A 421,305-nucleotide genomic window follows, 5' to 3' on the forward strand; every position below is an offset into this window, starting at 1 on the left:
TTTGCCCCAATTTGGACTATTGCTGATGTATATATGATGAATTATCAAGCCGGCTGTAGCTGACAGTGGATTCCTGCAATTATCCATCTCGGCTCCTATCAACGCCTATAACATTCCAGCCATTTCTGAATTATGTCTTCTTTTCTCTTTAGAAATATGTTTATTGAAAATTTTCATTATAAACAAAATAACATAAAACAATTAATCCAAGTTACAAAATCAAAGCACGACAAACAAGCAAAAGCACATATTAACCCCACATAACTAAACTAAATCCCTTAGCAACTGGTGGTGACTAGCTCTTTAAAAAAGGAAATTAATGACTGCCATCTTAGGTAGAATCCTTCTACCAACCCTCTGATGGTATTCTTAACTTTCTCCAAATGTAAGAAAGACATACGGTCACCTAACCTGAGGTACTGGGTGGAGTAGGAGACCACCACCCAAGCAGAACTTGGCTCCGGGCTATTAATGAGGCAAAGGGGAGGACATCCGCCTTCACCCCCGTCTGGAGCACCGTGTACGAGACTGATACCCCAAAAATTGTCACCAACTCAACATTGGCTCCAACTCAACGTTGAGTACCTCTGACGTGTTTAAGAAAGAAACCCAAAAGCTTATTAACCTGAGACATGACCAGAACATGTGAGTGTGGTTAGACGGCCTCCGAGAACAACGCTCACACTGTCCTCCACCCCAGAGAAGAATCCACTCATCCAGCTTTAGCCAGATGCGCCCTGTGCACCACCTTAAATTGGATCATACTATGCCAAGCACATGAAGACGTGGCGTTGACCCTGTGCAGGGCTTTGCTCCGTATGTCATTCAGAATGGGATCCAACTCACCCTCCCATTTCACCTTCACCTCATTCAACGGAGCTAACTCCGCTGATAGGAACTGGCCGTATATGCACAAAATAGTTCCCCACCAGACCCGGCCAAAGACAAAATCCACTTCAACACATGGTGCCCAGGAGAAAGAGGGAAAAGCCTTGCATGAAAAATTGCGACCATGAAAGTATCTGAAAAGACTGGAACCACGAGTTGAAATTTGTCTGCAAGCTCCTAAATGCTGACAAACCTGTCCTCCACAAACAGGTCCCCAAATCTCTCCAAGCCCTTTCCCTCCCTAAAGGTCAAGTCTAAACCCACTGGCAAAAAGAGGTGATTATTGCAGATGGGGGCCAGCAAAGACATTGAACATAAGAACTAGGAGCAGGAGTAGGCCATCTGGCCCCTCGAGCCTGCTCCGCCATTCAATGAGATCATGGCTGATCTTTTATGGACTGAGCTCCACTTTCCAGCCCGAACACCATAACCCCTAATCCCTTTATTCTTCAAAAAACTATATCTTAAAAACATTTAATGAAGGAGCCTTAACTGCTTCACTGGGCAAGGAATTCTATAGATTCACAACCCTTTGGGTGAAGAAGTTCCTCCTAAGCTCAGTAGTAAATCTACTTCCCCTTATTTTGAGGCGATACCCCCTCGTTCTGCTTTCACCCGCCAGTGGAAACAACCTGCCCGCATCTGTCCTATCCCCTTCATAATTTTATATGTTTCTATAAGATCCCCCCGCATCCTTCTAAATTCCAATGAGTACAGTCCCAGTCTACTCAACCTCTCCTTGTAATCCAACCCCTTCAGCTCTGGGATTAACCTAGTGAATCTCTTCTGCACACCCTCCAGCGCCAGTACATCCTTTCTCAGGTAAGGAGACCAAAACTGAACACAATATTCCAGGTGTGGCCTCACTAACACCTTATATAATTGCAGCATAACCTCCCTAGTCTTAAACTCCATCCCTCTAGCAATGAAGGACACATCTCCATTTGCCTTCTTAATCACCTGTTGCACCTGTAAACCAACTTTTTGCGACTCATGCACTAGCACACCCAGGTCTCTCTGCACAGCAGCATGTTTTAATATTTTATCATTTAAATAATAATCCTTTTTGCTGTTATTCCTACCAAAATGGATAACCTCACATTTGTCGATGTTGTATTCCATCTGCCAGACCCTAGCCCATTCACTTAACCTATCCAAATCCCTCTGCAGACTTCCGGTATCCGCTGCACTTTTTGCTTTACCACTCATCTTAGTGCCGTCTGCACACTTGGACACATTGCACTTGGTCCCCAACTCCAAATCATCTATGTAAATTGTGAACAATTGTGGGCCCAACACTGATCCCTGAGGGACACCACTAGCTACTGATTGCCAACCAGAGAAACACCCATTAATCCCCACTCTTTGCTTTCTATTAATTAACCAATCCTCTATCCATGCTACTACTTTTACCCTTAATGCCATGCATCTTTATCTTATGCAGCAACCTTTTGTGTGGCACCTTGTCAAAAGCTTTCTGGAAATCCAGATATACTACATGCATTGACTCCCCGTTATCTACCGCACTGGTAATGTCCTCAAAAAATTCCACTGAATTAGTTAGGCACGACTTGCCCTTTATGAACCCATGCTGCGTCTGCCCAATGGGACAATTTCCATCCAGATGCCTCGCTATTTCTTCCTTGATGATAGATTCCAGCATCTTCCCTACTACCGAAGTTAAGCTAACTGGCTTATAATTACCCGCTTTCTGCCTATCGCCTTTTTTAAACAGTGGTGCCACGTTCGCTAATTTCCAATCCGCCGGGGCCATCCCAGAGTCTAGTGAATTTTGGTAAATTATCACTAGTGCATTTGCAATTTCCCGAGCCATCTCTTTTAGCACTTTAGGATGCATTCCATCAGGGCCAGGAGACTTGTCTACCTTTAGCCCCATTAGCTTGCCCTTCACTACCTCCTTAGTGATAACAATCATCTCAAGGTCCTCACCTGTCATAGCCTCATTTTCATCAGTCACTGGCATGTTATTTGTGTCTTCCATTACGAAGATTGACCCAAAAAACCTGTTCAGTTCCTCAGCCATTTCCTCATCTCCCGTTATTAAATCTCCTTTCTCATCCTCTAAATGACCAATATTTACCTTAGCCACTCTTTTTGTTTTTTACTGTCTGTTTTTAGATTCTGAGCAAGTTTACTCTCATAATCTACCTTACTCTTCTTTATAGCTTTTTTAGTAGCTTTCTGTTGCCCCCTAAAGATTTCCCAGTCCTCTAGTCTCCCACTAATCTTTGTCACTTTGTACGCTTTTTCCTTCAATTTGATACTCTCCCTTATTTCCTTAGATATCCATGGTCGATTTTCCCTCTTTCTACCATCCTTTTTGTTGGTATAAACCTTTGCTGAGCACTGTAAAAAATTGCTTGGAAGGTTCTTCACTGTTCCTCAACTGTTTCACCATAAAGTCTTTGCTCCCAGTCTACCTTAGCTAGCTCTTCTCTCATCCCATTGTAATCTCCTTTGTTTAAGCACAAAACACTAGTGTTTGATTTTACCTTCTCAGCCTCCATCTGTATTTTAAATTCTTATTTAAATAAGACACATATTGTGATCGCTCCTTCCGAGAGGATCCCTAACTATGAGATCATTAATCAATCCTGTTTCAGTACGCAGGACCAGATCTAGGACCGCTTGTTCCCTCGTAGGTTCCATTACATACTGTTCGAGGAAACTATCGTGGATACATTCTATAAACTCCTCCTCAAGGCTGCCTTGACTGACCTGGTTAAACCAATCGACATGTAGATTAAAATTCCCCATGATAACTGCTGAGTTTAAAATGCTGTTTGAACTGCTTCCTGATGCCCAGGGTGGACACCATTACTGGATTCAGGGAAATTCTTCCTGGAGAGAAAGGCAGCAATGCAGCTACTATTGCACCAAGGTTAGAACTTTTGCAGGAACTCGCCTCCATTTGCCCCCTTATGGAACCCAGATCATTGAACCACAACAGTACCTTCTGAATATTTGCTGCCCAATAGTAAAATAATAAACTGGGTGAAGTCAAGCCATCTGATTGCTTAATTGTCTGGAGGAATGCCCCATGGATCCTTGTGATCTTAACCACCCAAATAAATGAGAACATTAATTTATTAACTTTGACAAAGAAGGACTTGGGGAGAAAAGTAGAGAGACATTGAAAAAGAAATAAAAATCTCAGGAGCACATTCATTTTAACAGTTTGAACCTTGCCCGCCAAGGACAGGGGGAGGTAGTCCCACTTCTGCGTATCAAATTTGACACTATTGACCAGATTGATATAATTTAATTTATGAAGCGAGGCCCAATCGTGGGCCACTCGGATTCCCAGATATCAAAAGCTAGTTCTGACAAGTAGAAAAGATAGTGTCCCCAGATGGACTCCCCTCACCGGGGAGTTAACTGGGAAACATTCGCTCTTATCCAAATTCAACTTATACCCAGAGAAGGAGCCAAAACTCCCAAGCAGCTTCATTATCTTGTCCATAGTGGAAACTGTGTCGGTAATATAAAGAAGCAGGTCCTCCGTGTACAAAGACACCTTATGCTCCACCCCTCCCCGACTTATCGAACGCCGCTTAATAGAAGATCTCAGCAGTATGGTGAGAGGTTCTATTGCCAAAACAAACAGGAGCAGAGACAATGGACATCCCTGCCCCATGCCCCTACTCAGTGGGAAATAGCCAGAATTCAAACCTTTCCTGCAAACACTAGCAGTGGGGGCCCTATAAAGTAAACAAATCCAGGATATAAACTTTTGTCTAAACCCAGACCTCCCAAGAATCTCAAAGAGATATTCCCACTCCACTCTATCAAACGCCCTTCCAGTGTCCAAGGAAACGATCATCTCCGGTTCGGGCACCGAGGAAGGGGAAAGGACAACATTTAACAGACAGCGTATGTTGCCCGAGAATTGCTGGCCCTTAACGATGTCTGTCTGGTTTTCTGAGATTACCCCTGGGAGACAGGGCTCCAACTGCAGTGCCCAGCACTTTAGCAAGTAACTTGATATCCGCATTTAAAAGTGAAATAGGATGACTTCCGGGTGCGGCGATGACCAGCTGAGTCGCACGTTTCGGCAGCTCCCGGTGGAACGGACTTTTGGGCTCTTAATAAGAGCCCCAACGGCAATTTTAACGGCTAAAAGTACTGTGCGGTGAACCAGAAGGGAATCCCCCCTGGATACGGATGAAAAAAGGAGAGGAAGGTGGCCGGATTGCGGTGGATCCTTTAGAGCAGCGGCAAGGAAGGCAAGCAAAAACCAAGATGGCGTCGGAAGGTGGCAGTTTAATATGGGGCCCTGAACAACACGAGTTTTTGAAACGCTGCGTGGAAGAACTCAAAAAGGAAATGAAGAAGAGGCTGTTGGCCCCGATATTACAGGCGATCGAAGGGCTAAAGGAGGAGCAAAAGACCCAGGAGCGGGAGCTTCGGGTCGTGAAGGCAAAGGCTGCCGAGAATGAGGACGACATACAGGGCCTGGTGGTGAAGACGGAGATGCACGAGACACACCATAAACGATGTGTGGAAAGGCTGGAGGCGCTGGAGAACAACGCGAGGAGGAACAACCGAAGGATTCTTGGTCTTCCTGAAGGTGCGGAGGGAGCGGACGTCGGGGCATATGTGAGCACGATGCTGCACTCGTTAATGGGAGCGGAGGCCCCGGCGGGTCTGCTGGAGGTGGAGGGAGCACACCGAGTGATGGCGCGAGGACTGAGAGCAGGAGAAATTCCTAGAGCCATAGTGGTGAGATTCCTCCGTTTTAAGGATAGAGAGATGGTCCTTAGATGGGCAAAGAAAACTCGAAGCAGTAAGTGGGAGAACGCGGTGATCCGCATATACCAAGACTGGAGTGCGGAGGTGGCAAGAAGGAGGGCGAGCTTGAATCGGGCCAAGGCGGTGCTTCACAAAAAGAAGATAAAATTCGGAATGCAGCAACCGGCAAGACTGTGGGTCACATATCAAGGGAAGCACCACTACTTCGAGACGGCGGATGAGGCGTGGACTTTTATCGTGGAAGAAAAATTGGAATGAGCGGGTTATTAAAAAAAAGAACGTTTGAAACAAAGTGGTGGGGCGAGTATGGGGGGGCGAAGAGGGGGGTAAAAAGGGGGGAAAGAGGAGTTTTATGTTATTAATCCTGCGATGTGGTAACTTTTCTCTCTTCCACAGGAGGTGGTGGGGGGAGGAAAGGAGGTGGAGGAGATGGGGCGTTGGCCATTGGGGGCGGGGCCAAGGGGGGAAGCGCGGGCTCGGTTCCCGCGCTACGATAATCATGGCGGGAATAGGGAAGCAGGAAGGAGGGGGCGTCGCACGGTGCGAGCCGAGGTCACGGGGGGAAGCCGAGGTCGGCCAGAGTTTGCTGACTTCTGGGAGCAACATGGGGGGTGTAACTACGCTAGTGGGGGATCTAGCAGGGGGGGTGGGAGGGGGGAATTATTGGGCTGCTGCTGCTGGGGAGAGGGGGGAGCTGGCATGGGGTGGGATGGGCGGGGGGGCACCGCCTGGGGGGGGACACAGCTGTGTGGGAGCCGGGTGAGGAGCTGGAAAAAGGGGATGGCTAATCGACAAGGGGGGGGGTAAAAAGCCCCCCAACCCGGCTGATCACGTGGAACGTGAGAGGGCTGAACGGGCTGATAAAGAGGGCACGGGTACTCGCACACCTTAAGAAACTTAAGGCAGACGTGGTTATGTTACAGGAAACGCACTTGAAACTGATAGACCAGGTGAGACTACGCAAAGGTTGGGTGGGGCAGGTGTTCCATTCGGGGCTAGATGCGAAAAAACAGGGGGGGGTGGCTATATTAGTGGGGAAGCGGGTAATGTTTGAGGCAAAGACTATAGTGGCGGATAGCGGGGGCAGATACGTGATGGTGAGTGGCAAACTACAGGGGGAGACGGTGGTTTTGGTAAACGTATATGCCCCCGAACTGGGATGATGCCAATTTTATGAGGCATATGCTAGGACGCATCCCGGACCTAGAGGTGGGAAAGTTGGTAATGGGGGGAGATTTCATTACGGTGTTGGAACCAGGGCTGGACAGGTCGAGGTCCAGGACTGGAAGGAGGCCGGCAGCAGCCAAGGTGCTTAAAGATTTTATGGAGCAGATGGGAGGAGTAGACCCGTGGAGATTTAGCAGACCTAGGAGTAAGGAGTTTTCGTTTTTTCTCCTATGTCCACAAAGTCTATTCGCGAATAGACTTTTTTGTTTTGGGAAGGGCGTTGATCCCGAAGGTGAGGGGAACGGAGTATACGGCTATAGCCATTTCGGATCACGCTCCACATTGGGTGGACTTGGAGATAGGGGAGGAAACAGAAGGGCACCCACCCTGGAGAATGGACATGGGACTAATGGCAGATGAGGGGGGGTGTCTAAGGGTGAGGGGGTGCATTGAAAAGTACTTGGAACTCAATGATAATGGGGAGGTCCAGGTGGGAGTGGTCTGGGAGGCGCTGAAGGCAGTGGTTAGAGGGGAGCTGATATCAATAAGGGCACATAAAGGAAAGCAGGAGAGTAGGGAACGGGAGCGGTTGCTGCAAGAACTTCTGAGGGTGGACAGGCAATATGCGGAGGCACCGGAGGAGGGACTGTACAGGGAAAGGCAAAGGCTACACGTAGAATTTGACTTGCTGACAACGGGTATTGCAGAGGCACAGTGGAGGAAGGCACAGGGTGTACAGTACGAATATGGGGAGAAGGCGAGCAGGTTGCTGGCCCACCAATTGAGGAAAAGGGGAGCAGCAAGGGAAATAGGGGGAGTGAGGGATGAGGAAGGAGCGATGGAGCGGGGAGCGGAGAGAGTGAATGGAGTGTTCAAGGCATTTTATAAAAAATTATACGAAGCTCAACCTTGGGAGGGAGAGAATGATGGGCTTTCTGGACCGGCTGGAATTTCCCAAGGTGGAGGAGCAGGAAAGGGTGGGACTGGGAGTACAGATTGAAATAGAGGAAGTAGTGAAAGGAATTAGGAGCATGCAGGCGGGGAAGGCTCCGGGACCGGATGGATTCCCAGTTGAATTTTACAGGAAATATGTGGACTTGCTCGCCCCCGCTACTGATGAGGACCTTTAATGAGGCAAAGGAAAGGGGACAGCTGCCCCCGACTATGTCTGAGGCAACGATATCGCTTCTCCTAAAGAAGGAAAAGGACCCGCTGCAATGCGGGTCCTATAGACCTATTTCCCTCCTAAATGTAGACGCTAAGATTCTGGCCAAGGTAATGGCAATGAGGATAGAGGATTGTGTCCCGAGGGTGGTCCATGAGGACCAAACTGGGTTTGTGAAGGGGAGACAGCTGAATACGAATATACGGAGGCTGCGAGGGGTAATGATGATGCCCCCACCAGAGGGGGGAAGCGGAGATAGTGGTGGCGATGGATGCCGAGAAAGCATTTGATAGAGTGGAGTGGGATTATCTGTGGGAGGTGCTGAGCAGATTTGGTTTTGGAGATGAGTATGTTGGATGGGTGCAGTTGTTGTATAGGGCCCCAGTGGCGAGTGTGGTCACGAATGGACGGGGATCTGCATACTTTCGGCTCCATAGAGGGACAAGGCAGGGATGCCCTCTGTCCCCATTATTGTTTGCACTGGCGATTGAGCCCCTGGCAATAGCATTGAGGGGTTCCAAGAAGTGGAGGGGAGTACTTAGAGGAGGAGAAGAACACCGGGTATCTCTGTATGCGGATGATTTGTTGTTATATGTAGCGGACCCGGCGGAGGGGATGCCAGAGATAATGCGGACACTTCGGGAGTTTGGAGAATTCTCAGGATATAAACTGAACATGGGGAAAAGTGAGTTGTTCGTGGTGCATCCAGGGGAGCAGAGCAGAGAAATAGAGGACTTTCCGCTGAGGAAGGGTAACAAGGGACTTTCGTTACTTGGGGATCCAGATAGCCAAGAATTGGGGTACATTGCATAGGTTAAATTTAACGCGATTGGTGGAACAAATGGAGGAGGACTTCAAGAGATGGGACATGGTATCCCTGTCACTGGCAGGGAGGGTGCAGGCGGTTAAAATGGTAGTCCTCCCGAGATTCCTCTTTGTGTTTCAGTGCCTCCCGGTGGTGATCACGAAGGCTTTTTTCAAAAGGATCGAAAAGAGTATCATGAGTTTTGTGTGGGCCGGGAAGACCCCGAGAGTGAGGAAGGGATTCTTACAGCGTAGTAGGGATAGGGGGGGGCTGGCACTACCGAGCCTAAGTGAGTATTACTGGGCCGCCAATATCTCAATGGTGAGTAAGTGGATGGGAGAAGAGGAGGGAGCGGCGTGGAAGAGATTGGAGAGGGCGTCCTGTAGGGGGACTAGCCTACAAGCTGTGGTGACGGCCCCATTGCCGTTCTCACCGAAGAAATACACCACAAGCCCGGTGGTGGTGGCGACTTTGAAAATTTGGGGACAGTGGAGACGGCATAGGGGAAAGACGGGAGCCTTGGTGGGGTCCCCGATAAGAAATAACCATTGGTTTGCCCCGGGGAGAATGGATGGGGGGATTTGGAATATGGCAAAGAGCAGGAGTAACGCAACTGAAAGATCTGTTTGTGGATGGGAAGTTCGCAAGTCTGGGAGCGCTGACCGAGAAATATGGGTTGCCCCAAGGGAATCCATTCCGGTATATGCAACTGAGGGCTTTTGCGAGGCAACAGGTGAGGGAATTCCCGCAGCTCCCGACGTGCAGGACAGAGTGATCTCAAAGACATGGGTGGGGGACGGTAAGGTGTCAGATATATATAGGGAAATGAGGGACGAGGGGGAGATTTTGGTAGATGAGCTGAAAGGGAAATGGGAAGAAGAGCTGGGGGAGGAGATTGAGGAGGGGGCTGTGGGCGGATGCCCTAAGTAGGGTAAACTCATCGTCCTCGTGTGCCAGGCTAAGCCTGATTCAATTTAAGGTGTTACACAGGGCGCATATGACTGGAGCACGGCTCAGTAAATTTTTGGGGGTAGAGGATAGGTGTGCGAGATGCTCGAGAAGCCCAGCGAATCACACCCACATGTTCTGGTCATGTCCGGCACTACAGGGGTTCTGGGTGGGGGTGACAAAGGTGCTTTCGAAAGTAGTGGGGGTCCAGGTCGAACCAAGCTGGGGGTTGGCTATATTTGGGGGTTGCACAAGAGCCGGGAGTGCAGGAGGCGAGAGAGGCCGATGTTTTGGCCTTTGCGTCCCTAGTAGCCTGGCGCAGGATACTGTTGATGTGGAAGGAAGCCAAGCCCCCGGGGGTGGAGACCTGGATAAATGACATGGCAGGGTTTATAAAGCTGGAACGGATTAAGTTCATCCTCAGGGGATCGGCTCAAGGGTTCACCAGGCGGTGGCAACCGTTCGTCGAATACCTCACAGAGAGATAGAGGGAATGGAAAAGAAGAAGACAGCAGCAGCAGCCCGGGGGCGGGGGGGGGGGGGGGGGGGGGGGGGGGGGGGGAGAGAGGGGGAGGAACCAGAAGGAATCTCAGGGTTGTTAATATATATGTATAATATGTATAGGTCGTTGCTATAAATAATTGTATATTGGACTGTTAAATCATATTTTTGGAGAGTGTTTATCTGAGACAAGGCAGTTGCCATTTAGTTTTAGTTTTCGTTTTTGTTATATATTATTTATTCTCTGTTTATAAAACAGGTCATTGTTATTTATACTATTATATTATTGTGTAAAGGATACACAATGTACTGCGATGGTTGACCAAAAATTTTCAATAAAATATTTTTTTTTTTTTAAAGTGAAATAGGACGGTACGGCCCACACTCAGTCGGGTCCATGTCCTTCTTGAGGATCAAGAAAATAAAGATCCGCACAAATGTAATGGGATGTGGAGTCATTAAACATAGCTGAAATTAGAGGTACCAATTGCTCTGGAAACCTCTCATAAAACTCAAAGGGGAAGCCTTCATGGGCAGGAGTTTTACCTGTCTGCATCAACCCAATGCATTTCATAGTTTCATCTGGGCTCGACGGAGATTCCAATTCTTCACGCCTCTCCCTCTCCACAGTTAGGATGGTTAATCCATCCAAAATGTCAGTCATGACGGATCAGAGCTGGAGGCTCTGATAACGCATTTCAAAAGCCGCATTGACCTGAGGTGAGGTGGAAACCAAGCTGCTACTCAAGTCACGTACCAGTACGATCTCCCGGGAAGCTGCCTGTTACCTCAACTGGTGAGCTAAGAGGCAACTGGCCTCCTCCCCGTGTTCATAAAACACACCCCTCAAACATTGCAGCTGGCCCACCGCCCTATCTGTTGATAATACTTCAAATAATGTCTGCAGCTTTTTCCTACTTGTCAACAACTCTGGAGTCGGGCAAGTGAGTACTGGTGATCCACCTCAAGAATGGAGCCCACCAGCCTCTGTTGCTCCAGCCTCGCTGTCTTCACCATGTACACTTTGTAGGAAATTATCTCCCCCCCGATGACCACCTTGAGGGCTTCCTACAGCCTAGAAGGGGAGATAAACTCACTTTTGTTAAATTTAATATATTCCCCAGTGGCAGTGGACATGTGTTCACAAAATCTCCTGTCAGCTAATAATGCCATATCCAATCTTCATGACGGAAGCTGGGAGGGATCTGGGGCGGGATTCTCCCCTACCCGGCGGGGGTGAGGGTCCCGGCGGGATGGAGTGGCGTGAACCACTCCGGCATTGGGTTACCCCAAAGTGCGGATTTCTTTGCACCTTTAGGGGTCAAACCCTCACCTTTAGGGGCTAGGCCTGCGCCGGAGTGGTTGCCGTTTCAGCTGGCTGGTGTGGAAGGCCTTTGGCGCCACACCAACCAGAGCCGAAGGGACTCCGCCGGCCGGCGGACGTCTGCGCATGCGCGGGAGCATCAGCGGCTGCTGACGTCAGCTCCACGCATGCGCGGGGGGGGGTCACCTCCGCGTCGACCATCGCAGAGACTTACACGGCCGACACGAAGTAAAAGAGTGCCCCCACGGCACAGGCCCACCCGCGGATCGGTAGGCCCCGATCGCGGGCCAGGCCACCGTGGGGGCACCCACCGGGGCCAGATCGCCCTGCGCCCCCCCCCCCCCCCCCAGGACCCCAGAGCCTGCTCGCGCCACCTGGTCCCACCGGTAAGGGAGGTGGTTTAATTCACGCCGGCGGGGACCGGCATTACAGCAGCGGGACTTCGGCCCATCGCGGGCCGGAGAATCACTGGGGCGGGGGCCCGCCGACCGGAACGCCGTGCTTCCCACCCCCGCCGAATCTCCGGTGCTGGAGAATTCGGCGGCTGGCGGGATTCATGCCGCCCCCCCGACAATTCTCCGACTTGTCCCACCCCAGATTAGAACATAGAACAGTACAGCACAGTACAGGCCCTTCGGCACATGATGTTGTGCCGACCACTTATCCTAATCTAAGATCAACCTAACCTACACCCCTTCAATTTACTGCTCTCCATGTGCCTGTCCAAGAGTCGCTTAAATGTCCCTAATGACTCTGACTCCTCCATCTTTGCTGGCAGTGCATTCCACGCACCCATTACTCTCTGTGTAAAGAACCTACCTCTGACATCTCCCCTATACCTTCCTCCAATCACCTTAAAATTATGTCCCCTCGTGACAGCCATTCCCACCCTGGGGAAAAGTCTCTGGCTATCCACTCTATCCATGCCTCTCATCACCTTGTACACCTCTATCAAGTCACCTCTCTGCCTTCTTCGCTCCAGTGAGAAAAGCCCTCGCTCCCTCAACCTTTCTTCATAAGACATGCCTCCAGTCCAGGCAGCATCCTGGTAAATCTCCTCTGCACCCATTTCAAAGCATCCACATCCTTCCTATAATGATGCGACCAGAACTGGACACAATATTCCAAGTTCTAGTGACAAATCAACAAAGTGTGGGGGTCTGGTCAGAAATCACAATCGCCCGGTAATCCAACAACAAAAGGGAGGAGAGACCTATCCACCACAAATAAAGTTGATATATGAGTATACCTGATATCATGGGAGAAAAAAGAAGAATTTATATCACTTGGGTGCAAAAAGTGCCACGGATATGCCCCCCCCCCCCCCCCCCCCCCCCCCCCAGCTGTTTGATAAGGGAGGGAGTCAGATTTGGGCCTGGAACGATTCAGCCTGGGTTCCAGAACAGTTTAAGTCACCGCCCAAAATAAACTGATGCGAATCCAAAACGGGAATGGAGGCCAGCAGCTTATTAATAAATTCTGCATGTCCCAGTTTGGAGCGTAGATATTAACCAGAACCCCCGGGGTGCCGGCCAAAGGGCCGGACAATAACATGTCTACCATTAGGGTCAGCCACGATCTTAGCGGCAGAAAAGGGAATCCATTTATTGATTAATATTGCCGCACCCTGGACAAATATCCCTTCCATGGAGTAAAAGTTCCCTCAATCCCATCATAGAATTGCATATTCAGTTTACGGTTGTTTTTGGCGTTGATAATCAACTGCGCTTTATCCAATGTAGCTTCGTGATTTCAGTCCAAGTAGGAAAATCTCAATTGGCTCAATTGTCAGTATCGTTCAGCTTTGTGAATGAGTGTACAGTTCATTGGCCAGGTAAACATCAAAAGAACATTGGGATTCATTCATTAAATGTAATTCTTAGTTATTTGAGATGTTATGAACTTACTGTACAGATAGAAAATATAAAGACATTCTAACATGCTAGCGTTATTATTATTTTCACCGAATGTGTAGCCAAGTTTAATGCTACGGATAAAAATAATATATAACTTTGGAACAGTACAGTACATTGATAATACATTAAAATGTCTTAAGGGAAACAAATAACAGAAAGTATTGTGCTGTGCTGTTAACCTACTGCCCCCAAAGGGGCAGCGATGCTATAGTGATCGATTTAGTTCATTTTGTCCTGGCACACATTTCAGTTTTCTTACTCTGCCGAGCAGAAACCTGACAGGACGTATCGATTTTTCTGCGAGTAAAGAGGAGCTGATTACATTTCCACTTCAAAGAACATTGCTTTTTTTTTAGATGTTTCAGTCGAAAATCCTGGTTTGGTTTTGTTACAGCGTGCTCGCCACAGCACAACTACTGAATTCTGGGAATGACAGAGTTTGTGGCCTTTGTTCGTTTCCCGTTCGCAAATTAATTGTTCAAGTACGACGATGCTATACTGTTAGTTAAATAGCACATTTCACGTTCTAATTTAATGTTATGTAAGTGAGGTTAGTAAGTGGAGAGCACATTGAGTGAAATGCAGGTGTCCAGCAGGGTTGTCCTGCAAAATTATAACAGCAGTAGTACAGATTTTATAGTGTCTGATAACATCACAGATGCTTTGTACATAACATATTAACTGGTTGTTGAGTAGTTATTTTTATTCATTCCAATGTTACAGCCAATATATCTACATGTTTAAATATACTTTTTTTTAAAGTACTTAGTTTTGCAGAGCAAAGCCTGATTCAGTGGCACACCTTCTCTTGAATTTTTTGTTATTATGAAACCTTTGTACAATTATAAACAACATCTACCGTTTACAAATAAAACTTTCGTTGCCAAGCTGTATTGGCTGGCCAGGTGGCAGTTCTTGGGAATCTGAAAGCATTAATTAATGCAGTAGGAGAGGGCTGGCCAGAGGGAAGCATGAATGGGAGCGACTGAGCGGAAACCAAGAGGTGCATAATCTCACTCCCATCTGCAGTTTACACTTCGATTATGGGAAGAGGAAAAATGGGACTTAAGAAAGTCTCCAAGGCAGGGAGATCCAATTACCTTGGATGGTTTCTGTGTTACTGGTTGCAAATGTCTCAGTGACTGATGCGTCAATAATTCAAACAAGCATATCCTCCAAGGAGCAGTGGAGAAATGCAGCTGTATCTGTCTCCCCCTGGCTCTCTGCTACTCACTCCTGTTATGTTCCACATTGTCCTGTGAGAGAGGGGGAGAACAGCCAGTGGATGTGTTGCACTGTGTTAAGGTGATGCTCCTGTTAGCTGAATAACTGGAAGGACGTGGAAGCCATGATGTGGGTACGAGTCTTACATCAGAACAAAGGAGAACAAAGAAAATTACAGCACAGGAGCAGGCCCTTTGTCCCTCCGAGCCTGCACCAACCATGCTACCCTCTGAACTAAAACTCCCGACCCTTCCAGGGCCCAAATCCCTCTATTCCCATCCTATTCATGTGTTTGTCAAGACACCGCTTAAAAGTCACTATCATATCTGCTTCCACTACCTCCCCCGGCAGCGAGCTCCAGGTTCCCACCACCCTCTATTTAAAAAGCTTGCCTTGTACATCTCCTTTAACCATTGCCCTTCGCACCTTAAATCTATGTCCCCTAGTAATTGACTCTTTCGCCCTGGTGTTGCTAATTTGCTGTTGTCTCTTAATTTGGCTCTGTTTAATTACGTTTGCTCAAGAGTCACCAGGTATCTTTCGATACCGCCACAAGGTTCAAAACCGAATACTGATCAAAGACTCCATACACCAGTTAGTAAGTTCAAAAGCAATGCTCATTTATATACACACAGTCAAATATACTCATGCATAAAACTCTACAACCTAAACTATCACTATTACTAAAAGCCTTTACTTAGCTTCGGGCGCCCACTCAGTCAGAGGAACAATGGCCGTTGCTCAGTTCTGAGGCTGCTGGGTTGAGCTGTGTACAGGATGGCCACTAGGAGCATCTATCTCGTAGCGTGTGCTGACTTGGAACTTACTTGGTCTGGCGTAGCTTTGGCAGGTCTCTCCTCGCTGAGAGCCAAGGCCAAGAGAGCGATTCTCTCTTGGGGAATCCTTTTTATACCCAAAAGGGCTTTGCGTGCTTTTGGGTGGGCCTTGAACTTGGCCCCAATTAATTGGGCCATTTCCCAATCGTCCTTATCGATTTTCCTCCAATAGAGGGGTGGGTTCCCTGGTTGCTAGGCGTGTTCTAGGTGGCCGTTGGTTTGCTTTTTAGTCTCCTGTGGCGCCGGGGTGTCTGTCTTAGCATTGTTTACTTAAATGTTGCCTTTTCTGTTCCCAGGGATGGCTCATTGGTATGTAGATGGTTTTGCAGTACCGGTCTTGTCTGAGAGCTAAAGCTCTAATCAACAAACAGACCTTGCACCTGCTTGATTTTTCGGTATTGTCCAATTTTCCCTGCATTCTTTGCAGGTGTCCATTTTGTAATCGGGACGTGGCCATCCCAGATGGCTACACTGGGAAACAGCTTCTTACTATCCACTCTGTCCATGCCCCTCAACCTCCGTTGTTCCAGTGAGAACAAACCAAGTTTCTCCAACCTCTCCTCATAGCTAATGACCTCCATACCAGGCAACATCCTGGTAAATATTTTCCATACCCTCTCCAAAGCCTCCACATTCTCTGGCAGTGTGGTGACCAGAATTGAATACTATATTCCAGTGGTAACTGTGAGGCTGAAGTGAAGAATCTGAATGCTAGGCACATATCCTAATCGCTAGACATGGTTGATTGGTGAGTGTGATGGGGTGTGGTTCATTGAGCAGAGTGTGAGGTTGATGGCACAAAGTTTGTATGTTGCCCGCATCACCTTAATCGGGTAATTGCGCATCAAGATCTCTGCACCCAGAAATGGACCATATCCAATTTTTAGCCAAACATGCGTCCATGATCTCCATATTTATTCATCTGTCCATTTTATTATTTATTACTTTCTGAAATGCCTTGGACAACTCTTGCCAGAATCTTGCATCCTTTGCTGTTTCTTAACCCGACCCACAGTGTCTCCACTGCCTGACTACTTTCTCCTTTCTATCATGGTAATTATGTAATTTATCAACATTGCTATGCCCCACTTTTCCCAATTTCCATGTCACAGTAATGGTGGTTTCCATTGAATTCTGCAAAACGTTTTTTGGTGCACATTTGCTTATCATGATGATGGATGGTGAAACTGAGAACAGATATCTACTTCTGCTTTATATCTAAGAAATTGCACTGATCATTCTTGTCCTGGACGATACAAGCAAAGTAAAGCAATTCAAACTGGATTAATGCAGAACTAGGTCACGGGCAGCACAGTAGCACAAGTGGCCAGCACTGTGGCTTCACAGCGCCAGGGTCCCAGGTTTGATTCCCCACTGGGTCACTGTCTGTGCAGAGTCTGCACGTTCTCCCCATGTCTGCACGGGTTTCCTGCGGGTGCTCCGGTTTCCTCCCACAGTCCAAAGACGTGCAAGTTAGGTGGATTGGCCAAGCTACATTGCCCTTAGTGTCCAAAAAGGTTATTGGGTTATGGGGATAGGGTGGAAGTGAGGCTTTAAGTGGGTACGTGCAGACTCGATGGGCCGAATGGCCTCCTGCACTGTATGTTCACATTATTATAAAATACCCGACAATTTAACTCTTGATTTATTTTTCGACTCAGTTTTTAATGATTTCTCTAAGTGGCATCATCATTAATTCTAGCTGCAACTGATTATATCCATGATTGTGTAATGAACTTGCATCTCCAGAAGGTTGAGTTGCAATTACAGTTATTTGTGTTCTGATTATTGTTAATAAACAACCTTTTTTGGGGAGCTTGGATGGACTCAGAAATCAGAATTAAAAGTCATATTATACCCACTCAATATCCTGGGGCTAAATTCAATTGCCTGTGAAAATGGGCATGGAGTTTGCAATGAACAATTGTTGATTGCAATGTAGGTTCAACATCAGCTTTATGCTGTTCTGCTCATTTCAATGATTTACGCAACTGGCCAGTACTAATCTCACTTGATTGGCTGGATGCATCAGCAAAGGCTAAAATCACAAATAGCTAACACTATTTAAAAAAGCTAGCCTGCACCTCTTAAAGGGGAGGTGCATTATGGCTGAAGCAGGTACTGACAGTCCTGGAGGAAGGGAAACTGACCCGAGTAACACTGACGAATGACACAACATGGAAGAGCGTGGACTTCAAGAGCTTCGGACATTGCGTTGGAGTGCTTGGTGGAGGAGGCAGAATGGAGGAGAGATGTTCTGCATCCATTTAGGGCCAGGAGGTTCTCCAGACACACTGAGAAGGAATGGGGAATCGTTAGCATTGCTGGTCAATGACCAGCCCCGAGGACCTGGATACAGTGCTGCAAGAAGTTTCACATGAGTGGTATGGTCAGTAAATGCATCTTCAAATGCTATATCCTACCAAAGGCATGACAAATCTAAGGTCTTGCTCAATTCATCAACACTCACTCACTTACCAACAATCTCTTATCAATCAGGACTCTTGCCTGACATTCATACATTCCACCACGCTATCATACACTGAACACTGCAGCAAATCTCACACCCATGTATCAGTTTGCAGACATTGCCTGCTTTTCATCCATGACAGCCAGGTCATCAAAACAGAGTGTGTGACAGTTGATCTCACGCCAGTTTCTCTTGAAGAGTTATGTAATGCACAAACAGGAGTTACTAATTGGATGGGGACAGGACCTGGCTGCATGTCTTGATCCTGTAAGGAGGAGACATTGCCAGCCATTATTAGGGCAGCCATTGCTGAAGCCAACCAGCAACAAGGCTGAAACTTATGAAAGTGATGGTATCCTCAGACCCAATTATCCTTCTTGCATCCCAACCCCAGCTCATCATGCTGCAAATAATGTAAGCACCTTTTATTTTCCTTCCCTCCTGCGCCAAAACCTTACCCTGAGCCGTTGTCTTTTCAGATATCCAAATTATGAAACCTGGCCGTGTAATGGAGGAGCAGTGAAAAGACCGAGGTGATGGAGATGTACCAACACTCAATTGCACACTCTTGGCCACCAGCTCAAATACTGACACTGCAAAATTGATATGCAAGATATAATAATTAATTTATATATTTGTTTTGGAATATTTGTGGTGGCTTTTATGTTTGCGTGTGGTCAAATGGATGCTGTGATCGTCAGTGACAGTGGTAAGGTGTGGGACTGTTGGTGAATGGGGAATTGGGGCTGCGGTTATTGGTATCACAAACAAATAATTCTTCATGGTTAGCCCAACCAGAAAGTAGTTGATTAGGTTGTCTCTTCACATTTTTTCTTTCTCTCAAGCTCTTGTTCTTCAACTCCTCGTCATATAGTCGGCTGCCCATGATGATGGCCAGGTTGTAAAGAATGTAGCAGATTGTCACAAATTTTGACACCCACATTGCCGAGTGCTGCTGTGAAGAATTTCATGTGAAGAAATGTCACAATGAAGAGTTACAAGGGAAAACATTGTATTTTCCTGTATTAACTTAATGTGGGGAACAGAGGGGGTGAGTAGCAATCTTTACTCACAGCTAAAAGAGTCGGGGGCGCTGGGCTTGCTGCCCTAGTGCTCGGTAAGGAGTGGAGGGCACCCTCTGGAGGGATGGGCTGCCATGGGAAGGTGGGAGTGGGGCTTTGGGGGAGTGTGTGGCACCAGCGCATGGCACCAGCATACCAATCCCTGGATTGTGTGTACCCATTCCGGCAGTAACCCCAGCCTCTGCCCATCAGACCCACCGACCACCCATAACTCCCGCCGACTGCTGAGGCTACTGGCTGCGCGATTGAAAGCTATTGCTAATAGGGAATTGGCAATCATGGTTAAGTAAGCACTTCACACAGCCCAAGTGTATTTCCGTGGTGGGTGGGCCATGTAGCATGTGAGAGTCATTGCCTAGCACCCCAATCACACCTCGATGTCTGGACACTGTGCTGGAACACTCCAGGAGGCAACACCACACATGCAGCATCCAACATCCGAATACCGAGGGGATGGGACACAGCTCCGGGGACATGTCCATAGTCGGGGGGTGGATGGGTGCTAATGGGTGGGGAGAGATGCCAGGAGAGATGAGCCAAAGGTTTGAAGGTCAGCCCACATGGCGGAAGAAAGGAACAGAGGTGACCTATTGGTTGTGCTCACGATTTTTAATGTGCCACAGGTGTCCAACAATTTCCCACTCCCGATGTTGTCATCCCAGTCTCCCCACCACCCCCTGATCCCACCCTCTCCCCTCGCCCGGTGCCCTCAGTGAGCCTCAACGTGCTTAACCTTCCTAGATCTACGCTATGTCAAGGTGTCTCCCCAGGTTGCACATCTGAGGTGGAGGCAGCCAACTGCTTACCAGGTCCTGTGGCCTTCGATGTCCCTGGCAGGCGTCCTTTGGGGGCTTTGGGGCTGGAGGGTCCCGGCTCACTTGTCATCGGCACATGCACAGCCATGCCGCCCTGTCCCATGTGCTGACTCCGGGACGTGGCCTCATCAGATGGGTGGAACACGGGGGAGCTCGTCGCCACCGTCGCCGCCCCATGGGATGGGTCCGGGTTGGCACCCAGTGCCCCCTCCTCCTATAGGGCCCCGGGGTTCACCTTGGGATGGAGGAGCAGCTGGTTCGAGTCCCGGCTGACCCTACGTCACCTGGCTCTGCCAGCCCTGGCGGCTCCCCGATGTCTGGATTGATGCCCTCGTTGATGCTCCTCAGTGACGGGGCCATGCTCTGCAGCACCTCAGCAATGCTCACCTGCGACTGGGACAAACTCTGCAGCGTCTCGGCCATTCACATCTGAGAGCGGGACATGTACGGCAGCACCTCATTTAGATCGGCCTGGTACTGGGTAACACCCCCCAGTGAGTCGGACATTCTTCCAAGGCACTCAGCCATGGCTGTCACCGACTGCACAACACCTTCACGAATGGTGTAGAGGTCATGCACCAGTCTCTCCATTGCAGTTGCCACCCGAGCAGTGTTGGCCTCAGTGCCACGCATTTCTGGCGACATCTCCTGCGCCTGTATCCTCTGGGACTCTTCCAATCGGCTATGGAACTGCTGGAGTGTCGCTGCCATCTCCCTCTGAATCTCACGGCCGCTTCCTATCGTCTCCATCAGCTCTGGGTAACTCTGTACCAGAGGCTCAGCAGCAGGTTGGGACACAGCTGGGTACTGGGATCCGGCAGGCCTCCGACTGCTGTCTCGCCCTGGGGGTTACTGCCTCCACCTGATGTGTATCATGTGTGGTGCTCACCAAATTGTGCCCCAGAAGCCTGACTACTAACATTTCCCACCAAAGTGTGTGTCTCTGCACTGGCGGAGGGCGGGGATGACAGCTGTGATGCATCAATCGTGTCTCCATCGGAGCTCTCCTCCAAGATGGTTTCATGGGAGGCAGGGGAGGAGGCCACTTGGGATGGGCCAGCGCCATCGGCTGAGAAGCTGCGGGAGAATGGAAATGTGGTCAGTGGGAGGGATGGGTCTGTCAGTAAAGCATCCACTACTCACATTTGACAACAGATCCTCTGGGTGGGGCCTGGTGGATCCTCACCTCTGTGGATTCCACTAACCTCGGCATTGGTGACCGCTCTATCCTCAGTCGCCCCGATCACCTCCAGGGCCCATTCCTCGAAGGTGATAAGGATTCCTGTGTCCGTCACGCATCCGCCAGTCTAGGCCCTCTCCCTGCGATTGTGGGAGAGCTTGCAGGAAAGGTTCTCCTGCGGAACACAGAGGACATCTTTAGCCACATATATGGTTCATACTGGTGTTGGGGGAGGGGGATTCTCATGTGGGGCTGAAAGATCTCGGGGAGGGGGGCGACACTGGAGGCCAGTCCTCCTGGTCAGACTCGCCGAGTTCCAGGCCACCGCCGCCTCGTCCTAGGCGGCTCTGGCTGCCCTGTGGCTCACCCTCCGGGGAACGGGACATCCCTCCTGGCCTTGACCGCATCTAGGAGCTACGCCAGGTCCATCTTGCCGAATATTGAGGCCGGTTTTCTTAGTGCCATGGCTGTGAGCTGACTGGGATTGGCTGAGCAAGTGCAGCTTAAGTACTGCTGAATCTTGTTAGTGGGGGCCTGGCAAACGCGGTGCCAGCGGATAAGTTGGCGAGCCTTTATTTGCAGCGAGAAGCCCATAAGGCCTCGTTAAGTGGACCAATTAACGTTGAATATCGTTACTGGCTTCACTGGGCAGGGCGATGGGAAGCTCACGGCAGTTCCCGCTTGCTACAACACTTAGAAATCTTCCCGGAGTATCGCACCCTAAGGAAACAGCAGCAGTGTGAAACAATGATCAAGTAAGAATTAAATGCTCAGTTAGACACATTTTAAAAACACATGTTATCAAGTAAAATTTAACATAAGTGTCAAGTACAATCAAGATTTTTATTTTTGCTGTTCATGATTTCTGTCAAAAAAACGGGGGTGTTATTTTTGCTATTTAAAGTTCTAAAAAGTACTCTCTTCATATCTGAGAAGTTTTTCTATTTGTACTAATATAGCCAGAGAGGTCCACAGCACAGAAAAGGCCCGTCAGCCATTGCGTCGGCACTGGTCAAACATTATCACCTCAGTATTCTAATCTCATTTTCCAGCATTGGCCTAAAGCCTTCTATGCCTTGGCATCACAATACAAATCTCGATACTTCTTAAATGTTATGAGGGTGTCTGTCTCCACCACCCTTTTCAGGGAGTGAGTTCCAAATTCCTATCACCCTCTGTGTGAAAATGTTTTTCCTCATCTCCTCTAATCCTCTTGCCTTAAATCTATGCCCTCTGGTCATTGATCCTCCCATCAAGGGGAAAGGTTTCTCACTATCTATGCCCTTATAATTTTATGCATCTCAATCATGTGCCCCCCCCCCCCCCCCTCTCAGTCTCCTCTGCTCCAAGGAAAACATCCCTCCCACCTACTGTGGATTCCAGAACTGCACGCAATGCTCTAGCTGTGGCCTAATCAACATTTTATGCAGGTCCAGCATAATCTCCCTGCTCTTAAACTATATGCCTGGGCTAATTAAGGCAAGTATACCATATGCCTTCTTAAGTATACCATATTTCCTTGGATCCCATGGGCTCTTACCTTCATTGTCAATCTCCCATGTGAGACTTTATCAAAAACCTTGCTGAAGTCCAAGTAGACTACATGAAATGCATTGTTCTCATCTACACGCATGGTCACCTATTTGAAAAATTCAATTAAGTTGGTCAGACATGACCTCCTGTTAACAAAACCATGCTGTCTATTCTTGATTAATCCCTACCTCTCCAAATGCAGATTAATTCTGTCTCTCAGAATTGCTTCTAATAGTTTCCTGATTTATCCCTTTGTCCCTTCTTGAATAATGGTACCCCATTGTCCATCTCCTCTGGTACCTTTCCTGTGGCCAGAGAGAAATTGAAAATTATTACCAATGCTCCTGTTATTTCCTCCCTTGCCTCACTCAACAGCCTGTGATCCATTTAATCTGACCCTGGATATTTATCTACTTTTAAGCATGACAGGCCACTCAGAACCGCCTTTCTCTATGTTAATTTCTTTAATTTTAATCTTCTCCCTGATTCCCATACCCACACCATCCCTCTCACGAGTGAACACCGATATAACGTATTGATTTAAAAACATTCCTCCGACTCCATACACAAATTCCCACTGTGGTCCTTGATGGACCTTAATCTTTCTATAGTTATCCGTTCACCCTTAATGTACTTGTAAAACAACTTTGATTTTCCATTATTTTACCTGCCAGCATCCTTTCATGTCCCCTTTTTGCTCTCCTAATTTCCTTTTGAAATTCCCTTTTGCACATTCAAATCTCCCTGTAAGGACACTGGTCCCATTTCGGTTCAGGTGCAATCTGTCTGCTAGTTGCAACCTGTCTGCCTTGTACAGGTCTCACTGTCCCCCAAAACAGTCCCAATGTCCCAGAAATCTAAAGCCCTCCCTCCTGCACCACCACTCCAGCCACGCACTCTTCTGGACTAACCTCCTGGGCGAAATTCTCCGTTATCGGCGCAAAGTCCGCCGATCGGCGCCAAAAGCGGCGTAAATCCGACTTTCATCACGCCGCCCAAAACGTCGCAAAGTCTCCGGCCCGGAATGGGCTAGCAGCGACGTGACGGGATCCGCGCTTGCTCACATGCTTCACGCCATGTGGCATCATACACGCCGCACGGCGTGACGGCTCATCAGGACGCGCTGCTCGCCCCCCCCCACCCTACCGGAACACCCGACCGGATGGCCGCCCGCCGCTCAGCCCCGAGGTTCCAGTCACGGGATGTGGAGGTGCTCCTGGACGCAGTGGAGCAAATGAGGGAGGCCCTGTATCCCGGACACGGCCGCAGAGTTGCCCCACGCCACAGCCGGCGTCTGTGGAGGGAGGTGGCAGAGGCCGTCACCGCGGTGGTCCTGACACCACGGACAGGCACCCAGTGCCACAAGAAGGTGAACGACCGCGTCAGAGCAGCCAGGGTGAGCCTCCCCCTGCCCGATATCCATATCCCCCATATCCCCCCTCCCCCATATGCCCCCTCCCCCATATCCCCCCTCCCCATATCCGCCCTCCCCATATACCCCCTCCCCCATATCCCCATATCCCCCCTCCCCACATCCCCCATATCCCCCTCCCCATATCCCCCTCCCCATATCCCCCATATCCCCCTCCCCATATCCCCCTCCCCCATATCCCCCTCCCCCATATCCCCCCTCCCCACATCCCCCATATCCCCCCTCCCCATATCCCCCTCCCCATATCCCCCTCCCCATATCCCCCATATCCCCCTCCCCCATATCCCCCTCCCCCATATCCCCCCTCCCCATATACCTCCTCCCCCATATCCCCCTCCCCCATATCCCCCCTCCCCATATCCCCCCTCCCCCATATCCGCCTTCCCACATTTCCCCAAGTGAATCCAGCCCTAACCTTAACCTTTGCAATGCACGCGCAACCGATGGCGTGCATTCATATACCTGTCTAACACTGTTGCCTTTTACCCCTGCCACCCACCCCCCCCCCCAAAGGAGAAACGTGCACACAACACCAGGGAGCATGTGAGGACTGGAGGAGGCCCCGCTGATGAGAGGCCACTGACCGAACACGAGGAAAGGGCCCTGGAACTGGCTGGCGGACCTGAGGACCGGGAGGTTGCTGATGCAGAGGTCGGGGGCGTATTAGCAAGTGAGCCACCGACAGCCCGTCCCCATATCCCCCCTCCCCTATATCCCCCTCCCCATATCACCTGATCACTGCCTGCGTGTCTAACCATGCATGCTTCATTGTGTATCGCAGGAGCAAACGTCGAGGCACCCATCCCCGCAGATGCAGACCGCCTGCAGGATGCACCTCGGAGACCACGGGAGACGGAGAGACCCGGACCCTCCGGCATGCGACGCCCGCATGATGCCCCTCGGAGGCCACGGGAGACGGAGAGACCTGGACCCTCCGGCATGCGACGCCCGCAGGATGCCCCTCGCACACCACGGGAGACGGAGAGACCCGGACCCTCCGGCATGCGACGTCCGCAGGATGTCCCTTGGAGACCACTGGAGACGGAGAGACCTGGAGCACCAGGGAGATGACGCCCCCGTCTCGTGCGGGTGCGATGATGCAGGCGTGTGCCACCCAGCGACGAGTGGGGCAGCCACAGGCCCCCGTCACAGCCGAGCCAGGACACCACTCCCCAGGACACCACTACCCAGGACACCACTACCCACGACACCACTACCCAGGACAGCACTACCCAGGAAAACGAAATACCGGACAGTGACACAGAGTGGATGGGTGGAGACGAACCCCCACCCCAAAGTGCCATGGACTCAGAGTGGGACGAAGAGCACGACACAACGCCACTGCTGTCACCAACACCCTCCACCATCGCAGAAACACTCACCTCGGTTGGGCACTTTAGTGATGAGGCATCTGGTACACTCACTGGTGCGCACAACACAGCCGTCCCGGTACAGCAGGTGGAGGTAGGAGTAGCAGAGGGGCCGGGCGGTCGGAGGGCAGCCCAGCCCAAGCGATCATCTGCCGCCCAGATGGATCCCGGGTTCCTGGAGTTACCACACCCACACATAGATCTGATGCAACCACCGAACCGGAGACGAGCGAAGAGGGTGACGGCTGGCTTGCGGCGGCTGTAGTCGCAGGTGGAGGAGTCCACCCGCGTCCAGGAGCTGGGAGTGGTGCCGGTCATGCGTGCCACCCAGGCCGACACCGCACGGGTGGCGTCCACGGTGGAGGCAATGGGTGCGACGGTGTTTGACATGGGGAACGGTTTGCGAGGCCTGGGGCTTTCCGTGCAGGCGGCGTCTGTGGCCCAGGACATGGCTGCCCTCTCACAGGAGGCCATAAGCCAGTGCCAGCGCCAGATGGCAGAGGCGCTCAACGCCATGGCCCAGTCTCAGCAGTCCATAGCCCAGTCTCTGCAGGCCATGGCCCAGTCTCAGCAGGCCATGGCCCAGTCTCAGCAGGCCATCGCTGAGGGCATCGGCGCCATTGGCCATGTGCGAGCCGGTGTCGCACAGTCGCAGACAGGGTTTGCCAATCCCCTGAGCTCCATGGCTGCAAACCTGCAGACCCCTGTCGATACCAGCACGGGCCTCCAGGACTGGCAGCGCCAGATGTCAGGGGGGCGTCGGATGGCCAGTCCGTTCGCATCCCCCACCCATGTAGAGGCCTGGGGGCCATCGGGCACCCCGAGGGAAGAGGAAGTGCTGTGGTCCGTCTCGGGTCCCCCTGTAGGGGAGGTGCCGGAACACCGCGACACCTCGGACTTCCCCCCTTCCGTCCCAGGTGCATCGGGTGGGCAACGGTCAGGACAGGCTGGCAGCTCGACATCCCAGTCGCCCGGGCCGCAGTCTGGCCCATCTAGGCCAGGACGCCCCAGGAAACAGCCGCCAAAGGGATCCCGTGTCAGAGGGCAGGAATCACAGGAGTCCACCTCCAGTTCTGCTGTGCCGTCTGGGGAACCACGTAGACGTAGTCAAAGGGCCCGTAAGGCCAAACAATTAGACACTGAGTAAGTTGGCACGGGTGCAGGGCACAGATGAGTTTTAGGGGCTAGGGCACGTGCATGAACTCCTTTGGTTATTAAAGTCAATGTTACACCTACAGAAGCTGCCTTTGTGCTCTGTCCAACGCGTGCGGGGATGTCATGTACGTTGAGCGCAAGTGTTTGTGTGTGAGGGGTGGTCTTACCTCAGCCCCAGGTGAGTCTGCCCCCTTCCCCCTGGGCCGCCATCAACATCCCCCCGGGCAGAGGACAGGACCGTGCGCTGCGGTGTCACAGCCGCATGCAGGGATGGTCCGGGTGGATGGTGGTACTGTGGCCATGGGTCAGACATAGTCCAACGATGTGGAGCCAGGAGCTCATCGCAGGGCGGGTTGTCATCATCCTCCATGGCTTGTGATAGACACGCGTCCACCGGCAACTGTGTGAACCCGGCCGTTGTGCCGCAGGTGGATCGGCAATGGGGGGATGGTGTGCATGCGGGTGGGGTGGGTGGGGTTGGGGAGAGGGGTGAGGGTGCTGGGTGGGTGGATGGGTGGGGGGTGTGGGTGGTCGGCCGTTGCCATGGTGTGCGGTCTGTGGCCATACTACCCGATTCCCACGCCCATCTAGTCAGTGAAGCGGGCGTCTATCAGTCTGTCCCGTGCCCGCTGGGCCAGCCGGTAACGGTGGACAGCCACCCGCCTGTGTCTAGCCCGTCTGCCCTGACCATTGCCCCCATCCCCCTCATCTGGGGAGGACTGCGCCTCTTCCTGCTGCTCCTCCACTCCGCCCTCCTCTGCCTGCGGCACATCGCCCCTCTGCTGGGCTATATTGTGCAGGACGCAGCATACCACAATGATGCGGCCGACCCTATCTGACCGATACTGGAGGGCGCCCCCAGAGCGGTACAGGCACCTGAAACGCATCTTCAGCACGCCAAAGCACCTCTCGATCACTCCCCTTGTCGCTACGTGGGCATCATTGTTGCGGTTCTCCACCTCATTGCGTGGCCTCCGTACAGGCGTCATCAGCCACAATCGCAATGAGCAGCCTCTGTCGCCCAGCAACCAGCCCCTCAACCGGGGATGGCGTCCCTCGTACATGCCGGGGATGGATGACCGCGACAACACGTATGAGTCGTGTACACTGCCCGGGTAACGGGCGCAGACGTGCAGGATCATCATGCGGTGGTCGCAGACCACCTGTATGTTCATCGAATAGGTCCCCTTCCTATTGGTGAACACGGCCCTGTTATCTGCAGGTGGCCGCACGGCGACGTGCATCCCATCAATCGCGCCCTGGACCATGGGGAACCCGGCCACGGCAGAGAAGCCCACGGCCCGGGCACCTTGGCTGGCCCGGTCCACAGGGAAGCGGATGTAGCAGTGAGCCATGGCATATAGAGCGTCTGTCACTGCCCGGATGCACCGGTGCACCGATGTCTGCGATATGCCGGACAGGTCCCCACTCGGTGCCTGGAATGACCCCGTTGCATAAAAGTTCAGGGCCACCGTAACGTTGACGGACACGGGGAGAGGGTGTCCCCCGCCAGTGCCACGCGGTGACAGGTGTGCCAGCAGGTGGCAGATGTGTGCCACGGTTTCCCGCCTCATCCGGAGTCTCTGGTTCGTGAGGTCCTGGTATGACAGCCGGGGCCGGTACACACGGGGCGCCCTCGGGTGCCTCCATTGCCGTGGGGCCGCGACGTCCTCCTCCCCCTCCTCGTCCTGTCGGTCAGGTGTCCCTCCAGCCTGAGCGGCTGCCGCCTGCCCCTCTGCGGCAGCCTGCGCTGCCTCTCTGGCACGCTCCTCCTCCTCCTCATCCAGGGCAACATAGACATTAGCGGCTGCCGCCACGGCGGCCAACATCGCTGGATGATCGGAAAACACGACGGCTTGGTGGGGGGGGATTCCCATAATGGGCTACGAGATGAAGGCATGTAAAATCACCGGCTCCAATGCACCCCTCCCTGATGAGCTCAACGCATTCTATGCACGCTTTGAACAAGAGGTCAGCGAGAGCGAGCCCTCCACCCCACAAGCCTCGGATGAACTTGTATCTGAGATCACCATTGCAGACGTCAGAGCTGCCTTCTCGAAGGCCAACCCTCGGAAAGCCACTGGCCCGGATGGGGTACCCGGACGGGCACTCAGGTCTTGCATGGTCTTGTGTCCTCGGCCCTCTACTATATTCCTTGTACACCTATGCCTGTGTGGCCAAATTCCCCTCCAACTCGATTTTTAAATTTGCTGATGACACCACAGTAGTGGGTCGGATTTCAAACAATGACGAGACAGAGTACAGGAATGAGATAGAGAATCTGGTGAACTGGTGCGACGACAATAATCTCTCCCTCAATGTCAGCAAAACAAAGGAGATTGCCATCGACTTCAGGAAGTGTAGTGGAGAACATGCCCCTGTCTACATCAATGGGAACGAAGTGAAAGGGTCGAGAGCTTCAAGTTCTTAGGTGTCCAGATCACCAACAACCCGTCTTGGTCCCCCCTTGCCGACACTATAGTTAAGAAAGTCCACCAACGACTCTACTTTCTCAGAAGACTAAGGAAATTTGGTATGTCACCTACGACTCTCACCAACTTCTACAGATGCACCATAGAAAGCATTCTTTCTGGTTGTATCACAGCTTGGTATGGATCCTGCTCTGCCCAAGACTGCAGGAAATTACAAAAGGTCGTGAACGCAATCCATCATGCAAACCAGCCTCCCACCCATCGACTCTGTCTACAATTCCCGTTGCCTCGGAAAGGCCAGCATAATTAAGGACCCCACGCACCCCGGACATACTCTCTTCCACCTTCTTCCGTCAGGAAAACAATACCAAAGTTTGAGGCCACGTACCAACTGACTCCTGAACAGCTTCTTCCCTACTGCCATCAGACTTTTGAATGGAGCTACCTCGTATTAAGTTGATCTTTTCTCTACACCTTGCTATAACTGTAACATTATATTCTGCAGTCTCTCCTTCCTTCCCTATGTACGGTATGCATTGTTTGTACAGCATGTAAGAAACAATACTTTTTACTGTATACTAATACATGTGACAATAATAAATCAAATCAAAGCAAAAAAATGAACAGGAGCCGGTTTTGCACAGTGGGCTAAACAGCTGACTTGTAATGTAGAACAAGGCCAGTAGCGCAGGATCAATTCCCATACCGGCCTCCCCAAACAGGCGCCAGAATGTGGCGACTAGGGGCTTTTCACAGTAACTTCAATGAAGCCTACTTGTGACAATAAGTGATTATTATTATTATTATTATTAGGGGAACAACATTCACTTCCCTCCAATCATCCGGTGCTACTCCAGTGGAGAGTGAGGATGCAAAGATCATCGCCAACGGCGCAGCAATCTCCTCCCTCACTTCCCTTAGTAACCTTGGGTATATCCCGTCAGGCCCAGGGGACTTATCTATCCTGATGCTTTTCAAAATTTCCAGCGCATCCTCCTTCTTAATATCAACCTGTTTGAGTCTATTAACCTGGTTCACACTGTTCTCATGAGCAACAAGGTCTCTCTCTCTAGTGAACACTGAAGCAAAATATTCATTTTGGGCCTCCCCTATGTCCTCAGACTCTAGGCACAAGCTCCTTCCACTATCCCTGATCGGCCCTACTCTCACTCTGATCATCCTCTTATTTCTCACACAATGTAGAACGCCTTGGAGTTTTCCCTAATCCTTCCCGCCAGGGCTTTTTCATGCTCCCTTCCAGCTTTCCTAAGTCCATTTTGAGTTCCTACCTGGCTACCTTGTAACCCTCTAGAGCCGTGCCAGATCCTTGCTTCCTCAACCTTACGTAAGCTTCCTTCTTCCTCTTGACTAGAAACTCAACTTCTCTTGTCATCCAAGGCTCCTTCACCTTACCATTCCTTCCTCATCTCGTTAATTACCTTAAACTGCAAAAGCCTTCAGCACAACGAGGATGCATTCACCCTCAGAGCCTCCTCCCACAACCCAGCCTCCATTTCCCCCCCCCACCCTCAGTTACTCCTCCCATTTCCTCTTGACTTCCCCTATCAGGCTCCTTCCCAGTCCATTAACTCCTTGTGAATCTCGGGTACCTTGCCCTCCCCCACTCCTTCCTTCAACACCACCTTATCCTGTAATCCCGGGGGCAGCAGATCGGGAAAGGACGGCACCTGCTTCCTCACATAATCCCGTACCTGAAAGTATCCGAACCCGTTCCCACTGGGCAGCTCATTTTCCTCCTCCAATTCCTCTAAGCTCAAAGCTGCCCCCACAAACAGGTTCCCAAACCTCGCATCCACAAATGATTCCCACAAATTGGCGCCCACACTGAGGCACCTTCCAACATCAGATGCTGCTGCCACTATCCCCTCAACCACAGGCCCGTCACCACCACAGGGCTCATGGAATACTTGGCCAGTGAGAACGGTAGAGGCGCCGTCAACAATGCCCCTACCCCTGCAAGAGGCCACCTCCATCTGCCCCCACACCCACCCCTCTCCCACTATCCACTTCCTCACCATAGCAATATTTGCCGCCCAATAATAATTCTTTATATTTGACAAGGCTGGCAACCCCGCATCCCTCCCCCTCGCCCCTGCTCCAACAGCACCTTTTTTACCCGTGTGGTTTTCCCCGCCCACACAAACCCCGAGATCAAAGCATTAACCTTCCTAAAAAGCAGTGATTTTGGGACGAAGATCGGGAGGTTCTGAAAAACAAATAAAAGCTTCGGCAGCACCATCATTTTCATTGTCTGTACCTGCCCTGCCAGCGATAGCGGCAGCATAAGCCACCTCTTGAAATCCTCCCCCCGCTCAAATGATCCACCAGGCCCGCCAGATTAAATTTGTGCAGCTGTTCCCATCCCCATGCCACCTGGATGCCTACATACCTGAAGCTCACCCCTGCCACCTTGAACGACAGCTCACTCAACCTCCTCTCCTGCCCCTGGCCTCGATCGGGAAGACCTCACTCTTCCCCATGTTTAGCTTTTATCCAGAAAACTGGCCAAACACTTCTAAAATACTAATAACCGCCCCGATGCTTCCCAGTGTGTCCAAGATATAAAGCAACTAGTCATCCGCATATAGCGAGACCCTGTGTTCGACCGCCCCCCCACACACACACAATCCCTATCCAACTCGACACTCAAAACGCCATTGTCAATGACTCTATTGCCAAGGCAAAAAGTAACAGAGAGAGTGGGTACCCCTGCCTTGTCCCACGGTGTAGTCCGAAGTATCCCAAGCTCACCCGATTTGTCCATACGCTCGCTACCGGCGACTATACAACAATTGGACCCAGTCCACAAATCCCTGCCATACCCAAACCGCCCCAGCACTTCCCACAAGTACACACATTCCACCCAATCGAATGCCTTCTCTGCATCCATTGCAACCGTCACCTCCACATCCTGTCCACCGGGGGCATCATTATCACGTTCAGTAATCTCCTGGATTTTGCCGACAGTTGCCTCCCTTTTACGAACCCCGTGTGATCTTCCCCTATCACCCCCGTACAGAGTCCTCAATTAGCGAGGCCAAGATCTTTGCCAACAATTCGGTGTTCTCATTTAGCAACAATATCGGGCTGTAGGACCGGATCTTTATCCTTCGTTAATATTCGGGATATGGGTGCCCCCCTTGTCCCGTGCCTCATTGTATGTCCTGACCAGCAGAGGCCCCAGACCCCCTGCACATCTTTGGATTGTGGGGGCGAAAACCACACAAACACGGGGAGAATGTTCAAACTCCACACAGACAGTGACCCAGAGTTGGGATCGAACCTGGGACCTTGGCACCGTGAGGCAGCAGTGCTAACCCACTGCGGCACCGTGCTGCCCCGGGATGTGGTATCTTACAAACAAACACGGCATTAAACTACCTTAACATCACAGAAATATAGCTTACAGTTCAACAATGCTAAACAATAAAAAGAAACACTAACTTCTAACTGATACCTTCTTCATCTGCAATCAAGCAAAACCCTTCACAGGTCAAAAACACTTTAAAATAGTTAGCAAACACAGGATTGCCAATCTTTGGATAGAGGGATCTTGAGAGACTGCATGGAGAGAGAGAAATTCTTTCAGTAAACAACTTGCAGAACCCTGTCTGTCAGATCAATGCTGAATCTCTGACTGCCTTCTGCAGAAGCTGCTGTTCAACTCACAGTCAAAAGTAAATTCGGTCTGTTACAGACCCGACTGCTCTGATTAGTTACATCATCCCATGGCCTATTTGTTTAAACATACTGTCTTAATTATCTATTCCCCAGAAACCATAATATAAATCCATTCAGCATCTCTTTGTAAACATATACAGGTTGGAAAGAAGGGTGATCTCACTTTTACAACATCTTAATTGCACTTTCAGGAACCACAAAGTCTGGCTATCTTTTAAAGCAGGATTAAAAAAAAATATTGGCGGGACTCTCCGACCCCGTGCCAGGACGGAGAATTGCTGGGCAGGGGGGGGCGCGATTCACACGATGCTGCTTCGACGCCACTCCAGTCTTCCGCTCAACGCGCCCCCACCCCTGGTGATTCTCCCCGCGCGATGGGCCGAGTTAGGCCGAGTCCCGCCGGCGCAGTTCTCGTATGGTCCTACCCGGCAGGACCTCGCTGTTCAGGTTGCGGGTGGCGGCCTGGTGGGGGGAAAAGGGGATCTGACCCGAGGGGGGGGGGGGGGAGTGCCTCCACGGTGGCCTGGCCCGCGACGGGGGCCTACCGATTGGCTGGTGGGCTTATCCTGGTGGGGACCTATGTTCCTTCACGACGGGCCCCTGTAGCTCTCCGCGATGTTGCATCGGGGTCAGTGCAGAGAAGGCAACCCGTGCATATGCGGGAACTCGTGCTGGCCTTAGCGCGCATGCGCAGACCCGTGGCGCCCGTTTTGACGCCCGTATCGGCAGCTGGAGCAGCGTGAGGCTCTCCAGTGCCATGCTGGCCCCCTGTGCGGTGCAGGATCGCTGATCCTAGAGGCCTGTTGACGCTGTCGTAAAATGCTCTGGCGTTTTTGACGGCGTCAACACTTAGCCCCAGGATCAGAGAATCCCGCCCATTATTGCAGCAGATACATACACATCCTAACCCTGGCTTTTAAAACATTTCTGCAACAAATACATATAATGTACATACCATTTCTTATATTCATCACATGTTAGACCTAAAGTAGTTAGTTCATCACATATACCTTTTTAATTTTAGCAAATGCATTTTGTTGCATGCATAATCTGTAAGTATTAATTTTCTATTGAATCTCGACATAATTTTTCCTAATTTACACTACTCCTCTCCTGAAAATGCTGATACATACTAGAAGAGGTCGCTCGCAGTTTTCCAGTATCTCAAAATGTACTCCTTCTAGTTGAGACGGCTGCGGCCAATATTGGCACTCAAATCATCTCCAGACTAACTGTCGGTACTCCAGCTAGACTCGGGATTGGAACGGAGATTGTTTTAACTTCAGTTCCACATTGAGTTCTGCATTGATTTACATTAGGGCTAATATAAGACATTAGACAAACATATAAATAAGGACCTACTTTAGGCTAAGCTGTGGATCTAAATATAGTACTGTAAATTCAAATATTTTCTATATGTACAAGGTAGACTGACCTATATTTCTACATTGAAAATAGCTGAGCTTATTTTCTTTTAGCAAATACAGGCAAGAGAGAGGGAAAATAATGATTAAGTGTTGGAAGCAGTTGCATCAGCTCTGGTTATTGTATTCTAGGCTGAACAAGCAAAAACTGCTGAAATGTTTGTTTGTCTAAAATTGAATTTGACGTCTGTCAAGGCTTGCGGTTTGAAATGCATGTTCTGAAGTGAGGTAAACCATGGCAGTAGTACTGAATGTAACAGCTGCTTCTCACCTTCTGTGCTATTCGTGTCTTTCAGGTCTCAGCAGGCCACTTCTTACATTTCTCATTGTGTGCCATATTTGACTGTGCAGCTGATTTTCTTCTTAATAACAGAAAACATAGGATTTCCATGCTATTTCTCAGAATGACTGACTCCATTCATGTTTAAGTACAAGTAACTATCCAGAAAGCAACCCCACGCCGGACTCAGATTGCCTTATCAGGTGAATGTACAGGCAGTATATGTGACAGATAAGTGGGCAGTATATGTGACAGAGAAGTGTATTACTAACCGGTTTGTTAATTTCCAGGATCTTCTCGTGAACCTAGTTATTCTATCCCAATCCCAACTCATCGTACTATAAGGAGAACATAGGGACTGAGGAACCACTCTCTTATTTTCTCCCCTTTTTCCTGGTTTCCTAAACCAGGTAATGACTGTGGCAAACAGAGCTGACAAGTAAATTGCTCCCAGGCCTCGGTCAATGCTATTGTGATCTCGACACTGGAAGGTTTGTGTGTATGTCAATCATAGTAAATACATTTGCTTTTGTGAAGCATTCTTTTATTTTGTCCCTTCTCATCTTGCCTTTTCCTGCTGTTTTTGTCTTGAAAAATAAGTTTTCTGTCACGTATATTTAGATTTAAAACTCACTTCCATCAATTTATCATTATTATTGTAACACTTTAGCCTAGATGTTAGTGTTTGAACCCTTAACATGACATTGCTTTCTATTTTGATGGAATTATTATCCAATTTAACACATTCATCAAATGGATCCCATATGCCTTAAGCATTTACACAGTCATAATGCACAGTAATTTCTAGGTTTAAGGGATTGATATTCATTAAATGGTAAGTATCATATTGTTTGCTAAATTACAAATATGCACTAGTACACATGACCACCTATTGAACATTCAGAGATTTGTATTGTCTTCAGATATATATATAAAGTAGACATATGCATTCATTAAGAGTAACTGTATCTCAAAATAGATCATTTGGATTGAATTGGCATTAAAAGTAATCATTGCATGGGTGGTGCAGTGTTTCGCACTGTTGCCTTGCGGCGCCGATGACTCTGATTCGATCCCGGCCCTGGGTCACTTTCCCTGTGGAGTTTGCACATTCTCCCCGGGTCTCGCCCCCACAACCCAAAAGATGTGCACGGTAAGTGGATTGCCCCTTAATTGGAAAAAAAAAGAATTGACCACTTTAAATTTTATTTTGAAAAAAAGTAATCTTTACAATTCTGTTTGCTAACATACACTAACCATCATTGGCTCTGATCTAGATATTTATTTATCAACAAACCCATTACAAAATGGCTGTTTGGTGACCGCATAGAAAAGTTCATGCATAGGCATCTTACAAAATTTCAGTGAGTACAAGTTCTATTAGCTTCAACTTCTATAAATGTTTGCTATTAGTAAGTTGCGATATTAGTTTAACATTATATTAATTACAGGACATATGAGGTGATTACAATTTAATACAGTATATTCATGTTTATTTACTGTTCGTCATTTTTCACTAAGTTTCTCAGGTTTATAACAAAGAACAAAGAACAAAGAAATGTACAGCACAGGAACAGGCCCTTCGGCCCTCCAAGCCCGTGCCGACCATGCTGCCCGACTAAACTACAATCTTCTACACTTCCTGGGTCCGTATCCCTCTATTCCCATCCTATTCATGTATTTGTCAAGATGCCCCTTAAATGTCACTATCGTCCCTGCTTCCACCACCTCCTCCGGTAGCGAGTTCCAGGCACCCACTACCCTCTGCGTAAAAAACTTGCCTCGTACATCTACTCTAAACCTTGCCCCTCTCACCTTAAACCTATGCCCCCTAGTAATTGACCCCTCTACCCTGGGGAAAAGCCTCTGACTATCCACTCTGTCTATGCCCCTCATAATTTTGTATACCTCTATCAGGTCTCCCCTCAACCTCCTTCGTTCCAGTGAGAACATACCGAGTTTATTCAATCGCTCCTCATAGCTAATGCCCTCCATACCAGGCAACATTCTGGTAAATCTCTTCTGCACCCTCTCTAAAGTATAGTTACTCATTTTTGCAAATCCTACTTAAATGCATTGCAAAACAATTAATGATTGATGCAAATATTCATTTTTACAGTTTAACACATTGGTCCCAGTAATAGCAAATCATAGCAAAAATATGCTGCAGCTAAAGCAAAGGTAAAAGTTAAATTGCTCAGAAATGAGCCAAGATATCTACCATAATAATTGTGGGTTTGCCAGTGAACACAATGCAAAGATGAAGCCTGTGTTTTGTCCGCCAGGCTTCCTCGATTCCAGCTTTTCCTCTAACAGTTTCATGAGTATTAGATACAATCAGGTCTCTCTCCGTGCCATAGTATGTTCACTTTCCCTGAGAATCTGTGGCAGCAGCTGCTCATTAGACAGAAGATAATCATAACAATTTGACAAGAACAACAAATAGAGCCGCGTGAAGGACAAGAAAGAGTGCAAGTAGAGAGCTAACTGAAAGAAAAAGAACAGAAAATAGGAAAAACTCCAAATCAAGGTAACAGAAATTTAAAAGCTGTAATGGAGAGACTAAGGCAGAAAAAAATACAAAACTAAAAGAGAACAAAAGACAAAATCTGGATGAAATACAAGGTAAGAAACCAATGATGAGAAAAGAACAATTTATAAAAATTGTTATGGTTTTGGTGCAACAAAAAAAAGTAAATGGGTGTTAATCCTCTGCATATTAAATGTGGTTGATTGTAAGTTTGTTCATTGGGGATTGTGATTTGCTCGAGAAATTGAGGCTTTCGGGGGAGTAACATGCAATCAGGGCAGAAAGCAAGCATTGGGCCCGCTAACGCATATCTTTGTGGTGCTACTTGACAATCAAGCTACCAGAAATGATAATCTGATGTCCAATCAGAAGTATGCAACCCACGATTTTTAATGAAACCTGTCTTAAGTTCACACACCGGCAGAATTTACAGCAATCTTAAATTCACGAAAATGAGGGTCATGTAATAAGTGAGATCCTGGGGTTACAAAGCAGACACGTCCCCTTCAAAAATAAGAATAGTGTTGCCCCATGGTTGTTTAGAAAAATACAAGGGAAGATAAAAGAGGAAAAAAAATCTTATGATAGTCACAAAAAATTCAACGCTGCAGATAGCCTACTGGAGATTAGAACGTACAGGGATCAAGTAAAAAAGAAATACAGATATCAAAGAGATGACATGAAAAATATTAGCAAGCAAGATTTTGAAGAGCAAAGGATACTTAAGGAAAAATGTGACCTATCTGAGATGAAGAAGGAAACTTGTGTGAAAATGCAGAGGATATGGGAGGAGTTTTAAACAAGTTTTGTTGTCTTTGTGCTCACAGATTCTCAGGGAAAGTGAAAGGATGATGTGGATATAGTAATCCAAGAGGAGCAGTGAAATATTGGATAAAATCATTTTAAAAATATGTTTATTGAAATTTTTGTTATAAACAAAATAATATAAAACAATTAATTCAAGTTACAATGACAAATAACATGACAAACAATTAAAAACACAAATTAACTTAACCCTCAACATTCAATTAAACCCCTTTACAACGGAAGGTGACTAACTCTTTAAAAAAGGAAATGAATGGCTGTCAGCTTAGGTAGAACCCTTCTACCAACCCCCTAATGGTGTACTTAACCTTCTCCGAATGTAAGAACGACATAAGGTCACCCAACAAAGTTGAGGCAGAGTAGAGTAGGAGATCTTCACCCAAGCGGAACCCGTCTCTGGGCTAATAATGAGACAAAGACAAGGACATCCGCCTTTACTTCTGTTTGTAGCACCGACGAGTCTGATACCCTGAAAATGGTCACCAGTGTGCATGGCTCCAGATCGACATTATGTTCTCTGACATAGTGTTGAAGAAAGAGACCCAGAAGTTCACTAACTTGTGACAAGACCAGAACATGAGTGTGGTTAGTCGGCCCCCGAGAACTTATCCTCCACCCCAGAGAAAAATCTGTTCATCTTCGCCCTGGTCACATGAGTCCTGTGCACCACCTTGAATTGGATCAGACTAAGTTGAGCACATGAGGGCATGGAGTTGACCTTGTGAAGAGCCTAGCTCCACACCTCATCATCCAGAATAAGTCCCAATTCACCCTATCCATTTCACCTTTAAAGGTCGTACTCCAGGCACATTTAACAAGGACTAGGATGAGTGCTGTTTGAGGGGGTGGAGGATAAATGTGAACGCTGAGGGAGGGGCACGGCAAATCATGTGTGTATTTGTTCTGTGCATGTCCTGAGCTGGTGAGATTATGGGTCTCCTTCTTCAGCACCATGTCGCCGATTCTGCAAATGGAATTGGAGCCAAGTCCCTTAAGGGTCATATTTGGGGTGTCAGGTCTGCTGGAGCTGCAGACGGGTGCGGGGGAAGATGTCTTAGCCTTCACCTCGCTGATCGCTCGCAGGCGAGTTCTGTTGGAGTGGAGGTCAGCTTCTCCATCCAAGGCCTCAGTACGGCTGGGGATAATATGGAGTTTTTGCACCTTGAGAAAACGAAGTACACCATAAGGGGTGCAGTTGAGGGCTTCTACAAAATATGGCAGCCATTTATTCTGTACTTTAAAGAGCTTGTCACTGTAAGCCATTGGGGTGGGGTACTATTGTTTCTTTGGTTTGTTTTTATTATTGTTTTGAACTTTATCAATATGTTTAATAAAAAGATTATTTAAAAAAAAGATCAGGTCATCTATGCACAAAATAAATCTCCCCCCCCCCAACCACACCTGGCCAAAGACAAAATCCTCTTTAACAGGGAGGAGGGTGGTGCCAAGGGGAAAGAGGGTAAAGCCTTGCATAAAGAAAATTGTGAATCTGGAAGTATCTAAACAAATTGGAACCAGGGAGTTGAAATTTCACCGACAGCTCCTAAAGCTAACAAACCCACCCCCTCACGAACAAGTCCCCAAACCTCTTCAAACTCCTCCCCTCCCATGACCTAAATGTCGAGCTTAGACCCACTGGCAAAAAGCGGTGATTATTGCAGATAGACGCCAGCAAAAACATGGAACTAAGTTTGAAATGCTGTCTGAACCACTTCCAGATTCTCAGGATGGACACTGAAGTGATGCCCAATCATGGACCACCCAGATTCCCAGTTAATGAAAGCTGGATCTGGCACAGCGAAAAGGTAACATCCCCAGATAGGCTTCCCTCCCTGAGGGATTAACCGGGAAGTATTCACTCCAGATGTGGAAGGCCGATGCTTGTGGGTGATTCCCTATATCCATGGGGGTAATTTATTTCAGATGCCAATCAGAAGATGGCACCCCCATGTCTGTGGAGCCAGCAAGGCCGGCTCTATCAGGCCTGGCCCGGCCCAACTGACAGCACAAACCACCCCACCCCAGAACAGAGTGCCAGAGAATCTGGAGAGAAAACTCGACTGTGCTGGAGAGATACACATCGGTTTTCTCACTGAAATTGACACTCTGAAAAATTATTGGAAGATTCTGCCCAAAGGGTTTAAAACACATTATGATTTCTAAGTTTGTTTTTGGATATTATCCAATTTCATGGCCATTTAGGATAATGCACTTCGCTGATTGAAGTAGAGTCAGGATGCTGGCAGAGGGTCTGGTGTAACTACTGCAACTAATGAGGTTATGAGGGTATGCAGTGTTGATGAGAAAACATTTGATCAATACCCTTAACTTGACCACTCTAGTCAAATCATTAAGCTTTTTCCTAGGTTCCATCCATGAACTGGGTAGTAATGCTCCTGGTATTGACCCTGTTGGCAATGTCCTCTAACTACCTCCTCTCCAGCAGCATGAAGGCTTCCTACTCCTGGCATCTGCTCTGCATAGAATAGAATGCCTACAGTTCATAAGGAGGCTATTCTGCTCATCGAGTCTGCACCGACCCTCCGAAAGAGCACACTAACTAGGCCACTCCCCTGCTTTAATCCCAGCTAACCTTTGGACACTTAGGGGCAATTTAGCGTGGTTTAGCCACCTAACCTGCATATCTTTAGGCTATGGGAGGAAACCCACACAGACACGGGGAGAATGTGCAAACTCCACACAGTCACCCAAAGTCCGAATTGAACCCGGGATCCTTGCACTGTGAGGCAGCCATGCTAACCACTGTGCCGCCATACCACCCCGACACGTATCCTGCACTAAACCCTCCAGTGCAGTATCAGACAGCTTTGGTCCCTTGTCTCTCCCAGCTTCAGCCATTTCACTGATCCAAAAGCAATGTACCACAGATGCTGGAAATCTGAAATAAAGACAATAAATCGTGGAAAACCTCAGCAGTTCTGACGTCTCGGCCTGAAAATTCAACTTTTTTTCTCCACAGATGCTGCCTGATGGGTTTTCCCAGTAGCATGAACTCCTCCCAATATAAACCGCATCCCCATCCTCGGCTCCCCTTTATTGGCATGTGGTCAATAAATTTGCTGAAGTCCATATGATGAAGGTGCTCTTATTTTGTTGGCCTAGCCAGCTCCTCCCACATCCCAAAATTATAACTTAAAATGCAGTCCTCTTCAAGGAAGACCCAAAGCAAAGAGGGGCCAAACACAAATTATTTGCACTGGATGGAATGTATGCCATTGTCTTGAGGTCAGAATGTTTTCGCTTTGATTGGTGAAGCAGCGCTGCAAAATGTCAAAAGCACCTTTTACTGGAAATAGTTATGGGTGCCCTGCCCCACTGCTCCCTATATTTAACCAGCCATTTCCTCCTGGAAAGCTTTAGCTGCCTCTTCACCATTCACTGCCTATAAAAGGTACCTGTATGGACAGCATAATTTTTCTCACCTTTGAATGAATGGGAAAACCTTCTTGACAGGTGGAATCATGAACTGAATCTTACCTCTCAAAAATGCATTGTGGGCATTAAAATAGAGGTCAAAGTTTTGAAGCAGGAACCACCTACCTTGAATCCATTCACTTCAGGGTTTTAACGGAGGACTGACGGTGGGGGCAGTGGGGTGTGCGCATGCTTGATCATTTCAATTTTATCATGAAGCTGCTTCATTCTAATAGTCATTCTATTTTTAACTCATATTGGGCCTCATGAAACCTGGCCAACAGCAGAAGGCCAGGAAGAGGAGTTTTTTTTTTCTCTGGGCCAGACGAGCTGACCAGTAAACCACCGCCTACATCACTGTGATCTGTCTTCTCCAAAAGGCCATCGACTCCCTCACACCTTACTCCCACCCCTATTCTCTCCCAAAACCCAGCACCATACTTGTATGCTGTCAGACTGGCTCAACTTGTGTTATATTGGGAGGAGTTAACAGGCTGGCTGTGCACTGAAACCTGCAGAACAAAATTTAGCAATGTCCTGCAGTTAAAAATTAATGCATCTTTAAAACTGAAATCCAGGCCATTGTTTAAGCATGTCAGTGGCATACTTAATATTAACTCTGGTGCTACTATGGGCTTCACTGTATTGGTCTCCAGTGCTGTTGTGGGATAGGGTGGTTCCAACCAATGTCAGAGTCTGGGCTGCAAAGGATACATGTGATTTCCTGAAGCTAACTCTTTAATCAGCGGAGGCCCATGAAGAGCTAAGAGGTGCCAACCCTTCAGGATTGTCCTTGACGCTCCAGGAATTCAAGATTAATAACTGGTGCAAGGCAGGAGAAATGTCATGACTACTTTTTTTGCCAGTTTCTTTAAACACTTTAATTTATTGGAAAAATATTCGACACAGATAAAAAGGTTGGTTACAGTTTTACTGTCGATCAAACGATCAGGTGATTGTGAGCCTGGTTGCTTTCCAATTGGCTATGGAATGTGCTGTGAGGATAGACAAGCCAGGGAGCATGAGAGTGGGGTGTATGGAGTTCACGTGATAAGACCTCCAGGAGTTGGCAATATAGTTAGGGCTGAATTTTAATTCCCAAAAACTGGTGGGTTGGAATAGTGTAAAATATCTGGGAAAGAAACCAAACCTACCAACTTGAGGTTTTAACAGAGGCTCGTGGGAAACAGGTTGGTCATTTAAGTGTTATAATGAGGCTGTATGCCTTGATTTTAAAAGTCATTCGGCTTTTAACTACAGGTGGCTGGGTTTCCCAGAAGCCTAAAGGAGTAGAGATGGGCTGAATCAATGAATAGGTGCTTTTTCAGGAGGAGTGCTTCCTCCAAGCCTAACAAGCTAGAGAGTGGGCATACCCTATCAACCACCACAAACCCCTCTCCCCTGACTACATCACTGGCCCCATCATCACCAGTGGACTTCCCTTTTGACCTTGTACACCATCTATTATCCCCCCCCCCCCCCCCCCCCCCTCACTACCGCCACCATTTCAGTACAGCATCAACATTTGGTCCTTTGGATCACCATTGGACTTCTATTAGTACCATCAGACCTGACAACTATTGGACTCACACTGTCACCATTATTGGAACCTCACTGTTGGAACCAATGACCACCATGGGACCTCCCACCCTCAGAATCCAGAACCTCCTATCCACCCCATGATCTGATCTCCCATTCCAGTGATTCAAATCCCTCTATGATATTTCATACTCTCCCAATACACATCCCTCTTCTGGAGGCTTTGGCCCTTCAAAGCTGACTTTGCAGCAGAAAGATATTGAGCTTGTCAATAGGTTCTCTGTGGGTGGGAGCCCAATTTAAAGGAGATTGCACTTAAATTCTGCAGGATATTTGGGGAGCCATTCTCTTTGGTTTGCCACCTTGCAACAGCCCCTTTGCATAAAAGGGGCATGTAGGGCAGCACAAGTGGATAGCACTGTGGCTACACAGCGCCAAGGTCCCAGGTTCAATTCCCCGCTGGGTCACTGTCTGTGCGAAGTCTGCACGTTCTCCCCGTGTGTGCGTGGGTTTCCTTCGGGTGCTCTGGTTTCCTCCCACAGTCCAAAGACGTGCAGGTTAGGTGGATTGGCCATGATAAATTGCCCTTACTGTCCAAAAAAGTTGGGAGGGGTTATTGGGTTGCGGGGATAGGGTGGAAGTGAAGGCTTAAGTGGGTCGGTGCAGATTCGATGGGCTGAATGGCCTCCTTCTGTACTGTATGTTCTATGTTCCATGTAAAACATGCCTCCAGACTAAAGTTCAGGCCAATGCGACAGGGTGTTCCCTGGGAAGTGTGCATAAAGGTGCAAAATGTCATTGCTGTAGTTAGTAACAACATGTACAATGGAAAACATTTCTATCCATGTAAACATTGGGTTATTCATGTAAAGTCTTGATGGTCACATAGAATTCATCCGAGACCAGGCAGCTGTGGAAATTCAGTCAGTGGGAGCAAGTTCTGAATCCTCTCCAGCTGCTGAATTATTTCCTTTTGGAAACCAATGAAGTGCTACTCTGGGTAGGGCTGCCCCCTACAACGTGGCTGTGCATCTGTGAAGGCTGATTTGACTGTTGTGGTTAGAGGGATCAAGGGGAATTAAAAACAACTAAAGGCTATTGTCATCTTCACAGTCAACGGTAGAACTATTGCCTTTTTGGAGCTGATGGTGGAACTGTTGCAGAAGGTGGCATAACTCTGCCATTCTTTCTTTGGTGACTCAAAGACAATGAAAACAAGTCTCCTCAGGTCCCCCAGGTACAATTGTTGGAGTTCATTTAAAATGGAACTTTCTTTAATGAGCAAAAGGCCAATGCATGTAAAGCAAAATGGTCTGATAGGTTACAGTGAAAACACTGCAATGCAAACTGCAGCAAGACTGCCTGCAATGATTTTTTTTAAGCACATCATAACAATGGAATGAATCTGCCTGGTTTATAGACTGAGCATTTTTGGTGGGGTTAAGAGCCTTTCCCAAAATTTGAAAATTTGGTTTGGGTCTCAATTCACGTATTTTTAAATATTTGTAAAGAATAACTGAGCTGCAGCATATGCTAGCAAGTTCCATTTTTAGCTCAGCAAAAATAGTCATTGGAAAATTGGGTGTAGAAAGATCAGATTATGTGAGGTCAAAAATTGATTTTCTGTCCAGTGCATGCTGTGATGGAGAATCTGTTATATAGCCAAGGGTTAATAATCTAAGGCTGCTGAAAGAAATGGGCCAGTTGAGGTCAGTTACACAGGAAATGTAATTAGACGGGAAAAAAAAATCAAGATTCCACAAAAGCAGGAAGGTTTTACATTTCGTTGACTGCTTTCTTCCATTTGATTTTTTGACTCAGATTGAATTTGTACCTCACTGTCCTTGCAAACAACCACCTCTGTTTCAACTTCCTTTTCCTCTCCAGAGTCCTTGAATGTATTGTTGCTTCCCAAATGTGCTACTTTTACCCAGAAACCCTCTGTTTGAACATCCAATAGGATATTTGCCATAGTACTGAAACAACACTTAGCAGAGTCACAAATGACAGCCTATGTGACTGTGACAAAGGAAAACTTTCCCTCCTCATCCTTCTTGGCTGGTCTGCAGCCTTTCACGTGGCGGCCGCATTATCCTCTTCCGACGTTTCTCCAATGTCGTTCAGCTATGTGGTGCTTTCAGTACGTTCCATTCTAACCTATTGAATCATAGCAACAGAGTATCATTCACAATGCCCTCTCTTCCCCAGTGTGTCTGATGCACGATCAATGACCACTAAAGCGAGGTTGTAGTCCAACTGAAGGCTTTAATAAGCTAGATGTTTCCCCCAGCAGCTCAGGTACAGAAAGAAGGCTGCTGGGGCGGCACGGGCTCTTATACCCCGCCTTGCAGGGCGGAACTACCGTACAGCTTGACCAATAGGAAACATACAATATCTACCAATGGTGTTCCAGCATTACAAGGTACCGTAATACCTCTACACAGACTACCACATTCACCCCGTTAAAAAAGAATCAGGCGGGGGTGGTGGCTTGATATTACAAAATGCTAACGTGGTAGAAATTATAGTTATGGAGGTACCGTAATACCTCCGTACAGCGTTTTGTCTTATTGTCGTAACTATTTACAGATTCACAATTAACTATATACACTTTAAAATGAATCAATCAGTCGATCGGGGGCCCTGGTCGTCCTCTGTGATGGTCGGAGCTCTGGTGGTGCCGCCGGTGGAGGCTCGGGCATCTGTGACTCCGGAAGTGTGGCCTCGATCTCTGTGGCAGCTTCGACACCCCTAGACGCCGCTGGTGGGGAAAACGATTGACCTGGGAAGGGAGCGTCTGCGGGGTGCATCGGTGGGTGGGAGGGCCTAGATGGGGCCGGCGGAAGGATCGATCCTCCTGGGAAGGGGGTGGCTGTAAGGTGCACCAGTGGGAGGGAGGGTGGGACTGGTGGCTGGGGTGTGCGTGGGGATCCGGCGGGCGCCAGGTCTCGTAGGGAGACCGTACCTTGCCGGCCGTCGGGGTACACCATGTAGGCGTACTGGGGGTTAGCGTGGAGAATATGGACCCTCTCGACCAACGGGTCCGACTTGTGCGCCCGCACGTGTTTTCGGAGCAGGATGGGTCCGGGAGCTGCCAGCCAGGTCTGGAGCGAGGTCCCAGAGGAGGATTTCATGGGGAAGACAAGGAGACGTTCGTGAAGTGCTTGGTTGGTCATGGTACAAAGTAGTGACCGGATGGAGTGGAGGGCATCTGGGAGGACTTCCTGCCAGCGGGAGATTGGGAGATTCCTGGACAGTAGGACGGTCTTCCAGACCGTTCCGTTCTCCCTCTCTACCTGTCCGTTACCCCGGGGGTTGTAACTGGTCGTCCTGCACGAGGCGATGCCCTTGCTGAACAGGAATTGACGCAGTTCATCGCTCATAAAGGAGGACCCTCTATCACTATGTATGTAAGCGGGGAACCCGAACAGTGTAAAGATGCTATGGAGGGCCTTGATGACGGTTGTTGCGGTCATGTCGGGGCAGGGGATGGCGAATGGGAACAGGGAGTACTCGTCAATCACGTTCAGGAAGTACGTGTTGCGGTCGGTGGAGGGGAAGGGGCCTTTGAAGTCCATGCTGAGGCGTTCAAAGGGACGGGAAGCCTTTATCAGGTGCGCTTTTTCTGGCCTGTAGAAGTTCGGTTTGCACTCCACGCAGATTTGGCAATTCCTGGTGGCTGTCCTGACCTCCTCGATGGAGTAGGGCAGGTTGCGGGTCTTGATAAAGTGGAAGAAGCGAGTGACCCCTGGGTGGCAGAGGTCCTCGTGGAGGGCTCGGAGGCGGTCCACTTGTGCGTTGGCACATGTGCCGCGGGACAGGGCATCAGGAGGCTCGTTTAGCTTCCCGGGACGATACTAGATCTCGTAGTTATAGGTGGAGAGTTCAATCCTCCACCGCAAGATCCTATTGTTTTTTATCTTGACCCGCTGTGCATTATCGAACATGAAAACAACTGACCGTTGGTCAGTGAGGAGAGTGAATCTCCTGCCGGCCAGGTAATGCCTCCAATGTCGCACAGCTTCTACTTTGGCCTGGGCCTCCTTTTCGACTGAGGAGTGGCGGATTTCGGAAGCATGGAGGGTACGTGAGAAGAAGGCCACGGGCCTGCCCGCTTGGTTGAGGTTGGCCGCCAGAGCTATGTCAGGCGCGTCGCTCTCGACCTGGGAGGGGAGGGACCCGTCGATGGCGTGCATTGTGGCCTTTGCAATGTCTGCTTTGATGCGGCTGAAGGCCTGACGGGCCTCTATCGACAGGGGAAAAATTGTGGATTGGATCAGGGGACGGGCCTTGTCCGCATAGTTGGGGACCCACTGGGCATAGTAAGTACCGTAATACCTCTACACAGACTACCACAGTGTACAATTGTTCCAGATTTTCTCTGTCCGTCCGGTAATTTGGTGTTTCAACTTGTGTCCCAGGCCAGGCCTTCATGGGACACAGGGTTTGATTCTCTGCAGGGAATCCAGCATCAGTACAAAAACATTTCCGATGTCCTCTGCTGGCGCTGGCATAGAGGTTCATGCACCGTGCCAATGGCAAGTTGCAAATAGGTCAAATTGACCCATTGGCATCCTATTAACGGGCTGGGCACCAGATTCTACATGCCTCCATGATTCTCCAGCCCTCTGGGCCAGGATTCACGTGAGTGTGGATTGGTGCAGGTATTTCCTGGTGTGGTCCTGGCATGGTGGACCTCGTGGTGGGCCAAGGGGGTAAGTCTTCAAGGTGGGTGTCCCCGAAGTCCATCGGAGGGCCCCCCCTGCACAATGCAGAGACCCCCACAAGAGACCCCTCCCCCCCCCATAAGAGCACCCTGCCTGGAAGCCAGAGAGCAGTCCAGACTGAGACGGTGAAAAATTCACTGCTTTAATACTTACCTGCGCCCGACACCCTGCTGCCACAATCCGAGAAAGCAGCAGCTGTAAATTCGTAGAAAGCTAAAACCGCAGGCTGGATTCTCCAAAAGTGGGGCTATGTCCCCACGCCGACATAAAAATGCTGACGTTTCACTCCCCAGTTTCCTGCACAAAATAAGGAGCTATTCACGTACATGCAGGAGGCTAGCAGGGATCCGGGGAGCATCACGCAACTTTGGCTGCGGATACGGGCCCCCAGACTTCCGATTCCGAGTCTGCGCATGCGCACGGCGGCGGCCTCCAGCAGCCGCACCGAACGCCATGGTGGACTCGGACCGCAGACCATCATCAAGAAACAAGGCCCCAGGGCAGCATGGTGGCGCAGTGGGTTAGCACTGCGGCCTCACAGCGCCGAGGTCCCAGGTTCGATCCCGGCTCTGGGTCACTGTCCGTGTGGAGTTTGCACATTCTCCCCGTGTTTGTGTGAGTTTCACCCCCACAACCCAAAAATGAGCAAGTTAGGTGGATTGGCCACACTAAATTGCCCCTTAATTAGAAAACCTGAATTGGGTACTCTAAATTTAAAAAAAAAGAAACAAGGTTCCCCCGATCGGGCCCGTGCCCCTGCATCGGACCTGCCTGATTGCTGCCCGGGCCACCCATAAGGCCCCCCCCCCCCCCCCCCCGGTGCTGGATCCTCCGCCCCCCCCCCCACCAGGGCGGCCGCGGACTAAGTCCGCAGCCGCCGCGCAAGAATCCTAACCGGGAAGACATGGTTTGAACCACGCCATCGGGAAATCGGCCAGTCAGGATTGGAGTATCGTTGGTAGGTCCTCTGGCAATCGCCCCTCCAGCCGCATGGCATGATTGATGGATGAGCGATTCTCCGGGACCCAGAGAATCGCCGGAGCAGCGCCAGTCGCGATCCAGTTGTGAATATCGATTCTCCGCCCCTGCATCAAACGTGATTTTGGCGCGGAGCTGTGGAGAATCCAGCCCCACATCTCTAGGGTTTAAATCCCCTCAGATCATGATCTGCAGGGCTTTCATTCACATCAATGGGAAATTGCTTGTACAAGGCTGTGGCAGATAGCCTCCACACAGCCAGCTGCCTGGATTGCTTAATTTCATTTCCCTTCATGCTTAAATGGATCTCAAGTATCCAGCTGTGTAACTAACCACAATGTTTATAAAGATCTAGCTATGATTAACAGCTCTTGAACACATCAAAAGCAGTAAAGTGCTCTCACTTCCTCTCTTTCTCTGCAGAAAGCACTTTATTGCTTCCAGGCAAGGGACTCTGTTAAGGCCGGAGACGGGAGGGAGGTCTCTCTGGTGGGGGATCATTGGGTGTAGGGGGTCGGGTCACCTTCGTACTGTGGGGAGGGGGGGGGGGGGGGCGGTGACCCCAGCAATTCCCGTGGTGGGGGAGGGGAAATTGAGTTTTGGGGGTGGGAGGGAAGAGGGAACCAGCTGCCGGACCTCGCGGTCGGGCCACCCACTCAAAATGCCGGCCTAACAGCAGAATGAATGACGGAATCCCTCACAATCCCTGCCATGCATAGACTTGCATGGCAAGGGATAATGTATTGCCTCTGGGTGCATGAGCGCAGATCAGAGGTGACTCATCTCCAACAGGAGATCATATTTCCAAACGGGGAAGCAAGCCAGCAGATTGCCCCAGACTAGTTCTGTTGCAAGAAACAATATTTCTATGCATGTCAGGCCCAGCACATTCTGCTTTCATTTCTCCCACCACCATCCTCACCCCCCTCCGACCGCCAGCTCTAACAGGTCTGGCAGAACCAACCACTATTACAGATTGGCGCTCAAACCAGAGGGTCCCTTAGTTTTTGCTGGGAGTTGGTCTCCCTGCTCTTCTCACTCCCACACACTGGGGTGGATATTTTAGGGGCTGGAGGTATTCCTTATGCCCCCGACTGAAATGTCTGCTCAGCCTGGCCACCTGGACCCCTGCGGTTCTGCAGCATTATTACTCTGGGAGCAACCTTAACTGCACCGCCATCTGGGAGGAAGTTCCATGATACTGTGCTGAAGAGCTGTTGGTCAATCTGATAGTCAACAGCTCTGCCGTCCCAGCAGTACTGGGATCGGGGAGTGAACACAGCTGGAACTACAGGCAGTCTTCAAAGAAGAAGTGTCACAGATTTGGGACTTCAGCTTGGTCTGGGGATTTTGGATGGACCTGTCGATGCACCCCAGCGAGGGGAAGGTGCACCCCAGCGAGGGGAGGGTGCACCCCAGTGAGGGGAGGGTGCACTCCAGCAAGGGGTTGGTGAAGTTTGCCCAGTTTTAGAGGCAGGCAGCAGGAAGCTCATACAGGGTCACACTCTTGGGGGGTGGGGGGGAAATAGGGGGGCAGTGTGCCTCTGATGGGCACAGGCTACCCCCACCGATAGGAGGTATCCCTCCCACTCCTGCTAACAACAGTGCATGTGGTGAAAGCTGCCAGGCTGCCCACCTTGCCACCATCTTCCCCTACCACACATACTATAGTGGCAGAGACAGGATGTGGTCCTTTGGTGGCCAATAATAGGTTAATTAAGGGCCTCCATAGGCAGCTGCCTGAACCCCCCCCCCCCAATTTGGTTTTAGTTTTGGCTCCAGCCCCTTCCACCCTTCCAGAATGCTGGTGGGGGTGGGGTGGGGGGTACTGTAAAGGCTAGTCCAGTGTACGCGAGCGTCGCCAAGCTCAACCACCTCTCAATCTCTCCACTGTTGCTAAATTAACAGACTGCTTATGAAATCCAGAAATTTCCTCTAATTAAATATCGGGAAGGCCCCACTCCAATATACATTCTTTCGCTACAGACTCCATCCTGGCAACAGTCTGAAACTGAACAAGTCTATTCACAACCTTGGTGCCATATTTGACTCCGAGATGCATTTCTGACCAAATACTCGTGGCCAGGGCCTAGTGGGTAGATTGCAGATGATGCCAAATACTGGGACCTGGGAGCGAGGGGAGCTTGAGCCCAATGTTTTAAATGAAGTTCTCGTTGTCCTTCAGGTGAGCGCAGACCTAAAAGACCAGCTTTCAAAAGAAATTGGAACTATAAACCTGGGAACTGTTTTTGAAAGCCCGTCTATCAGGTTCGTTTCATAGACTTGCTGTGCTGCTACTTCGGAATGTTAGGCAGCTCCGTGTCTCCCATTTGTTTTCAAAAATCACGAAAGGGCAACTGCAGGGATGCACAACTGGACATTCTTGGTTGAAAAATGGTCAGTGAAGTTAGTATTTTAGAGTCATTTGGATGCTTTGTGGGGGGGTGGGGTAGGGTCACTTTTCAGGTTCAGTATCATAACATCTAACACAAAATTATCTTTTGAATTTTAACCAGCATATAAATAGCAGTCTAGCATGCTGTGTTGGTGGACCAGAGGTTTGAGAATCTTGGGCCTTATCAAAATAAATATAAGAAACGAAAAACTGGGAGTGATGCAACACCATGTGCTGACTCACATCACCCATTTCATTATTCTTGCTAGGTCTGGGATTGAAATCTTTATTTGCCACTAAGAGATTGCTTTAAGAAAATGTTTACAAATCTCTCCATCCTCGGTTCACCCCACTCTGCACCATCCTATTTAAAATCTAGCAGAAGGTGGCCACAGCATGGGACTAACATTTCTCTGGCGGTGAGGATTCCTGTTCATCCATTGTAACTTCGGCAAAAGCAATACATTGAAATCCCAGAGAAACAGCATAAAAGGGTCTTTTTTGCCATAAAAGGGCCTTTATAGAAACCCAATCCTATGATTTACGTGCTTCTAGAAACAATTTCTCTCGGGATATTGCGGTCACTTTTTTTTTTGCTGTTGGAGCCTCATATTTATTATTATTTTTCTCATTTTAGGCTCTAAATTTACAGTGTACAATACAATTCGTATGACAGCTTCTGGGGGGCGGGGGAGGGGAAGGAGAAATCCAGTTCTTGAGTTAAGGCTGCACTGATGTTCGATTGACAAATCCTGGGGATGGTGTCATTAGCGTAAAGGAAGCAGGTTACATTTTGAATATATTGTGGGTTAAGTGTCAGAGAAGTCAGAATGGTATAACTGTATTGGTGGCAGAGTTGAATTGTTTTGTAAATGTAACTAATTTCCTAACATCACTGATTGCTCCGTGATTAATTAGGCTCAGTGAATCAGCATTGGTCCTCCAATTTCACCATTGCTACAGTCACACTGAATTCAGGAGTAATTGAAGGCAAAACCTACATTTATGTGGCACCTTTCACAATGTCTCAAATCACTTTAAAACCGCTTAAAAACTTTTTGAGTTAGAGTCACTGGTATAATATAGGCAATATGATCAAATGGTGGAGCAGGTTTGAGGAGGTGAATGGCTTACTCCTTAGTATATATGTTTGTATGTCATTCTGGATGGATCAGATGAGCTGGGCTAGATGATCTTTGTCATCCATAGTTATCTTGCAAAAAGAGGGTGTAATCGTGGCTGGAGTTTATTTTGTTGCAATGAAAGCTTTGTGGGGTGAAATTGCCAGCACATGGGCTCATAGTGAATCAGTAACCTGTTTTATCTTGATTTTCAAAAAATCTTTTCCATTGATTTCAATCTTCTCTTTTTGTCAACTTACCTATTTTTTCGCTCTATCTTGGTGCTTTGAGTTTTCTGAGGAATGAAATATCATGATATAGTTGTGTTGCATTGTAAAAATTGAAAATATATCGTAGTGAGAAGCAGCAATCAGTAGAGTCTTCATCCTTGCCGATCAAGAATCAATCATGAACCATTCATTCTTTATCCTCTGGCTTCTTAAAAGTTATGTCACTCAGAGACCCCTGAAGGCTCCATTGCATCTCACTGACAGTGAAGATCTATGTTCTTCTATTATTCCATTTTGCTGCTCAGGAGTCAGTTGATTGTTCCACCCAGTGAGATTACTAATAAAAAAAATAATCCAATTACACCCTTTCCGTGAAATAATTACGTTGAATAATATTAAGCACCCAACAATCTTCTATTTTGATTTCCAGAAGGCATTTGATAAGGTGCCACATCAAAGGTTATTGTGGAAAATAAAAGCTCATGTGTACAGGATAACATGTTGGCATGGATAGAAGACTGGTTAGCCAATAGGGAACAAAGAGTCGGCATAAATGGGTCATTTTAAGATTGGGAAAATGTAATGAGTGGTGTGTAACAGGTATCAGTACTGGGGCATCAACATTTTATATTACTGTGCTGGATGAAAGGACTGAATGTATGGTTGCTAAATTGCTGATGATGCAAAGATAGGTAGGAAATAAGTTGTGAAGAGGACATAGAAAGCTACAAAGGGATATAGATGGGTGAGTGGGCAAAGATCTGGCAAATGGAGTATAATGTGGGAAAATGTGAGGTTGTCCATTTTAGCAGGAAGAATAAAAAAGCATATTATCTCAATAGTGAGAGTTTACAGAGCTAGGAGATGTAGAGGGTTCTGAGTGTCCTAGTGCCTGAATCATGCTACAACTAAAAGGTTAGTGTACAGCCATTAGGAAAGTGAATAGAACATTATTGTGTGGAGAATTGAATACAGAAGTACAGAGGTTATGCTTCAGTTATACAAGACATTGGTGAGACCACATCTGGAGAACTGTGTTCAGTATTGGTCTCCTTATTTAAGGAAGGATGTAAATGCATTGGAAGCAGTTCAGATACCTGGAATTGGTGGGTTGTCTTATGAGGAATGCTTGGACAGGCTAGGCCTGTATCTGCTGGAGCTTCGAGTCAGAAGCAACTTGATTGAAACATCCTGAGGGGTTTTGACAGGGTGGATGTGGAAAGGATGTTTCCTCTTCTCTGAGAATCTAGAACTCGGGATCATTGTTTAAAAAATAAAATGTCGACCATTTGAGGCAGAAATAAGGAAAAATATTTTCTCTCAGAGGGTGGTGAGTCTTTGGAACTCTCTTCCTCAGAAGGCAGTGGAAGCAGAGTCTTTGAATATTTTGAAGACAGAGTTAGATAGATTCTTGATAAAGCAAGGGGGTGAAAGGTTATTGGGAAGGTGGGAATGTGGAGTCGAGTCTAAAATTAGACCTGCATGATCTTATTAAATGGCAAGCAGGCTCGAAGGGCTGAGTAGCCTACACCTGTTCCTAATTTGTATGTTCATATATAACTTGAGGTTATCCAGAATTCTGCTGCTGGTCTCAACCCGCACCATGTCCTGTTCCCCTGTCAGCTCTGTGCTCACTAGCTTACACCAACTCCTGATTAAGCAACGTGTGATTTTAAAATTCTCATCCTTGTTTTCAAATGCCTCATTGGTTGCACCCTTCCCTATCTCTCTAATCGCCTTCAGCCCCACAACTGAGATATCTGAATTCAGCTAATTCTGACCTCGCTTATTGATAGCTGTGCCCTTGATTGCCCAGGTCCAATGCTCTGGACCATAAGACCATAAGACATAGGAGCGGAAGTAAGGCCATTCAGCCCATCGAGTCCACTCCACCATTCAATCATGGCTGATTTCAACTCCATTTACCCGCTCTCTCTCCATAGCCCTTAATTCCTCGAGAAATCAAGAATTTATCAACTTCTGTCTTAAAGAAACTCCTCCACCGCCCTCTGTGGCAATGAATTCCACAGACCCACCACTCTCTGGCTGAAGAAATTTCTCCTCATCTCTGTTCTAAAGTGACTCCCTTTTATTCTAAGGCTGTGCCCCCGGGTCCTAGTCTCCCCTGCTAATGGAAACAACTTCCCTACGTCCACCCTATCTAAGCCATTCATTATCTTGTAAGTTTCTATTAGATCTCCCCTCAACCTCCTAAACTCCAATGAATATAATCCCAGGATCCTCAGACGTTCATCGTATGTTAGGCCTACCATTCCTGGGATCATCCGTGTGAACCTCCGCTGGACCCGCTCCAGTGCCAGTATGTCCTTCCTGAGGTATGGGGCCCAAAATTGCTCACAGTATTCTAAATGGGGCCTAACTAATACTTTATAAAGCTTCAGAAGTACATCCCTGCTTTTATATTCCAAGCCTCTTGAGATAAATGACAACATTGCATTTGCTTTCTTAATTACGGACTCAACCTGCAAGTTTACCTTTAGAGAATCCTGGACTAGGACTCCCAAGTCCCTTTGCACTTCAGCATTATGAATTTTGTCACCGTTTAGAAAATAGTCCATGCCTCTATTCTTTTTTCCAAAGTGCAAGACCTCGCACTTGCCCACGTTGAATTTCATCAGCCATTTCTTGGACCACTCTCCTAAACTGTCTAAATCTTTCTGCAGCCTCCCCACCTCCTCCATACTACCTGCCCCTCCACCTATCTTTGTATCATCGGCAAACTTAGCCAGAATGCCCCCAGTCCCGTCATCTAGATCGTTAATAAATAAAGAGAACAGCTGTGGCCCCAACACTGAACCATGCAGGACACCACTCGTCACCGGTTGCCATTCCGAAAAAGAACCTTTTATCCCAACTCTCTGCCTTCTGCCTGACAGCCAATCGTCAATCCATGTTAGTACCTTGCCTTGAATACCATGGGCCCTTATTTTACTCAGCAGTCTCCCGTGAGGCACCTTATCAAAGGCCTTTTGGAAGTCAAGATAGATAACATCCATTGGCTCTCCTTGGTCTAACCTATTTGTTATCTCTTCAAAGAACTCTAACAGGTTTGTCAGGCACGACCTATTACTAAATCCATGCTGACTTGTCCTAATCCGACCCTGCACTTCCAAGAATTTAGAACTCTCATCCTTAACAATGGATTCTAGAATCTTGCCAACAACCGAGGTTAGGCTAATTGGCCTATAATTTTCCATCTTTTTCCTTGTTCCCTTCTTGAACAGGGGGGTTACAACAGCGATTTTCCAATCCTCTGGGACTTTCCCTTACTCCAGTGACTTTTGAAAGATCATAACTAACGCCTCCACTATTTCTTCAGCTATCTCCTTTAGAACTCTAGGAGTTCTCTCCCTACACCTTTCTGCCTTTGTATCATGCTTTCCTCCTTTAAGACACAAACTAAAATGTACTTCTTTGACCAATCATTTGGTCATCTGACCCAATAGCTCCCCATTTGGCGTGGTCTGATATTTTGTATTGTAATGTTCCTTGTGAAGCACAATCGGACCAGGACTTATGGCCTCAGAAAAGATTAGGGTGACCAGATTTACAAACCCAGGACACATTGGGAAGGCAGGGCTCTGTGATGATGCACATGTTAGAGGACCAGTGGCACTGGTCTGGGAACAAGCTGTTGAAGGTAGTTTATGATGACATCTCTTGTATGTCCAGCCAGAGTTGGCAATAATATAAAGAAAACCAATTATTGAAGACAGCATTTACGAACCACAGACTTTTGCTTAAAGGACATTTTCTTCAACAACGATTGAACTAATCCTTTGTTTGTCACAGGATCTCAGAATCATCTACTATGCGATGCAGTAAGTCCAATCTCCATTTAAAAACCTTACTTAGTTTCATTTGCACTTGTGGTTCTAAAATAGACATTTTCATCCAGACGCTGAAATTTAAACTGGTGAACGTCCCTCAAGTATGGGAGATTTTGTTTGCATGCAGAGTTGCAAGCAGGAAAGCACGCAGTCTTTCAGTGAGCAATTTGATTGAATGTGCCAGGACACAGCCAAACACCTGTCACCTTCCTCAGTGCTGATTGGGGATTTACCGATGGGCACTTGCTGACTACCTCATCAAGTGCAGCTGTTGATTGGCAGGGAGTTCCTTACTTATCTTTATGGCCTTAGAGGAGCACTATTTCCCCCCTGGTCCTCAAATATTGTTTTCCCCTTATCTTGTAGGGTCTCAATAATCTATATACCAGCCATACACCTACCTCAGCCTCGTCAGAAAGCCGTAACAGATTCATGCTCATGTCGTAGTTAAAATGCAATTGGGGTCCTGTAAAGATGCACTTTCACAGACTTTATTAATGAACATAAAAATTATTAGTAAGAATTGTGCAGCAGCCTAACTTCCAAAATGTCTATTTGCCTAACAGCCTCTCTCACCATGGAGTGATTCCACAAGTGCCGATTGGTCACAAAGACCATTTGACTCTGACTCTGCTGTGTTGCCTTTCAAGGGAAAAATCGCCATAGGGCCTTTTGATGTAACAGGAAACCAATTTGCATACCCCTTGCTTGCTTTAGGCAGACCCCAAATTTATTTGCAGGTTTAAATCAACACCATTGGGAAAGGATTGACTTGTTATGGGCAAGGTGTGGTAGTACCAGGTATTGCGGTACCTAAGAGGTGGATGACCATTGGTTAGACCCAGGAGTCTACCATTGGCTGTTGTACATAGCTCCGCCTCCAGCTCCGCCCTGAGAGGCGGAGTATAAGAACCGGTGCCATCGCAGCAGCCTTCACTTTCTGTATCGAAGCTGCTGGGGAAGAGTTCTAGCAGATTAAAGCCTTCAGTTATGAATCACTTTGTCTTGAGAGTAATTGATTGCGCATCAATTTAATCTGCTAGAACATCAGTTGGAAGGATGGATCTCCGTATCAAACCGGAGTGCCTTCAGCTCAGCCCCCACGCAGACAACTCTGCTACTATTTTTAAACATTGGCTGGCGTGCTTTAAGGGCTACCTCGACACGGCCGCCGACACCCCCACGGAAGGACAAAAGATGCATCTCCTACGCTCACGGGTCAGCCCTGGGATCTACCCTCTTATCGAGGAGGCGGAGAATTATGCTGCCGCGATCGAGCTGCTAGAAGGACATTATATCCGCCCTGTGAACCAGGTCTACGCTCGTCACCTGCTGGCGACTAGGCGGCAAAGCCTCGAGGAAATGTTGGAAGACTTCTACCGGGCGCTGCTGGTGCTGGGCCGAAACTGTGACTGCCCGCCAGTTTCGGGGAGCGAGCACACGGAACTTTTGATCAGGGATGCTTCCGTGACAGGTATGACCTCCCCCGATATCCGCCGAAGACTCCTAGAAAGGGACACTCTAGGACTTAGAGGCACGGGCCCTGGCAGGGTCCATGGACGTTGCCTATAAAATCGCGCTGTCCTTTGCACCCGATCGCGCAGCGGCCCAAAATCGCGCTGTCCTTTGCACCCGATCGCGCAGCGGCCCCCTGGGCTGCGTGGCACCCCGGAGCGGCATCCCCTCAGACCTTCCCCCTGACCCCGCAAGCCTGCGCGGCGAGACGGTCCGCTAACGCCGCCGGACCCCGCTGTTTCTTCTGCGGGCAGGCGAATCATCCCCTCCCGCGCTGCCCGGCCCGCACCACCACCTGCAAAGGGTGCGGCAAGAAGGGCCACTATGTGGGGGTCTGCCAGGCCCATGCCATGGCCGCGGTCTCCAGCGACAATCGGCAACCCCCCCTTCAGGCCCCGACCGCCCAGCGCTCACCGCCACCCCCCTATCCTAAGGCCACGTGCGACCCGCGGGCGTGGCCATTTTGCCCCCCGTCACCACGCATGGTGTCCCTCGCTGCCGCCATCTTCTTCATCCCCGGACACCATGTGCGACCCATGGATGACGCCACCTTGGATGGGTCCCCAGGCCCCCAGCACAGCTGACGACACGCTGCCCGACCAGAACCCTCAATTACTTCAGCTGGCCTCGGTGACTCTGGACCAGAGTTGGCCCCGGACGCTTGCAACAGCTACAACGACGATCTCCATCAACGGCCACGAGACGTCTTGCTTGATTGATTCTGGGAGCACGGAAAGCTTTGTTCACCCCGACACGGTAAGGCGCTGTTCTCTTGTCACCCATCCCGTAAATCAAAGGATCTCCCTGGCCTCCGGGTCACACTCGGTGGAGATAAAGGGGTTCTGCCTAGCGAACCTCACTGTCCAAGGCAGGGAATTCAACAATTTCCGCCTGTACGTCCTGCCGCACCTCTGCGCAGCCACCCTCCTTGGGCTGGAATTCCAGTGCCATCTGCAAAGCCTGACCTTTAAATTCGACGGCCCTATACCCCCCCTTACTGTCTGCAGCCTTGCGACCCTTAAGGTCAACCCGCCTTCCCTGTTTGTGAACCTCACCCCGGATTGCAAACCCGTCGCCACCAGGAGCAGACGGTATAGTGCCCAGGGCCGGACCTTTATCAGGTCAGAGGTCTAAAGGCTGCTGAGGGAAGGGGTCATCGAAGCGAGCAACAGGCCTTGGAGAGCTCAGGTAGTGGTGGTAAAGACCGGGGAGAAACATAGGATGGTCATTGACTACAGTCAGACCACCAACAGGTTTACGCAGCTGGATGCGTATCCTCTCCCCCGTATAGCCGACCTGGTGAACAGGATTGCGCAATACAAGGTTTTCTCCAGGGTGCATCTCACGTCTGCCTACCACCAGCTACCCCTCCGTAATGGTGACCGCAAGTACACTGCCTTCGAAGCAGATGGGCAGCTCTATCACTTTTTAAGAGTTCCCTTCGGTGTCACGAACGGGGTCTCGGTCTTCCAACGAGAGATGGACCGAATGGTTGACCGGTACGGCTTACGCGCAATGTTCCCGTATCTGGATAACATCACCATCTGCGGCCATGACCAGCTGGACCACGACACCAACCTCCGCAAATTTCTCCAGACCGCGAAAATCCTTAATTTGACATACAATAAGGATAAATGCGTGTTTAGCACCAACCGTCTAGCCATTCTAGGCTACGTAGTGCGAAGTGGAGTCATAGGCCCCGACCCTGAGTGCATGCGCCCCCTCATGGAGTTCCCCCTCCCTTACTGCCCCAAGGCCCTAAAGAGCTGCCTCGGGTTCTTCAGCTATTATGCACAGTAGGTCCCCAATTACGCAAAGCCTGACCCCTGATCCAGTCCACAACCTTCCCCCTGTCGACGGAGGCCCGCCAGGCCTTCAGCCGCTTCAAAGCAGACATTGCAAAAGCCACGATGCGCGCCATCGACGAGTCCCTCCCCTTCCAGGTCGAGATCGATGCGTCCGACGTAGCTCTGGCGGCCACCCTCAACCAAGCAGGCAGGCCTGTGGCTTTCTTCTCCCGTACTCTCCATGCTTCCGAAATTCGCCACTCCTCGGTCGAAAAGGAGGCCCAGGCCATAGTAGAAGCTGTGCGACACTGGAGGCATTACCTGGCCGGCAGGAGATTCACTCTCCTCACAGACCAACGGTCGGTTGCCTTCATGTTCGATAATGCACAGCGGGGCAAGATTAAGAATGACAAGATCTTGCGGTGGAGGATAGAACTCTCCACCTACAATTACGAGATCTTGTACCATCCGGGGAAGCTGAACGAGCCTCCTGATGCCCTGTCCCGCGGCACTTGTGCCACCGCACAAGTGGACCGCCTCCGATCCCTCCACGAGGACCACTGCCACCCGGGGGTCACTCGTTTTTTTCATCTTATCAAGACCCGCAACCTGCCCTACTCCATCGAGGAGGTCAGGACAGTCACCAGGGACTGCCAAATCTGCGCGGAGTGCAAACCACACTTCTACAGGCCAGAGAGGGCGCACCTGATAAAGGCTTCCCATCCCTTTGAACGCCTCAGTATGGATTTCAAAGGCCCCCTCCCTCCACCGACCGCAACACGTACTTCCTTAACGTGGTTGACGAGTACTCCCAGTTCCCATTCGCCATCCCCTGCCCAGGCATGACCACAACCACCGTCATCAAGGCCCTCCAGGGTATCTTTACACTGTTCGGTTTCCCCGCATACATTCGCAGTGATAGGGGGTCCTCCTTTATGAGCGACGAACTGCGTCAATTCCTGCTCAGCAAGGGCATCGCCTCGAGCAGGACGACAAGTTACAACCCCCGGGGAAACGGGCAGGTAGAGAGGGAGAACGGAACGGTCTGGAAGACCGTCCTGCTGGCCCTACGGTCCAGGAATCTCCCAGTCTCCCGCTGGCAGGAAGTCCTCCCGGTGGTCCTCCACTCCATCCGGTCACTGCTCTGTACAACCACAAATCAGACACCTCATGAACGTCTCCTTGTTTTCCCCAGGAAGTCCTCCTCCGGGACCTCGCTCACAACCTGGCTAGCGACACCCGGACCCATCCTGCTTCAGAAACATGTGAGGGCGCAAAAGTCGGACCAGTTGGTCGAGAGGGTCCACCTGCTGCACGCCAACCCCCAGTACGCCTACGTAGCGTTCCCTGACGGCCGGCAGGACACAGTCTCCCTTCGGGACCTGGCGCCCGCTGGAGCCCCCGCGCACCCGAACCATTGCCCCCACCCCCACCCTCCCCGCAGCACCTGACTGGAGGGTCAGTACTCCCGCCGCTCCTGCCTAGGCCCGACCACACACCGACGCCCCCTACAGGCGCTTCCCCCCCCCTGTCCACCTTTTGCCCCAACAGCGCCGCCTAGGGGTGACGGAGCTGCCAGGGAGGACGACATCACGCTCCCGGAGTCGCAACCGCCGGGACCCTCATCAGAATCACCGCCGAGGCCCAGACACTCCAGAAGGATGACCAGGCCACCCGATTGACTGATTGCTGCAGTATGAACACTTTGTAAATTCCCTCGCCATCACGGTACCTCCATACCTGGTCATACCATGCGAAGGGCGATCATTAACGCTGGCCACCACCCCGCCGGGCTCTTTTTTAACATGGAGTGAATGTGGTAGTACCAGGTATTGCGGTACCTAAGAGGTGGGTGACCATTGGTTAGACCCAGGAGTCTACCATTGGCTGTTGTACATAGCTCCGCCCTGAGAAGCGGAGTATAAGAATCGATGCCATCCCAGCAGCCTTCACTTTCTGTATCGAAGCTGCTGGGGAAGAGTTCTAGCAGATTAAAGCCTTCAGTTATGAATCACTTCGTCTTGAGAATAATTGATTGCGCATCACGAGGCGTTTTCAGAACCCCAAAATGTATCATGGAGTTCAACCAACCTCTCCCTTTAATGGATTTGTTGCTTTTCCGAGCACGCAGCTTTTTCCCTAGGTGTGGTATTACAATTATGGGCACGTGGGTTTTTAAACACAAAACTCTGTTTATTCCATGAACTCAACTTAACATCTTAAATAAACATTGGATCTCTTAACACCCCTTACTTCAAAGATAACTCAGAAAATATTGCAGCAGCAAACAATTCCTTAAAATGTTCCTTCAAACTTCCAAGAGACTTAACACCTTTAAACAAAATCACATCAGGTTAAAGGCTTTACTTTAAAATCACCCAAATGATCCAGAGGTAGTCTTTCATGGCCCAGCTCACTGCAAAACAGCCAGGCACTTTTAAACTGCTCTCAGCAAAACCAGCCAGGCACTTTTCAAAACTGAAACTTCAAAATGGCTGAACTGAGCTGAGCTCCACCCACTCTCTGACATCACTGTTTTCTTAAAGGTACATTGCTTACATACCCATTTCTTGAAGGCACTCTTGCATGACAGACTTATTAGTAATAATTAACCTCTTTATTTTTAACAACCCATTCACCGGATTTTAGCCCGTTCGTTTTATTTGTGCACTCACAGCATCTGAATCTTAACAGCAGACTGAATTACAGTTTTCCCAAACCAACATTCTTGTTAGTTTGTATTTGGTTAGCTGGGAGGCTTAGTTTTTATTGAAATGCAGAGTTGAGTCTCACAGCTGGTTGTAATGCTAGTGGACTGGGAGATTACAAACAGTGCAGTCAGCTGTGACTTCTGTTAAGCAGGGTGATCCGTTAATCGGGACAATTCATTTTCTACCAAGATGTCCCACTGAGAAGGGTCACGATAATGCATTTTGGCAGTTCCAATCAGCAGATCCACACAATGTATGAAATTCACACTAGAGGGTGCTCTCCTGCAATTGTATTAAGGCTCAAGTAGTGAGAACATTCAATGCAGCTGGCTATGCATTACTTAATACTGACATTGGTTTCCCAAAGTGGAAATATGTTTTCTTTTCCAGCACTGAATCACTCACCTTGAAAAACAGGAGAAAGAATTTAATGCATCTTTTACAATTGATTACAGGGAGGTGGGTATAGTACATTTTACCAATCTATACCTGATTAGAAAAAATAGTCTACTTCACAGCAGTGATAAGCACAGACTGCCAAAAGTGTGTCTCAACAGAAAAAACAGTTTAATTCGACAATAGGAAAATAATTATTTCCATACTGATGCCACAAAATCCGTTTGGTTGCAATACCACCTCACTGAAATTCCAAACGTTACATTCAAACGTTTTTCCTAGTGAGGAAGGCAAGATGTGGCATAATTTTCACTTTTTTGGATAAGCCCAACATTTCTTTATCATTTAATGTGTTTAAGTTCTGAGACTGAGGCCGCGATCATACGGTCTTGTCGCGCCCAACTCAGTGACACGACCGGCCTCTCGTGAGATTTACGAAGCTCGGAACGCCTAGAGATCTGGCGAGGCGTTGCGATCTGAATCTTCACCTCAATGGATGGGCGGGGTCCAGATTTGCATATTTAAATGTGCCGTTAAACTCACTTAAATATATTTGTGCCAGAGTCTCCCTAGGCCTGTGATTGAATGCCCACGTCTTAAGAGACCTTGCCATTTAGCACTTGTCTACACAAACGTGGACCAGGTGTAACGGCACTCAGCATGACCTTCCAGGAGATCAGAGGTCCCTGGGTAGTTGGGCTCTGGGCAGGGTGGTACCCTGGCACTCCTGATGCAACCCGGGCACCTTGGCACAGCCAGGGTGCCCAGGTAGCACTGCCAGCATAGCAGGGGCACTGCCAGGGTGCCAGGCTGGCAGTGTCCCAGGTGCCCTGATGGCAGGTTGCCCATGCCGGGGATCAAGTCCGGAGGTGCTCTGCCTTTATGAGGTTGGATGAAGGACCCTAGAGGACCCCCTAATCGGTAAGTTGGGTGCATTGGAGGGGGTCCCAAGGCTGTGGTGGGGGCATCGAGAGATTTGGGCGGCATTTAAAAATTGCTCCTCGATCTCTTCCTGTACTTCAGGAAATGAATGTAAGTGGGCCCCCAAAAAAGAGTCCCATTTAATAACGCTGGGAAACACCCTGCTAATCGTGCCCAAATTTGGACTTTTTTGTCGTCCACTAAATCGCGTACCAAATATACTTCATCTACTTGTATTGAAGATTTTTTTTAGCAGAATGAATAAACGCTCTTAAATTGTCATCTACATTGTTATTTCAAATTCAAGTCTAGCTATACACTAGATTGCACATATTTCTGCACTCTTCAAAGTAAAGGATGTCTTTTAGCAGTCATTGTCAATGCACAAAGTATTCAGAGGTTATAGAGGTGTTTCCAGCAGCCTATCTTTGAAGTCTTTAATGGTGACAATATTTTGACAATAGAAGAAAATAGAAAATGAAGAAGTAGGTGACCATCATCAGGGAATGAAGCTGGATTGGCTTCGTGTGAACAGGCTGGGACCAGTACTGGCCACGGTAGGGGTACAGGCAAGGAGGGAAAAAACACAGGCAATTAATATTGAATGGCGCAGGTAGTGAAATAGCTGAAGAAAAATGAGTAAAAATAGAGGAATATATTTGAATATACAAGAAACTATTTTGAAAAACAGGTATTTCTAACTATGGGGGGCTTATGATATAGTAGAAATAGGAAGGGGCCATTTAGCGACTCAAGCCTGTTCCACCATTCAATGGTTGGTCTGCAACCTAATTCTATGTATCCCCCCCCCGCCCCCCCCATGCCTTAATACATTTCGGTAACAAACAATCAATCTCAATTTTAAAAGTAACAAATGATCTAGCATCCATTGCCACTAGTGGAAGAGTGTTCCAAATCTCTACCACACTTTCTGCATGTGTAAGTGTTTTCTAATTTCACTCCTGAAAGGTCTGGCTCTAGATTTTAGACTAGCCCTCTTGTCCCATGCTCCTCAACCAGTGAAAATAGTTTCTCTCTATCTACCCTATCCTCTTAACATCTTGAAAACTTTGATCAAATCTCCCTTCAACTGTCTAATTTTCTGGGAATAATACTAGCTTGTTTAGTCTCTCCTCATAGCTTAACCCTTGGAGTCCAGGTGTTATGCCGATAAATCTATGCTGCTCTACCTCCGAGGCCACTATCTCATTCCTAAAGTGCATTTTCCAGGACAGCTTGCAGTAGTCCAGGTGTAATTTAACCAGGGTTTTGTATAGTTGTAACATAACTTCTAACCCCTCGTGTTCTATTCCTTAAGGAATAAAGGGAAGTCTTCCATTAACTTTTGGATTATTTTATACACCTATTTAGGACATGGTAATGGCCTGTGAACTGGAGCTTATCAATAGTTTTAGACAATTGTGAGCTTACTACTCCTGGTCATAACAGAGCCTGGTATTAAGGGCCGAGCTTTAAGGATTTTCTGCATCATCTTGTATGGAAAACCCCAATATCGTGAACTGTTCTGAGTGGGCAGAAAATAGTGAGCAGTTGCAAGATTTAAGGCTATATATACAGTTTAAAGAGGCAGGCATTCCACTTTGAAAGGCAGAAACCTTATTCCTGTAAACGTATCTGCAAGCAGCTAGGCATGATACTGAATTGTAACCTGCTGTGACGGTGTTCTTGAAATTCTGATGGCGATGGAGGAAGCAGAGGAGTTGGACATCCTGGCAAGCTGTCCACCAAGAAAGTGAATACCATGTACATGATAATATGTACCTAGAGGTAGTGGAATTATTTACAATAACAGCTCACATTTATGTATCACCAAGTAGAAAAATTACTCTTGCTGCTTCACAAAATTGTAATCAGACAGAAATTGAAACCAACCCGTAGGAAGAAATACCCTAGGGGGAGTGAACAAAACCTTGACAAGGAGTTAAGTTTTAAAAAGGGTCATCAAGCAGGTTAGGAAGGTGGTCAGGCAGAAAGATTTAAAAAGGAAATTCCAGAGCGAGGAAACTCAATGGCTGAAGTCATAGCCACCAATAGTGGGCTAAAAGGGGTGGCAGCATACACAATCGGCCAGCCATAGAACAACACAGAGTTCATTGAGGATTGTAGGGCTGGAGAATGTGACCGATAGGAAGTGGTGAGACCCCATAAAAGAATTTAAACATGAGGATGGGATTTGAGGCTCTACTAGAATAGGATGTTAAAGTAGGCTAGTGAGCACAGGGTTGATTGGATGTGTGGCAATCTTCAGCCAGAAGTGCCGAGTTGATGATCCATCTTGGCCTCCTCCAGGGGTCCCCGACATCACAGATGTCAGTCTTCAGCGAAGTTGATTCCCTCCATGTGACATCAAGAAACAGCTGGAGGCACTGGATATTGCAAAGGCTATGCGCCCTGACAATTTTCCTGCAATAATACTGAAGACATGTGCTCCAGAACTTTCCACACCTCTACCCAAGCTGTTCCAATACAGCTACTACACTGACAATGTGGAATATTGTCCAGATGTGTGGCCTGTACACATAAAGCAGGACTAATGCAACCCAGCCAATTACCGCCACATAAGTCTACTCTCAATTATCAGTAAAGCGATGGAAGGAGTCATCAACAGTGCAATTAAGTGGCACTTGCTTACCATGAACCTGCTCACTGACGCTCAATCTGGGTTCCACCATGGCCACTTGGCTTCTGTCCTCATTACAGTCTTGGTTCAACATGGACAAAAAAGCTGAACTCCAGAGGTGAGGTGAGTGTGACTGGCTTTGATACCAAGGGGTGCACATCTCCAAACATCTGTCCTGGTCCACCCACGTCGACTCTACCACAAGAAAGCACAACAGCGCCTATACTTCCTCAGGAAACTAAGGAAATTCGGCATGTCCACATTAACCCTGACCAACTTTTACAGATGCACCATAGAAAGCATCCTATCGGGCTGCATCACAGCCTGGTATGGCAACTGCTCGGCCCAGGACCGCAAGAAACTTCAGAGAGTCGTGAACACCGGCCAGTCCATCACACGAACCTGCCTCCCATCCATTGACTCCATCTACACCTCCCACTGCCTGGGGAAAGCTGGCAGCATAATCAAAGATTCCTCCCACCCGGCTTACTCACTCTTCCAACTTCTTCCATCGGGCAGGAGATACAGAAGTCTGAGAACATGCACGAACAGACTCAAAAACAGCTTCTTCCCCGCTGTTACCAGACTCCTAAATGGCCCTCTTATGGACTGACCTCATTAACACTACACCCTGTATGCTTCATCCAATGCCAGTGCTTATGTAGTTACATTGTATATGTTGTGTTGCCCTATTATGTATTTTCTTTTATTCCCTTTTCTTCCCATGTACTTACTGATCTGTTGAGCTGCTCGCAGAAAAATACTTTTCACTGTACCTCGGCACACGTGACAATAAACAAATCCAATCCAACTGCCATTTGACCGGAGTGTGGCATCCTAGTACAACTGGAGTCAATGGGAATCGGGGGGGAACTCTCAGCTGGTTGGAGTCATACCTGGCACAAAGGAAGATGGGTGTGGTGGTTGGAACTCAGTTATCTCAGCTCCAGCACATCATTGCAGGATTCCTCAGGGTGGTATCCTAGGCCCAACCATCTTCAGATGCTTCATCCATGTCCTTCCTTCCCTCATAAGGTCAAAAGTGGAGATGTTCGCTGATGACTGCACAATGTTCAACACCATTTGCGACTCCTCAGATACTGAAGCAGTCTGTGTCCAAATACAGCAAGACCTGGGCAGTATCTGAACTTGGGGTGGCAGGTAGCAAGTAACATTTGTGCCAGGCAATTGCCATCTCCAAAAAAAGAGAATCTAACCATCGCCTACTAACATTCAATGGCATTACCATCACTAAGTTCCCCATTATCAACATCCTGGGACTTACCATTGACCAGAAATGCAACTGGACTAGCCATATAAATACTGTAGCTACAAGAGCAAGTTGGAGGCTAGGAATCTTGTGGCAAGTAATTCACTTCCTGACTCCCCAAAGCCCGTTAAAAATCTACAAGGCACAAGTCAGGAGTGTGATGGAATACTGTCCACTTGCCTGGATGAGTGCAGCTTCAAAAACATGCACAAAGCTTGACACCATCAAGGACAAAGCAACCCATTTGATCGGCACCTCTTTCACAAATATTCACTCCCTCCACCACTGATGCATAATAGCAGAAGTGTGTACCATCTACAAAATGCACTGCAGAAACTCAACAAGGCTCTTTAGACAGACCTTCCAAACCTATGACTACTACCATCTAGAAGGACAAGGACAGCAGATACATGGGAACACCACAACCTTGAGGTGCTCCTCCAAGCCCCCCACCATCCTGACTTGGAAATATATTATCATTCTTTCACTGTCACTGTGTCAAAATACTGGAGCTCCCTCCCTAACAACAGTGTAGGTGTATCTGCACACATGGACTGCAGCGGTTTAAGAATGCAGATCACCACCACCTCTCAAGGGCAATTATGGATGGGCAATGAATGCTGGCCTAGTCAGTGAAGCTCACATCCCTTGAATGAATTTTTAAAATGAGTGGAACTTAAGTATGATAGGTTGTAGGCAGCAGGTTTTTGGCTGAGCTGAAGTTTAGTGATTGAAGAGAATGGGAGTACAGCCATGAGAGCAAATAAATAGTTGCATTTGGAGACAGCAATGTTATCATATATTTGCTCTGGGGGTTATGGTGGGTCACCACTGGAGGCAGGCTCAAGGCAGCAATGGAGTTGGATAGATGCTGATGCTGGCAGATTAGAATGTCCGCCTCTGTTTATCAGTTTTAAGGATGAAGGTCAGCGACTCCCTCCACAAACCATCCACCCCACTCTCTCCATTGCTCTCCAGTACCACTCCATGACTCCCCTTGTATTCCCTATGCCCCTTCATGGTCCCCATAACCACTCACCCAGTATCCATTATGTGAAGACCCCAGGAACCATGGGCGGGATTCTCCAATAATGGGGCTATGTCCCCACTCGAGCATCAAAATGTGGGCGTTTCACTGTGGACTTTCAGTCCAGAGTGATTCTCCTACCTGAAGGGGGCTAGCAGGGCCCCGGAGAACTCCACGCAGCTCTGCCTGGCAATACGAGGCCCGGCACTTCCGATCGGGAGTCTGCGCACGTCGGCGGCCTTCGGCGGCCGCCCCGCGCGACATGGCTGATTCACAACGCAGAGCAGCCCTGACAATATAGCCCCCCCAAGATCGTGTGCGTCTGCGGATTGGTGGCCCCTGATCGCTAGCCTGGCTATCCCTGGTGCCCCACCCCCGGTGAAGAATCCCCCCACCCCCTACCAGGGCAGCCGCGGACTGAGTCCGCAGCCGCTGGCGACCGTTCCCGACAGGCAAAACGTGGTTAGAACCCGCTGTCCGGAACTCGGCCAGTTTACTTCAGTGAATCGCGGGGGGGGGGGGCTCTGTCAATTGCCCCCTACCTGCACCACGTAGACTGCGCGCGCGCGATTCGCGGCGATTCTCCGGAGACCGGAGTCAACACCCATTCTCCACCCCCACACCGATCGCAATTTCCGCATGGAGGCTCGGAGAATCCCGTTCCATGTCTTTGACTTCAAGATGAAAAGAAAATTAAACTTCGCACCATCTAATACAGCACCCAGTCAAACACACTTCATTCTGAAAAAAATTCTCATTCATAAAATGCATTGAAAATCTTTTTAATTTCCCCAAGTCGTCAATCTGTTGTAAAAACAAACATCTATTTCACTTACCACAAAGGCAGATAATCCTTTAATACATTCTTAAAATTGTCAATCAAAATGAGATCACTCCCTGCTGATGGACCTTTTGAAACTCAGCTAAGCCTTCAGCTGTAGAACAACCTTGGGGAAATCTTAAATAATGGTGTCTATTGAAATTGCAAAAACAGATGGCTAGTGTTTTTTTTCTAAGCTACAGATATCAACTAATGCACTCCAAAAGGCAGGTGTTTTTTTCACTCTTTATGAAATCTAGTGATTTTTTTCAACCTTAAATGGACTAGGAATTTTAATCGCCAGATACGTACACTTAAACAGACCTTAAATTTGCCATTCACAGGTGTTTAGGTCTATGTAGGTTTAGGCTTTTGGAGCAATGAAAATTGAGCCTGTTTGTACTCAGCAGTCAAGTCAAATGGCCCTCCTGAGCTCTGATTTCCCACCAGTGCAATTTAAAATCTGGTTCCTTCCCCTGCCCGCAAAAATAGAATCTGCTACAACTGGAGTAGGAACTTCTGAATGCATGTCCCACATGCCATTTTTTAAAGGACTCTCCAGTTTGACTCAGTGAAGTCAGGTCCATGTCTTCAGAAGATGGCACCAAAACCATCACATAGATTATGAAGAAGAGCAGACCGGGAATGGCGGTCAATGTTACAGGTAATGTGGGAAGAGAATCCATTACAGGAGATGCTCTGACTACAATCAGATGCCATGATGTGGAGATGCCGGCGTTGGACTGGGGTGGGTACGGTAAGAAGTCTTACAACACCAGGTTAAAGACCAACAGGTTTGTTTCGAATCACTAGCTTTCAGAGCGCAGTTCCTTCATCAGGTGAGTGAAGCTCCGAAAGCTAGTGATTCGAAACAAACCTGTTGGAATTTAACCTGGTGTTGTAAGATGCTTATTGTACAATCAGATGGATAAGACTGGAACCAAGCAGGGCAGTCTTATCCAGTTGTACAACACGGCAGAGGCATTTGTGGGTGGCATGGTAGCACAGTGGTTAGCACAATTGCTTCACAGCGCCAGGGACATTGGTTCGGTTCCTGGCTTGAGTCACTGTCTGCGCGGAGTCTGCGCGTTCTCCCCGTATCTGCATGGGTTTCCTCCGGGCATTCCGGTTTCCTCCCACAAGTCCCAAAAGACCCGCTGTTAGGCGAATTGGACATTCTGAATTCTCCCTCAGCGTACCCGAACAGGCGCCGGAGTGTGGCAACAAGGATATTTTACATAGAACATACAGTGCAGAAGGAGGCCATTCGGCCTATTGGGTCTGCACCAACCCACTTAAGCCCTCACTTCCACCCTATCCCCGTAACCCCTCCTAACCTTTTTTGGTCACTAAGGGCAATTTATCATGGCCAATCCACCTAACCCGCCCATCTTTGGACTGTGGGAGGAAACCGGAGCACCCGGAGGAAACCCACGCAGGAGAACGTGCAGACTCCGCACAGACAGTGACCCAGCAGGGAATCGAACCTGGGACCCTGGCGCTGTGAAACCACAGTGCTAATCACTTGTGCTACTGTGCTGCCCACTTTCACAGTATCACAGATCATTTCACAGATCATTTTCACAGTAACTTCATTGCAGTGTTAATGTAAGCCTACTTGTAACAATAATAAAGTGTCATGTGAGAGTCCCTTTAAGAAAAGTGTGTGTTATCAAATGGCTGCAGTGATGTCATTGTGTGGGTGGAGCTGGAATGTGATTCTGCTTTTTTACTTTCGTTTTGAGCTGGAAGCTCTTTTTGGCTCTGTGTTTTAGTTTTGCTTTCAGTTGGCGAGCTGCATTCCAATCAAGCAGATGTATACTGGTCTCTCACTGTATGTTAAACAAGGTGTTTAGATCATTTGATAATTTAAAAGTGATAATTGTTCTCTGTAGAGAATTCAAGCCTACTGTCTTTGTTAAAAATTGTTTTGGCATATGGATGTTGTTAGAAAAGTTACTAAGGGTTACCTATAGAGTACTATCTTTTTAGGGGGGTTATCAGTGTTGGTAGTTGGTAAGATGTTTGCTGTGGGTTTATAAAATGTTAACTGGATTCATAGAATAAACATTGTTTTCTTGTAAAAATAATTTAGATCTCTGTTGCATCACACCTGTAAAGTGGGCCCTTGTGCTCCCCATAACCAAAATCTATTAAAAGTTGTGGGTCAGGTGACCTCCAAAATATACTTTGATGTTCTCTAAACCCTGGCCCATAACAAAAGATTATTATTATTTTAGCAAGATAGTGTAGTTGACTGTGTTAAAGGCGGCAGAAGAAGAAAAATCATGTTCCAAAGTTCTTTTCAGCAAATGATTTACTTTTGAAATGTAGGGTGCAAACGAACGGCTATGCTGTACCCATAAAATAGCACGCCATGGCGCAAAGTGGCAGATAGAAGCCGGGAGACCTCACTCCTGGGATCTATCTCTTCGCTTCGGAGATCTCAGGTGAGCGCCGTTCAGTACTGGTTCCCACAAACAGGGACCAGACGGATCAGCACTCGTGTGGGTCTCCCAGGGGTCGGAGGCCCCCAGGTGCATAAACCTTGGGCAGGGTGGTACCCTGGCAGTGCTGATACCACTTGGGCACCTTGAAAGTATCACCTGGTGCCAGACTGGTACTGCTAAGGCACCCAGGTGGCACTGCCAAGGGGCCAGGTTGGCATTTTCACGTGATGGCGATCAGGCTGGAGGTGCCCAGCATGGGTGTTGAGCGGGGAGCCGCTCATAGTGAGTTGGGTCTGGGGACGTGTGTTCAGGGGTTGCATAGATCGGGACGCTACTCTGAGGAGTTCCGGTGAGTGGACCTCCTCAATGCAGAAAACGGGGCTGTGTGTGGTCTCAGCTGCGCGCTTTTCGCTATCTAACCAGCGGCTGTCCGATAGCGTTGTGTTTCTCGGCACCGTGAGCGCCAGGAAACAGGTGGCTAAATGCACTTGCATTGGGACTTTGTTCCCATTTAGTCAAATCACGTCCATAGTCACTGTTTTAAGAACATAACAAACAGGACCTGGAGTAGGCCATATGGCCGCTCGAGGCTACTCTGCCATTTACTAAGATCATGGCTGACCCTCAACTCTATTTTCTCCCCAATTTCCGTTTCCCTTGATTTCCTTGAGAGTCCAAAAGTCTATCGATCTTAGTCTTGAATATGCTCAACATCTGATCATACACTGTCCTCTGGGAGAGAGAATTACAAACATTCTCTGAGTGAAGTAGTTTCTCCTAATCTCAAATGGCCATCCCGGGCAGCACAATTGCTTCACAGCTCCAGGGTCCCAGGTTCGATTCCCGGCTTGGGTCACTGTCTGTGTGGAGTCAGCACGTTCTCCCCGTGTCTGCGTGGGTTTCCTCCGGGTGCTCCGGTTTCCTCTCACAGTCCAAAGACGTGCAGGTTAGGTCGATTGGCGATGATAAATTGCCCTTAGTGTCCAAAAAAGTTAGGTGGGGTTGCTGGGTTACGGGAATAGGGTGGATGTGTGGGCTTAGGTGGGGTGCTCTTTCCTAAGGGCCGGTGAAGACTCGATGGGCCTCCTTCTGCACTGTAAATTCTGAGACTACACTGCCTGGCTCTAAATTTTCCAGTCTGGAGAAACACCTTGTAACTTCTATTTTGTCAAGGCCTCTCAGAATTTTACATGTTTCAATTTTTCATTTCACCTTACATCCTTCTAACCCCCAAAGAGTGAAGGGTCATTCTATTCAATCTCTCTCATCATAGGAGACGTCTCTTAACTCTGGAATGATCCTTGTGTACCTTCACTGCACACCCTCTCAGCTAAGAATATCATTCCTTAGTTACAGAGATCAAAACCATATGCAGTACTCCAGATGGATTCTAACCAAAGCCTATACAATTGCAGAAACACTTCCTTCCTTTTGTACTCCAGTCCCCTTACACTAAAGGTCTATCATCTGCCTTCCTAATTGCTTGCTATACCTGCATGTTAACTTTCTGTATTTCTTGTACAAGGACTCTCAAAACCCTTTAAACGCCAGCATTTAATAGTTTTTCGCCATTGAAAGAATATCAGTTTTTCTATTGTTTTATTATTTCCTGCGATGCGAGTACTACTGGCAAGGCCAGCATTTGTTTCCCATCCCTGCTCTTCCAACCAAAGTAACTTAACATTTCCCCAAATTATGCTTAATCTTTCACGTTTTCCCCCCTTGGTTAACCAATTGATATTACTTTGCATCCTCTTTGCTGGTGACTTTCCCACAACTTCGTATTGTCAGCAAGCTTGGATATGTTACATTCAGTCCCTGTATCCAATTCATTGCTATAGATTGTAAATAGCTGAGGTCCCAGCCTGACCCTTAAGTCACTCCATGAGTAACAGCCTGTCGAACTGAAAATGTCCTGTTTATTCTTTCTTTCTGTCCTTTAAACAAACCTCTATCTGTGCTAATAAATTATCTCTAATCTCATGAACCTTTCTCCTGAGCAACAAGCTGTGTGACACTTTATGGAATGTTTTGAAAATTCAAATATACTACATCCACTGGTTCCCACTTAGCAATGTAGGGAAATGCAGCAGCTAATTTTTGCATAACAGCATTGAGACAGTGACTAGATTATTTATTTTAATGATAAATGGTTGAGATATAAATATTGACCAAGACATCAGGAGAATTCCCCTGTTCCTCCTATAATAGTATCATGGATTTTTTACATACACCTGAGAAGACAGACAGTGGTTTGGCTCAACGAAGGTATTCTTGAGGCTCTTTAGTAGAACTCTTGCCTCTTAGGCAGAAGGTTGTGGTTACAAATCCAACGCCAGGTGCTGAACACAAAATCAAAAGAACTGACACTCCAGTGTGGCACTTAGGATGTCCTGTACTATTGAAGATGCTGTCTTTGTGATGAGAGATTAAACTAAGGGACCCTGGCTGCCCCAGGTGCATGTAAAAGATCCCACAGTACAGGGAATTAGCCCCAATGTCCTGGTTAATATTTATCCATCATCAACATCAGAAAAACAGATTTGGTCATTGTCACAATGCTATTTGTGGGAGCTTACTGTGAATAAATGGACTGACAACACAACATTAAAAGCACTTCAAAAAAATTACTTAACTGCTTGTAAAATGCTTTGGGATATCTGGTGATCATGAAAGGCTTTATATAAATGCAAGTATTTATTTCATAGAATCATATAATTTACAGTGCAGAAGGAAGCCATTCAGCCCATCGAGCCTGCACCAATCCTTGGAAAGAACACCTTACTTAACCCCACACTTCCACCCCATCCCCGTAACCCATTAACCACCTAACTTTTTTTGAACACCAAGGGCAATTTAGCATGGCCAATCCACCTAACCTGCCCATCCTGTGGGAGGAAACTGGAGCACCCTTACTGGATGGTAAGGGAGGTGGTGTAGCTCTGTTATTTAAGGATGACATCCGGGCAACAGTAAGGGATGACATCGGTGCTATGGAGGATAAGGTTGAATCCATTTGGGTGGAAATCAGGAATAGTAAGGCGAAAAAGTCACTGATAGGAGTAATCTATAGGCCACCAAATAGTAACATTATGGTGGGGCAGGCAATAAACAAAGAAATAACTGATGCATGTAGAAATGGTACAGCAGTTATCATGGGGGATTTTAATCTACATGTCGATTGGTTTAACCAGGTCGGTCAAGGCAGCCTTGAGGAGGAGTTTATAAAATGTATCCGCGATAGTTTCCTAGAACAGTATGTAATGGAACCTACGAGGGAACAAGCGGTCCTAGATCTGGTCCTGTGTAATGAGACAGGATTAATTCAGGATCTCATAGTTAGGGGTCCTCTCGGAAGGACCGAACACAATATGGTGGAATTTAAAATACAGATGGAGGGTGAGAAGGTAAAATCATAAACAAGTGTTTTGTGCTTAAACAAAGGAGATTACAATTGGATGAGAGAAGAACTAGCTAAGGTAGACTGGGAGCAAGGACTTTACATTGAAACAGTTGAGGAACAGTGGAGAACCTTCCAAGTGATTTTTCACAGTGCTCAGCAAAGGTTTATACCAACAAAAAGGAAGGACGGTAAAAAGAGGGAAAATCGACCATGGATATCTAAGGAAATAAGGGAGTATCAAATTGAAGGAAAAAACATACAAAGTAGCAAAGATCAGTGGGAGACGAGAGGACTGGGAAATCTTTAGGGGGCAACAGAAAGCTACTAAAAAAGCTATAAAGAAGAGTAAGATAGATTATGAGAGTAAACTTGCTCAGAATATAAAAACAGATTGTAAAAGTTTCTCCAAAAACATAAAACAAAAAAGAGTGGCTAAGGTAAATATTGGTCCTTTAGAGGATGAGAAAGGAGATTTAGTAATGGGAGATGAGGAAATGGCTGAGGAACTGAACAGGTTTTTTGGGTCGGTCTTCACAGTGGAAGACACAAATAACATGCCAGTGACTGATGGAAATGAGGCGATGACAGGTGAGGACCTTGAGAGGATTGTTATCACCAAGGAGGTAGTGATGGGCAAGCTAATGGGGCTAAAGGTAGACATGTCTCCTGGACCTGACGGAATGCATCCCAGAGTGCTAAAAGCGATGGCTAGGGAAATTGCAAATGCACTAGTGATAATTTACCAAAATTCACTAGACTCTGGGGTGGTCCCGGCGGATTGGAAATTAGCAAACGTGACACCACTGTTTAAAAATGGAGGTAGGCAGAAAGCGGGCAATTATAGGCCAGTGAGCTTAACTTCGGTAGTAGGGAAGATGCTGGAATCTATCATCAAGAAATAGTGAGGCATCTGGATGGAAATTGTCCCATCGGGCAGACGCAGCATGGGTTCATAAAGGGCAGGTTGTGCCTAACTAATTTAGTGGAATTTTTTGAGGACATTAACAGTGCGGTAGATAACGGGGATCCAATGGATGTGGTATATCTGGATTTCCAGAAAGCCTTTGACAAGGTGCCACACAAAAGGTTGCTGCATAAGATAAAGATGCATGGCATTAAGGGGAAAGTAGCAGCATGGATAGAGGATTGGTTAATTAATAAAAAGCAAAGAGTGGGGATTAATGGGTGTTTCTCTGGTTGGCAATCAGTAGCTAGTGGTGTCCCTCAGGGATCAGTGTTGGGCCCACAACTGTTCACAATTTACATAGATGATTTGGAGTTGGGGACCAAGGGCAATGTGTCCAAGTTTGCAGACGACACTAAGATAAGTGGGAAAGCAAAAAGTGCAGAGGATACTGGAAGTCTGCAGAGGGATCTGGATAGGCTAAGTGAATGGGCTAGGGTCTGGCAGATGGAATACAATGTTGACAAATGAGGTTATCCATTTTGGTAGGAATAACAGCAAAAGGGATTATTATTTAAATGATAAAATATTAAAACATGCTGCTGTGCAGAGAGACCTGGGTGTGCTCGTGCATGAGTCGCAAAAAGTTGGTTTACAGGTGCAACAGGTGATTAAGAAGGCAAATGGAATTTTGTCCTTCATTGCTAGAGGGATGGAGTTTAAGACTAGGGAGGTTATGCTGCAATTGTATAAGGTGTTAGTGAGGCCACACCTGGAGTATTGTGTTCAGTTTTGGTCTCCTTACTTGAGAAAGGACGTACTGGCACTGGAGGGTGTGCAGAGGACATTCACTAGGTTAATCCCAGAGCTGAAGGGGTTGGATTACGAGGAGAGGTTGAGTAGACTGGGACTGTACTCGTTGGAATTTAGAAGGATGAGGGGGGATCATATAGAAACATATAAGATTATGAAGGGAATAGATAGGATAGATGCGGGCAGGTTCTTTCCACTGGCGGGTGAAAGCAGAACAAGGGGCCTAGCCTCAAAATAAGGGGAAGTAGATTTAGGACTGAGTTTAGGAGGAACTTCTTCACCCAAAGGGTTGTGAATCTATGGAATTCCTTGCCCAGTGAAGCAGTAGAGGCTCCTTCATTAAATGTTTTTAAGATAAAGATAGATAGTTTTTTGAAGAATAAAGGTATTAAGGGTTATGGTGTTCGGGCCGGAAAGTGGAGCTGAGTCCACAATGATCAGCCATGATCTCATTGAATGGTGGAGCAGGCTCGAGGGGCCAGATGGCCTACTCCTTGTAGCGCACAAAGATTCCGTGAGACAAATAGAGTGAAGTCGATGAGGCTTTATTAAGCGTGTCTGTTCCCCCGCAGCTCAATAGTAGACTGGACTGCGGGGGAGGACTCCGGCTTCTTATACTCCGCCTTCAGGGCGGAGCTAGAGGTCAACGGCCACCCAGGACCCGGGATCTGTCAGCCAATGACATTAGGGCTTCCAGTCCCACATGACCCCCCAATACATACTACCACATTCACCCCTTGTCAAAAATAAACCCGGCGGGGTGATGCTTCGTATGGTGGTAAGGGTTTACAGGGCTGATCCTGGGAGGAAAAAAAACATTCACATGGCAATACAGTATTGTACAATTTTGTCCTGTTTCAACTATTTACAGAGGGTATAGGGAGAAAAGCAAAATGTTCTTGTGAAAAGTCCATATTTTGATTTAGATCGACGCCACGAGTCGGTCGGGCGGTCTGGTCGTCCGTGTCGATCGCCTCGGCCCCGGTGGTAGTGGTGGTGCTTGTACCGGTGTTGTCGTCTCCGGGAGCCTTACGGTTTCAGCTTGGGCTTTATTCTTGGTCGGGCCTGAGGGGAGGGGAACCGATCCTTCTGGGAAGGGGGCGGTCGCGGGGTGCGGCGGTGGCAGGAAGGGCACGGTCAAGGGCATGGGTGAATGGTGTCGGGGGGGTGTGTGTGTTGCCGGCGGGCGCCAGATCCTGCAGGGAGACCGTGTCCTGTCGGCCGTCGGGGTACTCCACGTAAGCGTACTGCGGGTTCGCGTGGAGGAGGTGAACCCTTTCGACCAACGGGTCCGCCTTATGTGCCCGCACATGCTTTCGGAGCAAGATGGGTCCTGGGGCCGCCAGCCAGGTCGGCAGCGACGTTCCAGAGGAGGACCTCCTAGGGAAGACAAGGAGACGCTCATGAGGCGTTTGATTAGTGCTCGTACATAATAACGACCGGATGGAGTGGAGAGCGTCCGGGAGGACCTCCTGCCACCGTGAAACTGGGAGGTCCCTGGACCGTAGGGCCAGTAGGACGGCCTTCCACACCGTGCCGTTCTCCCTCTCTACTTGCCCGTTCCCCCGGGGGTTGTAGCTGGTCGTTCTGCTTGAGGCTATGCCCTTACTGAGCAGGAACTGGCGCAGCTCGTCACTCATGAAAGAGGACCCCCTGTCGCTGTGGACGTATGCGGGGCAACCGAACAGTGTGAAGATGGTGTTCAGGGCTTTAATGACTGTGACCGCGGTCATGTCAGAGCAGGGAATGGCAAAAGGGAAGCGGGAGTATTCGTCCACCACATTAAGAAAATATGCGTTGCGGTCGGTGGAGGGGAGGGGCCCTTTGAAATCGAGACTGAGGCGTTCAAAGGGGCGGGAAGCCTTAATCAGGTGCGCTCCATCCGGCCTGAAAAAATGCGGTTTGCATTCCGCGCAGATGTGGCAGTCCCTTGTGACTGTACGGACCTCCTCTAAAGAGTATGGGAGATTGCGGGACTTGATGAAGTGGAAAAACGGAGTGACCCCCGGGTGGCAGAGGTCCTCGTGGAGGGTTTGGAGGCGGTTAATTTGTGTGTTGGCACATAGAACATAGAACAATACAGCGCAGTACAGGCCCTTCGGCCCATGATGTTGCACCGAAACAAAAGCCATCTAACCTACACTATGCCATTATCATCCATATGTTTATCCAATAAACTTTTAAATGCCCTCAATGTTGGCGAGTTCACTACTGTAGCAGGTAGGGCATTCCACGGCCTCACTACTCTTTGCGTAAAGAACCTACCTCTGACCTCTGTACTATATCTATTACCCCTCAGTTTAAAGTTATGTCCCCTCGTGCCAGCCATATCCATCCGCGGGAGAAGGCTCTCACTGTCCACCCTATCCAACCCCCTGATCATTTTGTATGCTGCCACATGTGCCGTGGGATACGGCATCGGACGGCTCGTTCAGCTTTCCGGGACGATACAAAATCTCATAGTTGAAGGTGGAGAGCTCGATCCTCCACCTTAAGATCTTGTCGTTTTTGATTTTGCCCCGCTGTGCATTATCGAACATGAAGGCTACCGACCGTTGGTCCGTGAGGAGAGTGAATCTCCTGCCGGCCAGGTAATGCCTCCAATGTCGCACAGCTTCCACTATGGCTTGGGCTTCCTTTTCCACTGAGGAGTGGCGGATTTCTGAGGCGTGGAGGGTCCGGGAGAAAAAGGCCACGGGTCTGCCCGCTTGGTTAAGGGTGGCCGCTAGAGCTACGTCGGAGGCGTCGCTCTCAACCTGGAAGGGGAGGGACTCGTCGATGGCGCGCATCGTGGCCTTTGCGATATCCGCTTTGATGCGGCTGAAGGCCTGGCAAGCCTCTGTCGACAGAGGGAAGGTCGTGGTCTGTATTAAGGGGCGGGCCTTGTCTGCGTACTGGGGGACCCACTGGGCGTAGTATGAAAAGAACCCCAGGCAGCGTTTCAGGGCTTTTGGGCAGTGCGGGAGGGGAAATTCCATGAGGGCGCGCATACGTTCGGGGTCGGGGCCTATTATCCCATTGCGCACTACGTAGCCCAGAATGGCTAGCCGATTGGTGCTAAAAACGCACTTGTCCTCGTTGTACGTGAGGTTCAAGGCTTCGGCGGTCTGGAGGAATTTTTGGAGGTTGGCGTCGTGGTCCTGCTGGTCGTGGCCGCAGATGGTTACATTGTCGAGATACGGGAACGTGGCCCGCAACCCATGTTGATCAACCATTCGGTCCATCTCCCGTTGGAAGACCGAGACCCCGTTTGTGACGCCAAAAGGGACCCTTAGGAAATGGTATAATCGCCCGTCTGCCTCGAAGGCTGTGTACTTGCGGTCACTTGGGCGGATGGGGAGCTGATGGTAGGCGGACTTGAGGTCCACGGTGGAGAAGACTTTATATTGGGCAATCCGATTGACCATGTCGGATATGCGGGGGAGAGGGTACGCGTCTAGTTGTGTGTACCTGTTGATGGTCTGGCTATAGTCTATGGCCATCCTTTGTTTCTCCCCTGTCTTCACTACTACCACCTGCGCTCTCCAGGGACTATTGCTGGCCTGGATTATGCCCTCCTTTAGTAGCCGCTGGACTTCGGACCGAATGAAGGTCCGGTCCTGGGCGCTGTACCGTCTGCTCCTAGTGGCGACGGGTTTGCAATCCGGGGTGAGGTTCGCAAACAAGGACGGGGGTTGCACCTTGAGGGTTGCGAGGCCGCAGATAGTGAGTGGGGGTATTGGGCCGCCGAATTTGAACGTAAGGCTCTGTAGATTGCATTGGAAATCTAATCCCAGCAAGGTGGGGGCACAGAGTTGGGGAACGACGTTTAGTTTGTAGTTTCTGAACTCCCTCCCCTGCACCGTTAGGGTAACTATGCAGAATCCTTGGATCTGTACGGAGTGGGATCCTGCAGCTAGGGAAATCTTTTGTGCGCTGGGATAGGTGGTCAAGGAACAGCGTCTTACCGTGTCGGGGTGGATAAAGCTCTCCGTGCTCCCGGAGTCGACTAGGCATGGCGTCTCGTGGCCGTTTATTAGCACCGTTGTCATCGTCGTCTGGAGTGTCCGGGGCCGAGCTTGATAGAGCGTAATTGAAGCGAGACGTGGTTGTAGTAGTGGAGTGGGGTCCGTTGTTGCCGTCCAAGATGGCGTCGGGGATGGACAAAATGGCCGCCCCCATACAGCGCACGTGGCTGGGGGTCACAAGATGGCGGCTGGGGTGGACAAAATGGCCGCCCCCACGCGTCGTACAGGTCTGGGGCGGTCCAAGATGGCGGCGCCCTTCCTCCCCTCGTGGTGGCCGGGACCCAAAATGGCGGCGTCTGCAGGTCGCACATGGGGCGCTGGGGGGGCTGGGGAGCGCTAGGACCGCGCGGAGCTCCCTCACCGGGGACAGCGGTGGTCGGGACCCAAGTTGGTGGCGCCGGCGCGTCAGACATGGGGCGCGGGGTGGGGGTTAGGGGGGGGCGTTAGGGACGCGCAAAACTCCCTCTTCTCCGTGGAGAGTGGTGGCCGGGACCGAAAGCCGTAGCGCCGGCGGGTCATACATGGGGTGCGGGGAGGGGGGTTGGGGAGCGTAAGCGGCGTGCAGGGCTCCCTGTTCTCCCGGGACCACGGTGGGCGGGACCCAGAGCGGCTGCGCCTGCGGGTCGTACATGGTGTGCTGGGGGGGGGGGGGGGGGGTTGGGGCACGTAAACGGCTTGAAGGGCTCCCTGTTCACCCGGGACAGCGGTGACCTCGCGGGACCGGCACACAACCGCGTAATGGCCCTTTTTCCCGCAGGTCTTGCAGATAGCTGCGCGGGCCGGGCAGCGCTGTCGGGGGTGTTTCGCCTGGCCGCAGAAATAACAGCGGGCGCCCCCGGTGCGACTCAGCATTTGGACCGCGCAAGCCTGTGGGGTGTCCGGGGGGTGGGGGTGGGTTTGTCGCGACAGGTACGTACGGAGCCCAATGGGCTGCCGCACGGTCGGGGCCGTAGGCGCGGGTATTACACGCGGCCACGTCTAGGGAGGCTGCTAGGGCCCGGGCCTCTGAGAGTCCTAGCGACTCTTTTCTAGAAGTGTTTGGCAGATTTGGGAGGAATTCATTCCTGCCACAAAAGCATCGCGCATTAACATGTCCGTGTGTTCATTTGCGTTCACCGAAGGGCAGCTGCAGGCTCGTCCCAAAATCAGCAGCACGGCGTAGAATTCGTCCATCGATTCTCCGGGACCTTGCCGTCTCGTCGCGAGCTGGTAGCGAGCGTAGATTTGGTTAACTGGGCGGACATAGAGACTTTTCAGTGCTGCGAACGCCGTCTGGAAATCCTCCGAGTCTTCGATGAGGGAGAAGATCTCCGTGCTCACCCTCGAGTGCAGGACCTGTAGTTTTTGGTCATCTGTGACCCGGCCCGTGGTCGTTCTGAGGTAGGCCTCGAAGCAAGTCTGCCAGTGCTTGAAGGCTGCTGCCGCGATCACTGCGTGGGGGCTGATCCTCAGGCATTCCGGAATGATCCTGAGCTCCATAGTCCTTTTTAGGCAAGCTTAATAAATTGTAGCGCACAAAGACTCCGTGAGGCGAATAGAGTGAAGTCGATGAGGCTTTATTAAGCGTGTCTGTTCCCCCACAGCTCAATAGTAGACTGGCCTGCGGGGGAGGAATCCGGCTTCTTATACTCCGCCTTCAGGGCGGAGCTAGAGGTCAACGGCCAACCAGGACCCGGGATCTGTCAGCCAATGACATTAGGGCTTCCAGTCCCACATGACCCCCAATACATACTACCACACTCCTGCTCCTAGTTCTTATGTTATGTTCTTATGAAAACCACGCAGACACGGGGAGAATGTGCAGACTCCACACAGACAGAGACCCAAGCCGGGAATCAAACCTGAAGCTGTGAAGCAACACTGCTGACCACTGTGCTACCGTGCCTCCTTAAATTTCTTTAATATCTCATCTGAAAGAGTGTAGCTCTGCCAGTGTAGCAATTCCACAGTACTGCATTTCAGTGTCAATCTAGGTTGTGTGAAAATCTCTGCAGTGGGACTTAATGCACAACCTTCTTAAACGTGAAAGTGCTACCAATGTTACATGCAGATTCTCAAGAGGTCAAGAAGAAACAGAAGAGATCGTCTACCATGGTCAGAGTCACAAAGATTAGGAATTAGTCACTTAGATCAGCAGTGATATTGTGTCTTCTGCTTCCCAGAAATTCAAAATAATCACACCTTTGGACTCAAAATGTTGGAGTATCATTTAAAAAAAATATTTTGAGTCATTTATATATTCACTCAACAAACATAATTACAAATCAAAACAAACCACCAGGGCTGTAATTAACAAACTGAACGAAATACTACCACCATCCCAACTCCCTGCCTCCCCATTTTAACCACACCCCCGCTGACATCTTAACTTTTCTCGAAGTAGTCGATAAACTGCTGCCACCTCTGGGCAAACCCCTCAAGGCGAACTTTATTTTTTCTAACCTGAGAAACTCTGCCAGGTCACTCACCGACACCCCCAGTTCCCCCTCCCCCCCCCCCCCCAGTCCCTCCTTTTCAACAATATCCGTCTCCGGGCTACCAGGGCGGAAAATGCCAAGACATTGGCCTGTCGCCCCCTGGACTCTCGTGTCTTCCGACACTCCAAAGATCGCTACTTCTGGACTCTCGACAATGCTGGAGTATCATTGATTCTGTTTCTTACAGTTCTCCATGTGGCCAGTGAATTAATGATACCTTGTTGCTGGGCAGCTGACCAAAATGTGGCACATTCTCATAACAATGAGCTCCCAATTATTTTAAGAATAATAGAACAATATAAGTGTTCTTGCAAACGTTTGCAACCAGGCTTCACCACGCAGAAAGAACCAAAGTTGCCAAAGAATTTAAGGTTGTGTGGACAAGGGTATATCTGAAAAAGGCACAAGGATGATGTGCACTTAATTTAATACTCTGGAAGCATTGTCAAGGTAAATGGATGTATTAATTAGACTATCCCATTGACTGAAAGATTTTAATCTCACTACAACCTCATTTACATATATAAACTGGCAGTCACCAACAGCGCCATGGAATTGCCAGATTGAGCTGGCAGAGTGGCAGAATAGTTCAAAGGCAGAACAATTCTCGACTCTGATTTCGTTTGAACTATCAAGTACCAAATGCCCAGTTTGCCATCTTCTATTATCCAAAATATGAAGATGTTGGGAACCTCTGCTTTCCCAGTGTTTAAGTTCACCAGAAGTGTGACTTTTTTTCTCTCCTTGACAGTTATTAACCGTCACAAAAGAAAGATTGGATCGCTGCTCTCACAATGAAACCCTTAAACACACACACACTGCGAACCCCAAAGGTCTCCTGAAGCCTCAGGTCCCAAGGGTATTTCTGCCCCTGTACAGAAAGTCGCTTTCTATTCGTGAATTTCCGTCCATTTCCGTCTGCATACGCGCGCCAAGGACGACAGCGATTACCGACCATTTTAATAAACAGCGGAATACAATACCAGAGGATGAATGAATGTACTTAATGAGCATCCATGGGCCGCAGCTCGCGGAGGGGAGAGGGGGCGGGGGAAGGAATCCATTCGGCAATTTCCGGAAGAGACCCGTTTTCCAAAACGAAAAGAAAATAAACAAAACGACGGCTTTTCACCCATGCACGCTCTCGGGGATATGGACAGCCCCACACGCAAACACAAATCAAACCCCGCCCGTTGTAATTTAGCTGCTGAGCTTATGTTCCGTTTAAAAATCAGGTCGTTAATTTCCGTTCGTTTCCGCCGAAGGGGGCCGAAGCGTCTGCGGCGGTGACGACAAAGGCGCGCCTTTAAAAGAAAATCCGAAATAAATAAATAGTTTTTAATGCGAGTTAATGTGATGTTTATTTAAAAAAAGCCCGGATGTGAATGGGGCTTGTTTGTCAGTGGGTTGTAAATAGTTTGCGGATTGTTGGTGATATTTTGATCGAATCGCGGGGGATTCCGGGTAAAGTGAATTGATATTCAAAATGGCGGATGGAGCGTCCAAAGATGAAAAGCCAGGTAATGGCTCTAATTTTACATATTCATATTTCCATTTAGCATAATTTATTTTGCCTTATTACTGTATTTGATTGCGGGGCCAGCAAAAAAGAAAACTTTAATGCATTTCTTTCTGGTACAAACACAGCCGGATCGGCCGTTTCGACGAAGCGCATTCCGCCGAGGAATTTTTTTAAAAATAAAAATTTAAGAAAAGGAAGGGGAGGGAAAAAAAATAAAACAAATAAAGGGAAAGCGAAAGAAAGAGAGGGGAGGACAATTTTGACTTTAAAAAAATTATGCAAAGTAAGCCGCGGCGTTTTACATTTTCTACTGTCTTTTTATTGATGCAAAAGCACTCTATGCTAATTTGGGATCAGATATTAACCTCCGGTTATATTCAAGGGGATAAAATAATAGAAAATCTTTCGGAAGGTTTTGTTGAGCTGGCCAAAACGCGGACCGGCGGAACGGCTGAAGAAAGGGAACATGTTAAAAATCCGTATCTTGTTTGAGCGGGATCAAAATCTGAATGTGTAATATAGGCTGAAGAGGGTTTGTTTTTAAATCGTAGGAACGCCCCTCATGTTTAGGTGAATAGATTTAATAACTTGACGTGCGCGTTTGGTGTGTAATTTTTTTTATTATTGAGCCGGATGATCATCATTACTTTCCCTAGTCCTGGGCTCTGGTGAGCTCCGATGACGGAGAATGCAAGCAGGAATGCTTATTAAAATCTGCCCCGAGGTTTTAATGAGCAATCTAGGCCTTGACTGATTTGTTTCGCTTTACTTTTTGATAATCGCTCTTGGCATTCAGATTACATGGCGTAACACCCGTATTTGCTGAAACAGATTGCCAAATGAATTGTAAACGTGTATTCACGATTTCTATTTTTATATAATCCTGGATATTTAAATATATAAACAAATACACGATCCTACCGAATACGCTAGGTGGTTGTTTATTGGCGCTTTGTTTATTTAGGAAAATTATTTGCTTGAAACCCTTGGCTGGTGTTAATGTTTATTGTGCGCTTCAGTTCTGATTGAAGGAAAATGATCAACGGCACGCCATATATAAGTGTACAAAATATTTTTTGTCTTGAAACGCCATCATAAAAATACATTGACAAAAGTTTTAAGCAGTATTTTTAGGGATTTTAAAATATGAAACCCAAATATTTACATTAATAATGTTAGTATTAATCAGGGTGTTTAATCAGGGCGTTTGATGAAGGGGTGTGCCAGCGGCTGAGGAAATGTATTCCGAGCTACCTGCAGGTCAATGACACGAGGGGAAATTTCAGCAGCGGTGGTGTGGGAAGCACTGAAGGTGGTGGTCAGGGGGAGCCGATCTTGATCCGGGCCCATGGGGAGAAGGTGGTTAGGGCAGGGACGGACCGACTGGTAAAGGAGATACTACAGATTGAGAGGAGGTATGCGGAGACCCCAGAGGCAGGGCTTTTAGGGAACGGCAGAGGTTACAGGTGGAGTTTAGCTTGGTGACCACAGGGAGGGCGGTGGAGTAGCTGAGAAAGGCGAGGGGGGCGATCTATGAACATTGAGAGAAGGCCAGCAGAATGCTTGCACAGCAGCTCAGGAAGAGGGAGGGAGATAGGGAAAGTAAAGGACTGAGACGGGAACCTGGTTGGTGATTCATTAGGGGTGAATAAGGCGTTTAGGGACTTCTACAGCAGGCTGTACAGGTCGGAACCCCCTACGGAGGGGATGAGGCACTTCTTGGAGGGGCTGAATTTCCCAAAGGTGGACGGGGAGCGGGTAGAAGGGCTGGGGGCCCCAATCGGGCTGGAAGAGATAGTGGAGGGCTTGAAGGCCATGCAAGCGGGTAAGGCCCCGGGTCCGGATGGGTACCCAGTGGAGTTTTATAAAATGTTCTCGGGGATATTGGGGCAGGTGTTGGTGAGGATGTTCAGTGAGGCAAGGGAAAGAGGGGTGTTGCCCCTGACGATGTCACAGGCAACAATTTCGCTGATTTTTAAGCAGGATAAGATAAGAACCCAGAGCTGTGTGGGTCCTACAGGCCGATCTCCCTGTTGAATGTAGATGCCTGTTGAATGTAAATGCCAAGTTGCTGGTCAAAATCTTGTCCTCCAGGATGGAGGATTGTGTTCCGGACGTTATTGGGGAGTACCAGACGGGGTTTGTTAAGGGCAAGCAGTTGGTGGCCAATGTAAGAAGGCTGTTAAATGTGATCATGATGCCCCCGGAAAGTGGGGAGGTGGAGGTAGTGATCGCAATGGATGCAGAAAAGGCTTTTGATCGGGTAGAATGGGACTATCTGTGGGAGATACTGGGACGGCTTGGATTCGGGCGGGGCTTTATTGACTGGGTCAGGTTGCCGTAGCAGGCTCGTGTGGCAAGTATACGGACGAATAGGACAACATCGGACTATTTTAGACTGCACCGGGGGACGAGACAGGGATGCCCCCTCTCCCCACTGTTGTTTGCGCTGGCGATAGAACCGTCAGCAATTGCTCGGAGAGCCTCGAGGGGCTGAAGAGGACCGGGGCGGGGTGGAGCATAGGGCTTCGCTCTATGCGGATGACCTGCTTCTGTATGTTTCGGACCCAATAGAGGGGATGGTAGAAATCATGAGGACTCCAGGGGAATTTGGCTGGTTTTCAGGGTATAAGCTTAATATGGGAAAGAGTGAGATGTTTGTGGTCCAGGCGAGGGGACAGGAGAGGCGACTAGGTGAGCTGCCATTTAGGTTAGTAGAGGGAAGCTTAAGGTACCTAGGCATCCAAGTGGCGCGGGAATGAGACCGGCTGCATAAATTAAATCTGGCCCGGCTGCTGGACCAAATGAAGGACGATTTTCGGAGATGGGACGTGCTTCTGTTGTCTCTGGCTGGGAGGGTGGAAATGGTGAAGATGACGGTCCTCCCGAGATTCCTATTTGTATTTCGGTGTCTCCCCATCTTTATTCCACGGTCCTTTTTTAAGCGGGTCAACAGAGTGATCACGGGCTTCGTCTGGGCGGGCAAGACCCCGCAAGTAAGGAAGGTAATGCTTGAGCGGAGTCGGGGAGAGGGCGGGCTGGCGCTGTCAAATTTTAGCAACTATTACTGGGCGGCTAATATAGCCGTGATCAGGAAGTGGGTGGTGGGGGAGGGGTTGGCATGGGTGCGTATGGAGGCGGCTTCATGTAAGAGCACCAGTTTGGGGGCGTTGGTAACTGCGCCTCTGTCATTCCCGCTGGCATGGTACTCCACCAGTCCAGTGGTGGTGGCGGCCCTGAGAGTTTGGGGCCAGTGGAAGCGGCATGTGGGAGCAGTGGGAGCATCGGTCTGGGCCCCAATCGGTGCTAATCACCGGTTTGTCCCGGGGAGTATGGACGGGGGTCCCGGTTATGGCGGACAGCGGGGATTGAGAGGATGGGAGATATGTTCATAGAGGGGAGCTTTCCGAGTATAAGGGCGTTGGAGGAAAAGTTTGGGTTGGTGAGGGGAAACAAATTCAGGTATCTGCAGGTGCGGGACTTCCTTCGTAAACAGGTGTCAACCTTCCCGCTCCTACCGCTAAGGGTGATTCAGGACAGGGTAGTTTCCAGAGGGTGGGTAGGAGAAGGGAGCGTCTTGGACATTTATAAGGAGCTTATGGGGTCGGAGGAGGCGCAGACCGAGGAGCTGAAGCGCAAGTGAATGAAGCGCAAGTGGGAGGAGGAGCTGGGAAGTGAGATAGAGGATGGTCTATGGGCAGACGCGTTGAGTAGAGTCAACATGTGCCAGGCTCAGCCTGATACAATTTAAGGTTGTTCACTGGGCTCACATGACAGATTAGTTTAGATTAGAGTAGGGTGGCTTTTGCACTATGTTTATGGTTTCATGTATATTGTTTATTTGGTTCTTGTTACTATACGAAAAATACCTCAATAAAATGTTTATTAAAAAAACCTTGGGGTGTTTGTGCATATTTATATAAACCACTTTTAACTCCACAGGTTATAGTACAAATGAACTGATTTATTTTTTAAAATCTGTGCTGTTGTGCCTTGTTCTGTGACTTGGTTATCAAAAGTATGTAAAAAGTGAAATAGATTTGCCAAAGTAAAATCTTATGCTGCTAAATTTTGTAGGTTATCTCCAAGGCTGATAATTTTTTTTGTAAGCTCAACAAATTAACACAGCGTTCACAGATTTATAAAATTTAAGCACATCCAACTTTTCTTTTTGTAGCTATATTGTTAAAGTTGTGACATTTTCATTTTGGAAGAAAATAGTTGCAGGTAACTAATTTTTTTTTTCTAAATCCCAATTTTATCCTTCTGAGAGCATTGCCACTGTTTTTCCATGACCACTATTGAGTTGTTTCAGGATCTGTTGGGAGAACACATGATTCATATAGGATGAACAGTTTTCTAGTTCTAACATGTGGCTGTTGCTTTTTTAATGGAACTTTGGAATGAAGACCAAAATGAATAGTACAGGACTGCACCAAAATTGGAAAGACCAGTAGGAGAATACAGTAAATTAAAAAATTAGAAAGAATGTAATTGGCTTGTAGATTATGCTGGCAGGCTGTAATTATTGCATATTTTCATTCACAACATTATTGAGAGTAGGTGGTGAGTTATCATTCTGTATCCACTGTGTAACTTGCTGGGTCATTTTAAAGGATTTGAGAGTCAACCATGTAGTACGGACTATATTCACATGTAGGTCAAAACTTATAACTAGTAGGATTGTTTTCTTAAAAGATGTGTATTCGGGAGTTTATGATTGGGTATATTACATAACTTTACCATATTTTTAAAATTCAGTTTCATAGTAATATTATTTGAATCATTGGATAGTTGATCCAGTACCATAACCAATCTGGGCCCTGCTGAATTTGGCTCTTTCCAAAGGCCGGTGCAGACTGGATGGGCTGAATAGCCTCCATCTGCACTATAGCGATTCTATGATTAACACTTTTATAATGATGGGGAGGAACATTCAAGCTTTACCATGTTGGGAATCAAATAATAGGTGGTTTAGTGAGCTTTAGAGGGAGGTGTTGTGGAACAGTGAGGAGCTTCCCTGCCTCTGAACCAGAAGCTCTGGGTTTGAGTTCCATCCCAGAACTTGATGGCCAGGAACGATGCATTCATTAACGGACCAAACAGGTTGACAAACACCCTGCGAACCCTTCCAACACATGCCAGTGGCAGGCATGTGATGGAACCACCACTATCCATAACTCCTGACTATAATGTGTGTAAAAGGGCACATTACCATAGTAATGCAGACTTTCTGAGTGAATTGTAACACTACCACCAGCAATAAGCTTTCGTTTCAATGAAGGAGGATGAATGTGTAGAATTTTGAGTTTAGGAGGACTGGAAGAAAGTTGGAAAGAGCACAAGAGTATTGATAAAATATGTAAAGCAAAGATTACTGAAGGGAGAGGTCAAGGGTAATGTGGGTTTTTGTGTCCTGTCTAGATATGAGATGGGAGTAATGAAATGGTGTCCTCTTGTAGTGGACCTACTTTCTTGATTATCTATCTGTTCAATACAATTCATCCGGTTTAAATTTTACTTTTGGCAGACAACTGCGTGATTTGAATTTAGGACTTGGGGTGTGATCTAACCGAATCCAAACAGAGTCCTGGGATGAGCGTGTTTAGCCGGGTGATTTCTGGTACTTGCAGCGCTGAGAAACACCTTGCTATCTACTGGGACTCTGGTTCGATTAGGGGCCTCAGCGGCAACTCCCCAATGAGGTCGCACTTAGCCCTGTTTCCAGCACTGAGGAGCTCTGCTCGCAGGAACTCGCGATTTTAAAAATGCCATCCCGGTCACTCTATTTCCCCCCACATGATCCTCCCCGGTGTGGTAAAATGCCAGCCTGGCACCCTGGCAGTGCCACCTAGGCACCATGGTAGGGTGCCAGGCTTTTAGTGCCAGGGTACCAAGCTGGCTGTGCCCATGTGGCACCAGATGTTCCAGGGTGCCACCCTACCTAGAGGGCAAGTCCCTTGGGCCCTCCGATTCCCTGGGAGATGCCCACAAGTGTTATTCTGCCTGGTCCTCATTTGTGGAGACCATTACAGACAGCGCTCGCCCAATACATATTAGAGGGAGACTAGCTTGCTCACTCAAATATGCAAATTTGCAAAATAGTGATCCAGCCCACAATTGTGGGACTTGGATCGTGCCGTCTTGTGAGATTGCCTTGGGTCTTGTGAGGTGTGGTGACCGGGGAGATCACATAACTGGGATCTACTGGTATCTACCATCCATGCCGTGCTGCCTTTGGGTGCAATGCGGCTGGCAGATCTTGCCCGTGATTTCATTCTCTGCAGTTTTTACTCCTTAGGTATCTCTTGTGGATTAGCACTTGTTACCCCCCCCCTTTTATTTTTGCAATTTTAAAGATGCTTTTGAAGGCAAGTAAAAGCAGCTGGTATGCATGATAAATACTATATTAAAAACATTTATTCTTCTCAACATGTTAGTCTCACCAACATGTTGGTCTCAAAACTAAATTATAACTGGGTGCATACAGATTTATGTTTTGGTTATGTTTTCAATTTTCTTTCTCCTGCTTTCAGGTTCTTCAACTTTCATTTCAGTACTTTTTTTTGTAAACTTGACGCTAACCGAATCATCCTTCTCATAAGTGAACTATTTATATCAACAAATAGCATCAATTTTAAGAACAAAGGAAATATAGCCTTTCAAGTTGAGGTATATTTTAAAACATACTATATTTAAATTCAATACTGTTGGGCTTCCACATTTGATATAGTGGGCAGCACGTAGCACAGTGGTGAAAATAGTTGCTTCACCGCTCCAGGGTCCCAGGTTAGATTCCCGTCTTGGGTCACTTGTGTGTGTGTGGAGTCTGCACGTTCTCCCCGTGTCTGCGTCGGTTTCTTCCAGGTGCTACGGTTTCCTCCTACAGTCCAAAGATGTGTGGGTTAGGTGGATTGGCCATGCTAAATTGCCCTTGGTGTCCAAAGGGGGATAGGGTGGAGGTGTGGGCTTGGGTAAGGTGCTCTTTCCAAAGGCCGGTGCAGATTCGATTGGCGGAATGGCCTCCTTCAGCCCTGTAAATTCTATGATTCGAAGTTTAAACTGTGTAAAGTAGATTATTTGTGAAACATTAACTTGAATAGCTCCTGTTATAGTCGGGACTCTGATATTTGGAGATAGCAATCTAATCAGGAATGTCACCCAAGATTATTTTTTGTTGGACTATATCTTTGTCTAACAGTTGCAACAAAAACTTGTTTTTCAATGGTAGGACAAATATACATCAACATTTTACATTAATTAGATTGCGGAGGAACTTAGTCCTTGTTTGGCTTAGATGTGTAAAAAACCTAGTTTGAAACTTTTATATATCATTACAGTTCTCATTTGTTCTTCAAAGCCTAGGAGGTGGAAGAAAACCTGAGTTTTATTACAATCCTGTCAATTGAATTTGCTAGCAGGTGGAGGAGGCAATCTAATTCCATCTTTTGACAATGCTCACTTGACTAAAGAATAAAATGGAGATATCTTAAGAATTTCCAGATTAAAAATTTTCCCAAATCAATTTTTAATTGCTCTTTCTTGCCTAAATATGCAGTTACAAACTTCCTTTCCAATTCTGAATGTTTTCTCTGACCTTTTCAGTTCACGACAAGAAAAATGCAAATTATTTCTTTGCCTTTTTTTTAAGTACTTAAACTGTGAAACCAGTAACTAAGGATTCTTGAAATAATTTTTTTAAAGTGATAATTAAATCCCCGGTACATGGGATATTTTTGAGGTTCTATTTTCAACATCAGAAAATTGGAATAAGGAAGTGGAATCCTACAAAGAATCTTCAAAACCTGGATTATTTCACTTTTTCTTGCATTTCTCTCAGTGCCTCTTTAGGACTCCAGCATATTTTCCTCAAGGTGATAGTAAAGCTTTACTCCTGTGCAGAATTTCTACGATAGACAAGGGACAGCTACCAACCATTAACACTGACTTTGAAAAGCTCTGCTTCATCGGCCCCTCCAGGTGTTATGCTTGCATCAATTCCATTTGGTGTATTTCTTTTCCAAATTTTCAAATGTTAGCTAAATTTTAATTAATATATCTTCAAAATTCAACAGTCACCCATTTCACATTTTTAGCATCATGCTGTATCCAGTGTAAACAAAACTGAATAAAATTATATTCAGATGATAAAAACAAATGGTATATCCTAGTGTAATCTTAAATCTGTTCATGCTGCTGACCTCCTCTGTCCCAAGTTCTTTGCTAAATATTAAACACTGAAGTGCAAATGCACAGCTGTGATGATGCCATTGTGTGATTTTGTTACTAGCGTGCAGATACCTGGACTCCATTTTCAGTGCAATGATCAGGGAGAGCTCCATGCTTTTAAAGTCAGACTTGTCCATCTTTCTGATAGTGAGAAATTATCCATTTTTCCCTCTTTTCATTGAATTTTTTTCAAATTGTGAAGCTCCTTTGTAGCAATGCATCATTGTGTTTCCAATTCTCTGGTTTTGTTCAAATCTTTTATTCTCACTTAAAAGAAGCTGACTTTTGGATGCTTAATTTATAATTTTGAAGAATTTGCATATAATTTACTAAAATGGCATGTTTGCAATGCACTTAATTTTAATTGGGCAATTTTTCATTATATATAACCAGTCATTTTAATCAAAATTTCATTCTTAAATATATAGAATGATTAAAGGATAGTATTCAAATGCAACTTAAGACATTAATTTCCTTTTATATGTAACACCCTTTATTGTTTTTCTATTAATGCCCTCATTTCTATTTCTAACTCTCTCATTTATTGATATACAAAACACTGGTTTTGTATAAACAACTAGGGATCTTTGGGTACTGTCAAAATGGGAAATTGGTGTGAGGTATTTGCTTCCTGTTGTCATATTTTGTCACGTTTTATACCAAATTTGTGCCATTAGAAATTAATGTTTAACATTGCCCCCAGAACATTTGTAACCTTAATGTATTTGATGAAGAGTTGAACTTTTGACCACATCTGCTCCATTACCATGATTGCCTACTTCTACCTCAATAGCATCAACTCTGCCTCAGCCTAGATCTATGGTTTTGTTAGCTCTAGAACTAGATGTTCCAGCTCACTCTCTGGTCTGTCCCCTATCTTCCACTCTATATAAATTTGAGCTCATCCCTTTTCTGCTAATTGCCTTACTCATACTGAGCCCTATTTATACATGACCAGTGCTTGCTGATGTGCATTGGTTCCTGGTTAAGTCACACCTCAATTTAAAAAAAAAAAAAAAAAAAATCCTTGTTTTTGAATCCCTTCTTTAGCCTAAAAATCTCCTAGCCTGATAAACGTCTTTGCACTCCTCTAGCTTTGATTTCTGGTGGTCATGCCTTTGGCTGCCTGAAGCTTGGAAACTCTCCTTTGAACCTCTCCACCTCTCAATCTCCCTCCTTTAAGTTAGGCCTTAAACTCTACCTCTTTGACTAAGCATTTGGTCACTTGATTGTATATCTCCTTATGTGGCTGGTTGTTGATTTTTATGTTCATATTAATAAAGGTAAGGTGAAGTCACCATAGTCCCAGCTGACTGTAGGTTGCTTTCTCCTTTTGAGGGGGAGAGCTGATTGGTGAGCTGAGGATCACCACACCTCATGTGACGGGCAAGGTTGCGAAGGCGGGTCTTCATGAAACAAATGTGCGCACTGGATTCCCACAAATACTGCTTTCTGAAATTTTCCCCCCTCGTTTTTCTTTATAGAAACTTTAATTACTGTGTACAATAAAGCTTTACAAATGTATCGATTACATTGTTTTTATCTACAATCTCTATTTCCCCCACTGGAAATTTCTCCCGTAAACCTTTGTGGCTCTCCACCTCTCTACCCTCTGCTACCCTGTCTTCCAAGGCCAAGCCAGTTCTGGATCCATCCAGCGAGTTCACCCCTGACCCCATGTGATCTAATCTTTTACACCAGCCTGCCCTGAGGGACCTTATCAAATGCTTTACTAAAGTCCATGTAGGCAACATCCACAGCCCTTTCCTCGTCATTTTTCTCACCTCCTCAAAAAGTTCAATCAAATTAGTGAGACATGACCGCCCTCGTACAAAACCATGCTGTGTGTCACTAATAAGACCATTTACTTCCGAATGTGCATAGATCCTGGACTGGATTCTCTAATAATGGAATTCTCTAATAATGGGGCTATGTCCCCACGCCGGCGTGAAAACCTCCGCCAACCACTCTGGCGTCAACGGTCCCTGAAAGTGAGGAATTCTCCTCTTCCTAGGGGGCTAGGTTGGCACCGGAGTGGTCCCTGCAGCTCCAGCTGGCGCGAACGGCCGACGCGACTTCGCGCATGCGCAGTACGGCCGGCGTGATTCGACGCATACGCGGGGGTTCCGTTCTCCACACCAGCCCCCGGGCAATATGGCGGAGCCCTACAGGGGCCCGGCGTGGAGTAAAATAGGCCCCCATGGAACCAGCCCACCTGCCGATCAGAGGGTCCCGATCGCGGGCCAGGCCACCGTGACCCCCCACCCCCCCCAAAGGACGGCCCCCGCAGACTCACCTTCCAGGTCTCACCACGTGGGGCCCAAGTAATCCATGCCGGCGGGACTCGGCCAAACTCGTCAACCACTTGGCCCATCAGGGCCCGGAGAGTGGCTGGGGGGGGGGGCGCGCTCAACGGCCCCTGACCGCGCGGCGGGAATCCTGCGGGCGCCCGAGTATCGGCGGGGGAGAATCGGGAAGCCGGTGTTGGGGTGGCGGGACGTGATTCTTGAGTACCCCCCAGGGATTCTCCAACCCGGCGCAGGGTCCGAGAATCTTTTCCAACAATTTCACTATCACTGACGTCAAGCTCACTGGCCTATAATTACGCAGATTATCCTTGCGACCCTTCTTAAACAACGGTACAACATTGGCAATCCTCTGGGATCTCACCTGTGGCCAATGACGACACAACGATTTCTGTCAGAGGCCCAGCGATTTCATCTCTTGCCTCCCTCAGTAATCTGGGATAGATGCCATCTGGCCATGGGGATTTGTTTACCGTAATGCTTTTTAACATATCTAACATTTCCTCCCTCGTAATAACAACCTGTTCTAAAATATTTACACATCCGTCTGAGACACCACCAATCAACATGTCCCTCTCCTTTGTGAATACCGATGCAAAATACTCATTAAGGACCTCGCCTCCTTCCTCTGGGTCTACACATAATTTCCCTCCTTTGTCCCTGAGTGGGCCAACTCTTTCTCTAGCTACCCTCTTGTTTCTAATATATGTATAAAATGCCTTGGGATTCTCCTTAATCCTGCCTGCCAAGGACATTTTGTGACCCCTTTTTGCCCTCCTAACTCCTGCTTGAGCTCTTTTCTACTTTCTTTGAATTACTCAAGTGCTTTATCTGTTTTTAGTTGCCTGTACCTCACGTATGCATCTTTTTTCTTTTTGACAATATTCTCAATTTCCGTGGTCATCCATGGTTCCTGAATCCTGCCTTTCCTGTCCTTCCTTTTTACCGGCGCATGCCTGTCCTGGACTCCCATCAAATGCTCCTTAAAAGACTCCCACATGCCAAATGTGGATTTACCCTCAAACAGCCTCTCCCAATCAACAGCCTCCTAATCTGGTTGTACTTAGCCTTTCCCCAATTTAGCACCATAACCCTAGGGCAACACTCGTCCTTTTCCATGAGTATCTGAAAGCTTACGGAATTGTGGTCACTGTTCACCACATGTTCTCCCACTACAACGTTGTTGACCTGGCCGGGCTCTTTCCCTAGTACCAGGTCCAATATAGCCCCCTCTCTAGTCGGACTCTTCACATATTGTTCCAAAAAACCTTCTTGGATGCACTTAACAAATTCCTCACCATCCAGACCCCTAGCCCTAAGGGATTTTCAGTCAATATGAGGAAAATTAAAGTCTCCCACTACAACAATCCTATTATTTCTACATCTATCCAGAATCTGCTTACATATCTGTTCCTCAACTTCCTGTGGACTGTTGGGAGGCCTATAGTACACCCCATCATAGCGACTGCCCCCTTCCTGTTCCTGAGCTCTACTCACAGTGCTTTGTTACTTGATGGGTTTCATTACAGTGTGACAAGTTGACATCAGCAGTTGGGAACATTAGGAACAGGATTATGCCATCAATCCCTAACTTTTATATAGAACATGATTGATTTGCTCTTCAACTTTGTTGGAAAAAAATTGCCTTTTCTCTATAACCTTTGATATCCTTGTCCAACAAAAAAATCTATCTCAATCTTGAAAGCACCAATTGCTCTAGCATCTGTAAACTTTTGAGGGCAGAGTTCCAGATTTCTTCTACTTTGCAGAAATTGCATTTGTTACTTTGCACTAAAATCTTTTTTCTGTACTTAACAAAGTCTGTGCCAAAATATCTGTCACAGAAAGGTTTATCATAAAATGTTGCTTTAAACAGCACATCCATTGGGTCATTTGGAGCAGCAGAAGGTCATTTCTGGTTTTGCATTTCTGTTAGTTGTGATTAGTTGAGCAGTTTTATGATTTTATGAATAAAACATTTAAGTTTAATATATCAGGAATGAACAATTAGATGGGTATAGAAAAGTAAAATACTGCAGATGCTGAAAATCTGAAATTATTTTGGCAGATCTGGCAGCATTTGTGGAGAGAGAAACACAGTTGATGTTTGAGTCAAATATGATTTCATAGTTTGGAGAATAAGAGTCATAGGTGAGATTTTCTCTGATATCGACAAAGGAGGATTCCAGGTGGGAAAAGCCATATAGTCTGGGACAAAGAAAAAATTGCAGTCACGGCTTCCATGGGGCGTCGTATCTGATTCACCAACCTCGCCATTAAGTCCAACTCAGCGATCAGGGTGCCTGGCATTATATGGTAATTGATTACAGTGATCATGGCCTGTCAATAACTGTGGGGGGGGGGGGGGGGGGGGGAGGAAAGAGGACACAATCTTTTCCTGTTTTTGTGCTGGAAGAGGGATAATCTCTTCCTGTTTTTATGCTGCCTTGAAATGCAATGTTGGCCTACTTGCAATATTTTCTGCTCCAGTCGCTGAACCCACTGATGTGAAAGAAATTGGAAATTCCTGGCAAATCTGACATATGTTGCATGTTCACAATGTGATCCTTGTTTGCCAATACCCTGGTGTCGCAATTTAGAAACAAAAATAGAAGTGGGAGAGGCTATTCGGCCCTTCGAGCCTGCCCTGTCATTCATTATGATCAAGGCTGATCATCAAGTTCAATTCCCTGAACCCGCCTCCCCATATCCCTTCTTGAAAATACACAAAGTTTTGGCCTCAACTACTTTTTGTGGTGAATTCCACAGATTCACCACTCTCGGGTGAAGAAACCTCTCCTCACCTCAGTCCTAAAAGGTTTACCGCATATCTTCAAATGATGATCCCTAGGTCTGGACTCCCCCCACCATCGGGAACATTCTTTCTGAATCTACCCTGTCTAATCCTGTTAGAATTTTATAAGTTTCTATGAGATCCCCTCTCACTCTGGTAAACCTTCGCTGCACTCACTCCGTAGCAAGAACATATTTCCTAAGATATGGACACCAAAACTGCACACACTACTTCAGTTGTCGCATCACCAATGACCAATAGAATTGCAGTAAAACATCTCTATTCCTACACTTAAATCCTTATGAAGGCCAACATTTGCCTTCTTTACTGCCTGCTGTACTTGTGCACTTAGCTTTCAGCAACTGATGGTCCGAGGATGCCATGTTCTCGCTGAGGATCCACCTCTTCTCAATTTACACCCATTCAAATACGAATCTGCATTCCTGTTTTTGCTACCGAAGTGGATAATCTCACATTTATCCACATTATATTGCTTCTGTCATGCATGTGTCCACTCACTCATTCTTTCCAAATCCCACTAAAGCATCTCTACATCCTCCTCAGCTTACGCTCCCACCCAACTTTGTATCATCTGCAAATTTGGAGATAATGCATTTAGTTCCCTCGTCCAAATCATTCATATATAATGTGAACACTTGGGGTCCCAGCACAGATCCCCGTGGTACCGCACTTGTCACTGCCTGCCAATCAGGAAAAGACCCATTTATTCCAACATTTTGCTTCCTGTCTGCTAACCAGCTTTCTAAATTAAAATTTTTTTTTTTTTATTATCCATCTCGAGACACTACCTGTAATCCCATGCGCTTTAACTTTACAAATTAATCTGCTATGTGCAACCTTGTCGAAAGCCTTCTGAATAAGCCACACCCACCAGTTCTCCCTGGTGAACTCTACTAGTTACATCTCCAAAGAATTCTAGTAGATTTGTCAAGCATGGTTTTCCTTTCATAAATCCATGCTGACTTTGTCTGATTGCACCACTGCTTGCCAAATGCTGTGCTGTGAAATCCTTGATTATGGACTCCAGCAACTTCCCTACCACCGACATTAGGCTCACTGGTCTATAGTTCCCTGTTTTCTCTCTACCTCCCTTTTATAAAAAAAAAATAAAAAAAATGTTTTATTAAAATTTTCACAAAATATCAACAACAAAATGTAAAAGGAACCCAATAGAATTAAATACAAAACAAAACAACCCCGCGCCCCCCTCCCCCATACATAAATAATAAGTTAACACCCCGAATAGCAAATATATACGCCCCCTCAGATCCCCCAGTATAGACAAACAAAAATAAAATAGAATCTCCCCCCCCCCCCCCCCCCCCGGGTTGCTGCTACGGCTGACCATTGTCTACCGTTCTGCCAGGAAGTCCAAGAACGGTTGCCACCGCCTGAAAAACCCTTGCACCGATCCCCTTAAGGCACATTTCACCCTCTCCAATTTAATAAACCCCGCCATATCGTTGATCCAGGATTCCATGCTTAGGGGCCTCGCATCCTTCCACTGAAGAAGAATCCTTTGCCGGGCTACCAGGGACACACATGCCAGAATACCGGCCTCTTTCGCCTCCTGCATTCCCGGCTCCCCTGCAACCCCAAATATTGTGAGCCCCCAGCCCGGTTTGACCCTGGACCCTCGACACCGTCCTTGCTACGCCCTTCCAAAATTCCTCCAGCGCTGGGCATGCCCAGAACATATGGATGTGGTTTGCTGGGCTCCCTGAGCACCTAACACACTTGTCCTCACCCCTAAAAAACCGTCTCATCCTTGTCTTGGTCATGTGTGCCCTGTGCAGCACCTTAAACTGTATGAGGCTGAGCCTCACGCACGAAGAGGAAGAGTTCACCCTCGAAAGGGCATCTGCCCATGTCCCCTCCTCGATCTCCTCCCGCAACTCCTCCTCCCACTTACCTTTCAGCTCCTCCACCGAGGCCGCCTCCTCCTCCATCACCTGGTATGTTGCCGAGATCTTCCCCTCTCCAACCCACCCCTCCGAGAGCACCCTGTCCTGTACCGTGCGTGGCAGCAGCAGCGGGAATTCCACTACTTGCCGCCTGGCAAACGCCCTTAACGGTAGATACCTAAAGGTGTTCCCCGGGGGGGAACCCGTTCTTCTCCAGCTCACCCAGGCTCGCAAACTTCCCATCCACAAACGGGTCCCCCAACCATCTTATCCCTGCCCTGTGCCACCCCGAAAACCCTCCCATCTATTCTCCCTGGGACAAACCAGTGGTTCCCCCGTATCGGGGTCCACACCGAGGCCCCCACTTCCTCCAATGCCCCCAGATTTTGAGGGTAGCCGCCACCACCGGGCTCGTGGTATACCTCATTGGAGGGAGCGGCAGCGACGCCGTTGCCAGCACCTCCAGACTCATACCCTCACTGCATGGAAGAGGCCGTCTCCAGCCTCTTCCATGCAGCCCCCTCCCCCTCCATCACCCACTTGCGCACCATCAACCATCACCGCATTGGCGGCCCAGTAGTACCCACAGAGGTTGGGCAGCGCCAGCCCCCCCACCCCCTCCTCCACCCTTCTCACCTTCGGAGTCCCTCGCGCCCACACAAGCCCCATTATGCTCCTGTTGACCCGCCTAAAGAAGGCCTTCGGGATAAGAATGGGGAGTCACTGGAACAGGAACAAAAACCTTGGGAGCACCGTCATCGTGACTGACTGCACCCTAGCCGCCAGGGACAGCGGCAACGCGCCCCACCTCTTAAACTCCTCCTCCATTTGCTCCACCAGCCTCGTGAAATTAAGTCTATGCAGGGCCCCCCAGCTCCTGGCCACCTGGACCCCCAAATACCTGAAGCTCCTCTCCGTCCTTTTTAGCGGGAGCTCGCCAATCCCCCTCTCCTGGTCCCCTGGGTGAACCACTAACAACTCTCTCTTCCCCATGTTGAGCTTGTACCCTGAGAAATCCTCATTACCTCCGGCATTCCCCCCACCGGGCCTGCCACATATAGCAACAAGTCATCCGCATAGAGCGACACCCTATGCTCCTCCCCACCCCGCACCAACCCCCTCCAGTTCCTCGACTCCCTCAGTGCCATAGCCAGGGGTACAATCGCCAGTGCGAAGAGCAGGGGAGACAGGGGACACCCCTGCCTCGTCCCTCGATTCAACCAAAAGTACTCATACCTCCTCTTGTTCGTGGCCACACTCGCCATCAGGACCTCTTACAACAGCCTAACCCACCTGACGAACCCCTCCCCAAACCCAAACCTCTTCAGCAACTCCCACAAGTACCCCTACTCTACCCTATCGAAGGCCTTCTCAGCGTCCATTGCCGCCACTATCATCGCCTCCCCCTCCCTCGCCGGCATCATAACGTTCAGGAGCCTCCGCACATTCGCGTTCAACTGCCTCCCCTTCACGAACCCAGTCTGGCCTTCGTGGATAACCTGCGACACCCAATCCTCAATTCTCGTGGCTAAGACCTTCGCCAGCACCTTGGCATCAACATTTAACAATGAAATTGGCCTGTAAGACCCACACTGCAGGGTATCCTTGTCCCGCTTCAGGATCAAGGAGATAAGTGCCCGGGACATTGTCGGGGGCAAAGCCCCCCCCCCCCCTCCCTTGCCTCATTGAAGGTCCTAACCAGCAATGGGCCCAACAGGTCCACATTTTTTGTAGAATTCCACCGGGAAACCATCCAGCCCCGGTGCCTTCCTCGCCTGCATGCTACCTATTCCTTTGGCCAGCTCCTCCAGCCCAATCGGGGCCCCTAATCCCGCCACCAGTCCCTCCTCCACCTTCGGGAACCTCAATTGGTCCAGAAAGCGGCCCATTCCTCCCTCCAGTGGGGGTTCGGACTAATACAGTTCCTCATGAAAGTCCCTGAAGACCCCATTGATGCCAACCCCACTCCACACCGCACCACATTCCCTCCCCTATCCTTAACTCCCCTGATCTCCCTAGCTGCGTCCCGCTTCCGAAGCTGATGTGCCAGCATCCGGCTTGCCTTTTCCCCATATTCATAAACCGCCCCCTGGGCCTTCCTCCACTGTGCCTCTGCCTTCCTGGTGGTCAACAGGTCAAATTTGGCCTGGAGGCTCCGCCTCTCCCTCAACAGTCCCTCCTCTGGCACCTCCGCGTACCTCCTGTCTACCCTCACCATCTCCCTCACCAGCCTCTCCCTCTGCTCTCTCCTCTCCTTGTGGGCCCTAATGGAGATCAGCTCTCATCTAACCCCCGCCTTCAGCGCCTCCCAGACCATCCCCTATCGGACCTCCCCGTTATCGTTGGCCTCCAGGTATCTCTCTATGCTTCCTCAGACCCGCTCGCTCACCTCCTCGTCTGCCAACAGCCCCACCTCCAAGTGCCACAATGGGCGCTGGTCCCTCTCCTCCCCCAGCTCTAGGTCTACCCAATGCGGGGTGTGATCCGAAATGGCTATCGCCGAGTACCCGGTATCCTCTACTCTCGCTATCCGCGCCCTGCTCGTAACAAAAAAGTCGATCCGGGAATAGGCCTTCTGAACGTGCGAGAAGAATGAAAATTCCCTCGCCCCCAGCCTTGCAAATCTCCAAGGGTCCACCCCTCCCATCTGGTCCATAAACCCCCTCAGCACTTTAGCCGCCGCCAGCCTCCTGCTCGTCCTAGACCTGGAGCGGTCCAGTGCCGGATCCAACATCGTGTTAAAGTCGTCCCCCCATTCCCATTATCAGGCCCCCCACTTCCAAGTCCGGGATCCGACCTAACATGTGCCGCATAAAACCCGCATCGTCCCAGTTCGGGGCGTACACGTTGACCAGCACCACCCTCTCCCTTTGCAACTTACCGTTACGTACCTGCCGCCATTGTCTGTCACAATGCTCGATGCCTCGAACGACATCCTCTTTCCCACCAAGATCGCCACCCCCCGATTTTTGGCATCCAGCCCCAAATGAAACACCTGACCTACCCACCCCTTCCTCAATCTTACCTGGACTGCCACCTTCAGGTGTGTCTCCTGGAGCATGACCACATCCACCTTCAGCCCCTTCAGGTGTGCGAACACCCGGGCCCGCTTAACCGGCCCGTTCAGTCCCCTTGCGTTCCAGGTTATCAGCCGGATCAGGGGGCTACCCTCCCCCGCTGACTAGCCATAACCCCTCCTCGGCCAGCCACGCGCCCGCACCCCACGTCCGGCCCGTTCCCCACGGCGGCAGACCCCCGTCCCAACCCCCCTCTACTCGCTCCAGCTCCCTCTTGACCACACCAGCAGCAACCCGGTGTCCCCCCCCCCCCCCCCCCCCCCCCCCCGAGCTAGGACCTCTCCTAGCTGCTTTGCTCCCCCCATTGTACTCCCGCAAGTCAGCTGACCCCGGCTACTCCCGCCTCTCCTTCGACTCCTCCCATTGTGGGACTTCCCCATCCCCTACATTACCCACCAGCAGGCTCTCCGCCTCCCCTTCCATCCCAAGCGCAGGAAAAAACCCACGCTTCTCCGCTCCCTCCAGCCTTCAGCGCGGGAAAAAGCCCGCGCTTTCCACCTTCCCGGCCCCGCCTCCTCTGGCGCAGCTCCTTTTACAGGCCTAGTCCCCTCACCACCGACTTGGGCCTCCCCCTCCCCCGCGGGGCCCCATTCCCCCCTACCGGCCATCCGCCCCTTACTCCGTTTACTTGCCCCCCCCCTCCAAGAGCCCACCCGACAGACCCAACCAAAACATTGCCCAACCCACCCTAACCACCCACACCGAATCAAACAAGAACAAAGAACCCCCCCTCAAAATGTAACACAACAACAACAATCCCCGACCATCCCCACGCCCGACCCTCAGTTTGTGTCCAGCTTCTCGGCCTGAACAAAGGCCCACACCTCCTCCGGGGACTCAAAATAATAGTGTCGGTCCTTGTAGGTGACCCACAGTCGTGCCGGCTGCAGCATGCTAAACTTCACCCCCTTCCTGTGCAGCACCGCCTTCGCCCGGTTGTACCTGGCCCTCTTCTCCGCCACCTCCACGCTCCAGTCCTGATATATTCGAACCTCTGCCTTCTCCCACCTGCTGCTCCTCTCTTTCTTGGCCCACCTGAGTGCGCACTCCCGATCAGCGAACCGATGAAACCGCACCAGCACCACCCGCGGCGGCTCATTAGCCTTGGGCCTCCTCGCCAACACTCTATGGGCCCCTGGAAGGACCCCGCTCTCATCAGCGAGTTTAACATGGTGACCACATAGACCCCCACGTCTGACCCTCCGGCAGGCCCAGGATCCGCAGATTCTTCCGCCTCGACCCATTCTCCATCTCCTCGAACCGTTCCTGCCATTTCTTGTGGAGCGCCTCGTGCGCCTCCACCTTTACTGCTAGGCCCAAGATCTCGTCCTCGTTATCTGAGATCTTTTGTTGGACCTCGCAGATCGCCACCCCCTGGGCCTTCTGGGTCTCCAGCAGCTTATCAATAGAAGCCTTCATCGGCTCCAGCAGGTCCGCTTTGAGCTCCCTGAAGCAGCGCTGGATAACCTTGTGTTGCTCCTGCGCCCACTGCATCCACGCTGCCTGGTCCCCGCCCGCCGCCATCTTGCTCTTCTTCCCTCGCACTTTCTTTGGGTTCACCACCACTTTTTTTTAGCTGACCCGCTCCTGGTCCAAGCCATACACTGTCGGGGGAATGTTGCAGTCTTCTTCCCACACCGGAAAATGTAAAAAAAATACCGTTGGGGGCCCTGAAACGAGCCCTAAAGTCCGTTCCAAGCGGGAGCTGCCGAACGTGCGACTTAGCTCTGCATAGCCACAACCGGAAGTCCTCTACCACCCTTTTTGAATAACGGGGGTTATATTAGCTACCATCCAATCTGTAGGAACCATTCCAGAGTCCAAAGAATTTTTGAAAATTGGATCTTCTATTTCGAGGGCCACTTCCTTAAGTACTCTGCGATAAAGATTACCAGGCCCTGGAGATTTGTCTGCCTTCAATCCCATTAATTTCCCCCAAACCATTTCTTTACTAATACTAATTTCCTTCAGCTCCTCACTAAAACTTGTGCTTATCAGAACTTCCAGTACATTATTCATGTCTCATCATAGAATTTACAGTGCAGAAGGAGGCCATTCAGCCCATCAAGTCTGTACCAGCCCTTGGAAAGATCACCCCATTTAAGCCCACACCTCCACAACTCAACCCTTTTCTACATTAAGGGCAATTTAGCATGGCCAATCCACCTTACCTGCACATCTTTGGACTGTGGGAGAAAACAGGAGCACCTGGAGGAAACCCACGCATACACGGAGAAAGTGCAAACTCCACACAGACGCTGACCCAAGCCGGGAATCGAACCTGGAACCCTGGAGCTGGAAGCGACAGTGCTAACCACTGTGCTACCGTGCCATTCTTTGTGAAGACAGAAGCAAAGTACAAATTTAGTTCCTTAGTCATTTCTTTGTTCCCTGATATGAAACCCCCCCCCCCCCCGGGTGCTAGATGAAGGCATTTGGGTGTTGAAGTTGTGGGGAGGGAGTGAATTCGGAGGGGTGAGGGAGTTAGGGCGGTGGAATGTCCAGATGAATGTCTAACATGCTCTTTTGTGGAGTCAGTGAGTATCTCCTGGAATGTAAACTGAGTGTTGGTGAAGGACAGTTGGATGGGATGTGAGGATGTGCCTGAACTGGTAAAAGAAGGGATTGAGCGTGGTTGGTGGGGATTCTGAGGCAAATATGGACTCTGGGTGGGAAGGAGGGGTTGGGGGCGGTCAGTGTGATTTTGTTAGGATGTCCGGGAAGGAACATACACTTTTAATTGTAGGTTGTTGAAGGTGAAGGGTTGACGATGAAGGCTAATGGGGAGAGGTGATAGTGATGGTGGAGAGGATATGGGTGACGAGTGGAAGGAAAGGCATGGGGGTAGCTGATCAACAACTTGACTATTGCCATATTTCCAAAATTGAAAGTGATTGGAGCCACGCGTTGGAGGGACACTGAGAGTTTGGGTGGAGATGCAGGTCATCTCGGGTGGACAACTGAAAGAGAATCCAAGCAGGCAGCATTGGAAAAGCTCGGGTCAGTCAGGTGAGTGTGATGGATGAAGGATCCATGAAGGGGAGTGCTTGCACGAGGTCGTGAAAGGCAACACTAAACATTATTTAGTGACAGCGAATATATTCCCAGATAAAACAGTGAGAGTGTTCACCCATCCAACCACTTGTGATCAAAATGTCTTGATTTATCGTTGCTTATCATTTCTAGGTGCTCCCGTGACATTCACAGCAGAGGTGGAGGCAGCATGTGGAGATTCCTGCCCTGTGACCTTTGTTGATATTAGTGGCGTCCTCTGGAGAGCTGACACTTGGAGGGCCCCAGCTTACTTTGACTTTCAACTGGTGAGCCAGATGCTCCCTCTGTGGAGAATGAGGTTGATGAGCTCCGAGACTGAGGGATTTGAAAGGTGCAGACAATCTCAGAGTCCTGAGTGGATCACCCAGGGGTGTCCAGCTGCAACTGATGCTGCTCTGGGTGTCCAAGGACTCAGGCCTGACTCCTTGAGAGAAGGAGTGCCTGGAAGTACATTGAGGTCCCCTGTTCCCCTCTCATGGTGCCACTGCATGGACTCACCAATGGTAACCGTTATGAATTGTAGCTGCGCACAACTCCAGCAGAAACCGGATACCAGATATTTTGTGCACAACTCCAGCAGAAACCGGATATTTTGTTGGACCAGTGTCTCCATGGTGTCCACCATCACTTCATCAGGGAGCAGGTGGATGGACTCCTTTGACTCGCATGCCACTCTTGGGGGCTGGATTTGCGTGCCACTCTGTTGGGGGTTTCGAACAGCTCTGTCTGATGTTACCCGGCCACTTGCTGACTCTTCACCATGAGTTGGAAGGCCAAATCCAAAGACTCGTCATTGTACTCTGAGTTCAGATGCCTCTTCCCCAGAATTCCTCCGAGAATTGGGAAACTTGGCTGAACATGCCTCCTGCTGCAGACACATTCCATGTGGTGACCACTAGATTGCGTGATTCTTCCCAAACTAGCACTAAAACCCACTGGGGTGTGAGTTCCTGAGCTGATGCAGGGTGCAAGTGAGCACTGTGACTCCTAAATGAATGGAGCTCTCCTCTTCCACAAGCTCCTGGCTCTTTGCTTGAACTTGGAAGGGAGTCCTCCTCCTCTGGTGATAGTCTCTTCCTAAGACGCCAGTAACTGCAAAAGGAGAGTATGACCGCATCCGCTGTTGACCCTCAGATTTGCATTGTATTGATGAATTCTTACCAGGTGGATGTCCAAGGCCAAGCTACCCATAGAATCATAGAGTTTATAGTACAGAAAGAGGCCATTCGGCCCATCGAGTCTGCACCGGCCCTTCGAAAGAGCACCCTATCTAAGCCCACACCTCCAACCTATCCCCATAACCCCACCTAACCTTTATGGACACTAAAGGCAGTTTAGCATGGCCAATCCACCTAACCTGCATATCTTTTCATCGTGGGAGGAAACCGGAGCATCCGGAGGAAACCCATGCAGACACTGGGAGAACATGCAGACTCCGCACAGACAGTAACCCAAGCCGGGAATCGAACCTGGGACCCTGGAGCTGTGAAGCAACAGTGCTAACCACTGTGCTACCGTGCCGCCCTTGGCATCTCCAATGGCTTGTTCATACTCCACTCCCATAAGCATAGGTGCCCTCTCCTCAAATTCAGTGAGAGGAAATGCATGTTACATCAATTGGAGTGTTAGAATTTGGTTCATTGTTCCTCACCTGCGCTCGTGAGGCATTGATTTCTCTGCGTGGCCTTGTCCTCCTATCAGGCGGGTACAGATACATCTATGTGGATCCAACGGTTTCAAGAAGGCGGGTTATCTTGTCGACATCTCTCTAGATCTGGTCTGGCATTGTGGATGTTTGGTGCCTTTTAAATATGGCGCCCGGGTATACTGTAGGATGCATGCCATCAAGCCAACCTTGCCATGGAAGATGGTGCAAAACGCCTGGATGCATAATTGATGAGGTCGGGGCTGGAAGATATGGTTCCCTGTTGCCCTCCGCAGTGGGAGTCACTCCCTGTCCTGCCCTCATCATGGGACCTGGTCTCAGATGGGAGAATTCTACCTAAAAGGTGAATTGGAAGTTGCACATCATCCTATATTGTAAAATTCCATTTCCTCTTGATTTAAATTCCTGAAAATGAAGTATTTATTTAAAAAAATAGCTATTCAAATGTATTTACAATTCTGCCTTAAACTGGCTTTTTGCTCTTTGACTAAGGGAAAAGGACATGAAACATTATGATGTGTGCACTTGGACCTGGTTCACCATATCTGTTGTTTTGATAATTTCTGATAAGGTAACATTATTCCTGTACTTTAATTCATTAGTTGGGAACTCAGTGCACCTATTGGTTGAAAAATGGTGTCTAGATTAGCTGTTGCTTGTTGACTATTAAATGTGTGCACTAAATACTACACCTACACTTAATTGTAATGTAACATGTGATTACATCATGCCTTTTACTGTTCAATGTAAAGGTAAATTTGATGAGATAGTTGGTGAGATTGTTTTTGGGTGTATTGAATTATCACAAGTGTTACTGCCGGCAATGCAAGCTCGCGACATTGAGTTACACCACCCTCAGATGGCGTGCTCAAGAATTCTACTGACTTATTTGAATGTTCATTCCGTTAAGATAAAGGAAATAAACAAAGGTAGAATTGGTTAATTGAGTTTTAAACTAAATGGATATACCCATTTATCAGCATAGAGTTGAGCACGCTCGTATTGAAGACAAGGTCTCAATTAGGGAGGTCTTCGAAGTGCTCTTTCCAGTGGGCACTGACAGCCCTCTGTTCTTGATAAACACATTTCCATTCTTGGCCAACACTGGAGTTGTGCCTTGGTGCTTGAGCTGCAAGTAGTCTTGACTGAACTAAAGAAACCATGAGCATTACGGTTGTCAGCAAACAGCTGGATCTCCTGCGCTTTCTCCACCCACCACGGGTTTTTACTGGATCTTCTTTAATCTTCAGCTGTTCGTAGAGCTGCTTTCTTGCTCTCTGGTCCAGTTGCTGTTTCAGGTTCACAAAAGCTTTGTGCTTGTGGCTTATCAGCTCCTGGATGTCCTGATCATCCTCACTGATCAGCCTTGGTGTTTCCTGGTTAAGTGACTAAGCATCTCTTTGCAGGTGCTGATCATGGATGGTTTTAGGGCAGACCAGGCGCTGTGGGGACTGTGTCTCTGGGTCACTGGGAATCATGAGGATGGCAGTGAGGCGCTGGCTGACTACGTAATCATTTGAGTGAGGAACTGCAAGGACTTGTGTATTACCTGCGCTATGACAGGAGCCGATGACTGCTGAGCTCTAATCCGCTCTGATCCACATCAATGTAGCCCGAAAGCAGGGATGGCAACAGAAACAATGATGCAGGGAAATAAATGTTGAGACACTTGAAGACCACTACATTAAATGCAGAAAAAAGAGGCAGTGTACTTGGGGAGGAAGAATAAAAGAATAAGAAAGGAACTGAAAACGAAATTTTAAAACAAAAGAATAGTAGAGATTTGGTTTTCAGATGTACAAATTATTAGTGGGAATATAAGTTCATGAAATTTTTTTTTTTAAACTGGAAAATTTGGTCCTTGGCCTTATAACAAAGGACATGGTATGGAAGTAAAATGTTAACGCTCAACCTGTATTTGGTTAGGCTGCAAGTATATATTGTGTTGAGTTTTAGGCACCCTGTTTTAGGAAAGATGCCAGGAAGAGATGCAAGAATATATTTATTGGGATGGTACCAGGGGGGCAGCATGGTGGCGCAGTGGTTGGCACCTGATGCCTACGGCGCTGAGGACCCGGGTTTGATCACGGCCCTGGGTCATTGTCCGTGTGGAGTTTGCACATTCTCCCCGTGTCTGCGTTGGTTTCACCCCCACAACCCAAAGATGTGCAGGTTAGGTGAATTGGCCGTGCTAAATTGATCCTTAATTGGAAAAAATAATTGGGTACTCTAAATTTATAGAGATTTAAAAAAAAGATGGTACCAGGGATTGAAGATTTTAGTTAGGACGAGAGGTTAGAGGCCATTTTTCAGGTTGAGGGCGTCAAGCACTCTGGCATCTGGCCTCAGGTTTTGATATTCTGTATTGAGATGAGGAATAATTTCTTCACCCAGCGTTGTGCATCTTTGGAACTTTCTACCCTATAGGGCTATAGATTCATTTGAGTATATTCAAGGCTGAGAAATAAGATTCCTGGAAAATCAGAGGAATCGAGGGATTATAGGGATCTGGCTGGAAAGTGTTTGAGGTCAAAGATCGTGATATTATTGACTGGAAGAGTAGGCTATCATGGCCATATGGCCTCTTCCTGCTCCTATTTCTTTGTTTTGTTGTACCTGGTGTTCTATTCACTGGACTAGAAATTAAGAGGAAATTTTGATTATTGAAAAACTGTTTGCACTGGGAAGTGAGTAAACAGCTGGAGGGCACAAATTTAAGTCAGTTGCTTAAAAAAAGGGGAGTGTTTAAAATATTTTTTTCCATAAATCTATTCAAGGCTGGGAGGAATTCCTTAGCAACAGGAAGTAGGTGATTCAGGAAAATGCATCTCAGGATTTTCCCTGCTATGCACAAAGAAAATATCTTGATCATTCCACAGCATGGTTTATCTCCCTTATTGAAGATAGATACAATTGTCACATTCCTGGGGGAGAGAGGTTCCTTTTTCTCCAAAATCCATACAATGAGTGCATTGAGTTTTGATGAGCTTCATGATCAAGGAACAGGCTTAAGAGGCTGAATGGCCTATTTGTGCTCATCAGTGCGCATGCGCAGAGTTTTGCGCATGTGCACCAATGAGCGGGCACGCATGCGCAGTGCGGCCGCATTTCTTTTATATGGTTAAAAAGGCCGCTCGCAGCCGGCATAGTTAAAAGCCGGCTGCTGCTTGCGCTGCCCAGTTCGGAAGTGCTCGGTTCTTCTGAACGAAGGCTCAGTTTTCCCCGGCGACTAGCACCATCGGACCCACCTGCAGAGATCCAGTGCCATGGCCTTCCCCCGGCGACTAGCACCATCGGACCCACCTGCAGAGATCCAGTGCCATGGCCTCCACCTCTGAACTTGCCCACATCTACAGCGTGCTCATCCTGCACGACGACGAGATCACCGTCACCGAAGACAAACTCAATGCCCTGATTAAAACAGCTGGTGTGACCATTGAACCTTTCTGTCCTAGTCTGTTTGCCAAGGCATTGGCTAATATTGACGTCAATAGTCTGATCTGCAACATTGGTGCTGGTAGCAGTGCCCCAGTTGCTGCAGCAGTTTCCATCGCTGACCCTGTTGCTGCTGAAGAGAAAAAGGAAGAGAAGAATCTGAAGAGTCTGACGATGACATGGACTTTGGTCTCTTTGATTAAACGTGCCGTGCAACAACATTGTTACAATTTACAAAAAAATAAATAAAAACAATATAAAAGCCAGCTGCTGCGGCTGAAGACTGCGAATTTGTGCAATCGGAGACGCAGAAGCTAAAAAAAAAAAAAATTCTATGTAATCTTTCTGCCTGAGGGATGCAGAGAGCAGGTCACGGCCCCCAACGTCGCCATCATGTGCTTTGGGCATGATTGCGATTCCTCCATTTTGTCAGCAGCAGTAAGAGAAAATGGTAGGTCGCGAAGGTCGGCCAGCGTGGGTCGCAAAGGTCGGCCGCCCAAAGGTTGACCAGTTGGTAAAAATGGGTCCCTGGAAAAAAAGTTTGAATAACACTGTTCTAGATGGTAGTGGTTGTGGGTTTGGAAGGTGCTGTTGAAGGAACCATGGTGAGCTCCTGCAGTGCATCTTGTAGTTGGTATATACACTGTTACGACCCAGTTGATGTTGTAGCTGAATGGGAAGATCCCAGAACAGAACCCTAGCTCAAAAGACCGTAACTTATTTAAAAAATATATAAAATTTGGAGAAACAGTCACAGGCTGCTAACTTTCAACAACAAAAAAAAATAATTAAACTTGAAAAATTGGATTATAATACAATATTCCTTTATTTCTCTCCCCCCCCCCCCCCCCCCAACCTTATCTTAACAAATACACACAGATTTAAAGATTAATGGTCTAAAGATACAATAGTCTTATTAACCCACAAAGTCCTTTTTAAGCACACAAGGTGGCTGTGGTAAGACACAATCGTCTCTGAACCAAAGTGACTTGTCAGTAGTATTCTCCTCCGAATCCCCCTGGATGATTGGCACATCAGAGTTTCCAAACTTCATCTGAAAATTACAACATAAAATCTTCCCTCATCATAATAACAATAATGATTTTCCTTAGCGGTTTGCATTCCGAAGTCCAGCCCAGGTTTTACAAGTGACACGTGCAAACAAAGCTTCCACTCCACTTCAACAGTGAACCCAGCCCAGCGTTTCACACCAATCTCTTTTGGATTTCTTTGCCATGACTGCTGTGCAAACTGCTCACAATTGCGTTAGCTTTTGATCCCCTGATTAAAATTACATCAAATGTTTTATCTATCTCTGAAAGGCTGCTGTCCTACTTTAAATCTAATTTCTGTGATTGTCCCGAACTCCGAACACCTTGTTTACTCTTAGAATCATAGAATTTACAGAAGGAGGCGATTTGGCCCATCGAGTCTGCACCGGTCCTTGGAAAGAGCACCCTATCCCCGTAACCCCACCTAACCTTTTTGGCCACGAAGGGGCAATTTAGCATGGCCAATTCACCTAACCTGTACGTTATTGGACTGTGATAGGAAACTGGAGCAACCAGAGGAAGCCCACGCAGACACCGGGAGAAAGTGCAAACTCCACTCAGACAGTCACCCGATGCCGAAATTGAACCTGAGTCCCTGGAGCTGTAATCTTTTGAACAATACCTTTGTCTCTGTTTTCTTTACTTCGGCAGTTGTCTTAAATGTTCTTTCTGTCCCATTTCCCTCTAGTTACCTGGAGTATAACTTGTACTTGAGGAAGCCTACCTCTTTGTAGCTCCCATCCTGTCCAGATTTTCTTCTGGCTGAGATGTTCCCTCCCTGAGATACTGTCTCCAACTGCTTTCAAATTACCTAAACTAAAATTTTAAATATTTTTACCTCACAAGGATCTCCAGTCCTTGTTAATTCTACGCGCCGTGGCCCTCTCCAAGCACAATAGAAACCCAGTTGGAACTTAACCACACATACAAAACAGCATTGTTCAGCATGAATTAACTATAGGGTTTACCCTTCCAGGCACAGAAACATTAAATTAAACACACCTTCCTGTGGGATGGAGATCAACCTCTCCACCCTGTGGCCTGGAGTGGCGGGGGGACCTGCTGGAATTCTTGACTCTTGAGAAGGTCAAATTTGAACTGAGGGGGGGGGGGGGGGGGAGAGAGAGAGGATGGAGGGGTTTGACAATTCATGGGTGTTATTCATTATGCACTTTCGAGAATTGGATTACAACGAACATTAGGGGGGGATTGGGGGAAGGGGGATGTGTTAATGGTGACTCTGGGTGATTCCTGTATCCTCTTTGTAATTTGTTTATGTTAACATGCGGGCTGCTGTTTGGTGGGAGGATGGGATGATTGTTGTTATGGGGATTGACATTGCATTCGTTACTGATTATTGTTGATGTTGGTAGGTGTAAATTTGGGAGAAAATGTGAAAAAAGAGGAGAATAAAAAAATTAAATACGCCTAAAACTATACCTTATTTCTAATGTTTACCAGTACAGATATAATTGCCTTAAAACTACCTTTTGTTTCCTAACAACACTGCTGTCATTGTGCATTGATGATGGAGGGAGTAAATGTTTGTGGATGGGGTGCCAATCAAGCAGGCGGCTTTGTCCTGGATCGTTTCAAGCCTCTGGAGTGTTGTTGGCATTGCACTCACCCAAACAAGTAGAGAATATTCCACCCCCCATCTGACTTGTGATGCGACCATCAATTCACATGAAACCAGGAGTAGAAGTAAACTGTGGCTTTAATCAACTAGAACAGTGCCTGCCTGCGACTGGTCTGCTAGTGAGAGCCGCCTACAGGGCTACTGCTCTTTATACCTCCCCTCAAGGGGTGGAGCCCACAAGGCACCAACATTACAATGGTCCATAGGTGGAGCCCACATGGGCAACAGCGTGATAGTTATATACATCGTGAATGGTTACTGCAAAACATTCACCACATTCACCCCCTGTTAAAAAATGATGTCCGGCGGGGGTGAAGGTAAGTTCAGCCTGTGTGCGCCGTGATCGCCGAAGCTCTGGTTGTCAAACTCATCCGTACTGGCATGGGTAGTGAAGTCGCTGGTGCGGGCACAGACGTGGACTCGGGAGCGTGTCTTCTGGAGCTTCATTCCTTGGGTTGGTGAAGAGTGAATGGAGGGCAGGAGAGGGTGCGGGTGCCATGTAGGGGCAGGGGCGCTGGTCTGCGTAGGTCGGGCGAGGTAAGTTGGGGTGGCGGTGGTGTGGAACCCGCGGGTGCCAGTTCCCGGAGGGAGACAGTATCCTGTCGGCCGTCGGGGTGTTCAATGTATGCGTACTGGGGGTTGGTGTGTAGGAGCTGGACCCTCTCGACCAGGGGTTTGGACTTGTGGCTCCTGACGTGTTTGCGGAGCAGGACGGGCCTCTGTGTCTTCAGCCAGGACGGAAGAAAGGCCCTGGAGGTGGATTTCCTGGGGAAAACAAATAGGCAGTCATGTGGGGTCTCGTTTGTGGCTGTGCAAAGGAGGGACCTAATGGAGTGGAGTGCGTTGGGGTGGACCTCCTGCCAGTGGGGGACTAGGAGATTCCTAGACCGTAGGGCCGGGAGGACAGTCTTCCAGACCGTCGCGTTCTCCCCCTCCACCTGCCCGTTTCCCCGGGGGTTATAGCTGGTAGTCCTGCTCGAGGCGATGCCCTTACTGAGCAGGTACTGGCGCAGTACGTCGCTCATGAACGACGAGCCCCGGTCACTGTGAACGTACGTGGGGAAACCAAACTGGGTGAAGACACTATGTAGGGCTTTAATGACCGCAGTCATGTCGGGGCAAGGGATTGCAAAGGGGAAGCGGGAGAACCCGTCGATGATGTTGAGGAAATATGTGTTGCGTTTGGTGGAGGGGAGGGGCCCTTTGAAATCGATACTGAGGCGCTCAAAGGGCAGGGATGCCTTTACCAGGTGGACTTTATCCGGTCGATAGAAGTTCGGCTTACACTCTGCACAGATTTGGCAGTCCCTGGTCATGGCTCTGACCTCAGTGGAGTAGGGCTGGTTGAGGGCCTTGACGTAGTGGAGAAGCCGGGTGACCCCTGGGTGGCAAAGGTCATCATGGATAGCCCATAGTTGGTCATCTTGCACGCCCTGTCCCGCGGCACATGCGCCAGCATCTGAGGGATCGTTGAGCTTCCCAGGACGATATACTATATCGTAGTTCTAGGTGGAGAGTTCGATCCTCCATATCAAGAACTTATCATTCTTGATCTTGCCCCGCAGCGTATTATCGAACATGAAGGCTACCGATCGTTGGTCGGTGACGAGGGTAAACCTCCTACCAGTGAGGTAGTGCCTCCAGTGCCGCAAGGCTTCCACGATGGCTTGGGCTTCCTTTTCGACCGAGGAGTGTCGGATTTCAGAGGTGGTGAGGGTTTGTGAAACAAATGCTACTGGCCTGCCTGTCTGATTGAGGGTAGCAGTGAGGGCGACCTCTGATGCGTCGCTCTCCACCTGGAAGAGGACGGACTTGTCCACCGCGCGCATTGTGGCTTTGGCGATATCCGCCTTGATGCAGCTGAAGGCCTGGCGGGCCTCAGCTGCCAGTGGGAAGATGGTGGCCTTGAATAGTGTGCGGGCTTTGTCCTCATAGTTGGGGACCCACTGGGCGTAATAAGAAAAGAACCCGAGGCAACTTTTCAGGGCCTTGGGGCAGTGGGGAAGGGGGAGTTGCAGAAGGGGGCGCATACGTTCGGGGTCGGGTCCTAGAACCCCGTTTTCCACGAGGCAGCCGAGGATGGCTAGTCTGGTTGTGCGGAAAATGCATTTCTCCTTGTTGTAAGTGAGGGTAAGGGTTCGGATGGTTTGGAGAAATCTCTGGAGGTTGGCATCGTGGTCCTGCTGATCATGGCTGTAGATGATGACGTTGTCCAAGTATGGAAATGTGACCCGCAGCCCGTACTGGTCCATCGTTCTTTGGAAGACCGAGACCCCGTTCATGACGCCAAAGGGGACCCGAAGGAAGTGGAAGAGGCGGCCGTCTGCCTCAAACGCCGTGTTGTGGCGGTCCCCCGGGCGGATTGGGAGCTGGTGGTACGCAGACTTCAGCTCCACCGTGGAGAACACCCGGTAGTGCGCGATCTGATTAACCATGTCTGCGATCCGGGAAAGCGGGTACGCATTGAGGTGCGTGTACCGGTTTATGGTTTGGCTGTAATCTACAACCATCCGGTTCTTTTCCCCGGTCCTGACGACCACCACCTGAGCTCTCCAGGGGCTATTGCTGGCGTCGATGATTCCGTCCCGCAAGAGTCACTGGACCTCTGACCTGATAAAAGTCCTATCCTGGATGCTGTACCGCCTGCTTCTGGTGGCGATTGGTTTACAGTCGGTGGTGAGATTTGCGAAGAGCGGGGGAGGGTCGACTTTAGGGTCGCGAGGCTACATACGGTGAGTGGGGGTAGGGATCCACCGAACTTCAGAGTTAGGCTCCTGAGGTTACACTGGAAGTCCAGTCCCAACAGGAGAGGAGCGCAGAGGTCGGGGACTACATATAACTTAAAATTGGCGCACTCGGCGCCCTGTATTGCGAGGGTTGCGGTAGTGCACCCCCGGATCTGCACAGAGTGCGACCCAAAAGCAAGGGAGATGGTTTGATGGGCCAGGAAGATTGGGAGCGAGCAGCGTCTTACCATGTCCGGATGAATGAAGCACTCCGTGTCCCCGGAGTCGAACAGGCAGGGCGTTTCGTGTCCATTTACCCGGACGGTCATCATGGAGCACCGGAGGTGTTTGGGTCGCGGCTGGTCAAGGGTGACCGCGCTGAGTTGCGGGTAGCCGGCGTGGTCGGAGGTGCTGGGGTGGTCCCAAGATGGCTGCCCCCCCCGTCGGTTCGCACATATCGGGCGGCATTGCAGATGGCGGTCCCCGTCGGTCGCATGTGTCGGGCGGTGAGGAAGATGGCGTCCATGAATCGCATGTGGCGGGCTGGGTGGGGGCCCACGGCTGCAGAAATAACAGGGTAGGCCCCCATGGTTGGCGGGCAGCCGCGCGGCACAGGCCTGGGGTACTCTTTGGTTCGGGGGTCCATGAGGGGGTCGTGTGATCGGACGGGAACGCGTTAAGGCTTTGGAACGCTACTTCTAGAGAGGAGGCTAATTTTACCGTCTCTTCCAGGTCTCCGTTACCTTTTTCGAGTAGGCGCTGTCTCGTAGTTGGACCTGACTTCAGCCATATAGGTGTCCCGGACGGCGAGGTCCATATGTTGAGTGGCCGTAACGGCCTGGTAATTGCAACTTCGTGCAAGGACTTTGAGGTCGCGTAGGTACTCTTCCAGCGATTCCCCGGGATGCTGGCAGCGAGTAGTGAGGAGATGCCGCGTGTCTACCTCATTCACTAGCTTTACGTAGAGGCGCTGTAGCATCGCGAGGGCGTCTGCCTAAATGGAGGCTTCCTCGCGTTGAACAGCGATTCGATGGCTCACCCAGGCGTGGAGGAGACTCCGCTTCTGTTCGTCGGTGACGGAAGGCGAGGAGGAGGCAGCGAGGTAAGCCTTGAAACAGCGGAGCCAGTGCGAAAAAATCCTTTTCGCCTCCGCGGCCTGTGGATTGAGTTTCAGTCAGTCAGGTTTAAGGGCCAATTCCATAGTGGCATTGTAGTTGATTAAATTGATGTGACTATCAATTCACACGAAACCAGGAGTAGAAGTAAACTGTGGCTTTAATCAACTAGAACATAACCTGCCTGCGACTGATCTGTTAGTGGGAGCCGCCTACAGGTCAACTGCTCTTTTACCTCCCCTCAAGGGGAGGAGCCACGGGCAGAGCCCACACAGGCCCAACATGCTACATCATAGGTAATACCTTACAATAGTCCAGAGGTGGAGCCCACATGGGTAACAGCGTGATACAGTTATATACATGGTGAATGGTTACTGCAAAACACAACTTGTAGATGTAGATGGTGGACAGGCATCATGGAATCGGGAGGTGAGTTACTCATCACAGGATTCCTCACCTTTGACCTGCTCTGATAGTTCAACACTCTGGGTTCCCGTTGACCAGAAACTGAACTGGACCAGTCATGTAAATACTATGGCTTAATGTCAAAGGACAGCGGTTAGAATCTGTTGTTGAAGACTGTCATTGCCTGGCAGTTCTGCGACACCAATGGACAGCATGGTGGCACAGTGATTAGCACTGCTATCTCACCGTGCCAGGGACCTGGTTTCTATTCCAGCCTTAGGTGGTGTTTGCACATTCTCCCTGTGTCTGCGCGGGTTTCCTTCGGGTGCTCTGGTTTCCGCCAATGATGTGCGGGTTAGATGGAGTGGCCATGATCAACGCATAGTGTTACAGGAATGGGGCAGGGGATTGGCCCTAGGTAGAGTGCCCTTTTGAGAGGGTTGTGCAGACTCGATGGGCCGAATTACTACCTCCTCCACTGTAGGGAGTCTAAAGATTGAATGGATTCTGTGGAAATGTTATTTGCCACTTGTCAGCCCAAGCCTGGATATTGTCTACCTTTTACTGCATTTGGACTTGTAGCAGTTAGCCCCGATGACTAGTTGCTTAATGTGTGGTTTGAATTAACACTACTAGCATGAGTTTCGATCTTCAATGCAATTGGGGTACATTTGTGGCCTGCCTGTAATCAAAAAACATGGCATTATGTAGTTGTAGTTTGGTGAATAATTGCTAAGGACCTGCCTTTGGACGGAGAACTCTTGAAAATGATGATCTAAGGCATATGAAGTGTCTTATCAGAAATAGTGATAGAAGCAGTATCAAACCGCAATTGACAGAGAATTTGAAAAAGAATGCGCAGAGAGAAATGGGACTGGAGAGCTGACGCTGTTGGAATAGGCCAAATGTTGTTGTTGTTAAAATTTGTTGGTAAGAATTGGCCATTCTAGTGTCTTTATTAATACTAAAAACTGCAAGTTTCTTCGAGACAGGATTTACTCCCACTTGGAAATATGTGGGCATATTAGCGAGAGGCAACATGGTGTTCCTCGGGGATCAGTGCTGGGTCCTTTGCTGTTTGTAATATATATAAATGATTTGGAGGAAAACGTAGCTAGTTTGATTTAGTAAGTTTGAGACGACACAAAGGTTAGTGGAATTGCAGATAGCGATGAGGACCGTGGGAGGATACAGAAGGATATAGATCGGTTGGAGACTTGGGCAGAGAGATGGCAGATAGAGTTTAATCCTGAAAAGTGTGAGGTAATGTATTTTGGAAGGTCTAATGCCGATGAGAAATATACAGTAAATAATAATCTTTATTGTCACGAGTACGCTTACATTAACAATGCAATGAAGTTACTGTGAAAAGCCCCTCGTCGCCATATTCCCGCACCTGTTAGGGTACACAGAGGGAGAATTTAGAATATCCAATTCACCTAACAGCATGTGTTTTGGGACTTGTGGGAGGAAACTGGAGCACCCGGAACAAACCCACGCAGACACTGGGAGAATGTGCAGACTCTGCACAGACAGTTACCTAAGCCAGAAATCGGACCTGGGACCCTGGAGCTGTGAAGCAACAGTGCTACCCACTGTGCTACAGTGCCGCCATTAATGGCAGAACCATTAAGAGTATTGATAGGCCGAGAGATCTGGGTGTACAGGTACACAGGCACTGGAAGTGACAACGCAGGTGGAGAAGGTAGTCAAGAAGGCATGCGGCATGCTTGCCTTCATTGGCTGGGGTATTGAGTTTAAAAATTCGTAAGTCATGTTGCAACTTTATAGAACCTTAGGCCGCATTTGGAATATAGTGTTCAATTCTGGTCGCCGCACTACCAGAAGGATGTGGAGGCTTTGGAGAGGGTACAGAAACGATTTACCAGGATGTTGCCTGGTATGGAGGGCAGTAGTTATGAGGAAAGGTTGGAGAAACTTGGTTTGTTCTCACTGAAACGTCGAAGGTTGAGGGGTGCCTTGATCGAGGTCTACGAGATTATGAGGGGCATGGATAGAGTGGATATCAAAAGCCTTTTCCCAGGGTGGAAGAGTCGATTACTAGGAGGCATAAATTTAAGGTGCGAGGGGCAAGGTTTAAAGGAGATGTACGAGGCAAGTTTTTTTACACCGAGTAGTGGGAGCCTGGAACTCTCTGCCGGGGGAGGTAGTGGTAGCAGATACGATTGTGACTTTATAAGGGTCTTGACGAATAGGATGGGAATTGAGGGAGATGGTCACCGAAAGGGTGGTTTTTTTTTTGTTTTCGGAGGGCCAAAGGGCCTGTTCCTGTGCTGTAATTTTCTTTGTTCCACTATGGGCCCAGTAATTGTCGATGCACCCAGTGCATTCCCCAGAACAAATGCATATCCAAGTCTCTTTTTACAAAAGCAAAGTACTAGAAACCTGAAATAAAAATCAGAAAATGCTGGAAACACTCTGCAGGCCAGTCAGCAGCTATAACATTTCAGCTTGATGACCTTTCATGAACTCTTTCCTTACAGATGCTGTCTGACTTGCTGATTATTCCCAACAGTTTCTGCTTTTATTGGTTTTTAACAACAAGTTCTGCATTAAATTTTGTTGGCATTTTCATTTTCGAATTATGTAGAGCACACTTTTTTTTATTTTCAGAGAACTGACCATTTGAAATGCAATCTGCTTAATATTATAGTATTGTATTGTGTTGTGGATTGGCTGTCGACGTAAAAATCAAACAGATTGACCTTTTGTCACATCTCAAGCCATGATGTACGAATGAAAGAATTAGGAGCTGTGGTAGGCCACTTAACCCCTCGAACCTGCTCTGCCATTTAATAAGATCATTGCTGATATATTTGTTTCAAATTCCACATCCCACATACTCTCAGTAACCCTTACTGATTATTGCCTAACAAGAACATCATCTACTTTTGCCTTAAAGGTATTCAATAACCCCACCTCCATCATTTTCTGAAGCACAGCGTTCCAAAGTCACGCAACCCTCTTTAGAGGAAATAATCCTCCTCACCTTTGTCCTAAAAGACAACTCCCAATTGTAAAACAGTGCCCCCTACTTCTGGACTCGCCTGTAAGAAGAAACCAAGTCTACCTTGTCAAGACCATTCAGGATCTTGTACATTTCAATCAAATTGCCCCATACTCTTCAAAATTCCAGTGGAAGGAGGTCCAGCCTGTCCAACCTTTCCTCATAAGACAACCTGCTTATTCCAGGTTTAAATCTAGTAAACTTTCTCTGAACCACCTCCAAAAGGGTGACATGGTAACACTGTGGTTAGCACTGTTGCTTCACAGTGCCAGGGTCCTAGGTTCAATGCATGCTTGGGTCACTGTCCTTGTGGAATCTACATGTTCTCCCAGTGTCTGCGTGGGTCTCCTCCAGGTGCTCCAGTTTCCTCCCAGAAGTCCTGAGAGACGTGCTTGTTAGGTGAATTGGCCATTCTGAATTCTCCCTCAGTATACCCGAAGAGGCGCCGGAATGTGGCAACAAGAGGATTTTCACAGTAACTTAATTACAGTGTTAATGTAAGCCTACTTAAAAGATTATTTTACACTTGAATAAGGAGACCAAAGCCGTGCACAGTCTTTGACCCGTATAGCTGAAGCATAGCATCCCTTTTATATTTCATAGAATTTATCATAGAATTTACACTGCAGAAGGAGGCCATCCGGCCCATCGAGTCTGCACTGGCTCTTGAAAAGAGCACCCTGCCCAAACCCACACCTCCACCCTATCCCCATAACCCAGTAACCCCACCCAACACTAAGGGCAATTTAGCATGGCCAATCCACCTAACCTGCACATCTTTGAACTTTGGGACGAAACCGGAGCACCCGGAGGAAACCCACGCACACACTGGGAGAACGTGCAGACTCCGCACAGCCAGTGACCCAAGCCGGGAATCGAACCTAGGACCCTGGAGCTGTGAAGTAATTGTGCTAACCACTATGCTACCATGCTGCTCGTTCGAGCTATTTGTTCTTCCCCCATCAGCGACTGTTTCATTCCTCTTTGACAATGAAACACAGTGGATGTTGGGACAGGTGACTAAACTCTTGTTTACGAGTCAGTGAATTCCACAGTCTTACAAGTTTTGAAGGTGTTTCCCCTGCCCTCCATTCTAAATGCAATGCATCTAACCGTTTATCTGTAGCTATTCGTTCTTCACCCGTCAGCGACTGTAAAGTCTCTTCTATCATCCTTCCATAATGATCAAAACTTGTATTTTATCATAGTAATTTGTATTATATTGTAAAACGAACACATTTTCAACTCTTTGAACTGATATTTTCTCATATAGGGCAGCATCCTAATGACTCTGCATTTTACCTTCCTGAATCTTCAATATTCTTGCTAGACTGGAACCTATTATGACACAGTACTCTTAAGATATTATTGCAATTATATAGTCACCAGTACCTCTTCGCTTTTATGTTCTATACCTCTTGTGGTTAAACTGAGAATTGCATTGGACTTTTTTTCTACAGCCTGCCACCCTGAACTTCTGCCTTTAATGCTCCGTGCTTGTTAGGTGATTTGGATTTGGCTTTGTTTATTGTCATGTGTACCGAGGTACAGTGAAAAGCATTTTACTGAAAGGAGCTCAAACAGATCATTTAGTATATGAAAAGATAATACATAATAGGGCAACACATGGTACACAATGTAAATACATAGACACCGGCATCGGGTGAAGCATACAGGAGTGTAGTATTAATCAGGTCAGTCCATAACAGGGTCGTTGAGTCTGGTAACAGCGGAGAAGAAGCTGTTTTTGAATCTGTTCGTTTGTGTTCTCAGACTTTTGTATCTCTTGCCCGATGGAAGAAGTTGGAAGAGTGAGTAAGCCAGGTGGCAGGGATCTTTGATTATGCTGCCCGCTTTCCCAAGGCAGCGGGAGGTATAGATAGAGTCAGTAGATGGGAGGCAGGTTCATGTGATGGACTGGGCTGTGTTCATGACTCTCTGAAGTTTCTTACGTTCTTGGGCCGAGCAATTGCCATACTAGGCTGTGATGCCTGACATGGACATTCTGAATTCTCCCTCGGTGTACCCAAAGCCGGAGTGTGGCGACTAGAGGATTTTCGCAGTAACTTCATTGCGGTGTAATGTAAGCCTACGTGTGACACGAATAAAGATGATTATTATTCGTGTTTTTTAAAACCATAATGCATCACGTCACGTTTACTGCCATTGAACCCATTAGCTTTTTAGTCAGTTTCTTACGTTCTTGGGCCGAGCAATTGCCATACCAGGCTGTGATGCCTGATATGGACATTCTGAATTCTCCCTCGGTGTACCCAAAGCCGGAGTGTGGCGACTAGAGGATTTTCGCAGTAACTTCATTGCGGTGTAATGTAAGCCTACGTGTGACACGAATAAAGATTATTATTATTCGTGTTTTTTAAAACCATAATGCATCACGTCACGTTTACTGCCATTGAACCCATTAGCTTTTTAGTCCATTCCTAATCTTGCCAATATCCTTTTTTTCATTTCTCTTGGTGTTCTGATTTATGCCTCGTGTTTTGATATAATCTATAAATGGCTTTTATCCACCGTATTGTTATATGAAAGCAAACAATGTGGTCCTAGAGTTGAATGCTGAGTAGGACTACTTTAAAATAAGTACCCTTTGATGGTAACTCTGTTTACTTCCATCTAATCAGTTTTTAATCCAGTTTGCTATCTGACCCTAATTCCGTCCCAGTGTACAATGTATTTCCTAAAGTCAGCCGCATTTTCCCATTGGATCAGTTAACTCCGTTGTCCCTGGTTAGGATGTGATGTGGAATGACGCCAACGGTGCAGGTTCAATCTTTGCACTGGCAGTGGTAGTTCGTTGAAGGCGGTCTTCCCACCTTGTCCCTCCTTGCTGGGTGGTGCCCTTCGAGCTATATTTAACCAATCTTCTCCCTCTAATGGAGACAGATGCCTGTTGTCTATTATAGATTATTGCTAATTACGCTCTTACTGCATTTCCTCATCTACTATATATTAGGATTTTTTAATGGCCGATCAGCCACGCCGATGCCCAATCTATCTGACATCCATTCAAAGCCTGTTTGACAAGCAAACGGGAGTTTTTTCCAAAACCAGAAACACTGGAAATAATTGCCGTTTCTCTGTTTTGAATGAGTGCATAGATCAATGATTGAATGTGTAAGCCCACTGGTTGTGTAGCCCCACTGCTATGGAGCGCACCTTGCAATATAAAAGGGATAGAACGTTTTCAAGGGGCCTGATTTTAGAAGTGGTCTGTGCTTTAAAGATCACTCCTATTTTGGAAATGCCTGACTAGATGCCAGAAATACTACTTTGCTTTGATATTTTAAGAAAATTGGCTATAAACATTCCTGATTAATGGTATTAACAGTTAAAAATGCTACTGCTAATTCGGACTGCTTAAAATATGCCTCCTTGTTTAGTTCTAATTTCTGTAATGCACTTAAAATTGAAAAATGCTTTGCATTGCAAATTGCCATTGTTATTTCCATTTGATTGCATGTACCTTGTTTTGAAGCTGCTTTTATATTGCAGTCTGGGCTTGGGAAAGCAAGCTAACTGAGCTATTTTCCCCAATTTTCTGAATATGTAGCCAATCGCAGCATGCGGTGCAGGCTACTGCATATTATAATGACATCAAGCTGTTACTGTAAAGATAATTTAAAAGTCCATGTGGCATGTCATTATTACAATATGTTGTTGCCACTGCAAAATAATTTTTACTTCCCCCTAGTAAGAGTAATGATAGCCAGACAGACCTAGTGGAAAAACATTTACACTGGTCTGAGAAAAATCCGGTGGTAAGTTTTCATTGATGTGGCTACTGGCTACACAGAATACCAGTGTTTGCGAGTTGGTGAATGATGTGCCTGAAGAAAATCATTGATTTGAACTGTTTTCTACAGTAAGATTATGGTTTGATCAGGATAATCCATACTTGGCACATTCATGGATCCATATCTACTCATTGTGCAGTTATGGTACTTGACCCCACAAAGAGGCTGAGCGATCAAATGCCAACCAGACCAGTGGTGAAAATTAATTTAAGAAAATTGAATAAGTTGTGGGTCGCATCAGACAAAGAAAACCATGAAAGTGTTTGATTACTGTAAAAACTCAGTTTGTTTGTTAATCCCCGCTAGGGTAGAAAACCTTTCATCCTTCCACATAACACACTGATTTTTAATGGTCTTTGAGGTGGTCCAGCAAGCTACTAAAAGAGACGCTCAAGAAAGACCAGCTTCTGTGAGCAACCAGGGGTGGCCAAAAATTAACCTGGCCACTGCTGACATGTACTGAAGTATTAAAACAGATTACGACCTATGTCGTATTTTTATTTGCTTGGAAAATGACAATCTGTATTTGGGAGTTCATAGTAAGTTATAACCTAGCAAATCGAGGCAAAAGAGAATGTAAGTTTAAAAAAAAAAAAGACTTTAGACTCTAAAGGCATCCAGGAAATTGGAAGAGCACGGGAGCATGGTGTTGATTTAGAGTACCAGCCATGATATTCGATGGTAGAGCAGACCTGAACAGCTGAATGGTCTACTCCTGCTTCCATTTTCTATGTTCTTAAAAGCAAGGCATTTCCGGTGCTTGAAGTCAGAAATACATTTTTTGTCAAAGAACTATATTGACCTAAACTGGCGACAGATGCTACCTGACCTGCAGAGTGAAGCTAGCATCTTCTATTTAAAAAAAAAAAAATGTTTTGGTCCCTGTAAATGTGCAGCATGTTTTGATTTGCATTTTAAATTATTTTCTTCAAGAAATAGAGGCTGATTTTAACGATCTCCGCCAGATGGAAATGTGGTGTTAGCTCTTTGAAATTAATTGAACTGAATCTGTATAGTGAGTGGTGTGGTATTATCATAACTATCAGCACTGCAAGGGTTAATGTAGTGTAGTAGCCACTAGAGGGAGTTGCAGTTACGACTATATAAGGCAGTGATGCTAAATCTTCGGAGAGGAGTGTATGCAGGAGTTAGCTAGTGAAGGTCAGAAGAGCAGATCATGCAACTAAGGTTAGATTATAGTTTATACCAGTAGTGAGATTAGCAGTAGATGAGTGTAGTTAGATGTTATTGATCAATTGTGTATTCTTAAGGACTATGTGTCGAATCCCACTTTAGTAATGTAAATAAAATCATAGCTTTGTTTATGTTAAAGCTGTTTTGTGATCTTTATGAACACTCTGTCAACCATCCTGAAATAAGCAGCACAAAGAACACCACAATGGATACATCATAGAACTATCTACCCATCGCTATTTTAGGGGACTTTTGTTAAAATCAGTATAGAGGAAAATGTTGGCTAGAGGAAGTATGTTATTTGGTATCCTTAGAACTCATATCATTGACAGAATAAAGTGAGGGAAACAGGAGAGGGAATACCCATTAGATACTTTATTGGGGCCCATGTTCTGCAAGAGCCGCTGCACATATGAAATCATGGATGAACTTGGACTTTTATGCAAAGTTCAATGTTGTAGGTGGGAGGGGGAATAATGTTTGCCACTGTTCTGAATTTTGTGAATTTATTAGTGGTGTCAGCTACTCTTGTGAGTTATTGACTATGACATTTCAGAAATATAACTTTTTAAAATGAAGAAAATCTACTTAAGCTTCCATTGTTCCATTGATGTCATTGAATTAATTTTTTTTAAATAGAGTATCCAATTCTCCCCCCCCCCCCCCCCAAATAAGGGACAATTTTGCGTGGCTAATTCATCTACCCTGCACATCTTTTTGGGTTGTGGGGGTGAAACCCATGCAGACACTGGGAGGACATTGAATTTTATAGTTAGTAACTGTAAACTAAGTTGGAACATATTCTGGAACTTAACTTGAAATTCACATTAATGGAGTTATTTTGAATAAATTTTAAGGCCCAAATAGATTTTCACATTGGATGCAAATAAAGCTGTACCTTAATTCCAACATACCATAAGGCATAGGAGCAAAATTAGGCCACTCAGCCCGTCGAGTCTGCTCCGCTATTCAATCGGTTAATATTTTTCTCATTCCCATTCTCCTGCCTTTTCCTCATACCATATTGTTATGGAAATAGACCCCTGACTTTTTAAAAATGTAGTGCCATACGTAAAGCATGTTGCATTAGAAATTTCACTCATTTCTCAAAGTTTTATGATTCTAATTCCATTTTGATCTCTGGTGCAGTTATGTTTATTTAAAACACAGTTGCAGATTAAATCTAACCAGAGTTACAGGATTTACACATTTTCACCAAAGGCAAAATAAAATGAATATAGAATTTCTCAGTCCCCAGTGTTTAAATTTACACAACATTTCAATAAACATTATGATCCAACTGAATGCAGAAAAATACCAAGTATTATAATGTTTTTCCTGCAAGTATGCTTGTCTCGGCCGGCATTTTGACCTGAAGGGAGAAATGTGAGGTCATGATTCAAGAAATTGATGCAAGAAACGTATTGCTCAAAGTATTTTTTTTCCCCAGAAAATGTATTGGTGAGCCCAGTGATAACTAATTGACAATGTGCTTCTGCTTATTTATATGACCTCAAAATAATCAACAGTGCTCTAGGGTCCTTAATTATCCAACTGGGTTGTTAAGGTCAGGAGATTGTAATTTTGGGCAAGTACATTTTTAATGTCTGTGCTCAAAACAACTTTAAATGACTTTTGACCGTTAAAACTTCTAACAGTGGTAATAACTTGCAAATGGAAAGGAATGATTGGAGTATGCAGAATTGAAAGCAATTTGTTGTATGAACATAGAATCAGCAGCAGCACAAATATGAAGGTAGATTAAGATTCTGAGTAAGCCATTCAGTCAGATCACCGCTGATCTCTATCTGAAATGAAATGAAAATCGCTTATTGTCACAAGTAGGCTTCAAGTGAAGTTACTGTGAAAAGCCCCTAGTCGCCACATTCCGACGCCTGTTCGGGGAAGTTGGTACGGGAATTTGAACCGTGCTGCTGGCCTGCCATGGTCTGCTTTAAAAGCTAGCGATTTAGCCCAGTGTGCTAAACCAGCCCCAAGTCTCGACCCCATTTACCCACTGTTGATACAGATCCCATAGCAAACTTAATAAAAGTCTATTGATTTGAAGTCTTAAAAATTCCAATTGGTGCAGCATCACAGCCTTCTGGGAATTCATGATTTCCACCACTCATAAGTAGGGGGAAATGCTTCCCTATTTCACTCCTGAATGGCTGAGCTTTAAATCTTAAGATTGTGCTCCTTGTCTGGATTTCTGCCAACCACTCCCCTCCGCCCCCCGAGTTTCTCTGCAGCAATCCTTTTGAATTAATATTTTTAAATTCCTCAACTGTCTAAACCTTAAGGAACATAAACCAAGCTTCTGCAACCTAGCTTCATAATTTGAACCCTTTAATCCCTGGTAACATGCTGGTGAATCTGTGCTGTACCCTGTCCAAGGACATACATCTTGCCTGAGGTGTTCAGCCCAAAACAGAATGAATTACTGCAGATGGGGTCTGGTCAAGGCTCTGAACGACTGAATATAATTTCCTCTCTTTTTATATTCCAGCCCCTTTGAGATAAAGGCTAATATTCCATAAACTGTTTGTACCTGTTCATTAACTATGTGATTTGTGTTTCTAGACATTTACATCACTACTCTGCTACAGTTCCTAGGCTCACACACTGAGAAAATATTGCAATTTACATTTTTTAGAGCCAAAATGAATGACTTCACACTTCCCCTTGCTGAAGTTTTAATAATAATCGCTTATTGTCACAAGTAGACTTCAATTAAGTTACTGTGGAAAAACCCCTAGTCCCCACATTCTGGCGCCTGTTCGGGGAGGCCGGTACTGGAATTGAACCCGCACTGCTGGCCTTGTTCTGTATTACAAGCCAGCTGTTTAGCCCACTGTGCTAAACCAGCCCCTACCTTGGTTTGTAATTTCCTACCCATACCTGTGCAAGTCATAATGTTTTCTAATTTAGTGTTATCTACAAACATGAAAATACAACACTTTCTCTTCCCCCCCCCTCCCTCCCCAATTATTGCATTCTTCTAGAATCTAGGTATTTATATTCTGCCCAGATCTCTAGGAAACACCAATCAGTACCTACTCTTTGTTCCTACTCTCTGGCTTTTACTTCCCAAGCAATTAACAGCGCATGTTGCCAGTTTTAGTTTTGCATGCATTTATTTTTTCCCCAATGGAAATATTTGCCAGAATATGCAAATTTAAAACTACAGTTGCATTGCATTTGTGAATACTGGTCCAATTCCAATCAATATAAAATTTTAATAACCATTAAATAAACCAGCCCGTACATTTGGTCTTTACTACTACAATATTACAGATTAACTGTTTATTCTGTATTTTTAAGCAGTTAGTCCTATCATCAAGCTTGTTTTCTGACGGAGCCAATAATTACAATACTAATAAATAATGGTTATGGCTCATGAACAGAAATTATAAAATTTACAAACTGATATGCTTCTCTGGAGAGTTGCCTTTTCTCTGTTCGAAATATTTCACTGTTTGCATAAAAAGTCTTCCCTGTCTGTGAAGCCTGAACTTGTGTTAGGGGGTACTATTACTTTATTTGAAGAAGCGCAGATAGCAGACCACAACTCCCAAAATGCAGCGCAGCATGTTGTGATAGCATCATGTACAGAACAGCTCCCAGATGACGACTGAAGGAAGCCTCTTGTGACTAACACCACTACACCATGTTTTGAAACTAAAAGGCTGTACAATATATCAGTTTTATTTTTAAATAAAGCATTTGAGGTGCATTCTATAAAGGACTTGTCTTTCTGATCTGTTACTAATTCCTGCCTACCACCTTTCACGGGTGGCATGGAATTTAATTGTTTATTGTACTATGCAGTAAGATTGATGCTCTGCTTGTGCTGTCAAAGTTACTTCACTAATTAACTGGAAGGATTTTGCTGAAAAGAGAGACATTTTGCAAGAGCTTTTTGTATTGGTATTCATCAGGCCAAATAGAAGAATGCCAAATTTCAAATGATCACATCAATTTATACTACAGGAAAAAGGAGTGATGATTGGTTGGCAAGTTGACTGATTGCCTGAGATGTTGCCATGGAGGAAGCAATAGGTAACAATTATATGCTTTCTGTTTTGCAGAAAATGGGACCATTTGTGTGAGTGTCCCTATGTGGAGTGTATGTTGCTTCCAGCAAGTGTTATATAATGTCAACAGATTATTTTAAATATCAAGGGACATGTTCTCTGCAAACAAAAGGAGCATATTGAAGCCTTGTGCGTTTTTTGATTCATCTGGGAGCTTAGGTTGTTTATAGTTCCTGATACTTTCAGTCGACTTGCCAAGCAGTCCGTCCCCTTTTCCACTGTAGTGTAAATTATTGTAATCATTTGAAATTTGGCATTTTTTTTTCTTCTAAATTTGGAATACCCAATTCATTTTTTCCAATTAAGGGGCAATTTAGCATGGCCAAGGATCCAAGCACACCTTTTGGGTTGTAGGGGGCGAAACCCACGCAAACACGGGGAGAATGTGCAAACTCCACACGGACAGTGACCCAGAGCTGGGATCGAACCTGGGACCTTGGCGTCGTGAGGCTGCAGGGCTAACACTGCACCACCGTGCTGGCCTCTGGAAATTTGGCATTCTTGCGTTGGTCTGTCTTGATGAATGCAGCATAGAATCTCTACAGTGCAAAAGGAGGCCATTTCGCCCAGCAACTCTGCCCCAACCCTCTGATAGATCACCGTATTTGGCCCACTTCCCCACTCTACCCCTGTAACCCCACCTAACCTGCACAGAGTTGGACTGTCAGAGGAAACCGGAGCATGCAGAGGAAACCAATGCAGACACTGGGAGAATGTGAAAACTCCATACAGTCACCCAAGGCTGGAATTTAACCCAGGTCTCTGGTGCTGTGAGGGCTAACCACTGCCACCATGCCACATGCCTCTTTTCAACAATATTCAATTTCCGTACTACCATGCGACTATTTGCATGGAAGGGCTACAATTTTGGAAATGGAATTGCAAATGCATAGCAAATCTAAACCATAGATTTTGAAATTTTACACTAGAAGTACTGAGATATAATATCTAATTTATTAAAAAATAATTGGTTCTTTACTCCCTTCTTGCCAATGCAACTTGATTTCCTGCAATTATACTTTGCTAGGTTTTTGTTTCAGTTTAACGAGTGTTACAAGAGTTGCCTATGTAAGCTTGTCAGTGTGCCAATAGGTCGCTAACTTCACACAAATCACTCTATATATATATATATATATATATATATATATATATATTCTGAAATTATTTTCAACTGCCATTTATTGTGTGAACTTTATAATATCTAAAATGTAATTACATATTTGAATATGGCTGAAAAAACTTTTTTGTGTCAAAGCGCGTCATCTTGCACTCGGGGCATTTGCAAGAATATAGTGCAAGGGAAATCAACAAATTTATACTGTAGGAGGAGAGAGTACTGATTGGTTGGCAAGTGAACTCTGATAGGTGGAGGCACTGTGCTGAGGAATGCACCAGTTTTCTCTTAATTTAAAGTACCCAATTCATTTCTTTTCCAAATAAGGGTCAATTTAGCGTGGTCAATCCGCTTACCCTGCACATCTTTGTGTTGCTGGCTGACCAGGAGGAACATCAAACAGCGGTGGAGTTGGGGGTGGGGATGCTAAGCGACCAGCAGAAAAGGCTCCTGGAGAAGGTGGAGGACCTAGAGAATAGGTCCCGTCGGCAGAGCTTGAGGCTCCCGGAGGGGTCCGAAGGAGTGGACGCTGGGGCATACATAGCGGCCATGTTCGAGAAACTGCTGGGGGATGGGGTCTTGGAGGTGGACAGGTCTCACCGAGCGCTTGCGAGGAAGCCGCGAATGGGAGATCCCCCGAGGGCAATGGTGGTGAGATTCCACAGATATCTGGATAAGGAGCGTGTTTTACAGTGGGCCAAGCAGACACGGAGCTGCAAATGGGACGACAGTATCCTGTGGATCTATCAAGACCTGAGTGCGGAGGTAGCCAGGAGAAGAGCGGGGTTTAACCAGATCAGGTTGATCCTTTTCAACAAAAAGGTGAAGTTCGGGCTGTTGTATCCGGCCCGCCTCTGGGTCACACACTAGGAGCAACATTACTATTTTGAGTCGCCTGAGGAAGCGCTGGACTTCGCGAAAAGGAAAGGACTGGTATCGGACTGAGAACTTTGAATTTTGCTGTAGTGTTTATGGGTTTAAAAAAAAAAAGTTTCTTGTTTCTTGCTTTTTCGGACGTTATTTGTTATGCCTGCTGCATGGATCTGCGTCCAGCTGCAGAGCTAGGTAAGGTAAAGTTTGCATTTGCACTGCTGGGGGATGGAGGTGTGTTTGTTCAGATGTGGGATCTTTCGCTTGATCTTTTTTTAAAAATCATGTGTTCAACTTGGTTTTTAAAAAATCTCTGTGGGGCAATTGTGTTGGGATTGTTTTTCATTTGAATATGTATGTATGAGCGGATGGGGAGGGAACAATAGGTGGGAGATTGCTTGGCGCCAGGGCGAGGGCCACCAAGCTAGCAGTGCGGGCTATCTTACAGAAGCGTAGTGGTGGGTGAGCAGATGTTAGGCTTATCAAAGGGACCGGTGGAGGTGTGGGGCGTGGGCTGGCGACTGGCCGAAGAGAGGGGATGGTTGATCGGCGAGGTGGGGGCGATGAGCCCCCCCAACTAGACTGATCACCTGGAATGTAAGAGGGCTCAATGGGCCGGTTAAGAAGGCACGCGTGTTCACGCACTTGAGAGGACTGAAGGTGGACGTGGTAATGCTGCAGGACACGCGCCTTAGCGTAGCTGACCAGATTAGGTTAAGGAAAGGTTGGGTTGGACAGGTTTTTCACTCGGGACTAGACTGTTAAGACCAGGGGTGGGTCGCGATTCTGATCAACAAGCGAGGTGGGAAGAATAGTTTCGGATGTGGGAGGCCAGTACATTATGGTCAGTGGGAAATTGGAGAGCGTGCAGGTGGTACTAGTAAATGTGTATGCGCCAAATTGGGACGATGTGGAGTTTATAAAGAGGATGCTGGGGAAGATAACGGACCTGGATTTGCATAAGCTGGTCATGGGAGGGGACTTTAACACAGTTATTGACCCTGGTTTAGACCGGTCAAGCTCAAAAACGGGCAGGGTGCCAGCAATGGCTAAGGAGCTAAAAGGGTTCATGGAGTAGATTGTGTGTGGGGGGTGGGGGGGGGGGGGGGGGGGGGGGGGGGGGGTAGGGTAGGGGGGGGGGTAGGTCCATGGAGATTTGGGCAGCCAAGAGTAAAGGAGTTTTCCTTCTACTCACACATGCATAAAGTGTTCTCCCAGATCAATTTCTTTATTCTGAGCAGGGCTCCACTGACGGGGGTGGTGAACACTGGGTACTCGGCGATTACAATCTCAGACCATGCCCTGCACTGGGTTGAGCTACAGGTTTGTAAAGACCCTAATCAGCGCCCACACTGGAGGTTAGACGTGGGGCTTTTAGATGACGAGGAGGTGTGCGGGCGATTGAGGAAATGTATTCAGAATTACCTGGAGGTCAATGACATAGGGGATATTTTGGCAGCGGTAGCCTGGGAGGCATTGAAGGTGATGGTTAGAGGGGAGCTGATCTCGATGGCAGAGACGGACCGACTGATAAAGGAGATACTACAGGTCGACAGGAGGTGTGCGGAGACCCCTGAGGCAGGGCTTTTAAAGGAACGGCGGAGGCTACAGTCAGAGTTCGGCTTGTTAACCACAGGGAGGGCGGTGGAGCAGCTGAGAAAGGCGAGGGTGGCGATTTATGAGCATGGAGAGGAGGCCAGCAGAATGCTTGCACAGCAGCTTAGAAAGAGGGAGGCAGCCAGGGAGATAGGGAAAGTAAAGGATGGAGAGGGGAACCTGGTGGGAGACTCAGCAGGGGTGAATAGGGCATTTAAGGAGTTTTATAGTAGGCTGTATGGGTCGGAACCCCCACCGAGGCCAGAGGCGATGAGGCACTTCCTAGGGGGGCTGAATTTCCTGAAGGTGGACAGGGAGCTGGTAGAAGGGCTGGGGCCCCAATTGGGATCAAAGAGATAGTGGAGGGGCTGAAAGCCATGCAGTCGGGTATAGCCCCGGGGCCGGATAGGTACCGAGCGGAGTTTTATAAAACGTTCGCTGGGATATTGGGGCCGCTGTTGATGAGGACATTCAATGAGGCAAGGGAGAGATGGGTGCTTCCCCCGACAATGTCACATGCCACGATCTCGCTGATTCTGAAGCGGGATAAGGATCCGGAGCTGTGTGGGTCTGATAGGCCGATATCCCTATTGAATGTGGACACCAAACTGTTGGCCAAAGTTTTGTCCTCTAGGATTGAAGACTGTGTTCCGGATGTGATTGGGAAGGACTGGACTGGGTTCGTTAATGGAAGGTAGTTGGTGTCCAATGTAAGACGGTTGCTAAATGCGATCATGATAACCCCAGAAGGTAGGGAGGTGGAGGTAATGGACGCAGAGAAGGCTTTTTATCGAGTAGAATGGGAATATCTGTGGGAGGTACTGGGACAGTTCGGATTTGGGCGAGGCTTTATTGACTGTCAGGTTGCTGTATCAGGCTCCTGTGGCGAGCGTACGGACGAATAGGACGACATCGGACTATTTTAGACTACACCGGGGGACGAGACAGGGGTGCCCCCTCTCCCAACTGTTGTTCCCGCTGACTATAGAGCCGCTGGCAATTGCGCTGAGAGCCTCAAGGGGCTGGAAGGGATTGGTCTGGGGGGGGGGGGGGGGGGGGAAGTGGAACACAGAATCTCGCTTTACGCAGACGACCTGCTCCTGTATGTATCGGACCCAGCAGAGGGGATGGAAGAAATCATGAGGATTCTGGGGGAATTTCGCCAGTTTTCGGGGTACAAGCTAAATATGGGGAACAGTGAGATGTTTGTGATCCAGGCAAGGGGACAGGAGAGACGATTGAGGGAACTGCCGTTTAGAGTGGTAGGGGGAAGTTTTAGGTATCTAGGCATCCAAGTGGCGCGGGAATGTGAACGGTTGCACCAACTTAATCTGGCCCGTCTGGGAGGTTATGCTGCAATTGTATAAGGTGTTAGTGAGGCCACTCCCGGAATATTGTGTTCAGTTTTGGTCTCCTTACTTGAGAAAGGATGTACTGGCATTGGAGGGTGTGCTGAGGAGATTCACTAGGTTAATCCCAGAGCTGAAGGGGTTGGATTACGAGGAGAGGTTGAGTAGACTGGGACTGTACTCGTTGGAATTTAGAAGGATGAGGGGGGATCTTCTAGAAACATGTAAAATTATGAAGGGAATAGATAGGATAGATGCGGGCAGGTTGTTTCCACTGGCGGGTGAAAGCAGAACTAGGCATAGCCTCAAAATAAGGGGAAGTAGATTTAGGACTGAGTTTAGGAGGAGCTTCTTCACCCAAAGGGTTGTGAATCTATGGAATTCCTTGCCCAGTGAAGCAGTAGAGGCTCCTTCATTAAATGTTGTTAAGATAAAGATAGATAGTTTTTTGAAGAATGAAGGGATTAAGGGTTATGGTGTTCGGGCCGGAAAGTGGAGCTGAGTCCACAAAAGATCAGCCATGATCTCATTGAATGGCGGAGCAGGCTCGAGGGGCCAGATGGCCCACTCCTGCACCTAGTTCTTATGTTCTTGTGTCTTGTCGACCAAATGAAGGATGATTTTCGGAGGTGGGACCCGCTCCCGCTGTCACTAGCTGGGAGCGTCCAGACGGTGAAGGTGACGATCCTTCTGAGATTCCTGTTTGCGTTCCAGTGTCTCCCCATCTTTATGCCGCTGTCCTTTTTTAAATGGGTTAACAAAGTTATCACGGGCTTTGTATGGGCAGGCAAGACCCCGCGAGTAAAAAAGGGGATGATTGAGTGGAGCCAGGGAGAGGGCGGGCTGGCACTGCCAGACTTCAGTTACTATTATTGGGCGGCGAATATAGCCATGATCAGGAAGTGGGTGGTGGGGGGAGGGTCGGCATGGGAGCCTATGGAGGCGGCATCATGTAAGGGCACCAGTTTGGGGGCGCTGATGACGGCGCCTCTGCCATTCCCGCCGGCACGGTACTCCACCAGCCCCGTGGTGGTGGCAGCCATGAGAGTCTGGGGGCAGTGGAGGAAGCATGTGGGAGCGGAGGGAGCATCGGTCTGGTCTCCAATCTGTAACAATCATCGGTTTGCCCCGGGAACGATGGACGGGGGGTTTCGGCGATGGCAGAAGGCAGGAATTGAGAGGATGGGGGATATGTTTATAGAAGGGAGCTTTCCTAGCTTGAGGGAACTGGAGGAAAAATTTGGATTGGCAAGGAGAAACAAATTTAGGTATCTGCAGGTGCGGGACTTCCTACGTAGACAGGTCTCAACCTTCCCGCTCCTACCACCAAGGGAGATTCAGGATAGGGTAGCCTCCAGAGTGTGGGTGGGAGGAGGGAAGGTCTCCAACATCTATAAGGAGCTCATAGGGTCAGAGGACACGCAGACTGAGGAGCTGAAGTGCAAGTGGGAGGAGGAGGTCGGAGGAGTGATAGAGGATGGTCTCTGGGCGGAGGCGTTGAGTAGAGTCAACGCGTCCACAACATGCGCCAGGCTCAGCCTGATACTGTTCAAGGTTGTTCAGCGGGCTCACGTGACAGTGGCCTGGATGAGCAGGTTCTTTGGGGTAGAAGAAAGGTGCGCAAGGTGTGCGAGGGGGCCAGCGAACCATGTCCACATGTTTTGGACATGCCCAAAGCTCGGGGGATTCTGGCAGGGGTTTGCGGACGTCATGTCCACGGAATTAAAAACAAGGGTGACACCGAGTCCAGAGGTGGCGATTTTCGGGGTGTCGGAAGATCTGGGAATCCAGGAGGCAAAAGAGGCAGATGTTATGGCCTTTGCTTCCCTGGTGGCCTGGAGGCGGATATTATTAGCTTGGAGGGACTCAAAGCCTCCGAAGTCGGAGGCCTGGCTAACTGACATGGCTAGCTTTCTCTGCTTGGGGAAAATCATGTTCGCCTTGAGAGAGTCATTGCTAGGGTTCTCCCGGAGGTGGCAACCGTTCGTCGACTTTGCAGAAAATTAAACGTAGTTTAGATTAGAGTAGGGGGTTAATAAAGGTGGGACCTGTAAGGGAAGAAGCAGGCTTTTTGCACTATATTTATAGACATCTGTATGTTGTTTATTTTGTCGTTGTTGTAAAACCAAAAATACCTCAATAAAATGTTTACTTAAAATTTTTTTTTGAAAAACAAAGGTAGTTTTAAGGGATTTATATTTGTATTGTAAACATTAGAAATGAGGTACAGTTTTAAGTGTGTTTACTTTAATGTTTCTGGACCTGGTTGATTTGATGTAACCGGTCTCATCCATTGAGACTAGACCCTGACTTTGTGATGAGAATCGGTAGTTGAGCAGACTGGTACTGATCGCGTTTTTCCTTGTGTGATCTCCCCTGCATGTGTAGCATTCATCAGAATTTCTGGGTTGTTGACCCGTTCATTTATCCTTGGCCTTGCTCAATGGATTTCTGCTCTGTGTTTTCTGCACATTCAACACTGTCCTCCCGACTTGCAAACATTTTGCACCATAGATGGTTCACTTTGCTTATCTGCACGTACTGTAACTTGAGAGCCCCTGTCTCCACATTCTCAATCGCCTAAGCTATTGCCATGGCTTTTCTAGAGAAATCTTTTTCTTTGCTAGCAGCCTTTTCTGTATGTTATTCACGCTGCAAACTAATCTGTCTCGCAGCATGTCACTGAGTAATGATACAAATTCGCATGGCTCTGCCAATTTTCTCAGTCTTGCATGTCGCAATCGTCTCCCCTGCGTCCCTTACGTTAAATAAGTTAAGTTAAGAAAGTTAAATTTCAAGCGCTGCATGATGTTAGACAGTATGAGGTTATAATTTTTTTAAAATTTGGAGTACCCAATTCATTTTTTCCAATTAAGGGGGCAATGTAGTGTGGCCAATCCACTTCGCCTGCACATCTTTGAGTTTTGGGTGAAACCCACGCAAACACTGGGAGAATGTGCAAACTCCACACGGACAGTGACCCAGAGCCGGGATCGAACCTGGGACCTCAGCGGCGTGAGGAAGCAGGGCTAACCCCCTGCGCCACCGTGCTGCCCTTGTATGAGGTTATAATTTTTTTATTAACCAATGTTACAGGATGGTCAAAGGGCTTTGTGTTCTGAGTTTCTGGGGATATTAAATTTCTAATGAGATTTTAGGTCAGGGCCCATATACTGCAAGCAGAATGATTTTCTACTTATCCGGTCCTGTCATTTCATTAGCAGTGAAGAAATGTCAAAGTATTTAAATATACTGAACCCAGTGTTCAGCCTCTGGGTCAAAAGGATCGATTTTTCCAAAAAGGGGCATTTTTTTTTTTTTTTTTTTTTTTTTTTTTTTGGGCTTACTGTTGCTGCATTGACTTTATAAAAAAAAAAAAAAAAAAAATCTTCAGATGTGTCATTTGGAGAACCTGGTTTGAATTTCAGAATGCAAACCGCTAAGGGAAAGCATACTTCTGAGAGAAGAGGTCTTTAAAGGGCATTTTTAGGAGTGGAGTTTGGAAACTCTTATGTGACAATAATCGGGGAAGGGGGGGGGGGATTATGGGGAGACATCCACACACATTTATTTGGGATTTAAAGTGGAGAGTATTTGCCCACAGTCACCTTGTGTTCTTAAAAGGGACTTTGTGTTAATGAGACCATTTGTAGATAAAGATGGAGGCGGGGAGGGGGGTGGGTTTAGGGGGGGAAGGCATATTGTAACAATCAATTTTTTCCATGTTTAATAAATGTTTTTTCTTTGTTCTTAAAACCAATTCACAATCTTGTGACTCTTTGCTCCACATTTTATTTAAAAAAATTAAAAGTTTTATGGTCTTTGACCCAGTATTCCATTCTGGGATCTTCCTGACCAGTTAGAACATCAACTGGGATCGTATCACAAGGCATTGCCTTGAGGAACGAACCCGTAAATGGCTACAACTTATTTTGTTTAGTTGAAACAGATGCAATGTGTGTACATTTCTTTTGTCTGTATTCTTAGCACACTGAGGATTATGTATAAAATATTGTCACAACCATGGAATCACATCAAAAGTTGGACACTGTTTTGAGTTGTATAAGCAAGGGCTGGTTGATGTGGCTTGCACTTTGTTACGAACAACCAAAGCAACATGTTGTTTGATATGATCGGTCAGGTTCTTGCAAGATTATTCACTTGCTTAGGACTAAGTGAAAACTTTTCCACAACTGTCTTGCGAGGTCTCAGACTTTTTGGATCAAGCCTGAGCCTCTCAAATTCTGTGCAGTGACTGCAACAGAAAATAATTATAATTATAATCTTTATTGGCACAAGTAGGCTTACATTGACACTGAAATTAAGTTACTGTGAAAAGCCCCTATTGCCACATTCCGGTGCCTGTTTGGGTACACTGAGGGAGAATTCAGAATGTCCAAATTACCTAATTTGGGACTTGTGGGAGGAAACTGGAGCACCCGGAGGAAACCCACGCAGATACGGGGAGAATGTGCAGACTCCGCACAGACAGTGACCCAAGCCGGGAATTGAACCTGACCCTGGCGCTGTGGAGCCATAGTGCTAATCACTATGCTACCATGCTGCCCTAATTAGTATCACCCTTGGTTTTAATAGACCTGTTCTCCTGCTGCAAAGCTGCTTTACATCTCCTCTGCTTTATTCCAAGCTGAATTGCTTGTTTTCACTAAGAGGGTTACTGCTGATTTCTTTCTCTAGCTCCATGCTAAACAAAACTTCCAGTTTCTCTATGGAAAAACAAAATACTGTGGATGTTGGAAATTTGAAATAGAAACAGAAAGTGCTAGATAAACTCTGGTCTGGAAGTGTCTGTGAGGAGAGAAATGGAGTTAACGTTTTGAGTTCCATATGACCCTTCTACAGTGTTTCTCTCTCCACACATGCTGCCGGACCTCTTTTTGCCTCACACACTATCACGCAACTGAACATGAGCTCCCATCCTTGGGTGACCAGACATCCCAGTTTTTCACTAAATGTCCCGTTGTCCTGACAGTTTTCAACAAATCCCTCAGATATTCTGGTATTCAGTTCCTCTTGAGTACCCTCCTCTAACCACCCCTTGCATTCCAATTAATCGGCAAGCCCAAAAAATCCCTCGCTCTGCGCTACACCCTGAGAATCAGAATGCTGCCTGCTCACTCACCATTAAACGGATGCGCCAAGACGCTCCCTCATGCAAAAATCCTTCTCACCGCCATCCAGAACCAGGAGGGAATCCGCTTTTGGGTGGCAATGCACTTGAGGAAGTCGGGTGACAGCCATTGGTAAACCACCAATTCGTGCTGAGGATGGTGGCAGGCAAATTCTGTTTAACCAAACATTTCATTGAAAGATTGTGTGTTTACCTGCTTGTGGCTTTGTACAGATAAAATCTTCCACTCTTGAGCTATGTTTGCTTCTGGTTGTACAAAGCTATTGCTTGAATCCAGTGGAAATTAAAATAAACAAGGCTTTTAAATGGTGATTGGTCTTACCATTGTGCATTACACAGTATAGTTAAAAGTGGAATAGAAGATTCTGATATCTTGTGACAAACAATGTTTTTTTAAAAGAAAATAAGGCAGAAGCATCATTGAAACAGAAGTCTGGGGTTCGTAAATGCTGTCTTCAATAATTGGTTGTCTTAATAGGGTTGCCAAATCTGAATGGACATATTCCGGGAGATGTCATCACAGTAGCTCAACTGCTTCCCCCCAGACTCCTGCCAATGGTCTTCCAACATGGGCATTGCCTTGCCAAAGCTTTTGAATGTGTCTTGGATTTTAAAAAATCTGGTCACCCTACTCCATTCGCATTTTGTGTGATGAGCCATAACGTTAGTATCTTTTCCCCCAAAAAGGTCAAGGACTTAAACAAATTTATCACATTGTGCAAAATATTTTTTAAAAGTTTACTGTCCACCACTATATATTACTTGATGTTAGACCAGATGCTAGGAGACTTCATGAAGTTTGCAGTCAATGTTGAGGACTCCATTCCCTCCCACTGTACAACTGTGTCCCCACCTCTGCTGGGTCTGTCCTGGTGGAGTGGGTCATAACCAGAGATAAGATGGAGATGTGCTGTAAGTTATTATTGGGTGAGTTATAAGGTATTATTTGGTCAGTATGATTATGTCAATCTATGGCTGTCCTGTCGGACAGCTCGCTTAATTTTGGTAATTTAATAAGGCAAACTTTTGGGATCAAGGCAAAGTGGGAGGAAGGGTTTGGAGAGGGTATGGCGGAGGGGTTCTGGTGTGAGGTGCTCTGTGAACACCTCCACCTCGTGTGTGAGGTTGGGGCTGATACAGCTGAAGGTGGTATATAAAGCACACCTCACAAGGGAGAGGATGAGCTGGCTCTTTGAGGGAGTAGACGATGTGTATGAATGTGTGTTTTGGTCCTGTCTAAAACTGGAAGATTACTGGAAGGAGGTTTTTAGGGTAATCTCTAAAGTGATGCACGTGAAACTGGACCTGGGCCCTCGGGAGGCCATATGCGGGGTGTCGGACCAGCCGGGGCTGGAAACGGGTGCAGAGGCAGATATTGTAGCCTTCGCCCCGTTGTTCATCCGAAGGCGGATCCTGTTGGGATCAAGCCCTCCACCCTGTGCCCTGGCATGGTGGGGGGACCTGCTGGAATTCTTGGTCAAATTTGAGCTGAGGGGAAGGATGGTGGGGTTCTACAATTCATGGGCGTTATTCATTATGCACTTTCGAGAATTGCATCACATCGAACATTAGGGGAGGTGGTTGGGATGGTTGGGGGGGGGAGGGGGACTTTGTGTGTTAATGGTGACTATGGGTGATTTCTGATTCCTTTTTGTTATTTGTTTATGTTAAAAAAAAAAAATTTTGAGTACCCAATTCATTTTTTCCAATTAAGGGACAATTTAGCTTGGCCAATCCATCTAGCCTGCACATCTTTGGGTTGTGGGGGCAAAACACACGCAAACACGGAGAATGTGCAAACTCCACATGGACAGTTACCCAGAGCCGGGATCAAACCTGGGACCTCGGTAGTGTGAGGCAGCAGGACTAACCCACTGCGCCACTGTGCTGCCACGTTATTTGTTTATGTTAACATGCGGGCTGCTGTTTGGGGGGTTGGTGGGAGGATGGGATTGTTGTTATTGATATGAGGAATGACATTGCATTCGGTATTGATTATTGTTTATTGTTGGTGGGTGTAAATTTGGGAGAAAATGTGAAAAATGAGGAGAATAAAAATATTAAAATAAAAAATAAGGCAAGCTTTGCAGGGTCAACTTGGGCAGAATTGGTGCCAGGCCCGATGCCAGATGGCCCGTCTGGTTATATTCTTAGACTTTCCATTGTGGTTTTGATACAACTTGTGTGCCTGCCAGACCATTTCGGAGACAGTTGAGAAGTCAGTCACATTGCTGTAGATCCAGGATACATAAGGCCAGACCTGGCAAGGACAGTAAGGACATCAGTAGACCAGGTAGGCCATTGATAATCACCATTTTGTATTCCAGATTTATTTGACTAAATGTAACTTCCCGAGCTACAATGATTTGAATTTGTGTCTCCAGATCATGAGTCCAGGATGGTTTAACAGTCCAGTACCAATTATGATGCTGCCATACCACAATGCAATTAAACCCATTATTGCTAAATATTGACCATCTGCTCTGGTGATAGATCTTGCATACCATCTTGTCATGTGATCTCAGCATTAGAAATGGCAAAAGATGTAAATTTTCTAGCTGGTGAAGGAATATGTAGTGAATATGTAGGTCGCTCTTTTACATTACTTGCAAAATAATGGGCAGATTTGTGAATTTCAATCCCCAAAGCACCAATAAAAATCCCAGAAGCTGTTTTATTCAGACACTGTCAATCAGTGACCTAAATGTAATTTCCTGCCTAGCATTGTTGCTAACTTTTGGTTGGTTCACTTGGCTCTGATTTTATAACCTTTGCTCTCAAGTCGCCAGGTATCTTTATGATACCGCCACGAGGTTCAAGTTCGAGTAATGAACAATAACTCAATACACCGATTAGTAAGATTTAAATCCAAGCACATTTATTATACACAGTGATCGCTACTCATGCACAACTTATATGTCTAAGCTACTTCTACGACTAACAGGTCTGTACTTAACTCCGGACTGGCCCACCAGGTCAGGGGAATAAATGGCCTTTCGTTTGGGTTCTGAGTCTGCGGGATTCGAAGTTGGTACGGATTGATAGCTAGGAGCGCCTATCTCGTAGCGAGCGTTGACTTAAGACTTACGATCTCTCGGCGGCCGTTGGACCGGTCACGGTCAATGTTGGTTCGTGTTGCTGGGTGACCCGGTCAAGAAGAAGAGGGCCGATTTGAACTTGGGGCTTAACTTTATAGTCCCCAAGGGCTTCCCGCCTTTCGGGGCGGACCCTGTACCTGGTTCTAGGTGATTGGACTTTGTTCCAATCGCTTGGTTCAATTTCTCCAATACTGGAGCGGTTCCCTGATCGATGGGCGGTCTTGAGGTGTCCGTTAACGTCTTTTGTGTTGGCTCCTGCTGGCGCCGGGGAGTCTGGCTTAGTTTTGTTTGTCCCAAATGTTGCTATTGTTCCCGGGGATTGCTCATTAGTATGTAGATGGCTGCTACATTATATTGCTGATGGTCGCTGGTATCGATGCTGTCTGGGCTTTTGCAGAGTTAGATACACAGCAAACCTGCACCTGCTGGTTTCTGCCTGTGTTGGCTGAATTTCCCTTCAGCCTTTGCCGTTCGCCATTTTAAATCGGGACTTGGCCAACTCGGGTGGCTACAGCATAACAGTAATAGAACTGGTGAAATAGGAACGCTTCCCAATGTGTTTCAGAGGAGCAGAATCTGATAGAAGTTGACAACAAGCAATGTGGGAAATATTGATATTTGTTTTTAAAAGTGCAGACAAAGATGAGTTTAAAGGATAGTCTTGAAATGGAGTTTGATAAAGGGAGAGAAATTTAAGGAAATTCTAGATGGCTGAAGGCACATCCATCAATGGTGAGAAGAGAAGGGTGTGTGTGCACAAGAGGCCAAAGTATTCGAGTATTCTTTGAGTATTCTAGGGCAGGTTATTTGCGATGGGAAGGTTGAAGCATTAAACATGAGGATTATAATTTTAAATTCAAGGCTGGAGGAAGTTTTCTAGTCGTGTTCTGCAGGGGTCGATATTTGGACCCTTGCTTTTCCCGATTATATATTAATGATCTTGATGTGCAGGTAACAATTTCAAAGTTTGCCGATGACCCAAAACTTGGAAGTATTGTAAACTGCGAAGAGAAAAGCGTAGAACTTCAAATGGAGAAGTGTGAGATGAGGCATTTTGATTGGAAAAACATGGAGAGACAATATAAAATAAGCGGTAACATTCTTAAAGGGGTGCAGGAGCAGAGGAACCTGGGAATATATTTACATAAAACATTGAAGGTGGCAGATAGGTGGAGAGAGTGGTAATAAAGCATACAATATTCTGGGCTTTATTAATAGGGGCATAAATACAAGAGCAAGGAGGTTATGCTGAATGTATACGAGACACTAGCTACACCTCGGATGGAATATTGTGCGCAGTTCTGGTGCCACACTATGGGAAGGATGTGATCACATTGGAGAGAGTGCAGAAGAGGTTTAGAAGAATGGTTCCAGGGATGAAAACCTTCAGTTATGAGGATAGATTGGAGAGGTTGGGACTGTTCGCTTTGGGGAGAAGAAGGCTAAGAGGAGATTTGATAAGAGATGGGTGATACAGTAGCAAAGTGGTTAGCACTGATGACTCAGCGCCAGGGACCCTGGTTCAATTCCGACCGTGCGTGATTGTGTGTAGTTTGCACTTTACCCTTTGTCTGCGTGGGTTTCTTCCAGGTGCTCTGGTTTCCTCCCACAGTCCGAAGATATGCAAGTTAGGTGGGATTAAGGGGATAGGGCGGGGGAGTGGGACTAGGTAGGTTGCTCTTTCAGATAGTCGATGTAGACCCAATGGGCCGAATGGTCTCCTTCTGCACTTTAGGAATTCTATGTTCAAAATCAGAAGTAGAAAATGTGATGTGAGAAAAAACACATCGCGTGGTTCAGGTCTGGAATGCTCTGCCTGGAAGTGTGGTGGAGGCAGGTTCAATTGAGGCATCCAAGAGGGAATTAGATGATTACCTGAATAGAAACAATGTGAAGGGGTATGCGGAAAAGGCAGGAAAGTGGCAATAAGTCATGATGCTCTGAGAGCTGGTGCAGACACAATAAGCCAAATGGCTGCCTCCTGTAATGTAACAATTCTGTGATTCTGAATGGATGAATCCTGAGATAACAAAGCGTGGATGAGTTACGGTAGCAGATGAGCTGTGGCAAAGATATTATTCCAGAGAACCTTTATGGGTGTAAAACTTGGAGTTCTTCGACTCACTGAACAAATTCATGGGGGACCTGTTTGTGCGGTATATTTCTGCTGTGTGGCTTTGCTTTTGTAGTCTGGAGCACACAATTGCTTCTCACCTGCCTTCCTTTTCACCCCACTGCTCAGGTACTTCCTTTGGAGAACTTGTCTGAATGGGCTAATCCTGAGGTTGAATGCACTTTAATTCTCATAGCAGAAAATTGGCAACTGCTTAGTTTTTCTCCTTTGGGAGAGGCCAGGTCAGCTGCAGGCTAGGAAAACAAGTAGGAAGTGACTGTTCTTTCCTTTTTTTTTGGATGTTCACCTGTGATTTGTTGATGTTTTAGTGTTAATCGCAAAATATGTGGAGCTAAATTATTGTTTTTTGATGCACGACTTGCGATCATTAGCCCAGGAATTTCTCTGCCCACCTCAGATTCTGGGACTTGCCTTTTCTGGTTTCCAGATAACAGAAAATTAACCACATCGTATCCTTGCAATGTTTGGAATCTGGTGTACCACATGGCCTATTGACTACATTCCCTATTAACTACATTCCCTGATGATTGTATTCTTTATCTGACTGTTGCTTCCCAAGCTGCATTACAAGCTATCGAACGTCAACAGGATCCCTTTTTCCTGCTTCGCCAATGTGAGTCTTCCAATGCTTCCCCCTCACTCAAACCTTGACCAAACATCTATGACTCTAACTTAATCACCAGCTCTTTGCTTGGTGATGAACTCAGAAGCCTTTTCTTCTGCTTGGCATAACAGCACTGTTGTGTTCTGGTGCTTGGTTGGATAGGATTAGTGCACTAGAAAATGTCTAGTTTGTGACTCGTTAAATGTTTATTGTTAAACAAAAGGTGGGTCAGATAACAATGAGAGTTTATTGTTGAGAAAACTATCAAAATCTACTAGCTTTTATTACAATTATAAATTATCTGAGAGCCATCACAAATGCGACTCTCCACTACGACAACTATCTCCAGTCTCCCGAGGTAAGTGTCATGTGGTTGTTCTCTACTGCCACCTGCTGGTTGGAGGCCTTGTATGCTAATATTTACATGATAGCTTATGCGTATCATCACAAGCACCTGTTGTGGGTTCTCTTATTACAAGTCATTCGGTCTGGTTGCCTTTGAAAGTCTGCAGCAGTAAAGCCTTTTTACTTTTAGTCCAGGTGTTAAAATTCTCCTCATTTGTGTTTCTGCCTCTATTATAAGCATATCACGTGGTTGGTCTCTAGTGGAGTTAGTAGGCGATCACCTGCCCTTCCCCATTACTCCATTTTACCTTTAATTAGGGAGAGTATAAAGATAACCTTTCAAGTCTTTTGTAACAATGCATTTTTAAAAATAAAACTAGGGTGGGGCGTAACTTGGATATGACACTTTTTAGTTCTATTTCATCTGAATTACAAAATTATTTAACATGTTATGGCTCTATGGTTATCAGCTATGAAAATTTGACTCAATTATTAAATGTTTGTAGGCTTTCAAATACCTATATCAAGAGTATGCTAAACACAAATACATCATGACTTTTTTCAAAGTCATTGTGAGGCGGGAAAAATCCTTTTTAATATGCACCTAAAATAAATTGGCCGGTATTCTGAAACTTGCTATTTGTGGCATAAATAGAAACAATGAAAAATGTAATAAATAACATTTTGATCTTGTAAATTTCCAAATATAGTCTGGACCAAATTAAGCACTTGTCTGTAAAATGGCTCAGCAGGCGTAACTCATGTCAAAATTTTGAGCAAATATAATTTGAACTGAGACGACTTGAAGTACATGCATATCTGTTCAGAGGAGGTTTTCTAGATTGATTCCTGGATTTAGTGGGTAGTCTTACAAGGATAGATTGGCTTATTTCCTCTGGAGTTTCAAAGGGTGAAGGACGACTTGATTGAAAATCCTGAATGGTATTGACAAGATGTATATGGAAAGGTTGTTTATTTTGGAGGGAGAATCATGAACTAGGGAGCATTGTTTCAAAATTAAATTGCTCTTTTATGAGAGAGGAGGAGAATTCTTTTCTCTAACAGTTGTGCGACTTTGGAACTCTTTGTTTCATAAGGTGATGGAGGCGGGGTCATTGAATATTCTTAAGGCGGAGGATTCTTGTTAGGCAGAGGAATCTCAGGTTATTCGGGTAGATGGGAATGTGGAATTTGTAACAAAAACAGAACAGCCATGATCTTAGTAAATGGCGAAGCAGGCTCGAGGGGTTGCATTGCCTACTTCTGCTACTAATTTGTATGCTTGCTTGCTTCCAGTCTTGCGAGTCCCGTTATATTATGTACCATGGATCCTTGGGCCACATCCAAAGTTTAAATTTACTTTCCCCATAATTTTCATACCTCTCATGTACTTCAGACTAATAAATCTTAAATCAGAATACCACCATGAGGCAGCAACAACAACAACCTTTCCCAAAACTCCAAATTAAAACTAGATCAATTGGCAGGTGCAAAAACAGAAAATTCTGGACAGTCTCAACAGGTCTGCTTTGACAAAGAGTCATCAAGACTCAATGTTAGCTCCATTTTCTCTCCACAGATGCTGCCGCACCTGCTGAGATTGTCCAACATTTTCTGTTTTTGTTTCAGATTCCAGTATCTGCAGTAATTTTGTTTTATCAATCAGCAGATAAGTTATCAAAGTACAAATGGGGCTTGGTTGTTTGAGGCTGGTAGGTCTGGGTCGGTGGATGTGAATGGGTTACATTTTGGATATACTACTTTACAACATTTTGAGAGAGATAATCTTATTTGTCAATTTTTTTGTCAGATGCAAAATTATACTGGCACAGGAGAACAAACATTTCTGGCATTTAAACAATTTTTTTTTAGGGAGCATAAAAACAGCTGCAACTCTGCATTCTATATGAATACAAATAACTGCACAATTGTGCCAGTTGTGAAGCTTCATGTACCACTCTTGCCATTAGCTTTCTTTCTCAAATTGTGTTACATGGAGCTCAGAATTATTTATGGAATAATTCATATGAAAAATTTAAGTGTTGATGCAATGTGGTTAAAGTTGCCATTTAGCCTTTGGGAAATCACTTTGCTTCTCTCTGGCACCTACAGATACTTCCCGGTAGATTTGTTTGGTATGAAACATATTAATAAGTGGTGTTGACTAGGAAAGCAAAATTGTAGGCGTAGAACTTTCCCAAGGAATTGGTTTCTTTCCTACAAATTTACCAAAATCAAGACGTCGTCAGTTTCTATTTGTTATGCACTATTTCTTATCACAGCTTTAATTTTTATGCTCCAATTTATCTCAGAGTCTAAATGGACATCTTCCACTGCTAATATATTTGGTAATTGTAGCAGACCTACTATCACTCGCTTAGAGAACTGATTTGCTAATATTCACCATATAATTTAAAAAAACATGGTTTTTACGCTCCAACAGACGGGAAAAAGTAACCAGGATAAAACAATACATTTTCAAAGGTTAATTAAAAATAATTTTATCATTGACGTCATTATTTGGTTGCAACTCCTCATTAGTTGGTTGCTCATCCTTTGAGGCAAAGATGGCTGTGTCTAATGTGGTCAAAACCTGTCATAATCAAATTGAATAGTGCATAAACAAAGGTGACACCAGTTTTCCAACACTCAACTGAACATTTATAGGTGACATGTGGTGAAGAGACTTGAATGTGCTCCTTTGGACTCTTGACCTTTGCTGGTGCCTTTTGGCACACTTTGAGACTTGTTAAGGTTCAGGCCTTTGGGGTCCATACATAGCCATAGGTCATTATTCCGCTTTTTGACGCACACCATAGAGTTAATCCAGTCTGTAGGTTCCTCTATGCGCCTGATGACTCCTAGAGCTGTCATTCTGTCTAACATGACCTTCAATCTATCCTTCAGTGGAGCAGGTACATGTCTTGGCGCGAGTACGATTGGCTTCGCATTCTCCTTCAATTGGATGTGGTACGTGAAAGGCCAAGTGCCAAAGCCTTGAAATATCTCTGGAAAGTCCTTTTATGATGGATTCTATGGATGTGTGTTGGCGGGGTGCCATGCTTTCTGCACTGTAAACCCATTTGACGAGTCCAAGCGCTTCGTGTTTCCACTCCTATGAGCAATTCGCGCTCTTGTCTCCACTATGGAAAACGTAATCATTCATGTTCTATCGTTGACTGTTACTGTGAGCTCAGATGCTCCTAACGTTGGGATCTGATGACCATTTATAGTCCTACAGTAGTACTGATTGAACTGTTGGTTTAATTTTTAGCCCTTTTAACGTTGACAAAATGATAAGGTTGGTCCTCGCTCCCGTGTTGAGCTTGCATTTAATTTTTTTAAATATAAGTTTAGAATACCCAATTCTTTTTTTATTCCAATTAATGGGCAATTTATGTGGCCAATCCACCTACCCTGCACATCTTTTGGGTTAATGGGCAATTTATGTGGCCAGTCCGCCTACCCTGTGCATCTTTTGGCTTGTGGGGGTGGGACCCACACAGTCACAGGAAGAATGTACAAAGTCCAGTAACCTGGGGCCGGAATCTAACCCGGGACCTCAGCGCCGTGAGGCAGCAGTGCTAAACACTGCGCCGCCCCAAGATTGCATTTGATTAGAATGCCATTAACCGTCAACGGAATTATCCATCTATCTAATTGTGTTACATGGAGCTCAGTATTATTTATGGAATAATTCATATGAAAAATTTAATTGTTGATGCAAGGTGGTTAAAGTTGCCATTTAGTGATTTGGGAAATCACTTTGCTTCTCTCTTGCACCTACAGATACTTCCCGGTAGATTTGTTTGGTATGAAACATATTAATAAGTGGTGTTGACTAGGAAACCAAAATTGTAGGCGTAGAACTTTCCCAAGGAATTGGTTTCTTTCCTACAAATTTACCAAAATCAAGACGTTGTCGGTTGCTATTTGTTATGCACTATTTCTTATCACAGCTTTAATTTTTATGCTCCAATTTATCTGAGAGTCTAAATGGACATCTTCCACTGCTAATATATTTGGTAATTGTAGCAGACCCACTACCACTCGCTCAGAGAACTGATTTGCTAATATTCACCATATAATTTTAAAAAAACATGGTTTTTACGCTCCTACAGAGTCGGGAAAAAGTAACCAGGATAAAACAATGCATTTTCAAAGGTTAATTAAAAAGAATTTTATCATTGACGTCATATTTGGTTGCAACTCCTCATTAGTTGGTTGCTCATCCTTTGAGGCAAAGATGGCTGCGTCTAATGTGGTCAAAACCTGTCATAATCAATTTGAATAGTGCATAAACAAAGGTGACACCAGTTTTTCAACACTCAACTGAACATTTATAGGTGACATGTGGTTAAGAGACTTGAATGTGCTCCTTTGGACTCTTGACCTTTGCTGGTGCCTTTTGGCACACTTCGAGACTTGTTAAGGTTCAGGTCTTTGGGGTCCATACATATCCATAAGTCATTATACCGCTTTTTGACGCACACCATAGAGTTAATCCAGTCTGTAGGTTCCTCTATGCGCCTGATGACTCCTAGAGCTGTCATTCTGTCTAACATGGCCTTCAATCTATCCTTCAGTGGAGCAGGTACATGTCTTGGCGCGTGTACGATTGCTTCGCATTCTCCTTCAATTGGATGCGGTACGTGAAAGGCCGAGTGCCAAAACCTTGAAATATCTCTGGAAAGTCCTTTCATGATGGATTCTATGGATGCGTGTTGGCGGGGTGCCATGCTTTCTGCACTGTAAACCCATTTGACGAGTCCAAGCGCTTCATGCGTTTCCTCTCCTATGAGCAATTCGCGCTCTTGTCTCCACTATGGAAAACGTAATCATGCATGTTCTGTCTTTGACTGTTACTGTGAACTCAGATGCTCCTAATGTTGGGATCTGATGACCATTTATAGTCCTACAACAGTACTGATTGAACTGTTGGTTTAATTTTTAGCCCTTTTAACGTTGACAAAATGATAAGGTTGGTCCTCGCTCCCATGTTGAGCTTGCATTTAATTTTTTTAAATACAAATTTAGAATACCCAATTCTTTTTTTATTCCAATTAATGGGCAATTTATGTGGCCAATCCAGCTACCCAGCGCATCTTTTCGGTTGTAGGGGTGGGACCCACGCAGTCACAGGAAGAATGTACAAAGTCCAGTAACCCGGGACCTCTAATCTAACCTCAGCGCCGCCCCTAGATTGAATTTGATTAGAGTGCCATTAACCATCAACGGAATTATCCATCTATCTTCTATGGTATTCACATCCGCATCACTATGGCTGCAAAATGGTGAGGGAAAAATTTGCCACATTGGCTGTTTGGACCACTCATGTCCTCAGTCGAAATCATGTCAACAGCAGCCACGTCATCGATGCATATCTCATTTAACTAAACTAACTGGTCCTGTTTGGTCGACTAATGGACGTGAAAGACATTGCTCAGCAAAGTGATTTGTTCTTCCACACTTGTAACACACCTTTCCAAATGTGAGACATTGCCGCAGCAGATGTCGATTGCCGCATTGGTAGCACAAAACGGCGGATCCTGTCGTCGCTCAAAATGGCTACCTGCACTGTGACCACGTTCCTTCTTTGACTGTGTCACAGTGCTTATGGCGCTGGTGTCTTCTGCCACATTTGGCAGCAGAATGTTTCAGATTGAGATCGATAATTTGCTGTGTAGCTAGCTCTCGGGCAGGGCAAATATTGACAACATTTTCCAGTTGAAGCTCATCTTCCCTTAATAGCCCCTCGTATAACTTGTCATTTGATATCCCGAACACTATCTGATCGCGAATCATCATCGACATCTAACGTACTAAAATTGCACGACTGCGCCTACAACCCCAAGTCTTGTTAGAAAACTATCGAAAGATTCACCGCTGTCTGCACGTGTGAAAGATATAACGCTCAAATGTTTCATTTTTCTTTGGGAGCAATAGCGATCAAAGTACTTTATTACTTCATCGAAGCTCTTGCTTTCCGCTTTGCTGTCAAACACGAAGATATTATGAATGTCTATTGCTAAAGGACCTGCTACCATGAGCAGCAACGCAATATGCCTCCCTTCAGACTGTTCCTGCAGGCCAAGGGCTGCAACATAGAGTCTGAATTGCTGCTTAAAAACACACCAATTCTCACCTACATTACCGGTGTCTTGAAGCTGGTGGGGTGTGTTCAAACCTTCCATCTCTAACTGCACAGTCTTTCCTTGCGTTGAGTTCCAGTTGGCCGTAGTTTACCAGGTAGGCGGAAGAATTTTATTTTTTCTTCACCCTGTTTCGTCCGTCTTCTCCGTTGTTATCTTCAATTGTTTGATACTCTTGGTACCATGTTATGTTTTGCATTGTGGCCATAGTACAGATGCACACAGAACATCTAGTTCTTTGACTTGTAAGACAGTTTTATTAAGATGAACACGCGGAAAAATAACTAACAAACTATGATTCAAACGGTAACAAAATAAATGAATTCAGTGGATTCTCCTGGAGCAACCTCTAGTTCAACTGTCCTCTAGTAAGACTTGCTACCAACTGCCGAATCTCTCCAGTCACATGTTGTATCTCTTATCGCCATCTGCTGGTTGGAGGTCGTACCGATAACTATATACATTGATGTGCACATGCATATCACCACGTGCAGGACTATTGCTCAATAGACTTTAAGTTTAGGTGTACTTACATTGTTCCCAGGTGATGAAGGCTACACTTTGGCAACTCTTGCATGTGTCTTGTTATTGAGATAGACAATGCCACAGAGTGTGCAGGCGAGATAAGTGAATATATCCACTGTTGACAGGTTCTGGTCATAGAAGGGCTTTTTTTGGGGTAGAAAGCTGGTACATTACTTTGTGCTGATTGTAAGACTAAAATTGTTGTATGCTTGGAGAACAAGCCCGTACCAAAGTTGCATTTCCTGCTCTGACCCAGCAATCGTACGAAGAACAGGAAATCACAAAATGTATCCTAGGAGATCTTGTTTTTTTGCCTGGCATAATCTTTGATTGAGCATTTCATCTCCATGTAATATGTCCATGTGCATGGATACATGGACAACCTCCTATTACAAAACTTGGCAATCTTTGTCAAAGAACAAAGAAAAGTACAGCCCTTCAGCCCTCCAAGCCTCAAGCCTATGCCCTAACTAAAAAAAGAAAACCTTCTGCCCTTACTCGGTCCCTATCCCTGATTTTTCTTCCTATTTATTTATGTGCCCATCCAGATGCCTCTTAAATGTTGCTAATGTGCTTGCTTCCATCACATTCTCTGGCAGTGTGTTCCAGGCACCCACCACTGTGTGGAAAAACCTATCCCACACATCTCCCTTAAACTTCCCCCCTCTCACCTTGAACCTGTTTCCCCTTGTATTTAACACTTCCACCCTTGGAAAAAGCCTCTGACTATCCACCCTGTCTGTGCCTCTAATAATTTTGTAGACCTCTATCAGGTATCCCCTCAGCCTCTTTCTTTCCAGTGAAAACAATCCCTAGTTTATTCAACCTCTCCTCAAAGCCAACACCAGGCAACATCCTGGTGAACTCTCGTCAAAGCTTTCATCTTCTGATAATGTGGTGACCAGAAATGCGCGCAATACTCCAAATGTGGCCTAACCAAGGTTTTACATGGCTGCAACATGATTTCCCAACTCATGTACTCAATGCCTCGGCGAATGAAGGCAGGCATGCCATATGCCTTCTTAATCACCTTGTTGTCTACCTGTGTTGCCACTTTTAGGGAATTGTGGACCTGCATGCCCAGATCCCTCTGTATGTTAATGTTCCTAAGAGTTATGCCATTTACAGTATAATTCACCTAGATCTGATCCTCCAAAATGCATCACCTCGCATTTGTCCAGATTATACTCGCAATTTCTGTGCCCAAGTCTCCAATCTAACTATATCCTGTTGTTATCCTCTGACAATCGTCGGTACTATCAGCAACTCCGTCAATCTTCGTGTCATCCGCAAACTTTCTAACCAGACCACCCACATTTTCCTCCAGATAATTTATATATGCTCCAAACAACAGAGGTCCCAGCACTGATTCCTGCGGAACCCCGCTAGCTATAGATCTCCATTTTGAAAAACATCCTTCCACCGCTACTCTTTGGCTTCTATATCCAAGCCAGTTCTTTTTCCATCTAGCCAACCCACACTGAATCCCATGTGATGTGGGCCAGACCAGGTAAGGACGACAGATTTCGTTCCCTAATGTACATTAGTGAACCAAATGGATTTTTACACCAGTCAACACTGGGAGCCTTCAAATATTTGCCTAAAATATGAATATATCGCACTTTTTCCTTGCAAATCGTTTTGTAACCAAAGAAACATTTCTTTGATTTTATCGAACGTCAGCAGTATATGCACATTAAAACATTTTTTTGAACCTTATGATATAGATTTGTTGCTAACTTTTGGTTGGCTCTTAAATGTTGCCCTTTGTATCTTTACTTAATTTGCTCTGTTTCTATAACCTTTGCTCTAGAGTCGCCAGGTATCTTTATACCGCCACGAGGTTCAAGTTCAAGTACTGATCAATAACTCAACACACCAATTAGTAAGATTCAAATCAAAACACATTTATTATACACAGTAAATCACTACTCGTGCATAAACTCTACTTTCTAGACTATTCTCTATCACTAAAAGGCCTATACTTAGCTTTGTAATTGGCCCACCAGGTATGGGGAACAAATGGCCTTTCGTTCGATCTGAGTCTGCAGGATTCAAAAGCTGGTATGGTCTGGTAGCTAGGAGCACCTATCTCGTAGCGTGCGTTGACTGGAGACTTACTTGGTTGATGTGGCAGCTTAGACAGTTCACTCTCAAGGGTTGATTCGAGTTGCTGAGTGACCCTACCAAGAAGGACGAATTGAACTTGGGGGCTCTACTTTATAGTCCCCAGGGGCTTTGCGCCGTTCGGTGCGGACCCCGTATCTGGTTCCGAGGGATTGGACTACGTTTCGATCACTTGGATCGATTTCTCCAATACTGGAGTTGATCCCTGATCGCTGGGTGGTCCCTGAGTGTCCGTTGACCTTCCTTTGTCTTGGCTCCTGCTGGCGCCGAGGAGTCTGGCTTGGCCTTATTCACCTTAAATGTTTCCATTGTACCTGGCGATCGCTCATTAGTATGCAGATGGCTGTGAGTTTCAGTGCTGTCTGGGCTTTTGCAAGTTCTAATACACAGGATTTCTGCATTTGCTAGTTTTTGCGTGTGTTGGCTGAATTTCCCTGTCGTCTTTACTTCCCATTTTAAGTCGGGAAGTGGCCAACCCAGGTGGCTACACACCCTCCTTGTGATCCCTAACGCGAAGCGAGAATGATCACATAACTACGTTGTCTTCGCTTCCTGACCCAGCGAGCACTCTTCCAATGCCTCTACACTGACCATAACTATGTATGAAAATTTTTTAACTAACTATTCTAAGTGGCGCTATGTCAGACAGGGACATGCATTACAACAAAAAAAAAAACGGTACCTCTAACTGCCCTCAATAAACTAAAGTCACTCAAACATTCAATCATACTAACGTCCTAACAATACAAAAATAATAGTAGCATTCACATTTTTCCTCTGGCTTGGCAGTTAAGCACAGAGGTGTACAATATTTCCGTTGTAAACGAAACACATTTCTTTATTTACAAAAGATGTAACACAAATGTTCTTTATTGTAGACCAAGGGGTTCGGGGTTCAGGTGATAACCGAAAATAGGGGATCTTTTCCTGTATACCGGGGTGCGAGAGCGGTAGGCTGCCCTTCGCCATTTCCTCATGCGGATAGTCTGCACGATGCTGCAGAGTAACGCCAATACTAGAAGGGATTCAATTACGTATGATAGTGAATACCAGGTTATGAACGTATCACACCATGATGGTGTGTCGGTGACTATCTCGGGGTTAACTATTTCAGGGTGTAGTGGTATGGTAGGGGTGGGAATCATTCACGGCCTGTGTGGTAGGGGTCAGGGGGTTCACATTCGCGCAGAACCGGATACAAATTACAATAACGACGAAAAACGCGTATGACGTCTTCATTGTCGTCTTTCCTTTTCGTCTCTTCCTTTCCGTTTCGTCTCTCTTCCTGGAGCTTCTGGAATTCTGCGGATCAAACTTAGTTTCTGTTACTATCTTGGTTAATATCTTGTGCGTTAGCATGTCTGTCTTGTAGTGCCAATTTCCCTTTATAATTTGTCACTATGTGTGACTCCCTCTTTTTTGTAAAACCGAAAATTTGGACTAGACACACTTTATAAAAAAAAAAACCTGAAACAGTGCGAACCATCTCGCAGGCTGTGTGATTTACCATCCAAATGTTTGAGGATGTAAATAGCATAGGGATGGCAACCTAAGGGTTGCCTGAAAACAAAACACAACTTTTTGAACCAAGAGTGCCGAAATGAGGTGCGTACGGGCCGCGGCGGGTAAGATTTGGAACAAATCCCCGGGTAGGACAGTGATCAATGCCGTATGTGCTCTACCCGAGTGTAGCTGACCAGACGCGGCGTTCTCGGGCAGGGTGGAGACCAATGCCGTTTCTCCACTGCCTGAGCAACCGGCAAGAACGGGCAAAAAATGTAGTCATCGTGGGGGGTTGCTGTAAAGGTTCTACCGTCGAACCAGAAGAGCACTTATGAACGGGGCTGGCAAGCTCTCAGCGGTTTCTGCCGATAGGCGTGCTGGCATGTTTTCACAGGTTTCTGCCGACAAATATGGCGTGTGGCCGTGGAACCTCCGAGTGTATAAACAACACTTAACAATAACACTAACAAACAACATCAAACAATAACACTAACAAACAACATCAAACAACATGCTGCAGGTTCCATCAGAAAGGACACCGTTTCTCCCAAGCGGTTCCTATTCAAACATCATCTGGACACCCCAGTTACCTGTTGCGAACAGGGTAGCAAAGGGGTTCTCGTTTTGGGAGTCAGACTCAAAGTCATCCTCTTCTCCCGGATGCCATACTCTGGAATGGATACAGCTGCATGGTGTGACTGAGGGTCCATCTCGTCGTTCGGATGAGCCTGTATGAACTGTCGCGGTGCCAAAAAGTTGTGTCTAATTCTGTGGGGACGGAGTCAGGGTCGTCATTGTAGGGCGGTGGTCTTTGGTGGGGTTTGTTGAGAAATGTGATCAGGAAAGGATCACTCGAATCGTGTTCAGATTCGCTGGGTGTGGGTCCTGTTGCATGGGGATAGTAGGGAGGCGTGCTGTGGCTATTGTCTGTGTCACAGTTGCTGTCTCTGCTGCTGCTGTCTGTGGGTGTTTCGGAGCGGAGTCTAGAGTTCGGGGGTGGAGTCGAGGGCGAGTCCGTGGATGGGGTGGACGTGTTGGGGGAGGGTAGGGATACGTTGGGTGTGGGCGGAGTGTGGTCTGCTGCGTCGAGCATGACGTGGTGTGCGTGGTTAGACTGTGGACCAAATGCCATAAGCTGGTTAATATGGAACCACGCAGTCTTTCTGTTGGGGTACTTAATTTTATACACGGAGGGGCTTACTTTGTCCGCAACGGAGTACGGACCCGAATACTTCGGTGACAGGAATGTGCTGGGGTTGTAAATGGAGAGCATGACCTGCTGTCCTACCTCAAACTCAGTTGCATGCACTGTCTTGTCGAAACAGGCCTTGCTCTGTTTCTTTCTAGTGCCTAATCTTACTGTGGCTGCTAGCTGAGCCGTTTTTACATTTTCGACTAACTGTTTTACTGTGTTCTCGTGTGTGAGGGCCGTCACTTCGGGGCTGGTCAAGTCTGTGCCTTTCATGGGGCGTCCGGTTATGAGAGTGTGTGGGGTGTATCCTGTGGATGTCGGAACAGTATTTCTCAAAAACATCAACGCCAAAGGGAGGACTGAATCCCAAGTGGTGTTGTTTTGTTGGACCATTTTTCTGAGGGTTGCCTTTAGAGTCCGATTCATTCGCTCCACGATACCACTTGACTGGGGGTGGTATGAGATATGGAATTTTTGGGTAATGCCAAATTTCGTGAGGACGTTCTTCATGACATATCCTGTAAAATGGGAACCTTGGTCGGATTCAATGCTGCGGGGGAGTCCCCATCTCGTAAAGATGTGGTGGGTTAAGATCTTGGTTGTGGTCTTTGCCGTGTTAGTTCTGGATGGGAATGCCTCTACCCGTTTCGTAAAAGTGTCAATGACGACTAATACGTACTTGTAACCATTCCTGCAGGGGGGCAATGGTCCTATAAAATCAATCTGGAGGTTAGTCCAGGGGCCATTAACGGGGCGGATGTGGCTAAGTTGAGCTTTCTTTGCGTATCTGTCCGGATTGTTCTGGGCACAGATAAGGCAATTCTCAACGTGGTGCGTTACGTCTTCTTTTAAACTTGGCCACCAACAGAGCTGCCTGAGGTGGGCTGTAGTGGGATCAATTCCCTGATGCGCATGACTGTCATGGAACAAACAAATAAGCTGATTCCTGTCCTGTTCAGGAACCACATAAAGGGTGTCTTTTAGGACCACACCGTCATGTGTGGTTAGTGCATTTTTAAACCTAACGTAAGGTGCTGGAAATTTTCCTTTCAAAATCTCCCTCCGATTGCGATCTTGCTTCTGGGCCTGCACTAAATCCTCGCTATTAGTCTGTGAGACCTGAACTGCATTCACTGGGGTGCTTTAGGGTGGTGTCCAAAAATATCCATGCCTGGAAGCTGCTTTAGCCAGTGCATTGGCTTTTACATTTCCAGGTGGGGAGGAACGGCGGTGACTTCGAACTTTAACAATTCCAAATGTCCTGTCCTGTGCTTTCTCTAAAATGTGGTGGAGCAATGGTGCTGAAGGGAGGGGTTTTCCGTCTGCGGAAACAAATCCTCTTGCTTTCCATAGAGGTAGGAATTCTGTACGGCTGTTGCAGACATAGAGGCTGTCCGAGTATATGTCTGCTGGGCTGGGGAAGGAATCTGGGTGATCCCCAATGTGTGCGCGCCTAAGTGTCCTGGTAGTTTTAAGGAGATTTCTTCTAGGGCGCGTCCCTGCGCGTCCTCGACATAGATGCTGCATCAGTAGCATAGTGGTTAGCACAATTGCTTCACAGCTCCAGGGTCCCAGGTTCGATTCCCGGCTTAGGTCACTGTCTGTGTGGAGTCTGCCCGTTGTCTGTGTGGAGTCTGCACGTTATCCCCGTGTGTGCGTGGGTTTCCTCCAGGTGCTCCGGTTTCCTCCCACAGTCCAAAGATGTGCAGGTTAGGTGGATTGGCCATGCTAAATTGCCCTTAAGTGTCCAAAATTTCCTTTATTGTCGGGTGGGGTTACTGGGGATAGGGTGGAGGTGTGGGCTTGGGTAGAGGGCTCTTTCCAAGAGCCGGTGCAGACTCGATGGGCCGAATGGCCTCCTTCTGCACTGTAAATTATATATGATATCCTGTAATGCGCTTCCAGTCTAATACAGTGGAAGAACCATCCACATATATCCTTAAGGGTTCGCACGAGTCTGTGTGCTGGGGGCTCTGGGGTGAACTACCTATCTTTCTGGGGGGTGTTTTTGCGATAAAGGGGCCTGTGTTGTGGTGCGGTGAGATGATTTCACATTCGTGGGTGGTGCCTGGGTACTGAAGGTTGTCGGCTAGGAAAGTGTGGGTCTTGGTCCTTTTAACAGCGATGTCCCGTCCCTGCAAAAGAAGGGTCCATCTGGCTGCTCCAGTCTGGCTCACTGTACCGTCCTTAAGTCACCCGTCTAGTAAAAGTTGGGTGGGGGTGTGTTCCGTGAGGATTGTGATGGGGTTTAGTCCGGTGATGTATGAAAAGTACTGAACTGCCCAGAAAACTGCGAGCAGGTGCCTTTCACAGGCCGAAAATCCCTGCTCCACAGGATCTAAAAGTCTGGAGGCGTAAGCCACGGGTCTTAACTGTTCGTGCCGTTCCTATCTCTATAGCATAGGAGGAAAGCGGGTCTGGAACCTGTAGTGAGGGCTGCAATGAGGTCTCTTTTCAAAGCATCCACAGCATCCATATGCTGCGGAAGCCATTCCCATTTGGCTCCTTTCTTTAGGAGTTCCGAGAGGGGTGCTGCTTTGGTGGCGAAACCGTCAATGTGGTTTTGGCAGTAGCCAACCAGTCCTAAAAACGATCGGAGAGCTGAAACATTCTGGGGAAGGGGCAATTTGACAGTCGAGTCAATTCTTTTATGCTTGATCTCGCGTTTACCATGCGTGATAATCGTACCCAAATACATTGCTTTGTTTTCCAAAATTTGGGCCTTTTTGGGGTTTACTTTGCAACCAATCTGCTGTAGGAGTTCCAGGAGTTCAGACAAAAGCTCGATGTGCTCTGCCTTGCTGTCTGTCTGCAGTAATAGGTCGCCCACATACTGGACCAGACATTCGGGGCGAGAAAATTTTGATAAACCATTTGCCAGCTGTCGGTGGAAAATGGAGGGGGAGTTGTGGAATCCTTGTGGAAGGCATGTCCACGTGTACTGCTGACCTTTAAAAGTGAAGGCAAATTTGTATTGGCACGCTTTTCCCAATGGAATGGACCAGAATCTGCTACTGACGTCCAAAACCGTAAAATATCTTGACTTGAGTCCCTGTTTGAGCATGGTCTCGGGACTTGTGGCTACCGTGGGGGTTGCTGCGGGGGTGACTTTGTTGAGTTCCTGGTAATCGATGGTCAGTCGCCATGATCCATTGTGCTTTCTCACTGGCCAAATCGGGGCATTATTAGTAGAGGCTACTGATCTAAGTACGCCCCGCTCTAATAAGCTATCGATAACTTTTGAGATTTCCCCCTCTGCCTCTTGGCAAAATCCGTATTGCTTTTGGGGTCTAGGGTCAGGTCCTGTGATTTGAACGGAACCAGTCATCCGGCCACAGTCATGTTTGTGGGTCGTGAATGCTGTCCTGTGCCTCTGCAGAACTGCCCTAACCTGCTTGTCTGTGCTAATCGTGGTCGGGTTAAACCAGAAATCGCAGACTCCGCTAATCTTGTTTGCATACTCACCTGCTGTGAGCGTTGCGGGGGCTCTTGCGGATTTTGCCATTTTCCAGACACATTGGTTTACTGGATCAAATGAAAGGTGGTGTGAGTTCATAAAATCAATGCCCAAAATGTGTTCTGCTGTGTGGGGTAGATCGACTAAAACGATGGGGTGTTTTGTCGTAATATTGCCAATTTGAATGGGTACAGGGGCTGTGATGTGTCCCTGCTGTGAGTGGCCTGTGAAGCCGCCGAGGGTGATTGTGGCTGTAGTGGGCCACGCGTCTTTTTGGAACATGGTGGCGGAATTAATTGTGGTGCGGGACCCTCCTGCGTCCCAGAGAAACTCGATGGGCTGTCCCCGTATTTTTGCTACAACTACTGGTCGGCCGGACCTATCCCAAAGGGTGTCGCAGACCCAACTGGGGAAGCCCGAACACCGTCAGTCAGTTCCGTTCATGTCTGTCTGGTCTGAACGGGTGCTCACACTATGTATGGGCTCTTACCTATTCTTATTCAGAGTGCCTGCCTGCTGGGCTCTCTGTGGCTTTCGTGGGGCATTGCACTCTCGTGCAAAGTGACCTAATTGTCCACAGTTGCAACACTCCTGTGGTTTCTGTGGGGGGCTGTTCCTGCCTTCGTTCACCCATGCGGGCTTCTGGTGCATCTTAACTGCGTGGATATCTGCCTCTGCCTGCTGTTGTTCGGGTTTCTTAATTACGGGTTTGTTTTGGACAGATTGCTCCCAGGTGCGGGACAATCTCTTTATTTTGTGCGCTTTTCATTGTGCGCTTCTTCTGAGGGGTCATAGTTGGTACAGGCCTTTTGTCCTGCCTCTGGCATGGGAGATAAGGGTGCGGGTCCATTTGGCCATACCGTCTTGGGACAAATGGGCGCTGTCTAAATTGCCGAAAACGGCTGTAAAATGAATCCACAGGCGTCCAGTAAACGCTGTGGGGTGTTCTGTCTTTTTCTGCCTGCAATTATTCAGGCCTTCTGCTGGGTCACCTCTGTTGTAACCGATCGCGTCTAGGATCGCCGTGTGCATCTCTGCAAGGGTGCCTCCTCCTACATTCTGTGGGTCGGGAAGGGCTGCTACAACCGAAGGGTCTAAACTCAAAACTGTGAGCTTCACTTGCTCATGCTCATCCAGGCTGTACGTGGTCGCCTGCTGCTTTACTCTAGCAAAGAAGTGGTGGGGATCTGAGGTGGGGAGGAACGGTGTGATCTTTTCGCACTCTTCCTGTAATTGGGTCACGGTTGAGGGGGTGGTGTAAAGGAATTCTGTGTCTCCTTCCGATGTGACTGTGCGGTGGGTGGTTACTGGATTCATGGGTGCCTGACCTATCTGCTCTGTGGGGGATTGGGGTGCTTTTCTCTTTTGGGGCTTTCCTTGCGCACATGATCCCTGAACATACCTATGCGTGGTTTTGTTTAATTCTTGCCAATCAGGGCCGTCTTCCTCATCTAATTGGGATCCAAAGGTGCTCTGAAACTCATTTTGCACTGAAAGCAAAGACTGCAGTTCCGCAATCTGCTTCCGGCACTTTGCGTGATCTAATGAGCTTTGTCTGTGCTCCGTGGTGGCAGCATGGAGTGCTCTTAACGCTGCTTTTAAATCGCTGCACTGCCTTTGCAATGCCTCTACCTGCTTCTCTGTCTCTTCTCCTACCAGGACTGCACGTTGCGTGTGCTGATAGGTCTTTTCATATTGGGTTTGGAAGCTGCTCAGATGCGCTAGACAAGACTGGTGTGCCCACTTGGCATCATCCACCTCTCCGTCCTTTGCTGCCAACTTCCTTCTCAACTCTATATTCTCTTTCTCGATCTTGCTAACATCGACCTTGTTCATTCAATGTGTCTCTTCTATCTCTTTGCGGAGCGTCCGAGCGACCTCCTCGGTGCCTCGCAATTGTGCCAGACAGGACACGATTGCCATCAGCTTGCGAGCTTTCCCTAAGCTTTTCCAGAGCTGAGGGTTGCTAATCTTTGACCTCTTTATAGAAAATGGCAACTAAAAAGGGATATATGCATTTTATTTTATGGCGTATAGATAGCCTGATGTTTTGTATGTGCCATCTGTAGGCACACACTTATTTTATTGTTCCATATTTAACTAATGTTTCCAAGTTCTACAAAGCAGACTGTATTGATGTCTATTTGATTAAAATATTGTAAGCTTTGAATATAAGCTCCATTTTCACTAAATATTCAGTAGATCAGATGTCCATGTTATATGGTACACTGGAATTAAACTGAAAACGATTGGGATGGGAGCTTAAATTATATATTTAACCTTTTGACTTTCTGCAGAGAAGCCATTATAGCTATTTGTTTCCTGTAGCATCCAATTAACTTGAGCTACCATACTAGTATATTTTCCATGCTTCAGATTTCTTTTTCCTTCCCTTGCCATTCTAGCTTCGAGTGGAAATTTGGTGCTTTTTCAAAAATCTTTCTGATTTAAGAATCTGATGCCATTTACATTATATCCATGTGCATCCACTCAAATGTAATATTTTGTCAATTGAATTATTAATAGGGAAAACCAGCACTCCACTGTTTGTAGATGACTGAAGAACTGGATTATTATTCTACCTCTTTATTCGGTGCTGCTTATTCACAAGCTCACTCAAAAAATACAGGGTACAGGGCTGATCCTTATAGTTGACTGCTTTAGGTTACAGATAACCGCTGGGAGTGCTGACCAATTGCTGATCAAATTGGTCGCATCACTCTTCACAAGTCCTTGGAGCAGGTTTGATGGGCTATATGGTCCATGTTCTTGTAATAGTGATTGGATTTGAATTAAAATTTGTTCCAGTAATGAGTAAAAACGGTAGTGATTCTTTTTGTGGCAGTTTGCCAACTGTAAAAATGGCATTTGTCCTGCCTTGACCTTTTGTGTAATAAGCACCTTTTGTAATGATTGGAATTTTTGAACAAAGAATAGTTTTAATTTAACATCTATTTCTTAAAAAAAGCCTCCTGGTCAGGCCGTCATCTGTACGATGTTTTGGAAGCTGTAGCATATCGCTGTAACCATCCATTAGTTGTGATGGTTTGGGATCTGAGTCGGAGTGTTAATTGTGCTCCTGCCCCATTCTCTGAAAAATATATAGGAAATAAAGATTGTTTTGTAATTGTGATCAGTTGGGTATGTTCATTATTTACAGGTAGAGGTAGGCGATTCAGTTCAGACTGGCATGTGGATAATCTAATTCAATTTGTCACAGAAAAGTAAAATATTCAATATAGTTTTCAACACGTGTCGAGAGTGTACCTAAAACAAAATACTACACATGCTGGAAATCAGAAATAAAAACAGAATGCCGGAAATAAAAACAGTTGGTGTACCCTGAAATTAGCTGATTGATTGTTGTTTGTCTTGGGAATGTTTTAATTTAGTCTATTTGATTCAAAATTATTAGAAGTAGCCTTCAATCACAATATAATTGATCCAAGCCTACTATTCTATCAAAGGGCATCCTTTGCACTTCTATGTGTCTCATTCATATTTTGTAATTTTATATTTTTAAATGTTCTACACTAAGATTAGCCAATTATTAGAGTTTATCTGGGCACTATTTTGATGATTCTAGATTAATGGAAAAATGTTTTAGAACTAACTACTCCAATAATTTACTAAACTCAACAGCACTCGTACCTTTATTTATTTATTTGTTTGTTTTGTTAAAAAAGAATTTAGAGTGCCCAATTCCTTTTTCCCCAATTAAGGGGCATTTAAAAAAAATATATATATAATTTTTAAAGTTTTCAAACAGAATTTTTCCACTTTACAAATCAACATAAAAAATAGCGCAGTAACTGATAAATAACATTATTATTTAAATAATATAGTGAACTAACAAAGTAACAAAAAAAATAGTGCCCCCCCGGGCGGCTGCTGCTGCCGCCGATCTATTTTCCCTTAACGTTCTGCGAGATAGTCAAGGAACGGTTGCCACCGCCTGGAGAACCCCTGAGCCGATCCTCTCCGCGCAAATTTCATTTGTTCTAGTTTTATGAACCCTGCCATGTCATTTATCCAGGCCTCCACGCCGGGGGGGTTTCGCTTCCTTCCACATGTGTAAGATCCTTCGCCGGGCTATCAGGGACGCAAAGGCCAAAATATTGGCCTCTTTCGCCTCCTGCACTCCTGGCTCTTCCGCTACCCCAAATATCGCTAACCCTCAGCCTGGCATGACCCGGACCTTCACCATCTTTGAGATCACCTTTGCCACTCCCCTCCAGTGCCGGACATGACCAGAACATGTGTGTGTGGTTCGACGGGCTTCCCAAGCACCTCCTGCACTTGTCCTCCATTCCGAAGAACCTGCTCAGTCTTGCTCCCGTCATATGTGCTCTGTGTAGAACCTTAAATTAAATCAGGCTAAGCCTGGCACATGAAGATGAGGAATTTACCCTGCTTAGGGCATCAGCCCACAGACCCTCCTCAATCTCCTCTCCCAGCTCTTCTTCCCATTTTCCCTTCAGCTCCTCTACTATCGCCTCCCCCTCTTCTCTCATCTCCTGATATATTTCGGACACTTTGCCCTCCCCGACCCATACACCGGAAATCACTCTATCTTGGATCCCCTGTGTCGGGAGCAGCGGAAATTCCCATACCTGTTGCCTCGTAAACGCCCTCATTTGCATGTATCTGAAATTGTTCCCCGGGGGCAACTCCTACTTTTCCTCCAGCGCTCCCAGGCTCGCAAACGTCCCGTCTATAAACAAATCTCTCAGTTTCCTAATTCCTGCTCGTTGCCAGCTCTGGAACCCTCCGTCCATCTTTTCTGGGACAAACCTATGGTTGTTCCTGATCGGGGACCAGATCGAGGCACGCGTCACCCCCCTGTGTCGCCTCCACTGCCCCCAGATCCTTAAGGTTGCCACCACCGCTGGGTTTGTGGTATACCTTTTCGGGGAGAGCGGCAGCGGTGCCGTCACCAGCGCCTTTAGGCTCGTTCCTTTACAGGATGCCATCTCCAGCCTCTTCCACGCCGCCCCCTCTCCCTCCCTCATCCACTTACAAACCATCGCCACATTGGCGGCCCAGTAGTAGTTGTCCAGGTTCGGCAACGCCAGTCCCCCTCTGTCCCTGCTACGCTGCAGGAACCCGCTCCTTACCATCGGGGTCTTCCCTGCCCACACAAAACTCATAATGCTCCTGTCTATTTTCTTGAAAAAGGCCTTCGTGATCAGAATGGGGAGACATTAAAACACAATGAAACCTCGGGAGAACCATCATTTTTACCGCCTGCACTCTGCCCGCCAATGAGAGCGGCAGCATATCCCACCTCTTGAAATCCTCCTCCATCTGCTCCACCAGCCGCATCAGATTAAGTTTGTGTAGAGTTCCCCAGCTCCTAGCTACCTGGATCCCCAAATAAAGGAAGCTCCTTTCCACTCTCAACGGCAGAGCGTCTATTCCTCTTCCCTGGTCCCCGGGGTGTATTACAAAAAGCTCACTCTTCCCCATATTTAGCCTGTATCCTGAAAAATCTCCAAACTCCCTCAATATCTGCATAACCTCTGTCATCCCCTTTACAGGGTCCGCAACATATAGCAGTAGGTCATCTGCGTAGAGTGACACACAATGTTCCTCTCCCCCTCTAACCACCCCCCTCCATTTCTTAGAGTCTCTCAACGCTATGGCCAGTGGTTCAATTGCCAATGGGGACAGGGGACACCCCTGCCTTGTTCCCTTGTGTAGCTGAAAATACTCCGATCTTTGCCGGTTTGTGACTACACTTGCCACTGGGGCCCCATATAGGAGTCTGACCCAACTGACAAACCCCTCCCCGAACCCAAACCTCCTCAACACCTCCCATAAATACTCCCACTCTACCCTATCGAATGCCTTCTCCGCATCCATCACCACCACTATCTCTGCCTCCCCCTCCGCTGGGGGCATCATTATCACCCCCAGCAGCCGTCGAACGTTGACATTCTGGTCATCATGTCTGGTCTTCATGCACCACCCCCGGGACACAATCCTCTATCCTCGTCGCCAGCACTTTTGCCAGCAGCTTGCCGTCAACATTTAGGAGTGAGAAAGGCCTATATGACCCGCATTACAGCGGATCTTTATCCTGCTTCAGGATTAGTGATATCGTCACCTCCGACATTGTCGGGGGTAGAATTCCCCTTTCTCTGGCCTCGTTAAAGGTTCTCGCCAGCAGCGGGGCCAACAAATCCACATATTTCCTGTAGAATTCCACCGGGAACCCGTCTGGTCCCGGGGCCTTCCCTGCTTGCATATTCCCCAGTCCTTTAGTCACCTCATCCACCTCAATTGGCGCCCCCAGACCTGCCACTTCCTGCTCCTCCACCCTCGGGAACCTTAGTTGGTCCAGAAACTGTTGCATTTCCTCTTTTCCCTCCTGGGGTTGGGACTTCTATAGTCTTAAACACCTCATTTACCTTCCCTGCTCTCCGTTCCGTGGTTCCCGTTTCATCCCTAACTCCCCCAATCTCCCTCGCCGCTATCCTCTTGCGAAGTTGGTGGGCTAGCAGCCGGCTCGCCTTTTCCCCATATTCCTATCTCATACCCTGTGCCTTCCTCCACTGTGCCTCTGCCTTTCCTGTGGTCAGCAGGTCAAACTCCGTCTGAAGTCTTCGCCTCTCTCTATATAGTCCTTTGTCCGGGGCCTCCACATATCTTTTATCCACCCTCAAAATCTCCCCCCACTAATCTCTCCCTTTCTTTGCCCTCTTGTTTCTCCTTGTGAGCTCTAATGGAGATCAACTCTCCCCTAACCACCGCCTTCAGCGCTTCCCATACTACCCCCATCTGAACCTCACCATCGTCATTGACCTCCAGGTACCTCTCAATACATCCCCGCACCCTTCCACAGACCCCCTCATCCGCCAATAGTCTCACATTCAGTTGCCAGAGTGGGCGCTGCTCCCTCTCCTCTCCTAATTCCAGATCCACCCAGTGCGGGGCATGGTCTGAAACGGCTATGGCCGAGTACTCCGTTCCTGCCACCTTCGAGATCAGTGCCCTACTCAAAACAAAGAAATCTATCCGGGAGTATACCTTCTGGACATGGGAGAAAAAGGAGAACTCTTTGGCCAACGGCCTAGCAAATCTCCACGGATCCACTCCCCCCATTTGCTCCATGAACCCCCTAAGCACCTTGGCCCCTGCCGGCCTTCTTCCGGTCCTGGATCTAGACCGGTCTAGCCCTGGATCCAGCACAGTATTGAAGTCCCCCCCCCCCCCCCGTCCCCCCCATTACCAGGCTTCCCACCTCCAGGTCCGGGAAACGTTCCAGCATCTGCTTCATAAATCCCGCGTCATCCCAGTTCGGGGCATATACATTTACCAGCACGACCTCCTTTCCCTGCAATCTACCACTCACCATCACGTATCTACCTCCGTTATCCACCACTATATTCCTAGCCTCGAACGACACCCGTTTCCCCACCAATATCGCCATCCTCCTATTTTTCGCGTCCAACACCGAGTGGAACACCTGTCCCACCCATCCTTTCCTTAACCTAACCTGATCCGCCACCTTCAGATGCGTCTCCTGAAGCATGACTACATCCGCCTTCAGCCTTTTTAAGTGCGCGAACACCCGGGCCCTCTTAATTGGCCCATTCAGGCCTCTCACATTCCACGTGATCAGCCGGATTGCCCCCCCCCCCCCCGCCGACTAGCCATCCCCTATTCTGGGCCAGCCCCCCGTCCGGGTCCCGCGCACCCACCCATCCCCCAGGCAGCGCCTTCCCGTCCCGACCACCTCTTCTCTTGCCAGCTCCCCCTTGCTCTCAGCAGCAGCAACCCAGTTAGTTCCTCCCCACCCCCTGCTAGATCCCCATCTAGCATGGTTACTTCCGAAAGTCAGCTAACTCTAACTGACCCCGGCTTCCCCCGTTCTCTCTTTGACCCCCCTGCGTGTGGAACTCTCTTCCTTCCTGTGCCTATCTTCCCGCCATCATCTCCATAGCGCGGGAAAAAACCCCGCGCTTTCCTATCGGCCCCGCTCCCTATGGCGCAGCTCCCTCATCCCCCATCCCCCCTCTCAGTCCCTTTTTCCACCGGCGCCCACATTTCTCCGTGTCCCCCCATCTAGAGGAGAAAAATTCCCTGTCTATCGTTTCAGTACTATAAACCTCCCATTCCCCAATTTACACTTCTGTACAACAACCTCGTTGTTTTCCCCCCAACATCAGACTCTCAGTTCTAGTCCAGTTTCTCTTCTTGGATGAAGGTCCATGCCTCACCGCCGTTTCGAAGTAGTAGTGCTTGCCCTGATGCGTGACCCACAATCGCGCCGGCTGCAGCATCCCAAATTTTATTTTCTTCCTGTGAAGCACTGCCTTGGCCAGATTGAAGCTCGCCACCTCCGCGCTCCAGTCCTGATACACTCGTATCACCGCATTCTCCCACCTGCTACTCCGTACCTTCTTGGCCCAGCTCAAAACAGCCTCTCTGTCCGTGAAGCGGTGAAATCTCAACACTATCGCCCTTGGTAGTTCTCCCGCCTTTGGTCTTCTCACAAGGACCCGGTGAGCCCCTTCCACCTCCAGGGGGCCCAAGGGGGCCTCAGCTCCCATTAGCGTATGGAGCATCGTGCTCACTTAAGCCCCAACGTCAGCTCCCTCCGTTCCTTCGGGGAGACCTAGAATCCAGAGGTTCTTCCTCCTCGAGCTGTTTTCCAGGGGTTCCAGCCTTTCGATGCATCTCTTATGTAGCGCCTCGTGCGTCTCCGTTTTTACCACAAGGCCCTGTATCTCATCCTCGTTTTCGGATGCCTTTGCCTTCACTCCACGGAGCTCTATCGCCTGGGCCTTTTGTGTTTCCTTCAGCCCATCGATTGCCAATAACATCGGCGCCAGCACCTCCTTCTTTAGTTCCTCCATACACCGTCGGAGGAATTCCTGCTGGTCCGGGCCCCATGTCGTCTGGGCTCCATCCGCCGCCATCTTGTTTCTTCCTTCTCTTCTCTGCCGCTGCTCCAAAGGATCCTTCGCAATCTGGCCACTGCCACTGGTCTTTTCCATACACACCCGGGGGGGCACCTTCCTTCGTCACCCCACACTGGGTTTGGTCTGAAAAAATTTCCGTTGGGTCTCCCGAAAAGAGCCCAAAAGTCCTTTAGAACGGGAGCTGCCGAAACGTGCGGCTTAGCAGTGCATCACCGCAACCGGAAGTCATTAAGGGGCAATTTAACGTCGCCAATCCACCGAGTCTGCACATCTTTGGGTTGTGGGGGCGAGACCCATGTAAACACTGGGACACACAGACAGAGACCTGGGGCAGGGATCGAACCTGGGTTCTCAGCACCGTGAGGCAGCAGTGCTAACCATTGCGTCACCATGCTGTCCACTTACATCTTTAAATAGGATTAATGCTTGTGCATCTGACTGGCTGCTTCATCATCATACCTTTGGTGACCGTAAGAAATAAAGTCAAACAAAATTGGGAATGGATGTTAGGAACACCGATAGTTTGAAAGAGATTTTTGGGAGGCAAGAATGAGGAACAGGCTGTAAAATAGCTGTTCAGGACTGAAGAGATAACCAGGAGCAGATTGGGAGTATAAAAGTAAATAATTAGGGAGGAACCCACACAACATGGTTGTCACATTGGGCTGGAATTTTTTTTTGAGAGGGTTGAAAAGGGGATTATAAGAGTCCGAATATTGCCTAACGTTTTATTAAAAAGTATTTTAAGTACTGATTTTACTTTCTGAACTAAAGTACCAGTTTACGAGCAAAGATGAGAATGAGGCATGAAGGTGGCCCACAAGCTAGGAGATGAGCACAAATAGCGTTGTATTTTTTATTTGTTCTTAGAACGTGGGCGTTGCAGGCCGTGCCAGCATTGATTGCCCATCCCTAATTGCCCGTGAGGAGTCATATTTAGATCAGGTAAGGACAGCAGATTTCCTTCCCTAAAGGACATTAGTGAACCAGGTGGATTCTTACAATAATCAACAATGGTCTCATGGTCATCTTTCGGCTTTTAATTCTAGATTTTTATCGAATTCAAATTTCGCCATCTGGGTGGTGGGATTTGAACCTGTGACCCCAGAGCAGTACTCTGGGTCTCTGGATTACTAGTCCAGTGACAATACCACTACTCCACTGCCTTCCCTACGATCCTATACCAGACCCCAACAGTTGCTAGGATACCGGACAGAAATCCCAACATTTAATTTAATTTATAAGACTTTGGGGAAAGGATATTTCGCTCCAGGAGTGGCTTCACGCACAAATAGGGATATGATATATTTAAACAAACTTTATTGCTAACACAGGATTAAACTAACTTTAACATCATACAAGAAATGGTTTTCAATTACCAGTTTAACAATGCTGAACAATAAAATGAAACACTTCAACTCCTAACTGTTATCTTTTTATCTCCAACCAAGCAAACCGATCTCTGGTCAAAACCCAATTTCAAATACAGCTAGCAAACCCAGGAATACTTGCTGTATAGAGATGTCTTGGACAAGCTACTTTCAGAGTCAGAAACAGGGGAATGTATAAAAGGGGGACATTAACTCGTGTTTAAATGTCACTCAGCTGGGTGCAGTGCTCTAACTGTGAGATGTGGCCGATCTGTGACGTTTCCAATGTTCTGGTCGACTACGTCTGCAGCAAGTGTAATGGCAGCCCCTCACAGACCGTGTGGTTCGGTTGGAGCAGCAGTTGGATGCACGTAGGAGCATGTAGGTGGTGGAAAACGTCATAGATAGGAGTTGGAGACGTGGTCACACCCAAGGTGCAGGCAGACAGATGGGTGACCGCTAGAAAGGGCAGGCAGGCAGTGCAGGAATCCCCTATGCTTGTCCCCCTCTCTAACATATATACCGTTTTGGATACTGTTGGGGGAGAAAACAACAGCAACCAGAACAGTGGCACCACAACTGGCTCTGTTGCTCAGCAGGGGAAGGCAAAGTGCAGGAGAGCGATGGTGTTTGTAGGGGAAGAATCGTTTGTGCGGCTGCAGCATGTCAGCCGTTGAATGTTAATCACATTCCTGGCGAATCCAGCACCATTTTTCATTAGAATTGATTGTGTTCCACACGGCGTCAGTGCTAGCCCATTAGTGGCGCCCATAGGTGTGTCACCAATATTTCTGTTGTGGAAGTCCGCACTTAGTCTCAGGAACGGAGAATCCAGCCCTGTATCTTTTCAAGTAGCAGTTGGACATAGCACTTAGGATGATGGGGATAAAAGGAAAGCTCCGGATTAAGCTATTGAGATGGATGATCAGCCATGATCATAATGAATGCGGGCTCGAAGGGTCGAATGGCCTACTCCTATTTTCCATGTTTCTACGAGAGAGAGATCCTTCACGAAATAGCCTGAAGACTCTTACCTGAGTCTAACTATTGTTTAACTTCCCAGTATTTGGGGAAAAAGCCCTGTTCTGTTCACAGCAAGTTCTTTAGCTGAAAACGCAACACCTGACTGCATCAGACCCTGCTCCTTCCATTAATTACATCGTTACATCATCTCTATCCCACTGACTTGGTCATGGCCACCTTACTAAGGCTAAACACTGGCCGTGATTCAACCCAAAATATTTCAAGTGTTATTTTGGGCGGGTTTGGTGGGGAGTTTCTTGCTGGCTTTTTGGGTGACATCCACACCGCTATTCAACTACACTTAATCATTTTTTAGGTGTCTTGACAAGTTTCTCCCTAGTCAAGCCCACATTTAGAATTTTTTTCAAACTGGGGTGCTGAACTCGCCGGTAAAACCAGCTCCTCCGAGATTGGGCCGATATTTTGAAAGAGTGCTCTGATCTCTAAGTGAGCTAGAGGACCCTTCCCCAAAAAAATGTGAGGCCATCCCGCTCTGGGGTTGTGGGTGTCCCACCCTTTGCAGGCTTCCCCACCCCCTAAGGTCCCCCCTTTTCAGTACCCCCACCCTTAACCCACCAACCTTTATGAGGCCCCTTCATATCCACCCTTCACCCCCCCCTTTCATGGGCATAACCCTTGGCAGTGCCACCCAGGTATCCTGGCAGTGCCAAGTTGCCAGAGTGGCAGTGCCAAGGTGTCTGGGTGCCAGAGGGAGAGCCAGAGTGCCACCACCCAGTGATCTCCAATGGCCTGGGCAACCCCCCAGGTGCATGAGGACTGGTTCACGTTTATATGCATCAGTGCTTAACGGCTCCCAGTCCAGGCCTTTCTGGGGAGGCCGTTAGTTCCTGGGCACCAGAAGAATCTGGTGCATGCACTTTAAATAAGCTGTATGGCTCTTTTAAATATGTTAATCTGGATCTCGCCCAGATTGTGACCTCTTGAGAGGTTTGGATGAATCTTACGAGACATCTCTGGGGTTGTGAAACCAATGTGGGCACGACGAGGCCGGTAAATTGCAGCCAATGCCTCTATTTATCTACTCCTTAGCGAATGTTCTTTTCTATAAACAAAATTTCATTAGCCCTGTTTCGTAAACATGGTTGGAACGAATATGATCTTACTTTTACGATGCTTTAATTATCCCTTCTGTCGCCCCAGTGTCTACCTGTCTTTTAAACCAGGATTTTTAAAACCCTTACTGCAGTGGAGACATACGCACACTAGCCCAAACTTTTAACCATTACTGCACCAGATATATATAATGCAATATATCTCTGTAATTACTACATTCATCACAGTGGGCCACTAACAAATCCATGCAATGTCCCGAGGGCAAATTGGAAAGTCTATGTTGGCATATGGGCAGTTGGAACACTCTGGCTGTTGGGAGTAAGTAAATGCAGTGGCCAGATTGGCCTGCAAGTACAGCATAACTGTTAAGTATTCTAAGATCTCTTATTCTATCATCTATTAAGAGTCGATTGTCCGGTTGATTGGAGGTGTCCAAAATACAACTTTATTGCTCATGATTCACTTCAACACACTTACCAGAAACTAAATCAAAATTTAAAATGAAATATTCAGATACATCGCAAAGAGTTCATTAATCAAAAAACATAAAGAAATCACTTTAAAATAAATGAACGGAATGATTCAAGAACTTGAGAAGGTAGGAACACGGGCCAACCTTGACCACGAGGTCTTACTCTTTTTTTAAATATAGATTTAGAGTATCCAATTATTTCTTTTCCAATTAAGGGGCAATTTAGCTTGGCCAATCCACCTAACCTGCACATCTTTTGGGCTATGGGGGTGAAATCCACACAGACACAGGGAGAATGTAACAACTCCACATGGACAGTGTCCCAGGGCTGGGATTTGAACCCGGGTCCTCAGCGCCGCAGTCCCAGTGCTAACCACTGCACCACCGTGCAGCCCTGAGGTCTTACTCTTAAGGTAATCCTTATCTATGATCTAGTCCCTCATTTAATCTCATTGGTTTCTAATACTCAGCTGAGACCTCCTGGTTCGTTCAAATAGATGCCTGTCACTTAGAGGACAATTTATTATTGAAACATTGGCCATTACCTAAGATTGACTGGTATCCGTCAGGAATAATTTAGTGTCTACGTGTGCTATTTTACGATGGAGATTTTCAAGCCATGCCTTGCTATTAACTTTTCTGTAACTACTTAATTGATGCATTCTTATTACTACATCACTGAAATACAATGGTCTATTCATTGTATGAAACATTTATTGAAACAAGTATCTAAATTTCTGCAGACATGACTCTGAAGTTCAATAGTTTATTCATTATCTGAAACAATGATTATCTTTTCACAGGCTTGGCCTTTTGAACAATTCCATTCTCTAGCTATGCACTCAATCAATACCTAAAGACACCAATACATCAATTAATCTATAACCCATCAGTATTTACACCAGAAATTCCCATTTAAAAATGCTTCTATAAGCAATTACATGGGGATAATCTTAAAAAATTGTGACAGCAAGAAACGTGTCCACAGGACAATAATATAGATAGGTTGATAGATTTACCTTGTATTTAACTCCACTCTGGCAAAAACAGGCTTAAAATTAGTTTCAAGCTAACATTTGAAACCTTCCACTGGCTGAATGAAAAACTGTTGTGGTAAGTGTGTTTGAGTTGAGCTTGGGGTGGGGGTTGGGTTGAGTGAAGGATAATAATGCAACAATTTATAAAACACGTGATTTTCAAACATCTCCATGGGGGGGGGCGGGGGGTGGAGAGATCCTGTTCCTAGCATACATTGTCCTAACTTAGTTTCACTGAACTGATTATTGCAGAATATTTTTTTTTGTAGTGATCTGTCTTAAGGGCAGGTCTTCTGTATTTCTCCACGTTTTGTGACCTTGCGCTTTCCTGTTCCATTACTTGCAAAAGCCTCCCACTTTCAATTTTAATGCGCAGTATGACTAGGGAACAGAATATATGAAGTGTTATATATGAAGAGAACACAAGTCCTCTTCACAAAGGATGCTCCTCCACCTGTAAGCCATTGTCCTTCAAGGTTCTAGATCTTCTACCACTGCCACTGAAAATTAATTGGTTCCACTGTTGGCCATGACCTGTAGCCTTGAGCATGGGACCCTTATCTGGGCTTGGGGAGACTCGGAAAGGGCAGACAGGGCTGACCACCTGCTGCGGTCTCCGATGACCCTGCTACCCTGATAAGCACTAGAAATAACTTACCAGTCAGTTCAATGAAAGACAGAATGATGATTTCATAATCTATTTGAGGTCATGTTTCTCATGGCCCCCTGAATGCTTGGGTTCCTACTTTGAAAAATGCTAGAAGGGAGAAAATTGTATGCCAGCTCTTAAAGAACTTAGTGTGTGAAATTTTGAGGTACAATGTACAATATAATAATTCTTCTAAATTATATCATTTAGGACTTCATGCTGACAGCAGCGGAAGGAAGGGCTGGGGTAGGGTGGACAAGTTAGAAATAAGGAAAAGTAACTTTAAATAAACCGTGTCTCCCCTTTGTTTGAACTTGTTAAGTAGTACATTATGAGCTCAAGGGGCTTTTCACAGTAACTTCATTTGAAGCCTCCTTGTGACAAGCGATTTTCATTTCATTTTCAATTATAGTTATGCATACTGTAAGCAGTGGATTATATTGGGTGTCTTTTTAATTTCTGCTTTTTTTGGTTTCTCATCGCAGGAAGAAAGTTACTTGTGAATTTGCCCAGTCATACTTTCTTATCAACAGGAGGTCTTGTGATGCAGAGGATGGTGCCCCTGCCTCTGAGCCAGGAGCTCCAGGTTCAAGTTCCACCTCAGGACTTGATGGCCAAGGAATGTGCATTCATAGCGCAGCCAAATTAATATAACTTGTAAATCTTTCCAACACCAGCTAATGGAAGAGCAAGGGAGGTTACTGGTCATCCATGTAATGGAAAGAAATTTGGAATCTCTGCCATCGCTGCCCATATCTTGTGCATGTAAAAGCACATGTTGCCATCATAACTCTGATTCCCTGTGTGAGTTATGACACTATTGTGCAAAATAGTGCAAAATTATGCTACGCATTTAAATGACCAAAGATTCACTTAGTGTGACAAAATGGTGCTTTTGCTGCTGAATGCTCTTCATCTGTGGCTGCTAATTTACAAATCAACAGATTTAGGCAATTCCAGCTAGAAGTTTAACTTGCCAGAATGAATAATTGCATAGCTATTTCATGGTTCTATTAAGACAAAACAGTTACTTTTATTCTGATAATGATAACCAACCAATTTCTGATTGCTTTTCATGCTAACAGGAAATCGAAGATCAGAGACACAAGAACAATGTCCACATAGTTTTGATGTCTGTTGGGGCAGAAGGGGATTTTTTGGTTACTTTCTTCCGTTAGCGAATGCCATAATTGGTGTTGCTTGCTCTGCGGTCATGCTCCTGTAACAAATCAAATGTGAATATGACCTCCTTAGCAAAGACATCTGGCTATATAATTATGGCATTTTGGTAGCTCTTCTATAGATTATTAAACGGGGCTCCACCTGTTTTGTTTAAAGAACAAAAACATGTCTGGAGGGGTGGGGGAAAGGAAAGCTGCTGTAAATCTGTTTTGCATGTCAAATGCGTTTTATAAAAAAATAATCACAGTTTTCAAGTGTTATGGGGGAAAATAGTGCATTTATTTCTGCAATGGAATATTGTTTTCTGCTCCAGGAAGCCCCCCCCCCCCCTCCCATAAGGTATCAGAGATGCCAAATATACCCATTTTCTTCCACTCTTTGTCTGGAAACATTTATCCTTGGACCATATGTAGAAGCAACCTTAAAGATTTCTTTGAGGCTATTTCAGTACTTATTTGCAGTGTTCAAATTTATTTAACGTAGAGCAAACCCAAATTAAATATAGTTAAATGTTGTTAAATGATTTCCTCAAGATATCAATCAAATATTTTTTAAGTAAAAGGAAAAAATGAATTTGAGGCTTTAAAAAAAAGCTTTATCCATTCATTGGAATTTGTTTCTTGACTATTTTAGTAGCGGCACTAACTGACTTATATAGTTTAATCTTGCTGCTGAAACAGCAGAGGGAAGAATGTCAGATTCTGAACGTGTTCTAATATTGCTACAGTTAAAACAAATTGTTCAGGGATGGTGGGCTTTGAAGGCTAGGCCAACATTTATTACCTATCGCTAATTATTCTTGATTAGGTGGTGGTAAGCTGGCTTTTTGAGCCTCTGCCATCCATGTGGCATAGATATAACCACAGTGCTATTTGAAGGGAATTCCAGGATTTTGGCCCAGCGACAATGAAGAAGGCGATTATAGTTCCATGTCAGGATGGTGAGTGGATTGGAGGGGAACTTGCAGGTGGTGGTGTTCCTGTCCATCTGCCTGTGTCCGTCTGGGTGGTTGAGGTCATGATTTTGGAAGGTACTGTTGAAGGAGCTGTGTGTGGTAAGTTACTGTGATATTTTTGCTACCACAGTGTGCCAGTGATGAAGGGATGCCAATCGGTTGGGCTGCTTTGTCCTGGATAGTGTTGAGTCTGTTGGAGCTGTAGTCATCCAGGCAAATGGAGAATATTCCATTACACTCCCGACTTGTGCCTTGTAGATGCTGGATAAACTTTAGGGAGCGAGAAGCTGAGTCACTCACTGCGGAATTTCCAGCCTCTGACCTGCTCTTGTAGCTATCGTATTTGTATGGTTGTCTCTTAAGTTTCTGGTAACCCCTAAGATGTTGATAGTGGGGTATTGAGCAATGGTAATGCCATTGACTGCCATGGGAAGATGGCTAGATTCTCCCTTGTTGGTGATGGCCATTGCCTGGATTTATGTGTCATGAATGTTACTTGCCACTTATCAGCCAAGCCCGAATGCTATCCAGGTCTTGCTGCATATGGCCATGGACTGCTTCAGAATCTGAGGGCTTGCAAATGATGCTGAACATTGTGCAATCATCAGAGAACAATCCCACTTTTGACCTTATGGTGGAAAGAAGGTAATCGATGAAGCATCTGAAGATGGTTGGGCTGAGGGCACTACCCTGAGTAACTCAGAGAGCAATGTCCTGAGACTGAGATGATTAGATCCCCATTGTCATCAGTTTTGCTGGGGCAAAGATTAGGCTTGAGTACGCAGCAATTAGTCTTGTCGAAATAGCTGCACCCCGGAGAAAACATGAAAAGATAAAAAGGAATCAACCATTGTTTTCTCCGGGGTGCAGCTATTTTGACAAGACTAATTGCTGCGTACTCAAGCCTAAGGATGGCATATTTCCTTCCTAAAGGACATTAGTGAACCAGATGGGTCTTTACCCAAGCCCTAGAGGGAGGAGCCACGGGCAGAGCCAAAACCGTACAACATGTAATATAGTGGCAATACTGTACAACACGTAATACTGTGGTAGCACAATACAACACCGTGGTTTCACCACATTCACCCCCTGTTTTTAAAAAACGTCCGGCGGGGGTGAAGTGAACAAGTTGCGTCAGAGATTGAGCCTGACGGGGGCTTTGATTGTCCGCCTCAGTTCCGGCAATGGTGTGGGCATCGTAGTCAGCGGAAGTGTTTAAGCCGGCGTGTCTGGGAGCAAGACAGCTTCTGTGTTCCCAGACGGGTGGGCAGCAACGGGGGAAGGGGGTGTCGGGTTGAGTAGTAGTAGAGAGGGGAGGAATAGGGTCGGGAGCGCCGGTGACAGTCGCTGGGGAACCTATGGGTGCCCAATCTTGAAGGTCAGGTCGAGTAGTAGTAGAGAGGGGAGGAATAGGGTCGGGAGCGCCGGTGACAGTCGCTGGGGAACCTGCAGGTGCCAAATCCCGAAGGGATACTGTGTCCTCACGCCTGTCATGGTGAGCCACGTAGGCGTACTGGGGATTCGCATGGAGAAGAAGAACCCTCTCGACCAGAGGATCCGACTTATTAGTCCTCACATGCCGTCGGAGGAGGACGGGCCCTGGAACCGTCAGTCAGGTTGGGAGCGAGACCCCCGAGCTGGACCTTCTGGGGAAGGCAAATGTCGTCTCGTGGGGGGTCACATTAGTAGCGATGCAGAGAAGCGACCGGATGGATTGGAGCGCCTCGGGAAGGACCTCCTGCCAGTGGGAGACCTCTAGACCGTAGGGCAAGAAGGACAGCCTTACAGACCGTCACGTTCTCCCTCTCCACCTGTCCGTTCCCCTGGGGATTGCAGCTGGCAGTCCTGCTTGAGGCGATGCCCTTGCTAAGCAGGAACTGACGCAGCTCATCACTCATGAAGGGGGAACCCCGATCGCTATGGATGCAAGTGGGGAAACCGAACAAGGTGAAGACACTGATCAGGGCCTTGATGACTGTGGCAGAGGTCATGTCAGGGCATGGGATGGCGAAAGGGAAGCGTGAGTACTCATCAAGGATGTTGAGGAAGTACACGTTACGGTTAGTGGAGGGGAGGGGCCCTTTGAAATCCATGCTGAGGCGTTCAAAGGGGCGTGAGGCCCTTGCCAGGCGTGCTCTGTCTGGCTGATAGAAGTGCGGTTTGCACTCCGCACAGACCTGGCAGTCCCTGGTCATGGTTCTGACCTCCTCGATGGAGTAAGGCAGGTTGCGGGCCTTGATATAATGGAAAAGCCGGGTGACCCCCGGGTGACTGAGGCCATTGTGGAGAGCCCGCAGTCAGTCTACTTGTGCATTGGCACAAGTACCGCGGGAAAGGGCATCTGGGGGCTCATTAAGCTTCCCAGGGCGACACTGAATATCATACCTGTAGGTGGAGCGTTCGATCCTCCACCTCAGTATCTTATCGTTTTTGATTTTTCCCTGTTGTGCGTTGTCAAACATAAAGGCTACCGACTGTTGGTCGGTGACAAGGGTGAACCTCCTACCAGCTAGGTAGTGCCTCCAATGCTTCCATGATGGCTTGTGCTTCCTTCTCGACCGAGGAGTGTCGAATCTCGGAAGCATTGAGGGTTCTAGAGAAGAAAGCTACTGGCCTGCCCGCCTGGTTGAGGGTAGCAGCCAGGGCGACGTCTGACGCATCGCTCGTGACCTGGAAGGGGATGGACTCGTCAACCGCGTGCATGGCGGCCTTGGTGATATCGGCCTTGATGCGGCCGAAGGTCGAGCGGGCCTCAGCCGTCCAGGAAATGCAGTGGTTTTAATAAGTGGGCGGGCTTTGTCTGCATAGTTGGGGATCCATTGGGCATAGTAGGAGAAAAGCCCCAAGCAACGTTTGAGGACTTTGAGGCTATGGGGGAAGGGGAAGTTCTGTGAGGGGGCGCATGCGGTCGGGGTCGGGCCCTAGGACTCCGTTTTCCACGACATAGCCGAGGATGGCTAGCCGGGTTGTGCGGAAAATGCACTTCTCCTTGTTGTAGGTCAGGTTAAGGAGCTGGGCAGTATGGAGGAATTTCTTGAGGTTAGCGTTGTGGTCCTGCTGATCATGGCTGCAGATGGTGACATTATCTAAGTACGGGTATGTAGCCCGCAGCCCATACTGTTCCACCATATAGGGGCTGTTTAGCACAGGGCTAAATTGCTGGCTTTGAAAGCAGACAAGGCAGGCCAGCAGCACGGTTCAATTCCCGTAACAGCCTCCCCGAACAGGCGCCGGAATGTGGCGACTAGGGGCTTTTCACAGTAACTTCATTTGAAGCCTACTTGTGACAATAAGCGATTTTCATTCGGTCCATCGATCGCTGGAAGACCGAGACCCATTGGTGACGCCGAAGGGAACCCGGAGAAAGTGGTAGAGGCGGCCAGCTGCCTCAAAGGCAGTGTACTGGCGGTCCGGGAGGCGGCGGTGGACTTCAAAAATGGCGTCGGAGCTGCGGCGGTGGACTTCAAAAATTGCGTCAAAAATGCAGCGGTGGACTTCAAAAATAGCATCGGAGATGCCCCCCCCGGTCGCATGTGCCGGTTTGCGTCGAAGATGGCGGTGCCCGCGGGTCGCACATGGGTGGCATCGAAGATGGCGGACCCCGCGGGTCGCACGTGGCAGGTGCCGCGTGGTCTGAGGCATAGGCACCCAGGCACCATGTCACGGGAGGTCACCTCCAGCGTTTCAGCAAGCTGCACCGTTTCCCGGAGGTCGAGTGTCTCCCTCCCTAGCAGGTGCTGGCGAACGCAGTGTGAGTCAATGCCGGCAACATAAGCGTCCCGGATCAGGAGTTAGGTGTGCTTAGCAGCCGACACCGCCTCGCAGTTGCAGGCCCCGCCGAGCACCCGCAAAACGCGCAGAAATTCTGCCATCGACTCTCCAGGGCACTGACGCCGTGGTTAGGAGGTGCCTCGCATACCGTCCTTTCAAGAGAGGAACGGCTTCATCAAACGAGGCCGCGTCCCGGAAGATCAGAAAAATTTGCGGGCTCACCCGGGAGATGAGGACTCGCAGCTTGTGTTCCTCGCAAATGGCGACGGCGGCAGAATTGATGAAGGATTCTGGAGAGCGAAGCCAGCGTGCGAAGAAGACACCGGCGTCGGCTGATTGGGGGTCGGTTTGAGACCCGGATCCATGTGAAAGAGCTCTTTGATTTAATGTAAGTCAATTAAATTGATTTGCCATCAATCAAGACGGAGAACGCAGAGTGAATTAACTATGGCTTTAATTGACTTACACAGAACTGGCAGTGTGCCCCAGAATGAGGCAGTGTGAAAGGTCGGCAGCCTATATACCCAGGCCCTAGAGGGAGGAGCCACGGGCAGAGCCAAAACCGTACAACATGTAATATAGTGGCAATACAGTACAACAAGTAATACTGTGGCAGCACAATACAACAGTGGTTTCACCACAATGTGAAGAGCTGAGGATCAATTAAGCGGGCCAGGATCTCTCAACTGAATATACTGGAGAGAGCTTCACAGGAGAGTCCACGGCAGGACAAAGCAGTTCTGGTGTGAACTCCAGGACCTCTGATGAACAACCCATTAAAAAGAAGCTGAAATCGGGAACAAAACCATATAAAGATGATTTCTTGAGGTATTCTGCCAATGCAAATCAAAATGCAAAACTCACGTGTTATTTGCAGGGAAGTACTGGTAAATTAAAGATTAAAACCCTCAACTTCAAAGACATTTGAAGACATAAGCATGGCGGGTTCGAGGCCAAACTTCTTGATTTATTTTCAAGGATGCAGTGAGAACTTAAATCATCATCCTGAGCAGAAATGTAACATTAAATGACAAAGCAAGTGAGATCATGAGGACCAAGCAGACTCACCTGTCGCATTAAACACAAGTGAAAATGGTGAGTCGCTAAGGTCTTCTGGCATGGGATGTGAAGGATGGCTGGTCGGTAAAAATGAGTCCCGAGCAAAAAAAGTTCAAAAAACACTGCTGTACAGTGTACATTGGGCCATTGGGCATGGAAGCGCTATAGCTTGGCATTGGTGATAGAAGGAAGTATGGAATGCCATAGCTTGGTGTTGGTGGTATGGGGAAGGTGAAATACCTTGGCTTGGGATAGGAACATGAGGGGCAAGGGATGGGTGGAGGGGCATAACCTGGCATGGGGATGAGGTGGCATGGATGTGCGTGGGGAGCGTGAAGGGTGAGGCCTGAAGGGCCTATGTGGTTTTATTTTAACTGGGACAAATTCCCACAGAACCAAAGCATTTTAAACAACCCTCCTCCTGACCTGACAGTCCCTGTGGCTGCCTCAGATAATCTTCCCTTGTCAGCTGGTCCGAATCCAGCCTGTACCCGACACCCCGGCAGTGCAAGTCCCTGCTTTGCAGGCACTTTCTCCAAAGGCAGGCATACTCAGTTGGTAATATTCTCAACTCCCGCTATCTGCCTTGAAAATTCAGGCCATTATCTGAAAGACCGTGTTTTTCAGACTTTTTTCCCAGGACACATGCTGGCCGACTGCTGTGACCTATCATTTTCACTTGCCTTCAATGTGACAGGTGAGCCTGCTTGGTCCTCCTGATCTCAATCCAATCAGGCTCACAGGAGGAGCGGGCAATGCACCTATCAATTGCAGATTTAAGCCGGTTGCCTTGTGCTGTTTTCATCTTTGTGAGGACGGAAAATACAACCTCGCACACTTAGTGAAGAACAATGGCAACAACATTCTAGTTTCACCCAGCATCGGATACTCTGAGATGCTTCTCCAGAATGCTGACAGCCACATTGACTTGTGGCATGTTTTTAATGTGCTGTCACAAATGAGGCACAGAAGTTCAGTCCATTCATTTGGAGTCAGCTGTAAATTAACAATGGACTCTGGGGCCTCAAACTCAAAAGGATTTTTTATCCACCACTTCTCTCTCAAAATCTGAAACTTCTGTAGGAAGTAACGACAAAAACTGGTAATCAGTGCGGATGTGACTGAATAAGGCTTGCCAGTCTATTCGCACTTACTCACACTGTTTTCTTCAGTGTGTCATAGCAGTGTGGGGAACATGTAGTAGCTTTGGCTTTGTACCCTCACTTGCCTAACTTTTAGTGACTTTTGGAAAGCATCTATTTCACAATGCCGAAAGCAATCATCATCCTTCCCTTGCAATTTGAGGTTCAGTTTGTTTAGAATTTAAAAGATAGCTGCAAGGTTAGCATCCAACTTTTATTTGCCACTATAACCTGCATATAACACACATGGGCATTGCATCCTGATTGCAGTGGCACAATTAACAAAGCCATACCTCCAGAAATCATCTTTATACTGCTTTGTTCCCGAATTCAGTTTCTCATTGCGCTGTGATGGAGAGACCCTGGAGCTCTGTGTAGAACTCATACTATCACTGTATTAGCTCACACTAGCACTGCATTAGCTCACACTAGCACTGCTTAGTCCTGCTGTGGGCTCTCCTGATCTGCTCACCCTAGCGCTACTTTGTCCTGTCGTGGACTCATCTGATCAGCCTCTCCAGCAGATTCAGTTGTGACATCCTGTTTGTATCTCTGGCCTTCTCTTCCTTCTAACAAAACGATCTGGATCCATCGTTATTCTTCACAGTCCTGTTGCTTGCTTGCTCGTAGCTAGAAAATGGAGGAATCTCTCCTCGTGATAGTGCACCAAAAGCACGAACATCAGGGTGTGTGCCGGGAGTGTAACCTACTCTGCCGCCACTTCTGGTGGGAAGACTGCATTGTTCGCATTTAAAACCAGGTCGTGGCCGGCATTCTCAACTTAAAAGCCGGGCATGGCCGGCATTCTTAAAAGCTGGTCGCTGCCGTTGGGCACTTCTGCGATCGGGAACGCCGTGACCGAACGCAGGAGATCCTCCATGGGTCAGGACCCATAAAATATGATTCGCTCAGTATGACTTTGTCAGGTTGCTTCTCTAATCTCTGGCACAAGCCCCCAAATATTGGTAAGGAAGACTTTGCAGGATTGGCAGGGCTTAGTTTGTCGTTGTTTCCGGTGCCCAGGTCAATGTGGGGATTCCGCCTGGTTTCTTGGGACGTGCGACAATGCAGAATCGCTGAGCAGAAACTGATAGCCAAGTTCCGTACCCATGAGTAAGGCCTTAACCGGGACCTTGGATTCATGTCGCATTACATTCGCCCCCCACCATCTGGCCTGGGCTTGCAAAATCCTACCAACTGTCCTGGTTTGAGACAATTGTCTCGGATCGTGTTTTCGGGATCCTTAAGGGGGAGGGGGAGCAGCCCCAAGTCGTGGTCCACATAGGTACCAACAACATAGGTAGGAAAAGGGATAGGGATGTAAGGCAGGAATTCAGGGAGCTAGGGTGGAAACTTAGATCTAGGACAAACAGAGTTATTATCTCTGGGTTGTTACCCATGCCACGTGATAGCGAAACGAGGAATAGGGAAAGAGAGGAGTTGAACACGTGGCTACAGGGATGGTGCAGGAGGGAGGGTTTCAGATTTCTGGATAATTGGGGCTCATTCTGGGGTCGGTGGGACCTCTACAAACGGGATGGTCTACACCTGGACCAGAGGGGTACCAATAGCCTGGGGGGGAAATTTGCTAATGCTCTTCGGGAGGGTTTAAACTAGTTCAGCACGGGCTTGGGAACCTGAATTGTAGCTCCAGTATACAGGAGGTTGAGAGTAGTGAGGTCATGAGTAAGGTTTCAAAGTTGCAGGAGTGTACCGACAGCAGGAAGGTGGTTTAAAGTGTGTCTTCAATGCCAGGAGCATCCGGAATAAGGTGGGTGAACTTGCAGCATGGGTTGGTACCTGGGACTTCCATGTTGTGGCCATTTCGGAGACATGGATAGAGCAGGGACAGGAAAGTTGTTGCAAGTGCCGGGGTTTAGATATTTCAGTAAGCTCAGGGAAGGTGGTAAAAGGGGGGGAGGGATGGCATTGTTAGTCAAGGACAGTATTACGGTGGCAGAAAGGACATTTGATGAGGACTTGTCCACTGAGGCTGAGGTTAGAAACAGGAAAGGAGAGGTCACCCTGTTAGGGGTTTTCTATAGGCCTCCGAAAAGTTCCAGAGATGTAGAGGAAAGGATTGCAAAGGTGATTCTGGCTAGGAGCGAAAGCAACATGGTAGTTGTTATGGGGGACTTTAACTTTCCAAATATTGACTGGAAATGCTATAGTTCGAGTACTTTAGATGGGTCCGTTTTTGTCCAATGTGTGCAGGAGGGTTTCCTGACACAGTATGTAGATAGGCCAACGAGAAGTGAGGCCGCATTGGATTTGGTACTGGGTAATGAACCAGGACAGGTGTTAGATTTGGAGGTAGGTGAGCACTTTGGTGATAGTGACCACAATTCGATTACGTTTACGTGATGGAAAGGGATAAGTATATACCGCAGGGTAAGCGTTCTATCTGGGGGAAAGGCAATTATGATGCGATGAGGCAAGACTTAGGACGCATGGGATGGAGAGGAAAACTGCAGGGGATGGGCACAATGGAAATGTGGAGCTTGTTCAAGGAACAGCTACTGCGTGTCCTTGATAAGTATGTACCTGTCAGGCAGGGAGGAAGTGGTCGAGCAAGGGAACCGTGCTTTACTAAAGCAGTCGAAACACTTGTCAAGAGGAAGAAGGAGGCTTATGGAAAGATGAGACATGAAGGTTCAGTTAGGGCGCTCGAGAGTTACAAGAAGTTAGCGAGGAAGGACCTAATGAGAGAACTTAGAAGAGCCAGGAAGGGACATGAGAAGTCTTTGGCAGGTAGGATCAAGGATAACCCTAAAGCTTTCTATAGATATGTCAGGAATAAAAGAATGACTAGGGTAAGAGTAGGGCCAGTCAAGGACAGTAGTGGGAAGTTATGCTTGGAGTCCGAGGAGATAGAGGTGCTAAATGAATATTTTTTGTCAGTATTCACACAGGAGACAGACAATGTTGTCGAGGAGAATACTGAGATTCAGGCTACTAGACTAGAAGGGCTTGAGGTTCATAAGGAGGAGGTGTTAACAATTCTGGAAAGTGTGAAAATAGATAAGTCCGTTTGGCCGGATGGGATTTATCCTAGGATTTTCTGGGAAGCTAGGGAGGAGACTGCTGAGCCTTTGGCTTTGATCTTTAAGTTATCTTTGTCTACAGGAATAGTGCCAGACGACTGGAGGATAGCAAATGTTGTCCCCTTGTTCAAGAAGGGAAGTAGAGACAACCCCGGTAACTATAGACCAGTGAGCCTTACTTCTGTTGTGGGCAAAATCTTGGAAAGGTTTATAAGAGATAGGGTGTATAATCATCTGGAAAGGAATAATTTGATTAGACATAGTCAACACGGTTTTGTGAAGGGTAGGTCGTGCCTCACAAACCTTATTGAGTTCTTTGAGAAGGTGACCAAACAGGTGGATGAGGGTAAAGCAGTTGATGTGGTGTATATGGATTTCAGTAAAGCGTTTGATGATGTTCCCCACGGTAGGCTACTGCAGAAAATACGGAAGCATGGGATTCAGGGAGACTTAGCAGTTTTGGTCAGAAGTTGGCTAACTGGAAGAAGACAAAGGGTGGTGGTTGATGGGAAGTGTTCAGACTGGAGCCCAGTTTCTAGTGGTGTACCACAAGGATCTGTTTTGAAGCACTGCTGTTTGTCATTTTTATAAATGACCTGGAGAAGGATGGGTGAGTAAATTTGCAGATGACACTAAAGTCGGTGGAGTTGTGGACAGTGCGGAAGGATGTTTTTGGTAGCTTTTATTGGTAGAGGTATTGAGTTTCGGCGCCATGAGGTCATGTTGCAGCTGTACTAAACTCTGGTGCGGCCGCATTTGGAGTATTGCGTGCAATTCTGGTCGCCGCATTGTAGGAAGGATGTGGAAGCATTGGAAAGGGTGCAGAGGAGATTTACCAGAATGTTGTCTGGTATGGAGGGACGATCTTATGAGGAAAGGCTGAGGGACTTGAGGCTCTTTTCGTTAGAGAGAAGAAGGTTAAGAGGTATACAAGATGATCAGAGGATTGGATAGGGTGGACAGTGAGAGGCTTTTTCCTCGGATGGTGATGTCTAGCACGAGTGGACATAGCTTTAAATTGAGGAGAGATAGATATAAGACAGATGTCAGAGGTAGGTTCTTTACTCAGAGAGTAGTAAGGGCGTGGAATGCCCTGCCTGCAACAGTAGTGGACTTGCCAACACTAAGGGCATTCAAATGGTCATTGGATAGACATATGGATGATAAGTGAATAGTGTAGATGGGCTTTAGATTGGTTTCACAGGTCAGCGCAACATCGAGGGCCGAAGGGCCTGTACTGCACTGTAATGTTCTATGTTCTAATTCACACCTCTTTAACCTGTGATTATCCCTCTCTCCAGTCGCTCCATCTGGACCTGTAAAGACTTAATTACCTGCAAAGACTCACATTCAAAGTATCGTCTTGCATCATTGACTTTGTCTATATGTGTTTCTGGATCCCACCTCTTTATTCACCTGAGGAAGGAGCTGCGCTCCGAAAGCTAGTGATTCGAAACACACCGGTTGGACTTTAACCTAGTGTAAGACTTCTCACTGTGACAAAATGAAGGCAGAGGAAGGTGCTAGTGAATTAGTTCATTGTGCATATGGAAACTGGCTCCATTCCATGTTTGCTGCCACTTGTCAACATTCATTTGATGTAATGGAGGGAAGCGAGGCCCTTAGAAGACCAACAGTTCAAAGATATTTAATTGCTGTAGATGCTCTGGTACAAGGCAAGAGGGGGAACCAGAAAACTACACAGTGGAGGAGAAATGAGGGAGCAGGATATTGTGGTCGACTGCGTCACATACTGCAGAGAAATTGATGGGGATTGCAAAGAATATCATGTATGGCTTTTAGGACTGGTAAGAACAATTAAAAAATATATTTTAGAGCACCCAATTCACTTTTTCCAATTAAGGGGCAATTTAGTGTGGCCAATCCACCTACCCTGCACATCTTTGAGTGTGGGTGTGAAACCCACGCAAACATGAGGAGAATGTGCAAACTCCACACTGATAGTGATCCAGAGCTGGGATCGTACCTAGGACCTCGGCGCCTGAGGCAGCAGTGCTACCCACTGCACCACCGTGCTGCCCGGATAAAAATTGGGTGCCTGAATTCCTTTTTTTGAGTTTTGAGAAGATGGGCATGTATCTGGAAGACCTCAACATGACTGACTGTTTGTCCACGAATACTGCTTCCACCTACTGAGTATTTCCAAATTTGTTTGTTTTTATATTATGCTCAAGAAATTTGGAAAGGTGTTGGATGGGGTAGTGAATGATTTTGACAAGAAGCATGAGAGCTACCAGACTTGATGTGATCCACCCCTTGGATTTCAGGGAGCAAATTCTTTGTCACCTGTAAATGGATAGCTTTTATTCTTAACTTTTCAGTCAAGGTATAAGACAACTTGAGATTATTCTGGTCTGGTTAAGGAGAATGCAAAGTCTGAAGGAATGTGCTGCAAATCCAGAATGTCATACTTAAGAAAAATATAGAAGCAGCATCTGAAGTCAGCCGAACTCGAGGTAAATACTGAAGTTAGTCAAATGATAGAAGTGGACATGAGATCATTGTTCCCAAATTATTTCATGATTGTCTTGTATCAGTTACCTTGGGGCAACTTGTGGGAGTAGAGACAAATCTGTTTTTGTGTGTGGAACAATGCCAACCACACTTATAACTGCTTTTATTTTGGTCTTAATTCTGAGATATGGTGAAGTCACGCTTCCTGCCAGATGCTGGTGTGTTGGTTACAGCCTTATTCTCCTAGCATTTGGAGTGGGTAAGAGGAGATATGAATGCCTGAGGAGAATATCAATGACCTCCCAGCAAATATTTTTGCTATGATAATTGACTTCTTTGGGTTGGTGAAATAACCTTCATAGAGTAATCTCAGCAATTATCATTAGTCCTGAAATAAATGAGCCTTGAAGATATATTTCCTGGTTTTACTGTGTGCGCATCTCTTAATAAAGATGTATATATTGCATCATTCTGATACTGCATTGATACAACTGCCCCTTTGTGTATTACAAAACCTGTCCATGGGTACGCGCCTGTATTTTTTTATTGAGGAACATGCCCAGATATAGACAATATCTCTCAACATAAGAAGTTGACCACTCTGAAGGGGCTGATTGGAGTATTTTTACAAAAGATATTTGCAAAATTAAGGCGGCTTTTCTGTTCTTTTTCTTTTGGTACACATTGGGGTGCTAACCTGATATACTGGGCTTGTTGAAAAGTTATATTGCAGTAGACATTCTAGATTTTTTTTTTTAAAGCTATGCTAATTAGGGAAAATGACCATTTCAAATAGTGTGGCTCTTGGCTCATGCATGCTATTTAAATTTGATTCAACTGTCACATAGAACTGAGTTTTTACATTAAGCAATTAATATGGAAATGTGCTGATAAATATTTATGTGGCTGTCCTAATTATGCAGTAAACTTAAATGTGCTCTAAAATGAGATTTGTTCAGACATCAAAGGCAATGCCAGCTTGTTAATAGAGAAGAGATTTGCATAAGGCACTAATCAGGCGTATTCTGATTAAATTTCATTATGGAAACTGCCAGCTGCAATCTTTGTTTCCATTTCATGACAAAAAAGGGGGAACTTTTAACGGTTCAGTTACCTTGACAGTGAGAAATCAGTCAACCCAGGAAGCACTGGGGCACTCAGCAACAGCTTAAGCTTTTTGATGTTTCTTTTCCTTTGTCGTTAAGATGGTTTAAAACTTGGCAAAGGTTGGAAGTACTTTTTTTTTTCTCTCTTTTTTCCCCCCCCCCCCCCCTAACCTGTCTCACCGCTCCCTACTGTGGACAAACTGAAATTGTCATGTTGGAGAGCAGAGAATTTATTGTAGGTGGGTACTTAACTTACTTAGTTAAATAAAATATGGAAATTGGATGAATATGTGCATACTGAGGATTAAAATCTCATTAATATACTGAGAAAAATTCTTTAGTGAACATTGAATTTTTGCAATAATCCATTTGTTGGGAATATTAGACCAATTCATTGTCAGCCATGTGCATGTTTATTGTAATTATGATTCGTTATATTATTTAACCGTTTATATTCCTTTTTGCGAATGAGGAAACCTTGGATTGCCCTTGGAGCAAAATACTGTGATTTGTGTTGGCAATTTTGAATAGGAAAGAAACATAGTTAGTTCTACTTACAGATTTTGTGATAATACACAGAAAATACAGAAAATATTCCTGTGTCCTATCATATCACTGCCTGCTGTAACGCTCAAATATTTTCAAAAATGCCCTCATCTCCTTGTGGTATGGCATGTTTACATGTTTACGTTATCAAAGGAAATTTCTGCCCCAGCAACATCAGTGTAAAGTTTATACTGGCTATTTTGAAAAAGGTTGTCAACTTATAATTGTTATGGATTTCAAATGATAACATTCAGAAACTTAGCGTTCAGTTTTCATAATAAAAGCGTCATTTGAAATATGTGTTGTGCATGTTACTGCGAATGATATACCATTTAACCGACCATTTAACCGATCCTATCACAAAATCCCCCCCGTCCCATACCTTTAGAAATTTTGAGGTCGCATTAATGTTGATTCTGTTAACTGAGCTGAATTTTGTGAATACTGTAGTGAAGATGAAGAACACTTGAAACTGGCATATATGTACGCCTGTAATTAAGATGGGAAATGGCAATATTGAAATTCCATGTGCAAACTAGTCAATTTTGTTTTTTATGTGGTTTGGAGAGGCTTTCCAGAGGCTGTTTTGGAGAGTTGCACTTATAATTTCTGAAAATTCCGAAGTAATTTTGGAAACTGACTCGTTCAGGTCAGACATTATTGGTACCATATGCACTTTGTGGAATCGTTGTCACTGGATGGGAATATTGGCAGGATCCCAGTGTTGATTTGGATTTCAGTGAAGCATAAATGGCAGCCATACAACGGAAGGGTTTTAAAATCAGGATTTTGGTAAAGTAGATTGGTGTGAAGTATTTGGGTATTTTTTTGTGTTTGGAGAATGCATTTTAAGCTGCACAACACAAAGGTGAAGTAACTAGATTTTACCTTATGACTGCATATAACCCATTCCTTTTCAAACATACTTTTGATGTGATAGTCAGGTCTCCTCCAACACTATTTAAAACCATTTCCTGGGTCTCTCTACTGTTTTATTTTTATCAATTCAACTGTGGGTTCCTGCATCTGCATTATAAGGCTTTATTTTTATCTACAACAGCAGCTACATTTTAAAAGTACTTCATTGGCTGTAACGGTCTTTTTATATCCTGAGTTCATGCAAGGCACTATGCAAATTGAACTAACTAAAGTGTAACTTCCCCTTTTTAACATTGACCCGAATAGACCAGAGGCACAAAGAAAACCCAGGAAATTCTACTAACATCCTTGACCACTGCTACACAACCATCAAGAGTGCCTACCACTCCATCCCCCAACCCCATTTTGGAAAATTAAACCACAAGACCATGCCCCTTCTCCCGGCATACAAGCAGAAATGTAAGTGGGAGGATCTGGTTAAGAAGGTTGTGCGATGCTGGTCCGATCTGGTTAAGAAGGTTGTGCGATGTTGGTCTGAAGCAATGGAAGAGCTGTTACATGACTGCTTGGAATCAGTGGATGGGTCCATATTCAAGAACTCGGCAGCCAACCCAGACATCATCAGTAAGTATGTCGAGGACTGTGTACCAAAGAAGGTCGCACATGTATTCCACAACCGGAAACCATGGTTTAACCTGGGATCCGCTCCATAATGAAGTCCAGGTCTGAGGCGTTCAAGACGGGTAACCCTTATCTGTACAAGAAATCTAGGTATGACCTCCGGAAAGCCACCAGGGATGCCAAGAGATAATACTAGACTAAGCTAGAATAACAAAACAAACTCTAGTCGGTTGCGGCAAGGTTTAAACAATATAATGGGATACAAATCAAAGCCGAGTAGAATCAACAAAATCAACCAAACCAACAGAGCACCCCTCCCTGATGAACTCCATGCATTCTATGCTCGTATTGAGCAGGAAGCCAACGGACCGATGTCACCTCCCCAATGGCCTTGGACGCACCCATTCCTCCTGTCACAGTCTGAGAAGTTAGATTGGCCTTCTTGAAAGTGAACCCACGGAGAGCAACGGGTCCCGATGGAGTCCCTGGTCGTGTACTCAGATCCTGCACGGACCAACTGTCGGGTGTGTTCACGGACATCTTCAAACCTCTCCCTACTCTGTTCTGACGTTCCCACCTGCTTCAAGAAGACCACTATCATACTGATGCCAAGGAAGAACCAGGCAACATGCCTCAATGACAATCGAATGGTGGCCCTGACATCTATTATTATGAAGTGCTTCGAGAGGTTAGTCATGAGACACTTTTACTCCAACCTTCCAAATTGCCTTGATCTACTGCAATTCACCTACTGCCACAAACGGTCTACAGCAGATGCTATCTCCCTGGCCATACACCCGTCCTGGAGCATCTCGACAACAAGAACTCCTACGCCAGATTCCTAGTCCGTGACTACAACACCATAATCGCAGCCAAGATTATATTCAAACTCCAAAATATAGGACTCTGCTCCTCTCTCTGCAACTGGATCCTCTATTTCCTGAACCACAGACCTCAATTAGAAAGGATACACACCTCCTCCACGATATTCCCGCAAGACTACTATACTCCCTATACACATGACTGTGTGTCAAAATCTGGCTCCAACTCCATCTAGAAGTTTGCAGATGACACAACTACTGGGTCGGATCTCAAACAACGACCGAGTCAAAGTACAGGAGGGAGCTAGAGAACTTAGTATGACGACACTCTCCCTCAATGTCAACAAAACAAAGCAATTGGTCATCGACTTCAGGAAGCAAAGTGTTGTCCACTCCCCTGTCTATATCAATGGTGATAATTTACCAAAATTCACTAGACTCTGGGGTGGTCCCGGCGGATTGTAAATTAGCAAACGTAACACCACTGTTTAAAAAAGGAGGTAGGCAGAAAGTGGGTAATTATAGGCCAGTGAGCTTAACTTCGGTAGTAGGGAAGATGCTGGAATCTATCATCAAGGAAGAAATAGCGAGGCATCTGGATGGAAATTGTCCCATTGGGCAGACGCAGCATGGGTTCATAAAGGGCATGTTGTGCCTAACTAATTTAGTGGAATTTTTTGAGGACATTACCAGTGCGGTAGATAACGGGGAGCCAATGGATGTGGTATATCTGGATTTCCAGAAAGCCTTTGACAAGGTGCCACGCAAAAGGTTGCTGCATAAGATAAAGATGCCTGGCATTAAGGGGAAAGTAGTAGCATGGATAGAGGATTGGTTAATTAATAGAAAGCAAAGAGTGAGGATTAATGGGTGTTTCTCTGGTTGGCAGTCAGTAGCTAGTGGTGTCCCTCAGGGATCAGTGTTGGGCCCACAACTTTTCACAATTTAGATAGATGATTTGGAGTTGGGGGACCAAGGGCAATGTGTCCAAGTTTGCAGACGACACTAAGATAAGTGGTAAAGCAAAAAGTGCAGAGGATACTGGAAGTCTGCAGAGGGATTTGGATAGGCTAAGTGAATGGGCTAGGGTCTGGCAGATGGAATACAATGTTGACAAATGTGAGGTTATCCATTTTGGTAGGAATAACAGCAAAAGGGATTATTATTTAAATGATAAAATATTAAAACATGCTGCTGTGCAGAGAGACCTGGATGTGCTAGTGCATGAGTCGCAAAAAGTTGGTTTACAGGTGCAACAGGTGATTAAGAATGCAAATTGAATTTTGTCCTTCATTGCTAGAGGGATGGAGTTTAAGACTAGGGAGGTTATGTTGAAATTGTATAAGGTGTTAGTGAGACCACACCTGGAGTATTGTGTTCAGTTTTGGTCTCCTTCCTTGAGAAAGGACGTGCTGGCACTGGAGGGTGTGCAGAGGAGATTCACTAGGTTAATCCCAGATCTGAAGGGGTTGGATTACGAGGAGAGGTTGAGTAGACTGGGACTGTACTCGTTGGAATTTAGAAGGATGAGGGCGATCTTATAGAAACATATAAAATTATGAAGGGAATAGATAGGATAGATGCGGGCAGGTTGTTTCCACTGGCGGGTGAAAGCAGAACTAGGGGGCATAGCCTCAAAATAAGGGGAAGTAGATTTAGGACTGAGTTTAGGAGGAACTTCTTCACCCAAAGGGTTGTGAATCTATGGAATTCCTTGCCCAGTGAAGCAGTAGAGGCTCCTTCATTAAATGTTTTTAAGATTAAGATAGTTTTTTGAAGAATAAAGGTATTAAGGGTTATGGTGTTCGGGCCGGAAAGTGGAGCTGAGTCCACAAATGATCAGCCATTATCTCATTGAATGGTGGAGCAGGCTCGAGGGGCCAGATGGCCTACTCTTGCTTCTAGTTCTTATGTTCTTATGCTGAGGTGGAGATGGTTGACAGCTTCAAATTCCTAGGTGTAAACATCACCAACAAATCTGTTCTAGTCCATCCACGTCGAAGCTACAACCAAGATAGCAGCGCCTATACTTCCTCAGGAAATTTGGCATGGCCACAACGACTCTTACAATTTCTATAGATGCACCATAGAAAGCATCCCATCTGGCTGCATCACAGCTTGGTATGGCAAGACCGTAAGAAACTATAGAGAATCGTAACAGAACCCGCCTCACATCCATTCACTCTGCCTACACCTCTCGCTGGCTGGGAAAGTGGGCATCATAATGAAAGACCATTCCCACCAGGTTATTCTCTCTTCCAACCTCTTCCGTTGGGCAGAAGATACAAATGTCTGAGAACACGCACTGATAGATTCAAAAACACCTTCTTCCCCTCTGTTACCAGACTCCTGACTGATTCTCTTAGGGCTGAACTGATCTTATGGACTGAGCTGATCTTTCTATGCATCAGTTGTAGCGCTATATACCGTATACTTCACCCGCTGTCTATGTTTATATATTTTCATTTTCATTATGTATCCTCTTGTATTTATTGTATTCATAGTATGTTGTATGGAGCAATCTGCCTGGACTGTACGCAGAACAATACTTTTCACTGTACCTCTACACGTGATAAGTCTAAATATAATAGTAAGATCCCTGTGATTACTCATTTCACCCATGAAGCAGTTATGCATTTGTATAAGCACCTTTTGACATAGAAAAAGTTCCAAATATTGTAGAGAAGCATAATTAACCAAAAAGTATTAAATTATTTATTATAAATAGAACAAATCTGCTTTGGTGTATACCAGGGAGAAAGATCAGGTAAACATGACATTGAATAATGAGATGAGAAATGAGATAAAACAGATATGTATTGAATAAACTAAATAAACTCAAAAGAGGATGAAATTCCTGGTCCAGATGGATTGCATCCATGTACTTTTAACATAATCTAGGGAAGAGACTGCGTAGGCATTATTAGATATATCTAATAATTCATTAGAAAAAGGTGTAGTGCTAGAGGACTGGTGGATAACTAATGAAATTCCTGTATTTAAGAAGGGAGACAGAATATGTCCAGGAATTATAGACTAACTGTGGTAGCAATCATAATGGAGTTTTTGCTGAAGGTGAGAATAAAAGATGATCTCGAAATGAGAAATAATGAATAGTCAGCATGAATTTCAAAAAGGAAAATCTTGCTTGATAAAGCTTATTGATTTTTTTTGAGAATGGAACCAAGACCATACAAATGTAGTAGATACAAGTTCTCTCGATTTTCAAAAGGCCTTCAATGAAGTTCACCATAATAGACTAATGAATGGAGTCTGAATAAGCGGCAGAATGGATTGATAGCTGTATTCAAGACAGAGTGGGAATAAAGGGCAGTTTTTCAGATTGGAAGTGCTGTTCACAATTTACATGAGAAATTTTGACATTGGAATTAAATAGATCAACATTCAAATTTACAGATGACACAAAATTGGGAGAAGCGATAGTCAATACTGAGGAAGACCGCAACAAGTTACAAGTGGACATTAATAAACTTGCAGAATGGGCAAATAATTGGCAAATTTATTTCAACAAAGATAAATATGGAGTAGCACATTTTGGTAGGAGGAATAGGGAGGTCACATTGCTTGGAAGGTGCAAATACAGGTGGGATAGTGGAATAACGGGAATCCAGAGTAAAATACACCAATGGTTTAAAGTTGTGTCACAGGCCATTAAAAAAGCAAACTAAACACTAGGTTTTGTTTCTAGTGGGATATAAGTTAAAAATCAGATGGTTATGCTAAACCTTTATCAAACCTTGGTTAGACAACAATTGGGGTACTGTGCGCAGTTAAAAAGGACACCGAGGCACTGAAAGGCTGATACCAGGAATGCATGGCAATACAAAGCATTGACAGGCCTGGGTTTCTTCTCTCTCAAAAAATAAGGCTTTGGTGACTAATAAGAGATCTTTAAAATTGTGAAAGGGTTTTGAGAGTGAATACAGAGAGAATTTTTCTTATGACAGGAAAGAGCATAACTGGAGTCGTCAATAAAAGATAGTTGCCCGCTGCCAAACTTCAGTAATTGCTATTGGGCGATGAACATAGCCATGATCAGGAAGTGGGTGGTGGGGGGAGGGTCGGTATGGGAGAGTGTGGAGACGGCCTCCTGCAAGGGCACCAGCTTGGGGGCGTTCCCGCTGGCACGGTACTCCACCAGCCCTGTGGTGGTGGCAGACCTGAGGGTCTGGGGGCAAAGGAGGAGGCACGTGGGAGTGGAGGGAGCATCGGTGTGGTCTCCAATCTGTAATAATCACCGGTTTGCCCCGGGAAGGATGGATGGAGGGTTTCGGAGATGGCAGAGAGCAGGGATTGAGTGGATGGGGGATATGTTTATAGCGGAGATCTTTCCTAGCCTGAGGGAGCTGCAGGAGAAATTGGGATTGGCGAGGGGGAACAAATTTAGGTACCTGCAGGTGCGGGGACTTCACCTTCCCGCTCCTACCACCAAGGGAGATTCAGGATAGGGTAGTCTCCAGTGTGTGGGTGGGAGAAGGGAAGGTCTCTGACATCTATAAGGAGCTCATGGGGTCAGAGGACACGCAGACTGAGGAGCTGAATCGCAAGTGGGAGGAGGAGGTAGGAGGGGAGATAGAGAATAGTCTCTGGGCGGAGACGTTGAGTAGAGTCAACGCGTCCGCAACATGCGCCAGGCTCAGCCTCATACAGTTCAAGGTTGTTCAGCGGGCTCACGTGACAGTGGCCGGATGAGCAGGTTCTTTGGGGTAGAAGATAGGTGCGCAAGGTGTGCGGGGGGGCAAGCGAACCGTGTCCACATGTTTTGGACATGCCCAAAGCTCAGGGGATTCTGGCAGGGGTTTGCGGACGTCATGTCCACGGTATTAAAAACAAGGGTGACACCGAGTCCAGAGGTGGCGATTTTCGGGGTGTCGGAAGATCCGGGATTCCAGGAGGAGAAAGTGGCTGACGTTCTGGCCTTTGCCTCTCTGGTATCCCGGAGACGGATATTATTAGCTTGGAGGAACTCAAAAGCCCCTGAAGTCGAAGACCTGGCTAACTGACATGACTAGCTTTCTCTGTTTGGGGAAAAATCAAGTTCACCTTGAGAGAGTCAATGTTGGGGTTCGCCCGGAGGTGGCAGCCGTTCGTCGACTTCTTTGCGGGAAAATTAACAGTCAGCAGAAGGGGGTGTGGGGAGGAGGGGGGGGGCTGGGGGCTAGCTTAGTTTAGAGTAGGGGGTTAGTAAAGGTGGGACCTGTAAGGGAGGAAGACAGCTTTTGCACTATGTTTATAAATTAATGTACGTTGTTTATTTTGTTGTTGTTGTAAAACCATAAACATCTCTAAAACGTTTATAAAAAAAATAAATTAAAGATAGTTAAGAAATCCAAAGGGAAATTCAGAAGAAATTTCTTAAAGAGAGCAAATAATTTGGAACTGGCGACCATTGGGAGTGATTGATGCAAATAATATCTGTGCATTTAAGAGGAAACTAGAAAAACATATGATAGGGAAGGGAATGGATGCTTACAATGGTAGATTTAGATTGGAGGAAGCTCAAGTGGAGTATAATCCTAGGCATAGACAACTTGGGCCAAATGGCCTGTTTCTGCGCATTGTTTCTTACGTAAAAACTTCACTGAGCCCAGAAGGTGATCTGAGGGCTGGTTACTAAAAACTAGCCAAAGTAGTTGGAAGTCTTAGAGGGTCAGGAGGTGGAGAAGTTTATGAAGGGAATTTCAGATGGGACTTAAATAGTTGAAAGTTTACTGTGAGGCAAAGGAAGTGGGGGAGTTATGGGTCTGAGATTGTAGGACTGGAGCAGGTTACAGGGATTGGGAGGGCAGGGGGAACCATTTGGTGAGTGTGTGTGTGTGTGTGGAAAGAGGTTGGGGGGGTGGGAAAGAGGTTGGGGGTGTGTGCGTGTGGGAAAGAGGTTGGGTGTCTTGTGTGTGTGTGAGAAAGAGGTTGGGGGTCTGTGTGTGTGTGAAAGAGGTTGGGGTGTGTGAAAGAGGTTGGGGTGTGTGAAAGAGGTTGGGGGAGGATGTGTGTGAAAGAGGTTGGGGAAGATGTGTGTGTGAAAGAGGTTGGTGAGGATGTGTGTGTGAAAGAGGTTGGGGTGTGTGAAAGAGGTTGGGGTGTGTGAAAGAGTTTGGAGGTGTGTGTGAAAGAGGTTGGAGGTGTGTGTGTTGAAAGAGGTTGGGCGTGTGTGTGAAAGAGGTTGGGCGGTGTGTGTGTGAAAGAGTTTGGGCGGTGTGTGTGTGTGAAAGACGTTGGTTGGGGTGTGTGAAAGAGTTTGGGAGGATGTGTGTGTATGTGAAAGAGGTTGGCCGGTGTGTGTGTGTGAAAGAGGTTGGGGTGTGTGAAAGAGGTTGGGGGATGTGTGTGTGTGAAAGAGGTTGGGGTGTGTGAGAAAGGTTGGGGGTGTGTGAAAGAGGTTGGGGGTGTGTGAAAGAGATTTGGGGGGGGGGGTGAAAGAGGTTGTGGGTGTGTGAAAGAGGTGGATGTGTGTGTGAGAGGTTGGGGGGTGTGTGTGAAAGAGGTTGGGTGTGTGTGTGAAAGAGGTTGTGGGTGTTTGTGCGTGAAAGAGGTTGTGGGTGTGTGAAAGCGGTTGCGGGTGTGTGTGTGAAAGCGGTTGCGGGTGTGTGTGTGAAAGAGGTTGTGGGTGTGTGTGTGAAAGAGGTTGTGGGTGTGTGAGAAAGCGGTTGGGGATGTGTGTGAAAGAGGTTGGGGATGTGTGTGCGTGAAAGAGGTTGGGGGGATGTTTGAAAGGTTGGGGGGGGTGTGTGCGAAAGAGGTTGGGGGGGGGGGATGAGAAAGAGGTGGGGTCGGTATGTGTGTGAAAGGTTTGGGAGTGTGAAAGAAGTTGGGGGTGTGTGTGTGAGAAAGGTTGGGTGGTGTGTGTGTGTGAAAGAGGTTTGGTGGTGTGTATGAAAGAGGTTGGGCGGTGTGTGTGTGGAAAGAGGTTGGGGGGGTGGGAAAGAGGTTGGGGGTGTGTGCGTGTGGGAAAGAGGTTGGGTGTCTTGTGTGTGTGTGAGAAAGAGGTTGGGGGTCTGTGTGTGTGTGAAAGAGGTTGGGGTGTGTGAAAGAGGTTGGGGTGTGTGAAAGAGGTTGGGGGAGGATGTGTGTGAAAGAGGTTGGGGAAGATGTGTGTGTGAAAGAGGTTGGTGAGGATGTGTGTGTGAAAGAGGTTGGGGTGTGTGAAAGAGGTTGGGGTGTGTGAAAGAGTTTGGAGGTGTGTGTGAAAGAGGTTGGAGGTGTGTGTGTTGAAAGAGGTTGGGCGTGTGTGTGAAAGAGGTTGGGCGGTGTGTGTGTGAAAGAGTTTGGGCGGTGTGTGTGTGTGAAAGACGTTGGTTGGGGTGTGTGAAAGAGTTTGGGAGGATGTGTGTGTATGTGAAAGAGGTTGGCCGGTGTGTGTGTGTGAAAGAGGTTGGGGTGTGTGAAAGAGGTTGGGGGATGTGTGTGTGTGAAAGAGGTTGGGGTGTGTGAGAAAGGTTGGGGGTGTGTGAAAGAGGTTGGGGGTGTGTGAAAGAGATTTGGGGGGGGGGTGAAAGAGGTTGTGGGTGTGTGAAAGAGGTGGATGTGTGTGTGAGAGGTTGGGGGGTGTGTGTGAAAGAGGTTGGGTGTGTGTGTGAAAGAGGTTGTGGGTGTTTGTGCGTGAAAGAGGTTGTGGGTGTGTGAAAGCGGTTGCGGGTGTGTGTGTGAAAGCGGTTGCGGGTGTGTGTGTGAAAGAGGTTGTGGGTGTGTGTGTGAAAGAGGTTGTGGGTGTGTGAGAAAGCGGTTGGGGATGTGTGTGAAAGAGGTTGGGGATGTGTGTGCGTGAAAGAGGTTGGGGGGATGTTTGAAAGGTTGGGGGGGGTGTGTGCGAAAGAGGTTGGGGGGGGGGGATGAGAAAGAGGTGGGGTCGGTATGTGTGTGAAAGGTTTGGGAGTGTGAAAGAAGTTGGGGGTGTGTGTGTGAGAAAGGTTGGGTTTGGCGGTGTGTGTGTGTGAGAGAGAGGGCGATTTGTGTGTGTGAGAGAGAGGGGGGAGGGGGATGTGTACGTGTCCGATAGACAAAAGCTTTCCAGTATCATCCCTCCCATTAAAAAAAATTACAAAATGTAGGACAAGTATTTTTTAATGAGTGAACTTTGTAATTATTCCACATTATCCACTAAAGTGGGTACTGTTGCTAAGCAGTTACTGTTAAAGGGTCATGGGAGGGTGGCTTGGCCAATGTTCATGTGAGGGAGCCATGTAGCTGGCAAATGTATTTGTGACTTGTGTACCTCTTCCTAATTCCTAATATTTGTGCATAGATTATAGCTAGGAAAGACTTGTTTGCATTTGATTTCTATGTTTGCACCCATTTCACAGCAAAAAAAGGGGCGTCAATATAGAAATGCTTGGGGTTCTCCGATGGTTTGGGGGATCACCAAGGGCTCGGCAGCTCAATGTTTGGGAAATCCTGCTTTAGATTATAGCTAGCTTAGGCTATGGGTAATGCAAGTTTATGTATGGAATCTGAAATACAGTCGACCCCGAGAGTTTCGGATAAAGTATACAGGATCTGTACATCTGACCTCCTCCCTTACTGCTTGCCGACTGCCTACAAGTCATGGGACTAATATATCATATCCTGTTGAGGTAGATAATGACTGACAGCAGTTAAGATACGTTGTCTTAAAGGTGTATGTATGTCTTCACATCACAACATTCACTTTTTATTTAAACTAAAGGTTTACTCTTAAAGAATATACTTAACTGAAAGCAAAGCAAAATAACATAGTGTCTGAATGTACTTTATTTAACACAGAACAATACATTTACAAGACTCTGAAACATATCAGCAGGTTGCTTGTCAGTCCAGAATTAGTCATGATGACCTTTGCTGGATCTATGCTATGTTTTCAGAATGCTGGTTCGAGATGCTTTGTGTTGCGTCTTAAACTGTGTTCCAATCGCAGTGGATTATTCTGTGATCCTGGTTGTGGCATTGTCCTGCTTTTTGATATGGCATCTGTTCCTTCACACTGACATACCATTTTGTGTTTGTGCTTGGCACGATTTTGGTTCTGCGCACCAGCTGACGATTTCTGCTGGATTCCAAGCACCATGAGCTGGGTGTTATACTTGAACTGTCGGATGTTCACATTGGGTAATTTGTTACCTGCATATCAGTCATGGACATCTTTCATCTTCCCCTCTTTTTCAAGTAGTGGATCATGAGTATCAATGATTGATGACTGGGGAAGTTTGTCTGCACTTGTCTGCCTACAAGTAGGTTCCTTAGATATGATACTGAGTGGTATCACTCTTTAAGATGCAACACAGGCACGTGTCAGATGGAATCATGGAATTGCCCAGCTTGTAGTGTACGTCACTATCGTAGTCTTGTATTTTGACCAGCAGGTGCTGTAATCTTAGTGCACAATGTGGGGTTTTCGCCAGATCATTTCAGATGATGTTTGGTCAGTTTCCACAATAAACCTTTTCCAAATAAGTAGATGTGGAACTGCTGGATTTGAATAATTAGCCTGTTATCAGTGGACAAACTCTTGGAGGGGGAGGCAAAAGCAATGGGCTTCTTCTGAAGATGTCATGTTCCAAGGCCTTCTTGGGATTAACCTCTTGCATTAACCTTGTTGACTGTAGTCTCATAGCTGGTTCATAAAACTGAAGAGTTTGTGGGGCACGAACAGACTCAAAAACAGCTTCTTCCCCACTGTCACCAGACTCCTAAATGACCCTCTTATGGACTGATTTCATTAACACTACACCCTGTATGCTTCACCCAATGCCAGTGCTTTTGTAGTTTCATTGTATATGTTGTGTTGCCCTATTATGTATTTTCTTTTATTCCCTTTTCTTCTCATGTACTTAATGATCTGTTGAGCTGCTCGCAGAAAAATACTTTTCACTGTACCTCGGTACACGTGACAATAAACAAATCCAATCCAATCCTTAAATTAATGACTTTTCAAGGTCCCTATAAATGTGTTGATGGTTCTCTCAGCCAAACAAGAGTTACTGCATTCTTCATAAGTTCACAAAGAAATGAGGCTTTCTGGGCTAAGTTAGGTATATATGATGAAAGGAAGTTGAACAAAGAGGCAACTTGCAGATTAACTTTGTCTTGCAGTGTGGGCAAGTGGCTGGCTGTCTAGCTTCCAGCATATGAGGGCCAGAATAGATGGATCCAGAAATGTTTCTGTGGTTGTGTTGATTTTGCACTTCAGACTATTAAAGACGAGATCTCCTCTGCATGCAGCTTCCATCAGAAGGTGAAAGTTTGTTTGTGATTCTATATTGTATCACCAATAGCAAAGATGTTTGCTATTCAGACGCATCCTGGGATCTTCCTGGATTATGGAAAACCTGAATGGCAAACTTTGAAAATTGTATCTCCCAAAAGGAATATAGAATGTTGATGGCTCCTGGGATATCTTCACAAGAAGCACCGAGCAATATCCATTATTAATGTTCAGTTTAGAGAATAATTTGTGGTTCGCAAACTTGGGGTTCTGCTCCTAGAGTGTGGGAATTTTTTGAGGGAACTGTTCTGGAGCCGCATTCAGACACCGTGTGTCTATAAACAGTTGCGAAAAGAATTGTCTTTCATCATAGTGCTCGTGATGGAGCCACAACGATCTGGGTGGTGCTTTACTTTCATAGAATAGATGGCATTGAGGTACGTAGGGAAGAGGTGTTGGCAATCCTGGACAGGCTGAAAATAGATAAGTCCCCGGGACCTGATGGGATTTATCCTAGGATTCTATGGGAGGCCAGGGAAGAGATTGCTGGACCTTTGGCTTTGATTTTTATGTCATCATTGGCTACAGGAATAGTGCCAGAGGACTGGAGGACAGCAAATGTGGTCCCTTTGTTCAAAAAGGGGAGCAGAGACAACCCCGGCAACTATAGACCGGTGAGCCTCACGTCTGTAGTGGGTAAAGTCTTGGAGGGGATTATAAGAGACAAGATTTATAATCATCTAGATAGGAATAATATGATCAGGGTAGTCAGCATGGCTTTGTGAAGGGTAGGTCATGCCTCACAAACCTTATCGAGTTCTTTGAGAAGGTGACTGAACAGGTAGACGAGGGTAGAGCAGTTGATGTGGTGTATATGGATTTCAGCAAAGCGTTTGATAAGGTTCCCCACGGTAGGCTATTGCAAAAAATACGGAGGCTGGGGATTGAGGGTGATTTAGAGATGTGGATCAGAAATTGGCTAGCTGAAAGAAGACAGAGGGTGGTGGTTGATGGGAAATGTTCAGAATGGAGTACAGTCACAAGTGGAGTACCACAAGGATCTGTTCTGGGGCCGTTGCTGTTTGTCATTTTTATCAATGACCTAGAGGAAGGCGCAGAAGGGTGGGTGAGTAAATTTGCAGACGATACTAAAGTCGGTGGTGTTGTCGATAGTGTGGAAGGATGTAGCAGGTTACAGAGGGATATAGATAAGCTGCAGAGCTGGGCTGAGAGGTGGCAAATGGAGTTTAATGTAGAGAAGTGTGAGGTGATTCACTTTGGAAGGAATAACAGGAATGCGGAATATTTGGCTAATGGTAAAGTTCTTGAAAGTGTGGATGAGCAGAGGGATCTAGGTGTCCATGTACATAGATCCCTGAAAGTTGCCACCCAGGTTGATAGGGTTGTGAAGAAGGCCTATGGAGTGTTGGCCTTTATTGGTAGAGGGATTGAGTTCCGGAGTCGGGAGGTCATGTTGCAGCTGTACAGAACTCTGGTACGGCCGCATTTGGAGTATTGCGTACAGTTCTGGTCACCGCATTATAGGAAGGACGTGGAGGCTTTGGAGCGGGTGCAGAGGAGATTTACCAGGATGTTGCCTGGTATGGAGGGAAAATCCTATGAGGAAAGGCTGATGGACTTGAGGTTGTTTTCGTTGGAGAGAAGAAGGTTAAGAGGAGACTTAATAGAGGCATACAAAATGATCAGGGGGTTGGATAGGGTGGACAGTGAGAGCCTTCTCCCGCGGATGGATATGGCTGGCACGAGGGGACATAACTTTAAACTGAGGGGTAATAGATATAGGACAGAGGTCAGAGGTAGGTTCTTTACGCAAAGAGTAGTGAGGCCGTGGAATGCCCTACCTGCTACAGTAGTGAACTCGCCAACATTGAGGGCATTTAAAAGTTTATTGGATAAACATATGGATGATAATGGCATAGTGTAGGTTAGATGGCTTTTGTTTCGGTGCAACATCGTGGGCCGAAGGGCCTGTACTGCGCTGTATTGTTCTATGTTCTATGTTCATACTAGCTATCTCTCTCCATCTTATCCAGAACAAGGTGAAAGTCGAACTGGATGTGAATGCTACACTTATGCATTTAACACTGCATCGCTCTCAACTTGCATCATTCTCAACTTCCAGTCCTGTTGAATCTGTCCGGGTACAGGGATTTTAGTTCGGCAGCTGAGGTGATTGGGATGTCTTTGTAGCCTTCGTCAAAGAGTTGTGGATGATGCAGATGGTAACTGGAATTCGATCCTAGCATGCTAGGTCTGCAATCACTGGACCCATGGTGCCCACAATATAAAACATCTGGGTGACCAGGGTGAGTTTTTGTAGCCACACTTGAATGTTTGAATCCCAGGATTGGAATATCTAAGTCATTGTACGTGGTGATTACAGAGTTGGTCAGTCGAACCATCGCTTGCGATTTCGGTGTGCAAAGTGGAAAGGTGTTTGCACCTGCTCCGTATCCAGTTTTGCATACAGGTTATGCTGACCCTGTATTTGTGGACAAATAATGTGGAAGGTGGCAAAGACTTCCCTTGGTACCACTGTGCTAAAGGATTCTTTTGTGTTCACTGTGCTGAATGTAAGCTCATTTTCTGTGTCAGTGAACTGGTGCCACATGCCTTGCATACAGCTTTAAAAGCTGGTCAGTCTCTTGATGTATGTATGGAACTGCACCATGTGCATTTCTTGCTGTGCTTGCCTGTATTGGCTATCGTGCCAATGGTGGATTAATTACGCATAGCATGCGTACTCTGTCTACCCATTAGTATGGCTTGGCACTTGTGTTTGCTTTGTTGTAGTGTTTCCATGTTATAACTTTTGGGTTGGTCAAAGATGCAAAGATGTCTTCAGACAGACCTGATGTGTTCAGTCTATAGAAGCCTTCATTGCCTCTAACAATTTTAATTCTTAAGGCTTGTTTATCTGGTTCCAAAATATTGAAGTCCAGAAAACACATCAATGCATTGTCGAAACAGAGTAAATTCAGATAGATGATACATTGCTTTCCAATCAAGTGTTAGAAGTTTTGTGGTCATCTTTCAGCTTTGCAAGATTTTTAATGACAACTAGAGCTACTAAGTTTCCTCCAGTGCTTTTTGAGTGAATATGGCTTAGAATTCCATGTCTTTAGGAGCCACTGTCTTAGCTAGTTATAGGTTATACTTGACTACAATGGTAGCGTTGTTGAACTCTGCTTTTTGCGATTTAAGAATAAACCACACCCACAAAACAAACTTCAAGCTGGAAAATGGCTGCAAGACTTCCAAAGTGGAACCAAACAGTGAAAAATACTTTTTTACAGACTTCGTCTGGCAGTTAGGAACTGTTACTGGATAGATTCCTCCTCCCAGCCTAGTCTGCAGTATTTGGCTGCAGCAGTAATGAATTCTCCTATCTGTGGAGTTCTGTTCCAACTTAATTTTTGCAGCAGTTAGATTTTACTAATTAAGCTCTCCCAGATTTGAGCAATCTTACCAGGACCCGATGCCCACTGGCTGGAGCGAGGTACAATCCCAGAATGAAGATGCAGTTTGCAGAATCCGTACAAAGCTACAGAATCCTTATACAGTACTGTCATGTGAGAGTACCTTTAAGAAATGGGTGTTTATAAATGGGTGTGTATATAAATATCTTTAGTGAGAGTACCTTTAAGAAATCGATGTTTAGTACTGCAGTGATGTCAGAGATTGGGTGGAGCTGGGCTGTCAGTCAGCTTTTTACTTTTGTTTTAGGCTGTTTGCTGCAGGGTGTGTTTTAGTTTCGTTTTCAGTGTTCAGTGTTGGAGCTGAAGCCAGACCAAGCAGGAGCACTGCTGTTCTCTCTGCCATCAAAAGACTATCTCTTGATAATTTGGTGAATTCAGAATTATAAATGTTCTCAGTAGTGAATTACTTAGTGTTGTATTCTTTGAGGGTTGTATTTGAATTGATGGTTGCTAAGATGTTCACTGTATGTTTTAAAAAGGTTAACTTGAGTTCATAGAATGAACTTTGTTTTGCTTTTAAAAAATACTTTTCCATTTCTGTTGTACCACACCTGTAGAGTGGGCGTGTGCACCCCATACCACAATCTATTATAAGTTGTGGGTCAGGTGAACTCCATGATACACTTTGGGGTTCTCTAAACCCTGGCCCATAACAGTACACACAATGGTCTTGATAGTTGTTTCACTTTTCTTATGTGTGTGAAGGGTTGAGGCTTGTATGTTTTGCAGCCAAATCATCAAAACAAGTCCGCTACTGCCATCATGCATAGTGTACTTTCAAATCAAAAATCTCCAAAGAGCACAAAAAGCCATCACGTTACGTTCTTTTCTTTAACATAAATGTACCAATCATACACCAGGATTGGTGAAACAATAATACAGATTCTTTGTGAAATACAGATAGATTTAAAAGGAAAGTAAGAGTATAACTGATCTCTACCCTGCTGACCGTCTGCAATTCATGGGACTGATGCATCATATTCTGTCAAGGTAGGTAGGTAATGATTGACTGCAGTTTAAGATACACCCCTCCTTAAATGTGTATATCATCCTACTGTAACACCAATCAATGCCATGGAGGACCTGCTTGTTTTGTATTACAAGTGAGACGCCAATATTCCAGATGGCCTGCACAGCAGGACCCAAATCTGGTTCCATCAGCTTATACCTTCTCGAATGCATGCAGCGTTCACAGCAAGATTGATAAATTGTTACGACAAATAGAAGTGAATTGATATGATATAATAGCTATTGCGGAGATTTGGCAAGGATGACCAAGGCTGGGAATTGAATAAGCAAGGGTATGTGGCATATAGAAAGGATAGTGAAAAGGAGGAGGGATAGTGTTGTTAATAGTGGTTGAGATAGTGGAGTGGATCTTTGATCAGACGATCAAGATATAGAATCAGTTTGGGTGGAGCTAAGATACAAAAATGGATAGCAAGCACTGGTGGGAGTTGTTTATAGGCCATCAAACAGTAGTAATAATGGAGGGCATAGGGTTGGTCAGCAGAACAGAATGTTGAGGAACCAACTCGGAAATGGGCTGTTTTAAATCTGGTATTATGCAATGAGAAAGGGATTATTAATCTCAATGTAAGAGAGTTTTTCTGAGGAGTGACCGTTATGTGAAAGAATTTTACATTGAATTTGAAAGTGATGTAGGTCAACCCAAAATCTAGGCTCTTAAATTTAATAGGAAATACCAAGGTATGAGCAAGTTAATGTAGGTTTCCAATCTACCACAATCAACTTGCCACCTCATACGGTTTTCTTTGTTTAAATTTAAGTGCCTAGGTTTTGGATTGAACTGTATCACTTACAATCTTAATGCAATATTGTATTATGATCACTTTTCCTAGAAGCTACTTTGCGACATGATTATTAATTAGCCCTTTCACATTGCATAATACCAGATCTGAAATAGCCCGTTCAGAATTAGGGATAGACAATTTAGGACTGATGGGGAGGAATTGCTTCACTCAATGGGTGGTGAATCTTTGGAATTTTGTATCCCAGAGCGCTATGGAGGCTCAGTCATTGAGTATATTCAAGACCGAAATTGACCGATTTCTAGACATTATGTGAATAGTTTGGGGAAAATGACATTGAGGTAGAAGATCAGCCATGGTCTAGTCGAATGATGGAGCAAACTTGAGGGACCGAATGGCCTACTCCTGCTTCTATTTCCCATGTTTCTTTTACAAAAATAAAGCAATCTTAAGATGCTATATGCTGCTCATCTGCAAAGTAAAACTGTCCAGCACATTCTCTGTGGTTCCGTACCCAAATACCAATTAATACCAATTAAACTAAGTGATTTCTAAGTATGTACAAGTATTTTAAATTAAGACCGAAACATTTATTTCCAGATTGTGGAGCAGTCTCATTTTGCAGCCTTACAGCAGTGTTGACCGATCGATAATGCAGACAAGCAGCAGATGTTGCTTCTAAAGTTCTGTTTTAGCCACATTTACTCATTAGTAACAAAAGCCTCACTATGCTCTCACAATACAGGTAAATGTACTTTCCATAATATCATTCCGTACTCGAGGAAATAAAATGTCAACAATCAAGAACATTTGCACACACCGCCTTTCTTCTAACCATTTTATGTAGTTGATGGTAAAATGGTAGACATGCTCATGCAAACACAATGCAAATGGGAATTAAGATCACATGCCCAAGGTGTCGTATTCTCTTTTCTTGATAACTCATGGTAATGCTATTGAGATGCTATTAACCACATCTGGATTCCAATTTGCCACATGTGGCTATTTTTAAATCAATCTTGCTCTTCATTTTTGGCCCTTGTCCACCATCTGTGTATGAAGTCACTCTCAGTACAATAGGTCAAGCACTTCATTTTCCATTTGTAGCAGTAAATTTGAATATTTTCAACTGACTGGGTTGAGTTAGCAGTAAATTGTGATATGGCTTAGCTGGAAGGTAGGTGCATGCATTTACTGAATATAATTTGCACTTATAAATTGTTGAATCCCAATTATTTGAAAGGAGCAGCCCGTTGTTATATTTATTTATAATTATTATTCCTTTATATGTGGGGCAGAGATTGGAAGAAGTGATCTTTATAGATCTCTGTCTATAATTCAAACTCATTCCACAATACAAACATGTTCTTTGTTTGGTCATAGCTGCTGTTTATAAATGCTATCTGAAATGTTGAGAAGAGAACTGATGGAGGCTTCATGGACCCCTATTATGTTTTTGATTCTTAAAGCAATGCAGTTTGGCCTTAAAAGTGTAATGCTCTTGTATGGTGAAGTTGAAGTAAATGCCCGTGATATAACAACAAAGGGCCTAATAAATTGGAGAATCTGAGGGGTCGGGGCTGGTTTAGGGGAGATCTCTACTGGTTGGAGTCATACCAAACACAAAGGAAGATAGTTTTGGTTGATGGAGGCCAATCACTCAGCCCCAGGACATTGCTGCAGGGGTTCTTCAGAGAGGTGTCCGAGGCCCAACCATCTTCAGCTACTTCATCAGTGGCTTCCCTTCATTATAAAGTCAAAAGTGGGATGTTCATTGGGCAATCAAATGTTCAGTTTCATGCAAAGCTCTTCACATTATGAAGCAGTATTTGCCCACATACAGCAGAAACTGGACAACATTAAGGCTTTGTTGATGAGGGGCACAAAACTCGGCTTAACTGCTCTTCAGATTATGAATCAGTCTTTGCCCACACAAGGCAGAAACTGGACAACATACAGGCTTGGTTGATATGGGGCACATAACTCTGCTTAATTGTATTACGATTTAAGTGCCTAAATTCCAGAGTACATCAGTGTTTTCTTCTATTTGATGAGGATACTTTGTCAATCAATTAGCTATACAGTAAAAGAACCGTTTTAGTTTAGACCTCTTGAATTATCTGAAGAGACTAGCGCCCTTCATCAAATCTGCATGTTCGTGGTTGGAAAAATTGTACATTTAACTTAACATCTTGAACTACCACAGTTGAACCCATGCACTTGGGTCCATAGAGCAGAACCATAATTTTGCACAAGCTTTTCTCCTTTTGGAAGAAGCTTCTGTATCTTCTCTGTCTCCGTATGTTTTCTGGGAAATAAGAAGTGGAGTAGAATCATACTGGTGAGGGTTGAGTGACTTAGTAATCCTTGTTTTTCAAGATTTTTTGCATTTAACTAGAAACGTAGCATTCTGATTTTCTCAAACAAAAATAAATCTCTTGCTGGTTCTTAGATGGTTTCTTCATGCAGCTATATATATTTGGAATTGATGATCGAGCATATGAGAATGGTTTGGTTTTTCCTGTAAACCAGAAAAACTTAGAAACATTTTAAGAAATTGATTTGCTCTTTTGCAATGAAACATTTTACCTTTGTTAGAATGCCACATCCCAAATGCTATGTCCTTGGCCAAGCAACTGCTTGGAGTGGACGAAGTGTAATTTGATTATGTTGTATATATTTTAATAATTGTATAAGTCCTTAAGCTAATCTCTGGACAGCTTGTTAAAAAGAAAATGAAAGCAGTTGAATTTTTGATGTGTGAAATTCTTGTTCAAGGTTTACTTGCGATCTGATTGAAAGAGGATGAGTGTAATTGCGTCTTTTTTTTATAAAAGAAGTCTAGAATGAACTTTAATGTGATACAAGAAGCGAGCTCAAGGAAGAGACTTTTTCTTTGATTTCTCTTGCTAAAATGTTTATTTTGTCCATGATGAACAATTGAAATTTTACACAAGATTAATACAAATAGACTTGGTTCTGCTTTTAGAAACTGTATTTACATTATGGGAAGAATGATAGAATAGAATCACTTGTGAAAAGAGCTTGCCTTACTCGAAATACTGTTTACATGCTATTTGTTCAGCCAAAAAAGAGTGATGCTTGTGCAATACCTCCAGTGCTAACATTACTGAAACTGGCTTTTTTATCCAATGGTAGGATCAGAGACCTGTTGTGATTCTGTCTTTGGGCTATCTGAGCAGTTTTAAGTAATGTAAAGTTGTTAGATGGGTGTTGTAATTTTGCTAAACTTAGAGTTCTCACGTTTTCTACCGTAAATTTTGTTAAGCCGAATGCATTGTAATAGAATACCTACATTGCAGAAGGAGGCCATTGAGCCCATCAAGTCTGCATCGACCCTTTGAAAGAGCATCCTACTCAGGCCCACTCCCCTGCCCTGTTCCCGCAATCCCACCTAACCTTTGGACAATTTAACATGGCCCCGCCCCTTCATTTGCTATTTCTTCAATAATAAGTTGCAAGGCAAAGGCTCATACATTTAGTGTTCAAGTAGAATGGTTTATATGTTAGCATTCAATCAATAGTATAATATATTATTCCAATTAAATGACTTCTTCCTGAATTATATAGGTAACTAGGGAGAGAAAAAAGTATGCTACGAATAACTGATCAAAATTGTTTTTATTTTTTCCTCCCTCTTTTCTGTTTTACACAGAATCGAGAATGAGCAATCCGTCAGAGTCTATCAAGCCTTCCTTGGATGGCAGTGAAGGGAGCACAGGTTGGAACTCTGTTCTTGTAATTGTTTCAGTATTGAATGATTTTAACAGAGCTCTTGGAATATATTGCATGCTTCCTGTCATGTAAAATTCACTACTTTTGGCTTTAAATTGAAGTTTGTATCATTGACTCTCTAAATGTGGAGTTCCAAATTAATACCAAAACATAGCACACAATTTAAAACGCCATATATTTTATTGAGATAGAAAGACTCCCATGAAACAGATGAACCACCTGTGTCTTAACTGTAAGGAAATTAAAGATAGTATTAAATTGAAAGAAAACATGTACAATACTGTGAATATTAGTGGTAGGTAAGAAGATTGGACAAATTTTAAGAAACTAGTAAAGAATGGCTAAAACACTAACCAGCAGGTAGAAATTAGGGTATGAGAGAAAGCTAGCTAGAAATATTAAAACAGGCAGTAAGAGTTTCTACAATCATATAAAAAGGAAAAGAGTAACTAAAGTGTGTGATGGTCTATCAGGGTTGAGATTAGGGAATTAACAATGGGAAACAAGGAAATGGCAGAAGCATTGAACAAGTTTGTGTTGACTGTAAGAAAAAAGATCTAAAACATCCCAAGAAAATTAGGAAATCAAAAGGTAAAAGGGTGCAAAAAACGTAATGTTAGGAAAGAGTTTGCTCCCCAGTGCTCAAGTTAAAATTGAAGTTTTAATTGTTTAATATACGCACGTTTATTGTTTGATAGACTGCACACACACACACACCTATATATATATATATATATATATATATATATAAAGGGGTTCCAGGTGACACTGGTGTTGATGGAGAAGTGATCGGGCACAGCAAATTTGTAATCAAAGAAGTCAAGACTTGCTTTCCAGTGCTTATTGCAGTATTACCGTTGAAACCTAACAATGGTGGCAGAGGATGCATAGTGGTTGTGAGTAAAAAAAACAAGACCGATTACACCCTACAATTTCTTCGGACAAAAAAATGTAATCTGAATTCCAAACTTCACGAATTTAGACTAACTTGGGAAACAAATGGCCGAATCCAAGTGTAAAATATCGGGGTGTGACTACCCACTGTTATGAATGTCAACCCTATAACAATGGAAGAATGAAGTTACCATGTGGACGTGGGTTACGTCCTTGTCCAAGAAAAGATAAGGAATGGCCATGGTGCTTTTGTTACCGTACAAAGCATAATAAGATGCAAGGGGCTGGATTCTCCGCAGCCCTGCGCTGAAATTGCGCCCGGTGCAGGGGCGGAGAATCCACTTTCACATCCTAATCGGTCCGGGCCATCTGTTCGGCGATTCTCCGGCACCAAAAATCGGCGTGTCTTTTAAGGCGGCCGGGGATTAGATCCGCACAGTTAGATGCTCGGGGGGTGGGTCATCTCATTTTACTGTCTGGCTTCGGGGTCCGAGTCCGCCATGGAGCTTGGCGAGGCCGCCACTGTGCGCGCATTCCAAACCAAAAGGGTGGGGGCCCCTATCCGCAGCGAAAGCTGTGAGATTTACTCCGGGTCCCTGCTAGCCCCCTGCATCGCATTGAATTTGGTCAACTTTTTCAAGGAATTTTGGGAGTGAGACTCCATCATTTTTACGCTGGCGTGGGGACCTAGTCTCATTTTGGGAGAATCCAGCCCAAGGTATTTTCTGAATTGGAGCTGGAGCATTTAAACTCCGTTGAAGGTTTGGATACATTATTAGTGAAAAAAATGAAATGAAAATCGCTTATTGTCACAAGTAGGCTTCAATGAAGTTACTGTGAAACGCCCCTAGTCGCCACATTCCGGCGCCTGTTCGGGGAGGCTGGTACGGGAATTGAACCGTGCCGCTGGCCTCCCTTGGTCTGCTTTAAAAGCCAGCGATTTAGCCCAGTGTGCTAGACCAGCCCCAACTTTCATGGATAAAGGATCCAAAGGGGCGGCAGAGAGCACAGAGTCTCACTCTATGCAGTGACCTGCTCCTATACATTTCGGACCCACAAAGCAGCATGGATGGAGTCATCGTACTCCTGAAAGAGTTTGGCGCTTTCTCGGGCTACAAATTCAACATGAGCAAAAGCGAGATCTTCCCGGTGCACCCACAAGTAGGCGGGGCAGCACTAATGGGACTGCCACTTAAACAAGCCCGACACAAATTCCGCTACCTGGGGATCCAAATAGCCCATGACTGGAAAGGAATCCACGAATGGAACCTCACCAGTCTGACAGAGGAAGTTTAAAAAGGACCTGCAAAGATGGAACACCCTCCCACTCTCCTTCGCGGGGAGAGTCCAGACGATCAAAATGAACGTGCTGCCCAGGTACCTCTTCCTATTCAGATCCATCCTGATCTACATCCCCTCGGCCTTTTTCAAAACACTGGACAAACTAATCATGACATTCGTATCGCGGGGGGGGGCAAGAATGCTAGGATCCCAAAGAAGGTCTTACAAAAAACAAAATCCAGGGAGGGGGCTCGCCCTCCCAAACCTACAATTCTATCACTGGGCGGCAACGGCCGAGTGAATAAGGCAATGGATCAAGGATCCAGAAGCTGAATGGGTGTGCGCGGAGGAGGCCTCCTGCAGGGGGACCTCTCTTCGGGCCCTCGCCACGGCGGCACTCCCATCCCCACCCAAAAAACACTCCAGCAGCCCGGTGGTGATAGCCACCCTTCAGTCCTGGAACCAACTACGGCAGCAATTCGGCCTGACCACAATGTCGGACAAAGGTCCCATCTGCAACAACCATAGGTTCACACCAGCTGGTGGGGACAGGACGGAGGGACACTGACAGTCAGGGACCTATATACGGATGGCAGGATCGCAACAATGGACGAACTGACAGAGAAATTCCAGCTAGCCAGGGGGAACGAGCTGAGGTACCTGCAACTCAAAGACTTCCTACGAAAGGAAACAAGGACATACCCACAACTGCCACGACAGACATTACTGGAAGAGTTACTGGACGCAAGCATACTCGATAAAGGACACTGTAGCGACATGTATGACAGACTGGTAGAAGGGGCCGCCACCGTACTGGACGCAACAAGAATGAAATGGGAGGAGGACCTGGGGATCGAAATAGGGTGGGGACTCTGGAGCGAAGCACTGCATAGGGTCAACTCCACCTCCACTTGCTCAAGGCTCAGCCTGACGCAACTAAAAGTGGTACAGGGGCTGTTTAGCACAGGACTAAATCGCTGGCTTTGAAAGCAGACCTAGGCAGGCCAGCAGTACGGTTCAATTCCTGTAACAGCCTCCCCGAACAGGCGCCGGAATGTGGCGACTAGGGGCTTTTCACAGTAACTTCATTTGAAGCCTACTTGTGACAATAAGCGATTTTAATTTTCATTTCATTCACATAGAGCTCACTTAACAAGAACTCGTATGAGTAGGTTCTTCCCAGAGGTTGAGGATAGATGTGAACGATGCCAAGGAGGCCCGGCCAACCACATCCACATGTTCTGGTCTTGCACCAGACTTGTGGAGTACTGGACAGCCTTCTTCGAGGCAATGTCCAAAGTGGTGGGGGTGAGGGTGGAGCCATGCCCGAAAGTGGTGGTCTTCGGGGTTTCAGACCAGCCAGATCTATTCCTGGGGAGGAGGGCAGATGCCCTTGCCTTTGCCTCCCTGATCGCCCGCTGTAGAATCCTGTTTGGCTGGCAGTCAGCAGCACCACCCAAAGCTGCTGACTGGCTGTCCGACTTCTCGGAATCCCTCCAAATGGAGAAAATCAAATTTGCCATCTGAGGGTCAGATGGGAGCCATTCACCAATTATTCCGGGACCTGTTTGTGGCCAACAAACAAGCAGAAGAATAGCCAGGTAGCCAAGAACCAGGGGAAAGTAGCCAAAGCATAAGCGGGAGAGATAAGGGGGGGGGGGGAAGGGGGAAGAGAGAAGAGACAGGGAACAATAGAGGAGAGCCTGGGGGGGGCGGGGGGGGGGGGAAATGTTAACAAACTTGGCATCCACAGGATCAGAGAAAAAGGAGAATACAGGCGGAAGACTGGAGAGCGGCTGAAGCGGAAGTGAGCACGAGACGACAACGGCAGCGAAATCCGTCCGGGAGAAGCAAGGGACAACACCTACACCAGAACCAGACCCATTCAAGTATTGCCCTCCATAATTGTCTCTCCGGCACCCAAATGTATATCTACCCCCTGCCCCCCCATCCCCACACACACACACACACAAACAGATGCCTACTTATGTGTGTAAATAATTGATTTTGTATTTCTCTCGTGTTGTTACTTTGCTTTCCCTTTGTGATTATGTGTGTGTGCCCTTCTCTTGTATATATCATATCCTGTGTACATAACGGCAAATATACTTTGTCAATAACCCAATAAAAAACATATATATAAAAAAAACTTTCATGGATTAAAAAAAGGTTGACTTCTTACATGCTTATGAGGCTTGGTCAGATTTTGACAAATTTAGAAAGTCGGAGAATACTTCCATTGAAAAGTACATTCTGGAATTTAGCAGACTACAACAAGGCTGAAAAATTCCATCTAGAAATTCCTCAATTTGTGCTGGTGTTTCAGGTTACTGGACTGTGCTAATGTTACAACCACAGAATTTCTACAGTGCAGAAGGAGGCCATTCAGTCCATCGGGTCTACACCAACCCTCTGAAAAAGCACCCTACCTAGGCCCACACCCCACCCTATCCCTGTAACCCCTCCTAACCTGCATATCTTTGAACTGTGGGAGGAAACTGGAGCACCCGGAGGAAACCCATGCAGACACGGCGAGAACGTGCACACTTCACACAGATATGAATCCACCAATATGGATAGGCTTCTGGTTTTGATGGGGGAGTTAAATCTGCAGAAAGGCGCACCCTGCTAGAACAAGCATCAGAGGCTCTAAAGATGTCCCTGGGCAAACATTCCTTCCCGGCAGCTTTCATGACACAAATGGGCCGATTGGGAATAAGAAAAACTATGGAAGACTCCATGTTAATGGGGTGGCGAGGTGGTCTAAAAATAGGCTGCAAGTGTCAATATGAAAGAAGATTTACAACTAAAAGTAATGAGGATAGAAACACCTTTAACAGTTATGGCAGGAGCAACAAATTGGAAAATTTCAACAGAAAATGAACCCCAGAAATGCCCCAGGCATGGTCAGTCGGTGTTTTAGGTGTGATTCAAAATTCCATTATGCATTAAACTCTTCTCCGAGATTTAATAGAATGTTTGTAACCAAACACAAGACAGAAGACTCTGAAGAGGGAGATTTTGGCAAAAAGAGAAGGCATTGTCTTAGTAACAAGAAGTTTCAGTCCAGTGATGAATGTGCTGGTCATAGAGTCCTTCAGTTGTGCTGTATTAGACAGCGGATGTACAGTATGTGGAATAGACTGGTTGAGATGTTATCTGGACTCTGAGTGACAAAGATTGGAACAAAGTTGAGGAATTTGGAAATTGCACAAGTTTCAGATTTTGAGGATGATGCCCTTAAATTGCTGAAAAGAGTAGTGATTCCTTGTAAAATCGCCGGAAGGAATCATTTTAATAGCATGGATGTCTAGCAAAATGCCTTTATTATACCAAAGGACAACTGCCAAAGGTTGGTGCTGAAGTGGCACACATGCCAGAAGGACCCAGTCAGTGGAAGGATGCAACTATTGTTGATCAAGCAGGTACGGCCAACGGAAATTATAAAAACTGGTTAATGTGCAAGATAAAGAGAGAGGTTAGACCCATGGATTCCTACCATCAACTACAAACATGGAGAGCAAAGAAACATAGCATCAGTTCGGACAGTTGGCCTGGCAGTGAACATGCATAGCAAGGTCAAGAAATATGGCACAGTCTAGGAATGCTAAAAGGAGCAGAAGGCCATACGATCGAGAGGTCTTAGTGGCTTCCAACCAATTCGATGGTGAATTAATAAAAGATGCAAAACTCCGAAGAACTGCAAAGTTTGAAAGAATTTGGGGTCGACATAGAAGCCCCAGATAGGGGACAAGTTTTATCTCATAGATGGATATGCTGGGGTTACAATTGATCAGAAACTGAACTGGACTAACCATGTTAATACTCTGGCTACCAGGGCAGGTCAAAGGTTAGGAATCCTACAGCGAGTAACTTGCCTCCTAACCCCCCCCCAAAAAGCATGTCGATCATCTACAAGGCACAAGTCAGGAGTGTAACAGGACACTCTCTCCACTTGAGCGGATGAGTGCATCGTCAACAATAATCAAGAAGCTCAACACCATCAAGCTTGATTGCCCATCCTTCCACAAATATTCAAAGCCTCCACCACCACTGACGAACAGTGGCAGCCGTATGTACCATCTACAAGATGCACTGCAGTAACATACCACGGTTCCTTAGACAGCACCTTCCAAACCCACTACCATATAGAAGGACAAGAGCAGCAGATACCTGGGAAACCCACCACTTGGAGGTTCCCCTCCAAGTCACTCACAACCCTGACTTGGAAATATATCGCCATTCCTTCACTGTCGCTGGGGCAAAATCCTGGAACTCTCTCCCTGACTGCACAATGGTTGTACCTACACCTCCAGGACTGCAGAGGTTCAAGAAGGCAACTCTCCACCACCTTCTGAAGGGCAACTAGGGATGGGCAATAAATGCTGGCCCGACCAGCGGCGCTGACATCCCGTAAATGAATTAAAAAAAAAAAAAATACACAGAAAAGATACTTCCTGATAGAACTTGTAAGGCCAAAGCCAGGCTGGTAGTACAAAGTTATGAAGAAAACTTGGATGACCAAGATGTAAGGGTAGATTCACCTACAGCAGGAAAGCTTATTTTGAAGATTATTGGATTGGATTTGTTTATTGTCATATGTACCGAAGTACAGTGAAAAGAATTGTTCTGCATAAAGCCCAGACATCATTCCATACATGAAAAAAAAAATAGGTCATACATAAATACACAATGTAAATACATAGACACAGGCATTGGATGAAGCATACCGGAGTGCAGTACTGCTCAGTAGAGGAGATGTGTGTAGAGATCAGATCAGTCCATAAGAGGGTCATTCAGGAGTCTGGTAACAGCAGGGACTAAGCTGTTTTTGAATCTGTTGGTGCGTGTTCTCAGACTTTTGTATCCCCTGCCCAATGGCAGAAGTTGGAAGAGTGAATAAGCTGGGTGGGAGGGGTCTTTGACTATGCTGCCCACTTTCCCAAGGCAACGGGAGCTGTAGACAGAGTCAATGGATAGGAGGTGGGTTTGTGGTTTGGACTGGGCTGTGTTCACGACTCTGTAGTTTCGTCGAGAGATATTAAAGTTGCTTTCTTACAAGGACATCAGTTTCAAAGAGAAAATTTTCTTTGGCACCGAAAGAGGCGCCAAACACCGACTGGATACTCTGGAAGCTAAGTAAATTTGTATACTGATTGAATGACGCTTCCAGAATTTGGTGTTTCTCAGTGAGGTTGGTTTGTAAAGATTGGGCTGTTTTGAGTTGAAAGCAGACCCTGCAGTGTTTTATTGGCACCATGGAGGGAATATTTCAGGCACCTTCATGGTGCATGTAGATGATGTTTTGTGGGGTGATAGTAGCAAATTTGAAAACTTATTAATGGGTTTAGAACGGAGTTTAAAGATTTGAAATCAGGCCTCTGGTGCATTCAAATGCATTGGGTTAGAAATGGGGCAGAGTGGTTCGCATGTCACTCGACATCAGCAGCCTTACTTGGAGAATTTTAATCTCATAACAGTTACTCGTGGTAGGGCCTCGCAAAAGGATATGGCGTCTTCTGAAATGGAAAAAGAGGAACTCTGAAGTTTAATTGGATAGCTGAATTGGCTAGATAGACAAACCAGACCCAATGCCAGTTTTGATGTTTTAGAATAAAGCACTAAAATGATCAATCCCAAAGTTGAGAAAATTGTTCGAACAAGCATAACATTGGCAAAATTAAAATTGGAAAATTGTGTTTTGAAATTCCCATCTTTGGGTGATAATAGACAGCTGAAACTGATTTTGTTTATAGTGATGAATCTTATGCTGATCTCTATCATGGCTTTTTGTGTGCGGGAGGATTTCCAGTTTTTCTTACGGGGCGAAAGGTAAATGTTGCCCTTTGGCATGGGAAGCTAAAAAGATACAAAGAGTGGTTAAAAGGTACCGTGGCAGCCTGTGCTTGAGACGAGGTGGTGGCAGTGCAAGTTGTGTGGAGGATGACCCAGAAAGAATGGAGCGATGGTTGAGGAAAGGTGGAAGAAAAAAACTGCGCTATCCGAGAGCCGTTGTAAATGTGGTGTTTGGGCCTTCGACTCCATGAAGTTAGAGCAGAGTCGGCGCCTTCCTGCCTCCCCCGCTGTGAGAATTGGTGAGCGACTGGAGGATGAATTTTGTTTTTCAAATTTGAAGTACCCAATTCTTTTCTTCCAATTAAGGAACAATTAGTGTGGCCAATTTGCCTACCCTGCACATCTTTGGGTTGTGGAGGTGAGACCCACGCAGACACTGGGAGAATGTGCAAACTCCACCCAGGGCCAGGATTGAACCCGGGTCCTCGGCACCGTGAAATGGCAGTGCTAATCACTGTGCTGCCCCTTGAGGATGGATATTTAATGAGCTGAACAATGTGCATGGTTGATCTTAGCGGAAATCACTTCTGCGCCGCCACCAAACCTAGACTCCAAAGCAGAAGATTCCGGCCAAAAGATCTGCAAAGGGACCGAGATAGTTTAGCTGAGTGAACAAAAATTTGGCAAATAGAATATAATGTGAGAAAATATAACCTTGTCACTTCGGTAGGAATAGAGAAGCAGAATATTATGAAAATGGATAGCGATCTCAGCACTCTGTCATGTGAGCTGGTTGAGCTCCCTTGTTGGAACTGGCATTGGCTAACACTTGTGTTGCTTTAGTGGTACCATATCAGCCTAAGCCTAGATATCATCCAAATCCTTCTCATATGGGCATGGATTGCTCATTATTTGAGGAATTGTGAATAGAGTTGAACACTGCAATTATTAGTGAAGATTTGACCTTGTGACCTGCTATTATGATAAAGGTAATATTGAGACAGCTGAAGATGGTTGGGCCTGTGTTTCCATCCTAAAGAACTCCTGGAGTAAAGACCTGGGGATAAGATGGTAGGCCTCCAGTAATCCAGGTCTCTTGGGTTGTGCTTGGTATAACCTCAGTCACTGGAGGGTTTTCCCCCTGATTTTCATTGCCGTCTGTTTTACTGGGGCTTACTGGTGTCATAGGATATACACAGGGATGGTGATGGCCATTGGCTGGCAGTTTTGATTCTATTAGTATGACAATGTCAGACTGTTGCTTAATTAGTCTGGTGGACAGCTCTCCCAACTTTAGCATCAGTCCTGAGATGTTAGTGAGGAGGAGTTTGCAGGTCAATTCAGCATAGTGTAGCTTTGTTACATTCAAATTAAAAGCTGCCGCCATGCGGTCTGCGCTGTTTTATTACCTCCACCACTGAAGGTGGGCAGAAGTAATGCTTCAGCCTTTTTTTTACTGTCTGTCTGTGGTTTCAGACCAATCCACATCCAACAACCTGCTCTGAAAACTCTGCTCAAATTTAATAATCTAATAATCTATCTAGGTTTACATTAACAGTGCAATGAAGTTACTGTGCAAATCCCCTAGTCACCGCACTCCAGTGCCAGTGCGGCACACAGCGGGAAAATTCAGAATGTCCAATTCGCCTAACATGCACTTCTTTCGGGACTTGTGGGAGGAAACCGGAGCTCCCATGCAGACTCCGAACAGACAGTGACCCTTGTGGGAATCGAACCTGGGACCCTGGCGCTGTGAAGCAACAGTGCCAATCACAGTAACCGAGATCGACGAATATAATATCTTGGTATTCTGGAGCAGATATTCACCTGACTCCCGAAAGTCTCTCCACCATCTACAGTAATATGACGGGATGTTCTTCACTTGCCTAGACATTAGCATAAGAAGTTTGGCAATGTCCAGCCATCAGATCCACTCCCTCCACCACAGCTCATCATCGCTGCGATATGACTATCCCCAAAATACATCTCAAAAACTAATGGACAGATTGCAGCAAAACGTGGTACACGGCAAATGGCCCAAGGAAGAACTGATTAGCTTTTGGTGAAGATGCAATTCTGGAATTTTTAAAAGGATACATTAACATTGGGAGATGGGGCAAATTTGATTTTAGTTTAGAATGTTGTGCATTGTTTAACTTAGCATGTTGTTGATTGTCTTAGTATGTTGTGAATTACCTTTGCTGCTGGTGGTGGAATTTGTCACAGCTGTCAAAACGTGAGCAGAGTTTTCAGAGCAGGTTGTTGGATGTGAATTGGTCTGAAACCACAATAGGAGATGGGCGGCACGGTAGCACAGTGATTGGCACTGTTGCTTCACAGCGCCAGGGTCCCAGGTTCGATTCCCGCAAGGGTCACTGACTGTTCGGATGTTATCCCCGTGTCTGCATGGGTTTCCTCCGGGAGCTCCGGTTTCCTTCCACAAGTCTCGAAAGATGTTCATGTTAAGTGAATTGGACATTCTGAATTCTCCCGCTGTGTACCTGAACAGGCGCTGGAGTGTGGCGACTAGGGGATTTTCACAGTACCTTCATTGCAGTGTTAATGTAAACCTACTTGTGACAATAATAAAAAAGATTATTAGATTATTAAAAAGATTTTAATTTTTGAAGTTGCAGAGCATCAGCCTGCAGGAAAAGACAACCTTAAGAGAGAGCAATGCCATTATAATAATGTTGCTTCACAGCGCCAAGGTCCCAGGTTCGACTCCTGCATGGGTGACTGTACGGAGTCTGCACCTTCTCTCCATGACACACCGCGGTGGAGGGATGCGTTCTATTTAGTGCCTCCTTTATATGTTCCTCTTTGTAACAACTTGACATAACCATATGTCCTGCTAGGTCAGTTCCGAGGGCAGATAAAAGTCAATGACATCAATGTGGAATTGGAGTTGCATCTTGGCTGGATAAAGTTAAGGATGACCGATTAGCTTCCCAAAAGGAGAATTAATAGACCAGTTGGGTTTTTACAGCAATTGGGCCACTTCATGGTCCCTTCTACTAATATCTGCTCTTAATTCAAATCCACAAACTGCCACACGATGTGATTTGAATTTAATGTTCTCTGAATTATTAGTTTAGGTTTAGTGACAACTCAAACATTTTGGTGTACAGTGTTATATATTATTGTAGTGCATTTAACATGTATTTGGCTCATTGGCACAGGCAACCAATTCAGTCTGCAGACTGTATTGATTTTAAAGTTGCCGACTCCATTGCCATCAGCAAAGCAGAGGCTCCTGAAATTGTGGAGGTGACTGATCATGATTGGAACTGGGATTGCATTTTTGCCCACCTTGTTTGGTCCTACAACTGTTCCATCATTGAATTACTGAGGTATGTGGATGAGTTTTCAAGATCAGCTGTCATGCAGAGTAACAGAGGAAGTAATTTCTATTGCGAATTGAAGCAAGCAGCTGAGAAAAGTGGTGCATTCACAGTAGCGAGCAGCAGTGTGATTTTGGGATTCCTCTTCAATTATTAATCATCAGTGTCTTATTATGACAAAAAAGCAGTTCAATCTTTCAGGCACGTGGTAAATGTAAAATTCTCCCTTTTAGACAATATTGAAGTGTAATTGGTAGATAAAGATAAACTATCTTCACCGATTGGAGTTCTAAAACTAGGGGGCATAGTCTAAAAATTACAAACCGATCGTTCAGGAGAGATATTAGGAAGCACTTCTTCACACAAAGGGGGCGCAATTCTCCGACCCCCACCGGGTCGGAGAATCGCCAGGGGCTGGCGTGAAACCCGCCCCCGCCGTGTCCCGAATTCTCCGCCACCAGAGAATCAGCGGGGGCGGGAATTGCGCTGCGCTGGTCAGCGGGCTCCCCGCGGCGATTCTCCGGTCCGCGATGGGCCAAAGTCCTGGGCCAGCCGGCGTGGATTGAACCACCTACCGTACCGGTGGGAGCAGACTGGGCGGGCTCCGGGGGGGGGGGGGGGCGCGGGGCGATCTGGCCCCGGGGGGGGTGCCCACATGGTGGCCTGGCCCGCGATCGGGGCCCACCGATCGGCGGGCGGGCCTCTGCCGTGGGGGCACTCTTTTTCTTCCGCCTTCGCCATGGTCTCCATAATGGCGGAGGCGGAAGAGACCCCCTCCACTGCACATGCGCGGGGATGTCGTGAACGTCCGCTGATGCTCCCGCGCATGTGTCACCCGGCGAAGTCCTTTCGGCGCCAGCTGGCGTGGCGCCCAAAGGCCTTTCCCGCCAGCCGGCGGGGTGGAAATCACTCCGGCGCGGGCCTAGCCCCTCAAGGTGAGGGCTTGGCCCCTAAAGGTGCGGAGAATTCCGCACCTTTGGGGGGGCGCGACGCCGGAGTGTTTTCCGCCACTCCATTACGCCGGATTCCCCCGTCCCGCCGGGTAGGGGAGAATCCCGGCCAGGGTGATATAGAGGTTTGGAACTCTTTTCCACAAACAGCAGCTGAAGCTAGAACAGTTGTTAATTTAAAATCTGAGATTGCTAAATATTTGTTAAGCAAAGATATGAAGGCACATGAGCAAATGCAGGTATTTGGAGTTAGGCCACAGATTGGCCATGATCTCATTGAATGGGCGGGACAGTGACTGAATGGCCCACTCCTGTTCCTTATATAATTGGTTGAGAAGCAGAAGTTTGTTTATGGTCATTTGAGGGCTCGTGTTTTCAAATTATTTTATTGATGTTTTCTGCAAACCGAAGGTGAAGAGTAATGACTTGAAATTCCTGGATGTTGAAGCAAAAATGTAATGATTTTGATTTTAAAATATATTAATTCTGCAGAGAGATGGACATTTTTGGGACGTTTGTAGAGATTGCAAAGTGTTTTTCAAAAGTAAACTCACTGATTTATTTGTTATCCTATACATATCATGGACTTTGTTCAATTCATCAGATCTTAAAGCGGTAGCACCGTGGTTAGCACAGTTGCCTCACCGCTCCAGGGTCCCAAGTTCGATTCCCGGCTTGGTTCACTGTCTGCGGAGTCTGCATGTTCTCCCCGTGTCTGCGTGGGTTTCTTCCGAGTGCTCAGGTTTCCTCCCACAGTCCAAAGATGTGCAGGTTAGGTGGATTGGCCATGGTAAAATTGTCCTTAGTGCCTAAAAAGGTTAGCTGGGGTTGCGCCGATGGGGTGGCTTCAATCTCATCCCTACTCTCTAGTCCACTCTCCATGTGTGCCTCCTTTCCTCTATTTTCTCCTATCAAGTTGTCTTTCAAGTATGCTGTCTCATAATTCTTTTACCTTGAATTGTTTGTCTTGTATTTGTTCTGCTTTTTTATGTTTATTCACTCCTTCCCTATTTTTTTTCTTGGCCTTTCTCTTTTGCCCTTTCATTTTCCACTCCTGTTTCCTACATTCATTCATGCATCTACTCTTTCATATGTGTCAGCTCTTCCTACATTATGACAGCGATTACACTTTAAAAAGTAAATGCTTTTGGATGTTATGGCATCATGACAAGTTCTATATAAATGCAAATTAAAAAAAAAAAAAATTTCTTCAGTGCTCTTTCCCTTGACTCTCAGTTTCTCATGCACAAGCTTTTGGCATTCTCTTGCTCTTATGCTTGTGTATTTTTATTATTTTCCTTTCGTTCTTCTCACCTTTCACTCGCTTCTTTCTAATACTTAGTTTATAGAGCACTTTCTCATTCTCCATTTCTCATGTTTGTTTGGTAGCTTGTGCTCTTTGGTTCTTGTATACAGTACTTGCTCCCTGTTCCACTGTATTCACTTATCTTTTCATGTGCCTTTTCACTGTGTATGCATTCCCATGCTATTGTTCTCTTTCATGCCATCTGCCTTGTTCCATTTTTCATGTGCTCTGCTGTGTGCACTCTTCCATTTGCTTTTGTCCAGCCCCCCTCACATGAATATTCTGAGTGCTTTTATCTCCCTAACTGTCTGTGTGCTGTCTCAGCTCATAGTGAAAATATTAGACATTTACTGATGGCATCATGATTAACTTTGGTACAATTTCATTCATCCCCAGGTAAAGAACTTTTTTTCACTGATCAGGCCAGCAGAAGATTCTGCTGGTGAATTTGTTGACAGAAATTAAGTTATAGAGTAAAATCTATTCAGATTTACATGTTTTTGTAGACCAGTTGAGTGGGTAAAAGAGAAAATAAGGCAGATGAAACCATGTGGTTAAAAATACTATTTTATCCCTCATCAAGAAGTTGAGGAGATATGGAGGAAAATAAAAAATGAATAATTCAGCTGACTGAGAAATGTGTGCTTCTGTTGTAAATCATTTCAAAAAAATCTTGAATGCCCTGGTACTGATGTGCATTTGCACCTTGACTTTACAGTTGGAGGATTGCTGCACAGGTGCACAAATTACAAGGTAGTGAAATGGTACATCTGTGCTCCAGTGTACCATGTTCTGGAGTGATGGGATATGGCTTTGTCCTAGCAACATCCCGGTTTATATTCTGTCACGTTAAAATGTTTCTTGATAGATGTCTAAACGCTTGCCTACCCGCTTGATCTGGGATTGGTGTGTAAAATGTGAAATTTTTTTAAAAAGAAAGCGAACAGCGTAGCATAAACTACTGAATCACTCTGAAGGACAGTAGCACAGAAAAAAATGCATTAAAAAACATTTTTGCTTAATGGATCACCAAGATATGAGGTAACTGTTTTAACAGTTTGTGCTTGCTTTGCTCATGACCATTCACATTTCTGTCTTCCAAAAGCTAAATAATACAGATGCTGGAAATTTGAAATATAAACAGAAAATGCTGGAAATACTCAGCAGGTCAGGCAGCACCTTTGAAGAAAAATAAAAGTTGATCTTTTGGGTCGTTAACCTTTCAATACAGTACATTTTTGTCTTGTTAGTAGCAACATTTTAAGGCACTTTATAAAGTTGTGCAGTCTGATTATAGCTCAAGTTGGTTATGAGTCAAACTATAGTTAGCACTATTTTCAAGAAAGTGCAAAGAGTAATTGGATGATGGGATGTTAATGACTGTACCATGTAATTGTGGTTAGCACAATAGATTTAGCGGGAACAGCATTGTATTTTTATCCCTAACTATAAAGAAAATATGACACCTGTGTTGGATAATAGTTAGCAGTTACATTGGCTTGGAAACCACTTGTTCAGCTGCTTTCTGTTCACATTTTTACACTCTTTGTGCTTGTGTTTTGGTCTTCCTCCTCCAGGTGGCCAAACAAATGGACTGGATTTCCAGCGGCAGCCCATCCCAACAGGAGGCCCACTCACAACAGCACAGGCTCAGGCCTTACTGGGACAGCTGCACCAGGTATAACATTCTACAACTGGAAAAAAATCATCCATGTTGCAATTCCTATTTCCTTCTTTTATTTATGAAAACTGGATTGCAGTGAGACCGCAGAGCAAGTGGGCTTGGAATTCCACCCAGATAAACACGTAACCAGGATTGAATCAATTCATATAACGTAAAAGATTTCAGAATAAGTGATTTGCTATTTTACGTCCAAGTATCTGCGATCCTTTACACTAATTCAACATTCTCTTGATCTGAGCCAGAATATAAAACTGACCACATTTTCAGGTAAGAGAGTTGAATTTCTGCCACAGTGGGTTTCAACCCATTGCGTGCAGATTCCCAGGTGCACAGCTACCCATGATCACATGAATCCAATGTTATTCACTTGGCCAGACAGTCAATTGAACCAAAGGTTTTCCTTGCTGCTGCAAAGATCATGAATTATTTTTAAAAATTTGAACAATGGCTCATTTCCTGGCAATTCCAGCATGGCCTCTTGAGGCCTCCTTGCCCCGCTTGCAGTCACAAATGAATTATATTTAATTAGGTTGGGTGATTACACAGATGCAAAGTAGATTTTGGATACAATTGATGCTCCTGAGTTAACACGGAAACCTGAGCATTACTTCGCCTTGGTGGTGTCTGAAATATTCTCGATTCACTTTGACAAATTTTATCCCTGGTGGAAACTCCAGGCCAAGGTATTTTGTCAAAGAGATCAGGTGATCATTGTGTGTTGTCTTAGTTAGGATAACACTATATTTTTTTGTTCAGAAAAAGTCCCAGAAATCTAGGATATAGTCGACCAGCTTTATTCCAAGTTAGTATTTGAACTTCTGCCCACTTACAAAATGAGTTACTTGAGGATAACAGGGCATTATCGAATGTGTGACAGGAATCAAATGGTGCCGAATGATTAATCTGTGTCTCTTGGGCTCTGCTGTATGTACATAATTTGTTATAGTTGCCTGATGAAGAAATAGGCGAGCAATATTGGAATATATTTGATGCAAAGTGAAGTGGCATGAACCTTTGCTATTTTACATGGAAAGGTGATTTGTCTTGTGTAGGTGTATCTTTTTTTATTATCATATTAAATTACATTGTGCATAAGTGCCTCCTTACAACACCATTCATGTTTTGGATGCAAATTACACAGTTTATCCAGAATGGACCACTTCAGTAGTACATTCTACTACCTTTATATATGCTCCTTTTAATAGTTGGCTTATAAATTGTACTTCTGATTCAAATAAAAGCTTGTTTTAGCTTGGTAGAAAGTTCTGTGTTATGACCTGAAAAATTGGAAGTCTTGTTTTCTTTGAGGAGCAGTTTTAAGATGTTCATGTTTGTAACATTTTATGGTCGTTTGTTGATCAGACTCTATATTAGATACACAAACATTCATAGTGTACTTGAGGAAAATAAAGCCTTTTGCTATTTTCACATCAAAAAATCCCCATTATTCTAGTGATTGCAGAAATTGCAGTCTTAGCAGAGAATAATTTATATATGTAAAGGAGCGATTTTTATTTTGCTGCAAACTGTGCATGCTACACGGCTTGCATTGATGAAAACATTCCTTGTAACTTGCACTGCGTTTGTTTGTTTGTCACTTCCCTATTGCTTATTTAGTTTTATTTCCAATTTTCAAGGGCCCATTTATTTATAGCTATCTCTTTTTTTTTTGTCAGCTCCTTCCACCATGTCATCTTAGCAAAATGTTTTTTTATGTACACATATATACTGTACTGTCATTTTCTTGTCACTTCAGGTTAACTACATGTCAGATGTGACGAACAGATGCTTATATGTGAGTTTTCACACCTATAATATTTATTGAGGTTATTATTGCGGCCATGTGCACTATTGCTTGTTCAGGCTTGCGAGGCATCTAAATTTACTATTTTTTTTACTGCTGGAAATTTATACTTTAAAAATTCTTAACAGAATATTACGCTTTGAATGTTCTTGCTACTGAACTCCCTAAAATATAGTGGCAGCTAAAAGGCATTTCAGAACAAATAATGCATCCAGGGTATTGCTCATGCCAATGCACCTTTAAACCCAAAAATTAGTAGTGAAGATTGAATTGTAGGAATTATTTCCAGGCAGGAGCATGGGGAGGGAATACTCCTGTTTATAAATGTGTTAATGTAATTTTACATAACAAACCTAAGCATGATTTTGCTGAAAGCTTTCTTGTGTATACTATGTTTAAGTTTCAAACTGGTCATGAGATTAATTTCCTGATTGTGTAACCCATTCCTATTTGGTAATCCTCTCATACTGTTTGTTAGATTCTTTTAATATAACTGAACTATCATTAACCTTGAATGAAGGTTCGTACAGAGGCTAGCAGCCTCTACTTTTGTGCAAGTCAGAAAGATTTCATGACGTTTGTTGCCAAGTGTTTAGATTCTGTGCCTTTAAATTCATCTTTCTAGGCTGTATCTATTCTAGCTGTACAAGATGCAAATATCACAGTGGATGACTACCAATGCCGAGTTCTGAATGTTTTCTCTGGTACTATTCAGATAAAAATGGTGGTATCTATTTTGTATCAAATCAAGAGTCTTTGTGGATGACTTGAACTGGTGATTGATCACTATAATAGTTCAGTAAGAAGTCTTACAACACCAGGTTAAAGTCCAACAGGTTTGTTTCGAATCACTAGCTTTCGGAGCACTGCTCTGAAGCCTTTACAACGAGTTGCTCCGTCTGGACGTGTAAAGACTTAACTACCTGCAAAGACTTGCATTCAAAGTATCGTCTTGCATCTTTGACTTTGCCCTATATATATGTTTCTGGAACCCACCTCTTCATTCACCTGAGGAAGGAGCAGTGCTCCGAAAGCTAGTGATTCGAAACAAACCTGTTGGACTTTAACCTGATGTTGTAAGACTTATTGTGCTCACCCCAGTCCAATGCTAGCATCTCCATATCATGACTATAATAGTTGCAAATGGAAAATGTTCCATTGTATTGATCTTTTGTCCTGGTAATTGAATATTAAATATTGGAAGTGCCTTTTAATTATGCTCTATAGTAGTTGGCATCTTGGTTAGATATCCCCCCCTCTCCAAATCCTCTTCTGACTCTAGTCTAGCAAATGGACAGTTTTCAAGTCTCCAAATGTTAGATACCTAAATAAATGGGCTACCTTTTGCCATTCTCCAACAGAAAATACATTATTATTATTTGGCATGTTTCCTAAAAGGCAACCAAACATGTACTCTTTGTTTTTTTCTCATTTTGTGATTTTTGCTGTGACCACAAAATGCCATTTTATTGCCAGGTGGAGAACTGCTGGTGTTGTCTGTTAAGAACCCCGTTGATGTTACCTGTGCGAGTGTCTCAAAACCCCGAAGGATAACTTGAAACACTGGTTCTTAGTTGTGTATTTTTGTTTGGAGTAATGTGAGGAATCATGTACAACCCATTGAAGAACCAGTCCAGTCATTGTGTAAATGATTCATAAAGAATATTTATTAAAATAAAATACAAGAAAAAATACATGACTGAAGTCTAACATACACTTGAGTATATGAATAACTAAACACGCCATTTTATCTGAAGTTACCTGTTGTTCCCATAATATATCCATGTTCCCATGACTCACATGAGACGCCCCTTTTCCCAAACAACATCCAATTTTAGTAACTATAGGTCAAATCCAATTAATAGTTACCGCATAGGTGACCACGCCTGGAAAATTTCTCTTCCTGGTTTAGCAAAGTCTTTTAAAGGAGAATATCTGAAATCTGCTTGATCTCTAATTGTTAGCTGGAACAGGCCTCCGTGCTCGGATTGCAGATGGAACTGGCCTCTGGCTGTTGGATGGAGAACAAACCTGCTTTCCCATTGAGGGTGTGAGCAATTATATTGTTCAATCTCTTTGATATTCCCCTCAGTGGATTCTGCTATCTACCTCCCTCAAATTCCTTGCCGGCATTTATATAGCCCCACTGATCTCTAGTAAACAATGTTTTAATATGGCCATTCGCACCTCAATGTCTCTAGACTCCTGTTACTGGAAAATCCTATCTCATTATTCCTCCTAAGTACCTGTTAGTGTTGTTACTTTTCTGTTATTTTATTTTAATCTCAAATTCACTGCTCCTCGTTAACTTTCCAAATTCCTGACTTGTCTCCTTCAGGAAACAATACATTAAATATTTTGCATAAAATATGTTTAATTATTTTCACCAACAATTCATAGAAATCTTGTTTAAATTGGTACGGAGTCTACAGATAGGCAAATTCCCTAGATTTAAATGGAAGAGCATGGAGTATGGTTAGTACCAATGATAAAATGCATTAAATAATGATACTAAATGCCATAGGATTATTCAAGATTATACAACTGGAAAGGGAATACCTTATTCAGCAGTTCCATGATGCTGCCAACAATTCCGTCGCCCTCCCTGGTCACTTTCTCAGGTTGATTCATTCTATTCGCAACCTGTCATCCTATTTGACTTGAGCTAAGCTTCCAAACCCATATCCCCATCATCACGGAGACTGCCTACTTCCACCTCCATAACATCTTTGCTTCAGCTTATCTACTACTGATACTTCCCAACTCAACTGTGCCAGTGCTGTTCTGGCTGGTCACCCATTTGTCACCCTTCACAACTTGAGCTCATCAAGACCGCTGCTGTCTGATCCCAACCCATACTCCCTGTTCCTGCTGAGCTACTCTGGCTCCTGGTCTACCAACATTTCAATTTTAAAATCCTCAAACTAATGTTCAAATCCCTCCATGACCTCAACCCTCCCTATCTCTTCAGTCGTCCAAATTTGAAATCCTGTGCATACCTTACTCTGTAACCCATTGTTGGCATCTGTGTTTTCAGAGAATTATCTCCTAACTCTGTAAGGGCCCTTCTATTAACCTCTCTGCACCTATCTTTCCTTTAAGACCACCCCAAAAACGTTAACAATTTTTTGATTAGATTAGCTCAATATACATCGAGCCCCAAAGGGTCATTGTTCTTTCCTGGAGGGAAAAAGCAAGTACTTGTCAAATAAGCCTCCTATCCCAAGTCACCAGCGAAGAACTTTCTTAAAGACTGCTTCAGTGCTATATTCTTAACTATTCCAGGATTTACTGTTGGTTGTTAGCAATTTCTACCCATCACAGTGCCGTCACCAGTAGGTAGATGCAGGAAGTATATTCACGATGGTGGGGGAGCCAGAACCAGGGGTTACAGTCTGATATGGGGAAGACCATTTAGGACAGATATGAGGAGAAATTTCTTCACCCTGAGCATGTTGAGCCTGCGGAATTCTCTACTACAGAAAGTAGTTGAGGCCAAAACATTGTATGTTTTCAAGAAGCAGTTAGATATAGCACTGGGCAAAGGGGGTCAAAGGATTTTGGGGGGGGGGGGGAAGACTGGATAAAGCTATTGAGTTAGATGATCAGCCATGATAATGAATGGCCCTCTCTTCCTATTTTCTACGTTTCTATATAAACGTTGAAGGACATGGTTATTGACCATTATGGGATATTCTATGTCCTGAGATTCATGCGCGCTCGCTTTGTTGCCTTTTGATGACTCATGTTTATTCCATTGTGAGTATTTTAAAACTCTTCATCCCAGAGGACTGTGGATACTCAAGACAATTATTAAATTAAAGTCAGACCAATATAATTTTGGGCATTAAGGAAATCCAGGTATTTGGGGAAAAGGCGAAGCAGTGGTTCTGATTTTGAAATTCAGCCACAAATGATGGAGCAAGCTTGAGTGGATCGTGTGGCCTATTCCTGCTCTTATTCCTTTATGATCTAAATTTATCTTGGCAATGCTTACTCCTATGATCACAAATGGAATTCCCAAGTCCCTAATGGATTTTCTGTTGCAAAGCACATTTTCTCCCGCAGCGAGTATTAAATCCATAAGGAAATATGCTGAATACAGTAAGATTTCAGTATTGTTCCTGTGTCCAGTAATTATAAATCAATGTTTCTTAATGTTGGAGGTACAAACAACAATGGAAACCGTGCGATTTGGGATAATCAAAGAACATCTAGAAATGAGAAATATGAGTAGTGAGCATTCATTGCAAAAGGGAAAATATTGTTTAACTCATTTAATTTTTGAGGTGATGACAGAGAGGGTATTCATTTATCTGGATTTTCAGAAAACCTTTGATATGGTGCCTCAGAATAGACTAATGAATGTGGAGCCAAGTGGCAGAATGGATTGCTAGCAGACTTCCAAGACCTAAAACAAAGAGTGGGAATAAAGGGTAGTTATTTTGAGTGGCAGAAGCGGGAAAGTGTTGCTCCATGCTGATCACTGCTGGGACTACTGCTGTTCACAATTTACATTAACTATTTAGACTTTGGAATCAAAAATATAATTTTTAAATTTGCAGATGATGCAAAGTTGAAGGGATGACGGTCAATACTGCGGAGGACATAATAAACTTGAATGAGCAAATAAACATGAGGTAGACCATCCCTGATTTTAATTGCTCCACCGTTGATGTCTGTACCTCGAGCTGCCAAGCCCCACCATAGCTGTGGAATTCTTTCCCAAAACCTTCTCCACCTCTCTACCTCTGTCTCTTCCTTTAAGGCACTCCTTAAAACTTATCACTTTGACCTAGCTTTAGTACCTGAATATGTCTTTATGTGAATTGGTATGTTGCTGTGAAGCATCTTGAGACATTTTCTTATGTTAAAGTTGTTCTTTTGCCTGTCTAAACATTAAATATAACTCTGATAACTGAGTGTCATTGTATATTATCATAAAACCTTAAAGCACAGAAGGAGGCCATTCGGCCCAACAGATATTACAATGGGATGAGAGAAGAACTAGCTAAGGTAGACTGGGAGCAAAGACTTCATGGTGAAGCAGTTGATGAACAGTGGAGAACCTTCCGAGCGATCTTTCACAGTGTTCAGAAAAGGTTCATACCGACAAAAAAGAAAGACGGTAGAAAGGGGAAAAATCGACCGTGGATATCTAAGGAGGTGAGGGAGAGTATCAAATTGAAGGAAAAAACATACAAAGTGGCAAAAATTAGTGGGAGACTAGAGGACTGGGAAGTCTTTAGGGGACACCAGAAAGCTACTAAAAAAGCTATAAAGAAGAGTAAGGTAGACTATGAAAGTAAACTGGCTCAGAACATAAAAGCAGATAGTAAAAGCTTCTACAAATATATAAGACAAAAAAGAGTGGCTAAGGTAAATATTGGTCCTTTGGAAGATGAGAAGGGAGATTTAATAATTGGAGACGGGGAAATGGCTGAGGAGCTGAACAGGTTTTTTGGGTCAGTCTTCACAGTGGAAGACACAAATAACATGCCAGTGACTGATGGAAATAAAGATATGATAGGTGAGGACCTTGAGATGATTGTAATCACTAAGGAGGCAGTATTGGGCAAGCTAATGGGGCTAAAGGTAGACAAGTCTCCTGGCCCTGATGGGATGCATCCCAGAGTGTTAAAAGAGATAGCTAGGGAAATTGTAAACGCACTAGTGATAATTTATCAAAAATTCACTAGACTCTGGGGTGGTCCCAGAGGATTGGAAAGTAGCAAACGTGACACCACTGTTTAAAAAAGGAGGTCATCAGAAAGCGGGTAATTATAGGCCGGTAAGCTTAAATTTGGTTGTAGGGAAAATGCTGGAATCTATCATTAAGGAGGAAATAACGGGGCACCTGGAGGGAAATTGTCCCATTGGGCAGACGCAGCATTGGTTCATAAAGGGTAGGTCGTGTCTGACTAATTTGGTAGAATTCTTTGAGGACGTTACCAGTGCAGTAGATAACGGGGAGCCAATGGATGTGGTATATCTGGATTTCCAGAAAGCTTTTGACAAGGTGCCACACAAAAGGTTGCTGCATAAACTAAAGATGCATGGCATTGAGGGTAAAGTGGTAGCATGGGTAGAGGATTGGTTAACTAACAGAAAGCAGAGAGTGGGGATAAATGGGTGTTTCTCTGGTTGGCAACCTGTAACTAGTGGGGCCCCTCAAGGATCAGTGTTGGGCCCGCAGTTGTTCACAATTTACATAGATGATTTGGAGTTGGGGACCAAGTGCAATGTGTCAAAGTTTGCAGAGGACACTAAGATGAGTGGTAAAGCAAAAATTGCAGAGGATACCGGAAGTCTGCAGAAGGATTTGGATAGGTTAGGTGATTGGGCTAGGGTCTGGCAGATGGAATTCAATGTTGCCAAGTGTGAGGCTATCCATTTTGGGAGGAATAACAGCAGAATGGATTATTATTTAAACGGTAAGATGTTAAAATGTGCTGCTGTGCAGAGGGACCTGGGTGTGCTGGTGCACGAGTCGCAAAAAGTTGGCGTGCAGGTGCAACAGGTGATTAAGAAGGCTAATTGAGTTTTGTCTTTCATTGCTAGAGGGATGGAATTCAAGACTAGGGAGGTTATGCTGCAATTGTATAAGGTGTTGGTGAGGCCACATCTGGAGTATTGTGTTCCGTTTTGGTCTCCTTACCTGAGAAAGGACATATTGGCACTGGAGGGAGTGCAGAGGAGATTCACTAGGTTGATCCCAGAGTTGAGGGGATTAGATTATGACGAGAGGTTGAGTAGACTGGGACTGTACTCATTGGAGTTTAGAAGGATGCGGGGGGATCTTATTGAAACATATAAAATTATGAAGGGAAGAGATAGGATAGATGCGGGCAGGTTGTTTCCACTGGTCGGGGAAAGCAGAACTAGGGGGCATAGCCTCAAAATAAGGGGAAGTAGATTTAGGACCGAGTTTAGGAGGAACCCCTTCACCCAAAGGGTTGTGAATCTCTGGAATTCCTTGCCCAGTGAAGCAGTTGAGGCTCCTTCTTTAAACGTTTTTAAGAAAAAGATAGATACCTTTCTAAAGAATAAAGGGATTCGGGGATATGGTGGTGAGTCCACAAAGATCAGCCATGATCTCATTAAATGGCGGAGCAGGCTCGAGGGGCCAGATAGCCTACTCCTGTTCCTAGTTCTTATGTTCTTATATGCATGGTTTCTTTGCGAGAACTATCCAGTTAGTCTCATTTCCCTACATCATTCATCATAGCCCTGTAATTTTCTCCTACTTGGATATTTATCCCATTTCTTCTTGTTAGTTACCAATGAATCTGTTTCCACCACCCTTTCAGCTAGATCTTGGCAACTTGCGTTTAAAACAAAAAATTTGGCTCATCCCATCTTAAATCTATGTCCTAGTCACTCACTGATGCTGCCGACAATGGAAACAATTTCTCTTTATTTGCTGTTATCAAGCACTTCATGATTTTGAACACCTCCATTTAATATACTTGAGCCTGCTCTGCTCTAAAGAGATCAACCCAATATAATATCTCCAAATAACTGAACCTCTTCATTTCTCACACCAGTCTTCCCTCCAGCCTGGTGCACAGAATTGATCATCAATACTCCAACCGAAGCTTAACGAGTGATTTACAAAGATTTAGCATTTTTTGTTGTTTTTTTTTTGCACTGAGTGCTGAATTTGGTGCATTGAGTGCTATAGTAAGAGTTTGGTGACCGAGGGAGTATAAGGCTTCATTTTTATCTAAAGTTTAGTCTTTCTTTGATTTAGTTAATTAACTTAAAAGTTGCTGTTTGGTTTAGAAGAAGGTGAATTTTCAATCAGCTTTAAACAAGCTTCTACTTGTAGGCACTTGCAGCTGGAGCTTGTTAATTAGTTAATTGGATTAGGCCAGTTTTCAGAGGCTAGATTCACAGTATAAAAGTGATCCCCTACAGTGCAGACTTTGTTTGCATTGAGTGCTGAATTTGGTGCATTTTGAGTGCTATAGTAAGAGTTTGGTGACCGAGGGAGTGCTGAATTTGGTGCATTTTGAGTGCTATAGTAAGAGTTTGGTGACCGAGGGAGTGCTGAATTTGGTGCATTTTGAGTGCTATAGTAAGAGTTTGGTGACCGAGGGAGTTAGGTGAGGAGGGAGTAAGGTGCTCCTTTAATTTTGTTTTCGACATTTCCGCAAAGAGTGAGAAGAGAGCCAGGAGTTTACAGAAAGTGTAGCTGACTGGGAGCAGAGTCGGAGGGCGGAGATCTAGTTAGTCCACAGGGCAGCTATATTCTGTCAGGTAAGAGGGGATGGAGGCTAGGCCAGTTGCATGCTCCTCCTGTAGGATGTGGGTGGTGAGGGATACCACCGGTGTCCCCGCTGACTATACCTGCGGGAAGTGCACCCAACTTCATCTCCTCAAAGACCGTGTTAGGGAACTGGAGCTGAAGATGGATGAACTTCGGATCATCCGGGAGGCAGAGGGGGTGATTGAGAAGAGTTACAGGGAGGTAACCACACCCAAGGTACAGGACAAGAATAGCTGGGTTATAGTCAGGGGGAAAAAAACAAACAGGCAGACAGTGCAGGGATCCCTCGTGGCCGTTCCCCTTCAAAACAAGTATACCGTTTTGGATGCTGTTGGGGGGGATGACCTACCGGGGGAAGGCCCTACCGGCCAGGTCTCTGGCACTGAGTCTGGTTCTGGGGCTCAGAAGGGAAGGGGGGAGAATAGAAAAGCAATAGTTGTAGGAGATTCAATGGTTAGGGGAATAGATAGGAGATTCTGTGGTCGCGAGCGAGACTCCCGGAAGGTATGTTGCCTCCCGGGTGCCAGGGTCAGGGATGTCTCGGCTCGTGTCTTCAGGATCCTTAAGGGGGAGGGTGAGCAGCCAGAAGTCGTGGTGCACATTGGTACCAACGACATAGGTAGGAAAAGGGGTGTGGAGGTAATAAACAAGTTTAGGGAGTTAGGCTGGAAGTTAAAAGCCAGGACAGACAGAGTTGGCATCTCTGGTTTGTTGCCGGTGCCACGTGATAGCGAGGCTAGGAATAGGGAGAGAGTGCAGTTGAACACGTGGCTGCAGGAATGGTGTAGGAGGGAGGGCTTCAGGTATTTGGATAATTGGAGCGCATTCTGGGGAAGGTGGGACCTGTACAAGCAGGACAGGTTGCATCTGAACCAGAGCGGCACCAATATCCTGGGAGGGAGGTTTTCTAGTACTCTTCGGGAGGGTTTAAACTAATTTGGCAGGGGAATGGGAACCGGATTTGTAGTCCAGCAACTAAGGTAGCCGATATTCAGGACGCCAAAGCGTGTAATGAGGCAGTGGGGAAGGGAACACTGACAAAGGAGAGTACTTGCAGGCACGGAGATGGGTTGAAGTGTGTATACTTCAACGCAAGAAGCATCAGGAATAAGGTGGGTGAACTTAAGGCATGGATCGGTACTTGGGACTACGATGTGGTGGCCATCACGGAAACTTGGATAGAAGAGGGGCAGAAATGGTTGTTGGAGGTCCCTGGTTATAGATGTTTCAATAAGATTAGGGAGGGTTGTAAAAGAGGTAGGGGGGTGGCATTGTTAATTAGAGATAGTATAACAGCTGCAGAAAGGCAGTTCGAGGAGTATCACCCTAATGAGCTAGTATGGGTTGAAGTCAGAAATAGGAAAGGAGCAGTCACCTTGTTAGGAGTTTTCTATAGGCCTCCCAATAGTAGCAGAGATGTGGAGGAACAGATTGGGAAACAGATTTAGGAAAGGTGCAGAAGTCACAGGGTAGTAGTCATGGGTGACTTTAACTTCCCAAATATTGAGTGGAAACTCTTTAGATCAAATAGTTTGGATGGGGTGGTGTTTGTGCAGTGTGTCCAGGAAGCTTTTCTAACACAGTATGTAGATTGTCCGACCAGAGGAGGGGCAATATTGGATTTAATACTTGGTAATGAACCAGGGCAAGTGATAGATTTGTTAGTGGGGGAGCATTTTGGAGATAGTGACCACAATTCTGTGACTTTCACTTTAGTAATGGAGAGGGATAGGTGCGTGCAACAGGGCAAGGTTTACAATTGGGGGAAGGCTAAATACGATGTTGTCAGACAAGAATTGAAGTGCATAAGTTGGGAACATAGGCTGTCAGGGAAGGACACAAGTGAAATGTGGAACTTGTTCAAGGAACAGGTACTACGTGTCCTTGATATGTATGTCCCTGTCAGGCAGGGAAGAGATGGTCGAGTGAGGGAACCATGGTTGACAAGAGAGGTTGAATGTCTTGTTAAGAGGAAAAAGGAGACTTATGTAAGGCTGAGGAAACAAGGTTCAGACAGGGCATTGGAGGGATACAAGATAGCCAGGAGGGAACTGAAGAAAGGGATTAGGAGAGCTAAGAGAGGGCATGAACAATCGTTGGCGGGTAGGATCAAGGAAAACCCCAAGGCCTTTTACACATATGTGAGAAATATGAGAATGACTAGAGCGAGGGTAGGTCCGATCAAGGACAGTAGCGGGAGATTGTGTATTGAGTCTGAAGAGATAGGAGAGGTCTTGAACGAGTACTTTTCTTCTGTATTTACAAATGAGAGGGGTGATATTGTTGGAGAGGACAGTGTGAAACAGACTGGTAAGCTCGAGGAAATACTTGTTAGGAAGGAAGATGTGTTGGGCATTTTGAAAAACTTGAGGATAGACAAGTCCCCCGGGCCTGACGGGATATATCCAAGGATTCTATGGGAAGCAAGAGATGAAATTGCAGAGCCGTTGGCAATGATCTTTTCGTCCTCACTGTCAACAGGGGTGGTACCAGGGGATTGGAGAGTGGCGAATGTCGTGCCCCTGTTCAAAAAAGGGACTAGGGATAACCCTGGGAATTACAGGCCAGTTAGTCTTACTTCGGTGGTAGGCAAAGTAATGGAAAGGGTACTGAAGGATAGGATTTCTGAGCATCTGGAAAGACACTGCTTGATTAGGGATAGTCAGCACGGATTTGTGAGGGGTAGGTCTTGCCTTACAAACCTTATTGAATTCTTTGAGGAGGTGACCAAGCATGTGGATGAAGGTAAAGCAGTGGATGTAGTGTACATGGATTTTAGTAAGGCATTTGATAAGGTTCCCCATGGTAGGCTTCTGCAGAAAGTAAGGAGGCATGGGATAGTGGGCAATTTGGCCAGTTGGATAACGAACTGGCTAACCGATAGAAGTCAGAGTGGTGGTGGATGGCAAATATTCAGCCTGGATCCCAGTTACCAGTGGCGTACCGCAGGGATCAGTTCTGGGTCCTCTGCTGTTTGTGATTTTCATTAATGACTTGGATGAGGGAGTTGAAGGGTGGGTCAGTAAATTTGCAGATGATACGAAGATTGGTGGAGTTGTGGATAGTGAGGAGGGCTGTTGTCGGCTGCAAAGAGACATAGATAGGATGCAGAGCTGGGCTGAGAAGTGGCAGATGGAGTTTAACCCTGAAAAGTGTGAGGTTGTCCGTTTTGGAAGGACAAATATGAATGCGGAATACAGGGTTAACGGTAGAGTTCTTGGCAATGTGGAGGAGCAGAGAGATCTTGGGGTCTATGTTCATACATCTTTGAAAGTTGCCACTCCAGTGGATAGAGCTGTGAAGAAGGCCTATGGTGTGCTCGCGTTCATTAACAGAGGGATTGAATTTCAGAGCCGTGAGGTGATGATGCAGCTGTACAAAACTTTGGTAAGGCCACATTTGGAGTACTGTGTACAGTTCTGGTCACCTCATTTTAGGAAGGATGTGGAAGCTTTGGAAAAGGTGCAAAGAAGATTTACCAGGATGTTACCTGGAATGGAGAGTAGGTCTTAAGAGGGAAGGTTGAGGGTGCGAGGCCTTTTCTCATTAGAACGGAGAAGGATGAGGGGCGACTTGATAGAGGTTTATAAGATGATCAGGGGAATAGATAGAGTAGACAGTCAGAGACTTTTTCCCCGGGTGGAACATACCATTACAAGGGGACATAAATTTAAGGTGAAAGGTGGAAGATATAGGAGGGATATCAGAGGTAGGTTCTTTACCCAGAGAGTAGTGGGGGCATGGAATGCACTGCCTGTGGAAGTAGTTGAGTCGGAAACATTAGGGACGTTCAAGCAGCTATTGGATAGGTACATGGATTACTGTAAAATGATAGTGTAGATTTATTTGTTCTTAAGGGCAGCACGGTAGCATTGTGGATAGCACAATTGCTTCACAGCTCCAGGGTCCCAGGTTCGATTCCTGCTTGGGTCACTGTCTGTGCGGAGTCTGCACGTCCTCCCGTGTCTGCGTCGGTTTCCTCCGGGTGCTCCGGTTTCCTCCCACAGTCCAAAGATGTGCAGGGTAGGTGGATTGGCCATGATAAATTGCCCTTAGTGTCCAAAATTGCCCTTGGTGTTGGGTGGAGGTGTTGAGTTTGGGTAGGGTGCTCTTTCCAAGAGCTGGTGCAGACTCAGGGGGCCGAATGGCCTCCTTCTGCACCGTAAATTAAATGATAATCTATGATTAATCTAGGACAACGGTTCGGCACAACATCGTGGGCCGAAGGGCCTGTTCTGTGCTGTATTTTCTATGTTCTATGTTCTGTTGCTGAGGGGCGACCTGATTGAGGTGTACAAAATTATGAGGAACATGGGCAGGGTGGATAGGGAGCAGCTGTTTCCCCTTATTTGAAGGGCCAGTCACAAGGTTCAAGGTGAGGGGCAGGAGCTTTAGGGGGAATGTGAGGAGAAACCTTTTTACCCAGACGGTGGTGACAGTCAGGAATGCACTGCCTGGGAGGGTGGTAGAGGCGGATTGCCTCAAATCCTTTAAAGAAAAAAAAGTACCTGGATGAGCACTTGGCACGTTGTAACATTCAGGGCTATTGGCCAAGTGCTAGTAGATGGGATTAGCTAGGTAGGTCAGGGGTTTTTCATGTGTCGGTGCAGACTCAATGGGGCGAAGTGCCTCTTCTGCACTATTTTCTGTGATTTTGTTTTCTAGGCTTCTGTTTTAAAAATCAAGGACCTTATGTAGTTTATAACAACCTCCTCTGCTTGTCCTGCTGCCTTAAAAGGTTTCTGTTGTAAATTCCCAGGTCTTGTTCATTCAGGCCCTTTAAATTTTTAAAATATTATTGTATTTTGCTTCTCAACATTCTTCCAAAATATAACTTTATACTTCTCTGCATTAAATTTGACTTTTCTGTTTGTTTACAGGATGTGGGCATCGCTGGCAAGGCCAGCACTTATTGCTCATCCCAATTGGTCATGAGAAGCTTTTTGAAACTGGTGCAGTTGTTTGGTGTAGATATGATTGATACATTTGCATTAGAAACAGTTCAGAGAAGATTCACTCAGCTCATTCCTGTGATGAAGGGCTTATCTTTTAAAGAAAGGTTGAACACGTTGAGCCTACACTCATTGCAGTTTAGAAGAATGAGAGGTGATCTTATTGCAACATATATGATTTTGAGGGGACTTGATGGGGTGGATATTGGGAAGATGTTTCCTGTTGTGGAAGAAATTAGAACAAGGGAACACAGTTCCCATTTAAGACAGAGATGAGGAGAATGTTCTTTTCTCTGAGGGTCATTAGTCTGGTTATTACTCTTTTCCAGAAAGCAGTGGAGGCTGGGTCATTGAATGTTTTCAAGGCACAGTTAGGTTTTTGATGGATTGGGGGGAGGAGGTATGTGTGTTTGGTGTGGTATCAAGGGTTATTTGGGGGGGGGGGGGGCGGCGGCGGGCAGGGGGGGGCGGGGGAGGGGGGAGAGACCGGGAAGTGTAATTGAGACTGCAATCAGATCAGCCAATCCTTTCAAATGGTGGAGTAGGCTCGAAGGGCCAATGTCCTACTCCTGCTCTTAAGTTCAAAATGTTCCTGAGTACCATTAAGGAGTGAGTTCCAGGACCTTGACCTGACTATGAAGGAACAGCGATTTATTTCCAAGTCAGCATGGAGTATGACTCTTCGAAGAACTGGCAGTTGTTGTCCATGTGCTTGCATCCTTGTTGTTCCAGGTATTACAGGTCATTGATCTAGAAGGTGCTGTCTTGAAGCTTTATCAAACTGCTGCAGTGCATCGTGTACATACTGCAGCCGTAGTTCACGTTTCAGGTGCAGAGTTTCTTGAGCATTGTTGGAGCTGCACTCATCTAGATAAATAAAGACCATTCGTCACACCCCTCGTAAATGTTAATAACAGGATTTTGTTATTGAATGCCAATCTCCTGTTCATCCCCAACCTGCTCAGTGGTTGCTTGAACAATCGGGCATATCACTGGGTGGCTCTGAACAGACAAATATGGCACGCCTATTATTATTGTGTACAGAAAAGAGCTAAAATTTTCCTATAGGAGGAATCAGGCTAACTGATACATCGGGAAAGGAGCTTTATTCACAAAACTTGCTTCATGGCCTCTTAGCACTTGTATTTTGGCTGCGGTTAAATTTGATTCTTTGCCAGGAATTGAGTGCACTGAATGATTTCTACTGTAATATCTTAACTGTCCAGGTACTGATCATGGATATCTTAAGCATAGATTTTAGGATAGCAACCCAAACATTGTGCTGTCACTGGATTTAGAGAAAAAAATGATGGCATTCCCCTTTTAAGAAATAATTTATTCCATTCTAGGTCAAAGAAACACTTTAGAAGTACCATTTAGATTTTGTTTTCTTTCTCTCTAATGAATGGATATAAAATTCTACAAAGAACCCATTGAACTGAGTTTTTTTTCTTAATGTACACCAGAGGTATGCTGTACTAGAAGTACTTGACAGTAATTATTAGCCATTGCTTCCACATTTCTCTGATCTGCATACAACCCAAGTTTTGTGCGAGATGTTTTAAGATTTTGTGGCTTTTATGACTGTGTAGTGTAATCCGGTTACAGGAGTTCCTATGTTATTTATTGTGTTTCCCCATTCAGTCACTTATTTTAATCCCCTTTTAGTCTTTTTGTGCTGTCCTTGTGAAAAGAATGTTGTAAACAATACTGCATCTCATTTTTGCCTATGGGTGGTGGTGGCAGTTTAAATAATTGCACATGGTCATTGTGTTTAAAAGTACTATTATATTTACCAGTATTAGAAGTGTAGGTTATGTCTGTAAATTTTTGTTCTTGCACTAGTTGGCACATGAAAATACAACCTGAGACAATAATGCTGCTGCAATTCTAATCTTTTGCAGATCCCTCATTTTAATTGACCTATCATTGGCAGTCGTGCCTTCAGCGGCCTTCACCCTAACTCTAGAATTCCCTCCCTGAACTCTCCACCTTGCTTTTCTCCTTTTAAGGACACTCCTTAAAACCTATCTCTTTCCTAAGCTCATGATTATATGCTCTAATATTTCCATATTTATCAAATCTTGTTTATAACACTTCTGCATATGCTTTGGGAGACCTTTTACAAAAAAACCCTTTAGAGGAAACTAACATCATCATTTATATGGGATCCTGAAAACTTGCATAAGCTCCCCTTGTTTCAAAGAAAACATTGTTCAATTTAAGAATAAGGTAAACAAGGCAGAGGAATAGAGTAGTTTTAAAGTGTTGTCACTGTTATAATGTAGGAACACGTCAGCCAATTTTCACTCGGCAAGCTCCCAGATAATAACCAAAAAATGTATTTAGTGGTGCTAATTAAATAAGAATGTACTGGTGGATGGGAACCATTTAAGCATCTGCTTAAGAAGAAGCAGAGGGCTTACAAGCCATCTTGATGAGGGATGAAGATTCAGAAAACGACCACTCATGTGAAAAGCAGATTAGGACAAGGAAAATGTAGAAGTGGTAGTGGAAGAGACTGAACAAGGGGAGAAAAAATAGTTGCAATTGGAATAAATATGTTATGTGGGGCAAGAGCATTCCTTATCAAGGGAATGAAATGATGGGTCTATCATGGCAGTCCTATTTGTAGATCTTGGGAATGAGGTTGAAGGCAACAGGGTGACATTCTCTTGGAGCATAGGAATTAGAAGCATTGGTAGGTCACTTGGCCTTCGAGCCTGATCATAGCTCATCTTTCCTGACTGTCTCCATAACTCTTGCCACACTTTCCTGACTGTCTCCATAACTCTTGACTCCCTTGTCTATCAAAAATCTACATAACTCTTTAAAAAAAATTAAAGATTTTCCATGTACAATAAATCTTATAACCTAACCCATATTATCCATAGCAAATGATGCACAAAACCAACACAACAAAAACCCATCCACAAAAAGGAGAGCGAGAGAGAACCCCCCCCTCCCGGCACCTAAACCTAAACCTGCAACAGTGACTAATTCCTTAAAGAAGGCAACGAATGGCTGCCATCTCCGCATCTCGGTAGAACCCCTCAACCAACCCCTTAGCTGTGTACTTGACTGTCTCCAGACACAAGAATTCTGTTAAGTCACCCACCATACTGCAGGGTTGGGCAGAGTAGAAGACCCCCACCCCAGCAAAACTCTCCTCAGCAAGATGAAGGTGAGGACATATGTCTTCACCCCTGCTTGCAGCCCCGACGAGTCGGACATCCCAACAATGGTCACCAGAGGAAAAGGCTCCCGATCAATATTCAGAATCGCTGACATGGTGCCAAAGAAGAAGACCCAAATGCTTATCAGTTTGGGACAAGACCAGAACATGTGTGTGGTTGGCCCCCCCCCCCCCCCCCGAACACCGTTCGCACCTGTTCTCCAGCTCCGGAAAGAAGTCACCCATCTTAGCTTTGGTCAGGTATGCTCTATGCACCACCTTAAGTTTCATAGATTATCATAGAATTTACAGTGCAGAAGGAGGCCATTCAGCCCATCGAGTCTGCACCGGCTCTTGGAAAGAGCACCCTACCCAAGGTCAACACCTCCACCATAACCCAGTAGCCCCACCCAACACTAAGGGCAATTTTGGACACTACGGGCAATTTATCATGGCCAATCCACCTAACCTGCACATCTTTGGACTGTGGGAGGAAACCGGAGCACCCAGAGGAAACCCACGCACACACTGGGAGGATGTGCAGACTCCGCATAGACAGTGACCCAAGCCAGAATCGAACCTGGGACCCTGGAGCTGTGAAGCAATTGTGCTATCCACAATGCTACCGTGCTGCCGATCAGACCAAACCGCGCACATGAAGGCGTGGAGTGCACCCTATTAAGGGCCTCACTCCACACCTCATCATCTACCATAGGTTCCAACTTCCTCTCCCACTTTGACACCACCTCATCCACGTGACCGAATCCGTCCATTGATACTGGACGTGTTGCCCTCCTCTGACCCCGCCAGCGAAAAGATCCTCTACATCAGGGCCGATTGTGGTGTTACAGAAAATGTTGGGAAGGTCCCTTGTATAAAATTCCTTATCTGGAGGTGCCTGAACGAGGTCCCTAAAAGCCCGAATATTGTTGACAATTTCTCCAAGCTGGCAAACTGTCCTTCCACAAACAAATCCCCAAATCTCTCGAGCGCTCCCTCTTCTCCCCCCCCCCCCCCCCCCCCCCCCCCAAAAAGAAAACTGGGATTCTCCAAGCCACAGCGCCGCAATCGTGCCGGCAGAGGAGAGGAGAGGAGTCACGCGCGTGTTCGATGCGGCGCCAGCCGGGGGCCATTGAAAGAGGCCCCCGTGGTGATTCTCTGCTGTCAACTGGCCGAGTTCCCGCCAGCGTGGTTCACTCATGGTTCCACACGGCGGGAGGTCGGAGTGCTGGCTGCGGACTCAGTCCGCGGTGGCCCTGGTGAGAGGCGGGAAGGATCCGTCACCGGGGGTGGGGGGGCCTCTAGGACGGCCCGGCGTGCGATCGGGTGCCACCCATCAGCGGGCGCACGCGATCTGTGGGACGCCTATATTGTCGGGGCCAGCCTGCTGTGGCCAGTAAATGCAGGGCCCCGTATCGACAGCCGGAGCTGCGTGCGAGGAGCACTCCGAGGCCCTGCTAGCCCCCTTCAAAACGGAGAATCCGGAAAGTCCAGAGTGATTTGGAGAATTCCGCCCATAGTGTCTAGTCTTGATGGCGCGAATAGATGATTGGCGCAAATAGGGGCCATCCCCGATATGGATCCAACCATATGGGTGGCACGGTGGCACAGTGATAACACTGCTGTCTCACAGCTTCAGTTTATGGAGCCGGGCCCAATCATGGGCTACCCGAATACCCAGATAAACAAAGCTAGAGCTGACCAGGCGAAAAGGCAGCAACCCCCATGTTCGCTCCCCTCCCCAGCGGATTAACTGGAAAGTACTCTCTTCCAGATTCAACTTGTATCCTGAACAGAACCAAGGCTCCTCAGTAGCTCCATTATTTCATCCATAGTGGTACCGGGTCTGTAACATAAAACAGCAAATCATCAGCATATAGAGACACCCTGTGTTCCACCCTCCTCCATGTATAAATCTAACTCCGCCTTGAATAAATTCAATGACCCAGCCTCCATTGCTTTCTAGTAAGAGTAATGACGGTAGATTAACCCTCTGAGAGAAAACATTTCTCCTCATCTCTATCTTAAAAGGGAGCCCTCTTATTTTTAAACGGTGTCTCCTTGTCTCTCCCACAAGAAGAAACATCTACCGATGTTAAACCCTGTTAAATCCCCTCAAAATCGTACATTTCAATAAGATCACTCTTACTAGGGGCTGTTTAGCACAGGGCTGAATCGCTGGCTTTGAAAGCAGACCAAAGCAGGCCAGCAGCACGGTTCAATTCCCGCACCACCCTCCCCGAACAGGCGCCGGAATGTGGCGACTAGGGGCTTTTCACTAACTTCATTTGAAGCCTACTTGTGACAATAAGCGATTTTCATTTCATTTCATTCACTATTCTAAACTCCAGTGGGCATAGGCCCAACCTGTTCAACCTTCGTAAAGATAAAGGAATGAGCCAAGTGGAACTTCTGAACTGCTTCTAACATAGTTGTATCATTTTTCAAATAAGGAGACCAAAATGTACTCCCGATGTGGTCTCACCAGGGTATATTAGGTCAGTAATGGTATGGGAAATGATGGTTTGATATGCAGTAGTGGCATCATAGTCCAGGGAAAGGTAGCAGGAGATGTCTGAGGGCTGGCCTTCAGACTTTGCAAGGCAGACATTTGTTCACTATAGCAGGTTTAGTGACAGGTTTGATCAGATTGGAGCTGAGAAAAGGGAAGCTCAAGTTCAAAACAAGTTAGAGTAAGGGGAGTGGAGAAATGAGAACAGCAAATTGGCAGTTCCTATGGAAAGGATAAGAAGTCAAAAGTCTAGATGAAAAAAGAATTCTGAAGACATGAGACATCCTGAACCAGAGTAGTGGATGTGGGTTACCTTTGGCCAAAGAAGTGAGTATGGGCGGGGGGGGAAGGTGATGGAAAAAGAGCTTATTATCTTTCCAACATAATGTGGATATCTGATTCTATTATTCATATGTTTTAGAATATAAAGTGTAAGATAAATGGAAACATCGGGTTAAGAAATTGGAATGTACCTCACGTGAATGCAATTCAAACAAGCGTGGTTTAATCTCAATTAAAAGATAACCATTGATTATCTTACGAGCTAGTATCATGAAGATATTTAACAATTGGTGACCCATCTTTAAGCTTGTAATGGAGCCAGTAGGTCAACCTTACGTCAGGAAAAGATTTGAGTATTTATGCAGTTCCCAGCCAATTGTAAACAAGAGAGTTATTTAACAGGGCCAGCCATCCTGGAAATCCTAAAACTATTAGGGATAACTATTATCTATATGGGTTTCAGAATTAGTGTGTCATGTTCAGGGTAAAATAATTAATTTATATTTCTCTTTGAGGACATCCCAATGCATGCCACCTTGTCGTGGAGATGGGTTGTGCAGGTAGACTGTTATTTTGTTTTAAATTATCAGATATTTGCTTAGAAAGCAGGGAGTTGCACTTTAGATTTGGTGTAAACTTCAGCTTATTGAGTTGGGAGAGCCAAAGAAGATGAATGTCAGTCAGGCCTGCACTTGAGCAGAGAAAATACTAATTAATTGTTAACCGCATAGAATATGGATGGCGGCTTGAGCTCATTTTGGATTTTGTAAGGTGAAAACCAGCTGTAAGATTTGCCTGGCTCGCAGCTAAGGAAGCAATCTTCAGTTGTCCTCACAGATCCCTGTGGCAAAGTCAACAGAGTTAACTTGGAAGGCTGTGAAAAGGGAGTCGGTATTCTGCCGGCAACCAGGCTAAAGGGCTGAGGCATCCAGTCAGAGGTCTTAAAGAAACGTTGGAGGGTCACATAGCCAAAAAAAATAATGGAAGGACCCCTGTAAAATCTTACCTCAGAGAATTATAGGAACACTGGGGGAATTCCAGAGGGTTGTGGGAAGGAAAGCTGGGAGAGGGAGGGGCAGTAAGAACGAATTTCTAACTACGTATGTTATGAACTCTTGAGTTTAGTTAATTGTGATTGTTTTGCTTAATTATATACACAATTATGTTTGTTTTTGTGTGAAATAATATGAAATACGAAAAGGAGCAGAACAGCCCCTCGAGCCTGCTCTACTATTTAACAAGATCATGATGGATCGGATTATAATCTCAAATTTGCATCTCACCTACCCCCAATAATCAATCAACCCCTTGCTTGCCAAGAATCTATCCACCTTTGCCTTAAAAATATTCAAAGACTCAGCTTCTACCACCTTTTTCAGAAAGAGCGTTCAAAGACCTGCTAAGAAGAATTTTTTCACCTCATCTCCATTTTAAATGAGTAACCCCTTATTTAGTGACCCCTATTTTTAGATTCTCATACAGGAAGAAGCATCCTCTCCACATCCACCCTGTTAAGACCCCTCAGGATCTTGTATGTTTCAATCAAGTAGCCTCTTATACTTGTATAGTGGATATAAACCTAGCCTGTCTCGCCTTTCCTGATAAGACAACCCACCCATTCCAGGTAGTCGTCTGGTAAACTTTCTCTGATCTGCTTCCAGCATATTTACATCCTTCCTTAAATAAGGTGACCAATACTGTACACAATACTACACATGTGGTCTCACTAGTGCCCTGTACAACTAAAGCATAACCTGTCTACGTTTGTATTCAGTTCCCCACACAATAAATGATAACATTCTATCAGCTTTCCTATTTACTTCCTGTGACTGCATACTAACCACTTGTGATTCATGCACTCGGACACTCAAATCCCTATGCACCACGGAACTCTGCAATTTCTCACCATTTAGATGATATGCTGTTTTTATTCTTCCTGCCAAAATGAACAATTTCACATTTTCCCACATTATATTCCATTTGCCAGATCTTTGCCCACTCACTTAAACTATCTATCTCTTTTTGTAGTCTCCTTATGTCCTCTTCAGATCTTACTTTCCCAGCCATCTTTGTGCCACCAGCAAATTTCCTTCAGTCCCTTCATCAAAGTCATTTATATAAATCGTCAACAGTTGAAGTCCCAGCATTGATCCCTGTGGGACATGATTCGTCACAACTTGCCAACCTAAAAAAGACCCATTTATGTCTACGCTATGCTTCTCGTTACCCAACCAATCTACTATCCCTGCCAATATGATACCCCCTGTACCATGAGCTTTTATTTTCTGCAACAGCCTTTGATGCGGTACTTTATCAAATGCCTTCTGGCAATCTAAGTACAGTACATCCCTTTATCCACAGTGCATGTTAAGAACTCCACTAAATTGGTTAAACATGATTTCCCTTTCATAAAACCATGTTGATTCTGTCTGATTACCGCGAGCTTATCAATGGCTATGACCTCTTTAATAACAGATGTTAAGCTAACTGGTGTGTAGTTTCCAGCTTTCTGTCGCACTCCCTTTTTGAATTATGGAGTTACATTTGCTATCTTCCAATGTAATGGGACCATCTCCCAAATCTAGGGCGTTTGGAAAATTAAACTCAATGTATCTCACTAGAAGCTTTTACTGTTTGTACATTCTCCCCGTGTCTACGTGGGTTTTCTTGGGGTGCTTGGTTTTCTTCCACAGTCCAAAGATGTGCTAGTTAGGTGAATTGCCCATGCTAAATTGCCCCTTGAGATGGAGTTGCAGGAATAGGGCGGGGGATTGGGCCTAGGTAGGGTGATCTTTCTAAGGTTCGGTGCAAATACGGTAGGCCAAATGACCTCCATCTGCACTGTAGGGATTGAATGATTCTATGACCCTAGGATGAAGTCCATCAGGACCTGGGCTTATTCGCCTGCAGCTCCAACAATTCTCGCAGTATCATTTCTCTGGTGACTGTAATTTTGCTGAGTCCCTCCCTTTTATTTCCTGGTTCTGGGATGTTATATGTATCATCTGGAATGAAGACCGATGCAAAGTACCTGTTCAATTAATCTGCCACCGGCTTGTCAATTATCCAGATACTTATGTGTACTCCTAGTTCAATATAAATCCTGTATAGGACCAACACCCACTTTTGTTAACTTTTCAAAATATTTATGAAAAAACTCTTACCTGTTTTATATTTCTCGCTAGCTTTCTCTCGTACTCTTAATTTTTCCCTCTTTATTCATCTGTCATTCATTGTTGTTCCTTGTATTCTGTCCAATCTTCTGACCTACCACCTGTCTTTGCACAATTATAAGATCTTTTCTTCCAAGTTTGATACTACCGTTAACCTTTCTAGTTAATCATGGATGGTGGGTCTGTCCCTTGAGCAACTTCTTACTTGTTGGAATGTATCCATTCTGGGTATTCTGAAATATGCCCTTTAAATGTTTGCCACTGCATCTCTATTGACTTGTCCCTTAACCTAATTTCCCAATACACATCAGCCAGCTCAGCTTTCAAGCCCTCAAAATTTCCTTTATTTAAGTTTGAATACATAGTCTCAGAACCACTCCTCTCTCCCTCAAACTGAATGTAAAATTCAGTCATATTATGGACGCTGCCACCTAGGAATGCCTTCACTATGAGATCATTAATTACTCCCATCTCTTTGTACAATACCAGGTCTACTATAGCCTGTTCTCTGATTGGCTCCAGAACATGCTGTTCTTACAAACTATCCTGAAAACATTCAATGAATTCTTTATCTAGGCTCCTTTGCCCATCTGACTTTGCCAGTCTATATGTAGCTTAAAATCCCCCATGGTTATAGCTGTGTCTTTCTGACAAGCTCCCATTATTTCTTCCTTTATGCTCCACCCTACCACATGGTTACTGTTCGAGGGCCTGTACACGATAAGTGAGTTTTTGCCGTTACCATTTCTAATCTCTACCAAAACCGTTAGCACACCCTAGTTTCCTGAACTTGGGTCATCCTTCCGTATTGTGCTTATACCATCATTAGCTTTCTGAACCAACCCTCCCATCTTTAACTCGCTTCCTGTCCTTCCTAAATATCCTGTACTCGTCAATATTCCGATCCGAATCCATGTCTTTCTGCAGCTAAGATTCCTATTAAATCGTACTTATGTGTACTCCTAGTTCAATATAAATCTTGTGATCTACCAGTTAAACTTGAGGTGTTTGGATTTCTCTTTACACGTTGATCTTCTCTAATAGGATCATAACAAACCTCAGAGCTGATTGAGTTGATGGGTGTAAGGGGATGAAGCTGAGGCCTTTACTGTGGACTACTCAATTAGGCTTGGAAGAAATGGTGAAAAGTAATTTCTGTTAAATGAGAAATAAAACGTACTTTTTCTTAAATTCACTAACACATCACAGATAATATTTAAGATTAGAACATTTATCACCTAAAAGAAAACAAATCTTTTACTCCGCCAGGCATATGTGGCAATTTGAAATCCTTGCTTCATAATCATGTCCACAGAAAACAAATAATCATGTCCACAGAAAACATTAATTCTAACTGCATCTTATAACTATTGATTTTATTTTCTTACTGTTTCAATTCCAGGTGCAACTTGCTGGAACAACTTTGCAGCCAACTGCTTCACAAACATTAAATTTACAGGTAGGCTACTTTGTTATCTTGGGAAATTAGAGGAACCTTTTTATGTTGCTCTAAAATGTTTTTGTTACTGTGTGAAGAGATAATAGGTAAGAATTAGCTCCCCTATTTGATGAAAGGCAAAATGCCTTGTTTTCCTAGGGGGAGGGGAAGGGAAAGAAATACTATTTGCTGCCAAGGAAATGACCTTTTGTCACATTTTTTTGCTTTCTCAAAAGAAACTGTTCATGGTTGCCATGGCAAATTTCAATCTCGAAGACTAGCAATGGCAAACGAATTTATCTCCAGAAACAGGCTGTTTGCAACTCTGCGCTGTAATTATCTTGAGTGTAATGGACAGAATTCATCACTGGTTTATTCTCAGCATTGGTATTGCAACAGAAAATGAAAATTTAAGCGCTATGTGAAAGCAGTTAATTGTCATAAACCTTTACATTCCTAGCTTTTATGTATTTCATCTACAATAATAGAAAATGCTGAAAACACTTGGGTCTGGTAGCATCTGCAGGGAGAAACAGAGCTAACATTTCGGGTTGATGATCTGTATTTTACAATGGTGCTTTTTGTGTTATTAGGTGAATGGTTACATAATTTGAAAGAAAAGTCCCCAAATAGTGATTCCAGATATGTTAAAATTGAATGATTTGACTGTTGTAAATATTCTTCTGAGTCTTAATAGGAAAAGAGGATTAGTTCCACACAGCCATTTTAGAGTGTGACAGTTTATGCATAATACTAATAATCTTTATTATTGTCACAAGTAGGCTTACATTAATACTGCAATGAATTACTGCTCCAGTATCATATGTCAGTCTAGGAACCCAGCAGAAGCTGACCAATAGTTTCAAAAACGTCGTCAGAAAAGCCTTAAAAAAAAAAAAAGCTGATGACTCTAATGTTACAATTTTAACCCTTTTAAAGTAATGGTTCAACTGTCTTTTTCTAAGTTGAGCTTCAGGTATACACATTATTCTTTCACTCATTTTGGAGGGGAAAAGAGCACGTGTAGCCTGAAGGGCTAAATGCTATCAGAACAAATTGGTAGTTCATTTTAGGGAATCTGGAAAATTTGAAATTTTAAAATAAGTGATTTATACTTTATAATTGGATTTTTAATTTTTTCTCAATCATAAATGCTATCTTCTCAGGAGCTGCACCCATGCCGAACTCTCCCCATTTCAGTCAGGCACAATCTACCCCATCTGAATTTACTTAAATGCTCATCTTTTCTCTCGCCCTCTAATTCTAGCACTGTGTTCCCTATTTTCCCACTCTGGAGTTCAACCTGGCATCCTTCCCCTGCAACCGCGTTAATGCTGGCATTCTCCTACCGAACCGTTGCCATTACTTGTTGATTATGCCCACTTTACACAAGGCAGGAATTCTTGTTCATTTTAAAAAAATATATTTTATTCAAATTTTTTTCGGCCAAACAAAACAGTACAAATTTTTTTCCCTTTTTACAACAATAAAACAAGACAATAATAGTGACCGTTTTTTAACAAATAAATAAATAATATATAAACTAAATGGCAACTGCCATAACAAAATATTAACTCTCCCAAATAATAAAGTCAAACAAGCCAATATACATATCCAAGTAAAAATATCCTTACAAAAGCACCCCTGAGAACACACCCGAGCCCTCCCCCCTGGGTTGCTGCTGCTACTTTCCCAGTTCCTTTATCGTTCTGCGAGATAGTCAATGAACGGTTGCCACCGCCTGGTGAACCCTTGAGCCGAACCTCTTTGTGCGAACTTTATCCGTTCCAGTTTTATAAACCCTGCCATGTCGTTTATCCAGGCCTCCACACCCGGGGGTTTAGCTTCCTTCCACATTAACAATATCCTTCGCCGGGCTACTAGGGACGCAAAAGCCAAAACATCAGCCTCTCTCGCCTCCTGCACTCCCGGCTCTTCTGCAACCCCGAATATAGCCAACCCCCAGCTTGGCTCGACCCGGACCCCCACCACCTTCGAAAGCACATTTGCCACCCCCACCCAGAACCCTTGCAGTGCCGAGCATGCCCAAAACATGTGGGTGTGGTTCGCTGGGCTTCTCGCGCATCTCCCGCACCTATCCTCTACCCCGAAAAATTTACTGAGCCTTGCTCCGGTCATGTGCGCCCTGTGCAAGACCTTGAATTGTATCAGGCTAAGCCTGGCACACGAGGACGAAGAGTTTACCCTGCGTAGGGCATCTGCCCACAGCCCCTCTTCGATCTTTTCCCCCAACTCTTCTTCCCATTTTCCCTTCAGCTCATCCACCATGATCTCCCCCTCGTCTCTCATTTCCCTGTATATATCTGACACCCTACCATCCCCCACCCATGTCCCCGAAATCACCCTATCCTGAATCTCCTGCGTCGGGAGCTGCGGAAATTCCCTCACCTGTTGCCTCGCAAAAGCCCTCAATTGCATATACCGAAATGCATTCCCCTGGGGCAACCCGTATTTTTCCGTCAGCGCTCCCAGACTTGCAAACGTCCCGTCTAGGAACAGATCCCTCAGTTGCACAATCCCTGCTCTCTGCCATGTTCTAAATCCCCCATCTATTCTCCCCGGGACAAACCTATGATTATTCCTTATCGGGGACCGCACCGAGGCACCCGCCATTCCCTTATGCCGTCTCCGCTGTCTCCAAATTTTCAGCGTTGCCACCACCACTGGACTTGTGGTGTATTTCTTCGGGGAGAACGGCAACGGCACTGTCGCCAATGCTTGTAGGCTGGTTCCTTTACAGGACGCCATTTCCAGTCTCTTCCACGCCGCTCCCTCCCCTTCTCCCATCCACTTACACACCATTGAGATATTGGCAGCCCAATAATAATCACTTAAGCTCGGCAGTGCCAGTCCCCCCCTATCCCTGCTACGCTGCAAAAAACCCCTCCTCACTCTCGGGGTCTTCCCAGCCCACAAAGCTCATAACACTCTTCTCAATTTTTTTGAAAAAAGCCCTCGTAACCATCACCGGGAGGCACTGGAACACAAAAAGAAATCTCGGGAGGACTACCATTTTGACCGCCTGCACCCTACCCACCAGTGACAGGGACACCATGTCCCATCTCTTAAAATCCTTCTCCATCTGTTCCACCAATCGTGTTAAATTAAGCCTATGTAGGGTTCCCCAGCTCCTGGCTATCTGGATCCCTAAGTACCGGAAATCTCTTATTACCCTCCTCAGCGGTAAATCATCTATTCCCCTGCTCTGCTCTCCCAGATGCACCACGAACAACTCACTCTTCCCCATATTCAGTTTGTACCCCGAAAATTCCCCAAACTCCCTGAGTGTCCGCATTGTCTCAGGCATCCCCTCCACTGGGTCCGCAACATACAGCAATAGATCATCTGCATATAATGATACCCGGTGTTCTTCTCCTCCCCTGAGTATTCCCCTCCACTTCCTAGAGCCCCTCAGTGCTATGGCCAGCGGCTCAATTGCCAATGCAAACAGTAACGGGGACAGGGGACACCCCTGTCTTGTCTCTCTATAAAGACGGAAGTAGTCGGACCTCTGCCTGTTCGTGATCACACTTGCCACCGGGGCCCTATATAGCAGCTGTACCCATCCAATAAACCCCTCTCCAAAACCAAATCTCCTCAACACTTCCCATAAGTAGTCCCACTCCACCCTGTCAAATGCTTTCTCAGCGTCCATCGCAACCACTATCTCCGTGATAGTGCTCTCAGTGATTTTGGCCGTTAAAAATTGCCGTTGGGGCTCTTAATAAGAGCCCAAAAGTCAGTTTCAACGGGAGGTGCCGAAACGTGCGACTTAGCTGGTCATCGCCGCACCCAGAAGTCAGGAATTCTTGTTCTTAAGTGAAATCTTTCCTGCAGGATATATAAGCAAGAAGGAGCCCATGTAAGGTTACAGCGAAAAAAATAAAGCTGCAGTTATTTCATTTTGCCAGTAGATGGCTGCAGCTGTATAAACTGTGTTCATAAGTGGCAGGAAAATGTGATTTTGCAATCAGTACCATCAAACCCTTTATTAATCCTAATGTATTATCAAGCAGTTGAAGGAGACATGAAAATTGGGTCCCCAATTAAAAGGTGGCAAAGGATGGAGAAGCAAAGGGTGAACTATTATCAAAAAAGTGGGCTTTTGCAAAGAGCTTATTAAATTTAAGTTGCATTTCCCTGCTTCACTGCTTATATTTGAACCTGTAATTTAAAATGGACAATTTAATTTGACTCTTGCAGACCAGATTTCAGTGCCACTAATGATGTTTTGGCTCCAAAATGGCTCCCGTGGTGGTTGCGCATACTTCTCGTGTGAGCAGTGCTGGATGCCATTTTGGTGAGGATGTTGGTGTGTGCAGGCAGCATCCACCGGAAAAATGCAGGGTGGACAGATTGTGTCACACTGATTTAATATCAGCAGTGTCATTTTGGAGCCAACTCTCCAGCTAATGCTCTTTCTTAACCTCACATGGTTGAATATGTTCAGCAGCAAGTAGGACAGTGTACCAGCGCTATTTAAAGTGATTGTCAACTACTTTCAGGTTGATTGGTGATTAGTTGTTGCAATTATAGACGGTGAATGCTGATTCCTAGAGCTCCTGAAAGTCTATCCACAAGGAATGGTAAGGCTTGTGCTGAAAAGGTTTATTCTGACTTTGAGGATTTAGCACAAACCACTTGCTGTCAGACATTAGTTCAGTTGTATACATATTCCTTGGACCACACATGATGCGGAGAATGAGCAGAGGTTTCACAGAGCAAAAATGCTGGAAGTAGAAGGAGGATTCTGACCAGGTGACCATATCTGCTCAGGATGTTCAGAGAGCAATTTTCGACCTGAACTTCAGTGAGGCACATTGTATCAGACGTCATTGCCTTACTAAATGTGCCACATGCTGCAGCCACAACTGCAATCTTGGAGCAAGGCAAATAGAGCATTGCCAGTGGGTGGCAAGGGGAAATTAACCTCTGTTCTTCCAGGCAGGAGCAGGAGATAGTTCAACATCTCCAGTTTGCTGTCCACTGTTGTATAAAGGAAGTCACCAAAACTCTCTTCTAAGAGAGTTGGAAACATTTCATTCTCCGATTATGCCGGAGAGAAGCAGGTAGAATGAGCACTTGGCTCATGAGTCCAGTGCATGTATAAATGGGCAGCATGCACTCAAAAATAAAAGTCATGTTGCCACAGGAAATGTAATAGAACTAACCACTGGTGAGGCGCTGTTGCTTCACAGCGCCAGGGACCCGGGTTTGATTCCCAGCTTGGGTCACTGTCTGTGCGGAGTCTGCACTTTCTCCCCATGTCTGCGTGGGTTTCCTCCGGGTGCTCCGGTTTCCTCCCACAAGTCCCGAGATGTGCTTGTTAGGTGAATTGGACATTCTGAATTCTCCCGCAGTATACCCGAACAGGTGCAGGAGTGTAGCGACTTGGGGATTTTCACAGTAACTCCGTTGCAGTGTTAATGTAAGCCTACTTGTGATACTAAAAGATTATTATTATTATTGAACAAACCACTAGGGTAGTTAACAATGCTTATGTTGTCTGGTCCCAATGGAGGAGCTCTGTGGTACTGAGGAGAGGACATGTCAAGATTTGCATTGGTTTCCTGGATGCTGCACAACTTCACCATAATGGGGGCACAACCTTTGCCACCAGCTGGACAACAGCTAGGTGAGGAGAAAGAGAAATACACCTCTTTTTAGACTGGGTGTTAAATGATCAACTCCTCAAGCTACAATATAAGTAAGCGCAACTCTAATTCTTTATTCAACAAGTTCCCCTCCATTTTTTTTTTAAATAATATTTTATTGAAAATTTTTGGTCAACCAACACAGTACATTGTGCATCCTTTACACATCATTGTAACAATACAGATAATAATGACCTTTTTTAAATTTAAACAAAAACAACAACAAATAAATAAATATTAAATAACAAAAAATAAAAACTAGCCCTAATTGGCAACTGCCTTGTCTCAGGCCACACCCTCCCCCCCCCCCCCCCATCCCCCCCCCCCTCCCCCCCCTCCCCCCCCCCCCCCCCCCAAAGTCCTGGGCCGCTGCTGCTGCCTTCTTTGTTCTCCCCTATCTATCTTTCCGCAAGATATTCGACGAACGGTTGCCACCGCCTAGTAAACCCTTGAGCCGACCCCCTTAGGACGAACTTAATCCGCTCTAACTTTATGAACCCCGCCATATCATTTATACAGGTCTCCACCCCCGGGGGCTTGGCTTCTTTCCACATTAGCAATATTCTGCGCCGGGCTACTAGGGACGCAAAGGCCAAAACATCGGCCTCTTTCGCCTCCTGCACTCCCGGCTCTTGTGCAACCCCAAATATAGCCAACCCCCAGCTTGGTTCGACCCGGACTCCTACTACTTTCGAAAGCACCTTTGTCACCCCCATCCAAAACCCCTGTAGTGCCGGGCATGACCAAAACATATGGGTATGATTCGCTGGGCTTCTCGAGCACCTCGCACACCTATCCTCCACCCCAAAAAATTTACTGAGCCGTGTTCCAGTCATATGTGCCCTGTGTAATACCTTAAACTGAATCAGGCTTAGCCTGGCGCACGAGGACGACGAGTTTACCCTGTTTAGGGCATCTGCCCACATCCCCTCCTCAATCTCCTCCCCTAGCTCTTCTTCCCATTTCCCTTTTAGTTCGTCCATCATAGTCTCCCCTTCGTCTCTCATTTCCCTATATATATCCGACACCTTACCGTCCCCCACCCATTTCTTTGAGATGACTCTGTCCTGCACCTCTTGTGTCGGGAGCTGCGGGAATTCCCTCACCTGCTGCCTCGCAAAAGCCCTCAATTGCATGTACCTGAATGCATTCCCTTGGGGCAACCCATATTTCTCGGTCAGCGCTCCCAGACTCGCAAACTTCCCATCCACAAATAGATCTTTCAATTGCGTTATACCTGCTCTTTGCCACATTCCATATCCCCCATCCATTCCCCCCGGGGCAAACCTATGGTTGTTTCTTATCGGGGACCCCCCAAGTGCTCCGGTCTTTCCCCTATGTCGTCTCCACTGTCCCCAAATCTTCAGTGTAGCTACCACCACCGGACTCGTGGTATAGTTCCTTGGTGAGAACGGCAATGGGGCTGTCACCATAGCCTGCAGGCTGGTCCCCCTACAGGACGCCCTCTCTAATCTCTTCCACGCCGCTCCTTCCTCCTCTCCCATCCACTTACTCACCATTGAAATATTAGCGGCCCAATAATACTCACTTAGGCTCGGTAGTGCCAGCCCCCCCCTATCCCTACTACGCTGTAAGAATCCCTTCCTCACTCTCGGAGTCTTCCCGGCCCAAACAAAACCCATGATACTCTTTTCTATCCTTTTGAAAAAAGCCTTCGTGATCACCACCGGGAGACACTGAAACACAAAAAGGAATCTCGGGAGGACCACCATCTTAACTGCCTGCACCCTCCCTGCCATTGACAATGCTACCATATCCCATCTCTTGAAATCTTCCTCCATCTGTTCCACCAACCGCGTCAAATTTAGCCTGTGCAATGTGCCCCAATTCTTAGCTATCTGGATCCCCAGGTAACGAAAGTCTCTTGTTACCTTCCTCAACGGTAGGTCTTCTATTTCTCTACTCTGCTCCCCTGGATGCACCACAAACAGCTCACTCTTCCCCATGTTCAATTTATACCCTGAAAAATCCCCAAACTCCTCAAGTATCCGCATTATTTCTGGCATCCCCTCCGCTGGATCCGCCACATATAGTAGCAGATCATCCGCTTATAAAGATACCCGGTGTTCTTCTCCTCCCCTAAGTATTCCCCTCCATCCCTTGGAACCTCTCAGCGCTATCGCCAGGGGCTCAATCGCCAGTGCAAACAGTAATGGGGACAGAGGACATCCCTGCCATGTCCCTCTATGGAGCCGAAAATATGCCGATCCCCGTCCATTCGTGACCACACTCGCCACTGGGGCCCTATACAACAGCTGCACCCATCTAACATACCCCTCTCCGAACCCAAATCTCCTCAACACCTCCCACAGATAATCCCACTCCACTCTATCAAATGCTTTCTCGGCATCCATCGCCACTACTATCTCCGTTTCACCCTCTGGTGGGGCCATCATCATTACCCCTAACAACCTCCGTATGTTCGCGTTCAGCTGTCTCCCCTTCACAAACCCAGTTTGGTCCTCATGAACCACCCCCGGGACACATTCCTCTATTCTCATTGCCATTACCTTGGCCAAGACCTTGGCATCTACATTGAGGAGGGAGATTGGTCTGTAGGACCCGCATTGTAGCGGATCCTTTTCCTTCTTTAAAAGAAGCGATATCCCCTTTGGATTTCGGCGGCAGCGGTGCGCAGGGGCCTTCTTGGAGGTGAGTAGTGAATTTAAAAGCACTTACCTTTGCAGGAGCAGCCCTTTGGATTTCGGCGGCAGCGGTGCGCAGGGGCCTTCTGGGAGGTGAGTAGTTAGTTTAAAAGCACTTACCTTTACAGGAGCAGCCCTTTGGATTTCGGCGGCAGCGGTGCGCAGGGGCCTTCTTGGAGGTGAGTAGTGAATTTAAAAGCACTTACCTTTGCAGGAGCAGCCCTTTGGATTTCGGCGGCAGCGGTGCGCAGGGGCCTTCTGGGAGGTGAGTAGTTAGTTTAAAAGCACTTACCTTTACAGGAGCAGCCCTTTGGATTTCGGCGGCAGCGGTGCGCAGGGGCCTTCTTGGAGGTGAGTAGTGAATTTAAAAGCACTTACCTTTGCAGGAGCAGCCCTTTGGATTTCGGCGGCAGCGGTGCGCAGGGGCCTTCTGGGAGGTGAGTAGTTAGTTTAAAAGCACTTACCTTTACAGGAGCAGCCCTTTGGATTTCGGCGGCAGCGGTGCGCAGGGGCCTTCTTGGAGGTGAGTAGTGAATTTAAAAGCACTTACCTTTGCAGGAGCAGCCCTTTGGATTTCGGCGGCAGCGGTGCGCAGGGGCCTTCTGGGAGGTGAGTAGTTAGTTTAAAAGCACTTACCTTTACAGGAGCAGCCCTTTGGATTTCGGCGGGAACCGGAAGTTCGACCTCTGGCAAGTGCCCCCCCCCCATAAATTCTGGTGGAGAGGAAACCCGAGACACTACACGTGTAGTGTCTCCCACCCGCCCTCCTCCTCTAACCTAATAATAAGACCCATTGGTGTAAGGTAAGTGCCATATTATATTATATATTATTAGCATTGTGCAGGTCAAGGATTGGAGGTGGAGGAGCAGTCTCTGTCAGCGAGGGAACCTGAGAACATCTCAGAAGGTAAGCAAGTGATTTTTACTTTTATACCTGTTTTTCAAATTGTGTGTGTCGGGGGGAAACTGAAGTGACATCACAGAAAAGCTGTGACCTGAGTGGCTGGTTGGGATTCTAACCTAAATTTTTTTGAGTATTTGGGATCTAATTAAACATAATAACTTAATTATAATTTAGAGGATATCTAAGCCAGAGATCGGAGAATATTATAGTTAGCTATCGCATTTCTATTAGAAATCTAGTGCTAGGAAACAGATAGTTGACAGTAACTTTGAAATTTAAAAAAAGTATTAAAAAAAAAAAAAAAGACAAATTTTAATTTTAATTAATTGACGCAATGTCAGTTAGAGGGGTGCTGTGCTCTGACTGTGAGATGTGGCAGGTCCGGGAGGCTTCCAGTGTCCCGGATGGCTTCATCTGCAGAAAGTGCACCCAACTGCAGCTCCTCACAGACCGCATGGTTCGGTTGGAGCAGCAATTGGATGCACTTAGGAGCATGCAGGTGGCGGAAAGCGTCATAGATCGCAGTTATGTAAGTGTGGTCACACCCAAGGTGCAGGCAGAGAAATGGGTGACCACCAGAAAGGGCAGGCAGTCAGTGCAGGAATCCCCTGTGGTTGTCCCCCTCTCGAACAGATATACCCCTTTGGATACTGTCGGGGGGGATAGCCTATCAGGGGAAAACAGCAGCAGCCAGAGCAGTGGCACCACGGCTGGCTCTGATGTTCAGAAGGGAGGGTCAAAGCGCAGAAGAGTAATAGTTATAGGGGACTCTATAGTCAGGGGCACAGATAGGCGCTTCTGTGGACGTGAAAGAGACTCCAGGATGGTATGTTGCCTCCCTGGTGCCAGGGTCCAGGATGTCTCCGAACGGGTAGAGGGAATCCTGAAGGGGGAGGGCAAACAGGCAGAGGTCGTTGTACATATTGGTACTAACGACATAGGCAGGAAGGGGCATGAGGTCCTGCAGCAGGAGTTCAGGGAGCTAGGCAGAAAGTTAAAAGACAGGACCTCGAGGGTTGTAATCTCGGGATTACTCCCTGTGCCACGTGCCAGTGAGGCTAGAAATAGGAAGATAGAGCAGACAAACACGTGGCTAAACAGCTGGTGTAGGAGGGAGGGTTTCTGTTATCTGGACCACTGGGAGCTCTTCCGGGGCAGGTGTGACCTGTATAAGATGGACGGGTTGCATCTAAACCGGAGAGGCATAAATATCCTGGCCGCGAGGTTTGCTAGTGTCACACGGGAGGGTTTAAACTAGTATGGCAGGGGGGTGGGCACGGGAGCAATAGGTCAGAAGGTGAGAGCATTGAGGGAGAACTAGGGAATAGGGACAGTGTGGCTCTGAGGCAGCGCAGACGGGGAGAAGTTGCTGAACACAGCGGGTCTGGTGGCCTGAAGTGCATATGTTTTAATGCAAGGAGCATTACGGGTAAGGCAGATGAACTTAGAGCTTGGATTACTACTTGGAACTATGATGTTGTTGCCATTACAGAGACCTGGTTGAGGGAAGGGCAGGATTGGCAGCTAAACGTTCCAGGATTTAGATGTTTCAGGCGGGATAGAGGGGGATGTAAAAGGGGAGGCGGAGTTGCGCTACTTGTTCAGGAGAGTATCACAGCTATACAGCGAGAGGACACCTCAGAGGGCAGTGAGGCTATATGGGTAGAGATCAGGAATAAGAAGGGTGCAGTCACAATGTTGGGGGTATACTACAGGCCTCCCAACAGCCAGCGGGAGATAGAGGAGCAGATAGGTAGACAGATTTTGGAAAAGAGTAAAAACAACAGGGTTGTGGTGATGGGAGACTTCAACTTCCCCAATATTGACTGGGACTCACTTAGTGCCAGGGGCTTAGACGGGGCAGAGTTTGTAAGGAGCATCCAGGAGGGCTTCTTAAAACAATATGTAAACAGTCCAACTAGGGAAGGGGCGGTACTGGACCTGGTATTGGGGAATGAGCCCGGCCAGGTGGTAGATGTTTCAGTAGGGGAGCATTTCGGTAACAGTGACCACAATTCAGTAAGTTTTAAAGTACTGGTGGACAAGGATAAGAGTGGTCCGAGGATGAATGTGCTAAATTGGGGGAAAGCTAATTATAACAATATTAGGCGGGAACTGAAGAACATAGATTGGGGGCGGATGTTTGAGGGCAAATCAACATCTGACATGTGGGAGGCTTTCAAGTGTCAGTTGAAAGGAATACAGGACAGGCATGTTCCTGTGAGGAAGAAAGATAAATACGGCAATTTTCGGGAACCTTGGATGACGAGTGATATTGTAGGCCTCGTCAAAAAGAAAAAGGAGGCATTTGTCAGGGCTAAAAGGCTGGGAACAGACGAAGCCTGTGTGGCATATAAGGAAAGTAGGAAGGAACTTAAGCAAGGAGTCAGGAGGGCTAGAAGGGGTCATGAAAAGGCATTGGCAAATAGGGTTAAGGAAAATCCCAAGGCTTTTTACACTTACATAAAAAGTAAGAGGGTAGCCAGGGAAAGGGTTGGCCCACTGAAGGATAGGCAAGGGAATCTATGTGTGGAGCCAGAGGAAATGGGCGAGGTACTAAATGAATACTTTGCATCAGTATTCACCAAAGAGAAGGAATTGGTAGATGTTGAGTCTGGAGAAGGGGGTGTAGATAGCCTGGGTCACATTGTGATCCAAAAAGACGAGGTGTTGGGTGTCTTAAAAAATATTAAGGTAGATAAGTCCCCAGGGCCGGATGGGATCTACCCCAGAATACTGAAGGAGGCTGGAGAGGAAATTGCTGAGGCCTTGACAGAAATCTTTGGATCCTCGCTGTCTTCAGGGGATGTCCCGGAGGACTGGAGAATAGCCAATGTTGTTCCTCTGTTTAAGAAGGGTGGCAGGGATAATCCCGGGAACTACAGGCCGGTGAGCCTTACTTCAGTGGTAGGGAAATTACTGGAGAGAATTCTTCGAGACAGGATCTACTCCCATTTGGAAGCAAATGGACGTATTAGTGAGAGGCAGCACGGTTTTGTGAAGGGAAGGTCGTGTCTCACTAACTTGATAGAGTTTTTCGAGGAGGTCACTAAGATGATTGATGCAGGTAGGGCAGTAGATGTTGTCTATATGGACTTCAGTAAGGCCTTTGACAAGGTCCCTCATGGTAGACTAGTACAAAAGGTGAAGTCACACGGGATCAGGGGTGAACTGGCAAGGTGGATACAGAACTGGCTAGGCCATAGAAGGCAGAGGGTAGCAATGGAGGGATGCTTTTCTAATTGGAGGGCTGTGACCAGTGGTGTTCCACAGGGATCAGTGCTGGGACCTTTGCTCTTTGTAGTATATATAAATGATTTGGAGGAAAATGTAACTGGTCTGATTAGTAAGTTTGCAGACGACACAAAGGTTGGTGGAATTGCGGATAGCGATGAGGACTGTCTGAGGATACAGCAGGATTTAGATTGTCTGGAGACTTGGGCGGAGAGATGGCAGATGGAGTTTAACCTGGACAAATGTGAGGTAATGCATTTTGGAAGGGCTAATGCAGGTAGGGAATATACAGTGAATGGTAGAACCCTCAAGAGTATTGAAAGTCAAAGAGATCTAGGAGTACAGGTCCACAGATCACTGAAAGGGGCTACACAGGTGGAGAAGGTAGTCAAGAAGGCATACGGCATGCTTGCCTTCATTGGCCGGGGCATTGAGTATAAGAATTGGCAAGTCATGTTGCAGCTGTATAGAACCTTAGTTAGGCCACACTTGGAGTATAGTGTTCAATTCTGGTCGCCACACTACCAGAAGGATGTGGAGGCTTTAGAGAGGGTGCAGAAGAGATTTACCAGAATGTTGCCTGGTATGGAGGGCATAAGCTATGAGGAGCGATTGAATAAACTCGGTTTGTTCTCACTGGAACGAAGGAGGTTGAGGGGCGACCTGATAGAGGTATACAAAATTATGAGGGGCATAGACAGAGTGGATAGTCAGAGGCTTTTCCCCAGGGTAGAGGGGTAAATTACTAGGGGGCATAGGTTTAAGGTGAGAGGGGCAAAGTTTAGAGTAGATGTACGAGGCAAGTTTTTTACGCAGAGGGTAGTGGGTGCCTGGAACTCACTACCGGAGGAGGTAGTGGAGGCAGGGACGATAGGGACATTTAAGGGGCATCTTGACAAATATATGAATAGGATGGGAATAGAAGGATACGGACCCAGGAAGTGTAGAAGATTGTAGTTTAGTCGGGCAGTATGGTCGGCACGGGCTTGGAGGGCCGAAGGGCCTGTTCCTGTGCTGTACATTTCTTTGTTCTTTGTTCTTTGTTATCGTTGCTTCTGACATAGTCGGGGGCAGTTGTCCCCTTTCCTTTGCCTCGTTGAAGGTCCTCGTCAGTAGCGGGGCGAGCAAGTCCAAATATTTTCTGTACAATTCAACTGGGAATCCGTCCGGTCCCGGGGCCTTTCCCGTCTGCATGTTCCTAATTCCTTTCACCACTTCTTCTACCGTGATCTGTGCTCCCAATCCCATCCTTTCCTGCTCTTCCACCTTGGGAATTTCCAGCCAATCCAAAAACTCCATCATTCTCTCCCTCCCATCCGGGGGTTGAGCTTCATACAATTTTTTATAAAATGTCTGAAACACTTCATTCACTCTCTCCGCTCCCCGCTCCGTCTCTCCATCTTCGTCTCTCACCCCCCCTATTTCCCTCGCTGCTCCCCTTTTCCTCAATTGGTGTGCCAGCAATCTGCTCGCCTTCTCTCCATATTCATACTGTACACCCTGCGCCTTCCTCCATTGTGCCTCTGCAGTGCCTGTGGTCAGCAAGTCAAATTCCACATGCAGCCTTTGCCTTTCCCTATACAGTCCCTCCTCCGGTGCTTCCGCATACTGTCTGTCCACCCTCAAAAGTTCTTGCAACAACCGCTCCCGTTCCTTACTCTCCTGCTTCCCTTTATGTGTCCTTATTGATATCAGCTCCCCCCTAACCACCGCCTTCAACGCCTCCCAGACCACTCCCACCTGAACCTCCCCATTGTCATTGAGTTCCAAGTACTTTTCAATGCATCCCCTTACCCTTAAGCACACCCCCTCATCCGCCATTAGTCCCATATCCATTCTCCAGGGTGGACGCCCTCTTGTTTCCTCCCCTATCTCCAAGTCTACCCAGTGTGGGGCATGATCCGAAATGGCTATAGCCGTATATTCCGTTCCCCTCACCCTCGGGATCAATGCCCTATCCAACACAAAAAAGTCTATGCGTGAATAGACTTTATGGACATAGGAGAAAAACGAGAACTCCTTACTCCTAGGTCTACTAAATCTCCACGGGTCCACCCCTCCCATCTGCTCCATAAAATCCTTAAGCACCTTGGCTGCTGCCGGCCTCCTACCAGTCCTGGACTTCGACCTATCCAGCCTTGGTTCCAACACCGTGTTAAAGTCTCCCCCCATTATCAGCTTTCCGGTCTCTAGGTCTGGGATGCGTCCTAGCATTCGCCTCATAAAATTGGCATCGTCCCAATTCGGGGCATACACGTTTACCAACACCACCATCTCTCCCTGTAATTTGCCACTCACCATCACGTATCTGCCCCCGTTATCCGCCACTATAGTCTTTGCCTCGAACATTACCCGCTTCCCCACTAATATAGCCACCCCCCTGTTTTTCGCATCCAGCCCCGAATGGAACACCTGCCCTACCCATCCTTTGCGCAACCTAACCTGATCTATCAGTTTCAGGTGCGTTTCCTGTAACATGACCACATCTGCTTTAAGTTTCTTAAGGTGTGCGAGTACTCGTGCCCTCTTTATCGGCCCGTTAAGCCCCCTCACGTTCCACGTGATCAGCCGAGTTGGGGGGCTTCCCACCCCCCCCCCTTGCCGGTTAGCCATCATCTTTTTCCAGCTTCTCGCCCAGTTCCCACGCGGCTGTATTTCTCCCAGACGGTGCCCCCCCCGCCCATCCTTTCCCGCACCCACTCCCCCCTTTCCCCAGCAGCAGCAACCCAGTAATTCCCCCCTCCCCCCACCCCCCCCCCCCCCCCCAACGCTAGACCCCCCGCTAGCGTAATTACTCCCCCCATGTTGCTCCCAGAAGTCAGCAAACTCTGGCTGACCTCGGCTTCCCCCCGTGATCACGGCTCGCCCCGTGCGGCGCCCCCTCCTTCCTGCTTCTCTATTCCCGCCACAATTATCATAGCGCGGGAACCAAGCCCGCGCCTCTCCCTCGGCCCCGCCTCCCATGGCCAACGCCCCATCTCCTCTCCCTCCCCACCTCCCCCCATCACCACCTGTGGGAGAAAGAAAAGTTACCATACCGCAGGATTAATCATACAATCCCTCTTCGCCCCCCCCCCCCCCCCACTCGTCCCACCACTTTGTCCAAACGTTCATTTTCGTAGTCCAATCATTCCAATTGTTCTTCTACAATAAAAGTCCACGCTTCATCCGCCGTCTCAAAGTAGTGGTGCCTCCCTTGATATGTGACCCACAGTCTTGCCGGTTGCAGCATTCCAAACATTATCTTTTTTTTGTGAAGTACCGCTTTGGCCCGATTAAAGCTCGCCCTCCTTCTCGCCACCTCCGCACTCCAATCTTGATAGACGCGGATCACCGCGTTCTCCCATTTACTACACCGAGTTTTCTTCGCCCATCTAAGGACCATTTCTCTATCCTTAAAACGGAAAAATCTCACCACTATGGCTCTGGGAGCTTCTCCTGCTCTCGGTCCTCGCACCATAACTCGGTATGCTCCCTCCACCTCCAACGGACCCGTCGGGGCCTCCACTCCCATTAACAAGTGCAGCATCGTGCTCACATATGCCCCGACGTCCGCCCCCTCCACACCTTCAGGAAGGCCAAGAATCCTCAAGTTGTTCCTCCTTGCGTTATTTTCCAGTGCCTCCAACCTCTCCACAGATCGTTTCTGGTGTGCCTCCTGTATCTCCGACTTCACCACCAGGCCCTGTATGTCGTTTTCATTCTCTGCTGCTTTCGCCTTCACGACCCGAAGCTCCTGCTCCTGGGTCTTTTGTTCCTCTTTCAGCCCTTCAATCGCCTGTAATATCGGGGCCAACAACTCTTTCTTCATTTCCTTTTTTATCTCCTCCACGCAGCGTTTCAAAAACTCTTGTTGTTCAGGGCCCCATATGAAACTGCCACCTTCCGACGCCATCTTGGTTTCTGCTTGCCTTCCTTGCCGTTGTTCCAAAGGATCCGCTGCAATCCGGCCACTTTCCTCTCCTTTTTCCATCCGTGTCCAGGGGGAACACCCTTCTGGTTTACCGCACGGTGTTTTCAGCCGTTAAAATTGCCGTTGGGGCTCCTATCAAGAGCCCAAAAGTCCGTTTCACAGGGAGCTGCCGAAACGTGCGACTCAGCTGGTCATCGCCGCACCCGGAAGTCAACAAGTTCCCCTCCATGTCATGCATCTGACTTAGTGGGCAGGATGGTGACACAGTGGTTAGAACTGCTGCCTCACCGTGCCATGGACCCGGGTTCAATTCCGGCCTTGGGTGGCGATCTGCACTTTCTCCCTTTAACTCCGTGGGTTTCCTCAGGGTGCTCCGGTTTCCCCCCACAGACCAAAGATATGCAGAGAGGTGGATTGGCAATGCTACATTGTCAATGGGAATCGGGGGGAAAACTACCCGCTGTTTGGAGTCATACCTGGGACAGGAAGATGGTTGTGATGGTTGGAGGTCAATCATCTCTGCTCCAGGACATCACTGCAGGAGCTCCTCAGGGTAGTGTCCTAAGCCTGAACTATCTTCAGCTGCTTCATCAATGACCTGCCTTCCATCATAAGGTCAGAAATGGGGATGTTTGCGGATGACTAGACAATGTTCAGCACCATTAGCAACTCCTCAGATAATGAAGCAGTCCATGTCAAAATACAGCAAGACCTGGATCCTATCCAGGCTGGGGCTGACGAGTGGCAAGTTTCATTCATGCCTCAAGTGCCAGACAATGACCATCTCCAACAAGAGAGGATCTAGCCAATGCCCCATGACATTCAGTGGCATTACCATCGTTGAATCCCCCACAGTCAACATCCTGAGAGTTACCATTGATCAGAAACTGAACTGGACTAGCCACATTAATCCTGTGGCTATCAGAGCAGGTCGAAGGCTAGGAATCCTATGGCGAGTAGGATTCCTAGCCCTTACCTCCTGACCCCCCCAAAGCCTGTCCACCATTTACAAGGCACAAGTTAGGAGTGTAATGGAATACTCTCCACTTGCCTGGATGAGTGCAGCACCAACAACACTCGAGAAGCTTGACACCATCCAGGACAAAGCAGCCTCTCCTTGATTGCTCCTCCTTTTTTAAAATAAATTGAAGAGTACCCAATTATTATTTTTTTCCAATTAAGGGGCAATTTAACCTGGCCAATCCACCTAACCTGCACATTTTTGGGTTGTGGGGGTGAAACCCACGCAGACATGGGGAGAATGTGCAAACTCCACATGGAAAGTGACCCAGGGCCGGGATTCGAAACCGGGGTCCTCAGCGCCGTAGGCTGCAATGCTAGCCACTGTGCTGCTCGATTGCTCCTCCTTACGCAAACATTCAAACACTCCACCGCCGACGAACAGTGACAACTGTGTACCATCTACAAGATGCACTGCAGTAACTCACCAAGGTTCCTTAGACAGCACCTTCCAAACCCACAACCACTACCATCTAGAAGGACGAGCAACAGCTACCTGGGAACCCCACCACCTGGAGGTTCCCCTCCAAGTCACTCACCACCCTGACTTGGAAATGTATCGCCATTCCTTGACTATCGCTGGGACAAAATCCTGGAACTCCCTCCCTAACAGCACAGTGGGTGTACCTACACCCCAAGAACTGCAGTGATTCACCACCACCTTCTGAAGTGCAACTGGGGATGGGCAATAAAGGCTGGCCTAACCAGCGACGCCCACATTCCGTAAATGAATAAAAAAAAACAAATTGCCCCTTGGTGTCTAACAGTGTGCAGGTTAGGTGGGGTTATGGGAATCAGGCAGGTGGGCCTGGAAAGGGTCTCTTTCACAGGGTCAGTGCAGACCCGATGGGCCAAATGGCCTTGTGCACTGTAGCGATTCTATGACTTGGAACACATTGCTGTTCTTCTATTGTCACTGGCTCAAAACCTTGGAATTCCCCATGTAACAGCAGTATGGATGCACCGACACCATATAGATTGCAGCAGTTCAAAAGAAGGCAGCTTACCACCACAAAGGTAGTTCAGGTTAGACAACAAATACTTTCTTTGTCAGCAATGCCCACATCCCATGAATGAATTTATGTAAAAAAACAATTCCACATGTCTCTCTTACAGATCATCAAGGCTCTTGCTTGGCCACACTGAAATAAAGCCAACAAATTTATAAATCAAATCATGTCGTACCACACTCTGTCACGTTGTGCCATTATTTGATGTTTCTCTAGATGAAATCCGTTGTATAATGGGTTTGATCACTTGCTCCAGCCACAATGTATCTCCCATTTATGTATGTCATGTCAGAGTACCTTTAAGAAATGGGTGCTTAAGAAATGTACCTTTAAGAAATGGGTGTTTATCAATGATGTCAGAGTGTGGGTGGAGCTGAGCTTTTTACTTTAGTTTTAGGCTGTTTGCTGCAGGATGTTTTTTTAGTTTTGTTTTCAGAGCTGGAGAGCTGTAGTCACAGCCAGAAGGTGTATTAGTCTCTCTCTCTGTAATCTAAAACTGTAAATCGATCCTTTGGTGTTTTAAAACTAATAACTGCTCTCAGTAGTGACTTTAACCTGATGTGCTTCTGTTAAACGTTTTTTTAAAGACTTATGGATGTTAAAAGGACAGCTTAAGGATTACTTAGTGTTGTATTCTTTGGGGGTTATATTTGAATTGGTGGTTGCTAAGATGTTCACTATGTTTTAAAAAGGTTAACTTGAGTTCATAGAATAAACATTGTTTTGCTTTAAAAAATACTTTTCCATTTCTGCTGTGCCACACCTGTAGAGTGGGCCGTGTGCTCCCCATACCACAATCTATTAAAAGTTGTGGGTCAGGTGAACTCCATGATACACTTTGGGGTTCTCTAAACTCTGGCCCATAACAAGTAATGGAAGCTAGCTTTAACTTCTGCTGGCCTCTTATGTATTTTTGAACTCAGTTGCAGCAAAGATCAGACCAGTTAATACACTTGAGGAACTCATCTTTGAATCTTTCCAAATTTTCAAACGGGTGGGCAGCCCCAGGACAGGAAGCTGTTTATCACAGACCAGCTCAAAAGTGGTGAGGACAGGGTCAGCTGTGTTTAGAGTGGGAAATAAATTAGGCATAATAAGTGACAGTGAAGATGATTCGTGGAGCAGAGGGGATCTACCCCATCATAGGATAAGTCAGAAATTCTCAGGTTCCTTCTGCCCTCTGAAATGTGAAATGGGGAAATGGTGGTGTACTGGTATTGTCACTGGACTAGTAATCCAGAGGTCCAGTCTAATTCTCTGGGGATACTGGTTCAAATCCCTCCAAGGCAGTGATTAAATTTAAATTGAATTAATTTAAAAAATCTGGAATGAAAGCTAGGGCAGGAAATCTGTCATCCTTACCTGGTCTGGCCTACATGTGACTCCAGACCCACAGCAACTTGATTGACTCTTCATAGAATTTACAGTGCAGAAGGAGGCCATTCGGCCCATCGAGTCTGCACCGGCTCTTGGAAAGAGCACCCTACCCAAGGTCAACACCTTCACCCTATCCCCATAACCCAGTAACCCCACCCACCACTAAGGGCAATTTTGGACACTAAGGGCAATTTATCATGGCCAATCCACCTAACCTGCACATCTTTGGACTGTGGGAGGAAACCGGAGCACCCGGTGGAAACACACGCGCACACGGGGAGGATGTGCAGACTCCGCACAGACAGTGACCCAAGCCGGAATCGAACCTGGGACCCTGGAGCTGTGAAGCAATTGTGCTATCCACAATGCTACCGTGCTGCCCAACTGCAAGCTACTCCTTTCAAGGATAATTCAGAATGAATAACAAATGTTGGTCTTGCCAGCGATGCCCAAATCCCATGTAAGAATGAAGAAAAAGTTAACTATCCAACTGGCAACCATGAAATAGCTGCAGAACATGGCCTGCATTTCCAGTAACCTACCACTATTTCAGTCCCTCCGGACAGTAATTGGCCAGCAGATTTTTCCTGACATGTTTGACTGTTCGTCTCCACCAAAAGACCAATAAGTTTCTACTTCTCTGGGGGTTGAGTCACAATCCAGAAATGAATCTGCAACTCTTTCTGCCTCTACCAAGTAAATCTAGTCCCAGGTTTGAGAAGTGAAGAAATATTTTCCTAAACCACTTTGCCATCCTGTATTTCTCATGAATGCATTTTGTGAGAGGCTGCTTTGTAAAAGGTATGCAGAGGACACATCTGCCCTCACCCCTTCTCCCTACCAGAACCAAGATAGGGTGCCTCTTCTCCCCACTTTTCACCCCACTAGCCTCCGCATTCAAAGAATTATCTTCCACCATTTCTGCCAGCTCCAACATGATGCTACCACAAAATACATCTTCCCCTCACCCCACCATCAGCATTCTGCAGGAACTACTCCCTCTATGACACCCTAGTCCACGCGCCCCATCACCCCCTGCTCCCCATCCCCTTCCCGTGGCACCTTCCCTTGCAATTGCAGAAGGTACAACATCTGTTCCTTTGCCTCCTCACTGTTCAAGGCCCCAAATACTCCTTTCAGGTTAAGCAGTGTTTCGCTTGCACTTCCTTCAATTTGGGAGACCCAATTTAAGTATTGAAAATCAAAGGGTCTAAATAAAGTGAATAGAAAGGCCCTAATCCCCCTTGGCTGAGGATTCACAGTCAAGGGATAATAGACTTGGAGGGAATTTGAAGGGAATTTTTTGTCCAGTGGTGGGAAGCTGAACTCATTGCGAGAAAGGTTGATAGAGGCAGAACCCCTCATAACATTTAAGAAGTGCTTGGATATGCATTTGAAGTGCTGTAACTTCCAAGGCTACAGACCAAAAGCTGGAAAGTGGGATTAGGCTGGTTGGCTCCTTGATGTAGAAATGATGGGTGGATAGCCTTCTTTGCTGCAAATCTCAATGACCAAGCAATTTCTAGCAGAAGTAAAACTTGAAAAAGCAAGAGCAATTGTACAGGAATGGCTCCATGAGGGAGTAGGCGGAAATGACAACTTGATATTAACAGGTAGATTTGTATTGGACTCGCGATGATTGGATTTCAAATGGACCTGATGGTATTAGTGCTTTTTGTGACGGCTAAATTACGTATTGTTAATATAAGAGTGGGTCAATGTTCACAAATGTAGAAACTGTATCAATACCAAAATGTACTTGATGGTGGTGCTGTTGAGCTTGTATAAATCTGTTAAGCAAAGCAGGTCCACTTAATATGCAACAGCATAGTAGAATCATAGAATCTCTACAATGCAGAAGATGGCCATACAACCCATTGAACCTGCACCAACGTTCGAATGAGCACTCTACCCATGTCCCACAACCCCGTAGTCTAACCTGCACATCCCTGGACACTAAACGGCAATTTAGCATGGCCAATCCACCTAACCCACACATCTTTGGACTGAGAGAGAAAACCGGAGTACCCGGAGGAGACTCACGCAGACATGGGACGAATGTACAAACTCCACTCGGTCAGTCACCCAAGACTGGAATTGAACCTGGGTCCCTGGTGCTGTGAGGCAGTAGTACCAGCCACTGTGCCACCACTTTTCCTAATTGAAAATGCATTCTTCATATAAAAATTCACAATTTCTTTTATAAATGTAAACAAAATTGTTCTACATAAATTAGTCCTGGACACCAGTAAATAAGTTTTGACGCATGGTTGAATGTATTTGATAATGAATGTCTGCTTGTCATGGATGTAATGTTCTTGTCGGATGGCCTGATTTATTTATATTACAAGAACACTTGTAGCTAAAGCTATAAACGATTTATTAACATTAACTGAGGGTCAAATATATACAAAACACCAAATGAATAATAAAATGAACATGCATAAGCAGCCTCTCTCCCAGCTCCATAGTCCGCCTGAGATCATCTGACTCTTAACATTAACTTAAACACTAATGAGACTCCTAGTAGTCAGTCAGTGAATTACAACGCAACCATGATATCACTACATCCCATTTCATTTGAAGGAATAAATTAATACATTATCATCCATATATTTACATGTGATATTATTAGCCTGTGAGTCTAACAGTATTAATATTTTTCTTTAAAATTTTTAAAACTGGATTAATAAATATATATATATATATATATATATATTAGGGCGGCACAGTGGTTAGCACTGCTGCCTCACAGTTCCAGGGTCCCATGTTCAATTCCGGCCTCGGGTGACTGTGGAGTTTGCACTTTCTCCCTGTGTCTGCATGCATTTCCTCCGGGTGCTCCGGTTTCCTCCCGCAGTCCAAAGATGTGCAGGTTAGGTAGATTGGCCACGTTAAATTGCCCTGTAGTGTCGAAAAGGTTAGGTCGAGTTACTGGGTTATGGGGCTAAGGTAGAAGCCTGAGCTTAAGTAGGGTGTTCTTTCCAAGGGCCGGTGCAGACTCGATGGGCCGAATGGCCTCCTTCTGTACTGTAAATTCTATGTCCTTCATGTGTCATCTTTAGTACATCCTTGCGAAGAGATTGAGGTTTAACTATAGTGATCAAATTCAGCCCCACTCCATTAATGATACTGAGTTCAGATCTTATATTGTAAACTTCCATACATTGACCTCTGGGCCAGTGTGAGTTGATTATCCTCATTGCCTCTTGAAGAGTTTGATCCTTCCTGATCTCTTCTTGGATCTCGCAGAGCTTCAAAGAACAAAGAAATGTACAGCACAGGAACAGGCCCTTCGGCCCTCCAAGCCCGTGCCGACCATGCTGCCCGACTAAACTACAATCTTCTACACTTCCTGGGTCCGTATCCTTCTAATCCCATCCTATTCATGTATTTGTCAAGATGCCCCTTAAATGTCCCTATCGTCCCTGCATCCACCACCTCCTCCGGTAGCGAGGTCTTCGTATCTGATACTGGTAGTAGTGTGGAAATTAGATTGACATGCAGATCTGCATCTTCAACAATTTCACTACTAATATTTTGTAATTGTGCTCTCGGTAATGCATCTGCTAAGAACAAATATTTGCTTGGCATGTAGATGAGATTGAAGTCATAGCATTGTAACCTCACCATCGACCTCTTAATGCGCGAAGACATTTGGTTGAGATTCTTCTTGTTGATAACCAAAGGACGATGATCTGTCTCAACTGTGAAAGCCCATACACAACTAAACCTAGGCATTCTTTTTCTATTTGAGCATACCTTTGCTCTGTTGTTGTCCATGGATTGTGATTCATATGTGACTGGTTTCCAATCGTCATGCTTGAGTTGCAGAAGAACTGCTCCTAGACCATCTTTCGACACGTCTGTTGACACTTTAATCTGCTTAGGTGGGTCAAAAAAAATGTGAGAAATGGCGTAGTGGTCAGTGAAGTCTTGAGCTTCTTCCACCCTTGCTCAAGTTGTTCAGTCCAAGTGAAATCTGTTGTCTTATGCAGGAGATCGCGTAGATGTATTGTCTTTGCTGACAGGTTTGAAATGAATTTCCCCATAAAATTGATTATACCCATCACTCTTAAGATGGCTTTCTTGTCATGTTGAGAATGACTTGGATTTTGTCCTTGTCAGGTTCAATGCCATGCGATGAGAGCTTGTCACCTAGGAATGTGACCTCAGTTACTCCAAATTGGCACTCTTGCTTATTGAGCTTCAGCCCATTTCTCCTGACACTCGTTAGAACTTTAAGCAACCTCTTCTATGGTTGAGCCCCAAATGATGATATCATCCACGTACACCTTTGATTATGCGCTCCATGGCACTGTGAAAAATTTCTGATGCCGAAATTATGCCAAGCGGCATTCTCAGAAAGCTATACCATCCAAATGGTGTATAAAAAGTACAGTACTTTCTACTTTGTTCCTCTAGCTTTAGCTACCAGAAAACTTGAGATGTGTCACGTTTTTTAAAGAATTGTGCACCAGCCATCTGAGATGTGATTTCCTCACGCTTCCTCACGGAAAAAGGGCGGCAACCGGAGTGCTTTCTTCGAAGAAAACCCCGCCATTACTGAGACGAAAACGCTGCCATTACTGAGAAACATTTTAGAATGCTGTGCTGCTAGCTCGTGAGCCTCACAAATCTGAACTGTTTGTTCCAAGGACAGCTCCAATTCCCTCAGCAACTGTTCCCTCAGCTTATTTTTATTCATACCAAACACAACTTGGTCCCAAATCATAGAAGATACCACCACAGAAAAATTACAAGGTTTTGGCTTTTAACTTTAAATCAATGATGAAATGATCTATGGACTCTTCTGTCTTCTGTAAACATGATCTAAACACATAGCGCTCATAAATTTCATTCTTTCTGGGGGTTCATCAAATCTTCGAATTGCTTCGTTAAAATTTTTACTATCTTCATTGTTTGCAAATTTAAACATATTAAACACAGCAATTGCTTTGGGCCCTGCCACTGTTAGGAGCATCGCTACCGTACGCAAATCTGATTGATCTCCTAATTTTACTGCAGTAAGAAACAGATTAAATTGCTGTTTGAGCACACGTCAGATGCAGTCCACATTACCATGAAATCTGAGACTCATTGGTGGCTTCAATGACTCCATGTTGTTAATTCTTGCAGACTGCAAAATTTTCAATTCTCTAGACCTCGTGGCAGGCTGACCGGTTTTCTCAGTGTTTAATAACATCCAACCCTGGTACCATGTATTGTTCTTGTCGGATGGCCTGATTTATATTACAAGAACACCTGTAGCTTAAACTATCAACAATTTATTAACATTAACTGTGGGTTAAATATATACAAAACAACAGATGAATAATAAGATGAACATGCACAAGCAACCTCTCTCCCACCTCCCTAGTCAGTCTGAGGTCACCTGACTCTAACATTCACTTATATACCAATGAGACTTCTAGTTGTCAGTCGACGAATTACAACACAACCATGATATCACTGCAATGAATTCTTCACTCAAGTTTGAGTGGTGCAGTGGGCAGCACGATAGCGCAGTGGTTAGCGCTGCAGCCTCACGGCGCCGAGATTCCAGGTTCGATCCAGGCTCTGGGTCACTGTCCATGTGGAGTTTGCACATTCTCCCCATGTCTGCGTGGGTTTCGCCCCCACAACCCAAAGATGTGCAGGCTAGGTTGATTTGTCACACTAAATTGCACCTTAATTGGAAAAAAAAATAATTGGGTACTTTAAATTTACATTAAAGAAAATAATAAAAAGTTTGAGTGGTGCGGGATGGAGGACAACTGACTTTGCCATCCATCGGCAGATCTGGCTGGGCCACAACTGGCTTTACTCTGTCAAAACAATGCCCCACTCAGGACCATCACGAAGAACAAAAATAGCCCATGGCTTTTTTCCTTGAACCTGTTAGTCAAATGCCTTTCTCCAGCCAGACTTTCATCTGAGAACAATTGTTTTATAATATAATCTTTATTAGTGTCACATGTAGGCTTACATTAACACTGTGATGAAGTTGCTGTGAAAATTCCTGATGCTCGATCAATAACTACTGGGGCGAGATTGGAGACAATTGAAGGCTTTATAGTAATAGATGTTTCCCCCAGCAGCGCAGGTACAGAATGCAGCTGCTGGGGAGACACAGGCTCATATACTCTGCCTTACTGGGCAGAACCAGCAGGCAGGCTTCACCAATGAAATAGTCTCAGGTACCTCCCACACAAATGGTCTTACAGCATTATTCAGGGTACCGTAACACCCCTAATACCGACTACCACATTCACCCCTGTTAAAAAAGAAAAGAGTCCGGCGGGGGCAGTGGTCTCACGTTATGCAGTGGTAGAGGTGTAGGTTATGGTGGCACCCGGTATACATTAGCACAGTGTTTTGCCTCGTTACATGTCGCAACTATTTACAGTCATTATTTACAGTCTGAATGAAGCAATTAGTCGATCGGGGGCCCTGGTCGTCCTCTGCGATCGTCGTAGCTTCGGCGGTGATGCAGGTGCCAGCTCGGGCATCCGTGGCTCCAAGAGCGTGGCTTCAGTTCCTTCAGCAGCTTCATCACACCTAGATGGGACCAGTGGAAGGACCGATCCACCAGGGAAGGGAGCGGCTGTGTGGTACGCCGGTGGGAGGGAGGATGGGGGTGGGGATCCAGCGGGCGCCAGGTCCCGTAGGGAGACCGTTCCTGTCGGCCGTCGGGGTATGCCACGTAGGCGTATTGAGGGTTAGCGTGAAGGAGGTGGACCCTCTCGACCAATGGGTCCAACTTGTGCGCCCGCACGTGTTTGCGGAGCAGGATGGGTCCAGGAGCTGCCAGCCAGGTTGGGAGCGAGGTCCCGGAGGAGGACATCCTAGGGAAGACAAGCAGGCGTCCGTGAGGGGTTTGGTTGGTCGTGGTACACAGCAGTGATCGGATGGAGTGGAGGGCATCCGGGAGGACCTCCTGCCAGCAGGAGACTGGGAGATTCCTGGACCAGTAGGACGGTCGTCCAGACCGTTCCGTTCTCCCTCTCCACCTGCCCGTTTCCCCGGGGGTTGTAACTGGTCGTCCTGCTCGAGGCAATGCTCTTGCTGAGCAGGAATTGACGCAGTTTGTCGCTCATGAAGGAGGACCCCCTATCGCTGTGTTTGTAGGCGGGGAAACCGAACAGCGTGAAGATACTGTGGAGGGCTTGGTCATGCCGGGGCAGGGGATGGCGAATGGGAACCGGGAGTACTCGTCAATCACGTTCAGGAAGTACGTGTTGCGGTCGGTGGAGGGCAGGGGCCCTTTGAAGTCCATACTGAGGCGTTCAAAGGGACGGGAAGCCTTTATCAGGTGCGCTTTCTCTGGCCTGTAGAAGTGCGGCTTGCACTCCGCGCAGATTTGGCAATGCCTGGTGGCGGTCCTGACCTCCTCGATGGAGTAGGGCAGGTTGCGGGTCTTAATGAAATGGAAGAATCGAGTGACCCCCGGGTGGTAGAGGTCCTCGTGGAGGACCCGGAGGCGGTCCACTTGTGCGTTGGCACATGTGCCGCGGGATAGGGCATCAGGAGGCTCGTTTAGCTTCCCGGGACGATACAGGATCTCATAGTTGTAGGTGGAGAGCTCGATCCTCCACCGTAAGATCTTATCGTTCTTTATCTTGCCTCGCTGTGCATTATCGAACATGAAAGCAACCAACCGTTGGTCAGTGAGGAGAATGAACCTCCTGCCAGCCAGGTAATGCCTCCAGTGCCGCACAGCTTCTACTATGACCTGGGCCTCCTTTTCAACTGAGGAATGGCGGATTTCTGAAGCATGGAGGGTGCGTGAGAAGAAGGCCATGGGTCTGCCCGCTTGGTTGAGGGTGGCCGCCAGAGCTATGTCGGATGTGTCGCTCTCTACTTGGAAGGGGAGGGATTCGTCAATTGCTTGCATCGTGGCCTTTGCGATGGCTGCTTTGATGCGGCTGAAGGCCTGGCGAGCTTCTGCCGACAGGGGAAAAACTGTGGATTGAACTAGTGGGCGGGCCTTGTCCGCATAGTTGGGGACCCACTGAGCATAATACGAAAAAAATCCCAGGCAGCGTTTCAGGCCTTGGAGCAGTGGGGGAGGGGGAACTCGATGAGGGGGCGCATACGTTTAGGATCTGGGCCTATAAATCCATCATGCACTACGTAGCCGAGGATGGCTAGACGGTCAGTGCTGAACACGCATTTGTCCTTGTTATATGTTCGATTAAGGATTTTTGCGGTATGGAGGAAGTTTTGGAGGTTGGTGTTATGGACCCGCTGGTCGTGGCCGCAGATGGTGACGTTATCGAGGTACGGAAACGTGGCCCGCAAACCGTACTGGTCAACCATTCGGTCCATCTCCCGTTGGAAGACCGAGACTCCCATTTGTGACACCGAAGGGAACCCTTAGGAAGTGGTAGAGCCGCCCATCTGCTTCAAATGCAGTGTATTTGCGGTCGCTGGAGCGGATGGGGAGCTGGTGGTAGGCGGATTTTAGATCCACCGTGGAAAAGACCTTGCATTGTGCAATCTGATTGACCAGATCAGATATGCGGGGGAGAGGGTACGCATCGAGCTGCGTATACCTGTTGATGGTCTGACTATAATCGATGACCATCCTATGCTTCTCCCCAGCCTTTACAACCACTACTTGAGCTCTCCAGGCCCTCAATAATACCTTCCTTCAGTAACTGCTGGACTTCTGACCTAATGAAGGTCCGGTCCTGGGCACTGTACCGTCTGCTCTTGGTGGCGACGGGCTTGCAATCTGGGGTGAGGTTCGCAAACCGGGAAGGCGGATCGACTTTGAGGGTCACGAGGCTGCAGACAGTGAGGGGGGGTATAGGGCCGCCGAATTTATAAGTTAAGCTCTGGAGGTTACATTGGAAGTCTAACCCGAGGAGCGTGGCAGCGCAGAGGTGAGGAAGGACGTAGAGCCGGTAATTTTTAAACTCCCTTCCCTGGACCGTGAGGTTCGCTATGCAGAACCCTTTGAGCTCTACCGAGTGAGACCCGGCGGCCAGGGAGATTTTTTGGTTGCCTGGGTGGATGGGAAGAGAACATCGCCTTACCGTATTGGGGTGTATGAAGCTCTCTGCTCCCGGAGTCGATCAGGCAGGATGTTTTATTCCCGTTGATGAGCACGGTCGTCGTCGCAGTCGAGAGTGTTCGGGGCCGAGACTGGTCCAGGGTCACCGAGGCAAGTCGTGGCAAAATTTGGATGTTTTCCTCTGGTGGTATGTGGTCATCCGATTCGGGACCCTGAGAGTCCAGCCAAGATGGCGGTGTCCACTGGTCGCACATGGCTGGAGGTGTACAAGATGGCGGCGCCCATCCGTTGCACGTGGCCCCCGGGGAACAAGATGGCAGCGCCCGGAGGCCGCACCTGGCCCTGGAGAAGGAAGATGGCGGCACCCGCTGTCCGCACGTGGCTTGTGGGGAGAGTTGTGGTGGCGGTCCCGGTTCGACCGCGGCGACTGCCCGGGCCTGGCATACTGCCACGAAATGGCCCTTTTTGCCGCACCCTTTGCAGATGGATGAGCGGGCTGGGCCGCGCTGCCGAGGGTGCTTGGCTTGCCCGCAAAAATAGCACCGGGGCCCTCCGGGGTTGCCTGGCAGTCTCGCAGCACAAGCTTGTGGGGGGATGGTGGATGCGTCGGAGTCGGCCGCGGGGGGGGGGGGGGGGGGGGGGTTCCACGCTGCCCAAGGGGCTGCCGCTCGGTCAGGGACGTAAGCGCGGGCGTTTCGGGACGCCACATCCAGGGAGCTAGCAAGGGCCCGTGCCTCCTTGAGGCCTAGTGTCTCTTTCTCCAGCAATCGCTGGCAGATTTGGGAGGACAGCATACCTGCAACGAATGCGTCCCGGATCAAAAGTTCTGTGTGGTCGCTGGCCGAAACTTGCGGGCAGTCACAGTTCCTCCCTAACACCAGGAGCGCACGGTAGAACTCCTCCGGCGATTCCCCGCGGATTTGTCGCCTCGTCGCTAGCAGATGTCGGGCGTAGATCTGGTTTACAGGGCGAATATAGTGTCCTTTCAGCAGGGTTATTGCGGCCTCAAAATCGTCCGCATCCGCGATGAGGGTGTAGATCTCTGGGCTCGCCCTCGAGTGGAGAACTTGCAGTTTCTGGTCCTCCTTAGGTTCAGTCGTGGCCGTCCTGAGGTACCCTTTGAAGCACGCCAGCCAGTGTTTGAAGGTTGCCGCTGAGTTTGCCGCGTGGGGGCTGAGTTGCAGACACTCCGGCTTGATTCGGAGCTCCATTCTTTAAAATCTAGTACAATAAATTGATGCTCGATCAATAACTCCTGAAGTGAGATTGGAGACAATTGAAGGCTTTATTGTACTAGATGTTTCCCCCAGCAGCGCAGGTACAGAATGCAGCTGCTGGGGAGACACAAGCTCTTATACTCCGCCTTACTGGGCGGAACCAGCAGGCAGGCTTCACCAATGAAATAGCAGTCTCAGGTACCTCCCACACCAGTGGTCTTACAGCATTATTCAGGGTACCGTAATACCCCTAATACCGACTACCACAATCCCCTAGTCACCACACTCTGGCACCTGTTCGGGTACACCGAGGGAGAATTCAGAATGTCCAATTCACCTAACAAGCACGTCTTTCGGGACTTGTGGAAGGAAACCAGAGCGCCCGGGGAAATCCCACGCAGACACTGGGAGAACGTGCAGACTCCGCACAGACAGTGACCCAAGTGGGAAACGAACCCAGGACCCTTGAGCTGTGAAGCAAGTGCTAACTACTGCTACCGAGCCGCTCAATATGAGGAGATTGTGGAATGTTTTCATCACTGCCAGACAATCCACACAGCTGACTCTGCTGCCTTTCTTCCCTTTTTTACTCAATTATACCCCCCCCCCCCGAAGGCTCCCACTATCTTCACACACCCACATGCTGAACCAACATGTCTTGCTATGCCCCATCTTACCCTGTACCAACTTGAAGTTAATTTTCCCCATGAGATCCATCACTTTCTCCTGAGATCATTCTAACTAAAATGCTGACCGTCCAACTTACTTTTTTGTCCATTATGCTAGTTGCCATTATAAATGGTTCCCTCTTGGGTATTATTCACTCTGCTGTGATCACTCCCTTTCAGAAATTTACCTCAGTCCTTGCAAACTCCTGTCCAATGTCCAAGCTCCATTTACAAAATCCTTAAACTTGCAGTTGTCTCCCAAACCAATGGCGATCTCCAACCAGACTTCTCTCCCTGCTGAAGCACCAAGGCTCTCCTGATCAAATTACCTCCTTTGTGAGCGTGACCATGGTATGCTATCCTTCACTGAGCTTTGTGAAGTCTTTCAATGAGTCAAGTACATCATCCTCCAATTCCTAGATTGATCGGACTCTCACTTGTCCACTAATAACAAGAGCATCTCCAGCATTGATTCTTCTTCATGACCTGCAGTTTTACCTTGATTCTCCCAAGGATCTAGCCCTTTTTTCCTCCCCCATCTCTCCACCTCCTCTTTCAATCCTCCACTGCCTCTTTTGTTGGGTATCTTTCCCAGTCCCCAGTGTGCTGCTGATTTTTTTCTAGTTAAACATTAGGAAGACCAAAGTCAACAACTTTGACCCTTGCCACATACTTCACACCTTTTACCTCTGCCTAACTACTATTCCCAATCTCAATGTCCTATTTAACTTCTAATCCTGTACTTGCATCATACTTCTGCCTATCATCCTATCCTGCACTCAGTCCGTTTTCCCAATACTCCTGTTCTCATTGACTGATGCACCTCCTTTAATCTCGCCACCATCCTCTTCTGTTTGAAGACTTGTTCAGAAACTCCTTTTGTAGTTTTCCCCAATATTTCCCCCCATGGATTTGCAATCCTATTTTGATTACATTTCCACTAAATGCTTGCAGGCATTTTCTTTGTAAAAGATGACATATCACAGACCATAAAATCTCTACAGTGCAGAAAGAGGCCATTCAGCCCATCAAGTCTGCACCGACCTTCTGAAAGAGCACTCTACCCAGGTCCTCCACCCAGCCCTATCCCCATAACCTAATCTGCACATCCCTTGGTACTAAGGGGCAATTTTATCATGGACCAATCCACCTAACTTGAACATCTTTGGTCTGTGGGAGGAAATCCACACAGACACTGAGAGGGCGTACAAACTCCACACAGCCAGTCACCCAAGAGTGTAATTGAACCCGGCTCCCTGGCACTGTGAGGTAGCAATTGGGTGGCACTGTGCCGCCCTAATATGCAATTTATTATTAGATACTCCATGATTATGTTCCTGTTTCAGTGAGCTCTTTAAAAATAAATTTAGAAGATCCAATAATTTTTTTCCCATTTAAGGGACAATTTAGTGTGGCCAATCCAGCTACTCACATCTTTGGGTTGTGGGGGTGATACCCACGCAGACACGGGGAGAATGTGCAAACTCCACATGGACAGTGACCCGGGGACGGGATCGAACCCTCACACACTTCAGAACAGGCTTTTGTATTTTAATCAGAAGATGATCTCTGGTATTGTCATGTGAGAGTACCTTTAAGAAATGGGTGTTTAAGAAATGTACCTTTAAGAAATGGAGCTGCTCATGTTACTGGAGTGATGTCAGTGTGTGGGTGGAGCTGAGCTCTACTTCTGCTTTTTAGTTTCAGTTTTAGAAAAAGCTTGGGTATGTCTCTGGTTTTCACTGAGCTGCATCTGAAGTTTAAACAAAGAGCTGTACGGTTGATCTCTGCCATCCAAAGACTATCTACGGATCATTTGGCGAACCCAGAATTGTAAATGGTCTCAGTATTGAATGTAAACCTAATGTGCTCCTGTTTGAAGGTTTGTTAAGTCTTTTGGATGTTAAAAGGACAGCTTACAGGGTTACTCTTAGTGTTGTAGTCTTTGGGGTTGTATTTGAATTAATGGTTGCTTAGATGTTCACTTTGTTTTAAAAAGGTTAACTTGCATTCATAGAATAAACATTGTTTTGTTTTAAAGAAATACTTGTCCATTTTCTGCTGTACCACACCTGTAGAGTGCGCCGTGTGCTCCCCATACCACAATCTATTAAAAGCTGTGGGTCAGGTGAACTCCATGATACACTTTGGAGTTCTCTAAACCCTGACCCATAACAGTATTGAGGAATTTCACCAGAAGAAACAATTGGAACTTCTAAGTATGTGCTGTGTACACACTGTTTAGCAATATTAATTGGCCAGTGCTGTGTTTAGAAACAATTGTGCCCAGTTTACAGTTGCATTAAGCCAGATGTTTAGATACTGGTTTTGTAAATTTACCAAGACAGGTTTTTTTTTTCCAACTGCTTAGTGAAATAGTGATTAATCAGTTCTGCTTTGTGTTTTTAAGGTAAAAAGTGAAGAATCGGGGGATTCTTCATCCCAGCAAACGACAACCCAGCCTTCACTGCAGCCATCTTTACAGACCGCCCTTCCACAGACACAGCTCATGCTTGCTGGAGGGCAGATCACTGGGGTACGTGGAAACAATCGCTAAGTCAAATTCAATTACAGAAAAATCAAATTACTTGCCCCTCCCCTCCCGACAGCTTTGTAGTTGTTCCACATCATTGCCTGTTCCTTTTCTCTTAGCTCTGTTTTCTGTTGCATTCATCGTCCTCTTTTTACCTCCGGTTGTGCGCAAGGTAACTGACTAACTCATCAGCGCAGTCTTTCTGCTTTTCTGATTCCACACCCTTTATTTTAACTGCTCACATTTCTGAACATTTCCTTTCTTCACCTGTTGAGCTGTAGGTCTTTATTACTGTCACAAGTAGGCTTACATTAACACTGCAATGAAATTACTGTGAAAAGCCCCTAGTCGCCACACTCCGGTGCCTGTTCAGGTACACAGAAGGAGAACTTAGAATGTCCAATTCACCTAACAAGCACATCTTTCGTGACTTGTGGGAGGAAACCGGAACACCCGGAGGAAACCCATGCAGACACGGTGAGAACATGCAGACTCCGCACAGACAGTGACTCAAACCGGGAATCGAACCAGGGAGCCTTCAGCAGTGAAGCAACAGTGCTAACCACTGTGCTACTGTGCCACCCTAAAACCTGTGTGCGTTCTCATTCCATATTCTTTCCATTGTCACCCTGTCTGCCTCCTCGACCATGACCTCGTTCTTGGTTGGGCTTTGATGCTGCCTTGATCGTTCATCATAGATTTTCTTCTCTAACTTCTTCACAGTTCTCTCAATCTTTCGCTGTTACCAATTTGTCGTCTTGTTTTCTCTTTATTATGGATAGCGAGAGAGATGGTGGAATAACCCTTCCCCTTTCATCTCGCCTATCAGTTGTCCACATCAGGGTGTGTTTCAGAGGAGGCTTTAAATTCTGTAGTGTTGTGGTTTTCAGTAGTAAACATGAAGCAGGTCTTTGGATAAGTTTAATTCAGAAGAAAAGATAAATGTTTATATACACAACGCCCCTGAATGAAATGCCTCATGTGCATACACTTGCACAAGTAAAGGTGGATTCTAGAGAGCAAAGCATGCAGCTAAATTGTTAGCAGAATACAAGAATAGTTCAGATTAAACCTTTTAGTGTATACACGGTATAGATTTGGTTGGCCTTGCTCTCGTGCTATCCTTGGAGAAGACCAGAAGTTAGACATCCCTGTGTTTCCAAATGGGGTTATGGCTGGGTTTCTGTAAAGGCAGATCTATTCAGGTGAGAACTAGTTTGTCCCATCTACAACCCCCTAAGCTGACTGGTTGTTAGGTCGTGTTCTGTTCTTTTGGCTGGAGGAATTCTCCTTCTTGTCCTGTTGGTCGCCACGTTTCCCTGTGCTTCCGGTTTCCCTGTGTTTCTTGGGGTAAAAAAAATTGTTATCTGCAGCTAGTTTAGGCCACATGGCCAAGGCTTTTGTTGTCCACTCAATGATTTAGTTAAAAGCCATTGCTGTACAATTGAGAATGGTTGATGGCCTTTCACACCTACTTCTGATTTGACTGATTTCTTCCAGCAGCTCTCATTATTAAGGTTCAAGCTTGGAGACAGTAAGTCTAGGAGTCAATAGATTTTGAGTTTTCAGTCAGCCCAGAAACAGTAGAAGATGTGAATTCACAAATGGTTTACAACTTGCTATGTCCATTCAAGAGAGAGCATCCCAACCACAAGTCATTTACACTTTATTCGGGCATGAGTTTTGGTTTGTGCAGAAATCACACAGTCATCTGACCCTTGACTGCTATGTTGGGCCAAGGTAAATTGTCCATATTCCACGCTGCTCTTTTATTTTTAAAGTACAAAATGTCCGTACATTTGCGGATATATGACATGAGCACCATGTTTTTAATCTTGTATTCCTGTCTGATGCCCTGGTGTCCAAATAATTTTGGACTGGTCTTCTGCTCCCAAGCATTGTGTAAGGTTAGGGTATCAAATCCTTTTTACTTAAAATATCAAGTTCCGAATTCTCAATTTCTAACAATGGAGTCCTCAGTTGTGCTTGACCTAGCGAGGTACAAATAATTAATATTCATGAATCCAATATTATTTATTAAGCAAGATTTCACATTTAACAAAAAAACTGTGAAGACAACATGATGGTTCTTATCCCTCAATGCCCTGGCATTCCTCCTGTATTGCCAGCATAGACAATGTTTTTCTTCTGTCTCTGAAGTGATGTTACATTGAACTGTGCCTCTGAAGAATCATACCCAGAAGCCATGGTAAAACTGTCAATGACAATTTTGATTTTCTAACTTTTATCCCTATTTCTGACTGTTCCTCATTGCTTATTGGGAAGTAGTCCAAATTACCCTTTTTCATTAGCTTAGGGTGTGGATTGTCTGCCGTCACCCCACCCCAGTAACTAGTCATGTAGACTGAAGACAAATGTCCATCCCTTACTCTCTCTACACCTGGAGGTACATTCCATTGTGAACAAATGACACATCCTTGTGGGTATGGAGCAGTTGTACAAACACCTCATCAATAATGCAACCTGTCGTAAAGATATTTACGATAAGCTTATGTAAATAAACACATTTTAGCCCAAGTCCCACAGACACCAAAACCATCAGACAAATATTAATTACACTTCCACCATAATGTGAGGAAAGAAATGCCATTCTTTTAAAATACAGAGGTGCTGCCCTACAGATTTAATCAATTAAGGCATTTAGTAGTTCAAAGCTGATTAATATGTGACTCTTGTTTAAAGATAAGGTGTCATACTAAGTTCAAGCTGTTGAGCTCAGCCCTTTTGGTTAATTCTTCAATGCTGACAAAGAAGCTCTAAATTGTACAGTGTAATTAAAACACATATCAATCTTTGAACCCAGAGTTTTCAGTATCTTTAAAGTAGTGGTTCCCAATCAATGTGCCACAAAGTAAGATTCAAAATGAATGGAAATAAACACTCGACTTTTCTTCAGCTCGTTGGTTGGTGTCTCCAAGTCTCGATGAACCACTGGCAGCCCGTGTATGCACTGCCAGGGAAAGGACCACACATGTGTAGTCGGATTGTTTTGCAATAGTATCCCGAACAGCACATGCACTGACCGAGAAAGGATTTAGATTTTTTACTTTAGTCATGCGCATACACATTAAAAATCCGAACCGCACATCCTGGCCGGCCAGCACATGTACAGAAGGCCAAAGTTCCTCGGGACTTGGAGATGCTGACTACTGAGTTGAAGTGTAAGACCTTGTGCACTTGCACAAAACACACAAATTCAAAAAGGCCGCAAAATCCTGGCAGATTCAAGGGAGACTGGGGGAGGGTGGAAACACAAAAGAGAGGACAGGGAGAAGTTTTAAAAAAAGATTCCGAGTGAGGGAAGAAGACCGAGGTACGAAACAGAAACGGAACAGGGCTGTAAGGAGCAGACCTTCAGTGAAGTGAACTCAGGAGAAGCCCAGTAGTTGAATAATCAACCAAAAGAAGCCTTGAAGATCTGAGAAGGCATCTGCGCGCTGTGGGGGCATTGGGGTAAGAGTACACTTTTGGAGCAGTAGTGTACTGCTTGGCTCGGCTGAAGATCTGAAATTGTGTTTGTAAGTTGATGGTTGAGGACATTTATTGTGTAGTGTGGAATGTTTAACCACAGTTTGCCATGGATAAATTCTTAAAGAGAAGTGAAGAATTCCGCTCTGATTCAGGTGTGACAGAAAGAACAGAACATAGGAGGAAAAAAGGAGGTTCATACACAGACAGTGACAGCTGCTTGGCCTTTGGATTTTCGTGGACTTGTGATGTTTCTTGCCCTGTCCCAGAATGCCTAATTTGCAGGGAGAAACTCTCAAACACTGTAATGGTACCAAGTAAGTTGAAGTGCCATTTCAATACAAAACACCATTCACTCTCCAGCAGGAATATATGGTACTTCAAATGCCTGAGAGAACAAAATGTAAAGCAAAGACAACATATGATGATGGAGTGTGTGTGGGTTTCAGGTAATTCACAGGAGGCAAGTTACCTGGTGGCTGAGCACATAGCCAAATCGAAAAACCTGCACATCATTGCCGAAACCCTAATTCTGACGGTATGCAAAAGTATTGTGAGAGTAATTTTGGGAGCTGATGCTGCCAAAGAAATCCCTCTTTCTGATATATTTCATCAATGCGCCATTTGATTGTAATTTGATATTGAATAGGTGCATCAGGAGAAATTAGAAATTAGTGGAAAATTTGTCCTGCAGACTGATGAATCCACAGATATTAGCAGACACTGCCAGCTCTTAGTCAATGTCAGGTATGTTGACGGGGATTCTATCAAAGAAAATTTCTTCTTTTGCAACAAATTGCCTGGTCATGTGACCAGAGAGGGAATCTTCAACTGCTTAATGGAAGAAAATGATCTTGCACCACACTGACAGAGAAGCTTCCATGACGAGGCAAAGACAAAGGATTTGTGAGCCCATAATGGGAAAAGTCAAAGGATTCATGAGGACGATTAAAAATCAGAATCCTAACAGCCAGGTCAGCCACTGCATCCTGCACTGTGAAGCCCTTGATGCCAAAACAATGCCATCTGAGTTAACTGCAGTAAACCAAATAGTGCAAATAGTGATTATGTGAAGCCGCGTCCTTTGAAATCGAGCTTGTTTACTTTTGTGTGAAGAGATGGGAGCAGAGTACCAAGGTTTAATCATGCACACTGAAATGCGATGTCTGAACTTGGGAAAGCACCTTTCCCTTGTTTAATAGGTCCGCAGCACACTGAAAGCGTTTTCAAGCTCTGAATTGCCACACAGATTATTATGTGATGATTCTTGGTGTACTGAGCTTACATATATTTCAGGTATATTCAGCCGTCTGAAAGAGCTGAATATTAAAACGCAGTGGAAAAACGAGAATACGCTGACTGCTGCAGATAACCTTCAAGGTTTCAGATTAAAACCGGCCCTTTAGCAGGAAAAACTGGCTAGTGGGTCAATTGAGATATTCAAGCCGGCATCCAAAAAACTTGCTGCCAAAACTATAATCTCATGTCTACACATTCTTGCAGTATTTTATAGACGTTCGAATGCCACTTCCCTTCCATGAGTATGGATTGGGTGCATAATCCATTTAGTTTTCTTGCTTTTGAATCATCAAATACATTGTCATTAAAAGAGCAAGTGGAATTCACAGAGCTCAGGATGGATCAGACATTGACACTGAAGTTTGTAGAGATGCCTTCGGACACATTTTGGTTGCTTGCAGGACAAGAATATTCATCTATTTCCAATTGTGCTGCTCTTGCCGTTTCCCGCAACCCACCTATTTGAGTTGGCATTCTCAACACTTGCTTATATACAAAAACAGGGAGCGCCTGTGAGTGCAGTAAGAACTGAGAGTTGCCCTGTCAGATTCCTCCCCGGATCAAGAGACTGCTCGCAGAGGCAGGTCCAGGTGTCGCATTAATGTTGTCAATAAGATGCAGCTGTTCACAGTATTTCCTTTATTTATGAACTTCATATTAAGAAATGCAGATTTTAAAAAAACTGAAAACAATTGAAATCTTTAAAGGGAAACATTGTGTCCATTTTCAATGAAAAGAAAAATTAAATTTGACATGCAACTGGTGATATGGTTTTCATTATAGGGAATGAGTCTCAAAATGTTTTATAGTATAACAATATGCTGTAACATAAAAGGTTGGGAACCACTGCTTTTGAAGTAATATAATCCATAAACATAATTTCCTTATAAATAGCTGCTCTCCTGTTCCCAGCCTTATCTAAATTGTCTCACTAGCAGAATTTCTAACAACTTTTAAAAGTGGTTGAGATAAAATCCATAAATGTTACTTTACACCAAAGTAAATCCTAAAAATTAGTATTATCAACATCTTAAAATGGTCTTACTCACTTTGGTTTCAAAATCATCACTCTAATTTGTGTAATTATAAAATGTAATTTGGCGACTACATTCTGAGCACTTTAAAAGAGTTTAAAATAAGATTCCCAAATTTGTTTGATGCAGATTAATATGACCAAATTGGTATCCGGTTGAAAATAGAAGGAGAATAAGATTCGGGATAGTCATTACACTAGACTGAGGGGTCATAAGGTTAAAAGTTGGTTGACCAATGTTTATAATGCTGGAAACAGGAAGGTCTCTGTTCCAAAGTCAGAAACATGACTGGGATTAAGTTGGGTGGGTGGGTGGCGTAGGGAAGATACCTGCAGGCCAGATGACTGTGATATCAACAGTGGGAGGTATGCACTCTCCTGAATAAAGAGGTGTAGGAAGAGAGTAAAATAACATTGTGAACTAAGAATCAAATATTCAAAAAGGCTAATGTGCTGCTTTTGTATCTGAACTGCAAGGGAGTGATTAAAAGTTATGCTTCAGCTATAAAATTTCTGGTTACATCTCACCTTGGGTAATATGCACACTTCTGGACATTGTACTTTAGGAAGGATATATTGACCATGGAAGTGCAACCTAGATTTGCCAGAATGATACCTGGACTCCAAACATGAAATTACAAGGGGAATTTGCATAAACTGTATTGCAGTCGCTGGAATTTAGAAGGTTAAGAGGTGATTTGATTGAGGTTTTCACTATGTTAAGGAGTACAAGTAGGGTCGATTAAGGAGAAACTATTTCAGCTGGTTGAAAAGTCTAGGACTAGGGGGCTATAAGACCTACGACATAGGATTAGAATTAGGCCATTCGGCCCATCGAGTCTGCTCCACCATTCAATCATGGCTGATATGTTTCTCATCCTCATTCTCCTGCCTTCTCCCCATAACCCTATATACCTTTATTAATCAAGAATCTATCTATCTCGGTCTTAAAGACACTCAGTCATTTGGCCTCCACAGCCTTCTGCGGCAATGAGTTCCGCAGATTCAACCCCTCTTGGCTGAAGAAATTCCTCCTCATCTCAATTTTAAAGGATTGTCCCTTCAGTCTGAGGCTGTGGCCTCGGGTTCTAGTTTTTCCTACTCGTGGAAAAATCCTCTCTGTGTCCACTCTATCTAGGCCTCTCGGTATCCTGTAAGTTTCAATAAGATCCCCCCCCTCATCCTTTCAAATTCCGACGAGTACAGACCCAGAGTCCTCAACCGCACCTCATATGACAAGCTCTTCATTCCAGGGCTCATTCTTGTGAACCTCCTATGGACCCTTTCCAAATCCTTCCTTAGATACAAGGCCCAAAACTGTTCACAATACTCCAAATGGGGTCTGACCAGAGCCTTCTAAAGCCTCAGAAGTACATCCCTGGTCTTGTATTCTAGCACTCTCAACATGAATGCTAACATTGCATTTGCCTTCCTAACTGCCGACTGAAACTGCACGTTAACCTTAACAGAATCATGAACAAGGACTCCCAAGTCCCTTTGTGCTTCTGATTTCTATGCCTTCATTTTTCCGTCCAAAGTGCATAACCTCACATCTTTCCACATTGTATTCCATCTGCCACTTCTTTGCCCACTCTCTTAGCCTGTCCAAGTCCTTCTGCAGCAACCCCAACCCCCCGCTTCCTCAATACTACCTGTCCCTCTGAAGTTTAAAAAATAATAGAGCCAGACCTTTCAGGAATGAAATTAAGAAACATGTTGTCATGTGAGAGTACTTTTAAGACTTGGACGTTTAAGCAATGTACCTTTAAGAAAACTGATGTCAGAGAGTGGGTGGAGCTCAGCTCAGTTCAGCCATTTTGCAGTTTGGTTTTGCAGTTTGGAGGGAAAGAGCTGTGTGTGTGTCTGTGTTTTTGCAGTGAGCTGGATCTCTGCTATGAAAGACTATCTCTGGATCATTTGGGTGATTTAAAGTAAAGCCTTTAACCTGATGTGATTTTGTTTAAAGGTGTTAAGTCTCTTGGAAGTTTGAAGGAACATTTTAAGGAGTTATTTACTGTTGCAATATTTTCTGAGTTACCTTTGAAGTAAGGGGTGTTAAGAGATCCAATGTTTATTTAAAATGTTAAGTTGAGTTCATGGAATAAACGGTGTTTTGTGTTTAAAAACCCACGTGTCCATAATTGTAATCCCACACCTAAGGAAAAAGCCGCGTGCTCGGAAAAGCAACCAATCCATTAAAGGGAGAGGTTGGTTGAACTCCATGATACATTTTGGGGTTCTGAAAACGCCTCGCCCATAACAATGTCTTCATGCAAAGATTGGTAGAAGTTAGCAAGATGGGATGATTTACCTCACAACTCTCCCACTGGCATAGCCTCAGTTTTGTAAGGGCCACGAAGAATCCAGCACGAGTTTTAAGGATACAAAGTAATAACATTTATTTACTATAACATATATACATAACAGTAGCAGTAACTTCCCTTGCTACATACTCCTTCCTGCTGCTTCCTGCTACATACTCCTTCCTGCTGGTTCCTGAACTGGCCAGCTTATTTATACTAGGAGTTTACTAGTGGTTTCTCCGCCCCCCCCTCATTGGGGAAGCTCATACTCCCACAGGATTGTGGGATAGTCGTTAGTCCCCAGCCAATGGTAAGTAGGCAGGTTATAACATCCCTCCCCCCCCCCCCAAAGTCCAAGGAATCCACCGAAGACCCTAGCGAAGGAGGGCGTCGGACTCGTTTGGCCGCAGGCCGGACACCATTTGCACGCGACGCTGGATCAGGTGGCGTGTAACGAGACGGAGACCGGCGCTTCCGTGATGAACGGCGCGGTTGTACATCCACGGCCCGTGGACCCGAGGATTCCTCCTCTGCTGCCTCCGTCATGTCAGCGTTTCTATCTCCATTCGGTCCCGTAACGACCTGCGCAGGCTTCGAGTGAGGCACCAGTGGAAGATTGTGAGGACTACCTTCCCTTGTCTCTGGTCTCTGCGGCTGTTGAAATGAGCTCTGGGGGCGGGGAATCTTGGATGGTCTTCTGGACCGAACGTGGTCTACATGTTTTCGCTGGAGACGACCCTGGGCTTGCACTTGGTAAGATATAGGGACCGTTTGGCGAAAGATTACACCAGGAACCCATTGGGCACCACCAGCAAAATTCCGAACGAACACTGGGTCACCGGGCGCAAACTGCCAAATCGGCCGATGCTGAGAAAATCCCTGTCCCTGCCGTTCTTGTGTGCGGTGTACTTTTGCGCCAATGTCCGGGAAAACCATACTAAGGCGGGTGCGAAGTCTCCGGCCCATTAGGAGTTCTGCGGGAGCTACCCCAGTCACTGCATGGGGGGTGGTCCTGTACGTAAACAAAAAGCGAGCCAGTCTCGTGTCCATTGATCCGGAAGACTGCTTCTTTAGGCCTCTTTTGAATGTCTGCCAACCCATTTGAAGCCGGGTGGTAAGGGGCAGTGCGGATATGGCGGATGCGGTTCATCTTCGTGAACCTCGCAAACTCCTCACTCGTGAATGGAGTGCCGTTATCCGTGACCAGCACCTCGGGGAGGCCATGCGTACTAAATGATAAACGCATCTTTTCAATTGTTGCGCAGGACGTTGTCCCCTGCATCTTATGCACCTCTAGCCATTTGGACTGGGCGTCAATTAGTAGAAGGAACATGGATCCTTGAAAAGGGCCTGCGAAATCTGCATGCAAGCGTGCCCAAGGCCGCCCTGGCCATTCCCAGTGATGTAGGGGCGCGGCCGGCGGAAGCTTCTGATGCTTCTGGCAAATGGAGCAATTCTGGGCCCCCTTCTCGATGTCGGTGTCGAGGCCTGGCCACCAGACATAACTCCGGGCCAACATTTTCATTTTGGTCACGCCTGGATGCCCATTGTGCAAGTCTGATAGTATCAGCTCCTGGCCTTTTTCCGGGACAATCACACGTGTCCCCCACAAGAGGATGCCGTCTTCCACGCTGAATTCTGACAGCTTGGAGGAAAATGCCCGCAATTCGCCTGGGAGCTGTCTATGCTGCCCACCATACAGGACTATGTGCTGAACCTTTGACAGGACTGGCTCCGTCTGGGTCCACTCACGGATCTGTGATGCCGTGACAGGCAAGGTATCCATAAAATTTAGGGTTGCAACCACCTCACCGGTTGTGGGGGTCGACATGGGGCCGGTCGATAAAGGCAATCGGCTCAGTGCGTCGGCATTTGCTATCTGCGTACCTGGTTTGTGCTCCAGAGAATACTCGTATGCAGCAAGCAACAAAGCCCAGCGCTGGATCCGTGCAGAAGCAATGGGCGGTATTGGCTTATCCTCTCTGAAAAGTCCCAGCAGGGGCTTATGATCAGTCACGATAGTGAAATGGCGGCCGTACACGTACTGTACCATTTCACCGCAAAAACTACTGCCAGGCCCTCCTTCTCGATCTGCGCTTACTTTTTCTCCGCTGCAGTCAATGTGCGGGAGGCGAAAGCTATCGGTCGTTCGGCCCCGTTCTCCATCTTGTGGGACAGGACGGCCCCAATACCATACGGGGATGCATCACATGTGACGAGCAAAGGCTTTCCAGGATCATAGTGGGTTAGTAACCCAGACGACGACAATTGTTGCTTTATCCGCTGGAAAGCGGTTTCTTGCGGCTGACCCCAAACCCAGGTGTGATTTTTTTTTTTTTTTTAGCAGAAGGTGCAAAGGGGCCAGCGTAGTTGCCAGATTGGGGAGGAACTTCCCGTAATAGTTTACGAGACCGAAAAAGAACGAAGATGCGAAGTGTCAGTTGGGGCGGGGGCATGTTGAATTGCACGCACCTTTGCGACGTGGTGCAGACCTTCGCGGTCCACCCGATAACCTAGGTAGACTACTTCGTTTGCCTGAAATACGCACTTTGTGCGACGTAAACGGACTCCAGCCTCCGAAAGGCATCTAAGGACAGCCTCCAGATTTTCCAAATGTTCCTGCTCCGACGTCCCTGTAATCAAAACGTCATCTAGGTAGACAGCCACACATGGTAAACCTCTCAAAATGCCCTCCATAACACGTTGAAAAATTGCGCAGGCAGAGGATACTCCAAAGGGCAACCGTGTATATTCATACAGGCCCCGGTGTGTATTAATCGTTACATATGGTCGGGAGGCAGGGTCCAGCTCCAACTGCAGGTAGGCGTAACTCATATCTAATTTTGTGAACGAGAGTCCACCTGCAAGTTTCGCGTAGAGATCCTCAATGCGAGGCATTGGATATCGGTCGAGTCGGGAAACCGTATTCACTGTAAGTTTATAGTCGCCACGCAAGCGAACTGTCGCATCTGGCTTCATTACAGGTACAATTGGTGCTGCCCAGTCAGCAAAACGGACGGGCCTGATAATACCCAAACTCTCCAAACGAGTGAGCTCCCCTTCTACCTTCCCGAGCAAGGCGTAAGGCACTGGGCGCGCCCGGAAATAGCGCGGCGTGGCTCCTGGTTCAACTTGGATACGGGCTACGGCCCCTTTTATTTTCCCCAAACCAGGCTGGAATACATCTGGATATCGTCCTAGCACCTCAGTCAACCCTTCAGAAACTGTTTTGAGGATGTGCTGCCATTGCAACCGCAAATGGCGCAACCAGTCCCGACCCAACAGGCTGGGCTCATGGCCGCGCACCACGATAAGTGGGAAACGCCCCTCCTGCCATCCATAGACAACAGGGGTCATTGTAGTTCCTGCAATGTCCAGTGGTTCCCCCGTGTAGGTGGCCAACCTGGCCTGTGAGTCGGTTAATGTAAGGGTCTGTATACCCTGCTTGATGCGGTCGAATGTCCTCTGGGCGATCACGGAGACCGCTGCGCCAGTATCCAACTCCATCTCAAGCGGGTGGCCATTGACCCGTACTGTCACTTTAATGGGGGCCACACGGGGAGCTGCCACACAATGCAGCTGCAGGCAGTCGTCCTCCGTCTCCACGTCCTCAGGAGTCGTCGCCGGAGGTTCATCCACATGGAAGGTACGGCCTCTGGGCTGGTCCCAGTTACGGCCCCTGGGCTGGTCCCAGTTTCGGTCGGAACGATGGCGCCTCTGGCGCCCCCAGGACCGCCGTCTGCGACGGGGTCGGCGCCTACAAGTCTGACACGGACATGGCTCCTCATCCATTTGCTCTGGAGAAGGCTCCCTTCGGGGAGGAAAGTCCGACGGCCACTGGCGTCGGTCCGGATGTTGCCTCGCCCAAGGTACCGCAGGAGTGCGGGGGGACGTTTTGGGACGGAAGGGGTTGCGCCCCAAGGCATGCACTTCCATTCCCTGTAGCTCCTGTACTCCTCGCTCTGCGCTCTCTCGGGACAATACTATTTGAATGGCCTGTTGAAAAGTCAATGTTGGCTCCGCTAACAACTTTCTCTGGGTGGCCGCATTGTTAATACCGCAAACCAAACGGTCGCATAACATTTCTGACAAGGTCTCACCATAGTCAAAGTACTCCGCAATCCTGCGTAGCCTGGATAGAAAATCGGCAAGGGATTCTCCAGGGGTCCTCTCAGCGGTATTAAACCGGACTATCGTGGACGGGGTTGGGTTAAAATGTTGCCCCACTATATTCACAAGTTCCATCAAACGTTTTGGTGTCCGGCGCAGCAGGTTCATCCACATGGAAGATACGTAAGGCTCCTAATCACCCCAAACTTATGCGGGCCGCAGGCAGTGAGCAATATGACCACCTGGCGCTCGTTTTCGGTGATATTGTTTGCCCGGAAATAGTAACGCATCCGTTGTGTGTACTGGTTCCAGCTTTCCAGCGCAGCATCAAGGCTTCAGCAGTGTAGACGGCTATTCACTTTAACCTTCGTCGCCAGTTTTGTAAGGGCCACGAAGAATCCAGCACGAGTTTTAAGGATACAAAGTAATAACATTTATTTACTATAACATATATACATAACAGTAGCAGTAACTTCCCTTGCTACATACTCCTTCCTGCTGGTTCCTGAACTGGCCAGCTTATTTATACTAGGAGTTTACTAGTGGTTTCTCCGCCCCCCCCTCATTTGGGAAGCTCATACTCCCACAGGATTGTGGGATAGTCATTAGTCCCCAGCCAATGGTAAGTAGGCAGGTTATAACACTCAGACTTAGTAAAATAAATGTTGTAGCCAGAGAAAATGCTAAATTTATCTACCACATCAATAATAGCAACATCCAAGATGTCCGGCTTCTATACAAACAGCAGCGCATCGCCAGTGTAAAGCGTGATCTTATACTGCTTCCCCCCCCCCCCCCCCTGCGCAGCCCAAAAACCAAAGGCTCCTGTCGAATGATCTCTGCCAAAGGTATTATAGCCAAGATGAACAGCAAGAAGGTAAGGGGCACCCCTGCCTAGTCCCTCTTTGAAGGGCAAAATTCTGAGATCTAAAACCATTTGTAAGTACTGCCACCAAGGAGCTATGATACAGCTCCTGTATCCACTTAACATAGTCCTCACCCAACCCAAATCTCTAGAACATGTAAACCAAGTAGTTCCATTCCACTCAGTCAAAACCTTTCTCTGCGTCCAGGGAAATCACTAACCCATCCGACCCCTTTACGAATCCTGTCTGGTAACATGCCCCACCCCCCGGCTCGATGATCAATGGGAGAATTCCCTCCAAATGCCACACTTTAGACAGCAATTTCAAATCAATATTCAGAAGCGAGATTGGCTTCTAAGAAGTACACGCCTCTGGATTCTCACCCGCCTTCAAAATCAAAGAAATATTCGCTTGCTTGTCAAACTCACATCCAAAACCATCCGGCCCAGGGCCATTATCCTTTACCTGGTTCGAGCTCCCTAATGGCCACAGCCACCTCCCTTTTAGAGATCAGAGCATTTAAGACCAGTCATTGATCCTCCGATTATGTAGGAAGCTTGAGGGAAGAAAAGCGCTCCATACATGTCAATACATCTCCAGACTGGTCCATTTTATATAACTCAGCATAAATATCCCTAAAAGCTTTATTGATGTTCACAGCTTTTAATTAATCTATTGCCCCTGGATTCACATACAGAGGGAATTGCCCTAGAATTGGCCCTCTTGCTAGTCAAGAAAGCAAAGTATTTACTTGGCTTGTTCCCGAACCCGTACAATTTTTATCTCGCAAACTTTAAACTCCTCTTAGCCCACTGAGTCAGCAAGGAATTAAGTGCCACCGACCCGCGTTAATTTCCCTCAACAAATGCCTTTTGGGGTTCCTCCCATACTCCTCTGCTTCAGACAATCTAACTTTCAACTGGTGCTGATTTTCCAGCATTCTACACATTCTGACTCTAGGAAATAACCAACCCCCGAGCATAAGCCTTCAAAGTTTATCAAAAACTGAGGGGTCACATCAGAAAGGGAGTTGACTGGGTAAAAAAGCTCAAACTCCTTAAACTATGTAGTAAAGGATTTATCCGTAAGCAAGGACGCATCAAAACTCGAAGACCTGGGTGTGGGGGGAGGCCTTTGAGTAAAAATGCAAGGAAAAGTATAGGGTAGGGTACCCATTTTTGCCAACCTGCCAACCTTCATCACCAACGCCGGCCGACCGCCGCGACCCACGCCGGCCGACCGCCGCGACCCACGCCGGCCGACCTCCGCGACCCACGCCGGCCGACCTCCGCGACCCACGCCGGCCGACCTCCGCGACCCACGCCGGCCGACCTCCGCGACCCGCGCCGGCCGACCTCCGCGACCCGCGCCGGCCGACCTCCGCGACCCGCGCCGGCCGACCTCCGCGACCCGCGCCGGCCGACCTCCGCGACCCACGCCGGCCGACCTCCGCGACCCACGCCGGCCGACCTCCGCGACCCACGCCGGCCGACCTCCGCGACCCACGCCGGCCGACCTCCGCGACCCACGCCGGCCGACCTCCGCGACCCACGCCGGCCGACCTCCGCGACCCACGCCGGCCGAGCTCCGCGACCCACGCCGGCCGAGTTCCGCGACCCACGCCGGCAGATATTCGCAACCCACTCCGGCCGACCTTCGCGACCCACCATTTTCTCTTACCTTTAATGTGAGAGATGAGCCTGCTTGGTCTCATTTACTTGATTGCTGCTCACAAAATGGAGGATTCGCAATCACGCCCAAAGCACGTGACATCAACGTTGGGCGCGTGTCTGCTCTCTGCCTCGCTTCAGGCAGGAATATTTCAATGAATTTAAAAACAATCCTCTCCTACATAAGGGCGTTGACGTCAGGAGGAGGCTGTGCTTCTCGCGTGGTTCTGCGTATTTGCACAGATGAGCGGGCATGCATGCGCAGTGCGCCCGCATTTTTTTAATATGGGTCGCGACCGTCATTTTCAAAGTCGGCCGGCATTGTTAAAAGCTGGCTGCTGCGTGCGATCGGGAATGCCGCGATGGACGGCTCCGCGACCCTCCAGACACCCACCCGCGACCCACGTGCGGGTCATGACCCCCAGTTTGAAAATGCCTTGTGTAGGGAGATATCAAATGTAGGATTGTTCTAGGTATGATGACGTAATCAGTTTTTAAAAAAATTTAGAGTACCCAATTCATTTTTTCTAATTAAGGAGCAATTTAGGTCTTCAATCCACCTATCTTGCACATGTTTGGGTTGTGGGGGCGAAACCCACGCAAACACGGGGACAATGTGCAAACCCCACACGGACAGTGACTCAGAGACTGGATCGAACCTGGGACCTCGATGCCGTGAGACTGCAGTGCTAACCACTGCACCGTCCTGCTGCCCTCCGACGTAATCATTTCTAATATGACATTGATGAGGAGCCAAGAAAAATGTGAATTCCCTATCTCTAGGATGTATGTTCTCTAAACATCTAAGACCCCCACCTCCTCACAAACTGATGCCAACGCCATTACCTGAAGGTTGAAGGCATTTCTGGTTACTGGGAGCTTATCCACCAAGGGGTTTAAGTGACAATTAAAATCCCCGCCCACGGGGGGGGGGGGGGGGGGGGGGGGGGGTGAAGAGCCCCCCAACCCGGCTGATCACGTGGAATGTGAGAGGGCTGAACGGGCCGATTAAGAGGGCACGGGTACTCGCACACCTAAAAAAAACTTACGGCAGATGTGGTTATGCTGCAGGAGACGCATCTGAAACTGATAGACCAGGTCAGACTTCGCAAAGGATGGGTGGGGCAGGTGTTTCATTCAGGGCTAGACGCAAAAAACAGGGGGGGTGGCTATATTAGTGGGGAAGCGGGTAATGTTTGAGGCAAAGACCATAGTGGCGGATAGTGGGGGCAGATACGTGATGGTGAGTGGCAGATTGCAAGGGGAGGTGGTGGTTTTAGTGAACGTATATGCCCCGAACTGGGATGATGCCAATTTTATGAAGCGTATGTTGGGACGCATCCCGGACCTAGAGGCGGTGCTGGACCCAGGGCTGGACAGATCGAGGTCCTGGACCGGAAAGAGGCTGGCTGCAGCTAGGGTGCTCAAGGACTTTATGGAGCAGATAGGAGGAGTAGACCCCTGGAGATTTAGTAGACCTAGGAGTAAGGAGTTTTCGTTTTTCTCCTATGTCCACAAAGTCTATTCACGGATAGACTTTTTTGTTTTGGGAAGGGCACTGATCCCGAAGGTGACGGGGACGGAGTACACGGCTATAGCTATTTCGGACCACGCTCCACATTGGGTGGACCTGGAGATAGGGGAGGAAAAAGAACAGCACCCACCCTGGAGAATGGACATGGGATTATTGGCAGATGAGGGTGTGTGTTTAAGGGTGAGGGGGTGTATTGAACGGTACTTGGAACTCAATGACAATGGGGAGGTTCAGGTGGGAGTGGTCTGGGAGGCGTTGAAGGCTGTGGTTAGAGGGGAGCTGATATCTATCAGGGCACATAAAGGAAAGGAGGAGGGTAGGGAAAGGGAGCGGTTGTTGAAAGAACTTTTGAGGGTGGACAGACAATATGCGGAGGCACCGGAGGAGGGACTGTACAGGGAAAGGCAAAGGCTACATGTAGAATTTGACTTGTTGACTACGGGTAATGCAGAGGCACAATGGAGAAAGGCACAGGGTGTACAGTACGAATACGGGGAGAAGGCGAGCAGGTTGCTGGCCCACCAACTGAGGAAAAGGGGAGCAGCGAGGGAGATATGGGGGGGTGAGAGATGAGGAGGGAGAGATGGAGCGGAGAGAGTGAATGGAGTGTTCAAGGCATTTTATGAAAGATTATATGAAGCTCAGCCCCCGGAAGGGAAGGAGAGAATGATGTGCTTTCTGGATCAGCTGGAATTTCCTAAGGTGGAGGAGCAGGAGAGGGCGGGACTGGGAGCACAGATTGAGAAGGAGGAAGTAGTGAAAGGGATTGGAAGCATGCAGGCGGGGAAGGCCCCGGGACCAGACGGATTCCCAGTGGAATTCTATAGGAAATATATGGACTTGCTGGCCCCGCTACTGATGAGAACCTTTAATGAGGCTAGGGAAAGGGGGCAGCTGCCCCCGACTATGTCAGAGGCAACGATATCGCTCCTCCTAAAGAAGGAAAAAGACCCGCTGCAATGCGGGTCCTATAGGCCCATTTCCCTCCTGAATGTGGACGCTAAGATTCTGGCCAAGGTAATGGCAACGAGGATAGAGGATTGTGTCCCGGGGGTGGTTCATGAGGACCAAACTGTGTTTGTGAAGGGGAGACAGCTGAACACAAATATACGGAGGCTGCTAGGGGTAATGATGATGCCCCCACCAGAGGGGGAAGCGGAGATAGTGGTGGCGATGGATGCCGAGAAAGCATTTGATAGAGTGGAGTGGGATTATTTGTGGGAGGTGCTGAGGAGATTTGGCTTTGAGATGGGTATATCAGATGGGTACAGTTGCTGTATAGGGCCCCGATGGCGAGCGTGGTCACGAATGGACGGGGGTCTGATTATTTTCGGCACCATAGAGGGACGAGGCAGGGATGTCCTCTGTCCCCGTTATTGTTTGCATTGGCGATTGAGCCCCTGGCCATAGCGTGGAGGGGAGTACTCGGGAGGAGAAGAACACCGGGTATCTCTGTATGCGGATGATTTGTTGTTGTATGTGGCGGACCCGGCGGAGGGGATGCCAGAGATAATGCGGATACTTGGGGAGTTTGGGGATTTTTCAGGGTATAAATTGAACATGGGGAAAAGTGAGTTGTTCGTGGTGCATCCAGGGGAGCAGAGCAGGGAAATAGAGGATTTATCGTTGAGGAAGGTAACAAGGGACTTCCGGTACTTGGGGATCCAGATAGCCAAGAATTGGGGTACATTACACAGGCTTAATTTAACGCGGTTGGTGGAACAGATGGAGGAGGACTTTAAGAGATGGGACATGGTGTCCCTGTCACTGGCAGGTAGGGTGCAGGCGGTTAAAATGGTGGTCCTCCCGAGATTCCTTTTTGTGTTTCAGTGCCTCCCGGTGGTGGTCACGAAGGCTTTTTTCAAGAGAATCGAGAAGAGTATTATGAGTTTTGTGTGGGCCGGGAAGACCCCGAGAGTGAGGAGGGGATTTTTGCAGCGTAGTAGGGACAGGGGGGGTGGTTGGCACTACCGAGCCTAAACGACTATTCCTGGGCCGCCAATGTTTCAATGGTGTGTAAGTGGATGGGAGAAGGGGAGGGAGCGGCGTGGAAGAGATTGGAGAGGGCGTCCTGCAGGGGGACTAGCCTACAAGCAATGGTGACGGCACCGTTGCCGTTCTCACCGAAGAAATACACCACAAGCCCGGTGGTGGTGGCTACATTGAAAATTTGGGGGCAGTGGAGACGGCATCGGGGAAAGACGGGAGCCTCGGTGCGGTCCCCGATAAGAAATAACCATAGGTTTGTTCCGGGGAGAATGGATGGGGGATTTGGAGCATGGCAAAGAGCTGGGGTAGTACAATTGAGAGATCTGTTCGTAGATGGGACGTTTGCGAGTCTGGGTGCGCTGACGGAAAAATATGGGTTGCCCCAAGGGAATGCATTTCGGTATATGCAACTGAGGGCTTTCGCGAGGCAACAGGTGAGGGAATTCCCGCAGCTCCCGACGCAGGAGGTGCAGGATAGAGTGATCTCAGAGACATGTATGGGGGATGGTAAGGTGTCGGACATATATAGGGAAATGAGGGACGAGGGGGAGATCATGGTAGATGAGCTGAAAGGGAAATGGGAAGAAGAGCTGGGGGAGGAGATTGAGGAGGGGCTGTGGGCTGACGCCCTACGTAGGGTAAACTCATCGTCCTCGTGTGCCAGGCTAAGCCTGATACAATTCAAGGTTCTACACAGGGCGCATATGACTGGAGCACGGCTCAGTAAATTTTTTGGGGTAGAGGATAGGTGTGGGAGATGCTCGAGAAGCCCAGCGAATCACACCCACATGTTCTGGTCATGCCCGGCACTACAGGGGTTCTGGGTGGGGGTGGCAAAGGTGCTTTTGAAGGTGGTGGGGGTTCGGGTCAAACCAAGCTGGGGGTTGGCTATATTCGGGGTTGCAGAAGAGCCGGGAGTGCAGGAGGCGAGAGAGGCTGATGTTTTGGCCTTTGCGTCCCTAGTAGCCCGGCGCAGGATATTGTTAATGTGGAAGTAAGCCAAACCCCCGGGTGTGGAGACCTGGATAAACGACATGGCAGGGTTTATAAAGTTAGAACGGATCAAGTTCGTATTAAGGGGTTCGGCTCAAGGGTTCACCAGGCGGTGGCAACCGTTCGTCGACTACCTCACAGAAAGATAGAGGGAATGGAAAAGAAGAAGACAACAGCAGCAACCCAGGGGGGAGGGGGGGCGGGGGAGGAACCGGACGGACTCTCAGGGATGTCATTGTATATGTATAGACACTTGTTATAGGTAATGTATATTGGATTGTATCTTTGGAGAGTAACTATTTTTGACAAGGCAGTTGCCACTCAATTTTGTTTTTGTTTTTGTTTATGTATTATTTATTTATTTGTATAAAATTGGCCACGGTTATTTATATTGCTTTGTTGTTGTTCAAAAGAAAAACTATGTACTGTTATGTTTGGCCACACAATTTTGAATAAAATATATTTAAAAAAAAAAAAATCCCCGCCCACAAAAGAATTAGCTGAGTCCAACTCCCCACAGTCCATAAAGACATAAACTCTGTGGAGTGATTAGGGTCATACACATTCATTATCGAAACAGATTCTCCGTATACAAGACCCTTCACAATCACGTATCTACATCCCTTACCTTTCACACAATTCTCCATCTTGAAGGGAATCTTTTTATTGACCAAAATTGCCATTCCCCTACTACTGGTTGAGAACGAGACGAAGAAAACCTGCCGCACTCAGTCTCGCTTCAACTCTAGGTGCTCCTCGTCATTTGAATGAATCTCCTGTAACAAGACTATGTCTCCTTTTTAAGGAAAGACAAAATCTTTTTCCTTTTGATAGGATGATGAATTCTCCACACATTCCAGGAACATAGTTTTAAATTAGCTACCGCCATTGCACTATCCACCATAAGAAGTATAGGACAGGATTTTCGTCCCACATTTGGGTGTGTACCAAAACAGACCTCCCCCATCTCAAGCCACACTATAGACACCATAACGTCCTGAAAGTGTTTTTTCTCTCGGATAATAGACCTGTCTGTACCATTGCAGGATCGGGTCAACACCACAAAAATATTTTTTAAATCACATCCACGTTAGTTCTAAGGGGACATTCTTCAACACAAGTGAGGACCCCTAAGTCTAACCCTATGGCCATATCAGGAGACATGTTTTTCGAAAATGGGAGCCAATGTCCACTTGATTCTGTCATGATTGAAGAAAGGATACCAAACACCCAGTATTACTATCATAAAGATACGAATAAGAGAAAATGACAGATACTAACATGTGGCACAGCTACCATAAATGAAGGTCCCTGAGATTTGTAAAGATAAAACATTCCGTATTGAAACATAGAAAATAGGAGCAGGAGGAGGCCATTCTGCATTTTGCACCTGCTCCGCCATTCATTATGATCATGGCTGATCAGTTGTTAACACCTCCCAATAAACATGTATGACAATATAAGATCAGCCAAAACTCTCGATAACCGGGAGAAATCGTAAATATTTCAAGATTGTCAGTCCAAATCCTCGCCTTCTATGAATTTTACGAAGTCCAAGGCACTAGCTGGATTATTGAAAGACTTAACAGAGTTGTTGGATATCACCCTCAGGATCGCAGGATTGCGCAGGGCATAATTCACTCCAGCTGTTTTCTGACTTCATTGAAGCTTTTACGTTTCTGCTGTGTCGCCACTGAGAAGTCCTGGAAAAATGAGATCTTCGCCCCCTCATGGAGCTAGTCCTTGCCACGCCTTGCCTCCTCCAGAACTTCCAGATCTTTCAGATCTTCGAAGTTGTGAAAGCGAATGATTATGGGCCTGGGACATTGATTGTCCCTAGGCCTGAAAGACAGGATATGGTGCGCCCTTTCCAGTTTGAAATGCTCTAATTCACATCCAGCTTAACGTGGTAGAGAACTCTCAAAAAACTTACCAGGGATCTTACCCTCCATTCCTCCTGGCAGAGTGACGACCCGGTCGTTCTTCCTCTTGCCTCGGTTCTCCAGATCCTCCAGGATTTCTGACATATCACGCAGCCGGTCTCCCAAAGATTGAATGCGAGCTTCGGCTGAGGAAGCTGCATTTTTGGCATTCAGGATTCTTCCCTCCATTTCATCAGCCATGAGCCTTATCTCTTATTTGTATCTTTATGAGCCTTTTCTGCAGCTCAGCCTCATGAGCATTTATATTCTGCATCGACAAGCTGAGTTAATCGTCTATTATTCTGATGATGTTTACAGTCGTCATTTGCAGCGCCCACGAAAAAACCGGGTCGAGAGCCCGCTTGAAGATCAGGTCGCTATATTGAGACAACTGCTCCACCCCCATTGCATCCGACTGTTCACTTTTATCGTCAACTTTCTTAGGATTCCTCAGCATTTTTTCTTCAAAACTCAGTCAAAGATTTTCTATGGACGTACTATGGAGTATTAACTCCTGGATTAGGCCAGCATGTGACGTGCAAACAGATTAAAAGGAAGATTAAAAAATGAGTAGCACCAGAGCCCAGAGTAAAGCTGGTATTCTGGCGCCCACATCACGTGATTGGCCATTATCAAAAATGTGCAAAGTTAACATTCATCTGAGTGCACAAAGGATTGAGAATAAGATAGACAAATTAAAGACGCATTTAGGATTGAGATGAGGAAAAATGTTGTCTTTCGAAGCATTGTGAATCTTATGAATTCTCTGCTCAGCATGGTTGTGGATGCTCCATTGTTGATTTATATTTGAGGCTCAGATATAATCTCTCAGGGAATCAAAAGATATGGGAAGCGAGTGGGAAAGTTGAATTGGATTGGTTTATTGTCACATGTACCGAGGTACAGTGAAAAGTATTTTTCTGTGAGCAGCTCAACAGACCATTAAGTACATGAAAAGAAAGTAAAAGAAAATACATAATAGGGCAACACAAGGTACACCATGTAACTACATAAACACCAGCATCGGGTGAATCATACAGGGGTGTAGTGTTAATCAGGTCAGTCCATAAGAGGGTCGTTTAGGAGTCTGGTAACAGCGGGGAAGAAGCTGTTTTTGATTCTGTTTGTGTGTGTTCTCAGACTTCTGTATTTCCTGCCCGATGAAAGAAGTTGGAAGAGTGAGTAAGCCGGGTGGGAGGGGTCTTTGATTGTGCTGCCTGCTTTCCCCAGGCACCGGAAGGTGTAGCTGGAGTTGATGGATGGGAGGTAGGTTCGTGTGATGGACTGTGTTCATGACTCTGCAGTTTCTTGCGGTCTTGGGCCGAGCAGTTGCCATACCAGGCTGTGATGTAGCCAGATAGGATGCTTTCTATGGTGCATCTGTAAAAGTTGGTCAGAGTGGAGTTGAGGCAGCAGATCAGCCATGATGATGCTGATTGGCAAAACCGACTCATTGGGCCATATGGTCTACTGCTGCTCGTGTCTTTTTTGTTTAATAAACATTTTATTGAGGCATTTTTGGTATTGTAACAACAAAATAAACAATGTACATGAAATTATAAACATAGTGCAAAAGCCGTCTCCCTTCCTTACCGGTCCCGCCTTTATTAACCCCCTAATCTAAGCTAAACCCCCCCCCCCCCCCTTCTGCTGACGATTAATTTTCCGCGAAGAAGTCAACGAATGGTTGCCACCTCCGGGCGAACCCTAACAGTGACCCTCTCAAGGCGAACTTGATTTTATCCAAACAGAGAAAGCTAGTCATGTCCGATAGCCAGGTCTCCGACTTTCTCCAAGCTAATAGTATCTGTCTCCGGGCTACCAGGGAAGCAAAGGATAGAATGTCTGCCTCTTTCTCCTGGATTCCCGGGTCTTCTGACACCCTGAACATTGCCACCTCTGGACTCAGTGCCACCCTTGTTTTTAACACCGTGGACATGACATCTGCAAACCCCTGCCAAAATCCCCAAAGCTTTGGACATGTCCAGAACATGTGGACATGGTTCGCTGGTTCTCCCGCACATTTTGCACATCTGTCTTCCACCCCAAAGAATCTGCTCATCCGGGCCACTGTCATGTGAGCCCGATGAACGACCTTGAAATGTATCAGGCTGAGCCTGGCACATGTTGCGGACGTGTTGATTCTACTCAACGTGTCCGCCCATAGACCATCCTCTATCTTTCCTCCCAGCTCCTCCTCCCACTTGCGCTTCAGCTCCTCGGTCTGCGTCTCCTCTGACCCCATAAGTTCCTTGTAAATGCCAGAGAAGCTCCATTCTCCTACCCACCCTCTGGAAACTACCATGTCCTGAATCCCCCTCAGCGGTAGGAGCGGGAAAGTTGACACCTGTTTACGTAGTAAGTCCCGCACCTGCAGATACCTGAATTTGTTTCGCCTCGCCAACCCAAACTTCTCCTCCAGCGCCCTCATACTCTGAAAGCTCCCCTCTATAAACATATCCCCCATCCTCTCAATCCCTGCTTTCCACCATATCCGGAACCCCCCCATCCATACTTCCCGGGGCAAACCGGTGATTATTACAGATTGGGGACCAGACCGATGCTCCCTCTGCTCCCACATGTCTCCTCCATTGCCCCCAGACTCTCAGGACTGACACCACCACGGGGCGGGTGGAGTACCGTGCCGGCGGGAACGGCAGAGGCGCAGTTAGCAACGCCCCCAAACTGGTGCCCTTGCATGAAGCCGCCTCTATACGCTCCCTTGCCGACCCCTCCCCCACCACCCACTTCCTGATCATGGCTATATTCGCCGCCCAGTAATAGTTACTAAAATTTGGCAGCGCCAGTCCGCCCTCTCCCCGACTCCGCTCAAGCATTACCTTCCTTACTCGTGAGGTCTTGCCCACCCAAACGAAGCCACTGATCACTTTGTTGACTCGTTTAAAAAAGGACCGCGGAATAAAGATGGACAGACACTGAAACACAAACAGGAATCTCGGGAGGACCATCATCTTCACCGTCTGCACCCTCCCAGCCAGTGACAACGGAAGCACGTCCCATCTCTGAAAATCGTTCTTCATTTCGTCTACTAGTCGTGCCAGATTTAATTTATGCAGCCGGTCCCATTCCCGCGCTACTTGACTGCGTAGGTACCTAAAGCTTCCCCTACTAATCTAAACGGCAGCTCCCCCAATTGCCTCACCTGGACCGCAAACATTTAACTTTTTCCCATATTTAGCTTGTACCCCGAAAACTGGCCAAATTCCCCTAGAATCCTCATGATTTCTTCCATCCCCTCTATTGGGTCCGATACATACAGAAGCAGGTCGTCTGCATAGAGCGAGACTCTGTGCCCCCCCCCCCACACCCCGGACTAGCCCCTTCCAGCCCCTTGAGGCTCTCCGAGCAATTGCCAACGGCTCTATAGCTAGCGCGAACAACAGTGGGGAGATCTGGCATCCCTGTCTCGTCCCCCGGTGCAGTCTAAAATAGTCCGATGTTGTCCTATTCGTCCTGCTTGCCACAGGAGCCTGATTCAGCAACCTGTCAATAAAGCCCCGCCCAAATCCGAACTATTCCAGTACCTGACACAGATAATCCCATTCTACCCGATCAAAAGCCTTTTCTGCATCCATTGCGATCACTACCTCCACCTCCCTACCTTTCGGGGACATCATGATCACGTTTAACAACCTTCTTACATTGACCACCAACTGCCTACCCTTAACAAACCCCGTCTGGTCCTCCCCAATAAGATCCGGAACACATTCCTCAATCCTGGAGGACAAAATTTTGGCCAGCAATTTAGCAACCACATTCAACAGGGATATCGGCCTCAAGGACCCACACAACTCCGGGTTTTTGTCCCGCTTCAGAATCAGCAAAATCGTGGCTTGTGACATCGTCGGGGGCAGCAGCCCTCTTTCCCTTGCCTCATTGAACATCCTCATCAACACCGGCCCCAATATCCCAGAGAACTTTTTATAAAACTCCACTGGGTACCCATCTGGCCCCGGGTCTTTACCCAACTCTAAGGTGCGTCTCCTGCAACATTACCACGTCCACCTACAGTCCCCTAAGATGTGCGAACACACGTGCCCTCTTGACCGGCCCATTTACCTCTCGAACATTCCAGGTGATCAGCCTAGTTGGGGGGCTCATTGCCCCCTCCTTCGCCGATCAGCCATCTCCTTTTTTGGGCCCACCTCCAGCCCATGCTCTGCGCCTCCAACAGTCCGCCCCCAGGCAGCCCCCAACCTCCTCTCTGTCCCTTAGCCCAAGTCCCTCCCTCATCAGCAGAACATTTACCCCCCCCCCAATAACAACACCCAAACCCTTAATAAACTGAACATATGCACACACCCCACTGCGCTTCCAAGAGCTAGCCCGCCCAGCTAGCGTGGTGGCCCCCATCCCTGGTGCCGGATAGTCCCCCACCTATTGTTCCCACCCCGCTCATACAAACATACTCCAACATTAAACAATTCCCACACAATTGCCCAACAGAAAAACACTCAAGATCTAAACAAGCACACCTCCATCCCCCAACAGTGCAAATGAAAACCATAACTCACTCGGCTCTACCGCTGGTCCCAAATCAATGCAAAAGGCATTACAAACAGCTTCCACAAAATAAAAAACGAGAAACTTCTTTTTCCAAAAAGAACAGAAAAAAAACAGGAAAAAAACCAAGAATGTTGCAGCAATGTTTAAATGTTCTCAGTCCACCACCAGTCCTTTACTTTTCGTGAAGTCCAGCGCGTCCTCGGGCGGCTCAAAATAAAAGTGCTGTTCCTCGTGTGTGACCCAGAGACGGGCCGGATACAACAGTCCGAACTTCACTTTTTTCTTAAAAGGAATGACCTAATCTGGTTGAAGCCTGCTCTTCTCCTGGCCACCTCCACACTCAGGTCTTGGTAAACCCGCAGGATACTGTTGTCCCACTTACAGCTCCGTGTCTGCTTGGCCCACTGTAGAATGCGCTCCTTTTCCAAGTACCTGTGGAATCTCACCACCATTGCCCCCGGAGAGGGGTACTCCCATTCGTGGCTTCCTCGCGAGTGCTCTGTGAGCCCAGTCCACCTCCAAGGGCCGGGAGAATGCCCCATCCTCCAGCAGCTTCTCAAACATGTCTGCGATGTATGCCCCTGTGTCCGCTCCTTCGGACCCCTCCGGGAGCCCAACAATTCTCAGGTTCTGCCGGCGGGACCTATTCTCTAGGTCCTCCACCTTCTCCAAGAGCTTCTTCTGCTGGTCTCTCAACATCCCCACTTCCAACTCCACTGCAGTTTGTTCCTCCTGCTCAGCCAGCGCCTTCTCTGCCTTTTGGATCACTCGATCTTGGGCGTCCAATCCTAGCTCCAGCCGCTCAATTAACTCTTTTATCGGGTCCAAGCAGTCCCGTTTCTGCTTAGCAAAGCCTTCTTGAATAACTTGCATCAGCTGCTCCGTTGACCGCTGGGTCGACAAACCAGAGGTCCGGTCCTCCGCCATGCTGTCTCCTGCTGCAACTTCAGCCCGAGCCTTCTCTGTCTTTCTGTTTCTGCCTTTACGAGCACTTCTAGTCCTTCTCTCCATGCACCGATGTGGGAATTCAGTACACAATTGCCTCTGTCATCAGTTTTACAATTCAAGTCCGGTAGAAAATCGGGGGGGAAAAAGGTCCAAAAGTCCGACCAGAGCAGGAGCCACCAAATGTGCAACTTCCTCCTTCATAGCCGCCACCGGAAGTCCTCTTGCGTCTTTTTAACCAATTTCTCAACCTGCCCTACCACCTTCAACAATTCGTGCCTATATTGTCCAGGTCTCTCTGTTCCTGCGTCCTAAGAAATATACCCTTTGTTTTACATTGCCTTTTACTAGTTCCTCCAACGCCTTGTACTAGTTCCTCTAACCTATCACTTTACACTACTCTGCCTTGTAAATGCCTATTCCACCAACCTAGCTATGTCCTCTTGTACCTTACAAAGTTTTAACAGGGTCCAAGCTGGTTGTTGAAGCCAAAACCAAGACGATGAGCTTTTCTCTGTTGCATTACTTTATAGATTTAATGGGTCTTGCGGCTCTCTCCACAAATTCCAGTGTACCAGCTATCCCCTATTCTTAGTTTCTTTTAGAATAAAACGAATGGTTAATAAAATAAGCTAATGACAGCCCATGGCAGGGCATTGTAACAAAAATCAAAATTTTGAAAGGAAACTTTCAAAATCAATTAATATAATTCTCAGGAGTGACGATGCACCTGTGGAAGACCTCTAGAATACCAGTGGACACTGCTTGCTCACTCTCCAAGGCCATTCAGCTACGAACATAGCCGTGATAGAGGGACAGACATTCAGGTCGGATGATCCCCTTGGTTGCCCGTTGCCTGGATCTGTTGATGGCCATCTTGGCCAGGCCCAAGCCCTTGACCGCTCGCTGCCTGAACCTGTTAATGGCCACGTGGCCAGTAGCAGGTTTATGAGGAAGTCCTCCTTCCTCCTCCTCTCACTCCACACCAGGATCCTCTCTTTATATGAACTCAAAGATAATTAATAGCCATCACCTGTTTCTCTGAACTGGAACAATGTAATTGACATTGTGGTTTAAAGACATTGACATAAAGGGTAATGGTAGAATTCCTCCAAGAAGCTGAATTGTCAAACTGAACAGAAGATGTTTTAGTCTGAGTAATATTTTTGACTCGAGGCTAATTAGTATCGGCATTTTTTTCTCTTTTTTTGGTAAATTTAATGCTTACCTTTGGACAAAGCCAGTATAATTTAAGATTTTCGGCAAAAATAAGATTTTAGGCTTGTATTTTTCAGTCGCTGGCAAAGAAAGGTTGTGCGCTACTGACCTGTAAGAGAGCCTTGCTGAGTGATCTAATGATCTCTGGAACAAGTATTGTTAACTCTCTCGATGTGCAATAGATTGTAGCATGTTTAATGGGGATTTTCAACACCAGCTGCAGTGATGTCATCAAGCTGCCCATGAAACAAGTTGCACTAAAGAATTCTCACCGCCAGCCAACCAGGAAATGAGAAACACTAAAATCAAATCAATTTTTAAAAAACAATTTACCTGAAGCAATTTAGAATAACTTCATTGCAAGCCTACTTGTGACAATAAAGATTATTATTATTAAAATAATTACTGTAGGAAAAGAATACAGCCTTTATTTGATTTGTATTGTGATTATTTTCTGTTTTACTTTTGTTTCTCTAGCTCACGTTGACAACAGCGCAGCAACAGTTGTTACTCCAGCAAGCACAGGCCCAGTTGCTGGCTGCTGCAGTCCAACATTCAGCAAATCAGCAGCATAATACCACAGGAACTACCATCTCTGCCACAGCAGCAACTCCTATGGCACAAATACCCATCACTCAACCAATCCAAATACAAGTAAGCATGGATATGCGTGTGGCCAGATTTTAAAAGCGCGATTGGGCACCTAACAGATAAATTCCAGGGCCCAACCCAGCGCAATGCTATTTTAAATTCTAATGGCTGAATTGGGGAGAAGGTGAGCAATTTCCAATATAAAAGAACTGTTTCCAAATGGAAAGACCTTTGGAAAATTATAGCTAGGACATCTACAATGTTCTCAACCTTCTTTCAAAACCCTGGATGGAAATCATACTGGAATTGGGCACTCTTGCCATTATTTTCTTCATTACTGTTATTGTGCACATACTAATTTATGTGAGTTTCTGTTCCTCATTGAACATTTCCTTGGGATATCTGGAACACTGACTTCTTCCTCTGCTGTAAATATTTTTTAAAAAATAATAATTTAGAGTACCCAATTCTTTTTTCCAAATGGGCAATTTTAGCGTGGCCAGTCTACCTACCCTTCACATCTTTGGGTTTATGGAGGTGAGACCCACGCAAACACGGGGAGAATGTGCAAACTCCACACGGACAGTGATCCAGGGCCGGGATCGAACCCAGTTCCTCGACGCTGTGAGGCAGCAGTGCTAACCACTGCGCTGCCATGTCACCCCTCTACTGTTAATACTGACACAAAATAATTATTCAACATGTCCTTATTTTCATCATTATCTGTTTCTAGGGGGATTGCACCTAACCACCTCATTTCTTTGAATATAATAGTATAATTGTAAATTTTGTTGTGTGTCTATCCTATCGGATCCCTTTCATTTTACAAGTTTAGTAAAGATATGGGTGAGATCTCTCCTAAAAGGCAGCAGAAAGAGGTATAGACCTAGGCATGGTTGGATGATGGGCGACACAAAGCCGTTGCAGACGGGCTACAGTGGATGTGTGAGGATGGCGCAAGGCTGACACCGTGATATAACATGTTAGCAGATTTCCTGATAGGATTGGCTACAAGAGGACAGGGCAGTAAAGAATGCAGAAGTCTGTTGTGCAAATAGCATGAGGTACTGATCTCTTCATATGATGGCAAAGAGCCAAAGATCTCAGGCTAAAATTTGATGTATATTCAGACCAACAGGCATAAGAAAGAGGGAAACATTGGCTGGTTGACTGACGCTAAATTAAGTGAAATGCTATTACTCAAAAGAATAAACATTCCCAAACTAAAACAGTTCTCTGTAATGCTACTCTATATTTAGACCAAATGTCCATAATTTGGTTTTAAGTTTAATATGAAACTTCAGTACTTTGTTTACCATCCTATAGTATAGTGAGAAGAGGACTGAAACAACTTTTGTTACCCTGGATTATATATTTTTTGTACTCGTTCATGGGTTGTGGCTAGGCTAGCATTTACTGCGCATCTCTAGTTGCCCTTGAGGAGGTGGTGGTGTACTGCCTACTTCAAAGATACGTGGCTATTGTTGAGAATTAATTAAAGATGTCCCACTTTAAAAAATATATTTTAGTGACTGTTCCATCAATCAAATTATATATCAAGTGAGTAATTTCCAAGAATGAGGACTAGCAACTTGCATATTGTCCAAGGTCATGCAGTCCCCTATGACTTGGTATTTTTGCAAGACTTTGGAATCGTTGCACATACTAGCACATGGCTAGCATGTAGATTGTCTTGTTTCAGAAGCAACCAACTCTCAGTCCAGTGCTACAAGTCATCATTTTCGAAAACTAAACAGGTATTGAAATGTTTTTTAAAAAATTAACATTCTACAATCTGGAGATGACTATTATGGTCCTTTTGTACATGTTGACTGTCCAGAACAATATTTTATTTCTTGGTTTAGTATTCATAAACCAAAAGTTCTATTGTTTTTGAAGTTCCTGTTTTAGTTAATTTAATGCTCTTAACATCAAGGAGCCAAAGGAAAATTTAAGTAAATAGAAATCGGGGAGAAATCTTTCCATTGGCTGAAGTCATGCCTTGTACAAAGGGAGATGGTTGTGACTGTTGACGGCTGATCTTCCCAGCCTCAGGACACCACTACAGATCCAACCATCTTCAGGTCCTTCATCAATTAACTTCCCGCCTTCATAAGGTCAGAAGTAGGGATGTTTGCTGTAAATTGCAGTGTTCAGTTCCATCCACAACTCAGACAGTAAAGCAGTCTATGCCTACATGCAGCAGACCTGGACAATATCCTAGCTGTGCTGATAAGTGGCAAGTTAAATTCATGCCACACAAAGGCAGGCAATGACAATCTCAAAATGACTGAATCTAACCATTGACCAGAACTTTAACTGGATTAACCGCACAAATATTATGACTGCAAGACAGATCAGAGGTAGGGTATGCTTCAGCGAGTGATTCACCCGCTTCCTGCCTTTTCCACCAATGGAATTTCCCCACTGCTTGGCTGAGTGCTGCTCCAACAGCAATCAAAAACCCAAGATCATCCAGGAAAATGCAGCCTGCTTAATTGGCACCCTATCTACCTTAAATGGGTCACTCCCTCCACCGCCAACATATTGTGGACAATCTACAAAATGCACTGCTGCATGCACCAAGGCTATTTCAACAGCACTCTCAAACCCAGGGTGCTACTGCCGAGAAGATTGAAGGCTAGTAGACACTTGGGACCACAAATTTCCTTTCACATCCCAAACATCCTGACTTGAAAATATATCACCATTTCCTGCTTGTTGCTACATTAAAATCCTGAAACTCCCTTCCTATGCTACATGGATTGTAGCAGTTCACGAAAGCAGCTTGTCACCATCTTGTGGCCAGTTAGGGATGGGCAGTTGATGCTGACCTTGCGAGGAACACTCCTATCATGTACAATTTGTTTTTCAAGATTCTACAAGTCAATGAGCTAGATAATTGTTTTTAAAAATTACTGCATAGTTATACCGATTATCCTATAATTTGGCAGGATCTGCAACAGTTACAGCAACAGAGCTTGAATTTGCCGCAGTTTGTTCTGGTGCAGCCTGGTCACCCAATCGCCACCAACCTGCAGCCGACACAGTTCATCATCTCACAAACGCCACAGGGGCAACAAGGTGAGGGGATCTTTTTAACTTGGACTTAAAACAAGAATCTCCGGAAACTGCACTGTTTTGGATATTGACACTGATAGAAATTGGGGACACAATATGTGAAGAGAGCTGCAAGCTCTTGGACGAGAGACAGGAATCCCATGTAGGGGAAGGCAAAATCTTAAGAAATATGGAATTAGGTAGAAAATTTTAGCTAGCATCCTTGTTAAGTTCATTCTTAATATGAATATGTATTATGCCATCACAAACAAAGATTCATTCCTGCAGTCAATCATTTTTTTGCTTCTTCCACCTTTGCAACACACGTGATTTAAAATGTAATTTACCTTGATGTTAACCAAGGCTGACAAAAGTGTTTGCATGCCTAACAGAGGTACCCTCTTATGACTTGACCTGTTGAGAATATTCCATGTTCAGACCAGTTGTAGTAAATGCCACAAGAAAATCTGTATACTTGATAAATTATTCAGAAGTTTGAGCAACTGAAATACAAAGGTTCCCTAAATGAGTCTTTCACGCTTTGACCATGTTCCCATAGAAATATTTTGGGGGAAATTAGGTGTTGTCTTTAAATGCTTTGTAAAATTAAAATATTTTTGCAAAAAATGCCCTAACAGCAGGTAGTTAAGATACTATTTTTTTGGCTTAATGTTTTTCCGTAGATTGTAAATAATGAGCAATTTCCAAGCCGGTTAGCAATTAAAATCCCTTCCAACCATTTGGTTGGAAAACCACCTCCCACTGGCCCGGGACCCCAGGAGGAGCCTGAGGAGATCCCGCCTGTCGATAATCCCGATGGTGAGATCAAGGCAGGCCCTGGGTTGGCTGGTGGGCCTGTGTCGCCCGCCGCACTCTGTGTGGTGGAGGATTCGGGCCCGGATAGCGACTGTCCGAAGGCTGTTAGCTGCCCAGTGTCGGGAACGTAGGGTGCACATGAGGCTCTCTGCAGTGGGGTGCAGGGCTCACCCGTGCCTGACACTGTGTCGCCCCTCACCCCCTCTGAGGGACTCCCGTAATCTGGCACATCATTATTGAAGGTTCTTTTGTTTTTCTGCCTCCGTAGATAGTTCAGATAGTGTCCTATTGGGCCCCCCTCCACCACCCCCCTTCCTTTCCCTTCTGTTGGTACAGAGGCGAGGGTATCTGGTCTCTCCAGCGCAAAGTTTAGTGCTTGTACCATTTGTTTTTTGTAGAAATGTGTTGTGAACAGTTTTAATAATCAGAGTATCCACCAAACCCCCCCACCCCTCCTCGTACATTGGTACTGAGGGGAGGGTATCCTGTTTCTCCAACACAAAATTAGTGTTTGTACCATTTGGCCTTGTATATATTTTTACTGTTTTAATAAAAAGATATCGAAAACCTATGCCCCTGCCACTAGTGGCTGTGAACAAAGGAAGATATACACAGACAAGCCCATCAGTCCGGTTTTAGTAGGAAACCTGAGGGCTTCAGCCAAGAATATAGAGTGTTAAATTTTCCAGAGGACAGGAAGAAGTAGTTGCATTAGGTAAGCAACCCATTGATTAGTTGGGATATGTTATGTTCTTTGTTTTCTATTATTATACAAAGATAAGATACACGGATTAATCATAACTGCCATTCCGTATGTTCATCTTACTTTAAAATAAATCAACTTATTGATTTATAGTATCATGTCGTGTCTTGCTTTGCTTGCTGGACATGTTATGGAAGCACATGGGAATGACAGAAGAATCTAATATTGGGGGAGATGGTAATGTAGTGGTAATGTCACTAGACTAGTCATGCAGAAGCCCATGCTAATGCTCTGGGGACACAAGTTCAAATGGCTACTAATGGAATTTAAACTCCATTAATAAACCTGGAATAATAAAGCCAGTCTTATAGTGACCTGAAAATATCAGATTATTGTAAAAACCCACCTGGTTCGCTAATGCCCTTTAGGGAAGGAATCCATCCTTACCCAGTCTGGCCTGCATAAAGCTCCAGATCAGAAGTAATGTGGTTGACTTGTAATTTCCCCCTGAAATGGCCAAGCAAGCCAAGGACAATTAGTGATGGGCAACAAATGCTGGTCTTGCCAGCATGCCCACATATAATGGAAGAATAAAGGGGGAAGAAAAGCCAAAATAAAAATTGACATCTGTTATTCTGTTGCACAAATAGATGTAGTGCAGCGTGAGCCAGCTGCAATTAATGCTAGCAGTTTGACCATCTTGTTGAAATAACTAAAGCCTTGAATCCAAGGAAGTATCCACATAGGCCCTCTGTCAATCATTCCTGTTAAGGTTACTTGAACCACAAACTGACGATGCAGAGCAGCTGTACTGTAAATCAAGCTTCTTGGTCAGTTCCTAAGCTGATTCACGACTTTCACATATATTTTAGTTCTTAAAGTACAGAACTAATGTTTTTGTTGGGTTGTTTCATATAGTCTTATTTTTCTTTCACTTTAACTGACATTGGCACTATTGCAGTCTTGGTTTTGCAGAAGAATCTTCCAAATTTTGATGAAGAAGTATATTGCTTCAGATGACACTAGTACTGCCATTAGCTGAAAAAAAAATCCACAAATTTTCCACAATAGTTTTAAGATAAGTTCCAGGTGATGATTGGCAAAGGATATTTTCATTCCATAAGAATCCCATGTGGAAGAATTTGATTAGTCTCAACCGGTGGATTTTCAGACAAATGGATGCTAAATTGGCATTCTTGCTCATCAAGGCCATGAAAGGTGATAAGCTTTAATTGAAGAAGAGAAAATACAACTTAATTGGTTCTGGCTGACTGTACCTAATATTGGAATCCTTGCCAAAGTGGCAAAAATAGAAATATATATTGCAAACGTTAAGAATGGACAGAAAATAAATTACCAAATATATGAAGTTAAAAAGTGACATCATGTAGAGCTATATCCTAAACATTAACTTATCTCTTTCCTTCAGATGTTCAACAACCTGCAGTGAGTTTCCAGCATTTGCTATTTTATTTTGGATTTTCTGTATTCATGATTGTTTGCTTCTCTTACACGTGATGTAAGATAACCATTTGTTCTTAGGGAATCTTTTATTCTCAAATGTTAGTTTTGATTGAAGACTTAGTAAATTTGAAAAAATACATTGAGGTAAATAAAATTTAAATTAATATATTTTGCATTTACCATGCTAGGTCTTGTACAAGCCCAGAACCTTCTACAACAACTACCTCAGCAAAGCCAAGCCAACCTCCTGCAGTCTCAGCCAAACATCACTTTCAGCACGCAGGTCAGCTTAATAAGAAGAAAACTAAATACTCTTCTTGCGTATTTCAGCTTCAAAAAACTCTCCTGTCTTCTGCTTTAACTAGTGAAATCGTTGAACGTGCAACAATTTTATAATGTTCAAAACTGCTAGATATTTATATAAGACCCTTTCTGTAATAGAACATTTACACACATTTTAAATCATCCAGAATCTCAAACAAATAAAGCTATTGATACATGTAGTGGGTGACATTGCAGAAGCAGATTACAATTCATCTTTGTTTCTAAAACTTGCATTTTTAAATCTCTACCTATATTGTTTTTTCTCCACTGAAAAGCTAGTGGTAGTTACAAGAGAGTGAAAGTTGAAACAGGACAACTAGCATTGGACAAGGTTGGAAATGAGAATCCAATTTCAGTATGAAAGAATCTTCAGCTGCAGGTTGTCCATCTTCGTTCAGATGAATTGGCATTGGAGTAGATTTTGGTCTCTGTCATTGATTTTGTATAATCTTGTAAAAAAAAAGTTATTGTAGATGGCTTTAAGGGTGTTTTGAGATCTTGGATTTAATGGAACCTTATAAGAAGTGAAGGTTGTTGGGGACAGATCTATTGTGTTTTATGGGAGTTAAAGGACGGCAAAATCTGTCAAGGGGGAAGTAAGGGTGGAAATTAGATGCAAATTGAACTTTAGGTGTAATGATGAAGATTCACTTGGTGCAAAGGCTGTATGAATAGATTTTGAGGATAACATGACAGAGGGACTTGAAACAGTCAATTGAGGACTTTGAAGGATAGATGAGAAAGATTGTGGATGGTTAAGGAAATAGACTGAGCGGAGACCTGAAGTTGATTAGACACACTACGCCCAGGTGGGAAATGTAACAACTGTTACATGTGTTTTAGAACCATGTGAACTCAAAACATTACTCTATTTTCTCTCTCCACAGATGCTGCCAGACCTGCTGAGTTTTCCCAGCATTTTCTGGTTTTGTTTCTGATTCTGCCGTATGCAGTATTTTGCTTTTTATTAACTGTTGGGGGAGCTTTGGTAAAAAGGAATGAGCCATCATTAATAAGGCTTCTGTCATTCTCAGGATCTTTATGGGCTCCTCCAGGATGAGGTGATGGATGGGAGAAATGTGTGAACAAGGGAATAAATGCTTTCTGAATAAAATGGGAGACGTAGAAGAGGGAAGGAGAGTGAAAAGGGACTGGGAAAGTGGTTAGAGAAGTTCACCTCCATAAAACAAATCGATAGGAGAGGGGTCCTGCACCGCAAGAGCATAATGAGGAAGTTATTAATGTTGCCTCAGGAGAGCCTGCTGCGGTGGGACCATAACAACTTTGATTTGTATGTTCTGTTTGTACTGAGGAAGATGTGTAGTTCAGAGCATTGGCAAACAGTCCATTTTGATTTGGAGCAGCAGGAAAGAGTGTCAGCAGGTGAGCAGCAAAGAGCATGGTGTAGTAAGCTGTGGCTGGGGCATATAGGGTTTTAGTCAAAGTACTCGTACAGGCAAAATAGTGATCTTGACTTGTAGCTGCTATTCTTCAAGGTAGGCATAAAGGTTCTTGGTACAAATAACTGATATTTTCTAGGAGTAAAGACAATTGCACTTAACCACAGTGATTGTACAGTGCCTTGTTGGATACATGAAAAAAAATGAATATGTTTATCTAACAACAGCACAAAGACGACTCATTTCAGCAATATAATAGTTGTGAAGTGCATGGGTACTAATGCTGGTCTTAAATGAACTTCTCTCTCCATCCACACACACTTTTTCCAAAATTATACAACTACATATAAATGAGCAAGGAGGGTTATTTTGCATAGCATTTCCCTCTGAAGTAATCTGAAGTGGATGAGTGATACAGGAATTACATTTAAGTTGTGATTCTTATCCATGGAATGATTATTTAAGATTATAATCTTGTTTATGGCAGTAGAATTGTATTTCAAATTCCTTCATAACTTTGGTTGACTTAGGGATAATTTTTTTAAAGCTAATTTATCAAAATTGAAGATTTGATTTCTTTCAGCCAGCAACACCGACACGCACAACGATAGCAACAACTCCTATCCAGTCGGTTCAGCAGAGCCAGTCGACACCAAAGCGCGTAGATACTCCAAACATAGAGGAACCTAGTGATCTTGAGGAACTTGAACAGTTTGCCAAGACGTTTAAACAGAGACGTATAAAACTTGGGTTCACTCAGGTGGGAAAACAGCTTCATTTTTTATAAGTGAACTATTATAATGGTTTGCACAATAGATTAGTGATAGACTGAATTGTTCAATTTCTTATTGTTAGATTAAATTGATAAATAATTGCTTGGTGGTACAGAACTTAAGTATTGCTGAAAAAAGACACATTGTCAAAGTTTTTTGTCTTGCACTTATCAGGACAATTTGCAAGAAAACAAAATGTAAAGGGAACAACAGTTTATACTTCATGCGCAAAGAGAGTTCTGATTGGCAAGTAGACTCTGAAAAGGGCCTACGGCTGCCTGGTCCTGATAAGTCTACATCCGATTACCCTGAAAGGGTAGGGTGTCCCAAACGTTTGAGCAGCAGGTGAATCTATCCGTTTCACATTGCTACTATGCAGTAGCAACATGAGTGGTATTCACCACTATACGGATGCTACCATCAAGCCAAAACAGTCACACAAATGAGCAATGAATTCAAGTGCCGGTGTGATGCTAGGTCTGTAGTAGGCCTTACATGTCAAAGGCTGGCGGGTATTATCAAACAGCATGTCCCTTCGCATGTTTACAAAGGCAAGGTACCGACCATACCCAACCAAGTTGCGTCTGCAAAACTCAAAATACAGTGTCCGACATTAGATATGATTCTGCCATTTTAATAATATTTGCCAAACAACCCTAAGTGTACTAAGAATTACGCTGACAACCAATTTAAGATTGTCAGTCGGGCTCGCAGTTTGGCGTACTTGCCGCATGCTAGAAGCTACATTGGGACCCATTCTTTGCCAACAGAAAGAACATCTACACTCATTGTGCTTGTTTTAATCTAAACAAAATAGGTGACAGCCATTCTCTGGTTCATTTCACAAGGCAATGCCATGACAAGTCAACCTGCCTGGTTTGAATGTAAACAAAACTTGGCAATGAACTGTCAGTCATCAGTTAACTGGTGCATTCTTCATGGCAACTCCTCTACCAATCAGAGTCTACTTGACAACCAATCAGCACTGTCTCCTCATGATTGTCTTGACGAGTGCAAGAAGAAAAGCATGTCTTTTTTCAGCAATACTCAAATTGATAAAATGTTTTCCAAACGTTGTCCAAAATATTGATGTTAAATTAAATTGATAAATGTTGCAAAATATGGTTAATGCAATGAAAACTTGCATATAGTAAAAACGTCCCAGTAAGGAGCATATTTGAAACGGTGGTTGTTTTACTTTGACATTTCATGTGCAAGAGATTTCACTGAGTGCACAATATACTAGTTGCAGTGCTTTACATGATGCCTGTAATAACAGAAATCTATGTGAAGACTCCAAAAAAAAGCCATTTTAGCCTCTGTTTTATGACCCCACAGATGCAATGTATTCTTTGCAGTCCACTAATTTTCCACAATGGCATACCTAAAAACAAGGCTGGACATACAAGGGATACATGTATGAAATGCACTGCAAAGTCAAATCAATTAAAATATTTAAACACATCATTGGGACTGTTCAGATATAACATTTATGATGGCTAGATAATGGTGCACCCAAAGCACCAGGTTTCTGAAATCTGTGGGCTCAGATTTTGTGCTTGTAATGTCAACGAAACTGTCAGCGCTTGCCTTCATTACAATTGTAACACTGGCAACAACTTCTGGTATCAGCACATGTGGTTGGAAATCCAACAGTTGTTGTCAGAAATTCCCTGCTTCGCCATAGGGTGCACTGTTCAAGATCTGCAGATTCAGAACCTTCCGAAATCAATTGAATTTGGGTGAACCTTTACGGTATGAAAGTTTTTTTTATTGATAGTTCAGCTTCTACCTTCATCCCATGTGTATGACCCAATCTTTATTTCACTTTGTGAAATTATTAAGAAGTGAAGGGTAATCAGTGTTTTTTACTTCCGGTGTCGCGGGAATTCTTCATTGTGTTTGGCTGCTAGTCTGCTTGATGTTATCACTGTTGCTGGATACCAGAGATCCCCTCAAGCTGATGCTAGAATCAGTGTAATGTCACGAAAGTCGACACAGGCTACAGAGATTACTAGACCTTTGTAGGTAGCTTTCATCAAGGCCAGCACTATTGCTTTTCCGCTGACAGCGAAATCTGGGCCTGTAACTATTTCAAATTATGATAACATCACTCTAGAATTTGTTAAAGAGTTCTATAAACATAATGCACTGATGGAATTTCCCTCCCATTTTCTCCTTTTACTTTCTCCTTAAAGGGGGTGTAGCTGTTTGTGAGGTTTTACTCCATAACCATCAGCAGCCATCTTGGTGATTTGACCAAATGATCCATATTGGAGTGGACTGTATGTATCTGAACTGTTCCAAACCACCGTAGATTATTTTGTTCCTTTGCCATCCAACTAAAATCAGAAATGTGAATAAATTGTAACCCTTATAAGGATAAACTTAGAAAAAAAGTTACAAATCTCTTTTTAAAATATGTTTGTAATGTGCGTACAATATAATATACAAAACTAGAAATTTAATTGAAAGTAATTATTATATGTTCTAGGCTTGCATAAGCAAACATTTGCTTTCTAATTGTATCCTTAAATTAAAATTACACTTGAATTGGCATTGGAAAGTGAAATAGACTATTATTTAACTATGTTGAATTAATCTACCAGAGTGTGACAACATGTTATAGATAAATTGTTATATATTTAAAATAATATCTCAAACTTCCCACTGAGTTGCTACTGCTGTTCCGTAGCATAGTGACTTGGATAGTCGGAGGAAGTGGTTAAACATTTCTAGGTACGGGTTTGCATTTATGTTTCTTTCTTAGTTCATGGGGCTAAAGGGATAGAAAGACGTGGCAGCAAAAACATAAAATTACCTTTTTTAAGGATTTGTACTTTTAAAGGATGGATATGATAGGTTGCTGAAAGTAGACTTTCTATTATCCTATTGGAGCGATATTAGATATTCTAATAGTTTTCAAGTTCACGACCCAAATTCTCCTATCCTCTAAAGAAGGGAGTACATTGATGGCTTATATAGCAAGGTAGATCAAATGAGGAATAACTCATCTGATGCATGTTGATGGGTGGCTAGACGTTAGTTTCTGTTTTTGAAACTTAGTTTCTGAACTTGGCCATGCAAACAAGAGAGTTTATTGAGATGACCCGTGTACTATTTCATTGTTATATTTCCCTACCTTGTTCATTGGTCAGCTGCTGACAAAAGACAAGATCAACAATGTTACAGTTTTGCTCAGCTAGGGATATATTCAGTTGTGTGTCACTGCCAACCATGTAATCTTCAAGAACTAAGTCAATGATATGTGTCCGGTTAGAGTTTGGTATTACTTATCATGCAATTCAATTCAGAACGATGTTGTTTATTTACATTTTAAATGGGATATAATAAAGTCTTAAAGAGAATTTATTTATTTCTCTACATCTCTTGACAGGGTGATGTAGGACTTGCCATGGGAAAACTCTATGGAAATGATTTCAGCCAAACTACAATCTCTCGTTTTGAAGCCTTGAACCTCAGCTTTAAGAATATGTGCAAACTCAAACCATTGCTTGAAAAGTGGTTGAATGATGCAGGTTTGAGAGTTTTTCATCTAATTTTTTCTCCCTTCACTCCAATGCTGAACAATGTTCTTCCTCATCATTCAATTTTGCACTTTATTTTTATCCTTTCACGAGATGTGGGCATCACTGGTGACACCAGTAATTTTCTTCTTCATTCCTAATTGCCCTAAAGAAGGTGCTGGTGAGCCGCCATGTGGTATAGGTACAGCGCTGTTCGGGAAGGATTTTGATCCAGCAACAGTGAAGAAATTACAATATAGTTCCAAGCCCGAATGGCATGCGGCTCGGAGGGAAACTTGAAGATGGTGGCGTTTTCTTGCATCTGTTGCCTTTGTCCTCTCGGTGGTAGAGGTTGCGGATTTGGAAGGTTCTGTTGGAGGAGCCTTGGTTAGTTGCTGCAGTGTATCCTGGAGATGGTACACCATGCTGACATTGTGTGTCAGTGGTGGAGTGAGTGGCTGTTGAAGGTGGTGGAGGGGCCCAAGTCAAGTAGACTGCTTTGTCCCAGATGGTATCGAGCTTCTTTGTCGTTAGAGCTGCACTTATCTAGGAAAGTGAAGAGTATTCCACCACACAACTGACTTATGCCTTGTAGATGGTGGGTGGGCTTCGGTGAGTCAGTCTTAGTTTCATTTTTACCTTTGAGGAGAGCATATGCACAAAGATTTTCTGTTGTTGTCTTCAAGCTTTTCTACATAAATGTTCTATCATGCCTGTTGTAAATAATCAAACCCACAACGTGTTTACACAATTCTTATGAGTAATTGGTACCTTTTATTAGTATAACAACGTAACATGGTGTTCAGCAGTGGTCAAGCAGTGTGGCAGCAAGATTAAGTACAGATACAAACTGGTGAGCAACTGAGTCAGAGCGTTGAAATCACAGCATGGTGACGGCACAGAAAAGCCATGAAGATGCAGGGCAGAGGTGGATTGTCAGTTTAGTGAGTGGGACAGCATGTCAAGAGGACCAGCACTAGGTTACCTCAGTTGGGAAAGGCAAATAACCAGGGTGTGGGCTGGATCGATAGCGCTGGAAGGAGAGCCAAACAAAAAAGCAGCAAAAACAAAAGTCATAAGGTTATGATTATGGCAGACAGCGCTTTGGAAAAGCAAGAGAAAGTGGCTACAGCTACACACATCCTAGGTATTTTAGGAAAGGGAAGGTCAAAGGATATTTTCAAAATGTCCATAAAATTCTCCAGTTTGAATTGGGATGCAACTGACCTACTATCTGAAGTCAAATAGTGATAAAGCTGTGGTTTCTTGATTCAAGTGAGTGAACCAGCCAAGCAAGTCTTAAAAAGTTGAATAGCAATTGGGAATGAAGATCTATGCAGGCTGAACACCAGGATTAAGAACATAAGGGCTAAATGATCCCCAAAGGATTTGGACTAAATTGGAAGACTGGTTTAAGTATCAGGTTAAGTTTACAGATTCATCGACTAGCGTTCATGTCATTTTGACTACAGCCTACAGAATCCATAGAGCATTTCATCAACATGCAAAGGAAAGTTTACGAATGTGATTTTTCAGGCGCAGAACTAACAGACAGAATTATTGGGTTGGTATTGGCATCCACTCCCTTGGAAGCATTCTAACAAGATCTGCTGGACAAGCCCAAAATGTAGCATCAAAGGGCTACTCAAGGATTGACGCAAGCATGAAGTGATCCTCTTTCGATGACGTTTACCGATTCCAAGTACAACCCTAATTGTTAACGCACTCACTTGAATACCCAAACTGAGCAAGACGTGTGGAATATGTGGTCTTCTGTATGCACTGTAAGAAAATGCGCAGTTTTCCAACAATTCGGCAAGGCATGCTGTAGAAAGGACATTATCGGAGGCAGTGCATTAGAGCAAAGGCTGATATGGATTATCTGAGCAGACAGTACGCAAAGCGTGCCTTCACTCAATAAGAATGACCATCCAGAATCTCATCAGAAACTATAATGAGGTCATTAATAAACCAAAGCATGACAATAATGTGCATGTGAGGTGAAGAGTGGTGAACACAAATGTCGCAACGTCAACCTTGTGGAAAACATAGGCACTGATACACCAGCTAAATTGTTTGCCAAGATTGGAATTATTTATCCTAAGCGTGTTGATAACTATGCGTTATTGGCCAAGGTTGACAAGAGGCAAGTGTGGTGTCTAAAAGATGTGTATCCACAGGCATGAAAGGCCATAACAAGACCTACTACTGCAAAACGTTCGGCATGCAACAGTTCACTAATTCCATGTGCAGGACCCATAGTGCTAGGATGCAAGTATAATCAATTGTCCTGGGTGTCACAGATGTTCTACATTATGGAGACTAAATGTTCAGTGATTGTAAGTTACCTGCATGCTGTGACCGCACACTGGTAACAATCCGTGGAATCAGTCAGCACCACGAGGCAGCTCAACCTCCAAAACCACTCCTATCGCCTTAGTTTGGGATCTAACATCCGAATATCCAGAATGTTTTGACAAAGTGGCAGTTAGGAAGGCAGAGGCATAGTGGATTTGTTTCTGGACTAGTAATCCAGAGACCTAGGGTAACACTGGGGACTGGGTTCGAATCTCACCGTGGCAGATGGTGAAATTTGAAATCAATAAATCTGGAATTAAAAATTAAGAAGTCTAACAATGACCAGGAAACCATTGTCGATTGTCGTAAAAATCCATCTGGTTCACTAACGTCCTTTAGTGAAGGAAATCTGTCATCCTTACTTGGTTAGGCCTCTATGTGACTCCAGACTCACAGCAATGTGGTTGACTCTTAAATGGGCAATGAATGCTGGCCCAGCTAGTGATGCCCACATCCCATGAACGAATAAAAAAAGTTTCAAGGGAGTTGCAATATTCCACTTGATAGAGAATGCAAATCCGTCAATTGATCCACTAAGTAAGTGCAACATCCATTTAGAAGGCAAGTTGAAGGTCTAGACAAAATGGAGAAACGCGGAATCATTAGAAAAATACAAGAGCACGCTAATTGGTGCAGCTCAACCACATATGTCATAAAGAAAGACAGATCATTGAGAGTATGCCTGGATCCACAAGTTTAAGCACAGCTTTGAAACATTATTGTTGCAAATATCCACATTAGAAGAATTAAATCCATGATTTGCGGGTGCAATGTTTCCCTCAAAGATTGATGGTAGTAATGGCTACTAATTGGTACAACTCGTGCAGAAGTCCCAAGAGCATGCTACATTTTGTCCCCTGTTTGAACGATATTTTTTCAACAACTCTCTTTCGGACTCCGTTAACCAGGATCACTTTCTAGCTCACGTGGACCACATTGCATGCGTTGTGCCAGGATGCATCTGTATCACAGATGACATTGCCTTTGTGGGAAGAACAGGGCAAGAATATGACCATGATCTGCACTTATTGGCACAAACAAAGTAAAATAGAGAATATTCAAGCCATGCCGACTCCTTAAGATAAGGATGATCTTTGCTGATGTCTAGGATTCTTTAATTTCTTGTCTCCATACCGCCTCAATTTTGCTCAAAAATCTTCATCGCTAAGTGAATTGTTGAAAAAGATGTGTGTTTCCTCTTTGAAGCACTGAAACAATTATCATCAGAAGCATCAATATTGCAATTTTACAATCCCAGAGGAACAACTACCTTGAAGATGGATGCCTTACAGAAAGATCGAGGAGCATGCATGCTACAAAAAGGCATACCGATTTCATTTGCTTCAAAATCTCTGTTTTTAACACATTCCAAATGATCCAACATAGAGAGAGAAATGTTAGCTTGTGTTTGGAATCATGCATTTTCATACCTATCTATTTGGCAAGAGATTTGTGATACAGACCGATGCCAGGCCATTGGAGATGATTTGGCAAAAACCATTGACCAGTGCACCACTAAGTTGCAACATCTCTTGATAAAGATTCATGGTTACGACTGAGATTAGGTAGGTAACTTGATGATCGCATTGGATACACTTGGATTGCCTAAGCCAGCGAAAACAGAAAATGTACCCTTGGATCTACAAATTGACTTAATTTAACATAGAACGTAATATTTTCTCCAAATTGATCTGATACAGTTTGCCTAATGCAAATACCAACAGCTACAAGAAAAATAGCTAAACATTCTAAACTACAGACACTGTGGAAAATCGTCATCCGAGGATGGCCTGATTCAATTCAGCATGTCCACGAGCAAGAGACCATTTTGGCCGTACCCGGATGAACTAGGCATCTCCCAGAGAGGAATGTGGGAAGTTAGGCAGGTCATTATAACAGAATCTTTATGACCTGATATTCTTCAAGAACTTCATCTCTTCATTACACGTGGGCATAAATTTGATGAGAAAACTCACGAGAGACGGCTTATTTGTCCAGCATGACGTCTTCGTCAAGAAATGAGAGACATGTCAAGAGCATATGCCAAGTCAGCACAAAGCACCATTGGTTCCGCATGACGTTCCTACCCATCCTTAGTCCAAAATTGTATCCAGCGTCTTCCATGTCAACTCCTTTACCAAATATCCCATTATTTGACAATTGCATAATACAAAGGTGCAACAGTAAGGGATAACTGAGGACAAATCAGATCCATTCCAACTCCTCAACCACCATACAGTCCTATTTCATCTTGGGCATAATCTCCCATATGCAAACAGTAACAACCATTAATAATTCCACTGATCACTTTGAGCAATTAAAGAAACCTCCAGACAAGTTTGCCATTACACTATATGGGAGTACCAGCAGATTGCTTCTATGCTTTAGCGACTCCATCAGTTCTATATACTGTTATGGGAGAGGTGTTTTCAGAACCCCAATATGTATCATGGAGTTCAACCAACCTCCCCCTTTAATGCTATTGTCGCTTTTCCGAGCATACGGCTTGTTCCCTAGGTGTGGGATTACAATTATGGACACGTGGTTTTTAAACACAAAACAATGTTTATTCCATGAACTCAACTTAACCTCTTAAATAAACATTGGATCTCTTAACACCCCTTACTTCGAAGATAACCCCGAAAATATTACAACACTAAATAATCCTTCAGTTATTCCTTTCAACATCCATGAGATTTAACACCTTTAAACAGAAACACATCAGAATAAAGGCTTTACTATTATAAGTTTAAATCACCCAAATGATCCAGAGATAGTCTTTCATGGCAGAGATCACAGCAGAACTAGCTCACTGCAAACACAGACACACACACCCAAGCTCTTTTCAAACTGAAACTAAACTGCAAAATGGCTGATCTAAAACCCAGCTCCACCCACACTCTGACATCACTGCATTTCTTAAAGATACACTGCTTAAACATCCATTTCTTAAAGGCACCCTCACATGACACCTCCCCCCCCCAAGAAAAATAAATAAATCATCAACTTCAAGATGGTTTCATTTTTCACTTTTGCACCATCCACTAAGAAATGCACACAGTAAATATGCATAAGAACATAAGAACTAGGAACAGGAGTAGGCCATCTGGCCCCTCGAGCCTGCTCCGCCATTTAATGAGATCATGGCTGATCTTTGTGGACTCAACTCCACTCTCCGGCCCGTACACCATATCCCCGAATCCCTTTATTCTTTAGAAAGGTATCTATCTTTTTCTTAAAAACGTTTAAAGAAGGAGCCTCAACTGCTTAACTGGGCAAGGAATTCCAGAGATTCACAACCCTTTGGGTGAAGAAGTTCCTCCCAAACTCGCTCCTAAATCTACTTCCCCTTATTTTGAGGCTATGCCCCCCTAGTTCTGCTGTCCCCGACCAGTGGAAACAACCTGCCCACATCTATCCTATCTATTCCCTTCATAATTTTATATGTTTCAATAAGATCCTTCTAAACTCCAATGAGTACAGTCCCAGTCTACTCAACCTCTCGTCATAATCTAATCCCCTCAACTCTGGGATCAACCTAGTGAATCTCCTCTGCACTCCCTCCAGTGCCAATATGTCCTTTCTCAGGTAAGGAGACCAAAACTGAACCCAATACTCCAGATGTGGCCTCACCAACACCCTATACAATTGCAGCATAACCTCCCTAGTCTTGAACTCCATCCCTCTAGCAATGAAAGACAAAACTCGATTAGCCTTCTTAATCACCTGTTGCACCTGCACACCAACTTTTTGCGACTCGTGCACCAGCACACCCAGGTCCCTCTGCACAGCAGCATGTTTTAACATCTTGCTGTTTAAATAATAATCCATTCTGCTGTTATTCATCCCAAAATGGATAGCCTCACACTTGGCAACATTGAATTCCATCTGCCAGACCCTAGCCCATTCACCTAACCTATCCAAATCCTTCTGCAAACTTCCGGTATCCTCTGCACTTTTTGCTTTACCACTCATCTTAGTGTCGTCTGCAAACTTTGCCACATTGCACTTGGTCCCCAACTCCAAATCGTCTATGTAAATTGTGAACAACACTGATCCTTGAGGGACCCCACTAGTTACAGGTTGCCAACCAGAGAAACACCCATTTATCCCCACTCTCTGCTTTCTGTTAGTTAACCAATCCTCTACCCATGCTACCACTTTACCCTCAATGCCATGCATCTTTAGTTTATGCAGCAACCTTTTGTGTGGCACCTTGTCAAAAGCTTTCTGGAAATCCAGATATACCACATCCATTAGTTCCCCGTTATCTACTGCACTGGTAACGTCCTCAAAAAATTCTACCAAATTAGTCAGGCATGACCTACCCTTTGTGAACCCATGCTGCGTCTGCCCAATGGGACAATTTCCTTCCAGGTGCCCCGCTATTTCCTCCTTAATGATTGATTCCAGCATTTTCCCTACAACCGAAGTTAAGCTTACCGGCCTATAATTACCCGCTTTCTGCCGACCTCCTTTTTTAAACAGTGGTGTCACGTTTGCTACTTTCCAATCCTCTGGGACCACCCCAGAGTCTAGTGAATTTTGATAAATTATCACTAGTGTGTTTACAATTTCCCTAGCCATCTCTTTTAACACTCTGGGATACATCCCATCAGGGCCAGGAGAGGTGCCTACCTTTAACCCCATTAGCTTGCCCAATACTGCCTCCTTAGTGATTACAATCATCTCAAGGTCCTCACCTATCATATCTTTATCTCCATCAGTCACTGGCATGTTATTTGTGTCTTCCACTGTGAAGACTGATCAAAAAACCTGTTCAGCTCCTCAGCCATTTCCCCGTCTCCAATTATTAAATCTCCCTTCTCATCTTCCAAAGGACCAATATTTACCTTAGCCACTCTTTTTTGTCTTATATATTTGTAGAAGCTTTTACTATCTGCTTTTATGTTCTGAGCCAGTTTACTTTCATAGTTTACCTTACTCTTCTTTATAGCTTTTTTAGTAGCTTTCTGGTGTCCCCTAAAGACTTCCCAGTCCTCTAGTCTCCCACTAATTTTTGCCACTTTGTAGTTTTTTCCTTCAATTTGACACTCTCCCTCACCTCCTTAGATATCCACGGTCGATTTTTCCCCTTTCTACCTTCTTTTTTGTTGGTATGAACCTTTTCTGAACACTGAAAGATCGCTCGGAAGGTTCTCCACTGTTCCTCAACTGCTTCACCATGAAGTCTTTACTCCCAGTCTACCTTAGCTAGTTCTTCTCTCATCCCATTGTAATCGCCTTTGTTTAAGCACAAAACACTAGTGTTTGATTTTACCTTGTCATCCTCCAACTGTATTTTAAATTCCACCATATTGTGGTCGCTCCTTCCAAGAGGATCCTGAAATATGAGATCATTAATCAATCCTGCCTCATTACACAGGACCAGATCTAGGACCGCTTGTTCCCTTGTAGGCTCCATTACATACTGTTCCAGGAAATTATCCCGGACACATTCTATAAACTCCTCCTCAAGGCTGCCTTTACCAATCTGGTTAAACCAATCGACGTGCAGATTAAAATCTCCCATGATAACCGCTGTACCATTTCTACATGCATCCGTTATTTCTTTGCTTATTGCCTGCCCTACCATCCTGTTACTATTTGGTGGCCTATAGACTACTCTTATCAGTGACCTTTTCGCCTTACTATTCCTGATTTCCACCCAAATTGATTCAACCTGGTCCTCCATAGCACCAATATCATCCCTTACTATTGCCCGGATGCCATCCTTAAACAACAAAGCTACACCACCGCCCTTACCGTCCATTCTATCCTTTCGTATAGTTTGATACCCTTGGATATTTAACTCCCAGTCGTGACCATCTTTTAACCATGTTTCAGTAATGGCCACTAAATCATAGTCATTCACGATGATTTGCGCCATTAACCCATTCACCTTATTCCGTATACTACGAGCATTCAGGTAAAGTACACTTATGCTGTTTTTTATGTCATTGTTATGAATCCTAACACCTTGATCAGTAACTTTTTGCAAATTATTTTTCCTCTTACCCTTTCTCCTAATTTTCCTTGTCTTTGAACCCATATCTCTACATAATAACCTGTCACGTAACCTGCTGCCTTGCTCTCCATTAACCATTATACTGTCCATAGCTTTACCCTACCCTTTAATTTTCATTTAAAGAAAACCACACACTCAAACAGGTATAATAATATAGTCCATTTTTATTGGTTCTTCCTCCAACCGAAAACCTTCTCGATTGATCTCATTCGTGACAAAGCATCGGCTATCGCATTTTCCCGTCCGGCCACATGTACTATTTTTAAATGAAATGGCTGTAACAAACTCCAGCGAAACAGCCTTGCATTGTTATTCCAGAATCGCTCCAAAAACGTCAAAGGATTATGATTAGTATATATAATGGTGTCAGATGGATTGCTGGTCACATAAATGTGAAAATGTTGCAAAGCAAGCACCAAACTCAAAGTCTCCTTCTCAATCGTCGAATACTTTTCTGGTGAGAATTCAATTTCTTTGAAAAATAACCAACAGTCTGCTCTAGCCCTTTGTCGTCGTCTTATAGAAGCACAGCACCTACGCCCACATCGCTCGCATCAACAGCCACTTTGAAGGGTTTGGTATAATTTGGGATGACTAACACTGGAGCAGTGGTTAACACAGCCTTCAGGCCGTCAAATGCCTGTTGACACTCCGCTGTCCAGTGGAATTTGTTACGCTTCTTGAGCAAGTCCGTCAGTGGAGCGACCACACTGCTAAAATTTGGTACACATTTCCGGTAAAATCCACTCATACCAAGAAATAGCATTATTTCCCGTTGTGTCAAGGGTATCGGAAACTCCCCAATAACTCGTTTTCACATCCCGTGGGACCATTCGGCCCTGTCCGATTGTATGGCCAAGGAAAGTGACTTGGGCTTTTCCAAATTCACTTTTGGCTAGGTTTATCACCAAACCCGCCTCCTGAAGTCGATCGAATAACTCCCTCAGATGTTTAAATGTTCTTTCCATGTCTGGCTGAAAACTACCAGATAGTCGATGTATACCGCACAATTGGGTAATCCTGAAACGACTGTATTAGTTAACCGTTGAAATGTTGCTGGGGCGTTTTTCATGCCAAATGGCATAACTTTGAGCTGGTATATACCATCTGGAGTCACAAAAGCTGAAATTTCCTTCGCCCTTTCAGATAAAGGTTCTTGCCAGTAACCTTTCAGTAAATCCAATTTGGAAATAAAAGCGGATTGTCCCACTTTCTCAATGCAATCCTCCAAACGTGGGATAGGATAAGAGTCCGTTATTGTAACTGCATTGACCTTTCGATAGTCCACACACAACCGTTGGGTACCGTCTGGTTTAGGTACCATCACTATGGGTGAGCTCCATTGGCTGCAACCCACTTCAATTATGCCATTCTTCAGTATACTCTCAATCTCTCTGTTAACCTGTGCCAATTTTAATGGGTTAAGTCTATATGGATGATGTTTGATAGGAACAACATTTCCCACATCTACATCATGTATAGCCATTTTAGTACTTCCCAATTTATCTCTACAAACGTGCCCATGTGATATCAATAACTCTTCCAGGTCAGTTTGTTTTTCCTCTGGAAGGTAACTTAACAATTCATCCCAATTTTTAAGAACATCCTCATTTTCCAACTTAATTTCAGGTATGTCAAATTCACAGTCATCTGGATTTGGTTCATCACTTTGAGTTAGAATCATTAAAACCTCCTTTTTCTCTCCTTCCCTTTCAAAGTACCTTTTAAGCATATTCCCATGACACACTCGGTGAGTCTTCCTTCTAGCTGGTGTTTTTACCACATAATTCACCTCATTTAATTTCCTTTCAATCTGATACGGTCCACAAAACCTAGCTTTTAAAGGCTCGTCTACCACCGGCAACAACACTAAAACTTTATCCCCACTGACAAAACTATGAACTTTGGATTTCTGGTCCGCTACCTATTTCATCACATTTTGTGCAACTTTCAATTGTCTAGTCAATTCACCTATTTAATCGTTCCCTAAAATTTGACACGTAATCCAATAGTGGAATTTCCGATTTCTCACCCACCAATTTTTCCTTAATCAATTTAAGTGGCCCTCTTAACTCATGACCAAAAATTAGTTCAAAAGGACTAAATTTGGTAGACTCATTAGGTGCATCCCTAATTGCAAACAATACGAATGGGATTCCTTTATCCCAATCCTCTGGATAATCTTGACAATACGCCCTCAACATTGTCTTTAATGTCTGATGCCACCTTTCTAACGCTCCCTGCGATTCTGGATGGTACGCAGTTGATTTAAATTGTTTTATTTCTAAGCTATCCGTAACTTCTTTGAATAACTTTGAAGTAAAATTCGATCCTTGATCCGATTTAATTTCTGTGGGTAGTCCATACCTAGTAAAGAATTTAAGTTACTCCTTCACAATCCTTTTAGCTGTAATATTACGTACTGGAATGGCCTCTGGAAACCTAGTAGACACATCCATTATAGTCAAAAGATATTGAGTTCCACTTTTGTTTTAGGAAGCAGTCCTACACAATCAATTATGGCCCTCGTAAAAGGTTCCTCAAATGCTGGAATGGGTATTAAGGGTGCTGGTTTTATCACTGCTTGAGGTTTCCCTATCACTTGACATGTGTGACATGATTGACAAAATGTAACTACATCTTTATGTAGTCCAGGCCAATAAAAATGTTTCTGGATTTTAGTTTGAGTTTTCCTTATTCCGAAATGACCTCCCACTGGTACCTCATGTGCAACTCGCCAACACCTCCTTTCTATACCCAACCAGCAATACTACTAGATGCACTTCTGCCCACTTTTCATCCGCCTGCATATGTACAGGTCTCCATTTTCTCATCAAGACATCACTTTTACGGTAATAACACTCTGGTATACTCTCGGATTCCTCTTCCGTGTATGCTTTCTGATATATCCGTTTTATTTCTACATCTTTCTGTTGTAACTCCGCCAATTTTCCTGAACTAAAAATATCCGCCTCATCCTCCACCTGTTCTTGTTCTTTTTCAACCATCTGATCAAAAATCGTTTCTGATAATTGCACTTCAACTTCATCTTCACGCTTTGATTTCTCCTCGTCTTAACCTGTGACTTTGTGACCTTGTTACTACACAATCCGGAAAAATCCCAGGATATTCGTCCTTCAACACTTCAGTTGACTGATTTTCCACTGGCTTATCAACCACAGTAGGCATCACTCCCACCTGCGATCCAGCTATATCATTACCCAAGATAAACTGTATTCCTGGACAAGATAGTTTATCTGTTACTCCTACTACCACTTCACCACTCTTCACTGGACTTTCCAACCTTACCTTATATAATGGAACGCTACTCCTCTCACCCTGAATTCCACATATCACCACCTTTTCTGGCAACATTCTTCCCAAACTACATAATTCCTCATCTCTTATCATTAAGACCTTCACCTCACTTCACAACCTTAGTCGTCCAGTACTTCCCCGGAGCGGAGAAACTACGTCATCTTCTTCACAGCCTTCAACACGTCATTGATGACGATGAACATCTTGCCAAGGTCATCCCCACACCCCCACTACTTGCCTTCAAACAACCGCGCAACCTCAATCAAACCATTGTTTGCAGCAAACTACCCAGTCTTCAGAACAGTGACCACGACACCACACAACCCTGCCATGGCAATCTCTGCAAGACGTGCCAGATCATCGACATGGATACCACTATTACACGTGAGAACACCACCCACCAGGTACGCGGCACATACTCGTGCGACTCGGCCAACGTTGTCTACCTCATACGCTGCAGGAAAGGATGTCCCGAAGCGTGGTACATTGGCGAGACCATGCAGACGCTGCGACAACGAATGAACGGACATCGCGCAACAATCACCAGGCAGGAATGTTCCCTTCCAGTCGGGGAACACTTCAGCAGTCAAGGGCATTCAGCCTCTGATCTCCGGGTAAGCGTTCTCCAAGGCAGCACGGTAGCATTGTGGATAGCACAAATGCTTCACAGCTCCAGGGTCCCAGGTTCGATTCCGGCTTGGGTCACTGTCTGTGCGGAGTCTGCACATCCTCCCCGTGTGTGCGTGGGTTTCCTCCGGGTGCTCCGGTTTCCTCCCACAGTCCAAAGATGTGCGGGTTAGGTGGATTGGCCATGCTAAATTGTCCATAGTGTCCAAAATTGCCCTTAGTGTTGGGTGGGGTTACTGGGTTGTGGGGATAGGGTGGAGGTGTGGACCTTGGGTGGGGTGCTCTTTCCAAGAGCCGGTACAGACCCGATGGGCCGAATGGCCTCCTTCTGCACTGTAAATTCCATGATTCTAAGGCGGCCTTCAGGACGCGCGACAATGCACAATCGCCGAGCAGAAACTTATAGCCAAGTTCCGCACACATGAGTGCGGCCTCAACCGGGACCTGGGATTCATGTCGCATTACATTCACCCCTCCCCATCTGGCCTGCGAAATCCTACCAACTGTCCTGGCTTGACACAATTCACACCTCTTTAACCTGGGGTTACCCCATCTCTGGATCTGTAAAGATTTAATCACCTGCTAATGGTCGCATTCCAAGCATTGTTTGGCATCTTTGAATCTGTCTATATATGTGTTTCTGGAACATACCTCTTCATTCACCTGAGGAAGGAGCAGCGCTCCGAAAGCTAGTGACATCGAAACAAACCTGTTGGACTTTAACCTGGTGTTGTAAGACTTCGTACTGTGCTTATCATTAAAGATTGACTAGCCCCTGTATCTCTTAAAATTGTGACTTCTTTACCTGCTCCTCCTGATACACATGAGTAAACTTTACCCACACAAGTAAATTCTTTAAAGACATCTGGCACCTTCTTAACAATTACTTCTTGAACAGGCTGTACAATCGTTTGCACCTCCTTCGCTTCCCTTGGGCTTTCCTTTACCAGTCTTAACAAATCCCACTGTCTTATCCTGTTTTACCACATCAGCCTTCCCAGTGCTTTTCTTCAACCACCAACACTGTGACTTTACGTGGCCTAGTTTATTACAGTGAAAACATTTGAAACTTTTCATTTCTTTTCCACCCTCCTGGATTTCTTTTTTAATCTGAGGTACACTCTCTTTATTGTCTCCATTCAGATCACCTTTACCTTTACCACTTGAGTATTTCTCATGTCCCCAGTTTCTATCCCTCACCGGCTGAAACTGATGTTGGAAACCAATCTTTGATTTATGAACTGATTCATAATCATCAGCCATTTCTGCTGCTAATCTCGCAGTTTTAACCCTCTGTTCTTCCACATGATTTCTCACTACATCAGGAATTGAATTTTTAAACTCCTCCAAAAGTATAATTTCTCAGAGCTTTTATACGTTTGGTCTATTTTCAAAGCCCTTATCCACCGATCAAAATTACTCTGTTGGAGCCTTTCAAACTCCATGTATGTTTGACCAAATTTTTTCCTTAAATTTCTAAACCTTTGTAAGCTTCAGGCACTAGCTCATATGCACTTAAGATGGATTTCTTCACCTCCTCATACGCTCCAGATACCTCCTCCGGTAGTGATGCAAACACCTCACTAGCTCTACCTACCAGCTTTGTTTGAATCAGTAATACCCACATGTCCTGTGACCATTTCATTTGTTTAGCTACCTTCTCAAATGAAATGAAAAAGGCTTCCACTTCCTTCTCGTCAAACCTTGGCAATGCTTGGAAATATTTAAATAGATTCCCACCAAGCCTTCGACTATGAGGCTCTTTCTCACTATCCTCATCACTATCATCCAACTGTACGTATCCCTTTATGTCTGCCAATATTTACTGATTGTCATGTTATATGGCCATTTTCTGAAGTTCAAACTCCTACTCTGTATCTTTTCCCCTGATCTGTATCTCCCTTTTTCCTTTTGTTCTCCTCGGGCTATTCTTTCTTCTCTCCTTTCTTCTCTCTCCTTTTCTTTTTCCCTCTCTCTCTCTTTCTTTTTCCTCTCTCTCTTTCATATTCAAGCCGTTTTAATTCTTTCTCATGTTCCATTTGTTTAATTTGCAACTGAATTTTTGCCATTTCCAATGAGTCAAACTCTATCTCAGGCAACTTTAAATACTTAACCACTGCCATAATTACCTCACCTTTTCGCATTTTGTCAGGTAATGTTAACTGCAATATTTTTGCCGACCCAACAGTCTGTTTTTACTCTCTGAAAGTAAGGTATCACGTGTTATCGTGTCCACCCCCAAAAACCTCTGAGCCTCTGAAAGTGCCATTGTTCACAACACTCTTCCCCACTTAAACTAAAATACCACACCGGAAAAGCAACAATCCTTCACTGTCTTTAAGTTCACAAAAGCCAATCCAATAGATAGACTTTTATCCCCCTCGTGCCCATTGTTATGGGAGAGGTGTTTTCAGAACTCCAAAATGTATCATGGAGTTCAACTAACCTCCCCCTTTAATGCTATTGTTGCTTTTCCGAGCACACGGCTTTTTCCCTAGGTGTGGGATTACAATTATGGACACGTGGTTTTTAAAACAATGTTTATTCCATGAACTCAACTTAACCTCTTAAATAAACATTGGATCTCTTAACGCCCCTTACTTCAAAGATAACCCCGAAAATATTACAACACTAAATAATCCCTCGGGTATTCCTTTCAACATCCATGAGACTTAACACCTTTAAACAGAAACACATCAGGTTAAAGGCTTTACTATTATGAGTTTAAATCACCCAAATGATCCAGAGATAGTCTTTCATGGCAGAGATCACAGCAGATCCAGCTCACTGCAAACACACACCCAAGCTCTTTTCAAACTGAAACTAAACTGCAAGATGGCTGATCTAATACCCAGCTCCACCCACACTCTGACATCACTGCATTTCTTAAAGATATATTGCTTAAACATCCATTTCTTAAAGGTACCCTCACATGACAATACTTGGGTAATTGCAAGTAAAAATGAATATATATTCACAATATTGTTAATAGTTCATCATATTGTGAATAGTTAAACTTATTTGGAAGGGGGAAAGTATCTTTTGAAAACTGGGAAAGTATCTTTGAAAGGTTGGGGAATGTGGTAATCTGTTCAGGAAAACTGGAAGGGGGAGTGTCATGCAATCTAGTCTTGGTTTCATTTTTATCTTTTAGCTCAGCACACACAGCTCTGCTGCTGATGTCTCCGAGCTTTATACCTGTGTAGAAATGTTCTTGAGCCTATTCTAAACAAACCCACCATGTGTTAACAAAATTCCTTATGACCAATTGGTGCCTTATATCAGGTTAACAACACAACAAGGGGGTGAGTTACTCTCCACATAACTCCCAGCATCTGACCTCTTGTAGCCACAATATTTATTTTGTTGGACCAGTTCAGTTTCTGGTCAATGGCAATTTAGCATGGCCAATTCACCTAACCTGCACACCTTTGGACTGTGGGAGGAAACTGGAAACCCACGCAGACACGGGGAGAACCTGTTGCAGTAATGTTTTAAAAATTTGGGTTTGGGCGTGCGCATGTGTGTGTGTGTGTGTGTATATACATATATATATTATATACATATATATCTCTAATATATATATAATTAATTTTTTTAATCCTGGCTTAAAAATGGACAGACTTTGTCGCTGCACATGGTGCAATGAAGAAGTCTTAATGACCAATTTGCATCCATTTACCAGGCCCGTTGCCCTATGCTCTGGCCTTCCATGATTCCCCAGTCCCCGCGGCCGGGAATCAGGTGGGCACGGATCGCTTGTGGTCTCTACCAGCGTGGCCCTGCCAACAGTTGCCCCCTTGGCCCACTGCAAGGTTCACCACGCTGGTAGAGCCCATCTGAGGGCCAAAACCACCCCCCCTGTAAACAATGCACGTCCTGCACATGCCTCCTCTGTCAGGTGCCCCCCCCCCCCCCCCCCCACACACACACACGCAGTGACCACAGTAATAGGGGAACCACCCCCCTCCTAAAGGGAAACCTCCCCCCTCAGAAAAGAGACCCTGTTTGGAAGCTGGAAAGCAGTCCAGACGGGTAGAGCGGGGAGTTACAGCTGTAACATGACTTGCAGCTTCACGTGTCCATTCCTGGAAGGAGAACAGCTGTGATCTGCAACAGATCCATTAGCTGCAAGCCATTCATAGCTTTCTGGTAGTGGTCTGTGATTTGACAGCTTCTACAAAGCATCTGCAGCTTTGATTCATTCATCTCCCTCCATGGTTCTGTGGCCTACGTTATGAATCCCCTATGTTTGTAAACATTGACCACATCAAAGAGAGGTATGTGCAGTGAGATCACATGCTTGAGTGATTGAAATGTACTTAGTGCATCCCCCTGTGTGGGGGCGTCTCTCTACTACAGGGATCCTTTTGGGGGAGGGGAGGGGGAGGAAATGTGGCGGCCCGATAGCGAGATTCCCATGGAATCCCTTGGATTCCACGCCATGCATAAATTATTTGCATGATGAGGAATATGAATTGCTGACCGGATTGTGCTCCCAGAGGGATCGTAAACCTGTTGCAATTCATATCCAATGGGAGGTCACGGTCTTCCAAATGGAGAATCCTGCCCATTGTGTTAAAACTTAAGTAAGGAGGTTGCGGGATTTGAATCGAATAAAGATTATATAAATAACAGGAGGAGCCAGGTCTGTAGCAGTCAGTTTTAGTTTGTTTCTGGAAACTGTGAGCTGAAGAACGGCCTTTGCAGAAGGTTGTCCGATTCAGCATTAATCTGATAGAGAGGGATCCGCAGGTTGTTTACCGAAAGGATCTCTCTCGCTCTCTCTCTCCAAGATACACTGTAGCAACTCACCAAGTCTCCATCGACAGCCCCTTCCCAACCCAGGAACTCTACCACTTAGGAGGACAAACGCATGGGAACACCACCACTTGCAAGTTCCCCTCCAAGCCATGCACTAACCTGACTTGGAACTACGATTTTGTTCCTTAACTATTGCTAGATGAAAATCCTGCAACTTGCTTCCTGACAGCATTGCGGGTATCGCTGCACCAGATGGACTGCAGTGGTTCTAGTGGCACACCAATACCTTCTCGAGGATAATTAGGGATGTGAAATACTGGTTTTACCGTTAAAGTAAAAAGAAAATACACCTGGAAATATCTTCACAACTAAGGCGAATAATCTTTATTAGTGTCATAATTAGGCTTACATTAACACTACAGTGAATTTACAGTGATAATCTTGATGCTTGCTCAGGTACACTGAGGGAGAATTCAGAATGTCCAATTCATCTACCAGAACATCTTTGGGAATTGTGGGCGGAAACTCAGCGGAGCACCCGGAGGAAACCCACACAGACTAGGGGAGATCGTGCAGACGCCGCACAGACAGTGACCCAAACTGGGAATTGAACCAGGGTCCCAGGCGCTATGAAGCAGCAGTGCTAACCACTGTGCTACACTGTGTCCCCATTGAGGTGATACAATGCGTTCTTCCATGCTGGGCATTGCAATATATTGCTCCGATGAACGCCAAATAAATGCCTTAATACTGAGCCAGTGTGAGCCACCTACACCTAATTCTGCAACTTGCTAAATTTGCTTAGGATTCATGAAATATTGAAAGGGAGCTGTTGCATCTTATTCCAAGTTGGCCATTGGACATGACAGAAAACTAAATAATAACCAGAAACCTGTAATTTTAAATGTGGCTAGTTGGCTATTGGACACTGACGCGTTTAACTATACTCATTGCTATCTTAGTGTTTTTTGGCAGCAAAGGAATGTTGGCATAGCTCTGCATTAAACATCTTAAGTGGCTCAAGGTTATATTATGTATGATTCTCCAAGAAGGCAACCATGTGCAACTACATACACACTAGCAGCATGGAATCCAGTCAGGAAAGATTGCTTCAATTATGCTGTTTTAAGGCTGTCCTGCACTGCCCAGAGTAGTATTACTGCAGCAATTTTGCTTCAGGTTGTTTTGGCTACTTCTGTGCGAGTGCAATCTTACAAAGTGTGAATACGTTTGTAGGATATTGGGGGTTATCATAAATCAAGAAAGTGTGGCATTGTTCTAGTGAAGGGGAGGAATAGGGCAATAACATGATCTCAGCCTGTACAGTCTTCCTCTGAGGCATGTCCAGAATCTCTCTGGGAAGGAGTATTTAAGCAGACAGTAAATTTAACAGTAAACTACAGAGTAGAATGCATAACCAATTTGGCAATTAATTCAATAAGAGCCTAGATCTTGTTTATAGTGGAGTTGATTAGTTCCTGACAGCCAATAGAACAATGATTTAAAACATTCCTGTCTGTATGCAGGGCAATTGGGGATAGGGCTCCCTTGAAAAGTGAATGGGTGAAGGCAGGTGACGAAGACCAAAGCTACAGATATACAGAGGAGGTTAGCATGGGTGATGTAAACTCTTAATGTACAGACTCAAGTGCTCCTTAACCTGGAGTGGAACCATTCTTCCAGATTTCATAGACCACATCAGACAGCTTTCACGGGGCATAGCTGTATGGGCTGCAGTCACAAACGTCTGGTCAACTATATGAAAGTATTGGCATTAGGGTCTGTTGTGTTTCAATGGAACCCCTCTTGCCTACATAGTTGATTTTACTTTGTCTACTTTCAGTATGGAAATTTAACATGCGGGAGAGAAACCCTGAAATTGCAGTCAGGGTGTCTGTGGACCATGCATGTGGCTAACAAATTTGCTGACAGCAGAACGAATGGGACTATACAGCTTCTGATGTGGTAATTCTGGGGGATACATTGGCGTAGTGGTAATGTCACTGGACTTGGAATCAAACGGCCCAAGCTAATACTCTGGGGCTACAGGTTCAAATTCCACCACAGCATCTGACAGTATTTGAATTCAGTTAATAAAATCTGGAGTATAATGCTGGTCTAAGAATGATGACCATGAAACTATCATTGACTGTTGTTAAAAACCCATCTGGTTCACTACTGTCCTTTAGGAAAATGAAATCTGCCATCTTTTCCTAGTCTGGCCTACATGTGACTCCACAAACACACAGCAATATGGTTGACTCAGCTGCCCTCTGAAATGGCCCAGCAAGCCACTCAGTTTGGGCAATTCGGGATGGACAATAAATGCTGGCCTAACCAATGCACTCACGTCCCATTAAAAAAAATAAAGGACGACATATTTAGATGTTAGGCCCGATAAAAGGAGAGTGTATGACCTGGACCTGTCAACTTCAATTGTATGACATGGCTGCTTTGAACATCCTCACCATAGCAGCTGCAGTAGCAGGTATCTAGCCTTCTAGTTACACCCTAAGAATCTTTTAATAGAGTTGGAAAACATGATTTCCATTTCATAGCACCATGTTGATTCTACTATTTTGATTTTCCAAATACCCTGGTACCGAGTCCTTGATATTTATTCCAGTGTTTCCCTGCTACTGATGGCAAACTAATTGGCGTATAGTACCCTGTTTCCTCCTTTGTTTCTCAAACAGCAAACTTAACATTTGTAACATTCATTCACTGAGACCACATTCTGGAAGATCATAACCAATGCACAAATTATCTCTGTAGCTTTAAAAAAAATTTTTAGTTAGTTTTTTCAAAGTTTATACATAAATAATAAAACAATAACCAACCCCCCCTCCCCGTCCCGTCTCGTCCCCCCTGCTCACCTAGTAATTCATAGTGACCAGCTTTTTAAAGTACTGAATAAAGGGCTGCTATCTCTGGTAGAACCCCTCAAATGCCCCTCTCATGGTGTACTTGGCTTTCTCATAAAAAATTCCATAAGGTATCCCAGCCATACTGAGGCACTGGGTAGCGAAGCTGATCTCCACCCCAGCAGCACCCACCTTCGAACAACCAGTGAGGCGAAGTCCAGGACATCTGACCCTGTCCCAGTCTGCAGCTCTGGCAGGCCCGACACTGCAAATATGGCCGCTAAGGGACAGGGCTTCAGTTCAATTTGTAGAATCACCGACATGGTGCTAAAGAAGGGGACCAGGAACCCCACGAACCCAGGATATGATCAGAACATGTGCACATAATTAGCTGGACCCCTTCCACAATGCTCACACTCATCCTCCACACTGCAAGTAGCCTGCTCATCCTGGATTTGGTCAAATGGGCCCTATGCACTACCTCTTGTATGATTTCTTCACTAATATTGATCACTTAAAGTTCCTCACTGGCATTAGTTCCTTGATACCCCACAATTTCCCCTTCTTTGTGAGTTCCACTGTGAATAAATACTTACGAAACAAAACTGGCTCCAGTTCTATCCTTCACTTAACTGCCTTTCCAGCATAGAACAGCTGGGTAACTTTGTAACTAAAGCTAATAACTGCAATATCTCTTTTCTATTGTTGCGACACCCTGGGCTAGTGCATGGTCAATTCCAGCCCACTTGACCCGGAGTCGCGACACAATTGAAATTAACAAATTATTCTTAGAAAATACCCGAAGTCTTTGATCTATGGCTGCCCAATAACTAACTATAGTCCCCAGATTTGTAAATTTAAACGCAATTAATTTTTAATTAATAACAATAACTATAATTAAATATGCAGCAAATACAACTGGTTAACTATTATCTAATTCCTACCCCCCCTTTAACTCACCCCACCCTCCATATGTACACACACAAGACAGACAAGCACAGAGGGGAAAGAGGGGTGTTAAACTAATGATGAAAAGGATAAGAGTCTTTGTTTCAGATGGACACCTTCCAGTCCATCTTTCTTCAATCTAGGCCTTCAGTTGGGGGTTTTAGTTTTCAGTCTGTAATCGTTTTCACTGTAGATTCATCCAGGTCTCAAAAGACTTCTCTGCATGTTCAGAAAACAGCAGATAGGCAGTATTTCTGGAGAAAGAGAGAGAGAGACACACACACAGCTGATCCTATCAATGCCAGGCTCCAACTGTCACTTCCTGTGTCCTCTAAAAACCATCGCACTCGGGTAGAACCTAATCACCGCCTATCACCGGACAGAATACGGCCTTTGGACAATTCATTGGCCACCAGCCAGCCAATCAAACCAAATCCCTCCGATCTCTCCGGTGCTAAAATGTCTTCTGTTCAGAAGCAAAACCTCCATAGCACAGTGTACCATTTAGCAACTTTTGAGTTCCTCACTTCCTCTACTCAACCACAATGTAAAAGAAATGGGAAATAAGGGAATCAACAGAAAGGATCCTTACACTATGTATTTGACATTTAAAATCAAATTTTGTTTTAAAAAATCATTCTGTTGTGTGGGCTCCAGAATTGTAAATGTAACATTATCATTTTGTTAAATTTAGGATTCCACATGGTCAGTTCACAGTATTAACTAGGCATGAACCAAGAAGTGATGATTAAGCCCAAATAACCTGTTCAAACTGGGTGTTCATGTAATCGGCCAAAACAAATTAGCATTTCATAGAATCCCTATAGTGCAGAAGGGACCCATTGAGTCTGCACCGACACACTGAAAGAGCACCCTATCTAGACACACGTCCCATCCTATCCCGGTAACCCCACATAACCTTTTTTGGTTACTAAGGACAATTTATCATAGCCAATCCACCTAACTTTATTTTTAAATTTAGAGTACACACTTCTTTTTTTTTCTCAGCTAGGGGCAATTTAGCGTGGCCAATCCACCTACCCTGCACATCTTTGGGTTGTGGGGGTGAGACCCACGCAGACACGGGGAGAATGTACAAACTCCACAAGGACAGTGGCCCGGGGCCAGGATCGAACCCAGGTCCTTGGCAGCGTGATGCAGCAGTGTTAATCGCTGCGTCACTGTGCCGCCCTGCCAACCTACATAACTTGTACATCTTTGGACTGTGGGAGGAAACCGGAGCACCCGTAGGAAACCCACGCAGACATGGGCAGAACATACAAACTGCACACAGTCACCCAAGGCTGGAATTGAACCCAGGTCCCTGGCGCTGAGGCAGCAGTGATGACAACTGTGCCACCTTACCACCCCAAAATATCTTATTGACTTCGAAGGGTACTGTACTTCAGTGGAATATTGCAGCAATTCTGAAGTATTTCAGCATAACTGTACATTTGAAAGTCTTGGAATGAACTATAAATCTAAACATTGAAGTATTGTATTTTCTGCAGCGTTTAGACAACAAATATTTTTATGAACTGATCCAATAGGCTGATGTTTTTTGTTTTCACTTTAAACAGAAAATTTGTCAGTAGACTCTGCACTGTCAAATCCCAGCTCCTTGGCTTCACCGGGTTTGGGAATCGAAGGGCTGAGCCGCAGGAGAAAGAAACGCACCAGCATAGAGACCAATGTTCGAGTGGCCTTAGAAAAGAGTTTCCTGGAGGTCAGTAACCAGCAATGAAATGCGTAGTAGTGGGCAACCAACATTTTGTGATATATTTAATTCTGACTTGTGTTAGTCATGATGCAGCTTTGTGTTGCTTTCAGGTTGGTATATAAATTAAACAATTAAGTTATTTCCCACACTTGACAGCAAAGTCGCTTGGTTTAAAGTGAAAATTATGTGACTTATCCTATTGTTGACCCATAATTGATGATATGATTATGCCAGATTTTTAATGCCGCTCCTTGCTTATTTTACTAACCTTGATTTAGAACACAAATGGACTATTGGACTCCACTTTATGAGCCAGTGAGGCACAAAGGTGATGGTTTGCATTCGGGTATGTTTTATGACTAAGTGAGTAACTCTTGTATGAACCAGGCTCTAAAAACAGTTCGTCACCTTGTAACTTCATTATACATTTGTGAACATGCACTTGTTCTCCTGTTATAGGGGAAGCAGTGTCACTTCTTTCATTAGTTTTGTTCAGGCTTATTGGCGGTAAGAGGTGGCTTAATTTTGTAAATACTATTGAGACAAAAAAAAATGAAGGTTTATGGTCCATGGAACTGACTTTTCTCATCTTCATAGATGTACACATTCGCCAAAAATAGTGCCAATACCAATGACGTGTGAATATAAATGAAAACAGTTGATTTTTATTCATCAACATTTTGCTAGCTATTACATAAGCTGCTCTCTTTCAGTCAGCTGTCTGATAAACTTAGAAACTCCAAGCCACACTTTATAGCCTCCAAAGTTAGACTGCAGAGAACTTCATATCAGTAGAATTTTGTTCACCTGATACAGCGTGGGTGCTTTCCCTCCAGGAGCATAACCTGTTTCAAAAGATAAATTAAGTTGGCCAGAGTCAAGACTTGGTGCTCTTCAAGTGTGTATTAGGTAGATAAAGTTATACACTGAAGACTATTTACTGAGGGATTTGTACCACATTTAAGAATTCTAATTCCAAGAAATGTGAATCACCCTGTAAGGATAAAATAAATTGTGCCTGCAGTTTTTATGGTCCTTTGCTAATCAACACCATAGAGCTTCTGATGAACCTGTACAATCCACAAACCCTGGACCCATTAAGGAATTAGTTTATCACAAACCAATTTCTGTTTTCTATTCTGGGTCTCTTAACTTAAAATTATTTGATTACCATAGAACCATAGACAGTGGTTGCTGACTATCTGCAAGTTCCCTGAAGAAGTAGCATGTGAGTTCTGTTCCTGGGATGAGGAGATTGTCCTTTGAGGATGGATTGAATGGACACGGTCTATACTTCCTTGAGTTTAGAAGAATGAGAGACGTATAAAATTCTTATGGGGCTTGACAGGATGAATACTGAGAAAATGTTTCTTATTGCTAGGGAATCTAGAATACAGAGTTACAATCTTAGAATTAAGAGTCGGCTATTTATGACTGAGGAGAAATTGATTCACTCAAAGAGTTGTGAATCTTTGGAATTGTCTCCCTCAGACAGCTGCGGATGCACAGTCATTGAGGATATTCAAGAGAGTGGTCAGTAGATTTTTGTGTACAAAATAAATTAAAGCATATTGCAAGAAGGTGGAGCTGAGACAGAGGTTCAGATTTTGTTGAATGGTGGAGCATTCTATAAGGGCCCAATGTCTTACTCTGCTCCTATTTCTTGTTATTGCCTGTTTAAGATCCGTTGTATGCTCTAATACTTCATGTCCTTAAACATATTGAACACAGAAGCTTTAATTTTCTTTACCTTCTGGTCCCAGTGATAGATTATGGCAGTAAATGATGGATTTCATACTTGGGCCCTATTTGAACATAGCATAAATTGCGTTCAGTACAGAAGGAGGTCTTTTAGGCCATCAAGATCAAGTCAGCTCTCTGCAAGAGAAATGTAGCTCAGTCCAACTCTTCTCCTCTAGATTTGCAATTTTTTACTCTTTGGATATTTACCCAGTTCTTTTTTTAACCCCTCGATTGAGTCTGACTCCACCACCTTTTCAGACAGTGCATTCCATAGCATAAGCACTCTCTGAATAAAAAGGTTTTCCCCTTTTGCCAGTCCATAAACATTTTGCCATAAACTTTGCCATAACCCTTCTCCGAGAGGGAACAGTCTCTTTCTATCTACTCTATTAGACCTCTGATTATTCTGAATACCTCTATCAGTGCTCCTCTCAACATTCTCTTTAAGGAAAACACCCTCCCTCTCCAAAGTAGCTTCTTGGCTTAAGTCCCTCATCCCTGGAACCATTCATGTGAAACAGGTCAGATTACATACATCCGATTTTTTTCCATGGTTTCTCTTTGTAAAGAACCAATCATTACTATTCAACCCAGTTTTCTGAAATCTTTTCTTGTCCAGAGGTGGAGCAGTGACCTTAAAAATACAGGGCCATATTATTAACCAAATGTAACAACTGTGCCCCAAGTTACAAAACATGAATGAGCAATGCCATAGGATATTCATTAGTATATTTAGTTTGTTATAGTTCTAAATAACAAAATTATCAGTTTTGACCATCTTCAGGTGTTGGTTATGGTAAAAGAGATCTTTATTCAACTTTTGTTTAAAGAAAAATGTTTAATTCACGCAGAACCAAAAGCCTACCTCGGAGGAGATCATGATGATTGCCGATCAACTGCAGATGGAGAAGGAGGTGATCCGAGTCTGGTTCTGTAACAGGCGCCAGAAGGAGAAGCGGATTAATCCCCCCAGCAGTAATAGCGGCACTACCACTTCTACCAAAACAATTTTTCACAATCCCGCCTCCATGGTAGGAGAACATATGTAGAATCTAATTTAAATAAATTCCTCGCAAACTAACCCCCGTTCACAAAACTTGATTAACAGAATATTTTCTGTAAATTGTCTGGAATGTGCAGGAAACGTAATTTTTTGCACAAAACACAAACTTTGTAAATTGATGTGCTTGTTCCAACTGATATAGATATTCTAAGTTAGTTTGGAAGATGTATAGTGGGGGAAAATATACAAGATAGAGAGCAAAACTTATGGACCTGCACTTGATTTTTTTCACATGGATTATACAGCATACTTTAATGTGGACAGGTTGTGAATAGAATTCTCTTTCGATGGTTTGGTTTCAAAGATTGATTAGATCACTGTTGTCAGTACATTGTCTACTGACTATATTTGGGTCATTGTGAATCCAAATGTGGCTAATCGCATAAAAAGGTAATACACATTGGGCATATGATTTTAATGTTAATATTATGTTCATGTGTAAGTTTGTGTATTTGTTGATTGTTAGTATTGTTAGTACGGTTAAAACAAAGTGTGCAATGTTACAATCTCAGCTGATACTACTGGACGAGTCCGATCCTGGGGTGAAAACTGGCATGATAGATCCTAACTTTTATTTTTTGTTTAGATATGTAGATGGTGGCTACTGAACAGTCACAGAAGTCAGTTGATGATTTTTTTTTACACTACTCATTCACCCCACTATACCTTTACAGATATATATTCGTAAGGGTAACACAAGTTACAAGATCTATTTTGTACTCTAATATTCTCAGTAGGTACGCGGTCCATGTAAACCTATAGGCAAAACGTGGTCAGACACTCCACACATAGAAACAAAGTGACAGGTACCACCCAAAATAACTTCTTTGGATTTATCATCAATTCCCCCCAAATGCTTCTCACACTGTGAGCCAACCGGTCTCACTGGAACCCTGTCTTTCACACGAGGATTTCCAATCACCGCTCTGGAATCTTCTCCCAACTGACACTATCTCTTCAGTAACAATGCACCTCCAGGACTTCAACCTCTCCTTTTGATGTTCCTCCATCCTGGATCGCCATATGCATTCAATCTTCCTTTCCGCACACTACCAGCCAGCCGTGGCAACAGAACACCACTGCTTTGCAGGCCCATAGTAAGGAATCATCAACCTTCTGGTCACCTTGGATCTCTGGCTTCTTGCAAACCCACTTCGCTTTCTGTCTGCTTAATGCAGCTTTACCTTTTGCAGTCTCTCTGCTCCTCGTTCTACACTTCACTGAACAGACCCTTTCCTCCAGATTCCTGTTCTTTGTTCCTTTTACCAGGAATAGTTCTTGGAACTAGCTTCTGCCCCTCTCCTTTGTTTCTGGGTCTAGTTTCTGGGGTTTGCTTTCTGTCCCTGCATATTGTGCTGCCTGTTCTGGCAGTTTCTGTGGAATGCTGCTTCCTTTTGGGTCACCTTGTTCTAACTGAACTTAAATTGCTTTTGCTTTTCCTTGTGGGGTCTTGTTTGCTATGCAACAGTCCAATTTTTTATACCCTGTGAATTGTAAAACCCTCATTAAAAATGCAGGCTTATAAACAAACCCACAGACTTGTGGAATAAAAATTAATCCAAAACCTAGAACTAACATATTCCTACACTTGCAAATACTAATAGAAATTATTTAAACTGTATCTGTTTCCTAACACAGTATTTTTTTATTATGGTGAGTGCTCTGCTTTCTTGGTTGCTGAATGTCGATGTATAAGTAAATATACACATGGCGGCACAGCGGTTAGCACTGCTGCCTCACTACCTCCAGGGACCTAGGTTCAATTCCGGCCTTGGGTGACTGTGTGAAGTTTGCACTTTCTCCCCGTGTCTGCGTGGGTTTCCTCCGGTGCTCTGGTTTCCTCCCACAGTCCAAAGATGTACAGGTTATGTGGGTTGGTCATGTTAAATTGCCTCTTAGTGTCCAAAGGTTAGGTGGGATAATGGGGATGGGGCGGAGAAGTGGGCCTAGGTAGAGTGCTCTTTCGGAGGGTCGGGCGGCCTCATCTTCTACACTATAAGATTCTGGATTCTATGAAGTACATTTCTCTTTCTACAGTCGTTCTTGGGATGTCTGTGTTACTGTCAAATCTGGTATGTATCACTCAGCCTTGCTTGCCCTGAGAGGCTGTGTTTTTAAATGAGGTTCTTCCAACTAAATTTACTGCATATGACTAAAACAATATTACATAACCGCACCTGTGACTAGTTAATAATTTCTATTGCACAACATGCCACAGTTTAAACCATTGTCTCATATTGTTTTTCAAACTTTTTTCCCGGGACCCACTTTTGCCAACTGGCCAACCATTGGGACCCACGCCACATTCGCTTGCCCAGTCTATCCTGAGTCAAGGCAGTGTTTGGACACTGAAGTTTTGTTGCCCAGGCAAGGGATGGAAATAAAATCATCTAGTTTTCCTGTTCATAATCTGTATGCAATAGCCCCTGGTGTATTAGCCTTATTCAAATACAAGTGCAAAAACTGCTATGAAGGAAAATCCAGACATATGACTCTATGATGGCCTCAACTTAAAGTTAATCTCCGTAGGGAAAGTTCTGCAAAATTTCCCTATGACTTCCAACAGTAATCAAGTAAAACTTTTTTTTAATATAAATTTAGAGTACCCAATTATTTTTTTTTTTCAATTACGGGACAATTTAGCGCGGCCAATCCACCTAACCTGCACATCTTTGGGTTGTGAGGATGAAACCCACACAGACACGGGGAGAATGTGCAAACTCCACATGGACAGTGACCCAGGGCTGGGATTCGAACCGGGTCCTCGGCGCCGTAGTCCCAGTGCTAACCACTGCGCCGCCGTGCTGCCCCAATCAAACAAAACTTGAGGAGATCTGCACCTTTCCACATCCCTAGATATTGTGAGAAGCCAAAAGAGCATTTCTTTTGTGAAGGTTGAAAAACTGCACTCTCGGATATCAGAAAACTCATCAAAGGTGATGAAATGTTTACAAATTAATGCTGTTTAAAAATGCAGAACCTCTTGCCTTCCGATTTCAGTGCTCAAAACATCATCCTTCCTGCCACCATTCCAAAAATAGAGTTAGGCATAAGCATGAGATTTAGAAATTTAGAGGGCAACTTTCAAGTTACCATGCACCATTAGGGTGGCACAATAGCACAGTGGTTAACAATTCTGCACAGCACCAGGGTTCCAGGTTCGATTCCCGCTTGGATCACTGTCTGTGCGGAGTCTGCATGTACTCCTTGTGTCTGCGTGGGTTTTCTCCGGGCGTTCCGGTTTCCTGCCACAAGTCACCTGCTTGTTAGGTGAATTGGACGTTTTGAATTCTCCCTCTGTGTACCCAAACAGGCACTGGAGTGTGGTGCTAGGGGACTTTCACAGTGACTTCATTGCAATGTTAATGTGAGCCTACTTGTGACAATAATAAAGATTATTATTGATTATTATTATTATCATTCTGCGAGGCAGAGGTTGCCGATTTGGGATGCTCTGTCATAGATCGTAGAACTTAGTGCAGAAAGAGACCATTCGGCCCATCAAGGCATCACTAAGGAGTATTTCTGGGTTCCATCTGGTATTGTTCAAAGTGCTGAGCGGCCAGTACTTTAGTGTGAGTCAAAATAAATCACCAGGTGAATGGATTCTGGTGACAGCAGCTTACACCCAACGCTGAGCAGTTACAACAAGTCAGAAGTGAGGCTGAAGGCAGCGAGCGAGGCGGTGCACAGCCAGCACAAGACATTCATTGCACACTGTTGAGTAAGTGAACTCAGTGACTATCCTTTGCTTTGATATTTTCCCCATCTCTTCTGTCACAGTTCTGTCTCTCACTCACACTAGATTGTTCAAGGGACAGGACTGTGTGTCCATGTACCTGAATCAACAAATGAAGAACAAAGAAAGGTACAGCACAGGAACAGGCCCTTCGGCCCTCCAAGCCTGTGCTGATCATGATTCCCTAACTTTAAAAAAAAATCTTCGGCCCTTGCTTGGTCCGTATCCCTCTATTTCCTCCCTATTCATGTATCCATCCAGATGCCTCTTAAATGTTGCTAATGTGCCTGCTTCCACCACATCCTCTGGCAGCATGTTCCAGGCACCCACCACTCCCTGCATGAAAAACATACCCCACATATCTCCCTTAAACCTTCCCCCCTCACCTTTTCCCCCCTCTCACCTTCCCCCGTCTCACCTTCCCCCCCCCCCCCACCTTTCCCCCCCTCACCTTTCCCCCCCTCACCTTTCCCCCTCTCACCTTCCCCCCCCCCCTCACCTCCCCCCCCCCCTCTCACCTTCCCCCCCCCTCTCACCTTCCCCCCTCTCACCCTTCCCCCCCTCTCACCTTCCTCCCTCTCACCTTCCCCCTCTCACCTACTGAATCTCCCTCTCTTCCCTTTTGAACAAAGGTGCTGACTGACCCTTAACTCCGCCGACCCTTCTGACATCCACCTGTGACCCACCCATGGGTCGTGACTCACACTTTGAAAAGCTTTGGTCTTATATATAAGTAGTTTGTGAATTATGTAAGACTGTTTTCTATTTAGGATGCCTTTTGTAATCATAGCTGTTAAATTAAGAGTAAGTAGCTTCATGTCTTAGCTGGTGCTTTCTCAAGGCCAACTTTGAGACTGATCTGGCATCATGTTGAATTCGGAATACCCTGTAACCCTACAATTTCTTAACTTGCGATTGAGCTATTGGATTTACTTACTGTTTTGTTTGGCAGAATTGCCAAGTTTGCAGTTCAACTAAGTTTGCTGCCATAGTGGTCTTTATTCTAACCAGTCAAGTTGAACCATTCGACTTAAAGTGCCCAAGAGAAGCTGTGTGTGTGCATGTGTGTGTGTGGAGGGCGCATGTGTGCTGGTGGGGTGGGGAGAAAGGGAAAATAGGATCATTATCTTCCATAATTGATTTTGGGAAAACCATCAATGAAATGATGATCAAGAGCCAGACTGGAAATTACAGTTTCTGGTTAGTTGTTGAGGAGTTTCAAAAGAAGGTGGGGGTCATTTGGAGCAAGTATAACCGAAGACTAAGATTCATGAGCAACACCTAGAGTGACAGTGAGATTGTACTGCAGTGAGATTACCTTCTTACTACTTACTCTCCAAATAGTGTACAGATTTGTACATCTGAGTCTGGTACACCCTAGTGTATAGAGCAATGTCGTCCCCACACTCTTGTACTACAGTGAGACCTATACTGTGTCCCAGTTACACAGAAGAGCGTGAGAGAAATGCCATCAGTAATGCCTCTGCCGCATCCTCCATTTTAAATGGGAGGACCACTGAACAAATGCTAGTCTCCTTGATGCCAGGACCACAAGCATTGAGACATAACTCCTGCAATATTAACTCCGAAGTACTGGACACTGTCAGGATGGCTGAAAAGCATCTGTCCTGCCCTATTTTCTCAGCTCTCAAATGGCCAGATTTTCAGAGGAGGATAGAGAAAATGTTCCAAAGACACAATGAAGCTTTCCTTGAAGGATGATACCAGTGACATTAATGAGTTGGACGAGCTTGCTACCAATCATTCAAAATGGTGACAATTTGTTCACCAAGCTGCATCACGCTTTGAGGCAGAGTGGCAGCAGGTAAGGGAAATGAAGGAAGCCTGCACTCTGGATCCCAGACCCTTGGGGGGACATCCTCTATATGCCCAGAAATCTGTCGGTCAAGAATTGGCCTGTTCAGTCACATAAAGATCCATGGCAGAAACTTGTGGCCCTGAGTAGATATCATCCTCAATTTGAGGGAGCTACCTCTTTTCCTTTCTTCCTATCCTTCTGAAATGTCTGATATCCTTGAATGTTCAATTCCCAACCGTGGCCACTTAGCCGTTCAAGAGATGTGGTTATAACCATTCCATACGCATCTATTTGTATTTGTGCCAGCAATTCCTTCGTCTGCGCACATTCAAATAAAGAGCCTTTCATTTGATCTTTTTATCATTTTTCCCTGCTCTGAACCTATTTGCTGGTGCACTCTGAAGTTTGTACATTCCGTCCCTTCCTGTCACACTCTGGTTATTATTATCTCTATTGCTGCCCTGTCCTTACTGGTTAGCTATCTAAATCTCACCCCACCTGAGCCTTCATTCACAGCCATCTATTGCTCTACACTGCTGTTGCGGTTTGGGTAATGTGTTTGCATTTTCAAAAAAGCTCTACTTTTACACTTTTTTGTTTCCTCTTATGCTTGTCTTCTGCACTAAATTCTGTGCAGTTCGTTACACTGACATGGTCCGCGACCATCTTGTGGTTTGCTTGGGCATTGTCTCCCTTGGCCGGAGATCTGCCTTGGTCTGGGGTGTCCACCCTGTCTGCGTTGGCCTGGAGTGTCCTTGCCCTTCAGTACTTTATTGGGAATGTTGTAGACCTTTTTTTTAAGGTTTCAGCTCTCCACATCATAGGAGTTTAAAATATTTGTCAAAAGCTTTTAATACCTCACCAAATTTGTTTGGGAATTTATCTATACCCTGTCTAAGGATCACTTAATCTGCAAATACACCAAACATGTATAAAAGCTCACATTTGCAGAGTAGATCCTTGTGACTTTTGGCCACTTTGAATTTTGCTCAATCTTTTGTGATCTAATCAGGTACCATTACTCTGCATTCAATCAGGACTGGCAGTGGACCTTCACGTGCCCTGGTGAAGTCCATCAGCTCCACATCTACAGCAATGCTCCTGTTTGGGCGATCTCCACCAATTTCTTCAATTTAGGTGCACTTCTCGGATCAGACTGCAGTTTCTTTACTTCATGCTTTGAGATTCTGGGTGTCTTCTCCGGCATCTTTGGGATTTTGGTGTCTATCCCACCACCGCCACCATTTTGTAAGATTGTTTAGTGTCTCAATCATATGCCTGGAGGCTTGTATGATTGAACATAAACCGTTTCTTAACAAGTTAACTATATACATCTTTTTTTTAAAATGTTTTATTAAAGCTTTTCCAACCAACGTTTTTACATAAAGATAGAAGTACAAATAATAATACAAATAAAAATAAACAAGAATTATTAAACAGAACAAGGTGGGTGTTGTCTTAATACAAAACTTATATCAAAGTTTCCCCCCCCCCCCCCCCCCCACACCTGCCTGCATGCTGGGGAAAGTCCTGTCGATAAACAGGTCCCCCATCCTCCTAATACCTGCCCTATACCAGCCTTGGAACCCCCGATCCATCCTACCCGGAGAAAATCTATGGTTATTCCGTATCGGGGTCCACACAGAGGCCCCCCTCCTACTATATACATCTCCAAGGTGGAACCCTGCATGGGTGCTGTCTCCATGCTGGTTCTTTCCAGACACATCTGCACACTGCCTACAATTATGTGACTCTACAGCATATTGTGGGCGGAATGTTCTTCAATCCCACATTAACCCTTGACATGCCCAAATTCTCTTGACCTCCACACAGAGCCAGACTGTACCTACTTTCTGGCTTCTTTAATGTCACGAGAGAGAGAGAAGTGGATGAACTTTTATCTTGTCATTAACATTCAATCCTTGGTATTCTGTGGACTACCATCCCCCACATAACACAACAATAAAGTAATGCACCGTAGGCAGAAACGTTTCATTTTTGACACGCTCCTTAACTGATATACATATTACCGACACGGTGGCCCAGTGTTATCACTGCTGCTTCACGGTACCAGGGACCTGGGTTCGATTACGGGCTTGGGTGACTGTGGAGTTTACACGTTCTCCACGCATTTGCGTGGTTTTTCCAGGTGCTCCGGTTTCCTCCCATGGTCCAAAGATGTGCAGGTTAGGTGGATCAAAGTGAGTGTTCCGGGGATAGGGCGAGTGGATGGGCCTCGGTCGAGTGCTTTTTCTTAAGATCGAGTGCTTTTTCTTAAGGTCGGTGCAGACTTGATAGGTAGAATGGTCTCCTGCACTGTAGGGATTCTATAGAATTCATTACCCAAGCAAAATCAATTTAACTCCTTGCATTTAAATAAAAATTGCCGCTTGTCAATGGAGTTGTTTTTAAAGATTTGGATTAATATCTGTAAATTATTGGTAATTGAGAGTTTATTTTAGGCCTGTTTCTGCACTACAGGTTATATTTTAACATGTTACTCAATGACTGGATATATGTTTTTACTACTTGTGACACTAATAAAGATTATTATTATTACTACTAATAGGTAGCCAGCACTAGTAACCTCGTGACAAGTAGTACACCTACTACTCTGGCTGTAAATGCAATGCAGATGCCTGTATCCAGTGCTGGTGTGACCAACTTCAGCATTTCAGGTAAGAAGTTGCTTTAATTGATACATTATGTTGTGAAGTTTTCATGAACATTTTATAATTGTCTTTTCAATCGACTTGAATGAAGATTTTTACTTCCTCCGTAGCAAATGGCACAATGGGTTATAACATTGTTCTTTGCAACCAGCCAAGAAAGTGACCAGATCAGTCAGCATGGAATGAATGGCAAACTGCTTCTCCAATTACAGTGCACCCCAATCTGAATGAAATTCAGGTTCCCAATCCATGATTTGAAAACTGGCGTGAAGAAAAATGATCGAGGATTTATGCTATCTACAATGGAGGCATTGATGTCAATAAAAATCAGTATCATCCATTTTGGGGAGGCATAAGTGATATTACCAACTCTAACACAGTAAAAATATGTTGAACAGTGCAGTGTCACAATATGTTGACTTGCTGCAATTACCTGAAAATAAATCAATGGGGGATGACCAGTTAGAGCAGTGATCACTTGAAGACTTCTTTCATAATTGTGCAATGATAGTTCTTGATTTGTTCCCTTTTTTCCTTTATAGCTTGGTCTGCAATAACAATGTGGTTGTGGTGTCAGGTATAATTGCATTCATGCAATGCCTCAGTCCTCCTTCCAATGTGGCATCTACACAAATTCAGCTACCATTTCAGTTCATAGAAATAATTAAAATTGTTAAACCATTTTGTACGAATGACCAATTGCACTCTTTGTACTCTTATCAATTCTTGTACTATGTAAAAGTTTAAACTGGTAAGTTGGTTATTTCTTTAAAGGCAACAAGTGATTGTACTTGGGCACTCAGCTGTCCCAAATCCCTCCCTCAAACCTTCAGCACCCCCATCACCTTCCTACTCTCCTACCACTTTACCAGGTTTGACTACCTCTTATACTAGCCCAGAGGTTCTTGTTGTGCCTATTTCTTGGCTTCCTCAGAAAGGCCCATTGAGGCATTCATCGTTGCACCCTTGCAGCAGCAACCCCAAACTGTTTGCTTTTTCTGGATTTCCTACCTAGCCTGGTGAACTAATCTCCTTTTCCTCCAACACACCTTTCACTTAGTGCTAACCAATGGAACTCTGCCAGTCGATCAGTTATCGCCCCCTCTCCCACATCTTCTTCCAGGATATTTGTTCACTTGCCATCCATGAGCTTATTGTTGATGATTGCATCAACATCGTGGCTTTGACAGAAACTTGGTTGAGGGTGATAACACTTTCCCCTAAATGTAATTTCCTTACGTGGCTATACTATCCGTCAGACCATCATGGTGACATGGCACTGACAGCCAAATCTCACCATGATCTGTCAACCTAACACTCTGTCTGAGCATCTCATCTTGTTCCATGCTTTTTGCGTCTCACTTAAAATCCTTATCCTCAACCACTTACCCAAGTACCATAAAAACTGTTGTTCTTTCTCTGCACCAAACAACTTATCATTCCCTCAATGAAATCTGAAATAAAAACAGAAAATGCTGGATAAAGTCTGCAGATCTGGCAGCGCCCTACCTCGGTATTGGGCCGCCCGCTCAATCTGGCAGTCCAATACCGAAATTCTGACAGAATCTGCGAGCTCTCCACCATGCATAAATTTGTATGGAAAAGGAGAGAGAATCGTTCCTGGTACCACCGGAGATCCAGAACGATTCGACTCTGGCGAGAACACTTCATTTCCAGAATCCAGCCCCTATATCATTGTAACTCGGATCTTGTATTTCTATCTCTTTGCAATAAAGACCAGAATGCCATTTGCCTTCCTAATTGTTTCCAATGCTTGGATTCTAATTTTGTGTTCTTTGTAAGAGTGTACTCAAGTCGCTCTCAATGTTGATATTTAAAAGTTTCATTTTAGTTTTTAAAATCTGCTTTTTTGTTCTTACCAACAAAGTGAATAACCTCACACTTCCCCACATTATGCTTTATCTGCCACCTTAATCCCCACTCCCTTAATCTATCTATATCCCATCTATCTCTCTATTTGCAACCCCTTTGGGTCCTCCTCATGGCTTACATTCCTGCATAGCTGTTGTATCAACAGCAAACTTGGATACATCAATCCTTATTGCTAACATTGATTGTAAATAGTAAGGCCCCAGTACTGATCTTTTTGACACTCCACTAGTTACAGCCTACCAACTTGAAATTAGCCTGTTTATCCCTACTAACTGTTTCCTTGACCAATATTCTATTCATGCTAATATATTGCCAAAATTCCATGAAGAATGCCCAAACAATGAGAATTAGGTCTACCTTCTACTTCCCCCTTATTTTCTGATAGCTGTTCCATCAACAATGGAATGTACATGCCCATATTTAGACAGTACTGTTGGAACTATGATGGTCATGATGTGGTGACAGTAAAAGTCCTATTTCCTTTCAGTTCCACTTCATTGCACTCAATCAGGCTACTCCCTATACAAAATACTCTTCTCAAAAAATTGACTCTTCACTTGGGAATGATTCCACAGCTGCTGTGGAATCACAGAATTCCATTCAATCTAATGCTTCATGTCATTTTAGACAATAATCATAAGCAGACCAATGGAAAAGCAGGATACTGCGGACGTTGGAAATTTGAATTAAAAATATAAAATGCTGTTTAGGCAGCATCTGTGTAGAGAGAGGAACAGAGGTAATGGGCTGGATCTTCAAGGCAAGTAGTAGGAATCAGGAAATTTCCCAACTCAGCATGGCCTACCTCAGGATAAGATTCCTGCCAAGGTGGGATTTTTGTTCTGGGGTGATTGATGCTAACTGAATTTAAGTCTGCTGCCCCTGGAAAGAGTTTGAAGACAGCCACAGGGGCTGCCAGGTGCCGATGAAGGCTGTTTGAAAGGCCCTCCATTATGCTCTTGGACTCCATCCCAGTTAAAATAAAATCGATAGAATAAAAAACAGCACCCATCCCCCCTCACCAACGCATGCCAGCTAATGGATCCTTATACCCTCCATACTAATCTATGCCCCCCACCCCATAGTTACTCAAACACTCCATGCCAACCTCGGGCACATCCATGGCCATTCACCCAGTATTCACCCGGTACAAAACCACTAAGCCCTGAAGTAATAATACCATGTGTGAAAAAGCTTTCAAAAAGTAATTCATTCGTTAAATCATGCTTTTACTACAGCCTAAAAAAAATGTCAACCATCCAAACTCTTAAAGTTGTTTCAGCTGAGTTCAGACATCAATTACTCTGTTGAAACAGCTATACCCCAGGGGAGAAAAACAGCTCTTCCACTCTGATCTATTCTGTCAATTGCACAATGCTAAAAAGTTTTCAAGTCCTTTCAGTTTCTGCTCCTTAGTTTAGAGGATCTGGATGATGTGTTTGGGTCCTTGGATGGTGAGGAGGTAAAAGGGCAGGTGTTAAATCTCCTGCGTTTGCTTGGAAATTTGCTGTGGGAAGGGGACTAGTTGCTTGGGATGACCAATCCAGAGTCTTACAGGGAAAATGGTCCCTTCAGAATGCTAGTAAGGGAAGGAGGGGAAGATGTGTCTGATTGTCATAGAGGTCTACAGCTCAGAAAAGGTCATTCGGCCCATTGTGCCAGTGCTGGTCAAAAATAACCACCTAACTATTCTAATCTCATTTCCCAACACTTCATCCATAGCCTTGTATGCCTTGGCATTGTAAGTGCACATCTAAATGCTTCTGAAATGTTATGAGGGTCACTGCCTCCACTACCCTTTCAGGCAGCAAGTTCCAGACTCTCAACATCCTTTGGGCGAAAACGTTTTTCCTCACATCTCCCTAAACCTCCTGCCTCTTACCTTAAATCTATGCCCCTTGGTTATTGATCCCTCCATCAAGGAAAAGGTTTATTCCTGTCCACTCTATTTCTGCCCCATATAATTTTATACATCTCAATCATAACCCCCCCCCCCCAGTCTTTTCTGCTCCAAGGAAAACAACCCCAGTCTGTCCAATCTCTCATCATAGCTAAAACTCTCCAGCCCAGGAAATGTACTGGTAAATCTCCTCTGCGCCCTTTAAAACGCTGATCCCAGAATCCTGCCGTTTATCATGTATTCCCTTGCCTTGTTTGTCATGCCCAAGTGCATCCCCACACACTTACCTGGATTGAATTCCATTTGCCACTGACCGGCCCGTCTATATCCTCCAGTACTCTAAAGTTATCCTCCTCACTATTTACCACTCCACCAATTTTTATATCATTCGCGAAGTTCCTGATCAACCCACTTACACTCACGTCTAAATCATTTATATAAACCACAAACAGCAAGGGTCACAACACTGATCTCTGCAGGACACCACTGTACACAGGATTCCAGTCAGAAAAACACCCCTTGACCATAACCCTGTGCTTCCAGCCACTCAGCCAGTTGTGGATCCAATTTGTCAAATTTCTTTGGATCCCATGGGCTCTTAATCTTCGTTATTAGTCTCCTGTGTGGGACCTTGTCAAACACCTTTCTGAAGTCCAAATAGACTACGACAAATGCATTTCCCTCATCTACACACCTGGTCACCTCTTTGAAAAATTCAATCAAGTTGGTCAGACATGACCTCCCCTTAACAAAACCATGCTGACTGTTCTCGATTAATCCCTGCCTCTCCAGATTAATTCTGTCTCTCAGAATTGCTTCTAATAGTTTCCCCACCACCGAGGTTAGACAGACTGGCCTGTAATGTCCTGATTTATCCCTTGCTCCCTTCTTGAATAATGATGCCACATTGGCTATCCTTCGGTCCTCCGGCACCTCTCCTAGAGCTAGAGAGGAATTGAATATTATTGCCAGCACCACTGCTATTTCCTCCTTCCCACACTTGCCAGCCTGGAGTTCATTTAATCTGGCCATGGAGATTTGTCTACTTTTAAGCTACCAGACCACTCAGAATCTCCTATCTGTCTATGTTAATCTCTTTCATTTTATCACCATCCTTCTCCCTGATTTCTATATCCATGCCGTCCCTCTCACGTGTTCAGACTCGATGGGCGGAATGGCCTCTTGCACTGTAAATTCTATGATTCTATGAAATTACCATTGTGATTGGGCAGCACGGTAACACAGTAGTTAGCACAGCTGCCTCGCAGCTCCAGGGACCCGGGTTCAATTCCGGCCTCGGGTGACTGTGTGGTGTTTGTGCTTAGTCCCCATGCCTGCGTGGTTTTTCTCCGGGTGTTCCGGTTTCCTCCCACAGTCCAAAGATGTGCAGGTTAGGTGGACTGGCCATGCTAAATTGTCCCTGAGTGTCCAAAAGGTTAGGTGGGGTTGCTGGTTTACGGGATAGGGTGGAGGCATGGGCTTAAGTAGGGTGCTCTTTCCAAGGGCTGTGCAGACTCGATGGGCCGAATGGCCTCCTTCTGCACTGTAGGGATTCTATGATCCTTAATGGGCCCTACTCTTTTCCTAACTACCCTTTTACCCTTGATGTACTTGCAAAACAACTTAGAGGATTTTCCTTCATTTCACCTGTCAGTAACCTATCTTGTCCCCTTCTTGGTCTCCTAACTTCCTTTTTAAGTTCCCTTTTGCACATTCTATATGCCTCTAGGGCATCAACTGTTTTGAGTCCTCGATATCTGCCTTAAGCCTCCCTTTTTCTCCTTATCCAATGTTGTACATCCCTCATACATCTGGAATTAAGAGTCAAATGATGATCATGAAACCATTGTTGATTGTCTTAAAAATCCAACTAGTTCACAAATGACTTTTAGGAAAGGAAACTTACTGTTCTTACCTGGTGTAGCCTACATATGACTCCAGACCCACACTCTTCAATGCCGTCTGAAATGGCCTAACAAGCCACTCAGTTGTATTCAACAAAGGGAGCAAGGAGGAAAGAAGCCGGTTGGATCACGCGCCATCGACCGAGGCACTGGAAACGACAACTGCAAACCCAACCCTGTCGTCCCTGCAAAGTTCTCCTTAGTAACATTCGGGGGCTTGTGCCAAAATTGGGAGAGCAACATCTTGATAAAGTCATTATCACAGGATCATATCTTAACAGATAATGCCCCAGACACCACCACCACCATTCCTGGGTATGCCCTATCCCACCAGCAGGACAGACCCAGCAGAGGTGGCAGCACTGGTATACAGTCAGGAGGGACTGCCCTGAGAATCCTCAAATTCGACTCTGGACCTCATGAAGTCTCATGGGCACCAGGTCAAACATGGGAAAATAAACCTCCTGTTGATTAACACGTACTGTCCCCCCTCAGCTGAGGAATCCATACTCCATGTTGCCACCATCGGGAACATTCTTTCTGAATCTACCCTGTCTAATCCTGTTAGAATTTTCCACGTTTCTATGAATCCCCTCTCACTCTTCTAAACTTCTAAAGTGAGTGGAGTTGAAGGATAAGTTAGCCAGAGCAAGAACAAGTTCAGCTAGGCGGTGTAGGGTGTTGATGGGTGGGAACTGGTTAGGCCTCTGTTCAAGGAAGGAGCGGAGAGCCCTCAGACCATCCTGGTGGGGATGATTAAAGTGTAGAGAGATTGGATATACATGGTAAAGAGGAGACTGTTAGGGTCAGGAAACAGGCAACTTTTAAAGTGATGGAAGATGTTAGAAGAGACACTGATGTAGGTAGGAAGAGACTGGAGAAGCCTGCCACAGCTTCCCACATCATATCTCCCAACTCCATAAACAGGACTGCCCTCATTTCAGCCTGCCCCATTGAACTGATTTTTTTTCTACCTTGACTATTTGTTCTCGCCTTGTCCAGTGAACCTCAACTCATTTACAACGTGGCCCAACTCCATGAAAATTACAGTGGATTAGGGCTGTAATCCTCAAAATGGAGCCAGCTAGGTCACAGGTGCAGGCTTTTAATCTGAACCAGCCCCCTCCCTTAAAGTCACACCTGAAAATTGGAAACCCTAGGAATGGGGTTGGAAATTCTGGAATCAGGTTCCAGCTGCCATTTTTAAAGGGTTCCTGAGTCACCCTGACTAAGAATCCAGCCCCTCATCTCTCTTATTAATTTCTGAATTATTTTAGAAATATTTTGATAAAACATAAAATAGGAAATAGAATTCATATTAAAATTGTGATCTCTCATTAACCCTCCAGGTACAACTGCATCAGGGACAGCTCCTACAAACGTGGCATCTGTAATCACCGGCTTATCTTCTGCAGTTTCTACGTCATCAGTCACTTCTCCATCTCTAACCCCTTCACCATCAGCATCTGTTTCGGTGACTGAGTCATCTAGCAGTAGTGATGCACATACCACACAGTCAACCTCAACTGGCTTAATAAACCCTCTGTGCACAAGCCAAATCACGGTGTCAGCATCTGGACTGCAGGCCACTGCGCTACAAGCAGCAGCTGCACAGGTATCCAGTGGTGCTGGCCTTGTCACCAATCCGGGCCTAGCTGCCATGGCTGCTGCTGCAGGACTAGCCAATCCTGGCCTCATGTCAGCCCCTCAGTTTGCAGCTGGGTAAGTTTTCACTGCATGCTATTATTGGTGAATTACATCTTTCATTTATCTGTGAACATGTGAATCTTTAATATCTAATATTTCATAGGATGCCATCAAATAAAGGCTTTGCCTGCACATTGGGGAGAATTGAATTACTGCAGTAGCCAGCAAACATTTGTTTTTACCTTCGCAAATAAAATAAATGCTTTGATAAATAGGTTATATTACAAATGTGATGTGAAAGAATTTTTCCTCACTTTTTCAGCCTCCATTTATATATAAATGATTTGCATCATGCTACTTGGGAGAGAATCACTTGGGTGTTATCTTGTCAATAAGCTTGACCCTGGATAGTCAACTAATGTTTTTCACTTTAATATAGTTGATATGCATGATCATATAGTTTTGAGGGGAACGTAGAATCATAGAATTTACAATGCAGCAGGAGGCCTTTCGGCCCATCGAGTCTGCACCTTGGATGACAGCACCCTACTTAAGCCCATGCTTCCATCCTAAACCCAGTAACCCCACCTAACCTTTTGGACACCAAGGGGCAATTTAGCATGGCCAATGTACCTAACATGCACATCTTTGGACTGTGGGAAGAAACCCAGAGCACCCGCAGGAAACCTATGCAGACACGGGGAGAAAGTGCAAACTCCACACAGACAGTCACCCAAGGCCAGAATTGAACCTGGGTCTCTGGAGCTGTGAGGCAGCAGTGCTAACCACTGTGCCATCGTGTTGCCCTTAAGCCCAGGACGCTGGAGCATTACTCTGGACTACTAGCGCAGTGACAATACCACTACGCCACCGCCTCCCATTAGGGATAATATTTCAAATTGGAATGAGTTAAAGAAGCAGACCTAGCCAGTATAAAAGTAAATTGAGGGGATGGGAGAAAGAAGACTGAAAATTTGCATATTGTGTCTCTCGTTCTTTTTCTTGTGATACCAGCAGCAAATGTCTCTCATTTCACACACAAACAAAAGCTTGCATTTTTCATTTTATGGCCTGTTTTTCATTTGAAGTGGTTGCAAATTTCTCCATACTATCGTACTCAATTTTACCAAATTTATCAAATGTGTCATTTTTCTGGTTTATTTGCAAAATTCAATTTGCCATTGTTCTTTATAGTCAACTTTTGCATTTTACTTAAATCGGGGAAACTGTAGTCAACTTTGCCTTGATCGCTGGCCAAGATGCATGCCTCACCAGTATTTTCCAGTGACTGATGCAAATGGTGCACTTTGAAATCTGGAAACCTGCATAAAACTTAAACATAGGACATAAGCTAAATGCTGTAGATTTGTTTTCTGAAGGATGCATTATGGCACTGGACGTTACGATTTTACCCCTATAATAATCCTAGAAGACTTGTTTTGTCCAATAGGCTACAGCAATAGGTCTTCAGCTTCCTCAAAGTGCGGTTCACTAGCCATTTTACTTTTTCTGGGACAAAAGTTAAATTCATTTAAATTTTAAGAATTAGGCCCAGGTAACAATTAAAAATAATCACACCTGTATTGTACTATAACACAGATTAAAATTTCTCGGAGCTTTATAAAGCTTTTGCCTGTCATATTACGCTGATAATGTTTTAGAAGTTTAATTGAGGCGTGCTACACTTTTAATAATAAATAAATGTTGAGAATATTGTTTTATTTTATTGACAGTATCTTGGTAGTACAGAATTTGAATATTGCTGGCAAGATAAGCATATCACCCAAGCTTTTCACCTTGCAATCAGGACAAACGCATGAATGCCAAATTTTAAACAATCAGAGCAATTTATACTGCAGGAGAAAGGGGAGTTGAATGGTTGGCAAGATGACTGATTGGCCACAGTGTTGCCACAAAGAAAGCAGCGGGGAACTATGGGCTCCCCAAGCTCACGGGTAATTCCACAAAAGTGTAAGACTTGAACATTTTTGTTTTGCAAAGAACAGGCCCCTGAGTGTTAATGTACTCGAGAAATAGGAGCAAGATTAGACCATACGGTCTGTCGAGCCTGCTCAACTATTCAGTACAATCATGGATGATCTTGGGCTTCAACTCCATTTTCCTGTTCCTCCCCATACCCCTTATTTTCCTGAGACCAAAAATCTGTTGATCCAGTCTTAAATGTACTCCATAATGGAGCATTCACAGCCCTCACGGAAAGAGAATTCCAAAGATTCACAATTCCCTTTTGAGTGAACAAATTTCTCCTATCAGTTTTAAATGATCGGTATCTTGTCTTGAGATGTTTTTAGATTCCCTGACCAATGGAAACATTCTCACAGCATCTGCCCTATCAAGCCCCTTCAGCATTTTTGTGGGTTTCAATCTGATAATTTAACTCTTATTCTTCCAAACTCCAGAAAATATAAGCCAAATTTACTTAGCCTCTCAACATGGGACAACCTCCTCATCCTAGGGACCAATTTAGGGACCTTTCGCTGTACTGCCTTCAATGCAATTACATTCTTTCTTAAATGTGGAGCCTAAAACTGCATAATTTCTGAGGTGTAGTCTTACCAAAAGCCTGTACAGTTGCAGCAAGCCGTCTTTATTATTGTATTCCAATTCCTATGCATTGAAAATCAATATACCATTTGCCTTCCTAACTTTCTGCGTTCCTTGTACAAACACACCCAAGTCTAGTTTTAAATAATATTTTGCTTTTTGATTCTTACAACCAAAGTGAATAACTTCACAGCTCCCTATGTTATATTCCATTTGCCATCTTGTTGTCTACTCGCCTTATCCTGTCTATATCTCTTTGCAGCCTCTCTTGTGGCCTCCCCGCAGTTTACCTTCCCACCTCACCTTCTAACCTAGCTTGGCTTCTTCAGCATACTTTGACACATTACTCTCTGTCCATTCATCTAAATTATTAATATACATTGTAAATAGGTGAGGCCCCAGCATTGATACTTGTGACACTCCACTATTCACTGCGTGTCAACTTGAAAATACTGCATTATGTCCGCTCTCTGCTGTTAATGAATTCTCTATCCATGCTCAACTTTTGCCCCCAACTTCATGAACCCTTAATTTGCTTTTTAAGCTTTTTTGTGGCATCTTATTGAATGCCTTTTGGAAATCCAAGTATATTACATCTTACTGTTTCCCCTTCATCTATCAGCTAATTACATCCTCAAAAAAAACTATTTTTCTTCAGTGAAACCATGTTGCCTTGTTACTGCAACTGATGTTAGGCTAATTGGCCTGTAGTTCATTGTTTTTTCTCTTCCTTGAAAAGGGGTGTGAGATTCGCCAACTTTCAATATAATGGGATGATTGCCAAATCTATGGAATTTTGGAACACCATTGACAACAGGTCCAATATCTCTACAGCTATCTGTTTTAGAACCCTGAGGTGTCGTCCATCATGTCCTGGGGATTTGTCAGATTTTAGTCTCTTAAGTTTCTCCATTCTTTTTTTCCTGATAAGAACAAAGAACAAAGAAATGTACAGCACAGGAACAGGCCCTTCGGGCCTCCAAGCCCATGCCGACCATGCTGCCCGACTAAACTACAATCTTCTACACTTCCTGGGTCCGTATCCCTCTATTCCCATCCTATTCATGTATTTGTCAAGATGCCCCTTAAATGTCACTATCGTCCCTGCTTCCACCACCTCCTCCGGTAGCGAGTTCCTGGCACCCACTACCCTCTGCTTAAAAAACTTGCCTCGTACATCTACTCTAAACCTTGCCCCTCTCACCTTAAACCTATGCCCCCTAGTAATTGACCCCTCTACCCTGGGGAAAAGCCTCTGACTATCCACTCTGTCTATGCCCCTCATAATTTTGTATACCTCTATCAGGTCTCCCCTCTAATATAATGTTAATTCCCTTAATTATTTCACATTTTCTTTAGCCCATATGTTACTGTCTATTTCTGGTCTGAAACTGTCTTCTACTGTGAAGACAGCCACAAAATATTTGTTCAATGCTGCCATTTCCTTCCCATAATTTCTCCTGTGTTTGCTTCTAAGGGACCAACATTTACTTGGGCTACTCGCTTCCTTTTTTTATACTTATGTTCTTGTATTTCTGGCTAGTTTACTCTCATTCTATTTTTTTTCCCTTTGAGACGGCCCTCTATTAGTTTTTAAACTATTCCCAATTCCCAGACTTGCTACTTTTTTTGCAAAATTGTTAGCCACTCTTTTAATCGAATCCTTAACTTCCGAGTGAGCCATAGGTGGGTATTTCTCATTGAGTTTTATTTTTTCAGTGGAATATATATTTTTGAGTTTCTTTAAATGTTTCCCACTTGTTTTTTTTATCTCCATACATTTAGTCTATTTATTCAATTGACCCAATTCTCCCCTCATATCTATTTAATTGGCTTTGTTTTAAGTTTAAGATTTTTGTTTGCGATTGGAGCATGTTGCTTGCAAACTTAATATAGAATTCACTGGTATTATCACTATTTCCCAGTGCATCTTTTATTAGGACATTACTAATTGGGTGGTACGGTAACACAATGGGTAGCACTGTTGCTTCACAGCTCCAGGGTCCCAGGTTCGATTTCTGGCTTGGGTCAATGTCTGTGGAATCTGCACATTCTCCCCGTGTCTGCGTGGGTTTCCTCCGGGTGCTCCGGTTTCCTCCCACAAGTCCCGAAAGACATGCTGCTAGGTGAATTGGATATTCTGAATTCTCCCTCTGTGCACCCAAACAAGTGCCAGAGTGTGGTAATGTAAGCCTATTTGTGACAATAAAGATTCTTAAGAATATTATTATTAATTGACCCTTCTTCATTACACAATATTAGATCTAATACCTCGGTTTGGATTTCTAAACCTCTCTTCCATACTCTTTCTCCTCCCACCACCACCGTTAGTTCAAAGCCCTGTCCACGGCCCTAGTTATACAATTGGTCAGGACACTGGTCCCAGCCTCGTTCAAATGGATCCCAGCCCTGAATACTAATGCCAGTGCCCAATAAATTGAAACAATTTCTTCCCACACCACTCTTTGAGCCAGTTGTTTAATTCTCTAATTTACTTGACCACATGCCAATTGGTGCAAGCCCCAGAGATAATTACCTTTGATGTTCTGCATTTTTATTTGGTCCCTACCTCTTCAAATTCTCTTATAACCAGGAAAGATGTTCTGCTGTATTGTTGGTTCCCACATGGACCACAGCAACTGGAATCTTCCCCCTTCCACTCCAGCTGCAAGGAGATGTCCTTAACCCTGGCACCAGGCAGGCTACACAATCTCTGGAACTGCCAATTACGGCTGCAATGTCCTGATGATACTGTGTCCTATCACTACTACATTTCTCTTCTCTCTTCCCCCCCTCTCTCTCTCCCTCCCCCCCCTCTCTCTCCCCCCCTCTCTCTCCCCCCCCCTCTCTCTCCCCCCCTCTCTCTCCCCCCCCCTCTCTCTCCCCCCCCCTCTCTCTCCCCCCCCTCTCTCTCCCCCCCCTCTCTCCCCCCCCTCTCTCCCCCCTCCCCTCTCTCCCCCCCCCTCTCTCCCCCCCTCTCTCTCCCCCCCTCTCTCCCCCCCCTCTCCCCCCCCCTCTCCCCCCCTCTCTCTCCCCCCTCTCTTCCCCCCCCCCTCTCTTCCCCCCCCTCTCCCCCTCTCTCCCCCCCTCTCCCCCCCCCTCCCCCCCCCTCTCCCCCCCCTCTCTCCCCCCCCTCTCTCCCCCCCCTCTCTCCCCCCTCTCTCCCCCCCCTCTCTCCCCCCCTCTCTCCCCCCCTCTCTCCCCGTCTCTCCCCCCCCCCTCTCTCCCCCCCCCTCTTCCCCCCCCTCTTCCCCCTCTCTCCCCCCCCTCTCTCCCCCCCTCCCCCCTCCGTCCCCCCCCCTCCCCTCCCCCTCCCCCCCCTCCCCCCCCCCTCACTCCCTCCCCCCCTCCCTCCCCCCCCCCCTCCCCCCCCTCCCCCTCCCCACCCGGAGGGCGTCCGAACCCCCACTCTGCACTACATTCCGGCCGCTATTGGGGGGGGGATAGGGTGCAATGTGCAAGTGGGCGTCCGTCCCCCAGGCCAGTTCTCTTCTCTCTCTCTCTCTCTCTCTCTCTCTCTCTCCCCCCCCCCCCCCCCCCCCCCCAAAATCAGGCCGTGAACCTGGAGGCGATCAGAGCATCCTGTGCACACTGGCACGCACGTGCGGCCTCCTGTGCCTGCCCAGGCCCCATGTCCTATCCATCCTCATTGTCTCCTGCATCCACCTTGTTGGAGAAGGCCTGCCGTTTTCTCCTCCTCCAGTACAGCGCCGCTCTGCTGCGCGATGTTGTGGAGAATGCAGTAGGCCGCCACGATATCGGCAAACCTCCAAGCGCCATTCTCCCACCAGAGCGGTCCAGACACCTGAACCACAACATCAGGAGGCCAAAGCACCGCTCTATCATGCCTCTGATCGCTGCATGAGCGTCGCTGTAACGGGAATCCACGTCAGTCTGTAGTTCCAGATATGCGTCATCTGCCGCAACCACAGTGAATAATCCCTGTCGCCCAGGAGCCAACCACTCAGCCGGGGATGCACCTCAAAAAGGCTTGGAATTGTCGAGTATGCCAGGATGAAGGCGTCGTGCAAGCTGTCCAGGTATCAGCCGCAGGCGTGCAACCTGACCAGCTGCACGGTCATCAAGTGGAGCCCCATTCGGTTTGTGAAGAGCAGCCTGTCAACTGCAGATACCCGTAGGGCGGCATGCATCCCGTCAATCCTCTTGTGAACCGGGGCATCTGGCAATGGCGGTGATCCCTGTTGCCTGGGCATCCTGGTGGGCTCGGACCACATTGAAATGGATGTATTGTGCTGACCGGGCATATAGGGCCTCTGCGATGGCACGGCGTGCACCATGCTCTGAGATTCCAGACAGGTTTCCACTAGGCGGCTGGAAGGAGCTTGTAGCGTAGCAGTCCAGGGCGCCCGTCACCTTGACGTCTACCGGGTGGAGGTGACCTCCCCCATTCCCCTGCGGTGCCAGATGCGCCGTGATCTGGTTGATATATTGCACTGTCCCCCTGCTCAGCCGGAGTCTTCAACGGCATGCCCGGTCCGGCAGGTGCTCGAATGACGGGCGCTGCCTCATGCGGCGCCTCCTTTGCACCTTCCCCTTGGGCTGTTGCGTGGCCGCCTCGCCATCCTCACCAGCTGCTTCCTCCTCAAGCAGCTCCAGCTCGTACAGCCACAGTGCATCTCCCAGGGCTGCGACGACTAAGAGGAAGGCCACCATTGCTGGTTGTGTTCCAATATTCATTGTCTGAAAGACCGGCATGTTTGCATGGTGCATACCCCCGTGCCCAACCAGGTCTACACGGTGGCTCCGGCTGGCTCTGCGGATCCTGCTACGGCATATCGTGTGTTCCCCTGTCGACCTGAACCCCTGGCTTCGTCGGCTCCCATTCCTGCTGCCAGGTACCATCAGCTGGCGCTGCCCTTGCCAGCGATATGTCTGGCGCCCCCTGTAGGACCTACTGTGAGCATTGCCCTTGGGTGGGCTGCATGATGCCGTGCCAGCATGTGGCGCCCGTTTGGGAGGGGTGGTGTGGCGGAGGCTGGGGTCTGGAGGTGTTCGGGTGGGGGCTGGAGTGTGAGGGTGGGAGCACCCAAACAGACAGTGCAGAATCAAGGGCGAAGGTGGGTGGTCAGTGGGGTGCACAGCAAGAAGCCTGCCTTGCAGTCCGTGGCAATGGCAGTCCATGCCTGGACACCGCCCTAGTCCCTTGGAGTTTCACCCCGGCCCCACAAACCGTCCCTTGGTCACCCAACCCGGCCAGTACAGCCCGGCTGCAAAAACTCATCTCGCTCATTAATGTCCTTTAACGAGACCCACTTGGGCACTTGTGACTCCAGATCCTTAACAATGTGATTGACTCTTAACTGCCCTCTGAAATGGCCTAGCAAGCCACTCGGTTGTAGCAAAGTTGCTAAGAAAACCTATAATAAGGATATGATCAGCAAACCATCTGGCATCTATCGATACACTGAATTTGTACATGAAAAAGGCACACAACTGCAGTGATTGAAGAAGGTGGCTCACCACCACGTTCTCGAGGATATTTGAAGATGGGCAATAAATGCTGCCCTTGCCAGCGATGCTCTCATCCCCTGAATAAAATACATAATTAGTTATGTGAATGCAGAGCGAATAGAGAATATCATGGTAGTATTGGAACTGGAAATGGTTACCAGATTAGTTATCTTTATCTAAAACCATTGAAATATTCAATGGACTTCCTCCTTTACTGCTGCCCCACAAAAATTAGTTCAGAATTTCTGTTGTATTGTGATATATGATTATGCAGTTCGGGGAGCATGCATATTTTCCAGAAAAATGGTCTCAGTAAATAAACCCAAAATCAACTTGTTTTTCATTTTTACAGAGGTGCCTTACTAAGTCTGAATCCAGGGAGTCTTGGTGGTGCTCTCGGTCCAGCATTAATGAGTAATAGCACACTGGCAACTATTCAAGGTCAGTAACTGCAGTAACCTCTTTTTACACCATACACTTTAGCAGACGAACTTTTTGAGGAATGTGCCCTACCCAATGCTTTCAAGTTGCAGGCAGAATGACATTGTTTGTGTTAGTCTTTCAAAATGCTTTATTTTTAGCAAATGGTGAATTTATAAATTAATGTATAACTATATTTCTTAGTTTCTTTGGTGGGCAATCATACTCGTTAGCGAGTGATTGCCAATGAAGATATTAAAATACTCCAAAACCTATCAAAACATCGTACATGGAAAAATTGCTTTCAGTGTTGGTGTCCATGTTGTGAAATATTTATAAAGTTAGGGATCCAAAATTCTTTACCACTTGAGAAAGAATTACTTCAATCTTTATAATAAATAATATATTGAGAGCAATCTAAAAATTATTAATCCTCAAGGCAGAATGTTTTTGATATTAAACATTTTACATATCAGATTGTTCCTTTCATATCCTGATGAAACTTTGCAACGGGTTAATGAAAACATTAGGTTAATCTAGCAAAGTACAAAACTGGCATAAAATTACAAATTCACCGTCTAATACAAAGAGCGGCCAAAATATTCAGTCCTCCCAGAGAATGACCTATTCAGAATCTTCTGAAGAGCTAAAGTCCACCCTTTGCTATAATGTTCAGGGGTATTATTCTCCAGTACCTTCGAGAAGTCATAAACTAAGCGCAATCTAAACAGTGTAGAAGTTTGAAATTTGGTGTGAATAGGAATTTGATTCAGATGGGGGAAGAGGTGCTGCTTTTTGTCTCCAATACCTGTTGTGGCTCATGGTGCAGGTAAATATTTAACTTAACTACTTGCAACTTAAATTAGATTAAAAGCTATAAGCTGAGATGATAGATGAAGATCTATTAAATAAATAAAACAAATTTAGATCAGCATGGTGGTGATGTTCCACAGCTGCAGCTTGTGCAAGTTTGAGGAGAGCTTTTTTATTAGGACAACCACATCTGCAGTAAGAGCCTGCATCTCAAGGCACTTCAGCTCAGAGTTGGTGATTTGGGGTGCAATTTTCTCCAATATCGGTAAAGGCCGATGTGAGGCGGGAAATGTGGTATTGAAGATGGCGATGGCGGCCTTTCCGCCATGTAGTCAAGGGCTTAGAAAATAAATTGCAGTCACAGGTCCCAGGACATATCACTGGCAGGCGGTCTCTATTTCGCCTGCCCCACCATCAAATCAACAACTCTAAAATCTGGGAGCCATTACAATGGGGCACCCCAAGCTGGCACTGTTCTAGCATTGCTCTGGCACAACCCCCTCCCACCCAAGCGCTGTACCAACCTCCAAGCTCTCCTGAGCGTACTGCTCACCAGGTGCGCGCCTTCTGAGACCAGTTGTGCTTCATTCCATTCTGACATGTAGCTGTGGATGGAGTTTTGGATGTGGGTGTATGATATATATTAATGAATTACAGTGAAGTACCCAACATTTAACATCTGGAATCGAGGCCCATCACTGATGGAGGGAAGGAACAATCACTTCTTGCTTTTACATCATTGTGAAATCTGACTTTGGTCGTCTTGTTATATTTTCTGCTCCCTTCACCGAATCCACCCAATGTGAACGGGAGAGGAAAATCCTGTCCTTGGAGTCCTGAAGTGCAGCCATTGCAGGGCAACCAGAAGAGAGAATGTTATTTGGGCATTTTCATGCAGAATGCCCTTAGATTAAGAGGTGGCACATGTCTGGTTGCTAATCATGTAACTGGTGTGATTGTAAGTTAGGCAGGCAAGGGGGCTCAGGTGGAGGTTTAGAGGAGCATCTGCCTTTGCCCATATGCAGCAAGTGCAAGTTTCTTGCTGCCAGTGTGGATTAGGGAATAGTCTAGGTTGGATGAGCTAACTAACCATGACATTGTGGTATAGGAGGCCATTCAAGTGAGAGAATTGAAAAGGAATGTGGTGGTAGTGGAGCTGGGACAAGGTATACAGTCTAGGAATAGAGATTGTTCTCTGCAGCCACATTTGGGAGCTCTGAAAGTCTTGTTGTCCATCTAGTGCCAGGAACAAGGACATCATTTTGTGGCTGGGGAAGCATTTGGAGTTGTAAGGGTGTATCGGGTTTTCATGGAACATGTAGGAACCAGAGGCATAGGTAGAACAAGAAATTTGATTCGGCTGCGGGGTTTTGAGAAGCTTATGTTTTTTTAATTTGTTTGTAAGATGTGGGCATAGATGGCAAGACAGTATTTATTGCCCACCCCTAATTGCCCTTGGGAAATTGGTGGGGAACTGATACCTTGAACCACTGCAGTGCATGTGGTGTAGGTTGTTAGGGAGGAAAGTGGAATTGAAGTCGAACATCTGCCATGATCTTATTGAATAGTGGAGCACGCTCGTGGATCCACATGGCTACTGTTTCTTTGGGCGGCATGGCAGCACAGTGGTTAGCACTGTTGCTTCACAGTACCAGGGTCCCAGGTTCGATTCCCGCTTGGGTCACTGTCTGTGCGGAGTCTGTACGTTCTCCCCGTGTCTGCGTGGGTTTCCTCTGGATGTTCCAGTTTCCTCCCGTAAGTGCTGAAAGATGTGATTGGACATTTTGAATTCTCCCTCCGTGTACCCAAACAGGTGCCGGAATGTGCCGACTAGGGGATTTTCACAGTAACTTCATTTCAGTGTTAATGTAAGCCTACTTGTGACAATAATAAAGATTATTATTATGTTCTCAATCTGATACTATACTTTTTTCAGTCACTTGAATCCCTGTGGAATATAATAAATTGCAAGGGACAACATAAAAATAGAAGTAACAATATTAATTTCTCCCTCCATATGATCGGATGCTAGATGGCTTCTTTATGGTGGTCCTTTAAAATGGCATAACTCAGATACCAAACTGAGAGCTGAAATGATGGAAAATTAACCTGCAACATGTTGATCCATAATGGTACATAATAGTGTTTAATTTCAATGTGTGAAATTAATATATTCCTCATTTAGTCTCCACCCATTAAAACCACATAGGCTTCCCATTGGGTGAATTACTTAAGGCATTGTTCTGAATAGAAAATCTAATGATCTTATCTTGGTCATTACAAGAGCTCTTCTCTTTTAGAAAAATATATTTTGTGGTTTCTCATGTATGTAAAAGCTTTGACAATTCCTGGATATCAACCCCCCTCCAGATCCTTATTGCCCTTCAATTTCCCCTGACCCCTTCTTCCAATCTTACCCCTTAGCATATTTTCACTATTGCCTCTGTCCATCCCCTCTCTGACCCCAAATTATCATGCCTCAGCTTCATCTCCTTCCACTCCCACCTCGATAAATTTCAAGCTTGGCCCAAATCGGAGCTCATTTTTCATTGCCTTTGTCTCTACGTCCACTTCTTTGTTCAGGAGTCTTTTTATTTTTTCATGGGAAGACGGTATTGCTGGCAAGGCCAGCATTTATTGCCCAGCCCGAATTGACCTTGAACTGAGTGATTTGCTGGGCTATTTCAAAGGGCAGTTAAGAGTCAGCCACATTGCTGTGGATCTGGAGTCACGTAGGCCTGACCAGATAATGATGGCAGACTTCCTTTCCTTCCCAAACCCGTTTTTCCATTTTCAGAATTCTAGTTACACTTAGACCCCTTCCTCAGGCCTTTTACTCTGTCTAGAAATTTTTATTGAGAACTGCTCTGTGGCATCAGCCATCTCAAATTTTCTGCTCTCTTCACTCCCTCTAACCATTCCTCTATGAACTTAAAGCTGTCCGTTCTCTCAGGTCTAACCCTAACATCTTCTTGAAACCAGCTGACAAGGGTGGCACTTTTGCTTGGAAAACCAACCTCTAACTAGCATAAGTTGAACACAAACCCATAGGCACCTCCATACCTTTTACTGGACCACTGCGCATCAAGCTATTGTTTCAAAGACTGTCACTTTCCATGACTTCCCACCTCATAGTCCCTTCCCTTCCATTTTCTGATTTAACTATTTCTGAGATGTTACATCTCTATAGTGAAGACTGATGCAAAATAGCTGTTCAATTCATCCGCCATTTCCTTACTTTCCATGATTAATTCTCTAGCCACTGACTCTGTTAACTCTCTTTGTATTTAAATATCCATGGAAACTCTTACTATCGCTCTTTATATTTCTGGCCATCTTTCTCTCATACTCTAATGTATCCCTCCTTATTAACTTTATTGGCATTCTTTGCTGTTCGTTATGTTCTGTCACCTATCTCGATTTGGATTTTAGTTTATTGTCACGTGTACCGAGGTACAGTGAAAAGTATTATTCTGCGTACAGTGCAGACAGATTGTTCCATACATGAAAAGCATAGGACATACGATAGATACACAATGTAAATGCGTAGACACCGACACGGGTGATCTTTGCGCAATTATATGCTTTATCTTTAAGTTTGTGTAATAACCTGCACAGGACCCATACAGCTGGGGATGATTGGGGATGTTCCCCGTGTTCAATTGGACTGAGTTAACCCAGCACTAGCATAAAAGGCCGGCAGCTGAAGAGCCAGCTAAAAAGGAATGAGGACCCGGTTAAAGGTAACCGGGCCCTGTGCATGTATGATGCTGTTGCTGAAATAAAATACTTTTAAGAAGTTCATTGGACTCCCCTGGCTTTATCACAGTTTGATACTATCTTTAATTTGTTTCATTAATCACGGATGGTGGGTCCTCCCCTTGGAATTTTTCTTTCTCATTGGGATGTATATTCTGTAATTTTTCTGTATATTCTGGAATATCCCTTTAAATGTCTGTCACTGTATCTCTATTGACTCATTTGCTAGTTCACTTGAGCTAGCTCAGCTTTCATGCCCAGATAATTGCCCTTATTTAAGTTTAGAATAATAGTCTTCGACATACGCTTCTCTCCCTCAAACTGAATGTAAAATTCAGTCATATTATGATCGCTGCTACCTAGGGGTTCCTTCACTGAGGTTACCAATTACTCCTATCTTGTTGTACAATACCAGGTCTAGTACAACCTGCTCTCTCGTTGACTCCAAAACATGATGTCCTTTATTTTTCTTTTCTTTTTTAAATTTAGAGTACCCAATTGATTTTTTCCAATTAAGGGGCAATTTAGCGTGTTCAATCAACCTACCTTGCATATCTTTGGGTTGTCGGGGCGAAACCCACGTAAACACGGGGAGAATGTGCAAACTCCACACGGACAGTGACCCAGAGCCGGGATCGAACCTGGGACCTCGGCGCCGTGAGACTGCAGTGCTACCACTGCGCCACCGTGCTGCCCCAAAACATGATGTTCTAAGATACAATGCCAAAACATTCCATGAACTCATCTACACTACTTTTGCCTATTTGATTTTTCCAGTCTATGTGTAGATAAAGTCACTCATGATTATCACCGTACCATTCTGACAATCTCCCATTATCTCTTCAGTTAATCTCTGTTGTACAGGTAGTTATAATTAGGGGACCTGTACACCGCACCCAGAAGTCACTTATTGCCTTTATCATTTCTCATCTCAATCCAAACTACTGCTAATTCTGGTTTCCTGAATTTAGGTCATCCCTCTCTAATCTGCTAATATGATCATAGAGCTATCACTCCACTGTTTCCTAACTTCCTGTCTTTCCTAAACGCCACATAACCATCATTTTTCAGGTCCCATTCTCTGTCATCCTGTAGCCATGTCTCTAATGGGGGCAACACCGTAGCACACGTGGCTAGCACTGTGGCTTCAGCGCCAGGGTCCCAGTTTCGATTCCCTGCTGGGTCACTGTCTGTGCAGAGTCTGCACGTTCTCCCCGTGTCTGCGTGGGTTTCCTCCAGGTGCTCCGGTTTCCTCCCACAGACCAAAGACGGGCAGGTTAGGTGGATTGGCCATGATAAATTGCCCTTAGTGGCCAAAAAGGTTAGATGGGGTTATTGGGTGACAGGGATAGGGTGGAAGTGAGGGCTTAAGTGGGTCGTGCAGACTCGATAGGCCGAATGGCCTCCTTCTGCACTGTATGTTCTATGTTCTAATGACTATCAGATCATACTTATTAATTTCTATTTGTGCTATCAGTTCATCTTTGTTTCAAATGCTACATGCGATTAGACGCAGAGACTGTAGTTTTGTCCTTTTTTTTTGTCGCACCTAGCCTTATCTGTTGATTTACTCTTAGATTTGTACTCCCTGTTGTCATAATATACATCTATGTATACAATGGAGTGCAGACGGGCTGTGATTGACACACAGGATGACCAGTAAGCACACAACAGAGTAGCCAATCACCAAACAGGACACGACCACTATAAAGCCAGAGGGCACCAGTTTTCCCGCGCTCTCGGGACCCAGCCTCTGAGACAGTCAGAGTTGGTGAGGTGGCCAGTGCAAACACCATGTGGTAGCTAGTAAGTCTGGTTAGGCTAGTATCAGGTCTCCAGTCAAGTCAGCATAGTGTCAACCCACAGTTGAACATGTATAATAGTTTAGATGTTAAATAAAATCGTGTTTAGTCTTTCTTTTATTTAGTTAATTAACTTAAAAGTTGCTGTTTGGTTTAGAAGAAGGTGAATTTTCAATCAGCTTTAAACAGGCTTCTACTTCCAGGCACTTGCAGCTGGAGCTTGTTAATTAGTTAATTGGATTAGGCCAGTTTTTCAGAGGCTAGATTCACAGTATAAAAGTGATCCCCTACAGTGCAGACTTTGTTTGCACTGAGTGCTGAATTTGGTGCTTTTTGAGTGCGATAGTGAGAGTTTGGTGACCGAGGGAGTATAAGGCTTCATTTTTATCTAAAGTTTAGTCTTTCTTTTATTTAGTTAATTATTTATTTAGTTAATTAACTTAAAAGTTGCTGTTTGGTTTAGAAGAAGGTGAATTTTCAATCAGCTTTAAACAGGCTTCTACTTCTAGGCACTTGCAGCTGGAGCTTGTTAATTAGTTAATTGGATTAGGCCAGTTTTTCAGAGGCTAGATTCACAGTATAAAAGTGATCCCCTACAGTGCAGACTTTGTTTGCACTGAGTGCTGAATTTGGTGCTTTTTGAGTGCGATAGGGAGAGTTTGGTGACCGAGGGAGTGCTGAATTTGGTGCATTTTGAGTGCTATAGTAAGAGTTTGGTGACCGAGGGAGTGCTGAATTTGGTGCATTTTGAGTGCTATAGTAAGAGTTTGGTGACCGAGGGAGTGCTGAATTTGGTGCATTTTGAGTGCTATAGTAAGAGTTTGGTGACCGAGGGAGTTAGGTGAGGAGGGAGTAAGGTGCTCCTTTAATTTTGTTTCCGACATTTCCGCAAAGAGTGAGAAGAGAGCCAGGAGTTTACAGGAAGTGTAGCTGACTGGGAGCAGAGTCGGAGGGCGGAGATCTAGTTAGTCCACACAGCAGCTATATTCTGTCAGGTAAGAGGGGATGGAGGCTAGGCCAGTTACATGCTCCTCCTGTAGGATGTGGGTGGTGAGGGATACCACCGGTGTCCCCACTGACTATACCTGCGGGAAGTGCACCCAACTTCAGCTCCTCAAAGACCGTGTTAGGGAACTGGAGCTGAAGCTGGATGAACTTCGGATCATCCGGGAGGCAGAGGGGGTGATTGAGAAGAGTTACAGGGAGGTAACCACACCCAAGGTACAGGACAAGAATAGCTGGGTTACAGTCAGGGGGAAAAAAACAAACAGGCAGACAGTGCAGGGATCCCTCGTGGCCGTTCCCCTTCAAAACAAGTATACCGTTTTGGATGCTGTTGGGGGGGATGACCTACCGGGGGAAGGCCCTAGCGGCCAGGTCTCTGGCACTGAGTCTGGCTCTGGGGCTCAGAAGGGAAGGGGGGAGAATAGAAAAGCAATAGTTGTAGGAGATTCAATGGTTAGGGGAATAGATAGGAGATTCTGTGGTCGCGAGCGAGACTCCCGGAAGGTATGTTGCCTCCCGGGTGCCAGGGCCAGGGATGTCTCGGATCGTGTCTTCAGGATCCTTAAGGGGGAGGGTGAGCAGCCAGAAGTCGTGGTGCACATTGGTACCAACGACATAGGTAGGAAAAGGGGTGTGGAGGTAATAAACAAGTTTAGGGAGTTAGGCTGGAAGTTGAAAGCCAGGACAGACAGAGTTGTCATCTCTGGTTTGTTGCCGGTGCCACGTGATAGCGAGGCTAGGAATAGGGAGAGAGTGCAGTTGAACACGTGGCTGCAGGAATGGTGTAGGAGGGAGGGCTTCAGGTATTTGGATAATTGGAGCGCATTCTGGGGAAGGTGGGACCTGTACAAGCAGGACGGGTTGCATCTGAACCAGAGGGGCACCAATATCCTGGGAGGGAGGTTTGCTAGTACTCTTCGGGAGGGTTTAAACTAATTTGGCAGGGGAATGGGAACCGGATTTGTAGTCCAGCAACTAAGGTAGCCGATATTCAGGACGCCAAAGCATGTAATGAGGCAGTGGGGAAGGGAACACTGACAAAGGAGAGTATTTGCAGGCACGGAGATGGGTTGAAGTGTGTATACTTCAACGCAAGAAGCATCAGGAATAAGGTGGGTGAACTTAAGGCATGGATCGGTACTTGGGACTACGATGTGGTGGCCATCACGGAAACTTGGATAGAAGAGGGGCAGAAATGGTTGTTGGAGGTCCCTGGTTATAGATGTTTCAATAAGATTAGGGAGGGTGGTAAAAGAGGTGGGGGGGTGGCATTATTAATTAGAGATAGTATAACAGCTGCAGAAAGGCAGTTCGAGGAGTATCACCCTATTAAGGTAGTATGGGTTGAAGTCAGAAATAGGAAAGGAGCAGTCACCTTGTTAGGAGTTTTCTATAGGCCCCCCAATAGTAGCAGAGACGTGGAGGAACAGATTGGGAAACAGATTTTGGAAAGGTGCAGAAGTCATAGGGTAGTAGTCATGGGCGACTTTAACTTCCCAAATATTGAGTGGAAACTCTTTAGATCAAATAGTTTGGATGGGGTGGTGTTTGTGCAGTGTGTCCAGGAAGCTTTTCTAACACAGTATGTAGATTGTCCGACCAGAGGAGGGGCAATATTGGATTTAGTACTGGGTAATGAGCCAGGGCAAGTGATAGATTTGTTAGTGGGGGAGCATTTTGGAGATAGTGACCACAATTCTGTGACTTTCACTTTAGTAATGGAGAGGGATAGGTACGTGCAACAGGGCAAGGTTTACAATTGGGGGAAGGGTAAATACGATGTTGTCAGACAAGAATTGAAGTGCATAAGTTGGGAACATAGGCTGGCAGGGAAGGACACAAGTGAAATGTGGAACTTGTTCAAGGAACAGGTGCTACGTGTCCTTGATATGTATGTCCCTGTCAGGCGGGGAAGAGATGGTCGAGTGAGGGAACCATGGTTGACAAGAGAGGTTGAATGTCTTGTTAAGAGGAAAAAGGTGACTTATGTAAGGCTGAAGAAACAAGGTTCAGACAGGGCATTGGAGGGATACAAGATAGCCAGGAGGGAACTGAAGAAAGGGATTAGGAGAGCTAAGAGAGGGCATGAACAATCTTTGGCGGGTAGGATCAAGGAAAACCCCAAGGCCTTTTACACATATGTGAGAAATACGAGAATGACTAGAGCGAGGGTAGGTCCGATCAAGGATAGTAGCGGGAGATTGTGTATTGAGTCTGAAGAGATAGGAGAGGTCTTGAATGAGTACTTTTCTTCTGTATTTACAAATGAGAGGGGCGATATTGTTGGAGATGACAGTGTGAAACAGATTGGTAAGCTCGAGGAAATACTTGTTAGGAAGGAAGATGTGTTGGGCATTTTGAAAAACTTGAGGATAGACAAGTCCCCCGGGCCTGACGGGATATATCCAAGGATTCTATGGGAAGCAAGAGATGAAATTGCAGAGCCGTTGGCAATTATCTTTTTGTCCTCACTGTCAACAGGGGTGGTACCAGGGGATTGGAGAGTGGCGAATGTCGTGCCCCTGTTCAAAAAAGGAACTAGGGATAACCCTGGGAATTACAGGCCAGTTAGTCTTACTTCGGTGGTAGGCAAAGTAATGGAAAGGGTACTGAAGGATAGGATTTTTGAGCATCTGGAAAGACACTGCTTGATTCGGGATAGTCAGCACGGATTTGTGAGGGGTAGGTCTTGCCTTACAAATCTTATTGAATTCTATGAGGAGGTGACCAAGCATGTGGATGAAGGTAAAGCAGTGGATGTAGTGTACATGGATTTTAGTAAGGCATTTGATAAAGTTCCCCATGGTAGGCTTCTGCAGAAAGTAAGGAGGCATGGGATAGTGGGAAATTTGGCCAGTTGGATAACGAACTGGCTAACCGATAGAAGTCAGAGAGTGGTGGTGGATGGCAAATATTCAGCCTGGATCCCCGTTACCAGTGGTGTACCGCAGGGATCAGTTCTGGGTCCTCTGCTGTTTGTGATTTTCATTAATGACTTGGATGAGGGAGTTGACGGGTGGGTCAGTAAATTTGCAGACGATACGAAGATTGGTGGAGTTGTGGATAGTAAGGAGGGCTGTTGTCGGCTGCAAAGAGACATAGATAGGATGCAGAGCTGGGCTGAGAAGTGGCAGATGGAGTTTAACCCTGAAAAGTGTGAGGTTGTCCATTTTGGAAGGACAAATATGAATGCGGAATACAGGGTTAACGGTAGAGTTCTTGGCATTGTGGAGGAGCAGAGAGACCTTGGGGTCTATGTTCATACATCTTTGAAAGTTGCCACTCAAGTGGATAGAGCTGTGAAGAAGGCCTATGGTGTGCTCGCGTTCATTAACAGAGGGATTGAATTTAAGAGCCGTGAGGTGATGATGCAGCTGTACAAACCTTTGGTAAGGCCACATTTGGAGTACTGTGTACAGTTCTGGTCGCCTCATTTTAGGAAGGATGTGGAAGCTCTGGAAAAGGTGCAAAGAAGATTTACCAGGATGTTGCCTGGAATGGAGAGTAGGTCTTACGAGGAAAGGTTGAGGGTGCTAGGCCTTTTCTCATTAGAGCGGAGAAGGATGAGGGGCGACTTGATAGAGGTTTATAAGATGATCAGGGGAATAGATAGAGTAGACAGTCAGAGACTTTTTCCCCAGGTGGAACACACCATTACAAGGGGACATAAATTTAAGGTGAAAGGTGGAAGATATAGGAGGGATATCAGAGGTAGGTTCTTTACCCAGAGAGTAGTGGGGGCATGGAATGCACTGCCTGTGGAAGTAGTTGAGTCGGAAACATTAGGGACCTTCAAGCAGCTATTGGATAGGTACATGGATTACGGTAAAATTATATAGTGTAGATTTATTTGTTCTTTTGGGCAGCACGGTAGCATTGTGGATAGCACAATTGCTTCACAGATCCATGGTCCCAGGTTCGATTCCGGCTTGGGTCATTGTCTGTGCGGAGTCTGCACGTCCTCCCCGTGTCTGCGTGGGTTTCCTCCGGGTGCTCCGGTTTCCTCCCACAGCCCAGAGATGTGCGGGTTAGGTGAATTGGCCAATGATAAATTGCCCTTAATGTCCAAATTGCCCTTGGTGTTGGGTGGAGGTGTTGAGTTTGGGTAGGGTGCTCTTTCCAAGAGCTGGTGCAGACTCAAAGGGCCGAATGGCCTCCTTCTGCACTGTAAATTCAATGATAATCTATGATTAATCTAGGACAAAGGTTCGGCACAACATCGTGGGCCGAAGGGCCTGTTCTGTGCTGTATTTTCTATGTTCTATGTGTTGCATCTTATCAAGTGTTGGAGGTCTTTCTCTCGCTACACTGCATCAAGTGCAGTCCACATCGACCCAGCCTACCCAACACATCATGGTACCAGTGAGTGATGCTGAAAATTGACGGACCTACCTTGAGTGAATCCGCGTTGACCAGCAAAGAGACGGACCTACCTTGAGTGAATCAGCGTTGACCAGCAAACAGCCATCCGGTGACATGGAAAACGTCCGTCCTCCTCCGCAGCTCCGCATCGCCGGCAACCACAGTGCAAATTGGAAGATCTTCAAACAAAAGTTCCAACTCTATCTAGAAGCCACCGACCTCTAGGCCGCATCGGACGCCAGGAAGATCGCACTAGTCCTCTCCACAGCCGGGGGCCACGCCATCCACACCTACAACTCCCTTACATTCGTTGAAGGCGAAGACAAGACAAAATTTAAAACAGTCCCATTAAAGTTTGACCGCCACTGCGACATTGAGGTGAATGAGAGCTTTGAACGGTATGTTTTCCAGCAGAGGCTTCAGGGTAAGGATGAACCTTTTCATTCCTTTCTGACCCATCTCCGCATCCTCGCGCAGTCATGTAACTGTGACTCGACCACTGATTCCATGATCCAGGATCAGATCGTTTTCGGGATCCACTCCGATTCCCTTCGCCAGCAGCTCCTGAAAGTCAAGCAGCTCACCCTCACCATCTCCATCGAAACGTCCGTTCTCCACGAACATGCGAACAATCGGTACTCCCACATCAGGGCGGCAGAAACGGCAAAGCTAACCTCCCACGAGGCGGAACGGTTGCAGGCCATCGCACAAATGCAGGGCCTAAGTATCGACGAGAGTGGCCATTCCGCGCGCTTTTCTCGGGCCCCTGCGCATGCACGCCACAACCGAGGGGACGGCGAGACCGACGACCAGACTGCGCACGTGCGTACGTCGTTCGACCGCACTGCGCATGCGCGATGGCGCACGGAACGCGCTGACGTTGGCGTCATGACGTGTCCGAATTGTGGCTCCGCCCATTTAAAGCGGCAATGTCCGGCAAAATCACGACGGTGTCTACAGTGTAGCAAGCTTGGCCACTACGCAGCCCTTTGCAGATCTGCTCCACTGCCCAGCATCCAGCGATCCCAACCGCGGCGCAGAAGCGTCCGTTCAATACAGCAGGCCATGCCAGACTCCGACCCCGACAGCCCAACAGATACTGATGCTGCGTGCCTCAAATCTCCATACCGGGTGGGCATCATTACGAAGCATGCGCTGCCTTTCTCCAAGACAGGGAAGCAACTCCCGATTCTCAGCGTGGATCCCGACGATGAGTGGTGTGCTGTCCTCACAGTCAACGAGGCTTGCATCCGGTTCAAACTGGACATCGGCGAACCTCATCTCCAAATCCGATCTCGACACCATCTACTTCAGACCAAGCATTCTTCCACCGGCCTGCCAGCTCCTTGACTACAATGGCAATACCATAGCTGCCAATGGCTCATGCCAACTCGGAGTTTACAATAAGTCATTTAAAGCAACATTGCGATTTGAGATCGTGGGACCTGACAGAGCATCCCTGCTAGATGCTCGGGCTTGCAAACCCCTGAACTTGGTTCAGCGAGTCCACACCATGTCATCCTCACTGGCGACGGCCTCACCTGATGAGAACTTCCAGGCTGAAATTGATGACATCATCTCGCAGTACCACAGCATGTTCGATGGAATGGGCACACTCCCATACAGATACAAAATCCTGCTGAAACCAAACGTCACCCCTGTGATCTACGCACCACGTCGGGTGCCAGCACCCCTCAAGGATCACCTCAAGCAGCAGTTGCAGGACCTCCAGGACCAGGGCATCATATCAAAGGTCACAGAACCCACGGACTGGGTCAGCTCCATGGTCTGCGTCAAGAAGCCGTCAGGGGAGCTTCGAATCTGCATTCACCCAAGGATTTAAACCGCAACATCATAAGGGAACAGTACCCGATACCAAAACGAGAGGAGTTGACCAGCGAGATGGCTCATGCCAAACTCTTTACGAAGCTGAATGCCTCCCAGGGTTCCTGGCAAATACAGCTGGATGCATCCAGTCGCAAGCTGTGCACATTCAATACCCCGTTCGGTCGCTACTGCTACAACCGGATGCCTTTTGGCATCATCTCTGCCTCAAGAGGTATTTCACCGCATCATGGAACAGATGATGGAGGGTATCAAGGGGGTGCGCGTGTATGGTGACGGTCATAATCTGGTCCACAACTCCTCAAGAACACATCGATCGCCTCAAGCAGGTATTCCACAGAATCCACGAGCATGGCCTCCGACTCAACAGAGCCAAGTGCTCGTTCGGTCAATCAGAAATCAAATTCCTTGGTGACCACATCTCGCAGCAAGGCGTGCGGCCAGATGCTGACAAGGTCTCGGCGATCAACGCCATGAAGACCCCAGAGGACAAGAAGGCGGTCTTCCGCTTTCTAGGGATGGTCAACTTCCTCAGGAAGTTCATTCCCAACATGGCGGCACATACCACAGCCCTCTGCCATCTCGTCAAAAAGTTGACGGAATTCCAGTGGTTGCCCGCTCATGAGAACGAATGGCGTGAGCTGAGGGCAAAACTCACCACCGCCCAATTCTGGCGTTCTTCGACCCTACCAAAGAGACCAAAATATCCACTGACACGAGCCAGGACGGTATTGGGGCGGTGCTCCTCCAACGGGATGACTCCTCCTCATTGGCCCCAGTTGCGTATGTCTCCAGAGCCATGACGCCCACTGAGCAATGGTACGCTCAGATCGAGAAGGAATGCCTGGGCCTCCTAATGGGAATCGACAAATTTCACGACTGTGTATGGCCTCCCAAAATCCACGGTTGAGACGGATCACAGGCCACTAGTCCACATAATCCAGAAGGATTTGAATGACATGACTCCTCGGTCACAACAAATCCTTCTCAAGCTATGCCGCTATGACTTTGAACTTGTCTACACGCCAGGCAATGAACTCATTGTTGCAGATGCCCTTTCCAGGTCTATCACCACACCGTGTGAACAAACTGACTTTGTCTGCCAAATTGATGTGCAGGTGCAATTGTGTGCCTCCAACCTTCCAGCCACTGATGAGAGGGTCATCCAAATTCGTGAGGAAACGGCCAAGGATCCTCTGCTACAGCGTGTGATGCAGCACCTCACGAATGGCTGGCAGAAGGGACAGTGTCCCCAGTTTTACAATGTCAAGGCCAACTCCATGAGGGTCATCTGGGGGTCGAGAAATGTTGACGCAGAGCTCGAGAGGCAGTCTATTGGCCGGGCATCAGCCAGGACATTGCCAACACGGTCCTCAACTGCTCCACATGTCAGAAATTTCAGCCAGCTCAACCCAAAGAAACTGCAGCAACATGAGATAGTGACCTCCCCATGGTCCAGGTCGGTGTCAACCTTTTCCACGCCAAGGGGCGTGACTATGTCCTCCTGGTCGACTACTTCTCCAATTACCCTGAAGTGGTGAAACTGTCCGACCTCACGTCAAAGGCGGTGATGAAAGCATGCAAAGAAAAGTTTGCCAGGCATGGGATACCGCTCACAGTGATGAGTGACAACGGTCCCTGTTTTTACAGCCAGGAATGGTCTGATTTTGTCCGCCTATATAACTTTGGCCAAGTAACATCCAGCCCCCACTACCCACAGTCAAACGGGAAGGCCGAAAAAGGGGTCCATATCGTCAAGAGATTACTATGCAAGGCTGCAGACTCAGGCTCCGACTTCAACCTGGCGCTGCTGGCATACAGAGCATCCCCGCTGTCCACTGGGTTGTCTCCCGCGCAGATGCTCATGAATCGCACTCTGCCAACCACAGTTCCAGCCATCCATGCTCCAGACCTTGCCCACCTCACGGTCATACAAAAGATGCAGCAGTCTCGGGCCCAACAGAAATCAGCATATGATGCTCATGTCACGGATCTCGCCGAGCTGGTCCCAACTGATCGTGTTTGCATGCAGTTGCCTGACGGCGGCTGGTCCGCCACAGCTGTGGTGGTCAAGCAAGTGGCCCCAAAATCGTTCCTCGTCCGCATGGCTGATGGCACCTTTCTACGACGCAACAGATGGGCGCTGCGCAGAGTTCCACGCCCGCCACCTCACCATGATGTCCCGCCTCACACAATGCTTCCTCCGAACGTGCCCTACCACAAGGCCTCCGATTTACCAGCAATCCTGCCGACCTCTGCGACCACCGCATTGGCGGCGGTACCGCCTATCCAAGTGCAGGCGGCCCCTGATCCACCCTTGAGGCGGTCAACCAGAATTTGTCGCCCGCCGCAGAGACTAAACTTACAGACTGAACTTTTGCACACCTGTGTTACCTTATCGTTTTGACCTCTGTAAATATCGTTGTTACCGTTTCATCTGCACTAGCGACACCTTCCTGTGTACATAAGGTCATTTCAGCACATTCTGTATATAGTCACGCACGTATGCACATCCACACGCCCATGCACCTTAATATTTATTATCTCAACACACAATACAGAACAAAAAAAAGGGGGGGGGGAAATGTCATAATATACATCTATGTATACAATGGAGTGCAGACGGGCTGTGATTGACACACAGGATGACCAGTAAGCACACAACAGAGTAGCCAATCACCAGACAGGACACGACCACTATAAAGCCAGAGGGCACCAATTGTTTTTTGGCCCTTTTTTCCTGGTTTCTGTGGTGCTCTTGTGGAAAAATTCATCCATCTGAAGAAATAAGGAACCTGTGTCTGGAGAGTGCCACAAAAGGGAGTGAAGATTCCTGCGGATGGGAATTCACCGACAGACTCTGATGCTTCACACGGCTCATCAGTAGAGAAAATAGCGGAAATGGCTCTGGCGATCATGGCGGGCATGCTTACTGGTGTGCGACCGATGGAGTTCGACAAGCAATTTTAGAAATAATGAAGGTGATGTCCGGAACCCTCTGAAAGTCGATTGAGGGGGCTCTGGGTCCCGTCCGAACTAAGTTGGAAAAGACAACCGTGACAGTGAAAGAATATGGCGAGGTGTTAGAGGATGCGGAGAAGGCTCTGACGAGACACAGTGAGCAAATTGCCACACTGGAGGCTGACTAGTGGAGAAGAACACTATTCTGAGGGCTAAGGTGGACGACCTTGAGAATCGGCCGAGGAGACAACCGCCGAGTCATGGGGTTGCCAGAGGGCATGGAGTACCTGAATTCCACTCTGCATTTCTCGTAGATGTTTGGGAAGATGATGGAGATGGGTGAACTTGTGTCCCCTCCAGAGCTAGACAGGGCTCATCGGCAGAAGTCCCGACCAAACAAACCTTCAATTCGGGCAGTCAGTGTTCGATTTCATAGCTTCCAAAAGAAGGAGCGAGTCCTAAAGTGGGCCAAGGAACACCGAGATTGTAAATGGGAAGGTGACCTCATCAGGATTTACCAGGATTTCAGAGTGGAACGGGCGAGCAAGCAGGAGGCCTTTAATAAGGCGAAGGCCGCCTTATACAAGAAAGGAGTTTAATTTGGGATGGTGTACCTGGCGAGGCTGCGGGTTACCAACAAATGGAAAGACACTTATTTTGATACACTGAAGCAGGCTAATGCCTTTTTTCAGAAGCATGGACTCGGCTCAGTTAATTGAGCTTTGTTGGGGACTTTTATTGTTAAACACGGGGAAGAGTTTTGGCATGTCTTGTATATATCTGTTGGTATTTCTTTATTCTTGAGGGGATGTTTTTTCACATGATGTAAATTTGTTAGTGGGGGGGCTTACTGTTCTGAAGGGTTGGTTTCATGTAATATTATTCAAAGTACACAGCTCCTGGTGGGAATTTGGTCTTGGTTGGCGTGTTGGTGTATTTTTACCTTTTATACCCGGGCCGGGCAGTAAGGTTTTCTTTTTCTTTCTTTCTTCTACCCTGGGTGGGGTCTGCCCTGCTTGAAGTAAATTTAGCTAGCGAATGGGGGTGAGGTGGGGAGTGAGGTGGGGAGAGGAGCTTCAGCCTGTTGAACCAATTTTGTTTGGTTTAATGAGCCTAGCATCTTTGTTTTGTTGGGGGTTGGGATTGGTAAGAGAGGGTTTTGTCCATTTTCGTGTAATCAATATGCACATTTGGACAGGTTGTTCGAGGAAGGGTGGGGGGGAAGGGTTAATTCACTGACAGTGATATAGTATTTTCTTTGTTTCACTTTGTGGGTGGGTTTGACGGCTGTCTTGGTGGACTTTGGGCCTAAATTCTTTGGGCAGGTGCTTGTTAAATCCCTTTAGGTGGAATTGACTGACTCGGAGCTGAAGGAGCGGTGGGAGGTCCCTGAATCAGTTGGTCACCTGGAAAGGAGCGGTGGGAGGTCCCTGAATCAGTTGGCCACCTGGAATGTAAGGGGGTTGGGTGGCCCAGTGAAAAGGTTGAGAGTATTTGCTCACCTAAAGAATATAAGGCGGATGTGGTGTTGCAGAAGACTCATTTGCAGTTAAGGGATCTGACCAGACTGCAGAAAGGGTGGGTGTGCCAGGTACTTAATTCGGGCTTTGACAGTGGGGCACAGGGGGCGACAATTTTGATTAACAGAAGGGTTCAGTTTTCAGCTACCAAGAGTGTGGCAGACCCTTATGGCAGGTATGTGATAGTCACCGGGTCATTAGCGGGGACATTGGTGGCGTTGGTCAATGTGTATGCAGCAAATTGGAACAATACAGTATTTATTAGAAGGCTGTTGGCTTCCATTCTTCATCTGCACATGCATCAACTGGTTTTTGGAGGAGTTTTAAACTGTGTGCTTGATCCTAGGCTGGATCACTCTAGGCCTAAGCTGCCGGCTCCAACAAGGGCAGCAAAGGCACTGTTAGATTTTATGGAGCAGAAATGGGGGCAGATCTGTGGTGGTTTTTACACCCAAGAGGCCAGGAATAATCATTCTTTTCCCAGGTCCACAAGGTTTATTCCAGGATCGACTTTTTTTTTGGTGGGTAGGTCTCTTCTCCCTTGGGTGAGGAAAGCGGAATACACCGCTACAGTTTTATAAGAGGTTTGCAGGGAAGTTGACTCCACAGATGGTGAACATGTTCAACGATTCCTTGTCCGGGGGTCTTTGTCCGCTACACTTCCACAGACTTCCATTTCTTATATTGAAGAAGGACAAAGACCCCAAGCAATGTGGGTCATATCGACCCATATCGTTATTGAACGTGAATGCCAAACTACTTGTCAAGGCGTTGGCGTTGCAGCTGGAGCCCTGTCTTCCGGAGGAGATTGCGAAAGACCAGACAGGCTTCGTTAAAGGTCGTCAGTTGTCGGCCAATATTTGGCGGCTGTTGAATGTCATTCTTTACCCTTCTTCTGGGCCCAAGCCAGAGGTGATATGGCTATGGATGCAGAGAAAGCATTTGATTAGGTGGAATAGAGGTATCTTTTTGAGGCTCTTGGCAAATTTGGTCTGGGGCAGATGTTTATCTCTTGGGTTTGGTTATTGTATAGGGCCCCCATGGCTAGTTTCTGTACCAATGCCTTGAGTTCGGGGTTCTTCCGATTGAATAGGAGGACAAGGCAAAGATGTCCCCCCCCCCCCCCCCCCCCCTTCCCTCCTGCCTCCTGTCTGTGTTAGCAATTGAGCCCTTGGCCATTGCCCTGAGATCTTCGGGTATGTGGAAAGGGATAAGACGGAACAGCCAATCTGGGGGTGTTACCTTTTCGTCTTGCCAAATCTAGCTTCTGTTATTTGGGTATCTGGGTGGCCCATGATTGGCCCTACTCCATAAATTGAACTACGCCAGTCTGGTGAGCAAGCAGAAACCAGACTTGCAAAAGTGGGATAAGCTTGCCCTGTCCTTAGCGGATCCAGACCATCAAAATGAATATCTTCCCGAGGTTTTTTGTTTCTTTTTCAGTGTCCCTGCTTCTCTCCCTAAATCTTTTTTTTGTTAAGGTTAATAAAAGGTTTTCTGGGGTAGAAGGCAAATGTGAGCGGTGTTCCTGGGGGCCGGCCAACCACACCCAAATGTTCTGGTCGTGTCCCAAGCTGGTAAGCTTTTGGGTCTCCATCTTTAGCAGCATGTCCGCGATTCTTCTATTGATCTGGAACCTTGCCCTTTAGTGGCCATTTTCGGGGTGCCGGACTTGCCGGGGCTGCAAACGGAGGTGAACACCAACATCCTTGCCTTGTTGTTAGCCCGGAGATGAGTTCTGCTGGGTTGAAAGTCTCCTACACTGTCTAGCGCCTTGGTTTGGTTGGATAACCTCAATTTTTGCGTCTGAAGAAGATCAAGTACACCATCAGGAGATCGGTAGAAGGGATCTACCTGAAATGGCAGACATTCATTTCCTCCTTTAAAGAGATGTGGATAGGGGGTTTTTGTTTTCAATTTTTTCTTTTGGATGAGAGTCACATGGTTGGTTGGTTGCTATAATGTTTTGTGTTACATCTGTTGCTTATGATATTAGTTTTGTTATAAATTTATTATTATAAATTAAAAATCTTCAATAAAAATATTTTTTTAAAGAATTTAAAATTTGAAGGTTTTTGTTTGTATTATCACATTCATATACAGCTATCTAATAATGTATTTTTATGTTGTTTAGGAATTCTTATCACTTTTTAATATGTAAGCCTGCTAAGCATTATAAGTGCTATTTTTCTGCTCTATTTCCCCTTTTGATGTAGAGATGATATGAATAACTCCATGAGGCTAGTTTGTTCTAACCTGATTTTCTTTCTCTTCTCAGCACTTGCATCTAGTGGAACACTTCCTATAACCTCCCTTGATGCCAGTGGAAATCTATTGTTTGCCAATGCAGCGAACCCAGGGGGTACTCCAAACATCGTTACAGCCCCTCTTTTTTTGAACCCACAAAACCTCTCCTTACTCACCAGCAACCCAGCCGTAAGCCTGATATCCGCCGCCGGGACAGCTGGACATGCAGCCAGTCTCCAGATGGCCTCTATGTCAGCTGATTCCAACCAGAACTCTTCGTTCACTGTGACCTCAGCAGGTGGGGCCACCAACACCACCAAGGCCCAATGAGACGTACTCCCTAGAGTGGATCATTTAATCCAGTAATGGGATGTGTAGTTGGCTGCTTCCAGCAAAAGCAAAACTGATGTTTGCCTAATTTTTTTAACTTGCTTGTTTTTCAGGATTGTGTCACAAATGACAAAAAAGACTTCTACCAAAAAGAAACACGTGAATATTTATCGTTTCAGACGGTCGTAACAATATAGGAGTCATTAACAATGCATAGGCAAGGGTTCTGTCTCCTCTAGTATCTATTTTATTAGTTCTTTTTAATTGTGTGTTTATTTTAATTAGGTCTGTTGTACAGGCCTTTTTGTTTCATAAAGGTGTTTATATCATGTATAAATAGCATGGGTTTCTTTAACTGGTACAGTTTAGGCAGCCCTGTACTTGGGATGCTTGTGCATCTTTTTTTTCCCTGTGTATACCGTAAAAAAAATTACATTGGGTTTTTATTTTTTTCTTGTTAATGTCTCTTGAAATGGTATCCTTTCTTTAAAAAAAAAGGTTGTTCCTTGTCGGGTACACTGTAGATTTATGCACCGTTTGTATAAAGTGGTTTACTGTTGGTTATTTTTGTAGGAAAGATTCAAAGGTAGATGCTTTGAGACAAAAGTTCACAAACTGGTGGTTTTAAAAACATTCTCGGTTTTTAAAATGGCTTAGTATGTCTGTCCTTCCTAAATGTAAGGTTGGGTATGTTAGCAAATGTTATACCGTCAGAGATATTGATCCACATGGCTAAACAACTGGAAATAGAGGAGACTTTAGTCAGTGGATCATAGGTATCTTGTGAAGTTTTTGTCTTTGCTCAGATACTGAAGCCAGTTGGAACCATCATGGAATATGGTAGAGATAAGCAAACTACAAATGAACTAGGCTAACCAATGGGGAAAATTCATTATCTAGTTTCCTGAAACTGATTTATTTATAGAAACTAAATAATATTTGTTCCCCGTAGGTTGATAACATATCTAATGTTGACTGAGTTTGGCGTTTGTTTATCTTTAATGGAAAATAGGGTTGTTTTTAGTCAAGAGACTTACAGTATGCACAATATGGGTTGAACCATTGCTGTAAGCGTATTAAAACCAAAAATTAAAGGACTGGAGTAGAGCATTGCAGTTCACATGGAGTAAAAATGGTGCCTGTCATTTTCTGTCAGTGCTTGTGTAAGTGTGGAACAAGGATTGCATTACAAGCTAGAATGATTACTGTAGCCACACTGACCATCATGCCTAATTGGTTAATAAACAACACATTTAGTTACCTATTACATACATACATTATGCTGAGTTGCCCACTGGAGATGAATGTGGGTTATAATTTCCTTCAGTCTGGAAGCACATGGTATTTTCTGATAAACACATTGCTGATTCTTTAACAGATAATGTGCTTGAATCAAGCAAGTGGTCATCAGGACATCCCTGTGCTCTGTTACTGACTATTCACCCATATTTACTGCACTGAGAGTGTGTATATTTACTTAAACCAACTAGGTACTTGAGTTCAGTTTATCATTAGAATTTACTTGGGTTGGTGTTCTTTGTGCTGGAAATAATGATTGGATGCAATTAAACCAATTTCTTAATCTTAAAAATAATGACAGCCACCATTTTTCCCTGTTAGTAACTACATTTATCTCCTTTTCAAGATGTAAAAATTGCAGTATTGATAGGGTTACTCTACCAAACTGCAAATAAAATGAATATGGCTGCCTACCAAATATGGACAGCTATTAAAAGCTTGAACCAAAGTCAGTTTTACCTAGCTGCTGTACCAATGACATTGTTTGCATGAGTGCAGTTAATAGGCATCAGTAATTTAGTTGCTCCTGTTCATAAAAGGTAAACAGTTACTATTTTCTACTTTTTAATGTCGTTTTTCAGGTAAAGGAACCTTCAAACATGAACTTTACATTGTGCAGAGTAGTAACCATTTTGTCAAGAGTCTGGTGCAACCAGTTTTCATTGGGCAATTCAAAGTTACTGGATGGCTGAATGTAGACTGGTGTTGGTGATATTATGGAAGTTGAAAATATTATTTCAAGATATACAAACCCTAAGATTGTTTAAATGTACAAAATAGATCCTGTGACAGATTGTACTGCTACAGTACTTGTATCTTTCTAGTTTATGTACTCTTGTACTACTTTCACTGGATTGTCAGAATCAAACTTTAGAGGAATACTGTTATTGTCCTAATAGTAGGTTCTGGACTTTAGACCAGTGGGAAATGTTTGGACCCCATGCACAAATGTAAACTGAAACCCTTTGGTCCTCTAAGGCAAGTTTTTACAATTTTTCCAGGTCTTTCTTCAGTTCCACCACCCACCCAACCCAAGTCATGTATGAAACCTCTGCCCTCATTACGGTTGACTCTCATTGCACTATATTTTAATGGCACCCAAAATACAAAAATGTGCGTAATACTTGTGCATGGAAAGACTTAATGATGTATCAGTAGTACAAACTATGCAATGGAAGCTACCTTATAGACTAGTTGTCAACAGTTGCATCAGTGCCAATAATAAATTGGTCCTCACATATAATGTGCCATGCAGCGAAAAGGTTTTCCCATGATGCTAGCTGTTCAAGTGAAGGCAAGATGCTTTTCTAGAGATGACCTTCTTCGCTTCCTTTCATATTTCGTACTCGTTCAATGGCATGGCTTAAGTCTTGGAAACAGGTTGCCCAACTAGGTATACATTTAGGGAATAGTCTTTACAGAGAAAGTAAATTCGCCAGGTGTGTTATGACATTTAACCAATGTTGGTACAACTGATGTCAGCCTAGTGTATTTTGAGTACGGCTTCATTGCATGCTGTTTCACGTTAAGCAGATTTGAGTTAAAGGATAAAATTGGCTAACTAGTTTATTGTTAACTTTTTGAATGGCTGAAGGCGTTTACAATTTCTGAGAACCTTTAGTTGCTCCTGATTCTCCACTTAAGGAATTTGCTCCTTAAATAACAAAATGTTCTAAAAAGCGGCAAGAAAAAAAATAGGTGTATCCAAGATAGTTATTTTAATTTTAAATGCAAAACAAAACTGAATGCTGGTCATTGACAGAGGTAGTAAACAGGTGTTGAGGAAATATTCCCATAGAATTTTTTAAAATAATGCTTGGTATCTTATCTCAGACCACAGTTCATATTTTGAACCTAACTGGGCAAGTTTTAATTGTGTCTCTAAATAAGGCAACTGAAAATTAATAGGGGCAGAATTCTTAATTTTGTACTCCTTAATGGGTTAATATTTTGTTTCAGAGGTGATCGGTATATCACTGAATTAGTCTGTTGCAAAGAAAATTTTGCTTTAATGGGGTGTTCTAGTTTGAGGTTGAAGCAATCAAAACATGATTTTTATTCAGGATTTTTTTTGCTCTTGTACAAATTGGAGCTGGGCAGTACCTTTTGCAAACTGATGGCTGATGTGACATTGAGGTGTGTGTGTAGAATGGATTGTATTAGCAGGTTTTTGGAACTGAAGATACATCGATAAATATAGGAAATAGTTTAACACTAAAATGAGTAATTTTGATTGGAAGCAGAAAGTGATTTAGAGTGGTTATAATTACAATTCATAACTGAGTAAAACTACCATTTATTCCATTGTCCCATTTTGCCATCTTTCCATGACTTCAAATAAAGTCACACACACGTGCTGATTTATTCCATCAATCCACTCGAATCAAAGTTGACTTTTTTCAGATTAGATAAAGCTGGTAAAATGCAAGTTGCTAATTAATATAGGATAATTATTTTATATCATATAACATTCATTTTCGAAATCTGGAAGTGCTCTTACTGATAATTAACCAAATTTCTCTTCATGAAAAATACTTTGTTTTTCTAAACTCATAATCTGTTTTAAAGAAATTTCTAAAATGCTGACTTAAGCTTAGTATTTTCAGTTATACAATTTTATGCAGCAATTGTTTTTGCATCTTTTTCTTTTAAAAGTGTTGGATGCAAGAGGATGAAATTTCAAACCTAAATATGTAAAATCCAAATGCTTGCAAACTTTTATAATTGAGACATTTCAATAGCATTACCAAATTCAAATGCACCTTGTTGCCTTTGACACGTGTTTAAATATTGCCCCCCTTGAACTGTTGAGGGTTGTGAATGGGAAAACTATTGGCAATTTTAATACATTTCTTGAGTTCAGTCTAAAATTAATCCTCTGGTGCAATTTGTATATTTTTATTGAAGATGCCCAAAAAGGTCATCTACTAAAGTAAACCAGGCTAAATATGCTTGTTCACATGGGAAAATAGATCAGATTCATATCCTTGGAATATATCTTTTTATTCCTGGTCATGCTTTATATGTTGTATAAATACTTGAATGTCAAAATTTTAATTACAAAATATTGAATGAAATTATTGCATACATTTGATATATTTTCAGTGCATTTATATGCGGTTTCCAGCTTTAAGTAACAAGCTTTTGGCTTTAAAAAGCCTTTGACTTTGATATTCAAAGGCTTGACATGAAAACTAAATTTTAAAATGCATAAATGTACTTTCGACTAAACCAAATAATTTTGATGTATATTAAGTAACATTGCAACATAAATAACCAAAGTAAACCTCTCAGTCTAAGCATTTTATTAGGTCTTAATTCCACGGTGAAGGTTTTTTTGCCCAGTTCTAGTACAAGAGCTTCTCACATTTTAACAGCTTGATTAGCTAAAAGCTGTTTATTTCCTAAAAGTCTCCAAAAAGTTATTTTAGTTTAATATTTTACCATAAATAATGTGCCCTTGTTCTGACATAACTTTAGAATGAAATCAACATTTTTACATTGTTTGAAAAAGCAAGTGTACATTTTTATTGTATATTGCTCCCTAACTTTTAAAGAATCTTGTTTGGGGATACGACCAATGTCGAGTCTCAGTTTAAAATATGTATCTACGGGTTTTTTTGAGTACCAAAATTGCCACAACAGTCATGACAGGCATCATCAATCAGGTGAAAGCAGTTATAATGGTCCTTTTGGAGATATGCCTTATCCAGTTTTTAGAAATTGACTTCAGTGAAGTGGAGAATGTGTAACCCTGTAGGCACTTATAATGTATTTACAAACACAGTTTAGATCATGGTTTATTGACTCCTAATAATCAAAATGACGCTTAATTGATACAAATTTATATTGTTTTCTGTATAGTGTATAACTCTCTCCCCTCGCTTTTCCCACTTCCACCCCACCCCCCCCCCCCCCAAAAAAACTGGCGGTGCAACTCTTTGTTGAGGATTCAGTTCCCTATTTGTGGCAATGTCCCATTTCTTCAAATATTGACAGCACTGTTGAACCAAGAGCTATGGAATAAAGCTTTGATTAAGGTCCAGATATAAGTTATTACTAAAAGTTGGTTGGTAAAAACATTGTACAGGACCTCTGTTGATTTGATGAGGTTGACCTCTGAATACAAAATGATCAAATTGTCCTTCGACAATACACCATGGAATTACAGAACTGAAAGAGGCTATTTGGGCCAACTTGCCTGTGTGATTCTTGAAATGGCTATCCAGTTGGTCCTACTTTCCTGTTATTTCCCAATAGCCCACAAATCTTTGCATGTATGTCAAATTCCCTTCTAAAAGTTGCTGTTCAATTTTCCAGCACCTCTTCAGGCATTGGGTTCCAGATCATAGCTTGCTGCGTAAAATTAAAACTCTCTTCCTCTTTCCTCTGATGCTTTAGCCAATTATCTTAAATCTGTGTTTTCTATTAGTGGTAATGTTCTTTCTTGGTGGATAGCCCTGCTGCTGGAATAATGTGTCACCGATTGTCATTGATATGATTAATAGGATAGGATAACCATATCAGGGAACTCCATGTAGGGCTAAAAGGAAAAAACTGATATTCTACCTAACCCAATTACAATTGTGCTTTCTTTAGAGGCTTATCAAGCTGTGATGTTGCAATCCTTCCTGAACGCTGTATGGCATTGAGTAATTCCTGCTCAAGTGATAGGGAGACCAAATAATATATTTCCCCCATTTTAGATTAACTAAATTGGGGGTTGGGGGGGGGGGGGGGGGGGTGGAATCCCATCGAAACACTTTATTAATATTATTCACAATATTATGACCTTAAATTCTTTAAATTAAAAAAGATGACTTTAAGCAATTTGTGCAAACATTTTCATTGGGAAATGAGACAGACCTTGCACCCTATAAGTAGAACATGAGCAACATTTTCCATCATTGCAATCTTTCCATGAAAAAAATACCTCAGCATCGCTTAGCAATTACAGGCTTGCTTTACAAATGCAAAAACTATTCCTGGTGGATATGATTGTAGATTTAGAATGTAGTGGTTGATTTTTGGGTGATACTCTGTACTTTAAAAAAAAAAATGTTTATGGATTTAGTTTCTCTCTTTAAAAGGTGATCTTGATAACTAAAGAAAGAAATCAATTACTTGTGATTCTATTTGCCAAAGCAAATGCCTTCTTTTGCAACTCAATTAAAATGTGGCCTAAGTTTTAGCATGCATCATCTCACTGTTTTGAAACTAGTTAATATTTGAATTCTATGTTTTTAAGCAGTACCATACCATTCATCTTTCACTGGCCTTTTGTTAGAAAGAGGTTAGTTCAACAATGTCAGGGGATGGGAGAGGGTTCCACTATAGAAAAGGTATTTCCTTTAAAAAAAGGAAAAAGTGAACATGTTTTATCTGTGTTGTAAATTGAATGTAGTGTTTGTCACACTAATAGTTGAGTAAGTTTTTTAACTTTGTATTATTATTATTGTTGATAGCAATGCTAAACAATTCAGTCTAGACCAAAAATATATCCTGCTCCTTGCACCTGCATGACCGATCAAAGAACAATTGAGTTGATGTGTGGCTGCGGTTGTCTCCGGTCATTTGGTTTGTGCTTTAGAATAACAAGAGGCTTAACACTTTGACTATCCTAGCTCTCATTTTTGTATGCAGTTGGTGGAATGAGAATTTGCAGCAATTTGGTAGTAATTTCAAGGTATCAAACTAGATTGTGTCATACAAATAGATTCAGCAGCAATTTGTAATCTGATATTTGGATTCTGAGGTTGCTATGAAGCATCAGTGACATGATTTAGACTTTTCTAAAGTAAAGTTCTGTACTAGAAAATATTAGGGGTGTGCAATTATGTTCTTTGTGTTTGGGGATGAGTTGGCTCTATAGCTGACTTTAAAGTGGCTGAAGTGGCATCTTTGCCAATCTTACCTTTTTTACATGAATTTTGTAATTACTGTCAGTGTGTTTTAGCTACACGATGATATACTTGTCAAATTGGCTATTGTTAGTTTGTATTTTTCTGTCTGTCAGCTTTTTAAGTTTCATGAAATATAACACATCTAGCTGTGAAAACTGTCTGATTGCAGTTTGAAATAGTTGACCTTTTGAATCCGGTTTGCTTTTCTAAAAAAACTTTAAATTCTATGATTATATTTTTAAGTATTGAAGTTTATTGTTAAATGCTTTTTATTGCACACCCTTAAATATTATCATTAATTGAGTTATATTGCTACCCTCCAAAAACAGATGGCTACCACGTTTGTGTGGCAGTTGTGGCACAAGTGTAGGTTGAATATCAATAATATTGAAAGTTATTGCAAAACTTGGCAGTACTGCTAGAATTTAAAAATTCTAAGAGAGGGCTACAGTGGTGTCACTGAGGAACTACAATTGTGAACCCTGTATAACGAATGCCATTCTAATGTCATTACATAGAACAGAAGTCTGGTGTTGATGCTAGTCTATCTATGACTGTTGATCAATGTTGGTGTTCGCTGAGCTTTTGTAATAGAAATTTAAAGTGGTACCAGGGTTGGACATTACAATGCTCCGGACAAAAATTGTTGCGTCAAGATATTTGTTAACTTACCCCGCCAGACAAGGTTTTATTTCCTAAAAAATTGAGTTATTTTTGCCACAATTTTAGCTTGGCCATGTTAAAGTAATACTTATAAATAATTAAGTCATTGTATCCTGTAGTATGGGGATGAACAAAAGGTTTGGAGTATTTCTTGCTGAGTGTTTCCAGCATTTTCTGTTTTTATTCCAGTTGATATAGCTCCCAAACAACCCGTAATGCATTTACTTTTTGTCTAGCTCCCCCTCTTTCAAAAGAAAATTTGAAATATTCCAAAACTTTAGGTCATTCCTAGTGCAGTATTAAAAATGTTGCCCAGCTCTTGATGCTGTATTTGTATGAAGCGCCCAATGAAAGCGTTGCAGCTGACTCAGATTTAAAGACGCAAGTGATATCTGACCCATTTTGACTTTATTATGCTTTCTTTGATATGTCCCTATCTTTACTTGTGAAGAAGGAAAGTGAAATTTTTGAGTTATGATCTGCTACAAATATTCTCTGATAAAGTTATTTCCTTTTACCATGAGCCAACCAGTTATTCATTTTCTGTGCATTTCCTGTGCAACAAGATCTGATCAGCATATCATTATTTGCCTATATTTAAGCTCCTCAATTACATATGGCAACAATTTATAATTAACCAAACTTTTCAACATTTGATAGACATAATATTCACACAAATTAGTGATTTATATATAGGCAAGAATTATACACCTTATTCTATTTTTAATTCAAATCTGCTGTTACTCTTCACCCCCTCCTAATTTTACCTAGGCAGCCTCAAAGAAAGCAAAATAAGATTGTTAGCGTTTAATTTTGAATTTGTAGATACACACAGCTTTATGACTAGTATTAAAGTCCTTGCTTTGAAGTGATAAGGAAAACCAGGGACACCAATTTGGTGGTTCAATTAATAATTGATTAAATATTCACTTGGAGTCATGAAAGTAGCAACAAACTAAATTAAAGATTCTGAAAGTACAGAAGATTGGTTACCTTGAGTTTTATGGATACAAAAAATGACAAATTTACAATAAACTTGTCCTAGTGGGTTATGCAGGTAGAATTGATTCTCATTTTAGTGGCTGGTTTTTTAAAGAGGTACATACTCTTGGAGAATGATGTAAAAAAAAAAGAAGAAAATCTTGATGTATCCATTCCAGTTATACAAGAAGAGCACTTGGAACAAAAGTATGGGTCAGTTTGTATAGTAAATTAATAAATGAAGGATCCCTGAGGAAGAAAATGAAATTCTGTCAGATTTATTCCCATGGTTGGTATGAATGTCAGACAGGTTAATATATTTAACTTTGTATGATCTTTAAAGCAACCTTATTAAAATATTGTATATAAAAGCCCCCATATAAATTGTAAAAACATCACATCTACCCTAGGACAATCATACAGTTGGTTACAGTTCTATAAGTTACTTTTGTAAAGAGCGTTTGAGATATTGTCACAGTTTTAATCTGCATTGGAAATTACTGGTTAATGAGCGAGTTTTGTTTTATTGTTAATTATAAACATTCTAATTGTGACAGAATAGCAATTTAGCTGTAGTAAAAATGATTTTCCTGGGCAAAGAAATCTGGTACTCTCAGTAAAAATAACCTAACCTATTGTATTCCACCATATTTTGTATCAATACATTGAGATACCTTTAAAAATATTATAATGCCCGATTAACAGCTATTAATGTCTTGACTTGCAGCTCCCAAATAGAAGTTTAGAGATTTACAAATATCTGTGACTGCACCAACAACCCTAGGGATTGTCATGTCCAATGCAATGGTGGGTTTTGAAATTACATCTTATTCAATGGAATCATCAGTGCAGCAAGATTGTACACAATTGTTTTTGTTACTGAGCTACAAGGAGGATGAAAACTATAGTGTCTGGTGAATTATTTGCTTGAGCATCTTGCAAATTTAAATGAAAATACTCCATACACTTGTCTACTCGCATGGTATGATTATTTCATTTTCTTCCTCAGTTGCTTAAATGGTGCTGTCACCATCTGTTGTGTACAGGAGCTGTTGTATACCTCATTTCTAACTCATGACTGAGTAACTCGCTTTAATCTCCCCCTCAGAGTGGCTGAACCTGCCACTAACTGTATACTTTAAAAAAAAAACTCTGGCATGTATCAGCGCTAGCATGGCAGGAGAATAATGACGGTCAGAATTGACAACTAAAGTTTAAGGAAGCAGTGGGCATATTGCAATCCTTTAACTTTTTCATTGTGTCCCTCCACAGGCATGGACAAGATGGGCCAAATGGCCCCCTTCTGTGCTGAATCTTTTCTATGGTTCTATCTTTGCATTGAACTTTTAGCCAAACCATTGAACCACCACCTTGTTCTTCGTAACCATGCCTAATGGCATATGAGGCAATTGATTATTGCTTCCCCTGCTGTACATCTATGGATTGTTTCCATGACATTACCTGGACAAGTTCTTGACCTGGCAACTCCTTACATGGACAACTGGTTAGTTATGATGAAAGGCTCCCATCTTGCTCCTATTGGGTGTGTATACCCAGTTTGATTTCGGTGACTGAAATTTCCAACTCTGGTCATGGGGCCAGGCCTTTGAACCTAGATAAATGATTATGAGGCTGGCAATAGTGCTCAGAGCCAAATATTGGTTGAATAATAAATGGCTGTTCAGTTTTGACAATCTTGTATCAGATCAGGTAAGGGTGTTGCGTCCATCATTAAAAATACCCTGAGAATAACACTCACTCTCTGAATGTAAATATGAGTGATTGTCTTTCCTGCCATGCTTAGTGCTTTTATTACACGCCAGCAACCTTACATTGTGCTGATAAAACCAAAGACTTATTAATGATTGTATGAATTAAATTTTTTAAATGTCTTCAGTCCTACACTAATCTCATTTCAAAAGTGTGAATTGCTTACAGTGACAAAAGAATTGCATAAAGCAAAGGAAATATGCTTCATTCTGTCCACCAGAGGGACTGCTGAAAGTGGAGCCCATGTGCTATTTGATTGGTTAAAGGACTGGAGACTCCTGTGGTAGGATTGGCTCTTCTGAGGGGCATTTATCCCTTTGGGCTGGGTGATCTGAATTAATACACACTGGGGTGCTATTCAGAACTGACTGTAACTGGCTGGACGCTGCCATTTCATTTTGTGAAAGGAAAATGAAGACTAAGAAAGATGTAGCTTGCTTGCAAGGGTTCATCTCCTTTTCATAATACCACTGTGCAACTATGCATTGTATTCCTCAACCTTGTGTTAGATAGAGACTCAGTACTTTTTTGTGGAGAAGGGTGGATTTTTTTTGTGTTCAGTGATTGTTTTTTGAGTACTAAATGGGGGTTGTAGGATCATACAAGCTCTATCCCAAAGCGAAATACAAATGTTAACATTCGCCTAATGCAGATACCAAAGATTTGTTTCTTCTTTGCAACCTTAATTGTGTATTAAATGCAATTACCCAGCAGGCATTAGTCTAACCTCAGTAATTCCAAAGCTTAGATGTATATTTTGGTATATTTCTGGGATAAAAGGTGTTTTTTTTTTTTTTGTCAAATCCTTGTTCGTTTCAGTGTATTGCTCTTAAGTCATGGCATGAGATAAAAAAAATAAATTGTCTTACTTGGTAGTTTAAGATATAGTATTTTTGTATGTTTTGGGTGTGTCTTTGTGTGTGAGAACATAACTGTTTTTCACTGCCTAGTTGTTCATAGTTTTAAAAGTGTACATATTATCCAATTTTGGACGTCCGCAGGCTTGTATTCTTTAGATGTGTTATTTATTGGAACGTTTTTTAAAACCAAGGTTTTTAATAGGCAGTATTCCTTTCTTATATAAAAAATATCTACATAATATCTTTCAAAAATTTTTAAAACTTTATATCCACCTTATTCCCAACAAAGTAATTCAATTTGATGTGAAGAATCCCCAAATTTCCATTCAGATCAATATAAAAGATATTTAAAAAAATTTCAGGTGCCGACTGTAAACTTGTGTTAGATATAAAATCCTGGAAAATAGGCAATATATTTTGCCTTTCCCAACATATTAGTTATTTTGACTCTGGGTATTCCATCCTTCCTTCGTTCTTGCCTTCTCATTCTCTGGGCTGGTCTTGCATGGCAGTGAGCCTCCTTTAACGAAAAAGCTAAACTGTTAACGTTCAAGCATATTATTCAGTGGGTGACTGACAGAATAAATCTGTACTTCAGTAATTCCACAGGACCACATCACCAATATTTATATTCCTGAATAATGAACCTGATGATTACATCTGTCCATATTTGAACTTCATTGAATCAGGAATTATGGAAACTAAAGCAAAAGAGCATAAAATGATATGTAGATATAATTTTTGGTGGTCTTTTACATGTTTTCTATAGATGAATTCTGTATATGACCAAGAAAAAAGGGATACTGTTATCAATAAGTAAATTTCATGATTTATTAACTCATTATCTCTGAATAAAGATGTGTAACAACTCAGTGGGTGTAACTGTAAGATTTTCAACTGCGTTGAACTATCCCCACATGTGCATGGTGTATTTCTTAATAAGACTGCAGCACAGGTAACCTGCGGACGTCCCTGTATTCAGTGCACCTTAATGCAGTATCACAGTTGAGTGTGTTCACATTTACCCTGACAACAATTTTTTGAATTAACTTCTGATAGATGGTTACAAATGTCGGACCTTTACCAGTGCAAATATTCAAAAATAAACTATACCTAATGTGAGGTGATATCATCTTCTACTAATTGCTATTAGGTCTTGGCAGGTTGGAATAACCAGCCTTGTTTCAAAAAACCCTAAACTGAAATTCAATTGATGGCAACTGAAAAGCTGAAGGAAACTTCCATCATGGTGTCCTTAAGGGTTTGTTGCTCTGGGGCAGTTCTCCTGAAATAAATGCTGAACATTTCAACAGTAATAATAAACCAATTTATTGCTATTATGGTAGTTGAAATTGGTGATATTATAGAATACTGTCTTCAGAAAAATATAATAGACTCTGATAAATATAGTTTGCATAAACAAATGTTGTTGTTAAAAACCTGTTTGTCAGACTGTCACTTTTGGCAGGGTGAACTTTTTCAGCAATTTGAATAGAAGGTTTAAAAAAAGACCTGAATTTGTGTAAACACCAATATTTAATAGAAGGGAGATGGTGCAGGATAGTTCACTGTTTGATCTTGTGGAGGATTGCATACTTGCTTTCCAGTTTCCCAAATTTACCAGTAGGTAATTGAGCTGGTCATAAGCCTCTATAATTAAGAACAGTTGCACTGAATTTGGTCCGTATATTTTTGCATCAGTCCAACACAAATTCAAAACTTGGTAATGAAGACAACTTCCTGTGATGTACTTCTGGGTGCATGGCTTGAAGCTTTTCCAAAAAGCATCACAATCTTGATCTGTAATTGGAAACCTCTAGCCTTGATGAACTGTAGGTGAGATTTCAACTAATTTATAGCAGCATTACTCCTCATTGAGTGATGGCATTGCTTTATATGAAAACTGATGGAGCAAACATTTACAGTTCTCTATTTGTGAAAGTGTTGTCACAGAGCTATTTAGAAACGACGATCAAATTAAACAGATTTGTATGCTGCTTATTGAAAACCTCTTTAATGCTCTTTTACTCTTAATGGAAATTAAGCAGTTCTTGATAAAACATTATACTGAATTGGAGAGGTTATTACAGGAAGGGAATGTCAGGCAAGGTGTAAGAGATTAATATATCCAGCAAACTAAAATTGTTACTGTTGACTTTGTAAAGAGATCCAGTCCCTCCATTTACCAAATTAATGTGCAAGTAAAGTTCTACATCGCCATTTAAGTAATAGTTTATAATTATAATCTGGTTCCTTATTTAATGTAACACAAGATGATTGTACAAAGTGACTGTTCAAAACAGCTTGACAGATAGACCTTTATAAATTAGCCCATTATTGGGTAAAGCTCTCGCTGTTTAATTTGACCCTGTGCTTCCACTTTGTTCAGGTACCAATTCTGTTTGGCCAGAAAATGTTTGCCTGTTGCATTCTGACCATCAGGATCTTCCTGATGCTGTCATCACCTCGGCAGTCTGTTCCATTGAGTGTTAGTATGATCTAAAAATCCTTTTCCTGTGTATGGGTTGATTTGTTACCTGGCTACCTTCAATGATTTCCCAAAACCACAGATCTATAAAATTTCCAAACCATTTAAATGACGTCTTCACTTTTTATGTTAAATTGGTCTTTGACAGAAGCAGTTTTATTAAATGGTGAAAAATAATCACAGTTCCCAAGAAATGTTTTTGTATTATCAGTGATTTTAAAATACACCCAACAGAATAATTCTGACAAGGTACAAGCAGTAATGTTAAAATGGAGCACTAATTAATTTACAGAAATAACACAACTTGTTTAAAATATCTAGTGTATAATGCTAGAATCCAGCAAGTTTAACTAGTTTATAAGAAAAAGTATTACTACAGTAAAAATAAGTGGTAAAGTTTCAAATACTGCACCCATATATGTACTGTCTATGAATATGAAAAACAAATTGTATTTGCCATTGATTTGCTCTTTGGCGCCTCTATATGAACATCAATGTCAGTTTCCTAGCAGAGAACTTATAAATAGACAATTGTTCATCAAGTTATGGCTGTGTTGCCTGATCTAAATTAATTTGTATATTAGCTATTGTGACTATTAGATATTTCACTTGGTCAGTTAGCACTTTGTTTAAAATGGCGAAGAATGAAAATTTGGTAGGAGCAATAGTGAGTATGAAAGAGGCAAAATATGAAAAAATGTTAGGTGAACTTTTACACATTTATCAACAAGCTAGAGTCATCAAGGTCTACACATTTTTTAAAAATCTGACCCCGTGGGATTCAGAATTGTTACATCACAGGATGATATGTCTTTTTATTACTGAAGCAGCAGTTTAACCCAGACCTAACTGCAACATTTACTGTGAACTTTTTAATACACTAAATGGCATGATCCCTTTGAAGAGTGGTAATGAAAAATTTTAAATGGTTCTAGCCTTTGAGGTTAGAAGCAGGAATGTGAAATTACATTGTGTGTGAAGTATTTCCAATAATAAACTGGTGTGAATGCACACTTCATTGTAATTGTCTACTGACACATTGCAACAGTAAGGCATTATTGTTAAGCATTGATTTGTATATTGCTGTGTACTGGTATAATCATATGAACTTAAAATGTACAGTATCATTTCTGGCTCGTAATAAACTCAATTAGAAATGTAAAGATTAATCTTTGGGCAACTGTAAGGACTAAATTGTCAGGATATTAAATTTTACACTTTGACAAATTTAGTTATTTGATTTTATTTAGTGTTTTTGTTTATTTCTGTTACTAAATAGTCTGCCCTGTTTAGTATTAGGTTTTCTAAGTACTTCATTCATTCATGAATGACATAGGTACACATTTGCAGGTCTTTTCAGTTGTGTCTTTTTTCATTGTGTATTTAATCTTTTAACACATTTGTATAAATTTAACTGGAATCGATTAATTAAATCTCAGTGATGAAGGGGCCTTTAGTATACTACTGATGACTTCAGAAAAATATTTTTTGTCAAATTCAGTTGGGAATTTTTGGGAGATTTTTGCCTTTAAAGGGCCTCAACATTTTCAATATTGGCTGAACCTAAAACTGTATTTGGGTTCAGAATGAACATTGAAGCAATTGATTGTCTTTTTTTCAAGGCATCAGAAGTAGGCAGTTACTTTCAACATTTAAAATCTAGTGGTTATGACATATGATCATTTCATTTCACTAACAATAGCAATGTGGTTGAACAAAAACAGTACCATTAATTAAATTAGATGGACGACTAATTTGGGAAGGAAATTGAATGTGGTGAAAGATTATATACTTCAAAGGATTTTATATCAATAGATGTAAAAATTTACTGTTCTTGATTAAGAATCTATAACCAAGCTTTTATTGATTTTTATCTACCTTTTCAGCTTTTTATTTTACAGATTCCTATCTATATTTTCCTCTAGTCAATTAGCTAACTCTGCAGGTTGGGAATGAATCTGCCTCCCTAACACGGAATGCTGTTACGTGCTTTATTTAGAAAATTGGTTCATAAAATATGCATAAGTAGATAAATCATCAGCCAACATATAGGTAGAAGTTTGAACTGGAACTATGAACCTGTATCGGGAGTTTCAACACAGGAGCCAGAAAAACAAACTGATCTAAATTAGCAGATGACAACTATAACTGAGCATAATTTTCCATTATTCCTAATCAAGATGTGACAACAGCATTCCTTGAATATAATTTTTTTTTTAAATTGATTTAGATGATTGCACATAACTCTGATTTTACATGATGCTGCCTGGTTTTAAGATCATGTTAAATGGCTACTAGTCTGGTCTGCTGTACATTGGATAAATATTTGAGCTTTATGGTTTTAATTTATTCCCCACCCTTTTAATTTAAGAAAAAATATCTATTCAAACAAGAGCCTATTTTTCTAATTTATTATGAAACCGGATACACAGCGATAGGTATTCATGATGAACTGCTCAGTTGTATTAGAAATGCAAATTTAACAATATTGCTTCTGTCTGCATTAAGGCACTGTTTGGTTCTTTACTTCCCTTTTCAAAATCAGTTCCATTGTATAGTGAATAATTGCAGATAAAGCTGTCTTCAATAACTGCCATGAAATAATTCCATTGCAGCTAGATTTTTTTGTATTGTAATGTGGTCATTTTATCTAATCATTTTGTATTCATTTTTGTAATGGCGTCTTGGTTCATTAAAAATCTGACTCAAATGTCATGGGAAACGTAGTTATTTTCTGCCTACCTTTGTGCAGTCCGTTCTTTTGAAGTTTACAACTATTGAGCACTTGATTTTTTTTGATAATCTTAAAACAGATAATGTTATTCATAAGAAAAACACGTACGTTGTGCCTTCAGGCAGTTGAATTCAAATTTGAAAATATAGTTGAAATAGTACCAAAATTAATCTTTTTTTTACCAGAGCAACAATGTTTACACCAATCCATCAGCAAACCTTTCAGCACATCCTCAATTGTTACACTTTTAGCCCAGTGCCAACTTTTTAAAAATTCTTTTGCAGGATGTTGGTATTGCTGGTTAGGCAAACATTTATTGGCCATCCCTAATCATCCTCGAGAATGTGGTGGTGAGGTGCCTTTTTGAACCGCTACAGTCCATGTGGTGTAGGTGCACCCACAGTGCTGTTAGGAAGGCAGTTCCACAATTTTGCCCTAACAACAGTGAAGGGACAGCAATATGGTTCCAATTCAGGATGGCACATGGCTTGGAGAGGAGCTTGCAGGTGGTCATTTTCCCATGCGTTTGCTGCCTTTGTCCTTCTAGATGGTAGAGGTCACATGTTTTGAAGGTGCTGCCGAATGAGCCTCAGGTCTGTAGTGCATCTTATAGATGGTAAACCCTGGGAGTGAATGTTGAAGGTGGTGGATAGGATGCCAATCAAGTGGACTGCTTTGCCTTCAGTTGTATTCAGCTTCTTGAATGTTTTTGGAGCTATACTCATCCGGACAAGTGGAGAGTATTCCATCACACTCCTGACTATTGTCTTGTAGATGGTGGACAGGCTTCAGTGAATGACAATATGAGTTATTCACCAGAGATTTCCAACTTCTGACCTCTCGCAGCCACAGTATTTATATGGATGGTCCAGTTCAGTTTCCAGTTGATGGTAAACCTCTCCTTCCAGCCCCCGGCAAGTTGTTGGTTTCAAGGGGTGATAATGCCACTGAATGTCACGGGGAGATGGTTAGATCCTCTCTTGTTGGATATGGTCATTGTCTAGCACTTGTGTGGAGAAAATGTAACTTGCCACTTGTCAGTTCAAGCCTGAATATTATCCAGGTCTTGCAGCATTTGGGCAGTGACTGCTTCAGTATCTGAGGAGTCGTGAATGGTTCTGAACATTATGCAATCATCAGTGAACATCCCCACTCCTGACCTTATGATGGAAGGAAGGTCTTTGGTCAAGCAAGTGAGGATGATTGGATTTAGGACACTACCCTGAAGACTTCCTGAGACTGAGACGATTGACCTCTAACAGCCACAATCATCTTCCTTTGTGCTAGGTTAGGTATGACTCCAACCAGTGGAGAGTTTTCCCCCTGACTCCCATTGACTTCAGTTTTGCAAGGGTTCCTTTATGCTATACTTGGTCTAATGCTGCCTTGATGCCAAGGGTGATCACTCTCACCTCACCACTTGAGGACCTCAACTCACTTGTTCATATTTGAACCAAGGCTCTAATGAGGTCAGAAGCTGAGTGGCCCTGCCAGAACCCAAACTGAGCATCAGTGAGCAGGTTATAGCTGAGTAAATATTGCTTAATAGCATCGCCAATAACCCCTTGCATTACTTTGCTGATGATCGAGAGTAGACAGTAAGCGCAGTAATTGGTCAGGTTGGATTTTTCTTTTTTTGAGGACAAGTCATAAAAGTGTCAATTTTCTACATTGCCAAGTAGATGTCAGTGTTGTGGCTGTACTGGAACTGCTTGGTATGGGGCACAGCTATTTCTAGAGTACAAATCTTCATTAGTACTATTGCTGGGATATTGTCAGAGCCCGTAGTCTGCAATATCCAGTGCCTTCAGTCATTTCTTGATATGTGGAGGAAACTAAATTAGCTGAAAACTGGCATTTATGAATCTGGGAACCTCCGAAGGAGCCGAGATCAGTAATCGATCATCTGCCAGAAGATGGTTGCAAATTCAGCCTCGGCTTTCTCACTGATGTGCTATGTCCCCTCCCCCCCAAAAAATAACATTGAGTATCACGACCAATAGATGTCCCAAAGTGCTTTACAGCCAGTGAACTATTTTTGAAGTATAGTCACTGCTGTAATGTCAGAAACATGGCATCCAACTTGCACACAGCAAACCTCCACAAGCAACAATGTGATAATAACCAGATAATGTTTTTTGTCATGTTGACTGAGGGATAAATATTGGCCAGGACACCAAGAATAACATCCCTGCTCGTCTTCAAAATAGTGTCATATGGTCTTTTACATCCGGATGAGGAAGCAGAAAGGACCTCAGTCTGCTGCACGTCTGACAACGCAGCACTACCTCAGTACGGCACTGGAGTATCAGCCGTGATTTATGTGCCCGGGCCCGAGAGAGGGACTTGACCCCAGAACCTTATGACTCTCAGGTGAGAGTGCCAGCAAATGAGCCACATCTGACACATACCCACCTTCTCCCTATCCCACTTCTCCACAGAACGTGAAAATGTTAAAAATATTATGAGTAAAAGAAGTTCCGAACGTTTTTGTGACCTTTCAGTAGGCCATTTGTCTTTAATTTTAAGCAGCAAGCCATCATGTTCAATAAACACTAAACTGCACAGGGAGCATATGTAAATTATTAAAATTAGCTGACCCCATTAAATCTGGTGAGCTCTCTCCGGAATGTGTTCACGTGGACAATCTCGAGGTCATTTCTCCCCACTAAGCAGCTTCATTCTTCTGAAGTTATGTTCCAAAGAGTAAGTGTGCTTAAAAGTCATTCTGCTATTGCATCTTTGATTCAGTGCAATAAGTTAAGTTGCACTGTAATAAATTATGATGCAAATTTCATAAAGGGAAATTATTGATGTCCTCACAAATGTATCCCTTTTCCACCATTCAAAAGATATTTCGGTTGACAATTGTAGAAAAGAACCAGAAACAATTTATTGGCTTAACTTCACAAGTATTTATTTTATGTTTGTGCAATTGATAAATATGTAGCAAAGTAACCAAAAAACATGAATTGGTACTAGATTCCAACAAATAGTCTGGCACTCGACCTTGTATCCCAGGGAGGCAGGCTGCTTGTGGTGCTGCTTGCAGCTTGTCTTTCCACCAAGACTATCTCAACTAAAACATACATAAGTTGAGTCTGCTACATCGATCTGGGCAGATCTAGAGTGGTGGGCCTAACTTAAAACACACATTTTCAAGTGCTTAACACCGGAACAGGCAGATGAATGAGTCTTGTGTGCACATCATTGGGTGTGGAGGTGGATGAAGACTACAGTGTGATTTGACACTCTCCAGGCATCATGGTTTGCCATGCCATTTGGTAAAGATTGCCAACCCATCAAGATTGTGCAGTTGTCACCTGCACACTGACTACCTCATGTTGAAATATGTCACGTATAGTCCTCTGCCAGGAACACCAGAAACTGCTTTGACGACAGGCAAGTGGCATCGGAGACATGGCTGTGAACCTGTAGAACTTAAATTGCAAACCTGTATATCAGCAGTGGTTTGAAAATGTACCTCAAACATTGGATTTCCCAAATTGTCCTGATTAGAAAACTGTACCCAGTGGAACCACTAACCTTGCAGTTGAGAGCACACAAGTGAAAAATGCAGGAATTTCAGTACCCGGAACGTGCCTTTACGGACAAACAAAATAGCAAATGCCCTGAAAGGATGCCACTATAGATTCTCAGGAACTTGCAAATTATAACTACTGTTTCTGCTCTCAGTGAATCCTGACACCCAGCAGAAGATAAGTTTAGAGAGGAAGGAGATGGGCACACTTTTTTTCTGGAAGAGAAAACCAGAGAAGGATCATCATACCCACTGAGTTGGGTTCACCATCAAAAATAGAATCACAGATATATTCACAGGACATACAACTGGAAGTGATGAACAGTTCATGACTCTACTGCTTTGACTTAATGGCGATCAACAGAACACAATCATCAGTGTCACATTCAATTCTACTGACTAAACAAAATAACTCTTATGCAGATCTGTCCAACGCAAGACAAATTGATTCGACTGAGATTTTAATGCCAGAGTTGGATGTAACTGCATTGTCTGGATGGACACTATCTGGAAAAGAAGAGTGTGGAAATCAAATGCAAAGATCTTCTCCCCAAATGCACTGATCATGGCTCACCATCACAAACACACTCATCAGAAAGATAAATACAACACAATGTGGAAACATCCCCAATCCAAAAGCTCCTGGATTATGTCATTGTCCATGGCCAGTGTAGGAAGGAAATGTTTGCTGGACAGACCAAAGACTTGTATCCTTTACCTTGAGCACAAGCATGACACCCAAAAACTGAAGCTCCTCCAAGAATTTCAGGAGAAGATTTAACATCATCTTTCTCTGGAATATAAAAACAAAAGTTCCATCTGCACCTTTCTGCTCATCTCGCTCTCACAAGCTCAAATGATGCCCGTGTGGAAGGGCTTTGGGGCAAGATCAGATCTGCAATCCAAGAGACATACACCCAGATCCTCAGATTGTAACCTCGCATGCAATCAAGAATGGTGTGATGAGAATGATATGGTGATATGTAGAATTCTCGGTCAGAAATGCCAAGTCTTCAATACATGTCAAAATCTCTACTTCACTACGGAAATGAAAAGAATGCTTGATACTCTAATCCAAAGCGCAGAAAATGATCTGCATCATTGCAAAGTATGCGATGGGTAAAAGCCAGTGAAATCAAACACTACGCAGCCCAGCGTAGGGTCCCACTCCCTCCCAAGTTGAAGATGGCAATGCCACTGTGACCTCTCCAATTTCTAGATTATAGAATAATGTTTGAATGCCCAACCCACAAGATGCAAAGTTGTTTTATTTATCCAAATACTGTATCTAACATGTTTTCAAAGCATTGCACTGTAGTAAAATGCCAATTGGCAAAGTCACACTTGATGCTATAACAGGAGGAGGCTAAGGATATGAAGATAGACTGGAGCTCAATCACTGAAGGTATCCTTCCCGCAAATACTCACCTACCAGGGTATACAGACTAAGCAGTCATTAAACATTTATGACCATCATGGTCTCAGCAAGTTGTATCTCTGTCAGATGGTGTTGGGGAATATCCCAACTACTCTGAAGAACGGCTTCCTGCTTATCACAGAAAATAGTTTTGCCTCTACCACTTAAGATCACCACTGCTTTGATTTCTTGACAACTAAATTCTGCCCAGAAAAGGAAATTACCTTTGCCATGTTAGACGGGTAGCTGCTCATCATTCCATAAAGAAGATCACTACTCTTTCCTTTCCAGGAACAAAGAACAAAGACAATTACAGCACAGGAACAGGCCCTTTGGCCCTCCCAGCCTGCACCGATCCAGATCCTTTATCTAAACCTGTCCCCTATTTTCCAAGGATCTACTTCCCTCTGTTCCCAGCCTGTTCATATATCTGTCTAGATGCATCTTAAATGATGCTATCATGCCCGCCTCTACCACCTCTGCTGGCAAAGCATTCCAGGCACCCATCACCCTCTGTGTAAAAAAACTTTCCACGCACATCTCCCTTAAACTTTCCCCCTCTCACCTTGAAATCTTGACCCCCTTGTAATTGACACCCACACTCTTGGAAAAAGCTTGTTGCTATCCACCCTGTCCATACCTCTCATTTTGTAGACCTCAATCAGGTCCCCCCTCAACCTCCGTCTTTCCAACGAAAACAATCCTAATCTACTCAACCGTTCTTCATAGCTAGCACCCTCCATACCAGGCAACATCCTGGTGAACCTTCATAATTCATAACCTTCCCAATTGAACCATATAAGTAAAAATAAAACTCACTAAACACCAAGGCTTTAACCTTACCTTCCTAGCGGAATCTGGGAGAGTAGACTGGTAAATGCCCCTTAACATCGGAACCCAGTGCAGGAAAACGTACGGTCACAGTTGCAGCGTCTCCAGTGATACATCTGAGAGTTATGGTGTTTTTAAATTAGGGAAGCTGGTGTTTCGGCATTTTAGAATTCTGGACTGGAGAGGTTACAGTGGACTCCTTTCTCAAAGATGATGCAGCCATCCAAGATAGTTGGAAGGAGCACTACCAGAAACGTATCAATTGGGAGTCAAAAGTAGTGGACAAAATCACCAACACACTCCTTCAACAGCACGGGAGATCAAGTTTGGGTTTGCTACCGACACTTAATGAGATACAGAAGGCTATCCAACAGATGAACAACTAGGCATGTGGTCCTGGCAACATGCTTGCAGAGAGCTATAAGGCTGGTGGTCTAGTTTAAACTCGAAATTATTTGCAAATGTTTGGGAAGAAGAGACACTATATCATGACTTCTGCAATGCCATCATTATTTCATTCTTCAAGAAGAATGATAAATACATTTGTGAAAACCTTTGAGGTTTATCCCTCTGTCCATTGTGGAAGATTCTCACATGAATCCTCCTGACCCACCTCATACCTTAGCAAAGACTTTCTTCCAGAGACCCAGTGTGGTTTCCAGCCATCCATGGGGTTCATCATTCTTCGACAAAGCCAAGAAAATTGTCTGAAATACCAGAGCCTCTACAAAGCCTTTATTGATCGGCCTTTGACTCCATCACCTGTGAAGTGATTTGGTGGGTCAAATAGAATCATAGACTCCTCCAGAGACGTGAATTTCCAGCAAAGTTTATTACTATCTTGAGACTTCTGAATGACAGTATGACAGCAAACATGCAATGGATTGGGGACTGAGCCCCTTCATATTGGGATGGGCAGAAAGCAAGGCTCTGTGATTGCGCCAACATTCAGACAACCCTCAGCCTCCAGCTCCCGATATAAAAGGGTTGCTTTCTCACTCAAATCAAGAAAACCAAAATCCTCTACTGGCCGGGCCCCAGATAAGCACCTGTTGTTATTGATGGGGTGACTTTATAAGTTGTTAGTCACTTCCCATATCTCGGCAGCTACATTTTATCAAAAGGTCACCATGTCAAGAGTATATTGTTTAAGTCTTGCCTGTTTCAGAATTTATGCT

General features: G+C 45.3%; 1 protein-coding gene and 1 long non-coding RNA gene across 8 annotated transcripts; one reads left to right on the forward strand and one right to left on the reverse strand.

The window, feature by feature from the left end:
• Positions 1–34,944: 34,944 nt before the first annotated feature.
• On the reverse strand, positions 34,945–84,383 carry LOC140427870 (uncharacterized). Of its 3 annotated transcripts, XR_011948654.1 has the most exons (4): positions 84,179–84,383; positions 52,233–52,539; positions 36,644–36,816; positions 34,945–35,590 (listed from the first exon to the last, which is right to left on the reverse strand). It is a non-coding gene; the product is annotated as an uncharacterized lncRNA (long non-coding RNA). The 3 variants fall into 3 exon arrangements; XR_011948653.1 differs by lacking the exon at positions 52,233–52,539 and having other exon boundaries at positions 84,179–84,290; XR_011948655.1 differs by lacking the exon at positions 52,233–52,539 and having other exon boundaries at positions 84,199–84,267.
• A 187-nt stretch (positions 84,384–84,570) lies between these two features.
• Positions 84,571–414,330, forward strand: LOC140427869 (POU domain, class 2, transcription factor 1-like). 5 transcript variants are annotated; one of them, XM_072513676.1, is made up of 17 exons: positions 84,571–84,715; positions 212,795–212,860; positions 228,023–228,123; positions 229,886–229,924; positions 253,702–253,758; positions 286,854–286,979; positions 315,352–315,528; positions 318,420–318,549; positions 321,697–321,791; positions 323,816–323,992; positions 327,403–327,544; positions 350,020–350,165; positions 352,754–352,933; positions 361,093–361,201; positions 368,242–368,614; positions 376,929–377,017; positions 397,342–414,330. In XM_072513676.1, exons 1-17 carry the CDS (start codon positions 84,682–84,684, stop codon positions 397,638–397,640), a joined length of 2,340 nt encoding a protein of 779 aa, XP_072369777.1. In that variant the 5' UTR covers positions 84,571–84,681; the 3' UTR covers positions 397,641–414,330. The 5 variants fall into 5 exon arrangements, with proteins under 5 accessions (XP_072369777.1, XP_072369778.1, XP_072369779.1 ...); XM_072513677.1 differs by lacking the exon at positions 229,886–229,924; XM_072513678.1 differs by lacking the exon at positions 212,795–212,860.
• The last annotated feature ends 6,975 nt before the right edge of the window (positions 414,331–421,305 follow it).

Source organism: Scyliorhinus torazame, chromosome 8, assembly GCF_047496885.1.
Source record: "Scyliorhinus torazame isolate Kashiwa2021f chromosome 8, sScyTor2.1, whole genome shotgun sequence".
NCBI lineage: Eukaryota > Metazoa > Chordata > Chondrichthyes > Carcharhiniformes > Scyliorhinidae > Scyliorhinus > Scyliorhinus torazame.

Bases quoted from the DNA above. Each gene is read 5' to 3' on its own strand.
- LOC140427869 (XM_072513676.1), top strand. From the start codon at position 84,682: ATGGCGGATGGAGCGTCCAAAGATGAAAAGCCAG. The intron at 321,792-323,815 runs GTCAGCTTAATA...GATTTCTTTCAG, and splicing joins ACATCACTTTCAGCACGCAG to CCAGCAACACCGACACGCAC. The intron at 377,018-397,341 runs GTCAGTAACTGC...TTCTCTTCTCAG, and splicing joins CACACTGGCAACTATTCAAG to CACTTGCATCTAGTGGAACA.